Source organism: Paroedura picta, chromosome 6 (assembly GCF_049243985.1).
Source record: "Paroedura picta isolate Pp20150507F chromosome 6, Ppicta_v3.0, whole genome shotgun sequence".
NCBI lineage: Eukaryota > Metazoa > Chordata > Lepidosauria > Squamata > Gekkonidae > Paroedura > Paroedura picta.
The window spans coordinates 95,929,677-96,506,392 of NC_135374.1; the positions used below are offsets into that span (position 1 = coordinate 95,929,677).

Consider the following 576,716-nt stretch of genomic DNA (forward strand, 5'->3'; position numbering starts at 1 on the left):
TTCTACAGCTGTTGCTTAGACTTCTGGCTGGCAACATTAGCAATTAGTGGAAGGCCTCGGGATGATGGCTCCAACACTGCATTCAGACTATTCTGACTCTGCATTTCCAGTGGAAATGAATATAGTGACAGGTTTTGAAGTAGCATCTTCTAAGAATTCAGCCACACACAGTTCTGGGAGTCTTCCATTTCTCAAAATGAATGTCACCGACAAGTCAGTGAGTGAAATGTTTTTATCTAACAAGGATGCTGTTAGACCCAACAATGTAAATGGGTGGGCAAAAATAAATCCAAAAGTTACCTCTTAAACCTAGGCAGACTCTGCACTTACTTTCTTTATTCCATTGTCAATCCTGTTTAATTCGGATCGCTTTGAACTCGGGTCTTCCTCTCCCCCCCCCCATTGAAACAGGAAAGACTTCTGCACGTGGTTAGGGTAGTTCAGAAGGGGAGGGGGAGCCCAGCCTCTTTCTTTCTTTTCTTGAATGGGGGGGGGGAGAGGAGCCAAGCAGGGAGCCTCTTTCTTTTCATGGAGGGGTGGGGGAGAGGATCGAAAAAGGCAGAGGAGGGAGGAAAAATCCAGGACCAACAGAAGTTGAAAGAAATTAGGGGTTTCTCCTTTAAGGAAAGCTTGTCACATGACCAGGTGTGGCCTATCAGAGGTTCTCTACCACGGAACTTTCTTTCCCAATCCAGATTTTAAAATATATTGAGCATTAAAAGCACTCCAAGATATCGCACAATAAAGGTAGGGTCACTCCGGATCAATCCTTCTTTCTGCAAAAGGAAAATTTAAATCGCCCAAAATCCAAACGGAAATTGCATTCTGTGTAGAGGGCAGGGACTGAATCGATCTGGGGTTGGAATAAAAGCTCCGTGCAGTTTACACCCTAGAGTCCAAATCAAGGTGGCTCTTATAAGAATAAACAGGAACACGCTTCAAAGGTTTCCATTAAGTATCATCGTCCTAAACTTGGTTCTACTTGCAGAGTTCTCTTCCCGCACCAGGGAGCACATTCTTTCAGCATTAGGGACTTCCATTTACACAAGTCCAATGTCTTTCAAAGAGCCTAAATGTGTCTAATTCTAGAAGAACAATGTTCATATCTGAGGACTGCCTTCACAATGGGCAAAGGTGAGTGGTAAGAAGAACGTTTGCAATCCAAACCATTTCCTTTCCATAAATACAAATTTAAAACCCACCTGCTTAAATGAAGAATTTGAAACAAGCAGCATTTTGAGAAGATTTTCCTGAGATTTGTTTAGATATACTCTCTGGCCCACATTTTAGCCCAGCCAACCTGATGACATGATGGATAGAATTTTAAGGCATCATAATTGTACAATACTAAATAACAAGTTGGCCTTAACCATACAATCTATTCTGGTGTTTGGACAGAACAGAATTAATCCAAAGTCTACCCAAACTTTCTGCCAGGGAAACATCTGTGACCTGCAAATCTTTAGATTCTTGGTGACAAGACTAAGCAAACAGGCTATTTTATTGCTAAAGAAAAGAATTTGTATTAATTAGAGAGAGATAATTATTCCCAAAGGATGTTTGGAATAGCTTGCTTCTAGCCACAGTCCAACTACCTGTTGTGTTGTGTTCTATTCACCAAAATGGGCTAAATATAAAACGAAGTTATTTTTGAGCTTAAAATTAATTATATGCCTACAGCCCCATGTCAGAAATTGAAAAGTATACAGATAATGTACAAGATTAAGCTTTTAATTAGCAGAATTAACAAATGCCCTCATAATCTTTCTTTGATTTGAGTAGCACCCTGCAAGAATAATGAGGCTCATCCCGATGAACTTTGCTCCTCTTCTCTATCCTAAACAAGTGGCTGGTGAGCAATTGGTGCCAATCATTCTCAAGCTAGGGGTCTAAAAATACCTTGAAATATAAATGAGATCTTCCTTCAGAGTAAAGCGTGCCTTGGAAATGAACAATCATAGAGTTCTCATTTGCATGGATTTCATTTGTTGCCTGCCAGTTTTCCTTTGCAGAACTCAAGAAGGCATGCATAGAAGTTCTTGTGATGGTTCCAATTGACTCCCAATTGACCAGATCCATACTCAGGGCATCTGAGAGCCACCTTGGGCCCCCAAAGATTCCACCTGCCCCCATACCATAATAAAATTAAGCACTTGGCTTGCTGTGTCTATGAATCTATAGAAATAGAAGCATCTGCCTGTCTAAACACCTGTCATTCATTCATTCATTCATTCATATCCCACCATTTGCCCCAGTGGGGATTGGTTTGCAAGTAGGGATGAGCACTTCGGCTCTGTTTGGCTGCCTTGGCCATCATCGAAGCCTGAGGCGGCATATAGGAGGCCAGCACCACAGCGCGGAGAGCAGGCATGGCCGCATGCAGGTGCAGAGCTGCACCTGCATGCGGCTGCTGGCTGGTGTGCCACCACCCCTCCTCTCCACACCATGATGCTGGCCTCCTAAGCGCCGCCTCAGCCTTTGGTGATTGCCGAGGTGGCCAAACTGAGCTGAAGTGCACATCCCTAGTTGCAGGTTCTGGGTTGGGAAAGAATTGGAGATTTTCGGGGTGGAGCCTGAGATTGGTGGGTTTTGGGGAGGGGAAGGACCTTAGCAGGGTATAATGTCATAGAGTTCACCTTTGAAAGAGATTCTTTTCTCCAGGGGAAGAGATCCATTATAATGGCAGGAGATCTCCAGGTGGCAACTGTAAATGGGGGCCAAAGTGGCAAGCATCCAAACCACCTTAGATTTTAATAATAAAAAAAAACTTATCAAAAGCCCTCTGTTTTTGCCATTTGTTTGTCCCCTCTTATCACACCCATACTTTATAACTGGTGACCAAAAGAGTAAACAAAGGCACAAGCTGAGGTATTACAGTGGACAGCAATATCCCTTCCTTTCTGCCCTGTTTGGGTTTATCAGCTTCCTTTTTATCAGACTGATAATTTCAGACCTTTTTGTGACTACCTGCACAAAAATAAAACTGAAGATTCACATAGCCCACGTAAAACAATTTAAATACTTCATTTAGCAATGATTTTAAATGCACCTAATCATTTTTTTAAAAAATCATTTAATTCAGGTGAGAATTTCCTTCTGGAACGCTCAAAGTAATCATATACCTTTAAGCCAATTTTTGTCTGCATAATCAACCAGGTATGATTATCTAATTTATGGCTTCAATTTTATTTTGTGGAGTTATGCCTTCCATGGTGAAATTGCATTCTCTGGCACAAGAGACAGAGAACTGCATTAAATGAAACAAAATAAAATAGAATTTAAGATACCAGAGGAGGAAAAGAAGATTTTTCATGTAATTAGAAGGCTATTCTATAGAGCATTCTTGAACTGCTAATGGTGATTATTACTTTTATAACTATGCTATCCTTTTGACCCAAAGTCAAACCCTTTGGAGTGGGCTTGGATAGAAGCTGCTGAGCAATTGTTAAATTGCTCTCGGTGGAAAATGAGAATTTTTTTTTAAGTTGATAAACTTAAAAGATGGCCAAAATCAAAAAGAGGATCCAAATGAAGTGTAATTGAATCATTAGACACTGCATGGCCAAGACTGAAATTATCAAAATGAAAAGGTTTCTTTCTTTCTTTCTTTCTTTCTTTCTTTCTTTCTTTCTTTCTTTCTTTCTTTCTTTCTTTCTTTCTTTCTTTCTTTCTTTCTTTCCTTCGTCACTTAATGAAGACGCTGTTGCTTTGATTAGGCACTAAGTCCATTGGCACAGCTATTATACTTTGAACACTGAGTTCCAGGCAGAAATCCATCAGGTGAAAGCTTCTCCAAGTTTTAGATGTGGTCAAGCAAGCTGTTTGTGAGTTTCACCCTGACCCTTTAGCTCAAACTCACATATATGAAAGCTCACAATGTTTCTTGTTCCTCTAGAAGTTCCCTTTCCTTGGCCCAATGCAGATGGGGACTGCAGTATGGATGGAGGTAAATTTCAATCCTCCCCTTCCACCATTTTGCTGATAGGAAACGATTCCAAGGGTACTGCTAATTGCCTAGTTAGGACAATATGCTTGGCAAGCCATTCAGACAGGCTGCTGCTACCCTCCCAACTTGGCTTCTGTTTCTCAGACTGGGACAATGTTGCATGCTGATGTCACACCCCAGCAGAAAATAAAAAGGGATGGCAGCCTGTCACAATGTGCTGGAAATGATGCCATAGGATTCCCAGAGCATCAGCTGATGCATTAATGCCATGCCCATGTTTTCATATGCTTAGCATACTGAGCATAACATCCTGCCCTCCCTTTGGCCCATTATGCACGGCCGCCGAAATGGCGATTTCGGGTCACATGGAAAACGCTGAGGGGGAAGAAGCGAAGCAAACCGGTTATGCATGGGACGGGATGCAACGGCGGCAAAACCCAGAGTAACCGATTATGCACGCGGCGATCCCAGCGCCGCTTCTGGTTGCGCCCCGGTCACCCAGAAGCTGCGGTTTCTTCCGCGTTCCACTAACGCAGCTTTTTCGGCAGCGTGCATCGAATCTGCAGCCAGTTGCAGCCGGCACTATGCATTATCGGTGATTTTAGTCGCCGCCATTCCACCCCGAATGCGCGCTGAAACCCCCCTGCATAATGGGTCATAGTCTGACATCCTTAGAACATACATACGTTGTATGTCTGAACATACAAAAGGTAGTGTGGTGTAGCGGTTGGATTGTCAGACAAGCACTTGGATAACCAGATTTGAATCCCTGCTCTACCAATGGAAGCTTGCAAGATGATATTGTACCGTTCATAGTTTCTCGGCCTAAAAATAAAGTACCCATTTGTTTATCAGAGTGGAGTAGACAGTGCTCACCTAGCCAGGGTCAGATCAAGAAAATGAGAGGAGGAGGAATGCTTGAACCACTTTTTCCCCACTGTGGTCCAACTCCAGATTGGAATCCTGCAGGGGGGATTTTTTTTAAATCCTGGAAATTTTGTTCATGGAACAACCAATTTATGCTATTGAAAGGGAATTTTCTCTCTCTCTCCTATATTCACATTTTTAGATAGTCATTTATTCTTCTTATGCTACTTTTTCTCTTTTCAAGGAAGAATTTCTCCTCTATTTTTTTTATTTCTCTTTGAAAATTAATTAATGCTCCTTGTGACTTCAGCCCTTGCAATTGTTTTAAAAAATACATCACAGTATTTTTAGCAGAAGGATAACAAAATTTGGTAAGACACTGCCTTCTGAGCATCTACAGGATGAAAAGTTGGAACCTCCTTCCCTGTTCTTCTCCTCTTCCAACTTCTCTTTGACCAAAACAGAATTTATAAGCAACAGACTTCAAATTCCTAAAAATAAGGAAAGAAATTGCTGGATTTCAGTGAAAAATTGGATAAAGAGGAATTCAAATATTTAGTAGGGTTGCAGGGTCCCATTGGACCACTGTTGAGAGCGAATTTGGTTAGGAGTGTGGACTTCTAATCTGGCAAGTCAGGTTTGAATCTGCGCTCCCCCACATGCAACCAGCTGGGTGACCTTGGGCTCACCACAGCACTGATAAAGCTGTTCTGACTGAGCAGTAATATCAGGGTTCTCTCAGCCTCACCTACCTTACAGGGTGTCTGTTGTGGGGAGAGGAAAGGGAAGGTGAATGTAAGCCCCTGACTCCTTCAGGTAGAGAAAAGCAGCATAGAAGAACCAACTCTTCTTCTTCTGGTGGGGGATGGGAGGGGGCTAGGGTTGTCAGATCTAGATTGAGAAGCTCCTGGAGATTAGGGGATGTAGCACCAAGTTTCCCCAGAGGAACTGACCTGTGTAGTCTGGAGATGAGCTGTAATTCTGGGGGATCCGCAGGCCACATCTGGATGCCGGCATCCCTAAGAATAACTCTGACAACACTACAAGTCACAACATCTCATGGAAGTGAGGCCTCTGCTTCTTCATTCACAGTGCTCAGTGGCCTGTAATTTCACTATCCCAGCCTGAAGAATGTTTCAGAGGTTTCTCAAAGCTAAAAAAGGTGAGAAAGGATGAGTTAGGGTGTTGGACTAGCATCCAAGAGACCACCCTGCCATGGAAGCCACTGGGTGACCTTGGGCTAGGTCACATGCTCTCAACCTCACCTACTACACTGAGTTGTTGACAATAAAACAGTGAAGAGGAGAACAATGAAAGGCACCTTAGTGAGTGTTTTATCAGCATAGTTGAGGCACTAGGAGTCGAACCTCAAGGCCAGGGCCATATTATAACAGGAATAAAAAGTAAATGGTCGATAATATATTAAACATATATTGGCACTTCAACAAAACTGGCGTTGAAACATTAAAAACTTGCTGAACAGCAGCAACTAATCAACACGATAAATATTTGAACAACACAAATGGCAGCAAATATTATTTTATAGTTTAGTATAGTCTAGCAGGGGTAGTCAACCTGTGGTCCTCCAGATGTCCATGGACTACAATTCCCATGAGCCCCTGTGCTTGTGGGGGGCCCAGGCAAGTGCCCATCGGGCCCTTGCTTTAAGACTGCCCTGCCCAAGGCCCGAGAATCGTAGTATCTGTTTCAGTATACAGCAGTATTCTTTTCAGTCAGTCGCGCTCCAAGGATCACACTCTATCTACGTGAATGTGATGAAACTGTCTCCCGATTCTTATACAGAAGCATCAGATTATCTCCAGGCAGAGTGCAGTTCAGATTATCACATTTTAGAGCCGGCAACATTCCCTCCAGCAGACCGCGACAAAAGAAACGCACCTCTCTATGCAAATGGGATTCAGTGCGATTTGAAACCATTTTGAAAATGAAATTCGGTCGCAGGCTAAAAGCTGCTAATGGAAGTGAACAAATGGAAATTTTTCTTAAAAAAAAAGAAAAGAAAGAAAGGCAATGTTGATCTATTGTAACTCCCTCAAAAGATTACAATAGGAAGGACTCAAAGAACGTAGACAAGGCGCAGTTTCAATACAAGGGTGAACAGTCTAATATGTTTACTGCTGCCCTTCCTCAAAACAGAGGCTCCCGGTTTCCACCGGTAATGCCCTAACGCTGACAATGTTATCATTCTTGCTCTGTTGGGTTAGTGCACAAAACAAGAGCAGGTAATAATGCGGTCTAAATCTTAATCACGACAGGAAGAATGCAGTCTATGACTCAGTCCCCACGTTCATTAAGTCAACGCTCACTTGGCGTTTCCTTGGCATGTTTTCATTTCACTGAATACGGCTCCGGTCGCATATGCACGTCCTCGCATGATTTATGTCCACGTAATGAAGTGAAAGTGCTGCGTGACCCCCCCTCCCCACTTCAGTGGCTTTTATAGTTTGCTTTAAACACGACAGAAGTACAGTAGTATCCCGTCGAACTGCTTGATGATGACAGAGGCCGGGAAGGGAGAGTCGGGAGAGAGGAAGCCTGAAAGGGACATCTGATGGAGATGCAGGGGGGCGAAAGCCGTGAATGCACCAGTCTCTCTGGGATTGATCCTAATGTGTTCGTTTCATGTTCAGAAACACAGTGGTGCATCAAGGGCACACAACACTGGCTGCACATGTTGCGTGTGGATTGTGATAGAGCTTCTTGTTGCTGTTTGTCCTTCTCTTACAATGACTCCGATAAGTCTCATTTTTCAGTGGTCCAGCCAAAACCCGTCCTTCCAGAATTACCACTGATCTTCAGATTGCAGAGATCAGTTCCAAGGGATGAAAAGGCAGCTCCAGAAAGCAGAGCCTGTGTTATTATGCCCTACCCAAGTCCTTCTCCTCCCCAAACCCTGTCCTCCCCCAACCCCATCCTGAAATCTCAGGGAATTTCCACACCTGGAGTTGGCAAGTGTATTAAAAAAAAAAGAATTGGCTATAAGGATTTATGGGGTTTTAACACCACATATTTCAGAAAGATTGTGCACAATTTTGGCAGTGGGCAAGGTGAAAATCCCAGCCAGTTGACGACAGGTTTCACAGCATGTGGCCAAAGGACATTACAATCCATCAAAGGAAGATGAAACATAAATCACAAACAACATCTTTAAAATAACCAGATCTAGTTAAAAACCACCAGATCATGTTAAAATCACTTTTGCTCTTCAGATACAGTTTTGGCTTGTATTTCCCTGCCTGCCAAGGCAAATAATGAAACTGTAATAAATGAGCAAGACCGTTATCAGAGAGGGGTGGGTGGGGGGGAAACAACCTTTCTGCTTTTGACAAAGAGCTTAAGCCCTCCTAGAACGACACAGGAAATTTGGTCCTAGGCTCTGTGTGCAGAGGGCAAGACAGAATACAATGGCCAAATCCTCTCGATTACCCAGAAAACTCACACACCATCTGACTGCCTCCTTCCAAGACAGAGGACACCATCGAACATGACCTCCGTTCTGCGAACCTTTCCACTGTATGCTAAGAAGGCCAACAGCGGGAATTAAAGTACATGAGAGCAGGAAAGAGCTTTGGAATTAATATTTAACAAGATGTCCACTTAGGATACTCAAAGTGCAATTACTGGCATTTGGCCAGCTAAAAAAGGAAAGACCGGGGGAGGGGGGGAGAGCACTATATTGCTTACGCTAATTAGGAGAAATTATGTGATTCAGCAAAGCATGACAGACTGCATAGGGAGAGGAGACGGCCATGCTTATGCAAGATTTATGGATGGCCAAACTGTTATTGATATATGCTTGTAGCCAGTTCTGACTCGTTTTTGGTCTATAGATTTCTACAAGGAGCTTCTAAATGTGTAACCTTAAGAGACAGGAGAGATTTCACAAATACATCTACTTCACATTCTGGGTTCCCCTGCTGGAGGAACTTCATTCAGAGGATGGGAGGAAAAAGACAAACAAACCCGTTTAAAATGCCATCTGCCACATGCATTTTCACACGCGCCCCCCCCACTCCTCCCATTCTTTTCAAAGCAGCTCCTGCACTGCCAGCAGAGCATAGGAAGGGTCCGTGCAGAGCTGGATTTATGCACTGACTAGCCATAGTTTAGGGAAGGAAAAGAATGGTTGGTTTTTATGCCCCACTTTTCACTACCCGAAGGAGTAGTGGATTACAGTCGCCTTCCCTTCCTCTCCCCACAACAGACCACCTGTGAGGTGGGTGGGGCTGAGAGAGCTCTGACAGAACTGCTCTGAGGGAACAGCACTATCAAGAATCTGGTCCAAGGTCACCCAGCTGGCTGCCTGTAGAGGAGTCGGGAATCAAATCCGGCTCACCAGATTAGGTGAGCTGCTCTTATCTACTACACCAGACTGGCTCTACACCAAGCTAACTATGAGGGCCTCTAAATCAATATATATATATAAATATCATGGAGTGGGGATGATGCTGTGGGCTGCTAACATGGGTCCATTCTGCATTGCTGAGGTGAAGAATGGTGTAGATTTTGATATGGGAGGGGCCTTTGCCTTAGCCTGTCCTCGTGCCACCCTTCCTAGAAATGGGAGTGGGACATCCCTTTGCCACACCTCCTCCCACATGGCCTACCCTGCCATTCAGGAAGCGTGGAGAATATCCGAGAGGGAACAGCTCCTGAACCATGAATGCAATACGAACAAGAAGGGGCCCTGAACAGCGAACGGCCACATCCAGTCCAAAGATGCCAGAGCGTCCACGAAAACCTGCAAGGAGCTCACAAGCAGGAGTCTGGAGGAAGCGAAAAATTCTCTTGCCCAGCGAAGCCAGAAGAAGGCCACCTTAGCCGGCTACTCTGCTCTGCCGCTCCGTATTCTCCCCGGCACCACCCAGCTGAACTTCCTTCTTAGCGTGACTTCCGTGCAAGTTCAGCGGCATCCTGTTTGCAGTGGCCGCGTCTCTCCTGCGTCCTCCCTCGGGGAGAGGTGTTCATTCAAGATTTTAGAGAACAAGAGGCTTTTCGTAACCTCAATTACCACAAGGTCCATCTGAGGCGGAGTGCTGGAGAGCTCCTTAGATTGCCTAGTAGGCAGCTGCGGCCCGAGAGCTGAGCTGAACCCCCGTTCGACTCTGGCTTGCGTCTGTCGGGTAATGACTGTCACTAGAGGGAATCTGTGATGATAATTGGCTTTTTGGAGAGGCTGGGAAGGGATTTGTTGTGAGCAAAGGAACCCCTGCTGTTGGGATTAAACCTTCATTTGTAATTCATGCCATTTTTGTTTTACTCTCTTTCCTTCCTTCCTTCCCACCGCCTGGTACTCGGAGTGGGAATAAAACCATCTGAAGAAGTTGCTCAGCAATCCGCCTTCCACACTTCCATCATAGCATGAAGCATTAAATCACATGTTTTGCTAGCAATAAATACATATTACATTATTTTGCAATAAATATATTTATGCTTCGTCCTGGGACCTGTGAATAAGAATTGAAAATTACCGCAAAGCCTCCAGCAATCGCCTGGTAAGCCTCTCCCATCCTTTTTGGATTTATTTGTTCTGGAAAGGTACCCAATACGTCAAAAGATACTTTCTCGGGAAGTAATATCACAATTTCTTTGTGGCTGAAGCATCAGTGTGAAAACTGGGGTTCAGATGCAGTACCCCCCCCCCCCAAAAAAATGTTCTCTGGTCACCACTAATCTTACTAAATTTTAACAATGGTCTTGTACAAATTCTGCTCACCAGTCAATTCATTAAAAAAAACTGGTTTTGAATGTTACAGAAACTGGAAAAGAACATCTATCTGTATATATAACTGTTGTTATATTGATATTGATATTGTTCTATGTAAATGTTCTAAAATGTTTTATGTAAACCGCCCAGAGCCATAGTTGAGAGTGGTATAAAAATCTAAATAACTAAATAACTAAATAACATGTATTTTAGGGCTCTATGATGAATGCTTTGCCTGACAACACAGGTATACATGGTAACAACACAGGTATACATGAGCCTCCAGGGAGGGCGGTATATAAATATAATAAATAAATAAATAAATAAATAAAATAATAGTCCCTGGGCATTCCTAAACTGTCATTCAACAAGATGCACCAAAGAAGGAGGAGTTGTTGTTTTTTATACACCACTTTCTACTGCCTGAAAGATTCTCAAAGCGACTTACAATTGCCTTCCCTTCCTTTACACACAACAGGCACCCTGTGAGGCATGTGAGGCTGACAGAGCTCTGAAAGTACTTGGTCAGAACAGAACTATCAGGAATGTGATGAGCCCAGGGTCACCTACCTGGCTGCATGTGGAGGAGGAGTGGGGAATCAAACCCAGCTCGCCATATTAGAAGCTACCCCTCTTAACCACTACAGCATGCTGGCACTTTGGGCCATGGACCCCTCTAAGAAGTAGAGTTAGTTGACTGATAGCCCACAGCTAGATGACTCATCTACAATACTTTCATTTAGGCCAGTGGTTCTCAACCTTCCTAATGCCGTGGCCCTTTAATCCAGTTCCCCATGTTGTGATGACCCCCAACCATAAAATGATACAAGTGTTCTTTCAAAGAAATTAAGCCGAAACTGACCAGTGGCGTGAAGATCCATTGTTCATGATTGTATATAATTTTTTTTCCCCGGGGGCACTGCTGGAGCGACTGGCAGCTGAAGCACAGGCACCTGCAGGAGGAGTGGCAACAGTGGTGGTGCCCCCCCTGGCCAACCTGCTCACTCTGCCACGACCCCTGTGAAAGGGTCATTCGACCCCCAAAGGGGTCCTGACCCCCAAGTTGAGAACCACTGATCTAGGTCACAGTGACCCTTCTGAAAAAACTTGTATTCAAGCTGAAGTTGAAGTAGATTCCTGCCCTTTCCATATGTTTGATTTACAATGAATACATATAGGAGGAAGCTGGACCGCCAGCAAATGTGCAGTCATTGAAATGTACACACTTACTGATGAATGACTGTAAAGTTCCTTCCATGCAAACAGGGACCCTGCTTTTTGAGAGATCCCAACAGCACAGGTACACATGTGCATGCTTAGATTTTATGCATGCATCCCAATGAACACAACTAGATCAGGGATAGAACTTGCTGCTATAATGCCACTTCCACACATATGCATTGTAATAATATTAATGTGATGACATGCTGATGGGACTTCTGCACACCAGTGAACTGGAGCATAACTGCTGGCAAGGCCTTCCAGGGCCGACAGGCCTCTGCTAAGGAGGCAGACTAAATACATCCCAACCCCCTATTCAAAATGATGGAAAATCCAATGTGAAGGAGACACCATCTCAGTTGTCACCCAAGTGAGGTAAATAAGGACCATGTCAGAGATGGGTGTTCCTGTATCTCTGGCAAAACATTGGGCTACAGGAAACAGGCTCTTCCATTGGACAACCAGGGCGGAAGTCTAATGTGCTACTAGAAACAGGATCTTCTATAAGGCAACCAGAGGAGGGACCTGAGCAACTACTGGAAAACCAGCAACCCTGGGAAAAGAAAGGTCTTGAGAACAAAACAGAGTAATCAAACAATGTTATTTTGAATCAAGGCCTGAACAGCATAGATATTTGAAATGAATCAAATATGGAATGAAAAGTGTCCCAGTTTTACCATCACTAAACAGTGACTAGCGAATTATGTGAAACAACTTTTTCACAGCAATAAAGCTAGACAAAATAAAGAACAGTTACTGAAAGGATGAACATGAAGAACAAGAAATAAATGGAACCAACCAACAAGCCATAGAAGGTTGCTCTTGTAAGTCCACTAATGAAGAGTGAGATATTGACAATACATCATCAGGTTGCCTCTATATTGGAAGAACTGAAGACATATCAAAGGCAAAGAAGACAGACAAAGGTTACTTGTGCTCAGAACAACGTCCAAGAAAGAACTTGCATGACTCACTGAAAATACCAATGCAGCCGTTAAAACAATTCCTATAGCAAACCAACCAATTAATGCATAGTGCAGCAGTTGTAATAACAAGACAATCGGGAATAGACAAGTATTGGTTTTAACTTTCAAAGCCCTAAAAGGTCTGGGACCATCATATTGACCTTTCCCATTACATCTCCCAAAGAAAACTTTGATCAAGCAATCAAACTGACCCTGGCCTGGAAGAAAGCTCTGCCCAGAGAGATCAGGGCCCTGTAGGACCTTAAGCCAGTGGTTCTCAACCTGGAGGGTTGAGAAACCCCCTTTCACAGGGGTTGCAACAGGGCAAGCAGCTTGGCCAGGCTGATGCCATCCACGCAACAGCCTTATGGGGTAGATCGAGGGTTCGTCTGTCTGGAGCAGTGCAAAAGAGCGAGATCGGCATGGTGGGACATGAGGCAGAACTGAACTGAGACACCCCGGAAAAAAACAAATTCATATACAATCATGAACAATGGATCTTCAACGCCTTTGGTCAGTTTCAATTTAATCTCTGTGAAAGAACACTTGCATAATTTTATGGCTGGGGGTCACCACAATATGAGGAACTGTATTAAAGGGCTGCAGTATTAGCAAGGTTGAGAACCATTGCCAGTTCTTCAGGGCCTACAAGTCATAGCTGTTCCACTGAGCCTATGGTTGAGGCTTGAGGTACATCAGATCTTTAAGTGACCTCCCTGCCTATATTCACCAAGACATCTTGTAAATTGCCCCCTCCTCTGGACAGGTTTGTGATACTGGGCGCACAGCTTTATATCTTGCATTCTGTATTATGTACTTTGGATTTTTAGGAAGAATAATAATTTAATGCAAGTTTACAGTTAGGATTTTATATATTTTAAAAAATATGAATTGTATGTTTTACCTGTTGTAACGTACCCAGAGCTTATTGAAAAGGGTGGGCTGAAAATACAATAATAAAACAAAATAAATAAAAAGGGTTTTAAGGTGAACTGGCCAAGAAATCAACCAATGCCATTCGACTTAAGTTTTTAAGACATTAAAAGAAAGGAAGTGCAGGAACAAAAGAAGAAAAGCAAACCTTGGGGAGAAATATCAGTTAGATAGAAAAACAATAGCCCAAGTTGCAGAGGAAATAAAACAAAGGGACATTGCAATATCCAAGAAGATCAGGAGGTACAACAGTAGAATCTGGCAATACAGATAAAACTTCCAATTCCAAACTAACAAAGATGATTCTACAAATAATTAGAGGGAGATGAAAAAGTAGAAATAAATCCTGCAAAAGAAACGACAACAACCTTTTGCAAAGAACTCGGGATAGACTTGAAAGAATACAGTAAAAAAAAGGAAAAAAGAACACCTGGATCACAGATGTGGAAAAAAAACAAACTGCAGTTAGGATGTAAGTACTGCTAGGGTTTAAAAAACAGGAGACCAATTTTAAATTTAACTTAAAATGTTATGCTAATGCTCATTTCTTGAAGTGCATTTTTCCTGCAAGTAAACCAGCAGTTAGATACTTTGTGTAACTGCTGAGACTATTCAGCGAGAAGGCCCTTTAGTCCAAGCCTAGAAGTGCTAAATTAACATTTTAAATTAAATTAGCATTTACTGTAAAAGGCTACCTGGGAAGGAAAAGAGCTCTTGTTTTGGTAGCTCCTTTCAGCAGTACCTACTGGTAATCAACCAGAGGCTGATTCACTCCTCCTCCTTTATTGGCTGACTCCCATTCAGTGTGATTGGCTTCAGGGGTGGAGGTGTGGAAGTCTGGCCCCAGCTCTGTGAGGCAGATCCAGTGACAAGTTATCTGAATCAAAGGAATAAACAGGCAAGTTTAGCAGATGTGCGAGTTCAGCATCCAAGTGAGGGAACCAGGGCATTAATCTCTCCATGTCCCTAAAAACCTAAAAAAAACCTTTTCATAAATAATTCTACATAAATGTAACATTTCTATTTAAAAAGGAACAATTAAAGGTAAAGGTATCCCCTGTGCAAGCACCGAGTCATGTCTGACCCTTGGGGTGACGCCCTCTAGCGTTTTCATGGCAAACTCAATACGGGGTGGTTTGCCAGTGCCTTAGGAAGGCAGAATTCTAGCAGTTCATTATACTGAGTGCAGCATGTATGACTATTTACCAGCAGGACAGACATTATAGATGTATGTTCAGTGCAAGAAGCTCTTGGTTCTCAGGGAATGAGTTTGCACCCTTGTGACCAAGGTGACTGACCTGGAGAAGCAGGGACAGTCAGTTAATCACACAGATAAGACTCCCGGGGATTTGTTAAGCATGTCCCACTTTGAGAATAGCAGCCTCACTATAGTCAGGGAGCATGAGGATCAAGGGGGAAAAGGACTCTGTGCTGAAAAAAGGGGAAATGTTCCCTCAGAAGAGACCCCATCTACAGCTGGTGATTCAAGGAATCATCTCTGGGCAGAGAGGGAGGGCTCTTGATAGTTGGAAATGTAATCCTTAGGCAGGTAGATAGACTGTGAATAGGGGCATGCATTTGGTTCAGGTGAACCAAATTATCAAAAATATATCTTACTGGCATTTTTCAGTATTTCCTAAGCCATATTCAGATTCTCTGATCTGTTTTGGCTACCTTTATAGTTGATCCAAATAAAATCCATTTTTCTGGCTTTTATTCATTTTTTTAAAATCAATTTTTGTGGGGCTATACTGCTGAAATGACTGCCAGCCATTTAATACTAACAGTTTGATGGCCCGCTTGTTAGATGTGGTTAAATAGCCAGCAACCATTTAAACTCTCCATTTTGCTCTCCCACTGGGATCTGAGTAGGGATGGTACGTGTCTCCCAATCTCTCTGAAATCCAAGAGACAATTTGTACTCCCGGACACTTCAAAGCACCCAGCAGCAGATGCCTTGGAGGAACTGGGTCTAAATGGGGAACGGACATGCCTCTCCACCCAGTCAGATCTCAGAGACAACTCCTGCTGTTAGGTACTTTAAAGTGCCTCGGGGAAACTGGATCTGATTGGGGAAGGGACAGTCTCCTCTCCCCACTTAGATCCTGGTGCTTCAAAGCACCTGCAGTGCAAGCCTCAGAGGAGCCAGATCTGAGGGGGGAAAATGTCTCCCAGCCATTCTCAAATGCTAGGAATACCAAGCTATTTGAATGGATATCAGTCCTTTTAAATGCCTTAGACTCAGGGCCGTTCCGCATTTGTCCAAAATAGCACAATGGTTACTAATTGAAATCGCTACAGTTTTGCCGTTATGCACAACGTCGTTGACAATCTGCAACGCTCCTGAAACCGATCCGCAAAAAGCGCTTCGTTGTAGCGCTTTCAGGGAAATCCCAAAAAGTGGATTCACCCTCCGCAAAGCGCTACACTCCTGCAACCAATCTGCAACACTAGCGGGAAAGTTCTGTGCGTTACCATTGTTGCGGTTTCTGCAAAGTCCCTCCCCCTGGCTCTCTCCTCTGATCTTCCGGCGAAGCGATCACCATTTTTTTTTCTCCGAGCGAGCGGAGATCAATGCACCGGCAAGCCTTCGTTTACCCAGTGAGGCTTCCCCGGCTGCAGTCCCTCTGTTTAAAGTCACCAAGCACAAGCATCACAGAGGCCCGTTTGCTGGTTTATTTTCACTTTATTTTTCACACTGTTTTCGGCCAAAAATCGCACCCGTGAGGGGGGGGATTTTTTTTTCACTCGGGGGGGGGGGGGAGCGTGGCAACGATGAAACGGCAGCTCAAACATCACCTGCTAGCTGGATGGGTCTCTCCATTGCAACGAATCAACGCATATTCGTTGCAACGGGTGTTTTTTTTTTTTTTTTAACCTTCCTTAAAGGGAAAGGGGCTGTTTGGGAGCATGATAACAGCTGCCCATTGGCTGCTTGACGGCCATGGGTGGGACACAGCTCAGCAATAGCGCTTCCTTTCTAGCGATTTTTGCCAAGACCGGAACCCTGTGGGAAACGATAGAAATGCAACTGGATTCCACTACAAAGGCAGGTATGCATGACGACGAATTCCACTATTTAAAATGGCGATTTTTCATTCCGCAAACAATTTGCAACATGGATCCCGGTGCGGAATGGCCCTCAGACTTCACTCCAAGCTGTGGCATTTAAATGGACATCAGTCCCTTTAAATGCCTTGGACTCAGACACCACTTCAAGTTGTAACATTTAAAGGGATATCAGTCCCTTTAAATGCCTTGGAGCCAAAAATATTTTGCATTCCCAAATATTTTCTGAATCCCAATGCCAAAACAATATATTGGGAGGTACTGATATTGTCTAGGCTCAATACTTGGCAGGGGTGGAGGGTTTTATATACCTGGTTGTGCACTCATCTATGGATCTCATGGTGACTTGCCTGCCTGGTGGAAAGGTGGCAGACATTAAGCATGATCTAGATAGACCAGGAGACAGTGCTGGGGAGGAGCCAGTAGGCTGAGCTGAAACCATGTTAGGGAAAATGTACTGTCCATGAGGAAGAAATTAGGCTATTAGGCAGGAGACTTGAGGCCACAGCCTCCAATATTGCCTTCTCAGAAATTCTGCCTGTTCAGTTCACAGGGCCAGCTAGACAGGCACAAATTAGAAGTCTCAATGTAAACATTTTTATTTTGAATAAATACTTGATAACTTTTGATGCTGGTAGTAGTTTTCTGTACCACATAGACCTCCACCATCTTGGACTCACTATTTAAAAAATGAGTGCCAGGAGAAGTCAGTCAGTGGGAAAATGACTATTCCGCCAGGGTCACACAAGATAGCAAACTGTCTCCATGGTGACAAGGCTGGTGACTGCGTGTGAGACACACAGGCAAGGCCTCAGAACTTTGAAGGGAAGCTGGGACAATCCCTACATAGGTCTAGTGTTGGTGGTGGGCTACCAGAGAAAAGCCTCTCCAGGTGTTAAAACCTTTAAGGGCATGGTGGAAAAGGGCCTGCAAGCTAGAGCAGGACTGTTCCTCCACACTTCTAATGACAGAAAGAAAAACATCTGGGCCATAATGCCCCAATATCACAATTGTAAGGGGGGGAAATGAAAAATATTTTTAGGTTTGGTCAGTGACATGCTAATCCCAGGAGACAGCAGAATAGAAAAGAAAGAAGATGACAAAATGCCAAGACCTACGTAAAGAGTTAGAGCTCCCCTGGGAAAAGGAGGGTACCGCCATGCCAGTTATCATTGGAGCCCTTGGAACAATACCTAAAAGTCTGAAGAAACTCCTGAACAGTCTGGATATTGAGCACCCTGTGAGGTAGGTGAGGCCGAAAGAGCCCTGATATTACTGCTCGGTCAGAACAGAAGAAGAGTTGGTTCTTACATGCCACTTTTCTCTACCCAAAGGAGTCTCAAAGTGGCTTGCATTTGCCTTCTCTTCCTCTCCCCACAACAGACACCCTGTCAGGTGGGTGAGGCTGAGAGAGCCCTGATATTCCTGCTCGGTCAGAACAGCCTTATCAGTGCCATGGCAAGCCCAAGGTCACCCAGCTGGCTGCATGTGGGGGAGCGCAGATTTGAACCTAGCTCACCAGATTAGAAGTCCGCACCCCTAACTACTACACCAAGCAAATAACACTAGTACAGCTCCATCAAGACTCTGCAGTGGTGCTTCTGCATTTTCCAAGAACGTGGCTAGATCTTGAATTGCAGAAAATAATTCACCAGTCAAATATTAGAACCAGGTTTTGGTGTTCCCTCAAGGAGGCAAGAGCTGAGAAAAGATAGCTTTTCATTGTTTTCCTCTTGGCACAGCAACTTTAGTCTTACCTTGGTGGTCTCCCATTCAAATCTTAACCATAGCCAACCCTGCTTAGCAGCCAAGTTCTTACAAGCTAGTCTGAGCTATTAAGGCTGTTATATTTTCGTAGGCATTTATAATCTCTGAATAGACTTTCCGCAGTTTAATGTTACATCTCTCTCGGGGCATCTGTATATAACATATGAATTTTTTTGTAGATGATGCACAACTCCTGAATACACGTGCTTCATAACCCATTCCTGCCATATGGTACCAAGATAGATTCAGGAGGGGAGCCATGTTGGTTTAAAGTACCAAATTTATTGTGGAGTTCCCCATTCCCACTCCCAGGACACTGTTTTGAGTACAGAGAAGCCTCCAAAAAAAAGAGAGAGAAAGAAACTGTCCACCCCTTCTGAAACGAAATGATCCAGTTAAGCTGAAACCGACTTCCCTCCTGCCAATACCTGGGCAAGACTGTTTGCAAATCGGCGTCCCAAATGAAATCCAGCAGTTTAATTTCGGAGCTACCGCATATCTGTGGCTTAGACCAAAATGTGTTGTAGTCGCAACTGTTTGAATTGTTTGTGATGTCTTATAAACATGCCTGTTTTATGCATTATGCAGGCTCACTTTGATCTTCCCCGTGGAACCGTAAGCCCTTGCTGACAATTACTTAAGTCTGACAGGCTGCTGGAGGAAAGCCATTAAATGTGCACCAGGAAAAAAAAAATAGAAGGCGATCATGATTCAATAATTTATTCTCCGAAAGAACCTTCAACCCTAGTAGTAGCTCAATTTTCTAAAATTCAGCTATAAATCCTTTCTACCAGTGACGAATCCACAGATACACCGGGATGATGGCTTGCTAAAGAGAAGAAGCTTTTGAGCTTATTCGGGATCTAGTCAGATTCATAGTGTGGCCTTTACTCTGTCCAGACGCCAAAAGACATCAAAGGGATTCCTGTTCCTTAAATATTGCATGATTTGGCCTGCAAGTCTGTAATTTCAAAACCATTACTTCGATCCCTGAGCTTCGGCAGTGAGGCCTGCAAACTGTTCTGTACCTGCTTAGCCTTAAGGTTGTAATCAGATCTACTCAATCAAGGAGGCTCCTTAGGACCAAGGTTTCTGGTTTGCAAGACCTGGGATGTAACAGACTTGCTTTGGCAAAAGCACTTCTTCAGCGGAGCTTTGGAGTGGCACACTTAAGGCAAAGTCACTGTGGCTTTCTTGGGAGTGTTTTCTTGGGACTAAGCCTCACTGAATAATATGAGACTTCCTTCGGAGCAAGCCTGGTTAGGATCGGGCTCTGTGCCTGCAAGCTGGATGCTGAAGCAAAGATGCAACGTGGGAAAAGGGACACAAAAGCAGCTTCTCCACCTCCACTGGACAAGATAGGTTTGGATTGGGTCCCTCCCCCCCCCCCAAGCTATTGACATTTAATCAAGCTGAAATTGGCTTCTACCCAAGGCAAAATTGTTTCCTGTCTTCAAACGAAAACAATAGAAATTGTTACCAGCTTGATCGTTGCATCTGGTTTTCTTATTAGCAATTATAAGTACTTTTAAAAAATACTCAGAAAGTGAACAGGCTTTGCCATATTCTGCGGGAACGGGAGAGAAGTTAACCTCCATGTGCTTCTATGAGGACTAGATGGCCCGCAGAACCAATCCAGGACTCTTCTGACATTCTTAATGCCAAACTCATAAAACTTGGCAGGGATGTCACCAAATATGTCACAAAGGACATGCTTCTGAAAGGCTATATATTTTTTTTCTGACTTGCAGGCTAATGGCAACATAGAAAGGCTGCAGGCTTGGGAATGAGAGGTCAGCAACACTGAACCTGTCATATCAACAGTTGCTCTGTATTCACACAGTCATGTGCATACTCTCCCCCTCTCTCTGGGCCCATGGTATGGCCATGCAGAGAGATGACTGCAGCTGCTCTTCCTTCTCAGTGCTGCTACCAGCCTATGGTCCCAGAAGAATCAGGCAGACAGAGAAGCTCCATGTGTGAAGCTCTCTTATACAATTAACTTCTGGAGTGGGGCCATGGATCAATGGCGGGGCATCTGCTTTGCATGCAGAAGATCCCAGGTTCAGTCTCCAGCATCTCCAGTTACAAAGTTAGAAAAGGACTGGGTAGCAGGTGATGTGAAAGACCTTAGAGAGAGGCTCTGAAGAGCTGTTGCCAGTCAGAGTACACAATACATTTATTTATTTATATTCATATACCACCCTCCCCGGACCTTGACTGAGCAACTGTCTAAGGACATATTAAGGTGAGTATCTCTCGGGGTCAGTATTGTCTGCTCTAGCTGGCAGCAGTCTTAGGCAGGTCTACTAGGGTCTTAGGCAGAAGTCTACTCTCTGATCCTTTTCACTAGAGGAGATGGGAACTGAACATGGGACTAGACAGGGGCGCCAACCAGTACGCAAAGTAAACTTTTGTGCCAAAGATGGGCTGGTTCAGAGGTAGTCATAAGATCTTCATGGAAACACATGCTTCTACAACTTCTGACTTTAGGGGCTATTTGGGCAGTCTGGGAAAGAGAAGCATTTCCCAGAAAACCTGGCATTGATTGAGGAAATTACCAGGCAACGCTAAGAATGGAACTCCATCCAGCCTTGGAAGCACCCTTAGGGATCCCTCAAAGCTTGACAGGTACTGCTGGTTGCCAATTACAGACCTCCCATTCATCTCTGTGGGATCTGAAAGCCATATAAGCCCAAGGAACAGCCCAGCCTTCTGCCTCCCCCTTTTGTTGGGTTTTGCAGCGAGTTGAAGAGGACTGGAATTGCAGAGGGATAGGAGGAAGTTGATCGATTTTGCTGGGCAGGTGATTGTTCTTTGCTCTGTTTGTGCCATGGTATCCAGCATTTCTCTTCGTGTTGAGCAGTGGAGCTTTAAGAGAACACTTGAGAGTTTGACATCTAAAGCGGCAGGAACTGAAGCTTCCACAAGGCAATCCAATCAGGCACTCGCTTTGCCTCTGACTGAGGAAGTCCAGCAAGATAAGGTCACATGACCCCATGTCTGTGTCAAATTTTGAAGCGTATCTACTAAAGGGAAGAAGGGCAAGAGGGCAGCTGCCCCGTGTGTTTCAGATCACATGCGATCAATTCTCTGGGACAATCATGCTCTCCAGTTACTACTAGATATAAGGAAGTGACCGTGCTCTCGAAGCATACCAGTATTAGCAATTTAAGCCGGAATGTGTCTGAGAACTGTCTTTTAAACCCTGCAGTGAACCGCCCCGAGTCTTTTTGAGAAAGGGCAGTATAAAAGTCTAAACAAAAACAAATGAATGAATAAACCTAGGCCATCACTGTAAACCTCCCTCCAGGAAATCTCCATGATTTAATTTGTTTTCCTAGCCAGGATTTTGGAGAAGGGTTGTCAATGGAAAATATGCAGCCTGACACTTCCCACTCAGGAAAAACTGGCATTTATCATCAAATTGCTGCTGATGACCACAAAGCTTGACTTTTGTGGTCCGAGTGAATTTCTGCCCACTATTTGAATGTCAGTCATTCATCACCTCGCCTTTCAGATTTACTTTTATCGCTGATAGTTGCTTCTTCTTTATTATTCTCTCCTTTCACAGGCAAACATCACAGGAGCCAGCCGGAGTCCCCGTAGTGTTTTTCTTCCGTGCTCTTTTTAAGATATTCGGTGCAAGGGAGTACTAAAATAGCTCTAAACGAAGGCATCAGAAATTCCGGCATAATTTAGCTTCAGCTTGCTTTTTCATTCAGAGGTGTTTGATTTTACTAGTAAGGAAGGAAGATGGAGGGGAAAGGAAGAGATTTGGCTAACAAATTTCATCCCCAAAGGCAGATTACACAGATAATAATTATTGCAACGGCATCTTGACTACAAGTTCAATAAAATGCTTAGCACAAGCTGTCTGCGTGCAGAGAGCACGGCCAAACAGATGGAACCCCTGGGCATTAGTGACAATATGGAAGTCAGGAACCCTGGTTCCAGTCATATGCTATTAATAGTCTTTAAGGAGGTGGCATAAAGTTTTTAAATGCCAGATATAAGATTGATCACCAGTGTGAGTAGCAGTCCAATTTAGGGGTTTTATGGGTGAGGGGGACACAAGCGACTTAACTGTTTTCCTCCTAATATTGTAGGTTTAGAAGAAGAAGAAAGAAGAAGAAAGAAGAAGAAGAGTTGGTTCTTATATGCTGCTTTTCTCTACCCGAAGGAGGCTCAAAGTGGCTTACAGTCACCTTCCCTTTCCTCTCCCCACAACTTACAGTCACCTTCCCTTTCCTCTCCCCACCTTCCCTTTCCTCTCCTGTGAAGGAGGTGAGGCTGAGAGAGCGCTGCTATCACTGCTCGGTCAGAACAGTTTTATCAGTGCCGTGGTGAGCCCAAGGTCACCTAGCTGACTCCAGGTGGGGGAGTGTAGAATCGAATCTGGCATATCAGATTAGAAGTCCACATTCCTAACCGCTACACCAAAATGGCCAGAATCCAAAGAGCTGCTTTGCCAAGGTGGATTTTCCCTTTGGTGAATTGCTGTAAACTCTCTCGTACCACAGGTCCTCTATGGCACTGCCTGGCAATCCCCATAATCACTCAAGTGATATATTTTTACATCACCTTTGGATGAAGATCTGAAAGTGTATCTACTTCCCTCTACCATGATGCTCTAGGAACTGACCTTATCTCTAGGGTAGTTACCACAGAGTATGGGAGATTCCTAGAGGGTTGGAAGGAGTGATGTCACTTTTGGGTTTTCACTGGAAGGGTCCTGGAGGTGTCAGCCTGAGCAAAACATTCCTCTCCCAAGCCTGTCTTTAAACAACTAATGGGGAGCATTCCTAAAGCAAATACCTACGGCAAGGCTGTCTTTCTTCAGTGCCATTTCAGTTGCTCAGCTATCATCTTCAATACCATGTTTGTGCCAGTGCTTCCTTGTATCAAATCTCTACTGTTGCTGCTATTGTATAGCTTCTCTTTGAGGTTTAAAAGAGAGCAATTTTTACTGGGAAAGATTATTTACAAATATATATCATATTTGTCTGCTTCAGTCTACTTACTAAAGCAGAATACAAAAAACTTAAAGAGTAGTTTCAAAAGCAGTACATTGCAAGTCTCAATGGGTGGGCTGCATGCAGACTACATACCACATATCAGCAGATGGAGAGAGATGAACCTAATGGTGGCTGCTTGCCTGCTTCAGCAAAGCATACTGAGCTGCTGTTTCTGAAGAAACAGGAAGTGGGAGGGAGCCCACCGTAAACGAAGGAATCCCCAGAGCCCATGGCTCAGAATTCCCTGCAGCCTTAGGTGTCACTAGTGAGCACTAGTGAGTACAGCTTGGCAGACTGACACCTTTACAGCAACAGCCCTTCAGAGTTGACTTCATCAAATCACTTTCTGATTGCAGTTCCAACAGATCTTCCTGAAGAATTCCAGAGCACGTTTATCAACTTCTTTGTTTTTGTTCAAGCACTTCTGTGGATATTTCTCTCCCCAATAGTAAAGCATGAATTCCTTGTTGGGTTTGTCACCATGAGAACTATACTGATGAGCAGCTCCTTTCAGTACTTCCCAGCTGCCTTTCACTTTAAGTGACAAAGGGAGGAGGGAACAGAAGAGTATATTGGCTGGGGAGAAGGTGTTCCATTGTCCCCCATGGATGCGTGGCAGGGGGTTCTTATTCTCTTTCATCTGAAACACATCCAGCAAAAGCACTTCCATTATGCCCGGCATGACAGCAACCTTTCCAACTTCAGCACCATCCCATCTGGGCACTCTCTCCTTCACTTCTCCATGGCTGCCCTCCCTCATGGACTACAATGGCAAAAGCCACAATGGCAAATAGCCTGGACATGGGAGGCTGGTTACAACAGAGACTTCTTGGCCTCCCTGGATTCCCCAATAAGTGCTGCTCAAAGGGGACAGTGGACCTTACGTGACTCCATGGGAGACAACATGGAACACTCCTCTGTGTGGGAGGAGGGAGTCAGCCCCATACTCCATACTGATGTGAACAGAAATGCTATCTGCAGGAGCGGAAGAGGTGTTTGGATCTAACTGTGGGACGCTAAAATGTTTTCCTCTAGCTTATAATGTATTAATAGAGCCTCTTATGGCACAGAGAGGTAAGGCAGTTACATGCTGTCTGAAGCTGTCTGCCCATGAGGCTGGGAGTTCGATCCCAGCAGCCGGCTCAAGGTTGACTCAGCCTTCCATCCTTCCGAGGTCAGTAAAATGAGTACCCAGCTTGCAGGGGGGTAAACGGTAATGACTGGGGAAGGCACTGGCAAACCACCCCGTATTGAGTCTGCCATGAAAACGCTGGAGGGCGTCACCCCAAGGGTCAGACATGACCCTGTGCTTGCACAGGGGATTTCTTTACCTTTACCTATAATGTATTAATGCAAGTCAACCATTCTGCTTGATCTAGAACATGGTGCAGCAAAGTTTGCTTATTCAGTACAGTAAATAAGCCACACAAGCCTCTTGCTGTGCTTTATATTACATTAGAAAAGTAGCTGTTGTTTCCAGCTGTTTCGCTACTTGGGTTTCAGTCCTGGCTTGCTTGCCACCTCTTATTTTCCTTTCCCATCTAATATTATCAATAGTAGTTGGAATTAACTCAGTGAGACTTGGGTCATGCCAGAACGACATGAATACAAATGCAGAAGAAAGAAGGATCAATGGCATTCTAGCGGAAGCCCTCATCTGCTGCTCCGCGGAAAAGAAGTGCTAATATCACATGACGGCTTCATTCTGTTGATTTCCACCGTGTGTGCTTGACTGGGTTATAGAGATGTTGTCATAATTCCTTTCAGTCCACAGTTCCGAAATGCCTTTATGTGGCATCCTGTGACCCAACTGAATTCATCATTTTCTCCAATCAGCTCAAGACAGATCTCCAAATATCACTAGCTCTCTACACATGACATTGCATGCATTGGCATTAATACATACAGGTGGGAAGCAGACAAGAGGATACGGGGTCCACCTGCCACTTAGGTGCAATTTCTGGTTCATGACCTCAGAGTCTACATGTATACAAAGTGTGCATATCGATACATTGCCTATGCAATCAGAAATCTAGCTTAAAAGAAAAGGGTTCCAGATCATGGAGAGAAAGCAAGATGAACATGTACATATCCTGCACAGGTAGACAATATGCTCATAAGCATAGACAACAAACAGGGCTAGCGGGGTCATGCATATCCCTACCCTTTACATTTGCAGATTTCAATGTGCATATTGCTGTCTCTGAAATGGCTCCATTCACGTTCAGATTAACAACCAAAGACAATTAAAATGAGCAGAGTTGAGAAAAAGGAAAGACTGATCTTGCAGTCCCTGTGGTGCCATAAGGAACTGAAAATATCAAATTGTTGTCCTCACAACAACTTACCACAGAACTTTAATTAAAATTCACATTTTATTTAAAAAGGAAAAAAAAAACACTCCATTTCCTTGAGGTGGCCAGTCCTGTGTTCAATGTGCATATCATATTGTTCAACGTGTGCATTGAATCATGAGATGTTCCCATGAGAAGTTGAGGGCTGGTATCCAAACACACATTCCAGAAACTGAAGGATGCTTCCATTTTCTCCCACTGCACATCTCTAGTTTGCTCCCTCTAGTGTTCTCAAGGGTCCTCTGGTCCACAGGAACAAAATCTGGGAGGGGAGAACCTCAGTGAGTTTCAGCAAGAGGAAAGAGTCGAAATTGCCACCCATTCTCCATGAAGTGCCCCCATGTCTTGGTTGGATCCTGAGATGCTCAGGAGAAAGGCAGGCTGATTCTGTTCCGCAGGGTCTGCAAGACAGAGCTCTTCCGCCAAGCTTCGGGTTGCAGCCAGCGACCTCATAACATCTAATGGAACTTCTCACAAAATTGATGTGAAGTAGATCTGATGGGGACTGTGCTAGAATAATAGTATAACGGTGATTGTTGTTGGATACATAGGCTGATTTTAAGTGATTTTTAAATGTTTTAGTCATTTTAGTCATTTGTGTCACTGAATGTGACGTTGTACACCGCTCTGAGCTGGCTTGCTGGGAGGGCGGTATATAAACTGAGCAAATACATAAATAAATAATTTTAAACAAGAATGACAAAATAAATATAAATATGTGCTGAAATCCTTAGCACACTTACCGGGGAGCAAACTCTATTGAATAAAGGACCTCTGTATGATAAATTAATGTAATGGTGAGAGGTGTGAATTAAAGTCTCTCCTCAGCCCTGGATTCATTAGGCAAGCCTATGGAAGCCAAATCCTTTAACCCTTTAATATACAAAGACTAATATTAGTCTATTTTATCTGCCTGTTGTAAGGATAACTCAAAGGGATGTGAAGTGCTTTGCATAACTTATATCTATAAATGTTCTGTGGTATCATAAGCCATGGCATATTCAGAGTTGAGCTGCCTGTTCCCCATTTGTTCCGATTTGCATGGAATCTGCATCCTTTCCGCACTTCCACTCGGTCTCCTTAAGCAATGATCGTAATATTCCTCCAGTAGATACATGGTAATGGCACAACTCTGTCCCTGTTTTGCCCAGCCTCCGATGCCCCTTTTCTCCAAGGAATGTGGAACAGCCCGTAGCAACAGACAGCAAAGCAGGATTCTATCCATAAGAATGGTGACAGATGGGAGAAACAGGTGTTAGGAACATCTGCTTCTTTACAGCCCAAACCTAAACTCAGCGGAAACGCATGGAGGGCTTTCCATTGATTTTCGCCAAGTATGGATTGGACTTTCAAAACAATCTGTGTTTGATTTATCTGTATCCTTAAAATTTTTTATTCTGTTTGGCATCTGGAATATTTGACATCCTCGGTGCTCTTGTAGTATGAAGCCAAAGGAGCCATCTCTACCTTTGGGATAGATAGCACATATCCTCGTAGGAAGGATAAATGAGCGGTTAGAAATATACCACTGAACATGCAATATAAAGCCCAGATAAAAACATAATAAACCATCCAAACTGAAACAGATTTTTTTCCTGACATGTTGCTGACATTTGGAACTTACAGGAACTTAGCCAGCTACAGAAAAGGGATAGTTAGGGGAGAGAAAGCCATTTAGCTGATATGTGCCTGACAAGGATGTCATCCATCCGTAACTATTAGTCTATCTTCCCATCAAACAGGATGTCCACAGAGTTTGAATTTCTTTGCATATTGTGTCCACTTTCAGCAATCATTGCACCAGTTAACTGGTTTGATGGGAAGCTTTCTGATTCTAGATGAGCACAAGTCTTGAGTTTGCATGAGTACTGAAAACTATGGGAAAGGATGATACGTGTTTTTGCAGTCATTCACTTAGAGAGCCAGCTTGGAGTAGTGGTCAAGAGAGGTGACTTCTAATCTGGAGACATGGGTTGGATTCTCCGCTCCTCCACATGCAACCAGCCAGATGACCTTGGGCTTGTCACAGTTCTCACAAAGCATTCTCTCAGAATTCTCTCAGCCCCACCAACCGGTCTGCTGTGAGGAGAGGAAGGGAAGGCAATTAAGCTACTTTGAGACTCCTTCGGGTAGTGAAAACTGGGAAATAAAAATCAACTCTTCTAGTTACTGATCAGTTATTGGGTTCAGTTCAAGGTTCTGATTCCCAACTAATTACAACTAATTTTGAGATGGTAGATCTTCACGTGAACTCTATGGCATTATACCCCTCTCCAAACCCTGCTTTCTTCAAGTTTCACACCCAAAATCTCTAGGTATTTCCAAACCCAAATCTGACAACTTTATCTTCACCCCACTCTGTTTTGCTCCCAGCAAATTCTTTTCAGTGCAGTGGGGCCCAGGTCTGATGCGGGTTGCCATGTGGAGCCTGGAAATCACCCATAATTATAACTGATGTCCAAACTATGGAGAAGTTCACGGTAAAATGGCTGCTTTGAAGCGTGGGCTTCATGCCATTATCTGTTCCACTTAATATATTTCTGGTAAGGCCTTGGAGGAGGAGCATGTTTCGTGGCTTAAGTGCCACTCAGCGCTTAACACCCACTCAGGGTGGCTGTCCCACACCTGAGTGCCTCCTCCTCCAATCAGCTTGCCTGTCTGTCCAGCAGCCAGCCTTCCGTCCCTCAACCCTGACCACCCCCTCCTCCTTCCACTTTCCCTCGAGGCTCAGAGGCTGCAGATCCCTGCTGCATGAGTGCTGCCCCTGCCGGTGTGTTCCCTACCCATGGACCTCCAGCGTTCAGCCTTTCCAGGTTCTGGGGGGAGGGAGAGGCCATCTCCAGAGTTCTTCCACTCCACCCTCTCAGTCTAACGCCCGTTGTATTCCTGGATGCAATGGGCTTGGCCCCGAGTACCTCTTCCACAAACCCCACCATCCCCAGGTTCCAGCAGCAAATCTCCAGGTATTTCTCAACCTCATATTAGCAACCTTAGGCAGGAGGCTGTTGCCACTGCGGGCAATATGGCAAGAGTAGTCCCAGGTAAAAAGGACCATCTGTGAGCTAGTGAACTTCAAGTTGTATTTACATATTCACAAAACAGACCAAAAAACCCCAAGGATGACTGAGGAAATGTCTCAGGCTCTGAGGTATAATACCAGGCCTCAGTGGGAGGAGGAGATGGCCACCTAATGAGTTCTATAATGAAGGGCAGGAAAATGAAACAAGTCAAGTCCTGGAAAAAGAAGAAGTGAGACAGGTGTGAGAGAACGGGAAAGACCAAAAGAGGAACTGCCTACAAACAGCCACAGGGCTGTGACACAACATGGCAATTCTCATTCCGCCTCAGGACTCCATATTTGGTCTAAAAAGAGCAGGATGCGCAGGGGTGGCATAATGTGGGAACCTCTTGAGTGTGAAGCCAGAAATACACATTGAAATCAACTCCTGAGTCACCTCTCTATGGAAAGTCCCACATCATCAGGATGAGTCATCACCGACACGTTTGTGGAAAGTTTCATTTCATCAGGATGGATTTGGGACTCGTATTATTGCAAAGGAGACACCCTGCACTTGCTGTACTATTGGCCAAGAGGGTTATTAGCGATGGCAGTGAACAATAGCACTGATTCCCCCCCCCCCCATACGGGATCTGGAAAGAAAGAGGGCAGGCAAAGGTGTTTTTGTTTTGGGTGTGTGTTTTGAAGGCAGGGCGGGCCAAATGTCTTGAATCCTGGCACTAACCTAGTTGAGGCTGCCCTGGGTGTCTGACAGCAATTATGTCTAAAAGTTCCATAACACCTCTCCAGCCTTGCTGCATAATTTACATTCTGTAAACAAAGTCCCAGAGAGCAGGTTTGTTTTCATGATTATGGAAATGAATGATAAGCTTCGCCAAAGAAATCGGAAAAGGTTAGACTTTTTATATAACAGGTAGCAAGCATTTAGCAACTAATGATCAAATAGTGACTATTGCATATAGACAATCAAGGACTATCACATTCCAAATGTCAACTGTTAAATTTAGCGATGGATAAAGTACGATTAAAAATGCAGAATATTCCTCACACAGCTGGCCTCGTGGGAAGGAAGGGGTCAGAGTATAGCCCAATCTTGTCAGTTCTCGTAAGTTAAGCTGGGTTGGTGCTTGGAGGAGATGCTGGCAGAGTTTAAATATTCAAAGGAGGATCAGAGCACCAGCTGCTTAAAGAACTGTTTTATCGAAAAGAGAACTCTGTAAAGTAGAGAGGAGAGAGAGTCCTAATTGTCTAACTCAGGTTTTCTCAACCAAGGTTTCATGAAAACTTGGGGTTTCTTGATGGCCCTGGAAGGGTTTCCTAAATGGGTGGGAATTTTTAATATATATTTTAAAAGAAATTGTTAAACATTTAATGAGTGATATAACTATATATGGTCATGTTGACCTGCCCGCCTCCCAAAATGGCCAATGATAGGCCTGGAGGGAGAGGCATTTGGTAGGCATGTATACAGCTATGGTTCCCAACCATATTCTGCACAATCATGCCACTTCTGTGGTTTCTCGAAGCCTGAAGAATGTTTCAATGGTAAAGTACTAACCAGGACTAATCCAGTTTAGCAGCCAAGCTCTGACTAACCTGGACTGTCCAAGCCAGGATTGTATTAAAGTTCAAAGAGAGAGAGAGAGAGAGAGAGATGAAATACAAGTCATGAATTACATTTGAACAAAAATTCTACAGACATTTGAGATGCTGTGTTTCTAACGATTAAGAAATCACACACAGCATTGGAAGAAAATAGAATGAATGGCATTTCTACAGATGGAATAGAATCGATAGTATCATCCTGTTGCCGAGGAGCTGAGTGAATAATTTATTTCCTTTGAAAATACATTCCTCTAATTCTATATATTTGTCTCTCTTGTTCTCTCCTGAAAGGACACTGCTGTGTCAGCTTATGCATGCGATCTGATTGGCAATAAACGAAGATTCGTCGCAATGAAGGACGCATTCTTTTGCCTGTTACTGGACAAAGACATTTGACAAACATGAAGAGGGATAACTGTTCCAGCCTAAATTCATTGAAACGAATGAGGCTTTAAAGCCACACAAAAAGCAGGCGACATTAGACTAAAAATTATACCTCTTCTAAATCTTAAGGAGTCCCTTCTGTGTTAACAACTCTTGACTAGTTTTGTAATGGTTCCCTGCTGAGTAAAACAGTACCTGTTGGATTTCAGTACGATGCACAGCTATTAAAAGCCTGCTGGGCTTACAATAGGGCTGTTTCTCTTTTCTATCAAGGGTTTGATAGAAATGCTATTGTTAACTCCAGCATGCCTGTTCCCTGTTCTGTAAGGCTAACGTATGGGGAGGATATAGAGAGAGCTATCTTCCTGTTCCTGGCAAATCCCCCATGCGTTTCAGTCAGAAATTCAACAGACAATTGGAGGATACCTATGCTGGGGGAGGGATGCTGAGTTTTGCTTGTGTCGAAGTTTTTCACAGCAAAATCCCAGCAAAATCCGCTAGCGCCAAAACTGCTGCTGTCACTGTTTACCTTCAGTCACGTAGCAAAATTCCTTTTGTGTTGGTGGCAGACGCTGCAATGTTTCAAAAAATCTGCACAGCACATCTCCCTGAATGGGCTCTAGTCACCCATGAAGCAGTTTTTGACGCAGTTTATAAGTTTTCTCCTAAAAAGGAACCTGGCCCAGACAAGATTCCATTAGAAATAAGTTGAATTGATGGGTGCATTTACTTGCCATGTTATTTACTTATGCTAACAACACAGGACACATTCTGTGCATTATGGCGAGAGGGCATCATTGTCCCAGCTCTAGGGTTGACCCAGCCAATTATTGCCCTGTTCCTTTGCTGTCTGCATTAGGGAAGCTTGATGCCTACCTTTTGCTGCCAAATTGGATGCAGCAGTCTAATATTCTTGGTCCAGAACAAACTGGTTTCTGGCCAGGCCATAGTACCTTGGATCATTGCATGTTTATCACGCATCTAATAAATATTCAGTCCAAGGGAAGGGCGAATGGGATTTACCCCGGCAGGATTTGTCACGGTGGGGAAGCCTCACGCCCCAAAAGAAACCAGGTGATACGGGACTTCTGGTCCCAGAGACCCCTAGACCGGAAGCACACGGCACAGGAGCTGCTGGGAAGAGTGAGGGCTGGTTTGCCTCCTCTCCATCCCCTCCTTTAGGTACGGGGCAGTGTAGGAGGTGCATGCCTCTTTCCCTCTTCCCCATTGATGAGGTAATCCACCCGCCCTCTCTTGTTGTAATGGTTTGTTGGGTTAGGAATATGCTATTGGAATTGTTTGAGAATCATGTTTTTACTGTTTTATTTTTAAGGTTATGTTCAATGTATTATTGTCACAACTAATGGGAATTTGGCATGGGGAGGATCCTTTTGTGAGCAGACCAGGGCTGCATACTGGCTTGCTCTTTAGAGGGGGCCTCCATAAGAGGCTGTGGGTAAACTGGATGGCCCCCCATTCATGGAGAAGGTGGACTGAATGGCAGAGCCACATTTCTGGGTGGCAGGGTGACCCGGCAGGGATTCACACCTCAATAGGTTCCCAATAATGCTGCCATCTCCCTGATTACCAGCACGGAGAGCCTGGCAGGGTCCCAAAGGTACCCGGGCATGCCTGCTATGAAAATATTTGGCTGCCTTGAGGCCAGAGGGTCACAAGAAGCGCGTCGGATCCCTGGCCCCAGAGAAGAGCTTTCTCGGTCCTGGCCCCCACCTGGTGGATCAAGCTCCCTGAGGAGATCAGAGCCCTGCCTGAACTTCCACAGTTCTGCAGGGCCTGCAAGAGGGAGCTCTTCCACCAGGCATTTACTTGAGGCCGACCGACTCAGAACACCTGCTGGTCCCCCCAGACACCCCCCCATGTCTGAAAGAATTAACCTCCCAATGTTAGTTAATTATTATTTATATTATAAATGTGGTTTTGTAAACTTTTTGATGCTTTATGAAAATTGTTTTGATGTTAGAGTCTGTATAATGTTCCATGTAAGTTATATAATGTTCAGTGTAAACCGCCCAGAGCTGCAAAGAAATGGGTGGTATAGAAATCTAAATAAATAAGTAATATAATATAATTTGATTATTCACATTTGGGCCTTTTGGGCCCTAACTCCCGGCACAAACAGAGTTGGACCCTTCAGCATGACCCCCCAAACACAACCGATACTCTTATCACAGCCCACAGGGTTCTTCAGTAAAACAAAACATTGATTTGTAAAATCTTCAGAGCATCTCTAAAAAAAATTTTATGGCTAATCTCTCTCAAGTAACTATTTATTGTGCTTTTATGCTCACCTCCTTGCCGACATGATTTTATTTCATCTTGCCAGGTGGCTGGGAAGCACTAACGTAGCCTGCATATTATTAATAACCGCTTGGGCCCAACTGCTCCGACTGCCCTTGGGGACGTTCCAAGAACTCCTACTGCAGAACAGGGGGCGACATACACAGATCAGAAAGGAGCCCACGGAGATAAACAGCATGCCTTCCCTGTTAACACTTTCCCCGCATAATACAGGATCAAAAGGGAGACATTTCCCTTTTTTGCATCGGTACGGATGTTTTTCAAAACCTGACGGTCTCCAGCGACACTTGATTCCCATGCAACTGGAAGAACCGTGATGCACAAAATGCACAGAAAAATCATTGCAAATGTGGAAAGAGAAACCAACCAACCAACCAGCCAGAGAAGTAGCATCTTAACAGTGACATATTGCTCAATGAGATCCCGAGGTACCGTATGCAAACTGCTTGGGAAGATCAAAAGCATGATAGAAAATGTAATATGCTAACCAAGCCATGTAATTAATAGCAGAAGTGATGTGTTCGGAGCTGCAGTTCCCCTGCATGGGAGATTAAACGCCAAATCCAAACCAGAATTCCTTCATGCATCTGAGTCCATGAAACCATTACACCAGTCATTTCTGATGCGTGCACCATCGCCAAGCATCTGTTTTCATCCCCTGGTATCCTCCCGGCTGGGACCGCTGTCACAGAAATCGAGCATTGTGCTCCAGATTTAAAGGCTGCTGACGGAGGAGACATTTTCTTAATCACGGGCAAGCAGAGGGGGGACGGCCAGGGTGGATCCCACCTGCAGAGAAGGAAGAAACAGCAGTGCTGTCATCCCAGATTGTTTAAAGATGCTGCTGAGACAGCAACGCCAGTGAAAAGGCAGCAGCAGCTGTGGAGGAGGCCCGAGTTATTCCTGTCTCTTCGGTTTGCTAATATGCCTTTAAGGCAGTGTCGTGAGTCGTTTAAACGAAAGTGGAAAATACACATCGCAAACACAAACTCAAAAGACGGCAAGCAGTCAAGATTGCTTCTAGTTTGAGATGATAGAAGACGATGGAAATTCTCCCCAAATTGTAGATTTTTTTAAAACCAACCAACCACCTTATTTTTCATGCTTAAAATACTTTCCCAAAGATGAGAGTTTCACAGCTCATCATCACCATCCTGCATTGGAGCAGCAGCAACTTCTAAGAGGGTTTTGTAGTTCAAAGAATCATAGAATCATATAATTATAGAATCATAGAATCATAGAGTTGGAAAGGACCTCCTGGGTCATCTAGTCCAACCCCCTGCACTATGCAGGACACTCACAGCCCTATTGCTCATCCACTGTCACCTGCCACTCCCTTAAACCTTCACAGAATTAGCCTCTCAGTGTGTTCTCGTTGAGGTTTGCTCAAGAGTCTAAAGCAGGGGTCCCTAGAATAACTTCCATGGATGCCATAGCACCGGCCGAACCGCGCCAAAGCACTCAATCCTAATGGACATTAAGACCTGGTGTGGAGGGATGGAAGGCAGCACATTGTAAAGGACAATCTCAATTGACCTTGGAAGTTAAGCAGGGAAACAGCTTAGATGGGAGACCACCAAGGAAGACTCTGCGGAGAAAGGCAGTGGGAGGCTTCCTCAGCTTCTCCCTTGCTTTGAGGAATCATTGCTGGAGTCACCATCATCATAATAACTCAGGCCCTGACAGAACTATCAAAGTTCTGCAGGGCCTGCAAAATGACACTGTTCCACCAGGCGTACGATTGAGGCCAGGGAAAGTAAATAACATCAAATGAGCCTCCCCCTCTCCTTGTCTGGAGTTTCCCCACCACAAATGGTGGCCTAAACAGACAGAGGTAGGAACAGGAGACAAGAATCGGACAATGGAAATCTAGAGTTCATTGTTTTCTTGCTTTTACTGGAAACATTTGTATAGCTGATTAACAAGTTGTACATGGCCGTGAGCCTAAATTTTAGAGAGGGATGGTCTATAGATTAAATTTATAATTATTATAATTATTTTATTCTTTTAATCTACCTTTACCTGGTCAACTCAAGTTGGGTATGAGCATTAGTCAGTTGTGACTTGCCTGAACTTACATATATAAGACCTGGCACACTGCAAGCTGTAAAGATCTTCAGAATTAATACAGTATAATTTTCTGTGGGGAAACAGTGCACAGTATAGCCAACGTATCTCCTCATTTAAGAACCAGCTTGGATGGTACAGGTTGGATAAGTATATTAAAATGGAAATGGAGAAAGCCGATGATGTGAAATCCTCTTAGGCTATTTAAGTAGAATATTTATATCCCACCTCTTGTCTGTGGGCCAAACATCCATGGAGTCCTATGTAATTTCCATCAACTATTTATTTTAATTGTACAGTAAATGTTGGGAGTCTTTTTGTTTCTTTTCCTGGTTTGCACAAAATCGCCTTGTCTCCAGTTACATTTCCTTCAGAAGATAAATGATCTCCATTTCTGATTGCAGCCTCCAGCAGATATTTTTTAAACGGAAAAAAAGGATACACAGAACTAAAAATTTGGCTCAATGCCTATCTGTCTGTCTTCGACATTATAGCTACTGGTAGGTAGGAGAGGACTATGTCTGCCAAATTACATTTCTTGGAAGAAGGGGAGAAAAGACAGATAGACAAACAGACAACTGGCAAGGGGAGGGATTCATCTACCAGTATTGATACACATATCTGTACTTATAATAAAAGGCGTAATGACCTTTTGGGCCTCACAATGACCTTTTGGGCCTCACAATCTAAAGGCCAATGAATGCTCCTGCCTGTGTTGTCCTGCCACCTGAGTGGCTGCCCAGCTGCCCAATCAGACTGCAACTCCCACCCCTAACTGTTGCTCATGTCCAACAACTTCACTCACTTTGCCTCAGACTGCTGACTGAGCTGGCAGGTGCCTGGTGAGTGCAAGCAGAAACCAGGTCTGCAAGCACAAACCAGGGATCCAAAGCTGTTCTAACAAACCAATCATGCTGCGTCTCCCACCCCTAACCATTGTGTCCAACAGCTTTACTCACTTTGCCTCAGACTGCTGACTAGGGTTGAGTGCTCCAGTGCGCTTCAGCCGCTTTGACGAGCCCTGACGCCTGAGGCGGCCAGTGCCGTGGCGCAGAGGGGAGGGGTGGCACTGGCAGTGGCACACTAGATGGTACCCCTCCCCTCCATGCCGCGTTACTGGCTGCCTTGGGCATCGGTGCTCGCCAAAGCGCCTGGAGCGCACTGGAGTGCTCAATCCTACCATTGACTGAGCTGGCGGATGTCTGGAGAGTGAGCTGCCAGAGCTGCATGGGGGGCCTTCAGGTTGGGCTGATCTATCCTCCTCTTTCAGGGTTCTCCCACCTCAGTTCAGTAAGCACAAACTAGGTAAAGGTATCCCCTGTACAAGCACTGGGTTATGTCTGACCCTTGGGGTGACGCCCTCCAGCGTTGTCATGGCAGACTCAATACGGGGTGGTTTGCCAGTGGCTTCCCCAGTCATTACTGTTTACCCCCCAGCAAGCTGGGCACTCATTTTACCGACTTCGGAAGGATGGAAGGCTGAGTCAACCTTGAGCCAGCTGCTGGGATCGAACTTCCAGCCTCATGGGCAGAGCTTTCAAACTGCATGTCTGCTGCCTTACCACTCTGCACCACAAGAGGCTCTACAAACTGGGTATGAAGGGCCATTAGGGATACAAAGCTGTTCGAATAAAGATGTCATCAAATCCTGTGAATACATTAGCAAATATTCCCTGCAGTTTTCCTGATAACATATGGACTTTTCATCACCCCCACCCTCTGTACTTCTGGCCCTTCACATCCCCTTGAACCTGCTAGGGTCTAATTTTTTCATGTCTCCTATAAAGAGGGTCTGTCTAGCAGGGAGCCACCCAAAGAAGTGGCCTCTACAGAATAAAAACAACCCATCCGCAACACGTCCCTAAGAATATTGAAGGGCCCTTTAAAACCCTGGAAGCTGGTTTCAGTGAGACTCCCTGAAACAGAGGTGACCAGAGCCAATAAGAATGTGGGGAAAGGAGATACAGCCAATTGGAGGGAGAACCCTCTAAGGCCCGGCCTCCATGGGCTGTGGGTGATTTGAAGATCCCCCTTCTAAAACCTACTAAGCCTCCTGAGTGCCCATCCATGCCACAGCCCTCTGCAATCACACACCCTCATGCCCAGTCACGCAACCACAACACAAACAACACACACATGCATCCTCATGTCCTTCCAGAATCAACAACTCTTGGCTTACTTCTACCACCCCTGCACTTTAGTGCCTGTTGTATTCCCGGATACAACGGGCTTTACCCCTAGTGGTTTCTGTAAATCAGGAATAATGATGCTTAAGCACATCCTTGAACCCCTCCCCCCAGCTCAAACGAGGCAGTAGGCAGTATGATACAGGAAGGTTTTAAGTTTTTAATGTTGATCTATTTAATTATGAATTTGATGTTTAAACTATGTTGTTACCCGCCCTGAGTCATCCAGGTAGGCTGGGATACTAAATCAAATGTTATTTATTTAACTTGTTGGCTTAATTGAGATTGTTCCCTAAATTGCCATTTCCTTCTCTTTTGTAATGTATCAAGAGCATTCTTTAAATAAGTCCACAGAACAGATCAAGATCCTTTGACGTGCTCAATAATATTAGGATTTGCATCCCCAAGCAAGAGAAGTCCACTTGCATGTGAAAATAAAGGTGGAAATACAATAGAATACATACAAGATTTGGTAGGGTTCCCAGAGAAGACACCAAGAGAAAAAGCCTCACCAGAATGAACTTTGTGTTCTACTTGCTCAAGATTATACCTTTGCTACAGGATTACACCTGTTTGATATGAGAAGTGGCAGGCAGGCAGACTTCACGGGAAATATTGTTGTGGATTTGGGCAGTTCGATTAACTTCCTGGCAGTTTCTCCTAACTTGTTGGCATTTGGTGCTGCTTGGAGTCAGTGACATCTTTTTTTTTCTCCCCCTAGAGAGTTTATCCTCATTGCTGATCTATGCTCTTATGACTCTTCTCCCTTATTTGTAGGTAAACAATAGTTCCAAGAGGAAGTAAAGCTTTGGCTCAATTCAGCCATCTGCAGGCCAAGTTGACTAAACTCTTGTAAAAGGTCCAAAACCTTATCTACAGTCTGTTATCTATTCAGTTTCATTAAAATCTAAACAGGATGAAGTGATTTTTAAAAATATATCATTTTCTTATTTCTGTCCTGTGCTTTAGCATCAAAATTAAATGGGAAGTGAAGAAATTTTGAGAAGATTTAGTTGAGGTTCCTATTGTCCCAGCATCAACATTTTGCTTAACCTGTGGGGCCTTCATAAGAAAACTGAAGACATTTACTTAGCTATGAACAACAGGCCTACCTTCTAATTATTATTCTTATTATATCATATATTATGCCCCATGCATTAATATTATTATGGATAGCCAGAATGAGGTCTATTTCAGATTTGCTTGTACTAATGGTATAAAGATGTCTTATGTTAATGCTTAATTCAACATTAAAGGTAAAGGTATCCCCTGTGCAAGCACCAAATCATGCCTGACCCTTGGGGTTACACCCTCTAGCGTTTTCTTGGCAGACTCAATACAGGGTGGTTTGCCATTCCCTTCCCCACTCATTACCGTTTTACCCCCCCAGCAAGCTAGGTACTCATTTTATTTATTTATTTATTTGTTTATTTATTTATTTTATTTAGATTTCTATACCACTCATTTCTTTGCAGCTCTGGGCAGTTTTACCAACCTCAGAAGGATGGAAGGCTGAGTTAACCTTGAGCCAGCTGCTAGGATCGAACTCCCAGCCTCATGGTCAGAGTTTCAGACAGCATGTTTGCTGCCTTACCACAAGAGGCTCTAAATTCAACTTTAATAAACTTTAAATACAAGAACATTTTCTCATAAATCTGGGAAAGTTTGTCAAGGATACTGCTTAAGTCCTTGTTATCTGTAGAGATGGGTACAAACCAGGAAAATGTGGCTCAGTTATAGTGTGCTTGGTTGATGACCCATGAACTCTCATGACTTTTAGAAGCTAAATGATCCTTAGCATGGTAGGGAGACTAAACTTGCAAGGGATCTCCATCTGGCTCTCCACTCCTTGTTTGGTGAGGATTGGATTTACAAGGTACCCAGGAAACTGATTTCTGGGGGAATTACCTGTGGTCATTTTGGCAGGCACAGGTTCAGGAAGTTCAGGAGGTTCCAGAGTGTATAAAACAGATTCTGTACAATCTAGAGACGTCAAGATTACAGATGATGCCCCCCAGATGTTCTTTACGTCACCTCCAAGTTCTGTCCTCCATTGCTTTGAAGTTTTATAAACATTTAAATTGAATGGATATGGTCTATCTGGAAACATATCTGTTCATGAATTGGCATGGAACACCATAAACAGCTTGAAAGTTGTTAGAAAGTTTGTACAGATTGACCTTCTGTGAACTTCATCTTGCAAACAACGAACCAGACAAAAGTTATCATTAACTTTAGTTCATGAACTGGTTCATATCTATCCCTAGTTACCTGGGAGCAGGGATGAGATTTGAAGTGGGAACTTGCTTTCGAGTAGATGCTGAGTGATGGTTCGAAAGGAAAAGGTTGTGTTCTATGAAAATTAGCATTAAAGTGATTTTGCATTCCATACATACCTTGGAATGTAAAGACCAGAAAGGCAAATCAGTATTAATGAGTGAATCTCCAGTATGAACTGCAAGTAGTATTGGAGAAAGGGTATAAAGTGTTATTCCTGGAATTGTTACTTGGATATTAAAATCAATGTGTATGAAGTGTTATAAAAACACATTGGTGAAAACCAAAGATGGGATTCTTGGACCATTCCATTAAGTACCACTCAAAATTCTAATTGCTACCAAGTTTCTAAATCTGCTATCAAATTTGGCAGTATAAAAAACACTAATTAAAAAAGTTAATCCTGATAACATCTGTCCTTCATTTTTGGTTTTTGTCTGTTTCTTTCATTCTGCATGAAGAAATATCTGTATTTACTATCTGTCTCATAAGCAAGGGGCCCTGTTTCATAAATTGTGTGCCTTGAGAGGAGGGCGTAGAAAACAAATTTGATCCATTTTTAATAGGAAAGTGTTGATCGACACTCCGCAGCCATGCTGACATAAAAATACTTTTGTGAAGCGATGAGATTTCACTGATGAAAGAAATTTCGCCTAGAGTCAAAGCGTTTGAACTTGTAAGAACAGGATAAATGCCTATTAATAAACAGTATTAAATTGTATTAAATGCAATTCCAGAAGAACTGCATGCTCAGAGTGGTCACAAGGCGAGGATGCATAATGCCCCCTCTTCTGTAGCCAATGCGTACGCATGCTGCTTCCAACCAAATCGCTGATATTTGGGAAATTGCTGCAGTACAGGCTAGTCAGGGGTAGTCAAACTGTGGCCCTCCAAGATGTCCATGGACTACAATTCCCATGAACGAATGGTGGCAGGGGCTCATGGGAATTGTAGTCCATGGACATCTGGAGTGCCACAGTTTGACTACCCCTGGGCTAGTTGCAATCCTCTGGGCAGCAGAACATGCTTAATTTCACATTTCATCACTCTCTTAACATTTTAAAGATTTTTATCATTGAGTTAAGTTTTTTTTTCAAATTAATAACAATTGTGAACACAGTTATTTCCAGATCCCTGCTGGCATAGCCATATCCTGCAGAGATTTATTTATTTAATGCTACACTGAACAGATGAAAAGCACATAGTACCATTTTTGGGGGGGGGGGAATAATGTATACATGCACTAAACTCTTGAGAAAACTATATATATAAATCTGTAGCCATTTGTTAGACTTGTTCCTAAGTTGATTCTCTTAGCTGTTTCATATCTGCATGGGAAAAAACCTGCTGCTGTCACACCCTCTAACATACTTCCAAATGATGGAAAGTTTTTTTTTTTTTTTAGAGGGGGGCTATAAATGAAAGATCATCCCCTGTTGAAAGGAGTGAAAAATAAAAGAGGAAGACTTTGTATAGTGATTCTTCTTATCAACAGCCAAGGAGATTGATTTAATACACCACAGCAGCTTCAAGAACCAGCCAGATGTACAGTTGAAATTGTATACCACAATATTGATCAAAGGTGACTTTTTAAAAAGTAGTGCAAGTACCTGGATTACGATGACTTAAAAGCAGTAAGAAAGTAATGCCGTGTCAGACAGGTCAATACTTTTTTTTAAAAAAGGAGGAGCTTTTAAAGGATGTTCTCACAATGGCCCATTATGCACGGCCGCCGAAACGGCGATTTCGGGTCACATGGAAAACGCGGAGGGGGAAGACGCGACGCATACCGGTTATACACGGGGCGGGGCGCGACGGCGGCAAAACCCAGAGTAACCGATTATGCACGCGCCGATCCGGGCGCCGCTTCTGGTTGCGCCCCGCTCACCCGGAAGCTGCGCTTTCTTCCGCGTTTCACTGACGCGGCTTTTTCGGCGGCATGCACCGAAGCTGCAGCCGGTTGCAGCCGGCTCCGTGCGTTATCCGTGATTTTAGTCGCCGCCATTCCACCCCGAATGTGCGTTAAAACGCCCGTGCATAATGGGTCAATGGGATGCTCACCTTGTCTTTTAACTTTCACTAGGACTTCTAAGATTTTCCTGCACACTGATAGAGTCTTCTAAAACATGCCTCATTCTATCAATGCTGATGACTTACATATGTGGTGGTTGGGTATGAGAGCAAAAAAGTATTAGTTGTCATTGGTGAAGTGTCTGAAAAAAGGATTGAATTTAAAATTCCCCTATTCTCCAGGGGTTGTTTTGCTAAATTATCTCTGTGCTCCCAAAGAATAACATGATCTTGTATTTAATTACATTGGCAAGAATACATTATGCCTGATATTGGGAAAAGGATATCATTCCTAATCGAGCAGACTCCAAAAATGTGAAGGATAGGATCTGGCATTGGTTTCCACCCCTCAAAAATGGATAGTTATAATTAGGAACTTTGATTCTATTTCTGTATATTTTATTTTTTGGTACTTGGATTTGTTGTCTGCTCTCTCTTTCTGTGGACTCAAGGAAGATTACATCAACATAAAATTCCATAAATAAAATTAAATACAAAAATTAAAAATTATGTTGAGTTATAGAAATTATTAAAGCATTAAAACAAGATTAAATACTCAGTTTGCCCATTCTCCCTTCCATGGGAAAAGCTAAAGGAGAGACAGTTTTGGTGGATTTCTGGTAGGGAGCCCAGCAGTTTCAGATGAAATTTTAGGTCTTAGCCATAGGCCTGGCAGACGGCTCCATCGTGAAGCCCCGTGGAACAGATTCAAGTCCCACAGGGATCTGACTTAATGATTTCTTGACCACTCCCTCCCTGCCAGTGGTCTCAGGGGGCTTTACAACGTTATCATATAAATCAGTTTTCAATAACAAACGATAATAAAATACAATAATAGCTAAAAAATTCTAATTATAAAATGCTCCATTTCAGTTGAATTACCATCCTCTTGCTGGCTGTTTTCAGTACCTCTGATGGCACCAGGAGGTATTCTGCACAGAGCCAAATAAAACAGTTTAAAAAACAACCAGTTTAGACCACTTTATTATATTACAATCGTTGTTCTGCATTCAATATAGTCTGTTGAAAAACTACGTTGCAATGCTCTATGCATGAAACAATTCATAGCCCTGCCCCCTGTAGTTTTGCCAGTGACATGCTTTGTTCTCTAATGCAGTCACTAATCTGCATAACTAAGGAACTTCTCTGCATGACTAATAGAGCGCCTCAGGCAGACAGGAGAGAAATGAATTGGTGAAAAGCATCTTTCAGAAACAAGACACTTAAAGCACTGAAGAGGAAGTTCACCATGCAGAGCAAAATCAGTTTTGCGGAGTAGATTCACTCTTCTGTGCAGAGATCAGAAAAACAACAATGTATTTAATGAATTTTCATCAACTTATCCATCATGCAGAAAAGGCCCTGGTAGAGCGGGAGCAAAATGGGCAGGGAAGAACAGGGAGGCCCAGTATAATTCTAACCTGCCCTGGCCTCAACTGTAGGCCTGGTGGAAGAGCACTATTTGACAGGCCCTGTGCAGTTCTGACAACTCCATTGGGACCCGAATCTCTGTTGGCAGCTCATTCCACCAGGCAGGTTGAAGCCAGCTGGATCGCTCTGAATACAGAGTGATCTTATTCTGTGTGTCAGTCTTTCTGTTTGATCATTGCAATCAGTTTATTATAAATAATTCTATAGTTGTAAAGTATGCGTACGTATGTCTTATTCACAAATAACAAATATGATGTAAACCGTCCCGAGATGGCTGGCCCAATAGGGGCGGTCTATAAATATGACTATAAATAAACTATACATATTTATTTTTGTATTTATTTATTTATTTATTAGATTTATTACCAGCCGCTCTCATAAGACATCTTGTACAGAATACAAACCCACATCAAATAAAAACATTAAAAATCAGTGCCTTCCAGTATGGTTTCAAACATGTCCTGCTATCTAGTGCCTGGCAATTCCCGAGGGCTCGGACCTTGGCTAATTATGCACATGTTGGCGGATACACTTTAGAAGTAGATTATCCTGTTCTGCACAGGAAAATCCAGCTACAAAAGCACACTAAAAGTTCATCATCCTACATGTGCATAATAGGCCCTTGTCAGCCAGACTATTCACAGCTTTCCAGTTAATGGGGGACTGTTTTGATTGCACATCTGGGTATGACAAGTTGCACTAATTAACAGTCTCATTACTTCTTTTTAAAGCTTTTCCTGGATCTCTGTTTGACGTGTTTGGTAAATGGGACCTACACTATGTCCAATAGCATGTGAAGAACTTTAAGGGGCATCTGGCAGGCATGGTGCCTTGACCTGTATAGCACAGGCTTGCCTGACCTCAGAAGCTAAGGAGAATCAGCCCTAGTTAGGATTGCTACCCAGAGGTAGGCAATGGCAATACACCACTGTTTGTCTCTTGCCTTGAAAAGCATACAAGGGCACCATAAGCTGGCTGTGACTTGATGGTACTACCCATCACTGATAGATATAGTGAATGAACAGGACAAAAATGAAACAAGCCAGTTTTAAAAGTAGGTGTGTGTGGAGTTTTTGAGGGTATCTTTTATCACAGGAATTTGTCTTATTAACAAGTTGGTAAAATGAGCTTTGGGTCTTACTGTTAGATGGATTTGAAACCGGTTGACATACTGTATCCAAAGAGTGCTTGTTAAAAGTTCCTTATTTTCTTGGAGAGGATTGACAAGTCGAGTGCTTAAGGGGTCTGTCCTGGGCGCTGCCTTCGTAAAAGATTTTGATGAAACACTCATTAAATTTGCAGATGTTATTAAATTGGGAGGGGTAGCAAATAAAGCAGAAGATCGAATCAAGATACAGTTTGGAAAATACTAACACGTGAGACTTACAAAATGAATTGCAACATCAATTGATATAAAATTTTGCATTTAGGCAGGAAATGCAAATTCAGTACCACTTTACTGTGTTCTGGTTAGACCTCACTTGGAGTAGTGTTGAGCTTCGGGCACTGCAGGTTAAGATGTCAATAATGTCCAGAGGAGGGCGACAAAAATGGTCAAGGGTTGAGAGGTGATATGTTGGCCATCTTCAAGCATTTGAAGGGTTGTGACATAGAGCAGGGGTAGTCAACCTGTGATCCTCCAGATGTCCATGGACTACAATTCCCATGAGCCCCTGCCAGCATTTGCATTTGCTGGCAGCGGCTCATGGGAATTGTAGTCCATGGACATCTGGAGGACCACAGGTTGACTATCCCTGACATAGAGGATGGGGCAGAGTTGTTTTTTTGTTGTCCCAGAAGGTTGGATCAGAACCAGTGGGATGAAATTAAAGCAAGAGTTTGTGGCTAAACATTCGGAAACACTTCCTGACTGTAAAAACTGTTACTCAGTGGATCACCCTTCTGTAGGAGGTGGTCATGCTTAGGGTAATCACCTCTTGGGGGTCAGGAAGGAATTTTCCTCCAGACCAGACTGGGCCATGACCCTAGAAGCTTTTAATTTAATTTTTGGCCATCCTCTGGGCATAAAGCAGGGATGACTGGGGGAGCGGGGTGAGGGCATAACTGAATTTCCTGAACTGTGCAAGGGGGTGTACTAGATGTCCCTTGGGGGTCATTTCCAGCTCTATGTTTCTTTGTTTAGGATGTTCATATTTCAGGTAATGCTGTGGACACTGGATTCAGTTCTTTACAGTCCTGAGGACTTTCTGAAAAGCGCTTTGCCAAGTCAGCTCCTAAGAAAACTGTTTTGAAAGCTCATTGCTTCTTACCTTTAGATGTGCTATGACCGCAACAAGATGCTGTTTTCCCCAGGGGCTGCTTAACACAGCTGTTTCTTTGTCTACTTATGCAGCTAATTTCATTTTTGCATAAAGCGAACAGATCAGCGTTTCATCTAAAAAGCAAAGCAGGTTGTGGGGAGAAACCTCATTGACCGTGGATGAATCTAACTGCTGGGGCGGGTGGTGGGGAGACTAAATGATACCTTTTCTTTCCCCAAAACAGTCATGGCATTAAGTCGATGCAGAGTACACAGTGTATGTGGTGGAGTCCAAGCAGCTTAGATACAGGATGCTTCTTTTTTTTTTTGTAATGACAGTTTTCTATAGCTGTAATGCTCCAAATGACCTGGGCTGTCCTTTTGCAGAGCTATTCCTAGCATCATGGAATGGGTGAGACAGGATTTGCCTCACTGCTTCAGAAAAGCTTCATTGCTCATGATTGCTTTCATCTTTTAACATTTTCTGGAGACAGAAGGAAGGTGCTAGAGCATGTGAGTATACAGCTTCTAAGAGGGAAGAAATGAATAAAACATGGTGGTGGGGAATTCCTTGCTTTTCAAAACGGCGCAAGGGAGCAATGACTGATATGCCTAAGAGTGATGTCATGGGGCCACTAGAGATGCACAAACATCTGCCAGTTCAGCTCATGGTCACAAACAGGAAACTGAATCTTCAGTGATGCGTTAACTGAGAGCCAGTGTTGTGCAGTGGTTAAGAGCAGTGGTTTCTAACTTGGCGAACCAGATTTGATTAAGAAAGTTTCCGGTGGTATATATATAAAATTAAATTAAATAAAAGCCCCATGTGGTCCCACCCACTTTCTAAAAACTCTTGGCGGGTGCTAGGAAAGGTATGAATGGACACAATGGTGCCCACAGCACCCCTTTGCAGAGCCCTGCTCTAGAGACAACCAATCAGTTTGAGTCTTTGGAAAACTCAATGCAAATCTGCACAACAGACGTTTCCACCAGTTCATCATGAAATGAACAGGCTGGGTGACTAACCGATGGCTGACCAATACTTTCAAACCTAATTGGAGTTCAGTGACAGCTTTAAGATCTTTCGGTCTTTAAGTCTTTTTGCCAGTGGATTCAAACTTTGTTCTGCTGTTTCAAACCAGCATGGCTGCCCACCGTGGTTTCTACTTTCAAACATAGTAGGTTCAACTTTCCAATATGTTCCTGGTGAAATTCACAGCACACATACTGACCACCATCCAAGTACGTTCTGAGTTGCATAAGTCAGGGGTCCCCAACCCTCAGTCAGCGGCCCGGTACCGGGCCGCAAAGGCCATCGTAACGGGCCGCCAGCGGCCGCGGCTGCCTCCCCCCCCTAAAGCAAGAGGGGGGAATAGCTGGCACGGCAGCCGGCGTGGCAGCCGGCATGGCAGCCGGCGCGCCAGCCGGCGCGGCAGCGACGCTACCGCGCACGTGCGGAACTGCCGCGCCTGCGCATTAGCGCCACCTGGTGGCCAAAACGCACATGTGTGGCAATTCCGCGCATGCGCGTTTTTGAGCAACTGCGGCAGCCGGGCCGCTGGCTCTCCCCCATCCCCGGAGGCGGTCCCCGACGAGATGAACATTGGGGACTGCTGGCATAAGTCATCATTCACATAAACAAAACATGGGAAATTGCCTTGCTTGCTAGCATCAAAATGCTATGTTTAAATGACTTGAGCAAAAGTGCTGCCATTGCAGAACAGCACTGAGTTCAACTCTACAGCAGCGCATATAAAGATGTTATCTGGACTGTGAACACCAGCCACAGACAAAGAAAAATCACTTGGCAGTCCCCCAGTGTGAGTTTCCCATTGGAGGAGAGTGAAGCACGGCATTGGATTCTCTTGAATAGGAGAATTTTTATTTATTTCTATTTTATTTCTGCCTCACTGTGGCCGAAGTATGGTGGAATCTTCATCCATTCTGGAGTTTTGCTCTTCCAACACATTGGACAAAGGACTTGGGTTTCGACATTAGCCTTGATTTAGCGTCCCACTCTGTACCTAGGCTTAAGAAACAGGAGGGTCATAAGATGGCAGCCAAGATTGAGCAAGCTAGATTCATCTGCTTTTGCAGAAACACAACAGAGAACCAACAGGTATGAAAGAAAGCAACAGAGTATGGAGGTCTTCAAACTATGCAGGGGCTTTTCTGGACTGTTATAGAACCTGCTTTGTAAGAGAAGTTTCAACTAACAAACGAAGAAACTAAACCAAATGGTTCTAAATGGGCCTGAGGTCCTCTTGTTGTAGCCAGCCGGGGTATCTGCCATGATCTTGAGCAGGAGTGGCCAAACTGGCAGGGATTCATGGGAATTGTGGTCCATTACAGAGAGCCACAGTTTGACTACCCTGGCCTAGAGAATTGTGCCTTCCTAGAGAGTACAGCTTGAGTTTGGAAGGTTTTGTGCCAGTTGGTGTACACTTCTCAACCTGGTTGAGGCTTTGCCTTTGGATCTCTGCTTCTTTTGACCCTTCGAGGAGACTGGGGGGGGGGGGCTAGAAGCGGAAAGAACCAATGGGGCGGGGCTTCTGATCCAACTCTGGCTGTTGAGTGAAGCTGGCTGTGGCAATGAGAAAAAGGGGCTGGACCTTGCACTGGGGGTCCCTCCACTGCCCACAGCACCACTCCTAAAGGTGGGGGGAAGAACAAGAACAGCAGGTTCTTGCTGCTGCTTTCAACTGCTCTAGCTGGCTTCCTGTAGCTGGAGTGATTTACACCTGTCTCACACATGTGAAGACCATGCTTGCTTAACTCCAGCAGGGGAGGCAGTGGTAGAATGGCAGTGATTCTGGAACCCTGTACTGGACTTTTGTCCAGGACCATAAGACTGCCTCTGTGTGGCAGAGAGAGTAGAGGGTCTTTCCCTGGGGATCCTGGGGTGCAAGAAGCTGTGGAACTGGGGGTTCATTGGTCTGCCAGTTGGTTGTCCAATGCAGGATCTGTCCCAATTCTGTTCCAATGTTTCATGGCCTTTTTATTCCCAAGGTTATTTGTGGTCCACTGTATCATTCCTCACCTGCACTCCTTGCCCATTTTGGCCCTGGGCCCACAAGGATATTTGCCTCTAACGTGCTTCCTTTGCCAGTCTCATCTTTCTAAATATTTTATTCCTGCCTCCAGTCATTCCCAGGGGTGGTTGCTTCCCTTTGCCTTTTTCTTTGGGATGGAATTAGCAGACACAGAATCATTTTAGGAAGAGTAAAAGAACGGATCTGGCATCTTTCCACCAGATGTGTCGATTTTTCTTAAAAAGCACCAACTCAGATGTTGAAATGAAAGGTTGACTATAGGCCTTTGTTGAGACTAAATAGTGCAACATCCATGTTGTACAAGGAAAATGTTGGTGTATTGAACAAAAATAATGGTCACCCTAGCAGCTCCAAAGTGCTTAATACAAACAAGTAATCAAGATCCAAGTGATTTAATTTTGAAGCAAAAATGATGCACATTTTCTCTCGAGAGTCATTGCATCTCTAAAAGGTTTAAATCTTGGATATGCCCTGTTCCAGCATGGCAAATAATACCCCACGGATGCATTCAATGTGGTAGTTTTTATTTACAGTAATTAACACTCTTCTATTTTCACAGCAAATCTTTTCTGCTTTCAAGTGTGTCTCCTAGAAGGACCATATCTAATTGAATTACCCTTTTCCTCCGCAAGTTTCAAAGAATTCTCTACTATATCAGCTCGAGTCAGTGGGAGAGAATTTCTTGTCCTCCACAAGGGAATTCTTAAATCGGTTATAATATTTTCCAGGAGTTCCTAATCTTACCATGTGTCATATTTTAGCCTAAGTTAGAACATACCCACAAAATGTACTTTGCTTTTCAGCTGTCAGTTGCTAACTTTAACAACAAACCACATATTCTGTATTTGCTATAAGGGTTAAAATCGCCTTGGATATGATCAACAACCTAGTTAATTGTAAGGATGCTTGAACAAGCACTGGTTTGACTCATGGTTTTGTTGCTGTTTGCAAGTTTTTGCTGAATAGTTCTAATCTGTTCATCTGCTAGTTTCCACATGATCTGCCGCTGCAGCATGGCTTGGCACAGAGCAATTGACTTGCATGGTTGGGATATCCAGGCTAATAGAAAATGCACTTTTGGTTAGTGTAAAGTTAGGCCACAGCTTTATTCACCAATACATGCCAGGAGTGTTGGCATGTCAGGGGTTAGGAGCTCTCCTGTAGCCAGCCGACTACTACTAATATTTCATACTACGGCAACTCAGCTCAGTCCCGATCCAGTTCCCAGCCAGGAATGTGAGTCCCCAAGCCACTGTAATCCCTGTCCAGGAAAGTGTCCACCTGGGATGGCAGAGGGGGCACAGACCTCCTCTGGTCCCATCCCAGGCCACCCGGCCCCTGAGAAACCCATGCCTACCCACACAGGTTGGCCCCCACTCACAGGTCTGCCGCCTCTTTAAGGAAGCCCTCTTATTTTTGGGAATTTTGACACGCAAGACTATTTCCCCTCAACCAGCCAATCTGCAAGCTGTGAGGAAATATAATCATCAATTCACCACTATAACCGTAACAAACCAAATGAAACTGTGGCTTAAACTAACATTCAACCCATCCAACCAAAACTTGGTAGCCAACTGTATAAAAGGTGAATAAAGTCGGGGATCATAAATACACTTTTTTAAAATTAGCATTTAGTGTTAATTTGAGTCTATGTTATCAGCACTCTTTTGCATAGACATATTTTCTCAGAGTTTCATGGATAACTTAGTCCCCCCCCCGACAAACACATTGTATAATTAAGTGACCAGCCTTGTGAGAGCAAACCAACATGTTCTGCTATCAGATACATTCACCATGCAGTAGGCTGAATCCCTAACTAATTCTAGGTGACTTCTAGGTAAATGAATTATAGTAAGTCCATTCTGTATTGGCATCATCGTCGTCGTCGTCATCGTTGTTGTTGTTGTGTTGTTTTAATTTATATCCCACCCCTCACTTGGGGTCTCGGGGCAGCTAACAGCACAGTTTCAAATACAACTTGAATGACATTAAGGCAATAAAAACATAGCAATAAAACATAGCAATATAAAGCTTGACTATTAATAAGGCTAGAGCCTCTTGTGGCGCAGAGTGGTAAGGCAGCGATATGCTGTCTGAAGCTGTCTGCCCATGAGGTTGGGAGTTCGATCCCAGCAGCCGGCTCAAGGTTGACTCAGCCTTCCATCCTTCCGAGGTCGGTGAAATGAGTACCCAGCTTGCTGGGGGGTAAACGGTAATGACTGGGGAAGGCACTGGCAAACCACCCCGTATTGAGTCTGCCATGAAAACGCTAGAGGGCGTTACCCCAAGGGTCAGACATGACTCGGTGCTTGCACAGGGGATACCTTTACCTTTTATTAATAAGGCTAGGATTAATGCCTCTAACCACCAGATGGCCTCCCACTGCTTGTCGGAGTAGTTCTTGGTGAAATAGTGGGAACAGGGAGTGGGGGGGGGGCATGATTGCCTGATTGGATCTGCACTGGCCTCAACCTCACTTAGGATCTCATTCCACCAAGCCAGGCCAGGGATGAAAAGGCCCTGTCCCTGCTTTAGGCCAGACTCACTTCTTTGGGGCCAGGGATCATTAGCCTGTTCGCACTGGTGGAGTGTAAAGACCTTTGGGGGATATATTGAGATAGGCAGTCCCTAAGATTATCTATGGTTGAGCAAGCCACAGCCTGCTTTAGTTGAGACTGTAGATGTTTTGATGCATACACACTCAAAAAGTTTGAATGCAGTCCAAATTACAGGTCTTTTTTTCTAGAGCAAACTGAAGAGGACAGTCAACCAGTTCCTATTTTTAGGTTACTCACTTCCATCATTAAAATAAATGTATTTTAATATTGATTTCTGTAAGAAACTGGATTTAGCCATTAGTTATTGTCAGCAAGACGGCCTGAATTTTACTCTTTTTGGCGGTATAGATTCTTTCCTAGGTAGGATGTAAAACAGAATTGATTTTTATTACCGCTTTAAATAAGTCTTATTTCATAGGCAGGGGATATTTCGTCCAGATTCGCAGCTGAAATATTCACTTTAATTGCTGGGCAGGATTTCAGCTGAACTCTCAACTTTTCTACTGGGAAAATCAAGGGGGAAAATAAATTAGTCTACAAGCCTGTATATATCTGCTAGCCAGCGACTTAGTGAATTATATTACCTGCTCTAATTGTTTTCAGAACTGCTTTATTTTGATTTTATATATAATTTGTCATAGCTTAAGTGCTACCCACTTTGACAATGAAAAATGTATTTTCTTCACTGCAATCTGATTTCTTTTTCTTGGCTTATCAGTCTGGGGGCCTCCAGCGTATTATTCCTTGCCAGAAATATCTACATACTTTTGCTCCTATTCTATAATTACTCAGCAATGTTTTCATACTCAATATTATGCCTACTATAATTATCTTCCACTTTCACAGGGGTTATTTTCATCGTCACCACACACGTTGTCATGTTGGATCATGACGACATGCCCCTGATTACTCTGGGATAAGGATGGGGGCTCATTGCCACTTTCTGTGCACATCTGTATAGGTTTCTTAGAGTAGGGGTAGTCAACCTGTGGTCCTCCAGATGTTCATGGACTACAATTCCCATGAGCCCCTGCCAGCAAATGCTGGCAGGGGCTCATGGGAATTGTAGTCCATGGACATCTGGAGGACCACAGGTTGACTTCCCCTGTCTTAGAGGCATGTATTTTATCACCATTCTGTGTGATAGTGTACTGGGGCATTCCAAAGGATTTCCCATCACTCTCCCAACTTTCCCACAGCACTGTGAAATTCTAGCAGGAATCAAAAGTTGGGGAGATTTGAGGCTGCTGACGAATGGGGAAAACTGACAATGGAATTTCCTTTAAAATAGGGAACAATGTTTATTAAATAAAACACAACAGAAAGTGAAGGGCGGATACAGAGGTGTTGAATGGAAGTTTTAAAAGCAATGAACAACCTTTCAGGTTGCCTCTTTACGGTTATTCTCTTGTTAAATGTTACAATTAAACAACAGCACCCAAATTGTAACTCTCTCACTTCCGGGACAGTTCAAGTTCTAGGATGCTACACTTAACCCACTCTCTTTTTATTCTAAACTTTTCAACAAACTCTTTTCCCCACCAGCTGCCAACCTTCACCTCGTAGATACTCCATCAAAACATCAGCTGTAACCTGCTTCCCAGACTACAGCACTTTTGGCCCCACTGTCATGGGATCCTCTGTTAATGGGTAGTTTTTCCTTCTCCATCACACCCTGTCAGTGCATTTTTACGTTTTCTGTATGGAAAGGGTGTGATGGCAGCCTTTTAATCTGATAGCAGTACAGTATATTTGTTTTTAGGTACAGCTAACAAAAGAGCCTCTTGTGGCGCAGAGTGGTAAGGCAGCAGACATGCAGTCTGAAAGCTCTGCCCATGAGGCTGGGAGTTCAATCCCAGCAGCCGGCTCAAGGTTGACTCAGCATTCCATCCTTTTGAGGTCGGTAAAATGAGTACCCAGCTTGCTGGGGGGTAAACGGTAATGACTGGGGAAGGCACTGGCAAACCACCCCATATTGAGTCTGCCATGAAAACGCTAGAGGGCGTCACCCCAAGGGTCAGACATGACCCAGTGCTTGCACAGTGGATACCTTTACCTTTACGGATAATAAGCAGGCAGGATTAATGTGTTCTGGGAAGTGTGCCCTAATTAGGGAGAGGCCATGGCTTAGTGGTAGAGCCTCTCTTTTGGCATGCAAAAGGCCCCAGGTTCAATCCCAGTCAAAAGGGATTAGGTAGGAGGTGGTAAGAGAACCTGATAGAACCACTGCCCACCTGAGTAGAGAATATTGACCTTGATGGACCAGTGGTCTGATTCAGTGGCAAGCAGCTTCATCTATACAGTATAACAGCAAGTACTGTGAGGCATCTGTAGATGTGAAGAACTACGCAAACCAATCATGGTTGGGTGATCAGTCCAAGTGCCTGAACAGGGAACTCTGCTAGGGATGTCAGTCCCCAGGTTGTACCTGGGGATCCCCCAGCTTTACAGCTCATCTTCCGGTGAGCAAGATTAGTTCCCTTGGAGAAAATAGTTGTTTTGGAGAGTGGACTTCATAGCATATTGGTTTTGGAGAGTGGACTTCATAGCATTATATTCCATTGAGCTCCTTCCATGCCCCAAATCCCACCCACTCTTAGCTCTACCTTCCAAGTTTCCAGGTGTTACCCAACCCTGAGCTGGCAACCCCAGAACTCTCTCCATGTTCAACTTCATCATCTGAACCCACACACTGGCCACAGTCAGTGCAGGGTAACAATACTGATGAGCTGCATCTCTCAGCACATTTTTGGTGTTCAGCCAAGGAAAATTTCCCAAGGATGGGCCTGCACTAGTAAATTTAAAGTAATAATTACAGTTCAGCCGTAAGCAATTAATAAACCTTTGCTAATCTATTCATTTATGTGGGACTGAGATCCATACTATTGCATATAGCTTATTATAAGTAGCATTATAATATGACATAATTCCTGGACTGCTCAATATGTCATGTTGATACTAATGTAATGCTCCAGTTCTTGATGGTGGTTCCAAGCTTCTAAAATCCTAATGCCCTGGTTATTGAGTGTCCTATTGTATTGACTACTGAGCAAGGTACAGTATAAATAATGTAAATAAATAAAGTATCAACTCAAATGCAAGACTAGATTCCCCTCCCAGATATGGCAACCAAAAAAGGAGGTTGTTGCCTTTATATTCACATATACAAGTTCCACTTATATCTAATAATACAGAAATGTATGTCTATAAGATCTTCCCTTTGTGTAAATATGGTATTTTGTCTTACCCCTATTGTAGCCTGATCGTAAAGCGATAAAGACGCAGCAGAAAATCCCGTCTTCCCATGCGTGTTGATACTATGGGTCTGCAGCAGCTCTTCATTGTTTTTTAAAGGGATTTTTCACAATGCACCCGATTATTTTACTGCACCATTTTTGAATTACTGACATAGAGCAGCAGGCTTGTCTGAGAATTTCAGTCTTGAGTTTTGGAAACCCCAGATTGTTAACTTATCTCTGCACTCGATTGTAAGGACACGCAAGCCACATTCTGTCTTTGAATTAAGATCAATCTATCATGTTTCAGCTATTTTAATTTATAAACAAAAATACATGATTGGAGATAAATAGGAAAGTAACTCCACAATTGGGTTGTATAAGTAGCCAGCAGCAGCAGCAGAAGGGGCATATCAGATTTTGGACATCTGGTTCTTTGCTGTTTTGGCAGGTAGCCGCACAGTTTTAAATAAATTGTTTTTAAACAATCAACTTTTAAGCTTGTAGATTTATTTGTAAAGGCATGTAGACTCATTGATTTATATCTCTTTTGTCAGCGGAAGAAACAAGAGTAGCTCTGTAATGTGTCTCCTAGTTTAGGAAACAATTTTTCCCGTCAGAATCCATGGGACTTGAAGGCAAAGTTATGTGAACTAGCCGTGCAGTCTTAAGATGAGTTACACCATTCAAACCCTTGAACGGATTTAGAAAGGCACAATCCTCTTAAGATGGCAATCCTATGAAAACTAACATGGGAGTAAATTCCACTGACCTAGTTTATGAGTCAATGTGCATATGCTTGGAAGGCAAGTCTGTCCTCTGTTTGTTTATTTATTTAGTTAGTTTTTTATAGCGCCCTTCCATATGGCTCTGGGCGGTTTACATAAACAATCATAGGGTAATTACATTGAACATCATAACAAATATAACGATCATAACATAACATCAGCCTGAACAATATTTCAACAGGAATGGTAATTTAGATCGAGCCCTTAGGTAGGTCAGATTATTCAGTCATGAAATGGGGTGTCTGAAGGGGGGGACACCAGTGGATGTCGTTGGATCAGTTGGCATGAAGCCAATGCCTTGCAAAATTGTCAGAGGAGGAGTAGGCCTTGCAAAATTGTCACAGTTTGGTCAGGGCCCTGATCTCTTCAGGGAGCTCATTCCACCAGGCGGGGGCCAGGACAGAGATTGGTGATTGTGGTTCATAATTCTCTGCTCACAGATCTAAGTGGTTAGAGTGGTTTCTCAGTGGCACAGGCTTCCTCGAGAGGTGGTGGGTTCTCCATCTTTGGAAATTTTTAAACAGAGGCTGGATAGCCATCTGACAAAGAGGCTGATTCTGTGAAGGCAAAGGGGTGGCAGATTACAGTAGGACCCATTATGCACGGGGGTTTTAGCGCACATTCGGGGTGGAATGGCGGCGACTAAAATCACCGATAACGCACGGAGCCGGCTGCAACCGGCCGCAGCTTCGGTGCATACCGCCGAAAAAGCCGCGTCAGTGAAACACGGAAGAAAGCGCAGCTTCCGGGTGACCGGGGAGTAACCAGAAGCGGCGCCCGGATCGCCGCGTGCATAATCGGTTACTCTGGGTTTTGCCGCCGTCGCGCCCCACCCCGTACATAACCGGTATGCGTCTTCCCCCTCCGCGTTTTCCATGTGACCCGAAATCGCCGTTTTGGCGGCCGTGCATAATGGGCCCAAATGAGCAATTGGGATTTGAGTGTCCTGCATAGTGCAGGGTGTTGGACTAGATGACCCATGAGGTCCCTTCCAACTATATTATTGTATGATTCTAAGCCTTCAAGACCACACAACGAAGCCATCTTTTAAGAGGTGTACTAGCCAAGCCTAGTGCTTGCCTAGCCACCATCAACATTGTCCAAAGAGATGTTTTCTGTTGAATCTGTCATATTTTCATCCCTCCCTACTTCAAGGAGCCTAGACTATCACACCTGGCTCTTACCTCTTTCATTTTATCATCTCAACAGCCATGTGAGATAAGTTACACTGAGACACAGTTACTAAGTAGTCCCCAGTCACCCAGCAAGCTTCAAGGCTTTTGTAGTCTGGCCTACCATGTCCTAGAAAGGTGATCCCATCCCCGTACCATACAGGTGTTCAGAATTCCCTTTATTTTTCCTGGTGCAGGGCCAGAGTGCTGTGGTAGCCAGTCATGCACCTAGACTTGTATATCATATTGTATTGGCTCAGATGACTCTTGTCTTTGTTACATGCTAGTGCTTTGTTGCTCTGGGTCTTGAGAGAGGAAAGCATGAGCTGCCTTCAGGAGAACTTGATCACTCTCATTAGATTGCTGCAATAATTTTATGCTGCTATTTTTGTGACTGTATTGAATTTTTGGGGGGAGGGAAGTTGCCATAGTATAGCTTGATCTTGTCAGAATTTGGGAGCTAAGCAAGGCTGGCGCTTGGAAGGGAGGCCACCACAGAAGATTCTGCAGAGCGAAGCAATGGCAAACCACTTCTGCTTCTCACTTGCCTTGGAAGCCCTTTGCCGTGGTCTTGATAAATTTCCTTTGAACCGGATGGCACTGTACGTAGACAGTCTGTGCATCAAGCCAATATGCAAAGGAAGAACTGTTCATCAGTCAATGACTAACCATACTTGAACTCTGAGAATGGACCAATCACAGGCCCCTGTTAAGGACCAGTCAGGTTACTTGGCGGCAGGCTGCCTGCAATTATTATATAAGTCTGAAGAGTTCTGTTGTTTGGCGTTTGTGTTGGAGTTAATAAAGGGCTGACTGTTTTCGAAGAAATCATTGTCTGCGTCTACTCTTTCTCTCTCTATATATATAGTCTAAATAAATACATAATCCCTCTTGGTTATCTCTTCTTTGTATAGTTTGAATCATTTCGTCAAAATTAATTGCATATCCTCTTCTTTTGAAGAGTAAACTATAAAAAATGATCAAAGGCTTGGGTGTTTTGCCAGTGCTGAGTCTGACCTTTCTCCAGTTCCCCCTTGAGAGGGGCTTTGCCACTGAACAGATCTGAATTGCTTCTCTTTCCTGAACATTGTAACATGTGGGCTGCCAGCAGAGGATGGGGCTCTGTCCCTCCTGTTCAATGTTTGTCTGAAGCCACTGGGAAAATGTTGCCAGGACCAGACTATACAATTTACTGAGGAGGTTCAGTTCTTTCTCTGATCATACCTCCCTGCCAGGAAGGGGTTGAATGAGACACAGACCAGAAAGTGATGTTGGCGGGCAACTGCATGGGTATGGTTTGCTTCAGCTTTGTGGGTGATACACATCCTTACATTGCAAATAACTATAACTATATTTCAAGATCATCTGGTTTCAGAATTGCACCAATAGCCGTAGGTCATCAGCTAACCAAAAGAGGGCATATTGCTCTAGTCCTTATATATCGTTTTTAAAAATCAATTTAAAATGAATTGGGCATTTAAACAGAAACCAAAAAACGGGAGAAATTGAGAAAGGACCAAACAAGAAGGCAAAGTGAGAGGGGGGAAAACAAAAGAATAAAACGACATGTGATTGAGTCATGTAAAAAAGAAAATTATTACTGTAGCAATTATCGTGTAACTGATCAGAATACCAGAACTGAAAAAACAAACTCTGACAAAAAAAAAAAAAACTGGCCAGCTTTCACAACAGTTAAGCCATACGTTTTTTTAAAATGTTCATATTGATTGGGCTTAATAAACATCTGAATGTAAATTCCTGTGATAGACATGACATTAATAGCTTTATATGGGTAAGAGGAGGCCGCCTGAAATAATTAACAAGGAGAAATTTGCTTTGAAGATATGAGACAATAACATTTCTCGCAGAATAGGACATTTTTAGGATCATTTTCTTTTCTTTTTAGATAACATGTTCTTTAAAAATATAAGTATTGCATATATACATATTTCTGATTTCTGTTGCAAGTACTTCTGGACTTCCATCCAAAAGTCACAGGTCAAGACAGAACATCCAGAAGTTGTTCCAAACACTCATCATAGCAAATATTGCTGTATCAAAAGTCCTTCTCATAGACAAATCAAGATATCAATTAGTAGTTAAACCAACACTGTATGTAGCATGTCCCTTGCTTAATGAAGTAAACAAAGGCAGCAAAAAAAAAGACAGAATGGGAGCAGCCTAAATGTAGACTATTAGTAGGGAAATAAATTACCTGCTTTCTGTATTCAAATTTTAGTCTCCCGTGAATATATTTATTTAATTTATTTAAAATATCTATTAGCTGCCTTTCTCCCTCGTGGAACTCAAGGTATCTTACATCTTACAATATAAATAAAGAGCAATACAAGCAACAATGATAAAACCCGTAAGAGCCGCTGTTTCAAGACTCCAAATTGGACTACCAATAATAAAAGCTATATCAAAATGCAGTCCTAAAGAAAACTGCTGTTACTGCCCATGTGACCTGGAAGTGACACCATTAGTTCCAGGATGTCTGGGTGACACTTTAGTATTTGGGCAAAATTCTCTATGGTAAACTGAAATACCAAAGTGTCATCCTGACTACCAGAATGTGATGGCAATTTGGGCAGTGATGTTGTCACATTGCTGCATCTTCCACTTTTTTCAGGGAAACTTCTGGTGATGGGCATGAACCTAAGAATTCTGGTTAGGAGAAGCCCCCAAACTGAACAAAAAATTCCCCAAACCAAACTGGCCCCATGGCTTGGAGAAAGGGAAGGATTGCCCGGGAAGGTTTAAATGGCTGAGAGATCAAAACTGACATTTGTTTAATGGCTTAAAGTCATTTAAATTTAACAGATGACAGACAGACCCACTGCTGACAGATTTTAATGGCTAGCAGTTATTACACTGGTAGTTTTTGCTTTCCTGCGCATTCAAGCAGGGAGATACAAAGTTGACTGGTTAAATGGCTAGCAGTCTTTCAGTCTAACAGCAGGGGCATGCACCCAATTAGTCTCTTTGCTTCCCCCTCCCTTTAAAGTGGGAAGAAGTAAAACTAAACAGTGGGCTTGCAGCCATTTTAGCTTAATGACTGACAGGTGCACCCACCCTGCTTTTAGGCTGAAATGGCTGCAAGCCATTTTGCTTCCTCCCACTTCAAAGGAGGGGGAAGATAAACCAACCAGTGAAATGGCTGCCAGCCATTTAAACCTTAAAAAAAGGAGAGTGAGCCCATCAGATTTTAGGTTTAAATGGCTGTAGGGCATTTCATTGGTCTGTTTTGTTTTCTCCTTGGAAGCCAGGGGAAGTAAAATCAGCCAGTGAAATGACTCCCAACTATTTCAGGATAACAGTGCTGTTAGGTTGAAATGGCCTAAAAGTCCATTTTTATCAGTCCATTATGGTTCCCCTTGCGAAATGACCAGTGAAATGGCCCACAGCCATTTAAACCAAATTGGACAGTAGGTCAGTATTATCCCGATAGTATGAGACAACCTGGTCAGTATGTAGTTGCATTGTGGTTTGTACCTGGAATTCCCATCTCATAGTGCATAAATGTTCTACTCAACTCATAATTTGCACATTTTCCCAATATTTTGATGAAAGGATTTTACAAGATAAAATGAGTTTATGGAAACTTTTCATGTAAAAAATGATCAACAAAAAGGGTGATGTTTATAGGTCTAATGAGGGTGCACCATACAGTTTCTAAAATATGAGGTAGTTATAATGATAAATATGCCAGTATTTATTAATAATAAAATATTAATTAAATCATCCAAAAGCTTTATACATAGCCTCAGATAAAATCAAATCCTATGAACATACTAGTGCCTCCACACCACTGACCAAATGTATTTCGGCATTGCTGCCTTTATCAATGGTTTATCATACATTTAAGTACAGCATATAATAAATGTATAATTAATTTTATAACATTCACTCCTTTAAATAGACAAAACCTTAACAGACATAGACAATGGACACTGTATGTACTGTTAGTCACATGTATGGACCAGTGGGTCAGATCAAATAATTGGAGGCCTCTAAATTCTCAAAAACAGGCCCTGGTCAAGGCAAGCCTTAATGGCACCCCAGCTTGCACTTTCAGCGGCCACATCAGTGCCCTCCAATCAAGTAAGGAGCCATCTACATGAAAAATTTGGGTTAAGCTTTTTCTCCTTTTTGTTGTGAACTTCCTGTGGTCTCCAACCAGGACCTTGTATTTCACCAAAAGGCATCTGACAGAAACACTGTCCATCAGAGAAGGAATGTGAAGTGTGTCAAAGGGCAAGATAAAATTCAGGATCACAGCTGGAGGCCACCGTTCGAATGGGGGTGGGGGAGGAATGACCACTTTCCGTGTTTCTGTCATGTCAGGTGATAAAAATTAATTAGTTTTATCCATTTGACAGCCTGCAGACACACAGGGCATTGCTAAATGTGAGCTGAGGTAAATAACTTCCTCACTGGGGAGGAACAACCTGAGAAACTCGATAGCTTCCCAACAGAAAAAGGGTAGCCCTGTTCATCTATCATGGAATTCATTTCACGTACACACGCCTTATTTCAATAACGTTATTTCAATAAGCCTTGCTCCTTTTTTTTCTTTTTCTTGACAGACCTATACCTTTGATAGTAACATACTTCCTCCTCAGTTCTAAATTACATAATGCCGAGAACCTCTCCGAGGAGAGATTTCAATACATTTGGGCAATAGGGCATTGGAATATGAAAGGAAAGTTTTGTTCCCTCACTATATATTCTGAGTATCATCTTGGCAAAGACATTTTCTGGCTGATTGACTGAGATTCTAAAACGTTGCACTTTCTGCAATTTCACTCCCCTTCTCTTTCTGTCATGCACAAAAGAACACCACACTGCCAAAGTGTGAACTACTGTCACAACTAGTGTTATTTGACATTCTTTTGCTTCCAAAAAAAAAAAAAAAGAAGGATGATGAACGGGGTTGTTGAGAAGCCTCTTGGAGGATTCCGATGAATATGCATTCCGTTCCCTCACATTTGCATTATTTTAATGGGATTTGCAACGAAAATGTCAATGACAGCTATTTTTTAAAGAACGAAAAAGTACTTTCATTGATTTTTATTTTTAAAGCTTATCCCTTTCTTTCAGGGAAGTTATCCTGAACTTACTATGTTTTACACTTTCTTTTAAACACACACACAGATGTTTGGTGAAGAGGAGTTCCTGGTTAGTGCCGCTTTATACAAAGCCTGCTTTTATGTATAGGCCAAATCAATTTTACAGAAGGCTTTTCATCTCTTCCACTTGGCAAATGGAAATATGTATGTTAAAACTAAACTATCTGTTAAGGAAATGAAAAGGATACCCAGAGGCATTCATGGTCTTTGGGAATTACCAAATAAAAATTTGCAGATGTCATTTATTCTTTTTCTTAAAAAAAAAATATTACATTAAATGTAAACAGAAGGATGGAATTTCTTAAATGTATCCAGTCACCAGGCAACTGCAGAGCCATCCCAACGCTTGGCTAGCCAATACGAACTGGATGTTTCACATAAAATATGGTGTTTGCACAGTCATAAAGTATCTCTAGCATTTTCCTCAGGTGGCTTCTATGTGCCATCAGTTAGAAGGAAATGTCAGTAAAGGGAGCAGTAGTTTTAGAGTTGCTTGGAGATTAATCACATACATTACAGGGCAACACTAAATTCACAGGCCTGTACCTGAAGACAGGCCTTTCCCCCTTCTGAGAGAACCCGAACAATGGATAATATCCACAAGGGGGGGGAGGGGGGAAGTGACAGGACAGATTCAGCCAATGCAGTCATTAAAGGGCAAAACTAAAAAATGGCCATCACATTATTTATTGTGAGATAACTCAAGTCCTACAGAAAATATGGACATGTTTTGAATTATATAAGGCTGAAGTTAGGTATCTGTGCCGAGTGCAAGCCATCCATTCTTCTTCTGGTCGTATATCATCTAATGCTTAGAGTAAACATGGACTTGAAAGTCTAACTCTAAACCTCAACAATTTGAATATTAGCAGAGCAGAGCTGAGCAGTCCTATTTTACGCACTTTGGAATGACACATCTCATGAAGAATTCCTAATGGGGAAGAATCCTGAATTCTCCCTAGCCAAATGCCATCATGGTCGAGTGCAGCTGAGTTTTTCCCCTGCCCATTACCATCTCAGAATCCAAATTCTGTGCCAATGACAGCTCTGAATTCTTTGACTTGTAAAGATTCTCCCTATTTGCACAGAATCCTCTTTATCTTGTAGTTTTCAAATAGTTGGCATAGCTAATTCTGGGTTTGCTAGTCATGAGGGAATGGGGGAAAGCAGGAAGCTATGCAGGGCATTGAAGCTCTATTTTATCCATTAAAAATGTTATCCGTTCGCCTCTTTGACATTATTTTTCAACTGTATTGCACACATACTCAGGTGCCTCTTTGCAGAGAAGAGGTTTTTCCGGATGTGATTTGAAGTATTCTCTTCAACGCACCACCAAGGCCTTAAAATGTCTGGGACTGGTGTATCTCAAGCACCACTTGTACCTCTATACCTGTATTTTAAAATCATCTGCAGAGGCCCTAAAGTGAATGGACTTTGAAGGATGGCACTGTCAAGCATCCATCTCATTGAACTTCCCAGAGTGTTAAAGATCTGTTTATTTTTTCCCCAGCCTTTCTGCATTGGCCACTTGTTTAATTTGGAATCTGGTGTTTCTGATCCATTACAACTGACTGCTTTAAATGTGACTGTAACCCATGGAAGGGGGGGGGGCATTGAATGGTAGAACACCAGAATAGGAATGTTTCATATAGGTAAATTCATGTCATTAGTCTTTAAGAGGAAGAAAGAAAGGAAGGAAATTTACGATTGTCAGGAAATGAACTTTCTTCCTCGGGAATCCCTTAGCCCTGCCTAAGGGATAGCAGATGTCCTCACTAACAAAAGGGATCACAATAATCTTCTATTTTTAGATAATTTAGTGGTCCGGGTTTTTTGGCATTCTTGTTGCTGACCTACCAGAAATGCTGCTATGGCTCCCCCTGAATAGGAGGACAGTGTTGCTTCTTGGATGCCGACTTGCCGCAATCCTTTCAATTTCAATCTGTTGGAAAGGGAAATGAATACGTGCCCAATACCCCTGATGGCGCACAGTCCGCATTTGTTGTAAAGCGGTAATTATGTTGTTGCGAGACTCTGATCTGTATTTACAGTCTAGAGTTTTCCAGATATAGCATCTAGAGACTCTGTGGTATGAATCCCATTAATGTCAATTGCAAACATATGGCCAGAATGTTCTGAAAACGTACCCTTCTGCTTGCATTGTATTTCAGTAGAAATTACATGGTAAATACACTATGATAGTAAACATTTAAACCCAAAGTTTATGGGAAAGAGATTTGTCATGGTTTCGTTGATAAAAAAAAAAAGAACAACTGGGAGGGGGGAGGCAGAAGCAGAGAACAATCAATGTCTTCTGGATTTCTTCCAATGCTTGTTGTAGGACTCCCACAGAATGGACAACTTTCTGTATATTTACTGCAATGGATCGCATTCTTTATTTAATTCTTATCCGTTTTTTAAGAAGTATCTTGTAATTGCGTTCATCCTGTCCGTCATTTCTGCTCAACCGAAGATTGAAGGTGCTTCCAGACTAATGATGTCTTGGGGATGGTCATCAGTCACCTTGTCTCGGTTTGCTACTGGTTTTTCCACGTGGGAATTGGGTTGATCCCGTCACTTAGCTCACAGCAACTCCAAAGTAGCCAGCAGACACAGCACGTGGGGCATACCAAGTGAAGGACAAAGAGAACATCGACAGTCCTGATGAACAACATCTCAATGTAATTTGCAGTATTTATTCAAATGCTAATGCTTCCCCCCCTGCAAGTACACTATTAAAGAAAAGGGGTTGTCTTTCATTTACATATAAATTAAAATTATGTCCAGTAATTATTTGCTGTGTTAAACATAATTTAGGGGAGTCATCTTACATTCCATTTCAGGTGAGTAGCCACGTTGCTCTGTAGTGGAAGAGCAAGGCTGATCTGACAAAGGGAAGCTTTGACTCTTGACACCATACACTTGGAAGGGTTCGTTCATCTTTAAAGCCCTGCTCGGCTCAAATCCCATTCATTTTACATTCAGGGTTGTCTTCCTTCTATGTAAATATAGCAGTGATTCTCTCCCACTCATTTTTAAAATACCGCTCTAGCTTCAGGAAACAACTTTCAGGACACCCAGGAGTGTATTCAACGAATTATATACCGAACAATTTGTGCAATAGAGACTTTTCTGCCTTTCCCCTCATATTGCTGAATATAGAGTTCTATGGAACTCTACTTGAGAATCAGAAGGCCCTCACAAACAGCAAGGGGGCACAGGAAGGGAGGGTAGTAAGAGGACTACTCCTCTTTTCCATGGAGGACGTGATTTTCTTCCAGAACAAAGCAGTGGTAGGAGACAATCTAACCTGAGATTCCCTGCCCCCAAATATAGTTGATGCGTTGCACAATCTATGTATGATGCAAGTCCTCACTTTAAAACGTGTGGTGGGACCTGATTCTGCTCCAGTGCACGGCACGGGGTGAGGAGGCGTTTCCATCTTCCCTCAAGTGCCGTTTTCATGCCTAAATTGCATCACATGAACATGTGAAGCTGCCTTATACTAAATCAGCCCCTTGGTTCACCAAGGTCAGTATTGTCAACTCAGACTGGCAGCAGCTCTCCAAGGTCTCAGGCAGAGGTCTTTTATATCACTCTTTACCTGGTCCTTTCAACTGGTGATGCTGGGGATCGAACCTGGGACCTTCTGCATGCAAAGAAGGTGCTCTGCCATTGAGCCATGACCACACTGTGTGTACTTAGAACTTTAGAATGGGAGGGGAAAGGAGTTAGTTAACCTTTGCTGCATTTTGTTTACATCACACACCACTCCCGAACTGCCCTTTACCTGCAACTGTTGCCCAGCAAAAGTAAGAGGAGTTTGTGGATAGTGATTTATAGCAGGAAAATGGAGAGAGGAAGGTTGAATTCCCCTCACATTCCTACCTATGCCAGGCTTCCCCTTAAAATCGCAGCACCATCCCCTTCAATCTGTAAAAGAACAAGTTGGCTGCCTTTTATCTAAAGTATCAAAGGGAAAGGATCCTTTTGCCCTGAGGCTCATATCCGCTTTCTCTTTGTATCGACTCTATTACTTCCCAATATGCCCTGTTTGCCAAATGGGATGTGAAATAAGAAACAGATCTTTACAAACATTTTGTTCTGGTTTTGTCATGGGATGCCTTAAGCATGATTTGTCATGACGCAAATCTTTAGACGGAGATAGCACACAATCATTTCAGCAGCGCTATTCACAAAAAAAAAGTCAGTCAATTATCCTGTCGATAATGATGTGTCCCATCAAGACAATTGGTTTGTATAGGATGAATCTAGACCATGACACATAATATGGACCCAAGAGGCCTGGCTGGTCCTTCAGGTGAATTGGACAACGTATGGATTTTCCAAGTACAGCTGCTATACACATGAAGCAGTATTAGAAATGAAAAGCAACCCTGGATGTTTCTTAGCTTTTCCTTGTATTTTCTATAACTTTACTATTGACTAGCAATTGGCAGGGGCCAAATCATTACACAACTCTGTGCTTTGGCAAATAACAAGGCCACAGGTTTTATTAATTGTTGGCACAAACGTCCCTCCAGCCAGAGGGTTGGCAAGGCACGAGACATGCGCCAACCAAGCAGCCGTCTGGCTGCCTGTTGGGTGGGTGACAAGGCGCCCTGGGACCCGCTTCCATCCAGCCGGAAGAGCAGGTCCCTTGCCCATGAACCCATGCCCTGAGGAGGCAGAGGGTGATGGTCGCCGGGCGCCCACCTCAATTCAGCCATCCCTTTTGCCTGACCCACGAGCCCCTAGTCTCCCCAGCTGGGGAGCTGAGCTGATCTCTTAATGAGACCCCTCAACCCTGGGTTCCAGCACGCAGGCTGGAACCCAGCACAAAGATACATGCTCGTGCCCCACCTTAAACCGAAGCTGTGATTTTATTATTACAACTGTTTTTGATTTTGTAAGCTTCCTTCGGCTGATTCCTGGAAAGGTGGCATAAGAGCATTCTACATCAGCCATTTTCCGCCTTTGGCCACAGCCCTTTTAGAAGCTCTTCCCAGGTTCCAGGACCCCCTGTGGTAGGCTGGCTGCTTGCACAATGGGCTAGGTTACAAAAGGCCTAAGCCAAGAGTGAACTAACTATACTTGAGGTAGCACAATAGAATCAGAGTCCAATAGCCCCTTTAAGACCAACAAAGATTTATTCAGAGATGAGCTTTCGAGTGCAAGAGTGCTTGAGCTCGAAAGCTCATGCCCTGAATAAATCTTTGTTGGTCTTAAAGGTGCTACTGGACTCTGATTCTATTGTGCTACTTCAGACCAACACGGCTACCCATTTGAATCTATACTTGAGGTGCCTTGTCTTATATGCACATGAGAGAGATTTCTTGAACGTTTGACCAAGAGAAGCATGTACGTTCATTATTTCCCCCTTGACTGTGTTAATTCAAAAACACAAAGGAATACATTATATTATATCTTTTCCTTGATGAAGATCAAATATTCTAGCAATTCATGATGTCATATATTACAAAAAGTGTACTTAAATGGGTCCTTTACCAGGGCCCCCCTTAAGCCCTTTGGACTTCCTTTCTCACATATGCCCCCACTGACAATGGCTGTTCTAGACAAATAAACATATATGGAAACTGTATTTGAATGCAAATCCAAGCAGTTTACACAAAATGATAACCACGTGTATTGGGCTCAGTGCAGGGACTATATGGTTCTTCTTTGGATGGTCCATGAGCTCCCAGTTCAGGTGGATGTCATGTCTGAAGAGAACTTTAGTGTTTAGATCAGGGGTAGTCAACCTGTGGACCTCCAGATGTTCATGGACTACAATTCCCATGAGACCCTGCCAGCATGGGAATTGTAGTCCATGAACATCTGGAGATCCACAGGTTGACTACCCCTGGTTTAGATGATTTATTTAGCTATATATACTTATTTCTAAGGCCATAAACATGCATACCACACATAACCAGATGAAGGTTAGATAAACTGAGTTACTATCAAAAGCTTAGCTTTTATTCTGAATTATGTGGAGCTGATATCTAATTTGCAGAAAATATATAAAGAAAAGATCAGTACTACATGAACAAACAAATTGGGGAAAGCTGTTATAGGATGGAGGGTGCCTTTCCCCCCTCCTTCACTCATAATATTGGTCAAGATAAGATTGCACCTTATGTGCATTGGGGTGAGATAGAAATGTCAAGATTAAACAGAATCAAGGTTGCTGTGGTATCGGCATTGTATTATTCATATGACATTTGACTGAATGGAATGAGGGATGGTTGTAAAAGTGTACGGTAATATTGCATTGCTATTCCATGTTAGTGTGATTAAAACAACATTTTGAAAGAATTAACAAAGCATTAAAAACCCAGCCAAAAAAAAGCCCAGAGCATAAAACATTCAGCGGCTTACAATGCAGTTAGAAGGAGACTGCAAAAGCAATAAGATCAACCCACCACTGAAAAATCTGAGTAAAAAAGAAATGCTTCGGCTTGGGATCTAAAAATCAGGGTAGGCACCAGGTGACTCTTAAGTGGGAGGGTATTCCACAGGCAAGGTGCTACTATTGATGGGATCTGTGATAAGGGATGATAGGGTCTATTGTCAACTTGAGTCTTCTATTACCGTAAAATGCCCTATTTATATGGTAGGGCTCTAGAACATCTGATCCAGACATAGAATCTTATACCGATTCATGATTTGCATGGGCAAAATTAAAGAGAGACGATTTGCAATCTCTGTGGAATGTAAATGTGTATCGATAAATAGACCCACATGTGTGGATGCTGGTGTGGATCCAATGAACTAAATATGAATGAAGATGGGAATGCAGATGGTGGTCATCAGATAAGCTGGGTGGTGCAATACCATTCTCAGCATATCATTGTGTTGATATAGATGGATCTATCCTATTTGCTGTGCCCTATCTATTCAATTCCTATTGTGTATGGACATATATTTATGTTCTGTGGCTCACCACTGAAGAATTAAGCCTCAAAGTCTTCAATAGGAACTGGTTCCTTCCATCACCAGGACCGCTGGACAGAATGCAGAACTGCAGACTAAGAAAGCCAACATATCAAGTGGTGGGAGGAAAAAGAACCTCACACTTTCTCCTGACTCCTCTACCAGCAGATCATCCAAGGGAAACATTGGGTAGTTCCTTCAAGGCTTTTAGATTCCTACCTGCCTTTGCTTGCCATGCACTGTCTTTAGATCTGTGGTTCTCAACCTGGGGGTCGGGACCCCTTTGGGGGGTCAAACAACTCTTTCACAGGTGTCGCAGCCGGGCAAGCAGGTCGGCTGGGGGGGCGCCATCCACACAACAGCCTTGCGGGATAGATCGAGATAGAGCGTTTCTCTGTCTGGAACAGCAGAAACGAGAGAGATCAGCATGGTGGAACAAGAGGCAGAACTGAACTGAGAAACCCCAGAAAGAAACCAGTTTCTATACAGTCATGAACAATGGATCTCCACGCCATTGGTCAGTTTTGGTTTAATTTCTGTGAAAGAACACTTGCATCATTTTATGGTTGGGGGTCACCACAACACGAGGAACTGAATTAAAGGGTCGTGGCATCAGGAAGGTTAAGAACCACTGCTTTGGAAAAGTGGCCAACAGCTGCTTAAGTAGTTGCTCCTGAGCCCCAATGCTACACCTTCTTTTACATTTTGTGCATAAACACCTTTTTAGATGTTGCAGTAACATGTATCAGGATCTAAACTGTATATTATAGGAATGTGTATTATCTATGATCTTCCTAACATGTATGATCTCCATGGCGTGTACAGCCTTAGTCACATTGTGCATATTGCATGTGCACACATTGCCCCACTCACACAACATGCCAATTGGACATATCAGAATGAGGTCTCAGAATGGTGTGTATCAGAAGGTAGTACACACTCTCATTTTGCATCGTTGATAGACTCCCAGTGCACATTATTAGAACATTTGGAAAAACCCTACGGACAGAATGCAGATATTGTATTATGTGCAAGAGTGGATTCTAATATTGTTTTCTTCTGTAGCAGGATATTCACAGAATAAATTCCCAGTGGTGATCAATAACATGAATAATAGATTTTCTCCAGATTATTATATTTGTTAATTGAACAGTCCCTGGCTTTTTATACCTTCATATAAATGAACATGAATAAGATGAATAAGTTGGGTAGCTCTTCTGGCATAAAGCAAACAACACAGTACCACAAAACCACCTGCTGTCACACAACCACAAAAAGCCTTTTCAGGGAATAAAAAGAAAATAAGTTTGCCTTCCTTTCAAGCACATTAATTGATCCTCAGCTAAATGTAGCTAAGGCAGCACACTATAATATTCATGCATTTATGGAAGTTTAATTGAATTATAAATTTTACTTAAAACACCACTATGTATCAAGAAACAGCTGCGGGAGAACCCATAACGCTCCGGCCAATATTAAACAAATACCGCTTTGTAAATTGACATGTTACGAGATTTCATGACACTCTGGATTTGGTTTGAGAATTCGAGTTTCCTTTATGGTCTCTATAACTGGGAGGAGGCTGCAACCACATTTTCCCACTACTACATTAAAGAAATGGAATAGAAATATAAAAATAGACACTTGGGTCCCCCCATCAATTACACATAAGAAAATTATAAATGGCATAAAATGACATATTGATGCTATAAAAGAAATAAATGAAAATGGAAATTTCCCAAAAGAAAAAATTAGGCTAAGAATGGCATTTCCGACAGTACATGTAGTCCTACATGCTCTGTAGATAGTCCATGACAGTGACTTATGCACACTCAAAAGTTAGGATTTCTTCTTCTAAGATTCTGAAGACCAGCCCTATGCAAGAATTTATGTGCCTCAGTATACATCAACCAAAATCTTACTGAGGGTGTGTGGAATCTTATAGTATAGATTGATCTTTTCAGATTTCAGAAGCTAAGTAGGGTTGATACTTGGATGAGAGACCACCAAGACAGATTTTACTGAGGAAGGCAATGGTAAATCACCTCTGTTTAATCATTTGCCTTGAAAACCTTATGGAGTCTCCTAAGTTGGCTGTGACTTAACAGCATTTTACAACCACACAGTTCTTACTCAGTTACCTGTCTGGTCTGCATTCAGTTTCAGTTGAAGTCTCACAAAGGTTTACCTGCATACAAATGTAATGTAAATATGTAAGAATTCGGTTCCAAATATATTTCTTGGTATACAAATATGTAAATTTAAGTTCTGAACAAGACCATTCAGGCTGCGAGCGATCTAAATAATAGCCACTAAGCATGGATTCTGGATGCAGAGATGCTCTCATACACTGGGGAGGAAAAAACCTGTACAGTCCCTGCTTGCCATCTGCCCTGCACATATGGAGATGCCTTGTGCCTTACTGTTAGGATTCAGGTCAGTAGAAACAGGGATGCTCACCTTAAAGATGAAGGCAAGTTTCACCTTCACCAGGCACTCTCATTGTCATCCTTGCCAGCTCTATCAAGGAATTCAATTGGGCTTAGAGCAGAGGCCCATCAGGATGTTTTTGCAGTAAAGTAAGTGGCCAATCCACTCCTGACCTTCACAAGTATACCGTTTTTCTCATTGCCACCATGGAGGGGATTAGACTTCCCTATTGAGTCCAGGGTGTAGTTTGCACGAGGCTGTTTACCCACTGCCAGATTGAATGAATCCCTCCCGTCTACACTGAATTCGATTTCCATTTTGATTTTGGGCGCTTTTTTCCCTTTGCAACAAGCAACATTAATTCGTGATGACCCTACCTTTCCCCCGCAATATCCTGGAGTGGATATAAGCCTCGATATTTCAAAACTGCCATGAGTAAATGTGCAGCTCTCTGCTGCTTGCAGACTAATTCTCTGTCTTGGTCCTCATGCCTTCAACGCTGTAGCAAAACAGTCTTCACTGATAGACCAGGGTGTCAGTTCAAACTCATCCTGGATCCTGTTTGCAAGGCTTGTCTTAAAGGAACTGTGCTCCAAAAGCCCTAACTTCTCTCAGCAGAGATTTGCCTCTTGGTTTCCCCCCTTCTCTGCTTTCTCCAATCCTCTCCACCACCTCTCTCATTCAAGAAAAGAAAGAAGTTCCTGCTGAGCTTGCCCCCCCCCCCCGTTCTGAGCTTCCACAATCTAGTGCAGAACACATTCTGTTGGCAGGGTGATAGAGGAAGACCCAAGTTCAAATCAATCTGAATTCAAGGAGGACAGCTTTGACCTCTCTGAATAGTATGGGCCCAGGTCTCTTTACATTGTCTCATGAGAATCAAGTCTGATTCTACTATCATAGCCTTTGCCCTTCATCTGCATAGTTGTGCTTTGATAGTCAATGACAAGAGAGTTTTGGTGGAGAACGTTGGATAGATGGGAACCAGGAACGGACTTTTCTTTCAAACTTCATGTTATCTCCATTATGTGTTAAATATCAAAAAGGAAAGGGGCCCAAGCCAAGTCCTTGGCTTCAATGACGTACCATATCAAAAGTTTAAAAGCTTGCATCTTATCATATGTATTTTTGTGGCTTTTCAGACTAATACAGTAATGCCTCTTTGCCCTTGTAATATAAAAAAAGGGTATTCTTGACTGATACCTCTTTGCCATCACTCTTCCTTTGTACGTATTGATCTTGTTAAGGACGTACATCCATCTAGTCCATAAACCGAATGAGTACATTCTTTTCAATCTGTAGATGTACAGGAATATTTATAAACTTCATCCTAAAGTGACACAAACTTACCACGAAAGCTGAAAGAACACAGTATCCCAAAAGTTATTCACAGATCATATTTAAAATTTAAAGAATCCCAAAAAGAAGAGAAAGTCAACATCAATAGATTTATTTTAATCCACACAAAGGTTGCCTACTTATGCTCTCCCCATATGCAATACGCTGTTTTTCTGAGGCACTGGTAAACATGATGATATCTGTATTACCTCAGCCGAAGAAAAGGTCAACAGCTCTATCACATACCTTAAGTTTCAAACCACTTCACTATTTTTACTAGTTACGTATCAGTTTTTTTAGACAGCAGCAAACACAGTTTTGTGACAGGAGATGTTATCCCTGTCAGCGAACGATGTGAATTTTGAGCTGTACATCAAAGAAAAATACATTTGCTATAATTCCTCCATCGTTGCGGCTGGGACAGAAGAACATAATTTTATTAAATGTCAAGTATTTGTGTCAGAAAAGTTTGAAGCCACGCAAAAGGTAGAAGGAATAATATCATAAGAAGGTATTTCAGGCCAATGTCGCTTTGTTTTGAAGCGGAAACTAAAAATGCCTTGAAGAACTATTGTTAAGAGCTAGGAGTTCAGGAGCATTCCACATGTTCATGTGCTCCCCTCACCCCCAGCTTTCATATATGAACTGAACACATGATGGTTTATCAAGGACAGTATTGTGTACGTGGATAGGCAGTGGCCCTTCACAGTCTCTGATGGAAGATTCTTACATTGCTTACTACCCATAAACTTTAACTGAAGAAACCAGGAATTGAACCTCAGACCTGGATACAAAGCAAATGTTCTGCTTCCCCTTTATTTTCCCCATCCTTTCTTTTTTGGAGCTAGCTCTGGTTAGCGTGACACTTTCACTGCTATTTTGCTTGGGGTGCATGAATGTGTACGTCTTAAACAGCCTGTGAAGTGCTTTCCTTTAAATCAAATATTTCCAAACACAGCAGGCCATCAGTATAACAAAAGAATACTCAATCAATGGAGGTGTATATTACAAAATAAGATAAGTAAACATTAGAGATAGAGATAGAGATAGAGATAGAGATGATAGAGATAGAGATAGAGATAGAGATCTGTTGAATTTTGGTAATAAATCAAATGATTGCCAGGAGGAAACCACTCACATTGTACCCCTCTGCGGAAATGGTTAAGAGAATTATAGAGGTCATCCAGCAAGTTTTCAAGGTCACCAACAAGCTTTCATAGTAGAATGGGGATTCAGATCTGGGTCTCAAACCACTATAATAAGCTGTGTTGTTCTTCACCTTAAACAAACTCTCTCAAATCACCAACGATGGCATTGGACCAGGAAACATTTGCTGGCAGGGGCTCATGGGAACTGTACTCTACGGACATCTTGACAGCCGCAGTTTGACTACCCCTGGTTTATATGGTATAGTTTGGAATCCACAGCTAATTGTGTATACTGATGAGGGAACTACTGCACATCAAAAAAAGAAAAGAAAAAAGACTATGGGTTGGAGCAAGAGCAACGTTTTTGCTTGTGCTTGGTCTTCTGCACAAGTGGAACAAAAAAAAATGTCCACAGTAGCTGCTTATGCCCATTCAAACTTATTGTATCCGAAACATTTTCCACCTTCAAGGATCTTGTATGACCAGTTTCTGGGTTCCATAATATATAGGGAGCAAGGCAATTGGTGTTGCATAAGATCTTACACAAGCAGAACGGTGTGAAGTCTGTTTCTGTTTGCACACAACTGGATTCAAGCCATTAATTTTACCGTTCAAATGCACTTCCCGTGTCAGTCTATGAAACAGCCCATATATCTGACCTAGGTAATTTCCAGAACTGTTTTGACCTTAAATAAATTGAGTCAGCAGAACAGATTTCATAGAGGAAGAACTCAGAATACTGAGTTCATATTTCTATTCCATCTGTGTTGTGCTAACACAGCAATTTATAATTCTTCCACTTTTCACAGTTGAAGGGGTATTCCTTGCTGCCCAAAAAGAAAGGGCATGAGCATAGCTTTCAGAGAGTATAATTTAGCACAACATTTTGGTGTAGTGGTTAGGAGTGCGGACTTCTAAACTGGTGAGCCGGGTTCAATTCTGCACTCCCTCACATGCAGTCAGCTGGCCCCCTTGGAGGTTAAGGTGGGGGGAAGCATGCTAGGCCACCCTGTACTGGGAAGCAGCATCTGGGAGCTATGATAGGTCCACAAGCAGTTGTAGATGCCAGAGCAGCCTTGGGCCCAGGGTTAGCAGTAGGGAGGCAGTGAGTTGTGCCTCAGCTCAATGGACAAGTAGAAGGAGATGGGATCTCCTCCTTGGTTCTTGCAGATTCCCATCTATGTCTTACTGGCTGTAAAGAACACGGGAGTTAGATACAATGACAATAGACACTGGCCAAAGCATTATACAATTTTAAAAAGTGGTGTAAGATTGAAGAACGTGATGAGAACTGACCCACAGGATCAGCAAGAGTTGGACACGACTGAATGGTTAACATCATCGTCATTTGTTTCCAGGTTCAATTCAAGATGCTGGTACATATCTGAAGGATATGAGTCTGCACTCTTCCTATGTTTAACAGAATAATAACTAGTAAATAAGAGCCTCTTGTGGCGCAGAGTGGTAAGGCAGCCGTCTGAAAGCTTTGCCCATGAGGCTGGGAGTTCAATCCCAGCAGCCGGCTCAAGGTTGACTCAGCCTTCCATCCTTCCGAGGTCGGTAAAATGAGTACCCAGCTTGCTGGGGGGTAAATGGTCATGACTGGGGAAGGCACTGGCAAACCACCCCGTATTGAGTCTGCCATGAAAACACTAGAGGGCATCACCCCAAGGGTCAGACATGACTCAGTGCTTGCACAGGGGATACCTTTACCTTTACCTTTAACTAGTAAATATACTGTTTCTTAGAGTGGCACATGTGAACTTGGCTCATTCTCATGGATTTTCTTTGATTGCCCTTCAATTATAGAATTAACTGCCTTTTGGAAGTTCAACGTAGATCTTCTTTGCTGGTTTTAAGGAGGAACATGGAAACATTATATAGAAGATGATTCTCTGTAATTTGTTTTTTAAAAGAACAATTGATTTCTTGGCTATTGCCATTTTGGTATAATATTTTAGCATTGTGCTTTTTAAGTGGATTACTGTTAGCTGTCTTGGACATGACACGAAGTGGCTTTAAATAAATTAATTTTAACTTCAGCAATCCAATCTGGCATTTTGGGTTGTTCAGAATAAAATCATATCTGCCTTTCCTTGTCAAAATTATGAAAAGTGGTCACCATGCAAAAATAGTATAATCTAGTCTTGGAGAAGATGGTGGGAAGAAAGAATTGGGGGGTGGGGATCTGATCTGAGGTAGCAGGTGGAAAATTACTTTTGGTTTTTCCCATGTCTTCCTGTCTAATTAATTAGTCTACCATTTATTCTACTTAGCAAACCGAGGGAGCATCTGTTCTCCAACACTCTTCTTTCACTGTACAGACAACCATTATTGCAGAATACATAATATTATTTATTCTTGTGGCAATAAAGGAAGGATCCATAACACTAGAGATGACTGTCGTCACCTGAAAGTGACAAATGTGTCAGGCAAGATAGTCGTCTCTTTAATTAAAAATTAAATAAAGGCAATGACTTGCAGTGTCATGTTTTGGGTAAATGTGCAATATCCTCTTAATCAATCTTCCAATATTAACTGTGTTGTTGTTGTTGTTGTTTTAAAAGTAATAAATTTCATGGCAGAAAAGAAATCTTGTTAGATAAACCTCAGCAGCTACAATACCAGGGAAATATACAGTTGCCAGTTCACTGTGGAGTTCTCCTTGAACATTTTTTCATTAGTTATTTTGCTTTTTAAATGTTATATGTTTAAAATGTTGCCTGTCTGAAGAAGAAATGCATTTACTAAGAGGAAAGATTCCAACCAGTTGCAACCATTTAATGCAGTGTTTGGGTTCTGGACTCAGACCCCCTGCCAAACATTATGCGAGGCACAGTTTGGTCTTTGGGGATGTAATTGGCAATAGGCATTAGTCTTGCCAGCAACATTATCCTTTTAAAGTCAAGACAAGGCAAGGAAAGATCGAAACAGAGGATGGAAAAGATCAGGAAAGTGGGCTTCTGCCAAGTCAACAAAGCCACCATGAAGACTTTAATTGGACCTTTTAATTCCACCTCTTTCAATGTAGGCACAGAGGACATAAATAAACCAGTACAGGGAACAATGTCAAGGAGACAAGTGAACATGAGTGAACAAGCAAGAACTTGCAAAGCATGGCATCCCCCCCCCCCACACTAATTCCTCTTTCCATGTCCTGAAAACTCTGAGTCTCTCTTTTTTTGAAAAATGTGAAACACATCTACTGCCGCCTTCCCTGTAATAGAAATAACGGATATGATGTCCTGCCTCAGGGAGTGCACCTGCAGATGATGGCAGTGGCAGGACCAAAGCAGCAAGGTTCAGCACTCACTTGGTGCTCTGGTGCTGCTGCCACTCGTCTTTTGACATCTCACCCTCAAAAGAGTGGAACTGGCCTTGGAAGATGGGAAGGAAGATGGAAGGCAGAGGCAGCGGTGCAGAGTAGCAAGCTCCATCTCTGAGTCCCAATGCTGCCAGTCACAGGCCAGCCACCTGAGGTGGCAGAGTACTGCAGAACATGGCTGGCCTCCAGCCACAGGAGGTATGAAGGGGGAAGTGTGGGGGAAGCAGTCTGTGCCTGTGTGTGTCTGAGACAGAAGGAGAAAGAAGGGACCAGTAAGGACCTTGGGGAAGTGAGAGGTAAGGGGGAGAGTCAAGGGGGAAGGAGTCTGTGTCTGCGTGTGTGTGTGTGTGAGAGATAGAGGGGGGAGAGAGACCAGGGAGGAGGTCATGGAAGCATGAGGTAAGGGGGAGTGGGGGGAAAGGAGTCTGTGTCTGTGTGTGTCTGCGAGGGAGGGGGGATTAACCAGGAAGCACATTGGGAAGCACAAGATAAGGAGGGAGGCCAGGGGGAGTGAAGGGGAAAGAGTCTGTGTATGTGTTTGTGTGTGATAGAGAGGCAGGACGCCAGGACCAAGGCACCCCAGAGGAGGTATGTGTTCCACATACCCTATGATAGATTCTCACTAGAATTTATTTGCTTCCTTCTCTCCTTCCCACCCACCAGCCAACTTGCCTTTATCTGCTCCTCTGTCTCCCCCTCTTCCCTACCCTTGGCAGTGTTTTGTTTTTTTCCATCTGTAAACTCCCTTGAGCTGGCATGGCTGGGAGCGGCAGTCAATAAATTCAAATATAAACAAACAAATAAATAAAATGGACGGAATCGGTTCATTTGGTAACTCAAAGTTCATGATGGTTTGTGATTTGTGAACTGGCCACATCCTGTACCAAACCAAACCCCATTTCCCTAGTTTGTGCAGTGGTTGTTTTCATGGACTTCTCTGTTTTCCTTATGTTTTATTTTTGAGAGTCTTTCTATTCTTCTGGTTTGTTTGTTTGTTTTCATGTTGAGATACTGTCTGCACCCTCGGTTTTCACATCGTCTGAGATTACAAGCAAAGACCTTTAGCAGTTTTACTTATTTCATTTAAGTAGACATCTATAAAGAGAGCAGTGCTTATTGACTAAAACATCACTCAGGAGAAGGTCAATCCCTGATGCTGAAAATGGGGCATAATGGTTAGAAAAGCTTCAAAGGATATATCAAGACAATCAGAGAGTAAGGGGGCAAATTTAAGGGGGCTTAATTGATGCTGCCTGAAAAATGGGAAACACCTGAGCAAATACCTCATAGACCAAATGAAACAAAAACCAGCCACAGCATACCAGAATGAATGGAAAGGAAAAACACAAAGTAATCACCAGAGGATCTCTGCCACGTTCTAGATAGAAAATTCTGTAGAAGAAAAAAAAAATCAACAGAGCTTTACACGCAGGATCCAGTTTAGGGACAGATCCAGGTTTTGGTGATACTGGCATGATGTAGGAAATGGGGAACGAATACATTACTGCTGATAAACATAAAAGAAAAGCAACTCTGCATCCCTGCATAGTTGATCCCATAAAAGGAGGCAAAAGCTATGAACAGAACTAAACCTTACTGAACTCATTTGTCTGCGTCTGTTTGCTATGCTAATTTCCAGTGGTTGTTTTAAAAGATCTCAAGCGAGGCTGATATAAAACAGTCATAGCTTGGCATCATCTGTTTTTTGGCTGCTGAAAAGTCCAGCATCTACCCACTTTTTGAACAAGGAGGTATAACAGCAGACTTGCATTTCTCTCAGACTTGGCTGTTAATACTGAGGTATGAAAAAAGATCCCCAGAGGAAAACAAAGGAAACAGAGTGGGTATTACACCTCTGTCAGAAGCCAGGTTTCGCAAGAGAGGTACCTCCTTATCTGGGACAATGACCCATAATGAGAGGAAGAACACAAGAAAACTGATATCCATCTTAGACCCTACGCCCTGAGAATTTTTTAATTTAAAAAAGGAATTGTGGTGTGTGTGTGTGTTCTCCAGAACCCCTCACTAGTTTGACTCTTGCCTGAATTGCTCAGGGATTGAACTGTTTTTGTTGGTGAAAGGGTGATTTCTCCATCTCCTCCCCTCCTGCTGCAGCCAGAAATTACCTTAAACGACGTCTCTGGTGGATAAGGGATCACCAGGAAAAGCCTAAGGGAGATTTGGAGATCTGATGTAGACAGATCTTGCCACCCTTCACACATGGAAATTGTGGGTTGAATGCAACATCCTGTCTTTCTATGAACATTCATTAAAGATTGTGGTGTTTTTTGGGGGGGTTTTGGGTCCCCGGCATGAACAGTTGGGAACAGAGCTGTTTCATTGGGCCTATGGGTGAGGCCAGAGACAACACTAGAAATTTGGCCAAAACACCAGTGTACTCAGATAACCAGCTAAACCATCTTTCCCCTTTTGCCACATCAACCCTCTTATTAGAAAGAGAGAAGGCAGCTGGGGAAATCTGTTTTAATTTAATTATGATGAGTTTAATGTTTATATCTAATGTTTAATGTTTATATTCTATCATGATGGTTTATTTGCATGTTGTTACCTGTCTTGAGACTTGGAGGGAGGGTGGGTTATCAATAAAATTGTATTTATTTATTATTATTTATTGCTATTGTTTATAATGAACGATTTTGGCTTTTATGCTGGGAATAGCTGTTTGGTTTTGTAAAAGCTAAGGATGAATAAGTGGGTCAAGAAGTGGCCATTTCTCCCTTCCCTATCCCCCCAAAATGGTGAATTTTCAAAGAGGGGTTATATGAATCTCTATACTGCTTCACAAAAAACTGGTCTCTGAGCAGTACCCTTTTCTGGCCTGGACAGAGTCTTTACCTAGCTACCCACTCCTCCTATCAATATTCCCAGTACTCCATCTGTGTTGTTAGACTGCTCTCAGTCATGGCTACTCACAAACCCTGTCAGAGCTAGACTCAGTCTCACCTGTACTAGACTCTTCTCAGATTTATCCAACTCTTCTCCATCAGGGTTAGACTAAGACTAAACTCTCCTCAGTATTCAGCTCTCATGTCTTTCTCTGTCCAACTGATTCTAACCAATTAGACCTCTTGGAGAAACCTGTCACTCTGTGAGAAATTAACTCTTCACAATTCATTACCTGTTTATACCACACATAAGATTTTAAAGTCCAACCTGTCACAATGTTTTGCTTGTTCAGTGATATTACCTGTAATACCTGTAATATACCAGTTAAAACAACTCCAAGGCCCCGAAAACACCATACGTTTGGATTTCTCAAAACAGATAATAGCCTGGTCTGACAGTAGGATACAAAAGCTAGCAAAAGATGCTTAAAACATTGAATAACGGATTAAACATTGATATCTATCAGTTCAAAGTACTTTTTCACTTATGATATTGTCTGTAAGTAAGAGATATGATTCGGGTATTCCTGCCTTGCAGGCAACATGTATGCCTTGCACATCGCAATGGGTGTGGGAGATGTCATTCTTATTTTTACTCAATCTCACAGCAAAGCTTTGGGCATAATGATGAAGTATATGTACCTCCTGTATTCATTCACAAAAAGTCTCTCTCATTTACCGGAAACTTAGAGAAACAATGCACTACATTTAATATGGAGAATGCACTATTCCGTATGTCATAACATGCAACGCAAGCCTCTTTCCTGGGTCTCTTTCTATTGCACCTTGAAAAAGAGAACCATTCTGCCTGTTTGGAAAATAAATAGTTTAATCAGGTCCCAGGTTTCCCAAAAAACATTTGGGCTTCCATCCTATGACACAACTTCATTTGAGAGCTAACTTAGTCAACAAAGAAAAACTGTGCACAATAAGCTTGCGGTCAAGGGCAACTCCACAAGACAACAAAGCAGGTTTCAAAAGCAAAGATGCAGATACCATTATTGGTATAAGATTTTAAAAGCAAATTACAATGAATCTTCCTTTTACCAGCTTGAGAGTTGTAGTGCCAAAACACGGAGGTTTTTCTAGAGGTTCCTAAATTAATCTTTATTAATCCTTGTTATCGGAAGGATTGCATAATGTCTGGATCTGAATTCTGATGCGCACTTCTCTACTTTCCTTCTCTTTGGGCATCCAACTTGGTATGTAAAAAGAAACTGGGAATTACTTTTTTGTTTTAATACATATAATCATCTTTATGGGTCTTCCACTTCACACAAGAATAAATATACAGCATGGCAGGGTTTCAGACATGATATTTTATGATAAAATATGCACTGCTACATGTCAGGGTGGTGAAAACAGGAGGTAAAACGAGAAGGCAGCGGGCCAAAGAGGTATAGAGGGATTTTCCTCCCATTAGCATCTTTTTGAGAATTCTGTGCCTTCTGCTTAATTGCTACATCCCCCCCCCCAAAAAAAAAGCCCCAACATTGTAGGGTGTTCTAATTAGCAGCTGGAATGTTTTTAAAAATCCAGTGCTGTTCTATTGGTACCGCACAAATCGGGTTGGATTTGGGAGCTTGCCAAACAATTCACTTGGGGCAGGGTGAAGACTTAACAGTTTGCAGGGTTGCCAGTGTTTTTATCAGCCCACAAACCTTTGACAATAGCATGTTGTATGGAAATTTAAGGACGAGAGTAATAAAGCAAAATGGCATAAGGTACCAAAAATATGGGGTACTTTGATAGGGCACCGGAATACGAAACAAGAACTGTTGTGTAGGCAGACCGGCTGCTCAAGAGCTGCAGTATGCAAATGAAGGATTCTCATGTGACCAATGAGTGACTTGTATTAGGACACTGTTACAGACCAATCAGACAGCTCTGTTAAGGACCAATCAGGCTCCTTGGCAGGCTAGCTCAAATGTATATAAATTTCACGAGTTCCTATGTTTGCTGTTCGGTGTTCCAGCTGGAGATGGTGTTCATAAAGAGCTGTTGGATTTGAAGGAACTGTGTCACATCACACTGTCTGCTCATATTTAGCTTACAGTCCAAGATCTTAGCCATTTCTACACAAGGAATATTTTCCTGGACAGCCTCTGAATATTAGCAGCTTTTAGAGACCCCTCCTCATGACATTGCCAACATTCAAAGGCTGTTCAGCAGATGGGTTGAAATTCAGCCATTTTTAAAGTGCAATTGGTTAAATCCAAGAAAGTGGATTTACTACCCTTTATCACTGCCCAAGTAACCCAAACCACCAGTGCCACACGGCCCAAGCTGCCACTCCTGCCCCTACATCCCTTGCTATGCCCTCTGGTAGCCGGCAGCATTTCAATTTTTTTTGTATTGTGTTTTCCTTGGCAACGCATACTCATTGCCATGCATAGGTTTAAATTTTTTAAATATATATATATTATCATTCAGGGGAACGTTGTAGACCCACAAACCTCCGCTGAGAGGGGATTGATTGCCTCCAGAGATTGACAGGCTGAGGAGTGGTGAATAAAGAGCATGCTGCTCTCTTTTGTGCCTTTCCCCCCGCTAGTGAGGAGGGGGAAAGGCATGACAGGGTGGCATATAAAAGTGGGAAGACTTTATAGTGTGGAGGGGCCAAAAAGCACAATTTACTATCCCGCAATTGCAGGCAAGAGACAACACGCAATTTGGCCCTCCATGCGGAAATGGTCCTTGTTCATCCACACAGCTACCAAGAAGTGTATCTCCTGTCTAGTATGCATGCTTCTCATTTTTGTGACCCCAGTGTAGAACTCTGCACTTATCCTTATTAACAGGGAGGAGAGCTGATAACATGGCAGGAACAAAAAAGTCTTCACCTGATGGAGGACAACAAGAGCGGAAGATTGACTAATCTTTCCAAGGAGGGAGTTCCAGAGTTTTGACATTATGCCTAGGAAGGCTCTTTCTTGGGTTGCTATCTGTCTAGCTTCTAGTGGTGGGGTAGGGTTGCCTTCTCCGTATTGGTGAATTCCTGGAGACTTAAAAGTGGAGTCCAAAGGGGAAGGCCTGCAGTACGTCATAAAGCTTTAGAGTCCTCCCACTGAAGCAGTTGCTTTATCTACAGGAAATTATCTCTGTAGACTATAGATCAATTGAAGTTATAGGAGATCTCCAAGTCCCTCCCAGAGGTTGGTAATCCAGTGGGCAGAGCACTTGAAGATCACTGGTTGAGTAGGCTCATTGTACATAGTTTGCCTGGAGAATCCCTCCTCAAGATGCAGACCAGTAGGTGCTTCCATGCTTATAGAAGTAACAAGGCCATTAATATCTGTGCTGAGCCTATCACATATAATTACATTTTTCTAGGGATATTATGAAATTTGTGGTAATCATTTTTGGGAGGTTAACACACCATGGTTGATGGCCACAATCCTTCTTAAGCCTCAGATCCATTCACTCCACTGCCACCCAAGTTTAACAATTACCAAACCATTTTACAGATGCACAGTAGCTATAATGGTGTTTTATTTCCTTGTGGTGGCAGCATTTATTTTACTTACCAGGCGTTTCTGCATCTGTGCAGGAGGTGAAATCCATTATTCAGCAGAGTTGTGGGTGGTCAATGAAACTACGTCTCCCATAAGACTGTGTGGAATACCCATGTGCAATAGCACTATTTGCAATGACTAGTTGCCTCATTGATTTGCTCACCATTTATTTACACAGTTGGCTGCTGAGAGATGTGCAGCAATAACAGGTCAGTGGGGGAAGAGGAAGCTGGGACTGTTCTTGGGCTATCAACTGCCCTGTACTGTATTTTACTGTTTGGATAGGTGAGACGTCACAGACTCGAGTGGCTCCCGAACAGAAAATGGCTCCCCCCATGCAAATAGAATGTGAACAAAACCAGTGGGTGTTCCAGCATCCCTAACATTTCCCTCCATTTCCACCAGCAGCTGGAATGACAGACAAAAGGCTATTTGTATCCACGAAGGGAAATACGTTTCGGTATGGATTACTATCTGCCTAGGGTTTTATAGCTTTATTTTAAACCTTGTACGGGTTAATGTCATTGCATTGCGTGAGTGTTTATAACAAGCACCCAACTACTTGATAACAATGTACTGAGCTGTTCTTTCTCCGGAGGAGAGATCAAGGTACTCTTTAAGACTGAGTTTCTAGCATTAACCCACCTGAAATACAATCAGAAGGAAACTATGTCTTAGGGTATATCTGCTTTCATCCACAGCATGTCAATAACAAGTCTGTAAAAAAAAAAATTCTCGCAGTTATAATATCACATTGACTCTTTGAAAATTTGACAAATGACATACTGAGAATAAGATTAAAATGCATTCATACGCCATTCTATTCTTGACAATTAATCCTAAATAGCCTTAAGTCCTGAGTATGCAATTTGCTTTATGTTGCTCTTTGAACATTGCCATGATTGATGTCTTGCAATGAAACTGTGAACTCCAAATATCATAAGGTCACCTTATTGTTGACCGCAGTAGGGTATGCATGTGTGTGTGTGTGTGTGTGTGTGTGTGGTGAGATTGCTTTATACTGAAACCCTATGCACAAGGGCATGGCTCCAAAAGAAAAAAGAATTCTCAGTTCTCATTGAATGAATTCTTCTGGTTATAATATTTAAAGAATTTATGGATTGATTGGAGTGATCACAAGCCAGAGCACAGTTCGGCACAGTTTAAGCATTATTAAACCACGTATGTTCTTTACATAATTAAAGGAACTATCAGGGTCTCGTCTTACGCTCTGCTGTGAAACGGCAGCAGGTAAATGCTGGCTGTAATGTACAAAGGCATAACTTGTTTCAATGGGTACACCTCCCAAGTAGACTGTTGGCTTTATTTAGAATTGCTTCTGAAATGATCTTCATCGGAATTTCTGCCTAGATTGTGGAGTTCAGAATTATTCAGTCTTTCAAAAGAGATGAAATGCAGTAAAAATTCCTCATTGCTATTTTTTTCCAAGTGTTAACACAAAACACTTTGCATGGACTGTTTGTCACCCCTTTGTATGTTCCTTTCTTTCGCATTTATATTACCAATGCGCATGGATAAAAATACTGCAGAAATACTATCTTGACAAGATTGGATGCATGTTTGAATCACCAAGTAGCAATCTCACACTTCCTGCTCCCCCAGATTTCTGTTTAGCTGCAGATTTATGGGAGAGCATCATCATGCAATTGTCATTGGCTCTAATGATGGCCTCATAGCCTTAGTGATGGTGAATTTCAGTATTGTAAATGTATGTCTATAATGAAATATATGAAAATTAGACAGAAGGCACCAAGTACTCATTTTGCCCCTAAGATGTGAGCTGGACCAGAATTCTAAGAGTAAGAACTGAATTTAGTCTCTAGTCATCCAGATGTCAGAGCACTTACACCAAACACGGCATTTCTGAATGCAATTAGGCTCTCTAATACACTGCCCACCCCCCAAAAAAGCTTTAAAGAAACTGAATGTGGAAGGTTTCATGGATTATAATCAATGCAAAAAGCTTTAAAGAAACTGAATGTGGAAGGTTTCATGGATTATAATCAATGCAAAAAGCTTTAAAGAAACTGAATGAGGAAGGTTTCATGGATTATAATCAATGCAATTCATTTGACAGGATTGTGTGTATGTGTGTGTGTTTAAGTGACTGCAAGTCACAACCAATGTATAATGACTCCAGCAAAGGACTTTCAAGGCAAGCAAGAAGCACAAAGGCTTTCTATTCCCTTACTCTGCAGAGTCTTCCTTAGCAGTCTCCCATTGATTGATCGATTGAATGATTGATTTGATTTGATTTACATACCACTGTTCCTCCAATGGTCTCGTGTCAGTTCACAGTAATAAAACATTAAAATACAATAAAACCCCATAAAATCCTCCCAATTATGACAAAAGCAGCAAGTGGTCAGATACTCTTCTAATTTAGCCCAGTTCTGTCCCACCTTGTTCAGCCAGAGGCCAAGTCCTCTGCCACTGAGAGTGGGTACAGGTCTAAGAGACTCTGGTGGGGGGGGATCCTTGGTTGGAATGCCGCAACTCAACCATACACGTGGTGGAAGAGCTCCGTCTTGCAGGCCATGGCAGGGCATGGCACTCTGGCAGGGCCCTCAGCTCTTCTGAGAGCTCATTCTACCAGGTCGGGGCCAGGACAGTATAAACCCTGGCCTGGGTCGAGGCCAGGCAAACGTCCGGGACAACCCGAGGGACAACTCGGGACAACCATCCCTTTAGTAATCCTGCTTAGCTTCCAAAATCTCACAAGATTGGGCTACACCAGGCCTCCTTTCCAAGCATATTATTAGAGGGGTTAAAAGATAGTGGTGGTAATAATATTTTGGGCAGGTTACTGCAGATATAGCAATACTGTACAGGCAAATTAGAAAATGAATGACATGAAGAATCAAGAAAATAAACTAGGTATACTGCTGAATTTTACAGCCTCACTCTCCTGGAAGATCCTCGTTTTGTTTTTGCGAGTTCTGCTTATGAAGCAAACCCCATCAATACTCTTGAATGTCTTTTCTTCTTTCTCATACCAATATTTTCTATTTATACAACTGTGTATACATGAAGTTTAAATGACATACAAGATATGAAATGGCACATATTGGTGAAAAATGTGTGTATTACATGGTGAAAGAAACAGGCAAACTGAGCACACCTATAAATATTTAATACAAAAGCAAATTGCATTTGTGTTGTGGATTTATTGCTTGAAGTATCAACAAGTGGAACTCATGTGTTTAACAAGACAGACATTTCAGCTACAAGCCTTCATCAGTAGGAATGCAAGGCTTTTAGGGTGGCCGGTAACATCTGGGTATTTGCTAAGTCCTGAAGAATGACAAGAGTGGATCAAAACATTTCTAATAGACATGATTTTCCTAAATCCTGTAACTGGATGTTGTTGGCAACCTTCCACATCCATGATCAAGTGCCAAGGCTTTTTGATAATTTTCTTAAATCTTACAGCCAAGCCACTGCATTCTAGAGGACAGTGTATTTTACTGCTCTAAGATGTCAGTTGGTTCACAGGTAGGGGATATCTAGTTCTCTGTCTTGTCATCTCAGCAAGCAATTCTGGAAAACACGGTGCAGAGAGCTATTAAAACAAGAACCTGAGTTTGCTCTATGCTTCAAACATGAAATAAAGTTCATGCAAGATAACGTGTGGAAAAGTCCCTTCTTTTATTCTGGTTAGACCTTGTCCAAAAGCAGGCAAGTTAGACTCCCTAGGTTATGCTGTGGCAAGTTAGACTCCCTAGGTCATGTTTTATTGGAAGTGATGATGATTCCCTACCTGGAACATTCTTATCTGATGCAAAACCTTATCTGATGAAGAACACGAAATAGAGCCTTAATCCGGAAACTCTGTCCCCTGTTTTTTACGAGGTCTAAGCAGAATAAAAGAAGAGACTTTTCCACACGTTACCTTGCATGAACTTTCTTTCATGTTTGAAGCATAGAGCCAACTCCGGTTCTTCTTTTTGTTGCTTGTCTTGTAATCTGCCTGTTGTACTAACACCCTCGGGTATCCTTTGTGAATCAGCTGCATTGCCAATATGCTAGCAGCCTTATCATAGGATGAATTTCTTCAGAGTCTCAAAACCTGGACCAAAGGTAAATTATTCCTTAGATGAAGAAGATAAAAAGACTTAAAGTGTAAAAAAAAAGAAAGAATTTCTAACAACTTCTTTCCTACACGGTCTCATCTGGAGCTTGTTTTGTGAATCAACACAAATGACCAGATTGAGAAAACTGATGTGAATGACGCTATATTCATCTATACATTTTAAATTTAGATCAAGAGAATTGATGCACTTACTAAATTTGGAAACGGTGGATTTACATGAAAAGACAAGAAAAATGCCATTATCTTTTGTACATCAAAATTCCTTCAACAATGGGGTTCATTCTATTGTCATGAATAAACCTATTTTCAAAGTCAGCCATGCATAGATTAGTAACAGACAGAGCCACGGAACTCCCCTTTAACTTGTAGACGAAACCCATTGTCAACATAGAAATAGTTATGTCCTAAGAAAATGTCCAGGAAGTCTAATAAGAAATGTGTGGTTGGTGTGTGATATATTCTCAAGTTTAAGATCTTCTCCACAATGGACCCGGCTTCCTCATGAACAATGGAGTGTATAGGGATTCTACAACAAGGCTATAGTTACATCTGCAGTTTCTCAGCTTTGCTAATTAAATCCCCTGTATCCTTGTATTTTGCTTGAAACTGTGTAGACTGTATTCTGTTTGTAAACTGAGATCACCAGGCTGTCAATAGGTATGCTCCACAGTCACTGCATACGACCATGTACTATCAATACAAATTAGTAAAGGGCCTAAGCAGATAAATTTTGACGTAAGTGCTGGAGGCACTTGGTGGGCTGCAACCATAACAGGTGACATGTAGTTAACATAAGGTGACCAGATTGTCCCACTTTTGGAGGAACATCTGGGGGTTCCTGGCAAATTGTACTTATGTTGAAATTAAAAAATATATATTACAATACTGTTTTTGCATTCTATGCATTCTATGAACATTTTTGTTATTTCATATAGACCAAAGAACCCCCCCAGTCAATGGTGTCCCGCTTTACCAATGTTAAAATCTGGTCAACTTAAGTTAACATTAGGCAAGGACAAGAACCAGAAAAATCCAACTCATTTCAGGGTTCGGGTTCATGGTGTTTCCAAACCAACCTCCTGAACCAAACAAAGCCAAAAACACTGAAACAAACTAGTCAGTTGGACTGGTCTGTTTCACACCCCCTACCAAGTGATGGGATCCAAAATAGCCTGACATGGTTAGCAACCATTTCTGCATATTATGTCAGCTGTTAGGTCTGTTTTGCTTTCCTCCTTCCAAGCCGGGGGGGGGGGAGCAAAATTGAGTATTTAAATGGCTGCTGTTAGTCTGATATTGCAGCCATTTCAAATGTCTGTTTCACTTCCCCCACTTCTAAGTTTCTAAATGGCTGGCAACTGTTTCAGTAGTACATTTAAGTTCCCACTAGTTCTAAGTGTGTGTGCAGGGAGCAAAATGGATTACTGAAATGGCTCACAATCTTTTTAACCTAATGGTAGGGTGGGCGCATCTATTCGCTGTTAGTCTGAAATGGCTGGCAGTCAATTCAAGCATTTTATGTGGAAGGGACAGTTTAAATGGCTTGTAGACTACCCTGCTCAACTGCTATGTTTAAATGACCTACACCCTCAAATTTGACAAAAGTTCAGAAAATGTTCAGGTAAGACACCTTCCCCAAGCTTCAGTTGGGGGAAGGGGCATGATCCAGGCCAATTTCATAGCAAAATTTGCTTCATGCATTGATTGTGCCCATCCCTAGACAACACTACAAGAACCCATAAAGGTATCTTGTATAGAGTCAGACTACTGATCTATAAAGGTCAGTGTTGTTTCTTCTGGTGAGCAACAGCTATCTGGGGTCTAGTTGAGGACTTCCTCATCACCTACTATATAACCTTTTTTTAACTGAAGGAACCAGAGATGGAATCTTAATATCAGAGACACCATTGCAAAGAATAGATGAAAGGAGATCTCTCTAGATCCCTATTGAGCTCTTATCCTTTCCTTGTAAGCAGCAGTCATGGATTGGGCCTTTCAGCTGTTCACAGGGCTTGCATTTTGACTGATCATCCATGGTACCAAATGTCAGAGTAAGAATTTACAGACTAAAAACAGAAATGTAAAGTCGAATGCTTTGTATATTTGGGCTTCCCATGATATGAAGTGGTTAATGTAGATTTTAATTTGTGGGAACTGGAAAAGAGTAACAATGTCCATTGAAGTAGAAATCCTGCTCCAGGAAAGGATGGTGTTTGTTATTAAATAAGATGACAGCTGCCTGTTGAGTGTTGATATAATTTTGTTTGAAGGGCAGGTAAACTGCCAAAGAGGGTGGAAACATGTTGTAATAAACCCAGAAAGAAAGCTTGGGCCACTGCCCTTCAGTCTTCACTCATGTTTAATATCTTGTATAAGGAAAGTTATGGAAAGGATACTTAATGATAAGGTTGTGGTTTAGTTGGGAAGTTGCTGAATACAGCACTAAGCATTTTTTCCAAAAGATGCAGTATCTCAGGTCATATTATGCATTTGGGGACTGAAGAATGATGAAGTGTGGATAATAAGAAGTATGCATGTGAGAGTGTGAGTGTGTGTTTATGTGTACACACACACACACATAGAGTTACCATTCTAAATACCTCATCCCTTGTGTTTCAACCACAACATCTCCATTTCAGATTTTTTATCCTGAAGGAAATTGAAGCCATGCTTTCCTTAATTTTGTGCCATTCCCTCACACTGAAGTCTCCCCATAAAATGTATGTATTATTCAGTGTTATCAGGTATATAAGAGATAAGCATTTTATGTAGACTATACTGGATATTTAAAAAAATATACATAAACAATTTCTGTAAATGAATCTGCAAGTACATCAGCAAAAAGTAGCAAACAAAAGCCATGGGCAATCATCAAAAGAAATAAAATAGGGGACAATCATTAATTTCCTAATATTTGCTTTACTGGATGCTAAAAATGGTGTCTGGATAACTCTCATTTCCTCCAGGATCTCTATAGTCTGGAGATCAATTGTGATTCTGGTAGGACTCCAGGACCCACCTAGAGGTTAGCCACCCTGAAGGAGAGGAGCTGGAGTAAAACAAGATCCAATGAAAAGAATGACTTCACTCAGAGTGGGTATCATACTAGGGATCAGATATATCCAGTACAAATATAGTCCTTGGTTATATATTATTTGTTTGGGTATTTATTTATTTTATTTATACACTGCTGTCTCCTGTGGCTCAGGGCGGTATCTGGAGTGATATTCAAGATATTTGGATCTTGCACTGGTCTGGGCAAGCCCCGCACAGCACCTTGGGGCTCCGGGCAGGTGCAGGGAACCCTGTGGGCAGGCTGGCAGCCAGTTAGCCAGCGAGCTCCAGGCAGGGAGTGCAGGTGAGGAAACGGGCTGCAAGGCAAGGTGCTGGCGGGCTGTGTTGTGGGTGGTTGGGTGGCGAGGCAGATGATAGCACGCAGGGGAGGGTGGTGGGCAGTTGGGGTAGAGCCACAGAGGGGGCGGTGGGGCATGGGGGGTTGGGATGGGGCGGTCATTCCCGGCAGCCTTTCGGGACTGCCAAGAGGTCCCACCGGTGCTGCTGCTGCCATTGCTACCACCACCTACCTCCTTCAACAGCAGCAGTCAGGGGCACACTGGCATCCAGTGTGCCAGAGTGCCTGGTGCCACAAGCAGTCCGTGGCCCAATCAGGTCTCTGTGCACATTCTGATTGTGCCGTGGACAGGAAGTAAAGGCCAGACAGGGCTGGAGAGGCCCAGACCGGTGCTTCCTGTTCCGGCCTTTCCTGTTTATTTTAGAGTGACAGTACCTAAGGATGACAGTGGTTAAGGATATCCAGGGCTGGCATTTTAAATACTAGTTTTTATGCCCTTCTCAAAATCTATTGAAAACACTTTTTTTCAGGTACATACCTTATGTAAGACTTAATTAACAGCAAATAAATGTATACACTAAAAGATAACAAAATGAGATAGTGGAACAAATTAACAGTTGTAAAGGGTGAGATATTAGCACCTATAGTGAGTTTGGGATTCAAGGAAATAAATTACTATAAATTTGTGTGCTGATGAGCTAGTTAGATAATCTGTAATTTACTATGCACGTATTCTCAAAGTGGTGATCAACTATTACAACAAAATGCCATCTAATATTAACAAAGAAACAAGAGATGAGCCAACACTGCACCATAACCAAAACCAACAGAACTGAGGCTTTATGGCTTCGAGTTAAAGATAGTAAAGTGGTTGGGGGAACAAAGTAGAACAAAACAGAGTAAATCAGTGGACAGGCATATTTCACTCCTGCTGTATGCTGATGATGCCTTCTTAATCTCTAGAACCCCTTTTGGACTAAGGAAAATTCTTGCCAGATTTGCTGATTTTTGTGAGAAAGAAATATTAGAAATACATTATCAGAAGACGAATGTCATGGCCTTTGGTCTATGTCCAAAATGTAGAAGGTCAAGCAGGCCAACCAGTTTAGATATCTGGGCATGGTCCTTCAAGTGTCAGGCTCCAAGAGGGTCCACAGATCCAATGTGGCTAATCTGGGACACAGGTTTGCTTTTAACATAATCAGATATCTCAGAAATAAAGGTGCCTTTTTTTTTTATCAGGAGCTCTTAAACTCTACTCAGCAAAAACCTTACGCCAATTGCTTGATGGGAATTTTCTTGGACCACAAATGTCTTGTCTAAAATTCTCAGAGCCGCCCTCCAAGTCCCTAAATATGCTTAGAACGTTGGTAAGGCTAGAGACCAGCATGTTGAAGATAGAAGGTAGGGTTTGTCTTTTATTTCTTACACTATGGCTGAAGACAAACCTGAATCCTGTACATTTGCATCCTTTAATTCTCTGTGACAACTTTAAATCCAAGTGGCTAATATCTATTGAGGGAAAGTGTTGGTTTTCCTCCCCTCTAAGCTTCCAGAATTGGGTTTCAATCATGCTAAGCAAGCCATTAGCCATAGAATTATGGACACTGAACGACAAATGGATCTCTCGAGATCCCCTAATTTTTTTGCATCTCCTATTTCCAGGAATAATCCAACTCCTGCTGCTTATCGCTTCTTCCTGGAAATTCCTAGTCACAGGTGGGCTTACGCACTAGTTAGAATGATACTTCATTTTGCCATCTGCGGTTTTAGAGGGTAAATTTAAGAAGCTACCTAGAGAGGAAGGACTTTGTCCCTGCAAGTCAGGGGAGATAGAAACGATCAATCATGTTTTCTTTAGGTGCCCCTTTTATATCTCTGTTCGCTAAAAGATTATCAGTCCTCTTCTGGAGGAGTCTATTTTTGATTCAGAAGCAGCTTGGCTCAGGAAATTTCTCTCTGTGATTAACCCTAACATGGCTGCAAAATTCTGTGCAATAGCAATTAAATTATGTCAAGTAAAATCTTAAATGATTTAAAACAACGGTCATTATTTTTAATTGTATTAATTTTCATTACATGTTATTCTCCAATGAGGTAATTCATTTTCTTAATGTTTTCGTTCTCAATCTGTTTAAAGGGTTTTCCCTAGTTCCAGTTATTTTCAAAGCTACTCTTTTCCCCCTCTGTTTATGAGTGGTTCTTGGATTCTTGGAGAGGAATGGGAAGGCGACTGTAAGCTGCTTTGAGGTAGGGAAAAGCGGCATATAAGAACCAACTCTTCTTCTTCTTCTTATAATTCCTTGAAATTATTTGCAGTCTTCATTATGGTGTGGTGAACAAATTGTACTGTATGCCTTTTGAAAGTAGCTAGACAGCTGTAATAAACTAAACTGAACAGAAAGTATCATGGAGCTTAATAGATAATAGAGCTTATTTAGGATCTCCTGTGCCAGTTTTAAAATTTCCAGAAATTTTGAACTACTTATGGGAAAAAATATTCCCCTCCCCAGGAAACACCTTCAACCAGGCATTTGTCTGAGGCTGGAAGGTGGTCCCAGGGATTAAGACTGGGCTCACCTCTCCCCTTTGGGTCGGGGCCAGTATTAGACTGGCCTGAGTTGACAGGTCCCCAGTGACATCATCCCAATTTCTAATGGCTGACTTCGGTCCACTCACCAGGCTCGTATGGGATATAAATTAAATTCTGTATCACCATAGATTGGTTTGAGTGTTAGAATTTTTAATGGGGTTTTAATGGGGGGTTATTGTTATTGTATGGATTGTATTTCAAAATTGTAAACTGCTGTGAGCCAGCCTTGGGAGTGGCAGTCATACAAATCCAATTATAAATGAATGAATGAATGAATGAATGAATGAATGAATGAATGAATATTGTTGAATACTATAGAGAGAGCTCCAAAACCGCTATACCCTGTGCTGCCTTAGCACTTGTATATTTGTTTTCACCAGCTGAAAGAGGGGGAGTTTAAAATGGAATGTATAAATTCGGTAGTAAACAAAAAGAAGTATATTCTCCAGGCCAAAACAGACTCACATAGCTCCAATAGGACTGTTGGATTTTATAACACTGAAAACACTGACCCCTGCAACAGTGCATCACCATCTACATTATGGCCTGCACAAAATTAGCTACTTGAATCATAAACAGATCTTGAGATTAGCTTGTATATGTTTATTATGCACACAGGGATGATCATCACATTTACAATTTATTTGTCATTTTCGACACTAAAAACATAATCCGGTTATCCATCATTCATGAAAGATGGCCATTTAGAAAACAAATTGGCTAGTGTTTTGTTGTTTTGTCAACTTTTGACAAAATGCTTCACCCAACCTATTCTTTTTAGAAGTTGTTTGGCCTTAATTTTAGCTCTGTACATTTCTGACATCATAGCACTAGTAAGATTTCAAACTCATCTACCCCTTGTCCCCATCTTTCTTAATATAGCCCTACTGTTCTAATGCCTTCCTCCACTAGAAGCAGTCCATTCATCCAATGCCATTAATTTTAAGGCTTTGATGCCAGTATGTATATTCTCAAAACCCCATTTAGCAAAGTGCCATGGGCCCGATACAGCAATCTACATAAGTGTCTCTATAGTTAAGCTTCAAGACATTGTTTCAGATAAAGTGAGGAAAGAGTTTTTAAGAAACCATATATCTTCCTAGGTATTGACAAACGTGAAACTGCCTTTGAATTCCTTAGCCTAGCGTTCCCCTTGCAGCAGTTTATATATTTATGTATCAAAACTTTCCTTTTAAAGTGGATGGGCTGTAATTCTATTGTACATGTCAAAATTACTACTTAAGAGCAATAAGACAAAACTAAATAAGAGCAGATAGTTTTTCAGGTGATCAGGAAGTGGAATAATCAGAACCAGTTTCAAGGAATTCAGCAGGTGGAAAGGCTGCATCTGTAAGACTCAGGTGAGCTTTCAACCTTTCTAGACTCAGGACCCACCTTTGATGATCAGGCAGCAGCACGGGGCCTATCACAAGATCCTATGATATCCAAAGCATATGACAGGAAAAGGCAGATCTGGTATTACGCCCTTGCTGGTGGGAAAAGGAACTTGGCACTGAAAACACATATGAAACATTGACAGACTAAGGTAGTCATGGCAGGCGGAGACAACTTTTGTAGGAAGGGATCTCTGAGTCCACCTACTCTAAAAAGAATCCTCTTCACTGCTTAGAGAACCAGTTTACCCCTCTTGCTCTTCCTCTCAGAATGTGTGCAGAAACAAAACAAAACAAAACTTGGTGATTCTTGGATTGTTTTTATTCATACTTCCCTATGCCTGCTTTTCACATAAAGACGATAATGTCTACAGAACAACGACAGTTAGGGTTGTCAACCTCAAAGTGCACCCTGGACAGCTCCCAGAATTACAGCTGGGCCCATTCTGCACATAGTGGTTAATGTTCTGTTAATGCACTTCAGAAGTAGATCTTCCTGTTCTGCATGTGAAAATCCAGCTGCAAAAGCACAATGAAAGTACATTATCCTACATGTGCAGAATGAGCCCTGGTCTCCAGAGAACTGAGATCAGTTCCCCTGGAAACAAAATGGCTGCTTCGAAGGATGGGGCCCAAACCCTTCAGGTTCCATCCCCAAATCTCCACGAATTTCCAAACCTGAAGTTGGCAACTCTCTGCCTGAAATTTGGGGGGAGATTTCCTTGAGTGAGTGAGCAGTACAAACCAAGCAGATTTCTTCCTATTTTAACATGGTAGCGGTGTTTCCCCCCTTCAAGGATCGCTGCCTTGTTGTGGCAAGGGGGCTTGCATAGTTCAGTGAAGCTATGAGCTATACCGTGCAGGGCCACCCAAGACGGACAGGTCATAGCTGAGAGCTCTGACAAAAGGTGATCCACTGGAGAAGGAAATGGCAAACCACTCCAGTATCTTTGCCATGAAAACTCTATGGACAGTTCCAATAGGCATAACGATATGACGCCGGAAGATGAGCCCCTCAGGTCGGAAGGTGTCCAATATGCTACTGGGGATGAGCAGACGGCTAGTACGAGTAGCGCCAGAATGAATGAAGCGACTGGGCCAAAGCCGAAAGGACGCTCAGTTGTGGAAGTAACTGGTGGCGAAAAGACAGTCTGATGCTGTAAAGATTTTTATTCCATAGGAACCTGGAACGTCAGATCCATGAATCAAGGTAAGCGTGGTCAAACAACGTGGTCAAACAAGAAATGACAAGACTGAACATCGACATTTTAGGAATCAGTGAACTGAAATGGACAGGAATGGGTGAATTTAATTCAGATGACCATCAGGTATACTACTGTGGACAAGAATCTCGCAGAAGAAATGGAGTAGCCTTCATAATCAATAAGAGAGTAGGAAAAGCAGTCTTGGGATACAATCCCCAAAATGACAGAATGATCTCAGTTCGAATCCAAGGCAAACCATTCAACATCACAGTGATCCAGGTCTATGCCCCAACCACTGCTGCTGAAGAGGATGAAGTTGATCAGTTCTATGAAGCCCTACAACACCTTCTAGAAGCAACGCCAAAAAATGATGTGCTTATCATCATGGGGGATTGGAATGCTAAAGTAGGAAGCCAAAAGATAACCGGGATAACAGGCAAGTTTGGCCTTGGAGTACAAAATGAAGCAGGGCACAGGCTGGTAGAATTTTGTCAAGAAAATACAATGGTCATAGCAAACACTCTTTTCCAACAACCCAAGAGACGACTCTACACATGGACATCACCAGACAGTCAACACAGAAATCAGATTGACTATGTGCTCTGCAGCCAAAGATGGAAAAGTTCTATCCAGTCAATAAAAACAAGACCAGGAGCTGATTGTGGTTCAGATCATGAGCTTCTTGTTGCAAAATTTAGGCTTAAATTGAAGAAAGTAGGGAAAAGCACTAGGCCACTCAGGTATGAACTAAATCATATCCCCGACGAATATACAGTAGAGGTGACAAATAGATTTAAGGAATTAAATCTGATAGACAGAGTGCCTGAAGAACTATGGACAGAGGTTCGCAACATTGTACAAGTGGTAGCAACTAAAACCATCCCAAAGAAAAAGAAATGCAAGAAATCAAAATGGCTGTCTGAGGAAGCTTTATAAATAGCCAAGGAGAGAAGGGAAGTGAAAGGCAAGGGAGAAAGAGAAAGATACACCCAATTGAATGCAGAATTCCAGAGAAAAGCTAGAAGAGATAAGAATGCCTTCTTAAATGAGTACAAACAAATAGAAGAAAACAATACAATGGGGAGGACCAGAGATCTTTTCAAGAAAATTGGAGATATGAAGAGAACGTTTCATGCAAAGTTGGGTATGATAAGGGACCAAAATGGTAGGGACCTCACAGAAGCAGAAGAGATTAAACAAAGGTGGCAAAATTATACAGAACAACTATACAAGAGCGAGCTTAACATCCCTGATGACCACAGTGGGGTAGTTACTGACCTGGAGCCAGACATCCTGGAATGTGAAGTCAAATGGGCTGTATACTGTCGCCTTGCCTATTTAACTTGTATGCAGAGCACATCATGAGAAATGCGGGATTAGAGGAGTCACAAATTGGGATCAAGATTGCAGGGAGAAATATCAACAACCTCAGATATGCAGATGATACCACTCTAATGGCAGAAAGTGAAGAGGAACTAAAGAGCCTGTCGATGCGGGTGAAGCAGGAGAGTGCAAAAGTTGGCTTGAAACTCAACATCAAGAAAACAAAGATCATGGCATCCGGCCCTCTCAATTCATGGCAAATAGATGGGGAAGAAATGGAGATAGTGACAGATTTTATTTTCCTGGGCTCCAAGATCACTGCAGATGGGGACTGCAGCAAAGAAATTAAAAGACGCTTGCTCCTGGGGAGGAAAGCTATGGCAAATCTAGACAGCATCCTAAAAAGCAGAGACATCACCCTGCCAACAAAAGTGCGTTTAGTCAAGGCTATGGTATTCCCAGTTGCAATGTATGGCTGCGAAAGTTGGACCATAAGGAAGGCCGAGCGTCAAAGAATTGAGGCTTTTGAACTCTGGTGCTGGAGAAGACTCTTGCGAGTCCCTTGGACTGCAAGGCGAACAAACCGGTCAGTCCTAGAGGAGATCAACCCTGACTGCTCTTTAGAAGGCCAGATCCTGAAGATGAAACTCAAATACTTTGGCCACCTCATGAGAAGGAAGGACTCCCTGGAGAAGAGCCTAATGCTGGGAGCGATCGAGGGCAAAAGAAGAAGGGGACGACAGAGAATGAGGTGGCTGGATGGAGTCACTGAAGCAGTAGGTGCAAACTTAAATGGACTCCGGGGAATGGTAGAGGACAGGAAGGCCTGGAGGATCATTGTCCATGGGGTCGCGATGGGTCGGACACGACTTCGCACATAACAACAACAACAACAACAACAAGTGGTGTTTCATCGTGTTTCCAGTTGAAACCAATGGAAATGAACACTGGTTTGAGATTCTAACACTCATATCTTTAATTACAGTGTTGAAGTTTCCTGCTCATTTTTCTAAGTCAATACACTAATGCCCTCCCCACCTTTATTTTGTAGACCCCATACAGGTAAGCCTCCCTAGTCTTGGATTGGTTGATCTTCCCTGGGTAGATGCTACATTTATTGCTAGAATGAACGAGATGGGGAAAGTAGTTCTTGAAAACAGTAATGAACAATGCGTGTGTCATATGTTTCCTTGAGGGAGACATGCTAGAGAATATGATTAATTAAATCAACCTGGAGATCAATTCTTGCTTTTGGCTGTCTTCTGCTGCTGAAGGCTGATCAGCCAAAAGACAGGTTTTCAGACAAAGCTACTCATCAGTAGAATTTGTTTACTTAATTATGTAAAAAAAATTCTGCTCCACCCTTTCACGAAACATCGTCTTCAGGGTGGTTTGCAAAATTCATAAGCAGCAACAAGACAATAGCAAAAATCAATTAGCAATTTAAACAGCAGTAGTGAAATCACTTTATGCTAATTAGCCCAAAGAGAGGAGGAAATTCCTTCTTTGGGTCTATCCTGCCTTGGAATGTTAACAAGTTTGGTCCTTTGAGCTTCCTGAAAAAGTGAATGTAATATATAATACTCATCAAAGATATCATCCATGGTCCTTGCCAATATTCAAGTGTTCTCAGAATCTCAAAACAATGGAGGATTAGCTCATCCTACAGAGATGTCTCAAGGCAATTGTACAACACAGTCACAGTATTGCAGTCATTATACATTAGCCGTGATTGTGAATAACCTCCGTCACAATTCAAGGGGTGCATTCTAGGAGAATGGTGTAAAAGAATAACTTTATTTTACAAAGGTGCCAACCAGGGAGCTTCAAAATTAGTTCCTTCAAAATGCAATCAAACAAATCCATCACATACCAAATTGGGGGAAAAATTATTCTGAGAATATTCAGACACCCTTGGAGTATGTTGGATTCCTTCCTTAATATTCATTCCAGGGAATGCAAATTAAATAGTTTTAATCACACAGTCAGGCCACTTTAGGTTCTTGAAACACAAGTGTCTGATGATTTTGTTTTGTTTTAGAGGGCTTTCCCCTCCCTGTTTTTGGCTAAGTCACTGAGCCTAATCAAAAACTGAGCAGAGAATCACTTAATCTTCCTTCAAAATATTTAATCAGACTAATACACATCCTGAGGACAGGAGCTGTACTCCTAACAGGGAAAATGCTTTCAAAATCCTTGCAAAAGGAATTAGAGGGGATATCATATATGAAGAATACAAAGCAATGAACATCCCTCCAGGCATTTTGCCTCTGGAGTTTGTTGTAACTCTGTAATAAAACGGACACAGGAGTAGGGTGACAACAGGGAAGACAAAACACAATAACAAAATACCACTCAATAAAAAAGGAGAGAACCAATGAAATATAGAACAATGAAAGTTCTTCTAATTCACTATGTGGTACAGTGGTTAGAGTGCTGGACTGGGATCTGGGCAGCCATGTTCAAATCCCCTATCCCATACTGCTTTGAGCAGGGGGTTGGACTAGATGGCCTCTGTGGCCCTTTCCAACTCTATGAATCTATACTTACTTTCTTCACTTGTGCATGAAGAAAGTAAGTATTTTGATTTTGGGTACTTTAAATTATTCCTCTGCAACATCCATGATTAATCCAAGGTGACCCTACCTTTTCCCCATGATATCCAGGAGCGGATATAAGTCAGTATATTTGAAAAACTGCCTTTGAAAGCCCTCAATATAGTGTTCTGTGTATTTGCCGGATTAACTTCCTGCTCGTGCCTGCAACGCTGAAGTAGCAAAGCAGTCTTCCCTGATTGGCAAGGGCATCAGTTCAAAGACTGCCTGGTTCCCGGGTGCAAGACTTTCCTCCCAAGACTTATTTTTGCCCTCATTTTGAGATCAACAGGAGCCCGCACTTCTCTGAGCAGAGATTTCCCTCTTGGATTTATTTCCGCCCCCTCTGCTGTCTCCAATCCTCCCCCCCTCCCCCGTTCAGGAAAAGAAAGGGCCTCCTGCTTCACTGGGCTCCTCTCCCTGCTCTAAGGTTCCCCAATCAAATGTAGAATATTTTCTGTTTCACTTTTTTTGGGGGGAGAGGGGGTGGAAGGAGGAAGACCCAGGTTAAAATCTATCTGAATTCAGCAGGATTGACAACGGAAAAAACAAAGTAAGTGCAGAATTGGCCCAGGTCTCTTTTCCCTTCCAGGCTCACTACTCTCTCCTAACTCTGGGATCCTTTCAGGAGTTGAGACTTCCTCCTCTTCGCTAACAGGTTTGTTACAACAAAACAACCTCTCCAAGACTTCCTCTGCCTTCCTTCTGCACCTTGCCTCTCCTTCAAGCTTATGTTTTTTTCTCTCCAGTTGCTGCCTCTGTGCCACTCACTGTTTCCTCCATATATACCTCCTCCCACCCAAGAAAGTCGTTCTTATTGAAAGTTCTCCATCCAGGATATGGGCTCCCCCCCTCAAATGACATCAAATCACCAACACTAGCCCAGGTGTTCACTCTTCCAACTGAGTCCCTGGAGCCCCTCACTCACTCCTGAGAACTTGCAACACTGGTTTTAAGTGATGCTTCATTTGCTCATGAAAATCCTAGGATATAAGTAACCCAGGGAGACCATGATCCCCATTACTTGGAGAGAGTTTAAAGCTGTATCAACAGCAGCTGCTTCATCATTCCCATGCTGGATGCCACCACTCTGCAAACTCAAAATGGCTTGAAATGCTACTCATTCAGAACTGACAGCTAAATGAGAAGACTATATGAGGTGCTGGAACTTGATAGGAAACAGGTATTGTGAACAAAGTACGATCCGTTTTCAGAGACCTGTATTGCAAACTACCAATTATCCCTGTGTTCATCAGTGAAAACTGCACTCAAGTCAGAAATCTACATTCCTAGCAGCTCCAATGTGAACATTCACCATTTGCTTCAGGGGGTGAACAAAGAAATGTGCAATCTGACATGCTCCCAATATTAAAATTAATGGGGAAAATTCTTTGGCATATGGGAATTCCATTTATAGTTTCTCTCCCTCTTCCTTTTTTTGTCATCAGTGCAGCTTGGTGCTTTATAGAGCACAATCAGACAGGCCTCTCTCTAAAGGAGCTTACAGTCAAACATTTGACATAACAGACTGCAAAAGGAAAAGGCAGAGGTGCATAAACACAGGGAATGCATGTGTACAGTCAAATGGCATGTACTTAGGCCTATATTCAGTAGAACAAAGCGCCTCAACTTTGTTGAGTCTGCACGCACTTTTACAGATTTTGCAAAAGGGTGGTGGGCAGGATAGAGAAAAAGGATGTGGATGGGGCAAAGGAGGGCAAAGAGAAGAAGAAAACCTGAAAAGGAATAAGAAAGAAATGTGGAAAAGGATCAGGAAGTAGGGCAATGAGGGAATCAAGCAAGCACTAGGAAGCACATTGGAGAGCACCTTCTCAGTCAAATTGGAGATGGCTGTAGTAGAATTAGCAGAGAAGCTAGATCAAGGTACTCTCCTATTCCATAAAATATATGCCTTTCATACTTACTTCTGCTTAAGGCAACCTTATTCCACACTTTACTTATCTAAGCATTTTGTCTCTGTCTTTCACAGTGTTAACCAGATGGAAATGTTTCCAAGACAGGTTAAAAATATTGGGCAAAATCCAACAGGATTGTTGTGTATTTATTGTATGCATGTATGTCCTGTCCACTTCCCTCTATCAGAGGCAAGATTTCTCCCTGTTTTTTTTAATTATTATTATTATTTCGATTTATTTCCCGCCACTCCCAAATGGCTCGCGGCGGGTTACAATGTCTTAAAACTCCCATTAAAACTCCCATTAAAAGACTTTAAAATGTCACAACATGGCAGCACAATAATAAGATCCCCTTCCTACCCCCATTCCTAAAAAGGGGGGGTGGAGGAGAAGAAGGTCAACGATGTCAAGAAGCCCGGGGGAGAGCAGTCGATGTACCCCAGCAGCCCCAGCCTCAACCATAGACCTGGCGGAAGAGCTCCGTCTTGCAGGCCCTGCGGAACATTGAAGGGTCCTGCAGGGCCCGCAGCTCACCCGGGAGCTCATTCCACCAGGTGGGGGCCAGGACCGAAAAGGCCCTGGCCCTGGTCGAGGCTAGGCGTGCTTCCCTAGGGCCAGGAACGACCAGAAGATTCTCACTCGCAGAGCGCAGAGCCCTGCGGGGGGCATAGGGCTGTGACTGAGCTGCACTTGTGATGTGTTTTCTTCTATTCTAATGGACTCTGGCTATCCCACCCTGTCACAGTATGTTATTTTGGCTGTTGGCTCAGTCTAGGAACCAGAGGGGAGGATCTGGAGCCTTGTTAAACAACTTAAATGGCACACGAGGCATTTTAAAATGCAAAAAATAATAAAATATTTTATTTAACATAGAATGGAAAGGTCACATAAAAACAGGCTGAAATTTCTGAGATAGAGCCATTTCGGGTTAACTAGAGTTTCTTAAGCTATTCACTGTTCCTTAAATATTAATGTTATGAGGCTTTTGTTACAGTCTTTACTCCAAAAGCTTCAGTACATTTTCTTTAAATAGCCCAAACTCTTTTGTTTTCTGGAAGGCTGACACACTTTGTTTTTGGTACCAAATCCTTTCTCTTGAAGCATCAGTACTCACCCTGAGTTTTAAACTAACTCTTAAGGTCTCTAAAGGTAGTTTCTAATTATACCAGACCAAGGTTATCTGTACTCTTCAAAGCTAATTATCTCGTTCTGTAGATCTATTCTTTTTCCTTGGCCTGAATGAGAGTTTTTGTCCACTTCCCAAATTTCCTTGTCAACTTTCCCCAGCTCTCTGTCTGTGTTAAATTGCTCTCAACTAAGCCTGAAATCAGACTCAGTTCAGTCTAAACAGGAATCTGACTCAATCTCTCATCAGCATGCATCTCCCAAATCTTTCTCTGCTCAGCTTGCTAATTAATCTGATCTCTTGGAGCAACTTGTCACTCAAGGGTCTCTGTTTAACACTTCACAGTCCTTCAGCTGTCTGTACAGCACTTCTAATCTTTTAAAAAGTGCACAACACATCATGACAATGGAATAGTCTGCTTCCTCCTCTGATACCTAAAGGTAAAGGTATCCCCTGTGCAAGCACCGAGTCATGTCTGACCCTTGGGGTGACGCCCTCTAGCATTTTCATGGCAGACTCAATACGGGGTGGTTTGCCAGTGCCTTCCCCAGTCATGACCGTTTACCCCCCAGCAAGCTGGGTACTCATTTTACCGACCTCGGAAGGATGGAAGGCTGAGTCAACCTTGAGCCGGCTGCTGGGATTGAACTCCCAACCTTATGGGCAAAGCTTTCAGACGGCTGCCTTACCACTCTGCGCCACAAGAGGCTCATACCTCTGATACCTATGTGTATTTATTTCATTTTGTGGGCTAAAATCCCTGATCAGTTAGTTCTGTCAGCTGCTTATAATTGCTGACTTCATGCACTCCCTTGTCCTGAACCACTGTTCCCATCCTGGCATCTTCTTGCTAATTTTGAATACACCCGTCTCCATGGTATGAACCTAAGAACAGGAACCTGAGTGAATACCCTGTTCCTGATCTGCAAACAAAAGTGAACATCACAAAGAGAATTTTCTACATGAAGTTCATTGAAGTGCATGTGAGCTACTCAAGTGTACTAGTGTGCCCTTAGGAAAGAGCATTCGCAGAATGAAAAATAATCACTCTCTATACCCCTACCATCCGTTTCCCCTCAAGGATCATTCATTATATTTAGGTTGGCTTGTATACTGCAGTTGAGTTGTTAGTTCCCCTCCTTTAGTATGGAAGAACATGCCTACCACTTGCCATTTAATTAAAAGCAAAATTAGATTTCAAATTCCAGCACTGACTGTTTCTTTTGTTTGTTTGTTAGATTTGTGTATCTTTCTTTCTCTAAAACTATCAAATATGTGAAGAAAAGGGGTTTTGTTTAACAGACTTTGAGAAATACTAAACCAATAAAGGACAATAAAAGACTAGATATTTTCAAAATGAAATTGTTTACCCAATTGAATTTTACTCAGTCATTTGTCTTTCCCTATACCATTATTGGGCTAGTGTGTCAATAAAGTAAGTCTATGTATTGACCTGAACAAATCCAGGTGTGTCCCCACTGAGCTGATGAAAAGGTAGAAGCAGAGAATTCTCCGGGAAGCATTCATAGATGCCTATTTTAGTAATCTTGAGACTAAATAGAATATTTATCTCTACTTCTAGCAGTCTTATAATAATTTCCATCTGAAGGATTTCACTGTTCTGTCAGATACAATCTGTTTGCTGGAACACACACACCGGCTTTAGATTCTTTTCTGGGTTTATTTGATTTCAGCTCCCACAAGATTAAGAAATTCTAAGTCTAAGCAGCTGCAACATGACAATGATTCAGTGCTTCTGTATTCTTAAGTGCTATGGCCCAGTATATTGATTGCTGCTGCAAAATTGTGCTGGTCACATTGGAATGACAGTAAGCATGTCACCGGGGAGAGTGAGTTACAGTGCAACCCTAAACAGGCTTACACCCTTGTAAATCAATTGAAGCCAATGGACTTTGAAGGGTGTAACACAGTTTAGGATGGCACTGTTAATTCCTAAGCACAGCAACACTGCACAGAGTGACAACAGCACAGAAAATACGGCAGCTCCTGCCCAGTCCCATTGGACTATTGTCATTACAATGCCACTGGTACTGTCCTCCAGCCTGGCAGACGTGTGGGGTGCCACATGTCACCCTCCTGATGGAAGGGTAAGAACATAAGGCCAGCAATACAGAGAGGTCTGGATGACCCCCCAATAAAACCCCTTAAAACGGTCATAAAAAGACATAAAATACTAATACAATTCAAAGCCCCATGATGATAAGATGCTGGGGCCAATAACCCATCCCAGTTCTATCAATCCAAATCATGCATTCTGGAGGGGAAAGGTAAGCAGAGGGCGCAGATGGAAACCGCTACTGCCACTCCTATAGAGGGGGCCATGATCTTTCTTGCTGCCCAGCGACAACTGTAGACCTGGTGGAAGAGCTCCGTTTTGCCAGAAGAACTCCGAAAGTTCCCACAGGACCCGCAGCTCCTCCGGGAGCTCCATCCACCAGGTGCTGTTGTTGTGAACCATTTTGGCTCATCCATTTTGATTCTAATACTGATTTGGTCTTTCATCTATTTTCACACAGTGTTTCCTTACAATGCACACCATTTGTAATACCATGCTGATTTATTAATGCACCAGTAAAGGGTGACAAATAACATAGGTTTTACAGCAACAATTCAATGGGACCCAAAAGAAAATGATGTGACCATCATTCAGGTTTCCCAAGAAAGCCAAAACAAAATGGGAAGCAATCCAATGGAATGGAGAAACTTCTGAAACTGAATGGCACCCCTAATTCCGAGTCATAGAATTCTATGAATGCCCCCTTTATCTTCATCTCCCTTCCCCAAATCACATTTCTTGCTCAATTGTGTAATGTGTGACAGCCACCCAGGTGACTGACTTTCTATTTAAAAACCGGTACAGCAAGTTCCAGTTGAGATAAAGAACTGTTAAACGGTTTAAAAACCAAATCCGTTTAGTCAACACAGCATATAGCCCTGTCTTCAATCCATCTTGTACACTGCACCACAGCCAATCCAACGGAACTATTATTATTGTTCTGTTGTTTCATTTTCGGTCTCTGTTTTTGTTCTTAAGAACTGTAATCATTCCATAGTCATTTATCCCAGGACATATAATACTCCAAGGCTATGAATTGTTTTGACTAGACTTGCTATTTTGGTGAAAAGTATATGAGTTCTCATTGTTGATTCATGTCTTTAAGATTTTTACTCACAGAACTAGCAAAACATATTGTCAGTCCAACAGACTGATTAATTACATTGGTTGAGACAAGAACAGAAATATAAAGCAGAAAAGGAGGGTTGCCAGTGCCCTAGCAGGGGATTCTCCATCCCTGCCTCCTACTTTCTGTTGCTCCTTGGAATTGCATTGGGCCATGGATGTGACATCACTTCCAGGGAAAAACTGGAACGGACCCTGTTCCTCTAGAAATTGCAGGGGAATCTATGGAAAAGCCATAAGATTTCCAGTATTTCCTAGAGAGTTGTGACATAATTTCTTGGTTTCTCCCAGAAGTGATATTACGCTGTTGCCAGTGCCTCAAATTTCCCTCCTCCACTTGGGTCTCTTACTAGTTACCAGGTCTGGTGACCCGAGTAGAATCAGTGCCTGTACATATACAACTATTGATATACAATGTTCCTGTAACATGAAGCTGAAGGAAGCAGAAACTAAAAGCCTTCAACCCATAACCCACTTCATTCCAAAATGCTCCATTCATCATGAGAAGTAATTTAATTTAATTTATTAATGGGACCTGTTAGCGAAGAGGAGGAAGTCTTGCCCCTAGAGTCATTTATTAGCTGATTGGAAGCAGTGATGAGATGATGAAGAAGAGTTGGTTCTTATATGCTGCTTTTCTCTACCCGAAGGAGTCTCAAAGCGGCTTACGATGGCCTTCCCTTTCCTTTCCCCACAACAGACACCCTGTAAGGGAGGTGAGGCTGAGAGAGCCCAGATATCACTGCCCGGTCAGAACAGCTTTATCAGTGCCGTGGCAAGCCCAAGGTCACCCAGCTGGCTGCATGTGGGGGAGCACGGAATCAAAACTGGCAGATTAGATTAGAAGTCCGCACTCCTAACCACTACACCAAACTGGCTCTCATTACATCACCCTTTCTCAACTTTTTTACTGTTGAGAGACCCCTGAAACGTTCTTCAGGCTTCAAGAAACCCCAGAATTGGTGAGATGGTGCAGAATATGGTTGGGAAGCATATCTGTGTACACGCTCACCAAGAACCCCTTCCCTTCCCATCCCATCATTAGCCATTTTGGGAGGAGTGGGTTGAATTTCCATATATAATCATTTTATTTTTTATTTATTTTTTATTTTTTCAATTTCTTGCCACTCCCGAGACCAATAATTTTTTTTGTTTTGTTTAAAGGTTTAACATTTTTTTTAAGTATTGAAAATTAATTAATTCCCACCCATTCAGGAAACCCTTCCAGGGTTTCACGAAATCCTGGTTGAGAAAGCCTACATTAGACTTTTAACAAGCATCTTTAACCCGCTCCTAGCGGAGCGGATTAAATAATCGGTTAAGGGCTCCGAGGGTGGGCCCTGTCCGTGATGAGGAAGGGTGCCCATAGGCCCCTTCCTTCGGACTGACACTTCGAGGGTCCAATCGGCAGGCGCAGTCCGCTGGCAAGGGACCAATCGCGAGCCGCGCAGCCCACTTGCCGGGGGACTGACCAATCGGGAGCCGTGAAGCGCCTCCCGAACCACCCCCATTCCAGCTTCCCTACCTGTCGCCGCTCACTGCCATTTCGTCAATCCGATGCAGCCCAGACAGCCACTGCCTCTTGACGCGCCCTGCCGCCGCAAGCTGCCGCGGCCCGCCCGCGGCCTCCACGACTCCTGCCCCTACACTTCATCAACGCCACCGTGCTGCCCGCTGCCGCACCCGCGGCTCTGGTGCCGGACCCTGCCCCGCGGCCGTGTGCCCTGCCCGCCCTCCCACCCTCCACCGCCGACACCGACACCATCCGCCGACCCAGCCGCCCACACCCAGGCTCCAGCAACACGAGGTAGCCCGCGCCGCTGGACCGCACCACCCAGCCCGAGCCGCCCCAACCCCAGCGCGCCTCCCCACCCCCGCTAGCGCCCACTGCATTAAGCCTGCAGTGGGCTTATTTCCTAGTATTCATATAATTAAGGACAGGAAACAGCAATCTCAACCTCCATTTGCTCTAGTCATCCTCGTTCTACTGGTTACCTGACATTTTCATGACGCTAAATCAGAATAAGGACAGGAAGTATTGCCCCTGAGATGTGGAATAAAATCAGAGTCCAGTAGCACCTTTAAGACCAACAAAGATTTATTCAGGGCGTGAGCTTTCGAGTGCAAGCACTCTTTCTCAGACTAAGAACTCCTTACATGACCATGTATACACACACACACACACACATTCTTTCCCTGAGGACCTGTACGGATCAGCCAGGACACTTTGACGGAAACAACTTCAGGAGTTTCCCTAGCCAGAAATAGCAACCCTGCTGTTTCTAGGATCTCTGAAGGGGGGGGGGGACACAAAATTCCAGTGGTTCTGTTCAATGTTGGAGGCACATAGGGTTGGTTAACTTTTAAACTTGTCCATATGGCTTTCCCTTTAATAATAAATACCAGGGGGTGTTATTTACCTCTCTGGCATGAAAAGCCTCAGCTGCCCTTTCCCCCAAGTTAAGCTTCCATGAGAGAGGACAGGACATTTTTCTTCTGGTTATATGGCAAGCGTGCCAGTCTTGCTATTCATATTCCAGGGGTTGGGTGGATCCGGATGGCAGACTCTTGGCAGCCCTACCTGCAGTCAGCTTTGACATGTCATTTAAAAACCTTGCTTAGAAGGCAGCTGATAATTCTTCCAAATGGCAAAAAAGCACTTTGAAGGGTAGAGATAGCAAATGAATGCCCATTAACCTGATATCGCTCACTCCCAATGCGAGACATTTGAAAAAAAAAAATAGAAAAGTATTAAACCACATGGATTTCGTTTTGTCATCAAACCCCAACAGATTAAAAAAAAAACAACAACAACAGTTCTATGAGTACATAACATTGCCTCTAAATCATATTGGAATTGCTGATGTGGTGATACTGAAAACAAATTTGAAGAGCTAACCAACAGCTACGGCAATAAACTATCATAAAACAGACAAGGTGCTGGAAGAATGTCATGCTGTTACATCAACTTGCAAAAAGATAATTCTTGTCATATATCTGTAGAAATGCTTATTTTACAATAAAGGGCTTGTGTTATGTTATATATTAGTCTCTGGGGTAATACTGCTTGTAGCAATGTGTCTCTTCCGCTAGTGTGATAAAAGCACTACAATATCTTCATCCTGCCATACCATATTTTCAGAAATGGCCCCTTTAAGTTTTTAATGTTTCTGTCATCATAGCGCTATCTCAGAGCAGTGAAGAATCCAAACAGTTGCTTCCCTTTGAGGAGGGGGGTAGGCACTGGTGTCTTCATAGCATTTGTTTGATTTACATATGTACAAAGAAATCATGGGTGGAGAAAGAGGGGTCAACGCCACGTTATGTGACTAGAATCGGGTCAGGGATCCCCCAAACTGACTCACAGGCAGAGATGGGCATGAAACAGATAGTTTGTCAGAAATGTTGGCAAGTTCTTTGTTTGCAAAGCTATGTTCACAAATTGGAAGGCTGCCATGAACATTCACAAATTTTAAGGCAGTTCATGAAAGCAGGAGTTTAAATTCCAAAAAATGGCAACAAGCAGAAATCATGAACTGGCATGAATCGGTTCAGTTTGCGGGCCAAGATGTTGGTTCGTAGCTTGATTCATGGTTCAGCCACGAACCACACCAAAAAGCAAAAATGTACTCACGATGAAAGAACTCTAATTTCCAAAAATTGCAATGCTAGTTTCTGCACAGAAGTCCACATTTTACATTGGTAGCAACCAGTAGCAATACAAAGACAGTTGAGTGCAAAATATTTTGCCCCAAAGAAAGGCAGTGCTAGGAATGTTCCAAAACAGTTATTGGTTGGCATTGGAGCTCCTATTGGGCAATCAGGCAGCTTATCCCTGACCCCCTTGCCATCTCCTTCACTTATTGAGTGTCTAGCAGTTACAGGAGCAAAATCACCTCCCTTCCCAAATTCTGAAACAGCAACCTTCCATCTACAAGAGGGACTTGTAAAATGAATTTTTCTTGAACTCAGAATCACAGAATCGTAGAGTTGGAAGGGGCCATACAGGCCATCTAGTCCAACCCCCTGCTCAACGCAGGATCAGCCCAAAGCATCCTAAAGCATCCAAGAAAAGTGTGTATCCAACCTTTGCTTGAAGACTGCCAGTGAGGGGGAGCTCACCACCTCCTTAGGCAGCCTATTCCACTGCTGAACTACTCTGACTGTGAAATTTTTTTCCTGATATCTAGCCTATATCATTGTACTTGAAGTTTAAACCCATTACTGCGTGTCCTCTCCTCTGCAGCCAACGGAAACAGCATCCTGCCCTCCTCCAAGTGACAACCTTTCAAATACTTAAAGAGGGCTATCATGTCCCCTCTCAACCTCTTTATTGATGACTCGGGAGCCTGACAGGAGGAAGGAGAAAGAGAAGGAACTTTGCTACTACTGATGCCTCAGTAACAGTTTTAAATGAAGTAATGGTGTGGTCTAGTGGTTAAGAGCAGCGGACTCAAATCTGGAGAATCAGGTTTGAAACCCTTGGGCCAGTCACCATTCTCTCAAAACTTTCTCAGCCCTACCTGCCTCACAAGGTGCCTGTTGTAGGGAGAGGAAGGGAAGGTGATTGTAACCTGCTTTGAGATTCCTTAAAGTGGCTATAAAAACCTACTCTTTTCCACTGAAGTGATGTAGAAAGAAAGCGAATAATTTTATACTAGGTTTTTTGCAAGCTTCCATGCAGACATTCACTAGAATATGGTTTTCTTTTATTGTGCGCATGGATGAAAAAAAGCTAGTGTTTATCAAAGTTTGCCTGAGACTAGAAGTATGAACAAAATCCTGCAAAAACACTTTAAGTAGTACTCTGGATGGTGACCCTTCTCATACATGAGGGAAACACAGAGGCACCCACAAAGATCTCCAGATAATTTTGACTTCAGAGACCAGGAACTGACTGTGCAGAGCTACGCTTCAAGTCTCTGTAATTCAGATGAGGTCTGGGATAGATGTTAAAGGTATCATCAGTCAGGCTCTGCCTGTCGGAAATTGTAAAGGCTTCCTCCCAGAAAGTGAAGTAAATCTGAGACTTGAATTGCTCACCTCAGAGAACCCCAGCTGAGTCCTACTCATAATAAAAGAAGGATTGTGGGGCAGTTTTCTTTTTCAGTTATCTCTTGTCTATAGCAACTAATCTTCCCTAGCAGTTGGGGAGGGAAGGAGGGGTGGGGAAAATTAGCTTCCTGCTGGGAGATATGAGAAATAAACAACACAAGGAGAAAGCAACAGCTTCGCTTTATCTCTACATAGCTGTTGCTCTCAAAGGTGTCCCAAATGTTCCTTGATTATAAGGAAGGGCCCTTCAAAATTCTCCTCAGGCAGAAAGACCCAAATGCTTTTTGTTGGAAGTAAAGGACAGTTCTAAGTGTCTTTTCAGGAAGCAAAGGGGAAACACAAGAGAGTCAAATCCCTAGAGGATGCTTGGAAGCTTCTTAAAGCCACACTAGTTGAACCTGAAGTAGAATGCAATCCACAGGCTGGGAAAGGGAGTGCCAAGTCTAAAAGAAGGCCTGCATGGTTTACAACACCAGTCAAGGAAGCTAGATGCTAGATGCTTCTTTTTAAAAGTGGAAGGTTTGCCCCAATGAATTGAAGGCTCCTGGGATCTCTGGACCTGCTTAGCCAGATGATCTCCATCTTAAATGGATTTAACTTCAATCAGCTCAACCAATGAACCATGGCCTCAAGGCAACATTCTAGGTCCACCACTGCAGAGAACTAGGTGTCACCTGCATATTGGTGGCACCAAGTCTGAACTTCCTAACAAACCCTTTGCATCCAGGAATACAACAGGTTGCACACCTGCACTGTGACCTTCCTGGCCCTCCTTCATGGTGAGCCATGGCCAGAAGAAAGGGTGAACCAAACCTGCCAAGCTGTTCAGTTCTGGGCTCAATCTGTGGGCTGCCCCAAATCTTGAGCCAAACTTACTTTTTAAGGTTCATTCCCATGCCTGGTTAGAAGCAACTGGTGTCAGAAAATCCTTTTGAATTAATTTCAACCCATTGGTTCTGGTCTGATCCTCTGGGGCAATGGAAAATAACTCTGCTCTTGTTGGTGTTGACTGAACCATAGTTCATATGATAGGTATGCATATGTGAAGAGGTCCACAGACTCTCATTCGTCTGGGAGTTTTGCATCCTATGTGTACGCTGAGAATGTGCAGCAAGGAAATACTAACAACAGTCCACTGATGACCTATAGATTAGGAACAATTTGGAGAAAGTGGCTTCGGACAATCACACTTATCCCACATTTCCTAAGTTCTCCTGGATTTCAAAACTTTGTCCTGTGACTCATGTGGAAAGTTAATTCAGAGTGAGCAATCTTACAACACAGCAGAAAGAGCCGATGTCTTCTAATCACACCTAAGCTGCAGCCATCTTCTTGGACGCTGTAGCGGGACTCAGAAATCCAGTTTCCTGCCGTCTCTTACTTCTTGGATCAGATAGTAGAGAAGAAATTAGAATGGAAACGCAAGCCAATTTTAATCTCATCTGATTGAGACACAACACTGGGCTCCATCGCTAGCTGCAAATGAGCTACCAATTAAGACGAAAATGGTTACATGCTCCAAGATGGTTACGTATTCCAAAGGAAAATAGCAGCATTTCCCCAAAAAAGCAAAAAAAAAAAAAAAAGCCCAAAACACCACTATGCAGTCTGAAAAGAGAAATCACTAGAAGTGTTGACAACTAAAGAGCCAGTGGAAGTCGATCTGCCAGATATCAATACATCCACCCCCTTGCAGTTGTCTCTTTCTCAGACACTTTCAGAGTGGGAAAATGGCACCAACTCAAGCTGCCTGTTCTGACATCTGTCACATTTAATTAAGGAACATAGACATTCGAAAGGGGGGGGCAGTGCTGTTGATCCAGACAAACAGCCAACCATTTATGGCTTAATTGTCCAAAACCTGAGGTTTCTTTCTGTTTAGTCTGGAATGAATTCTCTGGGTGTCCAGACAGCATTATTTCCTTTGCAGGGTCACAGATGGAGTTTTGCAACTGTCCCGGAAAAACCAGACAGCACTTGAGAAGAAAGCAACAGAAGAACCACATGTCAGTTCTATGAATTCACTGTTTGATCACACCGGTACCATTTCAGAGAGGGAAGTGTTAACATGAGCTAGTCCCATGGTACTTAATCCAGAAGATATCCATGTGGCTATTTCCTGTCAACAAAGAGGAAATAGGAAGAGGAAATGCAGATATGCACCTTGCATACTTTGTGGATGAAAATACACATTCCTGAAGACATGAGGTTGCCCTTAAAAAAAAGAAAGAAAAGAAAAAAGGACCTTCATGCTGTGTGTAGTGAAGCTTCCGAGATTCTGCTGATCAAAGTATGTTCCTGGATTTTGGAATTCTGAATTACCTGGTCTTGATTCTGAACTGGAACAGATGCTTTATGGACTCTCCTTTGATTTGCATTTTGTACTGAGCATTTTGCACATGCCGCTTCCTGAATCTCTGAGATCCCTTCATTTCATACTCTGTTCTTGCCCTTTTACAATACTAGGAGTGATTCAGTGATCACAGAACCGGTATTCATAAACTGAACTTGCCTTGTTCGCAATGCCTGTTAGCTGTCAAGCAGAGCATCTAATTTAATCAGTTTGATTATTTGCCTGCCGTGTAAAAAGAACACACTTTAAATCTTTTTTCGTGTCTGCATAGCAGTGGCACTCAGCATGGCAGCTAGTCACTGCTGACACATGCACACAATGCATGGCCTTGCTCAAGTGCCCCCGAGTTGTCATTGAGCAAACTCAAGTATCAATTAAAATCGGCTGCATCTGGGTGTATATGCTACCTTTGAACCTGGGCAGCTGGTGGCAGTGATCAGCCGGTGGCAGTGCTCCTGTTGTCACATGCCCAGAACTTACAGAACTGAGAGGCAGTTTGGTGTAGTGGTTAGGAGTGCAGACTTCTAATCTGGTGAGCCGGGTTCTATTCTGCACTCCCCCACATGCAGCCAGCTGGGTGACCTTGGGCTCGCCACAGCACTGATAAAGCTGTTCTGACTGAGCAGTGATATCAGGGCTCTCTCAGCCTCACCCACTTCACAGGGTGTCTGTTGTGGTGAGAGGAAAAGGAAAGCTTTGATACTCCTTTGGGCAGAGAAAAGCAGCATATAAGAACCAACTCTTCTTCTTCTTACCAGGACAAACTACAGTGCAAGACTGAGTAAGCCCAGTTAATGGAAATGAGCTCATTCAGCTGTGTGAGTGAGACAAGGTGGCCAAATGGGCAAGGTGCATCTTCCAGGAAGTCTCCCCCCCCCCCATGCACATTCACAGGTAGACAGAGGATGGGAAACTGTAGCTTTCCCACTTATTTTAGTGGACCCATGATTCCACATCTCCATAGGGCAACCTGCTCACATGAGTAAAGCCTGCTGAATCAGACCAGTGGTCAATTTTAGTTCAGTGGCACCTTTTAGACCGACCCATTTTAATTCTGGATATACTGATAGACCTACTTGCCATAAATCAGTCCAAGCTTCTTTTAAAGCATGGCTGTGTGGGAAGGCAGCAGATCGTGTGAGATCCAGGAAGCTGGCAGTTCTTGGATGGTTGACCACCAAGGAAGGCTCTGCAGAGGAACACAATGGCAAACCACTTAGGCTTCCCACTTGCCTTGAGGCCACCAGAAGTCTGTCGCGACTGAACGGCACACATATATGTACATACATTACCATTGCTATGTCCGATGGTATTGAATTCCACTGCGAAATTACTCACTGATTAAAGTATTTTCTTTTGTCTGTCCTCACCTCTATTCCCCAACAACTTCATTGGCTACCCCTTTATAGAAAAAAGAAGAAAAAAACTCTATCTGCTTTCTCCCCACCTCAAATAATTTTGTAAATCTCCATCATGTCCCCTCTTAGCTGTCTTTTTATTGTCCTGAAAACATCTGTATCACCTATGTGCATGGAGCAGCAGTGACTATTTAAAAAGTCCCATACCCACACCGGTTTGGCATGATGGTTAAGAGTGGCAGCTTCTAATCTGGCAATACATTTCTCCTCAATACTAGTTTGCCATATTCCTTGCAGCCACATAGCAGCTGCAGAGAACTGCTTATTTAAAAAAAAAAAGGGGGGGGGAGGGGGTTAGGCTTTGAATGGAGCTGTTGGGGGAGTAACAGCTATACTAGGGGAGCTTATTTCACCAATTTGGTTGCTCCACATCCACAGATATTTCACCAATTTGGTTGCTCCACATCCACAGATATTTCACCAATTTGGTTGCTCCACATCCACAGATATTTCACATGGAACAGCAAAATCAGCAAAACAACTGCTTGTGGGAGAAATAGGGCCTTTGTCCCATTCATTCCAATGACGTTTCAGATCTTTTTTTCCCCAACAGCTGGCGTGGGAAGAAATTTACCAGAGAGCCAGCTTGGTGGAGTGGTTAAGTGTGGCAGCTTCTAATCTGGAGAGCCAGGCTTGATGCCCCGCTCCTCCACATGCAGCCAGCTAGTTGACCTTGGGCTAGTCATAGTCCTGATAGAGCTGTTCTCACAGAGCAGTCCTGTCAGAATTCTCTCAGCCCCACTTACCTTAAAGGGTGTCTGTTGTGAGGAAAGGAAGGGAAGGTGATTGTAAGCTGCTTTGAAACTCCTTTGGGTAGTGAAAAGTAGGGTATAAAAACTCATCTTCTATTGTATTTACCTTTGTTAATTTGCTGTTCTAATAGTACAAAGGCAGGCTGAATCCACCCAGAAGAATAGAAAAGATTCCAAAATCATGAGGGTTATACATATTTGGAAAACAACACACAATATTCCGGGCCATTTCAGACTTAGTTATATCTCTCACCTCTTAAAACTATCTTTGCTTAACAGGTTTTTTCTAAATATAGATCTACGTGGGGAGAGTGGGTATAAAGGGCAAAAGGACTGGTGCATAATAAAATTACGAAGCCAATAAAACGAAGCAACTCCAGTTACCTCCTTCCTCATTCCTACACATTTTCCCAAAACATTCTGAAGAAAATCAATAACATATCAAGAACACGGTGACACCTGGCAGTTTAATTTCAGAAGGCCTGCAGATCAATAGGTTTAAAGAGGCTTACAGTTTCTCTACAACTGAGGTGTAACTAATGCCGAAAACTGCAGGGGGATGGCATGCTAGGGAAGCAAGGGACACGAAGGGAGAGTCTGATGCAGTATTTTTAATGAATGCAAAGGCCAGCTACAATCCCCTTGCTTGTTTTACACATAGCAGATTTCAAGCACATCATTTTGTACATTTTCTGAAAAATGAAGTACTCTTTGAAAAACTTATGTTGGGTGTTCTATCTCTCTGGCTGCCTGCTGACCATCCCTTTGTTAGGCTAACAGGCCAGCATTGTTTGTCAGGGGCTCATGGGAATTGTAGTCCATGAACATCTGGAGGGCCACAGCTGCCAACCCCTGTTGCTGGGTCTCCAACGCAGCATAAATTATTTCACAGGGTTCTAGTGAAAGAAATCAGGGGAGAATGACATTGCAATATACTAGAATTACAGTTGGGGAGAAAAGCAGAGTATCTAAATCAGCCTTTCTCAATGTACCATTGAGGAACCCCTAAAATGTTCTACAGGCTTCAAGAACTCAGGAGTGGCAAGATCATGTAGAATATGGTTGGGAAGCACAGCTGTGTACATGCCCACCTGGGGCCCCTCCCCTTCTCACTTCCAGGCCCATCATTCACCATTTTGGGAGGGGTCGATATGACCATATATGGTCAAATCACCTGATAAATATTTAACAATTTTTTAAAATATAGATATTAAACATTAATTAAATAATCCCAGGGCCACCAAGAAACCCAGGGCTTCACAAAACCCTGGTAGAGAAAGCCTGATCTAAATAAATAAATAAAAACGAGTCTCTGGTCCCCTCATTCAAAAGAAACCAAATTTGGATAGAGCTGACCCTGGAATTTATGACTATCCATAGAAGTGGAGACTTCCTCTTAAAATTCCTGCTTTACTTGTAAACATATCTGTGGGAGTCCTTCAAAAATTCTCAGGGCCTTTACGCACGGGGATCTTTGTTGCAAATTGTTTGCGGAATGAAAAATCGCCATTTAAAATAGTGGAATTCGTCGTTATGCATACCTGCCTTTGTAGTGGAATCAGTTGCGTTTTTTAGCGTTTCCCACAGGCTTCCGGTCTCGGCAGAAATCGCTAGAAAGAAAGCGCTATTGCCAAGCTCGTCCCGCCCCTGGCCATCAAGCAGCCAATGGGCAGCCGTTAGCATGCTCCCAAACAGCCCCTTTCCCTTTAAGAAAGGTTTAAAAAAAAAACAAACAGACCCATAGCAACGAATCTAGGTAGATTCGTTGCAACGGAGAGACCCATCCAGCTGCCTAATGTGAGCTGTCGTTTGATCGTATGATTGTTGCCACGCTGCCTCAAGTGATAAAAAAAAAATCCCCCCCCTCTCACGGGCCCGATTTTCGGCTGAATTAATGTGTAAAAAATAAAGGGACTTTATTTCAGCAAACGGGCTTTTATGTGGTTTGTGCTTAGTGACTAAAGGTAAAGGACTGAAGCCAGGGGAGCCTCTAAACAGAAAGAGGCTCGCTGGTGCGTTTATCCCCGCTCGCTCGGAGAAAAAAAAATGGCGATCGTTTCGCCGGAAGTTTGGAGGACAGGCTCAGGAGGAGGGATTTTGAAGAAACCGCAACAATGGTAACGCACAGGTCTTTAGCGCTAGTGTTACAGATTGTTTGCAAGAGTGTAGCGCTTTCTGGAGGGTGAATCCACTTTTTGGGATTCCCCTGAAAGCGCTACAACGAAGCGCTTTTCGCTGATCGGTTTCAGGAGTGTTGCAGATTGTCTACGACGTCGTGTGTTAAGGCAAATCAATAGCGTTTCCAATTAGCAACCATTGTGCGATTTTGAAGCCGTGCAAAAAGCCCCTCAGTATATTTCTTTACACCTTGTAAAATCTCCAGTTTTTTAAATAGCAACCAGCAATCCCCGTGCATGAAAAGGTGGAAGGAAAACAGCAATAAAACTTTATTTTTTAAAAAAAGAAATTGCTTGAAGAGAGAAGATAAGAAAATGGGCAATTAGGAAGACTGAGGAATCAGGAGAATCTGGCATTTAGGAAAATGGATGGTCGGAGAGGCGGGATTTTGGAAAAAGACTTAACTTGGCAGCTGGTGAAGTGGGAGGAGGGACAAGGGGTGGAAGCTAGGTACTACTAGGGTGGCTAGTAGTAAACAGTAAACAGTAATGGGGAGATTACCATTACTAGTATCATAGTATCATAGAAATATAATTAATTAATTAATTAATAGGCAATTAATTAATTAATTAATTAATAGGCAATTAATTAATTAATAGGCAAATCAAGAGGGGAGGAAGTGGGGTCAGTGGGGGGATAGGATTTCCTCTTCTGTGTGAGTCTTCACATATTTGTAACTAATAACTCTTAGATTGATATAATATTTTAAAGTAATTAAAGCACTATATATATAATCTTGGCACATTACTGCAACACTCCACAGTAACGGCTCCCTGTTGACAATCCAGGCAGTAAATGTGAGAAAATAATGGTTTGTCTAAGGCAACTAGTGAATTCATAGTTATGGCCGGTTTCCCATGAGCGTCTCTTAGAACCTGTTGTTTGGCAAACTTACAGCCCATTCCTGTGCATGCTCTATCCCTGTCTACCTAGTGAGGATTTTTAACCCTTCTCTCTCTTATCACATTTACTTCCGCACTTAGAACCATATATTTTTAGTACTGTCTATCACATCTGTAGAGCCTCTTGTGGCGCAGAGTGGTAAGCCGCAGAAATGTTGTCTGAAGCGATGTCCATGAGGTTGGGAGTTCGATCCCAGCAGCCGGCTCAAGGTTGAGTCTGCCTTCCATCTTTCCAAGGTCGGTAAAATAAGTACCCAGCTTGTTGCTGGGGGGGTTAAACGGTAATGACTGGGGAAGGCACTGGCAAGGCCATCCTGTATTGAGTCTGCCATGAAAGCACTGGAGGGCGTCACCTCAAGGGTCAGACATGACTCAGTGCTTGCACAGGGGATACCTTTACCTTTACCTTTATCACATCTGTACTTTGAAGAGAGTTGGTGCAGATCTGCTTGATCACATTTCCTTTATTTTTTAACTATACACGTGAACATGGCTTCAAGCATACCTTTGTACTAACATATCCTAGAAAGACACACATTGAAGAACTATAGCATTTCGTTAACTTATGTGATACTGACTGGCTTACTCTAGTCATTGAAGCCATCTGCTGTTCTTCAGAAGTCTGCTACAGATTCTCAACTTTTTCATGTTTAACTAAAACAAGATTTATAAGGCAGCTGAGTGCAAAAGGTGGTCAAATAGTAAAGCCCCAGGACTTACTTCAGTACAGTGGATTTTTTAAAACTTTTACCAGAAATTATTAGACTAATTTTCAAAGATTAGGGTACTTATATCTGATCTTGTTAAACATTGCAGTAGACTGGAACCAATTAACTGAGCAATTCGTAATTCCATATTATTAACTTCAAATGTTTTCATTGCTGATATGTTGTGAACAGAATACACAAATGGGGGGAAAGGGAGAGAGAAAGAGAGAGAGAGAGAGTTCTCCAGCAGTCAAGCACTTAGGACATTTAGGAAATATATCACTGAATGAGTTGTACTAGTCAGAGATTGGTTTTATTAGTATTATATAAAAGCAATTATGTTTTAAAGTCATGCTTAAGACTAGTTGAGCTACTCACTTGCTGATAATGAAACTTGCCATAATAAAAATAATCGACTTTTTCAATGATCAAGCTATACATAAGACTAGACTCATCAAAACAATGTACTCTTGCATAGAATATAACAAGAATATCTCTCATCCCCTCCTCCTAAATTCCCAAACAGGAACCAGCATGCAGCACGTTAGATAATGCACTTTCAATGCACTGTTGAAATAGATTTTCCTGTTCTGCACAGGAAATTCCAGCTGCAAAAGCTTGTTGAAAGTGCATTATCCTGTATGTGTGGAACAGGAAAGAATAGTATGCAACTTCCACAATACTGTCGCAGAAATTTCAAATTCTCTATGCTCAGATAGACTGCTCTTTCTGTGTAAACAATCTATCGATTCCTGCTTTCCAGTATCACTTGTTTCTAGATATCCCTTCCCAACCCTGAGTATTCAAGGGCTGAATGTGATTCACTGTGTATGGCTAGAAGCCTAGAGCCAATAATATGCTGTTATGGCGCTGCTCTTCCATGCTTGAATTATGTGGGAAAGAATGGAGAGCCCCTTAAGGGGATCCACAAGTCCCACCTTCCACCTGTCCTCAAGTTTAGCCCCTCCCACTGATCTTCATAAGCCACTCTCTGGGTGCAGGATGCAGTGAACATTGTTCATAATGAATATATTTCCTTATATAAAATAATAGACCCGTTTACCTGCAGCAATCACCCTCTTCCCCTTGGTTCCAACTATGGTTGTGCAAGGTGGGGAAGCATATCAAGTTTTGTTCTCATGACTCTCCCAGAGATGGACAGAGATATTGAATGAAGGGCCCCAGCCAGCAGTGATGCACTATGAGTTATTACTTTCATTAATTCATCTCCTCTTGCCCAGTGAAATTTTTGTACCAAATCTCTGCAAATAACATGATGCTATCCTGTTTTGAACAGGAACTTACTCTCCTGCCGACCCATTATTCCAGGAAGTGTTTTTTTAAAGGATTTATTCATTGCCTTTGCTCCCCATTTTAAATCCCCACAAAACAAAGAGCTCAACTAGGTCTTTCTTTTGGGGCAACTGAACTTCTGTCCCTCCCCTCAAGAGGACCTCCATCCCAAGCAGACAAGATCCAGTCCTCCGGTGTGGTTTCTGGTAACCATCTGAGCTGGGTTCCTCCAGCCCTCTCTTTCTTTTATTTCCTGCTGGAGTTCAAGAATGTGCATTGCTTGGGACTATTCAGGTTTCTCTTGGACTCTTACATTGCCACATTTAGAAGTTTTAAAGCAATCCCTCCAGCCAATATCTTTGGTATACTCTGAGCAACTGGGATTCATAAATAAAGGTAGGTGGCCCCATAAAACCCATCATATTATTTGAAGAGATGTTTCATAATTCACACAGACCATGCTCCATTAAAGTTTTCTTCCAAAGTAGACTTTGTGAAATTGTTCTAGGCTATGGCCAAAGGATTTCAGAAGAGAAAATACAAAATTGTGTTTTTAAGCATAAGAAACAGAAACCATCAGTCACTTTCTGTGAAGACTGCAATGTAAATTGCTATTAATTATCTGTTTCAAAGTCTGCACTTTCTAAGCAGAATGCCAAAATGAACAATTATTGTCAAATCTTAAAAAAAAAGAGAGAGCTGTAGTTGGATAGCAAAAATAGTCTGTCTGAATTATGAAAAAGATGGATGTTGTATCAACACATAATCAGGAAACTGAATGGTAGAAAAGAAATAGAAGTAAGGAGTGGGAAACTGGAGGATGAAAATTAGAAAAACCCAGAAGCAATTTGACTGGTCTACAGCATCAAGTCTGGGTAGTTTCTTTCTTGGAACTTTGGCAAAAATAGTTCCAAGTTTGGACAAAAATAGAACAGGGAAATTGTTTGATCAAATTCAGAACACATAAAGCATCTTCAGATATGATGTTTAAAACACGCTTTGCCTTTTTGCCTTCTATCCAACACTGAAACCCATCTTCTGTTGGTTAGAATATCATCAGTTTAAAAAATATATACCCCCCCCCCCGCATACACACACATATTCAATCCTTTGTTTAAGACATATGTGTACGGGAGAAGCTGTGGGAAAGAGGTGTGAAAATTCTCTTTAGTGTCAGTTCCTGACAGTGATTCGGTGGTAAAGAAATATATGTATTAAAGGTGCCCTTGCAATATAATTAAAAGATAAACATAGCAAAAATAAACATTCTACCATGATTTCTGAGCATTAGAATTCAGAAACCAAACTCAGGGTGTTGCCCTTGAGAATGTAATAGCCCCCTGAAACATGCTTTAGTGGCATTATTAGAGAATCACATATGCAGCTATTCCCAAAGGTACAGTTAACAGGGAATATTTCCATGTGATAGCTCCACATATGCATTGCAGCATCTGTCCATTGAATCTTTCTATTATTATTATTATTATTATTATTATTATTATTATTATTATTATTATTATTATTATTATTATTTATCATACTTATATACCGCCCTCCTTGGAGGCTCTACACCAGGGGTAGTCAAACTGCGGCCCTCCAGATGTCCATGGACTACAATTCCCAGGAGCCCCTGCCAGCGAATGCTGGCAGGGGCTCCTGGGAACTGTAGTCCATGGACATCTGGAGGGCCATAGTTTGACTACCCCTGCTCTACACAATCTATTGCAGGGATTCTCAACCAGCGTTCTGGGAAACGATGGAGTTATGCAAGAGCTCCCCGGGGGTTATGCATCCTTTCCCAGAAGTTCAGATGGCCACTGGGCATCACTGGAGCCCACTTCTCCTGTTGCTCAACAGGCCTAGTCTCTTTATCCACAATGGAAATGGTAATTGATTGATTGATTGACTGGCTCATACATCGTACTTCCATGCCTACTTCTCTGGAGGGGCACATTACTGGTTCCGATGTTCCTCAAAGTCTGAAAAATATTTCATGGTTTCCTCCATGGTAGAAAGTTGGAAAAAGGCTGATCTATTATCGTCTACTGAATTCCAGTAAGATGTCAGTTCTGTTTTATTTTTTTCTATTATTCTGCTCCTTGAGGAACTCAGGGAAACAAACCTAGGCCTATTCCAAACACATACGATAATGCACTTTCAATGTGCTTTGGCAACTGGATTTTCCTGTGCAGAACAGGAAAATCTACTTCTAAAGTATATTGAAAGTATATCTATTGTGTGCAGAATAAGCTCTAGTTCTTCCCCCCCTCTATTTTATCCTTACCACAATCCTATCATGTCATTGGGCTAAGAGTAACTTCATGGCAAAGTGCAGTCTGGATTCCCTTTAGTTCCCTTACATCCTGTTTGCCATTTGTGAACAAGGAGTTGATTTTTCAATAAATGTTTTGACTATTCATTGACCTGTTTGTGCTTATTCAGTGACTAGTTTTACCGTATGCTTTCTTGGCCATGCAGTATAACACAACTGGTATTTTGTATATGTGCATTGTCACGTGGCTCAGTTGAGTTGTGCTACCCAGTAAAAAGCAATTGTTTAAAACAGACAATTAAATCAGTTGCGGATCACAGAAATCAGTCATAAATAAATTTTGCACCTTTAGTGTTTGTCAAGTGGTTCTTAATGCTGATAATGGCTGCTGATTGTTGGAAGCACCCTGAATTGGCAGCATCTTTGTGTATGAACAGTCTTGCAAATATCTGATACAAACCTGTTTGGCAGGCATTCAGAGCTGTTCAAAGGAATAGGCTGGGTGATTGGCTCACATGAGATCAACTCAAACTAGTGTGGTTAAGTTTTTTTTTCTGAATTCCTCCTTATTCAGTTTCTTCCTGACATCAAATAATTTGTTTCTATTCCTCTTTTTAGGAATTTGGAGCCTTTTTCCAATCAATCCTATTTTCATTGATGGGTAATTCCACAAGACAAGGGAAAGGAAAAAAGGTATTGAAAAATTTCAGAATTTCACTTTGTAGAATCTTGGAGGCACTTCATGTCTTTCCAAATTTTTCTATCATCCTACTACATCACCCTTTATTAGGAGGATACTGTGGTACAGAACTGCCAAATTTCAGGGGAGGCCTGGAGAGATCCCAGAATTACCATTGATCTCCAGACTACAGAGATCATCTCCCTTAGAGAAAATGACTGCCTTGGAGTCTGGACTTTATGACATTATATCCCACTTTGACCCCTCCCCTCCCCAGACCCTGCCCTCATTACACTCCGTTTCCCAATCTCCAGGAATTTCACAACCTAGACCTCCTGAGATGTACAATCTTACACAACATTAAGGGCTGAAGCTACAAAAGGGTGCATTAATTTCTTTTCATAAAGGATGGAAGAGAAATCCCTCCTTAAACAGAGATTTAAAAAAAGAAGAATCAGTGCTTAAATCTAAATGCATGAAAATCTGGTCCCAGTGTACCTACCTCTTTGCCTACCCCCCCCCTCCCACAAAAAAGCTCTATACCCATTCAGGAAACCCTTCAAGATAAACCAGGATTGAGAAAGAGGTATAAAATCAATGAACAGAACAATGGTGAAGATAAATAGATTTTATGAAGTAGCTTAAATAGTCTACAGAAGAAAATCATATCTATCAAAGAATGAACACCAGAAATAATGAGCCTGTGTCCCTTCAAGTGTTGGAAACCACTGGAGAATGATTACAGACAGATCCCTGGAATTGGCCAATAACATAGCACTGTTCACCAGCTTCAGTCTGTGCTGAGGTTCCAACTCTGCGGCTTTTTATATACTATCTTAAGATTCATTAGATATCCGGACTAGCCCTATCTTATCAGGCCTTGGAAGCTGAGCAGCATGGTCCCTGGTTAGTATTTGGATGGGAGTTCACCAAGGAAGTCCAAGGTCACAACACAAAGGCAAGGCAATGGCACATCACCTCTGAATGTCTCTTGCCTTGAGAACCCTATGGGATCACCATACGGCTGTGATATCATGGCACTTTCCCATTCATTTCAATTTTTCTTGTAAAATACACAACTGTCCTTGACACGGTAGCCTATGCCAAGTGTCCACTATAGATGATTGTTCTGTCTTTTCACTATTCCCTTTATCCATGTAGCAGAGCAATAGAGAGACAAACAGCATAATCCCTAGTTCAGGATATCTCCTGGAGATAGGTGTAAAGCAAAAAGAAGTGTTTGGGGCTACAAGGCAACTCAGCCACAAATGGAGAAACTGTGGCACACTGCCAGAGACCTTGAGATGGTAATGGCTTTCTACAACTTCACTGTAACTTGAATGGAATAGAGATTTAAAGTAATGGTTGAAAAGAGGATTTGGATCAAGATATGTGTCATGAAACCCTGGGGTTTCTTGACAGCCCTGGAAGGGTTTACTGGATAGGTGGGAGTTAATTAATTTTAAGATATTTTGAAAATTTGTTAAGCCTTCATTGTGATATGACCATTTGTGGTCAGGTTGACCCATTCACCTCCTCCCCAAGTGGCCAATAGAGGGGTGGGGAGGTGCCCTGAGTGTGTGTGTATGCTTCCCAAACATATTCTGTATGATTGCACCCCTTCTGGGGTTTCTTGAAGACTGAAGAATGTTTCAAGTGTTCCTCAATAGTAAAAAAGTTGAGAAAGCCTGGTCTAATTATTTGGATCCGTGTATTTAAAACAGCCCCCTTCAAGGATCGCTGCCTTGTTGAGGCAAGGGGGCTTGCGTAGTTCAGTGAAGCTATGAGCTATGCCGTGCAGGGCCACCCAAGACGGACAGGTCATAGCTGAGAGCTCTGACAAAAGGTGATCCACTGGAGAAGGCAATGGCAAACCACTCCAGTATCTTTGCCATGAAAACTCTATGGACAGTTCCAATAGGCATAACGATATGACGCTGGAAGATGAGCCCCTCAGGTCGGAAGGTGTCCAATATGCTACTGGGGATGAGCAGACGGCTAGTACGAGTAGCGCCAGAATGAATGAAGCGGCTGGGCCAAAGCCGAAAGGACGCTCAGTTGTGGAAGTAACTGGTGGCGAAAAGACAGTCCGATGCTGTAAAGATTTTTATTCCATAGGAACCTGGAACGTCAGATCCATGAATCAAGGCAAGCTGGACGTGGTTAAACAAGAAATGAGAAGACTGAACATCGACATTTTAGGAATCAGTGAACTAAAATGGACAGGAATGGGTGAATTTAATTCAGATGACCATCAGGTGTACTACAGTGGACAAGAATCTCGCAGAAGAAATGGAGTAGCATTCATAATCAATAAGAGAGTAGGAAAAGCAGTCTTGGGATACAATCCCCAAAATGACAGAATGATCTCAGTTCGAATCCAAGGCAAACCATTCAACATCACAGTGATCCAGGTCTACGCCCCAACCACTGCTGCTGAAGAGGATGAAGTTGATCAGTTCTATGAAGCCCTACAACACCTTCTAGAAGCAACGCCCAAAAATGATGTGCTTATCATCATGGGGGATTGGAATGCTAAAGTAGGAAGCCAAAAGATAACCGGGATAACAGGCAAGTTTGGCCTTGGAGTACAAAATGAAGCAGGGCACAGGCTGGTAGAATTTTGTCAAGAGAATACAATGGTCATAGCAAACACTCTTTTCCAGCAACCCAAGAGACGACTCTACACATGGACATCACCAGACGGTCAACACAGAAATCAGATTGAAAGAAAAGAAAAAGAAATGCAAGAAATCAAAATGGCTGTCTGAGGAAGCTTTACAAATAGCTAAGGAGAGAAGGGAAGTGAAAGGCAAGGGAGAAAGAGAAAGATACACCCAATTGAATGCAGAATTCCAGAGAAAAGCTAGAAGAGATAAGAATGCCTTCTTAAATGAACAGTGCAAACAAATAGAAAAAAACAATAGAATGGGGAGGACCAGAGATCTTTTCAAGAAAATTGGAGATATGAAGAGAACGTTTCATGCAAAGATGGGTATGATAAGGGACCAAAATGGTAGGGACCTCACAGAAGCAGAAGAGATCAAACAAAGGTGGCAAAATTATACAGAAGAACTATACAAGAGCGAGCTTAACATCCCTGATGACCACAATGGGGTAGTTACTGACCTGGAGCCAGACATCCTGGAATGTGAAGTCAAATGAGCCTTAGGAAGTCTGAGCAACAATAAAGCTAGTGGTAGTGACAGCATTCCAGTTGAACTATTCAAAATCTTAAAGGACGATGCAGTAAAAGTGCTACACTCAATATGCCAGCAAATTTGGAAAACTCAACAATGGCCACAGGATTGGAAAAGGTCAGTTTACATTCCAATCCCAAAGAAGGGCAATGCCAAAGAATGTTCAAACTACCGCACCATCGCACTAATTTCTCATGCTAGCAAAGTTATGCTCAAAATCCTACAAGCTAGGCTCCAGCAATATGTGGACCGAGAACTTCCAGAAGTACAGGCAGGATTTCGAAGAGGCAGAGGAACTAGAGATCAAATTGCCAACATACGCTGGATCATGGAGAAAGCTAGGGAGTACCAGAAGAACGTCTACTTCTGCTTCATTGACTATGCTAAAGCCTTTGATTGTGTGGAGCACAACAAATTGTGGCAAGTTCTCAAAGAGATGGGAATACCAGAGCATCTTATTTGTCTCTTGAGAAATTTATATGCAGGTCAAGAAGCAACAGTGAGAACTGAACATGGAATCACTGACTGGTTCAAAATTGAGAAAGGAGTTCGGCAAGGCTGTATACTGTCGCCTTGCCTATTTAACTTGTATGCAGAGCACATCATGAGAAATGCGGGATTAGAGGAGTCACAAATTGGGATCAAGATTGCAGGGAGAAATATCAACAACCTCAGATATGCAGATGATACCACTCTAATGACAGAAAGTGAAGAGGAACTAAAGAGCCTGTTGATGCGGGTGAAGGAGGAGAGTGCCAAAGTTGGCTTGAAACTCAACATCAAGAAAACAAAGATCATGGCATCCGGCCCTCTCAATTCCTGGCAAATAGAAGGGGAAGAAATGGAGATAGTGACAGATTTTATTTTCCTGGGCTCCAAGATCACTGCAGATGGGGACTGCAGCAAAGAAATTAAAAGACTCTTGCTCCTGGGGAGGAAAGCTATGGCAAATCTAGACAGCATCCTAAAAAGCGGAGACATCACCCTGCCAACAAAAGTGCGTTTAGTCAAGGCTATGGTCTTCCCAGTTGCAATGTATGGCTGCGAAAGTTGGACCATAAGGAAGGCCGAGCGTCAAAGAATTGAGGCTTTTGAACTCTGGTGCTGGAGAAGACTCTTGCGAGTCCCTTGGACTGCAAGGCGAACAAACCAGTCAGTCCTAGAGGAGATCAGCCCTGACTGCTCTTTAGAAGGCCAGATCCTGAAGATGAAACTCAAATATTTTGGCCACCTCATGAGAAGGAAGGACTCCCTGGAGAAGAGCCTAATGCTGGGAGCGATCGAGGGCAAAATAAGAAGGGGACGACAGAGAATGAGGTGGATGGATGGAGTCACTGAAGCAGTAGGTGCAAACGTAAATGGACTCCGGGGAATGGTAGAGGACAGGAAGGCCTGGAGGATCATTGTCCATGGGGTCGCGATGGGTCGGACACGACTTCGCACATAACAACAACAACAACAATTTAAAACAGTTGTGGGAACGGATTAACTAGCCCCCCTTTCCACTGCTTGTTGAGCTGTCCTCTCCCCAAGCTAATTTTACTTAGAAATAGTCACTTGGAACCCATTATACCCACTTGTGTAGGTTCGGGCGGGGGGGGGGGGAATGATTGAAAGAATGAAAGTAAGGGAAATTAAGAGGTGACTTGCTGATGAGAACTAGAGCAATGCTTTGTTCTAATCTTGATTTTATATTATTTCTACATGGGGCTTGCTATTTGCGGTGACCCCTCTCTTCCAGCTTAGCCAAGGGTATAATTAGAACCCTCCTGTGAATTTCTGCCTCAGTGAAAATTTATGGTGATCTGAATAGATTATCACTTCAAACTCCACAATAACGCTTAGAGTTCATAATTTCAAAAATGCTATGATAAATTACAAACAAATACCCCCACACATATCCTGAGTTGAATGAACAATAGATAATTACAATGCCATAGCCTGTAACAACAGCACAATATTAGGTGCCACAGATGTCATTTCATCTCAGGTATGATTTACTTCCTCTAAGAAAACAACATTCATATAGTGTATATGCTGGTATTTCCAGTGCTAAAGCTCATAAAGTGTAAAGGTGAGAAAAGCATCCTCCAATATTGGGGACAAATGGCAAACACACTCCAGGAAGCAGTAATTGGCAGGTGTCCTTTATATGCTCCTAACCATTTGGAGATATTTACCTTCTATTTAATATTCATTGTACGAAAACACTGTTTACACTGCAAGTAAACTGTAAACATATCCTCTGGATTCCTGGTTCTTATACAATCAACAAAAGTGGCTATCTATTAATGGCCTCCTTTGCTCACTTATGGAACCTCTGATTCTTCAAACAAGTGCACTTTAGGAGGAACTTGTTCTAGTTCCTTGAAACATCTTACATTAACCAGTGCAAAACAGAAAGGGGGACATGGGTTGGGGGAGTAGTTGTGTGCCTTTTTTTCCAAAATGGCAAAGAGGCTAGTTTCTATCGTTACTTGTCAACCATTCAACAGTTGTATCCATTACTTCCCACCAGATTTAGGCCCAGATGGAATGTATATCCAGAGCTCAACCCTGGTAACCAAGACTTCTGGTTTACTGGATGAGAACCTCTCTCAAATTTGGCTCCTAAAGTGAGCCTAAAAGGGAGGGCGGTATATAAATATAAATAAATAAATAAATAAATCGGTAAAGGTATCCCCTGTGCAAGCACCGAGTTATGTCTGACCCTTGGGGTGACGCCCTCTAGCGTTTTCATGGCAGACTCAATACGGGGTGGTTTGCCAGTGCCTTCCCCAGTCATTACCCTTTACCCCCTAGCAAGCTGGGTACTCATTTTACCGACCTCGGAAGGATGGAAGGCTGAGTCAACCTTGAGCCGGCTGCTGGGATTGAACTCCCAACCTCATAGGCAGACAGCTTCAGACAGCATGTCGCTGCCTTACCACTCTGCGCCACAAGAGGCTCTTAATAAATAAATAAGTGTTAAATCCGTGGATTTGAAGGAAGCCCGGACCACTGGGAGTTCCATGGCTCTTTATTGTGATCTCAGCATGATGTTACAAGAGGCAAAACTAAACCAAGAAATCCCTGAAAACCCCCAACTTATATATAGTAACAATCAATGGATATTCCCACCAGTGCACGCGATTGGTCAGTTTTGGTTTAAACTGACTGGATCTAGCAAATTTAGCTGTGCATTGGTCAATTTCATTGTCTGCTTTGATCCAGCCTTGGACCTTGAGCTCGGTCCTCTGCCGAACCACAAATACAACACCAAGGGTTCCAGTTTTATGATAAACCAAACCCTTCTGGGTAGGACTGTCTGTCATTTTCCATTATTTGTACTGTGACATGGTTATACTCCGTGTCTATGATTCCAAGATGTTTTCATAAAGATTCCCTATTTTTCGTTACAGCAGACATCTAACTTTCCTCAGAGATTTTCACAGTACAGTTGGTCAGATGACGATTGTGAAAAACACTGACTAAGCTAACACATTCCACACTGACAATTCACTGTATCTTATCTTGTCTAAGGAAAAAGCTGTGCTCTTCTTAATACTCTTTGTTTAATATGTTAAACGGAAAGCATGCATTCCTATTCTGCTCCTGTTACCTTTCATAGATAGATGTGGTCAGAAGAAAAGGAATAGCAGAAATATACTCATAGCAATATATACTTAAGGGCTTCAGACAAAATGTCATTTTAAACTTAGCATTATGCATGAGCTTTCTTCCAATATGGAGCTTGTCATGAAATAAAATAACTAAAATGACTAAAGCCCAGGCAGGATATTAATTCTGTACTAGCAGGCAACCGAGGTGGAGGCTATTGCATCCTTCTACTAAATTTCTACTTGCTTCCTTTCATGTTCTCCTGAAATCTGTAGATTATGGCTTTCTAAATCCAGTGAAGTACATAGGCTTAGACGCTCTGCTTCAAATGCAACCTAGAATGCAACTAAATCCATCCCTGCTTGTATCATGGTCACTGCATAAGACATTATGTGATCAAGTCATAATTGGTTGAACCCTATGGATTTATTCAGCTAATTGTAGTACCTTCCTCTGGTACAAGGTTCCTTCTGTCAATGTCAGAAGTTCTTCTTTGCTTCTTGCATCAGTGGAGCGTACCTTGCACAACAGGAAGGTGAATAAACCGATAGAATATGACCCAATATATTTAATGTCACTAGGTCTTGATTTCAATCAAGGTTTACCTGCAGAACATATATATACTAGCAAGGAAGCCCATTGCAACCAGGAATACAATGGGAGCTAGGACCCAGGGGACACTGGGAGGTACAGATCTCTCTCTCTCTCTCTGTGTCTCCCTCTCGTTGCATGCCTCTCCATGTGCCTCGCAGCAGGAGGCATAGCAGGTAATTAGGGCTCGTTCTTTGGAGGGGAGCAGGGCTGGTCAGCGGCTTGGGGCAGCTCTCTCTGTGTCTCTCTCTGCCTCATTTGCAGCAGGAGCGATAGGAGGGAATGAAGGCTCATGTCCGGTCTGACAGGGCTCTGTGCATCTCTCTCTGTCTCTGGCATGGCTGAGAGGAATATGGCTAGCGTCCAGGGAGAGAGGGAGGGAGCTGTAGGGGCAGGGCCAATCAGGGTGCAGCTAGCAACACTGGCTGCACCCTGATTGGCCCTATTCCAACTTGGACAGCCAGACATGTTCCACCCCTCAGGCTGTTTCACAAATATATAGAGGAACCATGGATAAGGATATTCAAAATTCGTGGAGTTTTGGAATATGGGAATATAAAATTCCCATATTCCAAAACGGAGCTCTTCCACCAGGTTTACGGTTGAGGCCAAGGCTAACATCTATGCCCCCCCGGGACTCGGGATTGGGATTAGAGATGGGTACCACCAATACCCCCTCTCCACCTGCTAGTAGGGGAAAAGGGTAGTGGATTAGCCAATCTTGCCGGGTTAGCTCGCTAACTAATAATTGCTGGACTGTAGTTGTTTTAACTGGATTTTAATGGATGTTATGGGGTTTTAGAATGTTGTAACCCGCCACGAGCCGCAAGGGAGTGGCGGGCAATAAATCGAACAATAATAATAATAATAATAAAATGCTTCTGCTAATATAAAAAGGGAATTTCTACCATCACTGAGGATTGACATCCTACATGAAGATGCAGGTCAGAAGACATGGCTTCCAGTCTTAAACCTTGGTGTCTCACAGTATCTCACAGTGTGAATTGAGAAGTCCTTGTGGCGCAGGGTGTTAAGCCAGTAGAAATGCTGTCTGAAGCTGTCTGCCCATGAGGCTGGGAGTTCAATCCCAGCAGCTGGCTCAAGGTTGACTCAGCCTTCCATCCTTCCGAGGTTGGTAAAATGAGTACCCAGCTTGCTGGGGGGTAAACAGTAATGACTGGGTAAGGCACTGGCAAACCATCCCGTATTGAGTCTGCCATGAAAACGCTAGAGGGCGTCACCCCAAGGGTCAGACATGACCCGGTGCTTGCACAGGGGATACCTTTACCTTTACCTTTTTTAGTTCATATCTCATGGGTGGCGACTCTGCTATACATAACATAGGTATAATGCTCATGAAGTTTCAAGGTCTCAGGTAAGGATTAGTGAGAAAATGTGTTGATTAAAATGCCCAGCTTCCATTTATTTATTTATTTATTTATTTATTTATTTATTTATTTATTTATTTATTTATTTATTTATTTGGTTGGTTGGTTGGTTGGTTGGTTGGTTGGTTGGTTGGCTGGCTGGCTGGCTGGCTGGCTGGCTGGCTGGCTGGCTGGCTGGCTGGCTGGCTGGCTGGCTGGCTGGCTGGCTGGCTGGCTGGCTGGCTGGTTGGTTGGTTGGTTGGTTGGTTGGTTGGTTGGTTAGTTAGTTATATACTGCCCTCCCCTGAGGCTTTTGGAAAGTATACCTTGAATAAAATTTGCTGGCACAATCCTGCCAAGCCTGTGCAATTTCTTCAACTTGGAGAATTAAACACAAGTTTAACATTCTACAGTGAAAGAAATGGACTTTGGGCCAAGATTATAGGGTACAATTTAAAATGTGGGTTAATTACAGCATTGTGGAAGAAGGGCCTCTCTGACTATGAGAATCATTTGTGATAATGTTTAAACTGGTTTCTTAGGGACTTGAAAAACAATTGCACATGTAGCCACCTCTACCACGACTTTAGTTTTTTCTTCCTGAAATTCTCAGTTGTCATTAGTCCTAGGTGATACCTTAAGAAGTCATAATAAATAATATATCATTCTCAACCCTTTGAGCAAGAGGGAAATGACTAACAAGGAGTTCACCAAAAAGATTTACTTTCCCCCATGAATGACTGAAGCAATTTATGCCAGAACTGTCAATTACCATGCACACTGAGTTATGCATGTAAATCTCCCTTCATATCAATAAGTGAACAGACCCCAAGGTTTTGGACTTCATTATTTTTTTGCCTTGTCCCTTCATCATGCAATGAAAAATCTAAATAACATATAGAGACAGGGGGGTTAGGTATTTGTACAGTTACAAGACGATGAATTATAACAGATAAAACCCCAACATCAAGCATGAATGCTAATCTAGTAATGGAGTTGGAAGGAGACCAATACAATGATGGGATGTTTTTTCTCCTGGTATACTGTTAATGTCAGGAGAGATAGCAGACGGAAAGTACAAGTTAAATCAGGCAGTTGTCCAAGAGGTCACTAGATCCAAGAGACCACAGATCAGCTTCTCAGCTGTAAACTCAGTTCACAAGGGTCCCAAGGATAGCTTGAGCACATCAGAGATTCTACTACATCAGTGTTTCAACTGCTATTGGGGCTCACCATCCTTTCAGGTAGCAGATGACAGAACCTGTTGCTTCCACAATAGCACACTATCCATGAGCAAAGATGAGCTGTTTAGGCCTCTTTGGGGTGGGTATGGCCAACCTTTATTAGCACCTTGAAAAATGCCTACTGTTATGATGGATGAGGGATTGTGGAAGGAAGGCTTATATATATAGCAAAAGCCCATACAGTGGAATTTTGTAGGATCTCTCTCATAACAAATGTATTCCTAGTAAATGAATCAAACCCAATGGTATCTTCTGTTGTGAATGTAGGTCTGCCAAAAACCAAGCTTGAGACCAGAGGCAGGGTTACAAGCCTTCACTGTCATAAACTAATGTGTGGCTAGATCCCATCTGCCAGATCCAGTCAGTTTAAAGTGAAGCTGACTAATAACACGCACTGGTGGGAAGATCTATTGTGGTACTTTTGTATATAAGTTGGGGTTGGTTGTGGGTTTCTTCAGTTCAGTTTTGATTCTTGTTCAATCATTCTGGGGGCACAATAAAGAGCTGAAATGAATTCCCAGTGTCCTGAGAAGGATCTTCTCACTCCCCACCCATTTGTCAATCCTGCTGAATTCAGATTGATCTGAATCTAGATCTTCTTGCTTCCTTTTTTATGACTTGAAACAGACATTGCCTTCTGCACTGACTGTCTGCTCTCTCTTTCCTGCTTGATTGGGGAAGCTAAGGGGGGGGGGAGAGAAGTGGTTGTGAATCTCCAGCTGGCACTGAAGGAGCACAAAGCTGGAGAGGGGATTCTTTCCTGCCTTTTGTTTCCTGACTCTACAGCCAAAGCAAGCATGGAGGGGGAAGGAGTGAAGGATGAGGCTACTTGTTTATTTTTCTTTTCCTGAGCAAGCAAGGTTGGGGGAAGAATGAGGAGGGGAAAGACAATCCAAAAGACAAGTCTTGGCATATAGAAATGTGGACTTTTGGAGAACAGTCACTTAAAAAATAAGGTCAAAACTAAATGGTGTGAGGGAATGGCAACCGAGAACCATTTTTCCTGCAGTCTTTGAATTGACACCCTGATCAATTATGCTATGACAGACTACCATGCTACGTCACTGTTGGAGGCATGAAGAAGGGGAAGAAAGTTAATCTGGAAAAATGCTGACATCTACACTTGAAATACTGGGGCTTTTGGAGCACTTTTCTCAGATGTAGCAAGTTATAGCCACTCTTGGATATTGTCGGGAAAAGGTAGTGGCACTATGGATCAATCACAGACATTGCAGAGAGAAAATTTAAAGCTTTAAATATCAAAATGGAAATCAAAAAAGGTGTAGAAGTGTTTTTTTTTTAATTTGGGGTAACATGGGATTAAAGCCCCAGTGCAGATAAAGCCCAGTTCTCTGAACCCACACAGATCTAACATCTTCCTAAATTTAAATGACTTTTCCAATTGACTGTCTGATTAAAGAGCTGGTTTTCAGTTGGACTTCTTTCCTCCCCTGGAAGCCCAGATCATAACTTCAGAATCTTCCGGATTCTCTTTGTCACAGTTTAGGAGTTGGTTTTTGCTTTTAATGAACACATGCTCCATGTCCACACAACATCTTTTGAAGGATTGCCAGTGTTGAGCATATTTATCCATACATGTCAATGGGGCTAGAAGTGACAGGAGATTTACCAAGAATTTACCCTCGGTTGGTTGGGGCCAAAAGGGAATGCAGTGTGGCAGGACTGTGAATCATACATTCCAGCCTTTTTATGTGTTTTTACAACTTAGCTGAGCTCCCTCTGAAAGCTCTCAGCAGAACGGCAGAGAACTAAAGTAATATCACCTGTTTAAGCAGAGGATCATACATAGAAAAAATCCGTAGTAAATGTAGAGCACTTCTCTTAGAAATATGCCGAATGGGTACAGAAGGGCCATATCTCAGGGTTATTTCAGCTTAACTGTATTGAGAGTTAAAAGTGATGAACTCTTGCCCAGAAATTATTAACAAGGAAAAGGGCTTTCCTCTCACACCTTTTCCTAAACTCTTTGGTTTTGTTATATTTTCACCTGAGGTCTAGCAAATCTAGCTTTCTCCTGTGGGCAATCATTTCAAACACACACAGCTTTTGCTGTAAAAGAGAAGGGGAGGGCACAGTGGAAAACTGTTAATCGATTTCAAATGCGTTTAAAAGTCAGAACCCGCTCGTTACTGTCGAAATTTTGTTGTCAAGCTGTCAAGGGGGGGGGGAATTCCCCAACTTAAAAAAAGTATTTGAACAATGAAAAGGCAGGCACGCATGAAGTTGTACCTGTCCTACAATGACTTGCCAGCATTCTCAGTATCCAAAATGACAACCCTCCCCTCCCTATTTCTTGTGTTCTACCGCCTGACTACACAACATGGATCATTTATAGTTTAGCGTAGTGTCATTGTTTCAAGCCCGTTCTGGGGTTGAGCTTGCTATGAAGACTCAACACTATGCTCATTTACTCCAAATCCTATGCCAGTCAATTCAGCTTGCCTGCAGAAAGTGCTCTCAGGATGGCACTGTAACAGTGCAGTGCTATGCAGAGTTGCTGCAGTCTAAGCCCATGGAAACCGGCAAGTTGAGAGGCCAACTACGCAGTACATTTCTCCGCTATACTAGTTTGCCCGTATCCCCTAGCAGCTGCAGAGAATGGCTTAAAAAAAAAGAAAGGGAGAACCCAAATAGGCTTTGAATGGAGCTGTTGGGGGAGTAATAGCTGTACTGGAGCACTTATTTCACCAATTTTCTTCTCCACGTGTTTGTGGGGGAAATAGGACCTTGGTCCCCTTCATTCCAATGCCATTTGGGCTCTTCCTTTTCCCCCCGAAAGCTGCTGTGGGAAGCAATGTATCAGAGGGCCAGTTAGTTGAACTAAATTAGAGTGGCAGCTTCAATGATGGAGAACCAGGTTTGATTCCCCGCTCCTCCACATGCAGCCAGCTGGATGACCTTGGGCTAGCCACAGCCCTGTTAGAGTTGACCTCACAGAGCAGTTTCTGTCAGCCTCAGCTACCACACAGGGTGTCTGTTGTAGGGTAAGGATGGGAAGGTGTCTGTAAGTCACTTTGAGACTCCTTCGGGTAGGGCATAAAAAGAAACTCTTCTTCGTATATTTTACCACTTAGTCTACACCAGTTCTGCACAGGATTGCATTGTAATGTGCCAGTTGCATTAGGCACCCTATTATGATAATCTAACAAGCCACTGAGAGAAGAACATTGAAATCTTAACCCTAAATGAATTAAAACCAATGGGCTTTGGACAGTCTAACTCTGTGGGAGCAGCTGGAGGTGTTTACCCTTTCCCCACCTGAACAAATTTAAAGTCCAGAGGCACCATTAAGACCAACACATGTTTATTCAAGGTATGAGCTTCCACACACGCACACTTCCTCAGATACAATATCATGGAATGGAAATAATCTGTTCATACTTATAGGCAACTGTGATGGTAAATTAACATGCAGCATAATGAAGTTAATAGATATAAATGAGGGAAAGGACAGCTATTTAGATTTGTTGGTGTTCACTTGAGATTGACTTGCATGAAATACATCTTGGGTTTAATAAATATGTCTCCATTAAGTGAATAATGGGTGACTAGATTATCAACTGTTGACAGCAGTTAGCTGAGATCTTGCCCTTCTGCCTCCTGCCTGTCCTCTGAAGCATGGAAGCATCTTAGGGTATCAATTTCTTTTGAAGTAGAGCATTTGGCTGTTCCTGTCCACAGGCCAGAGAAAAGCATATATATGGTCTTAAAGTTGCTGCAGTCTTAGCCCATGGAAACTGGCAAGTTGAGAGGCCAACTACGCAGTACATTTCTCCGCTGTACTAGTTTGCCCATTTCCCTAGCAGCTGCAGAGAATTGGGCTCTAAATTTGTTCTACTGCTTCATACCAACATGGCTACCGGCTTGAATCCTTTTTCCACCTGTCATTTTCCTTGCCATGCTGCTCTCTCAGGAGAATGCAAAATGGGTTTACAATCATTTTTAAACTTGTGAGTCAGGGCCGGTGGCCAAAATGCTCTCTCCCCTGCTCCTCGATGGATTCTGACTGAATGTAAGTGGCTCATCAGGATAACATTACACACATTCATGTGTAACCCAGAGTTTGACTGAGAATAAGGATCACCTTATTCAAAAGGATCACCTTATTAAAGAAAAAAAACATTTGCAGATATCCTTTGGGCCCCTGAGATAGGTCCTAATCCTAAATGATTAATAATTTATAATTAACAATTTAATGTGTGAGGAAGAGAGGGGCAGGGCCCCACTGGAGCCATCACTGCCCTGAGGTCTTCATTGTGGTGTTCAGATGTAAACAGTGCTGGGTCAGCCATAGGACATGGTAACAGCAGGTTATGAGATATGTAATGCAGGCTTGCAAAAACTGCCCCCCCCCGCCCATCTCACATTGAAGAAGAGTTGGTTCTTATATGCCACTTTTTACTACTGGAAGGAGTCTCGACGTGACTTACAATTGCCTTCCCTCCCTCTCCCAACAACAGACACCCTGTGAGGCGGGTGAGGCTGAGAGACCTTCTGACAGGACTGCTCTGGGAGAATAGCTCTATCAGGGCTGTGACCAGCCCAAGGTCACCCAGCTGGCTGCTGTGGGGGAGCGGGGAATCAAACCTGGCTCGCCAGATTAGAATCTGCTGCTTTGTCTCAGGACAGCAGACAGGAAAAAGGAGGTTTATGAGGCCACGGTAGTCCACATGTTTTTTTTGGCGTGTCTTTGGTTTCATGAGTCACAGAGAAAGTAGGCCTGCTCAAAGGCAAAGTCCTGGTAGAATGACCAAGCCAGTTGTTGGGTTTTTTTTGAAGGCATCATCCATCTTCCTTTGCTTTGACATAATGTTTTTTTGAAAATTGGCCTTTTTAATTAAAAACGAAATTCAGTCTGATTGCTGGTCTGGGAATGATCAAATAGGATTAGTAATGTTGTTGGTTTTTTCCCCCCTCTGTGACCTTAAGTAACAAAATAAAGCCATCAAATACTACAGGCAGTTTAAATAGTGAAATTATTAAGGCTACATATTATTGCAGTTTAATTACAATCTTTGTAGATGTAATCAGATAGAGATTCACTTTCCTTGCCAAGGCAAGAGAACCAAAATACTTATTGTGATGTTTAAAATTCAGCACTGAATACCTTGAAGCCATTTGTTATGTTCAGAATATTCCGTAACAAAACTGATGCCTTTTGATCTAATGGAAACCAGAAAAGAATAAAAGGATGAGCAATATATGCTCTGGGAAGCAACAAAATAAAATAATGAAAAAGAAAAAGCAAAATCTGGTATTACTTTCAAATTACTGTATATTAAATATTGGCACCGATATTCAAGTGGTATTTCCTATCTTATGTATGTATATCCACACATCTCATAAATCTCCATTGCTGTCACAAACAACAAAACTGCTGATCCTTCATTGGATTTTTAGAAAGGAACATAATAGACTACCACTGTCCTCCTCCATGCCAGGCAAAACTTTCAGCTCTCTTCATCTCTCTCTTCCAGTCTCAAAATTCAAACAGCAAGAAAAATGTTGAGGAAGTGTGCGTGCACATGAAACCTCACAACTTGAATAAACCTTTGTTGGTCTTAAAGATACCATTGGAGTCAAATTTTGTTGTGCTACTTCAGACCAACACAGCTATCCATTTGCAATAAAAATGGTTTCTCATATCCCTTGTGCTAGATCAGGGATTCCCAGCTAGGGCTCCCTAGAACCCCATGAGAGCTCATCAGGGGCTCCCTGGACTTTCCCCTATGTCCTGCCTTAATGGAGTCAGCCACAACTTCCTTGGGTGTGGCAGAAGGTGTGGCCAGCTGACATTACTTCTGGGCTGGTTGCAGGGCTCCTCAAGGCCTAAAAACTTTACCACATAATTTTTGCCCAAATACTAGCATGTTACCCCCATGTCCCAGACATCATGTGGGCTATCATGTGGGCTATCATGTACATCAGTTGGGTCTTCCTGCTGCTCCTGGTAAGTCTCCCCCCCCCATCGGTTTCATGAAGTGCTACCTGAAGAGTCAATCTTCTAATTAGCTGTGGGAAATTATCTTTAAAGGAGAGAAAGCAAGAGAAGGTAACTGGGATTCTTCACCAGAAGAAGCTCCTGACAGTCAGAACAGTTCCTCAGTAGAACAGGCTTCCTTGGGAGGTGGGAGGTTCTTCTTCCATAGAAGAGTGGGTGGGCAGAAGGGACTGTGTTAGTGTTTGGCTCTAGTGGCTCTTTCTTGCATGCCCAGGAAAATGCTAATCACCACTTTCGGGTCGAGAGGTGAATTTTTTCCAGGCCACACTGGTCAGAGATTCAGGTCTTTTTAGGGGGAGAGGGTATAGATTTGGGTCACTGTGGCTGGGCAGGTAGTTGTGTGTTTCCTGCACTCTGTAGGGGGTTGGGCTAGATGACCCTGGAGATTCCTTCCAACTCTATGATTCCACCAATGTTTATGGGAATTTTTACTTTACGATAACTCTCAGAATAAACTGGAAAGAGTTTTTAATAATTCAAATATAAATAAAAGGGCAAAACACATATACAAGCACACTGAAAACACATACAAGGCTAACTAAGAGGAAATCAGGGAGGAGAGGGGGAATAGTTACCAATCTCAAAGATAGAGGCCCATGAAGGCAGCAGCAAAATGACCAGCATTTCATGGGAAGAAGAGAAGGCTACCTACAAATGGGAGTATATGGAGGATCCAAGTACGTGGAGGAGCCCTGAGCCTCCAAAGAGGGCGGTTATAAATATAATAAATAAATACACACTATTACAGTACAAGATGCCATGTTTTATAGGGCAAAATGTTTTAAACTATAACTTGAAGAGTTTTCCAGAAGTGAAAAATGATCTGGGAGATGCTTGATGGGATTACTTAAGGCAGACTACAGCTGTAAATGGTGCTTAATGACCCTGTGAATATTGGAGTGGTAAAATAGTTTGGAGAATAGTGATTATTTATTAATTAGGGTAAATGGGTGAGGGGAAGTCAGGCTGAATGTTGGTGAGAATAATTCAAGGTGAGGCAATAGGTTCTTGGAGGTCCCATTGTCCTAAATTATACATCTCCTTGGGGTGGGGAGGAGGTCATTAGCAAGTCAGCTGCTCTTTCCCCACACTTCTAAACTAAATGTCCAGACTTGTGTCTGGATGAAATCCATTTTAGTGTCATTTTAGGCCAGGTAGTGTATTGCTTGTAATATCTGTAATGATATTAGAAGTAGTAGTAGTTGTAGAAGAAGAAGAAGAAGAATAGGTTCTTATATGCTGCTTTTCTCTACCCGAAGGAATCTCAAAGCGGCTTACATTTGTCTTCCCTTTCCTCTCCCCACAACAGACACCCTGTGAGGTGGGTGAGGCTGAGAGAGCCCTGATATTACTGCTCGGTCAGAACAGCTTTATCAGTGCTGTAGCAAGCCCAAGGTCACCCAGCTGGTTGCATGTGTGGGAGCACATATTTAAACCCGGCTCGCCAGATTAGAAGTCTGCACTCCTAACCACTATACCAAGCTGGAAGATGTTTATGGTTTTCTATCTAAAAACTGTCCCTTAGTGATAGGAGGGGTCTAACTGCTAACAGAAGAACCTGGCAACCCTAGTCTAACTTGATATCCAAAATTCATGTTACTTAGGTATGTTAACACTCCCGTTCCCAGTTTTGCTTGGTTTATCAAAATATTCTTTATTTTCTCTAAGTTCCAACAATGTTTCAACTTAATAGAAATCTCCACATTTCATGTACAAGTAAAATTTGGTGAAAACTCCAGTTAAAATTGTTTTAGGAGGGAATGTTATGGAAAAATAGCAACACGAGACTAGTATTTTTTAAAAATCTAGTAAAATATATATTAAAAATTGCTTGTGAGAAATTGCACAGCCATAACATATGTAATTATGAGAAAAACAATATGTGATTGCAAGGTGCAAGGCAGGAGATCTCCGAGACAACACAGTTGATTGTGATTTCACTTCCATGAGCAGTCCCAATCAATGAGAACTCCATTACAGTGTAAAATAAGGGCAGTAAGAGCCCAGTGGTGAATCAAGGCCAATCTGATAACAATATGGTTGACTGCTCAGTAGAAACATATTGCCAAGCAAATATTTGACGGAAATGTCTATTCAATAATCAGAGGTTTAAAAACATGTGCACATATCTGCAAGAAAGGGTTTAAGACTTCTCCAGAATAAAAGTGCTCCCACTTAAATCCATGCCATCCTAACATTCATCAGAAACTACGCTTTCTGGTAGAATTCACATTAGCTCTGGTTAATGCATGCATGCATGCATGCATGCATGCATGTATGTATGTATGTATGTTCAGCAGTGGAATAGGCTGCCTAAGGAGGTGGTGAGCTCCACCTCACTGGCAGTCTTCAAGCAAATGTTGGATATACACTTTTCTTGGATGCTTTAGGATGCTTAGGGCTGATCCTGCGTTGAGCAGGGGGTTGGACTAGATGGCATGCATGGCCCCTTCCAACTCTATGATTCTGTGATATGTATATGTGTGTGTGTATTTTTTTTCCACTGTAGGCAGATTACATCATAATTATTAAAATATATACACATAAAATACAAGTTAAAAATTACATTAAGAAATTACGCAGTTGAGTTTTAACACAAAGCCAGGCATTTTGAAGAAAATTGGCTTTATTTATCAGAATATAGTTTTAGGACTTGAAAATTAATAGCATGTAAGCGTTCAAGGCCCATTATTAAGCTCTCTAAGGTTTTCCCCTCACAAACACACACACAGGCTCAGTCAATGGGGCAACAGGAAGCCTATCCAGTTGGCAACCTTGCATTTTTAGAAAGGATCCTTTCTGTCAAATCTTCAAAAAAGGTTGCTATTTCTTAATTGAAAACAAGAGATATTAGGAATCTTAGGACCTCGGGATCTAAGGAGCCCATCAGCGGCATCCAATCATAGTTCACATCTGCATTGAATTTCTTATTAATGAAATTTAGACATAGCAAAATGTGAGATCCTATCTTCATCAAGAAGAATCCAGTTTTCTTAATAGCTACCCTCTTAACAGCAGGGTAGAGAGTAGTAGAAATGTAAGATTTCTGTTGCAGAAATCTGCATTTTTTCCAACTTTTGTTCAGCTCTGTTCGACAAATCATGCTTCTGCTCTATGGTAGGATCCTTGCATAACCATTAGCAGAATGGATATGAAAGAACCAATCTGATAACTTTCCCTCAAAAGAAGATTCATTGTATGTTCAGTAACTGACTTTCAAGCACACTGGTCCAGAACATACCGGACATAAAATCTGTCATGAGTGTTTCCAGATTTTCTCTCAGTGGGTTACGTGGGAAGGTATTTTGTGTTGCGAAGATGACTAAACAAAATGGGTTTCAAACTTCCTGCTAGCTTCTTGCCTTGAAAACCCTGTAATCCTACAGGGATTACATAATTTGTAATTTGGCTGCAACTGCACCACCACCAGTAACAAACCATTGCACAATTTAATGCAGAATCCTTATGGGTTATAGAAAATTCGGTGATAATTCCTTTTAGAATATTTGGTCAATTCACATGGCCACATCTGTTGGGCTTAACCATTACCCTACTTGCACCAAGAGAAGAACAAGCATGACCTCTATGAGGGTTTAGAATCCCCATGGTCACAGGATGGTAGAATTCTTGTGAAAGGCTTGGTGAAAAGGAGATGGGACTATTAGTTCTTCCATCTTTCAGGCAGAGACAGAGATAATGTTGTGGCAGGGACAAAGTTGAGGCCAGTGGAGAGGGAAGAAGCAAGGTTGACCCCCCCCCCATCCACTTCCTACCTTATATTATCTCACTGATCAGCTGATCCTACCTGATCCTCTCCTGCAATTGTGCAGCCAATAGAAAGCAAACTATTCTGAGAAGAAGCTCATTCACCATTAAGGGATATGCTCCTTTTCCAGTCCCAAGTTTGAAAACCACCAGCCTCTTGTATTGATTTCTATAAATGCTAGCACATGAAACCAATTCACTACTTTTTACCTGTAACAACTTTTCTGACTGCAGTCCCCATCTAATCTCAGTGCAAACTCCTGCTCCGTTCGCAATATAAATATAAATAAATAAACTCTCGGATCGATACCTGAAATAAACCCAAAACAATAACAGCAAAGCAGCTGAAGTGGGGCCCCTGAAAATGACTGGTGTGTACAGGTAGGTTTGCATGGGAGGAGACCGTCCTTAAAGTATGTTGATCCCAGACCATACAGAGCACCTTGAGTTCAGTCTGGAAGCAAACTGAAAGCCAGTGTATAAGGAACAAGACTGGAGTGATATGGTCCCTGTGACTCATGCCAGTCAACACCTTGGCAGCTTCATTCTGTACCTTTAAGGTATGACAAAGGGAAATCTATAATTAGGAAGAATTTCTGTTCTACAGGAAAACTACGATTGTCCCCCAGCAGACTTCAAACTGGTCCTAACACTCTCCCTCCAATTGTTAAAGATTTCATTAAGAAGGAATAGTTCTGCTAAAGTTCTGGCCAGAGGTGCTGCTTTGTGTGTGTGTTCTGTCTCCGGAGCAGCTCTTTTGTTATCATTTTATATATATGCACCCCTGCACTGCGCCTGGGGTTGCTGATATTTGCTATTGAGCTGGCTTCAGGGAAAGAAGGGATTTATCTCCTCCTTCTGACAAATGTGAGAAGATTCGCTTTTCAGCCCTGGAAAGAATGGTGTCTCCCAAGCCGGCTGACCTCCTGCAGTTGAGAAGATCATTCAGCCTAGACTTTTCCTCCTGCAATTTGCAGTGTCGCCACAGCACACAGGATGCAAAACTTACAGAGGGCAAGTCAATGCCCTGAAAAAGGAAATCCGAACGAGTGTCCTGTGATACCTGAACGTTTTTATACACTTGCTGACAGATATTGGCCCTGTGATGTGTTCCCCCTTATCTCCGTGATATTTTTTTGTCCTACCAAGCCAGCTCTGCAATAATACCCCAAACATCATGGTAGGATCCAGGATGTTCATTCTAAGTGTTTAAGGAAGAACAATATTCTTTGGCAGTGGGGTATAAGATTAGCCACTGTTCTAATGAGAAAATAATTAAATGTATAAAACTCAATGTGCCTACTGTAAGAGAAACTGTTCTAAAAATACTGTAAAGTCCAAAGGAAATAGTTGTAAAGAAAATTCCCTGGGTTGCAAATATAGTTTCGGGTCTCTAATAACCTGGCAAACTTGCCAAAATAGGCACTGCCTTCCAGACCTCCCACCGAGATATAATTAATTTGAAGGGGTTTCTCTCCATCGCAAAAGACAAAGGTGGGAGAGATGATGTAACTGCTATCCATCTTAAGCAGGGCTTGCCCAGCTCCTTCCTTATGACTAGCTTCGCACACTGATTAATAGTCTCTTTCCACTTCAAGACTTTAATTAAAAGCTATAAAAGCAGTCAGCTGTAAGCCATGAATGTGTTGGCGACAAAAAAAGTGCCATTATATAGTAGTAAGATCAAGCACTGTACAAATTTAGTGTGAAACCATGTTAAGTAGATCCATATGCCTCTATTTAATGTAATATTCAGAAGGTGACTTGGTAGCAGTGGGAGAAGCATGAGACAGTCGCGTATCGATGCATGTCCCAGCAACAGAGTTTCATGCATAATAATTTTTTTTAATATAGGCAGTGACAATGGCAAAAGCCAGTGGCAGCTGAAGGAGAGCTTTGTGGAAGATCCCTGTTGTATTATTTACTGACATTTGGTACATGTCAATAAATGTCAATAAAGGCACGAGGCCCTGAACTGTTGTCATTTGAGCTGTGTACAAAAATTGGGCGAAATTATTCAGAATCAATAGGTGAGACACAAATTATTACAAAACATTTATGGGTCTCTTAAAATTATCACAGGAATAAAGGGAATTTCTGCTTTGTTCTTGGTTCAAGAGCTTTGCTGAGCTCTTCAACTGATAGGCACTGTAGTCCTGAAATTCTTCTCAGCCATTTTAGGCTGTTGAGCACTCCAGTCATACCACTATTTACCTCCCATACCTGAACTAGGAATCCCATCAGATGAAATAAAATGGAGACATTTCAGAGGATGGGGAATTTTCCAGAAGAGGGTACTTTCCATTGGAGAATGTGGCAAGTGTTTGAGTATTGTACATGGCTGCAGAGCAACATGTAGTTAGACTAGCCTCTTTCAACCTTTGGACCATGCAAGAGCCTCTGAAACATTTTCCAGGCTTTGAGGAGCCCTGGGACCAGTCTGGAAGTGATGTCAGCTGCCAACGCCTCCCTGGCACAATTGATGAGGAGAAAGGAAGCAGTTTAAGGCAGGAGGAGACATCTAGGGTCTGCCCCCATTCCCAGGTGCAGTAACCATGTGAGAACGCCTCCTCCAGGTCAATGGTATTAGACAGTTCCCTGTTTTCATGGCAACACTGGGAATAAGACAAGCAATATGGGAGAAGCCGGGTAGCCCCTAGGGAGCTTTCATAGAGTCACAAGGCTCAAGGGAGCCATGATTGAAAATCTTTGAGATAGACTGACACATATATGCGCATAGCTTTCTCTTTCACATATATGAGCATAGCTTAATGACCAACACCAACATAGCGGTCATGTGTGAGCATTCATTGCCAAAGTAGAAAATGATTGGCCTTTGAGGCCCATTGCAATATTTTCCCCTAAATAAATGTGTATATTCAGATGTAGGCAAATTTCCCAATCCAAATAGCATCGCTTTAAGGAGAACACATAAAAAGCCAATGAGTGAAGAGTCAATATGTTTGCAGACAAAAGAGCAATCCCAGTAAATACTTTTGCTAACCACTTAGATTGATGTAGTCCCATAGAAACCAACGGTACATAACATTACTCCTTAATGGTCATAGGTTTCCTTACGACTTCTCTTTTAATGTTTAGTGAAATCAATCAGTCAAAGAGAGGATTTAACTTATAAATCATTCACAGCAAGCAACAACTTCAAAGAAGGAATTAAGCTTAAGAGGAAATGGTATAATATATAACTTTATTTGCATGGGTAGATGTTTCAGAATAATGTCTTGCAAATGTTAATTTCTCAACTGGAATTAGTTGAGTAATTATGGATGGAAGACTAGAATTTGAATTACCTAAGGAGGATTTTAACCACCCAGTCTCTCCATTAAAAAAAGAAAGTGTAAGGAAATAATATCAAATTTATGGGAAGCAGATTACTCAAGCATTTCTGCATATTCACTGAGCTGTATGCAAATGACAGCACATGTTAATAATGTTATATCACAAGAAAATTAGTTCAATATGGCTGTGCCTTAGCAACCTTTTGAATTATGTACCTTGAGAACTTGCGTAAAAAGGAAGTGACCATTCTAAAAGAAAACATGGCACTTCTGGGGGAGAGGAAAGCCATGCATAAAGTAGAAAATTCAATCCTTCAGTTATATTTATTTCTCAATACATGTTCTTCTGAAGCTTCTAAAGCCCAAGAAAACAAATAAAATATGGGGAGACGTCATAAGCAGACCTATTCTGAGGTAAGTCCCATTTTATTCAATGGGGCTTACCACAGGGAAAGTGTTCTTAAGATTATACTCATAAGTGTATAAAGCTGATGATAGATTCAGCTGAAGATAAGCCATGACTAAGGACAAGCAGAACCTGTGCAAAGAAGGTAGGTTTCATTTTAACCGAAAGGGAACCTGACTACCGGCAACCAATATCAAAAAGGTATCCCAGCAGCTATTAAATTAATCCTGGGAAGCTGTGGAGGAGCTGTGGAACCTCTGGTTTGGGACAAGTCAGTCTAAAGGGATGATTCCATAAACAGGGTAAACACAAATCTAAATAGAATGCATTTCACAGGCTAGGAAAGGCACTGCCAAGTCTTAAGGAAGGCTTGTGTGGTTAACAACACAAGACAAAGAAGCCATAAAAAGCAAAGAGGCTTGTGATCTGAAAAGAAACCAGTCAAGTTTCTATTAGAATAGCTACTAACAGAATAGCTAATAACAAGAACAGATGTAGGATGATGTAACAATCAATATAGCAATACAAATTTTCTTTATAATGTGTATTTTTTACAAAATAAAATTTATAAGAGTTGCAAAATAAAAAATAAAAAAGGCTTCTTTTAAAAAGAATATCTGCCGCCAATTAAATGAACTAGGCTCTGACAAAAGAAATTTAAGTCATTAATTCGGCATGCAAAAAGCTGTTTTGGTGATTGGGTTACTGGAAGAATCAAGACAAACTATAAACATTTCTTTCAAAAGATATCCAATGCAGAAAATCAACCAGAGAATCAGATGAAAAAGGAATAAAAATTGATCCAGGTTAGTCTGAAACAGCAGAACAAAGTTTGATCCCAGTGGGCTCATTTGTGTATGAGCGTTGGTGGGAGTGGGGGCAATTTTCATCAGCCCCTGCTCTGTGGTGGTTGATTGGGGGACAGAGCCGAGGGGCACAACCTGAGCCTGTGAGTTGGGTCAAGACCCATTTGCAGGAGCCTCCCTAAGACCGTTTACGCACTGGAGGTTTCATGCCAGGCTGCAGGCTGGAGTTTTAGTCATGGCAGATTGCCCCACCTCTTCCTGCACCCACATGGGGGAGCATTTGGCCTGGTGCACCTTATCTGTCCCTGATTTGTGCTCCTGCACAGGAGCTGGGGCAGTGACGTTCCCAGTGCATAAATGGTCTAAGAGACTGCCATGGGAATGGGGGCATCTTCAAAGACAGGGAGCTGGCCTCTGCACATGGCTGAGCAGCTGAGTAGGCTCCAATAGAGAGTGATGGCCATGGGCCCTTCCCAGTCTTGCCTTTCTGGGGGCTAGCGGGCCTGATGGTTAGGAGATCTGGCTAAATGGTTGCCCAATCCCCACAGGTGGGCACATTAGGGGTTTTATCCCCTTCCCATCAGGCTCGACCTGCTGTTTGCTGCAGGGAAGGGGCGGTAATGGATTCACACCTCACCATGGGTGTGCCAATGTTCATGGCATGAGTTCTATATGTTATAATAAAGCTGTGTCCCTGTTTATGCCATAAAGATATCCAGGTATGTGTGATCTGTGTGAATCTGTATGTGTGAATAGGCTGCCTAAGGAGGTGGTGAGCTCCCCCTCACTGGAAGTATTCAAGCAAAGGTTGGATACACACTTTTCTTGGATGCTTTAGGATGCTTAGGGCTGATCCTGCGTTGAGCAGGGGGTTGGACTAGATGGCCTGTATGGCCCCTTCCAACTCTATGATTCTATGATTCTATCTATTGTGCAACGGAAAATGCCCTCTTGCCCCCGCAACTACCCATGGTGATGGAGGGGAATCTCCACTTGCAGAAGCACTAAGCCTCTAAATCCCAGAGCAAGAAGGCAACATTGGGGGAAGGCCTTGGCTTCTATGCCCTGGTTTTGCAGGTTGGAGGAACTGCTTGGCTATTGTGTGAGACAGGATGCTAGACTAGATGGGTCACCTGATCCAGCATGTCTTTTCTTAATAGATTTATACTGAAGCAAATGCAAAAATCTTGAATGTCTTGATTTTTTGTATTCTTTCAGAACTAGATCAACACATTTTGTTTAGTGTACCGTGCTTAAAGATCCCAATGGTCTCAGGATTTGGGGGATTTTTTGTCAGAAATGTCAATACTTGCCTTGAAACTATTTTTGCTTCCGTCAAAATGCCTTGCATTTTAAGTCTTGAAGAAAAACGTTCAGTTTTGCTTGGAATTTTGTTTTAACATCAAAAAGAACTGACACATCTGCTCATTGCAGGTCTACATGGATTAGATGTAATAAAAGAACGCTTCCGAAATTCTCCCTATTCCAATTTTCCCCAGATTTTCAAAATTGCCTATTCACTATCTGAAGTGGAAATGATACATTTTGCAATCTTCCATGTGTCTCATGGTAAAGGTGAGGGCTGCTTTACGTAGATTTCTATTCTAGTACCATTAGCATGCAAAATTCATTATTAACTTTAACTTAAAGGGGATATTCAAATATCGGTTAACTCTATCAGCAGTTTGACTTTGGATAGGTGTCCCTCCATTCTTGTAACGCAGCGTGGAGATTACAGGATTTTTTTTTCTTTAAAAAAAAAAACTTTCAAAATTAAGATTGCCATGGTAACTTCCTGCTGATTTACTACCCGTTCCATCCCTAACACAGTCTCAAGACAAACATCTCTGGGTTGGCAAAGCGAAAGAAAACACATCTTGCCTAACAAATCCAATTTTCTTTTTGTTCTCTATGCTTAGCGTTTTAATTCACGTGTCGGTATCTACCGTTTCTGGGAAAAGTCCTCGGCGGACTCTGAATTAAAATACATTTACATATGTATCCCATTTCATAATAGCACGCTTGCTCCGAACAGTATTAGATTGAGGCATCCATTTTAATGAAGGCTTTTAACAGTCTCAGTATGGCAATAGTCTGCAATCTGGTGGATAAATATGCCACAAATGACAAATTAATATGTGCTGGCCCTCATCAGCAATGGAGACAAATGTTATTCTAATATTTTGGACTCTACTCAGTTTTGTCTGTCTAGGGAAAAGCTGATAAAAGTAGCCTGTGGCTCTGTAATAAAGAGGGATAAAGTGCCCTCTATTTGAGAAAAGGGTGAGCTACATCTTGAATCGCAGAAAGACTGAAAGGCTGGGAGATTCAGAGAGAAAAGGATTTCATTAAGCTGCCAAAGCCATTAAACTGCTTACATATAAAAAGGAGTGTGATATTGAAAAACCCAGTGGGACTTCTGTTTAGATGGACTGGGAACTGTTATTTTTTTTTCCCCTCCAAAGCATAATGTACTTTCAACATACTAAGTGTTCTCATTGATGTAATTTTTCATTGAGTTATTTTTCCAGATAGAAAATTCTAGAATTCTTAAGGAGCCTCGGTATGAACTCCTGGACCCATTACATTTCCTAGAAGGAATTCCGCCAGTAGTTAATGCTAAATTACAATTATACAGACAGTTCATTTGCAGTTGAATTTGTTTGGCTTGGAGACAGTTCAGATCTAAGGATTTCCAGTAACCAAGGATAAACTGCAAAACTATCCAGTGTCATTTGCTGTACCAAAATAATACCAAGCATTCAAAAGGGGCAAGTAACAGTTCCCCTCAGGTGCTTCTAAAAGCAACTTTCTTAAAACATGAAGCATGACTAGTTAGTCGAAAGTGGCAACATCTGGCCCCAGCCAAGAAAAATGGGAGTCCAAGGGTGGAAATATACCATGAAGAGGACATGCGACAGCTTTGCAAAACAAAATAAGAACAAAAAAAAGAAAGAACAAAGGGGGAAAATAGCCTCATTTGGTTTTTATAACTGAAGAGAAGTCATGCAGTGAAGACAAAGAGCAATTTCACAAGTCACAAAAACCGAAACCAGAGCAACCCAATATGAAGGATTTCAAAGCAAATGTAAGGCAGAAATGTTCTGTTCTCTTAGGCGTCAACATACCTTCTATTATTTAACATGGTTTTAAGTAAATATCCCAAAACACTTTTTTGTAGAATGCATTTTTGATGTATTGCATTATACATATGCACATCCAATATGCACACAAATGCTCATTTCGGAATTTATAAATCCCACTGTAATAATATTCCAGGCCTTCTTGAGAGTTCATGGATGAAGTGATGTTTGCAGAAAACTTCCCAAGTCATGCTATCAGGCATCTTTCATAATAACACTGTTCCAGCTTTCCAGAGCCAAGATACCAAACATCAACATTTGCTCCACTTGTTCCAACTGTTTGCAAATGAAAAATAGTGGGACACCCTTGAGTACTTACACCCTCAAATTCTCAATACAGCAACTGCTGTCTGATAAAGGTAAAGGCATCCCCTGTGCAAGCACTGGGTCATGTCTGACCCTTGGGGTGACGCCCTCTAGCGTTTTCATGGCAGACTCAATACAGGGTGGTTTGCCAGTGCCTTCCCCAGTCATTACCGTTTACCTCCCAGCAAGCTGGGTACTCATTTTACCGACTTCGGAAGGATGGAAGGCTGAGTCAACCTTGAGCGGCTGCTGAGATCGAACTCCCAAGCCTCATGGTCAGAGCTTCAGACAGCATGTTGGCTGCTTTACCACCCTGTGCCACAAGAGGCTCATACAGTAACAGTATAGGGGGATGGAAAATTTGAAGTGTGTGTGGAGGAAGAAATCATTTTCTCTCTCTTAAGAAACAAGTAGGCATGCTTTAAACTTCAATGTGAACATGGTCACCAGGCAAATTTACCATGCTCTTGATTACATGGTGTTAGTGGTCAGACCCCTCCCTCACCTTCAGAGGGGTCTGCCTGCAACATCCTTCATCATGATCACCTACCTGTTGCCTTCACCTTACTCTGTAATCACCTTACATGGCTGAAATGTACAAAGCAATGTCAGTTGCATCTAAATTGACCAAATGTGCTACCTGCTCCCAAGCAGAAAATGGAAACTGTACATGCCAGACCGTTGCCATGCTTCCATGAGCTGCCTGGACTCTGGCATGAGATGACTGTGAGCCTGCAGGGAGCTGATAAGGGCTGACTCTTTCACCCCATTCAAAATACCTGTAGGTCATACCTGTAAGTCAATAGGACTCCTAATAATCTCATCAGTGTTAAAAAGCTTTTTCCTCTCATGCACCTGGCAGAACTAGGGAAATTACTAACACACCTCATTAGTATCCTGTCCCACTGTCATGGGGTTGTCAAGAGCCCACTTATGCTTTTAGTCTCTCACAGGTAATGTCTCTTTTCCTTGGAAATTCATTAAGGATCCACTCATGACAATCATAGGTGGTGTCTCCACTTTGAGATACCTCCAGAATTCCACCCAGGGTTTTGCCTCAGCCCAGAAAATATCACGTGACTTCTAGTTTATTTACCATATATACATAATCACTTCTAGTAAAATGTTTTAGGGGCTACAACACCCAACTTTAACCTTCAGAAACAAACCTTGCTATTTAAGGCACACGCCCAAACTCCCCTCTGTGCATGTGTGCTAGGTTCTGATATGTAGATCCCTACACACTTGTAGCCTTCAGCTTTCTGTTGCACAATGAAATATGTTTTATATTTCCCCCCCCTAAGTTCCCCTATCTCAACTCTATTTTTCTCTTGTGAATGTGTGTGTTTAGTTCAATTTGTGTGCAAGTTTGGCAATTGACTTCAGTCATTATTCTCAGTAACAATCCCTTTAATTTCCAATATGGTCTGGTTTATTTATAGTTTCTAAGGGAATAACCCTGGTATACACTGCTATATTCAAGTCCAGTGGTATGCACTGTTGCTACCCCTCTTGCTAACTAAATTCCCCAGCTCAATCCAATTTGGGTAACAATGTGAGACAAGGTTATGATTGGATCAACTGAATGGTCACTGACAACATTTATGCTGAGGAGTTTTGCAACCATGCAGTAGCTGCTTGTATTGAGCTAGGTCACTACAATTTTGGTTGTTCCATTTTCCATTGTCAACTACTGTATACCCATACTAATATCAGTGTCATTAATTAATTTAAACTGGAAAAAGATATATTTCTATGGATATAGACTTCTACCAGTAATTATCATAATTAGTAGACATCAAAGGCACTCAAAGACACCTAAATATACTTTCAAACATTTTTTTCTTTTATGTGCCTTTTAAAATTTGAAGGGGCAGCTGATGAATGGCAGATGATGCTATTAAAATGCTACAAGCACATAAGAAAGGTGTATAATAATTTGAAACATACATATCAAAATTCATTCATACACTACTGAACATCTTGTCAAATAACCAACTCATTGATTATAACTTGTGATCAGTATATAACCTGGTGTGTGCCTGAGTTTGCCTAACTTAAATGTTCTTAAGTATTAGTAAAGGCTACTGATCTCCTTATTCTATAATATCTTGTCCTCTACCAATTGTAGTGACTGGGCAGGTTCATAAGGGCATAGGTGGTTCTTCAGGTATGTTGGTCCCAAACCATACCAGGGCATTAAAAGTCAAGGCCAGTACTTTGAATTGTGCCTGGAATCAAATTGGGAGCCAGTACAGATGGGCTAAGGTTGGAGTAATATGACCCACTCCAATCAGCATCCTGACTACAGGACTCTGTATCAATGGATGTTCTCAACCACTTCTCCAGAGCAGCCCCGAATACAGATGCACCCACATATCCAGATATTTTTTCTCCAGATAAGGCTGCAGCTAGGTAACCAGTCAAAGCCAGCAGTAGGCCTGGGTTCAAGAACACTCTCAGTCTACAAACTTGTTCCTTCAAGGACAGTGCAGCTTCATCCAGAATAGATGTCTTAAATCCCAGGTCAGACCATCTGTCCATTAGTAGTGTTCCAAGGATTATATGTGATTTCCAGACAACAGAGATCAGTTCCTCTGGAGGAAATGCTACATTCAAGTCCAGTAGCACCTTAGAAAGCAACAAGATTTTTGATGTATAAGGTTTTGAGAATCAAAATTCCCTTCATCGGATACCTGGAGGAAATGGCAGCTCTGGAGGATATTTGATTTTCACCGTGCTTCCTCCCCAGGCACCATCTCCAACCCTCCAGGAATTTTGCTATCTGGTCTGAGTTAGCACCCCAATATTCAATGATTAGCTCTATAGGGAGAGAAAGAATGGTTTGCCTAGGACCATCTAGGGATTTCGTGCTTGATATTTGAACCAGTAGTCTCCGTAACCACAGCTTATTCACTTAACCGCTACCACACAATGCTACTTTACATGCATGCATGCAAACTTTAAAAATATCCTTCCTCCCCAAGGAACAGTAAGGAAAAAATTAGAGCATTGTTTACTAGAAAAAGGTATAAAAAATGTAAATAGGGATCAATGGGAAATATATATTTAATGAACAGGAATTCTTCATTTCATGCACCATATTTATTTGTAATCTCCCAGGAACGTTTTCCTGTATTAGTCTTCTGAAATGTACCTGAACTTCATTCTAGTGGTTCTTGAGACGAAGAAGTGCTCAGGAGACTATGCCTCCAAATTCTGTTGAGATATCCCAGAGATTCACAATATATATTAAGGGGAATATGTATTTTAGTGCAGCTCCAAGCTTGTGTGTGATATGAATTTAAAGGGCTGTTGGGTACCATCTGCTGCTAATATCCACAGAATACTTTTGTCAATACTAAGTCATTTCTTTTCTTTTTGTGTTTGGGGGAAAAAATCAATAAGGGAATTAAGGGCAAAAATTGAATACAATGAAGATAGGAAAATATGTTTTAATTTAACTTCTGAGTAAATTGGCGAGCAAGTGCTGAAAACGTGAAAGGTGCATAAACTCCAGGTTTAAAATTATAACAATTTCAAGTAAACATATTTATAGGAATTGCCATCTGCTCAAATATAACTCTTAGAGAAGTAATACATTACAAATCATGTAATAATTACTTATAAACAAATCATTCAGGCAACCTGGTTTACAATACATAAGACATGTCTAGTTCACCTCTCTCATGCTCTCAGAATAAAAATATATCCATGGTTTCTTGGGGCTTCATGGTTATTACAATGCTAAACTCCATGACCAATCAAAAATCCATGGAGATAGGCAAACCACAATTCAGATCTGCCGGTCCCTGATCTACAGTCTATTTACTGATGTAAAGAAAACTCTCCAAAAGCTATTAGCTGTATCCATGAAAATGCAGCTGAGCACACTTGGGGAATAAGGCCTGTTCTACATATGCTTAGAAATAAGCTAGTAGAATGGATCAAACCACTTCTAAGTACAGGCTGGGGACTATGAGTTGGATAATGAGAACTACAAATGGAGATCATGGAATAGCTCTAAACCATTCTCCCTGAAGTCTCTTGGATTTACCCTTGTACTCAGGGATTTTTTAAATGGGAAAACATTACAAAGTAGTATTGCTTGAATATGGTCACAGCTGGTACAGTAAGTTTTACTCTCCAATCTATACTTACAGGGCCACACTCAAAGTTTATGCCATTAGAAAACAATTGGGACAAAAAACATCAGGGAACATTCTTGGTTAATTCCTTATTTCAGAGCAATAATGACACAATTCATTTCTCTACTATAGATAAAACAAAAAGGAAAGAAAGACTGCTACAAAAATATTTTAATGGAGGTCTACTTTCTCAGGCCAATCATGCCATGAGTTTAAAATAATTGAAGTAATCAGCACCGAAATAATCTATAGAAATTGCTATGACTACAATTCAGTGACAGAAAAGCAAATAAGGTATGCTTAAACAAACAGTGCATCATAAGTGAAGAATGAAAAGGGAGGGGATTTGTGCTGAGTACTACTGGCAGTTGTTTTGGCTTTTCCTTCATTTTAGGCATTACTGCTTGCTGATCTATTTGCCTCTGATAAGAAGGGGGAGGATGCAAGGCCATAATTTGGAAGTGTGGAGACTTTTAAGGTACAAAATTAATAGAGAGTGCTACTTCTTTAGGCTGAATAGTAGTTTCTTCCATTTGATGACAGCTTCAGCTAATTGTCTCAAAGGGCTGAACACTAAATGCAGATGTGGGGAGTGTGAACTATGCTAAGTTTCTGGTGTAAACTCAAGTGTATGTGTTGATGGTATTTTTTAATGTGCTTTTAATGTGTGATTATTGACTATACTTTTAAAAAATGCATGTAAGTCAACTGGAATGCCTTTAGCGGATGCTATGTAAACAAAGAAATCAACAAAATGGAACCCATAATCCAGTGTGGCTGAGAAGGTCATGTTGAATCCTGTCCAATTTGTCTTTGTTGTTGCAATTGTCAACTTTTATGCAAGAAGTGATTCTTACTAACAGGAGATTGCTCTCTTCTCTTATAGAGTGAATGAAATGATAGACCAACTCAACCTAGTTGTCACCTCAGGAATCAGACTAAGCCTACCACAAAAAATGAGTGATGTTATTGGAATGTACTTCTCTTATGTGGAATCTGAAAAACCTAGTTTTCAGTGTTTGGAATGACAATCATTAAATGGAATTTGCATGACAAGGCATTAATAACAGCTCCGACAGATGATTCCCTCTACAGATGATTTCACAAAAAGTCCAAGGAAATGATAGAGCCTTGCCATGTAATTGCTCCTTCGAGCCTTTCTTTGCTTAACACAGAATCCTGTGAAATAGTACCTGTTTGCACCTTTCTTTTCATTGCGCCCCTTAATTCCACATTTCTGTGCCCTCAATCACCTCCCTCCCAAGTGTACTTTATGTTATTTTTTTAAGTTACAACACTGCTGCAGTGTAACGAGCAAGACTGCTGCTATTTTTAATTGTTAGAAACAGTGTTGTAATGTAATCACCAGGTATTTTTTTCCAAGTCAGATTTTCAGGACAGAGGGAGGAAGTGGGAGGAAGGGAAGGGGAAGGGAACAAGGCAACAAGGAAAGGGACATGCACAAACAACTCAGAATGGTGACCGAAGGGAAAAAAACGAATGCGCACATTTCTCCCTTTCGCATCCCCGAATTAGATTCCCCCTTTAAAAATGAAGTCGCTGTAACCAGGAATTTCTTAACCATGCGGTGAGATGCAAATCAGGTCTGCACCAGGAAGGGGGGATTATTTTGCAAAATTGGATGGAAAAGTTGGCCCTTTAAAAAAGCAAATCTGAGTGGTATCACTAGTGTGGAAACGATCTTTGTTTAACAAAATGCTTTTTAAAATGAACATTTTGAATGTATTTTCTTATATACCCATGGCATATTTCCAAACACACAGTGAAGATACTTGTGCTGTAGTGGCAGTTAATGCCGAAGAAAGCATTTAAAAATCTGCTCTGGCAACCACATGTCCAATGGCCAATAAGAGCAGAGAACCAACTTGGCGCCGCCCACTTTCTAATGACACTTGTTGGTCACCAGGAAAGTTGTGCATTGGCATCATGGCATCCATAGTCACCAATTTGGGGACCCCTGACTTTGACAAAATAATCCACCTTAAATAAGTGAGAACACTGGTCTACATTTAAAAAAAATAACCTGAGTCTGTACCAGTTTCCTCTTGTCATTTTTTCCTATTACAATGAACACATTTTACAACATGTAGAGTCAATTGCATAGAAATTGCAAAGAAATCACACAAATTGGTGTAAAAATGCCACATGAATGCCATACTTTAAAAAAAAAAAACAAGAATCAAGGACAGTACCAGAAATGAAATAAAAGAAAACAACGTGTGAGATAAATGAAAATGGTTGTATTAGCTTACTCTAACTTGAAACCTAATGACTATCCTTTTTACCTTGGCCTTTCTCTTCTTAGCAGGGTATAAGAAAGAGAGCAGGAAGAATGTGGAAAAGTTGCTGAATTCCCTAGAAGCTCCTCATACCTCATCCATATCCCACTGCTCTTTCCCTTGCTCTGCTTTGATTACATGTCAGACTTTTCCATGCCCCACTTTTCTGTATCTTTTCCTTGCCTGATTCCTTCTTCCAGGTATACCATGAATGTCTAGACTCATTACTGACAATTACTTGCCTCAATTTCATTACTAGTTCAGGGTTGCCCAGCAAGCTTCATGGTTAAGCAGAGGCATGAAGACAGGTTTTGAAAGTCCTGGTCCCCTGCGCTCACCACTACAAGTTGTTTGACAAAATTTGACACTGAGCTTTGTTTCTTTCCTTCCAAGTAGCAAAGGGAAGGCCGGAGGACCTGGGCCCGTTGCTGGCCTGCATTTTGTTCACCTCTTATAACAGCCACCCTCAGGTCTCGCCTAAGTACCACCTTCTTGACCTTCAGAGGTAATCATAACCAGATAATCGTGGGAGTCACTAAGCCCAAGGTGGGAGAAGAAAGTAATCAATGCTTTTGTATTTGGAGGATGATAGCTGAACATTATTTGATGCCTTCTGATGTCTGTAAAAGAATCACAGGATGTAACGGAAGGTAAAGAGCAGTTCTGTAGCAGGCATTACCTAGGCCTTGATCTCATGTCACACATATGTACTGATTGCTGGGTGATTGACAATCAAATCTCAGCACAGTTTTAAAATCTTATGTATTTAAAGTATCTCCCTCTTGGCGTTTGAAGGAGCACAATCAGAAGGAGAGCTGCAGTACACAGAAGAAAAAAATGACAAAAAAGGCAAGACAGATTGCAGGCAGTTAACAATAGACTGAAATTTTATTTTTCAGAGATTCCCCAAATTCCTGACGGATTTGGAATACTTGTGTTCTGCCTCGAGGGAGACATGAAATAATACAAGCCTATTAAACACAAGACATTTCCCCTCCCAGAAAATTAAACTACATCCAGTTTTGAAAGAGATCTCGCAAACGCTCCTCCACAGCCGTATTAGGGACAACAAGGTAAGCGCAGGGCACGATAACATGTCGTACAGTTGAAAGGCATACAGAACGTTTTCAATAGTCTAAAAGGCACGTAAAGACTTGAAAGCTGTGCGGAATTAGGTATCTAATAGCCATTTTATTTAATTTTATTAAAAAAACGTTCTCCTTAGGCTTGAAAAATTGGCATTTGGTACAGAGCATATCTAACACTTAATGTGAGCATTTAACAGCTGATAAATGGTGTTTACTTATCTTTGAAAATAGGACTCCCGCTTGCTATCAGAGCTGACAGAACTAGAGAGATAAACTTTGTACCACAGATAACAGGCAGAAAACGAGCACCAGGCATCCCTCCCCCCATAATCCTCTTAATTCAGGCTTTAAATATATATATATATCACATTTTTGTTCATTTGTTTCATATCTGGGTACAGATACCTGAATAATAACATTAATAATAGTAAGTTCTTATTATTTATATAAAGCACGTTTAATGTGTTCAAAACACTTTAGGTTTACGGTCTCCCTAGCCACTGGGCAATTTTCTTTTATTATCCTCTCTTGCTGATACGAAGACAAGTCTGAGATATGGTGGCTTGTATCCAAAGAGCCAGCAGCAAATTTCCACTTGTGTATGAGGGAAGTCCCAGTCACCAATCCCCTTGTGTTCACACTGTAGCTGGGAGGGGAAGAATCAGCAGGATTATCTTCTGCTCAAGTGAAGGGGCTCCCTGGTTCCATGATAATGGATTCTGGGGAGCCCAACCACGTGGCAACAATTAGAAGGGCTGAATCCCCTGCCACTTGCTCCTTTAAAAATAGCAGGAACAGTGGTCTGATCCTTCACAGGCATTCTTGCCATGCATCTAAGAGAAAAAAACAAGGTGAGTTAAAATATAAAAGGTAAAGGTAAAGGTATCCCCTGTGAAAGCACCGGGTCATGTATGACCCTTGGGGTGATGCCCTCTAGCGTTTTCATGGCAGACTCAATACGGGGTAGCCTTGCCAGTGCCTTCCCCAGTCATTACCATTTACCCCCCAGCAAGCTGGGTACTCATTTTACCGACCTCGGAAGGATGGAAGGCTGAGTCAACCTTCAGCCGGCTGCTGGGATCGAACTCCCAGCCTCACGGGCAGACAGCTTCAGACAGCATTTCTGCCGCTTACCACTCTGCGCCACAAGAGGCTCTCAGTTGCCAATAATTGGCTGGCAACTGGTGGGAGTCTGAAGGCAGAGACACTGGGGGAAGCACCATTGGTTCATACTATTTAAAAAAAACAAAACCCTCCCATTAGCTGCTGGAGCAACAGCAGGAGATATAATATGGGGGTCCCCTGGGAACACAGCAGTCCTAGGTATGAAGGAGATGCTATTTTCCTTGTCATTTCACAATTGACAAATGTGGTAGGGGAAAATGACCCAACTTGGATTTAAGGCCCTTAATAAATATATAAGAAAGCCTACATCTCATACGTTGTCCATACAAGAAACTTCCCACCCCAGCTTTTTAAAGGGTTATGGTTTGAAATCATAGACTTACGAGATGCATATTTTCACATATCAATACATCCAGACTGCTGGAAATTTCTGTTTTGTTTACAATAATACACATTATGAGAGTTATTTATTTTGAATTTTTATATTGGGTTACAGGTTGCATTTTAACATTTTATGTGATTAAGTTGCCATGAGGCTGAATAATAATAATAATAATAATAATAATAATAATAATAATAATAATAATAATAATAATAATAATAATAATAATAATAATAATAATAATAATAATAATAGCAGCTATTGATACTGTAGGGATATATGTAATACTTCTGAGTCTTTGCCTGAGTACAATATTTAGTGAAAGATACTACCTGGATACAAATGGCCCTAGATTTTGGTCCCCTGCCCAACTTTCATTTATATGTGAATAGCACAGATCTCTAATATTGATTCTAAAATTTTAAAGTATCATACTGCTACTGTAACGTTGTTACTACTATGCTAATTTCAAACACTTAGCTTGTCACTGTAGAAAAGAGTCTGGGAGGCAGGATGGCAGGCAGCTGTTAAAAAGAAAATAGAATAAAAGAAACCTTGGGCATGGATTAATCTAAAGTAGTTCTTTGGACCCAGGCCTAAAGCCACGGCACACTGAAAGGCAATTTTCCTATTGTAGAAGCAGAAAAGAAGACAGAGTGGTTTCTTTGGACACGAATACAGGATAGACATTTGTGTGTAGGGGAGACATACATACATGTGTGTGTTTGTCTGCAGCAATGTTTGTGTAATATATATACACACACACACATTCCATTCCTTACTTATATTCCTAGGTATCCTATTTGTCTTTCTAGCACGGAGGCATCTGCAATCCTGCATACTATTTCTCTAAGCCGCTCACTTCTACAGTTTGTTGGATTTTTTGTGTGGGTGTTTTTGGTCGTTCTTAGCACTTGAACAGATACTGAAAAGGCAATTCTGTCATGGTTAATTGACACAGATTCCCTTATTTCATCAGCTGAATTATTGTTCAGCGTCATGTTGCTAAGCTTTGTGGTATGCCATTCTTTCATTATCACTGACGGACCTGGTGTATCATGTGAGATGACGGATTTGTTCAAACTCAAATGATAGGAATACATTGGCTCAAATTGTTTAATACCAATTCTATTAGGGCTGGAAAGATAATATGCAGAATGTGTAGCTCTGTAACTTTATAATAAACCATTCCAGGGGCAATGGTAGGATTTCTATAATAAGACCTTTATTGGCTTTTAAATTCAAAAGGGATTTAAAAAAATCATTTAATTGCATTTCTTTATGATGGCATGATCAATTCTAAGAATCCAACATTTGTGTAATATTTTTTTTACATCAAATAAACCTTGATTGAGTTAATCTTGAACCAGGCAAAGGTTATATATTTCATCAGCTACAGTAATGGTCTTCACTGAAAAAATCCTGGCAGCTATTACAGTGACAGAAACTGATCAAGCACAGATTTTGAGCAGTGGCATCTTTTTAATTAATCGGCTAGATAAATATTTGACTCTCTAAATACTCATTTTTCACGTAGCAGCATACATTGGTCTCCTGTATACCATGTAGCTAATTCGTCTGCAATGTCCTCTGCTGGAAACGACAACAATAACAACAATAACACCAGTATAATGTAGAAATAACCATAACAATAATGATAACAATGCAAGATATCTGACATTCTATCCCCATGGAGCAATTAATTTGAAAAACTTAATGGAGCTTTCTTCCATCTCCCAAACTGATAGAGCTATGCAAGGGTTCTCCATTCCCCTATTAAAGTATTCTAATTAAATCAGTCATCCTATTCCCATCTGTTATTTAGTGCTCTCACAGAGAGAAAGCTTTTTGGATTCTCTCCAAGGCAGCCAATGTATTTAGCTCCCTTCACGGCTGGTTGGATACTGTACACAGGAGGATCTCACTCACTGTTAGAAATATATATTTTGGTGTTACATCATACACAAAAGGAATCCCTAAGCAATCAACTCATCATGAAAAACCTCTGCTTATCTTGAAAAGATGAACTAGATTTCTCCTATTTCCCCTAGATATTATTGTGTCTCCCGCTACGCCCCCCCCCCCCCCCCGCCCCCACCAATGTTGCTGGAATCATTTTCGTTCTTTCAGCATCACTACAGCTAGGACAGGAGGCCCGGTGCAGAATGTCAATAGAATGTTAACGGGCAAAAAATATTATGCATGTGTGGGATGAGTACCTCCTGAAGCGTATCACAAAACATAACTAAATACATTTGAAGATGCAAGGAAAATTGTGAAACCATTGCTATTATAATGACTAACATTTATTTTGCAAAAGCTTTTTCTTGGTGCTATAGAAATTTGAAGAATGAAAGGGCCTGTGTTCAGGGGAACCAGATAATTCTATTAGAAGATCAACAATTGGGAGAAGAGTTCTGCCCCTGAGAACAATGATGAAGGCTTTTGGAAATTACTAGGCTGTCTTGGGGTGCTTTTATATCTTTATACCTATATCCTTTTCTGTTTTGTAGTAGGTCTCTGAAAAGGTAGCATATAAATGAGTTAAGTAAACATCTTAGAGTGCCCATATCCAGCTTGTGCTGAGGCAGCTGTATTGGTTGCCAGTTGCAGTCCGGATCAGGTTCAAGGTTTTGGTATTGACCTTTAAGTTCTTACGTGGTCTGGGACCCATGTATCTGCGAGACCGCCTGTCACCCTATGCCCCCCACAGGGCTTTGCACTCTGCCAGTTCCAACTTACTGGTCATTCCCCGCCCCAAAGAGGCTCGCCTGTCCTGAACAAGGGCCAGGACCTTTTTGGTCCTGACCCCTACCTGGTGGAATGAGCTCCCTTTCTGCTTTTCGCAGGGCCTGTAAATGGAGCTCTTCCACCAGGTCTATGGTTGAGGCCAGGACAAAGAGAAGATCTGTGGGCCCCCCAAAGGAGGAGCAATGAGGAAAGTTATTTCACCATATTCTAGCAATGGTGGCCAGCAGTTCCCTAGTTTCCCAGCGGGGGTAGGTGGGGGGTTGGTTTGCCACCGTGTTCTTGTTGTTTTGTATTATTAACTGCTGTGTTTTAGTGGGTTTTTTAGGGGATTGTGTTACTATTTTACCTTGTAACCCGCCACGAGATGGCTTTGCTGGGAGTTGTGTAATAAATCCAAATAATAAACAAATAAACAAACAAACACATGTATCTATTAATCATTCAGTGACCACAGTGTGATAATGCACACTCGTGAAACCACTACTATGGATCATTCAGCTTGGGCAATGATTTCTTCAAACACAATATTTTCCCATAGGGAAAATATAAATTTAGACTGATGGTCAACCTAATTCTCACCAAGTCAAATACACGCAATATAAAATATATGCCAATCAGAAGTTGAAACCATGCCAGATATAGCTCATAAAACAGTCCATCATACTTTTTAAATTCTGTGGCTTTCATTCGTGCAAGACAGGATTTCCCCCCTCCTTTCTTTATTTGTCATTGTTTTTCTTACCTAGCAACATCATGTGTTTCAGATGCCACTTCTATGTATTAGAATAGAAATAATTATTTAGGTAGCATATGACATCTTGCTGATACTTTAAAGAGCAATCCCCTTGCAAGATTACATACTTCAGATGATCCAGTGGCTGATTTCCCTCTCACAGATACAGACTAGAGGTATGGTATGGAACAGTGCCAATGGTAACAGAATGCATTTTTGCTAGAGATTAGTCCCATGCGGAATTTGTGGAGATGTGGGGCTGAATCTACACACACATACGAGGGTCAAAAAGTATTGCTACAAAATCATAGAAACCTTTATTAAACAAACAAACAAAAATGAACATAAGCTATTCCCCCCCCCCCCCCAAACATATCCTCCATCTAGGTCTATACACTTCTGAAGGTGTTGTTTTCATCTCTCTTATCCTTCACCAAATAATTGTGTACACTTTGATTTATAACACACCAAAATGGCATTTTTGCCATCTGCGATTTTAAGGCACGCATAAGATATTTAAACAAAATCAGAGTCCAGTGGCACCTTTGAGACCAACATTGATTTATTCAAGGTGTGAGCTTTCGAGTGCAAGATTCAGTATTAAAATTCAGCCAATTCAACTATAAAAAAAAAAAATCTATGGCTGCCTTTTTGTGCATAAGGCATTAAGATGGACTACTGACTGGGGGCCATGTGGAGTACCTGAACTGATTGCCTACCGGTGGACATTTGAACAGGGAGGTCAGGATCTTCTTGATGTCATTTCAACGCTAAGCCTGCTCTGTCTTGCAGGCCATGGTTCTCATTAGGTTCTCATTAGATTAAGGTTCTCATTAGATAGAGTGTTCCACCAAGCTAGGGCTAGGACCGAAAATGCTGAAGCCAATTCTACCTCTTTGGAGCTGGGGACCTTGAGCAAACTCCAGTCTCTAGATCTTATCAGCTAATTTTGAAATTTTTTAACAGGAGATGCCAGTGACAGAAACCAGGACACTTTGTATGAAAAACACAAACTCTACCTGTGAGCCAAGGCTCCTGTGTGCAATGAAGTACCATAATGTTCAGGCTGCCCATATGAAATGTACTTAAAATTCAACAAGTCAAAATCAGATCCTTCCCTAAAGCAGTTTGCCCAGAGAATACAACAGGTCACTTACAAAATTCCCTGGGCCTTCAGAGAGGGCGGCATACAAAATGAATGAATGAAAGAATGAATGAATGAATGAATGAATGAATGAAATGAATGAATGAATGAATGAAATGGAAACCTTCTCTTTACCATCTACAATCATTCAATGGAGTGTTTGTTTTTTTTTAATCATACAAAACAACTTCAGTAATCTTTTCGGTAGCAGTAGATCTACTCCCTATAGTCATTACTGGCAAAGTCGGAACATGTGATGCATTCTGAAAAAGAGAATATTATTCACCGCCATCCCAACGCTATACCATAAACAGAAAAAACATGCTGCTTTTAAAAAGCATGGAGCTATTTAACCTCAATGCTACTTTTTGCCCTATCTGCACTCACAGAGCAGCTTTTCTATCCCATTTTTTCAATTAACACTGCATAATTAAAGTCGTCAAGACTTTTCCCCCTGTCTCATCTTATTTATGTTGCCTCTTTGTTTTCGACTGTGTGTGTGTGTGTGTGTGTGTGTGTGTGTGTGTCCTTCATGGTACTACCCAGGGATCAAAAGTCTTTACATTTTTCAGCCAGATGGTACGGTTTCCACGTTCAGTAGGAGGGCGATCTAGGAAAAGCCAACTGGAGGCATAATAAAGCAAAATGATGCAAATAGTCAGAAACCTTATCTTTGTCAAATAGACCTAAGATGAATATCAAAAAAGGCCTGGTAGGGAGCATCCATCTCATGTTGCACACTGGCTCAGGCAGAGTGAAATGGAAGCCTGGAAATGCAGCATGATTTGCACAGCAACTTGACTCGCCCTAGAAAAATGAGCCGTTCAATATGTTGTGAAGCTGATTGTATTAAGAACTTCTTATACAAAATGTATAGCTGGGAATATTTCTATCCCTTAGTGAGCTCCTACAGTTAGTGAGCTCCTACAGTTAGCTCAGGCTGGGAATGCCAACTACAAAACGATTGTCAAGTACAAATGGCAGGGAAAGCCCTGTCTATGGGCACTTCTCCATGTTGGAATTTGCATCCTGTGGTTTCATTTTCAATCTGGCCTTCTTGAGACTTGCCTCTAACGTAACCTTTCTCAGCTTTTTTACTGTTGAGAAGCCCCTGAAATGCTTTTCAGGCTTCAAGAAGCCCCATGTGTACATGTCCACCAGAGGCCTTTCCCCTTCCCACACCCTCTGGGCCCATCATTTGCCATTTTGTGAGGGCAGTGTCAACAAGACCATATGGTCATATCATGATAAATGTTTAACATAAAAAAAATAGATTAAAGAGTAAGTAACTCCCATCCATTCAGGAAATCCTACCAGTGCCTTCATGAAACACCCGGGTTTTACAAAACTCTGGTTGAGAAAGCCTGCTGTGACCTGCCTACCTACCATCATACAACAGAGTAGTGGTTGTATTCATTGTGGTCAAACAGATATTGTCATATACTATGTTGTATAACAACAACAATTACATTGATATTAATATTCATTATTATTCAGGTGTGGGCTAGGCTGCTTCTTTCCTTTGGAAAATTACAAGATAAATACATAAACAAGCTAGACTTGCTGACCTTTTGGATAAATCCCAAGTGAAGTATCGTTGGAAAGCAAAAGTAAATTACTCTGCTTTTGACCGTTTGTTGAAATAGAAAATTCATTCGCAATACCCAGAGCAATTGTATTCCTCATATATTTAATTACTTCTAAGGCACTCAAACATTACCATGGTTACTATGCCAAAAATCAACTCAGGATCTATGAAGATCTCGGAGATGTGACCCCGTGTCATTAGCATGAGTTTCCTCCGTCTTCCAAACTAGAGCTGGCCACTGTGTATCATCACAGGTGAATTTGCCAGGTAACTCCCCTGCAAATTCCACAGGCTGCGAGAGCTCATTTTGACTATGTGCAATTATTTTTCAGACAAATAAGATTCAGTGGAAGGATCCAAAGGCCAGGTTAGGTTTCTCACACTCACAAACACAGAAATAAAGCCCTTTCTCACAAAAACAAAGTCAGCTGTCACTAGATGCCTTCGTTTAAAGAGAGAAAGATTAAAATGGTAAAATATAGAATTATTCCTTGAGGAGATGTTGAGTGTCTTAGCGGAGAACTGGGGGGGGGGGAATCTTTTAACTATATGAAAATTACTAAGCTTATGTAATTGTATAAGTGCTACTCAGCAGTGATTATGATATCCCTAATTATAATTAAATTACTACATGTTCAAATAGCGCACACATTTGAAACGTTATCTTCCTGGTGGATAGAATCGTATTTCTTTCTGAGAAGAAAATCCATGTAGAAGTTGAAGTTTGATTTTTTTCCTCCCTATCGTTTGTGATTAAAAAGTAAGTAACATTAAGAAGTTACTCAAGTCCCAGCTGAAACCACATTTTACTTTATGTTCAGACATAATTTTGAATCCTCATTATCGGCTGTAGAAAAGATTTTGTAAAAGCACACCAGGGAATCTGTGGCAAATGCAGTTTAGGACTTTCAGTATGCAGGCCATGTGGAAAAGAAATGTCATAAACAGCAATATTGAAGGACGATCCATATTTAAAAAAATGATATTTCTTTTAAGTGTTTGCATCTCCAACAAGAGGAATCTGGCATTTCCTGGAGAGGTAATATCAGCCCAATCTTAGATCAGCTCATGGAACCAGTCTGCTGAAAAGTTCACCACATGTCTATCTATCTCATCCTCTCACAATACAGAAAAATATCTTCGCAATGGGGATTGAATTAGTTTAGTAAAGACCTGTTCCCATAATCGTTTGAGCCTGGGGCATCTGCGGTTTTTCATCAACCTCTCTGACTTTCAGCCACTCTATAATGCATTGAGCCAGTCACATAGCACAATGTGCTTTTCAGTGGCATGGTGAACATTCAGCATGGACTGATGAAGGGCACGGTTTCCAAGGACAATGCCAATAGATTTAGGCATAAGTCCAATATGTATCAACAGTAATGAACTGCAGTTGGGCTACATGGTCTGGCCACTAACTCTATACTGTGTCACTGGTTTATGGATCTTTTCATGCCATTCTTGTTTTTAAATGGGTTTTCTTTCAATCATTTATGATGATTTTATGGCATGTTTTCATCCATAAGCCACCTCAAGCAGGACTCTAGAGAGGTAGCTTTAAAATGTCCTATGTGAACAAAATAAAATAGCAACCATCTAATTGTTGAAGGGACATTTCATGCAACCATTAAAGTGTCCCTACATGGCGAGGTGGGTAGCCATGCTAATCTGCCATAGAAGAACGAAATTCAAGTCTTGTCACACCTTAACGACCAACAACTTTCCCCAGGGTACAAGCTTTCATGTGCCAAAGGTCACTTCATTAGATATTGATGAATGTTTATTCGTATATTTTGTGCCACAGTTTTCTTCCCAAGGGGGACCAAGTGGCTTACATCATTCTCCATTTTATTCTCAGAGGTATCTGACAAGGTCTCCCAAAACTGGACAATTTTGTTGGTCTTTAAGGTGCTACTAGACTCAAAACATGTGGCCAGTTCCCCAAACAAGCAGTTGTTTGATACACACACCCTCCCACACACACATCCCCACACACCAAGGATGCAGACACTCATGCTACCTCTACAGGTTCCCAATCTACTTCTCAATAAAAAGGCTTGGAATGTTCAGGTAAAGTAATTTATTACAAAGAAATGCACTAAGCTCATGGTATTGGCAATACACATACAGATCAATATATTCTCCATCGAATCCACCTTCATTTCACAGTTTGGGGTTGTGTCCGAATCGGCTGACTGTGTCAGCCTGGAATGACTGATTCGGACACCGCCATGCACAACCCTATTTTCATATCATTTCACCCTACTGTGGAATGCAACCTTCCCACTTTCCCAGGCACATTTGTAACACATAATTTTGAATCCTCATTATTGGCTGTAGAAAAGATTTTGTAAAAGCACACCAGGGAATCTGTGGCAAGATTCACTCACTGTCCTTTTTACTCTCACAACAACGATCCTGTGAGGAAAATTATGCTGAGGAAGAGTGACCGAGAAAAGGGCACCTGGCAAGCTTCATAGCAGAGGGGCTATTTGAACCTGGGCCTCCCAAGATGGCAGTCCAACCACCACACTACTGCTATGTTTTTAGGAGGTTTCTGATGTGATTTTGCAGAATCATAGATACAAAGGAATCTCTTAATGCAGGCTTTCTTAACCAGGGTTTCATGAAACCCTGGGGTTTCTTGACAGACCTGGAAGGGTTTCCTGAATGGGTGGGAGTTAATTAATTTTTATATATTTTAAAAATTTATTATATTGAGTGATATGACCATATATGGGAATGTCAACCTGCCTCTCCCCCCCAGTAGCCAATGATGGGCCTGGAGGAAGTGGGAAAGGGAGTAGTAGTGTGTACACAGCTATGCTTCCCACCCATATTCTGCAAGACTTTGAGGGTTTTCCAAAGCCTGGAGAATGTTTCAGGGGGTTCTCAATGATAAAAAAGTTGCGAAGGACTGTCTTAATGTAATGAAGAAGAACGTGCCATTGAATGACAGCTTACCCATGGTGACCCCAAGTGTGGAGCACTCATGGCAAGAGATGAACATAGATGGTTTCCCATTGGCTTCTTCCACAAAGCCACCTCAGATTTCCTTAGTGGTCTCCCATCCAAGTACTGTCCATGGCCAACGAGCTTAGTTCTCAGACCCTGAGAGCACAGGCCAAACTACCTATCCAGACCACTCTCATGATATAGTGACCCCTGTCAAAAATATAGATTGTTTCAAGTGGGTAGTTATGTTGGTCTGAAGTAGCACAACAAAAATTGAGTCCAATAGCACTTTAAGACCAAGAAAGCTCGCGCCTTGAATATATCTTTGTTAGTCTTAAAGGTGCCATTGGATTCAGTTTTTAAAATACTGATTGTGTTGAATCTTAGAGATGTATAGGATTGTCACAAGAAGTGACATTTGACATTTCAATTTCTCCTCCTATGCTAAACCATCATTACTTCTTTTGTATCTTAAGCCTATGTAACAGATGTGATTCTTTCTGAAACTGCTATGCACTGACCATTTCAATTTTTTGTTCTCCAGTTTCTTGTTGGAAAATTGATTGAAAAAGAAGAGACAAAAAGGTAGCAAACAGAAGATTTATGTGGAAAGAAATTGCTAGGTAATTCCTATTAAAATATGATATTCACATCCCACTAATCGGCTTCTAAGTAAAGAAATTGAAACGTATATCATGGAGGGGAGGGGGCTATGCATTTCCCTTTTGTTACTGGAGATTAATCCTAGCAAATTAATACAGTGTTCAGAATGATCTCTGTTAAGCAAAGCTGATTTGGGGGAAGAGTGTTTATAACTCCAGCCTCCTTTCTATATCTCAGAAAGTGACTACATAAATATTGTCTGACAGTGACCTAATTAGAATCATTTGCATGCTAATGAGACTTTGAAAGCGATAAGCAATAGCATGCTTGTAATAGATAATTAATTTGTGTTTCAAAATAAGCTGAGGCTCTTGAGCCACAATTTATACAAGTTGATTTTTTTTAAAAAATGAGTAAGTCCACAAACACTAAAGCTTGCAGTTTTCTTCTAATTCAATTCATTCTCCTATATATGAAAATAAAAAATATCCCCTCAGAAACAGAAAACACTGCCACAATTATGACAAAAAGTCTATCATAATATCTCTTTATCAGGTATGACTGACTGATTTGGGTTTTAACTTCAATCTATAATAATTCAGTCCATGATGATGGCATGACCATGGATCTACTAATACCTTCCTGCTATTGATACATAGGATTCCTACTCAATGAGTGTTTATGCACTGGAAGTTTCATGCCAGGCTGCAGGTTGCCCCACCTCTTCCTGCACCCACACTGGGGAGCATTTGGCCCGGTGCGCCTCATCCACCCCCGATTTGTGCTCCTGCATGGGAGCTGGAGCAGTGAAGTTCCCAGTGCATAAACAGTCAATGAGAGATATGGATGCCAGAAGATAAACTCTGCACTTTGTTCCAGCATTTAATAGGCTAAAAAAAGGACAGGCAGAATCAGAGATTCTATGTTTTCTGGCCCTGCTTGGGGACAGAGTTGAAAATATAACAAAACAAAGCAAACCTGCCAGCTGTAACAGTGATAGAAACTTATAAGCTGTGACACTAGATCCACCAGTGAGAGGTAGATAGCAACTTACTCCAAGGAGATGGTGAGATGACAAGTCTGGTTTTCAGTCTCTGTCTTCTTTTTAGCTGGCTCTGACCTTAAAACGGCCCTCTGGGGTAAGGTGACCAGATTGTCCCACTTTTGGAGGGACATCTGGGGGTACCTGGCAAATTGTACTTATGTTGAAATTATATATATATAAAATAAAAAATATAATACTATTTTTGCATTCTATGAAACTTTTTGTTGCTCCATATAGACCAAATTTTTTATCAAGAACCCCCCCAATCAATGGTAACCTGCTTTACCAATGTTAAAATCTGGTCACCTTACTCTGGGGTTTCTTGACAGTCCTTGAAGGGTTTCCCAAATTGCTAGGAGTTAATTAATTTTAAATATGTTTTTTAAATCGTTAAAACATTTATCAGGAGATATGACTATATATGGTCATATCAACTTGTTCCCCTCCCCCCAAAAAAATGGCTAGTGATGGGCTTTGAGGGAGTAGGAATGGGAGGGGCCCCAGGTGGGCATGTACACAGCTATACTTCCCAACCATACTCTGCATAATCGCGTCACTTCTAAGATTTCTCAAAGCCTGAAGAATGTTTCAGGGGGTTCTCGATGGGGAACCATTATGAAAGGCAGCTTTCTCTGATAAAGTAAGAGTGTAAACAAAACCTGATGGTGTTTTTGGAATTCCATAGTTCCATGCCTTACAGAGAAATTACCAGGGTGGATCTAAGTCTCACAGTCCATTGAAGTCAATGGTCTTAGGAGGGTGAAACTCTCCTCAGGACTACACCCGTATCACAAAACGGAAGACAGTCGTTGCTGTGCCTTCCTGCCTGGTACAAAACAGGGAAAGGAACACAGAATTTTTCCGCCAGAAGTCTTGATCAAATCCAGGAGGAGGAGGGAAAAAAAAACCTTCCCTTGTCAGTACAGATAACTTTCCCATCCCTATAAATATACTAAACTATGAGTTTTCTTCCACTTTCATCACTCTGCATGAACAAGCTGCTTAGCAGATCCCTATGGGGTTCTCTCTTCCATTCCCAACTGGCTGTAGAGTTGCCAACTCATGATTATTATTATTATTATATTGCAAATATCACAGTAGCTCATGTGGAAATCTCAACTTTCGTCTGGAGGAAAAAAGTTAATTTTGAACTCTAGCATTTGAAGAGAAAAACTTGAAAAACAAATACAACACAGTGTAGCTCCAAAAGCCAAGAATCAAATGAAAGGAACGCTAAATTTACAACCAAAGAAACTTCCAAGATTTCCAAACCCACTTCGTAATTTCAGGGTTCAGAGGTTTGGGGTTTTTCTTGTCATTTGGAACTGGCATCTCTCGAGCTATGGAAAAACGCTTCACAAGGATTCAATCAGTTCCTTGGATTTAATTCACATCTTTACTAAGCTTTAAGGCTGATTTAAATAAATCCAAAAATCTTTCTGCTACCACAGCCCAAACCACTGGATTTTACCTCGTTTCACATTAAAATAACACGAAACCACAAACTTTCAGTGGAAAACCATGTGATGACCGACATGTACTGAAATTTCCTCCAAGAGCTATAAAACATTGCCAGCTCTTTTGGTAAGATTTGGCTGTGTCAGTCTGTCCCTATACCCATTAGAAGGCTCCTTGTGTTTCAAAATCAGGGTTCGAACAGCTGCACATTTTATTCTCACTGTTGTCACAGCACAGGCATTCTATGAAAACACAATGCTTCAAAAATAACGTTACTATGAATTTATCTGGCTCCTGCAACATCTTATGCACATGCTACGGTACTTCTGAATGCGTCTTGACAATTTCCCTGGGTGAATTTCAAAGAGACGTCTAAAAGCCATCCTAAGCTGTGCTCTCAAACTAGTAAATCTTAAAGACCCATTATGCACGGCAGCAGCCATGTTGGGCTGCTTCCCATGTACCCACGGAGGAAGGAGTATGGGCTGCTCCAGTGTAGCGCGCGTATGCACAAAACCCCGGGGCTGGAAAACACGACATGCCTCCTGGAGGCAGCAGCAGTTAGGAGGGGAGTGGGGGGAATGGGGCCCCTACCGCACAATGTCAGGGAGCGGCATGCTGCTCCCCCACCAAGGTGGGAGTGGGGGGACTCGGGATAGGCTGCGTGGCTCCGCAGAGCCAACAGGTGCATGCAGTGTCCATCCAGGGACACCGTAAGTGCATATCTTCCGCTTATGCAAGGGGCTTGCCTGGCCCAGCCCGCGCTGGCACCTGCGGCATCTCAGGGAACACGGAAGAGTCCACGTTCCTTTGTTGCGGGTCTTCCTGGGTGCTGCCCCAGGCCAGGGCTGGGATGACGGCAGCGGGGTGCATAATTGGGGCTGCTCTGCTGCCGCCATCCCGGATTTCCAGCCCCGTGCATAATGGGTCAAAGAGAGGCTGGCAACTCGTTGAGATATCTGCATGTAAATGGTGTTAAGACACATCACTGTTAGAACAGAGCAACTCCGATGCATGTGTACAAATGGGTTATGTCAGCAGCATGTTAAAATGGAGGAGGGTATAGATGCCCTCCTAACCTTCTCCTCATACCTAAATTGAAAAGCCTAGAGAGACACAAGACAGTGTTGGTATCTTTTAAAACATTGGGAGATTCTGTTCAGTTGTACCTCCAACCTCTGGATGGGACAAACCCCAGAACTCATTACCAGTTTTTCAGAATTCAGCAGATAACTCGTTTCAGATGTTTTGACCCTGGCTCTTTGTTACAGTCTGGGAACAGCTGTTTCCTCTATTGCAAGAAGCCTAACAATATCTATTTTTTTTAACTATTATTATGAAGAGAAAATTGTCTTGGGAAGTATGGAGCAGCTGCTCACAGCTGACCTGAGCTACTGCTTTGTGACCAGGTACCTTGTTGGAAGACCCAAGGGAGAAAAGCAAGGTGTATACAGGTCTGCCGCATTTTTATCATACATAACGAAGCTGATGAAGCATCTAGCGAATGCTAAATAATCAACCACAACTGGCTGAAATACAACAAATGCCTTACGGTGATTTATTGAAAGTCTTATGCTAGAATGTCTTCCTCTTCAAGACCATTAATCTCTCTTTCATATAAAGGTGAAACTGTGCTCCAGTTTATTTTTCTGAAGTTAAGTCACTCTACAGTAAGATGGTGCTGTTAACAATTACACTGTGCCTAGGAAAAAAAATTATGTCCTGAAGACATAATTGTGGCATACAATTCAAAGAAGTAAAAGGCCACCTAGACAGACTTCTCCGAACTTTTATTTATCTTCAAGGTAACTTAAAAGGTCAGCACTGAGTACTGACATTAATAGGCCTTTACAAAAATGAGCTGTCTGGACTCTGATTCACAGAGGAATACTTCGGATCCAAAATTTGTGAGATGGCTTCTTTTAGTATTCATTGTTGATGTCATATTTGTAATATTTAAAGTTGTTAGGTACACTGAAATTTCAAGGAGAACACAAGCACCGTCCCTGGAGGAAACCCTCTCTGAACAGAACAGAATTGGATTCCAAGCAGACCTGTTGAGGATTGCTCCAAAGGCACTTCAGTCTGATTTACCTGGGTGTTAAATCTTTGAAGAGAGTGGTGCTTATTTCCAGGTAAACAAGCATAGGATTGGGCTGTAGCGATGTAACGAAGTAGCAAAAAGCCCAAGATGTATACTGGAGTTATTTGTGAAACAGAAAATTGTCAAGTACAAATGATTCCTTGTGGACAAGGGATGCTCTAACTCCTGCCAATTTGCCTCATTTCCCCCCTCCATTTGCAAAGGAGGAGCCCATTTTTCTTCAAGCATTTAGGTTGTTATGGGCAGATTGGGTCTGCTGGCCTGGCTAATTTTGTGTAATCACAAACAGTAAAGTATAGTGTAAGCTGAAGTATTTTACAAATGTGTGTCCTCACAAAGCATAATTGGATTCCTAGTTTCCTTCTTCTGCCACAGACTGGACATCATTGGCCATTTAGTGGCCAATTTTATAAAGAAACTGGTAAATAGTCAAAATAGTCAATGATGACAAAGAAATGCTTCTTTTTGAAGTCGTAACATTTGATGTCCATTTAATTCCATGTTATCACTAAAAGTATTTTGTGCACGTGTATTTTGTATAGCCTTATGACAGCCATAATATACCCTCCCTCCCCATATATAATTTTAATAATAATAATAATAATAATAATAATAATAATAAGAAGAAGAAGAAGAAGAAGAAGAAGAAGAAGAAGAGTTGGTTCTTATATGCCGCTTTCTCTAACTGAAGGAGTCTCAGAGCGGCTTACACTCGCCTTCCCTTAGAACCCTGATATTACTAGTCAGTCAGAACAACTTTATAATTGCTGTGGTGAGCCCAAAGTCACCCAGCTGCTTGCATGTGGGGGTGCACGGATTCAAACCGCTTGCCAGATTAGAAGTCCACACTCCTAACCAGTACACCAAGCTGGTTCTCAATTACCTGACCCAACCATCCACACCCCAGAAAAATACTGATTTCATTTACTGCTCCAATTCAAAACTGCCCTCAAGGCACTGGGAAATTACATGAACAATATTGCAAGTTACTGCACAGTTATGAGGTTGTTTGGTAGCTGTTCTGGTTGGATGATGGCCAAGCTCAGAGATCCAGAGCTTGGTACATGAGTGGGTCAGTGGCAGAGTATCTGATCGACATACAGAAGGTCCCAGATTCAATCTGTGGCATCTCCAGCCAAAAAGGATCAAGCAGGAAGTGATGTGAAAGTCCTCAACCTGAGACTCTGGAAAGCTTGCCGTCAGTCTGAGTAGACAATACTGAGGCCCATTCCGCACTAGGACCAATGTTGCCAATTGCTTTCACAAAGCAATAACGGAATTTAAAATAGTGGAATCTCGGTGTTCCGCATACCTGCATTTGTAGTGGAATTCAGTAGCGTTTCATTCATTCCCCACAGGTTTCCGATCTCGCAGGAATCGTTAGAAAGGAAGCAATTTTTTTCTGTGCTTGTTCCCGCCCCTGGCCGTCAATCAAACGATCAGCCAATGGGCGGTTGTTATCATGCTCCCCAAAAGCCCCTTTTCCTTTAAGCACAAGTTTAAAAAAACACACATTTCAATGAATATGCCTTGATTCTTCCTAATGTAGAGACCCATCTAGCTGGCGTGTGAGCTGGGCGAGTCATCGTTACCACGCTCCCCCGAGTGAACCCCCCCGCACGGGCGCGATTTTCGGCCAAAATGAAAGGGAACTGGCAAACAGGGGGCTGTGTTGTGCTTGGGGACTTAGGGGAGCTTTAAAGCACTTCTGCGGAGGGACTGTAGCCAGAGAAGTCTCGCTGGGTGAATCAAGCCTCTCTGGTTCGTTGCTTTCCCCGCTCGCTCTGAGGAAAAAAAAATGGCGATCGCTTCACCGGAAGTTCGGAGGAGAGTGCCAGGGGGAGGGACTTTGTTGCAACCACAACATTGAGAACGCACATGTCTTTTTCGGAAGTTATGCAGGTTGTTGGCAGGAGTGTAGCGATTTTCTGAGGGTGAATCCACTTTTCCCGATTCCCCGGAAATCGCTACAACGAAGCGATTTTAGCCCTAGTGTTGCAGGAGTGTTGCAGATTGTGTGCGACATCATGCGGAATGTCAAATTTGTAGCGTTTACCATTTGTAAGACTTCTGCTACTTTTAACTCGTGCGGAATGGACCTGATTGTGATGGATCAATAACCTGATTGAGTTTAAGGTAGTTTCATGTGTTCATGGCTGACGAACACAGAATGACGAATATTTTCTTTGGTATGTAAGGGGGGAAAACTATGTTTTTATGATCGGTGTATGCGTGAAATAACAATAACAATTTAATTAAGAAACTATAACATCCAACAAAGGAGTCTAAGAAAGAATTTACAAAGTTAGATGATGTTCAAACTTATGTCTTAGGAGACCTTCTTGAGACAGAAATTAGACATTTCCAGTTGCTTTTCTGTGGGGAAAAATAGTTTTCTTCTGTGTCCCATTAGATAATGGGAAAAAAGTGGGGAAATAATAGGAGGAAGGGGAGAATGCTAGATACGGAAAGTGCAGAAACAGATGAGGCTTATGTTGTCAGCTTTTCTCCATTTAGCATGTTAAGTTCAAGGATTAAAAACCTCCCTTGATGATCAAGAGGCAATACCTTCTGCCATTGGCTATGGAAAATTGATGCCTGTGGAACATCACCCCAAGTGAACCAAGAAACAACAATTTTATCCATCCTGAGTTCTTGCTTTGGCAGGAAACTCCTAAGAATAAATTCACTATGGACCTTGGGCAATTGAACACCACCATTTAAAAATGCAAATGTAAAATTACTTGACAGATGCTTACAAGTTGTTAGTCAAAGTTTACAAATGAATCCAGTCCTTTGGATCCTTTATGGGCCAGAGCATATATTAATTTAGAATATTGAGAAGACACTTAACACAGCCTCCCATTATGAACAATCCTTATTTCTGGTGTCTTTAGCTTCCTGGAACATGACATAGGAACAATGGCAGTAATCTCTGTGATAAATAACTGCACACATTAGAGCTTGGGTGGAAGTCACTCACAATGCCATTGTAGTACATTCCCATGGTACCCCATGGGCTTCTCAGCTCTATTTTAATCTGAAGGTATTTTTCCACTGGTGGTGATGGAAAACTCCATCAAGTCACTGTTGACTTATAGTAACCCCGTAGAGTTTTCCAAGCAAGAGAAGTTTAGCGGTGGTATGCTTTTGCCTGCCTCTGTGTCATAATCATAGTATTTCTTGGAAGTCTCCCATCCAAATACTGATGAGATTGGGCTAGCCTGGGTTTAAGTGATGTTTACAGAACTTTTCTTAACAGAATAACAGGTATATTATTGCCTGGAGATCCTTTGGTGATTTCATTAAAGCACTTGAAATACATATCATTGGGACGTGCCTAGTGTTTTCATCTTCATCTATTTTTGTTTTTTAAAAAACTGCAGGTTGGGTCCAAGCAGCTTTTTCGCTAGTGAAAATGGGAGGAGAGGTCCCTTCTGACCACCCTAAAGAGCTATGCAACAGATTATAGGGCACTCATAGACAAAAAACATATAGGATAGAGCTGTTGTAAGGAGCAAAAAAGCAGGCCAGATCCAACCTGTTGTTTTCTTGGGTTTGTAACTATAGTTTAATACAGTAAGTTATGAGAATGCTGTAACATATTGAAAACTGCTGACTGGTCATTTGCGAAAGCAGGACATGAAGTTCAAATGTAAATTATTATAAAGGCGCATGACTTGCTCATAATGACCCAGAGGCAACCACAAGCTCAACAAGCCAGCAATGTGAGCAGGAGAAAAGAGCAGGTAGTCCCTGCTGAAAACATTCTACTATGTCCTGAAATAAGAAATATGTATAGGCTGTTCCACTTTTCCCCTGGATCATCCAAAAAAACACAGGCAATTGGAAGTGACATCCAACTCAAATCACAAGAACCTTCTTCAAAAACTCTGGCCAAAAGACATCTGGAGGACAGCAGAACAAACCAAGGCACATTATATGCTCCTGAGTCTTACATTGCCCCAATTACTACCAGGGAGGACATTATCAGGCAGGGCCATCACTCTGATTGGCCTCTACAAGAACACAGGTTGCCTTGATATCACCTCCTGAGGTTCCAGCAAGCAGGCAGGCAGGAGCTGGGTTTCTAGCAAAGATGAATAGCTTGATTGCCCCAGTTGGCGCCACTGAACAAGGGCTCCCTAGTGGTCAGTGGGCCACAAGATGGTGGGATTCACCCATGCCGCACCAATGCTCCTTGCTAGGGGCTATGTGTTTGCCAATAAAGCTGTGGCCTAATTACTGCCAAAAGATTTGTGAGGGTACCCTCCTTTAAGGCCTCACAGCTTGTCTTCCTGGCCCGCACAGTAGGGTGGAATTAACTAACAGTGGTGGTTACCACTAAACATTAAGTTGTTAACTGCTTCACTCACTTAGACCCATACTAAGATATATCACATGCTGCTTCCCCACACACACCAAAATATGAACACATAATCTGCGTGATTTTGCATGTGAGGCTCCATTTGAGAGACAATATTGAAAAAGCATAAGTGCTTAAATTCTGCATAACAGCAGAGGGAGACTTCTCAAGTTGTGCTACTTGATTTCCCAAGACTATAGAGTGAAAAACTTTGCAATTCCTATGCTAGGTAAATATAGCAACGAGATTTCTCTTTGCCTGATCTTGTGAGTACTAATGTTAGGTTTTCCACAGCAATGGGTTTGAAAATGAAACAATGGAAACACAAGGTAAGCACAACTTATGAAGTTGGCTAGGTTTAAAAATGTAGGCATTGCTTTGCTTTATGAAGGTCAACTTTGACTCTTTTTAGGAAGGTCAACTTGAACTCCTTTGATCGACAGAAGCTCTCCAGGGTCTCAGGATTGAATCTGGGACCTTCTGCAGAGCAAGTGCTCTACCACTGATTCATGGCTTCTCCTTCCCTGGGTGGTGCAATAAGGAAACGTCAATAAAGAAATGGCCAGGATGCCAAGAAGGCAAGGAAGTCATGGGCAGAGTAACAATAAGTGTCCTTTAATGGTGAGCTATGACACATATGCACACAATCAAAGCTTCTGAGGGACAATTGTTGACTGACTTTTGCTGTTCAGTAGACTAAATCACTGTTGGCAGTCATAATGGGACACTGAGCTTCTATGTTGCTTGTCTGATTTTCAGCGGGAGGTATGAATGGCTGGCAGGGCCAATTCTGTCTCAGCTGTCAGACAGAACAACAAGGGAAGAGAAGGGATGACGGGGAAGAAAATAAAACGATTAAGGAGGAAGGTAGAACAGAATGATAACGGAGGGTCTTGAACAGAGCATTTTGCTGGGGTGGGGGAAATTCTGTATGATAAGTAAACACTTGGCACTTCTTAATTGGCCAAATCCTCATAACAACAAAGTGGTGATGAGAAATGCCAATGGAGGACAATACCAGAGGCCTGGAATTATATCATGTCTCATGTGCTCACACCTTCCTCCCACCCTCCATTTATATTCTTATGTACACTGGTAGAGGAAAACACAACTGCGATTTACCAGGACTGCAGACTGCGGCAGCAGTGTACTCCATGCCGCAAGGAATGCATGCCAGCCTGAGGCAGAGGCAGGAGGCCTAGGGCTCGGAGGCAGGAGGCCTGAGGCAGGAGGCCTGGTCACTGCAGGTGCACAGGGGGCATGCTGGGGGAGTTGAGGAGGCTGGGCCATTTGGGGCCAATTAAAGGGCCTGCACAATGGCCTTTGGCCTCTTTTCTCTCCTTCTGGGCAGTAAGAAAGCTTTCACTTCCAAGTACCGCATCCAAAGCCTATAATGGAGTCAGGAAGGCTGGGCTTCCTGGAGGGCCACTCTGCATGCCAGCCTATCCTATTTGAGGTGCCCCCATAAGAAATGTGGATATGTAGCTACAGCTCCCAAGGAGAAGGGCTGCTAGTTCGCATTTCGGGGTAGTGAGGAACTCACAGAAATTGATGCCCATGAGATTTGCAAGCTGGATGCCACCTCTCATTTGCACAGCAGGCCAGGAGAGCTGGAGATCCAGGCAGGTGCTGCTGGATCCCGGTGATCATGGTCTGCTGGTCGTGGGGGCTGCCTTGCAGTCTGTTGGCTGCAAGAGGGCATGATCCACCCATGTGGAGCCTATGTTCAGTTATCAAGAAAAGCTGTGGCCAATTCACACCAATTGTAGGATCAGGATCTGAGACACTCGTAACTGCATGAACTATTTTTCTTTTAATTACTAAAGTATCTCTGGGACAGTCCCTGAAGTTAGGGATAAGTTAATACTGTCCCAGAGGGGAGCCTGCACCTTATCATTGCTGGCTTTCACCAGACAAGAGGGGGACAAGTCCTGGGGGCAAGTGGTCGGTCAAACACCTCTCAGAGCTCCATCCGCACCCGTCAAGGAGACTGTTATAATTTTAGTTGCAAAGTAACTTGGTAGTTATGATCTGTTAAGCATCATGTACTATGATGCTGCTCTATAATGACTCCACAATATCAGCTGAGAAATGACTTGGGGATTTGAAATCTTCGCTATCTCTAGTAAGAAAAACATTTCATAAAGCTCCCCCCTCCGTCAATAATAAATTTTCCAGGATTTTCCCCCATTACAATTTGGATGAAAAAAAAAATACAGTCTTCTCTAACGGCTGCATATTATAGCAACCGTCAAATGACTATTTCTTATATTGCATCATTTGCTACAGCTGAATTGGTGTTCCCCGATAAACTAACTTAGTCAGGATGGCAGAAAATGCAGAGAAAAGAGTGTATGGAGATGTAAGATACCAGCATTACAAAACCGCAATATAAAACAGCCTGAGTTTTGCAGCTTCAATACAAAGTCTCCAAATGGCTACTTGACAGGGTGGGGCTGGGTGGGGCTTTTGCCCAGCAAGGCCTCTGATTGGCCACTGGAAATGTTTGGATTTGCAGATTAAAAAAAAATCCTTTAGTGACAATCTCAGCCCAGACTTACCAGGGCTGCAGGTTGGAGCCACATCGGAGGAGCACGACGGAAAGGCAAATGCGTCGTGCTGGGGGGTGGGGGGGTGGGGTGAGGCGCAGGCATATCAAGGGCACCAGGTGTACTGCTTGGCCTTTTTTACCCAGACTCGCCAACAGGACAGCATCCCTCTCACCCGCCCCACCTTTCTGTTATGTTGGGAAGCATGTTTAATATGCAAAGTTGTATTGTTATTGCTAAGTTTGTCACAGGTTGCAGGGGCACAGAGGATGGCACCTGTGGTGTGGGGAAGTCTGGTCTGCATTCCCAAATTGCCAGGAGTGGGGCCTCCTTAAGGAGGTGGCAGAGTTGTGAGTGCGGGGCCAACCCGGCTGGGGAGGCTTTGGGCTCCCACTGCCAGGTGGCCTGGGGAGGACTAAGGGATGTGTGCACCTACTCTTGGTACCCCAGGTAGACAATTCCTGGTGACGGAACCCAGCAGAGGAGGGGTCCTGGGAACAGTTGGAGGAAACCCTGCAGGGCCGGAAGAGAAGAGGGTTATTAGGGTAATCTGACCCATGGACCAGGCTCCTTCCTCTGCAGTGCCAGCACTTGGCTTTGGTTAATAAAGCTGTGGCCTATGATTAAGCCATACAACAGTTGTGCGCATCATTCTTGGAGCCAATAATGTCCTCCTGCCAGTGAACTGCAACCACAGCACAAGGATCTTCACTGCACTACCGGGTACATTCATTTTGAAGGCCTCCTATTAAAAGAAAGCACTTATATTGAAGAGTTCCTATTAGACTTATGCATAACGTCACTCTCTGACATTTTGGAGTGGCTTCACCTCCTGCAGCTGCCATTTTGTAGCTGCACCCAGCACTCCCTCTCAAAATGCCAAAGGTGCCTCCAGGCTCAGAAAGGTTAGGATCCCTGCCTTAGCCTTCCTCACTCACTGAACTCCCAGAATTCGGATTGCACATCCAGCTTCTGCCATAAACTTTATAATTCTACAGACTTGTCAAAGGACTGTCACCTGCAAGTTAAATATGTTCCATGCTTTCCCACCTGTTACATATTAGCAAAGATTTCACGTTTTCCTTTTTAAAAAGATCACAGAAGTTTCTTGCTTTCTTCTGATATCATTATTTTACTGGTTTAAAAAAAAAACGATATAAACAATTGAGGAAAGCACTTTCGTTCCTAACATAAAAGCTGAAGTTTTCAAAGCATCTGAGCTATAATTGGCAATTTCCACCAAAATATTGTTTTTAACTATGTAATCTGGCAAAGAATTTACTTCTAAAAGCATCTATATGGAAGCTATTTTTCCTCTGCAAGACGGTTCCCTAAGGAAGTTAATAGATACACAACTTGTACTTTCTGTAATTTTATTTAAAACATCTGTTTTTCACCAACAGCCGACTCACTGCAAAAAATATAATAATCATAAGCTCTCTTCCACTACCAACAAAACCAACAGCTTCATTTGATCTGAAATTTATTACCCAAAATTCCCACAAATATGCCTTCTAACCAAAAAGAATATGTTCTTTATTTGAAAGGCACGTTAAATACAGTCTCCCCTCCAAGAACATCAGCAGTGAGAATCGTAATCTTTTCACGTGATGTTTATTTCAAAATGGAGTCCTGCAGGAAACACAGAGCATGTCTATCTGGAGTCACAGCTTCCCTTTGGCTCTAGTTTTCAGGTCCAACTTTGGTTTTCTGTACATTTGTGCCCACGTAAGGACAGGAACTAGAAAGAACCAACAAAGGAATGAGCCTGTCCTGAGATCTAGAGGCCAATGAGGAGTTCCGAAATGCAGAAGTACCACTATTTTCATTTTATTATGACAACAGAAATAAGAAAATCTTATTTCTGAGTACAGGGATGGAGGTCAAAAGGCATGCAGAAGCACCACAGGGTCCCCATGAAATATGAAAAACCTGTTGAGGTTTCTTGATTTTCCTCCTATAACAACAACAACTGAGTGTCATCGTCACTACAGACTTACAGTGACTTGAGGATCATAGGGTTTTCAAGACAAGAGATTAGGAGTCCTGGTTTGCCATTGCCTTCTTGAGAGCCAGCTTGGTCTAGTGGTGAAGGACATTGGCCTGTAGTCCGGAGAACTGGGTTTGATTCCCTGCTACTCCACATGCAGTAAGTTGGGTGACCTGAGGATAGTCACAGCCCTCTCAGAGCTCTCTCTGCCTCACTTACCTCACAAAGTGTCTGTTGTGGCAATTGTAAGCCACTTTGAGACTCCTTTGGGTAGTAAAAAATGGGAAACAAAAACCCAACTCTTCTTCTTTTCTTTTTCTTCTGCGCAGAAACCCAGGTCTTCCTTAGTGGCATCTTATCAGGGGGGATAGGAAGGGGAGGGACTCCGGGTGAACAGGTTCACAGCTATGCTTTCCAACCATATTCTTCATGATTGTGCCACTTCTGGGGTTTCTCTAAACCAGAAGAATGTTTCTCTGGGACCCACATACTTGAGGGACCGCCTCTCGCCCTATGCCCCCCGCAGGGTTCTACACTCTGTGGGTTTGAATTTGTTGGTCATCTTCAGCCCCTGGGAAGCACATCTGGCCTCAATTAGGGCCAGGGCCTTTTCGGTCCTGGCTCCAACCTGGTGGAATGAGCTCCCGGAAGAGCTACGGGTCCTGTGGGAGCTTTCGCGTTCAACAGGGCTTGTAAGATGAAGCTCTTCCACCAGGTTGAGGCTAGGGAAGAGCTGCCCCCCCCCCCCGGGCTACTCTTAGGTGGGTTAATTGGTCAACGTCTCCTGCCCCTCCTGGTGGTTAGTGGGTGAGTTAGTTATATATAGTCCGACACTTTGAGACATTTTGAACATCTGTGGATTGTTTTTTGAAATTAGGGAGTACCTGGTTTTAAGGGAATTTTATTAGGGTTTTTATATATGTTGTAACCCGCCACGAGCCATTGGGAGTGTCGGGATAGGAATAAAAATATAATAATAACAACAACAACACTAAAAAAAGTTGGAAAAGGCTGTTCTAAAGTTCTACACTCTCTTAGGGCTCCCCTGCTATGGCTGTCCTAGAGTAGAACTGTGTTCTGATCTCATTCTTACTAATTTTATTCTAAATTGCCTACTGATCAAGATTTTTTCAATGTTCTCATTAATGAAAGCATGCAAACAGGTATAATTTTTTAAAGATGTGTTTCAACTCTGATTTATCCAAATGGCTGCAGAGATGCCCAGTACAGATAATTAACAAATCAGGATTTTTAAAACAGTGAATCCTTTCAACACCACCGCGAAGCAAGAAGGCGTACATTTCATTCAGATCACTTTTACAATTCATCAAAGTTTAGCTAATGAGGTCCCAGCTGTAATTAATCATAGCACATTTGTATCAGCAATTTTAAAGTAAGTTGCCACATTGGACTGATTTTTTTACTGATTTTTTTACTGTGTTGGGGAATTGTTGCACTCTTGGACTTCTGAACTATTGTGCTACTGACAGAATATATATATATATATATATATATATATATATATATATATATATATATATATATATATATATATATATATATATATATATATATATATATATATATATATATATATATATATATATATATATATATATATATATATATATATATATATATATATATGAATCACCTCTCTTTTCCTGTGCTGGGGGAAAAAACATACAACATACCTGCTGAAATTCTTCACTATGCAATGAAAGGTCAATGCAATCTTGAAAAGCACTGGTCAGATGGCTGACAAGATAAATACATCAAGTTGGTACTCAGCTACCCTCTTATGTATTGGAGGTTCTAACTAAGCTGGTGGTGATTTGGGGTGATATTGGAAATCCTCCACTAAATTATCCCCCAGCACTTCCAACAAGGTCTTGTTGAAGAAGCCAGCCCGGTATAATAAATACCCACAACCAAGTATATTAAAGACCTGCAGTGGCCAAAATTGAACTTAAACATAAAATAGCCTGAATGCAAAAAGGCTTATTATTCCTTGGGAATGATCAGACCATTAATACCCAGGATGTGATGACCTTCAGGGACACCTGCTGGGGAGGTGGACCAGTTTGTGAAATGGATTCTCTTTCAACGCATGTAATTTTGCCAGCTATTAATAGTGGCCTTCTGAATTCTCAGAGCTTTCTTGTGGTGGGATTTTTGCTCACAGAATGATTGCAACATATCAGGCTCTGAAACTGGATAGTCAAAGAGTCCAGAACAGCCCATCCATCAGGCAAGTACATAGAGTGCCAGTCTCTTCCACAGCTGGACAGACACCATGCAAGATACCACAGCTGTCACAGACACAGATACCTGTGACATTGTGGGACTGGCCAGAGCAGGCAGCATAGCACTGAGGCACTCTGGAGTTGCATGAGTCTTTCCCAACTCCAAGTACATCCTTGAAGCGTGGCACAATGAGCAGTCTCGGACACATCCACACTGGCCTGTGGGTGGATCTGGGATCCTCAGCTCCAGCACAGCCATGCCACACCAAGGAGCCTGGGTGGTGGACCTTGGGTGGTGGACAGGGCCTTGCTCTATTGCCAAGTCTGGGAACACTGGTAGGGGTCAATGGGGTGAACTGCCTGCAGTACATGGGAGCAAGGTAAAGTCATTTGCCAAAAACCCTTGGGTCAACTATGAGTCCCTGGGTGTTCTTCTGGGCTCAGGTGGACGGTCGTGCCGTGCCCGGGGGGAGGGGGGAAGGAGGCTTCCCCCGGGCCCAAAAACACACACGGCCTCGATGAGGCCCCGGGTGTGCTTCTGGCCTCCCATCCACCCTTTCTAGGGCCCGTTGTATTTACAAGTACAACGGGCTTTAAATCTAGTATTCTTATATTCTGTCTCTTCCCTACCAAAAAGACTCATGGCTATGAAATAATAATAATAAAAAAAACAAGCAAGCAAACATACACAGCAGCAGCAGGAGGAGGTTTTTAGAGGAAGCTTTATGTAACTCAAAATTAAATGACTGCAATGGGCAATGGGGAGGAACAAAATATACAAAGTGGACACTTACAGAGGATCTACTGAAAAGGGGAATTCGATTCATAGAGAACAGGTCTATTAATGGCTACTAGCTATGGTGACCAAAGGAAACCTCCACATTCAAAGAAAGTATATCTCTCTATCCAAGTTCCTGGCAACACCAGGGGAAGGCCTTGCCCGCTGCCCTGTTATCAGATCTCCAGAGGACTTAGTTGGCCACTGTGTGAGACAGGACACTGGACTAGGGGGACCACTGGTCTTATCCAGCAGAGCTCTTCTCATGTTCTTAATGCTTTTGGAGAATAAATGCAAGGTCGAAAAGGATCCATTAGGCCCAAGGATCTGGAAGCTTGCCAATGGTTTACTGCCAAATTAAAGTGTAATGACAGGATATCCCTCTTTGTAGAAGGCTTCTGGTCACAGGTAGCTAGCTGACTTTCCAGGAGCAGAATGCTAACATTTCCAAGGGCCTATTCTGTCAAAGTCCTGAAGACAAATTAAAGCAACAAAGTCCCCTGGCATCGTTATTCCACTGAAGTTTTCCTCCCCCTTTCCCACCCACCTACTAGCCTTCAGTCCCGTCCCCCCCTTTAGCACTTTTATGTCTCTCTTACATAATGATTCCCACTAATTTACACTGATGGATACCCTGTTAAAATAAACCAATTTATTCCTCAAAGAGGTGGATAGGCATATATGCGTTGGAAACCATTTCATTAAGTCACTGACCTTTTTCAAATGAATTTCTGCTGATCAAATAAAACCCACAGCCACCCAAAGGCAGAGGTGGGCAGGGGAATGCAACGTACATGTGTATCAGTTTCCGAGATGAATAACTGAGGAAAGAGAGGAGAAGGACGGCTCACCTCAGGACCGTAAGGAGGCAGCAATAACTTTTTATGGTTCTGAGCCTTGTAAAATGTACAATTTAATTTGCTTTTAGTAAGTTTATAACAAGAGTAAATTCCCAGAGTGGGCCTCTATTTAATTTCATATTCACTTATACTGGAATTTCAACTCCGCATTGACTTCAGTTGGGATTTTTCAGTCGCACAAGAATGAAACATGTGTACTTTCAAAATATCTCACATTCCACTTTTTCTTAAAGGAAATATTAAAAACGGCAGCTGTTTTAACTCTTTCCTTTCCCCGTGTCTATATATCATTCTCCAGGACTTTATCCAAAGTTCTCTACCTGCTGATACTAAACAGACTCCTAGCAATTCTCTTTCAAGATGAGAGAAAAGAGAGGGAGAGAGGGAGAGAGAGAGAACCTTCAGGGGAAATAATCATCTCTCTAATCGCAACTTTTAAAACACACAGAATTTCTGCAAAACCAAAACATTGCTATTTGGGTAAGCCGAAATCTCATTTATTTACATCAATAAAATATGCACCTTAGGATACGCTGGGTCACAGTTGAGTAATGTATTGCATTTTTCAATGTTTTCAGAAGGAATGAGTAATGACAGTGGAAAAGCTTAGGTTCATTAAAGAAAAACAAATTTGGTGCACTGGAGGCCTTTATTTAAAGGGAGCCCATGATAAGCCTTGACAGTTGCTTTGTTTGGACAAGTGTCATAGTTTTATTCCATTGACCAAATTTTCTAAAGGCAAACAGGACCATCATTATTTCATGATGGCTATTGGTTAAATTATCCCATCAACACCCAAACAATGGACTCTGGCTAAAGAACTGGGGGAGGGAGAGAGGGAGAAAGCAAAAAGCAAATACTTCTAGATATAAACACAGCGAGTTCTAAAGTGACAAAGACATGCAACTGAAAGATTTAGGATTTGGGACCGGCATTTGTATTCCTCCTGAAACAAAGATCTTGTGTGGCAGTTCATCTGTACACACGAGTCCATCATTCCTAACCATATGGTCTTCATTCGAAATGTAATCAGAAACTGATGGAAATTACTGGACAAGCTTCATGTATTCAACCGCACAACACACAGCACATTCTGAATATGCGTTTTGCCTCCGAGTTCCCAGTTCTTCAACTTTACAACAGCCAGTATTAATTACAGGGGAGATAGGGAGATGAATTTTTTTTTTTTTGCATCGCTGTTCACTGTGCAAAATTCAGGATATGTACCCAAGTCAGAGCAGCTATTTGCAGACGTCTGAAGAACAGGGAGAAACTGGTGTGAGGAAAGAGGAAGTTCTAGTCTGACTGGGAAAATTAAAAACCAGTTAATTCTCCAACAGTTCATAAAGAACTCTAATGTGAAATTGCAATCTAGCATATGTAATTTGCCTACTAAAATCAGCCACTGTAGCAGAGGGCTGGGGAGAACGCAATGTTACACCATTAAAAAAAAAGGGGGGGGATCAGAAGGAAATCAGAAAATTACTGGCCAGATAGTCTAGCATTTGTCCCAAACAAAACAGGAAAAACTGGTATTGAAGATAGAATAATTAGGTATGTAGGGGAACAAAAAGAGCCTCTTGTAGTGCAGAGTGGTAAGGCAGCAGATATGCAGTCTGAAGCTCTGCCCATGAGGCTGGGAGGTCAATCCCAGCAGCTGGCTCAAGGTTGACTCAGCCTTCCATCCTTCCAAGGTCAGTAAAATGAGTACCCAGCTTGCTGGGGGGTAAACGGTAATGACTGGGGAAGGCACTGGCAAACCACCGTGTATTGAGTCTGCCATGAAAATGCTAGAGGGCGTCATCCCAAGAGTCAGACGTGCTTGCATAGGGGATACCTTTACCTTTGGGAACAAAGCGTGAGGAGGGAAAAATCAGCATGACTCCTGCAACATGAATTCCTACCTCACTAACCTTTTGGAGTTATTTAAGAAAGTGAATAAACTGTAACACAGTAGACACTATATATTTTGATTTTCTAAGGCTTTTGACAAGGTACCTCACCAAAAACTCCCGTGTAAGCTTAGCAGTCATGGGGTAAGCGAACGAGTCCTACTCTAGTCTAAAAAATTGGTTAAATGAAAGGATGTAGTGATAGCTACGGATATAGATGGCTTTAAAGGGAGATTACTGAGGTTTGTGAAAGGCAGGTCTATCAGTGAGGACTAAAGGGAAGCTTGCCATTCAGAGGCAGCAATGCTCCAAACACCTGTGCCAAGAGGCTACATCAGGGGAAGGCCAAGGCCTCTATTCCATGTTCTTGGCCCTTCCAGAGCAATTTGTTCTATGCTGTGTGTACAACAGATAGCAAGAGACAGGAAAGAAAATGGAGGGTTGGGAGGGTTGGATTCAGTTGGGTCCACCCAATCTCACACCTTTCGTGTGTCTATTGTAGAACATAGCATTTCCAAGGGGAGCTGCCAAATTAAATCAAATTTCTCAAAGGCAGCTGTCATTTCATTCACAATCCTTGCCTGTGCTGCCAAAATGAGTGCCTCATTAATCCAGGATCCAAATAAAAATGAGGTTGGTCTTTCCATGAAGGGAAAATTAAATGTTTCACCACTAAAAGAGCTCTTTGTTACGCTGCCTCTTATATTTCACTCAAGCAAACATAACAAATACACGCCCTAATTTTTCAGTGTTACACCCTTTGAAGAACACTTATTTCAATGGATCTTGAAGGGTGTAACCCTATTTAGGATTGTAATCCTAACCCATAACTAGAAGAATACAACATTATTATACAAAATTATTTCCTTCCAAAATGAGAGTATAACAGGTTGTTGTTGTTATTATTATTATTATTATTATTATTACTATTAGTAGTAGTAGTAAAATACCACCCTCTCATCATATATCACTCTGAAAACCCACTGTGTCACTTACTCCACAACCTTTTAATACAGTTCCTCATGTTGTGGTGACCCCCAACCATTAATATTATGTTTATTACTGTAATTCTTTTGTCTGGTTTTGCCTTGAGAATATGGCAGCTTTCTTGGGATGCCAGCTTCCAGGTGGGCCCTCGGGATCCCCTGGAATTACAGCTCATCTCAAGAATATAGAGATGAGTTCCCCCTGGAGAATAGGGCTCTTTTCTCGGGATTCCAGCCTCCTGGTGGGGCCTGGGGATCCCCTGGAATCACAGCTCCTCTGCAGGCCACAGAGAGCAGTTCCCCCTAGAGAATAGGGCTGCCTTCTCGGGATGCCAGCCTCCAGGTGGGGCCTGAAGATCCCCTGGAATTCCAGCTCCTCTACAGGAAAAGGAGAGCAGTTTCCCTGGGGAAAAGGGCTGCTTTCTCGGGATGCCAACCTCCAGGTGGGGCCTGGGGACCCCCTGGAATCACAGCTCCTCTGCAGGCCACAGAGAGCAGTTCTGCTGGAGAAGGCGGCTGCTTCAAAGGGGAGAGAGACTGTATGGCATCGCCCCCCCCCCACTGAATCCCCTGTCCTCCCCAAGCTCCAAGCCCCAAATCCCCAAGAGTTCCCCCACCTGGATCTGCTGCCCCCACCCGGTGTCCTGCCTCCCCCCAGGCCATCAGCACAAGCGCAGAGGCTCCTGGCCAACTGCAGCAGCTCCAGGACCTCAAAGAGGCTGAGTGCCTCTATCTAAATCACTCTCTTACTTTCTACCTCCCTCTCTCTTTGCTCTTTTCCCCCTCCCGCCCTGCCTGCACCCATTGTATCAGCTATAATGGGCTTTAATTCTAGTATATATATATAAATTTGAATATCATGACATTCATATAGGAGTTATGGAAGTTCCACTTTCCAGGTCTTTCTGAATTCATTTATAATAATCTTCAGAACAGAACATTTATGCGCCCTGAGAATCAGAATCCTCCCATGTTTGGGGGCTTCAAGTTTTTGAATTGGATAGGGACAGCTGTGAATAAATTGTTTGTTTATGATATTTTCTCCTCTCAAAGTGGGCTCCAAGCAGCTAACAATATCACTCATGCATGTATAGGGGGGAAAAAAACATAAATATTGAAACCCACATTACACATCTCTGATCTAGATGGCCCAGGCTAACCCAATCTCAGAAGCTAAGCAGGGTCATCTCTGGCTAATACTTGGATGGGAAACTGTCAAGGAAGTCCAAGGTCACTATGCAGGGTCAGGCAATAGCAAACCACCTCTAAATGCTTCTTTCCCTACAGAGTGACTAGAAGTTGACAACAACCTGACAACACTTTCCGATGTCACAGTACATATCTCACAAATCTGCTTGCTATCATCAAACTAATGCTTGCATCCCCAAGGCCCAAGGGAGGGGAGAGGGCAGCAAAGGAAAATCATACTTCCATGGCAACCCCCTGGGAAGCAAAGGCTTACTTGGAGTAATATGGCCACAACTTTATTGGTTACAGCTGTAAGAAGCCTTGGCACAGTGTGGAACAGATGGATCCTGGCATTGTCTGACTTCCCTGACAGTCATATCCCAGTTCACTTGCTGGGGTAGGAGATACTGGAATATGCAAGATCTACAGTATACAAGATTAAGCAAAATATAAAGAGTGTCCTGCTGGGGATATCAGAGGAGATGTGTGTTTAGCATACTTAGAATAGGAACTTCCTGATGATTTTCAAATTATTCAAATTATCCGAGGGGTGGGTCAGAAAGCACATTTATCCACTCTGTCTGGGGTGCGGCTTACCATCAGAAATGTGGGTGTGATTCTAGATGCCTCCCATACTATGGAGGCCCAGGTCACGGGGGTAGCCCGCACGTCATTTTTCCATCTTCGCCAGGCTTGGCTACTAGAGCCATACCTGCCTTCGGACTGTCTGGCTACAGTGATCCATGCAATGGTCACCTCCAGATTAGGTTTCTGTAACTCGCTATATGCGGGCCTACCCTTGTCTTTGACCCGGAAATTGCAGCTGGTACAAAATGCAGCTGCTAGCGTCCTCACTGGTACAACTTGGAGGGCCCACATTCAGCCTGTCCTGAAGCAGTTGCATTGGTTGCCAGTTGTAGCCTGGATCAGATTCAAGGTTCTGGTATTAACATTTAAGGCAGTCCTCAGCTTGGGCCCTGCCTATGTGAGGGACCGCCTTCCTGCCTATGCCCCCCCCCACAGGGTTCTCCACTCTGCAGGTACAAATCTACTTGTGGTTCCTGGCCCCAGAGAAGCACGCCTGGCCTCGACCCGGGCCAGGGCCTTTTTGGTCCTGGCTCTGACCTGGTGGAATGAGCTACCAGAAGAGCTGAAGGCCCTTACAGAGCTGTCTCAGTTCCGCAGGACCTGCAAAACAGAGCTCTTCCACCAGGTATTTGGATGAGGCCGGGTTTCCAGGGTCAACTGGGGCCCCTCCTCCTCCAGCCAGAGCGTATCTTGTACCTGTGATGGTATGAACTGAGAAAGATTTGGGGATTATGCCGCTGTTTTAGGGGGGTTATGGGTTTTATGGGGTTTCATGAATTTTAGCATGAGGGATGTGATTATTTTATTGGGGTTTATTTTTTCTTTGTGTAACCCACCATGAGTTCCTGGAGAGTGGCGGGAAAAAAATCTACAAAATAAATTTAAAAAATTATTTTGGAAGGAAAATGTATCTCAGAGTGGGAAACTGAGGGCCTTTTCGCACAGGGATCTTTGTTGCAAATTGTTTGCGGAATGAAAAATCGCCATTTAAAATAGTGGAATTCGTCGTTATGCATACCTGCCTTTGTAGTGGAATCAGTTGCGTTTTTTAGCGTTTCCCACAGGATTCCGGTCTCGGCAGAAATCGCTAGAAAGGAAGCGCTATTGCCAAGCTCGTCCCGCCCCTGGCCGTCAAGCAGCCAATGGGCAGCCGTTAGCATGCTCCCAAACAGCCCCTTTCCCTTTAAGAAAGGTTTTTAAAAAAAAAAAACGACCCATAGCAACGAATCTAGGTAGATTCGTTGCTACGGAGAGACCCATCCAGCTGCCTAATGTGAGCTGTCGTTTGATTGTATGATCGTTTGCACGCTGCCTCGAGTGATAAAAAAAAATCCCCCCCCCTCTCACGGGCACGATTTTCGGCTGAATTTATTTGTAAAAAATAAAGGGACTTTATTTCAGCAAACGGGCTTTTCAGTGGTTTGTGCTTAGTGACTAAAGGTGAAGGACTGAAGCCAGGGAAGCCTCTAAACAGAAAGAGGCTCGCCGGTGCGTTTATCCCCGCTCGCTCGGAGAAAAAAAAATGGCGATCGCTTCGCCGGAAGTTTGGAGGAGAGAGCCAGGGGGAGGGACTTTGAAGAACCAGCAACAATGGTAACGCACAGGTCTTTAGCGCTACTGTTGCAGATTGGTTGCAGGAGTGTATCGCTATCCGGAGGGTGAATCCACTTTTCTGGATTCCCCTGAAAGCGCCACAACGAAGCGCTTTTTGCTGATTGGTTTCAGGATTGTTGCAGATTGTCTACGACGTCGTGGGTTATGGCAAATTAGTAGCGTTTCCAAATAGCAACCATTCTGCTACTTTGAAGCCGTGCGAAATGGCCCTGAATGTAGATCCTTCATAGGATCTATCAGGGTTGGTATGCTCCGTCCTGGCCAGAAGCAGCTCTCCAGACAGAGGCCTTTCACATCACCTTCAACTTGATCCTTTTAACTAGATAAGTCAGGGACTAGATCCGGGACTTTCTGCATCCAAAGCAGATGCTCTACCTCTGAGCTGCAGCCCCACTTAAAAGGAGTCTTGTGTATGCTTACAATCATAATAAGCAGGTCAGGCTTCACTTAGAATTGGCTATATTTTGAACTCATGTACTACTTCTACATCTGTCTGGCTGGTGGTAGTCATCTGTCCATGGCATTCATCATACATGAGCATGCTCAGAGGTCATTGGCTCAAACTTCAGGAAAAGACATAAAACGGTTGTGACCCAGTTAAGGCAAACAAATGCATACTGCTAAGGAATACATTAGGCAGGAACTCTAGAAAGAGAAGCCAGGCAGCGTCCCATCCATCCTGTACCCAAGCAGCAATGAGACACCCGAAGATATCATTCATGGGTGCACCGTGGATACAAATGCAAGAATGGAATAACCACATCCATCAGAATTTGCATGTGTGGATCATTTGCATTCCAGATTTGCCTCTGACAAATTAGCTCCCAGTCAGCCTGGAAAAACAGGTACCATCTGAAAACGAAGCCCTGCAGAATTCACTCCTACCCCCCCAAAATACCTGTCTGATATTACTGGCCTTCTCCTGTATCATAAATATGACAGGCAGGACACAAGAGGCAATATGAGAACATGCCCACAGTGCTTTTGTGATCCAGCTTTATATGTTTGTTTTTTAATAAGTGAACTTTTTTATTAAGTGTTTTTTTTGGGGGGGCAGCTTGAAATTTGTGATCCACTTGATCTGAACAGAGTGGTGACAGAGCATCCCTGATGAGACATCAAAATACCAGGCAATTGTCATGGCAAATCAAAAATGGGAGACCCCCCTCTGTTATATGTTAGTAATACATTGGGCAAGTTGGCAAATGTTATCCCAAGGGGATAAGACTCTTTCGTTGTGCATTCTTTCACTCTGGCACAGATAGCATCCTTGATTAAGTTTTTGCATAATTGTCAAAGACACTGGAGATATACAGTATGGTTTCTCCCATTGGCCCGAGGGATTACTTACACAACCTATTTGAAACCTGTAATCTTAAGGAAAAAGAGCAAGGAACCATCAATAAAGTAAGCTAATGGTGATGGATTAGTCAACCTGGCAAGTACAACATTCTCTCACAGAAAGGTTTTTCTTTTATGGGTCCCTCTAGCGCAAAGCTATTAAGTTCTGGCTTACAAATCCATTGACATCTATTTTTTTTTTAAATACACTTTAAACTTCCTTTCCCCCTCTATTGTAACACTGCATCCTCCTCAATTGATATTGTTCGGTGCACATAACATAAACGTAGAGATCACAGTACAAATTACCTAAAGATAGACTAGTACTGTCCTTGACAATATCCTGCCAGCTAGAGTAACAGTATATCTTTGTTTTTGTCCCTTGCTGTAACACCAACTCCCTGGTCATATTTCAAGGATGAGACACTGTTCTTGACAATATTTCTAATTTGACTTTGGTCTGCGGGTGGCTTCTCCCTTGGGGCTTTATACGTACTCAGGTAATATCCAAAAAGCACATGACCCATTTTGTAAGCCATAAATATGTATAAAGAGAACACATTGTCCTTTCGAAAACTGGCAAGTGAGAGTGGGAAGAATCCCAAACCTCCTTGAATCATTATTTTCTTGTTTCTAAAAGGGAAAACCAAGCATTTACAAATGCCTGCAACCTTTATGCCTGACAACTTATGTATGTGAGAGATGTTGATTGGCTACGCCGTCGTTTTGGTGTTAAGGATTTCTCAGTCTATTGTGGAATTTTCTATTATTGCGACTGTGCTGCAATTGAAGTTGTGTCCCACTGATGGAAATGGCAAAACTGCACACTGTGTAAGTGTGTGGAGCAGCCTTTCTCAACTTTTTTTTTACCGTTGAGAGTCCTCTGAAACATTCATCAGGCTTTGAGAGACACTAGAAGTACTGTGATGGCACAGAATACGGTTGGGAAGAACAGCTGTGTACATGCCCACCCAGGACCCCGACCCTCCAGGCCTATCAGAGGCCATTTTGGGAGGAGAACAGGATAGTCAGATCACCCAATAAACATTTAACGAATTTAAAATATATATATACAACAACAACAACAACAACAAGCCTTTTGTTATATATAAAAGTACAATATAGCATATAAAAGTACAATATAGGGAGGGAAATTGCAAAAGGATCCACTGCTATACAGAGAAAACAAAGGCAAAGATCATGCTTTGGAGTAAGACATAATACAATGATTTCCCATGGCAAGATATAAAAACTTTGCAACTGGTTCAATTATATCAGGGTTCTGGGATGTCAAAAGAAACTGAATCTTACATTCTTCCGAATGCACTTCTCTTTTACACAGCAGTGAGTTAAGAAATTTAGCTCGGATCGAGGAATAAAATAGACAATGGAAGAAAACGTGTGTAATTGATTCTATACAGCCTTGTCCACAGGGGCACAACCCAGCTGAATGCGGGATCTGTTGAAATCTTCCATATAGCACAGCATAAGGTAGAGCATTAGTTCTAGCTAACGTGAATGCTCTCCGCTGTTGTGGAAAAAAAAAAATATATATATATATATAAAAAATTAAATCCCACCCATTCAGGAAACCCCTCTAGCGCCATCAGGAAAGCCTGGCTTAGAAAGTAGTGGGATAATACCTAGTGGTCACTCCCAGATGGCCAATTCCATGCATTCATCTGAAATGTGAAAAGTGTGTGCTCTTTCCAAAGGACAAAAATGCTTCAAAAGGAGGATCACATATATGGAGCATACCTTTGTCTACAGCCTTTGCAAATGTTCAACTAAATGGATCAATGACAGATTGACACCAGAGGGTACACCCTACTGTACTCTAAATGTATGCTGATTTAAACATCTACACACTGCCAAGTAATGTTTAAGTTCCTGCCAAGTAATGTTTAAGTTCCTGTAGAAAGGTGGGATATTTGTTTTTAGATAAATAAATATATACCAGAACATCTATTGAAAAGCTGCCCTGTTTCCTGTTATGTCCTGCTGTGTTCACACTCATGTGTTATTTAATCCCATATTGAAACTGGCTTTGATTAGTCTCTAGAGATATTGACAGAGTAATAGACTGTGATTTGGTTTGGGATATCAGTGGCCAAACATATGTTTTGTACATACAAAACATGTGCTCTAACATTAATATTCCAAAACTAAACCAGTCTACTAATTTGCCAATAAATCTAATACAAGTCAGTGTAAATCCCTGGTCCAATTCTTAACACATTTTGTTTAAAAGGATCTCAGGCACTCTGGCTGGGAAAGCTCTTGGAAGCAGGGTTGCCAACTCTGGGACGGGAAATTCCTGGAGATTTGGGGTGAACCCAAATCTGGGAACCCAAATCCGGTAAGGGTGGTGTTTGGGGAGAGAAGGTACCTCGGGATTTTTTTATTCATTTATTTATTTGACTGATGATTGATTTCTTAACCACCAATCCCGGACCTAGCCAGCTTATGGCGGTTTACAATAAAACGCCCAGTAAAACCCCAGTAACAGTATATAAAAACAGTACCACAGCCCTTAGGCCAGGGATAGTGAAACTGCGGCCCTCCAGAGGTCCATGGACTACAATTCCCAGAAGCCCCTGCCAGCATTTGCTGGCAGGGGCTTCTGGGAATTGTGGTCCATGGACCTCTGGAGGGCCGCAGTTTGACTACCCCTGCCTTAGGCAGTGTAAACCCCAGTTTCAACCCCCTCTCCCAACAGTATCACTGCATTACCATGCTATAGATTCCACCCTCCAAAGCAGCCATTTTCTCCACAGGAACTGTTTTTCCTTATTTCAGGGCAATCTGCAGGCTCCACCTGATGTCACTTACCAGGCATTTTATTATCCTCACCAGGCCTGACAATTAGCACACTTTCTCTCAGCACTCGAACTTGTTACTGTGATTAATGCAACAGTCACCTCCATACTGGATTACTGTTATTTGCTCTAAGCAGGGCTGCCCTTGAAATTGTTCCGGAAATTTCAACTGGTCCAGAATGCGGCTTCACGGGTCCTTACAGGGACCCAATGGAGACTCCACAGACGACCTGTCTTCTTTCAGCTGCACTGGCTCCAGATTAAAGACCAGATATGGCACAAGGTTTTAGTTCTAACTTTCAAAGCCCTGAATGGACTGGGATCTATGGGACTACTGTTCCCACAATGTCCCTCAGAGAACATTAAGATCTGGTCTTGCTCAGGTTCCCTGGTCCTAAAGAGATCAGATTGGCCCCAAGCAGATCCCTGGCCCTTGCCTCGTGGAATGCTCGCCCAAATGAGATTGGATCCCTGAAGGACCTCAAACAGTTCTGCTGGGCTTGAATTTAGCCAGGCGTATGGTTGAGGTATAGAGCCTCTTGTGGCGCAGAGTGGCAAGCAGCAGAAATGCTGTCTGAAGCTGTCTGTCCATGAGGTTGGGAGTTCGATCCCAGCAGCCGGCTCAAGGTTGACTCAGCCTTCCATCCTTCCAAGGTCAGTAAAATGAATACCCAGCTTGCTGGGGGGTAAACGGTAATGACTGGGGAAGGTACTGGCAAACCACCCCGTATTGAATCTGCCATGAAAACACTGGAGGGGGTCACCCCAAGGGTCAGACATGACTCGGTGCTTGTACAGGGGATACCTTTACCTTTTTATGGCTGAGGTGTAGAAACCTGTAATCCACTAGTCTCCCTGTCATAATCCACCAACCATCTCTATGACCCCCCTTTCCCATGCTAGAAAGAGGAGGCAATTAGTTTTAATTCTTTTTTTAATGCCTATACTTTAATACATTTATCTTAAATCTCCATTTTTTGTACTTCAGTTTACATGTTTTTACTTCTACTGTAATCTGCCCTGTGTCTCATGAGATAGGGTGGAAAATGAATGTAGTATTAGCAGCAGCAGCAGCAGCAGTAGTGGTAGTAGTAGTAGTGATGGTAGTAGTAGTAGTAGTAGTAGTAGTAGTAATGACAGGAATGCTCCTCAACAAGCTCCAGTATAGTTTAATTCATAATGGGCCTGTTTCAAGCAAGTTAGTTTGGATGAATTAAGTCTTTCCCCCTCCTACATTCAGAACTGAGGCTAACTGCTGAGGGGAATTAACAGCAACATCTACTGGGCCCCAGAACCCCACCATCCATACAGATATGTCCATTAAAGATACCAAGGGTCAACTAGTGGAAGCTTTTAATAAGACTTAATTGCCAGTGATTGGTCTCAGAAACTATCCAACGATGTATGTAGGTACTCACCTCTACAGAGTACAGGCACTTGGAGGGGGTTTCTCACCAGTCCTGAGATGGAGCTGGTAGAAATCAATACAATCATATATTTGACTACAGACATTTTATTTCTTTACTAAAACCATCCATGTTTTCTGAGAAAAAATGACCAATGGGCTGAACCCCTATTTCCCAGGATCCTGGTCCTTCGCAACTGCCAGATCTTGTTCCTAAAATATTGCTCTCTTGACAGAATATGACAATATAAAATCTCAGCAAAATTTTCATGAACACTGTACTGAACTCACTTTGAAAAACTTTGGAAAACAAAGTCATGCATATTACAAAATTTCTGAAAGTAGTCATGTAGTGCAGTAATAACTTTCACAAATCCCACAAAATATCTCTAAATAGCTCAAATTTAGAGCTTTGCCTGCTAAATTCTGCTTCCATATGGTCCGTTTCCATCCCACATAAACAAGAACTATGACTCAACCAGAGGCTGAGATTCCTTTCCATACTAGGATCTCTTTCCCTGGTGATTACTAAATAGGTTTTTGAAGATAACAAGCATAGGCATTTGAAGGTGGGTATTTGAAGGCATTCAATAGTTATTTGAAGGTAACAGGACCCTTTTGGTCCTGGCCCCGACCCGATGGAATGAGCTCCCAGGAGAGCTGAGGGCTCTGACAGAGCTCACACAGTTCTGCAGGACCTGTAAGATGAAGCTTTGGATGAGATCAGGGCAGTTAAGATCACACTGCTCCCTATTAACCCCCATGATTCACTTATATGCCTTCTAATGAGTGGGTGTAGGGAGGGCATTTTATTCCACTGTGAGGTATGTGGGCTTTTATGGACTATGTTTTATTAGGGAGGGATTTTGTTGTGGGGTTTATAACTTTGTTACCCGCCACAAGCCGGTTACAGGAGAGACGAGATATAAAAACAAATAAACAAAATAAAATAATAAAAGAATCACTAAGACCCCCAGGCTCGTCAAACTCCCTGCTATAGCAGGATATCTTCCAGTTTATTTCCTCCAAACTCCTCTGATGTTTCACAAGCCAGTGGGAGCAAATAGGCAAAACCAGGTGTGTACATCAGCATCACTCCAACGTGTAAAATCACTTCTGGTACCCAACCGGACGTGATGTCATCAGGCTGACAGCTAGTTTATATTCGTAATTTGTTTGCAGTGCTATCAATAGATATGGCAGTTCTCTGAATGCAAGACTAAAAGCCCCATCCCCAAGAGGTTTATGAAACCTGACATGAGAAAGATAACAAGAAGAACTAGAGGCAGTGGAGGGGGAATGAACTGAGAAGAAATAGTCATTGACTTGTACAGGGGCAACTATATGATTCAGACAACAGTTGTTGGCATAACAGGTCACAGCTCTTTAATAACCAACATGGGGTAAGTTGGCTTGGCAGGGGGTTAAGAGGCACTCCACAACCATCCATCTACTATTTCCCCATTACTGCCGCTCCCCTAGATCCCGCACTGGTTCCCAACTGGGAACGTAGGACCCCATGCTGCTGTAGCCCCTAACCGGGGAAGTGTCCACCTGAGATGCCAGAGAAGGCTCAAACTGCTTCTGGTTCCATCCCAGGCCAACCAGCCTTGCAAGCCCCCTACCCCTCCCAGCTGGAACAGCCCAGCTGGCCTCTTTAAAGAGGCCTATTAATTGGGGGAGTCAGCCACGCAAGATGGACTCCCCACCAAACAGGCTCTGTCCCCTGCCAACCCACAAGCTATGACTAATTAACTAATAACCCAATCCCAAAGAACCACAACCACTGTGCCCAGGAACAATATGCCAACCAGTCCATAGCCATAAACCAAGGGGCAGGAGGGTGGGTAGTGTCCTAGCCTCTTGCCTGGCGAAAGAGGCTGAGCTGAGCACGTAGCTGCTTATAAGCAGCCAGCGTGCTTCGCCCCCTCCCCCACCGTCCTTTCAGCACACTCACCTTGCTCTGCCACTGTGTCTTCTGTGCCAGCTCCCTGGCTTCCTCAATGGTGGCCCCAGGTTATTCCGGGCTGCTCTTTTTAGTAACATAGGCTGAGGTTCAGTAGGGGTAGGGACTTCATAGAGTCTTAGTAGAAATGATGAGTTCTGAGGAGTAAATTGATGTAAGCAAGAAAGATAGCAACACATCTTTGTTTTGATGTCTTGTCAGGGCAGAAATTACGGAGTTGTTTGAGGAGTCTGAAAATGATGAAGTTGTGTGATGGTTCTGGTGAGAACACAAAACTAGAGGCAGAATGACTGGGAGAGGTAAACATTAAGGAGGGGTGGGTTCTAGTCAGCCTTCAGGACCCATGAAACTGAGCAAGCCATCTGATTTTTTTTTCATACAATGCTTTGGTTGCATCTCGTGGAGAGAAGCTCACCAGGAATCTTTGTAAGAAGGACCCTGGTGATTCTCAGCACACTTGACTGGAGAAGCAAAGAAATGGTTCTTTTCCAATGTAAATACTTCAAAACTGTAGGCAGAATTTAAATATGCAAAGTATCAGAGCACCAGGATGCTTAAAAGAATAAAATAGTTTTATTTGTGAAGAGATACAAACTTCGTATAGAAAGAGGAGTGAGTGTCCTGTCTAACCCCTCAACAAGATCATGTTTACACTGGACCCATAACCATGTTGGCAGAGTTTAAATGTGCAAAGTTGCAAAGCACCAGGTTGCTTAAAAGAATAAAATAGTTTAATTTGTGAAGAGAAATAAACCTTGTATAGAAAGAAGAGAGAGTCCTGCCTACCTGTTCTGTTGACTTCATTCAGTTTTTTTTTGTTTGTTCTGGAGGCAAGCAGGGAGGAAGAACATTCCAAGGGGCAGGAAGTCTCCAAAAAGGCAACTAGGTGATAGAGGAGATTTTCTGAAAAAATATCAGGAAGTTTCAAATCTTGCTACACTAAATACATCCTCCTCCAATGGCCCCTTTAGGATATTCTTCCATTGCTGTTAAATCATGTACACTACAGATCTTGCAGATTCCAACAAAAATAAACACGAAGGCTGGCATGACAAATTGATGCTATCATGTGTGTGACAGGACACACTTTGCCATAAGAAGCCAAACATCAGAAACAGGCCTACAGACTAGTTGTATGAATAGGTCCACAGTCCCCACCATCTAAAGCATCATATTTGCTGGTTATCTTCAACTGTACTCTAGTTACAGGTACATTTCAGCTGCTGCACATCAGTCTGGACTTGCACATCTGGAAACTGGTTTAATGCACCATTAAAAATTATGGTAAAGCTATTTCTCGGTGGCCAGGGGTTACACAAAACAGTCTGCATATATCATTGAGCCTGGTCTGAATAAATTCTTCTGGGATTAGATACAAATCTCCTCCCATGAGTGCTCTGGGAATTGGGATTCTTTTGCTTATAGGCAGATGGGGCCTGGGCAGATAAATGGGCCTATGGGAAAGTCTCTGTCAAGCCATTAAAGAGGGGAGATTAGATAACTGATGCAGCTGAAGCCACTTTGATAGGAGAGCTTTGCACGTGCTTTAAGGATTTACATGTACAGTTGCTCAAAACCAATATCTGTTCAAAAAGCTGTTCCTTTTTATCTCGGAGAAAATAAATTAGGAAACATCTATTCCTCCATCCTCTTTTCTAAGAAATAAAAGGCTGGCCTTTGATAGCTTTGTTCTCTTTCAGAGGTTCCGTCTTACAGGTTTTCAAGTCTGATTCCCTTTAAGGCTCTTTGATGTGTACTGTAGGTCTTCGTTGTTCTGTTCTAGTTGCAACAAGGAGTTATCGACTGGCCTCCAGCGCTTCCCCACTCACTTGATAGACTCATGTTTCTAGTTTTTGCACAGCGATTCAAGAGGAGCCCATCCACCTTGATTAGATTTAGCAGCACTAAGATTCTGCTCGGAGCGCTTCTGTGCCTTGTCAAAGAGCTCAAGACTATCTCCAGATAGCTTACAGCTACCCCAGCAGCATCCTGCCTGTATCTAAAGAGGTGGACGCATTCACCGCCCAACCAGGCCGGCTTGAAATGTCATTTTTTATCAGTTCTATTGATAACTGTGCTTTCCCAACTACCTATAGAAGAATAATTCCCAAAGAGCAGTCATAAGTACATATTTAAAAACTGTCTAATGCTCATCGAACACTTAGGAAGGAAAAGGAAACCATAAAACGAAGTACGCAGTTGAGGGCCCTGATAATAATTCTAGTATCAGATTTAATTATCCTATGCAGAAAAGAGAGCCAGCTTGGTGTAGTGGTTAGGAGCGCGGACTTCTAATCTGGTGAGCCGGGTTTGATTCCACGCTCCCCCACACGCAGCCAGCTGGGTGACCTTGGACTTGCCACAGCACTGATAGAGCTGTTTTGACCAAGCAGTAATATCAGAGCTCTCAGCCCCACCTGCCTCACAGGGAGTCTGTTGGGGGGAGAGGAAAGGGAAGGCGTCTGCAAGCCACTTGAAGTCTTCTTTGGGTAGAGAAAAGCAGCATATAAGTACCAACTCTCTTCTTCTTCTTCTTCTTCTTCAAAAGCTAGTCACTCATGGGAACATGGGGGTTTCTACATGTTTAGGCCAACTGAGCAACACTGCCACAAGGAAGTTTATATCACTGACATTCAGTGGGAGCCACCTGGGGCTCTTTGGAGCCATGCTACCTAAAGTGGCATCTGCTCCACAGTTCAGGAAATCAGCTTTTATCCAGAGACACTCTTGATTTGTAGGTGGTTCCCCCCTTGAAAGAGTTTCAACATTCAACAAAAACACCCCATCTTCTGCCCAATGGGGAAGCCCTTTTGTCAGTGGAAAATGTGCTTTATATCCAAATCCAATGTTTTTGTTGTAATTTTTCAGTGCTGAAAATCAGTGCTGTACAGAACTCATATGAAAATAGTCTGACAGAACTCATATGAAAATAGAATTAAAATACATAAACACACACACACACACACACACAAATCCAAATAATTAAAAACTAGAGGAAGAGAAGGAGAATGTGACATTAAAGCCATTACCACATAACCGTAGTCTAATTTAATCAGATGAGTTTTGGGATTTTTTTAGTTAAAAAGAGCTAATTAACAGAATTGTATGACAATGAATTCTATAAATAAGGAGCAAGTACAAAAAAGAAGAAAGAAAAAGTAACAGACAACAAGTGATTAGTGATTTAGGATATTATTATAACATTACTAGGGGCCAAGCTTGTTGCATTCAGGAATACAACAGGGGCTGGATTGGGTGGTGGGGGTGGAAGAACTCTGTGGATGGCCTCTCCCCCTCCCCCCAGGACCTGGAAATGCTGCAGGCTGGAGGCCTCCAGGCAGGGTACTTACTGGCAGGGACAGCTCTCATGCAGTAGGGATCTGCAGCCTCTGAGCCTTGGAGGAAAGTGGAAGGAGGAGGGGGTGGTCAGGGGTGGGGGACGGAAGGTGATTGGATGGCTACTGGACATACAAGCAAGCTGGTTGGAGGAGGAGGCATTCAGGGGAGGGACAACAGCCCTGAGTGGGTGTTAAGTGCTGAGTGGCACTTAAGCCATAAGATACACTCCTCCTCCAAGGACTTACCAGAAATATAGTATGTGGAACAAATGATATTATTAAGAAAATTCCTGATTAAATGCAAACCAGGTTGATCTGGGTCAATGTATTATGTCCTACCACAGAAGAGAAGAAATTCCTCCAGCCTAAGAAGTTGTCCTCTAATTTTGGTGGCTCTTTCATTGGAAGAAAGAGAATGGAGGAAGGTTTCAAAGGTTCCATACTGGCTATGACAAAAGTCAAAGTGATTGGCACTTATTCTAAAGACATACCACAACATGACTATGTGATAGTGTTAAAACAAGCAGATCTGAGAGAGCGATATATAAATCAAATCAAATCAATAAATAAAGAAGTGAGTTGATGCTAAGATAAAGAGGATAATGAGAAAGAAGAGCTAATGAATGAACTGGAATAGAAAAGCAGCAATCAGTATTTTAACAGCCTCTCTAAAGGAATAACCTAATTGAGATAAAATAGGAAGAAAGTCACATACATCTCTTCAAAGTTTAATAATGGTTTAGGAAAACAGAGACTAATAAATAAGGAAATGCAGTGACAGAATGATCAGACAACATAAAAGAAAACTTCATCAATCAACAGGTGAACAAGTAATGCCCCTTTAGACCAAGAACAGAAAACAAGATGAAAAAAATGAAAAGGAAATCAAGATAACCAACACAAGACCCAGACATCAATTATTTTCTGATTGATCAATATGGATTTCACAACAGGGTTCCTAGATCCCCATGGAAGGGGGTTCCCTACCAGCAGCTCCTGCCCTTTTAGCCACTAAACAGCTGGCTAGTGTGGATTTGCCAGTAGAAAGAGGAGGCCCAGGCCATGTTGCTAGCAATGCAAAGGAAATGAAGTCACACTTGTGACTTCTGGGCAATGCTCCAGTATTTAGACAAAACCTCTATACTAGAAGATGGTTTTTGTCCAAATGCCAGAATGCCACCCAGTAGTCACTGGCATGATGATGTCACTTTTGAAGTGGCATAAGAAACGTAGCCTGGGCCTTTCCTGGTAATCCCCACCCCACTGATTGCCACCTTGCATTAGAAGAGAGGGAAAAGTTTCAACATCTGCCATGTTACATAGAGCCAACAGACAGAAGCAAGTGGTATGCTCACTTTTAGCTTATCTCCATGGTATAAAATCCTTCAAGTGCTAATTTCAGCAGGAGGCCAGCTAGAAACCCTACTGCCTTGCAGCTGCACACATTTCTTCACTCTTCTGATGTTTAAAAATGTATGCATTTGTTTTGCCCTTCAAATAATGTCTCACACAGCTGTAACACAAATATTGGCTTGGATCAGCTATATCAGTGCTCGCCAACCTTTTTATCACCAGGGACCGGTCAACGATTGACAATTTTGACAACGCTTGACTGAGACCCGGGGGGTAGTATTTTGCTGAGGGACGCAGCCGCTGCCTGAGCCCCTATTCCACTTGCTTTTCTGCCGGCACCCCTGACTTCCCTTCACCTGCTGGGGGGCACTGCAAGCAGCAGCTGTGCAGTGCCATGCCGAGGAGGAGCCCCAGCCATGGTGGCCGCTGGAGAGCACCAAATGTGGGCCGGCAGCAGAGTGGCAGGGCAGCCCCCGGCAGCAGCTGGGGAGGAGGATGAGGAGGAGCTGCGGCCTGGTACCAACTGATCCACAGACCAGTAGTGGGGACCACTGAGCTAGATGATTTCCGCATGCAATAGGGTCCTTGCACGTGGAAGTATGGAGGGGGGGGCTTATCCTAGTTTCCCAAACCATTTTCTTTGCTTGTGCCCGGTGCTGTATAAGCAACCTCTGGGCACTAGGAGGTATACATAGAAAAGCTCAAGGTGTTACACAAGTTATCTTGGCTAAGCAGCACTCCATGGTTTATGTTTCTACTTGTAGAACACTGAATCCAAGCCTATATCTGTAGAATGCTATATTAATGATATTTAAGTTGTTACACAGAGATCTTAGTACTCGTTAATTGAATGGGAACACTAGTTATTTTCATTAGACATAAAAGTCACCTACATTAGGAGATCTATGGTGCTGTGTGATGCACTACAGATGAGAAAGAGGTTCACTCTCTGCTGGCTTTTTGCTACTGCTGCCTATAAATACAATATAAATTTGACTTGTCATTGCAAACTAATTTGTGTTCTATTTATTTATATGTGCTCCACACCAGAATGCCTCAAAGATCTGCGAAGGCCAATATCTCTCATAATTATATGCTACTTGCCACTTATGGAAGCACACAGTTTTGCCAGCATGGCAAATTATATGCTGCAGTGAAGTGGGGAGGGCTACTAATTACAGAGGGATGGTTATTATCTGTGAAGCATTGTTTTTGTTTGCAATAAAGAATGACCAGGGCAAACGTTAGAAAACATTGTGGTGAGCAAGGGAAGCCTGGACTCTGTCTCAAGAAAGCTTGCTCAGTGTATAATGCCCATAAATGCTTTATCAAGAACCAACAAAACCAACATCAATCAAGACCTGAACAAACCGTTCAAAGACCTAAACAAACTTTCCAAACTGTATAAATGCATTTTCAAAATCCACAATAAAATAGTGGTTTGTATTCAGCAAGCTTTTCCTGATCGTAAAAAAAGGGAGAATGGATACTCTTTGACTATCCCCCATAAAATTAATCCTGGAATCACAATACTTGTCTGTCAGGTTGGACGTGGAAGGAATCGGGTGGGATTGAGTGAAAAAGCTAGTGGATCCAAACCAATAGCAGAAGATGAATGCTACAGCATCAGGTGGGAAATATGATTGTGGTGGTGGAAAAAGCAAGAGACTTCAGAGGTGGTTGGCCAATCCTCTGCATACCAATCCTGGACATCCATCAAAGTACTAACCAGGACTGACCCTGTGTCGCTTCTGAGATCTATCAAGATCCATCCATCCTGGACTGTCCAGTTCAGGGCAATAAAAAAATTAGCAACAATAAACGGCAGTGAAAAATGTCAAATTAGTGCATGAGATAAAAAGAAATAATGAAACAACTGCATTAGATTAAGCCATTACTCTTAAGAGCAGCAGGAACAAAAAAGAATGGATAGCAAACTAGAAAAACCAAATTCAGTACAAAATTTAATACCATCCAGTGCTTGGGTAAATAAAAGCAACTTAACCCAATACCTGAAATTTAATTAGTGCCATGTAGAGGGAATTCCAGAAGTACATGCAAAACTAAGAGAAGGTCTTTCTCTAAGAACCACCCTTGGCCACTTCTGTGATCAGCAAGCCACATATTTTGGCTTTACATGCAAGCCAATGCATGAGAGATTTCTTCTTGAGGTATCCAATCCTAATCTCTTGAAGACTTCATATCTAATTTATAAAATGTCAGATAACCTGATTTAAAATATTCACATTCAAACTTGTTATTGTGAATCAGTTCTTAGCATGGCATACAAGGTGGCAAATTGTTGTATCAGGGAAATCATAGTCCACTTTTTAAATGTTGGCATGAAAGATTATATAGGCCATATAATCACTGTCAGTCAGAAAACTGTTCGTTACACCAGTGACAGGGGAACTCCATTTACTATCACGGGAATTCATAACTAGCTTAGCTAGGTTTTCACTCCAGAAGATGCTAATAAACTGGCCCATCAACTTTGTAGATGAATAGTGAACCAGACAGAGAGATGTTCCGTCTTCATGGTGCAAAAGCATCAATTGCTTGGGAGAGGGGTGGGGGTCATACCAAGTCTGAATATGTCCATTTTAAGTCATCTTGATGTAGTGGTTAGGAGTGCAGATTTGTAATCTGGCAAGCCAGGTTTGATTCCATGCTCCCCCATATGCAGCCAGCTGGGTGACCTTGGGCTCGCCACAGCACTGATAAAGCTGTTCTGACCGAGCAATAATATCAGGGCTCTCTCAGCTTTACACACCTCACAGGGTGTCTGTTGCGGGGAGAAAAAAGGGAAGGCGACTATAAAAGGGTGTCTGTTGTGGGAAGAGGAAAGGGAAGGCGACTATAAGCCGCTTTGAGACTCCTTCGGGTAGAGAAAAGCGGCATATAAGAACCAACTCTTCTTCTAAGTGACTGTGAAAGTGCTAGAAGCCTACAATACACTTGGAAAGCACGTGTTCCAGCAATCTTGTTGCGGATGCAAGGTTCCTGGATGGTGACCATTTGGGAATCCTCCTTTTACCACTTTGGGCTAGCCTTCAAAGTTACATATAATTTTAATAAATGTTAGAACTTCTGAGCGAATGCAGTTCTGATGACACAACTACAAAGGATTCTTGTGCTCTGAAGTAAATTCCTAAAAACCAGAGATGGGGCGGAGGAGCTGTCTCAAGTCTGTTGCAGTTATCTCGGAATCGATCCAGTAAAGGACCTGCCAGCCACACTTGGAGCTATTTAAGGCTTCACATTCAAAAGGCCATAATAGTTATTTTACGCAATGAAGTCAAACATTATAGTATGAGAAGAATTAAAACAAACATTTTACCAAAAATTATTTCAAGGAAACCTATTATCTGTTTCAGGACATTGGTTTAACCAGTGGCAGAAACATCTCAGTGCCTTGGAGCAAACGAAATGTTTTTTGGCCGCTGAAATTATGTTGTACAAGGGAGTGATGGAAGAGATACCAAATTTATGTTTATGTTGCTCAGCTGCTCAGTTGAGAGACGGTGTTTTATTTATTCAAGCTGCAGAAAACTGACCAGCTAAGTACCTATTCGAGCATGATTTTTCAGGGGAACGTGGCACACGTATTATTAGGGAAGCTGTTTTTTTTAATGTTTACTTTTTTCTATCACCATCCTCTTTTATAGTGGAAACATGAGAAGCCTGGAAATTCAAACTAACCTAGGTATGCATTCTTTTGTTTCAGTTCGTGCACAGGGACAATAATAAACACAATAAGCAAGTAGCTCAAATGGACTTCCCAGATTTTGAGAATGGTCAACTTTCGTTATGTAAGCAAGATTTCAAGTATCTAGATCCCCCATTTATCCAGCTTAAACCTGCCATGGGCAGATTTTGGGGAACTATGGGACATATGTCAGAAGGATCATCTTCTATATGCTCCTAGGCGCCAACTATGGTAATTAAGCCACTATCTGTTGTCTGTCCCATCACCTAGACTAGCATGTCTGGCCTCAATCAGGATCCAGAGCCTTTTATGACGTGGCTCCAGCTCTGTGGAATAAGCTCCCCAAATAGCTGAGCTCATCCCTTGGAGATGTTCAGGGTGTGTGGCAAGCACTGCTGGTTTGCCAGGGCTTTTGAGGGGGTTTGAATGGCAGGCACCTTTTAAGTGGGGCAGAAATTTGGGATTTGTTATTTTATTTTGGATTCAACTGGAAATGTTTTAACTATTATTGTAAGCCACCTTGAATAACAAGGAAAAGCAGAATATAAATATTTAAATAAATTAATAAATAAATGTTATAGATAATAATCTGTTACTATCTCAGTGAGATCAGTCAGGGGCCCATTATGCACGGCCGCCAAAACGGCGATTTCGGGTCACATGGAAAACGCGGAGGGGGAAGACGCGACGCACACTGGTTATGCACGGGGCGGGGCGCGGCGCCGGCAAAACCCAGAGTAACCGATTATGCACGCGGCGATCCGGGCGCCACTTCTGGTTGCGCCCCGGTCACCCGGAAGCTGCGCTTTCTTCCGCGTTTCACTGACGCGGCTTTTTTGGCGGCATGCACCGAAGCTGCAGCCGGTTGCAGTCGGCTCCGTGCGTTATCGGTGATTTTAGTCGCCGCCATTCCACCCCGAATGTGCGTTATTTCCCCCGTGCATAATGGGTCAAAGCGGAAACAAATGTCTGCATTACATACATAAATTTCTAACTAAGTCCTGGCAGTTCCTGTTGAACGGATCAAGTCATGAATGATATGAAAGACCTCTCTCTGTTTGAGTCCCTGGAGAGTCCTGCTTGGTCAGAGTAGACAGTACTGATCTTGACTGTACAAGGAAGCTTCATGCATTAAAGGGAGTTCACAGCACAGTTCTCAAGAACTGGGGTCATTCAGAGAATAATGGGCACAGTACTAGTGGCCTAAATAAGTAATTTCTCAGTTACACTAACTGTTATATAAAATTAATAAGAGAATAACAGTCCTTAAACTGGACTGGCAGCCTGGAACACAAGTACTCAGATACTCTGAAGGAATGAGAGGTTCTTTCGATACAAGGCTTAGCATACCTTGTTTATGTCCATGAAAGCTTGTTGAAATTAGGGTTGGGCACTTTGGTGCCCGAAGCAGCCGTTTGCTTCCGACGCAGCCAGCGCCACACCATGGGGGGGGGAGGCATGGGTGTCGGCAGGTGCACACACTCAGGCACGGAGCTCCATGTGTGCGCCCACCGGCCACACCTCCCTCCCCCACTGCGACGCTGGCTGCGTCGGGAGTGAACAGCCGCTAAAGCACCCAACCCTAATCCAAATATTGCCTGTCACAAGTAAAATTAAATGTATTGTATCTTTCCTGATTCATGTCAGACTGGATAAAGACATGGGTGCATATGTGATGGGGTTACCCCTTGCATTGACCGCACTGGTGATGCAATACAAATAGAGGGCCCAAGTCTTCTTTTGTACATGGAAGAAAACTGTCATTGACATCCAAGCAGGTGATTATTTATGTGAGGTTATTGATGATTTCATGCTATTATTTATTATTATTTTATTGTATTATTTTACTTGCATATCATCTCTAGTAGGTCTCTGGGGAGGCGGCATCTACATTTCCTAAATAAAATTTCTAAATAAATAAAACTGCAAAATTTTGGAATCTTTATGGTGGGAAAATGGCTTTCTGATACTTGAGATATTTTAATTAAGGAAAAGTTTTCCATAAATCAGCAGTAGCAGAGAGGAGCTAGAATGAACCGTTCTATTTATCTGTTCTAATAAAGTCTTGAATGTATGAGGGTTGGCCTTTTTTGCATTTAATAAGCTATTAAATTTAGTCATAAGAATGCAAAAACAGTAAGACATAAAATAATTGTGTTATTTTCATAGTTATTTTCCTTTACATGTTATATATAGTTTTGATGATATTATAAAGTTCTGTAGCATTCACTTATACATAAAACTTTCCACTTGAAGCAGGTGGATTCACTGCTTCATCCTGAAATGCAGAAATATGTCCTGAGCAGTGCACTAATATTTTACAATGTTCAAGGGACTGGAAGTTGTGCCTGTGTGATGCCGCCTGACTCAACTTGCAAGAAGAGAAGATTCCCTACCATAGAGTCAGTGAGATAGGCAGGAACACTGACCACTCACCTTTCCGAGCTTTCTAATGCTGTCCCTTTAAGGTTAGACTGAGTCTCTTAGGGATAACTTCCTGTTTCCTGCTTCATCTTCCACCCCCACTCCTTTTTTGACCCATATGCACTCAGTAGCCAGCAACACCATGCTACACATGGTAGCTTAACTGAGCACTCTGCTAAGTCTTCTGGATATTGCAGACCCATACCACGCAATATCCATCACAAGTGAAGATACCATGCTATACTATGAAAAAACCCCAACATATAAAAATGCCAAACAAATAAATAAAAGGGAAAAGCTCACTTCTCTGGGACAATCATTTTAGTTGGGTAATAATCCATTACATCTGAACCAAAATATTTTCCAAAAAAGTGCTCTTTTAGTTTCCAGGTCCATTTATCAAAATCGTCTCTCACCAATGAATATTGTCTTCCATGTACTAGTCAATGGATGCTTAGTTGATTAGTGATTAAAACAGACAAATAGTAAGAGACTAATATTTGCTGTTCGTTGCGCCTTTTCTTTCATCTAAATACTTACCTGTCCCCCATCTGTTCCCTTATCCAGTAATTAGGATAAAGAGAATAGAGTGCAAGAAATAAATGGGTCAATCAGTCCATTTAATAGAAGCATTCTATGCCACAGTGGATGCAAGATGTTCGCTCACCCACTACCGACGTACTTCTGGCTCCCTTTGGTTCGCTACATACGTATACATTCTGGCAGACTTCCTGAAGATTGGCTGCCTAACTACCTACAGACCATAATCCCTTACAATTGTCATGCTCTAAATCTTTTTCTTTGTTATTGGCTTGACAGATGTTCCCTGTGCAGCGCATGAAAAATCTAGTTGCTATTACAGCAAGCTTGTATGCACATCAGAGGGACCCAGCAGTATTTGGAACTTCCTCACTGCAAAAAGAAAGGAAATAGAAACCAGAACTGCTATTTTATTTTATTTGTCTGGCAGTAAAAAGAAATCATTTTAACAGAATTTCCCAACATATCTGATTGTGCCTTGATCTCCTATAGAGTCAATAGCATTCAACAGCACTAATGCAAAATTGATGTAACACTACCATCTTCAGCCCAAGATATCTGAACTCTCTTTTCCCTAGAAGTCTACTTATCACCACAGTATCCTCACCACAGTTCCCACAGAGGTAATTTTATTTTGAAAAGTGACAATCACACATTCTCAGTCGCAGACAATGGTCCCAAATCAAATGAGTTTTCAAACAGTTCTTGTGGAAATGCATACATATACATATATATAAGAAATAGAAATAACAGCAGAAAGCTAAAATGTCACGCAATGAAATCTATTTTACAGAATACTGGAGTGAGGGTATTGGTCAGCTGATTGATTCTTTGGAATGAGGAAAGATAGGCAAGAGCCAGATCGCTACTTTTCAGTGGAGAGTGATGCATAATGAATTCTGCTAAGCACCTTAATGCAGCCTTTCTCAACTTTTTTAACATTGAGAAACCCTGAAACGTTCTTCAGGCTTTGAGAATTCCCAGAAGTGGCACGATGATACAGAGTATGCTTGGGAAGCAGAGCTATGTACATGCCCAGCCGGGGCCCCTCTCCTTCCCGCCCCCTCCAGCCCCATCAATGGCCATTTTTGGAAGGTGGTGGTGGTTCAATATGACCATATATGGTCATAGCGCCCTTTAAATGTTTAACAAATTAAAAAAATAACAAATTAAAAAATAATTAAGTCCCACCCATTCAGGAAACTCTTCCAGGGCCATCAAGAAACCAGAGGGTTTCCCGAAACCCTGGTTGAGATAGCTTGCTTTAATGTAACAAGAGATAAGGATACCCTAAGGAATCTCAAAGTGGCTTACAATCACCTTCCCTTCCTCTCCCTACAACAGATGCCCTGTGAGGTGGGGCCTAGAGAGCTCTGACAAGACTGCTCTATCAGGGCTGTGACTAACCCAGGGTCACCCAGCTGGCTGCAAGTGGAGGAGCAGGGAATTAAACCTGGCTCTTCAGATTAGAAGCTGCCACTCTTAACCACTACACCAACCACGACACCAAACGTTCATGAAAGTTTGTGATAGTATCATGAATTTCAGTTGATGAACCATGAACAGGGGAAGTGTGTGATGAATTTTGCTTCGTGGCTCAATTAACGTCCATCCTTACTTTAAAATGGAAGTGGTTGTGCAGAAAAATATCAGGCAGCCAAATTGCCATCTTTTCTAGTAACCCTTTTAGTTTTCTCCATATGCTGTCCCAATCTCCATTAAGTTTAAGGCAAGCTGCTCTAAAGGTGCAGCTTGTTAAAAGCACTCAAGAGGGACCAACATGTAAAAGAAACACAGCAGTTCATTATTTTTGAAAGTAACTATAATGACGATTGCCAGTGTGCACTATATTAGTAGAGGACACAATGAAAAATTTACTATATATTAACTTGACAGAGGTATATTTAGTTCATATGGCATTTATCTATGCATCTGGCTTTGTAGTTAAGAAACTTTCCCACTAGGTTTACATTATGGTGTGAGAAAGGGAAAAACAGACTTGCTTCAAATGGTGCAATTACTAAAATACATATCAAACAATGCAAAGTTATGTATTAAACTTCTTGGGCACAAGCCAGAAGTTTATCTACCTTTATGACCCATTGATTTCAAAAGAGAGAAAGAAAGAGGAAAACACATATTTAACTTACCTATTGATATAAAAAAATGCTTAAGCACAGAAACATCAACCTCTTGGCTCAGCAGCTAAGAACTGAGAATAATCTGCTTGATGGGTGTGATTATGAATAGTTTCCTTCCTTCTCTGTATTTTGTTTTCTTTTGAGCAACAATATGGAGATTTTGTGTATCTCCACACTGAATGGTTTCCATCATTTTTTTTTTTTTTACATTGAATGGAAATTGATATAACAAGGATCTGGGAATACTAGTATACGCCAACAGAACTGGGAGAGTCAATGTGGTTGTAGTGGTTTGAGTTTAGGACTCTCATGGTCAATCCCCACTCTTCAGTGGAAGCTCATTGAGACCTCTTCTGCACCAGAAATATGGCCTGACACAGGCCCTCATTTGTGTGGGAAACAAATTATGTAAAAGAAAGAAAATATGCATTGGTCAGACATGTGTACTAACTTAAAGCATTTCACAGTCATATACCAGATGTCAAACTTATGAAATAAAAGGCCAAAGCAACCTATGTTGAAAATTTTAAGTTATCTAGCACAGAGAGTAATTGGAATTTAAAAGGAAAGATTATCTTCTTCATGAAGATCACTGTTCATAAAATATTAAACTATATTTGCTTAAGCCACCTTGCGTAAATCAGTAATCAGACACCACAATGGTATATTTTTAAGGCACAGTGTAGAAGAAGAGATTGCAGGTGTCAAGGCCCATCACTTTTGCTTCAAAGTGTTTGCAAAAGAATGGGATTATTGTTCATAGTACCTCAAGCACATGATATCCTCAGCCCAATGTCATGGTATAATGAGCAATTCAGATAGTAAAGAGGATTCAGAAGAAATCAGATCTGGGCACCACAGCACATATCTTAGTTTACTGGATTGCAGACCTATACCTATAAACGAGTCGGGGTCAACTATACAAGTCCTAAAATTGAAAGACATTTGAAACCATGTTGCCTATCTTGACACCACTATGAGAACTACAAATGGTAAAATGAGACATTCTGCCTCATCTGAACCTAAGCAAGAGAAACAGAAACAGTTTTGTGATTAAAGTGCAAAGCTTTTATCACCATTGTGTGCTAAAGAGTCCGATATGATCCATCAAAAAGAGTATGGAAACCTGCAAAACAGTGGCCAAGGAATATGTGTGCTCCCCACCCCGATTATATTTGGTGCCGTTTGATGATTTAGCTATCTATACAAGGCGCTGGAGAGATCTGCTGAGACCTGAAAATCCTAAGGCAATGATGGTCAAAACAACAGAATGTAGAGGAATTCATAAAGGATTTATAGTCTTAAGAGCAACTGTTGTAATATAAGTGCCAATTAGTTTATTCATTTATGTGAATATTTATATCCCACTTTTTTGCCTCAAGGGAGACCCAAAGAAGTTTGCAACATCATTTACTCCTGCTCCATTTTATCCTGACAGCAATTCTGATGTATATTAACAGTAGGGATTAAAATCTTAGTTTCCCAGATTCTAGGCCAGGACTCTAACCACAATACCAGGGGTGGTCAAACTGCGCTGGCAAAGGCACATGGGAAATGTAATCCATGGACATTCGGAAAGCCACAGTTTAGCCACCTGCTGACTTTATTATGCTGCTTGTTTAAGCAGGGGTAGTCAAACTGCGGCCCTCCAGATGTCCATGAACTACAATTCCCAGGAGCCCCCTGCCAGCATTCTCTGGCAGGGGGCTCCTGGGAATTGTAGTCCATGGACATCTGGAAGACCGCAATTTGACTAACCCTGAGCTAGATAGCAACAAATATTATCTCATTTCTTTTATATGCATTTATGGTCATCATTTTCAGTATTATGGTTTTCACTCCTGAATCTGAAGGTTTTGTTTGCATTGTATACATGTGTTTTTTACTTGAATTCAATTTTTCATTGTTTAAATGTTTAGGGTTTTTATAATGTTTGCTACCTAATAGACTCAGATTGGATGGAAAAGTGGCCTAAAAATAAATACATAAAGATTGTAGAGTACGCATATACTACTTCCATAGTACTTATGTGAACATCATTACATTTTACATGTATAGCATAATAATGATTCGTTGATCAACAAATAATGTTGAAAGATCTGTACAAATTACCTGAAAAGTATGTGAAGAAGAAAGAGAAAATGGTATGAATAGAAAAAAAAATACAATATGCCTGAGGGAAAAACTGAAATAAAAATGGGGATTTTTTTGGCCTGAAACAGCAGAGGTAATTTGATAATTACCTTATCCAAAGTTTGTGATAACTTTAGGGAGTTGTTTATACACTGATTTGTTCACCAAGGAAATCATAAGCATTTCCCTTAGATCCTTGCTTCCTTACAATGATACAGTGTATCTGAGACCATTTCCGTACTGGAGGCTTTTGTGCTAGGCCTGCAGGCTAGAGGGCAGGTTGCCCCACCTCTTCCTGCCCCCACACGGGGTAGCATTTGACTCCAGATTTGTGCTCCACTCCAGATTTGTGCTCCCATACGGGAGCTGGGGCAGCGAAGTTCCCAGTGCAGAATCGGGCTAAGTTACTCCTTAAAAATTAAGATAGGAGAGGAAGTAGGGAGTAACCTTCTAGGTTGGTTAGCAGCAGTTGAATACCATCTGGGCTGAAGTTTGCTTCTGTTCTTGTAGGTGCTTAGCTTGGGAGTTGTCAGAGACATGAGTTGCTCACTGCAAGTCCAAAAGGACTTGATACCTGGTTCTTGGCTTGTAGCTGACATATGACAGCTTGGCGGACTAGGATATGGCTGGAATTCTTTTTTTATTTCTTTGGATATTTAAACTGTATTTTCTGAAAGCTGGTTGGGTCCCTTGTGGGGTCAAAGGAGTTATAGTAATACCCTACTAAATAAGGACCATGCACTCAGGTTGTTTGTGATTTAACATTCACCAAATATTCCAAATGAAGATATAGTATGGTATCCCCATACTCATTTAACCCATCATCAGAACAAAGGCATCCCAACTGTCAATGATACAGTACACCTTCTCAACTTTGTTCTCATCCCAAAAGAAATAAGGTAACTTTTACTCTATCCAACAACAAAAGTAAACTCTATTGAGACTAAGAAGTAAGCAGGAAGTATCAAGGGTCACAATTCTATTTTATACACACTTGTTTGTCCTGCATTCTTATTTGGCACTTATTCCTTAGGTAGCTTCTCAGAAGCTGAATAGTGAGGTCAGTTCAAGGACATACACTCTGTACACCAACAAAGAAACTGAAATAAGAAAGGGAGCTGAAGAAGACTGCAGACTCTTTACTGGACCGTTATGGTTATGTCCTCTTCTATATTGAGGTTATTGTGGAATCTGGTTTTTCTAAGGTTTAAGGGTAATATGTATTTTAGGTATATGGAATTTGGACCCTAGCAACAGGAGCATAGGACAGTGAATGCTGTCATACCCCAACATTAATTTATTTACTGGGACATTCGCTTTCTCTGGTTTCTGGGACATCAAAAATGACTCCAATCATCCACTGTTGGGAATAACAGGTAATCCCATCACCATAATCCTATCTTCCTGAGCACTGTTGGGAAAACTATACTTAACTTTTAATATGGGCTGACAAGGCAATTCTGTGTTCTTACAGAAGATGCAACATTGCACAGATGACCAGAATCAGGACAAGTACTGCAATACTTTGTGGTCAGTCCCATTGGTCATTATACGCCCATGGGTATTAAAAGTAAATTAGAAGCATGGAACCTTCAAAGAGTCAGGGGGAATCTTATCCCCACTAGCTGATCCTCCTTCTTTCCAATCTTTGTCTATTTTCCCTTCTCTCTTCCCCCGCACAACCATTATACTTCCTCTCCATTTTCTGCTTCCTTCCCTCCCTCCTAATACCTGTCTCTCTCCTCCTATCTGCCACTTTCCTGCCAGACCTTCCTAAAACCTTTCTGTATCTCTGCTTTTCTTGCAATTCTTCCATCCCTCCTACCTGCCTGTCTCAGGCTGTTCACCATCTCCCACTTTCCTTCCAGTCATTCCTTATTTACCCCACCCATAGCAACTGCTCTCCTGCTACCTTGTCTTACTGCAGTCCTACCTGTTATCTTACTCCTTCTGTCCCCAACTCATCTTTAGTGTTGAAACCAAGCTAGGGTGCCCATTTTTGGATTATCAGAGTTCCCAAGGCAATCCAAAATAGCTGCCAAAATATCTTGAAGAAATCATGAGAGATACCATCATTTTAACCCTTTTAAATTAAAAAAAAAATCCTTTTATCTTATTGTTTTACAATGTAAGGTTTTGTTTTTGCTTTTGTAAACCTGGGGGCTCCCCAGGTTTGCAGAAACATATTCCCTGTCTATGCATGGTCCCACTGCGGGAATTTTTAATATGCATTTGGAACCATGTTCAGAATTAGATATCATGATATATGTAGCATCTCTTACAGATAAGAGCTCCCCATCCATTATCTTCTACATAATTTAAATGAAGCATTTTATAGGTAAGGTTGTAGTTAAGTAATGAACAAGCTAGGATTTTCATTTAAAATAATCTAGAAAAATACACAATGGGCCTGAATATGTCTGCCAGACAAGAAACTACATGCATGCATGATTTGATTCATTTTATTATGGTTATTGTCCCAATCTACCCAGGGGATGTCACAAATCCACTTGACATCAAGTATTCATTTGCAGCACTGATTTGGCTGAATGATGTATAAATAAAACCTTTATAGCCAGACAGCTGGCTACCCAGTTGAGGCAACTCAAATATTATTTCACTGAAAGTCAGTTTCAATTCAGTCTAATTATAATTCATGAAGAAGATAGGTCTCTCTTAAGCATCAACAGCAAATGAATGGATCACCCTCACGCTCCTTCCTTCTCTGATTCTATTTCAATATATCTAGCACAGCGATCACTAACAGGTCAATAAACTCCTTAAAGGCCAATAAATACATAGTAACATGGACAGACGTATATAAATCCAGAGCTAACAATTCTGCTTTCATCTTTGGACCAGATTTTGTGAAAATAAGCCACTTCACTGGAGGTTGTTGAAAATAGAAATATACAGCAGTAAGCAATTTGTGTGCTTACATACTAATTTTTACACTTCCATAATTTCTTTAGTACAGAAAGGCCTCATGCTCTGCAACTTCTTTTAGCACAGTTTTGTGGCAGTGGCTTTTATCCTGAGGAGCAAAGGGGGAAAAGCTCACACACTAATGCTGGAGCATCCTGAGAAAGCCCTGAGTCTTCTTCTTTATGACAAGCTCCCTACACATTTCCCCACATTGAGATAAAAATTTCCCTCCAAAAATAAATTGCTCCCTCACTGACTAAGCTGACCTTGTATTGTGACCTTCTTTGTTGTAGAAGATAAAACTGACTGTCCCATCCTGTCACTGACAGAAAATTTGACTTTAACTCACCCCTGGAACTATATGAGACTTCTATATAAGCGACCTCTTTTCTTAAACCATTCTAAGTTCTCAGGTTTATGAATCAAGTTTCTTTCCACACCAGTCCAAGAAAATCCTCAACCAATCCCCTCCTTTTCAACTGGGCAGGGATCCTTCTCTTCCTAGAAGATTTCTCCTTACTTCCTTTGGCCTGAATTGGGAGTCCCACATCACTGCCCAAATCCCTCTGCCAACTATCAGTCCTAGTTCTCCCACTGAATACAGACTATTAGTTAAGAATGTTTCATCTTTAAACAGCCCGTGGCGCCACGGGCGCCATCTTTAAACAGCCCGTGGCGCCACGGGCGCCACGGACTGTATAATTCGTTAAGCCCCCTAGAGGTGGGCTTTGTCCGTGATGAGGAAGGGTCCGGGTTGGACCCTTCCTCACAACAGACAATCGGAGGGACCAATCGGCAGGCGCGAAGCGCCTGCCGATTGGTCCCTCCGATTCCCAGGCTGAGCAACTGCGAGCCGCGCGCAGCGCGGCTCGCAGTTGCTCCCGGTCTGACGCTGCGGGAGGCGCGAAGCGCCTCGCGCAGCGTCAGACCGCCGCCCGAGGGAACCCCCAGCAGTCGCGCGAAGCGCGGCTGCTGGGGATTCCCTCCTTGCCGGTCTGACACTGCGGGAGGCGCGAAGCGCCTCGCGCAGCGTCAGACCGCCGCCCGAGGGAACCCCCAGCAGTCGCGCGAAGCGCGGCTGCTGGGGATTCCCTCTTTGCCGGTCTGACACTGCGGGAGGCGCGAAGCGCCTCGCGCAGCGTCAGACCGCCGCCCGAGGGAACCCCCAGCAGTCGCGCGAAGCGCGGCTGCTGGGGATTCCCTCTTTGCCGGTCTGACACTGCGGGAGGCGTGAAGCGCCTCGCGCAGCGTCAGACCGCCGCACAAGGCAACCCCCCTTTCAAAACCCCTTTTTATAAAGGGGCTTTGAAACTAGTCTAGCTATAATTCTCCTCAGATTAGATGTTATACAGCTAAAGCCCTGACTGGTCTTCTTTAGATGCAAGTTATGTCTGAATAAATCTCTCTCAGCACATAACTCTGATATCAGTTCCCTCACAGACATTGCTGGTCAGTCAGAGCTCTTGGAACGGCCTATCATTCCAGCTCTCTGCTTCAGTAAAAATATTAACCCTTCACTTCCTGTTATTTCAGCACTTGAGGTTGAATCCAGCATTCTCCTTCAGCCGTGCTTGTCCTCTTACCCCCTCTCAGGAAATTTGAATAATCTTACTGAATGTCTCTAGGCTTCCCTTGAAATTCCTCAGATGATCTACCTGAAGGAAGCTCTCTCAGAATTACAATTGATTTCCAAATACCAGCTCTCTTGGAGAAAAAGGTTGCTTTAGAGGATGACTAAATGATATTATACCCGGCTGAGGTCCACCTGCTCCTCACACATAACCTTCACAAGCTTTATCCCCACCCACCCCCCAAATGGGGGGATCCTAACCTGAAGTGGAAGTATCAATATTTTAAATTTTGTTTTAGGCAAAATGCAATGACATCATAGTAGTGTGTTATCCCATTGATGCCTGAGAAATATTTCTATAGTTTTAACTGAACTTACTGCATTTCCTTCAGAATGCCTCAGATGTTTGTCCTGAGAAGAAATTCAATTTTAATATTGCTTTAGGTGAGATTTTTGTGACAGCTTCAATTTCCCGTTCTTTCATCTTCTTCCGCTTGCCTTTATCTCAGTCTGATGTCTCATAGACACCTGAGGAAGTGAATGTGTCTCTGGACTGTGTCACTTCAAACTGCAGGTGGGTGCTTACAGGCTTAAATGTTCCTTCACACAAGAAAATTAGGAAGAAAAGCCTTGAATTGTTTCTGTCAATCTAAGATTTTAGGTTTGATGAAGACTGGTATATGCTTCCAGCTACAGGACAGAAGAGTAAACAGTAGAAGAAGAGTGGGTTTTTATTCTCCGTTTTTCACTACCAGAAGAAGTGTTGGTTTTTATATGCCGATTTTCTGTATCAGGCGGATTACAATTCCCTTTCCTCTCCCCACAACAAACATCCTGTGAGGCAGATGAGCTTGAGAGCGCCCTGATATTATTGCTCAGTCAGAATAGCTTTAGCATGGCCATTATGAGTCCAAGGTCACCCAGCTGTCTGCACATGGAAGAGCAGAGAATCAAATCCAGCTCGCCAAATTAGAAGCTTAACCACTACACAAATCTGGCTCTCAACACTTTGAGAATTCTCAAAGTGGGTTACAATTGCCTTCCTTTCCTCTCCTCACAACAGGCACTCTGTGAGATAGGTGAGATTGAGAGAGTTCTGACAGAACTGCTCTACAAGAACAGGCCTAAGAGAGCTCTGACTGGCCCAAGATGACCCAGCTGGCTGCATGTGGAGGAGGAGTGGGGAATCAAATCTGACTCTCAAGATTAGAATCATAGAATCATAGAGTTGGAAGGGGCCATACAGGCCATCTAGTCCAACATCTAGTCCATCTAGTCCAACCCCCTGCTCTACGCAGGATCAGCCCTAAGCATCCTAAAGCATCCAAGAAAAGTGTGTATCCAACCTTTGCTTGAAGACTGCCAGTGAGGGGGAGCTCACCACCTCCTTAGGTAGCCTATTCCACTGCTGAACTACTCTGACTGTGAAATTTTTTTTCCTGATATCTAGCCTATATCGTTGTACTTGTAGTTTAAACCCATTACTACATGTCCTCTCCTCTGGCCCCAGATCATCTTCGTCGCTCTCCTCTGTACCCTTTCAATTTTATCTACGTCCTTCTTGAAGTGAGGCCTCCAGAACTGCATACAGTACTCCAGGTGTGGTCTGACCAGTGCCGTATACAATGGGACTATGACATCTTGTGATTTTGATGTGATGCCCCTGTTGATACAGCCCAAAATGGCATTCACCTTTTTTACCGCTGCATCACACTGCCTGCTCATGTTTACAATCCACAAGTACCCCAAGGTAACACACAGTGTTACCTAGAAGCGTATCCCCCATCCAGAAGGCATACTTTTCATTTTTCTGACCTATGTGCGAGCGCGGCTCGCGGGGCGCGGCTCGCGGGCGCGGCCCGATGCGCGGGCACGGCTCGCGGGCACGGCCCGATGCGTGGGCGCGGCCCGCGGGCGCGGCCCGATGCGTGGGCGTGGCCCGCACGGCCCGCGGGCCGCGCCCCAATGCCCTGCCGGTCCCCAACCTCAGAAAGGTTGGGGACCACTGCTCTAACCAATTCCCTATCCACCTAACTATCTGAAAATCCAGATTGCAGTCCTTCAATTTATCCATCAGAACATCATAGAAGCCACCATTATTAATCACTACACCAAACCAGGGGTCATTTGAGAATGTCTCATCTTCTACCTGAAAATCCCCATTTTGTTTTCACTTCTCTGTTGTGTGACTCAAACACGCAATTATTTTCCTTAGTCCTATTTCCTATTTACTCACACCCAATTTTGGCCACACAATATACACATTTTTAAACCAGCAGCTCCACAGTGTGGCTTACTTGCCATTTATTTAAAATGTCTTTGTGAGTGAGACTGAGAACAAAAGGGGACAGCACTGAGTCTTACTTGTCTGTGAGATCTGAACATTAATATGGGGCCACAGCTTGTGAAAAGGGGTTATATCCAGAGAGCAGCAGCATCTGTACCTTTAGTAAGTCATTTGGCCTCTTATGATTGTCTAGCTTCTGGAGAGCTCTGCAATACAGGAGACCAGAGAAGTAGGATGGACAGCTCACTTCCCAGACCCTTATTGTGTCCCTTTAGACCAGCCTTTCTCAGTTTTTCTTTACAGTTGAGAAACGCTTGAAAAATTTCTCAGGCTTCAAGAAAACTAAGTAGTGCAATCATGCAGAATATGGTTGGGAAGCATACTAAAGTACATGCCCACCCGGAGGCCCTTCCCTTCCCATCCCCTATGGACCCATCACTGGCCATGGGGGGGGGGGAGAACAGGTCAAAAGGACCATATATGGTCATATCACCCAATAAATGTTTAATACATTTTAAAAATGCATTAAAATTAATTAACTCCCTCCCATTCGGGAACCCCTTCCAGGACCATCAAGAAACCCCAGGGTTTCATGAAACCCTGGTTAGGAAAGCCTGCTTTTGAAAGAGGACGGAAACCCGTGATTCATTCTCCCCAAAACTTTTGTGAGTCACACAACAGTAGTGCTTGATCCAGCAGACAAAGGAGCTCCTACCACTTGGATCCCACTAACCAAAGGCATCTCTGTGAGTGGAACAAGACTTCCTCATATTTCCCCGTTTGTTGTGGCCCAAAATGATCTCCCAAATTCTTCTCCTGTGGTTCAGGAGGCCTCCAAGAACAGAGCAAGGAAAGAACAGAGGTCTGCAGAGGTGGGAGGGAATCAGTGAAAGCAGGTTCCCTTTTTCAACAAGCAGAAATTTACAGGAGGATTCAAGGCTTACAACTATGAGTTGTAAGATGCACAGCTCCAGTCGGATAGCCAGTGTGGTGTAATGGCTAAGAGTTGCAGCCTCTAATCTGGACACTCTATCTCACAGGGGTATGTGTTGTGAGGAGAGGAAGGCTAGGCAATTGTAAGCTACTTTGAGTCTTCTTCAGATAGTAAAAAGTAGTATACAAAAAACAGCACTTCTTCTTTTTCCACATTTGGAGACTGTGATGGAACCCACTGTTTTTTAATTATAATACCTGTATTATCTATTGACTCTTTCATCCCTTTATAATGTACATTTAAAAATAGTGCTACACAAAGACCCTTTTGCAACAATACTATAAGTGGTATTCTGCCCATTGAAGATAATAAAGCTAAAGGTATCCCCTGTGCAAGCACCGAGTCATGTCTGACCCTTGGGGTGACGCCCTCCAGCGTTTTCATGGCAGACTCAATACGGGGTGGTTTGCCAGTGCCTTCCCCAGTCATTACCGTTTACCCCCCAGCAAGCTGGGTACTCATTTTACCGACCTCGGAAGGATGGAAGGCTGAGTCAACCTTGAGCCGGCTGCTGGGATCGAACTCCCAGCCTCATGGGCAAAGCTTTCAGACGGCTGCCTTACCACTCTGCGCCACAAGAGGCTCTAAATTGAAGATAATAATCTCATGCAATTATCCATTTCTATCTGCCTCTCTCCCAGATGATAATCTGAAGTCAGGTAAGTAAACTACTTGACTGCTACCAGATCCATAATTATTAGCTCTCGTTAATGAGCCTTATATCCAACAATATTTCTATTATCAAAATCCATAGACAGTTCTTGCTTGATTGTGGAGACAGTTATGATGATGTATTGTCACAGTCAGGTATCTTCACAGGGTTCTTGTTGATCCAAACAACAGTGTCTTCTGAGTGGGTGTTATTTGCTCAATGTCCAGAATGTCAAAATATTTCTAGAGACTTCTAGTTATTGCTCCAAGGCCTCCAGTGACAACTGACACAATGGCTACCTTTTACTCACAGAAGCACTCTATTAATAAGTCTTGGTATTGGTGACCTTCTCCTGTTCTTTCTTTTCTATTTTGCTATCTTCTGGGATTACAGTGTCAATGATTCAAATCCTATTTCTCAATTTTTTTCTACAATTTTGATATCAAGGGAGTTATGTTCCAGTGTTTAACTGTCTGTACTCGGAAGTCTCAAAGAATGTTTGTTGCATTACTCGCCATGATCTTCTCTTGCTTATGTTCCCATAAATTTCTGGCTGATGGTAAGCCATACTTCTTGCAAAGATTCCAGTGCAAAATGGCTGCAACTCTGTGGCATTCTTTATAGTCAGTTTGAGCCATTTTACAGCAGGCACTGATCATGTGGTCTACTGTTTCATCCTTTGTCTTACAAAGACAACATTTGCAGTTATTATTGGTCTTCTGAATCTTGCCTTTCATACTATTCATTTTGAGTGCCTACTCTTGTGCAGCTAGAACGAGTCTTTCCATTTCTTTCTTTCAAGTGCCCATTTTGGAACCACTTCTAGGTGTTTTCACTTTCGGCTTTGTTCCCTATATCTTTCAAATACTGTCCATGCAAGTGCTTTTCATTCCAGTTTTGACAGCAAGTTTTGATTTCAATCTTTTTGCTATATTCTTTGGTTTCAGTAACCTTAAAAAAAAATCTGCCTTGTACACTTCAACTAGGCACTTCTCTTTGCTTTCTTGGTGTAGTCATTCTGTGCTCATTTTTCAACTGCTTGCTTAACTTTCAGGAGACCTGCCTAATTTTCTTGGTAAGTAAAGATGATCGACATCACTTCTAGGGTGTACTGAATGATGCATTGCTGTTATCTCAGGAATTTTGCCATCTCTTGCTTCTAATTCTGTTCATTGCCAATTGATAATACCAGCTATATATCTTAGAACTGGGACTGCCCATGTGCTAATTGCCTCTACTGCATTGACTTCATTCACTTTTGTTTGCAATATCTTTTTAACTCTTTGGCAATACTCTTTGCAAGTTAGGTCTGTTGACTTGTGCTGCCTCTAACTTTGCTTTCATAATTGTCATAGAGGCTTGATTTCTTCAGGATTTGGGCCACTGGTATGCTGCCAACTCTATTAATCACTGATGGATTAACATTATGCTCAAATGGGCTAACATATGTAGCAAGTGTATTCAAAAGTGAAAAAGAGAACTGGGAATGGATATTAAGAAAAAAACAGTTAAGAATGATATGCTGAAAACAAATGGGCAGATGAGATTGGAGGAAAAATTAACAAATACTGTTTAGTTTTAAATGCCTTTAAATAATTAAAAGAAAGGATAGGAAAGAAGAAAAGCAATCCTCGGGAAGAAATATCAAATATAAAACAATAGCCCAGGGTGCGATGTGCCCCTCCCAGCCCCGACAACTAGGGATACCCCCAGTGCTGTTGGTGGGCTCCCCATTTCGGAGGACACCAGATGGGTAGTGGGAAGGGGTGTCCTCATTGAATTTTTCCTCCTCTTCAGGCTCTATTGCAAGGTCTGTCTTCAGCTTTGGGCTTTGATAGTTGCTGCCCCGCCCTTCAGCCTCCCAGTCTGGTTCTTCTTCTCTTCCTCTTGTTCCTTTTCAGTTCTCTCAGCTCCATTCTTTTGCTCTTCTGTCTCTTCCTCTCTCCGTAGATCTACTTCTGTCTTCTACTCACCTTGTTCTTCAGCTCTCCTCTCTCCTCTCTGTAGAAGCAGAGCCTTCTGCTGTCTTCCTTTTATCTCTTCCAGGCTCCCATCCACCTTCACACCACCCCTGCTCCCCAAGTGCTCACTAACACCACCTCTATATTCTACATCTACGGGACTTTGTAGAGGCCCTTCCCATACCTGGCAAGGCTTTTGCCCTCATATCTGCACTTACCCCAGCCTGGGCCAAGCATCCTCTGGGGTTTCTGTGTCCCACAATGACTTAGTTTGGTCCCCCAGGTACTGTGGAGCTGTGTGGACCCAGGTAGTCTCCCTGGCAGCACCTGCCCAGGTGGCTGTGCTCCTGCTGATGGTGGTGACATCTTCTCATTTCTGGTGACCCAGGTGAGTTCCCAATGGGTGTCTGGGATGGGGGGATTTATGGGCAAGTCTGGCCCCCTCCCACCCAAAAGCTGGGGTGGGGCCAGACAGGTGCACAAGAAATCAAAGAATTGTTGCAATATCCAAAAAGATGAAAAGGTACAACAGTAGGATCTACTAGTAGGGACAAAACTTCTAATTTCACACTAACCAAAAACAGTTCTACTATCAATAGGGAGAGATGAAAATGTAGAAGTCAAACCAGACTAACAACCTTCTGGAAAAATTCTGAGAAGACACAAAATACTACAATAAAAAAGCCACCTAAATCACAGATGTGGAAAACACATTGGAAGCAAAGCAAATAGAAGATCTTACAAAGCCTGTAACAATAATTGAAGACAGTGAAAAACTGGACAATGTCTGGAAGAGATTAATTTATGGTTACTGGCTTAAAAAGTTGACTTCATCCAGTTTAATGACATGCCTTGTTCCAAAGCAGTAGAAGATTGAATAACAACTGACAGGACATTTCTCATTCTGAAGAACAAAGAGAAAGAAACATCTCTGTTGAAATCTCCAACAGAGGCTTATTTTGATAAAACCGAACAGAAAAGACTGGGTTGTCTTAAGTGCAAAGATCTTCTGATGACAACTGGAAGATTAAAAACTCTATATGACTTAAGAAAAGTTGGAATAGATATTTGCTGGTTGGAGTATCATAACAAGATTTAAGGCTGAATTCCCAAAACATGTGGATCTGGGTGCTTCGTTAACTGAGTTTGAAAATAATTTTTTTCAAGAGAAACTCCACTTACAGTGCCAAATTTATAAGCTATTGTTAAAATATGAGACGGAAAATGAACAAGTTAAAAAATGTATGACCAAGTGGATGCAAAATTCCGAGAGTAATATTACATTAGACGTATGGGAGCGGATGTGGAATAAATTAGTAAAAAAGACGACATGTCAGTTATTGAGAGAAAATTGGCATAAGATGCTTTATAGATGGTATATTATGCCTAAGGTTATTGGTAGAATGTCTAATGAATATGATCCTAAGTGCTGGAAATGCAAAGGTATTGGATCTTCTTATACGTAGTACAGATGTAAAAAACTAAGAAAATGTTGGATTAAGATACATATCATATTAAAATCAATGTTGAGTGTTAAATTTCCTATGCATTCTGAATAAATGTTTTAAGGGTATTGCCAAATTTCTCAACAGGTGCAAGGTTTTTTTTTTCCTATGCTACAAGTGAGGCCAGAATTGTTCTAGAAAAGGTTTGGAAAGGTACAGAAACTCCAACAACAAGGGACTGGTGAGATAAATTTGCTGAACTATCAAAGATGGCAAAATTAACCAGTTGAGTCAATGGTAAATTTCCTGAAGATTTTCAAGAACAATGGAACTATTATAAAAACTATATGCATAAGTAGTACAAAATAAGAACTTTATAGTATTGAAGGTTCTTTCCATCTGAAGGTTCAATACTGGCTACATCTTATGTCTGACTATTTTGTTTTCCAATTCCATTTTATGTATCGCTATCTGAAATAATGAAATTCTTATTTAAAAAATTGAACATTGAAAACAGAGAACTACCTATCTACACAGTCATGGCTGACACGGAACTATCCAGACTGAAGTCCTGATACTTGGTAATAAGATCTGCACAAATCCTGCAATCACAACATTTTAATCTAGAGAATAAATTATTGTAAACATGGTGGAAATCAGTTTTGCTTGATATCCATATCCTGATAAACACCAACGAGAAGCAGCTAATAGAATACGAACAACCCTTGGCAGTTATACAGACATATTGGGCAAATGGGGCAAAATACCAGGTCCTTAATGTGAGCACTGTGCTTTCCAGGGAGATGTGATAGAGCTCTTTATACTCTCTCCAGTTGAGATCCAATGGATTGAAAATGTAGATATCAGTATTTAGGTGCATTGTCCAATCTGTCTGTATAACTGCTGTAGCTACTTAGCTATGTATTTTATATCGAGTCCTAGAGTGCAACAGGTGCTAAGTAGCCTTCTCCTTGCTGCCTGATAGGGTTGTTGTTTTTTTTTGGGGGGGTGGAGTTTAAGAAGGCAGCAAACATTTTTTCCTGCACCCTCTTAGGGCACTGGATGTGTGTGTGAATTTTCAGGAGCCAGCAAGCACCTTTCCCATGAAAGGTGCCACAGCTAAGTAGAACACCAGGTTGATAGTGAATGGAGAAGAAACTGGAACAGTTAATATTAAATGAGGAATTTTTACAAGGAGACAAAATATCACTGCTGCTTTTGATCATTACTCTCAAAAACTCTCAACACCAGAGGCCTAGGATACCAGTTTTCCAAGACAGGCCCAAGGATTTCACACTTACGGTAAATGGATGACTTAAAAATGGATGGAAAGTCATCATCAGAGATAGATTCATTACTAAACATAGTTTGAATATTCAGCAATGGAATTGACCTTGACAAGTGTGCAGCATTGAATAACATCAAAACACTGAGCTTTGAAGAAAACTACAAATACCTTGACATTTTGGAAGATGACATCAAACACACTCTTGTAAAGAAAAATACAGTCAAAGACCCCAGCCACAAAATGCACAGTAATCCAAGAGAGAACGACTGGTCACATGAGCACATAACAACCTGTGGCTATGGAGCTAGACAACTGGGGTTGCAAATGGGAGTTATCCGGCTCAGTAATCCCATGCTGCTTGGTTACAACTGTCGGGCACTGAGTCCACGCAAAACTATGATTATGTTCACCCAGCAGTTAAGAATGAACTTATAATTGGGCAAACAATAACACACAATTTGCAGCTACAGGAAACCAGCTATCTTGTGCGTCCTCTAAGCAAAGTTAAAACACAATGGTAGCCAACCAGCTCAAAGGAGTGCTTAATTACTTACCTTTTTTTTTTCATCTTGCACCATAGGACGGGAACTTTTGAAGTGCCAGTTAATGAGCGACCTGCTGAAATAAAGAAATCAGTAAGTTTGAAAGTGTTAATTTGTCCATTGCACTGAAGCCATTGTGCAAAAACATATATATGTAATTAATTGTGCTTTCGCTGAAGCTCTTAACACTGCACAGAGTTGTTGTTTGTGTTGCTCAAAGCTTGTAACACACCATGGGAGCCTGGTGCGCCTTGTTTTATTTTTGGCTCAGATCCACGCATGCATCCAGAAGACAACACATATATTTTCACTTTTGTTTCTCGGCGGACAAGTGTTTACTCTATTTCTACCATGCGTTTTAATCGCTCTTCAAAAATAATTCCAGTCTGTGCATTGTTAACAACATTTTTACATGCCCTCGTACCTTTAACAGACAGTTTCATAAACATAGAGCAGCAGGCTAAGGCTGTTTCTCGCAGTAATGTGAAAATTTTCACCTGCTGATTTCTGCAGAGCAGGCTGTTACAGGCGTAGGAGCTGACTCAACAGGATTTTCTAGTCAGTTGGCAAACCAGATGCAAATAGTCGAAGCCTCCCTTCCCCGTTCACATACATAACCCCCCCCCCTCTTCACCCCTACCCCTGATTTGTAGATGCTGTCCTGCCAACAGCTTCCTTGAGTTAAATACGAATCAGGGTCCTACAATTGTAAAGGCTTCTCCCAGCTGCAAACCATACCCTCTCCGGATTGTTTAACCAAAAAGGAAGCGTATGGAGACTCGCAGCTGAGAGGTCAGGTTAGTTTAAGTCATATAAGAAAAGACAGATCCAATCTGGGTTATTTATTTAAGCTTCCACATCTTGACAATTATGTATTTTTGTTTCCTCTGAACTGAGGAAGGGGGGGGGGAGAGCTCAGCCACTTGTTCCAAACGATGCCAACCCCAGCTGACTTTGTATTTAAAGATTTACTTAGCAAGCAGTTCTGCGGCAAAGTCAACGCTGAGTGATCGTGTACGTGTGTTAGTCACAGCACTTTGCTGCTTGTATAATTTTTCAAAATAGGCTGGTTCTTCTGAATCCAAATGATTTAATCTCTTTCTCTCTCTCTCTCCCCCCCCCCCACCTCTGCCAAATCAAACAGCTCTGTACAGTATAGCTGACTGGAGGGAAGAAATAGAGTCTATCAAAAGGCCAAAACCCAAGACAGAGAGGAAGGGCTCTGTTCTTTCTCCTTGTCACTTTGTGGACCAATGAGCTCTGAGAATTTGTCAAGCTTAAATTGACCATACCCAGACAAATATTTCTGTATTCTGTTTCAGGGAGGGGGGTAGGGGGGTGGGAGAGGGGACACACTGATAGCAAAAGAAATGTTACTTCTATCTTTTAGACAGATGATATAATATGTTGTGCTCATAAATCGCTGACACCAGCCCTCTGTAAGCCAAGATAGGCATGAATCCAGTGCGCAGGTGGTAGCAAAGACCCCTTTGGCCACCCGGTCCATGAACTCAATTGAAATAGGCTGGAATTGATCCAAGTAAACATTAGCAGAGAGAGAGAGAGGGAGAGAGAGATGAAGACACCTACAAATGAGAGGGCCTGTTTCAACATTAACCTGCCTGTTTCAATAGTAACATGTTAAATCCTGCATACATTTTAGAATTTCTTTTCAGGCTAGCAGCATAAATACAAATATAAACATAAACCCCTTAATTAAAATAGGGTTTCCCACAAAACATGAAGATAATGTGACTGTAAGAGGCTGATTTTTTTAGATCTCAGCAGCTAAGCCAGGTCAGTACTTGGATGGGAGACCACCAAGGAAGTCTCTGCAGAAGGAGGCAAGGGACAATTGGGATTGTCTAATAAGATTCCTGAATATCATAGAGCAATTAAAATTCTGCTATGACACCCCTCTTCTAAGTAAATTCTATGCAAAACATCTGTTCCACTATATATTTCTGGTATGGCCATGGAAGAGGAGCTTGTCTCATGGCTTAAGTGCCACTCAGTGCTGTCCCACTGAGTGCTGTCAGTGACTGTCCCACCCCTGAGTGACTCCTCCTCCAGCCAGCTTGCCTGTCTGTCCAGTGGCCAGCCAGTCGCCTTCTGTCCCCCACCCCTGACCACCCCCTCCTCCTTCCACTTCCCTCTGAGGCTTGGAGTCTGCAGATCCCTGCCACATGAGAGCTGCCCCTGCCGGTGAGTTCCCTAACAGCTGCCTGCTTGTCACTTGCTTTGGGATCCCCTTGCTTGGGTTGTCACTAGATTGGTTACAACTTGTTGGCACACACGCACGTACGCATACATCTCACATACCTAAGTGTGCTTGTCAATAATAAAGAACTTTAAAGTATTGCTGAGTAAATTACTCAAATTCAATACCATGTAGGGAAGAAAGCTGGGAGTTTTTGCAGTTCAGTTTTGTTCATGGATTGTGGCTGAATCACAAACCGAACCATGAACCAGTAGGCCAGTTTGTGAACCAAACCTAGCCCAAAGGTCCAGCTCCTCTGATTACGCATGAGGCTAGCCCGACCTAGCCCTCGCTGGCGCCCATGGCAGCCCCGGGAACATGGAAGGCTCCGGGCCTTCTGGGGGCCTGGATCAGGCCAGGGTTTGGTGGCACCCGGGATGGCAGCGATGTCAGGAATAATTGGGGATTAAAGCTCTGACAGGACTGCTGTGTGAGAACAGCTGTAACAGGACTGTGACTAACTGCTCTTAACCACCACACCACATGAGTGAGACATCTGTCCATTTAAAACTGATAAAGCTTCATATTCAAAGCCATCTATGTAAACCTGAACACTCTGAAAGAGAAATACAGTAGGCCAATGATACCGTCCTTAAATAAAATAAGGAATTTGAGAGAGAAAAACAGCTTCTGCTTGCATTTCTCTCTGCCTTGAGCACAGCCACTGCTATGTAAGAGTAAAGTCTCTTCCATCAAGTTTTATCCTGCCCCCAAGCAGACACACAGCAGTCTTCCTCCTCATAATTTCATTCTTGCTGCAGAGAAGAAAGACAGCTTGAAGTTCATTAGATTCTTGAAGGAAAGACAGAAATTCAAATATGCTTGGAGTGCGAATTTCTAATCTGGCATGATGGGTTTGATCCTGCGCTGCCCCACATGCAGCCAGCTGGGTGACCTTGGGCTCGCCACCGCACTGATAAAATTGTTCTGACCGAGCAGTGATATCAGGGCTCTCTCAGCCTCACCCACCTCACAGGGTGTCTGTTGTGGGGAGAGGAATGGGAAGGCGACTGTAAGCCGCTTTGAGCTTCCTTTGGGTAGAGAAAAGTGGCATATAAGAACCAACTCTTCCTCTTCCTCTTCTTCTATGCCAAAATGTCAATAGCGATTTCAACCTAGCTCAAAGCCCTTCCCTAAGAAGCCATACTTGGACCAAGTTATTTCCCCAGCTATTGGTTGGTCACTAGTCTTTTTATTTATATATTTTGTTTGTATTTGACCAGGTAATAGTGACCCAACCTATGAAACGACAAAACCTACAAATCCCATGAAGAATGAACACCAAATGATGTGGCCATAAGAGACACTGGAAACTCCAATTGAGTCTATCTTGAGGGAGAGCAGAGGTACAACCATATCTTGCAAGAAGGCTAACACCCAAACAAGCAACCTCAAAAACACCCCTGCTTATCTATTTTAGCCATTTGTTAATCACCTGGCTGATTTTCATCTCATCAGCTCCTGAGAGACCATCTCTCCACCTATACCCCCCAAAGAGCATTACGCTCAGCCACCGCCAACTGGCCGGTGATCCCTGGCCCCAAAGAAGCATGTCGGTCCTCAACGAGGCCCAGAGCTTTTTCTGTCCTGGTCCCTACCTGGTGGAATGAGATTTCCTGCCTGAACACCCACCATTCCGCAGGGCCTGTAAAAGGGAACTCCTCCACCAGGCAAGTAACATCCACAGGTCCCCCTCAGACATCCCCTCCATGGCCTGAATCAGTCTGACCTCTCTGGGGGCCTGTTATATTGTTGTTGTTTAAGATCACTGTGTTATTCAGAACCATGAGTTAGATAGCAGTTGTTGTATTTGACTATGTTATATGTTAAGTCATTCCATGTATCCCCCGTGATGTTATATGTAAACTGCCCTGAGCCATATGGAAGGGCGGTATAAAAATCTAATAAATAAACAGATAAACAAACAAATAAATAGCTCATTTTAAAATGGAATTGTTCAGCCAAGCCTACGGTTTCAGACAGAAATTTCATCAAAATTCTGGTCTCCCTGCCCAAAACACCAACCGAGCTCCCACTGCACTTGAAATCTGTACCCCTCCACTGGGAAACTACAGGCAGTTTTAATTAACCCAATTTTAGAATGTTTTAAAATGAATGTTGTAACATGACCATTATTGTTATTTATTGTTTTTTTATATATTGTTACCTTCCCTGAGCCTTTTGGGGAAGGGTGGGTTAAAAACTGTGTTTTATTTCTAAATTATTATTATTAATAACCAGTCCTTAATTATAAATGGCTTGTCTTTTTAGAATGGCATGCTACTTTGAAGGCTTTGTAAGAAGAAAACCTGTGCCATCTTAAACTGGTGACTTCAATGGACTTAGAGCAGCACAGTTCTGATTAGGATTGCCTACTTAGAAGTCTTTTAAACAAAGATTAATTTTGAATAGAATGGGTCTTCATAAAAGTTAATATTTTCATACTTCTTGGCATATTTTACCTCAGTAGTAATTAGGATTTAAGCCAGTACATTTTACCTCAGTAATGCATAGAATATAAGCCAGTACTATCAGCCCCACAGTGGTGAGGGGGGCAGGGGGGACAGCATATCATGTTCTTGTCTTCTCTGGGAGTCTCCCAGGAGACCTAGAACTAGGAAGTGTTTTTCCTTTGCCTGGCTGGAGCTCCTTAGCAAGATTAATATGTTTTTTCCCCAGTGTCTGGGTGGAATTCATTAGAAACTCCATTAAGCAGTTTTCTTCCTTTGTCTGGGTGTTCATTAACAAGTCTATTAAGAAGTTTTTTTCTTATGTCAGGGTGGAGTTCATTAGGAAGTCCATTCATTATGATCTTGTCTGTCTTATCTGATGAACTATGGGACAGCTTGACAAATTCATAGCTTATGTGACATTTGAATCTGAGGCTTGCCAGTTCATAGTACCACAGCTTACTCAGATCTAAGTTTTCTCTCTGAAGCTATCAACTTGTGCACACAGGTAGAAAGATTCATGCCCACACAATATGACCTTCTCAGCCCCTCCCGCCTGCAGCAACCCAAAATGCCTCTGAAATCCTGTTCTCTGGAATCCCTTCCAGGCTGTGTGTGTGGTGGTGGGGGGGATTTCACATTGCCATGCTTGGGGGGGCCAAGCTAATTGTGCAGTCATACCCAACTCCAACCAGAAACACCAATCATCGAACGTAGGGACAACACAAAAACTTATATACAGTCATACCAGCCCACCAAGAGCCCAGATTGGTCATTCGCGGACAGTTCCCATTGATCCATAAGCCTTCTGCCAAGGCAGTCTCTGACAGGGTGGATTATGATCCTTAATTGACATGAGTCCCTGGAACACCACACTGACTACCTACATAACATGGATCACGGACCAAAGTGCTGTACAGAAACACTGCGTTGGATCCAACCACTGTCGAGCCCTTATCACTGTGCCCGTAGAGAAGACAGTTCTTGCTCCACATAAAGTCTGCTGTTTTTATCTAAGAGGTCAGAAATCTGTGAGCAGGTAAAGTGGGAACGGAAGGCAAGGAAAGATAAGGCAATAAAGTAAGCATCTCTTTTGCACACACTGCTGGGTGTTTAGCTTAGCTTGTAGCTCACCACCTGCTTCACATTTCCGTTTAATTACAAGTTAGATGTAACAACATCCTGACAAGAATTTCTTCACTTGCACATGCGTTGCTCAAGCTGACATGCTTGCTCATGCTGTCTGTCTAACTTTTGTTGCAGTCAGCCGCAGAAGTGCAAATTATGGGTATCGCTGCATATCCATAAAGGGAGCGAGGCTGAAGTTTCAAGAGAAAAGGAGATTCTGAAACCGGATGGCACTTGGCGAGTTAATCGGCTGGCTATATTTCATTAAAAAGCAGCGAGGCCTCCCAGCCTGGTTATGCCTCGCGAAGAGGAATGTGTTTCCTTTGGCAGTATTCAACGCTCTGTATAATCATTTTCAAAAGCCAACAGATAATATGAGAGCTACCAGCAGTCAATTATGAAAGAAGAGGAGCAGCAATATTAATCTCCCATCTTAAAAGCACAGCAACCCTACCTCAAGCACAAGAATTTGTGAGAAGCAAATAAAGACCACCCCCTGGAAAAACAGCTCGGCAAGACAGCGATTTTGTCTGAGCTGCCTTACAGTTTATTCACTTGGAAGCCTTCCCATTTATTCTAATCACTGTTGCCGCTTCCCACACTGGCACAAATCGGCACTCCCAGAGAGGCTCGCTCTTGGGCAACGGGGACAATGAGGAATAATGCTACAAAAAGGCTTAAGTTAGCTCATTTCCTCACATTAACAAGGGCTGGATTTGCGATAGCTGAAGGAAGTTGACAATGATGAAGAATTAGATTTATAGCCCACCTTTCCGTTAGCACAGAAACCCCTGAAACATTCTTCAGGCTTTGAGAAACCCCAGAAGTGGCATCATGGTACACAATGCGGTCGGAAAGTGTAGCTGTGTACACGTCCACACAAGGCCCCTCCCCTTCCCACCCCTTCCAGGTCTAGCGTTGGCCATTTTGGTAGGGGGGGGGGGATCAACAAGACCATATATGGTCATCAAACATTGATAAATGTTTAACACATTTTAAAAATATATAGAAAATTAATTAACTCCACATATTCAGGAAACCCTTCCAGGGCCATCAAGAAACCCTGTATTATTTATTTATTTTATTTTATTTTATTTATCATACTTTTATACCGCCCTCCCCGGAGGCTCAGGGCAGTTTACATTATAACAGAGAACCATACATAAAACAGTCTGTAGAACATGTACACCAATAACCAACAATTGCAACCAAACACAACACAGTATAACAATAAACAATCATAACACAAACAGGTCCAGGGCTTGTTGATGGGATTCTGAGGGGGATGGCTTATTGATTGAATTCTGAGGGGGGGTGGCATCTTCAAAGTGACTAACAAATCAAAAACAGATATGACGCAAAATCAATACAAAAGAAGAAGAAAAGGCAAGAATTCGATGCCAATGGGAGGAGGGGAGAGAGAAAGAAAAATATCAGACAGAGCTCTTGCTATCTACAGTGACGACTAGAGTCAAGTAGCTAGCTGCTGGAGGATTTTCCTTCATTCCTCTATTGTAGAAGAGGAAGAAGAGCTGGTTTATATACCCAGCTTTTGACGATCAGGAGGCCCAAAGCGGCTTACAATCACCTTCCCTTCCCCTCCTCTGTGAGGCAGGTAGGGCTGACAGAGCTCTTATAGGACTGCTCTATGAAAACAGCTCATTAGGACTGTGACTAGCCCAAGGTCTTCCAAACTTGGCTCACTAGATTAGAAGCTTCTCTTGACCATTACACTAAGCATCCAGATGTTCACTAATGACAGGAAACGTTTCGGTCATTCAGACTTGGCAACATGAAAGCTGCTACCTTTCCCATCATTTCTTTCCATTCTGCTTCAGCAATGTCGATTCCAGGAGCCATATAGTGGGAGTAATATGGCTTCTTCCCACTCCAACATTACCCCCCAGTAGAGTATACTTGAGGCTTTGATTGATAGGCATCCATAGGCCCCAGTTCTCTTCCTGGTACAAATGGCTCAAAGTGGACTACAACAGAGCCCATTACTTGTCTCACATCCCGTTTTCTAACCTAAGGTCAGCCTTTACAGCCATTCATTTTCAAACCATGCAATCTGCTTTGTTAACTGGACACTACTCAGGTTGCTCAGCTATTTGATTCTTTGTAAAGGTTGAGGATCTTTCTCACCCTATGGTATGTTTTAATTGTGTGACATCTTAACTTGATGATTTCTCTTATGCTTTATCTAGCTTTTAGTTAGATAAATTTTGCAATGGCCTTCGGCTGCACAAAATAACCATATATTACTATGAATTCATCTTGGGGGTGGAAAAATGCAGTAGATACCCTAGGACTTCTTCTAAAGAAACTGAGCATGAAAAGGTAGGAGTCCAAAATAGTCAGCCCTCTGTAGCATTCTTTAAATTCAGCATAGACTTTCTGCTCATAAATAGAAATAATCAACAGATCTCAGCAGTGCACAGACACTGAAATGACAACCTTGAGTGGCAAAGAACCTCACTGTAAGTGAATGAAACCTTAAGGAGCATTGGACTCAAGCTGCCTACTTCTGTTTGCCTGTTATCATATCTGACTAAGGCATTTAATTTCTGAAATATCTTGCATTCTTCCAATAAACAATAAATACTGAATTCCTACAGTATATAGCAAATTAATATACATATCACCATGGTCCAATTCTTTAAATACCTAAAATTCAGTTTCTTAAACAAATCTTTCCAAATGTCCTGAAGAACTACAACAGCTTCCTTGGTATGCAAAATTTGATTGTTTATCAAGCAAGTAGTTAACAAAGTCGCAGTTGTGTTCTTGCCTTACATTTTAATAATAAGACACACGCATTACAAAAATGCACAACGTACACACACAAAAATCCCACAAGGAATAGGTGCTGATTTCATTTCCACCTGCTTGTTGTTCAAAGAGGAGAGATCATGACAAAATAAGTTGTTTAACAAAAGTCTTTGAAATTCAGCTAGTTGTCAATGAATTATACAATAGGAAGGATCTGTTGAATATGAGCAAGGGTCGCCCTCATGCACAAATTATGAAGTTAGAAATAGAGGGATTTTTTTTCTATTAATAAACTGGTGATGTGAAAATGACTAGAAAATTTCTAGGCTCCAAATAGAAATAATCTCTTTTCATTTTCCCCGCTTTCATTTGAAAAGGATCGCTATTAATTGAAAATGGAAAAGAAATCTCTTTTGTGCGAAAGGCCATGTCATTAGAAATCTAGTTGAAACAAATAATTTTATACATAGCTATAGGATATATCCAGCTATAGGATATATCTGATTATGATGAAGATTATGATGAATTGTAACTCTCAGATATTTGATTGGTAGATGATGTACTGCAATTTGAGATCTATCCATGTTCTTAAGAATCGCAGAGTATCTTTTTAGGATTCTTGCAAAAGCAAAATTGTCTTCTGGAGCTGCTTATTTGCTTAATGCCCCAAATGTTCTTGAGACTCATAGGCACTATTCCAAGGGCTCCGATGACAATTGGCAGGATGGTTTCCTTCTTCTTCCAGAGGTGCTCTAATCCTATTTGTAGGTCTTGGCATTTGTGGTCTTCCCTGTTCTTTTATAATCTGCTGTATCCTGAGATTGCACTGTCAGTGATGTAAATGATAGTCAATGATCCAAATGATCTGAGACCTTCATACCTGTGGGTTCCCCGCCTCTGCTGTGCCTCTCGGAGAAGTATACAACTGTACAAAACATGCTCAAGACCAAAGAAATCAAATTGGCCTCAATGAGAGCCAAGGCCTTTTCAGTCCTGGCACCGGCCTGGTGAAATGTTCTTCTAGGCAAGATGAAGGCCCTGCAGGATTTAAAACCGTTCCTGCAAACACAGCTTTCCCACCAGGGCTATGGTTGAGGCCTACAAAATGCCACCAATAGCTGGTCTCCCTATGAACCCATGACATATACCGACATGGAAAAGTTACCAAATGTATGCTATAAACGGAAGAAATGTAGCACTTTGCCCCATCCCCTCCCATCCCACGCACAGTGAAATAGAAACGATGCCCCTAAGATTTTAAGTGTTTTAGGTTTTTAAATGTTTCATTGTTGATTATTAAAATTCGACTATGTTTTTATATTCTAGATGTTTTAAGCCGCCCTGAACCTCCGAGGAAGGGCGGCATATAATTTTTAATATAAAGAAATCTAAACAAATAAATAAATTCTCCATGATCTTGTCTGGTTTTTGCGCCATGAATTTCTGGCTGATGGTAGGTCATGCTTCTTGCAAAGATTCCAGTGCAACATAGCTGCAGCTCTTTCATGACACTCTTTATAGTGAATTGGAGCTATTATACTGCAGGCACTGACCATGTGCTCAACTGTTTCATCCTTTGTCTTACAAAGCTGACATTTGCTGATTGCACTGTTGTTGTTGTTGTTGTTGTTGTCATCTGCTAACTCTAGACAGAAAAAGTGTGCTTGGGGATTCCAAATCCTCCTATGCTATTAAAACCTACCTAATAAAAAAATGTCAGAGAACTGGGAAAGCTTGGAGGTTTCTACGTCTGCAAAATATTGACTCAGCTAGAATGTCAAGGTACAGCATTTTCCTACCTCCCCCCCCCCCCACCTTCCACAGACATTCTCTCAAGGGCCATTTTGTTACCATCTGGGAAACCATTGAAAAGTGGTTGATTCGGCGCTTTTGTCCCTTTCTAAACGATGTTATGCCTTGGTTAATAACGGACAATCCAAGCACAAGGGCGGGGGAAAGACGGACCTTTCGAATGTCACTGCCTTTATTGTACTTCAAGATTTGTGTCCCACCGCCTACTAAGCTTTCCCTGACTGACCCATGTTTACCTTCTGTTGGTGCCACTTCCCACTGAGTTATTGATGTTCTGCTCCTCTGCCCGGGAAGCTGTCTTTCTCTACGCACTTTGTAAAGCCTGGGCTACAGGCACATACTGCCCTTTGTTGTGCTCTACATAAAACAGAGTGCTTTGGAGAGGCGAGCGCTGCAAAGGCCTCAGTCATTAAGAATCAATATATGTCATTAAAGCCGGTTGAAGAGCAACATGCTCCACCGTACGTTCCCGCCACAGTGTTTCAACGGTGCCTGAAGCTGTTTTGTTGCCTTGCGGAACAGAAAGGTTCATTCTTCACCCCTTATTAAGGATCTTTGCTACATCACAGTAAAATAACTCCTTTCTCCTTTCCCCCTGCAAATGTGTACTAGATAATAAAAAAAGCAGGAGCTGGTGAATCCCCACTTGCTCTGTTCAGACGCTGTGCCAAATCACGGTATATTTAAACAAATTATTGCTAGTTTGATTGTCTGAATGTAGGCCACTCTACTAACTATAGTCAGGCTCTGAAAAGCCAAGCTCTGACGTCAGGATCAGAAGTTAGTGTATTAACTGCTGTCAGTCAACAATGGGTTTGGGTGACATACGTATTCAGATGTCCTGGTGTAATCCTGGTCCCCCCCCCCTTAATGTGGCTTCCTAAATTCTAGAGAGGAGGCAATGAAAGCAGTCTTTGTTGGAAGACATCCCAGATTTAAGTGACTGTCTGTGACCTGCACCCTGGGATCACAAACTTACTATGATTAAGCAAGCAAAACATGGTTTTGCATGATGTCTGAAATGAGCCACAGAACGATTCCCCTGCTTGGGGGACAGGCCAAAACTTCCAGGGAGATTCTGTTAGCTGTGTTGAAACCCCTTTTGCTCATTGTATGGCGCCACTCAAAGAAAAATGCAGCACAGGGGGGGGGGGAGCTAGAGCAACATAGCTACAAACAGTTGTGAGATTTCCTTGGTGGGGGCGATGAAATTGTGAGGTCCTGAATCCACTATACACACACTCAGAACACCATACTGCCAAACTTTCAGCATGAAGATTACATACATATAATAGAATATGCAGTTACAAGCAGGTGACCCACAAAGACCTGTGGGGGGGGCACCTCATTGCCCCCAATAACCCTTATGCCAGCATTTTATCTTTCTCACCCACGGCAGCCCTAATGGTTTCTTCCTTTTCCTGCTTCCTACTCTCCTTCACATCAACCTACCTTTACTTTTCCCCCCTTTTCCAGTATTCCCTCCTTCCTTCTCCCTCCCTCCCCAGCAGCCTCTTCCCAGGAAAAGTCAACTTATGGAGCAGAGGCCCAGCCAAAATGCACAACTGGTGGTTCTCCAGTAAGTTCTCCTCCATTCAAATGCAATGAGAGGGGAGGGCGGTGGGACTTTTTCCAGGGCTCTTCTATCCTCCCAGACAATCTCTGCTGTCCTCTATTGCTTTACAGAATCCAACGGGGGCAGTATTGTTGTGGTCGCCTCGCAATACCCAAATGTGGCCACTGAGATCTCAGAACATATTCTCAATGAACATTCTTTTTCTTAAAGCTACAGCTGTTGTTTCTTTTATTTTGGAAGGCTTTAATCCCCCAAATTTTATTCTTCATGTTTGTTATTAATATTTCGGAATCATTTAATTTGAATTCTACTAAATGATAACGACAGAAGATATGCCTGGAGACACTTAGTGAAAAAAAAATTAAGAACGTTGCCTGACAGGCAGACGTGGTCGTGAAGACCACAGTTGTCAAAGCAGTTTCAGTATAGGATATTTGTCAGAGGCAAAGTTAATTTCTTCTCTAGTCCCTGTGATTTAAAATGCCTATCTATTATCAGCCAACCCAAATCCCTTCCCCCTGCTCTCCTCTGGCTTTTTTAGGTGAGCCCTCATTAGGCCTGTCTGCAACAATATCAGGATATTAGTTATGCTCTTGGAAAGAGTGTTCATGAAGACATAGCGACCTCAACTGGGCTGGCTGTTTAGGGAACGCTAAGCTGAAAACATGCATCTTCATCCTAGGAATAGAACTAGTATTCCGATTCAGAGTACCTTTATTGGCATAAAATTGCAGAGCATAAAACGAAAATTTCAAACAGTTCCAGATGTAAAATCCATCATAAGAAGATTTTCATTTAAAATTGCCAGTAAAAACTTAGCTACTTTTATAATAGTCCCTCACATTAAGTATCATTTTAATGTAGTGGTTAGGAGTGCGGACTTCTAATCTGGCATGCCGGGTTTGATTCTGCACTCCCCCACATGCAGCCAGCTGGGTGACCTTGGGCTCGCCACGGCACTGATAGAACTGTTCTGACCGAGCAGAGATATCAGGGCTCTCTTAGCCTCACCCACCTCACAGGGTGTCTGTTGTGGGGAGAGGAAGGGAAGGTGAATGTAAACCACTCCTTCAGGTAGAGAAAAGCAGCATATAAGAACCAACTCTTTTTCTTCTTCTAACACAGCTGAATTTCAGTTTCTTCAGATACTTAGCTAAAGGGCGACGATATACATCAAACCTAGGACACACCAGAAGTATGTTGTACAACATGTCAGGAACACTAAACCCATGAAAACAGCATCTCTCCTGAGGAGATCTTCAAAAATCTACCTCGGGTGACATTTGAGGGTTTAATAAAGAATGCTTATTGGAAAAGAAACTATTAAGGCACTATTACATGCTTTTCCATAAATCAAGATCTCTCGATAACCAATCCCACTATCTCAGAGCTAAAGCTCACTACCAGTCTCTTGCTGCTAAAAAAAAAAATCCGAGTTCCACAACAGAAACTAGGAATCATTAAACAAAGCACTAAAGTCATCTGATAACCGGATATTCTGGAGAACTGTGACAAATGCCTTAACAAACAAGCCAAATAAAACTGTATGTCCTATTCCAGCTTCCAAATGGATGGACCATTTTTCCACATTGTTCACATTACTGTTCCCTGTTGGCCAAACGTTGAACCTGCTGAGATTTCTGAACTGTTAAATAAAACCTCGCAAGTCACCTGGTCCGAACGGGATTCCTCCAGACTTGATTATTCATTATGCTGATTGGTGGGCTGTCCCTCAAGCACAGTGGTCCCTAACCCGCGGGCCGTGGCCTGGCACCGGGCCACGAAGGCCTCGGTACCAGGCCGCGGCTCCGTCTTCCCTCCCCCCCCGAAGCGAGAAGCTCGCCAGGCCGCGAGCAAATCGGCCGCCAAAGCAGCCGATTAGCTCGCAGCCTGGCAAGCTTCTCACTTCGGGAAGGGAGGGAAGAGAAGCTTGCCGAGCCACAAGCTAATCGGCCGCTTTAGCGGCCCGGAGGGGCCCGGAGGGGTAGCCGCGGCCGCCGGCATGGCGGCGGCACAAACAAGCATGCGCAGACTGCTGCGCACGTGTGTTTGCGCCCCTACCGGGCGCAAAAGTGCGTGTGCGGCAGTCCGCGCATGCGTGTTTGCGCTGGGGTTGCCGCACGTGCGCGGGCCCCCAGACCGCCCTCTCTGCTCACCACTCCGCAGCGGTCCGCGGCAAGCAGAAGCTTGCGGATCGCTGCTCTAGCACATCTGTTTACAAAAATCAACCAAACAGGACTAATCCCAGATTCATGGCTCAATTCCATCATAACCCCAATATATAAAAAAGGGAAAATCGACCTTCCAAGTAACTACCGCCCCATCAGTTTATTGCCAACTGTAGGTAAGCTCTTTGCAAAATATCTGGCCACTAAACTTATAAACTGGACAGCCAGTAATTACATCATAGGGCCAAAGCAAATAGGATTTAGGAAGGGATACACTACCTTAGATCATTGTACTGTTTTAGGTTTTTTAAGCCAGAAATATACCAAACCTAAGAGGGGCAAATTATTTGTTGCCTTTATTGATCTAGAACTAGTATTACACATTTTATTCTATGAAATTTTCGAAGCTTGACTCCTAATCTAAGACATGAGCTGCACAAATGTATGTAAGGAAAACAAACAACATCCAATAAACCTTTTTAAAAGAATCTCTTCTGTTTCATTTAAAGTATGGATAAAGTCATAACTAATTTGATAAGCCTACTTTGGAAAAAAATATGCATGTGTAAATTGAACGATAGAAATGTAAACATGCCCACACCATGACTGATCTGTAAAAGAAGTGACAGGCTAGTTACCTGCCACTCCTGAGCTTTCTTCAGCAATATCTCAAGGTTCTAGGTTCTCTCAGGCTCATGTATATTACTTATACATAGCTTATTCTCATGTTTATTTACTTAATTTACAACCCATCATTCTGCCCCATGGGAACCCGTAGCACCTTACATCGTTCTTCCCTCCTCCATTTTATCTTTACAACAAACCTGTGAGATAGGTTACGCCAGGGGTAGTCAACCTGTGGTCCTCCAGATGTTCATGGACTACAATTCCCATGATCCCCTGCCAGGAAACGCTGGCAGGGGCTCATGGGAATTGCAGTCCATGAACATCTGGAGGACCACAGGTTGACTACCCCTGGGTTAGGCTGAGAGAGAGTGACTAGCCCAGTCTCCCGGCAAGCTCACCCGGCAAGCTTCCATAGCAGAACGGAGATTTAAAGCTCAGTCTCCCAAATCTGAACTGACTCCTAACAATTTGCTGTTGCCTACTGTTCACATATCAATTGCCCCAATTATATATAAGGTGCTGGGGCATGAACCTCCTCAAGATGAGCATGCAGTTATGGAACCTGTTCCCAGTTTACCCCTGTTTTAGTATATTCCCCCTCACCTGCAACTCCTTTTTATGGAAAAATTAGATCACATCTCCATTCTCATTTTAACAGAGGACAGAATTGTGGACAGGTTCCCCCTGCCCTAGAACAATGTCCCACAAAACAGTGTTTATTTTTCTTCTCTTGGCAATGACAGGTATGCATTAATTTGTTTGTTTATTCGTTCCCAGTGAGAACTCAAAGTAGTTTACCTCAGCCTTGTCTCATTCATTTTTTTTTTATCCTCACAACAACCCTGTGTACGTCAAGCTGAGAGAATATGACTCCCAAAGGATTCCCAGTGAGCTTCAGTGGCAAAGTAGAGATTTGTACCTGGGACTCCTGGAACCAAATAATGAGTGATGGTGGCCATGGGTCCATTCCATGGCCACGTTCGAAGCATTTGTAGTTCTTTTAAAGTGTTGTAAGGTTCTGATCCAGATCGGGTGTACGGTATGGTGGCCCCAAGAGCTCTTGTTTCTCTGTCTCTGCAGCGGCAAAAAACAGTCCCCCATGGCTACTTCAGCACTTGAAAAGGCACCCAGGGAACAAAAATGCCTGAGGCCTCAAGTGAAATACATTTCTAAAATGGAATCAGCAGCCACAAGATGGACACATGGCTGTCAGGGCTTGTAGTTATGTCCCTTTTTAATATTTAATGGGGTTTTTAATTGTGGATGACTGTAACCTACCATGAGCTGGTCTCGGGAGTGGCGGGAAATAAAAATTGAAATAATAATAATAATAATAATAATAATAATAATAATAATAATAATAATAATAATAATAATAATAACAACAATAATAACAACAACAACAACAACAATAATAATAATAATAATAATAATAATTCACTGGTTGTTTTTTCTATTTATGCTTCTTACAACCATTTACAAATGCAAAACACTTCAACTCATTAATCTCTTGACAAATTTGGCTACAAAACATTTTTGGCGTGTCTAAAATTATAACAAATTCCTTCACATATTACATTTTTCAAGCTCTCATTTAAAGGATATTAGCCTCCATTTAAAACTGAAATATGTGAATGAATCTTAACCATGTTTGGAGAGATCACATCCTATGTATATGTATAAGAGAACTAAGAACTCCCTTCCTGCCAATTATATCTATATTACAAACCTGAATTTATGGTTTGGCTTTATGCAGTTCCTTAATTTGAACCATCTAATGGAAACCTATTCTACTATTGTGTTTGCAAGTGGATCTTGCACAATAGAATAAATATTGGTGCTGAAAATAAAACATAGTCACTCTGCTTCTAAAGCACAGGCTCTCCAAATTGTGGTAAACAAGGGAGATGCTATAGGAATTATCTGTACAGAAAACGTCTTGTGAATATGCATAATCAGGTTCTTGCGATATCAAACAGAAATGTCTACATCTCACGTGAATGTTATCCTAGTTCTAAACATATTTCTAAAATTATTTTGACTGAAGCCACAAAAAAGCGCACAATAAGCACCTCTCTGTCATCTGGCATTATTGCAATATAGCTTCTTACTTTCCATCCTTCTAAAAGTATATCTTTCAAACCTGCTCACAACAACTATTTCCCTCACTTAAGATTCTGGAAGAGCATCTTTGCAAAAGCATTTAACACATCATTGCCCACAATAAACACAGGCTCTGGCTCAGTCCATACACTTATCAGACCAATGATCCACTTTGCCTGATAAGAATGAATATACACCCTACCTAGGATTGCTAGCACTGTCTTGGCAAATGGTGGGATAATTTGAGAGAGCTGCCTGTGGAAGGTGGAATTTGTGGAGGACATGGTATCACTTTGAACCTGGGAATTTTCCTTAATCTCTATGATAAAGACTACAGAGACATGGAAAAATTTCTAGAGTGTCACCATAGAAGCCATTTTCTGTACATTTTTTTTAAACCCACTTCTTAATTTCTCAATGGCTGAAGACTGCGGCCCAGGGTTGGGGTTTATTATTTCAGGCAGACAAACGGCAAACCTTACTATACAATGCATGTATAGAATCTGTCAAGGGTATTCTTTGTGTATTATATAGAGGTCTGATACATGCAATTCTCCCATCTCAAAGAAGAGAGGAAGGATCGGGCAATAGTGGTTAACTTTAGCAGAGTCCTCTGTTTGAGCCACACCCACCACACATATTGGGACCTGTAAAAAGGTAAAGGTAAAGGTATCCCCTGTGCAAGCACCGGGTCATGTCTGACCCTTGGGGTGACGCCCTCCAGCGTTTTCATGGCAGACTCAATACGGAACCTGTACACGTAAGTAAATTTGTGTCCTTTTTCCTGAGAGGGAAGTCAAGTGAATCTGACCTCCATATGAGGCTACATGTAGAATACCAGTTTATATGTCATATGTTATTTGCACAGTGGAGGCAAGAGGGCTTGCTGATTCATGTTTTACAGACCCACATATCTAGGACATTTTCCCCATATGTCCTTGCGTACCAACTATATTTTTCTGATTGCTCGCTTCTATTCCAGGCTTTCTGAACCAGGGTTTCATGAAAACCCAGGGTTTCTTGAAGGCCCTGGAAGGCGGAGAGTTAAATAAATAAACAAACAAACAAACAAACAAACAAACAAACAAGCAAGCAAGCATGCATGCATGCATGCATACATACATACATACATACATACATACATACATACATACATATATATATATATATATATATATATATATATATATATATATATATATATATATAAAATTGGCAAACATTTATCAGGTGATATCAACATATATGGCCAGGTATCTTCTCTCCCCCAAAATGGCCAATGATGGGCCTAGAGGTGAGAGTGTACACAGCTGTGCTTCCCAACCATACTCAGTATGATCATTCCACTTCTGGGGTTTCTCAAAGCCTGAATAATATTTCATGGGGTTCTCAATGGTAAAAAAAAAAAAAATTGAGAAAAGCTGTTCTAGTCATTCCCTCACTGTAGATGGTCTGCATGGCATCACATATAGCCTCTTCTTTTTTATAGTGACTCCTAACCAAAATGGGTGAAAGGCCCATTTTACATGTGAGGGTTTGTAATGAGGTTTAAGCATTTTCTTGGTGAAAGGGATTTCCCTGTATTTTGCACATTTTTAATTTTGAGCCTTGAGCCATAAAGGCAGGGTATATTTCCTCTTGATAGAAGATCACTGGTTCAGTTACATGTATGACCAGCGCTCTAATAACCACATTTAAGACTGGAAATCTTTTGCTGCCGCTATTATAATAAAGGTTCTGTAATGCCGTAAAAAAATACCTTGATGTCATTCTTGCTGACAGCTGTTTCTCTGTACGGGCATAAACACTGAAGAACGTATATACTTAGTGGCGTCAATTCAGTCTGGTAATTTGTCCCTAATCTCTCCTTTATGGGCTGTTGATGGGCAAGTGGTCATTAGGCTGTATTAATAATTTATATTATATTTGCACAATCAAAATTCAGAAGAACAAGGCTGCCAAAATCCCATACAGACTGAAAACAGAGAGTGGTTTCTTTGCTGTAAAAAAAAATTAAATCACGGTCATTATCTGTTTAGGAACCCACATCTCAAAGCTTCGAGAAGGCCCTATGTAAATTACTCAGAAGACAAACAAACAGCTAAAAACAATGAATCAATAATTTCTGCTAACACATTCTCGTTTATATGGAAATCTTATTGGGGAAACTAGGCAAGAAAGGTAGCTTTGCTTACATCACAGTGTTTACAACAGAAGTGAGTTTTCCGTTCCTAGTCAGTCATTCGATGTTTCATTTTGTGTTATTATCACGCTAAAATAGCCCGTACTGTGATAAAGTCCATCCAAACGCTAATATTTAAGTATCATATCATTCTAACAAGCTCCAACAGCCTGTTGGCTTGCTTTCCTTTGTTAATGTCCAGGGCACCCGCAAATGGTATTTCACATGCTGAATAGAAAAAGACTCCCAATAACAACAATTGGAAAATATTCCTTCTAGTCAACTGCCTTAGCGGTACTGTATAGTGCAGACAGTTCTTTTTAAAAAATAATAATAATGTGAGCAATGCGTTATGGAAGATATGACTAATCTTGAGCATTTCCATTTGAAAGAGAAATGAGTAATAATTGATTGGCTTAGCTCCAGAGTCACAGTGGGGTTCAAAAAGCTTGTAAGTGCCCTCATAAAAATAGAAGCTGTATCAACCAATTGAATTTAATTATATATGAAGGTGATGAAGGAGCTAAACAGCCTGTAATTGGAGTCCAATTACTCAGCTGGTCTTCCATAAAATTAATTCATCTGAAAGTTTGCCATTGTCCCATGCTCGGGGCCTGCCGCTGCTTTAATTAGTTAACACTAAGGAATCTTGAAACATTAAATTATTTTGTCTTTATTGCCAATTATGGGTTAAGGAAAACTGTGTATAAAATATTAACATCTGCTTCCAGCACTACTTTGAGAGGGCACAGGAAAAACAACACTTAAAAACACATGTTTGAAGCAAGAGACTGAGAGAGAGAGAGAGAGAGAGAGAGAGATTTCTTGGGCATGGGTTGCTTAGAAAACTAGCAGTCATATCCTAAACAGAGTCACACGCATCAAAATCCATGGAAGACAACAGGCATAAAAAGCCTAAGAGTGAAAGTCTATGTTTATTGAAAAATCCCACTGTCTTATTCTTCAATTAATGTGCATACTGTTACAGAAAAAGAAGAAGAGTTGGTTCTTACATGCCACTTTTCCCTACCCGAAGGAGGCTCAAAGCGGCTTACAGTCGCCTTCCCATTCCTCTCCCCACAACAGACATATATACAGCATAAATCATTTTGAAAAAAATCATGGGAGTCCTTAGAATTCCGAAGGCGTAGCTGTGTTACAGTCTACTCCAACACAGTTATTCCAGCCTTATTTAATTAATTTCAACTTCAAGATGAGACATTATTAATTCCAATGAGTTTGGACCGGGGCATTTGGTGTCCCTGCAGGGGTTCTGTAGGGGTACCATTATGCACGGGGCTGGCTCAGCAGGGCCGTGGCTGGGGGCTGCAGGAACACAGAGAATGTGGAAGCATCTACGTTCTCTTACTACGGGCCGTCCTGAGTTGAGCCAGGGCTGGGAAGCAGCCAGGATAACAGCAACATCATGCACAATGGGGAACTGGCCTCGCTGCCCTGTTTCCGCCAGCTCGGCCTTTCCACCCCATGCATAATCGGTCAGAGTGAACCTTTTGCAGCTGTCTGTTACAAATCTCTGAAGTTTTAATTGTAGTACAAAGTCTTGGTTACTTACTACACACTTCATTGGATAGCCATAGTGTATCCTCACCTGGCAAACATTTGTATATGAGGTTATAAAACACAGAAGGGTGAAAGGACCATGAAACAGAGAAAATGCAAGATTAGATGTAGTTATATAAGACATCTTGCAGGTCATTTTTATCTTTGTCAGTTTACTATCACATATATAATTCTGGATTAAGCCGCACAGTGGAGATCAAAACATTCACATAATGGGGTGCAGCAAGGGGAACTATTTCTAAGTATCTGGAGAAAGCCTCAGGTGTGCAGAAAAATTGCTAGAGGGAAAAAGAAAAGTGTGTGAAATCTCTCATAGAAACTGTGGCTCTGACTTACCCATCATGGCCTTTTGGGCTTCAAGGCTAGGGGAAGTATTGGATAGCCACATGGCCAAGAGTGGGGGTGGGTGAAGGAAGTTGTGGTGGTGAAGGAAGTTGAACCCTCTTGTGTGTAGGGTTCAAACAGTGGCTCCCACAACCATCTAGGCTTATGCCAAAGCCAGACTGCCATAGTCTGCCAAGATCCAGCTGGGCCAGATTCCAACTTCTCTTCAGCTTGTTCTAAACCATAGATTCAACATGACAGCTGCAGCCTGAGAGGCGTCCTGCCTTTTTTCTCCCCACCCTCCCCCCTACCATATTGCTGATTAAATGACAGCAGAGTCAAGTTTGCCTAAAGGCTTCTAGGTAAGTTCCTTTGTCTGTTATCTCTGGCTCAACCTACGCCAATCTTACAGGGGAAATTGCTCCCCCACCCCAAAAGCTAGACCTAGTGGGACATGATGGTTTCCTTTCTTTAAACCCATCAGCACCCATCTCCAGACCCAGCCAGGCCATTTTCCAACTTCCCACTCATGGAAAATTCCATCATGCCTCTACCATGCCCCGATCACACCTCCATCATGTGCTAAGCATGACCCCTCCTCTCAAAAATATATAAAAACTCTGGCTTTGCCAAGCCAAAGTGTACTTCTGATCTGGGACCCATTCAGATCACCCATCATGCTGCTGGCTGACTGTGTTGTATCTCTCTGCATCTCTGCTCTCCAGGACTGGTAAATATACTTACTGCAACCCTTTTCCCTCTTTGAACTCCTGTCTGACTGATTGTTAGCGTGCCTGATATATGTTTGTCTATTTCTTTTTATTATTTTCTTATAAAGATTGCTTATTATTTTACTATCACTATCAGTTGTCTACCTTGAGTTTTAAAGGGTTCAATTACCTCGTAAACACTGGCAAACGATCCTTTCGCCACGTTACCAAGCTTTCACAAGGCATTCCCCAATATATAAATATACATATATCTTGAACATGTGTGCATTTTTGGTAACAAATGAGATAACATGACATTCCCGAATTTTCTCCTAGCACTTATTTTAAAATGTTAGTTTCACAAAAATATAAAATTGAGTGACTCAGCGCAGACAGAGGCTCTTGTGAGACTTTTCTCTGATTGCTATTCAGATAAATGTATTGACAACAAAGAACACCCCTCTGTTTTTCCATAGATTTATCTCTTGTATCTGTCCTTTATAGAGAAGAGGGTGAACAGGTGGTAAAATCTTTTATGCCTGGGTCAAAGGCTTTTTCTTGAAGTATGCTGCCGAACCAGCACTGGGTAAGGCTGTCAGACTAGAAGAAGAAAAAGAACATCACATCAAGTCACAAATGTCTCCTGGTGACTCCAACCATCGGGTGTTCAAGGCAAGAAATTAGCAGAGATGGCGTCCCATTGTCTTCCTCTGGATAGCAACCCCAATAATCTTTGATGGTCTCTCAGTCAAGTACCAACCATGATCAACCCACCTTATGTCCAAAGGCCTGACAAACTCAAAGCAAACAGAATTCATTGGGCTGCTTATATCGGATGAGGCCTAGTTAAAATCTTCCCTGCATTAGATTGTAACTGAAAGATAAACATGAAATAAAAAATGAAAATGAAATTATCTTTCAGTGTTTCAGAATTCATATGATTAAGAATAGCAAAATGGTGTAGAAACAAAGAGCTGGAAGACGGTGGGGAAAGATCTCAAAATGCTACAGGTAAAACTGTAGATGTGAGGACTGGAATTTGTTAAAGTTAACACCCGGGGAGGCGGGAGATTACCGGCCACCTTCTTGACCATTTTAAGTGTGCACATACACTGAATGTGGGAATAAATTATTTTCACCAATTCATTCCAAACTAATTCCTGTAGTAAGAGTAAACTGGCAGCCAGTGCAGTAAAAATGGTTCTAGCACCATCATTCAAATAATCTACAACAAAGTGTCATTTTACTTTCCTATCTCTCTTCCAGAAACACCATCACAGGTCAATTGCCTTTAAAAATCCTTTTATTCAATCAAGATTGTCACGAGAAATCTATGCTTAGCAAAGCAAGGCGAGAGAGAGACTGCTTAAAACACAATATACTGTCCTAGGAGAAGCGGAGCGATCAAGAATAAACTGCAAAACATTACTTCATTAGATTTTACTTTCTCTTCCTTTCCTCCTGTGGTGAGGGGGTATGTGGGAAATCTCAATTTTAAACGCGATTAAAATAACAAAGCAACCACCGCCCTACTTTCTGGCTTGGCTTAAACAATGAATTTTACAACCTCCACACAGGAGAGAACTTTTAATCTATAGGGATTCTTCTTAGATTACTCTGAATTATTTTTATGGAGTGCTGGCTGAAGAAAAGAAAGTTTTTTGAGTGACCTGTTCAGAAAATGTAGCACAAGGAAACAGCGTTCATAATTCCCATGTGCTTCCTGACAAGGGGACAAGTGCATTTCTGTAATAAATATTTATTAGTAATGATTGAAGTGGGATATAGAAAATGGGAATTTTAACACGATAATGATTATTATATAGCTCTGTGACATGCAAGAAGGATAGCTGTACAATCTGTGGCCACTTGCATGCTTTGACTTGTACCCCCCCCCCCACCCCACTACAGCCTTTCTCTCTCTGCACAGAAAAGGCTACTGAGACTTACACAATACAGAGGAAGTGAACTGTTGCCTAGGGTTATTAACATAAAAGAAGCAATATTGAAATACTCCCTGATGGGCAGATACAGAAGGGCACTAGAATTAATAACGCCAGTGTTCTCCACAGAAACGCATTGAATGTGCCGGAGTTTTTTCAGTCAGAATTCTGAGTGCTTCCAGTTGATATTGATAAATAGCATACCCAGGCCAAGAAACTTTTTCCTGTTTACTTGAAATAGCAGGCAGTTTCCAGAAAAAAATATTAATAATGAAACAGACCATTAATTCTCTTTGTTAAAAGTGTTTTTTTATCCTGCCCTGCTTCCAAGAAGCTCGAAGCAGGGGGGCAATTCACAAAATCAAGCTGGTTCCAGGAGTGGCGGGAAATAAATCAAATAAAAACAACAATAGCAATAACAACAACAACAACAACAACAAAGTCCTCAGGGCTACCACAAGGACTAGGTATCAGATGTGTACCAGGCATTCTATGCTTTCTGCGTGCAAAAGAGCCATGTTACTGTCACAACCACAGCACATGTGGTCTAAGGGCTTCCTTACCACCGCCATCCCAGTGCTATTGTCACAAAGTGAAGCAGGCAGAGCACTGGAAATTGCTTCCCTCAGAATTGTATTTGTTGTGAAATGGCCCACAGTTTTCCCTTCTCTCACTTTATCCTCACAGCCACTTTGGAAGATAGTCTGTGAGCCTGATTGCATTTTGGGCTGAGGGAAGATTTAAACCAAGGTTTTCCCTAAGGATAGTCTTCCACTATAGCCACTAGACCAGGGGTAGTCAAACTGCGGCCCTCCAGATGTCCATGGACTACAATTCCCAGAAGCCCCTGCCAGCATTCGCTGGCAGGGGCTTCTGGGAATTGTGGTCCATGGACATCAGGAGGGCCGCAGTTTGACTATCCCTGCACTAGACCAAAAGTGATATTAGCAGGTTGTTTGGATTGCAGGGGTAGTCAAACTGCGGCCCTCCAGATGTCTGTGGACTACAATTACCATGAGCCTCTGCCAGCATTTGCTGGCAGGGGCTCATGGGAATTGTAGTCCATGACCATCTGCAGGGCCGCAGTTCGACTACCCCTGGTTTAGAGGCTGCCATCAACTCTCTCAAGATGGGAGACAATATAAGGCCTCTTACCAAGCATGGCAGAGGCAGAACAAAGGAGGACACAAAGTCATCAGGAGAAGAGGTAAAAGACTTCAGGCTCCTTCCCACAAAGGAAACATTGCACACTTTGCCACAGTTAAGCTAAGGGAGAGTCTGTCCCATTGGACAGAATGGAGTGGATGGGGACACCCTCTTTCAGAACCCTTGAAAGTGGACCCCATGGTCCAATCATTGTGAAATTTGGAGGGGGATAAAGGAAGAGCCTCCTGGAGCTACCCTGAGAGTTTGGAGGCTGTAACTGAAACCCTACCCCCAGCCCTGGGAAAGGTGGGAACGCCAGAATTCCTATTAAAGTCAATGGCACCATTGGCTTTAATGGGTGCCAAAGCTGTATCAGTCCGGATTGGGCCCCAGGTGTACAAGGCTAGCTCAGGGTGTTTACATCAATTATAAATAGGTTAAAATGTAAAACTGCAATTTACATTAAAACAATTCTAGCTAACGCACCTCCCACTCATTAATAATGATGCACATTGAAAGTATTCCATATTTGATATTTTAATTAGGAGAGTGTCCTTGTTTGGGAGATGCCTCTTCCCACAATGTTACAGTGGATTTTGCGTTCTTCCAAGTTCTTCTTCTAGAACCATTATGCACAGGCCGGAACACACACGCTGGTGGCAGCAGGGTATTGGAGAAAATCCCTGATTATGCACTCTGCCACCGCCACCAGCACAGGTATGTCCAGGCCCAGGCCCTTGGCAGACCTGTGTTAATGAAATGCGGGTTCTTCCAGAGTCCTGGGACTCCCGAGGGCACAGGCGAGGGCCAGCCTGACCGAGCCCCGTGCATAATTGGAGGAGCCAGGCTTTCAGCCCAGCTCCTCCCCCGACCTACGGCATCCCTGCAGGGACACATCTCGCCCCTGCCTGCTTCGTGGCTCCACGGAGCCAACAGGAGCAACCCCCTGCCCCCACCATGATGGGAGAGCGGCATGCTGCTTCCCACCATCCTGCCCCCAGTCTCCCCAGCCACTGCCGCTGCTTACCAGCACTTCCGGCACTTCTGTCCCCACATTGCATGTGTGGGGCCATTGCGCCGCCACAGCTGGCAGAGCTCCACCCCTGTGCGTACATGCGGGATGGCAGGGCTTTTGGCCCCGCTGCAACAGCATGGCGGCAGCCGTGCATAATGGGTCCTAGAGAGGCCAGGCTGTAGATGTTGAGGATGTTATCTTCCTGGCCGTAGGCCTGGCAGAATAGCTCTGTCTTGCAGGTTCTGCAAAAATGACCAAGGTCCTACAGGGCCTTGATCTCAGCCAGGTCTATAGAACACATGGCCAGCCAGACAGCTGCTAAGGCCTTGTCTACATCAGCCAAGGAGAGCAGACTGAAGTAGTCCAAAATGTGACCAGATGGCCAAGGGGCCTATAGTTTCTATCTTCATCAAACTCAGTGGGAAGATCCTGGCAGAGCATCAAGATTTTCTCTGCGAAAAGGCTTGCAAAAGCCTCACAACTGATGTCCAATTAGGTGTTTTAATTTACCACTAGGGAAACAAAATAGAGATCATGATTTAGGGACACAAAAGTGCAGGGTGTGTGCTTTTCTATGATCGGGTGAACGGGCAGGGCAGCACACCTGGGAAATGGCTACTCCTGAAATAGGACTTTGGAAAAATAAAAATCAGCTGTGATCCCTTTAATCTTCCTCGGCATACACTGAAGTATCAAAATGCCACCCTGAGAAGCCATTTATATTTTCTGAACTTGCTTTTGACTTCTGGATGCATAAAAGTTTCACATCTTTAGTCTGCCAAGCAAAATTGAGTTACAAGAAAACCGAAACAATGCAGTTCAGGTTATGATCGGTCATATCTCATCTCCACTGCAGCCACTGTCCCATGTGATTTTCATCCACAAACTTCCACATTCCTTAGCATAGCCTTTTCAGTGATCAAAGGCCTGTTTTGCCAGTGTTACAGCTGGGAGGAGACAACCCAATAGCCAGAAACTTTGGCCCACATAAATACAAATGACAAGCTCACGGAAACCTTGACAAGCACAATGAGAACAAGCCCTTCTTACAAAGATGTTCAGGGTATAGAAGAAACAGTATCTAAAGGAAAAGGCATGGACAGTTGAAAATGAAGGGTCTATTATATGGGAGGACTTAAAAGAAATATTTTCTTCACATTAAGAAAAATCAAAAGGTCAGCTAGGCCAACTGTGTAGAGAATTAGCCTCAGAGTTCAAAGTCTCATCTCCATCTACGGTGTGTAAAACTGTTTGAGGCATTTCCCAATATGAACAAAGATGAAGCACACATGCCGAAAGGTACGGAATTTGCACAACTAGAACTGCATTTCTTCTACCCATGAAAGTCCCCTCCAGCAGAGAATCAGTCAAATGCAGAATTGCCTGTTATTTCCACATTGATTTCAGATTCAGGCTCCCTGCCCCCCCTCCCCCCCAGGCAACAGAGAAATCATTTTTGTTTTGTTTTAGAAACTCTCCTCACAGATTATCCATGCGTCTGGAATCAGGGATGACACAAACTCCTGCAAACTCAGAGCCGGAGGCAAACTCAATAAACAAAGGTGCCATTTTATATGAATTGGGCAGTGCATGGATTTTCCACATGTGCACAACTTCCACACGTGCAAACCTGGTTGCCCAGTATGCACAAAATGGTGACTGTACATACCACTGAGTGACCTCAATGGGGGTACTGCAGCTACTGGTATACCTAGTCAGAAAAATCTTTGCTCACGGGAATGACCCTGGAAAAATCAGTTTGAGTTAGAAAAGAAATGGAGGTTTATTTTAGAGGGGCATTTTTGCTAGTTGAGGGAATGGTGTGCATGTGCGTGTGTGTGTGTGTGTGTGTGTGTGTGTGTGTGTGTGTGTGTGTGTAAGATCCTCTCCCCCCCCCCACACACACACATGCTATTCCTCTAACTGCTGTCTAGCATAGTACAATGGTGTAGTAGCCTGGGAAGCAATTTTAGACATGTATGCAAGGATATCTGCCGGCAACCCAGTGCAATGCTACTGGACTGGTAAAGCAATTGCTCTTGTCCAATCCACAGCATTTAGGCACTGATGTAGTATCATGCTGCATGTCTTTTTTGTATTAAGTGCTCCAGAGATTTGCACACTTTTGAAAACGGAGCCTGTCTTTCTTTTATGGCAACTTCTAGCTCTAAAATGGAAAATACCCCCAATGCTCCTGGCAAGTAGTCAATTGTTAATGCCAGCAACTTCAGCTGGGGTCTGATGAATTTTTAAGCATAGCGCTCTGTTAAATGTACTCTGGATTTCCAGGTGGTGTCTTTCTAAGGGCCCAGTTCTTTTCCTCCATGCTCCAATGCACCACTGTACATTAGCAGTTTTCTTTTCTATTACAGATCTGGTGGGAAAGATGTTGAGATGATGCAATCCCGCTATGAGAAGCATCCAGGAAAAGAAATAGTCTGGATGGGTGAAAATGCAACATCCTTAACACTATTCCACTCCCTTATATATTTGGGAAAAGGCCTCCTGGGAGAAGACTGTCCAGGGCCCTATCTGTCCAGGTCCACCATGATTGGCCCTCCCCCTCCAGCTCCTCCCATCCCTCCTTGCCTGCTAGAAGCCTTGTGGCTACGGCCTCAAGTGTCGTCCACAAGGAGTGAGGTAGCGACAGGGCTTTGCGGCCCGTAGGTACGCTCCTGCTGGGAGGGAGCCGGGGGGGGGGAGTTCGCAGCCTCCCTGCGGGCCGCAAAGCCCTGTCACCTCCAACAGGGGGGGCTTTCCACTCCCTTTAGCCCACTTTGGTTTAGCCCGCGGCCACCCTCTCACGCCCTCCTGCCTGCTGTTCCTTTTAAAAATGGGCTTTGTTACTAGTTACCATATAAAGCTGAATACTTGAAAACAGTCAGGTAATTGCAAGTTAATTATGAGGACTGGAAACAACGTATCTTAATTATGTTTGTATGTCTAGAATGGACTGTGGATTCTGTTATTTTTGTTAATAAGAAAGAAAATATGCAACAAATGATGCCATGATTAACAGCAAAGCTGCAAAAAGGCTAAATGAGAACAGTAGGTTGTTCAGACATGGACATGACCTTTTTTTGTTGTTTTTCCCCCCCAAGAAATTGTTATTAAAAAAGAACCATCCTGAAAACATTTTAAAAGCATTGGTATGTATTGTAGGACCCATATACCTAACTTATAGATGCTCCTGCAACCAGTAATGAAGACAGATGCCTTTCCCTTGGTACTCTGCAATATTCACCAAAAACGTTTTATCTTAGGGCCATTTGCCACATTATGATATTTATTCACAAGAATGCTCCCATAATTCATTTTCATGCTGAAAACTGTAACCTTGGAAAGTTCCGTGTACATGACTACTTGCAAGACAGGGAAAGATAAATGCTGCTGTATCCCCGGTTCTTAGCACACCTATGATCTCTGGGACTCTGACCAGATTGTGTCTCATACTGCAATTAGAAACACATTACATGGGGGATCCATGATAACATCTTGTGAGTTATTTGTTAATGTTAAAAAGCAGGATAAGATTAGGATCAGGGCCCTGGCACTGCAAAGTACTATTTTCATTTCATTGGTTTCATACGAAAGTGAAAAAAAACAGATGCAATACTAGCGCCCCTGCATGCACATACACTACCAAGGCTAACTGAATTTGGGGGGAAATTGAGAAAACAGAGGAGGAAGCATGGCCTTGATCCAAATGCCTACTGAGAAAGTGGCAGGAGAAGGGGAAGAGTGGCTTGATTCAGGCCCATTCCGCACAAGGGGCAAAACAGCAACGTGCACACTGCCAGTTCTAGAGTTTTCTGTTCAGAAAATAGCCTGAGGTGGGAAGGGTGACCTTGATCCAGATTTCTATTGCGAAATGGTATGGAGGGTGCCCTTGATCCTACATTGGGCTCCCTGGAGAAAACAATTGGTCAGAATACCCCATATAATATAGGTTCAGATTCAGAATTATTGATGTACAGCTCCAAGCCAGGTGCAAAGACACTTAAAAACCCAGACCGTCACTATAATTATTATAATATATTATAAACGGATAAGTTCTCTTAAGAATAGGGAAATTAAAATAATATTAAAGAAGGATGTTTTAAGAGAAAAAATAAATTGCCAAATACTGTAACAAGTTTCCGGTACTAATATACGTTTTATGTAACTTTATTTATTTTATTTATTTATTAGATTTTTAGCCCACCTCTCTAGAGATTTGTGGTGGGTTACAATATAAAAATTTTTCTAATATAAAAGTCCTCATAAACCATATGAAACCTAATCTAGTCCCACAACAATGCCGACAAGACATTACAATAAGCAGCATAAACCAAGATTGGCTGCATAACATACACACACACCGCATTTCCTACGGCCATCCATCCCCTGGGTGGGGTACGATAGATGTCCAAAACCAAAACCAAAAAAGGAACACAACCCAACCTTAACAGGTAGGAACTCAGAACTTGAGCTGTACAATAAAATAATGAAAAACTTGTTTATTATTTATTATAGTGCACAATTAAAAACAGAATAAAAACTATACAGCACATAAAACCAAACGTGTTTCGACCCTACTGGGACTTCCTCAGTGGTCAGAACTGTGATAATACATTCTATATAAAATATCTCTATTAAACTCTTTATAAAGTGTAGCTGAGTGGTTGAATGGGATCCTGGAAGATAAATAGATATTGACAAATATCAGAATGAGCATGATTAAAAATGAGAGTCTAATATGTAAATCATTCAAACATGAATGGTGACTTACTGTAAATTATGGCTCCAACCAATATATAAAACTGTATAGTTTTTATTCTGTTTTTAATTGTGCACTATAATAAATAATCAACAAGTTTTACATTATTTTATTGTACTCCTTCCTGTACGATAGATGTGACCACGTGGCCTGAGGATAGGCTTTGTTCTAAGCTACAGCACAATATTTAGCCACCTGTTTAGAGACATCACTGCTTTCCCCATATAATATCGTTTTATCCACAATAAGTAGAACACAGCATACTATATGAGAGGCTAAAACTGGGAACCTGTGGAAGACTTGCACAGGGAAAGGTTTTTGCCAACATCATCATGTTGTCTAAAACTCCCAGGTGTGGCCTGATGCTCTCAGATTGCCCTGGTTACATCCTACCCCACTGCCATTTTCTCAGCCATTTTCCTCCTGCCTCTCAGTTGGACATGGAGGTGAGACAGGGCATTTTAAAAACAACTAGTTCAGAAACGTAGTTGCTCCTAGCATACAAAAATACACAATCTGAAAAACTAGGAAGGACACAGCAACTTTCCCCACCCTTCTACCTCCAAACATTTGCCTGTCTGGCTCCTGGAATATTTCCCAAAATGATCTTCACTCTGATATTTCTCCAGAAAATCTGCATGGATGACCATTCTCCTGTAATGTTCCTACATCAGGCCATACACAGGAACATGTTAAAAATGGCTGAAATTGCAGGAACTAAAATGCTACTGCAGAAGCATCTCAGAATCACAGGATATACGTTTGTCTTTATGGTATTAGAAATATTAGAAGCAAACAAAATGAGTCCTTAAAAAAAACAACAGCACTGCCTGCCTACAGCCTAGCAATCAACAACTTATTGTATCATTGTGGTTTAAAAAAAATCAATACCTTATATCTGAATTGGGGAATTTAAAAATAAAAAGATGTAATGCCCTGGCTAGAAGTGTTAAGTACAAATGTCTTTTAATCGGAATTACTTTCAAAAAATCAAAAAGTGAATGAAAACTTCTAAAAAGATCCTTATGATTCAGTTGCAGCAAACTTTAAAGATGAGTATGTTTTAACCACAAATCAAAGACCATATTTTTTCACATGCAAATTGATGGAGGGACTCCAAGGTCAAGTCATGAACTTTTCAACCCACACAAGCACATCTTAGATTAGCACACATGCCTGATACATGGATCTCAAGATTTCGCCGCTGTGTCCTCCAGAGTTTCAAAACATTTTGGGCCAGCCATGGTTACTTTGCACGCCCTATCCCTGGGGTGTCTTCTGTTCTTTTTGTCAGGGTCAGCTGTTCATTGCCTGTGATCTTTCACAGTTATAGGGCAGAGGACAATATGTGGACTTTCCTAAGAGTCTGACTGTGGAATGGCTGAGCGATTTCACATACACAATATAGGGAGGGTTTTTTTTGGGGGGGGGGTAATAGGAGTAGAATTAGGGACGATTTCATTTTCTTTTCTTTCATTCCTTTTTATATTCGAGTTTGTCATTTTTCCTCATTTCACTGTTGGGTTTTTGTTCTACGGATTCTGTCTTCAATTGATATATATAGCTTACTTCATTTGGACAATGCTGATTTAACAATTCAGAACCTACATTGAAAATGTTCACGTTTTACAGGCAAAATAAAGTATGATGAGACCGAAAATGGCATGAAAATGAACAATTATGGATTTGATTTGTACAAGGGCAAAGTGAAATTGAAACAGGATCCTTCTGTTACAATAGAAATAAGTCTTGCACTCTTCCTTGTAAAGATGGGCAATTTTCTGTCACCACCTCCCAGCCCCTGCTGCCGTTTGATTGAACAAACCAGAGAAATGGGGGATCAGAAAAATCCTAGAGTGTCCATGAAATCACTTCTGCCCCTCCCCATGCTCCATTCCAAAAGTATTTTGGGTGGAGGGGCAGGGAAACTGGTGGTATTGGCATCCTACTTTCTCTATAATGGGTGCAAATTCCAAGCTGCAAAATATTATAGAGCCAGTGAGGAGCAGTGCATAGAGCAGGGGTAGTCAAACTGTGGCCCTCCAGATGTCCATGGACTACAATTCCCAGGAGCTCCTGCCAGCGAATGCTGGCAGGGGCTTCTGGGAATTGTAGTCCATGGTCATCTGGAGGGCTGCAGTTTGACTATCCCTGGCATAGAGTGTCAGGATAGAGTCTGAGAAGTATAAATGAGATCAATAATAAAAGCTGGATTCTGTATTCCAAAAGTTCTGTTATCTTTTGAAGATATAACTAGATTATAACTAGACCTATGCAATATTACTCCAATCTATGCCCATTAAATCAATGGGTTTGGAATACAGAAGTTCTTTCTTTCTTTTTCTTTATTATTCAGTATTCTGCCACCTCGGGGGGGGGGCACTATCCAAATTTTTGTGGTGATTGTTCTGGAGACTAGAAACCACCTCACAGGATTTTTCATCTCTTTTTCACACCTATCCCATTGCACTAGAAGTCCCTCTAAATTCTTTTAAAGGTTCAAGATGATAGTCTCTGAGCATGGATTGACAACTGAGCGATAAAGAGGTAAATTGACAGGAACAAGATAGTTTTCTCTTTAAAGAAATAAGGAAGTTTATTCAGAGAGATGCACCACTGCATTAAATATTAACATACAACCTGTAGCTGCGGGATGTTAGGTCTTAAACAGAGCATGTCTCTGGAAAATCTCCTCTCAAGCATAAGCACAGCACTCTGCCGTAACAGTTACATCCCAGAAAACCCTCTAGGAATACTATAAAAGTCCTGATATGTCCACAGATCTCTAGAACTCACAGTTTCCAACTTCTTGGTCTCAAAACTCAGAAACGAAATGGCTACACTGTCTTATGTCACATGTTAACTCATTTATTCAAGGAAGTACATAGGCTTTTAGACAAAATAGTTTAACAACAATTGAAATACATGAGGGGGAAAATAATATTCATTAAGAATAATTATTGAATACACCGTTGAATATGTTAACTCTTTACCAGTACACAGGCCATGTTGGCTAATTCAGAGCATGACTCTCCTTGATTCCTGGGTACATTTCTGCGAGGTACTAGTCACAACTCTCTTGTAAGGGCAGAAAGGCAGGATATCAATTTTGCAAATAATAATGATAATTTACTCTGTATAGCCATCATCAGGTAATATGACTTGGGTACCATAATCCTGAAAAACATCTTACTTTTGGTATTTATAGCCGGTGAGATATTCCACGCTATACCAAATCACTGTTCCATATAAAAACAATTATAGACTTCCTTCAGAAATTAAGATGCTAAATTATACAGGACCAACATAGTGTGAACCCTCCGTAGCAGAGAATGCCATTCAATATAATTTAGTAGACTATAATAACCTTATTATACAAGTATCAAAAAGGGATTTTTAAAAATTAAAATATGTTAAAGGGAGTCTTTAAAAGAAACCTAATCTACATTTTGACAGGACAAAAATTCAACCATCTTATGCTAGTGTCCGAATATATAAAACCATACATAAAACTACTGAAGATAAAAAGAAAAATGAAGAGGAAATACATTTCTAGTAATAAAAAACCCGATTTGAGAAGGAGAGTGTTTTGCTTGAGAAGCTTTGTATCACCAAATGTAAATGATATTTGTGAAAAACACTATAGCACCACCATGGGAAATCTAAGCAGATATGTATATAGAATTATTTCTTTCTGAGTGCCAAAACACAGAGTTTTCAATAATAAATGGTAAACACATGCAGGTCACATTCCCTTTTCCTTACATACCCCAGCTAGGTAAATCTAAAATGCCATGTATTTCCATGAACCTAAAATAAATTGTTCATTTAGTCTACATCCTGATCAGACAGATTGCACAGAGTCAGAATTGTCTGATTTGCCATTACTTTACAAAGTTACTTTCACCTCAGCAGGGATGCTCAACTCTTCTGTGACATTCATTTGTGTGATCAAATAGGAATAGAAGGTAACATACACCCTTTGCAAGAGGTCCCCAAAGAGTCTGGAAATAATCTCAAAACATATTTCTCGATTTTCATTAGAAGTACTGTAGTATCTACAGAAGTAGTAACTGCCGAAACAAATGTTCTCAAGCAATTCCTTTTTTTAAAAAAATATACATATCTACTTGAGAACTGATGTTCTCTTAGTAAGATTGTTCCCCAGCCTTTCCAGTTATATAATGCTGGATTTAAGGATTTTAACGAATTTTAACAAATGTTAGAGTTCTGATTCGTGCATATATTGTTCTCTTAAAATTTAATTCTTCAAAGCTTCTTTCAGGAAGGTCTTCAAATCCGTTCTTCAGAATCAAATGTAACACCTCTTCTGCTCAAGAACATTTTATTACGTTATCTATTCAATCTTCCTCAAAAATTCTCTACACTTAGTCTGAGGAGTCACCTCAAATTTGCTTCAACTCATTGCAAATCTAGGGATGTGTGGGGCCATTTTGAGAAATGTTCCAAAAAATATTTGCAGTGTGATCTGAACTTGACAAACAATGAGATAGCCAGGCATTCTCTCACAAAGCAGTTTTGTGACCCCCAACGCAGCGAACTTTGAGCCAGCCAAGGAAAAAGACAAGGTTAAAAGAGACACCTAATTTATCCTTTCCCTAGCAGGATTAAACCATCTCTTTTTTAACTGATGGAATTAAAATATTGTGGATGATGGAGAAGAATGAGAAAACAAGTATGAAAACGTGCAGTCACACATTTTAAACCCAATTTTCAATGATCCAAAAAAAAAAAGAAACCCACATAAAACTGAATATATATATATATATATACTAAATCCTGCTCATAATTTGCAATCCGCAAGAGTGATTTAGGATTCTTATAAACACCATTATCCTGACTTATTTTGTAAACCCTGAACAGAACTTATATTTTAACAGTTATGCGGTCCACTTAGAGTAGGAAGATGAACAAGGGTTAATACTGAAATCTTTGTGCCAAGGCAGCAAACAGATACAGCTACACTGTAAATATTGTGCTAGATGCTTTTGAGTTTTGCACATTCCATCTGGTGACCATGTGATTAGTGTATCTATGCCTTAGAAAGAAGGGAAGGGGGGGGACTGTCACAGCCTTATTTATTTCCTGTGTTCAACTATGCACCCTGCCTTAAACCTTAGCCATATGCTAAGCTCTGCAATAGCATCTGTTAAAATGTACTTTTTGGGGGGGAATCCCCCCCCATTAGAAATGTGAATTGTCCTGCAAAATCTTGAAATACTGCAGGGTCTGATTTTCCATGATTTTTCCACCTTTTATCTAAAGCAAAGGGGTATGGACAAGTGTTTCTCTTATATTCATCATACATTTTAAATAACCTATCCATAGTCTTTTCTATAACTCCATATATTTGATTGCATCATTTAAAAGGAAATCTTTTATATATGGTAATATCTTTTACTGCTATTAAATTAGTGATGAGGGGTGTCAGGCATAAAGCTGAATAAGTCCCACGCACCCCATTTTTTAAATTCAGAGTATTCCTTACACCAGCAGTTGTTTCTGATTGCATGTACTTGGCTTTCTTTGCTCCTCCACTGTCGTGGAAGTATAGGAAAGACCCATAGGGTAGCAAAGCATATATCCCAGCAGAAACACTCAGCCATACCTAACATGCAGCCTCACTTAAGCATACTGTATTGTGGACCAACTCTCTTCCTATAGAGAGGTACCTCTCTCTCAAATGACTATGAGCAGCACGGTCCTGATGCACAAGTACTGGGGGAATGGGGCAAACAGTTGTGAAGAAATTACTTGAGGGAGAAATGGCCCATTGGTGGTCCACAAAGTAGAGTGTTCAAAGCAATTTTACCTGGACCCAGAGAGCCCTAGCAAACGTTAATCAAGTTCTGGTGAAATGTTTCACAGATAAAGACAAGATACATCACACTGCAATGGCCCATCTTTTGTGTAGAAAATGGATCCCTGGTATCGAACCCACTGAGAGCACAAATTCAGGTGTGGTAATCAAAGATACAATATATAATCAAAAACATGAACTCCATAATAGTCAATATACAAAAATGTGGATTTAATGTGGTGTTTCAGTGCTACACTTTAAACGCAGAGCCTCAGAGCCAAATATGGATTTATATTTAAACAGCCTCTTGTGGCGCAGGGTGGTAAAGCAGCCGACATGCTGTCTGAAGCTCTGACCATAAGGCTCGGAGTTTGATCCCAGCAGCCGGCTCAAGGTTGACTCAGCCTTCCATCCTTCTGAGGTCGGTAAAATGAGTACCCAGCTTGCTTGCTGGGGGGAGGGGTAAAACGGTAATGACTGGGGAAGGCACTAGCAAACCACCCTGTATTGAGTCTGCCAAGAAAACGCTAGAAGGCGTCACCCCAAGGGTCAGACAAGACTCAGTGCTTGCACAGGGGATACCTTTACCTTTACCTTTATATTATCAAAGTGCTTCAGTGTTATTAGTCTACATTGATTCCTTATACAGGACTATCACCAACCGTTAAGTGTTTATTCTATTGGTCCACTATTTCCCCCTTTTCGTGGGACTTCATTTTGCTGATTATGGTGTTCATGTTTTTGATAATATATTGTACCTCTGATTACCACCCCTGAATCTACTGTTTTTGTGTTGCAGTTCTCTCTCCTGAGAGTTCACTCTATATTGTGGTCACCAACCAGGTGGTGGGTGGAGATCTTCCAGAATTAGAATTGAACTCCAGACGACAGAAATCAGTTACCTTGGAAAAATAGTGGTTGTAGAGGGTGGACCCTATGGCATTATACCCTTCCTTCACCATATCCTATTCTCCACTCCCGAATCTCCAAGAATTTCCGAAACTATGTGAGAGAATTTTAGCAGATTTGGTAGTCTGGCTACTAGACGATGCCCACTGCATTATGAAGTATGGCCATTTATTTTCACCTGTCCCTGTCCTGCTTTCTGGGGAACAGAATGGTTCCACAAAAGTTGGTCATGACTGGCTGAACTAGACAACACAGTGTGTTAATGTGTCTCTTGCCTTTCTAAAAAGATGTTTCCCAGCAACTTTTCCAGACTCTGTATTGAGGTATTTAAAGGAAATTTATATTTTATAGGCTCAAGTTTTGCACCATAAGGTTCTGAAGAGCAAGAAATCTGCTTCTACATTTCAGACTTTGACAACATTTCGACTGACATCTGTGACAGACCGGCTGAGGAAAAGCGGTTCAGTTTGGGTCTCCATTTCACCATCGGAGCTCAGTGGGGAGCATTTTAATTCAGCCGCTCCTTTGCTAATTGGACCAACTGAAAATCATAATGAGGCACAGGCAAAACGAGTTTATTACATATACAAGGGGTGCAGTTACTTAATTTAAAAAAATCACATATTCTAAATATTGCACGTTGCGCTGAATCTGTTCTCCCTCTCTGCACAAAGAACAGTTTTGCATACAACATCATTCCCCCCACCACCACCACCCCTTTCCCTCTGCTAAATAGGGCACGGCAGTTGCACTGAACTTTCCCCCCTTTTCAGAATTCCAGAATTATCCTGATTGACGCGGCCATGTCACTGGCACTACATTATCCTACTTTCAGGCACTAATTTCATGCACCAGATCCCATGGCAAACCTGGCCTGTGCAGTCGCTCAGTATTGCTAGGTCAAGGTGGCAGAATTTAATCTTACAAAGCCAGCCCCAAAAAGGGCATACCAGCTGCTGTGTCCAAGTAAATCACATAACCTCAATAGATCTAAAGAGGGAATGAGACAGAAGTAACTGAGATTATTGCATCTGTTTAAATCTCACAGCCCATGTAACCGTTTCTGAAGTGAGCAGTTGCTACTGTCAATGCAACAATATTAAAACATAATTAAAACCAGTTGATCATACAGTTTTGGGGTCCTTTTCGTTATTATGTCCCCCCTCCTTTTTTTTTTTTTTTAAAGAAGATTTCTGGTAGAGAATTTGGAGCATCTGGGAGGAAGTTCAGATGCAGGTCAGCATGCAGCCTAACCGAGCTAAGATTTCTGCATCTTTAGCTTAAATTAGAAGAACATTAAAAATCAATGTTCTGTGATGTGAAATGGCAGCTCAGAGCCTGGTACACAAACAATGTGCAGAAATGAGGCCAGAGTGTTGTCTTACGGAGCTGATGTGTTCTGAAAGCACTGACTAAAGCTTGGGAAAATGAAAATAAATAAATGAGCGCATCACAAGGAAAATGTTCTCCATGATTTACAAATTGCCTTGATTTTTAACTGTTTGTAATTTTTTAATTTTTTAAAGGGGGAACTAGATTGATTATGAGAGTACCATTTAACTATTATTTTTTTTCATTACAAGACAAGCATTTCTGGGTCCATCATACTATGAATGCAAACCCTATTTGTTCTGGCTTCTGCTTGCACATGCCACACCATATTGAATCAGCTCTGTAAGCCACGGTGCAGCATGACACAAAAATACATTATAATGTCCTGACATACAACATACTCATCACACAGCCTGAAAACACACTAGAAATTTGTGTTGTCCTCTAAAATATATTTAAAAACCTGAATGCCCTTAACAATGTTTCCCCCCCTCCCATGCCCTAAATCCAACAGCATCATTTAGGAATTTATTTTAAAGTTTATCATAGTCCCTACTCAGAATCCCAGGAAAGGAGAAAAACTTGGCCACCATATTGTCCTAGGCCTCTGTGTCCATGCCACAACCAATAATAATTTCAACTGAGTAGAAAATTTTCTGCATGAGGGTGAATCTGATGGGCAAGGGGCATGGTCCCCAAGGGGTACAGTCCCTGTAGATTCTATCCCATTTAGTTGAGAAATAAATTAGTTGTTTTCCATTGAAGTAATAAAGGAATCTAATAATCTAATAATCTGGACACATACCCTGGGAGGGGGCCTACCAGCCCCGGATGATAACAATTTACCCAATCTACATCTAGACCATTGCTAACCATACCAGAGACCGCAGTTACAAATCGTTGGAGGAATGGGTTTTATATCTTATTATCACCATCCTAAGGATAATTGTAATTGTAATTTTGGGGGATTTTATTATTGTTTTATGGGGTGTTTAAAACTGTTATTATGTTTTTATGGTTAACTGCAGTGAGCTAGCTTACTGGGAGCGGCGGTCTATAAATCAAATCAATAAATAAATCAGATGATAGATAGATAGATAGATAGATAGATAGATAGATAGATAGATAGATAGATAGATAGATAGATAGATAGATAGATAGATAGATAGATAGATAGATAGATAGATAGATATTCTAATAGTTTTAAAATACAGCCACTACCTCAGCTCCCAATTAAGGATCCCAGGAAAGGAGAAAAACTTGGCCCCACTGTTTTCCTATACCTCTGTGCCCATGCAACGATCAATAATTATTTCAATTGAATAGAAAATCTCCATCCTAATTAGTTGAGAGAGAAATTAGTTGGTTTCCACTGAAGTAAAAGCCAATAGCTTTAATAATTCAAACCAAAAATGTTAAACTGATTTGTGCTCATCACTGTTATATGAGCCTACAGGTCATAGACTATTTAGCACTACTGAAGCTAAGCAAGCGTTCTTATTGTTTTTGCTCTCAAGTCACAGCTGACTCGTGGTAACTCCATGGGGTTTTCAAGGCACATGACATTTGGAGGTAGTTTGCCATTGCCTGCCTCGCATCATGAATCTAGAATTCCTTGGAGGTCTCCCATCCAAATAATTACTTTTTGGATGGGAACTGGGGAAGCAAAGAAACTGATTATGAACTCTGTCAAGGAGAAATAACATTATAAATGTATGAAGAATATATCTGCAAACATTTTAAGGATCCAAGATGTTCACTTTTCCCTCTTTCCCTTCTTGGTCCCGTTAGTTCCTGGCCTGTCCTTCCTTCAGAGCAGTAGGAAATGCAGATTTAATGTTCATCATGGGCATAGAATCTGCGGGTTTAGTAGATTAAGTCTCCCAGAAACAAGTGGAAACAATCATTTTGAAAGTCTGTCATTCATAAGAAGTTGTGACCAAACTGCACTCCATTTTGCTGTTCTGGCAGGTGACGTGGTGAGAATTTTTTAAAGGAAAAAATACTTCATACAAGGCAGCTAGGGAGATATAACATTAAAAAAAATGGGATGGTTTTATAAGGAAAGTTGACATTTTTTGCTATACCCGACACAAAAAATACTAGCCATAAAATTGGCATTAAATGCTGCTCAAATTTGTCACAAGGCAGCTAATGATGAAAAACTTATGAACATTGCTGACTGTATGCCCTTCGGTTGTTCAGCAAATGTCAACTATATACCCCCAAGAGCAAAAATGTGCAAAGTCCCAGGGGAGTCATTTATTCAAAGTCTTAATGTCAAATATATTAAAGATGCCAAAAGACACCATATTCATAGTTAGCATTCCAAAGCTAAATTGCACTGAGTTTCCCAGGCAAACAGACCTGTCAAAGAGGCTAAAATATAGGTTCAAGAATTATTTTCCCAAACTGGCTAGAGTCATAATGACAGCTGTTAAAAAGAAAAGCAATCATATACCAGGTTATCCCATTAATGGATGTGATTGTGGTTCAGAGAGCCACGGTCACAAAACCTCGTGCTCTTTATGCAGCTAGATAAGGCCTCCTGCAAGATGTGTACACTATTGGCACAGAAATCCTGTGTGGATGCCATGGCCCCAGAATCACCCCAATGTGGAGTGGGCAAAAGAGGACTCAGTTATGGAGACTGAAGGTTTCTTTCTAGTCCATCCCTCTGTTATTTATGGGACCGCTGCCTGAGCCTTTAATCAGTTGGACCTCAGCTACATTCCATGGTATCTCTCCCGGTAAGCAGGCTGTGTAGATGATTGGCATCAGTGGCCAACACTGGATGACAAGTAGGTCACCTGATGCTGGACCATGCTCCTGTAATTGTTCTCCAATAAAAGCTGTGGCTTCTTGTCCTCCAGCCATATGTTTGGCTTTGTTGTTCCCCTTTGGCCCCTTGCTCCCTTCTTTCCCCATAGGACTCTAAGTTACATTTGATAAGCCCACTCTGTTTGACATTCCTACATAAGAGGCTTTGTTGGCATAAGCCTACACATGGACAAAACTAAAGTTCCAACAGCCATATTGTTCCAGTCAATTCACACAAATGTTTGTGTAAGCTTTCAAGCTCACCATAAATCTTCAGGCTGGATGACACAATTTTTTTGTAGCTGGTGGCACATGGGGAAAATGTTTGCTTCATTGTGGCTCAACAACTACAACAAAGTGGAATTTCTGGAATTTGAAATTTGTCATTCTCTGTATGATCTGCCCAACTGGTAGCTAGTGGACCAGTTTTGGGTTGGGTCCAGCAATTTGTCTGCATGGCTATCCTGTCTATCCAGCAGCCAATTTCTGGCCTGGGGAAAATGTTGACCAATAGTCACCCAGGTGCAGAGGAGAAAGTGAATGAAACTGTCCTTTCTACTTCTTCCACCGGTGGAGCTCTCCTGAAGGGAAAGGGAGCAATTTTGTATTTTTCTGCCTTTTCAGTGCAACTCACCACACTAGTATTCCATGACCCTGCAGGGAAGAGGAAAGGGGAAAAAATCCATGATCCTTGCACAAGCACATCACTGGATCCAATCTCATGACTGGTGGTTCATACTCTACTTTTTGCAATGTGATATTGATATGATTGCTATGTGCCACAAACCATGAGTTGTCCTCTTATTGAAAGATAAAAAGGTAAAAGGTAAAGGTATCCCCTGTGCAAGCACTGGGTCATGTCTGACCCTTGGGGTGACGCCCTCTAGCGTTTTCATGGCAGACACAATACTGGGTGGTTTGTCTGTGCCTTCCCCAGTCATTACCGTTTACCCCCCCAGCAAGCTGGGTCCTCATTTTACCGACCTCGGTAGGATGGAAGGTTGAGTCAACCTTCAGCCGGCAGCTGGGATTGAACTCCCAGCCTCATGGGCAGAGCTTCAGACTGCATGTCTGCTGCCTTACCACTCTGCGCCACAAGACGCTCTTATTGAAAGATATTCTTGCCATAACATGGGTCTTCTTCCCTGTGGTTTTTCATGTGCATTTATTTTTAAAATGTGTTTAAGAACAAGGAGCATGAGAAATTATTTTATCTTCCTAGGCGTGCAGTGACACTTTTCAGAGATCGTCTGGTAGTAGTGCGAAATGGGTACATCTGTCAGTTCCAAGATATCTTGGAGCTACGTAAGGAAGTTTAGCTCGTTAGAAAGAAAGAAAAAACAATAACCAAACTAGGCACCCCACTAGAAAAGAGAAAAATAGCATGCACTATTAGATCATGGCTTTCCTGGGCTTTGTGCCAGAGACAGAAAAGCTGCTATTGGTGCAGCCGCCCCATAGATGCAAACAGCCGAAGAGACAAAAGGAAAAGAAAAATCTGTCATTGCATCTCCCTTTATGAAGTTAACAAAGCACAAAGACAGCACAAAAAGACAATGTGCCTCTAAAGAGCAAAATTCAAAGGACGTTTTTCATGCTCTTAGTGAATCTTATATAGGAGCAGAGAAAAGATAAAAAAACACTTGGGAAATAAACTGAAATGGTTGAATAAATCGTACAGCATTCCTATAAGTGAAAAGAACGTTGGTTTACACTTTCGGAAGAAGAAGAACACATGGTTGGGGGGGGGATTCCCTATATCTTACCGGCCAGCAGTTCCTGTAGATGTTACCATAATTCAAAATTCTCTTGAGCCTAAACCCAGAGGCCTGGGCTTCTCCTGATTTTATTACACCAAAGAGCCACTAAGTAGGAAAAAGATTTCCATGCCAGCATTAAAATTATATCACACATCCTAAGGAAAAAAAATGATCTGCCATAATGAATGCAGCACATTTGGGGATTGGAAAGTGCTAGTGAATAATGAAGAAAACGACATTTTCAATGAAGGTAGCAGCGGGGCCTGCTGTGATTTAATGGAAAGGAGGCATGGAAAACAAATTTGTCCCATTAGTGTTTTCTTTATTGATTATCCAAGTACTGTCAAACCCATCACAGGAAATATGAATATCATAAAGCACAAATGATGAATGATGCAAGAAATCGGGCTAGTCAAAGTTTCAAATGCTGATTTAGTGGACTGAGGACTTCTTTTTGACAGAAAGGAGATACCTTCGACAAGCGATATCAAACTGAATTTCCACCGTCCACAGGCTATGAATAGACGTGTATTCTGTACAGTTGTGTACTGGAATATAAGCTATGGAATAGAATGTGAGTTTAGGAAAAATGATTTTCACAACAAAAAACAAACTTCATGAAAGTACACACAAACTCAGACATGTTATAGTTCACCTAAAATTAGTTATGATGTCAGCTGCAAACCTATTTATGCTTACTTGGGGGTAAGGCCAAATGAATAAAGTGGGGTTTACTTCTGAGCCAACATGCATAGGCGTGCAGTGCAAATCCTAGTGACTAAAGAGAGTCATGACTAGCTTGTAGCATGGTGCAACGTGTAGAATTCTTCAGTACTGTTTACTCTTCAACAGAAAGGTGCAGAGTGCAAATGATAAGAAGAAGAAGCAGAAACAGAAGAAGAAGAAGAAGAAGAAGAGTTCTTATATGCCAGAACAATCACCACTAGTATCTGGATAGTGTTCCCCCCTCCCTCCAAGGAAAAGTCATGAGGTGGCAGAATACTGAATAACAAAGAAAGTATCTGCAAAAAAACCCCCCTTCTGTATTCTAAACCCATTGATTCAATGGGCTTAGATTGGAGTAATATTGCATAGGTCTAGTTATAATCTAGTTATATCTTCAAATGATAATGCAAATTTTGGAATACAGAATCCAGCTTTTATTATTTATCCCATTTAGAAGAAGAATTGGTTCTTATATGCCACTTTTCTCTACCCAAAGGAGTCTAAAAGCATCTTATTTATTTGTTTGTTTGTTTATTATATTTATATACCGCACTCCCCGATGGTTCAGGGCAGTTTACAGAAAACAGGGAGGATACAATTAACACATGGTAACAGGTAACAATAAAAGCAGTAATAACAATAATAATTTAACATGATAATAACAATGATACATAAAATAGAAATTGTAAGAGCCTCAGCTTACAATTGCCTTCCCTTTCCTCTCCCCACAACAGACACCCTGTGAGGTGGGTGAGTCTGAGAGAGTTCTGATACTCCTGCTTGGTCAGAACAGTTTTATCAGTGCTGTGTTGAGTCCAGGGTCACCCAGCTGGCTGCATGTGGGGGAGCGCAGAATCAAACCCGGCTTGCCACACTCCTGAACACTACACCGAGCTGGCTTTATAAACTTTATAAATAGCCTACCTTTCTCACTGAGACTTAAGAAGGATATTTTACTTTTTCTAGATTGGGTTTATATAAATGAATAGTGAACGATGCAATGAACAATGCAATGCGGAATTAGAAAGAGCAAAATACCAAACCATCTAAGGAAATATATACTTGCGAACTGTGCAGAAAGTGGAATACAAAGTTGGGAAACAATGCAATAAACACAAGGCGATACCTTCAGTAAACCCAGTAGTAGACTAAAATCTTATTGCCTTATAAAAGTGCCTTCCTGACTTGAACTAGTTGCAATCCTTTTTCTAGAAATAACCTTCTGAACATATCGGTTTTGCACTTTTAATTAAAGGCTCTAATTTTTTGGAAGGGTTTCATTGTAAAAATATCAAAATGCATGAAAATCTAGGTCCGCTCTAGTTGCAGATAGTTTCTGGCATTTGTTCCAATGTCCACAACACACACATACACACATCATGCGGCCCGAGCTCTGAATTGGCTGCGCATTCAAAGTGCTTTGATGGCCAGCAAGACAGAAGAGATTCCATAAACACCAGCAATTGATAGCACAAGGAATGATCGCATGGCATATACAGCCGCACGCATTTCCCTTGGATTTTATAGAAAGTAAGGAAATCACCAGATTGATAGTTACGAGCGAGTGCCGTCAGAGCAGGGGCATTTTAAATCACACAATCACACGGAATAATTTTTAAATGTCCATTAAAAGGCAAATAAAATCCAAAATACATGTCAGGATGAGCTCATCAATAATTGATTGCAGGAGACATGCAAGAATTTGCTCGAGAACTCTGTCGGCAATAAAACACCAAACCGGATTTAACAAAGGGGCTGTTTTTTTTTTCTTTTTCTTTTCCCAGTTAGCGCCCTGAATCAGCATTTCTCCTCTTCTTTGGCCTCCTCGCTAAACAAGAGGAACTAATCTAGATGATTACTTCGTTCCCCTCTCATAAATGAAATAAGAAAGCATTAATGCTAATTGATTGCGGCATATACGGCAACGGGAAAAACCTCTCTCTTCTCTCTCCTTGTGTGGGCAGGAAAAGAGGGAATCTGACAGGGCTGGAGAGGAAGGGCCGTCATGCGGTACAAGGGTCTTGGGGACCCTTCTGTTTTAGAGGCTCAGTGGGTGACCTTGGGCCAGGCACTCGTGGCTTGATCCCAGTGAGAGGAGAGAACAAGGACAAGCCAGAACATCCAGAGCATCCAAGGCACTGCACTGAAGGAAGGGAATCAAAGCACATGAGGAAAATAAGTGTTTATCTATTATATCAGCTCAAGGCATCCCTAAATCCCCTTCTATTCCACCCTCCCCTTTCCCCACATTTTTTCTCTATATACAACAGGGGAAAATAGCTTTGGGGTGGGACTAAGCCTCCTCCTGTAAACAGTGTCTCTGCTTTAGGACTGTATCTCCTGCCCTCTACCGGTGCACAGCTGTTTGGCAGAGATCCCATTCCCAGACCCAGGTTTCTGGCAGAGGCAGGCTTCTGGCTTTATGGGGTCGGGGCCATTGTGAATTTTAATTCTGCTCTCAAGCTGCAAAGCCAATACGCTGGATAGGGAATCGGTGCATTTTCTCTTTTCCTTGCGGCACAGATAACTCTCTCTCTCTCTCTCTCTGTGGGGTTGGATTAGGGGGATGAAAGAAAAAATTAAAATTACCAGGTCAGCTCAGTTAAGCAAGTTATGATTATCTTCCTGGTCAGTGCTTCCTTACAAATTCTCTCTCAAGCTGAAGCTTGCCACCTCCACCTTTGATTTAAAGCACGATAAAAGCCGTACATTCTCACACTGAAGCATGAGACAATTATTCACTGTTACAAAGATTGCCACTGTTTGTTTAGCAGTTAGCATTTACTTTGCAAAGAGCTAAGCAGGCAACTTGGAGCTCATAAGCGGTTCTACTGGAGAGGAATGCTAACCTTTCCATAGCAGGCAGAAGACTGGTGAACCCATTTTACTACTGGGGAAATTACATTACACCTTGGAAGGAGGGTGTTTTGTTATCTATATTGTCTCCTCCCCATCTCAACTGCAAACAAAAAAAGAAAAGGGGGGGGGAGAAGGCAATGCAGCCTGTATCAATAGAGGCATTATATAGAAGTCACAAGATTACAGAATCCCTCTGGATACCACAATGGTCAGACCCTACCTGGAGTGCTGTGTGCATTTCTGGAGGCCTCACTTCATAATGGATGTGGACAAAATTGAGAGGGTGCAGAGGAGAGTGACAAGGGTGCTACAGGGCCTGGGGACCAAACCCTATGAGGAAAGGTTGAGGGACTTGGGACTGTTCACCTTGGACAGGAGGACGCTGAGAGGGGATACGATTGTTTAAGTATTTGAAAGGTTGTCACTTGGGAGAGGGCAGGAAACAGTTCCTGTTGGCAGCAGAGAATAGGACCCGTAGTTACTCATTCATTCATTCATTCATTCATTCATTCATTCATTCATTCATTCATTCATTCATATACCACCCTCCCCGAAGGCTCAGGGCGGTTCACATAAAATAGAAGCAATACAGATAACCAGTAGAATGGTTATGTAAAATGGTACCAGCTAGATATCACAGTCCGAGTAGTTCAGCAGTGCAATTGAATGCCTAAGAAGGTGGTAAACTCGGCCTCATTGGCAATCTTTAAGCAGCAGCTGGACAGATACTTATCCTGGATGCTTTAAGCTGATCCTGCATTGAGCATGGGGTTGAACTAGATGGCCTATAGCAGTGGTCCCCAACCCCCGGTCCGGGGACCGGTACCGGTCCGTTGATCAGTCGATACCGGGCCGCAGCTCCTTCTCATCCTCCTCCCTGGCTGCTGCCTCAGGGGCTGCCCTGCCACTCTGCCACCGGTTCACCTTTGGTGCTTTCCAGCGGCTGCCATGGCTGGGGCTCCCCCTTCGTGTGGCACTGCGAAGCTGCTACTGGCAGCGCCCCCCAGTGGGCGGCAGGAAGTCAGGGGCACCAGCAGGAAATCAAGTGGAGCAGGGACTCAGCTGGTGGTGGCAACATCCTTCGGCAAAAGGCTACCCTCCCCGGGCCTCAGTAAAATTGTCAAGCGTTGACCGGTCCCCGGTGATAAAAAGGTTGGGGACCACTGGCCTATAGGGCCCTTTCCAACTCAATCATTCTACGATTTCTACAGTTTCTAACACTGCATCTTCTCATTGTCAGTTCTAAACCTCCTATTTTCATGTAGACTCTGCCTAAGCAACCTAGATTTCTTCTAGCCCCCACTCCCTTATTAGCATTAAACTGTCTAACTACTCTACTTCCTTTTATCTGTTGCATTACCAAACAGCTTGCGTACAAAAGCAAACAATGTTTCGATTCAGATCAAGTGGCCAGGAAGCAGCTTGAGATGTGTAATGACCATTTGTTGTTATTCATTGCGTAAAGAGTCAAACCAAAACTGATGATAATGCTTTCTGCATGTGATATGTCAAGACATGATCCCATATGGAGCTAATTAAAAAGCTGCAGCCACAAAGTTTGGAAACCATGACTGGAAGAAAAGTGTTTACATTCAGCAGGTTAAAATATAGGCTCTTACCTAGTATAAACTGGTATCCAGTGGACAGTTATGCAAAACCAGAAGCCATAACAAAGTCAACGATAATGCACAACACTCCAGTTGCCTAACAACTATACTGCATCTACAGAAAGAACTATCAAACATTTGGAACATGAATGCCTTTGCACGAGATGCTTTGGGATACCCAATTTGCAAAATCAATGCCTATGATCTTTAAATGCCTTCTTACTTCATATTGAAACAGTGAACAGTCCTACTAATCCTTCTACAGGAGATAACAAAAAAGCTCAAGTGTATTTTTACTAGGTCATTTAAAAAATAAAAAGCATTACTAACACTTCTAATAGGCTAGATCCAGCGATCTGCTTCTGCAATGATCACAGATCTTCCCTGCTTTCATTTCCCCATAGCAGTTCCTTCTAATCCTGGGAAATTTGATTACAAAGTTTATGGGACCCTCATGAAGTAAGAGCCCTATGGGTCAGTGGTCTGCAATGAGGAGGAAGGGGATGAAATCACCCTCCCTCTTCGGTTAGTAGAGCCCCATTCTCCATCTCCACAGTAGCCCACTGATTAACATCGCTATTACCCCAAATGGCTCATGACCTAGGGGAAATCCATTTTCCCATATCCAGTGGGACTGCTGGGGTGGATGAGAAAGTGGGAGAGAACTATATATATATGTATGGCATATTTCATCCAATAGATTACAACTAATGTATAGAGTTAAAGGAGGAAGAAAGCAGGTGTTGGTACTGTGACAAAGAACGAGCTGACTTCTTCCACATGTTGTTGGAATGTCCTAGAGCCCTCTTATATTGGGACAAAGTGGTTTAAATTATAACACATAGTCTTAAAATAAAGATACCATTGAAACCCGGGAAAGCATTTTATTGAACTATTTTCCAGAAATACAATCAAAGGAACTCTCTATAGTACTTCATATGCTAACATTAGCAAGACTTAGACCATTTCCACACAAGGAATCTACCCCTGGTCAGCCTCTGGTTGCTGGCAGGTTTTAGAGCCCCCTCCACATTACATTACCTGCATCCTGAGGCTGTCCAGTGGCTGGCTTGCATTTTGGCCAGATTTGCCTTGGGGTGAGAGAAATTGCAAAAAGTGTATTTGCCACTTTTTATCTCACATCCCATTGGTAAGCAACCAGAGGCAATCCCGTAAGGAGAGGGAAAGGTGTGATAGTCTCTGCAACATTGTCCTACCCTCACACCCGCCCTCCCCTCTCAATTTCCTGTTCCAAGTAATTTTTTAAATGGCACGGTCTATGTTGCAGTGTGACTGCAAAGCTACATTGTCAAAGGTAAAAAAAATCTTCTGCAAAGTGCCATTGACCTTTCACTCCTTTGCACTCTGAGAATGGGAGAAACAATGCAGGAGAGACCAAACATATGATTACTCTCACATCAGTGTTCCCCACACATAGCCGTATTTTAAAAATTCCAATGAATTGGATAAACTTGGGATACAAACCCATCACTGTTGCCATGTGATTTCCAGCATGCTACCAGCACAGGAGCAATGTGGGCTCGAGCTGTCCTGTAACATTAGAGTTATCCCTGATTTGAGAAACACTGCCATGTAAGCGTGGGTTAAAGGGCAACAGGAATACAAAATTTTGAGCAGCCCACCATGAGACTAAAAGTCAGTGTTACCTGAAGTGCTTTGATGGACTGCTGAAGAGCTCCCATTGATGTCAAAAGTCTTTGATCAGGCTTTAAGACACGGATGCAGATAAATTACTTTCAAACAAACCCATCCGAGTCAATCATATGTAATTAGAGGATCTTATCACAGTTCACTTCTTTTCTGCAAGGCTGGCAACACACTCAGTAGTGCTATTTTCCCCCTCAAGGCCACATTGCAATTTTACCATCTACGTTGAAAACTGAAAAAAATATCATCAACGGTGAATACATTATGTAAAGTAATGAGCCAAGTCCTCTCTATTCCTGGTTGGAAAGCTAGAAGTCTTTGTTGGGTAATTTGTAATGCCTGAATTTTGCCTTATACAGAACATAACTTTGTTGCCACCTCTTTTCCACGGCAACACAAAATTCTTGTCCCCCATCTTAGGGTGAAACTCCCTTCCCCGAAGCACCATTAGTCTCCAAAGCCAGCAAACCAAAAATAAAGACCAATATGAACGGCTAAACATATAAATCTTTATTACAAAATGTCAAACAAGGTCCAGATTGATACTCGTTTTCAGACACTTTCTTCAGTAGCTCTCCTCTTATTTCTATTACATATCTTGTCCATTTTGTATGATTTTTTTAAAATTTTAATAATTCCTTAACACACTTCAATATATCCACTAGACTAGCGATCCCCAACCTGTGAGCCGCGGACCACATGAGGTCCTTCGACTAACTGGAGGTGGGCCCTGAAGGACGCCTTCTCCCCCCCTCTGTCATGGGTTAAACTGTCAGTTTAATTGTCATGAGTTAAAATTTCCATGAAAATAAAATGTTCCTTATGTTCATTGTTGTGGCGTGTCTGTATCTCATTTTGAAGGGATGTTTAAACATTACCATAGCGATCAGAGAGCGTTAGGGCAGTGGTTGAGAGTAGAGGAGTAAACTACTCCCCCCACCAGGCCTCAGTAAAAGGCGTTGAGTGGTCCCCGGTGAGTGGTCCCCGGCGTTGAGTGGTCCCCGGTGATAAAAGGGTTGGGGACCACTGCACTAGACCATCGGTTCTATTTTTATAACAGAGGTACCTCAGTAGCCAAGCTAGCATCTGATTGAGGGCCTCATTCTAGCTCTTGGGGAAAAAAAGACCATGGTTTGCATGTGCAGATGAACATGAAATGCATAGCATCCTTCAATTCAGTTTCCTACCCATGTTGTAAATATCACTGAAAGTGTCTTTTAATTACTTCTTTTCACAATTGGGAAAGTGTCTGCCATTAATCACTAGCTTTTACAGTTTTATTCCCCCAATGCTTTTGTGAACGACAATTGAACCCAAAGGACTGATTAGCTTTTCTAACAAATAATTACCACACTGCATATTACTAATGTTTACTAATTTGCTACTAATTTACTTTCTTCTTATATCTGTACTCTTATAATCCCCATTACATTGTCTGAGGAAGTGTACCGGCATACGAAAGCTCACGCCTTGAATAAATCTTTGTTGGTCTTAAAGGTCTTTCTTGGTTTTTGTTGGTCTGATTGGACTAAAAAAAAAAAAATTGAAAGTATTTTAGTTGTAGCTCTAACTTTTACAGCCATTCCTTTAATCAGAGGAAACTATTATGGTCAATATATTAACAGAGAAGATAGTGCAGAACAGCTTATTTCTGAGTAATATGCAGACACAAAGAGGGAACCTACAAGAACTTGTGAGAGAACATCTATTCTCAGCTCTGCAGGGGGAAACCTGTAAAGGGTCATGACTTTCTCGTATATCTCCTCTCCACTACATCCTTTCCCCTGTCGTGGCACCCCCCCCCCATAGCCGCATACCTCCTGCTTTCTTCTCTTCAGCTATATTTATTATTCATAGAACAGCAACAGGGCCGTTAGTTATATTGCTATAGATTTACTACAAGAAGAGCTTGTAGTAATGTGTCATGGTGGATCAAGGGTAGGTGCTTGGGAAATGAACATTGGCCTGAAACTAGGGGGGGCCTGTAATATCGTTACGTCTTTCGTGAAAAGTTGGAAGGTATGTAAATAATGGAAAGTACGTAATTGCTATAATTTTATTCCTGTTTCTGGGATGTGGTAGGTTGCTGATCTAATCCATCCCTGATTGTCTTGTGTTACTTTGCTTTCTTTTCATTTTATGTAACGGACATTAAGTTTTAGAAGTTCAACTGACCTGGAGGAATGGGGGGGGGGAACTCAGATCCAACTTTGTTTCCAGTTTTTAAGAATTCTATCTTTCTGTATTCCTCAACCTTAATGAGGTCAATTGCCCTGTGGAGTTTCATGTCCACCCCCAGCAGTAATTTTTAAAAAATAAATTGCAGAGTATATTCTGATGGCATTGGGGTCATTCTTACTCCCAGTAGCATTGAATGGGGAAGTGAAATGAGCCTATAGGATGAAATTGAGAAAATTATGTTTTCTTAATTTCCGTATATTTTCTCCCCTGTGAATGTTCTGCTTCTCAATTCCTGCACTGCCAAAGGCAAATACTTAATGAAGTGTATGGATGCGTGTGAGTGTGTGGGGGGGTTATTATTATTTTGCAGCTGGTGTTATGCTCAGTAGCCCCCCTTCAGTTCTGTGACTTATTTTTAGGGTCGAGTTGACCCCAACACCAGAGGAGTAAAGTACTTTTTTTCCCCAAGCACATAAAGCAGTAACAAAAAGCAAGGTTGTGGTAAGGGTAAAACAGCAGAGAACACTGTAAGTCACTTTGGGTCCCCACTGGGGAGGAAGTTGAGGCATAAATAAAGGAAAAAACTAATACATACACTCTTAAAACAAGTAGAGACAGGCAATTTTACCAAGCTCCTATAAATACCAAGGCTCTCTTCAAGCATAAGCGAATTTCTACCCACAGGCTCACAATTCTAAGAATTAAGAAGAAGAAATAGGGGAATGGAAGAAAGAAGTAAGAGGGAGGTATATAATATGCTAGAGAACATCCACCTCAAAGTTCTTGACCTACCAGGGATATATCATCTACAAACAGAAATAGTCTGTTATACCAAACAGCTTTCCAATACATGGGTAGTTGCTCTGAGGATAGATATATAAGCAGATCCTGAGTTGTTTGAATTTGTTTTAACTGCTGCATGTGCAGTTTTAAGTGTTATAGGGATCTGTAGCCTCTGAGCCACCTAGGGAAGTGGAAGGAGGAGGGGGTGGTCAGGGGTGGGGGGGACAGAAGGTGAGTGGCTGGCTGATTGAAAGACAGGCTAGCCGGTTGGAGGAAGAGGCACTCAGGAGTGGGACAGCCACCCAGAGTGGGTGTTAAGCACTGAGTGGCACTTAAACCATGAGACCAGCTCCTCCTCCAAGGCCTTGGTAGAAATGTATTATATGGAACAGATTTGGGGGATGGGGAAACAGGATCTGTGAAAAGTTCACAAGAGTTCAGAACATTCCAGCCCTCAGCAAATACACCCTTTCTCTGCCACTTATCACAACAGCTTTGTTGGCCACCAGATGGTAGCCAAAGGTGATGCTGCTGAGTGGAATCTTGTGGCCCTTCTTTAGAGAAGAGAAAACTTTTTATATCCCCCTTTTCACTACCCAAAGGGTCCAAAAGTGGCTTACAAACACCTTTCACTTCCTGTGAGGTAGGTGGGGCTGTGAGAGCTCTAAGAGAACTGTTATGGAAAAACAGAGAATTCTGACAGAACTGTGACTAGCCCAAGGTCATCCATCTGGATGCATGTGAAAGAGTTGGGGATAAAACCCAGTTCTCCAGATTAGATTCTGCTGCATTAACAAAAGAGCTATGATAAGACTGCCAATGTCCTCGTGGAACCTGGAGTTCTCCTCCGAAGACAAGAAATGTCCAAGCCACAGAGATCAGCTGGAGAAAATGGCTACTTTGGCATTATACCCCTCTGAGACCTATCTCTTCCACCAACCCCCCCCCCCTCTGGGTCCACCCCCAAATCTTCAGGAGTTCGTCCAGTCATATAACAAACGGGGTGATCCCTTTCTGAATAACATCAAGATGGGGAGTCCTAGGCTGATCTTCAGTCTCCACACCCAGACACTCCCTCCTGCCTCCTGTTGAGCCACCTGGTAACTCCATTTTCATTTTGGGTACTTTCACAAGTACTGGAAGTGCTAAGTAGTAACCCTACTAACTCTTAGAAGGCACACGGAAAGAGCCTCCATTAAATGAATATTTTATTCTCGGGTTTTTTAAAAAATGCAAACGACGAGACACAGATTATCTCCCAAAGAAGCAAGAATAATTGTTTCCAGCCCAGATAATATTTTATCCTTACAGCAAATAAACTTAGAATTTTCTTTCCCCCATTAAATGCTTCCATTCACATCCTTTATATTTTAGTTGGCATGCTGAGATATTTGTAAGAGCAACATTTGTTTAACATCTTCAACTTATCAACGATAAGGAAGGGGAGAACGAAACAAGAATTAGAATTTAATTTTTTAAATCCCATCTAGCATTCCAAAGATGTATCAAGATATTTACATTCCTACTGCCCTCTTTTGCAACCTACACGATAACATTCCACAAAATTATTCTTTGCTGTATATAATTTCATTTACGTAAGCAGGAATCTGCTTTATGGACAACATTGCTATTTTATATTCTATATATATATTAAGGAGGAGGAGGAGGGGGGCCAGTTTTTATACTCCGCTTTTCACTGCCCGAAGGAATCTCAAAGCAGCTTACAATCGTCTTCCCTTCCTCTCCTGAAAAAACAGAGTCTAATGTGGTTACAACATGTCCATCGCACAACACCTCAAAACTTCATCAGGTACTTAATTATAGACTAGTAACAAAGTCCCTTGAGACAATGGGCTCTAGAAAACAGGGGCCATGTCCTCCTCTGGGAGGCCAGAGGGCAGAAGAGAAGGCAGTTGGTGGACATGCCAAGGCAGCCAGACCTGGAACTTCTCCACACTGGTGGAGGCTTGGTTGGGGGCAGAGTCCATGCCTGTAGGCCTTCAGAGCCATGGCTCACCACTTGATGTAGAAGTGCTCCATGGATCCAAGGCCTGTCTGGGCCTAGATGCCTGGCAAGGGGTCACAGGTGGGCAGCTCTTGGGGCTGGAGGGGCAGAACTGTGAACCCTCCCCATCCCCCCCTCCAGCTTCAAAGCTTGTCAGTGAGAGGGAGCAGGAGCAGGATGAAGGGCCAGGGTACTCTGTGGAGGCCAAGTGGCATGCTAGGATCTGCAGCCCTTGGAAACACATTGGGCAGGCATACAGGAGCTGAGGCTCCATCATGGCCAAACAGCCCTTGTAGGCAGCATAGCTCCAGCCAGCCCAAACCAGCACCCCTTCACCAGAATCCCCATCCAGCCGTAGTGACAGAGAAACTCCAGGCTGGAAAGAAGCAGTTGCTCCCTGAGTGGGGCAAATTCAACCAACAGGGGAAAAGGCAGTCCAATTTTGTCAGCAGTTGCCGGGCAGATGCCTCGGATTGCCTTTTTCCTATTTATGGAATCCCCCACAGACACTCAGAGCCAATCACCTCCTGTTTTGTCATCGGGTCCACAATGCGGTTTTTATTATAGGGAAAGATAAGCAGAGATGTGGCAAACATCTGCCGTGAGATTCAAACCCACGTCTTCCCGCTGCTTTCGTACTCAACCCACTTGACTCCTATTTCTCTTCTATAGGGAAGCCAATTTGAAAAGAGCTGTTTTTCTGCATTGTTTTAGCTTGGCAGTAAAAGGATTGTCCAACGCATAAGCCCTTCGGAGCCTGCCTTATTGGCCAAGCTATACTTATACCAATTTCACTGGTGCTTCCTGGCTAAGGGTATCATTTGCAGCCAGCCTCAAAGCTCTAATAAGTTAGAGTGTCACGCTATGGAAAACGAAAAGCAAACTTCTACTGAATGGTTTTGTTGCTGCCTTCCTGTAGCTCTTCAGTAACAACAGCTTGTTCTTATTAGAAGCCCTTTTATAACTCTGTTGTAATTGCTGTTTGCTTCAGACCTTTAGATGACTGGCGGGTGGGAGGGGGGAATGTTTTCTGTCTGCATGCACCAAGGATGATTCCCAAAGAACAGGACTGATGAGTGATGGGTGGATGTTTCCCTTCAGCTTATTGTCTTTGCCCCAGTATGTAACAGCACTTTACCTTAGTCTCCTTGTTAAAAAATTTAGATGCCTTCTTTTAAGAAATCGTCAACTCAAATTTTGCTGCCTGTCAGTCGGAAACCATTGGATTTTGTTTTAAAACACAACTGTGACTGTAGAGGTAAGAGACTGCTGTTGTAAAAATGACATTAAATAACTGGCATCATTTTGAGAAATGAAAGCTAATGGATATGTTCAAGAATTGCCTGGCTATACATTTCGGGGGGGGGGGGGAGGGCAGATATATAATGGCTGGGACTTTGAAGGTGGTTTCATAACTACTGTAATGGTTCTCACTGATAAAAAGAATAGCTACTTTTAAATAAATGTTATCTCTTGGACAGTGCAAGCATCCAAATCTGCTAGACCTCATATTGAATACTGTGTCCAGTTCTGGGTGTCACAGTTCAAGAAAGATATTGGTGAGTTGGAATTTGTTCAGAGAAGGGTGACTGGGATGGTTGAGGGGCTGGAACCCATGTCTTACAAGGAGAAATCATATCATGTGATAAGGGATAAGAGTTGCAGCCTAGGATCACTGTAGGGCTAGTTCATAAAGGGTACAGAGGAGAGCGACGAAGATGATCTGGGGCCAAGGGACCAAGCCCTATGAAGATAGGTTGAGGGACTTGGGAATGTTTAGCCTGGAGAAAAGGAGGTTGAGAGGGGACATGATAGCCCTCTTTAAGTATTTGAAAGGTTGTCACTTGGAGGAGGGCAGGATGCTGTTTCTGCTGGCTGCAGAGGAGAGGACACGCAGTAATGGGTTTAAACTACAAGTACAACGATATAGGCTAGATATCAGGAAAAAGTTTTTCACAGTCAGAGTAGTTCAGCAGTGGAATAGGCTGCCTAAGGAGGTGGTGAGCTCCCCCTCACTGGAAGTCTTCAAGCAAAGGTTGGATACACACTTTTCTTGGATGCTTTAGGATGCTTAGGGTTAATCCTGCGTTGAGCAGGGGGTTGGACTAGATGGCCTGTATGGCCCCTTCCAACTCTATGATTCTATGATTCTATGATTCTATAAACAACTATTTTCTTCAAATGAAACGAAGTCCTTCAGGCCAGATGAACTGTTAGCTTGACCTGTATAGCTGGCAAAATTTTAGAACAAATTATCAACGAGTCGGTCCTTGAGCAGCTACAGCAGATGGCTGTGATTACTAAGAGACTGTGATTACTAACCTTATCTTTCTTTTAGAGAAAGTTACCACCTTCCTGGCATAGGAATGCTGTGGATATATTTTATCTCAATTTCAGTAAGGCTAAGGTTCCACATGATATTCTTGTTGAAAAACTGGTAAAATCCTATTACTCTTAGGTAGATCGATAATTTGTTGACAAATTGTACCCAAAGGGTGCTTGTTAATGGTTCATCATCTTCTTGGAGAGGAGTGACAAGTGGAGTGCCACAGGGAGCTGTCCTGGGTCCCGTGTTGTTCAACATTCATAAATGATTTGGATGAAGGAATAGAGGAGGTGCTTATTAAATTTCCAGATGATACTAAACAGGGAGGGGTAGCAAACATTGCAGAATCAGAATACAGAATCAGGATACAGGATTATCTTGATAGGCTGGAAAACTGGGCTAAAATGAATTTCAATAGTGATAAATGTAAATGTCTGCATTTTGGTAGGAAAAACCAAATGTATCCTGGGATGGGGGAGACCTGTCTTGGCAGTAATATGTGCAAAAAGGATCTAGGGGGTCTTAGTAGATTATATATTGAACAGGAGTCAACAGTGTGACTCAGTGGCTAAAATGGCAAATAGGATTTTAGGCTGTATTAAAAGAAGTATAATTTCCAGATACTACAAGGTGATGGTCCTGCTTTACTCTGCTCTAGTTAGACCTCACTTAGAGTGCTGTGTTCAGTTTTGGGCACCACAATTGAAGAAGGATGTAGACAAATTGGAGCGCATCCAGAGGATGACAATGAAAATGGTGAGAAGTGCAGAGAGCAAGACATATGAGGAAAGGTTGAAGGAGCTTGGTCTGTTTAGCCTGGAGTGAAGATGACTAAGAGGTGATATGATAGCCATCTTCAAGTACTTGAAGGGCTGTCACAGAGGATGGAGCAGAGTTGTATTCTGTTGCCCCAGAGGGTTGGACAAGAACCAATGAGATGAAATTAATTCAAAATAATTTTAGGCTAAACACCTGGAAGAAGTTCCTGACAGAGCAGTTCCTTTGGAGGGATCTGGGATCTCTGCCCCAGCCTGTCTGTTACCTTTCTGTTCCACTCTTCCCCCCTGCCTAGACTGCTTCCTACTGCTCTGCCTGCCTGCTTGCCTGAGTTAAGGAATTAAATGCATTGTTGTTCTTTTAATAAATTAATTAATTTAGCCTGGCACTCTCTAGAGCAGGGGTAGTCAAACTGCGGCCCTCCAGATGTCCATGGACTACAATTCCCAGGAGCATTCGCTGGCAGGGGCTCCTGGGAATTGTAGTCCATGGACATCTGGAGGGCTGCAGTTTGACTACCCCTGCTCTAGAGACTTGTGGTGGGTTACAATATAAAATCCATTCCCATTTTCCTTTTGTCACAAAGGTAGTAAGGAGGCTGGTAGTTAGGGCCTATGTGTTTTCATTAGGAAAGTTTTGATTAAAATGTCAGGTAGGCTGCATCTTGGGCCTTAACACACTGGGCACCTTAACAATGACCCGAACTAGGATTTCAACATTAGAAGGCAATGCAGACATAACAACCCCGTCTAAGGCATGGCATACTTTAAATGATAGGGAAAATGGATTACTAAAGTAGAAGACAAAAACAAAATAATGCATTCGGTAAACAGTACCCTACAGTAGTACCCTATACATTTATATAACTGAACTCCTGCACCAATTCCTTTGAAGTGCTTCCTGAATATTTCTGTTTTATATAATCTATGGAATGATGTAAGTGTAGGAGTATTCCTGACCTCCCCAGGCAGGCCATTTTACAAGATGGGGATCCGAACACAGAAAGCTGATGTGCAGGCCACTATCATTCTTACTCATGTGCAGTGTAGAATCTCCAGCTGGTTTTGCTCAGATGAGCAAATCAGTTGTGACAAAACACAGCAGGACTTGTAACCCTGCAGATGCTGGTCTAAGGACATGATGAGCTTTGTAGCTGAAAACCAGTACCTTGAGTTAGAATCATAGAATCATAGATTTGGAAGGGGCCATATAGGATATCTTGTCCAACCCCCTGCTCAATGCAGGATCAGCCCAAAGCACCCTAAAGCATCCAAGAAAAGTGTGTATCCAACCTTTGCTTGAAGACTGCCAGTGAGGGGGAGCTCACCACCTTCTTAGGCAGCCTATTCCACTGCTGAACTACTCTGACTGTGATTTTTCCCCCTGATATTTAGCCTATATAGTTGTACTTGTAGTTTAAACCCATTACTGTGCATCCTTTCCTCTGCAGCCAATGGAAACAGTATCCTGCCCTCCTCTAAGTGACAACCTTTCAAATACTTAAAGAGGGCTATCATGTCCCCTCTCAACCTCCTTTTCTCCAGGCTGAACATTCCTAAGTCCCTCAACCTATCTTCATAGGGCTTGGTCCCTTGGCCCCAGATCATCTTCGTCGCTCTCCTCTGTACCCTTTCAATTTTATCTTACGTCCTTCTTGAAGTGAGGCCTCCAGAACTGCACACAGTACTCCAGGTGTGGTCTGACCAGTGCCGTATACAATGGGACTATGACATCTTGTGATTTTGATGTGATGCCCCTGTTGATATAGCCCAAAATGGCATTTGCCTTTTTTACTGCTGCATCACACTGCCTGCTCATGTTTAGTTTACAGTCCACCAGTACCCCAAGGTCTCGTTCACACACAGTGTTACCTAGAAGCGTACCCAGCAAATGAGCTATGACCAATGGAATGACTGCAGAGTAGGTACAATATGAATACAACCAACTCCTGGTAGCAAACAATCAGTGACATTCTGTACCAGCAGGAGATTCCAAGGTGACTTTAAGGGCAGTTAATGGGACCATTTAATTTCACGTCATGTCTCATAGCCTACCTCGTCTCCACATTCCAGTTATTTGAGCAGCTTTTCCCTTTAAAAAGGCACTTAGTCATCTGTCACACAAAGAAAGTTGCCTAAGTATCTAAAAGGCAGCATGGAACCACTTGTCTACTTCTTATAAAGCTTAGCCTGTAACTTTCTGCTATAAACCCAAGGACCACATCAAGTAAGCCCAACAGTATTCTAAAGTGTATATTACCATGGTAACAAGAGATAAAACAATATACCCATAAATTTCAGGTTATAAAAATATATGAGAATAAATATAAAAGGCCTCATATATATATTTGAGGGAGGGGAAAATGAAGCCCTGAGTGGAGGTTGTTCTTCTATTTCCTTAGAAATAAGTCCCATGAGTTCAATGAGGCTTTCAGTCAAGTATGTGTGGATAAGAGCGCGGTCTTAGTCAAAGTTCAATCCTACTAGACAGGTAAACCATCAAAATTTCAAGGATTTCTTCTGAAGTAGCATTCAGACCTCCAATGCCTGTTTACAGGATGCCCACTTTTAAAGATCATGTGTACTTTTGGATTCCTAGCCAACTTTTCCAACTTCCTTATAGAAAAAAAATGTCATAGGACTGACTGCTTGTTTTTGAAACAATTAAAGATAATAATGCACCCTAGATATTCTTTAGATACTTTTTCCTGTCCAAGTATAGACCGTTCTTACATGCCAGTCCAAACTAATCAACGTGCCTCAGCAAGTTCTCACCCTCCCACCCCATTTGTGTGAGTGTGTATGTGTGTATGTATGTATGTATGTGTGTGTGTGTGTGTATATATATATATATACATTGAGGACCTGTGGAGAGAGTGAGACTGAGTGATACATACTGTCTAAGTATGTACAGGTATTATCTTTTGAATGGGATGCCTCTCCTGGTCTTAACCTGGGAGTCGCTCTCTGATCCCTCCTCTCCTTTGTCTTCTCACTCTCTCTCCATGGCTTTTGATGGAGCTACTTGTCTCTGCACATCTCTCCTGTGGTGACAATGCCCTCATGCTCCCATGCACATGATGCCGCACAAGTTGGCCATTTGTGATAATGAATGTACTCTTCAGATTAGACTTCTTTCTCATATTTCAACTGAAACCTGAGTGTGAACTAGATCTAAATGTTAGATAATAAATGTTAAGTTTTTTTGCAATTTAGTCCTTGGGAGATGTATTTGCTGCAATCACTATCGCATTTCTATGACTGGAAAAACTCTGGGCAAATCCCAAAAATTTCATGCTATTTAATTCATCTGGTGGCTGCATTATTCATTTGAACCAAATTGGAAACGCCCCTTAATACTGCTCAGCAAATCTGACCATTGATGCCAGATTGATGCCAATCTGACCATTATACTAAATTAGATCTTTTCCCTCTTTCTCTTAAACCCTACATTTTAGTTTGTTATAAGCTTTGGGAAAGAACAAAATGAACCCAACATCAACAATCACCATGTTTGTTTTCCCCTGCTTTAATTTGGAATTCTCAGCAATAAAGCTGTCCTCATACTTGGTTTCTACCACATATATATTGCATATGTTAAACTACCCTTTTATGAAGTGACACCAACCCAATTTAACTTGGTATAAACAGACATGGTGCTCACTACTTTCTATTAATTTTCTGTTCCTCTTTCTGTTTTCCTTTGATTATTTCCAGTAAGTTGTGGGCCTCTTCCAACATCATTCTAGCTTTCACTCCTTATTTGTCTTCTTTTACTTCTATATTTATCTTGCTTCCCTTTTTTGTTCACAGCTTTGCCTTTTGGAACCCTTCCCCACATTTTACATCCCTTTCAACGAGAGTCAGCATGACTAGTGTCAAACTAGGACCGAGGACTGCCAGATCTCCCCTAGCAACCAGTGGGGGATGGGGGGGACTTACCTGAAGAAACAGAATGCACAGGGCTCATTGTTAGTGACACACAGGAAAAGAGGTCATCATACTAGCAACATTCAGGTGACACTCTGATATTTGAAGAAAAACTCTATGGTAGATGCTGTTTTACCATAGAGTTTTTGTCCAAATAACAGAGCATCACCTGGACTTTTCTGGTGTAATGATGTAACTTCCTATGTGATGCTGCTGACAAAGCCTGAACCTTTCTTTCTTTCAGAAAGCTTCCCCAGCTGATCAGCGGCAAGGCCTGGCAATGGGGAACCACTGCATCCAAAGGGAGGGAGATCTAACCCTGCTAGGGCCAAAATCTCACTCAAGCTCTGTAATGTTTCTGGATCTATAGATAATGAGTTACAGAGTGAGAAATGGCTGAAGACAACATTTATATATCTTATATAATATAAGATATAATAAGATATAATATGTATCCTACACAGCAGCTTTTAAGCCTCGTTCTAGAAGGGCTTATGATCTTAGGCCAAGTCCACAGTCCCCCGTTAAATATAAGGGAATGCCTCCGAACTCTAAGTTTTATCACTGTGGCCATCAAGTTCACTGGGTGAACTTGGGTCCACCAGCCTCTCTCAGCCTAACTAGCCTCTCTCAGCCTAACTAGCTTACAGATGTTTTGGAGATAAAACACTGACAACCATGTATCCCCTTTCTCCCACATAAACGGGTTTTAATTGTTTGGTTTCTTCTTAAGACTTAATAAACAATTTCCCCTTCAGCATGGATCCACTGATCTGTGTTACCTAACTGGATAAAGCCTGAGATTCAAAGAAGAGTGGTGTGGTTCCGCCTGTGAAACATGATTCATCTGCTTTCTCTTTTCTGGTACAAGCCCACTGCAGTCTGTAAAAAGAACTCCTGAAGCCAAATAGGCTGGGATTAGAGTTGTTAACTCTGGGTTTGCAAAATTCCAGGACATTTTGGAGTGGAGTCAGGGGAAGATGGAGTTTGGGGAGGGGAAGAACCTTGGTAGTGTATAATGCCATAGACCCTGACCTCCAAAGTTGCCACTTGCTCCAGGGAACTGATACCTGTATTCGGGAGATCTCCAGGTCCTGCCTGGAGATTGGCAACCCTATGTAGGATACAAGAATGGGAGACTGGTGGCACTTACCACCTTGCCTGGATGGCAGTCTCCTTCTGCTCCAAGGTTTGGATTCACGCCAGTGTTTTGAATGTAAGCTTTGTAACTCCTGAAGTTCAGCATATGCCATTAAATATCAGCTCACGAAAGGCATGATAGACTTGGTTTTCATGCCTGCCTGCCACAGAGGGGAACGGTTAAGAGGCAGGTCACAATACAGCAGCCCAACACTTTCCCTGCAAAAACAGTAAACTTTGATATTCTGCCAAATTTTAATAGATAGATTGCTTCAGCCATTCAGTTACTTAAAGAAAAGACACGCTTGTTTCTCCCCTGGCCCAACACCGAAGCCCAAACCTTGATGGCCAGATAAAGCCCCTGCTCCTCTAGCTCCAGTTCCCTGTAACCCGAGCAAAGAGGTCTCCATCCAGCTATCTAACGTTTCATAGCTTCTCCTTAGGCTCAGCTCCTCCTGGGAAACTATCCTTTAAGCACTTCTGCTCCATGTCTTTCTGCGTGGCTCTCCAGCTAAACTCTCCAAGAGAGATTTCAAAACATTTTAATCAAACATTGTGGGCCAACGGCCAATTCTTTCTTTCTTTTTTATCAGGAGCCTCCCGTATTCTTTATCATGAGGCTTTGGTTAGTCTCAAAAGTTTCACCCAAATGCATGATTACTTAGCATGTATCCATTTGTTACCCTTAATGAACTTGTAACCACAGGCCAGGAATTTACAATCGTCTTATGTTCCATTAACCCCAGGAGGTCTTTGGGATTTGTGAGCGGTATCCTCCCCATCCCGCAGCAAAATGTCCTGTTTGAAACTTTTATAAGCAGAATACAGGGGAAGCGAATGCTGGTAAACAGATATCTGAGGAAGAGTGCTTGCACTCAAAAGCTCACGCCTTGAATAAATCTTTGTTGGTCTTAAAGGTGCTACTAGACTCTCGTTTTATTGAGATATCTGGAGGAGACAGACATCCTGTTTTTCAATGACCGCCTCAGAAGCGAGTTGCAGCTACTTCTGGTTTCTTCTGAGAAGGGTAGAAGCACAGGATCCATCATGTACTTTCCCCTAATGTCCCTGACCTAGATACCCCAGGCTAGCCTGGGCAGAGTCTGCACTTACTTCGTTTATTCCATTGTCAATCCTGTTGAATTCAGATCGCTTTGAACTCGGGTCTTCCTGTCCTCTCCCCTCCCCATTGAAACAGGAAAGTGTTCTGAACGTGGTTAGGGAGGCTAAGAAGGGGGGGGGGGAGACAAGCCTCTTTCTTTCTTTTCTTGAAGGGGGAGAGGAGCCAAGAAGGGAGCCTCTTTCTTTTCTTGGGGGGTGGGGGGCGGAGAGGATTGAAGAAGGCAAAGAAGGGAGAAAAAGTCCAGGATCAACAGAAGTTGAGAGAAATTAGGGGCTTCTGCTTTAAGGCAAGCTTGTCACATGACCAGGTGTGGCCTATCAGAGGTTCTCTAACACGGAGCTTTCTTTCCCAATCTGGATTTGAAAAATATTGAGCATTTAAAGCACTCTAAGATATCGCACAATAAAGGTAGGGTCACTCCGGATCAATCCTTCTTGCTGCAGAAGGAAAATTTAAATCGCCCAAAATCCAAACGGAAATCGCATTCTGTGTAGATGGCAGGGACTGAATCGACCTGAGGTTGGAATAAAAGCTCCGTGCGGTTTACACCCTGATTTCATCAGATCTTGGAAGCTAAGCAGGGATGGCACTGACTAGGGCTCATTCCGCACAGACTAGTTAATGCACTTTCAATGCACTTTCGAAGTAGATTTTCCTGTTCTGCACAGGAGAATCCAGCTGCAAAAGTGCACTGAAAGTGCATCATCCTACACATGTAGAAAAGACCTAGTATTAGAATGGGAGCCTTCCAATAGTATGGTCCTGATGAAGAAGCAGGCAAACAATGTCTGAATGTCTCTTGCCTTGAACACTCGTGGGGTCACCATAAATCAGCTGTAAACTGACAGCAAAAAAAAAAAAGAGTTAATATCTGGATTGGACATGCTCCTGGTACAGCTTTGACACCAGCAGCTATCCGTATGACAATATATCCATCCTAGAGGAGAGTTGAGTGCTTTATGCAAATGTTCTAGGTTTGCAGTAATTTCTAGCTGCCCCTAAGAGAAGCACAGGCTCAGCATATATTGTTTTATTTTTCCCAAGGTGGCAGGCAACCTTATATATGTGCAGTAGGCATAAGCGCCTGGAGAGAAGGGCAGTATTCTCTAATTCCCCACAACCATGACAAATTATATATAGAGCTGCCAATAAAACAATTGTGAAAATTCCTCCCCTGAAAAAGATCAGGTGAACTTTGACGGAATCTAAAACAGCTTTAGCACCTGTGAACTTTCTGAGATATGTTCTACACAACCTCTTGATAGAGCAGATGGTTTGTTTTTTTTTCATTCAAAGGGGCTTTGGTTAAAAATACCACTTAACTGTGTGCATTTATGGTGGAAGAAACAACCGTGGACAGAGACCTTTGATGGTGGAAGTGGTGCTTAGCCTTTTCTTTTATGCCATTTTATTGATATAAACTGTGAACTGAAACTGGTCTTTTCTGAAACACAGAGGATGGCTCTAAGAAGTACAGAGGCAATAGTTCCATCCATGAATGTCTAGTCTAGGTGCAGCATATCATTAACATGACAATTTACTAATGATACAAAATAAAGTTGTCCCTTAAGAAGAAGAAGAAGAGTTGGTTCTTATATGCTGCTTTCCCCTACCCGAAGGAGGCTCAAAGCGGCTTACAGTCGCCTTCCCATTCCTCTCCCCACAACAGACACCCTGTGAGGTTGGTGAGGCTGAGAGAGCCCTGATATCACTGCTCAGTCAGAACAGTTTTATCAGTGCTGTGGTGAGCCCAAGGTTACCCAGCTGGATGCATGTGGGGGAGTGCAGAATCGAACCCGACATAACAGATTAGAAGTCTGCACTCCTAACCACTACACCAAACTGGCTCTCTTAAGTGGATTGTTGCCTAGTTAGAAGGAAACATCACCACACACACATGGAAACATCCTTTCCCATAAACCCATAAGGATAAAAAAAATAACATATGTACTTGCCATACTCAGAACTGAAGACAGTGGCTACCATTTTGCCAGAGCCAGATTAAGGCCAACTGATGGCTGAAGCACAACCCAACAATGGTGCCCCTTGACCCCTCCAGTGCTTAATGGACAAGAGAAACTAATTAAGTCCTGAAGGTGAAATAAGGGATTAAAAATACAGTTTTCTTCCAGGCCCGATTCCAGAGATCTCTATTAAATATAAACATTTAAATTTTACAAATGTATTTAACACTAAATAGCAGTATGTAACATACTCAAATTATTTACTTATAACTACAGCAACAGAAAAAAATGTGAATTTTCAACACTTTTAAATACATTTTTAAATAAAATTCTTATAAGGGGAACTACACCACTATGAAAATGTATTGCAAACTACTTTTAATCACACTCCCAAAGAATACAATCGGCAAAATACCTGATATTATCTCAACTGATATTACGTGATGTTGAGCATCCTTTTCAATTTTGAAAATCATTTCTACAGAAATCTATATATTTCTAATGGATAAATATTATTGTATGAAACAAAATCTTTTATTCCATTGCTTTCTAATCAAAAGATGAAAAATTATGCTTATTGTTGCCTGCTTACAACTGTAATTTTTTTCTCCCACTTTTTAAATTGCAGAGTCTTTGAAGAAGTCTCCAGAGCTAATCTGGTGTAACAAATTTGCTTCTATATTTAGCAGAGACAGCATCCAGCCTGTCTTTTCGTATACTTGCCCCTGCTGCCTCCCCCCTGCATCTCAGTGTTACTGATTTCACTGCCTATCGTTTTTTATGAATAGCCACAACAGAAGGATTGACTGAGAAAAAATATTTAGTCCTCAAGGAGCTCCCCTTCCCTTGGTGCCCTAGGCCCGTGCTCATTTTGTGTAATTGTCAGTCCATGGCTGCATTTTGTGCAAAGATATAATACTATATTATTTTACCACTTTTCAACAAAGAGACAGAGATAAAATCAACTGCCTTAAAGTTCAGCGATCATAAAACCATTAAAACAACATTCAAACCATCATAAACTGATGATGAATTTTGTATTCAGCACAAAGAACAGGATGGACATCTTTCATTCTTTGAATGCAAACCAACAATGCTGTTCACTGGAAACTAGTTCTATAATAGCATTTAGAGTGAATTCTTTGGATTGTTATAACTTCGCCATTAGGGGACTTTCAGGACCCCCCCCCCCCAAGAACTGAACAAAGAGATGTCTGTCCAGGGACAAGCAGGAAACAAGAAGGAGACACGATGCAGATTGAAGTTTTGAGGGTATGCTTTTGCGTACATGTAAAATATATTTGCTTTGCTTTTTGGTAACTCCAAAGGACGAGAGAAGATATTCTGTTCCTGAGGAATGATTTCACATGAGCTGAAACAAGGAGGTAGTATGGAACTGCGCCTCTGCCATCACTAAAGGGCTCCCTTGTTCACTAAAGAAAAACTAACATAGGTCTCGTCAAACCACACACACATTATGACTCTAAACCATTGTAGTTCAGAATGCAGAGTGCACACCTTAAGTATGATGCCAATATTTTAACAGTCTTCTACATAAATCGCAGCAGCTTCACAAAAGTAACATTCATGTTGATAACCAGGTAGTCAGGCACATGCCTGAAACCTCAGGAGACTTTAGGAGACACGGGGAGAACTGACGTCACCAATTCCTACTATCTCACTCAGGATCAATGTAAAACCTATGGAAATCAGGATGGTTCCCTAGAGTGTCACCAATGTTCCTTCCTGGATCCAGCAAGAAGGGACATCAAAGCTTCGACCACCACCCTTCCATCCCTCTTGGGCTCAACTGGGAGCCAGCAGACTAATGATCCTCAACAGACACAATGACAGACAAATGGTAAACATACATGATTATATGAGTCAAATATGTCATTTCCTTGCAGGCATTTTGCGTGTTATTGTTGACAATCAATTCTAATATTAACAATTCAGTCCTGATCCAATGGATTCAGAAGGGTATAGCTCTGCTTAGGATTCAACTATGAATCTGTATTTGTAAAATTTTCTCACTGGCACACTGCCACAAGCTTCTCCTGCATTTCAACCTTTGAAACACTTGCATACACAGAGAGAACCCAGGGATAGAGCAAGATCCCAGGATAGCAAGGATTTCCAAGGCCCCTGCATGTGAACACCCAGGTTTGTTGGACTGTTTGTTGAACACCCAGGTTTGTTTGGTTTTCTTCTGGCAAAAACATGAAGTGAAATACATGCTAAAGCTGTCAGCTCCTTAATTTAATTTTATAATCTTCATTTGGAACAGACCAACAAACTTGCTTAATAACACTCATTTTTCACACGCTGGCACGTCTTCACTTCCAGAGAAAACTAATGGGCAGTGGAAACGCTGGAGCCCAGATCAGATCTTAAAAGAATAATACCATTAGGGAACACAATGAAGAAATGCAAAGTTCATAAATACTGCTTACAGAATTAATGGAGAGTGCCGCATTCACTTCATTAGAATAATCAATTCAACTTCTGGAAGATATTATTTCTGTTTTATGTTATGTGTTCGACACCATTTACATTTCATTGTAATGCTAAATACACACCTCGAATAATCCAATACAATATACAGAGGCACTCTTTGGGAGCTCTAACAGAGATGTCCCTTCATTTTAGCTAATAACAGTTGCTCCTAATTTCGTTAAGCAAACATTCCTAAATTTTTCGCGTTACATTTGGTATATGTAACACAATTTGTGGGCCTAATGCCTAGTGACAATATTAAACAGATCCAACTATTAGCTCAGCCAAATTTTTTCAAGGACTACAGAATAAAAGTAGGTCAGAACATAATAGTGACATTGAACTTTTCAACTGGGAATAATTAGGTTTTACATCCAGTGTTCAGTGACCTAGTCTGAAATGTAATAGAATCAAAAGGAGGGGTTGGCTTTATTTGTCATTACTTCAGAGCTGTTTTCCCATCCTTCCTTTTATTGCCTACACCTAAAGAATCCATAATTGTTAACCTATTGAGAAAGAAACAGTTTGCAGCTGGGTAGGATATTATAGCTGCTTAGCATGTCATAAAGAATCCGCCGCAGACTATGATAATTCCATTTCTCTCCTCCAGAATCCTATAAATTCAACATTAGATCATTGCTGCCGCCTCAGAGTTATTTGTTGCATGGAACAGAAAAAAATTCTAAAGTGCAATCCCATATAAAGTTACGGTCTTCTAAGACCGCTGACTTCAATCATTTAACTCTATTTAGGATCTATAAAACTTCATGTCTGAATAAAATTATTTTGTTACAAAGGGCTTATGTGGAGCATGCACCTTCATTCACCTCCCTTTACATCTGATGAAGTGCCTCAGCCCCTAGAAGTTTATGCTAGAATAGTATCTTGTTGGCCTTTACGGTTCTGCTAGAGAAACACACCCTCTGTACTTCCTCATGTAGCAATCCCCTCGGGTCCTTATCAAAAGCAAAAAGGACACAATAGAAATGCCCTTGTTTCCTTTAGACCATGGAACAAAAACAAACAAACAAACAAAAAACTCATGGATTTCTTTTCACCTTCCTTTGTTTTCACTTTACTTCTTTTTTTTTACATTTGATACGATTCACTCTATTCTAGGCCTCAGCCTGTTGTTATTCTCCTTATCCCCCCCCCAATGAATCTCAACTCCTTTGTTTTCATGCATTGTCGTTGCACTAAATACCATGCCATCTGTTTCAGTCATAGGTTCATCTTTGTGAGGATTCATAGAGGAGAGGCAGTCTGCTGTATCATAACAACCTGTAGAACTCTCTCCCTCTTTAGAATGATCCTTGTACAAAGATATGTGCAATACAATGGCAGGTATGACATCCATCTCCAAGTGGTCACAAAGATCACCATTTTGCTTTGCATATGCCATCTCTGAAGATGAAGGCCTGGTCCCAGGCTAACAATAATAGTGAACTGAGGAAGATGCAGGCCTACTGTCTGCTTACAACCAAATGAATTGAAAGGCCAAAGGCTGGCTTACTTATTACCTGATTGGTGAGCCAAAGGGTGGAAAGAAACATCCTTCTGCTTGGATGTGAGCCTGCCTCCACTTTCCTCCTTGTTTCCCTTGGTGTGAACAGAGGCCGAGACAGCTGGACAGCCCTGTCAAGCTCTCTCAAGCTGTCCTCCCCTCACCGTCTTCCAACACTCTAACAAAAGAGAGATCTGCTGCTGTTCACTCACCCTTGACAGAAACAACTCTTTTTATTGGCCAGCAGTACCTCTACTGTCCTTGGCTATATTCTTCCTTGGCCTCTTCTGCCAATGATGATTGAGGACTGGCAGGCATCAGAGAAGGTGAGAGGAGAATTAAAGGCCTGTGCAAGAAGCAAAACAAAAAACAAAAACCCAGAAAGCTGCTGAGCCAGAACACAAACTTATGGGACTGTATTTTAGTCCTGGATCCATTATACATTCCTGCAATGTGTGTGTGTGTGTGTGTGTGTAAGAGAGAGAGAAAGAGAGAAAGAGAAAGAGAGAATTTTATTATTTTAAAATTTTCTTGAGTTGACATTCTAATTTTGGGACATTTTTCCTGTGGGCGCCATTTTGCAAGGTCACAGATCTTTTTTCACATTCTTGTAGTATGCTCTTACTGGTGTTAAACCACATATTTTTGGGTTGTTGAGAAAGCTAAATATATTTATTTATTTATTTATTTATTTATTTAGATTTATATACCGCCCTCCCCGAAGGCTCAGGGCGGTTTACATTAAAACTAATCAACGATACATGAAACAGTCTTCGTTAAAACATACAGTAAATAATAACAGTGGTTGTAACCATATAACAGAATAATGTAACAGTATAACAGTATAATAAAATAATATAACGATGGAACGGGGCAATACCACAACAGGTCCAGAGCGCTCTGGTGGAGTTCTGGGAGGAAGGGGGGAGATTGTAAAGATTAAATAAAACATTATCCTTTAAGGTTTGTAATATCTGGGGAAAAGGATAAATCCAGACAAACTGTTATTTTTTAATGCTTACTTATTACCTGCTTGGTGAACCAAAGGGTAGTACTAGGATGAAATATAGCAAGAGAATTATTAAGGTGGCAACTCCTTAATAATCAACAAAAGTGACACTGCTCCCCATGTACAAATGAAAGGATGCCACAAATCACAGATAGGCAGAGGTACAGTGTAAACCTGTACTGAAGGATAAGCTTTCTGAAGTTGGCATTTCCAAATTTTACGAGTTTTAAAAATTTATTTATTTGGGGATTTATAGTCCGCCCTATCTTTGGAACATCGGAGCTCTTAGACTTTTTCTTCTAAAATTCTGCCTATATTTGAGACAATGTATTTCTGTAAATGACTCTTTTCTGTAATAAATGCCCAGAAATCAAAAGTACATTCTCAACTTACAGATATTCACCTAAACAGCATACTCAAGATGGGCTACACTGTGATGGGTCCCCAGAGTGGAGAAAGATGGGGTATAAGAGAGGTAAACAAAATAACACTTAATGCTGATTCCTCTTTGTATTCCTACTGGTTATTGATTGAGGCATCTTGCAGTATAAATGTAGCATGGATAAACACTTTCTACACATAGAGTTACAACCTCAAGGTAAGGTAAAGGTAAAGGTATCCCCTGTGCAAGCACTGCTATCACAACTAATCTCCATCTGACTTGGGAAGGTGGACTCTATGGCAATATACCACATTGAAGTCCTTCCCCTAGTCATACGCAGCCTCCTCTGGTTCCGTCCCCAAACTCTTTTCCTAACCCATTGCTTGCAACCCTATATACCCAATACCCAATATTACCAAGTTACAATAGGGCGTGTGAGCAACAACCTGGCAGCCTCACAAATGTCTCCCAATAGGGCAAGGAGTATAAATGCAGAATTGGGAACAGAAAAATTGAACCACTGATTCACTTCCTTGTAGTACCAAACCCAATATTTTATCAAATAGTCTTCAGATATACTTTCTCTTATAACAGTTTAATAGTTTTGAGTGGACTCTTGCTGTTTTAGAGGGTAGTCCAATTTCTAACTTTAAGTGTGCAGCAGAAGGTCCCTGAGGAAGACCCAAGATTTTACTTAAGAAACTGTTTGAATTATTTCAGACTGGTCGAGTATATTCTCGTCCCACTTCCATATTTCAGCCCCAAGCAAAAGATGCATGATAATTTTGTCCACCCTTTAATAAGAATTTTTAAGTAACTCCCAATGTATGGTGTATAGTTGATAAAACACATTAAAATGTGCCTGCCAAGACAGAGACCCATGAAATACTCAGCCTACATATTTTAAAAAGGGGCATTGTTCTATTTTATGAGCTTTAAGAGTCCACTTGTACTTGATTCCATTATTACCAAAGACAACAATTATCATCTTATTATAACACATTCTTAATTCCTTTCTATCACTAGCATCCTTCTGAACCCAATTTTGATAAATGATATTATTGTTGTGTCATCTGCACACAGATTGAATTTTCTGAACAGTCAAGGAAAGGAGGGGGGAGTTCTGAGATTCCATGGCCTGGATAAAATCACTGATAAATAAAGGTAAAGGTATCCCCTGTGCAAGCACCGAGTCATGTCTGACCCTTGGGGTGCCGCCCTCTAGCGTTTTCTTGGCAGACTCAATACGGGGTGGTTTGCCAGTGCCTTCCCCAGTCATCACCGTTCACCCCCCAGCAAGCTGGGTACTCATTTTACCGACCTCGGAAGGATGGAAGGCTGAGTCAACCTTGAGCCGGCTGCTGGGATTGAACTCCCAACCTCATGGGCAGACAGATTCAGACAGCATATCGCTGCCTTACCACTCTGCGCCACAAGAGGCTCTTAAAAAAAAATCACTGATATTGATATAAAAAATTAAACAGAAAGGGGGTCACAACAAGCAACTTTGTTTTAGACCCTCCCTTAATGGGATAGGGTCCACAAAGTGAACATACCCTTACCTTGACAGTGAGGTTGGAATGTAGTTCCCTCAGTGCCCTAAATAGCCTTCTATCGGTGTTTGCTTTATCAGGTTTGCCCCATGGTCTTTATCACTGAATGCAGTAAAAAGCTGAAGTCAGATCAACAAAAGCAATGTAGAACCATCATTTAAATTTTTGTGTATTTCTGAATCAGGGCCTTCAATGTCAAACAGTGACAAACTGTATTATGACCCTTACAAAAACCTGGTTCTTCAGGATTGAAAAGATTTGGCAATTATGCCCAATGTTTCAATTTGAGTAAAAGATGGTGTGTTTATGATTTAGAAGAAATATCTAGAATACTGATAGGGTGATAATTAGTAGGGTCTTGTCTGTTGACTTTTTATCAATAGGAGTTATAATACTTTGTCTCCCATTGGAGGGACTAGTATAGGTATAATTAATTTCCAAGAAAAGTCTAACTAAAATTGGGCATCACCAATGAGAATTCAATTTAAATACCTCAGATATTTAAATACTGAGCTTAAATACCTCAGGTGGCACCAAAACTTCCCCAGGGGTTTTACCTAAAGGCAAGTTGTCAATCAGCAGGTTATATTCTGAGGCTGAAACTAGAGTCCAGTTTGGAAGAGGGTCCAATTCCTAAGTGGATATTTGGAAAATGACCCGGTTTGGGTGTTACTATAAGAGATTTATTTGAAGAAATGACAAAACTGGATTTCTACTAGAATAAGTGCATCAGTATTGAAATTACTAACTTGGGTGGCTAAAGGTATCAGTTCCCAAAACCTGTGATCATTTTCCCCAATGTAATTTGCAATTAGGAGAGTTCCCCCCCCCCCCTCTTCAGGAGCTACTTATATTGGGAATGGAACTGAGATAATAGTGGAACTGAATTATCAGACCTGGCCATTCTGATTCTATTTTGGATTGTACATAAGGTTTGCCTCATACATCTATATTCCTGTTCAAACCCAATCTTTCTTCTGGTCCTGGTTAGTTTATCTAACTGTGGTAGGATAAGGTTTCAATAACAAAATAATATTTGCAAAGGTATCCAGAATATCTAGGTTAAATGAGTTTGTGTGGTTTCTCAATGACATTAATTTCTGAGAGTTGAGAAGTGTTTTAATTTTAGATGTCTAGATTAATACTCCATTAAGATGTCGTTTGTCTAAATTTGGACCTGAATTATTATAGACTAACATGGGTGAAAGTTTAATGAGTATAGGGAAAAGGTATAAACTGGGGCAAATGATCACTCTCTGGTCTATTGTGAATGTCAAAATGCTGAATCCCAGGTAAAAGAGATAAGGAAACCAAAGTTTAATTGAAGGTGCGATCACTGTTAGAGATTTAAAAGGTATAAATTCTGCTTGAATTATCATATCCAGTGCCATGAAGGATGTACAAATTGAATCTAAAAGCCAGGGTCAGAAGTAAACACCACTCTTGTTCAAAACCCCATCCATGAGAAGTCCATGAGAGATACCATAAGTCAGTAGAGAACAGGCAGCTGGAGAACCCCTGCAAGTTTGATGTCTCTTTCGCATTGGGAGGTGTGGTGTGGTGGTGATGTTCTACTGCATTACAAACTGCACAAACTGAATCAGTTTATTTAGCTTTTAAAAGTTAGCACAAACCAAAAACTGATATGAACTGCAGTTTCATGGTCTATGTCCATCCCTAGCTTACACTTCTTACTCTGCCCTGGTTACAATTCCTCACAGAAACAGAGGGACAAGTGCCCAGCCCAGTACTTATTCAGCAGGCCTCGAGGTTTCCAAATCCCTTCCTCAAAGTTCTTTCCTCACAAACATCATCGGAAGCAAACACCTCAGCGTTGAAGGAGTTTTCTACCTGTTTTGTCAGCCATGATAGAGTTGTTATGAGCAAATGCTGATATGGATTCCACATCTAAGACCATGTTTGGGGAGCAAAAACACATTCAGAACTTGGGCTGTGACCAGTTCCAAAGACATTCATTAAAAATAAAATAAACAAAGTCTGTTTGCTCATAAGCTCCTGTTATCAGATGTGGGTGAAGTGAACAATATGCAGGTCCAGACAGAGCACCCCCCACCACGCACTCACTGATGAGGAAGGAGACTGCCCCTGGCATGAAGTGAACTTTTTTTGCCCTTAAATAAAAAAAAAAGGGAAAGCAAACAATAAAAAAGCAATGTGGATTTTTATCATCCCACTATACACTGGAATAGGTCATCCATCCACCAAGAGTAGAACAAAAGATTAAAAATACAGTGTATTGCTTTCAGAACGTGATTAATTGGGTTGACCCTTTGTGCCTTCTAGGTGCCAAAACAGAACACAATACAGTTTTATCAGTGCTGTTAACCACAAATACAGTGAGAGGGCGTCAGTAAAATAACCAAGGTTGGAAATACTTGGGTCAGATGTTTACCCAACGGTGGTGCCTTGCAATGAAAAAGAAACACTAACTCCCACCACTATCACCTGTCAGAAAACATTTGTGTCACCGTTAACGGACACCACATGGCTAACACGGCAACATTATGGCATGTATTATTCCAGGACTGCCTGATCCAAAAGCAGGCAGAGCATGAACCCACCCTGGGAGTAGGGGATTCTTTGTGGCTGAACATTCTAAATCAGTCATTAAGATGCTACATGTTTCATAAGGAACCATAGATATTAGCCATTTTTGTTACGTTTACCTGTCTCCTGCTAGCCTTAAAGATCAAGAAAATTAATATCTGATGACCGCTCAAACACACACACAATGTAGCCAAAACTACCACATAGTGGGGACATTCAGGGATAAGAAAGATGCTTCTGCAAATCTCAGGAGAATTCCAGTTTTAAATTCTGTGAAATAAAAACGAGGTGGGCGGGTAATCCAAATGGATATGCAGCCTAAGAGATTTTTTTTTTTAAAAAAAAAGCTCCTCCTGAAATGACTGCAGATACAGAAACGGGGTCCCAAAGTGATGTCTGTGGGAGCTACGGCAATTGCTGACAGTTTTACGATGTTTCGGTTGCAGCTGCCAATACAGCTTTGGCTTTATTCTTTCTCACTCCTTTTTCCCTGCACTTTGGTTTCATCTTTGATGTGGCTCTGCCTCCCATGGCAGCCATTTTGTTATTAGCTCTGTTTCCTTTGGCAGCCATTCTGAGGTTATACCCACCAGCTGTGTCAGAATTCAAAACGCTTGGGGACCCTTACTATAGCGCACCACAGGGACTTTGCCCCTGCTACAGTGTTATATGGAATTTCCTACAGGTCTAAAGGACTTTGCCTGATGATTCGATATTTGCTTAAATGCTTCATCTGATGCCAGTGGGGGAGGGGGAGGAGGGGTTGGTTCTGGGCGTAGTCTTTCTCTAAAAAATCTATAATATTAATTTTTAGCCCCCCCCCCCCCATGGAACATGAGGCACAGATTCAGAGCATAATCTTTTTGTCTCTGAAAGCAGACTCCAGGCAGGTTACAATGATAATAAAAACAACATAGAAGTTCCTAAGAAGTAAAAAAAAAAATCCAAGAATCAGATTGTTGCAGATTATGTGGAATCACTGTGCTGCTGCGACCTCTGCCCATCTTCCGTGCCCGGCCCCACACTCTTGATGATGGTGCTGGCGGTGAAAGATGGGTGGGGGCGGAACTGCAGTGAGCAGGGCTCATCATCAGGCTTGGCCAGCCACCATTTCCACCGCCTGTCTCTGCTTACTTTGCCACCTCCTCCTCTGCCACCCATCTTCCAAGACTGGTCCCACACTCCTGATGGTGGGACTGGCTGTGGAAGACAGGCAGTGGAAGTGGCAGCAGCAGAGTGAGCAGGGCTAAGCACCAGGCCTGGTCAGCCGCCACATATCTTCCTTTCCATCTTCTGGCATGCTCCCTGGGGAGGGACAAGCAAATGTCACATCTGTAGTCATTTACATTTCAGAGAGTACACCATTAGATACGTTTCCACATCAACATTTGATAAACATCCAACACCTCGAAGACATTGGTGTTCCATAGTCAAAATGAGACTGGAAACTCCTTGTAGATGTATTGGATCAAAGTGGAGAGTGCAATTAGTTAATTTTGATTTCACCCTGGCCTTTATAATAGCTTTTAGGTAAATTAACCTATGACGAGTATCTGGACTGCCGAGGTTTATAAAGTCTGTCTTCATAAACATTACTTTGCAGTTGCAACAGAAATGTAGGAATGGAGAGACCTAACTGCCCCTTCTACAAACACACACACACTCACACACACAGAGTCATACCCCACAGTAAAAGATAAAGATTCACTCATGAGAGGAAAGATAATGAGAAAAATGTAGATGCTCAGTGCTCAGAGGATTAAGGAAAACTGTAACAATGCTGGACCTTTAAACACATAATAGCCATGTCTACTAAAAACTCAATCATATCAGATTGCAGTGTCTGTTGACTAGATGAGAATTTTCTACTCTGCTGAACCAAAGCTTTACACTTTCATTAGCTCACATTCTCTGCCATGACACCAGTGCCCTCTCATCAGATCGAAAGCTGAGCTGAGTGGTGCCGACAGGGAGAGGCAGATAAAAGGAAACTGATGAAAGTGCTAAACTTTGCCTAGTGGATAAACACGGCATGTGGCTCTGCTGACCATGGATTTCTCTTCCCATTGGATGGGGGGAGGTAAGGATGTCTTTAGTGTCCCAACAATTTATACATAGCTGTGTTTTGCCATTTAACCATATTGTACTTCTCAAAATTATTTTCTTCGGTGAGTGCAAAGCCTCCTTTTTAACTAACCTACGTATTTTGCCTTCCATAGCAACTATCCAGAAAGCGCGGCAAAGGAAATGGGCTAATAATGAATATTACTTTTTCCTTGCCCTGCCAACAACCCCCCCCCACACACATACACACAGGCACATACTCCCAGATATAAGATTCAATCTAAACAATAACTCAGTGAAAGCAGAAAAGGACTCATTCATTCGTGACGGATTTTTCTAATTCTCGGCTGAGTTCATTTGTGTACTTCTGTAATAGTGGAGAAAACAAAAAAATTCAGACGACTTAGAATTCTGTTGTGGTTATCTGTATGTAGAGGACACTGACTACGTCTATTATCACAGGGATGAGGTTTTCCTAGTTCCTGATATCTTTTGCCTGTTTGGTACATTAATATGATGAAAACTGGAATCAAGAAATTTTCAGAGCTAATTTGTGATTTGGTGACAGATAATCTTAAAATGTTAGCCATACCTCTTGGTACAGGAAACATGTTGAGCTTCAGACATGCAAGTGTTTTCAGCAAACCTATCCCTCTAAAGCAGCCTTTCTCAACTTGGTTTTTCCATTGAGAAACTCCTGAAACATTCTTCAGGCTTCGAGAAACCGAAGAAGTGGTGCTATTGTGCAAAATATGGCTGGAAGCCATAGCTATGTGCATTCCCCCAGCCCCTCCTCTTCCCACGTCCTACAGGGCCATCATTGGCAAAGGGGGGAGGGGGCTAGTCAACATGATCATATATAGTCATATTACCTGATAAATATTTATCAAATTTAAAACATGTATTAAAATTAATTAACTCCCATCCATTCAGGAAACCCTTCCAGGGCCATTAAGAAAACCCAGGGTTTTGTGTGAAAAGCCTGCCCTAAGGCAAGAGCTAGATTTGAGTCCAGTAGCATCTTAGAGATCAACAGGAGTTTTCTAGGTATAAGCTTTTGAGAGTCATCAGGTATTTGAAGAAGGGAGCTTTGACTCTCAAAAGCTTATACCCTGAAAACCTACTGGGAACTAAAAGTTACCTTCCTGGAACCTTATCAAAACAGTTAACCAACCCAGAACAGGGATGCCAGCTTCTAGGTGGAGCCTAGGGATCCCCCATAATTATAGCTCATCTGTAGACTGCAGAGATCAGTCCCCATGGAGAAAATTGACACTTTGGAGAGTGGATTCCATGTGCAAACTTGAGATCTCTTGATTTCCCAATGTAGTTTATCCATTCTGTTCAGCTATGATCAAACTGTGTCTCATTTGGGGTGGGGTGGGACTCATGGGCAAATATGGCTATATCTATTTGTCCATATTCATCAAGCAGAATTGGACTGTAACAAGTTGTGTCTGCTACATCAGTCAAATGGAGGTGGAGAAGTGTACCACCCTGCATAGCAATATTTGTCTGGGTCTATTGAATGGACAAGATGTGTCTTTTGATGTAGCTGAGGAGGTTAATCATCAACCCAATCTATTAGCTCTGATGTGTTGCTGATTAATAAAGCTAGATGTAGAGAGATTTAGTATCTGTCTATTGATTTCTTATTATGAATAATCATATGTCATACACTAGCAGTATACAACTGAAACATATGACAATATCAAGCAATACCATGAAGAAGTTACTTAATATTTGTTTCTGGAAGCTGTTTCCTTGGACAAAATACGGTTGTGTCAAAGCACTTCCATGCTTTCCATAAGAGGACCTGATAATATTGTCTAAGGGGGATCCTTCATTGCTTCATGGGGTACCTCATGGGGTACCTAACTTTCAGAATGCCTATTTAAGGGGAGCTGAAAAGGCCCCTGTACATTCATGGAATTAATGTTTAGTGCTTCTGATTAGCCTATATCAGCTAGTGTTGTTATAGGGGAAGGAATTTATATCCTGAAATTCACTTTTTAAAGTTATAGCCATTGATTTCTCTTACTCCGTTTTTTCTCTAATAAAAGGAGTTCTCTTTCAATTTCTCTTTGAAAAGAAATCAGCCCCCCTTTTGTAGGTGTTTTGTGTTACACACCACAGGAAAGTTGGGGAGGAAGTTGTTTGCCTCTGAGCAGCTACAGAGTGAATTTTTGCAAAACCTACATTCCTGCCTCTCCTCTCTTCGACTCCCCCTTTGAGCAAAAACGGAATTGGTTCAAAACACACTCCAAATTCCTAAAAGAAAAGCAAAGCAAACGATTGTTGGATCACAGGGGTAAATTGGATAAAGAGGAATGAATAGAATTTCTCTTAACAACTCTAATATCAGCACAGAAGATCATATCATCAGGTCATAAGTTATTTACTTGTACTGATTAAATCTTCATTAGGAGCTGCTTATACATTGTTGCTTTCATCCCACTCCATTCGCACTTTCATGTTTACTTAATACAAAAGCTATACTCTAGTGAAAATATATTTAAATGACTATTTTAGGAAGCTAGGTGTGCCGCACAAAGCCTTTATATTTTACTTTATTTCTAGCTGGTTTATTATTTAGATTTGGGGCAGTCATAAAAGCTGTGAGATCAGCCATTACCCTGTCATGTTTATGTAGATACATGTCACCGAGACACAGGGAAATATTTTACTCCGTTGCCGGGTTCATATTTTATAATTCATTACTGGATAAATTAGAAATCTCCTTTAAATAGTCATGTCATGATTGAACAAAGAATAGCTGAAATACTTCTGAGAATTAAGACCGAAGTTCTTCCTGTGGTCAATGGATTTTTGAAGCAAATCAAATTAACAAGATTTATGGGGCTGGGGTTGGCTGGCAAGATTGAGCCCTGTTTTCTTTTAGACCCTTTCGACCAATCGTAGGATCTGCTCTTCCTCACAGATTGAACTTTTTACCTTTTAATCAGCAAAAAATGTCTGTCTGGATTATACTACATCAGCACTGTTCCACTTTTCAAAACTGAAATTTTAAGGGGGACAAGCCCGATTTTCTGCTGCTCTGTGTTTCTGACCCTTGAGATTCAGTGGTTCACCTCTCCGCCGTGTTAAGCTTTAGCTCTGATGTGTGACAAAATGGATGCAATGGATTGCAAAAACAAAAAGGGCAAATAGCAAACCATTCAAGACAAAACCGGGAAGATTAGGGAGAAAAATGGGAAGGAGACTTTACAAGCTGCAGAAATGTGTGTATTTCCATTTCTCCTTGAATTTTAGCCTCCTCACCCTTCTTCAGGTTGTTGTTTTTTTGCAGGGGTGCAGCCATCTTGGAAGCACTGCAGCCCAGAGACGTCAATAAAACAAGTGGAAGTCACCGTGGAATTTATACTGTGTTTTCCTGGGGGAACATTCGGCACACACATTTATTTCATAACCATTGTTATTACCCATTCTAAATGTACTTTATAGAGGAAACCGTTTCCCTGTGTAGGTATGTTCTGTATATGTACAGCTTTCCGGCTATACAGCTTTCCGGTGCAAAAAACGTGAATTCTGACAGAGCATTTAGCATATGCTGACCCCTGCTTTTTAATACAAAGTGTCACTTTTCTCTTGCACATGCGTGCATGTTGTGCTTTGGTAGTTCCCATCTCTCCATCCTGTCACTTGCAATAATGCAAAAGTGAAGCCTAATTTTGACAAGCGCAAATAGAACCTAAAACCTTCTGACGTACAAGCATGTACTTGAATGCAGCTACGTTTTATAGCGATATTCACCAGTTTTGTCCGGTAACTTTTTAAAAAATTGAAAATATAAAAGAATTGGGATTTTTTAAAGCCACCTGATTTAAAATTACAGCCATTTATTTCTGCTTTCACAGATGATCATTTGACCAAAAATAACACACCCTTAAATAAAGAACAGCACTTTCAATCCAACATCCAAATGACTGAGGGGATGTTCTGATTTAGCCCTGAGGTGATTCCTAAAGAAACATATCCGGCGTTTAATTAACACCAAATTCTCCAGTAAACAGAACTTTATGTAACTGTGTAAAGTTCAGGACGAACCTTAGAGCCAAAGATGAGTTCGGAGCAGTTTCTGTCCTAGAGGAGCAGCTCTTTCCCCTCAAGGCTTCACCACATGGCTACATGTGCTAAATGAAGAAGTGGGGGGAAGTTCATCTAAAGTGCACAGATTATAATTTTCAATAGGCCTAAACATGACTCTGAGGCATGAATGAGCCTGTCAGTTTTTCACTGCCTCTTCAGCACATGATGGATTCACTCTGTGCTCAGGCTCTAACCCAGGAGATACGCCTAGCTTTGTCGGTTATTCTTCATTCTCAGTCATGCTGAAATGGAGGCCGTGGTTAAACAAATCTGCTTTTATGGAGCAAAGCGCTGTGAAACGGAGCTGATTACTGGCTGACACAATGAATTAGACTGGGGCGTAAAGCAATGCTGATGACTCTATTGTTTTTGTGGGCTGTTCCTCTTCGGCTGATTCGTGTCTCTCCAGCCACACACAAACACATAGGCTTATTTCCCCCCTCTGTCTAATTTAGAAAGTACACCGTAATTTACTTACTGTCTGCAAATGATGCTCTATCTCTGGCCAAAGCAAGGGGGAGAGAATGAGAAGATACATTGATTTCTGCATCCCTTTACAGAAAACCCAGATTCTATACCGAGATATTTTAATGTACAATTATAATTTTCTTCCTTTTATGAAGCAGCTAATTTTTAGTGAGTAAACAAGAATGGAGGAAAGGTGAGGGAGAGAACAGAAGATTTTAAAAGAAGAAATTATTGCTATTGCAGTACATAAACTATTATTATACATTGTATATATATATAGAGAGAGAGAGCTGATGATAAAATTATCTGTGCATCCTAGATTCTAGTTGTATAAATGCAAACGTTAACCAGTGGAAAATAGAACAAAGGCACAATTATATATCTTTGTGTACATACAAAATGAATCTTTACTGAAATCTGTGTAGATCTCGAAGCTCTTCATAGATAAGGAAGGAAGTAACACAAAGAAAATGATACAATGGGGGGAAAGAATAATTATATTTGACTGTATTATCAGGTCCAGTTTATATACTACTACTGTGGGTGCCAGTATTTCCCCTTCCTGTAAACCAGCCATGATGCAGTGGGAAGTAACCAGGTCATTTCACATACCTTCTTGACTTTACGGATATTACCAATGCATTATGGGACTGAATAATGCAGAAACCTCTCCCAACTCAATGGTAGCACGCAAATTAAGCCTCACTGTGCAATGACACAAATATCTAGCTATATATAGATTTAACTGCTGCCGATCAGCATAAGTCTTAAAAGAAGTATGTCAGAGGAGACAAAACAAGTAGGCCAGAAAACAGACATGGAGAAGCAAGTTCAGTGAGAGCCAAGAGCAGAAAGAGAAATATGGAAGGAGGTGAAAAGAGATGAGGTGAGGTGACCCTGTTTTACCATTTTCTGTACCTAGCCCTAGTTATGCTCCATTGGGTAGCATCAGACCAGGTATTTTCTCCTAGCTCATTACTTTAGGTTTCTCCGAGTCCCTGCTTTTCATTGGTTTTTCTTTTGCAATTGCTTATCTTCCACACAGGAGATAAGAATATTATTATGTTTCATGAGCTTGTTCAGTAAGCTCCCTCTCACTCTCTCGTGTGGCATCTGTTTAATTTTTGGTTGGTGTCTGTCAGGGGAGTTAGTATACACACATAACATGCACGCACATGAACACACACACCTGATATCCTCTCTCCTGATGCTAACATCCAGCTGGCAGTACCGATATGTCAAGCGTGATCCAACTGAAGCTCAGATAATGTGCCGGCACAAGCCCCACTGATCTCAGAGGATTAAAATGAGAGAGGTCAGAATGGGGTCCACTAAAGGAAAAAACAAAAAGGTCTACAGACTAAACACCCAAGCATAGTCCTATTGTCTCTCCCTAAGGAACCTTTTGCCGAAAAGAACCCGGCACTGCACGTCAGGATCTGAATCATTATTCCTATAAACCTGAACACCGCCACCGAAATTATCTCCGTTCTGATTGAATCTGACCACCTGCCAGCATAATTTTTATAAGCACCATAATGATTTTAGCTCAGGTGGCATCTGAAGGTTGGAAAAGCGCATATGAAAATCTGCATAATCAGCCAATCATTCATGTTCAGATGTGCCGGCCATGGAGAAATGTCTTCATTCACCCTAAAATACACAGTGACATTGGTTTTATGCAGTCCAGTTCTGGTACTCAGCAATAAAAGGTGATAAGGAAGATAATGTGTTACAGAAAGAGTTACCTGAATTTTTATCCCCAATAGAGCAAATTTACATAATGATGTATTGTGAGAATCTTCCACAATACTGGCAGAAGTCAAAATGCAATGAATCCATATGGAGATTGTCTGGTAAGGAGACATATATTTTCAGCTGAAGTGCCGTTTTTGCAGGAACATATTTTCCTGCATTGATGTTCCATGACACAAAAGTGTAGGTCAGTAGACAATAACATGGTACAGGCACTGATCATCAAAATAAAACAGCAAGTTTAAGAGGTCATGGAGTTAACTCTTTCTCCTGTGATGTCTGCAAATCTGATTATTATACACCAAACAGCACCATGGCAACTTGCAGAGATTGGGGTTGGGGGAGGGAAGCTCACACACAAAAAGATTGTGAGGTTATTTACTAAGAGATCACCCCCCAGGAATGGACACATCCATATGCAGTTGACACTTGACAACCTTTTGATTACCTTTTCTAAGAGCTGGATCAGGCCCTCAATGCCTCTGAAAAAAGGGAGTTCATAGAGTCGTTTCCAAGTTACTTCAGCATCAGTGAACTGGAGAAACCTCCGGGAAAATACACGCCAAAATTAAGGCAACCTAGCATTCCCCTTGTCGGAAAACGGTGTTTTAAAACCATGTCCAGATATGCTGACTATATTTCAACCATGCTGCCCATATGGACTTCCATGTTTTGAGTTTCAAGGGTAATTATTTATGTAGATCATTTTAATATTTAATACTGAGTGTCCTGTATCGTTCTGCTTTATTAGATACAAGCCTGCAACTCAAGGCAGTCTTTTTTACCTTCCGTATGGCATTTTCCCAGTGTGTTCTGGTCAATCAATGTACGTGTTTTGCTGTAACACATTTGGCTCAGTTCATTATCATTACTATCTTCACTGCCTCGTTTTCCATCACTCCTTTCTTAATTCCCTTATTTATCCCCTTCAGATCAAAATTTTATTACACTTACACTTAAATGTTTGCATTCTTTTGCTCTGTGTTATCTTTCTCCCACTTCTCTTTCTTTTTAGTCCTTTATGCTCTGAAGGATGTTTTACTTTCACCCCCAGATTTTGACTTTGGTAGCTTGGCCCCAACCTTTCTCACTCACAGCTCTGCAGAGATGAAATTTATTGCCATAGCAGCTCAAGAGTTACAGAACTGTCCTCCCAGAGGAGATTCCTCTGAAGACATCCTTCCCAGATTTCAGGAAACAGCATAAAACACATCTACTTCAATGGGCATTTTGCTCGGGGTTAGGGGCTTCATGTAGGGGTCAGCTGACTGCTTCCCTGTGATTTATAATAATGGACAGCCAATGTGGTATAGTGGTTAACAGTGGAGGCTTCTAATATGGCGAGCCCGGTTTGATTCTCTGCTCCTCCACATGCCGCCAGCTGGGTGACCTTGAGCTTGTCACAGCCCTGCTAGTTTGTTCTGCCTGAGCAGTCCAATCAGCCTCTCCTACCTCACAGGGTGTCTGTTGTGGGAAGAGGAAGGGAAGAAGATTGTAAGTTGCTTTGAGACTCCTTTGGGCAGGGAAAAGCAGGGTATAAAGCCCAACTCTTATTATTATTACCGTTATTTATAGGTGTCACAGCATACATTGCATGCATGTCTTAAAATGTTGTCAGCTGGCTTAAGAAAAGTGGAATATAAATGCTGCAGGTAAATAAATGCAAGCTGACAATATATCGTCCCTAGCTCTTTTGAAAAAGCATCTTACTTCCAGACAAAATGGACCCTGCATTTCAACAACTGGAAAGGGATGAATTAATGGAGTTTATATTTTCAGGGAGAAGAAGGTGGCCGTTTTTTGGTTCTCTATCCAGGAGCTTCTCATGGAACCTGCTCTGCATCGCACCCTATCAAGCATGCCCAAACATACACCCCGGTTCCCTAATACTACAAGCATATGCAGGGTACCACTAAGTAAGTTCCACTATGTGCTCAATGGCAGTTGGTCATTAGCAAGTATGCATTCACATAGCTGCTTAAATTTACAGACAATGAATTATTTGTAAGGTGTCTAATAGTGCTCTCCTGAGTTAACCAATGCACTTAGAAATGTGTAACTCTGCTTATGGTGACACTGTGAAACGGCTGTGCTTGCAACTATATAACTAAGTTCAGACATCATGCAAAACCATAGTTTAATTAAGCTAGCTATGGTCAATGGGATTTTCTGAATGCAGGACATTCCACAGAGTCCATTCAATCAGAATCTGAATTTGATTGATGGCCACAATTAATCTTAACTATCATTTCGTATGACAGCTGAATGCAGACACCCGAGCTTAATCCTGGCTTGTTGCCAAGTGACACTATCCCGGGAATCAGAAACTAATATATGTCAAGGCAAAACGAGATTTGAGTGACCAGATAGGATCTGAATCCTGTTTTCACAAAACTAACCATAGTTAAAATAAAGCATGCTTTTGTGTTATATCTGCACCATGCGTAAATTAGCCATTGTGTAGAGAAATATACATGATTATTGATGGAAAAATGGCTTATTCATAGTTAGCAGATAAATATTCTGGTCATGTCCAAAATTTGTGGCAATTTGTGACTTGGTTTGTTAATGAATTTCTAATTGACAATATACCCTTTGATCCAAAAGTTATTTTATTATGGTGTGGAAAGGAACATTTGCCCCATTTGGATATAGAATTGGTTCTGAAGTAACTTACAGCTGCCAAGTTAGTCTTAACTGCAAAATTGAAAAAGTTAAGAGTTTCCTGAGGGTAAACAGTCTCGTCATGTTGCATTGTCAATTAAATTCCTCTATTTTCAAAAGGCCCAAAGAAATCATTTTCAAAATTCAGATAAACGTATTGAACACTGAGCAATGTTTATAACATTTCAGAGTGATAAGGTAAGAGACAAAGTGACTCTTTTTTAAATATATAAACTATTATAAGGTTGTTTTCAATAATTATTTTCATGGTCATCGTTTTCTCTCTCACTTTATAACTGATTGCATGCTATATTTTGAAAACGTAGTTTAAAATAAAACAAATCCGTACCAGCCCAACGGGCCCACACGCCTATGTTTGCGGAAATAATTTTAAATGAAGTATTTCTTCCTGAGCAGTACTAAGGAGAAAAGTGGACTTCATAGTGTAAACATAGTGAATTTGCATTTGCAGGTGTATATACCTCATACAGGTGTGAAGGGCTCTAACTCCCCGCTTGGGAGTTGTTGAGATTTTGTAAATATAGTCTGAAACAGTTCAGGTTAGAGTACGAAAGGAAAACATAAAAAATAAATATAGGCTTGGCTGACCCAAAATGATAATGATCCATATCTCTCTGTCCCTTACAAGGGAACTTTGACATGTAAACACTTAGTTTCTCAAAAGGACTAGGGTTAGGGTTGAGGAAATGGTGTGGATTAGACTCTCCCAGGCATTTCATACCAATTCCCCGTTTATTTCTCCCGTGGAAACAAGTGGGACTTGAAGTGTTTCAATTTTGTGACAGTGTGTTTCTGAAGAGGTAAAACATCCCAAGTCAAGGAATATTTGCTGTTCAAACCTTGATGGGGCTTCTTTTTCACTGATACATATTTATGTAGTGGGAAAAAAAGACACAAAGGAATACATTAAATTATTTCCACATACTGCCTTTTCCTGAACTAGTCAGGTGGTTTGATTTTTTTAAAATGTAGCATCAGTATAGCCTTCGGCAAAAAAAAAAAGGAACGAAAACTGTAAACGGTGGTTCAGCCGAGGTTCAGCTCTGATCAGCATGCCCTCTTTTGTTCAAGTGGAAGAGGCAGTGAACATCAAAACTTACATTCATATATATTTTATTTTTATCCCCTTAATGCACTTCTTCTTCACATCCATTTTAGAATTTTGAATGAGTAGGTCTATAGTACGGTGAGCTTCAACCTTTGTTTTATGTAATACTGCATTGCGCATAACACATTTTTCATCTCTATATGAAATGTATTTATCCACTGATAGTCAGTAAAGAACTGAGTTGAATAGGGTTTGACTCCAGGCCAACCGTTACAGAATACAACAGTTTATTTCATTCTGCACTTGACCATGATGGCGTGTTACTGAAATATAAATTTTATGTGTATGTGCATATATATATAACTAAATGCTCAAGTAAGTCTTAAGAGTAAGACATATATATGGACATGTACAGATTCCACTGATGGAAGGGGGGTAATATTCACCAATTCCACACTCCTACTAGATACCTCCAACACCTCTCCCCCAATGCTATTTGTGAGATCCCCTTCCCCCCAGTAGCAGTTTAGGGAGTACTTTGGGCTGTGTCAGGAGATGGAAGGCAGAGAACTCCCACTGCAGATTTCTATCCTTTGAAATGTGATGTGGCCCCAACCCACTGTTGGAAAATAAGGGAGGAGAGGAGACCCAAAGGTGACTGATGGTACTAAAGCTCAGGATTCGAAAGCCTGGAGGCATTGTCAAGGGAAGACCTCAGCCTCTATGCCCTGTTGTTGGCCCTCCAGAGGAACTGGTTGACCACTGTGCGAGACAGGATGATGGACCAGATGGACCACTACTCAGATCCAGTAGGGCTCTTCTAAAAGGTGTCATTCAGCCCGCAGCACATTCTTATCATGTATTTATTTAGCAAACTGCTATCTGTGTCTCCAAATGTTTGCCTGAGACAGGTCACAAAGTAAAAACAAATATAATAAAATTGCGGATTATTAACATTAAAACAAGCCATTCAATGGGAGAAGAGTTAGCAAATATTTCACTTTCCCAGTAAAGCATGTGGGATCTAATAATGCCATGGTTTGAATTAATCGTGCCACCGATAAAGAGAACCTAGGAAAAATGCAATGTTTATGTGTAACTCGTATTCTACCAAAGAAACCAAAGAACCACTTATAATCTAACCTATACATTTGGATTCAACATTATGAATCTCACCAACAGAATTTAAGAGAGACTTAACACACATTCCATAGCTTTGCACTAATGAGAAATGCATGAAGGCTAGAAATTTAAGAGAGTTGTTTACATATAAGCATTGCATTAAAAAAAAAACCCTGTTTTAAACAGCAAACTATGTTTTCTTGACTAATTGCAAAATATTGAGGAAATAAATCTGGTAAGAAACCACATGAAATGTAGCTTGCATCAAGTAAATTATTTTTATCAAAAAAAATCTTTCATATGATACTAATTTATGTGCCATCATTAACAGAATATTAAGAAGGAAAACTTTGAGAAGACTTAAGAGCTTAATATACTTTCACAAGGCTCCAAAATGAAAAAAAATTGTTAATGACTGAAAATCTCCACATCGGGAATTTCCTATGTATTAAATAAGGCTTTCTCTCTCTGTCTCTTTCTCTCTCTCTCAGTTCATGTCTGGGTCAATTCAAGTTCATTTATTTCCAATAGATAATTCCAGTTAAAAGGAATGGCAGAGATTAAACAGTACAGTGAAATGCCTTCCAATCCGCCACAGATGTGGCATTTAATACTGAAGTCAGGTGACGCAAGCACAGCTAGCCCTTAGTAGCTAACCTAGAGACCTCCAGGTGTTGAGCTGGAAGAGATGGAGCCTGATTTAGACTTCATAGTATAAACAAAATGTTATCCCCACATCAAAATTCCACCCATAGGGAGCCCCCAGCACAGTTAATGATTATAATCTTCACATTTAATCATGGGAATGGCGTGACAGGCAAACAAAGGTTAGGCAAACTGACAACTGAGGCTATTTCAATGGAATGGGGGGAACACTGCAAGTTTTATTTTAAAATGCATCTATAGCGTTCCATGACTACCTTTCAGCTTTGCACCAGACACTTGTACAAAGCCTGCCTACTTGCATGAACTGGCAATGTGCATAATTAACCTTTAGATGACATAAATGCCAGGAACTTTGATGAGTTCCTTAAAAGTGCTCCTATGCCAATATTGCCTTCAAGGTTGAATTAACTGGATGACACCTAAAAAACTGAAGAGAAGAACAGATACCGAACATGTGGAAGTGTCAAAAGGAGAATGCCATTTTTAAAAGATATAAATGGCAAAACTATTTGTAGTGCTCGTTCCGACTGGAAGAAAAATGGCGACATGTACATTCTTGCTAGGGTTTTCCCTTTCCTCTTTTTCAAGTGCTCTACACTCTGTCAAAACATATTGGGGATACTGAAAAATATTAAAATCGATACTCAAGGGCATAGCAGAAAATACAAAGGAGGACCCCCCCCCCCAAAAAAAGAATCTTACTTAAAAGGTAAGGAAAAAAGAAAGTGTCTCAGACATTTAACGTTAATTTAGAATCACCCAACAATCCTGCTTTCGTATCGTTTTCCAAAACATCATTTACCTTTGATTTCATTATAAAATAGTTTTAAATATTAAAAGCTGATGATAACCATTTGAATTCCTTGCCGCAACACAATTGTTGCATCAAAAGAAGAGGAAGGGCAACATTCAAAACTAAATATCAAATTATTGCTTATGAATTGTACAAGATTTTTCTTCGTTTGGAAACACACACACATACACTAAGCATTGCAAATAGTTATTTGCATTAAAACATTCTAGTTGGGTTTAAGGATAATTGTGAATTTTTCTTCTCTATTATTTTGAGCCCACAAGTCCATATTTCAATCTAACTTGCATGAATCAAATCCAAGGTTCTTTAATTTCATACTGAAATTTCCCATAAAATGCACACAATTTATAAATACTTACATGAGTATTACTATAATCAGCATTATATGTTTGGCATGAATTTAATCAGTGTTATATGTAAAAACAATGTGTATAAAATGTGGTATAATAAATACTGTATAAAACTGCAAGAAATGCACAATACAAGGGACCCCCCCCAAAAAAGTAGAAAACCAAATGTTTAAAGAAATAAATTAAGATATATTTTGATCATTCCTTTAAAAAAAACAAACAAGAACTGTAGACTGGATAGATCAAAAGTAAAACACAAACAGAAATTTGAATTTGCCTAATTATAATTTGGTTATACCTTTTCAACAATATACTATTTTTCTGTCACAATAGTTTTTAAATGTCACACCAATAAAAACAGGCTTTCCTAATTACTTCACTGGGGCTGGATTGTTATTGTAAATTGTTTTTATACTTTGTATTTTTATTTATATTGTTTTAACTATTACCTCTTTATACTGCTGTGAACTGATCTGAGCCTCATTTTGTGGTGGACAGGAAGCATATAAAATGAAATAATCAACAAACAAACTGTCACAGAAGTTTCTGTCTGACAAATTTTTATCCTGTCACTTTTTCTAAAGAGTTCAGACTAGTGTAGCTTAGATGGCTCTTCTGCCTCCTTTTCAACCTCACAGGAATTCTGCAAAGTAGGTTCAGCTGAGAGAGAGAGAGTGTCTAATTCAAGGTCAAACAGGTAGGCTAAGGTCATCCTCCCCCCCCCCCTCCCCATTTTACACTGTAATCACTAGAACACACACAGGATGTTATATGTAGGACAAAATTCTGGGGAAATTTAGAAGAAGAGTTGGTTCTTATATGGCACTTTCCTCTCCCTATTACAGCACCAAAACCAAATTAAGGATTTCCTAGCAGAGGATAACTGTGGCGGGAGCAACCACACTGGGCCCTCCCCACAGTGGAAAGAGGTATTCCAAGTGTCCCTAGAGACACTTTATATATACACTATATAAAATTTAATTAACCCTCACCCATTTGGAAAACCCAGGGCTGTCAAGAAACCCCAGGGTTTCATGAAACCTTCGTTGAGAAAGCACGATTTAGAGTATGTATATATCACTTTTACAGAAGTCTGTCCAACATTTTATATTTAGTTATTTAAGGAATGTTTATGCCACCTCTCCAGAGACCTGTTTGATGAAGTTCACAAAATAAAACACGAGAGGGCATGGGTTAGTGGAAGACCATCTTTGTGGAATGCAGAAAGTTCCAGTTTCAAACTTCAGCATCTACAGCTTAAAGTAATAATGATAATAATAATTGTCAGTAGACAATGCGAAAGACCTCCATGTAAGATCCTGGAGAACTGTTGCCAGTCTGAGTAGACAATGCTGATCTTAAAAAACGAATGGTCTGATTCGATTGAAGGCAGCTTCATGTGTTCATGACAAAATATCTTAAAAACCCTAAAATACTCCCACTAAGAACAGTCCTAAGGTCCCAAGTGGAATATATCACCTAGGCCACTTATAGTGAAAAACTAAGATCCAAAACTCTATAAGGACCCATTGCTGATAGTAACATTGGCTTAAGCATCCATTTCTTACTCTATCATGATCTTAGTCGGCTGGGAGTACACTGCATGATTCTGTAGCAGAGCAAAGCTTAAGACTGAACAGATACTCATTGAAAACATCCACAGCTTCTCACCCAGTTCCATTAAATAATTTCCTAGTTCCGTCGCTCAAAGCATCTTTGATAACCAAGATCAAACATATGCAGTGAATGGTCCTTCAAAGTGGAGAAGTTAATGAAGACGTTATTTCCATTTCAGTCCTCACTACTGGCCCATGAATAATTTCTTCAAGAGAACTTATGAATATAACTGCTCCCTTTGGTATTACTATTTCTGAACTTTTATTGCTGTCTTCTCCCCCCCCCCCCCCCGGCCGCCTTTACTGTACCCGTCCTATTTACACAGCCATAGTCAGCCCTTGGCTTTCAAGCAATATATTCTCCACAGAGCAAATAGGTTTAAAAAATTGATCACACGGAAGATGCTTGTTGGTTATTTGCTTCCTTGATTTCATTCTTTTTATCTATCCACTTGGTGGGTCGCATCCCGACTGTTCCTTCTGCTGACGAAGGAGGGAGGATAAATAACCCCATGCACTGCGCCTCACCACTGCCCTCTCCCCACCTGTGACATTTTGTCTGTGATGGCCTCATTTTTTTAAGCAATGCCTTTTGGGTGCTGGGCAAATTAGGAAAGATCCATCAGAGAGCCAGTTTGGTGTAGTGAGTTTTCATAAATGCAAAGTCCCTCACCAAAGACTCCTCAGCAGATTTCAGAGTCACAGGGTAACAGGACAAGTTCTCTTATGGTGCTAATCATGGATCTTTCTTAATTTCCCCAGCACCCAAAAGGCTTTGCTCAGAAAATGGAATCTGTTACAACACGGAATAAGGACGGTTAAATATCGAGTACTAAGAGACAAACAAACCTATCCAGGGCTACACTGTAAAATCAGTGTAACAAGATTTATTTTTATACAGAGACCAACCAAAACAGTTTCTAGATATTTTGCCATTTTCAAGTTGCTTTCCTCACTTGTTGTGTCCTCCCGTTATAATAGTATTCCTAACTATTCTTAATAGTATTCATAACAGTTAGTGTAGAAAATAATTCCTACACTTCTACCTTATGCTGTATATTTAATAATATATCAGCTCAACATTCCCCGAAACCTGTGAGCCAGTGGCCTGTGAATACTATCAGTTCTCACAGTGAAGAAGAAAATAACTGTTTTTTTATACTCTGCTTTTCACTTCCCAAAGGAGTCCCAAAGCAGTTCACAAACACTTTCCCCTTCCTCTCCTCACAACACAAATCATATGAGATGGGTGGAACTGAGAGAGCTCTAAGAGAACCGTGACTAGCCCAAGGTCACCCAGCTGGCCGCATGTGGAGGAGCAGGGAATCAAACCCAGTTCTCCAGATTAGAATCTACCATTCTTAGCCACTACACCAAGCAGGAGAGATGTGAGCAACAGGGTCTCACAAGGATCTGTATTGGGATTTGTAACTTTTCAGCTTATTTATAAATTACCAGAGTAAGGGGTGAGTAGTGATGTGACCAAGTTTGCCGATTACACCAAATTATTTGGGGTGGTTATACACACACACACATACACCAGATTGCAAAGAGCTCTGAAAGGATTTCTTCAAACTAGGGAAATGGGCATTAAAATGTCAAATAAGATTCAATGTGGGCAAGTGTACATGGATTTATAGTGTAGCAAATATTCCAACTTCATGTATACAGTGATGGGATCTGAGCAAGAGACCAAGAAAGGGACCTTGGGGTGGTAGCAGATAGCTCAATGAAAATGTCAAGCCAGTGTGCAGCTGCTGTGAAAAAGACAATTCTATGCTGGTCATAATTAGAATGGGAATAGAGAATAAAACTGCCACTGTCATACTGTCATACAAATCCCTGGTAAAACCACACTACTGTGCACAGTTCTGTTCACCACATTTGGAAAAGGACATTGTAAAGCTTGAAATGGTGCAGAAAAAAGCAACCAAAAAGATCAAGGGCTTGAGCCAGGTGCCTGATAAAGACTGGCTGAAATTCTATAATACTAGAACCTGGGGTCATCAACTGAAACTCAAGCAGCCATTAAAATCTACAATGCCAAAATAATTCGTCAGATTCTTTATGGAATCCCAATATGGATGGATGCATTTAATAATAAATTAGAGAACATCCAATCTTTCTTTTTCAGAAATTTGCTAGGAGTCCCAAACTGTGTGGCAAATCATACACTTGTTGCAGAACTTGGCCAACAGAGTCTAGAAGCCCGGGCTTGGTTTCAGTCCTTTAAATACTGGTTAAAAATTCACTTCCATGCTCAAACGGGTAGTTTGTTAATTAACCTTTTGAGAGACCCTTATTCTTTCAGCTGGCTGGGCAAAATGTCAAAGAAACTTCAAATTATGGGTCTGGACTTCTCAACCCTTAGCATGCAAGATGAAAGGACGATACTAAAACTAATATCACAGAGACTGGAAGATTAGGATACCCAGATTCTGGGCTCCTCTAACAACAGTATATGTTCTCCCCGCTTCTGGGATATTCCCTTAACTTACAAATCCATGCCCATGTATCTCCAAATTTTGGAGACACACCAGTTAAGAAGAGAATTTCTAGTAGCTCGCTTAAACATCTTTCCCTCAAATGTCACCTGAGGTAGATTTTTGAGGTTCCCTCCTCAGGAGAGATACTGTTTACATGGATGTACTGTTCCTGACACGTTGTACCATATACTTCTGGTGTGTCCTAAATTTGAAGTATATCGTCACTAGCTAATTATCTGAAGAAGTTGAAATTCAGCTGAGTTAATGAGAAACACTGGATTAAAACGATACTAAATGTGAGGGACTCAGCAACTATTACAAAACTAGCAAAGTTTTTACTGGCAATTTTAAATGAAAATCTTTTACGATAGATTTTATATCTGGAACTGTTTGAAATTTTCATTTTATGCTTTGCAATTTTATGCCAATAAAGGTACTCTGAATCTTAGGGCTGTGTACCCTAGAAAAGAATTCAAGTAACAGGATATAGAGAGAACAGTATAAGATTATGAATGGGATGGAGAGAGTGGATAGGGAGAAACTTCCTCCCTCTCCTATTAATTCTATAATACTAGAACTTGGGGTCATCAACTGAAACAAAAGGCTGAGGGATTCAGGACAGACAAAAGGAAATATTTCTTATCATAACATAAAGTTAATATGTGGAACTCACTGCCCCAGGATTTGATCGTGGCCACCAACTTGGGAGGCTTTAAAAGTGGAATGAACAAATTCATGGAGGACCAGGATATCAATGGCTACTAATCATAATGGATATTTACACCCTCCAGTACTAGAGGTAGTATGCCTCTTGAAATCAGATATTGTTGCCATCTTCCTGTTTGTGAGCTTCTTCGGCTGAATCTGCACTTATTTTGTTTATTCCGTTGTGGAACCTGCTGAATTCAGATCGATTTGAACTCGGGTCTTTCTCTACCCCCCCCTCCATTGATTGAAACAGAAAGTGTTCTGCACTCGATTATAGAAGCTCAAAACGGGGTGGGGGGGTGGTGGTAGAGAGATTGGAGACAGCAGAAGTAGGGGGGAAAAAACCAAGAGGGAAATCTCTGCTGAGAGAAGTTAGGGCTTCTGGAGCGCAGTCGCTTTAAGGGAAGCCTTGCACCCGGGAACCAGGAAGACTTTGAACTGACATCCTGGCCAATCAGGGGGAAAGATTGAGTCACCATGAATTAATCATGCTTGTTGCAGAAGGAAAATTTAAAGCACCCAAAATCAAAATGCAAATCGAATTCAGTGTAGACGGGAGGGATTAATTCAAACTGGGACTGGGTAAAAAGCCCTATGCAGACTACACCCTCGAGTTAGCTGGTTGGCCACTCTATGAACAGAATACTCTTCTTATGTTCATATGTGCTACCAAGAAAGTAGCTACAGTGGTATCTCCCACCTTCAGGTTCAACCCCCTCAAGACAGAAGGTGCTAAGTTAAAAAAAAGAAAGAATCAAGTTAATTTCACCCTTTTATCCCTCTCCCCAAGTGCAGGAAACATCTCATGAAGTGTTAGCCAAGATTTTATTGCTTAGCAATGTGGATGTCAGGGCACGTTCCATGATGTCACAGTAACTCTGGCATAAGTGTGCACGAAATGCTCCATCGCCAGATGGGCAATTATGAAACAAAAATAGGGTCTACACTACCATACTACATCTCCATTTTCTCAGCTCATTACACATTTACTCCCCCAAAAAACTTTTTGTTTACATGCCTCTGACAAATAGGCCATATTGAAACCAACTCACTGGCAATTGTTTTCAGGAAGACAAAAAATGCTTTAAACAACTCATGATTGGACAAACAAACACCAAAAGGCTATAACAGAAGGCCAAGGGCAGACATAAACAAGGGAATGGTGGGAGATGAGAACAGTTTTTAAGCCCCGGCACTGTTGTGTTCAATGCAGACATTGCATTTCAGTTTAGCAGGTCTTCCCTCCTTTCCACGCTAATAAACAATCCTGGTCTGAAAACATATTGATTGTACAGCAACAGACGGGATGGTACAGCTATAACCTTATCAGCTATCTCATGGAAAGAAAAGGGGAAGAAAGCAACTCCTTAAAAACACAAGAGATATCACCAAACTATTCACATTCAAAGCTCTTTAATCCAAGAATGCTTGGAATTTCCATTTTGATCCACAAAACAAACTCTAGGTAAATGCGGGCTACAAACACTGGCTTATCTTTATGTCAGGGATATCAGAAGGATTTCAGCTTTAACCTACAATGGATTAACTATATCAAAAAGAACATCTTGGAAACAATGTCTGTTAATTAGACAAGGTCAGGATCACAATGACGGGCCAACAAATGTTGGAGAGAGAAAAGAGGAAACTATAACAGCAGTGCACATTCCTAAAAAACGAAGAAAGCACATGCCCTTGGGGTGACCTTTATCAAGTGTAAAGGCAACACAAATTCTTACCTTCCCTTCCCATCAGAAGTCCAGCAGCACCTTCTGTGATTTCTTGTCATTTGGTGAGAAGAAAGAAGGAGAAGATGCTTGGCTTTCTGGTGACCTTAGAGTCTCCAGAGGTCTTTATTTACAAGACTATGATTGGTCGACAGCCTACACACGGACGCACACACTCTAGAAAGCGTCATTCTTGAAAAAGAAACATGTAGTGGTTTGGAGTTAGGAGAATTCTCCTTCAGCCTGACTGCCAAAGTAGAAGTGAAACTGTATGCTAACATCCTAGGTGGAAGTGGACAGATTATGGCACTGATTTGGAGGCTACTTTGACAACTTCTGAAGGCATCTCCACTGACAGGGGAGACTTTGCTTCTTCCTGCAACAGGGTCATGGCTCTTGTGAACCAGAATGATATGGGTGGGATGCTCCCTCTTAACGTCAAATATGTTATAGAAGAAGCAGAAGAGTTGGTTCTTATATGCCGCTTTTCTCTACTCGAAGGAGTCTCAAAGTGGCTTACAATCTCCTTCCCTTTCCTCTCCCCACAACAGACACCCTGTGAGGTGGGTGAGGCTGAGAGAGCCCTGATATTACAGCTCAGAACAGCTTTATCAGTGCTGCGGCAAGCCCAAGGTCACCCAGTTGGGGAGGAGCGGGGAATCAAACCCGGTTCGCCAGATTAGAAGTCCGCACTCCTAACCACTACACCAAGCTGGCTCTGAGGGGCGTAGTTTCTGAGTGGTGTAGGAGACATTCTCTAGGGATGCCCATGTTGTCAAAGCTAACTTCAGAAGAGGCTGTTTAAATCATGTCAGAACTTAGAACAAACTAAGCAACCCTCCCCATAGCACTGCAAGTAGCCACAGAGTATAAATCCTTGAGAAAGCAACCCTGCTTCTGTCACTTTGGTGACCTGTACAAGTCTTTGTAATCTTGCGGATGATAATTAAATGTTAAGCAATGACAGTAACAGATTTTGCAGGTTTTTGGCTGTAAAGAGGAATTCCTCAACTGAGGAATTCCTGGATATTTGGGGGTGAAGTCTAAGGAGGCTGTGCCTTGAGGAAAGGAGAGACCTGAACAGTTTATAATGTCTGTCCTCCAAAGCAGCCATTTCCTCCAGAGGAAGTGATCTGTGTAGTCCGGATATTAGTGGTAATTCTGGAAGAGCTCCAGGCCCTTCCTGCAGGTTGGCAACCCTCTTCTGTAAGCACATTCCCCTAGAAAACTCAGGGGCTTTCTGCACCGGGATCCTTGTAGCAAATTGTTTGCTGAACGAAAAATCGCCATTTAAAATAGTGGAATTCGTCATTAAGCATACCTGACTTTGTAGTGGAATCCAGTTGCGTTTCCATCGTTTCCCACAAGCTTCCGGTCTCAGCAAAAATCGCTAGAAAGGAAGCGCTATTGCCGAGCTCGTCCCGCCCCTGGCCGTCAAACAGCCAATGGGCAGCCGTTAGCATGCTCCCAAACAGCCCCTTTCCCTTTAAGAAAGGTTTTTTTTTAAAAAAACACACCCATTGCAACGAATCTGTGTTGATTCATTGCAACGGAGAGACCCATCCAGCTAGCAGGTGTGTTTGAGCTGTCGTTTCATCGTTGCCATGCTCCCCCCGAGTGAAAAAAAAAATCCCCCCCTTCACCGGCCCGATTTTCGGCCGAAAACAGTGTAAAAAATAAAGGGAAAATACATCAGCATGTTTGTGCTGTTGTTTGTGCTTAGTGACTAAACAGCTCTGGGGAGGGACTGAAGCCGGGGAAGCCTCTAAACAGGCTCGCTGGTGGGTTGAACTCCGCTCGCTCGGAGAAAAAAAAATGGCGATTACTTCGCCGGAAGATCAGAGGAGAGAGCCAGGGGGAGGGACTTTGTAGAAACCACAACAATGGTAACGCACAGAACTTTCCCGCTAGTGTTGCAGATTGGTTGCAGGAGTGTAGCGCTTTCCGGAGGGTGAATCCACTTTTGGGGATTTCCCTGAAAGCGCTACAAGGAAGCGCTTTTTGCGGATCGGTTTCAGGTGTGTGGCAGATTGTCAACGACGTTGTGCATAATGGCAAATCAGTAGCGTTTTCAATTGGCAACCATTGTGCGATTTTGAAGGCGTGCGAAAAGCCCCTCAAAGTCCTCTTTAAAAGAGATTCAATGTATATCCTTCACGTTTTGTGTAAACCGCCCTGAGCCTTATCGGGAGAGAGAGAGAGAGAGAGAGAGAGAGAGAGAGCTATTTTCCACAGCAGGGAAAATGTCTGCCATTAATCATTAACCTTAACGTTTTTATTTCCTCTATGTTTTTGTGAATGGCAACTGAACCCAAAAGACAGATTTTGTTATTTTAGCAAGGCACTATCCAATCTTCATTATCATGCTGCATATTTGTTGTGATACTGTTTTCTAATTTACTCTCTCCTTATATCTATAATTTTATGATTTTTGTTCCACTGTATGAGCAAGTGTGCATGTGTAACCTTGAGTCCACTAGAGGGCGGTAGAGTTGGGGTATTCTTTATAACAGCGGTCCCCAACCTTCTAGTAGTCGGGGACCACCTCCGAGGGTTAGGAGAGAGCCGGCGGCCCGGCCGCCGCCGCTGCTCGCAAATGTGCATGCGCAGTTGTTGTGTGTGCACGTTTTTGCCAGCAGGCGGCGCAAACACGCATGCGTGGCAGCTCCGCGTATGCGCGTTTGCGTTGCTGGCGTGCCGGCGGTCGTGCCTGCTTCTTCTTCTCTTGCTGCGGGGGGGGGGGGAGGAAGGCACGGCCGCTGGCGGCCCGGTACCATGGCCTTTGCGGCCTGGTACCAGGCCGCGGACCGGGGATTGAGGACCCCTGCTTTATAAGGAAGAAAAGGCGCAATTTCTCCAAAGGGATTGAAAACCTGAAGCTGCAGGGAGAATCCCTCTCTCCGCCCAGCACTCCATTGTGTAACAAAACTATATCTATTAACATTTTAGGTAAAGAATTCTGCTGTTAACTGTATTCCGATGCCTTTCATCTGGAGAATGCGAAGATACTAGAGACCTCTGTGAAGAACAGAAGACCTTCCAACACAGAGCGCAGCTGCAAGTTCAAGGGATTGCCCAGACAGAAGTCAGAAAGACAACAGGCCTGAATTGTTAACTCTTGGTTGTTGTTGATTGTGTTTAATCATTGTTCAAAATATGATATCTGTTGAAGTTGGTTTATAGCTGTTTTCATAAATGCAAGAGCTACGGGCCCTGTGGAATTTGTCAGCTTTCTGCAGGGCCTGCAAGACTCTTCCACCAGGCGTATGGTTGAGGCCAGAGCGGGACATGGCATTGTCAGCTGAGGATCTCTACCTGAAATCAACTAAGTTCCTCACTCCCGGATAGGGAGTGTTAGACCCAGGCTGAATGGTGAGGGGAGAGAGTATGTATTCTAGTGTCTGCCATCTTGATATCATGTTATTGTTCTAATCTGTTTAATGGGTGATTTTATTGTTTTTATGGATTTTGTAAACTGCCGCGAGACATTTGAGAGCGACGGTACATAACTATAAATAAATAAATATCACAGGGTGGGATCACACTGTCATAGACGTAAATTCTCCTTCAATAAAAAAAAGAAATTACTTTTGCTGTTGTTGGTTGAATTAAATAGGTTCTACATGCACACGAAAGCTCACACCTTGAATAAAACGTTGTTGGTCTTAAAGGTACCACTGAACTCAAATTTTGTTCTGCTGCTTCAGACCAACACAGCTACCCACCTGAATCTTTGTAGAGGTGCTGTTGGCCTTACAGGTATTAATGGGTAAATCAAGGCAATTGTTTCATCATTAGCCTCTGGAGCTCTCTTTACTCAAAGGTAACCAAGGTGGCATTTCTAAGCAGGTTTCTCAGAGGTACATCCAATTTTATTCAATATGGCTTACTCCCAGGAAGGTGTTCCTAGAACTGTCGCCTAGCAGTGCAGTTCTAGGCGGACTGATACCTTTCTAAACCCATTGGAATATACAACTGTGCTTAGGATGGCTTTGCAAACCCTCTAGTGTTTCCTTTGTCACTTTTCGCCATTCAGGAAAGTGAGAACCACATAACGCAACCGTTATTTGGAGTCATAACAATGTCCACTTAAGAGCACGGCAAGCCAAGGGAGTAGAGGCTGTTTTCGCTAAGCCCTGCTTTTCTCCAGTCTCTGTACAATTCTCACCAAGAACTCCATCCTATCTCAGGGCTGTCAGTTTTAACGTATCATGGTAATATGGGTTACATATGAACAAAAGGCAGCGCTATTCACTCTTTGCCACAGTAGCTATTAGGTGGGAGATAAAGTGCGATTCAAATCCCATGCCAATCCGTAACCCAATTTCAATCCGGCTGTACTTTTTGCAAAGAACCTGACCTAAAGCGATATCCATTATCAACAGATTCCTTTGGGTGGGAAAGAAAGTCTAGCATCTTTAGAAATAACATGGCCATGCGGTTAAGTTCTGAGGTCAAAATGAAATGGACCTGACAGTCACTATCTGATTTTAGGCATTTGTCTGTATCACACACAGCCAATTTCCTGTGGTCAGTACAGCCTTGCTGCTCAGAAAGGGGAGAGTGATTTTACAAAGCAACCTTTAGAGCACTGATGGGCATTTGAAGACTGTATTTGCTGACTGTAGCCTGTGTACTCTCGTGCCTTTCATTTTTAAAAAAATGGAAATTAAATAAGCAATAAGTATGGTCAAAAGCTTTAAAAGTTATGGATTTTAATTCACATCTCCTTCCACTACTTTCCCAATAAAAATATATCGATTAACAGCACTTTATGTACTTTTTGAGTAGAAGTAGTAATCTTGGGTTTGTCTACAAGAACAGTAGTGTTTATCCCAGGATGACTAAACAGACTTCTGCTTCCATATTCAAGGGGTGACTCAGAGGCCGATAAAAGCTAATGGAAAATCGGGAACGGGGGGGGGGGGGAGGGGGAGGCAGAATCATATAGTCAATAGCAGGTTATTCATTCTGAGGACACTGTTTCAAACTAAACATAGTAGTACTAATTCAGCCATGACTGAAACCCTCTAACATTTCTTATTATTGTTCATGAACACTGGCCTAAACAATCATGAATGAACACAATTATGAATGAACAAATATCTACCTGGGTCATTTTTATCCCACCATTTGTCCAAGGAATTCAGAATGGTTTATTTGGCTTCTCCTGTTCCCTTTTATCCTCACAACATTGAGAGAGTGTTTCTAGCCCAAGACAATCCCAATAAGGGTCATAGCAGAGTGGGAATTTGAATCAAGATCTCCCAGATCGTTGTACGATACACAATGGCTCTCAATATGTTCTTCTTTGTTCCCTTCTGTTTTCGTCAGTTGCTACCGCAAACTTTTAAATTTTACCCATTTAAGTTGAAGGTATCCCCAATTACTGTTTTATGGAATTTTATGCCACTTTTCTATTGCTTACATTGCAGCTGATGCAAAAATAATGTTAAACGTTTCATAAAGCTGGGGAGAGGCGGGACACAGCATGAGCAAAAGGAAGTGACATCAAAAATCAAGACTTGCAGACTGAGATATCGACAAGAATATTCCTGCTCTTTGACCATTTGTATGGAAGTGCTAAGAATTGCAAAAAGTGCCCACTCTTCATACAGAACACCATAAATATCAAGCAGAGGAAATAAAACGTAATTTTTTAAAAAAATAGAAGTATGAGTACAATTCTGTGCAAAGTAACTCTGGCCAATGCCAGTTGAAACTACCATGTAGGCCTACATGCTAACCCCACCTTGTATTAATCTATGGGTTACCAGTTCTGCACCACACAATGTAAACTATGGATTCCTTTTCACTAAGAGGGCTTCTCATCCTTCTTGTCAATTAATAACACTCTGCCCTTGAACTTTACCCGGTGTTGTTGTCCTTTCGTAGGCTGGAGTCCCAGCTAGCCAGTCTATTGAAAGATCATTTATTTTCCGGGGTTCACCCCAGCAGGGTGTGTAAGAGCAAGTTTAATGCTGTGGATGTCTGAGATCCACCAACAGAAAGCAGCCAAATTAGGCTCATTACAAAACTCTGTAAAGACAGCAGGAGTCAAACAGGGCAACAATCTTTCAATAGACTGGCTAGCTGGGACTCCAGCTTATGAAAGGACAACAGCACAGGGTGAAGTTCAAAGGCAGGGTGTTCAGTTATTAATTGATGAAAAGTTCTGAGGTCAAAATGAAATGGACCTGACAGTCACTATCTGATTTTAGGCATTTGTCTGTATGATTTTAGGCATTTGTCTGCACCCGTGTGGACCACGCCCGCGCATCAAGCCGCGCCCGCGCGGGCTGCACCCACGCGAATGCACTGCCCGGCCCTGATTCCCTCTCCCCGCCCTCCCGCAGTAAGAAGCTTCCCGTGCCGCAAGCTTGCGGCCTGGGAAGTTTTTTACTGCGGGGGGGCGGGGAGAGGGAGCCGCGGCCCGGCGCCATGGCCGGGCCGCGGCCCGCAGGTTGGGGACCACTGCCCTACAACACAAAAGATACAAGGCTCTTTTAAAATTAGCATTTCTTGTGTCAAAAGTAGTTTTCAATTTTTGTTCCTCTTCCAGCTGGAGTACCCCTGTGCTCCTACAGAGCATAATATGAACATGCATGAAGACTGTATTTATGTATTCATTTAAAAAATTCTTAGGCTTCCTCTCCAGAGACCTGCTCAAAGCAGCTCACTGAGTAAACACAAAACAACAGAATCATTTTTTAAAAACCCATAACAATGATCAATAACGAAATAAGCCTCAGGCGAGACACCCCATCACAACTTCTAGGAAAACCCAACCGTTAACAGCCTGCTTAAAAAAGAAAGTTTTGGTACCGACCGTACCATACAGGTGATCTCAGGTTCCTGTCCTCCCCGTTTCATTGGAGTGCCTCGTGGCTTGATTTTTTTTTTGTTTGTGTTAATGAAAGCCTGGTGAAACTCCACCACGTTTCTTCTAAAACTCTTCTAACAGCATTTAACCCTCTTCCACAATTGTCTCTGCAGGTCATATCGGGACTCCCAGGAGACATGCATCTACTAATATATAAGAAGGTGTGTTTAATCACAGGCATTTGTTAGATGCAACACATTCATGATGTACTGCAGGAAATAGCCGAAGCTCACTGCCCTTGCCCCGGTTCAGTTTATGCTAACTGAATACTCATCGGGGAAAATCTGTGCAAACAAAGGTTCTGCCACAACATCCCGCTAGGTCTCTGTTTTACAATAGAGTCAGGCTACTAGTCCATGTTTAAATAATGGGTATTGATTCTTTTGTTAGTTACTGTCCTTGCACTGAACTTCATTAATCAATGTAGGCTTCCAGGAATCCAATGTCTCTGTATCAGAGAGAACAGACACAAACAGGAGGCCGGAGAGAAAAACACTGCAATCATTTGCATAGGTTGGAAGAAAGAAAAAAAAAAGGGGAGGGGGTCTGCTGAATTCCATGAAGCTGCAACCACTTACACAGTAAGGAGAGTTACCCCCTTTTGAGCCCACTGGAGTCAGTGGGCTTTTTAAAGGGGCAGCTCTGCTCAAGACTGTGTGCCGTATTCCTTGTGTTCATCCTTATGAGGGATCAGCAATATTTTCATTCAGACTTAGAAAGATGTAGTGAGAACTCACAAAGCCAGCTTGGAGTAGTGGTTAGGAGTGCGGACTTCTAATCTGGCGAGCCGGGTTTGATTCTGCACTCCCCCACATGCAGCCAGCTGGGTGACCTTGGGCTCCCCACAGCACTGATAAAACTGTTCTGACTGAGCAGTGATATCAGGGCTCACTCAGCCTCACCCACCTCACAGGGTGCTGTTGTGGGGAGAGGCCATTGTAAGGCCATTTTAAGCCACTTTGAGACTCCTTCGGGTAGAGAAAAGCAGCATATAAGAACCAACTTCTTCAATTGCCAACTGGCCAGTCTTCAAAGGCAAGGGCACCTGATGCTAGGCCTTCTTCTACAGCACTCTGCAAGGCCCACTCGGGTGCCACCTGCCCTTCAAAAGACAAAACAGAACTCTCTCAGAAGTTGCTACCAGCTTCTCCAGGGCTATATAGGATTTTCCGGAGCACCTGCCAGGGCCTAGTCTGCACAATAGATAATGCACTTTCAATGCACTTTCGAAGTAGATTATCCTGTTCTGCACAGGAAAATCCAGCTGCCGGAGCACATTGAAAGTGCATTATCCTATGTGTGCAGACTAGGCCCTAATCTAGGTATCTGACCAGGAGAACAAGAGGCAGAAATCCTGCAGCTATAAGGACCACTGATGCCTCAGTTCCATATCCTTCAAGCTGTAACACTGCAATTGGAAACAAAGTATAACTGATAGGTTCTTCTTGGTGGCAGAAACATGCAAAGAGGATTGAAGCACCAAGCTGCTTAAAAGGTTAAAATGATTTATTGAAAAGAGAAAGAACTTTGTAAGGAGTAGAGAGAATCCTAAGAGTCAGGCCAATATTCAGTAGAGCAGTGGTCCCCAGCCTTTTTATCACCGGGGACCGGTCAACGCTTGGCAATTTTACTGAGGACCAGGGGGTAGTCTTTTGCCGAGGCACCTTGCCACCACAGCCTGAGCCCCTGATCCACTTGCTTTCCTGCCAGTGCCCCTGACTTCCTGCTGCCCACCGGGGGGCGCTGCCAGCAGCGGCTGCCACGCCGAGGGGGAGCCCCAGCCATGGCGGCCGCTGGAGAACGCCAAAGGTGAGCCGACGGCAGAGTGACAGGGCAGCCCCTGAGGCAGCAGCTGGGAAGGAGGATGAGGAGGAACCGCGGCCCGATACCAACTGATCCACGGACCAGTCCCTGTCTCTGGACCGAGGGTTGGGGACCACTGCTCTGGAGGGAAAGCAGTCAGGAAGTTGTACTTAGTGGAGCAGGAAGTCTCCAACAGCACCAAGCAGAACACAGGAGGAGAGTATTTGAAAATATAAGGAAGTTCCATATCTAAATATGCTGACTACATAACCGCTCCGTAACTCCTTGTATGATATAGTTCTTAGGATTTTAAATCATGAGCACTACAGATGTTGCATATTCTAATGATTCTGGTCAAACCCAGACATCATTAAACTGCATTTGCCTACTGCGTTCCAGTCACACGTGTCAGGTGCATCTGATGCACTTCTCCATTTGACAGCACACACATACACACACAATGATGTTTTGGGTATTCGCAGAAATTGTCTGATCACTGAGCCAGTAGAAATCCAATTCCATAAACCAGGGGTAGTCAAACTGCAGCCCTCCAGATGTCCATGGACTACAATTCCCAGGAGCCCCTGCCAGCGAATGCTGGCAGGGGCTCCTGGGAATTGTAGTCCATGGACATCTGGAGGGCCACAGTTTGACTACCCCTGGCATAAACCAACAGTGGTTCTGTGATCGCACATGCTTTCTAAAGCACCTCTTCTGTGCAGGCTGTTTTCTCACTCCATTCATTTATCCATTAATTATATCAGTTTCATTCCCTTTTCCATCAATTAGATACTCATCTTAAGAGATGATTTCATGCCTTCTTACAAACTAAACTGCATTTATCTCCATGGAGCTAACTCATAAGTTAATGGCACACCGATTCAGCTCTTACCAGAAAATCTCAAGTGTTCCTGGTAAACAGAGAATATTGGAGCGTTTCTAGAATTAATTCTAGACATCATGATATTCCCAAAGTAAACGATAGATTAAAAGTAAAGTATCCAAATAAAGCAGAATTAGAGCTATATTTGTGCTAAAGAAAAATGCACAAAACCCACAGAAGGATATAACAAGACTTGGGCCAGGACTATATGTGACTCAGGCGAAATCTGAGTAAGTTCCTAGCTTTTGAGCCCCATATCACCACTAGCATCCTGTGCAGTGGTTCAGCAGTCAAAACCAACTCGTAAGACATTATCTCTTTGTTTGTTTATCATATTTCTATACTGCCCTCCTGAGACTGGCTCATGGCAGTGTACGTATACAATTTATCGACTAACAGGAAATTAAATAATAACATTAACAAGCAATCTAAACCACTTTTGGAGGGACATCTGGGGCACCTGGCAAATTGTACTTATGTTGCAAGTATATATATAGCAATACTGTTTTTGCATTCTATGCGTTCTATGAAAATTTTTGTTGCTCCATATAGACCAAATTTTTAATCAAGACCCCCCCCCCCCCACCGGTCAATGGTGTCCCGCTTTACCAATGTTAAAATCTGGTCACCTTAATCTTTTTTTTTTTATAATAATTTTATTGTTTATTATTATATGAAGCATTTACAGAAAAGTTGTAAAGAGAAAGCGACCAGTTGATATGGTTTGCCATCTCTTTTAACATAGATATTTAGTTCTCATCACATATTATTCCTAGTCTAGAAGTTTTTACCATTTTTCTTAGCCAAGTGATTGTTAGTACATATGAGATCTATTATAGGAATACATTCTGTTATTATCTTAAATGATATTAGGTCAGTCTCCTTCATAAGTTGGCCCTAACCCAAGAATTACTACTGTTGTCTTGTTAATGCCTATAAAATATGGTTTGTCATCCTCTTTTGGCATACATATTAACATACATATTCAATTCCCATCGCATATTAATCCTGATCTAGGAGTTATTACCATCTTTCTTAACAGAGTAGTTGTTGATACATAGGAAGGTATAATCTATTATAAGGATATATTCTATTATTGTCTTAAGTGATATAAAGTCAGTTCCCTTCATATATTAGACCTGTCCTAAAGGTTGCTACTGCTTTTTTTTTTTTTCTCACAAGAAGCCAGGAGAATACTCCATTGTTCAGCTCATCTTTCAGGTGGTCGCAGAAAATGAAATTGTATTTTTTTCCATAGTAGAGTGTTTCTGATTGTCCTTCTGTCAGGGCCAGAGAAATCTCTTGCTTGATTCTTGCTTGTAATCGCCTTTGAGGGGGCTCTGAATCCTTTGTCAATCTGGATCTCTTCCTCTGGTCGCACAGAAGTATCTCCTGATAGCTTCCTAGTTGCTGTCGCTTTTGAATAGACTCTTTTTATTTTGCTGATCCAAGTCATTTCCTGCTCTGAATAGACTTCCAGGTTTTTGGTGCTTTCCTTCCATGAATCTGTTTTCCCAGGTTCTTTAAAGATACTTTGGGTTTTTACATCTCTGGCACTCTCTCCCTCCAGTTGATTAACTTCCAGACATTGAAGTTTCACTTGATTTACTGTTAGCTGAGCTGCGTCATCAGCTGGTCTCTCCGGATCTTGGGCTCCATCCAAAAGCTCCCCCTTAGTCCCACGAATTTCCTTTTCCAGCTTATTGACTGCTTTCAGTATCTCTGAGTTTCCTTTGCATAACAAATGAAAAAGCTGTGCCTTAGTTAATTCTTCCATAGTTCTAGGAAGTCACAAACTATAAACAGAAAGTCTCGTGAGGTCTCGCGGGAGCACGAGCGATCCCAAATTATCAGTTTGTCGATCTCCGTATCAAGTCAAATTCTCCCACTGAACGTTCACCCATAAATCTTCAAGGCACTCTCTTTGTTTGGTTAATGGGTGTAATTAGCTGGGAGTCTCTCACTCGGGAAAAGAAGGAGTTCGCTTGTAGATTGGTTGAGGGGGGGGAGGGAAGAGCTTGTGAGAGGAGAGAGAGAAAAGCCAGAAAGCTTTCAATTCTTACTGTTGTAGGTTCCAGCTTCTGTCAGCTTCTGCTCCTGTCGATCTGGTAAATGATGATCTGGGAAGAATGTGAGGTCGGCTGGTCGTTTCAAGCTTGTAAAGTTGTTTGCGACTAAGATGCCATCTTGACCTTGAGCTCAAGCCGCTATTAATCCAGGGAGGTCTTGCTTCTCCCTACGGATCTGTAGGACCCTCAGGTCACCGTTCCCGGTTCCTGGGGCGACCGGTGAGCAGATTTGCGTATCTGTTCAGGTCAGCCAGGTGCATAAGCCCCTGACCCTCGGCATGGCTTAAGAGCTGAACTGAAGTCCAGCTTTCTTTATGGCGCCCCTGGTGGTTCTCCTGGTCACCTTAATCTAAACCCTATTTCAAAATGTCCAGTATCAAGAGCCATAGCAGCATCAATTAGTTCTCTTCCCACCCAGAAGTTGGTCACTACCAGTTGGTCTTTTCCAGGCTGGATGTCCCTATTGGGGTGTTTTGTTGGGGAGGGCTCATAGATGTTATAAGATCATGGACCCCAACAAAAGGCTTGGTGGAAGAGCTCCTCCATCTTGCAGGCCCTGTAGAACGATACCATCTCCAACAAGGCCCTGATCTCCTCTGGGAGCTCATTTCACCAAGTAGGTTGAGGCCAAGCAAATTTCCATGGGGCCAGGGACCATCAATGGGTTGGAATTTGCAGAGTGAAGTGTTGCTAGCATTGGAAGGGGAAAGATCTTGATCAAGTTCCCAGGCTGCATCCAAAGGTGGTTTTCTACTGATGTAAGGCAGTTTTGCCAAGTAGAACAGAACTTTTCTCCTGATCACTCTGAAATGATGCTGCAGGAGGGAGAAAGGTTCCTTGGGAACAGGATGAAAGAAAAATGAGGGGGGGGGGGTATGAAATAAGAAGTGGGAATTGGTTGGGAAAAAAACTCACCTCTTCAGCTGGTAGAGAAATCACCTCTGAATCTAATATTTTGCCCCTCCCCTTCCCAGGGCTAGTTATATCTTACATACTAGTCAGTATTGCTTAGCACAATGCCATGAGGAAATGACCCCCAATCCCTGAACTGTGCCCCTCCCCAATCAAACAGGACAGTAAACCACAGTCTTTTCCATTCTACTCATACTTACTTGGGAAAATGTGGAATTAATAGTGTATGGAAGGTGCTGATAACCCATTGGTTGAGATCTAAGGCGGTCCAAACTTTGAGTAGATCAAAGTTTGCATCCACTGGCACCTTTAAGATTAACAACGTGTTGTCCATGGCATAAGCTTTCATGTGAATGTAGTGAAACATCACTGTATCTAACTAAGTATGCCTGTACATGAAAGCTTACACCTTGAGCAAAACATCATTGGTCTTAAAGGCACCAATGAGCTCAAACTTTGTTCTGCTGCTTCAAACCAACCTGGCTACCCAACCTGACCCTGGTGAGATATTAGAGATGGCTGAAGTCTGAAGCAGCTTTTGCATGACAAGCATAGAGCTGTTATGGGCAATCGAAGACTTATATTTAATTAACCGAGAGGCAGAAATCTATCTTCAGAGAAAGGGGAATACGTATCAGCCCCTGAAACCCAAGATTCAACAATATAACACATTGTTGATTATTAGCTCCTTAAGAGACTGCAGCCTGTCATTTTCTATCAGCTTTAATGCGCTATGAGATCTTATTTAATTAAAATGTGAATATTGCAGCAAAGCATTTAGAGAGACTGAGGATGTGAGGGGCTGGAAGGGAAATGATTGAGATCGCAGGTTTTTTTACCACTCTACCCGGTTATCGCCTTGACACATTTAAGTCAGACTTTTCCTAGCATCGGCCTTTGGGGATTGTGTTTACCGATGATTCTTGCTGCTAAGGAAGAAAAGCTGCACCTGCGTTTTCTAAAGCAGGGAGAGACAGCTAGAAGATCAGACTCCTCTCTCTGGAATCCCCCCCCCCCCGCTTACTTTTGGCAACCTAATAATAGTTTCCTAAAGAAATTATAAAATATTTGTCTGCTGCTACATAAGATATTCCATAGTTCCTGTTATTGCTCTGATTAGGGTTTTTTCCCCTTTATATTTAATTAGATATTGTTGTTATATATCATATTATATATAGAAAGCAAGCCAGCGTGGGATTGTGGTTAAGAGCAGTGGAGAACCTGGTTTGATTCCACATTCCTTCACATGAAGCCTGCTGGGTGACCTTGAGTCCATCATGGTTCTCTCTGGGCTCTCTCAACCCCCCCTCCCCACCTCTCAAGGTGACTGTTATGGGAAGAGGATGGGGGAGGGGGTTGTAAGGCCAGCCCAGCAGCAGAACCAGTACGATGTGCCCAGCAGAACCAATGCCACTGTGGCAGTGCCAAAACCCAAAAAGACTAAGTTCAAATCTGAAAATCTTGAAATAGAAACTGGGAGGGGACGATGACGACGTAGAAAGCAGTTCTGCAATGACAGCAGAATCAGTGCAGTCAATGAACTAGTGCCCAGCAGCTGGCCACGTATCCTGTTTCCATGGTTCAGTGGTAAAGCGCCTGCTTTATGTCCAGAAAGTCCCAGGTTCCATCCCTTTCACTGCACAGATTCTCTGGGACATTCTGCTGGGTTTGTACTCCTGCCTAGATCTTTCCCCTCACTGGGGGCATCTTCTTTGGGTGCCCGTAAAATTAGACACCCTGCTCCAACATTTTTTGAAACCTGGAACTCCAGCAGCTATTCTGCAAATTTTATGCCTCTATCTCAAATCTTGCCCCCACCAGTTCACTTCATAGACTCAAGCAAGGTTTGCCTTTGACCCCATAGGGTATAACGGAGCTCAATATATTTGATATGGCCAAATATTTTTGATTCATTCCAGAATTGGCTATATTGGTACCAAATACAAATGAGAGAATTTGTATTTGGTGTAGAAAATACTGATAAATACTGGTAAGGGTATTTTTTCAGATTTCTTTTCTGGGTTTATATAGCTGAATGTACATGCCAGTTCGGTCTAGCCGTTAGGAGTGCGGACTTCTAATCCGGGGAGCTGGGTTTGATTCCTTGCTCCTCCACATGCAGCCAGCTGGGTGACCTTGGGCTTGTCACAGCACTGATAAAGCTGTTCTGACTGGGCAGTAATATCAGGGCTCTCTCTTCCTCTCCCCACCTCACAGGGTGTCTGTTGTGGGGAGAGGAAAGGGAAGGCGACTGTAAGCCGCTTTGAGACTCCTTTGGGTGGAAAAAAGCAGCATATAAGAACCAACTCTTCTTCTTCTTCAATTGCCAACTGGCCAGTCTTCAAAGGCAAGGGCCCCTGATGCTAGGCCTCAGAAGATGTTATGCCTGACGACATATGCTGTTTAACTTCATGCCATTCCAAAAGCTCTGCCCGTTTGAAGTGTTTAGGGAGGGGTGTTCAAAGTGCCATATCTGCATCTGTTGAAGTCTTACCTATTGTGAAATGCCTAAAGATGCAGCAGCTTCCTCAGGAAGAAAAGTGCCACTCCAGCAGCTGCTACAAATGCAGTAGGTGAAAAGAAATAGCTGGCCACGTATCCTGTTTCCATGGTTCAGTGGTAAAGCGCCTGCTTTATGTCCAGAAAGTCCCAGGTTCCATCCGTGGTATCTCCAGTTGAAAGGATCAACTGAGATCCAGCCAGAGAAAATAACACTGACCTTGATAAACCCATGGCCCAACTCAGTATAAGACAGCGTCACATGTGCGTGCATTCATTCCTATCTACGTTCTGTAACTACGTAAGTTAATTATTCTGTAAAAGTAGCTACAATTCCCCCATCTTCTCTGGATCCCAGGTGCAGGATACCTTTGATGATTTATTGTAGAATTAAATCATTTTTTTCTATCCAGCTGAGCTCCAATCTAGTGTTCAGAACCTACAGGGACGTGTGTAGAACTCCACCACGTTCTATATAGTTCAGGGTTCTTTTTTATCTCACAGTTCAAGCAGCAAAGACATACTGCTGAACCCTCTAATACAACTGCGTTGATGTACACGTTAGAAGTCCGCTTCTGAAATAAAGTGTGTGAAGAGATCAGGCTAAAAACCGAAGGTGCTTTTCCACCGGCTGCATTCATTTGCTGGCGAGAAGCCTGTATTACACTAGCTTCTGAAATGATTTGTATCAATAAATGGGGATAAGAGTATTTTGTTGATAAATCAATTGAAAACCTAGGGATCAGTTAAGTAGGAATCTTGATGTCCCCCCCCCCCCGTTATTAATGACTTTAAATGCAGGATTTATAAATATCTGCGTGGAAAATGTTTTCTATGAGACGCACACCTGCATCATCTAAAACACACAGTTGAAGCCTGTTTATGGAAAACATACAGAAGCCTGCTTTTTGCCTCAATACCCCCAAAGGAAGATACGAGACAACAACACTGGCCATTTAAATGGGTGGACCCACAATGGCTGCCTTTGTTGGGCAGTCCCACCCTGACTGCAAACTCGGCTGGTACCTTCCACTTGCCTCATTTAACATCACCATTATATTTTTATATTTACAACTAGCCACAAAGCTCGCTGCAGGCTGAAATGCATCAGGTACCAGCAAGGAAACGGTTGTGGAGGGAGGCAGACGTACAGAGTTGCTTCCTTAACTGCGGCTACCTCGCCCTCCCCAGGCGGCGGGGCAAGCGCAGCCCTTCCCTAACTTACTGAAAAGGCGTACCAGCCTGGACCTGGCTCAGCCAGCCGGCAAACCGTCCGGCCGTGGCGGCTTCAAGCCACGCGACATTTTAGTTAGTTGGAGGTGGAGGATGGTGCCGTCCCCCCCCCACCCACCCAGGAGTGCTCTCGTGCACACACAATCTTCCTGGTGCGACTCGGCAGGCTGTTCCAATCAGGAAGCCTCCCCCACCAGCCAGCCAGCCTCCCACCTGCCCTTCCCTAAGTAAAATGGCAGCCCTGGGGAGAGCAGAGGCTTCCCCCTCTCCGCCCCCCCCCCCACATTTCCCAGGTTTCACTGCCATTTTAGTTAGTTAGAGAGTTAAAGAGGAGAGGACGGCGGCCTCCCACCCCCGCAGCCAGACGGCCTCCTCCCTGCCCTTCCCTAACTAACTTAAAAAGCCGCTTCCCCCACTCCACCCCCTCACTTACCTGTGGTGCTGTCAGCAGCCAGAGGCAAACTGGCAGAGATGCCACCAGATTGCCCCTGAGTGGGATGGTGGGGCAGGCTCTGCGCCTCCCAACTGGACCAAAGTCCGGGTTGGTGGGGCCTGTCTTGAGGCGTGGCTCTCCCGCTCCCACTCTCTGCCTACCTAGCCCTTACCCTTTTATTTATACAGTGAAGCTGTTTAAAGATCTTTTATCTTTTCAGGTTTGTTTTTTAAAGCAATTCCAAACTCTGCCCTCAGAGGGAAAAGCACTTATACTGCTTTACCAGGGTCCTCCCCTAGAAAACTGGTACAATCCCATATAAACAGACAGTCAACAAGTATGCTGTATAGAAACTGCTGCATTTCATTGTCTGAGTGATACTAGGTCCTCTGCTACCAGAGGACCTTGTGGCCTCATTTCGGATCTCCTCATTTACTCCCATCTAACTAAACTTCTCAAAACTAATGCACATGTGGAAACAGCAGGAGATAATTAGCCACATTAAATGAGGCTGTTCATTGGATTTTCACAATAATATCTTTCACAGCAGGGGAAGGAGGCTATTTATGTGTCAAGGATCCTTACCCATGACATTTTCTAATTGCTTTTCAGGGTTTCTGTTAACTTACCTGAACATCAGGGGATGCTGACCTTGAGGCTGACTATAGACTTGCCATTTATATACTTGAAGAACTGTCCACATCCAATCAGAGTCAGAAGGACCTGGACAATGGAGCTGCCCACTTTCTCCCTCCTCCCCTTTTCACAGCAAGGGATTTTCAGCAGACCAAACTTTCTCTAGCACATGGCAAAACAAAGCTTCATTAGCTGCATTTCTTACAGCAACGCATTCGCTGCAGGCACAGGAGTAATGCCAGGAGAAAGTTGGCCGCGTCTGTAAATCAGGAGGGGGGGGGGGAAATCACACAATCCTACGAACCATGAAATGACATGTTAAAAAGATCTGCAACCCCTCCAACTGCAGTCACCTCCCTCATGTGACCCTTTAAAAAGCAGCTTCTGAAGATGTAGATTAAGCCACAAGGTATGTCTAAAGTGCTATCAACTGGCCACCAATTTATGGTGTACCTGCTGTGTTTTCAAGGCAAGAGACTAAAAGAGGTGTTTTGCCACTGCCTACTTCCATGTCACGACCCTGGTATTCTTTGGCGACATCCCACTCAAATTCTAACCAGAGCCAATCTGACTTAGTTTCCCTAATCTGAAGAGATCATCCAGCTGAGGTCAATATCCTAACTTTTTTGCTGCGTTTTGCACTAATATGGCATTGAAATACCAGTCACTGTCTTCTAGAACTTCTTCTAGAAGTTGACTATGTGATCCACCCAAGCAAGCAATCTCTTTTTTTTCCAGCTTACAGTTCCATGTGCTCCTTCCTGGCAGGAATTTAAAGGGCCACAACAGCTAATTGGCAAGCCACAGGCTTCTGCTCATCAGCTGTTCAGCAGTGAGCCAGCTGACTATTTAAATCTGGGAGACCCTGCTGCTTTCACCTGCACCCTCATCTGGCAGGGGCTCATGGGAATTGTAGTCCATGGGCATCTGGAGGACCACAGATTGACTACCCCTGCCCTAGTCTTCTGGAGCAGGTTCTTAGACACGGGATCCTGGCAGAAGGAAAGATCAGTTTTCTTCTGTTTACAGCTCATTGGACCAAATCATATCTTTGGCCAGTGTAGTGCGGGGAAAATCTAAGTCCCTCTAAAATGCTAGCTTTCCAGCCAGGAATCGTTGATGAGGGAAAGTATTCAAAAACCGATTCCCTCAGCAGCATTCTGAATGGAATAACCACAGGACAACTTATAATATGCTCGGCTCCTAAGTATTTGAATATTTACTTATTGGCATCGGAAGAGTTTTAGGAAAAGCCCGATGGAGTTCTGTGTCTCGTATGCATCTCGCATGCTGGGCTAAATAGACTTTCTGTGGTAATATTAGTAATACACGAGGCAGCCAGTGGTGATGACAGACTGCAAGGAAAACACAGGCCGGTCGTTTGTCACCATGACAGCCACAGAACTCCCGTGACAACTCAATTCACAAGCTGCATCCCCTGCATTCTCCCCAGCCCACCTTCCTAAAGAGTAATACCACAGGCAGACAAACAGCATCGTCAGCAGAGTGCAGATAAGGACACGGGGACACCACTGCCCTTTCAATGAAGGTTGATATATGCGCTGGTTGCACAAAGTGTGTTCCGACATCTCCTTGGTTGCAAGGATGACAATTTTCAAGGAATAATGATGACTCCACTCTTCCAGCTTCCCTGACTTCTAGCCCCCACTTCTTCAGAGAAGGCAGGGAATTTTTTTTTTTTTTTAAGAAAAGGTGGAACCCGCCAAGCAATTTGAATTCGATTTCTCTTTGGAAACTGAGGAGTTTGCTTTTTTAAAAAAACACTTCAACAAATTTGTCATTCAGAGACAGAACTTACACACTAGACATACATGGAATTGCTATCATTTTGTTCGTACAAACTTGCTGCCAAACCACGGCAGTTCAGTGTTTTCCTCATTTTTGTTTCCAGTCTGGGTTTTGTAATAATAATTGCTAAAATGGTCGGCCTGGAGTGGACTGGGTAGTTTTTAAAAATTATTATTATTATTATTATTTATTTAGTTAAACTTTTGATTTTTATCCTGCTATTCCTGGCGTCGCTGGCCGGTGGCAGCTCACAACAGCTTACATAATATACAGACATTATTAAAACCAAACAATAAAATTTTCAATAACAGCATCATCGATGGAATTAAAGACAAATTAGTACACTTTGCAACTGACCATCCGAGGTAACATTTATGTCCGTATCCTGCCCTCAACCAAGCACTTGGCAGAAGAGCTCTGTCTTGCAGAAGTGAGCCAGCTTTTTCACGGCCCTGAGATCTTCTGGGACCGTGAGATTCCTAGCAGGAGGAGCGATGTAGCTGTCCATTTCCTCCCATCTTTTTCTGATTGCACTGTCATTTAAAAATGGCTGGCAATATAATATCTTTCTCCCCGAACTAGGTTCACATATGCCAGGCCATGCATGGGGTGGGGGCTTGCAAAGACAAGAAGAGAGAAGAACTAGTATGGCAGAAATGCCCCCTCCCTCTCAGTTTCTACTTCAGAGATTCTCGGACGAGAACTTTGCCCTGTTGCGTTTGGTGCTGCCACAGTGGTACTAGTTCTGCTGCACATGGGATTTGTTGGAAGAACAACCATAGTGGACTGATGTGCTTATAATGGAGTATAACATAATCACATATTCCCAAATACTGCTGAATTCAGCATATGCTGCTTTTATGGAGTCCAGTGTACTTGAACCCCCCAAAATAGTGATTTTTCTTTTCCTGCACACGCCTACTCCAGATTGGACCACAGTCTTACAACACTGCCCATCAAAGGAACCTGAGACTGCATTCTTCCAAAGCTCAGAAATTCCTAACAACAGGAGCTGGATCTTCAAAAGCAAGAGTATCTTCCTGACCATGGGACACACACCCTGGAGCGCCAAATGAGCATTCTGTTGAATGGACATGTGTTTAGTTTCTCAAAGTATGCGATTGCTGTGTGGAGAAAGTATAAACAAAACTGTTCCCTGAAGAGAAAGGAAGGTTTCGTGTTTATTTTCTTTGGTCTGTAATAATGCAATCTTGTCTCTCGTCTCAGCAAGAGAAGAAATATAAGACGGATGGGTATAACGGTTGATATTCAGCTTAATGCCCTTTGATATTTGGCCTGGCCAAGACACTTTTTCAATCGAGGCCTTTTATTTATCTCGGCATTTAAAATCAATCTAGCCCAATTTAGTCATATTTGCATACCTATAATTTATTTCTGTTTCCCCTCTCTCTGGATTTGTTTGTACTGCAATCGGTTTGCTTATAAGATCTATAATCCCTATTTATTTTTTGCACGCTAAGAGTGATGTATAAAATCCAGAGCAGATATTTGCTTGTGAGTGATTCTTCACACCTGAAGAGTGAAGTTTGGAATTAATTAATTGCCCTTCCCATTGAAGTTATTTTGTAGCTCTTTAACACCAAGAATTGGAATGTATTCCTAAAGACTTTTTTAAAACCTCTCAGCCATAACACTGTGAATCCGATTGGGTCAAAAAGCCAGAACTCAGATCACTTAGAAGCTCTGTTTTGGACTTCATGAGACTCCAAGCTATCTAATGGCCAATGATGGAACTGGAGGGCATGGGAAGGTGAGAGGCCCTATCTAATAAGAAGAACATCTGCAATTTTTTAAAAGTTTTTTAAACAGCAGAGATTGCCTGGCCCTGCCATATGGTGCTCACTAGGTTTAGTATGTGAAGTTCTATAATTACTGTTAGGACGTAATGCAAGTGCAGAGGCTACAGTTTGAAGAAATTATTTTATACATACCTTTTGCCCTTACTTTTTTTCTACTGGGACTGTCTGTATCTTCAGAGTTAAACTGATGAGATCCTGGAACAGGGGCAGGTTGGCCATTACGGCCACTCAGAAAAGTCCTGGGGGATTGATGGCTTTGGAGGCATTCCCTGCCAGGGCTATCCTGACCACATCCACATATAAGAAGAGCCACATATTTCACATGACCACTATTCTGAGCGATTTAAGAGTTCTGTATCTTAACTTTTACAGAAATGGGCTGTCAAGAAAGGCATCTCTGTTCTCCTTCAGGACAACCTGTAATACCACAAAGATTCAGACAGCTTTCCACTGATTTCATGAGTTTTATTATAGGCTCTGTGATTGATTTTGCAGTACATATTGAAGAGCTAGATGGAGATTACCTTTATCTGCAGAGGAAAGGGATTCTACAAATGCCATTTCTCAAATTTTTTACCATTGAGAAAGCCCTGAAACATTCTTCAGGCTTTGGGAAACTCCAGGAATGGCCTGATCATACAGAATATGCATCCCCCACCCAGGGGGGGATCCCCCACCCAGGGATCCTCACTTTCCTACCCACTCCAGGTCATTTAGGCAGGGGGGGTGGGTCAACATAACAATATATGCTCATATCACACAATAAATGTTTAATAATATTTAATAATATATAACAAATTAATTTATTCCCACCCATTTGGGAAACCCGTCCAGGCCAATCAAAACAACCTACATTAAAAAAAAAAGAAAAGAAACTGGATCTGGACCAATTATGCACATATCAGTTTTCAGTGCAGTCACTTCACCAACCCTTTTAAATTGTCCTGTTTTACAATGTTTTTTTTATGAGCCTCTTGTGGCGCAGAGTGGTAAGGCAGCCGTCTGACAGCTTTGCCCATAAGGCTGGGAGTTCAATCCCAGCAGCCGGCTCAAGGTTGACTCAGCCTTCCATCCTTCCGAGGTCGGTAAAATGAGTACCCAGCTTGCTGGGGGGTAAACGGTAATGACTGGGGAAGGCACTGGCAAACCACCCCGTATTGAGTCTGCCAAGAAAACGCTAGAGGGCGTCACCCCAAGGGTCAGACATGACTCGGTGCTTGCACAGGGGATACCTTTACCTTTACCTTTACAATGTTTTTAAAACATTCCCATTTATACATGTGCTATGATACTGTGTTGTTGTTTTATGCAGCGATTATGCGCCTGAAAAAGTACTAACGGTAACTCAGGGAGGGGGAACTTCCTCCATTGTGCTGCAATGTCACCTGGCTGCCTCTCTGGCACATGCTGCTAGCAGGGCCTCATTTGAACTGTAGTTCATGAACATAGAGACCTAGCAAGAAATTTCCATGGGGGCACACAGCCTTTTGAATGCAAGTTGAACCTGACCTTTCAGACAGCTGCTGAGACAATGCAAGGAAGCACAGGGAAGACCCCCTCCGCTTTGCCAGCCTGATAAACTATCAAACAACAGCCTCCCCCCCGCCACAATAACTGATCAGAGGTAGACTGCTGCTGTAAGTAGCTAATTTTGTAGTCTCAAGAGCATTGAAGGAGGGAATTCCATTGCTAAGCAACACCATTTATATTCCAAAGCCTTTCGTTTTGTCCTCAATTAGCATTTCAATTGCATCTTTGCCTGGAGCTGTATCTAGTTTCTTTGAGATAGAGACCCTGTGTATGTGTAAATCAAGCTACAAAGGACTAATTTTGGGGGGAAAGCAATCTAAACTCCACCTGGCTGCCAGACATCCACCCAGAGTTAAGGCAAAGTCCCTTCCTTCCTAAGAAAAAGCCACATGAAACACCCAACCTGTCCTTGGGCTATTATGGGTAATAAAGCAATGGGAACATAATAAAGTAATTATGTTCACGTGATCACTGACACTGAGGAAGCAGAAAATCAGCAGCAGGCACCTCAAGCTCCCGTTGGTGGATGAGGGACTATGAATACTTAGGGGAGGAGACCAAAAAGATGCTAACATTTCTGCATCAATAGAGTGTCCTCAGTACCATCATACAAGAAAGGTGGTTTCAAAGCTTGTTTTAGATACTACACTGAAAAAACACAGTCGACACTATGAGGAGGGGCTGCCATGTATAATCAAAAATTAAATGTTGGATTTCACACAGCAAAAATGGTCCCATGTGCAGAAATAAAGACGTCTTTTTGAGCAAACGTTTTGCATGGTTTCTTGCCATGCATAATATACCCAGGTTAGAGGTTCTGCTTGCAAAAAAAGAAAAAAAGAAAGAAAAGGAGAGGTCTCGCTCCTTGGGCTACACGAAAAGTCTATGCCTTAGATCATGTCTGGCAGGGGCTGAAAGTGAGTAAGTTTGAACAAAAGATCTGGTTGATTCCAGCTTTTAACTGTTGCCGTTTTAGCTGGATTGACATATTACAGAAGAAATTACATATTACAGCAGAAATTACTCAGTTGAACCAATCTATGTAAAGATAGATTCAATTCATTTTAAAAACTAGAATGATAAACTTATGGATTGCACACAACCATGTGTATCTTTTCCTTTGATTTAAAGGATTGTAGAGTTCTGTTTACAAATAATTTAATACAAGCTCCACTTGCCTCTCTGCATGAAAATAAAAGGCATTTAAAATGCATTTCCAACTTCCCTTTGCTGTTGAATACTTCACTTTGTGTGTTTCTGTGGGATATCTTCCCTCCCTTCCTTTTATCTTCCACTGATAACTATTTCGCCATTTATATGGCGGCAAGCCCAGAATGTGTAAAAAAAAAATGAAGCTGAAGCTAATCCTGGAAGAAGAAGAAGAGTTGGTTCTTATATGCCGCTTTTCCCTACCCGAAGGAGGCTCAAAGTGGCTTACAGTCGCCTTCCCTTTCCTCTCCCCACAACAGACATCCTGTGGATGGGTGAGGCTGAGAGAGCCCTGATATCACTGCTCGGTCAGAACAGTTTTATCAGTGCCGTGGCAAGCCCAAGTTCACCCAGCTGGCTGCACGTGGGGGAGTGCAGAATCGAACCCGGCATGCCAAATTAGAAGTCCGCACTCCTAACCACTACACCAAACTGGCTCTCTGATCAACATTCATGTATGATGAATAATATCATATTTTAGATTTTAAGTGTGCATTTTAAAACACCTGCAGTGCTTACCTAAGAAGAATTATAACCCCCAAGATGGGTGCAAATCTGTTTAGGCTGGAACTGGTAGGTATGTGTAGTAGTCCTGAAATTGGTAGGAATGACTAAACAGACTTTACATTTTACTACATTAATCTAATCAGGCAGTCTATAAGAAGACAGCATGACAATGTTTGGTTATTGGCGTAGGTTACTTTGGAAGAGAGATTATATTTTGTTTGATTTCTGCGCAGATTTCTGCGCAGATTTCAAACTTCTGTGCAATTTTCGATCTTCTGTGGACTCTGTTTCTTGGTTTTCATTCTTTTTTTGTTGTTTGACTTTTGGTAGCGGGCTACCACTTTTTCCATCTTTTTGTATACTGGGTCAGGTAACAGTGCTGGGGGCTGGCAAAGGTTCGCCCTCCAGGAGGCATTGAGATATCTCGCTTGCAGGTACCATCAGTCAGGGCAGGACTCAGGAGAAAGTCCTCCTCCTCCGATGGGGATTCATTTTCACACTATGTGAACAGACCCTTTAGATATAGCCTACCTCATGTGAAACCAGTGAGTTGGACAGTTTTTAAACACAGCTACCCTGTTGGGATCAGGTCAGAGAACCTAGCTAATAAGTGTGACCCCAGTATAAGAGAAATAATGTCATCACTGTGACTAGCACAGAAATAAATCCTACGGAAGTCCCAATTTTTGAGGGACAAAAAAACAAAATTATGCCATGATTAATTTGACTTCTCCAAGTGGAACAGCAGTTACTGAAATTATTTTAGCATGGGGGGTGAGGGAACAGTAAGATGAAAGTGATTTCTTGGGTCCTAAATGTTTGTTCTCACTCCTAAAATTTTCATTAATCTATTTACCATCCTTTTTAAAAACCTATAAGCAACTTCAAAGGGAAGTTGTTGCCAGAAAGAGTTAACGTCTGAGAAGATGCTGAGAACAAATAATATGTAGAAGGAACTATTACATTTATGCCTAGCTTACTGAATTCCTGGAAACATCTATATAGCCTCTTTAGGACACGACATGCTGGTGGATGTTCACTGTAATCTAACCAACTTCATCTATTGTTGCAATTTATTCGGGCTACAATGTCATTCTAAGCAACATCATAGTCTTCTAAATGCACTAAAGTAAATTGATTTAGAAGGGTGTAACTCTTCACAGGATAGCACTGCTAATATATTTCTAAAGTTATTGTTTTTTGAAATCACCATGAACCTATGGGCTATACTATGCCTATATGGTTCGAGATAAGAATTACCTTTTGAAAATGCACTCACAATATTTTGTGAGTTTTCCTTTGTTTTCCTCCCCACAACTCTCCCCACCCCCATTTAGACCACCAATTTATAACTATCTCAACAAGTTATTCACTTTTTTTTCTCCAAGGATTTAAGAAAACAAAGTGGCCCCAGCAATATTAATCAAAATCGTACAGTCTGCTGTAACAAAAATGCAGCAATGAAAAGTAGCAGCTGCAATGGGCCAGGGGATCAACTTGTCTTTGGCATTTCATTCACCTCTCCCCGGGCAAAGGTGATTTAGCATTCACTATATATCTTCATCTGTCTTCTCGGTCCCAGTGCACAGATAGAATAATGGCATTAGCTTGGTGGTCTGCAATGCATACATCCCCTTATCTATCCAATCGAAAAGCTAGAGCAGCTCAAGGGGTCTCACTTTACAGGTGGGCTGTCTACTCTATCCCCTTCCTGGTCATTTGATCCAGGCAAGCATGGCTACATGAAACCCAAAGACAGTGAGATAGTATCTGCCCAACTACCAAAGGCCGCCAAGCCTTTGAAATCCTCAGATGTAAGCCTCAGACAATGAAGACACTGAAAATTAAGGACGGAAACTGAGTAAAACCAGTTGAGCTAATTAGTCCCCAATTACAAAAGTTCCATTTGCAATACACACCTGCTTGGGAGCCGTGCCTCTGGTTATATATGTTATATATGTGGAGCATAATACCTTGATTAGAAACAAAGGAAGTAGTGACAAATATATAAATTACTCTTTCAAGCTTGCTACGAACATTCCAGAGAACCGCTTGCAGTGAATCTACAGATATAGCTGCCAGAAAAGAAAGGACACGAAATGGTTTGTATTTTTAATACAAACATTCGGAAGAAGTTCCTGGCAGCTAGGGCAGTTCCTCAGTGGAACAAGCTTCCTTGGGAGGTGGAGGGTCCTCCTCCTCCTTTTTTGGTTTTTGTTTGTTTGAAGAAAATTTTGATTTGTTTGTATTGAAATATCAAAACAAACAAAACAGGGGGAAAAGATCACTTTTAGATGAATATTAACTGTTATGAAAATATACGCATGTAAAACTTTTAATCTTTCCATAATTTATATCATCTTTCTTCCCACCAATTCTTCTTTTGTCTCTATTATAAATTATGGTTCTCTTTCTTTGGATATTTTTAAGCAGAAGCTAGATAAACATCTGATAGAAATGCTGATTCTGTGAACTTAGGCAGATTGTGAGTGGGTGGGCAGAAGGGACTATGTTGGTGCTTGGCCCTTTTGGACCTTTCTTGTAAGCCCAGGGAAATGGCAATTGCCAATTTGGGATCGAGAGATGAATTTCTTCCAAGCCAGACTGCCCGGGGATTCTGAGGGTTTTTTTGGGGGGGGGGGCATCATCTGGACATGCAATAGGGGTCAATCTAGGTGGTCGTGTAGTTGTGAATTTCCTGCATTCTGCAGGAGGTTGGACTAGATGACTCTATGATTCTAATAAGAAATTAAACTTCTGTAGAATGGATCTCCACATTGAGGAATAAACCCATTAAATAGCTCTTTAAAAAAATCTCAGGCTGCAAGAAAGCTTTCAATTCACTGCTATATTCTCAAGTGCTCCATCAAAAATGCATTGATTGTTTTAATGGTTAAATATTATAGGATATACAAGGCTGATTTAGTCTTCAGATGTACAAAATAAGCACTATGGTTCCTAAATAAAATGAATTAATTCTGCATTCTCCCCTCCCCCCAAAAAAGATAGATACCTAAGTGGCTCTATAATAGGCTCAGTCCTGCTCAAATCAACCATAAAAGCAGATCTACCTGAATCCGCATATACATCAGAAGATTTATCCAGGCGCTTCATTGAGGTCCAGATAGGCATTGCAGTGTGCAGCAGATGTGACCGCATCTACAGAATTCATATCAGCTATATGCACTTAAAACAACTTCCAGGTACACACCTTGCTTGTTATGTTAAAGCAAGCCTTAGAGGTGAGCTGAAAGGGTCCTTTCAATATTCTTTTTGATATCCCAGATCTGAACACAATGGAAAAATGGGCAAATGAGAACAAGATGCAATTTAATAAAGATAAGTGTAAAGTTCTGCACCTGGGTCAGAAAAATGAAAAGCATGCCTACTGGATGGGGGATACGCTTCTAGGTAGCACTGTGTGTGAACGAGACCTTGGGGTACATGTGGATTGTAAACTAAACATGAGCAAGCAGTGTGATGCAGCGATAAAAAAGGCAAATGCCATTTTGGGCTGTATCAACAGGGGCATCACATCAAAATCACAAGATGTCATAGTCCCATTGTATACGGCACTGGTCAGACCACACTTGGAGTACTGTGTGCAGTTCTGGAGGCGTCACTTCAAGAAGGACGTAGTTAAAATTGAAAGGGTACAGAGGAGAGCGACGAGGATGATCTGGGGCCAAGGGTTGAAGGGAGAAGGAAGGACTCCCTGGAGAAGAGCCTAATGCTGGGAGTGATCAAGGGCAAAAGAAGAAGGGGACGACAGAGAATGAGGTGGCTGGATGGAGTCACTGAAGCAGTAGGGGCAAACTTAAATGGACTCTGGAGAATGGTAGAGGACAGGAAGGCCTGGAGGATGGGGTCCATGGGGTTGTGATGGGTCGGACACGACTTCACACATAACAACAACAACAACACTTGGAGGAGGGCAGGAAGCTGTTCCCGTTGGCTGCAGAGGAAAGAACACACAGTAATGGGTTTAAACTACAGGTACAATGATATAGACTAGATATCAGGGGAAAATATTTCACAGTCAGAGTAGTTCAGCAGTGGAGTAGGCTGCCTAAGGAGGTGGTGAGCTCCCCCTCACTGGCAGTCTTCAAGCAAAAGTTGGACACACACTTTTCTTGGATGCTTTGGGCTGATCCTGCGTTGAGGGCGGGGGTTGGACTAGATGGCCTCTATGATTCTATGATTCTATCAATTTTAGCTTGATTGATTTTGTTGCTGTTATTGGTGACTCATCAGTTTGTTTGATTCCATCGTAAGTACATGAAGGGACTAGGGCTGCTGACTCCGGGTTGCGAAATCCCTGGAAATTTGAGGCTGGAGGCTGGGAAGGGTGGGATTTGGTGAAGGGAAGGACCTCAGAAGGGAATAATGCCATAGAGTCCAAAGTAGTCCTTTTCTCTAGGTCAGTGGTTCTCAACCCAGGGGTTGGAACCCCTTTGGGGGTCAAACAACCCTTTCACAGGGTTCACGGCAGGGCAAGCAGCTTGACCAGGGGTGCACCATCCACACAACAGCCTTATGGTGTAGATCGAGATAGAGCGTTCATCTGTCTGGAGCAGTGGAAAAGATCGTTCATAATCTACGGGGGTATTCACCTGCCAGTGTTTCTCTCCTAAAGGCCATACCTACTTGCAAGTCAATGGCACACCTAGAAATTGCTAATCTCATCCCTCTCTGATTACTCTTTCCTTCCAACCACACTCGAGGAACTCCATTAGCCCTGATTAATTCACCCACCACATGTATTCTCTCTTCTCAAGGCCATCAAGACACTCTTTGCATTTTGTTTGATTCTGTATTTTCAATTTGGTCTCTGTGACCATTTCCATACGAAGGCTTCATGTCGGGGTGCAGGCTGGAGTTTGAGCCAGGTCATGTTGCCCCGCCACTTCCTGCTCCTGCATGGGGGAGCATTTAGCCCGGTGCATCTCTCCTGCCCCAGATTTGTGCTCCCATATGGGAGCTGGGGCAGCGAAGTTCCCTGTGCGGAAATGGTCACTGGGTGAGTTTTCTGAAAGTGAAGGACTCTGGTAAACATAGGTAGAGTTTCCCATTGTTATCCCTCTCTCTGTGTCTCCCAGAATCCACTAATCCCTCATTTAATTTCAAGAAATCTATTTTAGGTAACACCCCATTCCTAAGAAAATGTCAATGCACTTTACTATGTAAAAGAATGAAGAAATCATGTTACTTTTTGAAATTTGGGGGCCAAGGACTATCCTACTGTGGCCTATGAAAGCATTTTCTAAAAAGTTTATTCCATCCATGTCTCCAGAACACACACTTCAAAGAGCCCTTATAGTACTACTGTCTTTCTTTCTTTTTTTTGCCTCATGTGACACAGGAAAGCAAAATCTTCCCTATAGATTTGCACTTTTCCAGAGAATATTGCCTGGAAATGATTCTGCGAGACTCATTATACAAACAACAGTAACATCACTTGGCTCCACAAGTACTCTGTTCCCTTCCTTTTAAAGTATAAAAGAAAGGATTATCTTGACCCACACACAGAGGCTGAACAAAAGAAGAGCAGCAATCATGCTCCTGCTGCAATAACCATCTTTTCCTCCCAATTAGCCATTGTCCCTCTTTCTATTGTGAACCCTTATGCTTTTATGGAAAACCTAATTAAATTATGTGCCCGCTCCAACCCACTCACACACCTGTACACTCTCCGCTCGTTGAAGTCATACTGCTATTCTTTAGTAAGCAGACGGGGCAACCTTCCCACCCCTCCCCAAGAGGCACGTAAGTCAGCACAGAGACATTTGAAACGAGCAGAGGTACTTTGCTGATGGTAAGTTCGATAGTTAAAATTATGAAGGACAAGCTGAGAAGTTAAAACCGTCCTGGGGGGGGGGGAATCACTGGATTGGCTCAATGCGTACTCCTGGACAGGTTGAAAGATCAAGTGCAACAGGACAAGGGCAGAGAGCTGTAAGGTACTGGGTCTGATCCTGACTTGGACTTTTCCCTCCGGTTTCATTTTCTTCTGGGCTTTTTAAAATCCAAAACGTAAGATTAATGTATAATACTGGTGAATTCAGAGCTCTATGGCAAGATGTATTGTAAGAAGTGTTACAACTGAGGTTGTGCGATTCAGCAGCCGAAACCCGCCAGTAGCAGCCACAGGGGGGGGGGGGTGAGGCACTGGTGCACCGTTGACATTTCGGCTGCCAAATCTCACGACCCTAGTTACAACTGCTCTCCTCCCCTACGAACACACAAAAAGTGTGGAGGTGGCCATTGCCATGGCTCCGCCGTCACCGGCTGTTGCCACCACCACCCGCCATTGCCTGCAGCCGCCCATTGCCTGCCACCTGCTACCACTGCTGCCAGCCACCACCTGCGACCACTGCAGTAGCCTCCAACCTGGGCAACCCGGCGGAAGGGGACAGGCAATCCCACTTGGGGACAGGACCCCAAGGTTGAGAACCACTGTTCTAGAGGATAAAGCAACAACCACACAATAGCCCGCAGCAACTGGCATTTAGTGGTATACTGCCTCTGAACATGGAGGCTGTATTTAGTCGTCCTCATTAAAGTCACCATCAACATGATCTCCATCAACATGATCCTGGAAGTCTCCATCAACATGATCCTGCAAGTCTCCATCAGCATGATCCTGCAATCAAGAATGTGGTGGTAACGACCACCTGACTGGTGTACTCTGGGTTACTTTGGGATCAGATTGTATTCTGTTTTATGGGACACGCTGCTTCAGAACTCTCCTGCACCCAGCTGCGTTTCTGTGTGTCCAGGTAAGATCTGTGACCATCAATTTACTTTTTTTCAGCTTGAGCAGATGCAGAAACTATATGCCTCTTCTTGGTAACTATTGTACACATTTTAGTATTTTTTCCATTTCATTCAAAGTCTGGCAAGCAAGCTTACTCATGGGGCTATTTAAACATTTCCCCTCCACTGGTTCTGAGTGCCATTTGCTATACTGTTGTTGTTGTTTTTATCCAAGCTACTCAAAGCAACAAAAAGTATGAAGGAGTAAGGTGGGCAACAATTGTTCTTATCTAGTGTCAGTCTTTCAGAGACAAGTATCCGCAATCCATAACCACTCAAATTAAGGAAGCTACACGGAGCACTGAGCAAAGTTTGAAGATGAAGAACATGGATAAATGGATGTGTTTCTTATTATTCTTTTCCCTTGGGACTTTGAAATGATAATCCCAAAGAACTTGAATGATTACCTTTGTGGCATTATGTTAGAAGTAGGCCACATTTAATTTGTTTGGTTTAATTAATATGATTATAATGTGGGAGTCTCTTTGGAATAAAACTAGATAGGCCAGTCAGAATAAATTAGCAGTAGAGAAGTTGAAGATAGCTTGCTTGCCAATTTTTTATTGTCTAGATTAATTATATTGTCAGTCTGAGCTACAGTCTTCTGAACTGTGATTTCCCCTTCTCTCACTAATGTTGATAAACACATTAGAACAGGGCGCTTCCGCTAGAAACACCAAAGTTGCACTGAAATCCACAATCAAAAAAGTTTGCAAATTCCATTTCAGTTCTGTTAACAAATGACATCTCAGCACAACTTCCTTTGAAATGTAAGATCACATGTGAACTAAGATCATTGTTTTCTTCTGTCAATCAGTCCCTTTAATGGCATATAAAATATGTAAAACAATATGAATAAAAATCAATACAAAGTATAAGAAACATGCACACCCATTTCAGAATTTGTACACACGCAAGGTAATATCTCCAATGTTATGTAAAATAGAAATTTGCCTGCATGCTGATACACGCTATTACAGAGATTCCCATTTGTGCGTGTGTGTGTGTGTGTGGGGGGGTGTTCAGTGAAAGATCTTTTGTTTTGCGTTGCTGAAGGACCTAGGTTCAATCCCTGACATCTTCAGTTAAAATTATCTATTAGCAGGTGATGTGCAAGACCTCTCCTTGAGACCCAGTCTGAATAGCCATTTTGGTCTAGGCAAACTGATGATCTGATTCAGTGGCTGAATCTGTGCCGCAACCATCATATATATCTTCCAATAAAGTTGATTTTAACCGCACTAAATGCATTTTAGCCTTTCATTTAATCTGGAAGAGATGGTACGTCTTCACACCATAAAACAGAGTACAATGAAAAATATCTTCACTTTAACATCATCGATCTTCAAGCTGCGACTGGACAGAAACTTATCCGGGATTCTTGAGGCTGATCCTCCATTGAGCAGGGGGATGAATCAGATGGCCTGTATAGCCCTTTCCAACTCTATGATTCTATGGTTCTATGAGTAAAAAAGAACTAGCACCCCTAGATATGAGCCAGCTTTGCAAGTCTTCCTCAACGCATTCGTAAGTTATTGTGAAGTACAAAAATTGAATAAAAATCATACATTGGCAAAAATGGAATTTAAAAACCAGTTTACACAATGGATTGTTACTCACCATGCAACCACACAAAGTCAAACTGAGCATGGTGTCTTAGTACAAAAGGGTCATTGGCAAGCAACATCAACGCAAAGAACTTGTAACCACTAATTAGTTGCAGGTGCATCAACACAGATATCTCTTAGTGACAGTTTAATAATTAAATAATAATAATAATAATAATAATTGGATTTGTTACCCACCGCTGTCGGTGAGCTGTCTTGTGGTGGGTTACAGAATAAAACTTCACATAAAACAATTATTATAACCCCATTAAAATATAACACACACCCTGCTGGCGAAAAAAGCTATCTTCCCAACCCCACAACTAATCCCCTCATAGTGAATCATGGGGACATCATGGATTATGATGGTTCGTTCCAATGATCATCTGGCCTAATGTTGACTCACCTGGAGTCTCTCTCCTGGAAGGACCCATGATCTTCTGTGCCATGGCCTCAACCGTAAACCTGGTGGAAGAGCTCCACTTTACAGGCCCTGTGGAATACAGAAAGCTCCCACAAGGCCCTCAGCTCCTCCAAGAGCTCATTCCACTAGGTCAGCCCTAACAACTAGCTACATATAGTCACAGTAAACACTGGAGGTTTTTTCCCCCAATTTTTTATCCTGTGTGATTTCCTTTTATGTCATTCTGATCAGTATAAGGCTGCTTCATACATGGGCAGGTGTTACAATTATGCCAAATATGCCACTGTGCTCACAACAAATGTGTGGACCAATGAACATTGCTTCTTCTCAGTTATGCAATAACTGTAGGCCAAACTACACATTTGGGTTTCTAATGAGAAAATAACTCCCCCCAGTAATATTTCCTCATGGGAAAACATGGGGGCAGGAGCCCTTTAGCAGTGTCCTTAGTCCATTGAGGGTCTCCTTTATTTTCATAAAAGCCATTGCCTCAGCTGCTGTGGGGCTGTGGGGAGCCCAATCCAAGTCTGGGAAACCTGAATTTAACTCATTAACAACTCAAATTTTTAAGTTGAACCTTTTTGATATGATTTATCACAGGAATCACAGAAGCAGATACAGTGGCCATTTTAAACCAAACCTTACACATTAAAGAAGGGATCTATTGCTCCATAAAAGTGCCACAGCTGTTTCTCCATTTGTAACAGAGGTCATGTTTCCCCCTCATTTAATTTTTTCAAATTTATTTAAATTTTATACCACCCTTCCATACGGCTCTGGGCGGTTTATATATAACATCATGGAGTAATTACATAGAACATTGCAACAAATATAACAAATATGACAATCATAACATGTCAACCAGAACAATATTCTCATTCAAATAAATTATTCATTTTGGGGGATTGTTGTGGGGTTTTTTTTGTATCTGAAACATTATTTACATGAAAATGTTATTATTGATATACAATTCATTTCAGTTATTTATTTAAAATATTTGTATTCTAGTTTTCTCCCCAAAGGGCCAAGTTAGTTCATAAAATATGTCAGTACATCTAAAAATAAAACCAATTAAAACAATGGAAAATGTCAATAATGCAATTAGCAGAGACAAATTCACTACCCTCACTAATTGCATTAAACTCTTCATGTCAAGTAGAGCAGTTTGAGTCTCTTTCTGAATATTGACAAAGATGGTGGTTGCCTAATTTCCTGGATCAGCCCATTCCTCAGGCAAAAGGAATTATTTTTTGTTTGGGGAAAAAAAAAACTCATTGAGGAGGGCCATACATTTTTCTCCAATGGATAGGCAGAAATAAAAATGTGTAAAGAATGCAATTGGCACACAGGTTCCATGTTGATAGTTCAGATCCATGCATTTTAGTAACAACTGCCTGGTAATGTTTTGACTTGATATCTGTAATTAGGGATGGGCACAAACCAGTTCACAAACCTTTGTTCAAGATGAATTTTGTCTGTTTATGGTTCACAAACTAAAGCCCAGTTCATAGTTTGCAACACAGTCACAAACATTTATATAGGGGGAACTGATTTATGTAGTCTGGAAATTAGTTGAAATTGATCGATTGATTAGATTTATAGCCCACCACTCCCAGAACAGTTTGTGGCAGGTTTCAACAATTCATTAGAGCCAGTTTGGTGTAGTGGTTATGAGTGCGGACTTCTAATCTGGCATGCCAGGTTCGATTCTGCGCTCCCCCACATGCAACCAGCTGGGTGACCTTGGTCTCGCCACAGCACTGATAAAACTGTTCTAATCGAGCAGTGATATCAGGGCTCTCTCAGCCTCACCCACCCCACAGGGTGTCTGTTGTGGGGAGAGGAATGGGAAGGCGACTGTAAGCCGCTTTGAGCCTCCTTCGGGTAGGGAAAAGCGGCATATAAGAACCAACTCTTCTTCTTCTTCTTCATTAGAAACTCCTCAATAAAACCCCAGCTGAAAACCAACATTCAATACAAAACTACAAAAAACAATCAACTATGTTAATCATCTCCCACCTGGTCCCCCCAGACAAAGGTATCGCTGGGGTGGGAGTTCAACTGATGAACTGGTGTCACCTGAGGAGGGGCCTCTGATCTCACTGTCCTGGCCTCAACCAAAGACCTGACAGAAGAGCTCCATCTTGCAAGCCCTGCGGAACTGTGATAGCTCCATCAAGGCCCTCAGTTCATCCAGGAGCTAATTTCACCAGGACCTTTTCAGCCAGGCACACTTCTCTCCGGCCAGAGACCACTAGAATAGATCTCACTGTGTAAAGCACTCTGTGGGTGGCAAAGAGAGGCAAGCAGTCCCTTAGATAGGTGGGGCCCAAGCCGATGGCCTTGAAGGTTAATACAAAACCTTGAACCTGATCTGGGCTGCACCTGCCTCAGCACAGGCTGAATATTGGCCCTCCAGTGTGGACCCTAGCAGCTGCATTCTGCAATTTCTGGGTCAGAGACAAGGGCAGGGGAAGCTGAATTCCAGGTGAGCTGAAGATTGGCAACATTACCTGGGCAGGTTTAAAAGTCTATAACATCCAAATACTTTTGAAGGGTCAGTTAAACAAGTGCTTAATTGGCATTAAACTCAAGGGCACATAAAACTGCTTGCCTTTGGCTATTCGGGGGACATTATGTATGCCTGGGAATGATGAGCTACTTCAATGGCAAATCTATGAGGCAATCTCCCTCTAAGACAGGGGTAGTCAAACTGCGGCCCTCCAGATGTCCATGGACTACAATTCCCAGGAGCCCCTGCCAGCGAACACTGGCAGGGGCTCCTGGGAATTGTAGTCCATGGACATCTGGAGGGCCGCAGTTTGACTACCCCTGCTCTAAGAGAAGACCAAAGTATCTTACTTATTTTTATTTCAGAATTTGTACCCAACTTTTCCCTCAATGGGGACCCCAAAGTGGCTTATTAAATGCCAAAATATATATTTTTTAAAATATATATCATTTAGATAGGCAGACAGAAAAACAAACAATACAACACAATGGATACTGAACTAGTCCTGGATCTGCAGACCTGTCTTAGTTACAATGCAATATGAAGGAGAGTAAAACCCTTCTAAGTTCACTGAGGTCAACAGACATCACAAAGTTATAACCCTACCTAGGACTGCATTCTCAGGTTGCCAGATTGCCTTTAGCAACACACAAACTGAACAGAGAGAAGAATGGAGCTCAGTCCAGATATTTTTCAGCTCTAGATTTGCCAGGACTGGCCTAGCAACCAGTGGGAGACCAAGGGAAGTGGGTACATGGGGAAGCAGCCGCTGGAGTTCATGGAATGCCGTTTCCATGGAAGTGATGTCATGCTATTATCCCAATGACTATTTTTCTTTAGGAGCTGGGGATGGAGGAATCCCCTGCCTCTACTGGCAATCCTATTCGGCTGCCCTGAAGTTGTAACCCCACTTTCTTATATTGGATTATCGGATTGTAACAGTATAATTTTGGGGATAACTTCCTGTTTCTTGCCCCTCCGCTGTTTAGGGACTTTGCACCATGAAGAAGAACGACTGATTTCCACAGGGTGCATGATGAGCCAGGCCTGGACAGTGGTCTCTCTCTTCATCCATCCTATAAATGTAACTAATCAAGCCTCAATTAAGAACATTAGCAACAGTGACTGCCATTTAATGAGCTCATTCTTGTTTATGGGAAATGGATCTACAATCTGTACTCCAGCAGTACAGAACAGCTTCAGATTTGCTCGGTTCCTTTGCAAAGGGAATACATGCATTTCCTTAATGCTGCAGTGTAGGAGAAAGAATTCCACTGTTTACAACGGTAAAGGATGTGAAAGACCCTAGAGTACCATAAACTACCTTGTAATGGAAGTGCAGCTTTATTTGCGTAACTGTCTTGACTGCCTTTTATTCCACTGGCCACAGCTGACATACAGAGACTCTGCATGCGTGCTAATTCAAACAATTTAAGGTCACTTTTCCTGTCTTCTATAAATAAATAGATGGTTTAGCATAGTCAAAGGCTCTGTGCAGAGCGATTCCCTTAGAGCAGGGATAGTCTACCTGTGGTCCTCCAGATGTCCATGGACTACAATTCCCATGAGCCCCTGCCAGCGTTTGCAAGTAGTTGTGAATTTCCTGCATTCTGCAGGGGGTTGGACTAGATAACCGGGGAGGTACCTTCCAAGTCTATGATTCAGTGATTCTATGAACTAGGTTTTAAATAGCATAGAACAATCTTTAGTTTAACTATGTTCACCAGAAGCAAGAAAAATGAGCATATATATATTCCTGCCAGTGGACACATTAAATAGATAAGTTATTCAATTAGGTTACAGATTTCTGCATATGACATGAGGTCTAATAAACACCAGAGGTCTAATGGACACACAGAAGGGATGCAGGCACCCATGATTTTCAGACCATGAGCACACAAGACTCCATCTCTGTCACTAAAAACATCATTTTTCTGAATGTTTCCAATCATGGAGATGAAGCCCATGGAGGTGTACACCCTTTCTACACTTGTGTATGTTGTGTTCAGTGCCTGGTGATAGAATTCTGGTGGACAAAACCTATCAATATCTTGTTTCCATTTCCAATATCACTTGTTTCCATTTAAATATTTCAGTCTTCCTCTTGTCTACCCTGCTCGTGGATTCTCTGTACCGACCTGACCCTCAGAAACTTTCCTGCAAAAATCAGCTGAAATGGATGTCAGAACAGTAGTCTGTGTGATTAAGAAGAGGATTTGGTTCTCTTTTAATATTCAGGATTAGAATAATGCACAAGCTAAACACTGCTAAAATGATAAGTTTCATGAAGTAAGCTTTGAAAACATTTCATATAAGACAGATGAAATTCTAAGAGGTTTTAAAACACTGCTATTTAAAGTCATTGTTTGCCTTGTCTCTACAATGAAATATTTTAAGAATATAGACAGAATTTATATCAGTCTCTGGCACAGGTGATTCCTGGAGATTTGGGGGCAGTGTTTGGGGAGGGTCAAGTTTTAGGAGGAGCTCACGGGGATGTGTTGCTATAAGGCGCACTTTCAGAAGCTGTCATTTCCTCTGGGGGAACTGATCTCTGTAGTCTGTAGATGAGTTATAATTCTGGAAGAATTCCAGGGCTTCGTGACCATAGTCTCTGGTAGCAGCACTGACAAAATCAGTTCCAGCCAAAATATACTTGATGAGACAGAATTCAAAATGCAAGCTTATGTAATGTAGTTCTGCTACGTTCCTCATACATTTCCTCATAAACTTAGCTTCAAAAATAGCTTAACAAATAGCCAAACTTACCTCTTTAATTAGAAAAAAAAAAGACAGCGGCTGTATTTGTTGTTAATTGGAAACTTCTTATAGGCTTTTTCTGTGATACGAATAAAAATGAAGCAATGGTGTGTGGGTCAGAAGATTAAGGGGGGAAATATGAGATTATAGAAAAAAGGGGGTTAGGTTTTTTGTTGATATTATCATAGTGGAACAGATCAGTAATTTGATTTATATTCGTCTTAGATAAAATCGGAAGCCTCCTATTTTCCTTTCACTTCTATCTTTAGTCATGTATTTTTTTAGTCTCTTTTTCTTCCTTTTTATGTAGTTTGAAATCTCTAATAAAACTCATATATTAAAAACAGTTTGCCACATTACATGGATGTCTTTTGTGGGTGTTTCTACATGCATCTGTTCATAAAAAACCAAGAAGTCTTGCCACAGCTAACACTTCCCCAGGTTTTTGAATCCTGGCCTTAGCCTTTAAGATACTACAGCAATATGATTCTTTATGAAGCAAAAGGAAAAGAGGAAGACACAACATATGATGGATTGACTAGAGCAGAGTCTGCACTTACTTTGTTTATTCCATTGTCAATCCTGTTGAATCCAGATTGCTTTGAACTCGAGTCTTTCTCTTCCCGCCCCCACTGAAACAGGAAAGTGTTCTGCACGTGGTTAGGGTAGTTCAGAAAGGGGGGGGGGGAGCCAAGCCTCTTTCTTTCTTTTCTTTAAGGGGGGGGGAGAAGAGCCAAGCAGGGAGCCTCTTTCTTTTCTTGGAGGGGGGGGGGAGAGGATCGAAAAAGGCAGAGAAGGGAGAAAAAATCCAGGACCGACAGAAGTTGAGATAAATTAGGGGCTTCTCCTTTAAGGCAAGTTTGTCACATGAGCAGCTGTGGCCTATCAGAGGTTCTCTACCATGGAGCTTGCTTTCCCAATCCGGATTTGAAAAATATTGAGGGTTAAAAGCACTCAAAGATATCACACAATGAAGGTAAGGTCACTCCGGATCAATCCTTCTTGCTACCGAAGGAAAAATTAAATCGCCCCAAATCAAAATGGAAATCGCATTCTGTGTAGACAGCAGGGACTGAATCGACCTGGGATTGGAATAAAAGCTACGTGCAGTTTACACCTAGATCAGGGTAGCCATGTCCCCCTCAGTCTGCAAGACCTAAGAATGTTAACAATAGGACATTTTGGAAGACATTAATTCATAGAAAATTAACTCATTAATTCACCATAAGGTACTCTTTAGATTAGGGTTCTTTCTCTTCTTTGACTGCAACCTGAATGTGAACTGGATCTACTTGAATAAATGCAAGTTTACCTTTTTAGCAATATATTTCTTGAAAGATATATTTATCACATTCAGCATCACACTTCTATGACTGGGCAAAACTCTACATCTGTCAAATATCTTAATTGCAGCATACCACAGAATTTCTGTTGAGGAATAACATGGGCTATGATGTGTGTGTGTGTGTAAGAGTTCTATAGTCAGAAAGGGAATGGGAAGGGCCCGGTTAGCACATGCTATAGGCCCCGTACTTTCAGGGGCCCTGTGTGATGTCTTCCCCCCATGGATCAGGACCATAGCATCTCTACTTTCCCTTTCCCTTAAGGACACCAGGAGTGATACCCCTTTCCACTGGGGGGGGGGCATCCAGTCTGGTTACTCCTGCCACAATTCTACTGATAGGGCCCCCTCAAATCCTTAAACTGGCTCTGTGCTATGGGCCGCACAAATCCTTAAGCCACTCCTGGGAATGGGCAGAAACATTTTTGTGTGAGGTTTTGCTCCAAAGTACTTGCTTTATTCATGGAACAGTGTGTGGGGAGATTCCTCCTTCTATCTGCATCCCTCTGCATCAAAACCCATTTCTGAGGACTGGGAAGAGAAAGACATAAAACAGACTTTCTCTGTTAATGGAAGGTTCGATATAACACAGGAAGGAAATACAGATTACTGTTTCTGGATATACTATGGCACACACATACTCTTTGTTGAAGGACTTGCTGCATTTTTCTCTTTAGTCCTCAGAATTTTAAACAGAATTTTTATCTCACAGAAAAAATAAGGGTTTTTTTGTATCTGGTAAACAAGAACAAATAAAAACAATCGGAATCTCATAGTATTGCTAAAAACTATCAGAGGAAATAAGGGAGGCTATTTCTACGCTGTTAATAACTTCTTGGAATGAATTTTCGAGCTCACTGTAACAACTAATTTATCTAACTCAAGAATTAATGGACTTTAAATCTAATTAATCAATTTAATCTATACTGCTAAGGAACTCATGTGGGCTTCCACACAGGCCAAATCATGCTTCCAAATCATATCAGATGTAGAAAACAGCATGGGGGAAGGCTGAAGTCGCACATGCCCTAGTTTTGAGTTGAATCGGGTGGGGGATTAAGGAAACCCCCACAATTCGAGTTTGAGTTATGCACAGGACAGAGATTTGGGGCTTCAGACCGAACTTGTATACTTTGTAATGTGTAAATGTGGAGTAGACGGATCCTCTGATGCAGAAGGATTCTAATATTCTTAATGAGGTTGCTTTGCTTAAAATAATCATATATATATATATATATATATATATATATATATATATATATATATATATATATATATATATATATATATATATATATATATATATATATATATATATATATATATATATATATATATATATATATATATATATATATATATACACACATACATACATACACACATACATACATACACACACACACACACACACACACACACACACACACACACACACACACACATATATATATATATATATATATATATATATATATATATATATATATATATTTTAAGAGCCTCTTGTGGCGCAGAGTGGTAAGGCAGCCATCTGACAGCTTTGCCCATGAGGCTGGGGGTTCAATCCCAGCAGCTGGCTCAAGGTTGACTCAGCCTTCCATCCTTCCGAGGTCGGTAAAATGAGTACCCAGCTTGCTGCTGGGGGGTAAACGGTCATGACTGGGGAAGGCACTGGCAAACCACCCTGTATTGAGTCTGCCAAGAAAACGCTAGAGGGCGTCACCCCAAGGGTCAGACATGACTCGGTGCTTGCACAGGGGATACCTTTACCTTATATATATATATTTTACATGTTGACAGGTGTTCCTGATTTGGTTCACTTCAACAGCAATATTCAGGTTACTAGGTAGCTCTCCAGATGTTTAATTCCATCATGCTGAAATGCTTCAGTGACTTTCTAGGCTAGTTCTCTCAAGTTTTGGAACATTGCTTCTAACCTCCTGCTCCTCTGTTCATTTCTCTCATCAAGGAACCTTTGTTTGCCTATCAATAAATTATATCTCCTCAGCATTAGCTCTGGGGGATATCTTACAAGGTTAGTCATGAAGTCCTCCAATTCCTGTTTAGCCATAAGCTTCTCCATAATATAGCAAACTGTGACATTTGATGGGACAGCACAATCTAATCTAAGCAGAGAAAGATCTTTCTCCACTCAAAGCCTCTCAGAATATTTAAATATCAGGATGTTGCTGAGAAGAAAGCAATCAATAGCTGACATTTAGGGATTATTGCGAAGTCCTGTTTCAACATGAAAATCGCTGTTTCTCCTTTGAGAGAACTGAAACCATGATTCTTCGTGTTTGTGCCATTTTCTGTTTTCTTGTATCCAATTTCTTCTTTTAAAGTGTACATAAGCAGTTTTCAGCATTAATAAATCAGCACTGTAAACTAGGCCTGCAAATGACATACAGTGCATATATACATGTTGTATAAAATGGCATTAAAAAACAAAGTATTTTTAATCTTGCTTTCCCGTCTAATGCAGAACTAAAACAGCAACCAGAGTGCTAACAAAAACACAAACAAAAAAACCCTAAATCGGACTATACACTGAATCAGCCTGTTTCAACCTTTTTATCGTCGAGAAACCCCTGAAAAATTCTTCAGACTTCGAGAGCTCCCAGAAGTGGTGTGATTGTTCAGAATATGGTTGGAAAGCATAGCTGTGTACATGCCCACCTGAGGCCCCTCCCCTTCCCCCCCCAAGGACCATCATTGGCTTTTTTGAGAGGGGACCATATATGGTCATATTGCCCGGTAAATGTTTAACAAATTTTTAATGTGTGTGTGCATGTTAAAATTACCTCCCACCCATTCAGGAAATCCTTCTAGGGCGGTCAAGAAACCCCAGAGTTTCATGAAACCCTGATTACGAAAGTCTGTTCTAAATCTTGTGTTATTCTAGGATTTGTTGTCCCAGTTTATTTAGTGTTTCAGATGCATGCCTTGGGCTAGCCTCTCTTGCTTTTCAGATCATGTCAAAAGCTCATGCCTCTAGACACGCCCAGAGACAGAGGAGGAACAAAAATTCAACAAATGATTATACAAAACAAAAAGAAAGAACCCATAAAACTGACAAAAATATAAATGAACAGAGAAAAGTATGATTTGCATGTATGTACTGTTACTACTGTCTTTCAAGTTCACTTAAACATACTTTAGGAAGTTCATGCAAAAGATATATGTTATATACACTGAGATGAGATGATTAGATATGCTAAGATCTTCGAGAATCAAATCTGGGTGGGGGTTTTTTTGGCATTTACTAGAACAACTGGATGAGGGGGAAAAATCTGACAACAGATTTATAAACCAGATTTGGAGATTAAAGAGCTCTAAGTAGCTTTGCATAAGTATTCAAATTGTTTTATCTAAACTGTGTATTTTTTAAAATAATGTTGGCTCGTTGCTGCTTGGAAAACACCAAAATTTCCCTTTTGTTCAGAAGTCAGTTGTAGGTGGGTTTTGCAATTTGCTCAAGTTAACTGAAGTGTTCTCCTCTAAAGAGTAGTGGTTAAAAGTGGCAGACACGGCATTTCCAAAGCTTCCATGAAACATCAAAATACAACGCTAAAGCCTGCTACTGCAATAACTTTTTTCATTTCAGACATTTCCCTCTAAACTGGCCTGAGAGCTGGAAAGAAATGTAATGTCTACCCATGAAGAAGATGGTGTGCAAACAAACAAGTGTGTGGGGAGGTTAAATTTGGCCAGAAATGCTTGAAATAAGACGAGCCCTACGAGAGCTACTAGAACATCAGGATCTCACCACACATCAGGCTATAGCTGCATAGATCTCATTACCATCTCCCAAGCTGTTGGCTTCAGAGGACAATAGTTCCTGCATGCCAAGCAGAATCAGCTGGTGTGCTGCTGAAATCTATAATAATCTGTACCATAAATAAAGCTGGAGAGGGATGGATGGGAGGAGTTGGGACTAATTGCCTGCCTGATTGGGCCCCTGTGGAGTCACTTGCCCTGGAGCACCGATCAGGCAGGGGATGGTCTGCCTCACCTGCTTCCACCTCCCTGATTGGCGCTCAGGGAGGGAACTCACCCCCCAGAGCACCAATCAGATAGGGAACACACCCTCCCCAACTGCCGTGCTCTCCGCCTTCCAGCCGCACCAAGAGGTGGCAGTCAGGTAAGGCGTTCCCAGCCCGAGTAGCCCCGCCACAGCTTTGCCAGGCCTCAGTGGGGCTGCATGGTTGGGTAGATGTTGAGCGCCCACCCGAGTTTGCCCATGCCCTGCCTTGCCACTGCCTGACAAGGCCTCAGCGGGGTTGCCCCGGTGGGTGGGTGGGTGGGAAGCACCCACCTGGGCTTGCCCCCCACCCTGACCAGCCTCACCACAGCCTGACAAGGCCCTGCAGTAGCTGCCGGAGGGGTAGAAGCTTTTTTGCTAGTAAACTTTATATTGCCATGGATTTGAGATGTTCAGAACTTTGCATTAGTACCATAAAACACAGTCTCATTAAAAAGCCTATCCTCCAGTCTTTAGCTCTCATGAGTCTCAGAGATGCACTCCATGTTTGATGGCCCTGTGCTCTTGCATAGCTCCCATCCATTTCAAAAGGACAGGAGAACATTCTGCTAGAAAGACTGTTTCACAAGCAGTATTTTGCTGTACAATTCATTACCTAGACTGATAGGAAACTAAGTAGTAAAAATATATAGGAGGAAATGCTCCTCACGCACCCTGTAACCAAACTAATACTCCCTTATACCTAATGAGCAATGACCACATCATCAAATAGCTTCCATTTCACCACTGAAGATCTTTCTCAAGTGGCAATCACTAGCCATGACATCCCCGAATCAATGAGCCTAAATGGAATCCTTATCATTAATAATTATGCAAGGTCATTTTTATCGGTAAGGATGGGTTGATAGATTGCATCTGTGCTGTTTTCAAAAGGAGAGGCAGCCATCTTGCAATTAAGAAACATAATGATTGATCATAGCTATGCAGAAATCAATTGGATCCGGTGTTGCTTCCAACCTCCCAGAATGTACATAGCAGCTCCAACCATAAGGCCAGGAAGGAAACAGCAGAATGATTTCTCTGAGTTGTCTAATCTTCATTTGATGCCTTCAATATTTTAAATCATTAAAGCTTTTACAGCAGCAGTGTTTCCACATCATCATCCAAGACAGTAATGGAGGGGGTTTCTTGTTTGTTTGTTTTTTAGACAAAAGAAGTCAATTACTATTTTCCCCCTGATATTGTGCATCCTTGTGAATACCGCTAGTCTGAAAGATGAACACGTTCTTACCTTCAAGACCATCTCTCTGCTTATACCCCCAAAACATCATTACGCTCTGCCACCGCCAACTGGCTGGTGATCCCTGGCCCCAAAGAAGCAAGTCGGATCTCAATGAGGGCCAGATCTTTTTCTGTTCTAGCCCCCACCTGATGGAATGAGCTCCATGAAGAGATCAGGGCCAATTTTGCAGGGCCTGCAAAAGGCAGCTCCTCCACCAGAATTTGGGGGAGACCAACCAAACCCAAATAACATTTATCATGGCATTTCTATATCACCACTCCCACAAGGGCTCATGGCGGCTAACAAGTATAAAACCCCCAATAAATAAAACCCCATAAAACCCATTATTTACATCCACAGCCCCTTAGACATCCCCCTTAGATGTCCCCTCCATGGGCTGAACCAGTCTGACCTCTCTGGGGGCCTTAGCTAAGTTACCATTCCTGTTATATTATTGCTGTTTAAGATCACTGAAATTGTGTTATTTAGAACCACTGTTAGATTATTGTTGCTGTATTTGACTATGTTATATGTTAGGCCGTTCTATGTATCCCCCCATGATGTTACATGTCAACCGCCCTGAGCCGTATGGAAGGGCGGTATAAAAATCTGATAGATAGATAGATAGATAGATAGATAGATAGATAGATAGACAGACAGACAGACAGACAGACAGACAGACAGACAGACAGACAGACAGACAGACAGACAGACAGACAGACAACTTATCTATTTATATGTGACAACTGTGCATGTCTTTAGCATTAACAAGGCATTGATAATTACTGATACAGAGGCTGAAAAGATCCAAATATATGGCCAGATTGGTAGGTAACAAGTCACAAATGTTCTGGGAAATCTTTGACACAGCTGGCTCAATAATCAGGTGGCTGATTATTACAGAGTATTTTCTGAGCTGTCCTCTGTGGCTGACAAAATATTTCACTTTGATTGCAAACAGATGAAGCTTTCATTCCAGGTTTTCGTTAGAAGTGCCATTGTAGAGTTCCACCGTCTACGTAACGGACATTTACATTTTTCCCACAAATATTTAGTATTCATGAGTAGAGGGTTTGATAGATTCATGGAGAAGTCCATCAATGGCTCCCAACCACCGTGAGTGAAAGGAACCTAAATATGCATAAGCAGCATATCCCTAGCCATTGCTAGGGAGCAGCATCAGGGGACAATATCCAGGGTTGGCTTGTTTATCAGACATACTCCGTGAATCATCTATAAGCAAGAAACAGAGTAGGCTGTTGGTGGCCACTTCACCTGCCAACAAGATTTGCTTCAAACACATAAATCTATGTACTTTCATTAAGTATGTGGAACATTTTAACATAATGTGGTTAAGTTGCCTGAGGCAGATTTTCAAAAGGGTATCGTACAAATTGTTTGAATAAATTAGTGTTCTAATATTCTTTGCCCATATAATTTCATCAAAGATTGGGTGGATGAACAGAAGTCACACTGCACTTTCATAACTGGGACACAATTAGATAGGCTTCATTTGGTGCCTCAGGGTCTCTATTGGGCTGCTGCATGAAGTAGCTTGCTGGACTAAATGACCCACTGGTCTGATCCAATAGGATCTGCTTAACCTCTTATGTCCACTTAGGATCCAATATGGCTCCTCCCTCTCTTAAATGGCAAGGACTTTGAATTCAAGAAGAAGACAGGGCTGAATGATGGGGTTCGGTGGCACCGGAAGCTTTTCTGAAGGCAGTCATGAACCCATCTGTTTTTCGTCATGTTTCAGGCCCATTCTAGAAATATATTAAGACCTGGGATTACTTATATCCCATCTCCCATGCTTAGGTTTACCAGATTCCTGGTAATTGTTGCTGATGCCTGCCAACACTCATCTGGTCATCGGATCACAGAATCACAGAGTTGGAAAGGACCTCCAGGGCAGTCTAGTTCAACCCCCTGCACAATGCAGGAACTCACAGCTACCTGCCTACCCACAGTGACCCCAATTTCTTGCCCAAGTGATCTCCCACCCACCAAAAATATCCAGAATTCAGCCTGGCCTGTAGGAAATTCACCTACCATCCCACAGTGGTGATCAGCAAGTCCCTGGGCATGAAAGGAAGGGGCACAAGACTCAAACACTGGAACATCCCTTGCTGCCCACCCACTCACAATCTGCCTAGGTTCATAAAATCAGAAGAAGCAGGTTGACAAAAGCAGGAAGACAATCCTCATCAGTGCACAATGAAATCACTTCTATTGTGACCTGGAAGTACCAACATCACGGTAGGCAATACTCTTAACTGTCATAAACTCCATAGAGTTTGGGGGGAAGAGCTAGAGCATTGTTCCAGTGTGATGCCAGTGCTTCCAGGTCATGCAGGAAGTGATGTCATCATTCACTTCTTCAGTACCTGCCTCCCTTTATCCCCCATCTCGTCCCATCTCCAGGCCTGGCGACCCTTCCCATACTTGATGCCTTCCTGGTCATCATTTGAGTGACCAGTCTGTTTGACTGAAGTCACAGAGATATAAAGCAATTCTGATAAAATTTTTACTGTATCACTGTAAACATATAGAGGAAATGCAGAACGTTTTTCAATAACAGTGCAATCCTAACCAGTTACACCTGTGAACCCCATTATATTCAGTGGCATTAGAAGGGCTTCACTCCATTTAGGTTTACATTGTTCAAAGAACTGCAGTCAGAAACTTGCAAGTGAAGAATTTTGTTTCTGGGAAAAGTTACAATACAAATGTTGTTAATGGGGTAGGGGAGAGAATCTGAAAAGTGCTCTGTTTTTATGCGGAAAACCAGAAAACCATATATCCCAATCAATACCCATGAGAAATTATTTGCTCTGGCTGAATTTCCAAAAGGAAAAGTTAGCTAAGCTCCATGCTCTTTTCACATCTGTCACTGCCACCCAGATACGCCATTCACTTTGTACTTCCTCGTCACCATTCGTTACCATCAAAGGCATCACACCCAGCCAAGAGACGAAACCAGAAAATCCCTTCTGGATAAATATGCTCAATCAGGTTACATTTTACGTATCTCACTGTTTCAAAAACTTAGGCCATCACCTCTGCTTGAACTTAATGTGGTGGGCTGACCACGACTTCCCCACATGCACACACCTCCCGCTTTATAGACTTGACAGTGTGGGGGGTGGGTGGGAAGGGGGAATTGAATAAAATATTTAATCACAGCGAAAGACGACATCTCCTCCCTATGCCAGGTCAAAAGTTCAGTCTCATCTAGCCTGAATAACTAGCTTCATTCCTGAAACCAACTTCTAAATTTGACATTATTATCTAAAGAGACAATCTGGAATCATTTCTAATGCCTTCAAGAGGGGCTGTTAAAGACAAAACAATGACAGCAGAAATAAACCTGCATTCTAATGGCATCTTGCCCATCATCTGCAGTATTTTTTTCTGTGACTTCCCTGTCTTCATCAGCCAGCAGCCTAAAAAACAATATATTTTAATGTTCTTCTTTCCGACAAGAAAGTGGATCCTGTTGTCATTAAACAAAAACATGCCAAAAAAAAAGAGCACAGGACATGGTATGTTATGTATTCTTTCCAGTCATAAAGTGCCCTGCATGAAGTTGTAAATTTTGCAGGAAGCTTCATTTAACTGAAAAAACAAGCTCAGCAAAAAATAATAAGAGTTGGTTCTTATATGCCGCTTTTCTCAAGCCGAAGGAGTCTCAAAGCGGCTTACAATCATCTTCCCCTTCTTCTCCCCACAACAGCTGAGAGAGCCCTGATATTACTGCTCCGTCAGAACAGCTTTATCGGTCCTGTGGTGAGTTCAAGGTCACCCAGCTGGCTGCATGTGGAGGAGTGAGGCATCAAAACCACATCACCAGATTAGAAGCCCACACTCCTAACCACTACACCAGGCTGGCTCTCAATCCCAGCTGAGCTGTAGCACATCTAAAATGAACAAACAAAACCAAGGATGGTTACAAAAGGCTTCTCTTCCAAATTCTCCTCCAGATGTTTGTGCCTTGAATCAGCTTTAACTCATTTACGAAGTGGAACCCGTAAGGGCTACCTATCCACCTAACTTATTTTTTTTTAATTCTGGATCTTGATTAATTGTTGCAGTTTGCCACCATTTTCTCTTTGCATGCAATTAAAACAAACAAACACAACCCTACTTGGCTGGAAACCCAAACTGGATTGTTGTATATTATTTTAATCAATGCACATGCACACATTTGTGCATACGGTAAGAAAATGCACAAAATTGTGGGAAATTGTGAATGAACCATTTCTGAATAATTTTAGAAATGCTTCCAGTTAAATTGAAAGGCAGATAGAATAGGATATGAGGCAGAGGTACTGTTCTAGTTGTTATATTATTGTTATTGTTATCTCAGGGGTAGTCAAACTGCGGCCCTCCAGTTGTCCATTGACTACAATTCCCATGAGCCCCTGCCAGCAAACACTGGCAGGGGCTCATCGGAATTGTAGTCCATGGACATCTGGAGGGCCGCAGTTTAACTACCCCATATTGTTATATTGATATTGATAGTCTTCTATGTAAATGTTCCAAAATGTTTTATGTAAACTGCCCAGAGCTGTAGAAAAGGGTGGTATGAAAATATGAACGAACAAACAAATAAACAAACAAACTCACCAAAATAGTGGCACACTGGAACAGAACAGGGAACATCACCTCTCATCACTATTCCCTTACACAAGAGGACTGCTCATAATGACCATTTCATGTTCCATCCATTCTTAAGTGCTGCAAACACTGGACTCCTATTTTCCAAATAAGCAAATGTATGTAAATCTTTGATTTATCCGTTTTCAGTGTAATGATCTATCAATTTAGTTTACTTGGCCTCTAGGAAAATTGTGATTATTGTAATTGTTGTTGTTGTTGTTGTTGTATCAGGCAATGGTATCAGGCAAAGAATTCCAGCAGTCTTTACTACAGTACTTGGAGAGTTGCTTAAAGGGTTATTAGCACTTCAACAATGTGGAAGATAATAAATATATTTGGGAGTTTACATGCTTATTCTCCTGGCAGATTGGGGAAATACACCCAGGGTTGGTAACAAGCCTGGAACCTTTGTTTAACACGTACACACAACCATGTGCCAGTGTTTTAGAGATCAGATCCTCATGTTTTTGAAGTAAATGTTCACTCTGGCCAACTGTAATGGAGGTCAGGGTTTGGCAGCTCTATGAATCCACTGGGTTAACTAGCTCATAAAAAAATAAATGCTGAGGTGTTCATTTCTTGGCGGGCTATACCATGTTGCCTTCCTTTCCCTTTTCTATCCATTTCATTAAAAGTCCCCCGTCTCCCCCGACAAGGCTAAATAATCTCCAGAAAAGAAAACCTACAATAATTAGCATTTGTACCCCTTCTATGTAGTTTACTCATTTTATGTTCTACCCATATAAGATATATCGTGTTCCAATGATGCTTGCAATGGAAAAATAAAACGTTTCAAATGCTATTAACGGGCCTCACAGCTGGCAAGTAAAGTTCAGGCATTTGCAAAACTACCAAAATGATAGGAACAAATTTGAATGTATTAGCTGTATAAACTGGAATCAAAATGTGGAGTTGGCATTATCTACAACAGGACAGGAAGTGTGTGTTCCTGTATAATTGGGAGCAACAGCATTTCTAACAGGAATCAAGACACCCTCCAAAAACACACACAGATACACACACACACACACACACACACACACACACAAGCAGGTATATTTTGTGAGTCCTGCTAGGGACTGAAATAATCCTTAGGGGATTATTTAGGTGATATCACTAATAAGATCCCACCAGATGAACATATCACGGAATTCATGCCAGCTGGGCTCAAAACCTACAGATACAGATTATCTGGGGAAATGGTGGGCCAAGGACATTACTGTCCAGAGGCAATTCTGCACACACTTTCAATGTCTTTTTGCAGCTGGATTTTCCTGTGCAGAACTGGAAAAGTGGATTGAAAGTGCATCAACTAACATGTGCAGCATGGGCCTACGTTTGAGATAACCTGGGGGTGGGGGTGGGGTTTGACATAGTGAAGGACCTGGTCCTAGAATACAGCTCAGGGCAGGCTCCTAATGAGATCTAAGATTTAGATTTAAAAAATAACATCTAAGGAGGAGTAGCTAAGGAAGTAAAAGGAAATGTTTAAGAAATGGAGGGAAGGGCAGTCCTTTAGAGCAGGGGTAGTCAACCTGTGGTCCTCCAGATGTGCATGGACTACAATTCCCATGAACTCCTGCCAGCAAACGCTGGCAGGGGCTCATGGGAACTGTAGTCCATGCACATCTGGAGGCCCACAGGTTGACTACCCCTATCTGCAGGTTATTAGGCACTGTAGGTTAGCCATCAGAGACGGCAAAACTGGGAGTGAGCTGAGACTGGTCAGGGAAGGCCACTCTAATAAGAAAAGCTTCCTTGGACTCGGATATGTGAGAAACAAATGTAAGGTAAATTAAGCAATAATACCCATTTTACCTCAGCTTTTTTCCTGGAAGAATATGGACACATCTAGGGATGGTAGTAGGACAGCTATAGCGTCTGAGTGAGGGTTGACATGGGCAGGCAGGTTGTCAAGAGGCACCTGACTGTACTGAATGAGTTCAAGTCCCCTGAGCTGGATGGTGTGCATCTGAGAGTGCTCAAAGAACTTTCAAGAGAGCTTGCAGAAAATGAGGTAGATTTGATGTGGGAAACTACAGTCCAGTTAGTCTGACCAGTTACAAGGAAGATAATGAGCAGATTTTAAAGGGAGCAGTCTGCAAACAGCTGAAGGGCAATTTGGTGATCCAGCATGGGGTGCCATAGGACTACGTACTAGGTCCAATACCTTTCAACATTTTTATCAATGATATGAATGAGGGAGTGTATGAGTTCCTAATTAAATTTGCAGATGACACCAAAATGGGAGAAGTAGCTAGAGTTCAATGAGATCTAAACATGTTGGGAAAGTGTGCAAAAGAGAACAAGATGCAATCCAATAAAGAGAAGTGCAGTTCTACTTCTGGGTCATAAAAATGAGAAGCATGTGTACTAGATGGAAGATACACTTCTGGGTAACGGTGTGTGTGAACAAGATCTTAAGGTACTTGTGGAATGTAAGCTAATGTGATGTGATGCAGCAGAAAGTAAATGCAGTCTTGGGCTGTATCACCAAAGGAATCACCTAAAAACTGCAAGATGTCGTAGCCCTGCTATACACTGCTCTGATCAGACCACACCTGGAGTACTGTGTGCAGTTCTGGAGGCCTCACTTCAAAAAAGGATGTGGACAACATTGAGAGGGTGCAGAGGAAAGCAAAAAGGCCTGGAGACCAGCCTTATGAGTTAAGGCTGAGAGACTAGGGCAGAGTCTGCACTTACTTTCTTTATTCCATTGTCAATCCTGTTGAATTCAGATCGCTTTGAACTTGATTCTTCCTCTCCCCCCCCCTCCCCATTGAAACAGGAAAGTCTTCTGCACGTGGTTAGGGAAGCTCAGAAGGGGGGAGGAAGCCAAGCCTCTTTCTTTCTTTTCTTGAAGGGGGGGGAGGAACCAGGCAGGGAGCCTCTTTCTTTTCTTGGAGGGGAGGGGGAGAGGATCGAAAAAGGCAGAGAAGAGAGGAAAAATCCAGGACCGACAGAAGTTGAGAGAAATTAGGGGCTTCTCCTTTAAGGCAAGCGTGTCACATGACCAGGTGTAGCCTATCAGAGGTTCTCTACCACGGAGCTTTCTTTCCCAAATGGATATTGAGGATTAAAAGCACTCTGAGATATCGCACAATAAAGGTATGGTCACAGCGGATCAATCCTTCTTGCTGCAGAAGGAAATTTTAAATCACCCAAAATCCAAATGGAAATCGCATTCTGTGTAGAGGGCAGGGACTGAATCGATCTGGGGTTGGAATAAAAGCTACGTGCAGTTTACACCTAGGAGAATGTTCAGTCCAGAGAAAAGGCGGGTGAGAAAAGGTATGATTGCTCTCTTTAAGTTTTTGAAAGGTTGTTGCTTAGAGGAGGGCAGGGAATGGTTCCTGCTAGAAGCAGAGGATAGGACCTGCAGTAGTGGCTTTAAATTATGTGTAAATCTGTATTGGCTAGATATCAGGAGAAAAAAATTCATAGAGTAGTTTGGCAATGGAATAGGCTGCATGGAGGTGGTGAGCTCCCCTTGCTGGTGGTCTTCAAGCAGCGGCTGGACAGGTACTTACAATGGATACTTTAGGCTCATCCTGCATTGAGTAGGGAGTTGGACTAGGCCTGCTCCCTTCCAACTCTGTGATTCTTTGATTCTATTTTTCCAGTCCAGCAGCTCTCCATCATAAGAAAGAAAAATCAATGGCTCTCGGAGAGGACCACTTAAGAAAACACTGAAAGTCATTTATGATAAGAGGGTCTTTATGAAAATTACAGAACTTTGCTATGTGTTTTTTTAAGATCACGGTATACTGGAAATAATAGCTTTCTGCAGTAGTGGCTGGTCCTAGCAACGGTGGCAAAAGTTCCTTTGTAAACAATATTTTGGGTAATGCCCATGATTTCTGTCATGCTTGAAAATATAATTAGTGTACTGGAATAACACAGTCCATGTGTATTACAAAAAATAAAGGTTCTTTAGAAGGCCAAGGTCGTCGGTGTGTGATACTTTACTGTCAAATCACTTTGTTTTCACAGAAAAGAAGATTCAAGAGTCAACTAGTTTTCGCAGATTGGTTTTCTTAGAACAGGCATCCAGTACTGTAAGCTTCACAAAAACCTCTCCAGCTGTCATTACGAAGAAAGATACAAAAAAATCAGCATTCTTATGATTATTCAATACAAGAATTGTTTTGTGCCTGCAAACATTGCACGGTTATACAGCTGTTGACAGGATCTATATGATGAAATCTTCTGTAAGTATCCCTTTGTAAAGTTTGTTGAAGGACTGCCTGAAACACTTAATGATCAACTGCTCCCCACTCATAAAGTAAATATGATCACAGTAGATGATTTGATGGGCTCTGCTTGTGAAAATGTTGAAACGCAGTGAGCCTTTACCAAATACGTGCATCCTTAGAGTCTGAGCATTATTTTTATTACTCAGAATATTTTCTTTAGCAGAAAAAGCAATAGAACCATCAGCTTAAATACCAAATACCTGATCTACTGGGGGGGAAAACCTAGGGACAAATTACAGATTTGTCACAATGGCCCTCCAAATATACGCTGGGAAGTCCCGATTCTTTCTCGAGGCCCTTGAGGGTGCCACACAAAAATCTTACAGGAATCTTGTCATCAATTTAAATGCCTCCACACCAAATTCTTAAGGATTAAGAACTGGGATTTTCCCACCCAAGTAGCCTGAGTTCTTTAAAAGGCAATATCCCCTTGTTGCCTAGTCAGGTGTGCATGATAAGGAAAGGTGAACTTTTATTAAAAAATAACAAAAGAGTACCTCTGAAAAAGAAGTAGCAGCTAAAGAAACAAACTGGGGGGGGGGAGGGCCGGGGGGTGTCCCTGCACCTTCTCTTAACTGGTCTTTTAACAAACCAGTAAAGGAATATGCAGGAAAATGCACTTGGTTCCTAGCCACCAGTTAGAACAATTAAGGACCCAACCTCCCTCAAAGGAGGAAAACATCAGGACCAGCACAATGCCTCTCTTAACCAGGGGTTAACCCTGGGGTTTCTTTATTGCCCTAGAAGGGTTTCCTGAATGAGTGAGAGTTAATTATATAATTAAAATTTGTTAAATATTTACCAGGGGATATGACCATATATGGTCATGTTGACCTGCCCCCTCTTCCAAAAGTGGCCAGTGATGGGTATGGAGGGGTTGGGAAGGGGAGGGTCCCCAGATGGGTGTGTACATAGCCATGCTTCCCAACCATATTCTGCATGATCACACGACTTCTGGAGTCTCTCCAAGCCTGAAAAATGTTTCAGGGGTTTATCAACAATTTGAGAAAGGCTGCCTTAGATACTGAAAAGAAGGGGAGTTCTTCAAAGGTGAGACTAAGCAGATGAGTAGAATTCTGTTTCAAAACAAAATTAACTTGTGTGTAGCAGGGGGGACTGAAAAATCTAAATTTAGTCTGTTTCTGCCTTAACCAGATGTTGTCTCTTTAGAAAACCCTCTGAGTTCTGATATGGTTCTCTATGCCTGCTAGATATAAGAACTACACAAAGGCCCTGATAAACAAAATGAAACAAAAGTGGTTCTTCCTGGGATACCCATGAAACCTTTGCCTACAGAGAGGAAGATATAAAGGGATCATCTCATCTGTAAGGTGTCCAGCAGAATGTGCACCATCATGGCTTTCCCATGTTAGCAGCATTGTGTTTTCCACATTTGTTGGGCCATTTAGCTTTGGAGTCGTGGACCACTTGTGCATCTCAGCCTCCTCACTGAGGACCTGATAAGTACAATGCATAGGAATGACCCCATCAAAGATCATCTTAGATGCTGTCAGGATATTAAACACTGGGAAACTGACAGGAGTGCCCATGTTCTCAACAAGAGCCTGAGTGCATGTCTGTTGGCACAAATGGCTTATTTCCTAAAATCACAAACTCCTGGTGGGCCCCACACTATTTGCTGTTGATCAATGGTTATTGGGCATGTTACAGGGGTAACATGGCCATATTTGGACGTTGCCATTGGTGGTTCCCCCATTTCTGGGGTGGGGCTCAGAAGGTGGAAGTTCAATGATGTCACAATAGGTGGCACTGGAGAAAGGACATCTGGAGATGTGAAAGATGGCAAAACTGGTCAGGAAATATCTAGCAATGTTGGAGGTGAGGTAGGATTAGACTTGTCATTTCCGGTGACGGGGAAGGAGATGTGGCTGAATCTAGAAAATTCCCAGTTAATATACAAGGTGTCCCTTTTATTTCTGGTAATGTATAAGGGGGAATGGCCTGGTCATGCCACCCTGGTAATGCAGGAGAGTTGGGGTTGGGACACTCCATAACTTCCTGTGGCAGGGGGAGGAGAGTGACTGGTTGATGTCACTTCTGGTGATGTGGAAGGAGGATGTCCCAAACACATCACATCCTGTAATGCTGGGGGTGGCAGCATGTGGCCTGCTGATGTCACTTCTGGCGACATCGCATTGTGAGTGAGGCAGGATGATGACATTTCCAATGATGCAAGGAGATGTGGCTGAATATACAAATAACCTAACTGATATTCAATACATACCCTTTACTAATCAGAATTTTCTTTCACGAATCGAATTATTTAAAATGTAGCAGTAAACAGCTGAATGCATGCAAGCCATAACTCTATTTAAGACTATTTCAAAGTTATTTTTTAATATTTAAATGTTCTATATTAAACACTGTTTAACATTGCTTTACTGAGCAATTTTTTTTTGTCTTTCCATCATGGTGGCAAGTTTCCTCAGGCTTTCACCCAGCTATGTAAACATTCCTGAAATATTCAGTCTAGCAATATATTTGCACTGGAGAATGGGATTTAAATCCCCCTCACTTCCCAACATTGCACGGGAATACTCCCCATACTCCAACATATACAAAATTACCCACTGTTCAAAACTATATATCATGGTAGGCTTGAAGAATGGAAAACCACCTGTTAAGAAAAAGATTTTATTTCAGACAGCTTTGTGTTTTGAAACCTCAATCTATCGAACACATGGACTTGGAGGTAAGCCCCATTGATATTCGTTAGATTTGCTTTCTGCAATCAAAGTCTACATTTGCTTCATGCACAGCCAGGTTTATGCAAAGGTCAATTCTCTCTGCTTCATGAATACTTGTATGTAGAGGTACCAGCCTGGCTTGACCTGTGTTGCTTAAAGTGAACCAGAAATAAAGATGGGGGATAGCAACCACTTTTCCCTCTTTGCATATTGAAGGGCCTCCCTGGGCCTATCAACTGTTCTGTCCAAAAAGTGACTTGTCTCTTTGGCAAGGATGCTGATACAAAAATGCTGATAAAAATAAGCATTTTTTTTTTTACAAGCACAGCAAAGGAGAACAATAAGCTGGACTTTAAATCCAGGGTTTCTGGAGGGATAAATGTAGGCCTTTCTACTTTCCTTTAGCATTTCACAACATTCGCTGGCATAGATCTTCGCATAACATTGAATTTCCCTCAGATGGGAAAGCGTGCATGAGGTTAAGAAGAAGATATTAGGATGTTATGCTTAGAATAGCCAGAACTGAAAATGTAAAGCAGCAAATAACAGCAATGATTATTATGGCAAAGTTTTATACAATTTAGAGATTTTTTTTGTTTATAGTCACCACTGAAACTTTGCTTGAAGATGCTGATAATTTTTTTCCTGGCATTTCAGACTGTACTAGATCACAGCTGTATGTAACATACATGAAATTTCATTTTATAAGAGATTTGTCACAGAAGAATTCTGAGATGATTGTAAAGAAGAGGAAACATTTCAATTACAATATAGCAAAAATTACAGGGTGGCAACAATTCACTGCCTAAGCTCCCCCAGTCCCATTTCCCCAGCCTGAAAAATGTTTCAGGAGTTTCTCGACAGTAAAAAAGTTGAGAAAGACTGATCTACTCCAACATTCTGTTTCTTGCAGGGGCCAGTCAACCACTTGCCTTAGAGGACAAACAAACAGAGCATATCGATCATGTTGTCTCCTAGAACTAGTTTACTTAGGGTCTCCATGTAATGTGGAAGCTTCGGTGTGGGGACATGTGGGGGCAATACACTGGCTATGATACCACTTCTGGGAAAACCCAGAGATGATCTCCGATAGCACTAGGAATCTCCAGAAATGCTATGGTTTTACCAGATACTCTGGCAGTTACTTGAGCTACCCAATGTCACTTCCAGGTTTTCTCCAGATAGGGCTGCTAATATGGCCATCTTAAAAAAATTCTCACATTACTGTTTTTGAATATGTTATGTTACCATGACTAGTAGCCACAGTAGACAGGGCCATAACTGTGGAGTGTACAGGTAAAGATGGGGAGGGGAGCCAAGTATTTATATAATAAAATATGAACCATCTTGCCTGACTGTAGCAAAGATACATTTAGCCCAGCATCTTCTACCCAAACACAAGCCACCCTCATTGGCTCTGGGTAGTTCATACGCAGAATACCCTCGCCTGTTGTCCAAAACAAATGAATAACCATCATGACTTGTGCAAAACCAGTGACACTAAAGGGTTAACAAAGCCAAAGCGCAGATTCTTCTGTCCGTCTCCATCAGTCCTACTGTTTCTCCCTCAATCGGAAAAGAAAATTTAAAAAACAATTCCTCTATTATGCCCCAAGTCATCTGCAAAAGGCAGGGTGAATAGTTTATACAATCATCAAAATACACCCCGCACTAGACTGGCTCCTGTTCCCGGGCAGGATATAAAAGCAATGAGTCCCACCTTGGACTCCCAGGAGGCCTGCTGTTGTTTACCATCAGCACTGTCATATTTGTACGCGTGGTCATTCTTTTCAGCAGGGTATTGGTTGGAGCGCAGCTGAAAGTGCAGCTCTGCAAGAGGACTGGCCTGGATTTGTCTCCGATATTCCGAGGATATTTTCAAGCAGGGACTCCAATTCTTGGTGAAAGTGTGCTCCCTAGTGTTAGAGTGCTACAAAAGCCAGTGGGCTTCTCAGTTCTAAAAAACGACAGAGCAACACTTGTCCATTGGGTTGCACGGCTTATGAAACAGGTTATTTTCTTAAGCTGAGCCTGCTGTACTTTTTGGGGAACGTGTCAGGTAGATTTCCCATTGCCTTAAGAAAGAAGGTTTAGGGGCCTCCTGAAACTGTACATGAAAATCCGCTTAAGAGGCCACATAAAACTTTGGAGCAAAACTACTGGAGTCGATATTTTCCTGTGAAAATGTGACACCGATCTAGTTTACACATTTTTTTGTAGACACTTCTGGAAGAAGAAAAAAGCAGCCAACGCACTAAAAAAAACAGCTCAACTTGTATATACAGCCTCACATGGGATGTGTATGTTTTTAACTAAAAGGTGGCACACTCTAACATCCCGAAAACTTGCTGCAATGCACAATACTGTACACAATATAATCCAGTTTGCGCTGATTCACACTATAATTGCCTTCATGCAGTTCTCACTGAGTGGCAAGCCAGACAGCAACTTTACACACTATAAGAGAGAATTATATAGTGACCTCTGAACACATTAGCTAGGCCATTCAAAGAAGTGCATTGTAATCTGATTATATTAGGAAGGCTTACATTCAGCAAGAGTAGAACCTATTACAGGGCAAATTATTGTGGAAATTAGGCTGCTCGAACTGTTTTCTGACCGGAAAGCCATATGAAATTTTATGCAGGAAACCAGCAAGGACTCCCAGGGTGCATCTCCTATTCCCCATACCCACTCCCCATATTTTTTTTTTACTTCCCCACTGCCTGGCAGCCACATAGCCACTTCCATTTTCGTCTCTCCCTCACTCACAATCTCTCATCAGCCTCTGGACCTCCACTCCCTGGGGTCATCGTCCTTCCTTCCTTCCTTCCTTCCTTCCTTCCTTCCTTCCTTCCTTCCTTCCTTCCTTCCTTCCTTCCTTCCTTCCTTCTAGTGACTCTCCCCTTTTCTTCACTCCCACTGACCTAGCTACCATTTTCTGTTCTCTCATCTTCAGCACATCCTTCTCCTCTCCCCTTTCCCTGTTTCTTTCCTTCCCTTTCATAGTTTACCTTGTTCGGTCTCTTCACCCCCACACCTTTGACTGACAGAAATCAAGGTTTATCAGGTTCATCAGTATTACTGTAGTTGCCTAGCAACTCCCCAAACCCATACCAAACACACAGTGAGAGATATTTTTTTAAAAAAAAGATTTAAGACTTTTCTGTAAATGTGGAGCTTCCCACATTTACAAAATAAAATCCCCTCTGTCTGTCCCCGCCCCCGTCATTTGGATTTTTTAATCCGTGCTCTAGGGCCTAGTGTAGAGTCCAATATTATGATCTAACCTAACACCCTTGGTTGAGTCAGCTCATTCCACACCAAACCATTATTACACCAAGCAAATTCTTGCAACTAAGACTGGAAGAGAAACAGAGAAAGCCATAAGAAGAGAAAGAGAAAAAGCTTTACCAACAATATATCTGTCATAGGACAAGAAATAAACTTATTGGCACAAAGGAAGGAACCCATAAGTAACAGGCTGCACCTGGGGTAGGCAATGCTTGCCGAAAACAGCATGTCAAGACATCTAGCTTGGCATGCAGCACCAGTTCTTTGCCCAAGCAACTGAGGCAAGTCCCTGAAGCTCTGGCAGCAACGCATATGCTTATGTCCATCATTGCTTCCTAGATCCAAGCCTATTCCAGTTTTGTAGAGAGACATCTCTGAGGGGATGCTGCTGCTGCTGAGTCTCAGCTTGCCCCCAGTGGGCTTGGCCAAGTCCCACTGTCATTCCTATTTTCCCTCTCCCTTCCTTACCAGCACACCAACATCTATATGTATAGATACTGCAGTTGTCTTATCCAAAAAGTTTCCCTACCCCTAAGTTATACCTTAAGGACAGGAAGTTCACAAAGAGCTATGAATCAATCTTGTGGAATTATATCAACAGGCACACAGCTTGGCTAATTGCTCAAACAAGGCTCCATGAAATATTTTCAATGCTAGAACAGATCCCCAGTAAAACACATCCAAGTGTAGCGCTCAGAAAAAAAGTGTTCAAACTGATTATTTAGGAGCTAATTAAGATGTCAAAAGGATAAAATCAGATACTTTTTTTTCAGATGGCCTGGTTATGGGTTATTTAAGCGGAATGCCAGTGTATATATTTTTTTAATTATTAATATTGAAATACAAAATTAGGAGCTAAAGATTGCAATATAGGTCAAGAAGTTAAATTAAGACTTTTTAAAACAAAAATAACTTTATTGATATTATGGAGCAACTAGGATTTTTACATAGACGGGGAAATTGCAATTCTCCTGGGTGTATGGAAAGCCTCGGCTCACCATAGGAACAAGGCAACATCTGAAGAGTGTTTGATAAACTCTGTGATCATAGAAGCACAACCCTAGCAAAGGTACTAAATGCCAGTTGGACGAAATTGTGCAGATGGGAAAAAACAGGCATGGAAGCCAAGGGTGAAACTCCACTAGAGATTGAGACTTTCTTGTTTACAGCTCCCAAGCATATTTTGCTTCATAAATGCATCTGCGAAGGTGATCCAGTCTAGATCAGGACTGCAGGATGGGGAAGGGGAGAGCCTTAATGTTTTCCTGAATTGTTCTCTCAATGTTTGCTATATTTATTGTTGTTAAAGAGAGAGAGATGAATCGGTGGTACGTTCGTCTCATTAATTCCGCGGGTTTTGTACTACTTAAAAAAAAATGATTTACAACCTGACAATAATACCCAGTATACAAATCCAACATCCCTTTGCTTTTTCATACCTTTCAAAAATTTGTAGAGGAAGAATACTGTAATAATTTCATATTTCATATACAGAATGATGGTCTTCGGAGCAAGGGTGAATCTGGCTATGAACATTTCTTGCTTCAACGTCTCCCCTTGATATCCCCACAGTTTCCTAAATGAAATGTTTAAATATTTTATTACGCTGTTCTGACGGGATTAATTCAATGGTATGTGGATTTATCTAACAGAAAAATTGCAGTGATGCAGCGCTTGCATTTTTAGGCTATCTTTATTCGCATTTCACATTGTAGTGTAGTGGGAAAAGCCTCACACATCGTCAGAATAATCACTGTGCATTTAGCCAGCGACTGGATAATTATTTAATAAAGTGCTTTTGCATGTTACTGTTCCCCCTAAAGACTGAAAGGGAGTGCTTTTGCATGTTAGATGCCCTCTATTCTTCTCAGAAGTATTGGAAGATCTGGTTCTTTGCAAGTTAAACTGAAGTATAACAAGATGTTCTTTTTTTCTCCTGAGATTTCATTTTCTTAATGCTGGCTGCAGCTAGAGATAACGTAGAGCAAAGGGAATTTTGTCCCAAGAAGAACGCCTCTGGGCTTCTCACACGAGCCAAGCTACCCTTGTTTTTAATCCAAGTTAAAGTTTTTCATTTGGGATCAAGGTGTCTCCCCTGCCAGCGACTACAGCAGCGAGATTGGTGATGGCAAGAAGATGGAGGCAAGAAGATACTCCATGTATGAAGGACTGGATTGAAAAACTGGCAGATCAAATGGCAAAGCTGACTTACTTTGTGAATTGCAAAACATGAGTATGAAGAACATTGGGGATATTTTACACAATATTTAGCTAGATAGTTACTTTTGTATTAATAATTTAGTAGGGTAATTGTTATGCTTTAAATTTGTAATTTTTCTCTTTCTCTTTTCTTTTCTTTGTTAAAACCTAATAAAGGCTGGTGAAAGCCAATATTAAAAAAAATAAAAAATAAAGTTATTCATTTGTCCAATTTGAATATGCAACTGGTAAACATAGGCTTATCAAGGGTAGAGATTATTGGTGAACTGATAATGAGTGGTGTCTTGATAAATCAAATAGACCCTTGTGGACATGCTGGGCAATTTGTAAGGCTTTGGAAATATTGGTCACACAATTGTATTGCTTTGGACACTATCAATACTGATGGAAAGAGTCAGACTGAAACGAGACAGCTTAAAAACCACCTGTGAATTGGTCCTTCAAAATAAAGAAATCCAGATTGTGACAATAAGCCCCTGTCAGACTGAGCAAAGATAGAAGGGATCAACCCTTTTGGGCCCCTGGAACCCGATGAGACTTCCAATGGAAAAAAGATGTAACATTTCTGAAAATTCTGAACCAGAAATGGGTTTTTCTGTAAAAATGCAATATTTACTTTCTTATCAAACCCAAACAACATGAAATGCATTATTTATAATCCAGTCAGTACCTAAAACTGTATTATCTCACATATTTCTGGAACTTCGACATATAAATTGTTTTCTATAAGAAAAGCGGTAAGAATACCCAATATTAGAGAACGAGTTGCAAGATGCTGTACTCTGAGCTACCACAACACATGTATCTAAGAGGCAGAAAACAACAGAAGTCGAAGGGTAGAACAAATTCTACAGTAAACCAAATGAAACATTATTTGGACAGAAAATACAAACACGCTGGTTATCCCTGGCCCGAGATGGATATTTGGCCTCAACCACGGCCAGGGTCTTTTTAGTCCCCCACTTGGTGGAATGAGCTCCTGGAAAAGGAGCCCTGTGGGCCCTTCAAGAGCTGCTTCAATCTTGAAGGGCCTGCAAGATTGAACTCTTCTATCAGGCATTTGGTTGGGGCCAATAACCAGCAACACCACTGAACTGCCCCCCTCCTGCGATGAGCCCTCCCCTGGAATAAACAAGGAACAACTAGAGGCAATGGCCTTAAATACTGCTGCAGAAATGGAATTGAGTAAGATGGTTTTATATGTTTTTAAGTAGTTTAATTAGTGATTGTTAATTGTTCTTACTATTATTTTGTATTCCATTATTATGTTGTTAAAACCCCCTCCCCCGAGCCAGCTAGCCAGGAGGGATGGTCACATAAATCCAATTAATTAATTAATTAATTAATTAATTAATATTTCATAGACTCATAATAGGAAGAATTGTCACCATACTGGGTTATTAATCTGACCTTTATAACTGAACTCTTTAAATGCATTATTACTAAACACACCATAGCATATTAAATATTGCCAGAATTATTTAAGTTTTAACAAAATAATCTTGAAAGTGTGGTACAGGTCTGTTCTGCAAGAGAGTCCCCCCCCCCCTGCTCATGAATGTTTCCAGTTTTACCAGTAGAAAAATGGAGAATTGTCACGCTGTACATTTGGAATGAGTGGAATGCTCTGTAAAATGTTTTTCATCACTGAAAAAGAGAGAACATTTCATAGGAGGGCTCCCCACCCACCCCAGTGCTACAAATTACTCAGAGTTCCTGTAACTCAGAGTTCCTGTGACTGAGCTATGCTTTGGCCAGGAACCTGTGAAGAATTACTGTTCTCACTGCCAGGCTCCAGAATGGGCGCTTAACCTCCTTTGGGCAGCCTTGCCTTCTGCCGCCATTGTTCCCTGGGAATCTGTGGGCCTGGTTTCACATCCTGCCCAGTGGCATGCTGGTTGTCATTTCAAGAGGAAGTGGTGAACTTCCTCTTCTGCAGTCTTCTTCCTGTCTTTTGCTTGGTTGTAGAGCATCTTCTCTATATCTCCGCATGTGGAAAGTTCTGCCGCAACCTCTGATTTGGTTATATAGGAGAGCATTCTTGGTGGTTGTCTTTTATTTGCTCTAGTTGATCTTCTGACCTCAGCAACTGGTTCTTGGGGTTTTGTTAGCAATTATGAATGTTAGATTCTCTCTGTGTTTGGGGTACTGTGAAACACAATGTTTTCTACCCCCACAAACACATTGTTCGATATTTTTCTGACTCAAAATACATTGGAATTTGGCTTACAGTAAGAATATATCCAAATATACAATTTGTAAGGACTTTTTTTCTGGACATGTTAGCAATATTAAAATGACACAGACATCTTGTTATAATGACCCTATGGCATATGTTATTCTGGCAAGTCCGGAAACCATGAGCACATCCTTGCAGTACCTACCTGCCACACTCATATGCTGAAAGCAGGCTTGCCAACCTCAAGGGGGAGCCTGGACAACATTCAGAATTACAATTTGTTTCCAGACTACAGATATCAGTTCCCCTGGAGAAATAGGTTGCTTTGGAGTGTGGACTCTATTGTTTTATATATCCCTCCTTTCCCCAGCCCCCAGCCCCCAAATCTCCAGGCATTTCCCCAACGAGAGTGGGCAACCCTAGCTGAAAGCCATCACTGCAAAGACACGATGCTATTTGAAATCCTGGTCACCTTAAAACTGAGGACAAATTATCAATGTATTCATGTGAGGCTTTCAACATGAGAGAAAATAGGCATTAAAAACAAGGTATGTTCTATCCCCCCCCCCACGCACTTTATTTAGAAAAAAATAATCTCTAGATCAGTATCAATTCAGTCAGCTTTTGGTCCACATCTTGTAACAGAAGAGATCTTGATGAACATGTAATAGTCCCACTAAGAAAAGAGAATGTTTGGGAACAAAAAAATAAGAAAGAAACAAACAAACAAACGTAGATAGTGCATATCAATACAACGTAAGTATTTTTAGTTGTGCTATTCATCTGTTCCAAAAAGCTAGATGAGTCTTATGCAAGCCCTTCAATAAAAAGGAAGCAGACGCTAATCCGGAGGGGAATGGGAAATGCAAGCAATCCAGTATTCTGCTCACATCTCAACTACTGAGATGGGTTTCTGATATCTAATTCAAAACTCGGAGAAAATAGACTTATTCTTTTAAGGAACGTCAGGATTCCTGAAGACTTAAATAGCAAACTATGTGCAAAATGAGAAAGGTAATTTAGAGCCACAAACCTCTTTTTCTGCCGAGAAAAGTCCTGTCATCAAGTGAGAGGTCATTAGTGAAATGAAAGCTAAAATTTCAGGAGCCAAAACCTCAACTCTCTATTGAGGACATTAGAATTACACAGCAGAGTTTATTAATCGGCTCTTGGCTTTAAATGAAGTTGGATGTGGCCCACAAAGCCTAATCGAATGGACCAAAACTAGAATGGGCTACTTAGATTTCCTGTGTACTAAATACACTCTGTTTTGAATTACAGGGTTTAAAAAAAACAAAAAACACTCTCCTCCCTCTGAACAAAGTACCATCAGCTGTACAATTCTAGCTGAGAATTCTAGTGCTATTGTTTAACAGACAACACTTTGACTCAGAAACAACTCTAATTTTGCTTTGCAGGGTGAGACCATCCACGCCTGACAACCCACACTTTTTGGCATAAAACTGGCCACAACTTTATTAACAAGAGAGCATTGTGCAGCATGGGGGATCAGGATCCAGCCCTCTTGTGCCCTGCTAACCACAAGGCAGCCCCTTGACCACAGCAGCCAATGCCACGGGTCCATCTGGCAAGACCGCTAGGATCCCCAGGCCCCCAGTGGCCTAATGCCACCACCTCCCCCCACCACACGGACACACGCTTCCCCCATGAAGCCACGTTGTTGCTGCCACTGCTGCCGCTGACTCCTCCCCCACATGCACACACGCTTCCCTGTTAGGCCTCGGTGATGCTGCCACTGCCACTGCTGCCTCCTCCCCCTCACACGCATGCTTTCCCATGAGCCTCACCACCACTGCCCCTGCACACACACACAGACACCTTGCGGGGAAGCATGGGGAGGGGCGGCGGCAGGGTTGGCAGCAGCAGCGGCAGCAGCGGCAAGGCCTCACAGGGAAGCTTGTGTGTGTGTGTACGGGGGGGAGGCGGTGGCATCCATGCTTCAGAATTGTTTGTGGAGGAAGAGGCCAAGGCAAGTGGAGAAGGCTGAGTGGTAGGCACACAGAGAAGTGGGGTGGGGTGGAGGTGAGAACAGGAGCGGAAGGGACAGGGGGTTGACGGCTTGGGCGGCGAGACAGATATGGCGGCAGTGGTAACTTGGCTAAAGATGGTGGCTGAACAGGAAATGTTGAGCAAGCAGAGAGGGTGGAAACGTGCTCAACAAACTATAGCATGTTTTCCCCTCCATATGTTCCTATCCCTGGCTGCTGGCTGCTTGCTCACCCCCAAGATGTGCGATAGAGGGTGGTAAATCCACTTTCCTGGATTTTCCACATTGCGCTTTGAAAATGGTCTCCAAATGATGTTGATGGTATTTGGAGGGGGCTCAATGGGCCCTTCCTGGCAACATCTTCCTCACCCTCTACCTATATGTAATAGTTGGTGATTTCTGTTTCAATGTATTTGAAGAAGTGTATGGGCATATGAAAGCCTATACCCAAAATAAAACCTGATTCATCATAAAGGTTCCACTGGACTCAATTTTTTTTCTGCTGCTTCCAACCAACATGACTACCTGAATCCAGTATTTAACTAGCATATCCTTACAGAAGAAATACTTGGTGGTTTTCTATTTTACTGTTTCAGACTGATATATTTTTAATGTAAAATAAGAAAAAGAATCCAACAATTGTTCCACACTGATGGCAGTAAGACTGAAATGTGATCCTGAATGTAGAGTTCACCTCACGATTTTATTTAATTTTATTATGGAAAAGCGTTCAGAGCATATTTTCCCCTAGCTTTATCTTTGGCAGGCCTTTGTGCATTAAATTACTGACATTCAGCAGATAGATATATTTTAAAAGGCATTTAATACACTACCTGCTATTAATTTTTTTTTTATTGCACTGGGTGGTTTTAGAAAATTACTAACCTAGGCAATGAGACATATTATATGTACAGCATATACAGAAATCAGAAATTACTGAGGTTTGAGACTTTTTAAAAACTATGCCAAACCACAACTCATAAATAACTTTTTGGGATTAAAGTCTGTAATTCTATATTTCCAAGGGAATCTTCCATAACATTGTATATAATAAAGTAAGCAGAACTTATAAATTTCAAATCACCTTTTGCCTTTATAACTTTGAACTATAAATTCTGAAATTAAGTCTGCAGCCTTAAGCTTAATTGCCAAGGTCCTGTACACTCACTGCTATTTACTTCCGAGTAAACATGGAATCAGTTGACAAGAATTTTTCTGTCATCCTTACTAAAAATACTATTGCACCAACCATGTATTAAATATGTCTGCTGGGATTATTAATTCATGACTGTCTCAAAACTTCTGAAAGTAATTTATAAAAAGAAATGCCTTATCCAATCTAGTGATGCCTGAACTCACACAAGTTCAGAACATGTTCTGATGCCAACTGCAGTTATGCCAATCGATAGGGATGGGCAAGAATCAGCACGCAAACAAAAATTCAGGACGAATTTTGGTCAGATCATAGTTCACAGCAGGTTAACTCGCATGAACTTTCTGTGAACTTTTATGCTATTCATGGAAGTTCAAGCCAGTTTCCAGACAAACTGTCTTCACTCAGGGCAGAATACAAATCACAAAATAAATAAAATTAATAATAAAATTTAAAAAACAAGAACTTGGAGGACATGAAAAAGCATCCAGGGGACACCCCCCCTTGCAACTCTGATATCTATAGACTTGCACAGAATCAGTTCTATCCCTTCTGATTATCTCAACTGATTATACCTCAGTGGTTCTCAACGTTCCCAATACTGAAATCCTTTAATACAGTTCCTCATGTTGTGGGGACCCCCAACCATAAAATGATGCAAGTGTTCTTTCACAGAAATTAAACCGAAACTGACCAATGGCGTGGAGAGCCATTGTTCATGTTTGTATATAAACTGTTTCCACCCCCCCAGGGTTTCTCAGTTCAGTTCTGCCTCTTGTCCCACCATGCAGATCTCACTCTTTCCCACTGCTCCAGACAGACGAACACTCTTGATCTACCCTGCAAGGCTGTTTTGTGGTGCCTGCAGGAGGAGCAGCAACAGTGGTGGTGCCCCCCCTGCCAAGCTGCTTGCCCTGCTGCAACCGCTGTGAAAGGGTCATTCAACCCCCAACCCCCAAAGGGGTCCTGACCCCCAAGTTGAAAACCGCTGCTCTACCTGCTCTCCAAGTTTGGTAATAATTGGTTTCATGGGGTCCAAATTACAGCCCCCCCAGGTTCCTCCATTCTGGGGAAATGACAGTACAGGTTCAGAATAGAATTAACCCTGTGAAAGCTAGAGGCATTCACAATGGATCTCTGGCTCATTCTTCTCTAGGACATCTACTGCATAGAGGATGTTATGCCATGCTGCCCCCTGGTTTTTGTCCTGGGACTAGTTGCCCCCACTCTTCCCACTACTGCACGGGAAGCCCTTGTCCCACACTCCATCCTGTTTGTCCCCAGGGGTTGTGTACACATGGGAGAGAAGAGGGACCAGAAGTCAAAACTTCCCACCATTTGTTTTACACATCAATCATTGTCACATGGCGAAAACTACCAATCATCTCCCAGTGGCATTTTGTCACATTTGAGAACCTCGCCTTCACCCCTCTTCCGAGGCTGAAATCATTCTGAAGGAAGGACAGAAAGGCAAATATCCCCAGAATTTCAACAGGGGCTCCTCAGAGTTATCACATGAGGGCTGGGCAGGCAACCCTGCCCCTCCAGACCATTTTAAGTGACGTAATGACAGAAAAGTGGACATGTCAAGAGACACAGAAACTCTCCAAAGTTACCCCACAACAACAGCTTGGAAGGCCCCACTGCTCCACAAGACAATCAAGGAACCATGCCCATTTCTCGCCAATCTGCCTCCCCCCAAGGGTTGACACAACCCACTGCAAATTCTTCTACTCTGTGGAGGAAAAGAAACACCCATCAGGGCCACTCACAATTCTTGCAAGGCAGATTTGGAAGGACAGAAATGCAGACATGACAACAGGGGCTTCCCAAAGTTACATCTATCAATAGCTTGGCAGACATGCTGGACCCATCAGTCCAGTGAAAATCAAGAGATTTCCATTTAAGATGATTAGTGATGCAAACTATTTTGTATAATAAAGGACTGTATAGTTTCCCCCCCCCACCACAACCAAGGGTTTACAGATTGATATATGTTCATACACTGAAATACTGCACAGGGACTATTTCTTCTTATGTAATAATTGTGCCTGTAGAGTTGCTTGCACTGCAGTTGTTAGGACTGGTTCCTCTAAAATCTCTCCAAGTTGGGGGCAGATTATATTTCTGAGGTCCCCGTAGCAGACTCTCCCCCCAATTTGAGGGCTGGAAAAACTGCTGGCCTCCATATTAGAACCGACTGGAGAACCAGCTTGGTGTAGTGGTTAGGAGCGTGGACTTCTAATCTGGCAAGCCAGGTTTGATTCCCCGCTCCCCCTCCACATGTTGCCAGCTAGGTGACCTTGGGCTTGCCACAGCACTGATAAAGCTGTTCTGACTGAGAAGTAATATCAGTGCTTTCTCAGCCTCACCCACCTGTTGTGGGGAGAGGAAAGGGAAGGCAAATGTAAGCCACTTTGAGATTCCTTCGGGTAGAGAAAGGAACCAACTCTTCTTCTTCTTCTATTCCCCCATGAATCTTAGCAGAGGGGATGCAGGTTGGCATCAACAACCGCTTATATTCTCTTTGCAATAAAGGAACATACAAGCTGGTCTGTATAGATTGTGGCCCTCAGATAAAAGGCAGCATTGTTCTCCTGATTGCAGAACTCTTGCAGGAGTTGTGGGAGGTGTGCAAAAGTTGAAGAGACATGCTCAGAGGGAACAGTGGGAGGAAGAGGCTGGGATGGAAGAGGAGGAATCACAGCCTCTGCCCCAAAGAGCCCAACTACTCAGCCAAGGTGCCCAGTAGCTAAGTCTTACTGCTTGCCATGAGCAGAGAGACAAGATGGCAAAGATTCCTAAGTCTAGCTAACACCCCAACCCCAGAAGGGACGAATAAAATGTGGATCCTCACTCAGCCATACCACCCAGTAGCTAAGCCCACTGCTTGGCATTAGCAAAGAGATGGGGTGGCTCAGAGCCAAACTCAAGAAGGGGAGCAGAGTTCACAATCAGGAGGGAATAAATGAATGCGCTCTGATCGTCCGCTTTTAATACACTCCCTGCCTCTCTGTGCAACTGCAATATGAACAGACAAAAGCAGGAGTTCATGGGAATTGTAGTCCATGGACATCTGGAGGGCCGCAGTTTGACTACCCCTGGGTATGAATCCATGCTGAACCTTCTGATGCCTTGTGGCAGAATGGGAACTCTATTATTGGCAGCCAGCAGTGCCTGTTAAGCATCAGAGGGCTCCTATTGGTGTTTCAAGGCTGGATAATTCCGCCCCTGTGCTGCCTTGAAGTTTCGTAAGCATTTAATGGCGTACAACAGTTTGGAAATCTACCCGCTGACTTCTCATTTCCCTTGTAACCAGCACACTCCATAATGTAATTTAAGAGAGGTTGGTATAAGTAAGAAGTCCAGTGCATCGGTCCATGGATTAGCTGGGCCAAACATGGATTAGTTGGGCCAAACAAGGCTGTTGAATCTACCCACCTCTCCAGCGCTTTTATTGTTAAAAGCAGGAAGGGGCTATACTCAGGACTCCTTTCCAAAGGAGCCAACCAACCATAAGGCATTACAAGGAAAAAAATCCATACTACTCATCTTTCCACTACAGCTGAAGGGCAAAACTTCTTGTATGGGTGTTCCTGACATTAAACAGGCCTTGTGATTTTGAAGGAAAGCTACTGAGTTTCCTCCCTTTATAGGAAGAAAAAAGAAATCTTTGCAACGAAAGCAAGCATGCCGTAGGTTGGAGGCGGAGAGAGGGAAGAGCAAAAACGGAAAGAAAATTAAAAACAGGACTTGAATAGACTTCTGAAGAATTAAATGCTGCCAACAAATTCTGATGACTAAAACTGATACAGGATTTGTATTTCCTTTATCCCTTTGAATGTTTTATCTCTATTTTACTCTGTCAAATATTAGGCTTACAGTCAGCATAATAGAACTTCTGTACCATGTAGCCTGGTACATAAAGGAGCTACAATGAGGAGGGGAAGTTATTCTTTTTATGATTTGGCAGCTGATTTCCCTCTAGAATACCTTATTCCCACACACCCCTGCCTGGACCCAGCAAGCACATATTTTAATAAATACATCATTTACTTGATAGATCACTTTCCTAATGCAAGAATACATTATGAAATTTTGCGAACCTTAATTCATTCACCTCTGCCAGTGACCTAAGGTCCAGGCCTATGCATTATTGTCTCAGGACTACAGTTTGTGAGATCACTAAGAGGTTCAAATGCCAGCACAAAGCGGGGGAACAGGAATCTCTTTATGAAATTGCTCAGATTCAATCACACCCTTAGCATGGATGAAAAGAAAGGTTGCTGTTTTGGATAGCTGTTTCATGCTCTAGGGCGGGATACTAACAGTAATTTCTGGCACACCATCTAAACAGCAGGTATGTTATGAGGTCACAGGTTTATGGAAGAGCTTTCTTTTTTTTAAAAAAAAAGGTATACACCCCCATTTGTACACTGCATTTATCTCCCGTTTGCAAAATGAAACAAGATAAACTCATCAAAACATAAAATCATTAAAATTCACAGCCATTAAAAACCCATCCAAGAATGCTTGAGGGTGTCGTATCTCGTTAGCAGGTGGTAATTTAGTTTGTTATCAGAACTAACCAGACAAATTGTTCCACCATTTAAGGATGGTCATGCATCACCGAGGGCGCTCCAGATAAGGTTTCCTACAAAATTTCAGAGGCACCTTGTGAGAACTGCAAGCCCTGATCCAAATATTACAGCGACCATATAGGAGGCCACTAGAAACACTTTCAAGCTAGGAGTGTGCATCTGGATATTTCTCCCCAAAATAAACCTGGGAAAAACTTTATCAGCATTTGGGGTTACAGTCTGGTCAGCTGAAATGGTATTCAGGTATCCAGAATACCAAATTTTGATTCCCAAAAAAATCCCAGAAATATTTTGGAGTATTCTGAAAAATCCCAGAACCAAATTCAGGTGGGCAACTATGTTGACCCAAAGCAGCAGAACAAACCTTATGTCCAGAGGCACATTTAAGACCAACAAAGTTTTACTTAAGGCACAAGCTTTCATGTGCATGCAAACCTGTTACAAGAAAGCTTATACCTTGAATAATCCCATGACTGTTTTTTGCCCATTTCTCAGATTTCCCCGGTAGTGGGAGGGAAGGGGAGCAAGGCAGCTGTCCAGCGGAATAGGTCCAGACATTAGAGAGAGCAGTTGAGCTGTCTACCCAATCATGACAATGCTCCCATATTACATGAGGTGTTTGGGTGTTTAATCAGTTAGTTCTGGGTTCACCAGACCCAACTGGGGCTCCCTTCAGCCACGCAACAGCTATGGAGAATGGCTTTAAAAACCAACAAAAAGCCCCAACAGGCTCAGTAAACTGGCATAGAGCTTGAGGCTGCAGCTCTGGTTTGCTTTTGGATTAAGACTGCCTGCCTGGAAAGACCTTCTTGTTCTCTATGTACTGGACATCTTGGGGCTGGTGGAATTTGTTTCAAAATATTATTCCAAGTTTGGGTGTGTGTGTGTGTGTTGTGGGGATGGGGTTTCTAGTGGGACGAGTCAGACTTTCTTTCTTTCTGGCCCTCGTAAAAATAGTTTTCCTTGATTAGGTTTTGTGGAGTTCAGGAGAGTTTGTGTTGGTTAAAAAAAAAAAATTAATTGTTGCAACAGGTGCAGAAAAAAATGTCTGGTTATATTTTAATAACTTTTTTTGGGGGGGGAGTAAACAAGGTTGAATGGGCTTGGATTCTTTAGATTCTCTTGGGTTCTCTAGATGAACACTTGCTTAACATTTTGTTCAGTTGTTGTTCTTGGGATTTTGGTTGTGGTTTTCCTTACATTTGCCCTAGTAGGAAACAACAGAGAAAACGAAGATGGCTGGGGGCACGTGTTCCAGGGCCCGCAGAACTAGCCCAACTCACTTGATTTTGGATACACACTTTTTCTTGGATGCTTTAGGATGCTTAGGGCTGATCCTGCGTTGAGCAGGGGGTTGGACTAGATGGCCTGTGTGGCCCCTTCCAACTCTATGATTCTATGTCTATAGTGAATGGACAATGCTAAGAACACTGATATTTTGGTGTCACTTCGTTGAAAAACAGTCACTCCAGCCAGGGTCAGTTTAACCACGTAGCACAGGGGTAGTCAAACTGCGGCCCTCCAGATGTCCATGGACTACAATTCCCAGGAGCCCCTGCCAGCGAATGCTGGCAGGGGCTTCTGGGAATTGTAGTCCATAGACATCTGGAGGGCCGCAGTTTGACTACCCCCTGACATAGCATATGTAGCACGTGCTAAGGGCCCGATGCTTCCAGGGCCTTGCATTATGCCTTCCCCACATGGATCATGCCCATAGCCTCTCTCCTCCTCCCCTTTCCCTCCTTAAGGACACTCAGAGTGATACCCCTTTGCACTGCGAGGACCCCCCTCTGACCCCAGTCTGGCTCCTCCTACCACAGTTGTACTTTGCTAGGGCCCTGCAAGTCATTTAACTGGCTCTACTGCTACAGACCCCATGCATCCTTAAACCATCTGTCAGACCCTGACACTTTAAACTAAAACGGACTAATTGTGTACACTGGCAGGAAGATCCATTGTTTACTTGTGGGGTGTTTCGGGGGGGGGGTTCGATTCAGTTCAGTACTTTTTATTCCATGCTGGGGTCACAATAAAGAGCTCAAATCACTACCAATGTCCGTGTCCACCTCTGAACCCATGGATTTAACAGGGTTGATTCACACATTCATTGATCATGAATTCTGGTCATGTATTCAGAGATAGTGGGCAGAAATGCATGCTCCACCCTGAGGAGAGAAATGTGTGACAGGAGTCGTTTGTATTCTACATGTATAAACATGCCCACCTTTACTATGGAAACAGGATGCGTCTTCCTTGCCTCTAGTTGCATGTTTGTTTGTTTCTAATAGAGGGTTATGAAAAGGACTAGGGAAGGCACTGGCAAACCACCCCGTATTGAGTCTCCCATGAAAACGCTAGAGGGCGTGTCACCCCAAGGGTCAGACATGACTCAGTGCTTGCACAGGGGATACCTTTACCTATGAAAAGGACAAGGAAGTAAAGGCAGTAATCTTCTCCAGTTGGGGCAGCTGGTGGCAGGCAGCCAAGAGGTCGAAGGTCAATGGCAGGCAGGATGACATATTCCCTCCCTACAAATCTGGCCACCTTAAATTAACACTTCAGATTATCTCATTACAGAGCCAGCCGTGGGTAAACCCCTCATGGCCTTATTCTGCCAATGGGGACTATCTGGAAGTGCTTTGAAGGAAGGAAATTTATAGAGAGACGGAAGGTAATATAGGATTTACATGTCTGTCCAGGGGCAGAGTTACACACAACTTGCAATTTGTCTGTTGAAAAAGCAGGGCTCAGTTGGGAAGCTCATCATTATCTCTGCTGACTTTCTATTCTCCCCCCCCCAAAAAAAAATAGTCTTGAAAAAAATTCTCCCCACTTTTGGCTTGTTTAAATGTCCACCTGACTAGTTTAAATATTATCAACTTCAGCATGTATTGCTCATTAACTTCCCATAATATCTGGTAATTAAGAAAAGCCAAGGGAAATGTAAAATCAGAATACTGTAACCATCAAAAACACCACTGGGCAAGTGGGGACAGAGGATATGGTCCGTCAGAGCACTAATTATTTCAACTACCGCTAGCTATGTGTCGCTACAAATGATTTTAGCTCAAATCTAAAACCCTAAGGAAACTTACTCAGGAGTTTCTCAGACTTCTGCTAGGCTAGTTCCTATGTTAAGATGTTTAAGAGGAGGTATTTCAAATTATTTTTATCAATATCTACGTTTGACTTCCTCTGAAACAAACAGCCTGATATTTGTCACAGTCCGAGGAGCAGAAATTTTTGCTACTTTCAGTTTAGATACAACAAACTGGGGAGGAGGGGGGGGTCATTGAATTTAAAACATATTTAATGATTCCCACTGTAAATCATTGGCCTGGAATAGGTTGTCTAGAAAACTGCCGTGATGAAGAATAGAATTTAGCTGTCAGTAGTGGCATATCTAGCCTACTTGGCATCCAGGTGGGGTTTGGTGATGCAGGATGGTCAGGTGAGTAGGGCTTATTGTTGCAGGGTCAGGAACAGTCCCAGAAACATGTCCCCCCATGGACGCACCTGGGCACCTTGTCCATGGCCTAGGGAGGGAAGGCTGGCTGGCCACTCACCTGGCCTGGCCTCCCAGAGCCGGTCTAGCTCTCAGTGTGGCAAACTGCTGAGCTGAGCATTCTCCTTGCTCCTCTCCCTTCTCTCTTTCTCTCTCTAGACTTGACCTGTGGGTGGAGAGTCATGGCAGGCGGCTGGGGAAGGCTTGAGAGCAGTGGCACCCTCCATCAAGTGGCACCCAGGACACATGCCCTGGTTGTCTCACCTTGGAGATCCCTACAGGTTTTGAAATGCATTTATCCTTGTAACTCACTCTGCAGCTGAAAACAGTTTATCAACAACTGTGATGGGTTATGATGAAAGAGAGACTGAGTGGTCCAGCCCTTCCAGAAAAGCTTCACGCCTGAATGCAGATTAAGGCATGGTTATCCAAGTCCACCTTTACCCCACACTGGTTTTAGTGGTACATTCAGATCCCTGAGATTCATGCACGTTCCTTTATCAGTCCCAAGAGGGCCATCACAGTTCAGTCTAATATGACTATACAAAACCTTTAACCTTTATTTCACTTTTCTGTCCTTCTAAAAATGTCAGTGAGGTTTTGGTTTTCAAAGCTAGTCACACTAGGAAATCAATCTAATATTTCCACCGATTCAATTACATTTCCAGTTGATTTTCCACCCTCAGAAGACCTTTCTGCTATCAGACTAGAACTCTCCTGCTTCTTCCTTCCTGCAGCAGACCCATTAAGATGCCCCAAAATGCTGTTCCTAGGGGACGGATGACCCTGTGCATGAGGAGTTATTTGTGTGTGGTGGGGGTCTACAATCTGGAAGAAATCAGCCTTCTGTTTAAATTCAATCCTATAATTTTATCTATTATCATAAATATGCCAGTTTACTAATACAATTTCCATGATGTCTAGATCACTAGTAGAATACTGTAGCAGGTAATACTTCTTAAATGTTTTCTGCGCAAAACAAACTTAATTTTAATTAATGGGAACTTAATGACCACCATTACCTGCTATAGTAATGACTACTTCCTTGATGCATTTCTAGAAGACATTTTCTGAGTCTACAAAACAGCCACACATAAGAAGGCCCTTTGACCTTGCTAAGTACAGAGATTCCTGTTTACCATTTGTCATTTGATCTGCGGCTGTAAGCAAGCAGATGTCTCCTTTAGCCCATGGCATCCTCTTAGTAACAAGGACAGCTGTTGCTATGATATTTGATAAAGGTATGGAAAGTGATGATAAGGATGTGCACTGTAGGTGTCTTCAAATTAAGCATCAAAAGCAGTAAGATGTGACCAATGCATTCTCCTAGTAATTTATTGTCTATTTGGAGATACTTTTTAATGCTTTTATCTAGAATCTCCCATCAACCATAATTTTGCCTTTAAAATGCCTTTGAGATAACACTAGAGAAATGCTAGTAAAAGCACACACATATATTACACATAAAAGTCATCCTTTTTTAATGACAGAGTTTACAAGGGTGACCTGGGAAGATAAAATGTCACAGAAGGCAGTCAGGTTGGCAGAGCCCTGTGGCACGATGACCCATTCTGCACTGGTGGTGCTGCACCAAGCTGCCGCCAGGTGTTTGGGCCGGGGCAGATTGCCTTGCCTCTTTCCGAGTCCAGGTGGAGGAGCATTTTCCCTGCTGCACATGGTACACCCTAGATTTGTGCCTCTTGGATGAGGCAGCCAGGGCAGCAAGGTTCCACCTCACTGCGGGGCAGCAGGGGGCCCATTTTTTATTTTTATGAATAGGGTATTGTATTACAACACAATGCCCTATTCTTAAAAATTATTTTAAAATGCCCTGGTGGATCTGCCATGCTGCACAGCGCAGCGCAGCCTGGGGCATTTTTTTCCCCTTCCGGGATGCTTTGGTGTGACCATGGGTGGGGAGGAGCTGGACCATGATGGCTCAATACTTCTCTTCCCCCATGGTCCAGGCCTGATATCAGCCTCGTTGGCACCCAGAGCAAATGAGGTCCTCAGCTGGGACAAGCCTTGGCTGGCCCCAATCCAGTGATGACATCATCTGGAACTGGGAATTTGTCCCGCCACCGGATTAGCAGGGAGGTGGGGCAAGTTCCTGGTGGGGAAAAGTCTATGAGGCAATGCTACTGACAGAACTCAGCTCATGTGGTTCACCTCACGGTTGTGTGCCAGCAGTTCTCTAAGGCAGCAATGCATCATCAAAAAGGTTTTCAGTAAGTTGTGACCAGTCAACCCTGAGAGTATACCTTCCTTAAAGGCATTACCTGACTCTTGAAAGCAGATGAATCCTCAAGAAATCTTATTATTTTTCCTAGACTGAATAAATAGCTGCCATTTCCTTATCCACTCTGCTCCCGTTATTCCTTACAGGATGCCAGCCAGCCAGCTCAGTGTAGTATAGCCAGCATGGTATACTGGTTAAGAACAAGAGCTGAGTTTGATTGCCCACTCCTCCACATGCAGGCAGCTGGTTGCCTCTGAGCTCGTCACAGTCCTGTCAGAGCTCTCTCAGCCCCTCTTACCTCACAGGCTGTTGTGGGGAGAGGAAGGAAAGGCCGCTTTAAGACTTCTTCAGGCAATGAAAAGCGAGGTATAAAAACCAGCTCTTCTTCAAAATAGACTTGTGCATTCTTTGAAAACATCTGTTTTAATTGTTTTTCATCATTCCACAGGACTTGCTCTTTTCCAGGGCTTTCACAATGGAGGGAAGAAAGCAACAGGGTCCTTTCAGACTGTAGACTAGAGCTGAAACTATTCATAAACTGTCTGGTCACCATGCCTCTGCTGGGGAGGAAAAAGTGCAAGCTAAAGGATGAATCTTAGAAGAAGGCTTTTCTTATGAAGAAAGGCTAAAGCCTTTACACATTTTAGCTTATATATTTGTCTTTGTTTACTGAAAATGACTAGGGTATGAGAGAGAGAGAGAGAGAGAGAGAGAGAGACAGAAACAGAGAGACAGATAGAGAGAACATATTTTCCCTTCTGTAATGTCAGAACTCTGGGACGCCCAGTGAAATTAATTGGCAGTACATGCAAAAAAGAAGAGAGAGGGGAGTTATGCCACAAGCAATCATTTTTTGGAAACTTTACTACCACACAATGTGGTAGTGATCACTATTTTATTTGTTTGTTTGCTGTTGAGTTCCATCTGATTTATGGCAACCCTGAAGGATTTTTGAGGGAAAAGATACTCAGAGGTGGTTCGCCATGGCTTGCCTCTGCATGGCGACCAGTTCTCAAGCTTGTGGCTGAGTCCATTAATGCAGGAGGGGAAAGGCTGTGGACCCCCTCGAGAAAGGGGAGGAGGGGAAAGGCTGTGTACCCCTGGGGTTCCGTGGATCCCTGGTTGGGAATCCCTGCTCTAGGAGTTTCCCCACCTGGATCTACCACTTCTAACCACCACGACCCCACATCTCCTGGCTGTGGTCAGGAGGGACCTGCAACCCTAGGAACATTCCAGTTATTCAACCAGAACCAAACTGCGCAGCTTCAGCCAAGCAATGGCATCATGTGCCTCCAGGCTCTGCCTGAGGCAGCATGCACTATTTCTCCCTTGCTTTTGCTAGAAATCAGAAAACCACTTTCTTCCTATCCAGCGGAACACAATATAAATAATACAAACTGTTCTACTTAATACAACTTAAGGAAAAAATACATCTAAAACTATACTGCATTTACAATTCACATTCACAGAGCTGCCTGCTGGGAAGGAAAACAGATATTCCGCCACAATTAAAGAACAAATTAGAAGCAGAAAGCATGGGGGGGGGGGTAGAGAATTCATCAGGAATCAGCAAATAACTCTAATATAAAACTGAAGAAACTGCACTTGGCGATCATTTCCTATACTGACACATTGGCTTTTTATGGTGTGTAAATGTTTTATAGCCATTATTAATATCCTGTCCTCAATGATGGAAGATTGTGCTTTTATGATCATGCTGGTGCTGAAATGAGGAGAGTATTGTAGGCCTTGGCAAAGCCCTTGCTTTTGTTTCAGAAACTGAGACCAGGAGCAATAATGCAAAGCAAAACGCTACCCACCCACAGCCTTGCAGCGCAATCATAGCAGAGTTAAACCCTTCTCGCTGAAGACAGTGAGCTTGGAGTGGTGTAAGTCGAACTGCACCGTGAAAAGATTTTTATCGCCACCAGGTTTACAGGTTGGAGGTGTTAGGGCAGACTCAACCAGATGGTGAGCGGATGAACCTCAATTTTAAAAATAAACCCTACAAAAGAAGCACATCAGGTAGGAACATTCAAGTCTTTCTACGTGTGTGCTTTTCTTAAACATTTATTAAAACATTAAAATGACTGTAAAACATTTATATACTTAGAGGGATGGGGTCATTTTTTATGTTCATCGTGTAGCCGAGCAAATAAGATTCTTCCACTTGTATGTATTCTGCTGCATTTATAGATCCAGAGAAGGGGAAATGAAGGATTTTATAACCAGCTTGGTACACACTGGGATTTAGGTAGGGTTGCCAGGTTCTCCGGGCCATTGGTCAGGGGGTAGGGGAAGGGATAGGGTTGCCACCAGTTCCAGATTAGAAAACTCCTGGAGATTTGGGGGTGGAACCTGGTGATGACAGAGACCTCAGGGGGCTACAATGCTGCAGAGTCCATCCTCTAAAACAGGGGTAGTCAAACTGCGGCCCTCCATATGTCCATGGACCACAATTCCCAGAAGCCCCTGCCAGCATTCGCCGGCAGGGGCTTCTGGGAATTGTGGTCCATGGACATCTGGAAGGCCGCAGTTTGACTACCCCTGCTCTAAAACATCCATTTTCTTCAGGAGAACTGATCTTGGTAGTCCAGAATTGAGCTGTAATTCCAGGGGATCCTACCTGAGGGCTGGAATCCTTAGAATCCGTCAGTATGTGTACTGTGGTAACAACTGGTATTTCCTCCCTAGTCATTCAAGAAGTTTTTAAAAAGACCTCCACACGAATCATCTTCCTTTCTCGTAATGAGATAGATACCTGCCTGCCCCCTAATAATTATTTGCCCCAAACCTCACAAGTGAAGGAGTTACCAATAAGTTTCAGAAAGTGTAGTTCATTTCTAGTTGGAAGAGTAAAGTTCAATAGGTTGATTACGCCTTCCAAAAAGAAAGATAATCAAAACTATAACTTTCCACACAAAAAAAGCAGGTGGAAGTATAATTTACTCCATGTGGGGGGATGGAGCTGCCAACCTCCAGGAGATGGCTGGAGACCTCCCACTATTACAACCGATCTTCAGGGGACAGAGATCAGTTCCCCTGGAGAAAATGGAAGTCTCCCCTCTCCAAGCCCCACTCTCCACCCTCAAAATCTCCATGCATAACCCAATCCAGAGCCGGCAACACTAGTGGGCAATCACTGCAGACCTAAAGTTGCTCAGGCTCTTTTTCACAATGACAAATGATGGCTTGAATCCTGGTTTCCATCAGTGGAGTGGATTTTCCTCACCTCCCCCCACCTGCTGTCTCCCAAAACAGCCCCTGAAATGCTGCTGTTCAGGGGACAGGGCCCCTAGGAACCACTTGAGGAGGAAACCAGCAGAAATCACCCCCTTTCCAGTAGCGGAAATTATCTGCAAGCTCGACTCCAGGCTTTGTCGCTACTTGCAAGTCATGACACGGTGTTCTACTCCTCTCGACTCGTTTTCCTGACATGAGGGAGCATCCAAAGGAAATAAACGTCCTTACATTCTTGCAGAAATGGAAGGTTCAAGTTGTAATGCGATTTATGGATTATTAAGATGTGAAAATGCATAATTATATCCAATCTTTCCCTGTAATATCTAACCAAGTCCAATAAGGATGTAATCTCATTAGACTCAAATTTTACCCTGTGCTACATTTCTAATATTTGTAAAACATTGTTGTCTGGTGATTAAGGGAACAGGGTAAGGGCATTAAAAAGCTTGCATTTAGCCGAAAGTAGGCAGTTCATTATTATATGAGCAGTGTGAGTACTTTTTTTTTAAAGGTATCCGAGAAATTATTTGATGCTGTCTCTGCAGGAAATACCAAGCTAGAGTGCTCAGCATTGATTTCACGTCCGTTGCAATTATACAAAACTGACTTTGAATCACATTTGTCCTTATTTGTGAAATAGATACTCAATGACCCTAAATGTAAGAGCCACAGAGAAAATTATGAATGCCATAGAAAAGGCTTAATGGAATAACATCATGAAAACACAGATTAAACAAAATGAATGGGATTGCTTTATACTGCTTCTTGCTATTGGGATATAACAGTAGCACTACAGAAAGACACAGAAAGAGGGGAAATCAATCCGTAGCAGATGGCAACTCTTCTTCAGCAAATTAATGGATCATACATTTTAAAAAAAACACATAAAGGAGTGGGTTATTTGACATGCACTATAATTACATTGGACATATTGCTTTCGATAAATGTTAAAGGACACATTAACAATACAGTTTTCCACCAGCTATGTTCTAAATGTGTTTTTCAAGCTTGTAATTAAAAATCTAAATTATTACTGCAGCAAATTAACAGATTTAATGCGATTCAAATATTGTGATAATTGGGATTCGGATTTTTAATAACCTTTTAAAAAATCTACAAAAATGTGTCCTCCCTCTGTAAATGCTTAATATACACTGTGAATAAACAAACAGCCATATATATTTGAAAACAACACTGTGCAGAAAACATAACCTGCTACAGCATGCAATACTAACACTCAGGTGCGATATTTATATCCCCCTCCCCCCATAGAGATACCACAGTTTCATAAAGTGAAAACTTGGATATTTTGGTCTCCGTTTTCACTGTGTAAACTTAGGCTTGCCAACCTCCAGGTGGTAGCTGGAGTTCTCCTTCTATTATAACAATTCTCCAAGTGACAGAGATTAATTCCCCCTGCTGAAAATGGCTGATATGGAAGGTGGATTCTATAGCATTATATCCCACTGAAGTCTATCCCCTCCCTGAACTTCACCCCTCACAGGCTTGACCCACCAAAATCTCCATTTTTGGAACTTGTATTGTATCCCTTTTTTTTTCTTTTAAAAACAACTCAAAAGAAGAACAGGAATGGGGAAAAACTCAATTCAAGCAACTACTTAAAAAAAAAGAAAAATAGTATATATATAAAATATTTGTTTTAAATAAAAATAGTGGCGGCCACTGTTCCCTCTGATTTTTCCCTTGCTGAGCAGAGCAGTTCACATCCTGAATAGAATATAATCTTAAAATGGACAACGGGCAGTGCTGATATGCACCTGCCGCCACAGACAGTTGACTAAGAGCCAGCTTGGTGTAGTGGTTAGGAGTGTGGACTTCTAATCTGGCAAGCTGGGTTTGATTCTGCACTCCCCCAAATGCAGCCAGCTGGGTGACCCTGGGCTCATCACAGCATTGATAAAGCTGTTCTGACCGAGCAGTAATATCAGGGCTCTCTCAGCCTCACCCACCTCACAGGGTGTCTGTTGTGAGGAGAGGAAAGGGAAGGTGAATGTAAGCCACTTTGAGACTCCTTTAGGTAGAGAAAAGCAGCATATAAGAACCAACTCTTCTTCTTCTTGAAGACTTGGCTGGGAAGGGGGTGCAGCATAGCAGGGTCAGAGGGAGCCCAGTGGGTTAGGGAGGTAGGTCTGTGGGAGGAGTGAGGCCACCCTGGAACCCTACATAAGGGCCAACTTGTCAGGTGGGTAACTTCCTTGCTCCTCCTTGCCAACTTACTGTTTCCCTGCTTTGCTGTTGGCTAGAAGCCGCGTGCTCACAGGCAGTGTAAGTGTGGTGTTGTTTGCTGGGTTGGGTTGGTTGAGCTGATTGACTTTGGGTGCTCATTGACTTTTGGGTTGTGGATTTGCTGAGGACAGTAATTGGTGGCGGGGCACACTTCCTTCTTCAGTGCTGTTTTTTAAAGGTTTTGGGGTGTTTCCCAACCTCTATCTTTCGGATTTGTTTTGTCATTGACCTTATGGCTATGAGTAAGGCTCTGCAACAGGGAGCAACAGGAAGGGCTGGAGGTCACCATACTCAGTCTTAATGGGGTGGGGTGGGGATGGCGAGTGGAGCCACACCCTCTATTGTTCTAGGGCTGAGTATGGCTCCTGGGTGGGGATTCCCCTGTAGATGCTGGAGGCTCTCAGCCTCTCATCAGCCAGGCACAACCAGCTGGGGCTTCATATAGTTCTTCAACATTTTCACCCTCAGCTCCTACGCATTGGGGCCCCCTTGTTGTTATGGGGGTTATTTCCCTTATGGGAGCCACATTGTGTATGATCAGTCTTTTAGGAAGAAGGCATTGAACAGTATGTGGGCGAGGTGGGATAAGAGGAACCCAGATATATGGATGGTGAAGGTGCATTCTCGTATGTGGTCTGGTGCTCTTCATCCTTCTTTGCATAGGGAAATTCGGGGGGGGGGTGTTGGGATTTTAACCACAGGGGGTGCAAGCAGCACAGTGCCAATATGAATGTCTTTGTGTGACCTGCAGTGGTCCCCATCCTTAAGCTGATTGCACCAGGCCTGGGGGGAGTCAGATGCCTTTTTGCAAGGGTCAGCCCACTGCCAATAAATTTGGTGGGTTGGGATTTGTGAGAGGTACAGCTGATGGTAAGGAAAGTACATTCCAATGAGCAGGAGTTGTTTTCCTTAGCCCCACCCCAATCAAGCGGTCAGCATTACTTCCCCTTCTCGCAGCAGGGGCAGCAGAATATTTGAGGCTGGGGTTTTCATTGGGGTTTTATAAACATCCCCAGACTATACCATTGTTACACACTTCCCCAAGTCTCAAGGACTTTCCCATCCTGAAGCTGGCCTCACTAAAACTAGACTATATTTGCAATTTTACACATTTGTGAGACAAACAAGCAACCTCCCAAACTTCTTCGCTTTGCCACAGCCTTCTAATTAAAAGTCTATTATTTGTGGTGCTCCCATTTAATAACAGAAATCTATTAAAAGATTATTTTAAAAAGACTAGCATACTGAAGAGATATTATTCACCCTTTCCCAGCAAGTGAATCCGTATTTTATGGAACACACCCAGCTAAGTGCGCCACTGTGAATCTGTCTTCTGTTTTCCCTCTGCTTTACCTGCAAGAGCTGGCCCAGAAGATATAACTGCAGTGTAATTAAACCATCTTAATAGGAACTAGACATTGTCCCCAAAAACAAACATTTAAAGAACTGAAGTTTTGCCAATTCAGTTTCTGTCTCATTACACTTCAGGTGATCACTCTTAGCCTTCAAAACTAACATTTATATGCCTTTGCAACATTTCTGGTTGAATTTAATGTACAAATGTTATGCCCTTTTAATACTTCTTTTCAATTGTTTGTGAATTCTAAAAGTTCATTTCATTTTGAGTGGAATATACCAAACCAGTCTTTGCTTGTTATTTATTCTATATATCACTTCAATCCTACTCTTATCCTTACATAATTCAAACACAAAATTAAGGGATTATGTATAATAATAGGGATACAAATAACTTTTCCATCTGCTGTCTTCTTAATTGTCCATCTCCTCTACAGTGACTGATTCTTTCTCTCTCCCCCCCCCCAAACACACACATACAGTAAGCATTTCATGTTGCTGTGATATATGCATTGCATTTTAAGCAGCCCTAAGAGGAAAGGCTACATTTACAAGAGAGGATTATGGTAAATGATAACTTAAGTATAATATAAAAAACATCTCTGGGGGCAGAGGTGGGTTGATCATATGGAAGCTCAATGGGGTACAATGCCATAGAGTTCACCCTCCAAAGCATCGCTTATTATATTTTAGTATATTATGGTCAACCAATTTGTTTCTAATTTAGAGCATAACAAGTGCTTTCTCAAATCTCATAACAGGTAATGTATAACTAAGTAATATGCATTGTGTTCCTCAGGATACACTTTTGTTTGAACATAATACATACCATGCTGGATCAGACCATGTCCACATAGTCTAGCATTCTTTGCAAGAATCCCATTATCACCACCAGATATTAGGTGGTCCTTTGAAATTTGTCCAGTGATCAATCAATGGGCCACACCTAACTGTTATTTGGGGATAAATGAGAGAGCAGGCCTACTCCAAATCCTACTCAGAGGCTTACTCTCAGGGAAATGTACATAGTATTGCCCTGTAAAAAGTAAGACCATTTCCACACAAGAAATATGTTCCTGGACAGCCTTCGAATGATGCTGCCTGCATTCCAAGGCTGTCCAGTAGCTGGGTCACAATTTGGGCAGTTTTAACTTGTGATTTCGGGAATAGCCAAAGCTGGATTTACCACCTAAATCGTGCATCCCACTGGTGAGCAACCAGTGAGCAACCAGGGATAAGACTCTATGGAGGGGGAAAGACATGATAGTCTTGGAAGCTTTGTTCCACCCTCGCGCCCACCCTCCTCTCTCCATTTCCTGCTCTAATTTCTTTCTTAAATGGCATGGTCCATATTGCAGTGTGACTGAAAACCTACATTGTCAAAGGTTAAATAAAATCTTCTTTAAAGTGTCCACAGTCTTTTGGGATCAGGTAGGCAAAACACAACCCCTTTTCTGTTTTCTGGAGGTGGGGAACGAGGTGGGAAAGAGGGGGCAGGTGATTGGTCTGCCTTCTCCTGATCATACACAGGTATCAGCACCTTGTTTTAAAGCCAGCCATATACACAAAATGTCTTTTTGGGATTCAGTTACCTGTCCAGCCTTCTAGCAACTCGGACACGCAAAAACAGCCCCGTTTGTGTTTTCGGGAAGTGGGGAATGAGCTGGGAAAGGGGGGATTGTTATAATAATATAACAGGACTGTTATATGATAAAATAAGAGAGAACAGAGTGATGTTAACCAATATCAACCCCTCTAGGGAGAAAGGTGGCATATAAATGAAATAATTCAGTTAATTATTTAATCTAAGAAATTGAATTATTTGCCTACAGATCATATATGCTGTAATCCTAAAATAATGCTCCAGAAAGTGAATTTATTCTCACCCCCCCACACACACACACACATACAGAGTTTATTATCAATGAAATAGTCTACAAAGCATAAAGATTTGTTGTATTTAGTCAGGCAAAATCTAATACCAATATGTAATAAAATACAATACACACATACACACAATTCGGATTCAAAAGTTTATATCAAAAGATGGAATGAATATATTTAAAGGTTAATTAAAATATTAATAAACCCACTATCAGAATAGGATCAATCTTCTGAAAGTACCTAGGGTAGGTTCAGGACTTTATCATGGTATTTTAGCAGCAGCAGCAGCAGCAGCAGCAACAGCAGCAGCAGCAGCAGCAGCAGAAGAAGAAGAAGAAGAAGAAGAAGAAGAAGAGTTAGTTCTTATATGCCTGTGAGGGAGGTGAGGCTGAGAGAGCCCTGACATTACTGAAGAAGAGTTAGTTCTTATATGCTGCTTTTCTCTACCCGAAGGAGTCTCAAAGCGGCTTACAATTGCCTTCCCTTTCCTCTCCCCACAACAGACACCCTTTGAGGTGGGTGAGGCTGACAGAGCCCTGATATTACTGCTTGGTGAGAACAGCTTTATCATTGCTGTGGCAAGCCCAAGATCACCCAGCTGGTTGCATGTGTGGAGGCATGGAATCAAGCACTGCTTGCCAGATTAGTAGTCCGTACTCCTAACCACTACACCAAGATGGTGTAATGATATTCCACAAAACAGGCTGGAAAGTTGGCCATAAGCAGATCTAACATATTTTTGCTTTGCTCAGCATACATCTTGCAGGAGAAAAAAAATGTGTAATAGATTCAATAACTAGAGCTCCACTTGGTCTTAACCTCTCCCCTTAAGGATTCCCTTAAATCTACCAATTAACGCTGCCAAAGGGAGTGTATTAAAATGGGCTAAGGAGAACAACATATCTGTGAAACTCATATTATTTTCCTAGGGATTATTAAATATGTCATGGCCAAGGCCATAATTTACCATTTGGTGCAAGCACATGTTCTTAATTTTATTTCCTTTTTAAAGGAACTATTAAGCCGTACAGCAGCCTGATGATATTTTTAAACTACACGATACAACGGTATCCATGTATTTCCAGTTGCACTTGGGTTTAGAGTTGAGTTGTAGCATCATCTGCTCTGGAACTAAATGCTCATGTCGTGCTTAAATAGCCATTATCTTCTGCTAGAATTGTATTCCAAAACAGATCCTGTACAGCTATTACTATGTAGAACCGGTATCATCACTGCACACTTTAAAAGGTTTCTATGACATTTTTAATGATATGGTGTAACTGATTATCATACTCAATTCACAATAATGGTTTATTTCATGAATATTAATGTGAACCCTTTTAATTTTCTGGAGTCGACCTCCAAATTTAATGTATTCATTCTACAGCATTAGTCATTGGTGCCATGACACTGTTATTTCTAGTTCTAATTGTAGAATGTTTAAAATACTCAGCAGTGTGTTATCCCATTTTATAAATCCACCGATAGAAGTTTCATCCTTTCTGAAAGTGTCTCACAGCAACCAATTATTTGGAATAAATTGCTACAGTTAAACCAAGAATTACAGGGACACTTAAAATAGCTTCATAAAGTGATAGAAGACTTCCACGGCTCATGGATTTCTAATTTCTTAACTCTTTTGTGTTTTAGCTCACTATATTATTGTTATATTTATGAATGATTTTATACTGTGGAGGCTCTCAAAAGGAGGGAGGCATTAGCTAAATAAACATTGATTGCCCTATATGATACGATTTTCTCCATTTTTCACATTGTAGCACAGACCTAATTCTGCACATTTATTCCACATTTTCTTTTTGAACTAACAAAGGTGAGGATGAACAAAGTTTATTTCTGGGTGGCTAGATATAAATAAACCACAAAAGGTACCAGAGGCCACGCAAAGGGGAGGGGGGGGAGCTGGTATACTTATTTGTGTACAAATCAATTAATATAATAAACTCCTATCCACTGAAAACATTGAGTTTCTGATTAAATGCCAATATCCAGGCTGTAGCTTCATCAGATTGCTGACCGAGTTCCAATCTAAGGGTGGTGCCAGCCACAAAATTTTGTATTCCACAGATCTGGCATAGAAATTAGATCAATGGCTGATCTATTGTCTCATTTATTTTATGGACCCAGACCACAGCACCATACTTTACAGAGACAGTATCTTTCAAAGCTGTAATTGCTGCAGGAAGATACTGTCCTTTCTTAAAGGGAATAAAAACACCTTTAGCACCTTTAAGACCAACAAAGTTTTATTCAAGGTATAAGCTTTCGTATGCATGTACACTTCCCCAGATACAGAATAAAACTTTGTTGGTCTTAAATGTGCAACATGTAAAAAAGAATGCCAACAGAAAAACAAGGAAACTTTCCAAGGCAACATTCTTGTTCTAACAATATATATATTCAATTCTAATACAATTTTTAATACGTGAAAAATCAACCTCTAGATAATTTCCATTTTCAATATCTTCTTCAGTGGTTGAATCCTCCAATATAAGGAAATGCTGTAAGATTTTTCCACACTAATCTTTCACTATTGTTGGTTTGCCATTTCCTTCTCCAGTGGATCACCTTTTGTCGGAGCTCTTTGCTATGACCTGTCCGCCTTGGGTGGCCCTGCACGGCATAGCTCATAGCTTTACTGAGCTACGGAAGTCCCTTTGCCATGACAAGGCAGTGATCCTTGAACGGGATCACCCTTCATCACCCTTTGGCCACCTCATGAGAAGGAAGGACTCCCTGGAGAAGAGCCTAATGCTGGGAGCGATTGAGGACAAAAGAAGAAGGGGACGACAGAGAATGAGGTGGCTGGATGGAGCCACTGAAGCAGTCAGTGTGAGCTTAAATGGACTCCGGGGAATGTTAGAGGACAGGAAGGCCTGGAGGATCTTTGTCCATGGGGTCACAATGGGTCGGAATGACTTTGCACCAACTACAATAGTTAGAAGAAGAATATTGCTTTGGAAAGGTTCCTTGTTTTTCTGTTGGTCTTAAAAGTGCTACTGGACTTTAAATTTGTTCTGCTGCTTCAGACCAATGCAGCTACCCACTTGAATCTAGCTTTGGTAAAGGGTTGTTCACAGAATCACAGAATCATAGAGTTGGAAGGGGCCATACAGGCCATCTAGTCCAACCCCCTGCGCAACGCAGGATCAGTCCAAAGCATCCTAAAGCATCCAAGAAAAGTGTGTATCCAACCTTTGCTTGAAGACTGCCAGTGAGGGGGAGCTCACCACCTCCTTAGGCAGCCTATTCCACTGCTGAACTACTTTGACTGTGAATTTTTTTTTCCTAGCCTATATCGTTCTACTTGTAGTTTAAACCCATTACTGCATGCCCTTTCCTCTGCAGCCAACGGAAACAGCATCCTGCCCTTCTCCAAGTGACAACCTTTCAAATACTTAAAGAGTGCTATCATGTCCCCTCTCAACCTCCTTTTCTCCAAGCTGAACATTCCCAAGTCCCTCAACCTATCTTCATAGGGCTTGGTCCCTTGGCCCCAGATCATCCTCGTCGCTCTCCTCTGCACCCTTTCAATTTTATCTACATCCTTCTTGAAGTGAGGCCTCCAGAACTGCACACAGTACTCCAGGTGTGGTCCGATCAGTGCCGTATACAATGGGACTATGACATCTTGTTGCTCTCAGTACAAACTTATTCTGTGACTTCTGCATTATGTTAATATTTATGTCTTGTTTCAGCACTTGACTTTATTGCTGCATTACAGCAAGCACTGATGCTATCCCGGCCTTGTATTAGGGGTTCCAAGGTAAATATACACTCAACGTTACCCCTAGATATTTAAAGGTCATGACTTGTTCTAATTCATTATCATTCAACATTATTTATAACTTAGAATTCTGATCTCTCTTGAAAAGACCAATATCTCTGACCTTACAAAGTTGATTGTTATGCCTTGTTTTTGACAGTGATTAGAGAAAGGTTGAATTAGTCTTCATAACCAATAGGCGATTGTGATATTAAAACTGCATAATCTGTTCCACTATATATTTCTGGTAAGGCCTAAGAAGAGGTGCATGTCTCATGTCTTAAAGTGCCACTCAGCACCCACACAGGGCAGCTTTCCCGCCCCTGAGCACCTCCTCCTCCCCCAACCAGCTTCTCTGTCTGTCCAGTAACCAGCCAATCACCTTCTGCCCCCCACCCGTGACCACCCCCTCCTCCTTTCACTTCCCTCTGTGGCTCGGAGGCTGCAGATCCCTGCCGTGTGAGAGCTGGCCCTGCCGGTGAGTTCCCTAACAGCTGCCTGCATCCTTTCCAGGTCCTGGGGGGAGGGGGAGATCATCCACAGAGTTCTTCCACCCCGCTCCACTAATCTAGCACCTGTTGTATTCCTGAATGCAACGGGCTTGGCCCTAGTTGGTATATAATACAATACTTATTTCTAGAGCACCAAGCTTTGGCAGGTAGAATCGGCCTTGTTTAAGTGCTAAATCATTTAGGAACAGGTTACAGAGTAGCAGAGCTACCAGGCATCCTTGCTTAACTCCAGATTTTAAGCTAAACTTTCTTGGTAATTGCCCCTGTGGCCAATATCTGACCTGGGCTGTTGGATTATCATACATAGAGTATTAGCAGAGACAGCAATTTACAAATGATCATGTTTTTTCCCCTAAATCTTTGCCACAGACATACCCCAGGGATTGAATCTAATCCAGATTTCAAATCCATGAAAGCCTCACATAACTTCCTCTTAGAACAATGAATATATCTTCCTGCTAAGTGTTTTACAATTATACAGTAATCAATGGCTGAGACTCCTTGTCTTAATCCTGCTAGTTCCATTCCCAGAACTGGTTCTGAGTAAATCTAAGTCAGTTTTCAATTTAGGCAAAATGCATATAATTCACTGATTACTGGTAACTGGCTTATTGGCCAGGAATTACTTGGATCTGTGTTCTTCAATATAAGAACAATGTTTCCAATGGTCTGGGACTTTTACATATCAAGTTGATTCTGGTGAACAGAGGTGCTAATAAAGGATTCCACCAATGTGAGTTGCTCTTCAATATTCCAGCTGGTATTCAGTCTATTCCTGGAGCTTTGCCTAGTTTCAAGTGTCTTATCAGGATCAATACTTCTTTGGATAACACCACTGGCCATTTAGGTATGCTGTATTCCTCTTCTATTACAACCCCAGAATCAGCTGTTTGCTAAATATATTGCAAAAATATGTTCCCTATATGTCAGCAGAGTTCAATGGGACACATATATTGAAACCATCTTATACGAGTATCCCAAAGCCTCAATTAGTTTCTTACAAACTTTTACTTGGAATTCATATTTTGATCTTAATTATTACTTGCATGCTTTTTCAAGTCCAGCAACTCTGATAGTTGCGTGGTTAAGTGGAACCATCATTTGTGTAGTGAAAGCTTCTAAGGAGCTGCTGAATGGCCCATCTAATATCCCTACACTCTTTATCAAACCACTGGTTTCTCTTAATTAAGTTATCGGGATTAGAAATAAGCTGCCAAGTACAAGCAAATAAAAACATCTCCAAAAGCTCTGCGATCAATGGAATCAATGGAAGGATTTTTGAATGTAAAGTCCTATATTGGTCTGAAACTATGATTTGTCCAAAAACGTAGTGTCACATTTGATCTTAGCCAAAAGGTCGTGAAGCGAATTTTTAAAAAGTCTCAATACGGATGTTCATTTTAAGGGCTTAAGTGTGTTCCTTTCCTGGACAAGTTCTAAATCACAACATTCTCTCAAATGGTCACAGCGTAGGATTTCAATGGCAAGACAGAGCAACAGAATGATCACTATCCTGGAAATCATCAGTCTTCTAGCTTTTAACATAATCTAACACAGATGGTGACACCACAAAATAATCTATTACCCTCTTTCCTCTTGAGCTATGTATGTAAAATCTCCTGTTGGATTTACTCCAGCCTAACCATTCAAGAGAACCAATGCAATCAGCTTTACACCACCTTTGTTAATGATCTGATTAGAGATCTCAAATTGAAAGGGGGGAGGAATTCCAATCTTTCTTCAAAACAATGTAGTATCGCTGAGACTTATTCCTGTATTTAAATCACCAGTCCCCATCAGGGGCCATGAAGGGTAATCTATGATTAAACCACATATAAAAGTATTACTCTTCTCCCAGTTTCTCTCTTCTACAGGAGATAAAAGTAATTGGGGGTGGGTGGGAATATACTAACACCATAATGCAAGTACTTACCTTTTTCTACTTGTCCAGTGACATTAAATTCATGAACATTTTAATTCCTCCACAATAAATTTGTGATGCCTCCACAATAAATTTGTGATGCCTCCACCTCAACTGAGGTTAATCCAACCTAAAAAAATCTGGTGGTCCCCCTCAAACCATACCCTCCATAATCTGAACGATTCTGACTTCTCTAGGGGTTCTGTTAAAGTTGTTCTATTGAAATTGTTCAATGAGTTAATTATGGTAAGCTGCTAAATTTATATTTATTGTTAGAATTGTTACTGATATGTTGTTGGTACTGTTATTAATGTATGACATTCTACGTATCCCACGGCGTTTCCATGTAAACCGCCCTGGGCCATATGGGAGGGCGGTATAAAAATATAGATAGATAGATAGATAGATAGATAGATAGATAGATAGATAGATAGATAGATAGATAGATAGATAGATAGATAGATAGATAGATAGATAGATAGATATTAATATATACACCATAAAGGGGGGATTAAAAAATTATTATCCTAAAAAATTCTGGTTACCTGAACTCTAAGTAAATCTTCTGTAATCAATTCAAAACCACACCATGTTATCTGCTTAGGCACCAAAATCAGAGTTGAGTCCCAAGGACTTTACAAATTCCTATTTGCAAATGGATGGCAACTTAGAATTTCTATGGAAGTGACTTGCAGCTTGACACAGATTGATTGATTGGATGATTGATTGATTTATAGTTCAGTTTCTAAGTTAAACCTATTAGATGTTTCCCTATTGGCTAACATGCATGCAACTCCACCAATCTTCCACCTTTGTCACCCCTAGAAGCCATTAATATATCATTCTTAAACCATTGTAAAAATGCATTCATGTACTTATTTATATATGTAGTAAGAATATTAAAAAATGGCTTGCTCTGCCAACCAGCTATAGTCCAAGATTATATGATTACTGTGGTTCTATCAGAGAGTAATTCTGGATTGTTCAATTCCGTATCTGAGGCACTTCCTTCTGGGGCCTCAGGAGTAGATTTCTTGACCAAAAGTGGAATAATCTTCCCCCTATCGTTATAAAATTCAGAGTTCTTCAACTTTTCTGTGGTATCCAACTAGTGAGATTTAGTTTTAAGAGTTACTTTATCAAAATGGAATTGTCCCATTTTATTTACTTATTCATTCAATTTATATGCTGCCCCTGACTTCCCACCTTCATCTTGTATTTCTTTTTATGCTCTTTTTTGATACCCGCTAAGATCAATAGTAATTTTGTAATCTGTTAACAATTTTATGTTGCTCTATTTCTGGCAGTGCTTCAAAAGAAGTTAATAGTTTTGATTCCACAACATCTGTTTGGAGATTACACAGGGGATTAGCTTCATATGCCTTAGAGGAATAGAGATCAGTAGAAGGATCAACCAGAGATGCTATAACTGTATTAATATTTACTTCTACAATTTTCATAGAGGATGTAGCAATATTGATTATATCCTTTTGCACCTTCATGGAATTTGGTCTTTTGCCTTTATGATTTTGAGAGGCTGAATATCTAGAAGAGGCTTTCTCAACCAGGGTTTTGTGAAGCCTTGGGGTTTCTTAATGGCCCTGGAAGGGTTTCCTTAATACGTGGGAGTTAATTTTTTATATATTTCCTAAATTTGTTAAACAGTTATAGGGTTATATAACCATATATAGCTATGTCAACCCACCCCTCCCTTCCAAAGTAGCCAATGATGGGCCTGGAGGGAGTGGGGGAGGGACCCCCAGTGGGCATCTGCACAGCTGTGCTTCCCAATAATATTCGTCACGATCATGCCATTTCTGGGGATTCTCAAAGGCTGAAGAATGTTTCTGGGGTTTCTCAATGGTAAAAAATTAGAGAAAGACTGGTCTAGAAGGTTGTATATAAGGCAAGAAGGTTGTATAGAAAGTTGTATATAAGGAGTTCTCTCGACATTTCTAAATGATTTTTTACAATGGCACCACATTAACCAATCCTGAATTGCCACAATTAAAGATGGAATTCTAGGGCTATGGAAAAATAATTTAACCACTCTAGAAAGATATGTAATTCTGTTAAAATAATGCAGGTCAATTGTTGTAGGTTGTCTATTTAGCAACTCTAATAGATGCCTTTTAACCATCCATTTGACAGTGCTCCCTTGAAAGGGATGGATATTCAATACCATGCTACAAAGGTTCGGAACAAAGCTATTAATCTCCGTTGGCCTATATATACAATGTTTCCCAGCACTGATTGATATAGGGTTCCTTTGACCTTCCCTTTCCTGAATTCTAATTCTTTCCCACTTATTACTCATCAGTGCAGCACACAAAATATGAGAAGTCATTAGATATAGTTTCTCATAGATGTTGGGGCAGTCTCAACACCTATCATGGCTTGTGCTGCTAGCAAATAATAGTCTCTTGATGCTAGTCTATTTCCCCTTGCTTGGACATTCAGACTAAAATCCATAGCCAAGGGCGAGATAGAAAAATTGCAGTAAGCTAAATCTATTAGATGTTACCCCATTGGCTAACTTTACAGTATCCAATTTGCCCATTTTACTGGATCAAAGGGACCTTCCCTTTTACAACTCGTATTATCTCTAGCTCTCGTCTCTCCCCCAATAAAAGTTTAAAATTAAAAAACTAAAAAGGTTTGAATATAGTTAATAATTAAAATAAGAGAGATTTAGTAGATTCTATTCCTTTATCTGAAATTGAATTAAAATCAATTAAAATTGATTACGCCATAAAACCTATATTTATTTCTTCTGGTAATCAGTTTCCAGTTGTCGGAATAGGTTGGTAGGAAAACATTGGGTAAGCTGTTTCTCTCCCTCCTACTAAAATCAGAAGGGTGATCGAAGTATATTTAACCGCTCGGTGAGCGGTAACATATATCGCTAACGCTGTTGGGGACAGAGAGTGGGCGTGGCCAGTCTGGGTGAGGGCCATGAAGCGCCTTCCAATTGGGCCCTCACCCAGACAGGCCATGGCAACCCAGGTGGTCTAACCAGCCAGGAGGTGCAAAGCACTTCCCGACCTGCCCCCCTACAGACAGCGTCAGCCACAATCCGGTAAGCTGCGGGCTCCGTGGGGCAGGAGGGCCCTGAGGATGGCTTTCCTGGGGCTGCAGAGCACACCTGCTGCCTTGCAGAGGGGGGGAGGGGGCTGGGGGTGGCTCTCCCGGGCCCACGGAGCACATCCGCTGCCTTATTTTGCAAAATATTTATGCCTGGTTATTTTTTTGACTTAAGACAAGCCAAGATAAGGGGGACCCGGAGTGTTGTTTGGTACAAAACAACAACACAGAGTGGCCATTTCAGAGATGTGGTTGAAAAGGGAAAATCAATTTGATATAGTAATCTTTATATACAAGAAAGCAGGATGTGTTCAGGGTCTTGTTTCTCTGTATCTTGAAGAGGATGTCACATCAAATGAACTAGGAGACACATGGGGAATAAACTCCCCTCCAGGTACTTGTCTTTAATACTAACTTAAATGAAAGGATGTACTTATCTTGAGGTGAAGAAAGAAATAAGGGAAGCAAATAAGAAAAGAGTTGTAAGAATAGGTTATCTGAACTAGAAGTAGAAAAGTTAGTTTTTATACCACACTTTTCTCTACCAGAAGGAGTCTCAAAATGGCTTATAATCATCTTCCCTTCTGCTCCCTACAACAGGCACCCTGTGAGATAGGTGGGGCTGAGAGAGCCCTGATATCACTGCTCTGTTAGAACAGAACCCTCAGAGCCCAAGGTCACCCAGCAGGTTGCATGTGAAGGAGTGAGGAATCAAACCCGGCTCACCAGATTAGAAGTCACCACTCTTAACCACTACACCAAGTTGGCTCTCACGAGCTGCCCTCATGTGAACTATGTATATGTGTGCTCAAATTATATCATAGAGGTTAATATTCTGGATATCACAAATGCATGTGCTTCAAACCTATTGGTCATACAGAAGAGATGGCTGCTTTTCCAGAGCAGAACTTGAGACTGGATACAAGACAGAGATGAAGAAGTGATTGTTAATGGTGACGACAATATGGTGAATGTCAATGGAAAGTTGTGGCAAGAATACAAAATCAATGGTTTTTGCTGCAGTGTATATGGTGTGGATACCCAACAAAGTTCAGGGTTCAGAGGAAGAATGTCAGGAGGACTGAACTCAATTCCATCTCACATCAGCCAAAGCTATTTATGTGCAGCTGTAGTGCAGTCTGTTTGATCGGAGCCACAGAGTATACAGCAATTTATACGGCATTTATTAACTTTGCCACAAAATATAGCATCAGGGAAATGTATAGGTAATGGATCTAATAATTGCTACTTGCCTTGATAGCTAAAATGAACTTCTGTATAAAAAGGCAATTTACCAGTCATTCCCCTGACCCGGATGGCCCAGGATAGTCTGATTTCATCCAGTCTTGGAAGCTAAGAAGGGTTGGTCCTGAGTAACATTTGGATTGGCAACCACGAAGAAGAAGAAGAAGAGTTGGTTTTTATATGCCGCTTTTCTCTACCCAAAGGAGGCTCAAAGCGGCTTACAGTCGTTTTCCTTTTCCCCACAACAGTCACCCTGTGAGGTGGGTGAGGCTGAGAGAGCGCTGATATCACTGCTCGGTCAGAACAGCTTTATCAGTGCCGTGGCGAGTCAGAGGTCACCCAGCTGGCTGCATGTGGGGGAGCGCAGAATCGAACCTGGCATGCCAGATTAGAAGTCTGCACTCCTAACCACTACACCAAACTGGCTCCCAAGGATGTCCAGGGCTGCTATACATTGGCAGGCAAGGGAAAACTACCTAGGAACCATAAGCTGGCTGTGACTTTATGGCCCTTTACACATCATAATCATTAATCATGATAATAATAACAGTATATTTTTATTTGTGCCCCATCCTTCTGAATGCTCAAGGAGAGTAACAACATTAAAACATATACAAAGGTTAAATATTTTAACACATTTGTAAATTTCTGTAATTCATATCCCCAACTGGAATCTCAGATGGCAAAAGCTGATCATCTACCACCTTCTCCCCCCTCCCCTAGCTTCCATGGTGGATGTTATTTTAGGCCTCGACCATAAGCCCAGTGGAATACCTCCATTTTGCAATTCTCGCAGGGCCCTGATCTTACCTGGCAGCTCATTCCACTAGGCTGCAGGGCCAGGGCCGACTTCACGTATTTTGGGCCAGGGACCCTGAGCAGATGTTGTGAGGAACTCAGTGCTCTTGGAGAAAATGGCTTACAAAAGAAAAGACGGTCCTGCAGATACACTTGTTCCAGACTGTTTGGGGCTTTAAAGGTTAAAAAAACACCTTGAACCTGATATGGTCTCCAATCTGAAGCCATGGCAGCTGGGCAAGCACCGGTGTAGTGTGTGCTCCGTATTGAGTCCCTATCAGGACTTGTGTAGCTGCATTTTCGACCAGTTGGATTTTCTGGATCAGTCTCAAGGACAGCCCTGTGTTCAGTGAGTTGCAGAACTCTAATCTAGAGGTGACCATTGCATGGATCACACTAACTAGGTCCGACTCCGAGACGTACTGTGCAAGCTACCTCGCCTGTCACATGTGGAAAAATACCAGGTGAGCTGTCTTCATGACTTGGGCGAAAATTATGCCCAGATTTTTAACTGTATTCCATCAAACCCCTATACATGCCGGCCCAGCCAGAGGACCTTCACCAGTAATTCTAGATACTTCAGATACTTTGGAATTTGATCTGCTTCTGAGTATTGTGTATAGATGCTTGGCCACTCTTAGCAAGGGAATGTCAGCTGAAATAGAGAGGCCATTACCCAATCCAGCAAGACTTCCTTATTCTCTTAGAGACGGTTTGCTTTCAAATTTATGTCAAGATTAGCAGCTTATTCTCATTCCATATGATGCACTTCAGGCCAAAGTAAAGAAACCATTTCCTTCTAAACAAGACAGATTATAAGCGCACCTCAACCATTAATAAGATTTTAGCTGTTCATTTACTAGTGGCTGCAAAATAGTGTAATAAGAGAAGATAAAGCACCAATCTTTGACCACAGTGCGTTCAAGGGGCCTTGAAGGGAATCTAGAATGATGACCCTACTTAAAGTTCAGGCCGAGGATAGGGTTTTTGTCAAATTTCAAATAAACAGAAAACAGAGAGATTTCCATTCTGCTGCAAACAATTGTGAATACTGACTGAAAATACTCTATGTGCTCTTTGCAAAAGATCAGACGGGACGTTTTGGAGTACAGAAAAGATACAGAAACTTGAGGTGAAATGAATGAAATATAATTATGTCAATCCTGTCTCACAATACCCCGTGCCTTTCAGCATGCCTGGACAGCTTATTGTTTGTCAAATACCAGATCTGCCTGTGTCGCCGCTGTGCATCACTGGCATGTCGCAAAAAAATATATAATGCAAGTCACCAGACAGATGTTACCCTTTATGCATCCTTCCTATGCAAAATAAAACTGGCATGGGAGGAAAGGAATGAAATATTCTTTTGTAAACAACTGTCCCTCCCCTGCAGTTTCCTTTTATGTCTGTAAGAAGTGCATTTGGAATACAAATATCTGATGAAAGCGTTGACTCTCCAACGCTTATGTGCCAAAAATCTTGTTGGTCTCTAAGATGCTATTGAATGTGAGTCTTGCTGGAATACTAAGACGACAAAGCTCATCGATTGCTTGCGTGTATCTGTTTGCGCCTCTGTCAAAACTACAGAACGTTGGATATCCTATGGGGTACACGATGCATACAGTCCTCTGAGGACCACTGTGAACCCTGACATCCTGATCCAATTTTATCTTCCAGTAAGGAAAAAAGGCAAATGCCTGGTATAGAGTCAAAAATTCAAGACTAAGGCATGAAAGCTCAACAACTCAACCCAGTACCACCATATATTTTTTATTGTCCACCATCTTGTTATGCTATGTTATTATTTGTTCTGTTGTGTTTTAAGGGGTATTTTAGGGGATTTTATTGTGTTTTACTGATCTTGTAAACGCTGCGAGACATCTGAAAGCAGCGGTATATGAATGAATGAATGAATGAATGAATGAATGAATGAATGAATGAATGAATGAATGAATGTTATTTGACAGAAGGGTTCCAGACCTTCCACAAGATATCTACACTCGCATCATATTTCCAAGGGACAAAAGCACAATGTATGCCTGCACTGAAATGAACAGCTTTCATGCATGGTCCAGAATACTTTATATAAGAAATGCAGAAAACATTTGTGTGTGAAGTATCCTTCATAATGGCCAAGCCTGTTTAGCGTCAGGATTTCAAGAGAAACCCACCGAGGAAATAACCACGGAAGATTTTACCCTGGCTATGAGGCAAGCATTCTTCAGCAGGGTCTTTTGAAGACACCAACAATGCAAGTAAAGGGTGGAAGGTTAAACTGATGTAAGCTAAGGAACAGTAACACTTTGCTGTGTATAGTTTTGTGTAAAGAAGCATCACAAATGGCAGGTTCACTTTATGAGGAGACCCAAGGAACTAGCAGTAGAAGAAGGAGAGTTGGTTTTTATACTCTGCTTATCACTTTCCAAAGGAGCCTCAAAGCAGCTTACAATCACCTTCCCTTCCTCTCCCCACAACAGACACCTTGCGAGATAGATGGGGCTGAGAGTACTGACAGGACTGCTCTGTAAGAGCAGCACTACCAGGTCTGTGATGAGCCCAAGGTCACTAGCTGGCTGCACGTGGAGGAGCAGGGAATGAAACCCAGCTCGCCAGATTAGAAGCCACCGTTCTTAGTACTACACCATGCTGACAATGCAAAAACAAAGCAAAAAAAGCCAGATAAACGGATATTTACATTAAATTAGGCCCTATAGCTAGGAACACTTAAGGAACCTGCGACAAAGAACACCCAAGCAAAATAGTCCCATGGTTTTAAATCAGAACCCAATTAAAACAAGTTTTAAATCAGAACCCAATAAAAACAAGGTATTCAGCTAGCTTTCAAATTACACACCAACAGGGCGATGGAGACAGATGTTGCCTGGAGACAGATGTTGCAGGGCTCCCATTTTAAAGTGGTGATACAAACTCAGTTTAGGTTAAGCCCAATGCAAACGCTCAGAGATTGTATCAAAGAATGCTGGGGCAAAGAAGTAGTCGCCCTGCCTTTAGAGGCCAGACATTACTTGAATCCTAGCCCTGAAGAGAATTGAAGGCTTAGGCATCAAGCAGAAACCAACACAGCAACCCCTCCATTAGCAGACCTTCCCCACACTGCCCCCTGTGCTTTTCACCACTCTCCAGGAATGACATTTCAGGGGGGTCAATGGGCAGCAATGGGAGAGAAAAGCGCGAATGCCCTGCTCTGTGAAATCCATGGATGCTTGGATATGCTCCACAGTGTCGGGAAGATAAAGCAACCCCTCTGTGCAATAAAGCCACTGCAGGAAGGACTTCTAAAACACGAATTTTGAAATGCAGAAAGCGGACAGACAGAAGGCCCAAACCAGGCAGTGGAGGCTTAAAATGTGAATGAGACATGGGAAAAGTTTTTAGACTAACCTTCCACTTCAAAATCATTGATGCTGTCACAGGCTGATCCCCCCGTCCCCCCCCCCAAAAAAAATAAAGCATGCAGAGGGACATGAAATAACATTCAAGTAAATTATTGAAAGGACCAAAACTACAGTGAAGTAAAATGGGCTGGGATGCTTACGGGGAACATTAATGTGAATTTAAAGCAGCGTGAGACTGCTTACCACATTCAGAATTTTTCAGGAGCACTTAGAGCTGCAGTGAACAGGGGGGACAGACAGCCCCACTCTCTCTGCACCTTGACCTGCTGAACTAAAGCTGACAGCCAGTCAGTTACAAGCGTTCAATTGTGCTTGTGCCTCAAACACAGAAGCCTTGAGTCTTAAGTGGAGTGACAGGCTGCTTTAACTTGGCTATGCTCTGGCCCATTTTCTGTTCCGAGCGATCAACATAATTCACCCTAGAGGCATTTTACGGGAGGGCCTAATGCTTTGCTTTCTCTTTCTCTCGCTCCCTCTCTCTTTTTCTTTGCTTTCTTTTTTCCCCTTTTTTGACGGCTGTCTGCCTCTCCCGCCCTACCACTGTGCAGAAGTCAGGGCAGATTATCTTAACTTGATAATCTGAACAGTGATCTAATAGGGGACAGCTGTGGCATCAGAGTCCCAAGGCTATTTACTGTCAATTAGAATGAAATCCCAAGCACACTCTCTTGGGTACGGCAGCTCGTGACTCCACCTCAAACGGCAGAGGATGTTTTATGTACGTAAGTAAACACAGTCCCAAGGGAAACAGGAACACAGGCCTCCCCCCACCTACGACTCCTCTGTCACTGATTACGAACACATAAAAATATCATTGAATTAGCAAACCATTTAAGAATAACGGCAATTGTTTCTCATATCAAAAAGGTTTGTTAAGGCACTATAACAAAAGGCAACTAGAAAGATCCAACATCAGGGGTGAGAAATCTCTATGTTGTCAATCCAGAACAACATATTATATGTAACAAGCAGTGAACAAAGCAGCTTTCTAAACAAAGCATCCCGCTGAAGTGGCTATTCTTCAAACAAGCCATGAAGCCTCCCGGAATGCAAAATGCCTTCAAACGTCTTATGCTGAAAAGGTTATAGCCTCAGTTCTTTGCTCCCTATAACAGGAGGGAGAACACAATCAAAATACAGCACAGCGTTTGAAGTCTAGCAGCGCAATTCTAAGCAGAGTTGCACCCTTCTGAGTCCGTGGAAGTCAAAGGGCTTAGAAGAGGGTAACTCTATTTAGGATCACTCTATAAGAAAAGCACCTATGACAACGTAGATGGAAATATTTCAAGTAGGCCACCAACGGGATTCTCTGGGCTCGACAAAAATTAGTATTCAGTGTGTACACGCTGTATACTGTCTGGAGCACTTGTTCTGAGTGCTTGGCAGAGTGGGATCAAAATTTAACAAGGCAAAAACAAAAAATGGAGGGAAGGGACCAGCTCATACCACGCTGATAGCACTCTGTTAGAGCCATCCCAGCCCAGGATGTTTTAAGAGGAGAGACTGGGGATCAATGATAAGGTTCCTGCTGGGGTTTCATATATTCCAGTTTCAATCTCCGGATTAAAGTAGAAGTGATATGAAAGACCTTGACTGAAGCTCCAGTAGGGTTCAGAACACTGCCTTGGCAAACACCAGGAGACTTTGGGAGCAATGTCCGAGGAGGGGGGAAATTGGGGATGATGTGATGTTACTTCTGGGCTGGAGGCTGCCTCCCTTGGTCTCTATGCTCTTTACCACTGAGATGAAAGGAAACTCCTATGGCATCTCTATGTGAAGCCCTGAACTGGATGACCCAAGGCAGCCCATTCTCATTTGATCTCAGGAGCCAAGCAGAGTAGCTCTGGTTAACATAAAGATAAGAAACCACCGAGGATGCCCAGGGTTGCTTTACGAGGTCACCATACATCTGCTGCAGGTTGATGGTACTTTCCACCATCACTCTATAGGAAGGCCACTTTTCTCCTACTCCTTATGGGTAAGGAAAATGGGGATGGGGGCAAGTAATTCTGTCACCCCATGTAGGTAAATGGGAGGACTAGAATTTGGAGATCCTCTAGCACAGGGGTAGTCAAGCTGTGGTCCTCCAGATGTTCATGGACTACAATCCCCATGAGCCCCTGCCAGCAAATGTTGGCAGGGGCTCGTGGGAACTGTAGTTCATGGATATCTGGAGGACCACAGGTTGACTACCCCTGCTCTAGCAGACACAATAGAAAATATGTCCCTTGTTATGCCAGAATAATGGAGCTTCATGTGCATGTTCTTGTTAGTTTCTTAAGGTCAGACAATCACTAGGCAGGCACAGAATCCCCACAAGCCTCAACCTCCCCATTTTGTCCTGTAAAATTCTGCTTGCATCAACACAGAGGGACTATTGCTACAGTGACAGCTCTCTCCCAGAATCAATCTGTACCGAGGACAACATTGAGTCACCATGCACAGATTTCCTTTACCAAGAACAAACAGGGAGTTGTTCTGGTTCAGATGGCTGAAATGTAGCAGCAGACTGCGTATATGTCTACCCTGAAGTCAGGCCAGTGAAATAATAGATCGGGCAACCTCATAGATCGGGCGTTTATCATTCAGTGGGGGCCAAACAGCACATTACGTTTTCATCCGGAAGAAGTTCCTGACAGTCAGAGCGGTTTCTCAGTGGAACAGGCTTCCTCGGGAGGTGTTGGGTTCTCCATCTTTGGAGATTTTTAAACAGAGGCTGAATAGCCATCTGACGGAGAGGCTGATTCTGTGAAGGCTTAAGGCGGTGGCAGGTTACAGTGGATGAGCGATGCGGTTGTGAGGGTCCTGCATAGTGCAGGGGGTGGACTAGAAGGCCCAGGATGTACCTTCCAACTCTATGATTCTATTATTATGTGATGGGTTCTTTCCAGCCCTACAGTCTCAGACTCAGCTTCCCAGCCCTACAGTCACACAAAAGCTGTGGGAAAAGGCATGTTGAAGTCCCCAGGAGTCTGATTCTGTTGGTGTCAGACGCACGCACATACACACACGCACATGCACACAATTGGGAAGTGACCAGCAATTCCCTGGGAGGAATGTCTCACAGTTGTATGGAGAGGTGATGGCCTTTGATCTCTAATAGCCACATTTTGGTTTCTCTTTGTAAAGTACACTGAATTCTAGGGGATTGATTGGCTGATTTGACAAAGGATTATCACTGGCTGTATTTGGTTGTGACACAGATGTAACAGAACTGATTTTTGCTATATATTCCCTGTCATGCAAAAAAATCATAGTCTGACGAAGGGTGCTTGCACTCGAAAGCTCACGCCTTGAATAAATCTTTGTTGGTCTTAAAGGTGCTACTGGATTCTGATTTAATCACACACACAAACATACACACTGCTTGTTTTGAAACGAAGTTTGCCTGCAAACACCTTCATCAACATTGCCTGCATTCTGCTAGTGTATTGCTCTACAAATACATCTTGGCACTAGACATATACAAATGTATGTCAGTTTCATCAAAGACTGACCAGAAATATTTGCACCCACACAGAAAGCAGGAAAGGGTCCTCTCCAGCCAGATGCCACACTGTCCAGGGGCTTCCTGGATTCTTCAGGTGATATCATTAGCCTGCAGGGGTCCTCAACTGCTAGCTTTTCTCTCCCCTTCCTAGAAAAAAATACTCATTTGCAGGCCAATGGGACATTTAGGAACTGTGACTAAATGTTTCTTCTTGCCACACCTAAGGAACTCCACTAGCCCTGATTAATTCGTCTGCCACCCATAAACTTATTTCCTGTCCTGTTTGTCTCAGTGTAATTAAGAAACCAGTTGCATTTTGCCTAATGCAGTCAGTGTAACTAGGGCCTATTCTGCACACAATAGATAATGCACTTTAGAAGTAGATTTTCCTGTTCTGCACAGGAAAATCCAGCTACCAAAGCACATAGAAAGTACATTATCCTATGTGTGCGGAATGTCCTTTGCCTGGGAAACACAGAGCTACCCAGAGCAATCATTGGTATTCTGTCCTGGGGAGCCTCTGGAACCTCAACCTATGTTTTGTCCAATCTGGACAAGAATATCTCTTGCTCCTCAGATTTCTTTATGTTACACAATCAAATAATGTTAAGTGTTTTAGGGACTACAGAACCCAGCCTTAGCCTCCAAAAAACTGGCTATTTAAGGTGAATTCCAAAAACCCATCTATGTCTGTGTTCTCTGGGATTCTTCTCATCCCCCTACTACATGTGGGACCACTTTTTTTCAAATGCGTGTGTGTCTTCTGGCTATCCAGTATGCAACTGAAGTATCGGTTGATTTAGCTGTTTATTCTGGACCTCAACCTGTCGCAACAGTAGATATAATCTTTCTTCCCTCCCCATTCTATCCCCTATCGCACCTCTCCTCTCTATTTTTCCTCTTGTATGTGTTTAGTTTAAATTGTGTGAAAGTACGTTAGTTTCATTTTTAATTTGTTTTTCAATAAAATCATTCTTTGTTTTTTTATTTTAAACTGGTCTCTATGACCGTTTATGCACTGGAGGTTTCATGCCGGGCTGCAGGCTGGAGCTTTAGTCATGGCAGGTTGCCCCATCTCTTCCTGCACCCACATGGGGGAGCATTTGGCCTGGTGCACCTCATCCGGCCCGGATTTGTGCTCCTGCACGGGAGCTGGGGCAGTGAAGTCCCTAGTGCATAAACGGTCTATGTGAGTTTCCTGAGGGAAGGACCCCGGTATACACAAGTGGAGACTTGCACCTCTCTCAAGTTAAATTCCTAATTCCGCTCCGAACTGTGAAGTAAAGCAAGAAAAGGTTCATGCCTTTAGTTCAGAGTGTATTCTCCAACCAAAACTCCTCCTACAAATAAATTATTTGCATAGCTTTGGACTTATAGGCCTGTGTGCATGAAGTTCCAAATAACATGCTGTGGTCATTTCAGTTCCAGAGAATGCTCTGAATGGAAGACAACAGCCTTTTCTCCTCTCATGCCATAAATAAAATTGGGATCCTGGGGACTATACAAATAACTTTCTACACAACTGCTGTGTGCCTGCAGAGAAAGGAAATGGGTCCAAGGGGCCTCAATCCAAGATGCCAAAAACGTTAACATGTAGTGCATCTTTAAGCTTCCTTCACTGAGGAAAAGTAGAATTGCATTACAACTTGTCTTCTGATACACGGCATGTCACTTGCTATTCCAGTGAGCACAAAGCAGCAGTTAGGGATATGCAAAGTCGATTTATTTCTTAGCAGGTATTCTCTTTTCCTCCCCAAAATGTACTGGGCTAACCTTGCTTTTTCTAAATAGCTTTTGTGAATGCAGAATTTGGACCTTTTTCTTCTCTGAAAAAGTTTAGTGCAGTCTGAAGCACATTATTGTGGTCAGTCAGCCCAACCATATTGGCACTTACACAAGTAAGTGCATACATACCAGTGCCACAAATGCCATTAAATTTTGCTGCTTGCTATGATGTGCAAACACAAGCACATTTGGGTCGGGGAAGAATCAAGTTGAACTTGCAAACCAGCACAAGTAGAATACCCTGGAAAGGAAAGTCCAAAATCAATGTTTTAAACAGACAAAGATTCCCTACTCCAAGTAAGACCATTAGTCCATCTGACTTGGTCATGCCTGCTCTGACACATAGCGGAATAAGGCAGAGAATCCAAGATTCCCCAAACATGTGCTATCTTCAGATCTTTTAAGTGGAGATCTTTTAAGTGGATGCTTTAGGATGCTTTGGGCTGATACTGCGTTGAGCAGGGGGTTGGACTAGATGGCCTGTGTGGCCCCTTCCAACTCTATGATTCTGTGATTCTTCTATGATTCTATGAGATGCCAGGGACTGATCCTTGGACTTTCTGAAAAGTAAAGCAGGTGCCATAGCACTTTTACAATGGTGTACTTTGTCCCAATATCGTTTTTGTTTTGCTTATATTTTGCTATTGTTGTCTAGCTTTTTTGTTTTGCTTATATTTTGCTATTGTATTCAGGCTGCTGTACATCGAGGCTATTGCAGACTTCTGTTTTGTTTTACCTAACTTTCCTTACATTTTTATTTCATTTCTTTGATGATGTGGGCTGCTTTTTATGCTTTTGAGGCCAGAATTTATATTTTGAATTGCACTCAAATGAAGTAGAAAGATTAATATGGGAGGGGGAGGGCCACAGGCTGCCCATAGCTTGCCCACACTGCCTACCCAACTAAGCACAATATCCTTCATGCACCATCAGTGGTCTGGCTACCAGATAAAAATAAAATTAAAAGCTGTAATGTTTTAAAATTCAGTACAAAGCCTCCCTAATCTTCTCTCTTTTCTTTCATTGCAAGTTAATTGGTGCAGGTGCACATAATTGCCCTACTTACGTATCAACCAAACAGCTATTAAAGTTATAGATGTCTGAAGATTAACTCCAGTTCTCCGAAGTTATTCTCTTTGTTACGAACAATATGAAGAAGTCTGGAAAACGACTACAAAGCAACATTTCTACGTTCTATCGATCTAATGCAGTGGTCCCCAACCTTTTTATCACCAGGGTCCGGTCAATGCTTGACAATCTTACTGAGGCCCAGGGGGGGTAGTCTTTTGCCGAGGGATGTTGTCGCCGCCTGAGCCCCTGCTCCACTTGCTTTCCCACCGGCTCCTCTGATTTCCCGCCGCCCGCTAGGGGGGCGCTGCCAGCAGCAGCTGCGCAGTGCCACGCCAAGGAGGAGCCCCAGCCATGGCGGCCACTGGAGAGCACCAAAGGTGAGATGGCGGCAGAGTGGCAGGGCAGTCCCTGAGGCAGCAGCCGGGGAGGAGGACGAGGAGAAGCTGCGGCCCGGTACCGGTCTCCGGACCGGGGGTTGGGAACCAGTGCTCTAAAGCATATGCAATGAAACCTTCTACACATGAACATATACAAACCATACAGAATATTTCCCCGCTACAAAGAATGCTTATAATAATGCACCCTATACACATTCAATTGTACGTAAACGCATTGTGCTTCTTATCTGTTATAGCTGAATAGGTTCAAACACACCGAGCTAGAAGTAGCCAGCAGTTTTTAAAGACAGTTGGAAGTGTAAAGACAAAGGCCTCATTATTCATGCTGCACACAGTTGTTTATTTTGTTTTTCTGCTGCTTCTGGCTCCAAAGGTTTTGCAAGTTTTTAAAGCACCTCAGTAAACTGTAACATCAGAGTCCAGTAGCACCTTTAAGGCCTTGAATAAATCTTTGTTGTTCTTAAAGGTGCTACTGGACTCTGATTTTATTGCACAACAATGAACATATGGAACATTTTATTTTCATGGAAATTTTAACTCATGACAATGACAAATCAATGGGAACCCTGAGCTTGTTTCTCTGCAACGAGATAGTCCCATGTGTGCCTGCTGGATCGTGGATGAAGTAAAGGGCCGGGGGGGGGGGCGGAGAAGGTGTCCTTCACGGCCCACCTCCAGTTAGTCTACGGACCACATGTGGTCTACGGCCCACAGGTTGGAGATTGCTAATATATATCATCTGTAAAACATATTCTATGAATTTTCTCTTAACTTTTACAACTTGCTCAGTTTCAGTTTCAAATCTTAAGAAAAGCTTATGTATTTGCCCTTTCGTGTGAGGTTTAGTTTGATAAGGAATAGTTTCAAATTCTGTCATTTCCTGACCATCTTACTGACCTTTAACCCAGTGGTTCTCAATCTTCCTAATGCAGCAACCCTTTAATACAGTTCCTCATGTTGTGGTGACCCCCAACCATAAAATTATGCAAGTGTTCTTTCACAGAGATTAAATCGAAACTGATCAATGACATGAAGATCCATTGTTCATGATATTTAAACGTCCCGCGGGGCGGGGCGCCGCAGACTAAACAAAACAGTAAGCCCTGTCGGGGAGGAGTTAGGGTGGGACCTGTCCGGGATAAAAACTCGGAGGGACCAATCAGGAGCCGCGAAGCTCCCCATTGGCAGCTTGGCCCGGCCTCACCTGGCCAGCCGGGGACTCTGCAAGTCCTCCGGCCCCGCCAGTCCTCCATCTTCGGAAAGGAGCAGGGACGCTGCGTCGAAGATGCGGTGTCCCTGCTCCTTTCCCACCCCCAGGGACCATGGCCATTGGGGGGAAACAATGTCGCTCGCTGCCTGACGATGTGGGAGCCGCGCGCTGCCTCCCGAGCCGCCCACCTCCCACTTCGCCCGCATCCCGCAGCCCGCCGCTGCCATTACCTCCTGCCCCAATCGACCGTGATGCTACCCGCCCGCCCCGACGCCCAGGAGGGCCGAATGACACCGCCCATCGCTGTCACACCACGAGCAGCTATGATCAACAACATGGCGCCTCCCAGCCGGGCCACATGGCCGCCACCAGCCTCTGCAGCCACCCGCCGCCACGCCTTCCTCGCTGGCCCACCAACACTCCACTCCATTCTGGCAACAGGCGCCCGCAGCCACGCCACTGCACCACCCCACCCGAAAAACGTGGTGCCTTGCAGCTGGGATGGGCGGCCGCGAGCGGCCTGCACAGCCACCCGCCACCGCCACCCCATCATCGCCAGAGCACCATCACTCCACTGCTGCAGCTCCAGGTAGGACGCCCGCCACCTCCGACGCCCACTCTCCATCCCCGTGCCCACTCCGACGCCCGGCTTGGCTCCTGCACTCACCACCCCACTGTGGACACCCCACAACGGCCGCTGCCTAGCAAGACAGTCCCCGCGCCCCTGCCTTTCCCCCCTCTAGCGCCCATTTTATCTCGGAGTAAAATGGGCTTTAAATCTAGTTGTATATAAATTGGTTCTTTTCTGGGGTTTCTCAGTTCAGCTCTGCCTCATGTCCCACCATGCCGATCTCACTCTTTTGCACTGCATCAGACAGACGAACCCTCTATCTTGATCTATCCCACAAGGCTGTTGTGTGAAGCTTCTACTGCAAACCAGCACAGCTGCCTTCCTGAAATCCCTTTGGGTGAATATGTCTTCAAAGCTTTGGGAAGCATCTACTTTTGGCATGGGCTCCTCTCCTATCTAGGCCCGAAAACAATACAACTTAAAACTCACCATGAATTTTTGCAAATGGGCTGTTAACAAACCAGACCCACTTAAATGCAAATATACATATTAGTTCCCCTCATTCTGCTGGGGTTCTTTTTACTTTGTTCCTAAGGGCATTATTGGTATACTGCACTGGCTGGCATTCTTAAAAAGCCTAGTCATAAATTCTCCCTCGCTTTTTATTTAACTGGGGAGGCAGAAGACAAACCATTACTTTCACAAACCTAAGCTCTCAACCTTGGAGCAGTTAATCATAAAACTATCCCCTATGACTATCTATTCACATTTGCTACTTCAATATCAAATATCAATAGGTATATAGATTTTGTAATCCATGCTGTAACTCATGCACATATTCTGTCTCTTCCTATAAGTGAATGCTAATGCACTTTTGCTCTGGGTCAGCAAAACTTCCTATAAGTGATAGATGAAACATTGACTCCATTTCAAGTACCCTGTTCTAATTTGCAACCGAAAAAGTAGAAAGTGCAGGATTCATACAAAGCATTAAGGCAAACGAAACAGCAACACAGGAGAATTAGTATATGGGAAGGGGACCAGATGAAACAATTTAACTGAGAGGTTTCAACCATTGGTGTATTGGTTAAGAGTGGTGGCTTCTGATCTGGAGAGACAGATTTGATTCCCCCACTCCTCCACATGCAGCCAGCTGGGTGACCTTGGGCTAGTCACAGCACTGATAAAGCTGTTCTGACCGAGCAGTAATATCAGGGCTCTCTCAGCCTCACCCACCTCACAGGGTGTCTGTTGTGGGGAGAGGAAAAGGAAGGTGATTGTAAACCGCTTTGAGACTCTTTTGGGCAGTGACAAGTGGGATATATTTTTATTACTATTATTATTAATATTAATATTATTATTAATATTAATAATAATGATGATGGTGATGATGATGTTATTTATACCCTGCCACTCCCATACAATGGCTTGTGGCAGGTCACCATCTCTTCTTCTCCATTTAAAATACACACAATAATTTTACTTGCAATCATTTATTTTCTTTTTGAGGGATAAGAACACGAGAAGAGCTATGCTGGGCCAGGCCAAAGGCTTACCTATTGCAGCCTTCTGTTCACACAGAGGCCAACTAACCAGCTACCTCTAGGAAGCCCCCGAACAGGAAGGCTGCCACAGCATCATTCTGGCTGTTCTTCCCAGCAACTGATTCAAAGAGGTATACTACTTCTGGTTCTGGAGAGTGTAGCCATTGGTAGCCAAGTCCTCCATGAATTTGCCCAGCCCACCTCTAAAGCTTTCCAGGTTGGTGTTCATGAGTCATGACCACATTTAACTCAGAAACAAACTGGTAGCCAATGCAGTTCCAGCCAGCTAGCTCCTGAAATCTACTGTTGGAAATGCAATCAGCAAGTAATTTGGTGAAGTCAGCCTTGAAGGGCTGTTGTTTTTTAAGCAGATGAGCTGTACCTGTATGCTCATTAGTGTATCAAGTGGTCACAGGTGATGTTGCAATGGAAAAACCCCAAGCAAATGTTGTGGGGATTCCTTTGTTTAAGGTGGCTCCCACACACTTCCTTGTTCTTCAGGAAGACCATATCTCTGTTCTGTTCAGAAGCAAGGAGCAGCCACCTCCATTAAGGCACTCAGCTCTCTATCTGCTGATGTGTGGCATGTAGTCTGCTTGAGTCAGCCATTGGGACTTGAAAGTGTTTTCTTTCTAACTATCTTTTAAGCTTCTGTACTCTGTTTCAGTAAGAAGACAGAAGCAGATGAATATGGTATATTTTGTGAATAATCTATCAGTAAAGATTGCTCTCTTTTAAACCTCAAAGTGTTGTGAGTCTGGAACTGTGTCTCATTCACAAAGGTAACTAATAACTGCATATTTTCAAATCCTCTGTTACTCTTCAGCTCTGTTTCTCTGGAGGGACTCAGGACCCCGCTGAGTCCCAACATCTACTAGTATAACAGCTGTCTCATCTTGCAAGGGGCCACTGAGATACAGAGAATGAGCCAGTACTAGAACCCTTATTTAAGAACTTGTTGGCTGTACAACAAACACAACCCTCTTCCTACAGGTATCCATTATATGGAAACCTGACAGCGGTGAACAAATTTCAGTTGCCAGATATCAGGGAAGTTCTTAATTTGGGATAGGTTTCCCAGAGGGCCTAGAATACATTTTGAAAATCACTGTATAAAAGTAGCTTTGGGCACAGCTTTTCAATATCACTCAAGCAAACCACTCATGAGGAATAGTGTGGAAGAAAAGTCATTTTTCCAAGCAATTTCTTGGAAACATAGTGACAGAAACACTACAGAAGCACTAAAACATTCTGAGAGTAGAATGGGTGGTTGTTGTTTTATGAAGTTTGCTATTCAGAATTGTGGAATACATAATTATAATTCTTTTTCAAGGCTCCATGGAGAGAGCGGCACATAAAACGTTATATGCGCTATAACATACTAAAAAAATCCTACAAGAAGCAAAAAAGTACAATGTACAAAGGCACACAAGGTCGTGAGATTTACCTAGGTAGTACAAAATCAACAACATTTTTGTAGCTCATTAACCTGGGTCTGAAACAGACTTTAAAAATGAACAGTGTTCTGAAGACTCTAGAGCAAGAATTATGGGGAAAGGATGAACAACAGAAGCAGGAGTAGAGTAGGGCTGAATCTGCACTCACATTTTTTTCCACTGTAGATCCTGCCAAATCTGATCAATCTGAACCCAGATCTGCAGCCTTCCTTTTCCCTGACTTGAAACAGGTTCCCCTTCTGCACTTGCATTGTCCCCATTTTCAGATTTCTCCTTCCTGCTTGATTGGAGGACTGTGTATGGGGGGAATGCTAGTCACCTGAAGCTCCTTTTGTCTCCTGATTCTGCAGCCAGAGCAAGATGGGAGAGGGGCAAGTGGAGCATGAGGCTGCTTGTTTCTCTTTCTTTTCCTGCATGAAGTGGGGAGAGGGAGGGGAGGGATGGAAGGTAGCAGAGAGAACAAGGGTGAGAAAGCAAATCCAAAAGGCAAATCTCTGCTCACAGAACTATGGGCTTTTGGAGCACAGTCACTTTAAAGTGAATCCCAAAATGAGGACAAAAATAAATCCTTTGAGGGAATGGTAACCAGGAACCAATTTTCCTGCAGTCTTTGAATTGGCACCCTGACCAATCAGTGACAGACTACTGTGCTATGTCAGTGTTAGAGGTGCAGAGAGGGGGAAGGAGGTTAATCCAGAAAAACACCAACAGCTACACTTGCAATGCTGGGGCTTTCGGAGCACTTTTCTCAGATGTAGCGAGTTATATCCACTCCTGGATATCCGGAGAAAAGGTAGAGTCACCGTGGATAAATCATAGATGTTGCAGAGGGAAAATTTAAAGAGCTCAATAACAAAATGGAAATTGAATAACGTGCATAGTTGTTGTTTTTTAAATTTGGACTGACAGAGGATAAAAAGCCCAGTGAAGAAAGAACTTGTGATACTAAAATATCTGAATAGCTGAGTCAAATGGACACTGTGGCATTGACAGTGCCATAAAGGTTACATGGCTTGGAGCTGGGCCACATCACAGAATGGAACAGGTGCTTGTTGGGCAAGCCTACACTGGTACCCATGTCACCATGGCCCATGACTGAGCTGAACAGACTACAGGGCACTGCCAGTACTTCAGGAACTCACAACTAACTGCCCACTCCACAGTGACCCCGATTTCATGCCCAAGTGATTCCCCCCACCAAAAATCTCCAGAATCCAGCCTGGCAATTCCCTGGGTATGCAAGGAAGGGCCTTGAGGAACAAACACTGAAACATCCCTTCCTGCTTTACTTTACTATTAATCCCTGTGAGGGAAGCCTGCCTTGGAAGCCTGTGTGTCAAGGTTGTGTGTGTGTGTGTATTTAAATGAATTTAGTTATTAAATGAATTTTGTATTTAAATGAACTTATTTTAGTTAGCTGCTTGAGTGGGTCCTTAAACCTCTCCAGTTGAAATCTGTTAGACAAAAGTGCTTATCTTTGGAAATACCGAGTCATTTATATCTTTTCCTGAATGAGAATAAAAAATCCAATAACTTGTCTCAGCACACAACATTTTTCGTATTTGACTCCACCATGAAGCTCGTCATATTACTTTCCAATAAACCCTAAATAATATAAATTTCCCATGTATTTAACCAAGGAAAAAGGGGAGGGGGTTAATGAGCTGGATCCAAGAATTCCCTCCTGCAAAGAGAAGAATCTTCACCACTCCTCTCATAGCGGAAGGGAGATGTTGGCTCTGATCCATTAATACTAACACCAAAGGGAGTTTACCTAGATAAGGCAAGAAAGAATATTACTGTATCGGGAGATGGATTTCTGCCAAGTGACTGCACTGCATTAGAAAACAGAAGTCTAGAATTAGGAATAGTTTAATTTAGACTTTCTTACCTAGAGGGAGCTGCTATAGGAGTCTCTGCAACTAGAGCTGTCACCTGATTAAAGATATCTTAGTCAATTAATTATATGAATTTTAATCCCTTAGTCTGCTACATTTGCATATGAATAAAACAATAGATCTGAAGAACAAAAGCATTCTTTCTTTGTTTTGAAATTATGCATGTCCCCGTCTCAAGATGCAATGTTATAAAAAGCAGCATTTCGTTCTCTGGGAGGGAAAAGCAGGGATGCCTCTCCAAAGACGGAGTTTGCTAGCTGTGATTTGTCTTCCATGTTAGTGGCATTTTTTCATATGCTATCCCTTTCAGATCCTTTCTTTTAAAATTGTTCCTTTATCCAGATATTGAAATAGAAATTTTGTTCCAGGAAGGTGAAGGATCTGGAAAACATTAGCTGGTGCACAGAGGGGAACAAAATGAGCTTTTGGGAAGTGGCAAGTTAGCTTGAACTCGGGGAAGACTTTGTCCCACAGACAGGATCATCCCCCCCCCCCCCGTAGCAATTAGGGCCACAGTCTGGGTGTGTTCTTAGAAGTGTCTCTGATAATCATCTTCAAGTATTTAAAAGGGGGCCATATAGAGGATGGAGCAGAGTAGTTCTCTCTTGCCCCAGAGAGACGGACCAGATCCAATGGGATGAAATTAATTCAAAAGAAATTCCGTCTCAACATCCGGAAGAAGTTCCTGACAGTTAGAGCTGTTTCTCAGTGGAACAGGCTTCCTCGGGAGGTGGTGGGTTCTCCATCTTTGGAAATATTTAAACAAAGTTTGGATAGCCATCTGACAGAGAGGATGATTCTGTGAAGGTTCAAGGGGGTGGCAGGTTATAGTAGCTGAGCGTCCTGCATAGTGCAGGGGGTTGGACTAGATGACCCATGAAGTCTCTTCCAACTTCATTATTCTATTATTCTATGACCTGTGAACAAAGCATGTGTCATGAAGAGTGCTTTCTACCAGGTGTATTGTTTGGAAAACATAAATTCGGCTACAAATTCTGCTACAATCATTCATGATCATTTGGTCATTTGGACCCAAAATCCAGACATGATGTTAACATGTCAGACAATGCTGGGAAACTCCGTAGTATTGCTGCAGATCGCATCTGCTGATGCACTGACATCATGTCCAGGTTTCGGGCTGAAGAGGACGTCGATACATCATGAAATGGCATTTCCACCCTCCATCATTTCCCCACCAGACTAGAGGCAAGGCCTATCAGTCAAAGCATACCATACAAGAGTATAAGAAGGACGGTCTAATAATTAAAGCAAACAGAAAGAAACAGACCTATCCACTGGCAATATGATAAATATATTCGTAAAATAAAGAAAAACGTCCTATTTTTGTGGTTTTCCTTGTTTCTTTATTATTCAGGACTTCTGTCAAAACGGAATCCAGGTAAAACGGAGATTAGGACATTTTTCTTTATTTTACGAATATATTTTTCATATTGCCAGTGGATAGGTCTGTTTCTCTCTGTTAGCCGAAGCATACCAAGCAGAACCAGGCAAATGGCAGGCCTGCCTTGAACAGGGGCTGGAAACTTCAGTTTTGCCACCTGACTTCCATGTGAGAGGGGCCTATTGCAACACTACGTTCATCATGTGCCAGAAAACCCACATTTAAAACTCACAGCTCAAAGCCCCAGCACGGACTTAATATTTATCCAGTAAGCACTTTGAACAGATTTTTAAAAGCCACAAAGTCACACACTCCTTGCCTCTACTGCAGACTTTCTCGACTTTTTGACCATCGAGAAAATCCTGAAACATTCTCCAAGTTTTGAGACACTGCAGAAGGGGCACCACCATGTAGAATAAGTCTGGGAGGAATAGCTGGGTGCATGCCCACCCAGGGCCTCTCCCCTTCCTACTCCCTCCAGACCCATTATTGGCTATTTGGCAGGTCAACAAGACCATATATGGTCATATCACCCAATAAACTTTTAACAAATTTAAAAAATATAATAAAACATGAATTACTCCCACCCATTCAGGAAACCCGTTCCAGTGCCATCAAGAAACCCCAGGGTTTCACAAAACCCTGGTTGAAAAAGCCTGCTCTACTGTGTAAGTCCCCCCCTCCACCTACTCTCATCACCTTTACGTCAACATTAGACAGGTTGAAGCCTCCACCATGTTTTGCAAATGTTGATATTCGTTCTGGTAAACCCTGTTGTGAGTGGTGGCTAGTTCTGCTAACGGCTTGGATCCAGTTGAGTGCCAGCAGGAGGTGCTCATGGTCTGAGGCCCCCCACTGCCCAGTCATTTTCAATCCCAGGAAAGTTTCTTTCCAGGTTGAAGGAATGTGCATGGGTCAGGCTGCTGCAGTCGGGACGGTGAAGGGAATAAGGTTACCCACCCTGGGTTGGACTGTTCCTGAAGTTTCCCCTGCACAACTAATTCCCTGTAGAAGTAAAACCAAACAGCATGCCAAGACCTAGGCTGGAACGTCTCTTCTGGATGTGCTAATTTATTTGTGGAAAGCTTTAGATGAGGGATCATTGAGAAAGTGACTCTCCCTTCCAGGAGTCCGAAGTAGGATGATCCATTCCACCCCCTCAGGATTCTTGCACCTTACTCCATTGCAGGCACAGATCATGCCCAAGACAAACCATTCTGGTGCAATCAAAACTACCATGATAGCCAACAACAAAGGCGTGTGTGTGTGTGTGTGTGTGTGTGTGTGTATAAGGGGAAAATCATTTTCTAAAGATAATTTTTCATCTGAAAATCTCAATATGGTAGAACAAAGATCCGAGGCGAGTGAGGCAGTATATTATCTCGTGTTATCCAGTATTTTTCTGACCACATAAAGTGCATTCTGTTTTGCCGTCCCCATTCAAACAATATCTTTCAGAGATAAAGCATTTAGGCTCCGATATTAAATTTCTCAGTGCTTGTTTTTTTAAAAAAAATTCGCAATACAAGGGCTAAATCACAGATTTGGAGAAGAAGAAAAAAACATTTAGGCCACAAGTTGCTGCCGTCTTGTGGAGCTGAGACAGTACATAAATTCACAATTTCCTCTTTAGATTTTATATTTATAGCCACCTTCTGCTTTCTCATTCAGACTTTTAAACTGTTTGCCACTGTCACCCTGCATACAAATTAGTCTGGCTACAGACACTTTAAATATTATATGCTTCTGCTGAACCTTGTAAATATGCAGATCTACTTTCTTATCACATTTCTGTGTAGCTTTGCTGTGGCCCGTGGCTAAAACAAATAAATGCTGACTTGACCTGATTTATCATATTAACCGAATGTGGGCTTTACATTCCGTTCTTGGGAATGGCTGTCTAAGTTTCAGCCATTCGTAATTCTGTCACCAGGCACAGTTAAGAGTGGCCATATTTTGTACAATGGCAGGACTCTCTCTCTCTCTCTCACACACACACACACACACACACACACACACACAAATACTCACTCACTCACGTGACCAAGAAATGTACTGCATTAGCAACAACCTCATCCATACAAAAACTTGCCAACGGAAGAAGCAGAACTGCTGTTTAGTAAAAAAACAACAACTGTACCTACCACACGAAGCTGGAGAGGAGACTCCCTGAAGGAGCAGCCCTGTGCAACCTCTGCAGCCTTTGACTTAATTGGTTCAGAAGGACAACTGACCTCTCCTAATCAGAGCAAATGCTTCATTAAGGACTATGCATCAGTGAGGGTACGAGAGGCATCAGAACTATCCCCGTTGGCCCAGTTCCCACCCTACATGCATTCAGGGCGATGTCAGAAGAGTCGACGTGTATACCAAATCTGGAGATGCAGGCAACATGTGTATGACTTTTTCACAGGGTATAGTTTGCAAAATTCCCTGCACGTGTAGTCAGTTCACAGGGAAGTTATACTGAACTTGTAAGTGGAGGCAGAGTCTTTTCATTGTTCTTTAGTAAAGGAGGACAGCTGGGGCTGTCTGAGACAGAAATGAAAGGTAGGTTGTGACGGTACCATGATCCCTGTAAATATTCACTGCAAGCCAGTAAGAAGGGGCTCGGAAAGGATGACAATTATCAAGATCCAAGGAACTACAGAGCTTGTTCTCTCTGGCCAAGAGCAGGGGTAGTCAACCTGTGGTCCTCCAGATGTCCATGGACTACAATTCCCATGAGCCCCCGCCAGCGAATGCTGGCAGGGGCTCATGGGAATTGTAGTCCATGGGCATCTGGAGGACCACAGGTTGACTACCCCTGGCCAAGAGGACTTTGATCTATTTACCCCTCTCAAATGGCAGTCTTCCCCAGCCCCAAGGCAAGTGAGAGGAGTCTCACAAGCAGTTTGGGATGCAGCACAGAAGGCCAAAGACTTGCCCCCACCCCGCCCTGTCCCCCATTATATAAGTCTTGAGCTAAACTGCTTCTATATATCTGAAGAGTGTGCATGTGCATGAAAGCTTTTACCCAGAACTAAGCTTTGTTGGTCTTAAAGGACTCGAACTTCGTTCTGCTGCTTCAGACCCACCCAGCTCCCCACCTGAATCTATCAGCACAGAAGAAGAGCTTGTTTTATTATACCCCGCTTTTCCCTATCTGAAAGAGTCCCAAAGCAGCTTACAAACACCTTTCTCTCCCTTTCCCCACAACAGACACCCTGTGAGGTAGGGGGAATTGAGTGAACTGTGAGAGAGAACTGCTCCAGGAGAACAGCCCTAAAGGGAACCATGACTAACTCAAGGTCACGTAGCTGGGTGCCTGTAGAATCAAACTCGGTTATCCAGATTAGAGTCTGCCACTCTTCAACCACTCTACCCTGCCGGGTCTCCCAGAACAGTAGTATCCAATAAAGAATGACCCCATTTGTGTGAGGTCTCACCATTAGTTCGAGGGAACCCTTTGACAGGAAGAGGCTGAGAAAATGAAAATAGTGATGGGCTGATGAGCCACAGGTGGGCCTCCACTCATGGCAGCCAACGCAGGAAGCACAGACGGTGCCATCCAGGCACAGCTACTCCAGTCTTTGCTTATTATGTTCACTGTCCTTAAACTGGAGGATTACATTTGGGATTCAGCTCCTGACATGCAGCCACACATTGCTTTCCCCAGACATTTTTTTAAAGAGTGGAAACCAGCTTTGGGAGGGTAAGAGGAAGGGGGGAACTGCTCAACTCCTTTCCCTCCCGCCATTTCCCTACTCAAAACATACCTCCCCAAAATGTTTTTTCCCCTCCCATGGGGGACAGACAAAAAAAAGAAAAATTCAGAGGGAATTCAGAGGAACAGCCTAAAAGGAATGAGGTAAGCAGCCCTTTCCCCTGCTGTGCCTATAGTTTCCAAGATAAAGGTAAAAGGTAAAGGTCTCCGCTGTGCAAGCACCGGGTCATGTCTGACCCTTGGGGTGACGCCCTCCAGCATTTTCATGGCAGACTCAATACGGGGTGGTTTGCCAGTGCCTTCCCCAGTCATTACCGTTTACCCCCCAGCAAGCTGGGTACTCATTTTACCGACCTCGGAAGGATGGAAGGCTGAGTCAACCTTGAGCCGGCTGCTGGGATTGAACTCCCAGCCTCATGGGTAGAGCTTGCAGACTGCATGTCTGCTGCCTTACCACTCTGCGCCACAAGAGGCTCTCTTCCAAGATAAGAAGAAGAAAAAATATTAGGGGCAGAGATACCAGTTAAAGCTGTGCATTAATGAACCAATGTGAAACAGGAAGGAGGAGGATGTGTCAACACCCTGGCTAGCATCATTCCTTCTACCAGGGAAACAAGGAGAGTGGAAGCTTTTGTAGCAGTGGCCTGAAAACTTTGTGGTCTTGGAGCCTGAAAAGGATAAATTAGGCTACGCCCAAGTGAGCAGCCAAGCATATCAGCCAACTGAAATGATTCTTGAGAGCAGAAAGCTGAAGGAGTGGACTGAGACCACAAAGCCCTGTGTCAGAGCAAAGATATTTTAGGTAACCGTAGAGCTGCCTATTACGAGGATGACACCCCCTTCGTCTAGCCATCCACAGGGTAATTATAGTAATAATCTTAACCTCGCAGGATGTCATAAAAGACCTCACTCATGTTTGTTAAAAGGCTTTTATTCGATCTTGAGATGCTGGCCGGTACTTAGGAGCAAGTACCATTAGGCATGCATGCATCCTCTCTATCTTTAAGGCCATTAAGAGTGAAGGGGAGAAAACAAAAATCTTTAATAATGCTACCAAAAGGAATTAGAGATAATGGAACCGAGTTGCCTTCCACCCTCTGAATAGCTGAAGAGGTATACTCTGTGCCTAGACTATTCTCTATAGGCCTGCATCTTGCAGTCCTGAAAGCCCCGTAGGGCTAGGCTCAATAAGAAAACATAATTGTGGTCTGGAACAGATCACGGAAAGCAAGAAACGTACCTCTCCAGACAATAAAGCTATTATTAAAATTAACATCAGAATATTAGTTATACCTGCAGGAGAAACCCTAAGAGGGCAACACAAACAATTAAGAAAGCTGAAGGTATGGTTTTAATTTTAAATAGCGACTTTACCAGCAAAACTCAGCCTGCCTTGATTTTCATTCCAGGACTTGGTCAGGGTACATCCTTGGACCTCTGGGATCCCCCTCTGCAGAATCATGAAGCACAGGAGATCAGAAGTTATATCAGTGGTGTGAGGAGACTCCCAGATGGAACAGACTAATATAGTTTCAACGAATGCCACAATGAGACATTTAGCAGTGACAAATCTATGCACAGTCAAAGCAGTGGGACAGAATTTAAAATAGTCCATGCTGTAAGTGGGAAAAATACAAGTCATCCCCAAGACTTAAAAATGGCTTTATTTTCGTGGCAGGGGGGAATCACCAGGAGTAACATCCTGGAATGAATGGTCACGCTATCTTGAAACTGATTTCATAGAAGCGGTAGGAAGTCTTCCTGGATCTGCCTGCTGACCAAGAACAAGATACCGTGTGACTTAAAGAATTGAATGTAACTATCATCCAGGCAAGAAAAGGCTTTTCCAGGAAGAATTTATCATGCTGGGGGCTTCCCTTGTTCCTCGGGTGTCTTGGTATTGAAGAAGAATAAGAGTTGGTTCTTATATGCCGCTTTTCTCTACCCAAAGAAGTCTCAAAGCGGTTTACAGTCGCCTTCCCTTTCCTCACAGAGGGGAAGGATCAGCAAATGAAATCTGTAAATATGTGGAGAGGCTCGAGGTGCAAATGAAGGCATAGGCAAACAACCACACTATTGCTGTGAAAATTACAGAGAAAACTACTCTGTGAAAACAACTTGGCTCAAAGACCCTCTGTCTTGGAAATCCTTCTCACTAAAGGCAGAGTCGCCAGGAAAATAGTTTGAGGGTCACTGTGAAGTGATCCACCCTACTCAGAGGAAATGAAATGTTAGCTTCCATATTAGAATGCTAGTGTCAGCTATTCCCTCGGAGGAGCAATTACCAATGAACCAACACAGTGAAGACTCAAAGGCCAATTGGAACAATAAAGTAGCACTCCTTTGCAGACCTACTCAGAAGTAAATTCCAGATCAAAATAGGACTCACTCCCAGGTAAGTGTGTATACCATTACAGCCTTTTATAATTTCACTTTGGTGTATTTCGTGAGGGGAAAGGTGTATTAGTTGGCTTAACTAAAACTGTCATTTTTGTTTTGTTTTCCTCATCAAGAACATAATTGTATTTAGCTGACTTTAATTAAAATGACTGTGACACAGCAGAGGCACATAATGCTGTTTATTTCGGAAATGACAGAGAGCTTTCACCCTCATGCTTTGAGTCTTGCTTTCAACACATGAACATCGCCTCAAGAATGATTGATCTCAAGGTCTTTGGCCATCCTTCATTCTGAAAGTGACAAATGGTTCAGCAGCCTGGTGGATTCCCTAAGTAAAATGAAGTTGAAACCTGCCGGTGCCCAGTCAGAAAAACAGTGGATGAGGCACAGCAGCATCATCTCCGACAAATAATCAAATGACAGTCAACAGGAATTGTAATAGGAGACAACATCAAGGGGAAAAAACTGGTAAGGGCTGAAGGGCGGCAGGCAGTGGGTATCAAAATAACAATGGGGAAACCAACAAACATTTTAGAACAGCAATAAAAGGAGACATAAATAAAGCACTGCAAAAGTAATTACATTCTCTAACCGAGAACAGAAGGACTGGGACATATTCCGCCTTCAGTTACAACTTGGCAGCAGTAATTCAATAAGGATATATTGAATGCTTATAACTGACGGCAGCTATTGGCCTGTTTTCATACTGAAATGATGCTTGTTGCCTTATCAGCCTGTTGTCAAGATGAAGGCTGTTGCTGGCTGCCTGTTCTTTCCAATCATCCCTTTCTGTGGCATTATTCAACATCAGTATGCAATAGCACTCACCAAAAAGATCGGTTTTAATTAGCATCCAACATACCAAAAAGAGCGTTTGCTACTCTTGCATTTGTTTAAATGCTGCGAGTGTTTCTAAGACTTCACTTTTCTGCCTAGGTATTAGAGAAATGAACCTTCTACAAAGTAGCTAGAGGAGCTCGCTTGGGTCATGAGCAAGAGCAAGCGTACCGAAGGCTAACTCAAGGAGATATCCATTCAACTGAGATACGCTTGGTAAATATGGCTGCTGGCTCACCAGCTGCGCATTGTTAATGACATGGCTGGATTCATCCGCAACGTTTGGGTGCTGTTGGGTTCCCCCCTCCCCCCACAGTTCAAGAAGGATATTGACAAATTGGAACGTGTTCAGAGAAGGGTGACTAGGGTGGCTGAGGGATTGGAATTCGTGTTTTACAAGGAATGGCTGAGAGACTTGGCTATGTGCAATCTGGAGAAAAGGAGGGCTAGGGGTGTTATGATAGCTGTGTTTAATTATGTAAAAGGTAGAGGTGTTGAAGAGGGGGGCAACCTGTTTACTGACATTTTAATCAAGGACTAGGAACAATGGGTTCAAATTATGGGAAAGAAGATTCCACTTAAATATTAGAAAACATTTCCTGATGGGGAGGGCTGTTTGTAGATGGAACATGCTGCCTCAGAGGGTGGTGGAGTCTTCTTCACTGGAAATTTTAGGAGGAGATTGGATGAGCACCCATAAGGAGTGTATGATTTTTAAGTCCCAAGAAGGCGGGGTTCTGGACTGGATGGTCCCTTTGTAGTTTCAGATCTGTGTAATTCTCATATCAGGCTACAGGTTGGGTGAATAAAGGATTAGAAGGAGATGACAAGTCCATTGGATGGCAAAAACACACACACACACACACACCAACGTTTGAACAGGCAGGAAGTTGGGATTGATGGGAAGCTCTCCAGGGCTAAACAAAACCAGCCCATGGTCAGCCAAGGAAATCAGTATCAGAAGGTCAGCATGAACAAAGTGACATACAAGGTCAAGGACAGGGAGAAGTCCAGTCCCAGCAGCCAACAGCCATAGCTCAGCCTTTAAACTCCCAAGAGAGACTGGAGCCAGCAGCTAAATCTTATTAGACTTTTCAGTCACCTGCTCCCTGAAGTTTTCATTGGCTCTTTCCATGTACGGTATGCATCCTCCAGCGGCCATCTTGAGGAGGGTGCTGTGGTTTAAAGAAGAATGGGCTAGTAGTTCTGGCAGAAAGCCACTGAAACCACTGGCATACACAATAAGGCTTCTGGCTCTCAGTTTGAGGTTCAAGTTGTTCTCTTCAGTTCAATTTATTATCTTCTACTGTTTAGTTATATTTATTAACATCTTCATTTGGGGGGGAACACCTGGCACCTCCCACCCTGAAGGAACACAGTTTATCTATTTAGCTCCTGATCTTGGCATTTCAAAAGATGTTTGATTAATGTATTTTCTGCTAAGTTAAGAATTATGATGTGACTTATGGTCCACAGAGACCCCAGGCTACCATCAAATCCTGTAAGAAGGAGACATTACCATCGCCTGACCTTATCCACTGACTGTCAGATGTATTAGCCCTTGTGTTTCTGCCACAATGGTGAAAAGAGGACAAATAAGGCTGGTGCCACTGTTGCTATATAATGAACCAGTGCAAGGTTCGTCCTTTCTCCTGCCCCTTTGGTAGCCAGAGATCTCTCAAATCAGTTTGTAAAATGCAGTTTCCTCACTCTTGTCTTCAGGCTTTGGGTCTTCTTAGGATAGTCAAGTGCAGATCAGGCATTTTCACTTCAAATACTGACTCGGAAACAGCAGCTGGTTCAGAACGCAGCAAGGAAGGGGCTAGGCCAGGGATGTCCAATCAATGGTCTGTGGGAGCTCGGGAGGAGGTCCACAGCCTTTCCCTTCCTGCCTTACTGGACTTGGTCACAAGCTAGGAAATTGGCTGCTTCCATTCTGTGCCTGGGAGGGGGTGACCCTGCATGCCTAATCCCACCTTAAACTGCCTCCTGTCTTTTGGAAGGCTCTATGGACAGTCCATGGGTGTAAAAACCAAAGGGAAGGGAGTTGGTTATGGTGGTATGAGGGTCCAGCCTGTCTTCCCAGCTCCTGCTCTTCATTCTAGCCTACACAAGGCAGAGCCATCATTGTAGTGGTAAAGGAGGGGAGAGGGAGCAAAAGGAGGGTGAAGGGTACAGGTAATGATGCCCTTCCAAGAAGCATAGCAGAGAGTCACTTCTAGGAGGTGTAACATCACTTCTGGGGCTCTTCGAAGACTGAAAAATTATTTCAGGGTTTTCTCCATGGTAAAGCTGGGCTAGACTGATTCCATCCACCTTGAAGCCACTGCACTGGCTGCCAGTTTGTTTCGGAGTCCTATCAAAAGGGCTGGTTGTGATTTTTAAGGCCCTTCATGCCACAGGGTCCGCCTATCTAAAAGACCACCTCCATTCATATGTCTCCATGCAACAATTATGGTCTTCAGACTGCTACCAACTCACTATTTCTCTATTTATAAGGAACCATCTGGAATCAACTGGAGCCCATGCCATTCTCATTGTACCTCCCACTCTGTGGAAGTGAAAGCAGCACTGTCATTAGAAGGCTCCCAGAGTTATAGTGAGGCCATTTTATTCACCAGGGTACCTACTGAAGTATGAAGTACAGGCATCTTTTGGGAGGAGGAGATACCTGTGGGTTTATCCTGATGGTTTTAAACTGTAATATTTTAACTATGAGCCATTTGGAGTAGTGAGAAAGGCAAGATATAAAAATTAAATAAATAAGATAAACAAATTTGATGATTCATTTGACTCAAGTCTCAGTTTGCTCTACCTATGTTGCTTCAGAAGAAGCTACTGACCAATGGAGTTGACCCGATCTCTGCAATAGGCAGTCAGCTGTTAGATTCAGAGGTGAACATTCCTGTTTCTCACAAAAGCAGTGTGGGGAAAGTTATGCGGCTATCTTTAAAACTCAAGATGGGAAATGAGTTAATTTTTCACCCATGCCCCTTCCCTCTATGCCAAATAACCATTCATGCAGCCTATTCCAAAAGTAGCTTCCCTTTCAAGGCTTAATGGACAAGGTGCTGAAAATTTCAGATATTATGTCTGTAACCAAAAGTCAAGGTTCGTAGTGAAACTGGAGCCAAAAGTGCTTCTGGAGAGGCAGCTGGATTTATGGGACAGAGGAATGAGAAGGAAGAAGCCAAACAATCCAGAATCTCAGGAAAAATGCTTTGCAGAGGAGACAAGGGTGTTAAGAATCTTTTCCAGATGCCCTTTTTCTTAGAAGATGAAGAGATCGCAGGATGAATGTAAACAGTATCTCTGGGTCTAAGCCCAGTCAAGCACTGTAGATTTCCCAAACTGACTCCCACTTCTAAAACTCAAGCACAATTCTGAGCCTTTTCCAGCAAACCCTAATCCATCCAGGTGATCATAACAGAATACGATTACTTAAGAACACAGCCCGCATGTACATTGATATTTGAGGGACCACCTCCCTGCCTAAGCCCCCCAAAGAGCTCTATGCTCTGCCACCACCAACCGGCTAATGATCCCTGGCTCTAAAGAAGCCCGCCTGGCCTCGACCAGGGCCAAAGCCTTCTCTGTCCTGGTCCCCACCTGGTGGAATGAGCTTCCGGAAGAGATCAGGGCCCTGATGGAGCTAAAACAGTTCCGCAGGGCCTGCAAAGGGGAGCTCTTCCGCCAGGCATTTTGGTTGAGACCAGGCATAACCAACAACATCTGTAGGCCCCCTGCTCCCTCTCTCCCAGGACTCCATCAATGTGTTCTGCTCCTGGACCTGTTCGTACTGTTGTACTGTTACCACGGTTAAAATTATCAGTTAGTACTATTAATGTTATGGTTATTTATATGTTATGTATTGTTTCCTGTATAGTTTCTACGTTCCATGTAAACCACCCTGAGCCTCCGGGGAGGGCGGTATATTAATTAATTAATAGCAAAAAGAGAAGAACTCATATTCGCATTGCACCAACCTTGTATCCACACCTTTGAAGAATGTAAATAATTTTAGAGGGGTCATTGCAGGAGAATAGATCTTGAATGCAGTGCACATTGCATCCACAAAATTCAGTTTTGTAAAGCATGATGTTGGCAGCAATTAAGACTTCAGCCGGAATTCTTCAGAAGAAGGCACAAAAAAATTATTATGTTCTACCTGAAGCTTGAAGGAAGCCATATTTATTGACTGGGCCTGAGTCAGAACTCACCATGTGTCAAAAGCCTGGTTTGCCAAGCTTAGGCCTACACAAGAACAAGCTTGGTGTAGTGGTTAAGACCGACAGCCTCTAGTCTGGAGAACCGGGTTCAATTTCCAACTCCTCATCCACATGCGGGGAACTGGGTGACCTTGAGCTGGTCACATTCTCTCAGAGCTCTCTCATCCTCCCCTACTTGACAGGATGTCTGTTGTGGGGAGAGTAAGCAATTGTAAGTCACTTGAAATTCCTTTGAGTAGTAAAAAGTAGGATACCCCCCCTCAAAAAAAAAACAGCAGTCATATGGATTTTTCTCTCTCTGGGAATGCAAAATCTTGCTGACTGTAGTTTCAGAGAAGAGAGAGTTTGACACAAATGTGGATGAAGAAAGGAGGCCTGGAAGTTTCCAAGAGAGAAAGGACAAGGAACCTTGGATGCGGGAAGGTGGCTTGCTGAACTGGGCCTATGTACAGCTGGAGAGTATGCAGTCTCATGCTGGTGACACACCTGATTGGTTAGGAACCCTGCTAGCAACATACCTGATGGGTTAAGGCAGGGGTAGTCAAACTGCGGCCCTCCAGATGTCCGTGGACTACAATTCCCAGGAGCCCCTGCCAGCATTCGCTGGCAGGGGCTCCTGGGAATTGTAGTCCACGGACATCTGGAGGGCCGCAGTTTGACTACCCCTGGGTTAAGGTAACTTGTTTAGCAACATATTTGTTTGGTCAGCTAAAATCATGTCAATGCAGACAGTTGGGTATAAAGGGTAAATTCTTTATTCTTGTCAATCCCTTTGTCTGAATTTTATCTCCCTCTTGATTCTGGATCAGGTAGGCCTTGCAGCTGGAATACCTGCCCTGTGAGACTCTCTTTGGACTCAGTCTGGTTAAGTAATATCTCGGTTAGATAACCAAGACTTGTAATAGGTTAGCTATTTAGCTCTTATTATTTTATCCTTGCTAGTCATTGTTCTTACATTGTATATTACTGCATGTTTCTTTTAACCTTATTATTTATATATTTGGTGGTGTTTGTGGGTTTGGAGGCTTCAGTCTGAATTAGTGTTTTAGTCCTATTGGCTACAACTGCTAAAGTAATTGTTTGTGGAACTCAGTTTGCAAGTGTCCCACCTTGCAGGGCTGACCTTGATTTAGAGCCAGAACGACTGGATACTTGTGTGAGTGAAAATAGCCTGGTGGTACCATGTTACCCTGGGGCTGTGACTATTCACTCCCCTGCATTTTCTGGGTTTGCCCTTGATCAACCCGTCACCCATAAGGATCAACTTATGACACTGTGCAGACCCATTAACAGGAAACGGACAGAAACCACTTAGTCATATATCACTGTACATTCTGCCTGAGACCTACCTAGCAGCTAAACAAGCAGAATAATGAGAATCTGAACTCGGTTGTGGTTGTTTTTTTGTTTGTTTTGTGTGTTGTACTCCCCCCATCCACCCACCTTGCCCCTGGTGCTGAAAAATCATTATTTTTATGTCCCCAAATGCAAATTAAATTAATGCAAGATGAGAGTGTAGTGCCAAAGAGGTTTGTATTAGACCTAATGAGCATAGATATAACCAGAAAAATGTGGACTCCCTAAACAAGAGGAGATTTCAACCGCCAATCGATTGCTCAGCTCCGCTTTCCCCTCACCAAATGGGAAAGACAACAACAGACCGCAGGCCGGAGGTGAAGAGAGGGAAAGAGAGAATACACAATGTTCCTGCTTCAATGTCAAGCAGGGCTAACAGTCGATCATCCTCCCCACCTCTGCTATAGCTCAGATCAATCTAATTCTGATACCTGTTCTCCCTGGCTCTCTGCAGAGGAGGCATCCTTCAGATTACAGTGAGTGGATGTGCATCGATGGTTTTAAAAGGCCTACTTTCATCTGTTGCCACTTCACATGGGCGGTCCTCAATGGGAGATTATTTTATCCTCCATTACCTTCACAATGACCTTTGACAGAAGTATTGCTATTATGAAACCCCCCTAGTCAAAGCCGAGCATTTTCCTATCATTTCTAAAGTACCGAACAATCTTTCCCACTCACGGCTCTGTCCTCTGGTCTTGTTAGTTTCTGTGACCTGTAGGCTCTCTCAATCCATAATGACATTGCAGTCAAAATTGAAAAAGTGCCTTTTCTTCCTCGCTCCAAAGAAACCTCTGGATTCAATTGAACTCACTTGGGCAAAAGATAAGCATGTGACCTACCCATTTTAGCTTGATTTCACAGTTATTTTATAAAGTAGATTTGTCTGATTAAAATTGTTCTGCACCTTCACAATTGAGGCCGATAAGATGATGGTTTAACAAATCATAAAATGCCCAGAGTTCTTCAGAGATACTTAGAAGGGAGGTCCTGGCTGTCCTTAAAAAAACAATCTTTATTATGTGAGCTAAGGACATAGGGCAGAGTATGGAAAAACTCAACTTTTAGTGTATTCGGGTTTTAACAGAGTCTTCCCTTGCTTAGAATTTTAAGAAGAGTTGGTTTTTATATCCTGCCTTTCACTGCCTGAAGGAGTCTCAAAGCAGTTTATAATCGCCTTTCCTTCCTCTCTTCACAAGAGACAGACACCCTGTGAGGTAGGTGAGACTAAGAGAGTTCTGACAACACTGCTCCGTAAGAACAGTACTATCAGGGCTGTGACAAACCCAAAGTCACCCAAGTAGCTGCATATGGAGGAGCAGGGAATCAAACCTGGCTCGCCAGATTAGAAGTCTGCCACTCTTAACAACTACACTACAGTGGCAAATTATTTGTTGCCTGCTACAACAATACACTCAGAAATTATTAATTTGTTTATTTATATTTCATCTTTCTACCCAGTGGAGAAGCAAACTGGCCTACTTGGCATAGTGCCAGTTTGGTGTAGTGGTTAGGAGTATGGACTTCAAAACTGGTGAGCCGGGTTTGATTCCGTGCTCTCCCAAATGCAACCAGCTGGGTGACCTTGGGCTCCCCACAACACTGATAAAGCTGTTCTGACCGAGCAGTAACCTCAGGGCTCTCTCAGCCTCACCTACCTCACAGGTGTCTGTTGTGGGGAGAGGAAAGGGAAGGCGAATGTAAGCCGCTTTGAGACTCTTCTGGGTAGAGAAAAGTGGCATAGAAAACCAACTCTTCTTCTTCTTAATTTGTTCTCCTCTCCTCCGTTTTATCCTCACAACGACCCTGTGAGGTCGGTAACACTGACAGTGTAAGACTGGTCTTTCCCCAGTGAATTTTTACAGCACAGTGGGGATCTGAACCTGGATCTCCCAGATCCTAATTCGACATAGCATGGTCTGGATTTGTATGTAAAGGTAAAGGTAAAGGTATCCCCTGTGCAAGCACCGGGTCATGTCTGACCCTTGGGGTGACGCCCTCTAGCGTTTTCTTGGCAGACTCAATACGGGGTGGTTTGCCAGTGCCTTCCCCAGTCATTACCATTTATCCCCCAGCAAGCTGGGTACTCATTTTACCGACCTCGGAAGGATGGAAGGCTGAGTCAACCTTGAGCCAGCTGCTGGGATCGAACTCCCAGACACATGGGCAGAGCTTTCAGACTGCATGTCTGCTGCCTTACCACTCTGCGCCACAAGAGGCTCATTGGATTTGTATGTACTTATATCTAATAACATGGATGTGGAATCATAGAGTTGGAAGGGGCCATACAGGGCATCTAGTCCAACCCCCTGCTCAACGCAGGATCAGCCCTAAGCATCCTAAAGCATAGTATAGTGTAGCTCAGTCTCTTCAGAACTAGGAAGATCAACGGCTGTTGCTACTTAGAAGGGAGACCACCAGGAAGGCTTTGCAGAAGAAGGCAATGGCAAACCACATTGACTTCTCATTTGCCTCAAAAAACCCTTGCTGAGGTCACCAAAAGTCTGTTGTGACTTGACAGCACATAAATACATGAAGCAGATTTACAATTGGAGCAGAATCTGGGCTGGAACCAGATCTTCTAGAGATGCATTTCCAGAACAGGTTTTCTAGATGGTTCTTTTCTGTTCTGGGGAACAAAATGGTAGTCTCTAATGCAAGGAGAGGGCTGTTTTTGCCTCTACCTCTGTTGAGCTTGGGGCATGTGCAGCTGTGGTCCAGTGCAGCATGTATCTCATCAGAGCAGCCTTTCTCAACTTTTTTACCATCGAAAAACCCCTGAAACGTGCTTCAGGCTTTGAGAAACCCCAGAAGTGACGTGATTGTGCAGAATATGGTTGGGAAGCATCGATGTCTACACACCCATCCGGGGCCCCTCCCCTTCTCAGCCCCGTCATTGGCGATGTTGGGAGGGGAGGGCAGGTTGACATGACCACATCTGGTCATATCACCCAATCCATGTTTAATCAATACTTTAAAAATCTATACACAAGGAACTCCCACCCGTTCAGAAAACCCTTCCAGGGCCGTCAAGAAATCCCAGGGTTTCATGAAACCCTGGTTGAGGAAGCCTGCATCCGAGGAACAGCCTCCTAAGGCAGGTAAGTTCATTTCCAGACAGTAAAAACAGAAGTTCTTGAAAATTAGAAAATTAGCCCAGAGAAATATTAATAAACTCAAAGAAGGGCATATGCTTCCACTGCTAGGCGGCTGATTGACTCGTTGCTGTGATAAGTTCTTTCATCCCATCTCTAAATCCAACCCTTCCCTTCTGATATATTCTGCATCTGTGCAGAGGCTCCGTCAGTGATGACAGGCAGCCTTTAAGGAGAGGAGCCCATAAAGCAGCATTAATACTTCATCTCTCTGACAGACAGACTGGAACCTTCATTGCATTTTCATTCCAAACAACTTTTTCCAAAGACATTTATATTAACATTTGCACTGTCAGGCAATTATTTATAAAGGAAGGGGGAGAAGAAAGAAAGAAAGAAAAAGCAAAGCAGGAGAGAAACATTTGTTCGGACCGATTACGACTGATCATCAATGCCGCACAGGGGCACAGAGGTATGTTTGCACCTCTTCGGCAAACTCTTGATCTCCTGATCTGAGGTGTCGGGTAAAATGGCAGGAAACTGACAGCAAGGAAGGGGTTTATAAAACATGCAACTGTGTGTCACTTGTCAGGCAGACCTAAATATTCTCCCTCCAAGTTCCATTTTGATAGCAGGGATGGAGATTTCCCCCAGTGCTCCCCAAGTACTGTTCTTGGTGATGAGAAAATGTGATTCACAAGGGTAAAAAGGGAAAGCACTTGTGTATGAGTGGGAGGGAGGGATTTTGAGCAGAAAGCAGAAGGCAGAGAAAGGGGTTAAGGCTCTTTCCCCTTCACGCTACTCCTTCATACCGAATTGCATTCCCCCAGAGGCGGCTTTTCATGCTAGGAAAAAAAATGGGGCTTTGTTACAGACATCCGAATATAATGTATATTTAGTCCCCAAGAACCGTAAGGACCAATGGGGTGTTGTCTGACATTGTTACTAAAGCATTAACTGTCATATCATAGAGCCATGTTGTTCATCAGTGCTGTATATTTTGTTTGTTCTTGACCGTTTATGCACTGGGAACGTCACTGCCCCAGCTCCTGTGCAGGAATACAAATTGGGGGCGGGCGGATGAGGGGCACCGGGCCAAAAGCTCCCCCGGGACAGGAAGAGGTGGGGCAACCTGCCATGACTAAATCTCCAGCCTGCAGCCCGGCATGAAACTCCCCAGTGCGTAAATGGTCCTTAGGGCACTTCTTCTCCCTCGTGGCAGTGTAGCACTGTAATAGTCACCATCTAAAACAAAAGTACCAAAAACAAAGTGCCCTACCCCCCCCCCCTCCAAGCGCTCATCTCATCCCACTGCTTAAATTTTCTTTTAAACCATTTGGATCACTTGCTGGAAAAAGCCAGGGAAGCACTCAGTTATTCTATACATTCCAGGAATTTCTGATCGTTAACTATGTCTGCGTTCTTGTAGGGAGACTCCATCCCTACCTCCTTACATAGTGACAAGCTTTTAAAGCCAGGCAATGAAGGAATAAGAAACCCCATTATATAGTCTTGCATGGCCCGAAGACTCAATCAAGTGTGGTCTGAAAAGCTCCTTTTTCTGCAGTTCCATTCCACCCATTACTGACAACAAACCTTTTCTTTAAGTGGTTTCTGCTAGGATGTGTCAGTAGGAACAAAAACAAAACCTTTCAATATTTGATGCCGGGTAATACTAAATAATTAGAACCACCCGTGTGATAGGCATGGATAGGCACAGCCCTTGCTCACCGAGTTTAATTAAGCACACCATTGCCCATCCATTGCATCTACATGATGACCCATATAATGATGGCCATAAGCACTTGCCCATAGCACAGCGTCATCAGAGTATGCGTTCCCCTTTAAGGATGGCTACCATCAAAATGGAAAGGAGACCAGGTTTCCTTAGACCAGGGATAGTCCAACTGTGGCTCTCCAGATGTCCAAGGACTGCAATTCCCATGGGCCCATGCTGGAAGGGGCTCATGGGAATTGTAGACCATGGACACCTGGGCCTATTCTGCACACATTGGATAATGCACTTTCAAAGTGCTTTTGCAGCTGGATTTCCCTGGAGGTCATCCTGTTCTGCACAGGAAAATCCAGCTGCAAAAGCACATTGAGAGAGCACTATCCAACGTGTGCAGAATGGGCCCTGGTTTCAAACATTTGCTCCACCCATGAAGTTTATGAGGCTGGGAACTACAGCCTCCCTTATTGGATTGATATCAAACATCAAGAATGTTGCCGTTAACTCCATAGATAAGGGGCAGGATAGAAATATGCTAGAGAAATCGACTGTGGTAGAGCCACTACTGGGGGCCATTTTAATTGTCTAGCATCAGACATGTGGATCCCCATTTGTCTATCCCTGTCCCTTAAGTCTCAACACCACATGATCCTTCAGCGTTGGCTTCAAATGTACGTTTCTGTCAGCTGAATGGAATTTTCCTGCCTCTCTTCTCATACTGCAGCATGTTGATCTCCATGACGTTGTGCTTCTAATCTAGGCCATAAGGGACCCCAAAGAATTACATGAGGATAGTTTGCAGCAGGAAGGCAGAATCCTTGGAAAGTATCGATTTAATCTGGATTCATCACTGTATATTTAGACGGGAAAGCTCAAAACACAAACTAGTGCCCCTTATTTCTGAAAACTTGAAGAGCCAATGCCAAAGCGTGTGGTCCGCTCATAGAGGATTTGAAAAATGACATCGAAATTCCTTCGTTTTGCTACCAGGACCCTGCTTTCCCAGCTCTATTGATAAGCAATGTCACTCTCTGTCAAAAAAGGGAATGGGATTTTTTTTTCATTTACTTTTTGTCATTGCTAGGTAATATACCTTTCATGCTGGGAAGCAAGAGACTGCAGGGAAAGTGCAAATTTTGACAGTTTGCATGAACTTACATGCGGGCCTCTATTTATATAAGCTTCCGCTATCAAATCGTATTTGCTAAGATTGTTGCCACAGCTGTCAGGAGCTCTGCCAGATGTTTGATATAAAAGTTGTCTACCTTCACATCTTTAGATCCTTCTCTAGCCAGGAATAATGCTGTACAGCCTTCCTGCTGTGTTCGTCTGCTAACCCCTGCCAACAGCTCCTGTTTAACTTTGCCTCATCTCTTACTACGGCATCTCATGTAGAATCACAGAATAATAGAGTTGGAAGGGATCTCATGGGTCATCTAGTCCAACCCCCTGCACTGTGCTGGGAGAAAGACACAATTCAGTCCAAGGCAAGCTGCTCCTACCAATAAAGGCTGCCTTGTTTATTTCAATGGAGGTAGCAATTTTTTGCATGCTCATTCATCAGTACACCCAACACTGCCAAAACAAAAAGAGGAGGGGAAATACAAAAACAGAAAAACAACAAAAAGGAGTCTGAATCAATAAGAAAAATTAGGAAAATATAAAAAAATAGCCATGCTAGCGTCAAACTCATTTTGACCAGATTTCATTTGAGATGTTACAACCAGGGTTGGTTTATCCATGTAGCACATGCACATGCAGCATATGCTACAGCATGCACGTGCAGCATGTGCTACAGGCCCCATGCTTCCAGAGGCCCTATGTAGAGCTTTACACCTCATGGATCAGGGCTATAGCCTCTCTTCTTCCCCCTTTTTCCATGACCTCCCCTTCCCATGACCTTTTACGGGGTGAGGATGTTAGAATTTCAGCAGCAAACTGCTGTTGCACAGATGCAGCCTTAAAAACGTGGGGCTAAAAGGCTCAGTGGGAACCAGGAGTGCTTCTGCTCACACATGCTCTCTGTGCCACAGAAGGGAGAAGAAGCAGCCCACCCTGTCTTTCTCCATTGGAGCCTAGTCTCTTTCTTGCCCATGCCTCTGCTCCTTTCGATGTGCCCTACGTTCATATTGCCTCCTCGCTCCTGCATGGGACTGCAAACAAGGCAGCAGCAAGTGAGTCAGAGGCCCTCTCATCCTTCACTCCTTCCAACACACTCTTGGCAAGGGCAATTTTTTGCAAAAGTGATGAAGCTCTTTAAGAACACTCAGAGTGATAGCCCTTTGCACTGTAGGGGGGCCCTCTGCTCCCACAACAGTTGTGTTCCACTAGGGCCCCACAAACCCTTAAACTGGTTCTGGTTACAACATATTGCTTAAATACAGAAAAACATTCAGAACAGATCTAGTGGTTCAGATTTAATAGACACTTAACTAGAGCAGGTGGGGTGCCTGTCATAAACAACTGATGAGTATGCTGGCCTCAGGAACAGTCAGCGCACCCATCAGCTGAGGATGACAGGCGCCACCCCTGCCCCATGTTAATGCTTTTGCAACCGAGGAGGCATTTCAATAGAGTGAGTGGTGCACCTGTCATCAACAGCTGATCAATACGCGGGCTGCAGTTAAAAGGAAGCAGCCAGTGCACTGATCAGCTGAAGCTCTGAAATTTTTCAGTTTTGGTTGAATTGATTCGGACAAATCTGAGGAGGTGAAGGGATACTCATGCATTTTGGATTCAGTCAAATTATTTTCAGCCCAAACCAAAATGGTATGAATTTTGTGGTATTTTGGACATGCCTACCCCGTACTGCAATGGAACACCTTAGGTGACCTGGGACCATTCACTCTCTCCACCTCAATTACCTCAGCCTAATCTGTGAGGATTTAATGGAGGAGGTGTTTGGATTTTTGGACTTGATTTGGCCCTGAGTCCCTCCAGAAAAAGAGCTGCAGAATAACAGAGCATTTGCAGGTATACATTATCATTTGTGGATTAGGCATCGATCTAGACTCACAGCGCTTTGACATTTAAAGGGAATAATTTTTACTGGAAAAAGTACACATGAATAAATATCATATTTTGCCATTTCAGTCACTTTACTGAAGCATACAAAAGCTTAAAAGTAGTTACAAAGAAAACACATTGTAAACCCCTATGGCTGGCTTTGCATGTCCACATGTCAGCAAATGGAGAGAGCTGAAAACCTAATGGAGGACTCTTTCCTCCTCACTAGCAGAGATCCTTTCCCTCCTGAAGAATGAGGAACTGGGCAGTGACCCATCTTAAACAAAGGGATCCAATAGTCATGTGCTTGGAAAATTCCACTCCTCATGGCTGCAATCCCTCCACTCACCATTTGGTGTCACTAGTGAGCACATGGGTACATTTTAGCTGTTTAACGGCTTAATAACAACCCTTCAGGATTGACTTCACAAAGTTACTTGCTGGCTGCAATTCCAACAGGAGGGACTAATGATGTATGCCACTCTGAGCTCCTTGGAGGCAGAGCAAGAGAAAATTGTACTAAGTGCATTCAAAATCAGGAACAGCCACACCAAAAAAGTATGAAGAAAATATGGTAGAAACATAGCACAGTAAAGTACAAATATTCCATATCTGCGTGATATCAATACTAAGGTTATAAACTTACAGGATAACAAGCGTATGCTGGGATGAATCCAAATGAAGATGCACTACCAGAGGATATAGAATTCTTAAAGCCTCTACTGAAGAACAGCAGTCTCTAGATTCTGGTGGGTAGCCACGTTGCTCTGAAGCAGCAGAACAAAGTATGAGCCCAGGGAAACCCCTAAGACTGACAACAGTTTTATTCATGGTATAAGTCTTCATGTGCATGTACACTTTTGTGTCTGAAGAAGTGTGTACACACACAAAAGCCAATTCCTTGAATAATACCTCATTCCTTAAAGGTGCAGCACTGGACAGCACTCTCTAGTACACCATGCTCTTTTCCACAGAAACAGCTATTGCATATAATGAAGCAGCTATTGCACATAACTGTTCCATGCATGCATCAAAGCCAGACATGACATAGGGCACTTGGATTTAAATAAAAGTGTAGTCCAATTGCTCATGAAATAGCTTTGAAGCTGCGGAAGTTTACTGCAACCATAAAGTCATCCTATTTAATTAGTGTAGTTAAGCAAAGCAGTGTGTAGAAGATAAAGCCACAGACCATTTTAATTTAAGATCAATCGAGTGATTAATGAAAGCTTAAAAAAAAAGCAAAGGAGAAAGATTTTCTCCCTTCGCTCCACACCCTCCGCCGTCATTTAGAAAAACCCAGCAGACTTCTCAATCCTGTAGCAAGGAAGACGTAAAAGGTAACTTGAAAATTGGTGTTTATGGAGGACTCATTTGTAAGAATATATGATAGCAGCTCCAGGTCTTTAGCAGACACTCCGTTTATTTAGTAGATTTGTTGTTCAGGAAGGCTGAATAATTTAAAAGATTAACAGGTCATTTGTAACCATGGAAATTGTGTTGCCTCCATGCCTAATAAACTAATTTCCGCATGAAGCAAAGCAACAGTTGTTTGTTTACTTGCTTGTTAAATGCTATTTTCAATTGCCGTCATTTCCTCAGCCTAAATTGGAACACAATTGCTGGAGCAACACACATACACACACAAAACCCCACTCCACAGTTCCATATTTCTCAGTCATATGTTACAAAATTGTTTGTCTTCAGGAAAGGCCTTCAAAGCTTTTGTCTGCATGGTTCTTGTGTGCCAAAGGCTGGATTCACTTTATGGCCTCTTGATGGGTCCTTAAAACCCTCACCACCTCAGGGCTGTAAGGATCAGCTAATTAATATAACATTTTTATTGAACATTTGCATACAATTTTGCTTTTCCCTCCACTTTCTCTGCAAAGTCCAGAGCCAGGTTTCCTCAGAGTAGAAGTCATCCTTACTTTTTAATTTTCTATTGGGCTGTTCTCACCTGGTTAGCAGGAGGCCCCTACAACAACCTTTCTCAACTTTTTTTACCATTGAGAATCCCCTGAAATATTCTTCAGGCTTCAGGAAACTCCAGGAGGGACGCAATCGTGCAGAAATGGTTGGGAAGCACAGCTACTTGGGGCCTCTATTCTTCTCACCCCCTCCAGCCCAATTATTGACCATTTTGGAAGGGGGGGGGGAGCAGGTCAACATGACCATATATGGTCCTATCACCCCATAGCATTTTAACAGATTTTTGAAAATATATCAAAAATTAATTAGCTCCCACCCATTTGGGAAACCCCCTCAGGGTTATTTGTTTTATTTTATTTATTTATTTTTCGATTTGTATACCGCCACTCTCGACAAAGCCATCTTGTAGCAGATCACAAAATAAAACATAAAATTACAATAGAAAACCCCCGTAAAAACCCCATACAAACAAATGAACAACATATGCAAACGACAAATGAAGAAGAAGAAGAAGAAGAGTTGGTTCTTATATGCCGCTTTTCCCTACCCGAAGGAGGCTCAAAGCGGCTTACAGTCGCCTTCCCATTCCTCTCCCCACAACAGACACCCTGTGGGGTGGGTGAGGCTGAGAGAGCCCTGATATCACTGCTCGGTCAGAACAGCTTTATCAGTGCCATGGTGAGCCCAAGGTCACCCAGCTGGCTGCATGTGGGGGAGCGCAGAATCGAACCCGGCATGCCAGATTAGAAGTCCGCACTCCTAACCACTACACCAAACTGGCCTACTTAGGATCTATTGGTGGCCTACTTAGGATCTATTGCCCTTCTAAACCCAAGCCCGCTGTTCCAGCTTAAGGGGCCCATGCTGATGACCCTAAGCAAAGATGACCCTGGGGTTTTGATCGTACAAAAGTAGGGCGGGATCCACAGTTCAAAACTCCAGGCACAATCCTGGCCTCAACCAAATGCCTGGCAGAAGAGTTCCATCCTACAGGCCCTGCAGCACTCAGAGAGCTCCATCAGGGCCCGCAGCTCCTCCGGGAGCTCATTGAGGCCAGACCCAGAAAGGCCCTGGCGCTGGTCGAGGCCAGGCGAACATCCAAGGGGCCCAGGACAACTGTTATGTCTGTGGCCATTTGGCCACTGATCCAAATGAGGGCTTCTGCCAGCCAAGGAACTAACCAATCAAAGGAACCTGATTGCTCTGCTTAGAGCCAATCCGATTGCTCTGCTCAGAGCCAATCCAATTGCTCTGCTTAGGGCCAATCGGATTGTTCTTTTTAGGGCCAATCAGAGACAGCAACTGGCTGCCTGAAAGGTATAAAAGTGCATGAGTTTGCCTGTTTTTTTTTTGTTCACTAGTTGTAGTCTGTTGCTACCTCGGGAGGTGGTGGGTTCTCCATCTTTGGAAATCTTTAAACAGAGGCTGGACAGCCATCTGACAGAGAGGCTGATTCTGTGAAGGCTTAAGGGGGTGGCAGGTTACAGTGGATGAGAGATAGGGCTATGAGTGTCCTGCATAGTGCAGGGGGTGGACTAGATGACCCATGATGTACCTTCCAACTCTATGATTCTATGTTGGAGTTACTAAATAAAAAGGGCTGTTCTGAAGACTTGGAGTCTGTGATCACTGAACCCGCAGACTTAATAACAACCATCAAGAAACCACGGGGTTTCAGGAAGCCCTGGTTGAGAAAACATGCCCTGCCTTGTCCAAAGCGTGGAACAATTCTAACAAACAATATTGGAGAGGAAGAGTTAGCTCTTCCTGTGAACAGAAGCCACAACACGAAGATAGCCATACTTTTTGTTGCAAAAGGAATTTATGAATCTCCTCTGGAAGAACCCATGTGGCTTTCAAGTATATATTGAGAAATCCATAGGAATAGTACAAATACTGATAGATGTAATTTCACCAGACACACTATATTTGCAGTACCATCTCAAACAGTTATACCCTTCTAAGCCCGCTGACTTCAGAACTACAGATTCAATTCCCTTGGCGCACAATGGAGTGTTTTCTAGCCCCAATGTTAAAAACCTCTTTTCGGCTTCCCATTTTCCATTCACATCTATGCAAAACAATCTGCACCTTTTATATGTACAGCAATTTATAATTCTTCGCTTCTTCGTATTTGCTCAAACCTGCTGTCAACACTAAGCCGGCACCAGCTGATAGCACTTTTGGAAATAACTAGCAGCTTGAGCCTGGCAAAGAAATTATACCATAGAAAGACTTATTAAAACGTGGCACTTAAATATGAAAGAAAGTGAATAAGTAGCTGGATTTATTTCCATCAAGTTCTTCATGGGAGAAATGCTCAAGTACGGGGGAAAGGCACTGCCTGGTTCAAAGCTGACACTTTCCCAAACTACAGATACTTAACGGCATCCTGAAGCTGTTAAAAATACATCTCAGACTTGACACCTGTGTGATTATCATATGCCTGTCATATGCCTGTGGATCATATGCCCACGGATCCACAACAAATCAACCTGGTCATAAAATCACATTAAAATCACATAAAATCATAAAATCACATTAAGAGACGCTACCTAGCACCATGATCAAGATTCCATTCGTAAGTTGCAACCAACTTATGGCAACCCCAGCAAGGCACTTCCATAGAATCATAGAATCATAGAGTTGGAAGGGACCTCATGGGTCATCTAGTCCAACTCCCCCAATGCAGGACATTCACAACCCTATTGCTCATCCACTGTAACCTGCCACGCCCTTGGGCATTCACAGAATCAGCCTTTCTGTCAGATGGCTATCCAGCCTCTGTTTAAACATTTCCAAAGATGGAGAACCCACCACCTCCCGAGGAAGCCTGTTCCACTGAGAAACCACTCTTCTTCCTGATGTTTAGACAGAATTTATTTTGAATTAATTTCATCCCATCGGTTCTGGTCCATCCCTCCAGGGCAAGAGAGAACAACTCTCCTCCATCCAATGGTAGATGAACCCACAAGAGGTTCAGCCATACTGGACTTAATACTGACCAACAGGCAAGAGTTGGTGGATGAGGTGAAGGAGGTGGGGACCCTAGGGGGAAGTGACCATGTCCTCATAGAATTCCTTTTGAGATGGGGAGCCAAGGAAGCTTGTAGCCAGACGCGGATGTTGGATTTTCGTAGGGCAAACTTTAATAAACTCAGAGACATGATGAGTGTCATACCATGGACGAGAATGCTGGAAGGGAAGGGAGCATGTGAAGGGTGGGCGCTACTCAAACAAGAGCTATTGCATGCTCAATCAATGACTATTCCAGAAATACGAAAACACTGCAGGAGCTCTAAGAAGCCTATTTGGATGAACAGAGAACTTCAAGAGGAACTAAGAAAGAAAAGGAAAATGTTCAGGAAATGGAGGGAAGGACAGAGCTCTAAAGAAGAGTACCTACAGGTTACTAGGCACTGTAGATCAATCATCAGAAAGGCCAAAGCTGAGAGTGAGCTAAGATTGGCCAGGGAAGCCCATTGTAACAAGAAAAGATTTTTCAGTTACGTGAGGAGCAAACGTAAAGTAAAGGAGGCAATAGGCCCGCTGTTGGGTGCGGATGGACAAACTCTAACGAAAGATGCAGAGAAAGCAGAAAGGCTTAGTGCCTATTTTACATCTGTTTTTTCCCACAGGTCTAAGTGTTTAGGCACATCTAGAGATGGCTGTAGCCAAAGGATAGTGTCTGGGTGGCAGGTTAACATGGATAGAGAGGTGGTCGAGAGGCATTTAGCTGCACTGGATGAGTTCAAATCCCCTGGTCCAGATGAAATGCACCCGAGAGTACTCAAAGAACTTTCCAGAGAACTTGCACAGCCCTTGTCCATCATCTTCGGAACCTCTTTAAGGACTGGAGATGTCCCGGAGGACTGGAAAAGAGCAAACGTTATTCCAATCTTCAAAAAAGGGAGGAAGGATGACCCGGGAAACTACAGACCAGTGAGTCTGACCTCTGTTGTGGGGAAGATAATGGAGCAGATATTAAAGGGAGCGATCTGCAAACATCTGGAGGACAATTTGGTGATCCAAGGAAGTCAGCATGGATTTGTCTCCAACAGGTCCTGCCAGACCAACCTAGTTTCCTTTTTTGACCAAGTAACAGGTTTGCTGGATCGGGGAAATTTGGTTGATGTCATTTACTTGGATTTTAGTAAAGCTTTTGACAAGGTTCCCCATGATGTTCTGATGGATAAGTTGAAGGACTGCAATCTGGATTTTCAGATCGTTAGGTGGATAGGGAATTGGTTAGAGAACCGCACTCAAAGAGTTGTTGTCAATGGTGTTTCATCAGACTGGAGAGAGGTGAGTAGCGGGGTACCTCAGGGTTCGGTGCTCGGCCCGGTACTTTTTAACATATTTATTAATGATCTAGATGAGGGGGTGGAGGGACTACTCATCAAGTTTGCAGATGACACCAAATTGGGAGGACTGGCAAATACTCCGGAAGATAGAGACAGAGTTCAACGAGATCTGAACACAATGGAAAAATGGGCAAATGAGAACAAGATGCAATTTAATAAAGATAAGTGTAAAGTTCTGCATCTGGGTCAGAAAAATGAAAAGCATGCCTACTGGATGGGGGATACGCTTCTAGGTAGCACTGTGTGTGAACGAGACCTTGGGGTACTTGTGGATTGTAAACTAAACATGAGCAGGCAGTGTGATGCAGCGGTAAAAAAGGCAAATGCCATTTTGGGCTGTATCAACAGAGGCATCACATCAAAATCACAAGATGTCATAGTCCCATTGTATACGGCACTGGTCAGACCACACCTGGAGTACTGTGTGCAGTTCTGGAGGCCTTACTTCAAGAAGGACATCGATAAAATTGAAAGGGTACAGAGGAGAGCGACAAAGATGATCTGGGGCCAAGGGACCAAGCCCTATGAAGATAGGTTGAGGGACTTGGGAATGTTCAGCCTGGAGAAAAGGAGGTTGAGAGGGGACATGATAGCCCTCTTTAAGTATTTGAAAGGTTGTCACTTGGAGGAGGGCAGGATGCTGTTTCTGCTGGCTGCAGAGGAGAGGACACGCAGTAATGGGTTTAAACTTCAAGTACAACGATATAGGCTAGATATCAGGAAAAAGTTTTTCTCAGTCAGAGTCGTTCAGCAGTGGAATAGGCTGCCTAAGGAGGTGGTGAGTGCCCCCTCACTGGAAGTCTTCAAGCAAAGGTTGGATACACACTTTTCTTGGATGCTTTAGGATGCTTTGGGCTCATCCTGCGTTGAGCAGGGGGTTGGACTAGATGGCCTGTATGGCCCCTTCCAACTCTATGATTCTATGATTCTATGATTCTATGATTCTATCCTCTATATGGCAGCCTTTTAAATACTTGGAGATGGTTATCAGATCACCTCTCAGTCGTCTCCTCTCCAGGCTAAACAGACCAAGCTCCCCCAACCTTTCCTCATACATCTTGGTCTCCAAACCCTTCACCATCTTTGTTGCCCTCCTCTGGACACGCTCCAGTTTGTGTACACCCTCTCAACTGTGGTGTCCAAAACTGAACACAGTACTCCACGTGAGGCTGAACCACAGCTTTCAAGGCAAGTAAAAGGCAAAGAGGGCGGTATAAAAACCTAATGCATCAAATTTAGATAAAGGAGCATTTGATCCACCCTCTGCCTTCAGTTTGTACAGGCAGACTGCAAATGCAGTGGAGGCTCCTGATATCTACTTAGCCATTGAGTTTTGTTTACCCATTATCTCCATTTGACCAACTGTCCATGTGCACTGACCCATCATAAGAACCAGAAGACTGTCTCAACAACATCATTTTGTTTGGTTGTTGAAAGTGTGAAGGCTGTAAAGGAGAGATGCCTCTGCCCCCATAGCATGCCACTGTACACAGACGGTGCAATGCATGGAAGCATCTGCCAATGGAAGATGTTTTAAACCAGAATGCTGTTTGACACACAATTAGACCAATATTTGTTGTCAATACTGTGTCTGAACTATTCACTTCCATTGCAGGGGTTCGATGGAATGAGTCCTGGGGCTTCCTCCATCTATCAGTAGAAACCATACAGGTGAAAGACCATTGCCATGAAATGAGATTAATGATTATAGCACCCAAAACAGTTATATGACACAAGGGCCATAACATGCAGTGATGACAGTGCTGGGCAAAATCCAAAATCAAACCTCTAATTCCTAGAAAACTCAGTGGGAGACCTTGGGCCTGTCACTTCCTGTCAGCCTTTTATTGTGAGAATAAAAGGCCGGCGAAAGAACCATGGATGCCACTTTGAGTTCCTTGGAGGAAAAGTTCTTGTGGCTAACAGTCCATCCCCACGGAGTTCCAGCAAGGGCTAGCCTCTTGTGGCCTGACTGAAAGTTAAGATGCTTGGACTAGGAGCGGCATCCAAATACTGCTGAGATGGCAGCGGCAGGATGGCCAGCTGACAGCCAGCATGAGAGCAGTCAGGGTCCGTCAAGAAGGAGACATGGCGGCAGGCAATCACAACAGCACAGGAGGCAGACGGTGCTGTGGTGTTCCAGGAGACCAGGAGGCACTAAATACACAGCTATACGCTCATGTGATATATGCTTAGCAAGGCAATTAGATTATAAAAGAGAGCTTCAATGTGCTGGCAGGCCCATAATTGCAGTTTGGCACACCTGCATGCAGCAAGACCATCAGCATTTGTGTGCTATTCACATCCCGGAGTTGTTCTGCAGATTGACATCAGGGTGAACAGAGTATCAATTGGAGGCAAACAAAACATAATCCATGGTCTTCACATGATCTTGTTACTGAAGCTTTACTTACAAGCTGCCATATTTCATGTTAAAATAACACGGGAAATATTCCCCTCTCCTCAGATTCTTCTACTTACTTTATTAGGTAAGTGCCCCATGAAAATCTGGTTTGCTAAGCATCTCTATAACTTTATCATTCACACTAATGGTGAATCGTCTTCATTGTGTATGGCTCTTTTGTTATCTTGAAGGTCTCAGATGTGATATTTCAGAATTCCTGAAGTGGGTTGTTTGAGCATCTCATGCCAAATCCATCAAGGTCACAGGCTGAGCAAATCACATTCTTACAACTTAATCCACTGTACTGAGCAGCAGATTTCCTCACATACATTATTCTTTGAAGGAACAGTAGCAATTTATGTGACTTTTTCATGTAAGCAACATGAACATATTTTGTGTGCACTGGAAACCTTCAATAAAATATAATTGGAAAGAACAAACATGACTCATAAGAAGCCATCAACATCCACAGCTGAAACGAATGCTATTTATTTTAATTTGTATTTGGTTTCATTTTTCTCCCCCTTTTCTACCTTTCAGTGACACGTCCGACTTAAAAAAAAATTAAAGCTGGTCCTATAGATCTTGTGATGACCCATAATCCTCTCTGCTAGACAGGGAAAGCAGCTGGCTACAGAAGAGAAAGGAACTAATTCCCCCCAGAGTTTCTGGCCTCATAAGATAATTTACTAGTAATAAATTTGAGGTAGCTTAAACCATGAGCAAGAATTTTTATAAACAAAATCAATAAACAGTTTTCTGGCAGGGCTAAGACAAAACTGATATAAAATCCAGTTTAAAAAATCCAGTCAGAAAGGGAAAAAACAGCAAAAAAGGGAGAGTCCTTTGTAGGAAATTATACAAGGTACTGAGTGTCAGAGGCCACACAAAAGAAAAAAGCGGGCTGATATACTTAATTGTGCGCACATATTTAATATATATAAACTGCAAAGAGTTCAGTGAGATTAGTAAAACCAGTCCCTAAATACAGGATATGACCATAAAGATATACAAATTCAGTACATGATATAGCAAATTATGGCAATCAATAAAGCATAGCAATTGACATCCGCCAGCTACTTAAAACATCATTTCAATATTTTCTTCGGGTTTTTTTCTGTTACAGTCCTATTTCAGAATAGCCTTGTATAGCGTCTATAAAAGACAAGAGTCAAAACAACTTCAAGTATATCTAAGCAGACTTATTTACAGCAGAAAAATTATACTTGACTTGCAGGAGGACACCTTGAGCTCAAGGAAGACGTGCACACATTTCTATTGGCTTAAACAAAACCACAGCTTTATTATTAACTCCACAGGAGTGTTGGCACAGCATGACTTGCATGCGGATGGCCACAAGAAACCGGACCCCAGTGGGACACTGGGGCCCACCCAGTTCCTCTTTTGGGAACACAGGTCTCCTTGCTGCTAGGATTCCACCCAAGGGAAGTGTCCAGTGATACCCTAGGGCAGGGGTAGTCAACCTGTGGTCCTCCAGATGTTCATGGATTACAATTCCTATGAGCCCCTGCCCACAAATCAAGGCAGGGGCTCATGGGAATTGTAGTCCATGAACATCTGGAGGACCACAGGTTGACTACCCCTGCCCTAGGGCCCACCTAGTTCTCTCACTGGGAACACGAGTCCCCTTGCCACAGGATTCTCACTGCAGGGAAGTGCCCACCTGGGGTGCAAAGAAGAAGTGCAAACTACCCTTGGACCCATCCCAGGCCACGCAGTACGGTACACCCTGGGGTGCCAAGGAGAGGCAAACCACCTGCCTTGGTCCCACCCAGGCTACCTGGCACTGCGAGCCCCATGCCTCCCCTGTCGGGTCAGCACCGCTCACAGACCTGCCGTCCCTTAAGGAGGACCCTAACCTGGGGAGTCCAATGCGCAGACCAGATTCACCCAAACATGCTCCATCCCATACCCAAACCTCCAGTTGTGACGAAATGCAATTCAAAGACATTTGACAGGGGCCCTTCGAGCATAAACCATATTAGCCAATGTAACAGGGTGGGAGGGAGGGAAGCTGTTCTGGTGGCGGGACTGGTGCAGGAGGCTGGGCCCCTCACACATGGCACCCTTTAAGGCACCTGGGGTCCCCGCCTCCTTGCTGCAAATTGTGGGTGCAACATGTCATACGGCACCCGCCCTGCGCACCACCCAGGCACGTCCTCCAACGCATCTTCCTGCTGCCCAGCTCCTCCATGGCATCAATGGTGGCTGATGGTGAGTCTTTGCCACTTTTAGTGTTTATTAGCCAGTTACAGAGGATAGAGGACTGCATTCAGTCATATATCTCTTAATACAAAGTATAAACCAATTAATAGAAACAGCAGTACAAAGAAAAAAGGAAGGATTTAACAAAACGGAGTAGAAGAGCTCATACTCAGAATCCGTGGGGGCATTTCCCACGGCTTAAAAATAGCACAATGGTTGCTGATTGAAAACGCTACTAATTTGCCATAACGCACGACGTCGTTAACGATCTGCAACAATCCTGAAACCGACCCGCCAAAAGCGCTTCGTTGTAGCGCTTTTAGGGGAATCCAGAAAACTGGATTCACCCTCCGGATAGCGATACACTCCTGCAACCAATCTGCAACAGTAGCGCTAAAGACCTGTGCGTTACCATTGTTGCGGGTTCTTCAAAGTCCCTCCTCCCGAGCCTGTCCTCCAAACTTCCGGCGAACTGTTCGCCATTTTTTTTTTCTCCGAGCGAGCGGGGATCTACGAGGCAACGGGACAGCGACTGGCTTTCAAGCACGATCACTTTCGGAAATTCTGCCCGGACACCACAAGAGTTTTTCACAAGCACAGTGGCACACACCGTCACGTTCCCAAAATTTGCCCAAAGCTTAAAACCCCGTCTACCATCGGCCAGTCCTTGCGGAGTCAACGTACAGGGAGCATTTTAAAAAATTTTCCTCTGAGCGTGCCAACGAACGTTCGCCGCTCGCAGTCTCCTGCTTAGCTTAGAGGGGTTCAATAGACATGATTCGTGGTGATATCATGAGGGGCGGCTTATGTGTAGTGGGTCTTTGTGTGGTTCCCGGTGCGTGCTTGTGCTTGGGTGCGGACAACCCCTTCCATTGGCGGCTAGACCTCCGGCAAGCGGAGTCGCCGTCCCCCGTTCATTTTAAAAAACATTCCTCTGAGCGTGCCAACGAACGTACGCCAGTAACATGTCATGTTTGGTTGATTTATGCTGTGGCTGGTGAATATTATTGGGGAACTGCCGAGTACTGCCGCACTTGCTCTCGGTTGAACACCGGCATGCGTTTGTGTAATGGCGGACAATTTTCCTAAAATGGCTCCCGCTGCATGTTCAAACTGCTCTTCTCGCGTGTAAACGAATCAGCGCATGCGTTAAGTCAAACAACAAGGGCGCCAATCTGGCCATTAGGAGCAGATCCTGTTCCCGCGCGAGGAGCTTTGAACGTGACATGTGACCTAATGTGGCCAATGCGCGTGTCCCCTACTGCCCTCTACCAATCAGGAGCCGGCTAGTCCCTTTGTCTTTGTGTGCGGGAAGGTATATGATCCGTTGCACCCTGCACCTCGCACCACCATTTTGCTCAGCTACTAGCGAAAGCAACATGGATTCCTCTTCTCAAGCCTCGTCCGTCCCTGCAACCGGCCGTGGCCCAACTTGGAGGGACGCGGAGATCAGGGACCTGATCGGGATTTTCTCGGAGGAGAAAATCCAGGACGCGTTCCAGTCCTCCCACAGGAATAGGGAGGTCTTCGAACAAGTGGCAATTAAGATGCGCGCCCTGGGCCACAACAGGACCGGCCTTGAATGCCGGTCGAAGACCAAGACAATGAGGGCAGAGTACATGCGTGCCGTGAACCATAATAAGGGTTCCGGCAACGAAAAGGTTACCTGCCCCTACTTCGAGGAGCAGCGGCAGCTGTACGGAGACGGGGAAGGATCCGGCAGGCCGAAGCGCGTCGGCCGGAGCCTTAAGGTGGTTCGGAAGCCGGCTGCCCCGGTCGAGGAACCACCCGCTGAGGAGGATCCCGGCGAGGGCACCTCGTCCAGCTTTCGCCCTCCACCCCCCGTCCAGCAACGAGCCGCGGAATCGGTAACGCTGGACCTGATCGCCATCGTTCCTGGGGAGCCAGAGGAGGCTCCTGAGCAAACGCCCCTTGCCTCCGGTAAGTGATTTTCTTTTTATTTTATATTTCCTTTTGAGCAAATGTGTGTTCTGACGTTTGGGCATCGTTTTCTCGTGTGTTCGTTGCAACGCATAAGATGGTAGGCTGTGGAGTGCTTGCTATGGTTACTATTTGAAACGGTTTTAATTTTATAATTTAATTTTAATTTTTAAAAGATTTTATAAGATGGTAGGCTGTGGAGTGCTTGCTGTGGTTACTATTTGAAACGGTTTTGATTTCATAATTTAATTTTAATTTTTAAAAGATTTTATAAGATGGTAGGCTGTGGAGTGCTTGCTGTGGTTACTATTTGAAACGGTCATGTTTAACCAACAGCCCCAAAATATTTGCTGCATGCCTCGCCCATAGGCCTTCTGCAGTACTTTGGCTCACTACTTTGGGAGCTTGCTTTGTGGTTCATGGTGTATGCTTGCTCATTTTTCACTATTTTCTGCTCTTGTCCACAGAGACACAGTTGCCAGGGACGGGGCCCCTCGAGTCTCCAGCAGCACCTGACGTGGATAGTGATTCGGGGGCATCAACTAACATTGGTAAGTATTAGTAAAAATAGGGGGGGGGCTGTTTTAACTGCTTTGTGCTTTTCTGTTTGTGCAGGGCAGCAGCACTGCTAAGAGAAAGAAGAGAGTCCCTCTGCGTTGCTGGTGTAGGCTTTGAAGCTGGCTTTGCCACCCTTTGGTCCTAGATCTGTTTTTTTTCCTTTTTTTGCAGATTTCATACCCGGAACACAGGAGGAGGAACAGCCTGGGGTGCTTGGACCTCCTGCCCGGCGCAGGCGGATACAGATTCAAGATGGTGAGCATGCATGACCTGTTCCTTTCGAGCCATAGCTGCAGGAACAATGTCGCAAGGCACTAACCATGTGCTCCCTTTTAATTGTTGAGAGTCCTGCTGTGAAAGTAGGCAAAAGTAAAAGCACACCATGGGCAAACAAACAATAACCATGTGCTCCCCGGGGATTGTTTAAACTCTTGGCAGGAAAACACGGGGACAAAAAAGAACACCATGTCCACCATGGTGTGTTTTGACTTTATTGATGTTACTAACAGTTTTGTTTCTCATTTTTTGCCAACAGAGGTTCTTTCAGATGAGGAGGAGGAACCACCCCTGGCTCCAGGCAGCCCACCACCTAGAGGTGCGCTCCCAGCAGAGGAGAGGCTTACGAGGGAACGCGGCAGGCTGAGGCGCGTCTCCGTATTGACAAGCGTGGGAGAGAGGCTCCTTGAGCACTGCCAGGAGGAGTCACGGCGTGCCGCGGCCGCTGACCAAGCCATGCTCACACTCATTGCCCAGGAGGGGAGAAAATTGAGGGCAGTCCTTAGAGAGACAAACCAAATCCTACGCGAAGGCGTGGAGGAGGTGCGACTGATAAGGAGACTCATGGAGAGGGCTGTAGTGGTCATGGAAAGGGCCTACCCTCCACAAATCGCCCCCACCCCCCCACCACCACCCACACCAACACCACCACTTCCAGCACCCACCCCACCGACTCCCTCTCAGAATGCCTCCACCCAAACAAGAAGGAGGACTATTCTCGGAAAGAGAAAAATAAAACCAGCAGACAAGTACTCCCCCTCCTAGTTTGGCCCACTTTTTCTATTTCATGTTATCTGTGTTTTGTTGTTTGTTGAATAAAGTTTATATTTTTGACCATGTCTCTGTGCACCCTACTGTAGAATCTGCAAGGCCGAAAGCGTCCTCTCTAGTGATTGTGTATATTGTGGTACTGCTGTGTGGGTTGGAGGTTGGAGGGGTGTTAGTTCAAGGAGTTTTAGGAGTGTGGTGTGGGGTTAAATATGTGCGAGTTTAAGAAGTCACACTGGAGTCTTGTTATAAAATTTGCAATAACAATTTATTTTAACAAACATTTTAACAGGGGAAAAACATAAGGGAATGAAACTTGGAGCCCCACCAGCACCACCACCCCCCACCCCCCTGGAAAACCTATTTTTTTAACAAAAGTATACATTTAACAGTGGAAAAACATTAGGGAATGAAACTTGGAGCCCCCCCCCCAACCCCTACCCCAAAACACAAACAGGAAACAAAACTCAGGTCCCACTGCTCCCCTGCCCAGCCCCTTCCATCTCCCTCACTCTCCTGCTCAACCTTCCCACGGACCCCCGGACTTTGCGGCGGAAGAGGTCCTCATCCTCCTTCTTCTTAACTGTGTGGGGAGGGAGAAAAAGTACACATTAGTGCCACACATATTTTCAAATTTCTTTAGTTTACATGCATACACTTTTAAGTGGCCTTAGCCACAGTGTGAGAAGAGTTGGGCAGTGGGGAACATAACCTACGTTCTTCCGCCTCCCTCTGTTGCCTTTGCTGCTCAATCTCCCCTTTCAGCTCTGCCACTTGAGCCTCCAGGGAAGTAACTCTGGCCTCCATGGCACGCAGCCTTGCCTCCACAGTTTCAGCTATAGAAATCAAACAAAGAATTTGATCACACTCCAAAAGGAAGCATCACATCAGGCTCCCATATGGCTCCATGGGGGTACACACACATGGGTCTCCCTCACAGACATAAAACTCTCACCTGCAGCCTGTCCCGAGGTGGAAGGTCCCTCTTCCTCCCCCTCCTCACGCTCAGGTGCTGTTGCCAGCTTGGATGGTGATTGTGTGGCTGGGCAAAGAAAAAGACAAATCATAAGTAAAAGCACACAAAACAGAGATGAAACACAGCTGGTGGACACACCACAGTTAGAGTCTAAGCGCATAACCAAAGTGGTTCTACAGTACTGGCTGGCTAAGTCAGAGGGGGTTGACAGCATCTAAATACTTTCTCGAATTTCATTGGGGACAGTAGGGGAAAGAGGCAGCTAGTCATTCCATGCATGTTTAAGGGCAAAACACAACGAGGGCAGCACTCACCCATATGCCTCCTCATGTCCAGGGGGGGCTTCCCAGCCTTCTCCCATATTTTAACCATCTGGTCGTGGAAGACCGTTCTCCCACTTGGCTGCGGGATCCCCCCCCCCACTGTTCCAGACTGTTTAGGAAGTCCAGCTTAAGTCGCTTGAATTTTGTCCGGACCTGCTCCCAGGTCCGGACGTAGCCCCTCTCCCTCAGCTTTGAAGCCAACACCAGGTAAGCACCCTTGGTGTGGCAGTGGGTGCTGGCCATAAGGCGGCCAACACTCTTCGATTGGAGCACAAGCTCCAGAAGTGCCTCAGCCTCGGCGCGCTGCCAGAAGGAGCCCTTCCGTGGCTTCGGCATCTTCGGAATGACGGTTAGGGAACGAACGTACGTTGCTCCGATCGACCACCCCGTTTTTTAAATGTATCAAAGCTGCCCACCAATAAAATTATTCATTGGAACATAAGTGGATTGATCCTCCGGTTTGACAGGGGTCGCCAATACTTCCTGGCTACCCGCCTCCCCGAACTTTCCCCATTCAGCGCTTCCGTATTGTGTTTGTCAATTTCAGTGGGGAGTTAGCATTTAGGGCTGTCACAGTGCTTTTGGACCAGAGAATCCCCGTTTTTTTGCTGGCAAAGTACACAAACCGCACAAGACAAGGTTAAACAAAGAACACAAAACTTTATTCAACAACAGAGTAGGAAAAACAATTAAACACGCCTCCTGTTTCTGTAGATGTGGGTGGCTATGGCGTCCCGAACCTTGCACCCCTCAGCATATATCCTTTTTCTCCTTGCTTCAGGGATGTCCTGTGTATCCTGAAGGACTACAGGTTCAGGTTCGTCCTCAGGGAAGGGGATGTTATGTCCCTTGTCCTCGCATATGTTGTGCAAAATCACACATGCGATTATCAGCGGAGTCACATTGTCAATATGTACATGGAGTCGTGACATTAAACAACGGAACCGTGACTTCAAACGTCCAAAGGCACGCTCCACTACATTCCTTGCCCGGGAGTGACTGAGGTTGTAGTGGCTCTGCACGTCCGTCCTTGGCCGCTTGTAGGGAGTCATGAGCCAGCGTCGTAATGGGTAGGCTCCGTCCCCGAGGACCAACGCCGGCACACGCACGCCCTCAATGGTGGCGGTGGGGTTTCCTGGAACAAAGACCCCTTCGTCCATGGCTTTCCTGAGGTTGGATTCCCTGAAAACAAGGGCATCATGCCTCCTGCCACTCCACCCCACCTCGGCATCGATAAACCGGCCGGAGAAGTCCACTGTTCCTTGCAGGAGAACAGAGCAAAAGTCCTTCCTGTTCCCGTACTCTTTTATGCTTCCCCCGGGGGCACGGATAGGGATGTGGCTTCCATCGACGGCCGCAAAACAATGCGGGAATCCAAGCCTGGCAAACCCGTCCATACTCTGGAATAAGGGAAAGAAAAGAATATAAGCCATTGCATGTCAGCGTGGGGTGTATCGCGTCTTCGTTGCTGACCTGTCAAACAAGAAAAAAAATTTAAAGGGCAAAGGGGATAGAATGACACTCACCGCTCCCAGCCGGTCTCCGAGGCACACGACTTTGCTGAACAATTCCGCCTCCATGGCGAGGCAGAACTCCTTAAGGATATCGCCAACCGTAGTGACTCCGAGTCCGAATTGCTGGGCTACTGTCCGGAAGTACTGAGGGGTGGCCAAGTACCACAATGCGGCAGCCACCCTTTTTTCAACTGGAACGGGGCGCCGCATGCCAGTGACTTGCCTCTCCATGCGGCCACGTAGAGCCTCCACGAGTTCAAAAAATGTCCCCCTCGACATCCTGAAGTTGGCAATCCAGTGGTCATCATCCCAGCGAGTCCACACAAAATTCTCCCACCAGTCAGAGGATCGTTCGTCCACCCAGAACTGTCTGGGGAACCGGACCTCTGCCAGAGCTTGCCAGCGTTTCTTGGCTGCCATGGTTACCCTTACAGAACGTCTTCTGCTGCTGGTCAGCGTTCCGGGCACCCGTTCTCGGTACTCCGCGATAGCAGACGTCCGACGCGACAAGGCGGTATTCATGCGCTGGACCACCGCGAGCATGTGAGCCAGCAATTGAAAAATAAGCCTCTCCATTGCAACGTTGACCTGTGCTGCGGGCAGTAGGCTACGCAAACAAAAGAGTGAGGCCGACCGCGTGTCTGCCCAGGTGCATATAAGCAGGTAACCTGTGGGCGTGTACTGTGGGCGGGGATTAACCAATCAAACATGTCAATGCATCTGGTTCCTAGAAAACAATAGAAAACACGTTCCAAGGGCGCCAATGATTGGACGATAACGCGTTGCTACGGGGTTTCCTGGGTTTTTTAAAAAAAAAGGGAACCCCGACAAGTTCGGCTTTAGGGTCGAGGTCAAAGGTGTGCCTGCAGTTTGATTGACGGGCACGGGAGGCCAGAAGCGCTAAAAAGGGACCTCCTTTGTAGCGATAAGACGGAGAACCGGAAGCCTGTGGGTTACGAAAGTGGCGAGAAGTGAAAGTGCCAAATTCCGCAAAAACCGCAGCTGTGCGTTACGGGCACGGCTAGTTACATTTCGCTACTTGAAGTAGCGCTTTCACAAACGGCAACCAAATAGCAACTTTGAGCTCTGTGCGAAATGGCCCCAAGAATATCTGTGATCCAATTTCTCATGTGCAGTTCTGTAACTCTTTCACATACGGTTCTGATACCAAAGAGAATTTACCTCAGTCCCAGTTATATAAGAGCTGAGGAACGGCAATTTAACAGGACAGCAAACGTAAAATGGCTGCATCATGATGATTTATACCTTTACAAGGCAGAAAGAAAGGAGAAAGAAATGTCACACAAAGGCGGTCAAAATCATTGAGGCCCTTAGGAGATAATTTGTCTAATGTAAAAATCCCAAAGACCTTGCTCTGAAACACCAGCTTGTCGATATTATGAGATTGATATTATGACGTGGGAGCTAAGCAGGGTCAGCCTAGTCAATGCCTGGGCGGGCAACGACCAAGGAAGAGTTTCTGAAGACAGGGTGGAATATAATTCCCAAAATAAAAAATAGGCTGGGATTGCTACAGAGGAAGGCAACAACAAGCCACCTCTGCTCATCTCTTGACAGGGACACCCATGGTTGGGGCTGCCATGAATCGGTTGTGACAACACAGTCTTCTGTTTAGGTATGCTTACATCCACATACGTGACTGGAGTGAGACAAGCCTAACTCTGCATAAGATTGGGCTGTAAGAGTTGGCACGGTGTGTGGATCCAGACTGTGGTAAAATGTTAATAATCAAACCAGAGCTGTGAGGTGTAAGGTTCAAACAATACCTGATATCTTTTCTTAGTCAGGTTTACAACACTTAAATATCTCCCTCTGCCGCAACTGAGTTTAGTACTGCTTTATCCGTGGAGCGTGTGCTATGGGCCCTGCGGTTCAAGTGGCCCGGCCCCTGCCTGGCCGGCAAAGCTCCTGAATCATAGAATCATAGAATCATAGAGTTGCAAGGAGCCACACAGGCCATCTAGTCCAACCCCCTGCTCAACGCAGGATCAGCCCTCAGCATCCTAAAGCATCCAAGAAAAGTGTGTATCCAACCTTTGCTTGAAGACTGCCAGTGAGGGGGAGCTCACCACCTCCTTAGGCAGCCTATTCCACTGCTGAACTACTCTGACTGTGAAAATGTTTTTTCCTGATATCTAGCCTATATTGTTGTACTTGTAGTTTAAACCCATTACTGCGTGTCCTCTCCTCTGCAGCCAATGGGAACAGCATCCTGCCCTCCTCCAAGTGACAAATACTTAAAGAGGGCTATCATGTCCCCTCTCAACCTCCTTTTCTCCAGGCTGAACATTCCCAAGTCCCTCAACCTATCTTCATAGGGCTTGGTCTCTTGGCCCCAGATCATCTTCGTCACTCTCCTCTGTACCCTGAATGATAGAGGGCCTGCCAGAGTGCAAGCCCAGAGAGCTTACGTGCATACTTCTTGTGCTCTTCTGCCACATCGGCTTAGACTGAGGCAAGAAGCTTCATTGCCAGGATCGTCAAACTGCAGGGCAGGAGTTGGGGAGGAGGAGGCAGCATGTGGGTGGGGGGGGGGGGGGTCAGCTGGCCAGAACTGGGGCAGTTTTTGGATTCTATTCTATTAAACACTCTGAAGGGATTTGTTGTCTGTAATGTTGCAAAAAGATGGGATTGGCAGCCTTCCTTTTGCAAAAAGTCCTCCCCCACCCCCCATCTTTAGGTGCTCCCCTTTTGCTTCAGCCATGCAGGGCAGCCTGACTTTAGCTAAGATCCCAGAAGAATCCCAGAGGTTCACTTTTGTAATGGGGGGGGGTATAAATCTACATACAGGAGCTGCAGAACAAAATATTTCATTGCAACTCAATGCCAACTAACATAGGAACTGAAAGCAAAGGCGGAAAGCCAATTGCTGCCTGGATCCGGTTCAAGGTTTTGGTTTTAACCTTGAAGGCTTTACGCAAGTTGGGACCCACATACCTGAGGGACCGCCTAATGCCCTTTGCCCCCCGCAGGGCTTTGCGCTCTGCGGGTGAAAATCTGCTGGTTGTTCCCGGCCCTAGGGAAACACACCTGGCCTTCACCAGGGCCAGGGCCTTTTCTGTCCTGGCCCCAACCTGGTGGAATGAGCTCCCGGGAGAGCTGCAGGCCCTGCGGGATCTTTCAACGTTCCGCAGGGCCTGCAAAACGGAGCTCTTCCGCCAGGTTTATGGTTGAGGCCGGGGCTCTACGCCCCCCCTGGGATTTGGGACCTGAAATGAACGTCATCAGGACCTCCTCTCCACCCGCCAGTAGTGGGAGGGGGGGAAGTTGAGTTGCCGATCTCCGCCATCTTGGTAATGCTGGTAATGTTTAATGTTTTGTTTTTAATGGGGACTTTAGGATACTATAACCCACCACGAGTCGCAAAGGAGTGGCGGGAAACAAATCTAATAATAATAACAACAACAACAACAACAACAACAGATTGAGAGGGTGGAGTTTCCCACCACTCCTAATCAGGTTTCCATTAACTCTTTGCTGTCCATTTTAATACATTCACACACACAGGTACAAAGCGCAACAGGAGACAAGAGAAGGGAGTGCTCTGGCAGCAGCATGGGCTGCCTTTGACGGCCTCCACTGCAGCCTGCCAAGTGACAAGGCAACCCACCCCCAAAGAAACTGACTCCCCCACAAGAAACCCCTTAAAGGGAATTCCCGAGCTCCCCCCCAAATATGGAATAGCTACTGAAGGACAAAGCTGAAGTCAGTGCAGGGTGTGGTGGCTGTGGGCAGTTTGGAGCTGCTAGTGTCAGCTGAGGCAGGAGGGCACCCTCTGAATTGCAGTGAGTACCTAGCACATGTGAAAGGATTCCTGGGGGAGACATTAATACTCTGGGACTAGAATTGCAGCCTGCAAAGAGGATGTCAGTCCCTGAGTATACTCAATTTGTTTTAAAGGTCATTTTCTTTTTATGCTAAGGAAGTTTAGAGTTCAGGATAATACTATAAATGTTTTCAGCAAAGCGAATGAATCAGTTGTTTCCAGAGTTCCAAACTATCCCTGGGAAGGATGCCCAGTGGTTACTTGTGAAGCACAACCAACAATTCCAGCTGTGCTCTGCTAGGGCCCCGCTGGCTCTGATGCTACAGGCCCCACAAACCCTTAAACCAGGCCTGATTGAGTTAGAAGAAGAGTTGGTTCTTATATTCTGCTTTTCTCTACCCGAAGGAGTCTCAAAGCAGCTTACAGTCGCCTTCCCTTTCCTCTCCACACAACAGACACCCTGTGAGGTGGGTGGGGCTGAGAGAGCCCTGATATCACTGCCCGGTCAGAACAGTTTTATCAGTGCCATGGCGAGCCCAAGGTCACCCAGCTGGTTGCATGGGGGGGGGCAGATTCAAACCCGGCTCGCCAGATTAGATGTCCGCTCTCCTAACCACTACACCAAGTTACACACCATCCCCAGCAAACTCCATGGTTACACAGAGTCCCAGGGTGTTCAGGACAATTTTATACCTTTCTGCTCCTCACAGACACAAACTGTTCTATCACCTATAGTGTTGCCAGGTTTTGTGCAGCAGCCGTGAAAAGTCGGCGGGAGTTGACTAAAACTTAACTGACCCAGAGAGCTGTGTTTAGAACAATTCCCTGTATTTCCAACCAGTTTTAAATTATATCTTAGCAGATCTGTGGTCTGAGCTGTTTTATATTTTGTTATTTTATGAGTAAATCCATGTTTTGGGGTATTTTATTTTTTGTACCTGCGAAATTTCTAATTTTTACTTTGCTGGTCTATGACCGTAATAAAGATATGTCTAAACTCCACTGGAATGTGTTTTACACTCAGTAGCCGGAACAGGGGGAACTTAACACAAGATTTGATATCTGTACAAGTTGTAAATTCGCACTCCTGTTAAGCGAGCTATCCCCTCCCACCTCTAACCCAGGGGTCGTCAAACTGTGGCCCTCCAGATGTCCATGGACTACAATTCCCATGAGCCCCTACCAGCATTCGCTGGCAGGGGCTCATGGGAATTGTAGTCCATGGACATCTGGAGGGCCGCAGTTTGACGACCCCTGGGATAAACCTTCCCCTCTCAGAGTGTATGTAACTGGGTCTACTGGCTGCATTGCTGTCATGCATTCTTGTGTTGCTGCCCTATATTGCTGTGCTCCACCTCTCACAATGGCATTCTTCTTCTTCTCAACAAGCTGTCTTTCATAAGCAAAGAAACGCTGGTCTGCAACCCTAATCTGAATTCTACCCAATCTAAAATGGTGACGAAGAGACAACTCAAAACTGGGCACCTAACTCAATGTGCATGTACTTGTATCACTCTAGTTTCTAACAGAGGGGGACAAAGCAGTCTAATGACAACAGTTTTATTATTCTCCCAGCGTACGGACATTTCCTTGCACGCACCAACCGAGCAATAAAAATAAATGGATGTCTTGGCTCGTCCTACCCTATAAGGATTAATCGCATTAATTCGCAGCCTATTCCACTTTTGTAGCAATGATGGTGCATTTTATAAACATTGCAAGTTATATATATATATATATCTTTATGTAGCCGAAGCAGGTTAGTACCATGCAGACTGCTTTGCAAAAGGAGATGTAAGATGTTGGGCATAAATAGGCAGGGGTCCCCTCTGGATGACAGCATTATTATTTAAATTGAATATTAGTTCATTAATTTTAAGCTAGAAGCGCATTTTAAAATTCCACTTCCGGCCACCACACCGTGGTAGGCCTGCAAATTAAAAAATGTATCGTATAAGATAATGCCCCTCACCTGTCTGTCTTCTCCTCCCAAACTGCTTTGTCACTGCTGGCATTAGAGGTAGCACAGTTGGACAGCTAAAAGAGAGGAAAGCAATAACTCGTACTAGGGGATGCTAAAACATTTCACAGGAAAAAGAGCTCCCACAAATTCTATGAATGTAAAGGGGGGAATAGCTCTGTTTCTTCATCCTGCATGGCTCTGTTTAAGCCATGAGTGCTGTTGTGCTAGCCCCATCCTTCAAGTACAAATGTGGCATGAGATGTCATTGGTAGTGCCGGGCTGGTGCTCAATCAAGAGGAGAGCCTGAAGGAAGGGCTTATAAGTAGGTTCCATCTTTGCTGAATTTGGCTTTGTTGCTCAATCAACTATCTTCACCACAAGCAACATGCTGGGGGCCTTTTGAAGCTGAAGAGGCACTTTTGGAGCAGACCCCAAGCAACACCAAAATAAAACCTGAGCCCTTCTGGCCCTCACTGGAGGGTTCTGAGCCCCCTACATGTCTATATGGAATACCAAATTAAATACTTAATTGTTAAAACTCACCATTAAAATAAAAATCAACATTTAGAGTCACTGAATCCAAGAACTGGAAGGGATTAGACAGGCTATCTAGTACAATCCTGCTCAATGAAGGATCAGCCTAAAGCATCCAGGATAAGTATCTGTCCAGCTTAAAGACCACCAGTGAGGACCCCCATCCCCAATCTCCAGCTGATACCATTCTTCATATAGTTTTTAGCCATATGGGTCCTATCCTCTGCTGCCAACAGGAACCCCTTCCTGCCCTCCTCCAAGTGACAGTATTTCAAATATTTAAAGAGAGCGATCATACCCCCTCTCAGCCTCCTATTCTCCAGGCTGAACATACCCAAGTCCCTCAGCCTTTCCTTATAGGGCTTGGTCCCCAGGCCCCAGATCATCCTCATCACTTTCCTCTGCACCCTCTCACTTTTGTCCTCATCCTTTTTGAAATGAGGCCTCCAGAACTGTGTACAGTACGACAGGTGTGGTCTGACAAATGCAGTATAAAGCAGGTTATGACATCCGGCATTTTTGATGGGATGCCTCTGTTGATACAGTCCAAGACTGAGTTCACTATCTTTACTGCCACATCACACTGTCTGCTCATATTTATCTTACAATCCACAAGTTCCCCAAGATCTTGTTCACACGCACTGCTACCCAGAAGTGTCTCTGCCATTCAGTATGCATGTTTCTCATTTTTGTGACCAAGATGTCGAACTCTGCACTTATCTTTATTGAATTGCATCTTGTTCTTATTTTCCCCCTTTACCAGTATGTTCAGAACTCTCTCTACGTTCTGGGTTGTTTGCTACTCCTCCCAATTTGGTGTCATCCACAAATATAATGAGTCCCCTCCACTCCCTTAATCAGAGCATTGATAAAAATGTTGAAAAGCACCAGACCCAGTAGGGAGCCCTGTGGCACCCCACTGCTCACTTCCCTCCACTCTGATGACGTATGATTGACAACCACTCTTTGAAACCACTCTTTCTAGCTAGTTCCCTATCCACGCAAACATCAAAAAATCCGGCCTGCAATCTCCATGTTTATCTCAACTTTAAAACAAATTAAAAATGAATTAAAACCAATTTAAAACAGAGCCAAAGTAAAACAAAACAGAGCAAGATAAAAGAGGAAAACAACTGTCATAACAAATACCCTATCACCACCAAATTGCATTAAATGGACCCCCTATTTACGCACACATTCTAAATAGCTCAAAGGCTTTTCCTTGCTGTTGAGTTCTCCTACTTTCTATCATCCTCGATTCCTCCAGCCCCCCAACTATTTAGCTCTTAGCTTCCTTTTCTTGGTGATTAGTAAAGAAGGCCAAAGTGATGGGAGGGGGATATAAAACTTAAATGATAATAAACTGGTAACCAGAATTCCCTCCAAAACACTCTGTACCCAAACAGGGGAGGGAGAGAGGAAATTAAAGTCAAGGGTTTTAGAAGAAACCAAACAGAAAAACACATAAGCAAATGTAAAAATAAAATGAACTAGAATAAAAGAATACATTTAATCTTCTCATCACTCTGCCATACCCAAATAAGGGAGCGAGGTGGGTAGGTGGGTTATAATTTAGATGTGGAAATCAAGATAAAGGAGAAGGCGAAATATTAGGGAAGGGGGCAAAACTGAATGTAATAGGGCTAAATTACACAGAAGCAACCAAAGATGACGTAGATATGGTAGTCAAAATATAAAATAATCTAAGGCAGCACACAATCATAGCACAATCATGAAGAATATGGTTGGGAAGCATACTCAGGGTGCTTCCCATCCACTCAGGGCCCATCACTGGCCATGGGAGGGGGGGTAAGATATAACCATATATGGCCATATCATCCAATAAATGTTTAACAAATGTTAAAATACATTAAAAATTAATTAACTCCCCCCCACCCGGGAAACCCTCCAGGGCTGTCAGGAAACCGCAGGGTTTCAGAAAAATCTGGTTGAGAAAGCCTGATCTAAGCTATAAATATATATGAATAAATTTTAAAAACCCAATAAAATAAGTGTAAAATATAAAATTAAAATGAATGTAAAAATAAAAATGCTCCAAGGGTGAAGTGCAGCCTTATAATTTTCCTATCTCTCCCTTGATAAATAGACAAATAAATGAAAAATAAGTATAAATAAAGGTTAAAAAGTTAATATGTAGAAGGCAAATCTAGATAAAAGATTATTAAGAAGTAATAAGATATAAAAAGAAATAAACCAGCATCACTGTACAACTCCCCCCCCCAAAAAAAAATAGCAAGGGAGGAGAGTGGGGGAATAGAGTTTTTGTCTCTAGCAGGCAAACAAATCCAGCCAAGGCTGAGAGGTGTAGATAAGATAATACAGAACTACAAAACCTCAATAAAGATAGAAATAATACAGGAAGCAATGGGGAAACACAGCGGAGAAAGAAAATATAATACCTCTGGTAAGAATTTAGAGGGGGAATGAATAAAATAAAACAGAAGTTCGAGCAGAGCAGAGCCTTGAGTGTCTGCTGTCTCACACTGCAAATGTGTGGTTTCAATTTTGCAGCATACGTACTAGTGCATCTCCTCTATAAAAAAAAGTTTGAAAAAGATCAGGCTAGGGGGTCCAATTCTGTGAACCCGAAAAAGAAACAATGGGAAAAAAAGGCATCTAAATTTAAAGAGAACGTATTCCCTTTAAAATGTAAATGCCTTTTATAAGGCATGGTGGCAGTTGGACTAAACTAGAAAGGCATTTAAAGTATCTGCAATCCCTTTAAATGCCTTCTCCAAGCTGAGAGTTCACTCCAAACACATTTAAAGGGACTGAGAGCCCTTTACATTTACTCTGTTTAACTGTGACTATCCAGCAGTACCAAACAATCCTCAATATTTTCAGGATTTTTCGGACCAGCCATTTTTGATAGTTTGAAAAACAGCCAGGAAAAACACATCCAGCTGAATTAACACTAATAAGGGTGTTTTTGTGCTCAGACTTGCCTAATACACACCCTTAACGCCTATAAATAATTAAATTGAACTAGGTTGTCAACACCACATCCTTAAGAATATTTTCTAGGTACTTAATGGCTGTAATTTCCAGTCTCAATCTCCTGATTTCTTGGGTGTAGTCTCCCTTTTTTGTTGATGATGGAACCAAAGAACAGAAAAGCTTAATCAATTTCTATTTTTAATCATCAACCTTGATGTTGTACAATACAACAATAGTCATTACTTTTGTCTTCCCAGTATCTTCTTGGTCATTTCCAGTCTGTGGACCATTGTTTTATCTGCAACAGATGCCCTGTGAGATAGGTAGAGCTGAGAGAGCTCTGAAAAACTACTCTGTGAGAACACCTCTAGCAAGACTCATCATAATTAAGTTAAACACATTAGAAGTCACAGCTGACAGCATGTTGAGGAGCAGGAAATCAAATCTGACTCTCCAGATTATAGGTTGCATTCTTAACCACTACACCATGCTGGTTCTCAACAAAACAACAAAAAGGAAGAACAAGGAATCTGTTTCTCAACATGCAAGAAATCAAAGGGAAATATAAAGCAGGGCTTCTGTTGCAGGGAGAAAGAGGTAAAATGTTCCTTTGACACTTCTTCAAGTAGAAGTGGGATATAAAAACCAACTCTTCTTTTGTTTATTGACATTGGTCATTGTAATCAATATCTATCTTTATGTGCTAGTCACTGGAATGCTGTATTTAGACTTTTGATTCTGTTTCTGTCACCTTTTACTTTTGCTTTTTATCTATGTTTAGCAATTTTTAGAGTTTCATCAGTCATCCATTGAGGCTTTTCATTTCTTTTGGCTACAGGAATAGTTGTTGCACATTTTTCCTATTTCACTTTTCTTTTTGCTCTGTTTTGAAAACATGGTACAGCCATTTTTTAAAACGAGGTTTTCAAAAGCAAAAAAAAGCAAACCTTCATAATTCTGTGAGAAAAATAATAGCACCTGGAGCTAGGTTAGAACTTATAAAATTCTGATCCTCAGATTACTGTAATACTGATTGAGCTAAACAATCTTTTGGAAATGAAGGTTTCTCTGATGGTTATTTTAAAAAACAGCAATGCTATGACTTGTTAGAATTTTTTTTAAAAAATCAGGAACCAGACTGCATGGAATTTTATTAATTTTTAATAAATCAAGTGGTAGAATGGGGGGAAGGGCAGACAGCACCCATGCACAGGATTTTTAAAGGGGAGGGTTAAAATACGATCCAGAACCTTCATAAAACTTCTTAATTAGTTCTTTCCCACTACTTTTTGAATTTTTGAACTCTTTTTTATATCACATACCTTTGTTATAATAGCTTTTCATTGATGCAATGAGTAGTTTTTATGTATTATTTCTTTTATTTACCCCCCTCCCTTGTGCACAGCCTTTCTTGGAAATGTTTCTCAACCCTCCCCCCCAATTGTGTGATGCATATATTCAGAGGAAGAAGGGGGGAGCAGCTATAGAAAAGAGAGGCTCATCTTAGCTCTGACACTAACACTAAACTCTGATTCTCACAAGACGTAGGGGGGGGGCTTATAAAACAAGATAAATGCTTATTCAATACTGCAGCTTAGACAAGATCAAAGTGGCAAAACCTCCCACTAAAATGGAAACCCAAAAGTGAAAGCAGTTTTAAGACTACTCTTTCCTTACAATTTCAAAAGGCACCCCATTTCTGAGAACTGATCAATGAGCAGAGACCAACCAGCAGCCAAAAAAAAAAAAAAAGGAAGAAAAAGTTTCAGCAATAAATCAGAGAAAGAAGATCTGTGGAGACTGTAGGTACAGGAAATGAACTGGATGTGAATTAAAGGGATACCGACTTCAATTCCCACATAATCAACATTAAGTTGCGCATGCAGAAAGAGCCTATCTGTCTGCTTCTGTTAGCATCCTCTGAGGGTGAAGTTTAGTGTGCAGATACCGCCATGGTATGAAATGTTTTGCTTGATTTATGTACGTCAAGCCACCTTTAGAGGCACAAGAGGAGGACGGGCTGGTGTTTATTTTAATCAGTTGGCAATTCACATTGAACATGCTGTCTTGTAAATTTTCAGATTGTCATAAAAAATCTGTGGTCCTTCTAAACTGAGGCGCCTAGGATCAATATTTCAAATTATGTGCATGTTAAGAGGGGGAAAAAGGAACAGAAGGAATGAGAATTTATTTATTTGACCTATGTCAGGACATGTTATGTCAAAATAAAGTGAAGTGAGAAATCGTAGAGTGGCCATAACTGCTCACTCTCCTAAATGGGAATGTTCTGAGATAAGCAAACTTTTTTTTTTAAGCCCCTGATTGCTTCCCACAAAGTATAAAATGACGAAATATAAAGATCTATTGCTTGTGATACGTTGTAATGGTAATGGTATGTGTCCTCAAACACTCAGAACCACATAACTCAAGCGCTTTAAATTCACAATAGGGACATTATTTACACTCCCTGAATGTTAAGGATTCTTTGCCTTAATTTATTTGGCAAAAAGAGAGAGCGAGAGATAGCAAGAGAAAGATTTGTTTGACGTCGATTTTCAACGGGGAATCAGAAAACTATTTTAAATGATGTATCACGGCATGGTATTAATGTGTCTTTCACCATTGTGAAACAGAAAGAGAAGAAGAGGCATGTAATGTTTGGCTAGATCAGCAGCTGTGGACAACAGAGTGAAATCAGAGATACAAACTTAGACATGTTCACGATCAGGATATAACCCAAATGTGTGACTATTACGGTTTGCTTTAAAGATTCAAGTTTTTCTTGTTTTTCTATGCTTGGGACATCCGTTGCTACACTGCTGGTAGGGGTCTGTTGATGGAACATATTCATTTATTCGTTCTTTGCACCAGGACACAAGGCAGCCTCTCCCTTTTCCACTTGACTTGAAATCCCCTGGGCTGGGGTCACCATAATTTGGCAGAGACTTGATGACACTTTATATAGATATGCAATGGTCACTCCACTTAATGCAGCCTCTCTTACCATATTGACCCCTGAGAAACCCCTGAAGCTTAAAAAAAAAAAAACCAAAACACCCCAGAAATGGCACAATTATGCAAAATATAGTTGGGAAGCATAGCTGTGTACATGCCCACCTGGGACCCCACCCCTGCCCACTACCTCCAGTCCCCTCACTAGCCATTTTGGAAGAGGTGGGTGGGTCAACATGACCATATATGGTCATATCACCCGATAAATGTTTAACAAATTTAAAATATATATTAAAATTAATTAACTCCCTCCCACTCAGGAAACCCCTCCTGGGCCATCAAGAAACCCCAGTTTGTGAAACCCTGGTTAAGAAAGTTTGACTTAATGCTTTGTTTAGATCAGTGGCTCTCAACCTGGGGGTCAGGACCCTTGTGGGTGTCGAACGACCCTTTCACAGGGGTCATGGCAGGGCAAGCAGCTTGGCCTGGGGGGGCACCGCCACTGTTGCCGCTCCTCCTACAGGCACCTACGCTCGGCCACCAGCAGTGCCTCCAGCGGTTCATACCCCGTCCTTCTCACCAAGGGGGTCCCAAAGTGGCCAGCATTGCTCCTCTTCCATTTCATCCGCAAAACAGCCTTGAAGGGGCAGATCGCGACAGAGCATTCGTCTGTCTGGGGCAGCGGAAAAGAACGAGATTGCCATGGTGAGACAAGAGACAGAACTGAACTAAATGTTATGGTTGGGGGTCACCACAACATGAGGAACTGTATTTAAAAAGTTGTGGCATTAGGAAGGTTGAGAACCACTGGTTTAGATCAAGGTATGAGATTTTCCCAGGGACCCCAAAGAAATATGAAACAGGAATACAGCAAATAGGGCTAGCAAGCATACTGATAATGTGCCCAGAAGCTGCCATTAGCTCCAACCTCCCGTCAAGCCCACTCTTACTGGCCATTTTGAGTTCCTGCCTTGTAGCAGACATATCAGCACTCTTTATTGTCTGCTAAAAGGTATTTCTAGCTTGCCTTCCCATTCTCATACAGATGGATCCTCAAAGTGGCAAACATTATAGCATAAAACTTTAATGACAAGCGAAATCAATATTGACAACACACAAAATAATAAAACAGCAGCAACTGAAGCAAAATAATACACGCGCCGGAAGGTAAACTTCAAGCCATTGTATAAGTTCAAGGTTGTTTTGGAGTAGCGTCTTGACTTGATTGCTAAAGTAGATTTCCTGAGTTGCAGAAGCTACCCACCACAGCTCAGAGCCTATTATAGGCTTGCCAGCTTGGCCTTTGGCTGGCAAATCCAGGAGGACCTGGCGTGTGTGGCACGTGATGCCATGAGCATGCATCGCTTTTGAATACGCAACCGGAAGTGATGTCATAGCATTGTACAAAACTCCCATTTTGCTCCCATTGGGGTAGGAGCCCAGGCCACAGTGGCAGGAAGATTCCCACCATGGCAGGCAACCTAGCCATCATAGCTTATTGGATTGTTAGCCAGGTTGCATCCCTGAAAACAAAAACACACTTTGCATTTGTATGCTGCTATTGCATTTATATAAGTGGAAGCAAGTAGCATCATACTAGGTGGAGGGTAGAGAAAGCTTTATGGGCAAGTATTTAAAAGACTGCCATGTAGAGGCTGTCCAGATTGGGTGTTTTGGCACCTTTCAGATTAGAGAGTAATATTGCCTTTTCCCATCTGAAACCCTGTTCCCACCCAAAGCCACCTCTATGTCCTACATCCCCCAGCCAAGGTATATATTCTATGGAGGCCTCCTTCCGAGCGTCTCTGTCCCGGTGTCCCTTCCCAAGCACCCTTCCTGGCATCTATGTAGACAAACTGGAATGTGTCCAGAGGAGGGCAACAAAGATGGTGAGGGGTTTGGAGACCAAGACATATGAAGAAAGGTTGGGGGAGCTTGATCTGTTTAGCCTGGAGAGGAGATGACTGGTAGGGGATCTGATAGCCATCTTCAAGTATTTCAATGGCTGCCATGTAGAGGATGGAGCAGAGTTGTTCTCTCTTTCTCCAGAGGGACAAACCAGAACCAATGGGATGAAATTAATGCAAAACAAATTCTGTCTAAACATCCGGAAGAAGTTCCTGACAGTTGGAGCAGTTCCTCAGTGGAAGAGGCTTCCATGGGAGGTGGTGGGTTCTCAATCTTTGGAAATTTTTAAACAGAGGCTGGATCGCCATCTGACAGAGAGGCTGATTCTGTGAAGGTTCAAGGGGGTGGCAGGTTAGAGTGGATGAGCGATAGGGATGTGAGTGTCCAATATAGTGCAGGGGGTTGAACTAGAAGACCCAGGAGGTCCCTTCCATCTCTATTATTATATGGTACTCACTCTGTAGCTTGCAGTGAGGCCAATTTATCATTATTAGGGTATGCCCCATGTGCCACTCCAACACATGCAACAATATAAAAAACAGCTAATAACTTTTAAAAACTGAGCCTGTAGTCTCATATAGCCCACTGCTTAGCCTTCAGCCAGCCCTTGTATATCTCAATAAGGACTTTCCTCTCTGTCTTCTCACTTTCTTCTCAGTGAGATGCACAAGAGATAGTGAGACTGCCAAGGCACCTGGAGCAAAGCAACAGGCAGTGAAGAGTGGGGAATAAAACCAGCCCCACTCCACTGCAGCCAGCTTGCTCATTCCCTGAGTGGCTGCCACAGTAGTGGCTTTACTCTCTCTTCTCTGCAACCAGGTTTGTCTCCCCTGGACAGCCAACCTGGGTGCTGGGATGAAAGAGTGGATGCTGTGCAGAAGGGTCAGGGGATGCTAGGAAGAGTGGATCCATTCCTGGTATACAGCTCAGGCAAGTTGCAACTTATCTGCGCTCCAATTTCTTCCATTTTTCAAGGCAGAAGCCACAAGATCAATGGGCTAATCCACTTACCTTGAACTTGGGGAAAGTTCCACATTGGAGAATGGTGCTCACAGGAGCCACCTATGCGATGTCAAAAGTGGTTTCCAGACCACTGACAAAGCATGGCACAATTACCTAGGCAGTGCAAAGACTTCCCTTGCATCTGAACTACAGTTTCCAAGCAATTCTGTACCTGTAAGGTAAAGGTAAAGGTATCTCCTGTGCAAGCACTGAGTCATGTCTGACCCTTGGGGTGACGCCCTCCAGCGTTTTCATGGCAGACTCAATACGGGGTGGTTTGCCACTGCCTTCCCCAGTCATTACCGTTTTACAAGCTGGGTGCTCATTTTACCAACCTCGGAAGAATGGAAGGCTGAGTCAACCTTGAGCCGGCTGCTGGGATCGAACTCCCAGCCTCATGGGCAGAGATTCAGACTGCATTTCTGCTGCATTACCACTCTGCGCCACAATGCTTAAGGTCCCACTTAGCAAGATGGAGAACACAAACTTCTTTCCCACAGAAGTTTGAGAATGCTTTTTAAATTATGATTTTAGTGGAGGCAAGTGAAAGAGACCTGATATGGAAACAAAGGAGAGATGCCACAATTTCAAGGTAAGCCTATAAAATGAAAGGTCCAGTCCTACCTGAAAGCATCCCAAAGTGGCTTACACACACGTATCCCTTTCTCTCCCCACAACCGACACTCTGTGAGATAAGTGGAGATGAGAGAACTCTAACAGAACTGCCCTAAGAGCACTGTGACTAGCCCAAGGTCATCCAGCTGGTTGCATGTGGTATAGAAGGGGTCAAACCTGGACCTATTCAGCACACGATAATGCACTTTCAATGCACTTTAGAAGTAGACTTTCCTGTTCTGCACAGGAAAATCCATCTGCCAAAGCGAATTGAAAGTGCATTATCCTTTGTGTGAGGAATGAAAATGCATTATCCTTTGTGGGCCCTGGTTCTCCAGATGAGATTCCATCGCTCTTAAACCCTATACCATGCTGGCTAAAGTTAGCCGAACAAAAGTTGTCCATTAGCTGAATGAATCTCTAGCCTTCCAAGTTCCAGACTGCCACTCAAAAAAAAAAAATCCTCATGCTGTTTTCAAAACACAATATGCCAGGGAGCCGATAACACTGGAAACAACATGCTGTCTCCCATGAGCACTTTGTGCCATGCTGATGCGCTGTTCTAAAACCAGCAATGGTGATGCTTTTCAAGTTAACCTTGCATTTATTAAGTTCTGAAAAACCAGATTACATAATGATAGTTTCATTGCTCAAACTCATTGTGGCTGAGGAGGGGAAAAGCAATTTCCATTAGATCCCCAAACTGATTTGAGTTGTCAGGAAGATGCACACAAGTCCTAATTTGACATGAAAATGATAGAAATGGAAGCATCAGATAATGAAAAACAGACTGCCTGAGAACATTGGGCAAAAGAGATCCTCTGCAGATAAAGGAAGGCTCTGGGGACAGGGGAAAGGTTATTTTTCAATATACTTAAGGGGTTATGAGATTTACATTCATCATCCCATATACATATTTACTCTTATCCCAAACATGCCACCGTTATATTACTGCTACATTCTTCTGTGCTGAAGTATTAGCTGTGTAAAGTAAACAAGGCTAGTAAATCGCTCCACCAAGGGGCTCAGAATGGCACACGTCCATTTCTCACATCCATCTCTCCTCCTTTGTTTGTCTTCCAGGGAAGGAGGCTAGGCTGAAAGAGAGTGCTTAACTCCAGGTCACACAGCGAGTTTCATGGCAGAGTAAGACTGTGAACCCAGGTTTCCTCTATCCTTGCCCAACAATTGAACCACTACACCAAGTGGCATATTTAGAAGATGAGAATCTGAAGGACTGTTTTTTTTTTTTTCTGACAGAACACTTGTGTACCACGATTGATCATCTCAGGCAACAGGCAGTTGAAACAGATTGTTATTTAGCGGTTAAGAGCGGCAGCTTCTAATCTGGCAAGCCGGGTTTGATTCCCCGCCCCTCCACATGCAGCCAGCTGGGTGACCTTGGGCTAGTCACAGCCCTGTTGTTAAAGCTGTTCTCACAGAGCAGACCTGTCAGAGTTCCCTCAGCCTCACCCACCTCACAGGGCAACTGTAGCGGAGAGAGGAAAGGAAGGTGATTGTAAGCCGCTTTGAGACTCCTTTGGGCAGGGCAAAGCAGGTTATAAAAACCAACTCTTCCTTTTCTTCTATAGGACACCTTCAGTAGACAATCCAGTGTACAGTTAATGCCAGTCTAACCCCTTTCTTGTAGCAAAATGGCTGCTGCAAACCATTCCAATACCCTTTATCTGAGCACCCGAAATACCCTGGAGGGCAGCAAATGGAGGGTTGTCCTTTCCTGGTCAGGAAATTCCTGGTGATTTGGAGATGCACATGGTGGTGGCTGGGAAGAAGAGGGTCCTCAGCATAGTATATTAAGGCTGCCAGCTCTGGGTTGGAGAATACCTGGTGTTTTGGGCAGTGGAGCCTGAGAAGGGCAGGGTTTGGGCAGGGGAGGGACTTCAGTGGGGTGTAATGCCATAGAATCCACCTTCAAAGGTGGCCATTTTCCCCAGATGAACTGATTTCAGCTATCTGGAGATCAGCTGTAGTCCAGGGAGATCTCCAGCCACCACCTGGAGGTTGGTAACACACATATAATGCCCATGGAGTCTCCAAAGCAACAATTTTCTCCTGGAGAACTCCATACCATGCCTGGAAGCTTTGTATTACATGATTTGATGACACTATTTGGCATCAAGACATTGTTTTTAGTCTGTTACCTTTTTCAACAGGATACTGTTTGGAAGATGCTAGGTTTAAAGGTTTAAACTGAAAAAGACAATATCGAAACGGGGAGTTATGGGATACCCATTTTATTTTTATATAACAACATCACTACTGTATCAACTATCATTGCTTATGAACTGACTTTGTCTGGTTACTATGGTTTTTTTTACTATATAGTATTTGTTGGGTTTTGTGCCACTTGCAAACAATGCATTAGACTTAGAGACTCTTGTTCAAAATGTATCCATTTAATAGCAGACTTTTTGTAAACTATGTCATCACATTAAAAGGAATTTTCTATATTTTGTGGTTCTGTATTATGTAATGGTTTACTTAGTCCTCTTGTGGATATTTACATATGTACTACTCATGAACTACTCATGATCAGGTGTCACCACTGTTTTGTTGCATTCTCATGGTTTTCCTTTGCCTTGTGTGTATTGCTTAACTTTGTGGCCTCTGCTTATTTTTGACTTCATACCTGGGCCCATTCCACACACATAGGATAATGCACTTTCAATTCGTTTTGGCAGCTGGATTTTCCTGTGGGGAACAGGAAACTCTACTTCTAAAGTGCATTGAAAGTGCATTATCTATTGTGTGCAGAATGGGCCCTGGAAGCTGGCAACCCTAGTTCAGCTGTTCCCGCTGGGATAAAACCCAGAAGGGTTCCATTTTAACTCAATATACTCAATACATTTTAGCTCAGTCTGCTAGGGATTGGGAAATACTATGGTGAACTACATTCGCCACCTTGAATTATTGAATAATGAGGTACCTATCAAGAAAGTTCTCCTCAGTATGAGCATTTTGTTCCCCTTGGCTCTATTCTGAAGAAAAGCCTGAGGGACAGGGACCCTAAAATGGCAGCAATCCACCCTCTGCCCCGTGCCCTGCTGTAATCATTTAATAAGACGATTTGTCATGTAATGCCCTCCGCAACAGCCCAAATGACTCGTTCGACTGTCACCGTGGCACTTTGCCACTTCAAGTTCTCACTGAACTATTGCCGAATATAGCTTTGGCCTTTAAAAGAATTGCCGATACCTTTTGGAGGGATAATAGCCTCTGAGACTTTTGCTCCAAGTTCAACTTTAAGATTCCTCCTGCCTTTATGGGCTTTCTTGTTTTAATGCAATGGTTTTGTTTTATTGCTCACTTCAGAATCTTCTCATCTATCCTGCTCAAACCTCGTTTGCCTTCCACTTGGGTAATACTTCAGAGTTGTTCTAAATTTTTTCTCTCTCTCCCTCCCCGACTCAGAGCAATCTGTCTTTCGTTTATGTCGCATCAGTTGGCTGAACACTGAATGGTGGTTTGATAACTGCACACCTTTCTTATGGGCCATTATCACCTTGTACATTTTTTATAGCGGTCCCCGCTACAATATTATTGGAGTATTTGATCAAGTAATATCAAATTTTTCTATTAAGCGCTTTAGTCTTTTCAAATCTTACATTAAAAATAAAAGACAAGGAATGGTCCCTTTCTCAGGAATGGTCTGAGGTTCTCCGCCCACAAGAAGATAAGCCCAGATCTATATATTTGAAAAGAGACAGGTTCCCAGTCAGCACCCGGTTGAAGGCTGAAGGACATTTTACAGGGTAGGCAACTCAGTCTCCAACCCACCGTCGCTTTCCCCAAAATAATTTATACGATGCAGAGCTAGATTCAAATCCTGATGCACTTTACAGTAGCTATGTGCGGTCAAGTATAACCCAGCTGAAAATATATTCGAAAAATACCGCATCTGTATTTAAAAAAAAAAAAAAATTTAGCTCAGTCATACTCAGCTCCCCCCAATATATCCAGGAATTTTGGGGATAGCAAAAATACAGGTCCTGAAAAATCCCAGAAATATTTGAGAATAATGGAATTAATTTTTCCATGCACCCAGGACTCTTTCCCCCCTTCCGCCCCCCCCCATATGTTTCTGTGCCTTCCAGGGCTTGCTTTGGCATGCGAGGCTGTTTTAGGTGGGATTCTGTCACTTTCAAGATACTTTCAAGAGTTTGTTTAAAGTTTGTTCTTTGCTGCAATTGGTTTGCGTCAAGTTTGTAGTTTTGTGGATTCTCAGGTTTATATCAAGATAACTGTGCTTTACATAACTTCAGATTCTTAGATATGTTCAGCCTCTTGAGTTTTATACTAGTGGAAGGACATTTTTGGTTTTACATTTTTTATAGGGAGGGGTTTTCCTCCTCGATAGGAAGCAATGAAGGATGGCTGGGGACACCATGTTCAGGGGCTCACAGACCTGAGCCCCTTTGTCCAACTCACTTGAAATTTGGGGATTATTTAAAGGATAGGCAGAAGGAGGAGGAGGAGGAGGGGAAGAAGAAGAATGTTTTTCAGCTGCAATACACCTGGATCTGAATATTACTGATGTACATGTATCCCAAACATAGAGACCAACAAGATTTTCAAAGTATAAACTTTCTAGAGTCAATGTTGTCTTTGTCAGATACCTGACAAGCACACTGAAAACCTTATTGGTCTCTAAGGAGTTACTGGGCTTATATCTAATAATAATAATAATAATAATAACAACAACAACAACAACAACAACAACAACAACAACAACAATAGCTACTGGTTTATTATTATTGGATTTCTTGACCCTCTCCCCCAATGGCTCAGGGTGAGTAATAACATACCTAATGCACAATAAAACAACACGTTATAATCATATATAGATACAGACATAAGCATTAAAATCGTAATTTACAATCCAGTTTAAAACCAATTCATTCCTTTCCCCTAGTGAGGGGGGTGTTGTAAACGTAGATTCCACAATTTGGTGAAAGTTTGGTGATTTGTGCAGGGAGGCCAGAAGTTCAAGATCCTTTCCAGCCTCAGAGGTATGTCTGGCAGAACAACTCCATCTAGCTCTTCTACTGCAGATCAACCCAGCTACCCTCCTGAAACTGTTTCTTCATACTTTTTGTCAAGAATTATGGCTTCCAATCTTTAGAATTATTTTTTATTTTTATTAGGGCTTATGAAACAGTCCGTACAACAGAAACTTTACGAATCATTTAATCAGGGTAGCTTCTGTGAGGCAGTGTGTCTTATCTTTCCATTATTTTCCTTTCTTGGTTCCTTTGGTACATCTTAAAAACTCCTGTACACAATGTAGCCCAACAAAATCTGCAGTACCCCCCATTTTCCACTTTAAAGCTCTGCTAGCTGCAGAACAGCTGTTTCTCCGTCACGTCCTGAAATATCCTTGCCCTTCCATTTGTGTTTTCTGTGTATAGAGGGTGGGGAGAGACATCTGAACAGCTTGATTGTTTAGTCATTGGCTTGTGATATTTAGGTTGATCCTAAGAAAATGGTATTGTACTAGTGCTGGTTTTGCAGTTGATCTGTAGACTAAACAAGTACTTACAATTTTTGCTAAGGACAACTGGCTTTAATAATTTACAACAGCACTATATTATTAATGCACAACTGTTTTTTTTTTAAAGGAGTAATGGAATTCATACTGAATCTGAATACACTCATGTCCTGTCTTTGGCCCTAGCTTTCATGCTCTTGGGCTTACATCCTTCTCAGCTTCTGTTCTTTTAAAATGAGGGATTAGAGGAATTTTACAGATACCACAGACCACTACATATATAAGTTCTAGATTAAATCAAGCCTGAAGTTTTCCTAGAAGCTAAAATTACTAAACTTAGGCTATCATATTTTGTGCACATCACAAGAAGACAGTAGAAAAAGCAATAACACTAGGGAAAATTGAGGAAGCCATGACCTTCAGTTTGTAAAACTTGAACAAGGTTATTAAGAATAGAATGTTATGGAGGTCATTGATTTATTGGTTCACCATAAACAAGAAGTGACACACATACTATTAAGTCTGCGGGTTCGGTAGACACAGATACAGCTCTTCGAAAAACAATCAGCTCTTTATTAACTCCAAACACCAACTAGAACAGCAAACATTGAAAATATACACAGAGAGAGAGAGAGAGAGAGAGAGAGAGAGAGAGAGACCAGCCCTCCAAGAGCCCTGACTGGTCCTTAACGGATGGTTCCCATTGGTTCTTGTCTTCCACCAAGGCAGTCGCTGATAGGGTGAATTACGAATGTAAGTATGGATGAGCACAAAGCAGCCAATGAACTCAAGTCCATTACAAATTTTGGGTAGGTCATGGTTTGTGAAATGATGTTCACAAACTAAAGAATTGCCACGAATTCCACAAATTTTGGTGTAGTTCATAGAAGTTTGTGAAGAGCCAAAAGCAAGAGTTTACCCCTGATTCTGCACCCTACAGGTAAAAGCCCCAGGGAGCAGAAAGCAGGGGTTTCCAGACAGCTGAGAGGAAGTCCCACCACTGAGCTGTTTTGAAATCCCTGCTTTCTGCTCCCTGCAGCTTTTCATGGGGAGCAGAAAGCAAAAGTCTAAACTTTAAATGGCTCACAAACTAACAAGAACCTGATTGATTCATGAATTAACCATATGGATTCATGGTTCAATTTGGGTTTAATCATGAACCGAACAAAAAAAAAAGGCATGTCGTGTCCAACTGTACTGGTAGGACTGTTGTAAAGATGTTGCACAGAGTGTGCAAAGGTGTAGATCTGTATTCTGCCATTCTCATGTCAATGATCTCAAAGTAAATTACAAGCAATAAAAAGTCTAGTAAAGAGTTTGATCATTTGAAAAACTTTTTAAAATGTCTTCATCTAACTTGAGATCTCAATTTAAACTACTAAATATTTTATTCTGCATTATGCTCTGGGCTGGCTGGATTTTTTAGTTTAATATTTTAATGACTTTTATGGTCTGTGACGCTTTTATTGTGTATTACTTTGTAAGCTGCCTCCAGCAAATAAAAGAAGCAAGACACAGACTGCTTAAATTCACAAATCAATATATGAAAGACAAAGAAAATCAACAATATCAATTCAATTTTCCACAACCCTTCAAAACTAGGGAATTATTAAACTCTTTAGATGACAGATTAAATTTAACTGTGCACCTAAATGATGGTAACAATCTGCAAGGCAATGTGTATTAAGGTGCACTGCCTCTGTACATGGAAGTTCTATTTAATCAGAACTTCCAGGCCTTAGCTGAAGCATTGCCAGCTGCACACAGCTACAGTTCTTCTCAATGATATCATCCTGGAGCACACACAAGGGAAACATGCAGGCTGCAAACATAGATACCGCTCCTGTCGAAGGCCAAATGTTAAATGAAGCATCACCAGCCAAAAGCTGAAGTGACTTCAGAGCATACAAATGGACCAGGAAATGGGATCTGCCACATAAACAGTTGCAGCATCTGACAATGAGTTTAATGCATACATCATTTCTGGCATATTCTAGTAGATCTCAATTAACCAAAACAACAAAAGATCCTGGCACACTTTCATCTCTTATATTGTTCTAATGGGAAACAGATGGCTGAACATTAAAAGATATTTGCACCCTCGTAATGGATGAGTTGAGCCACGTTTAGTGTCATAGGCAGCTATGAACTGCAAGGAATTGACACCCTTGATTAGTTCCAACAATATTTTTAACCCGCAAGATGTTCTCAAATGAAATACAGTAGGTTACACTTTTTCTTCAAGTGTACACACCAGCAGGGGATGTCATGCTTTTTTTCTCGTGCCCCATACGGAATTGGAACAGGCAAACACCCCCCCCCCCCGTCTTTTAATGTTGCATTTGTTGTTTTCCTCCAACATTTTACTTGGCAGTTTTTATCTGAAACAGTAATTTCAGATGGCAAGTCAGGTGTAAAAAAATAGCTCTGCCATTTTGATACACTATTTTGAGAGCAATGGATGTTATAAATACTACATTTGTGATGGGATCTCCCCACACACTCACAGTAAGCAACTGGTTTTTTTTGGCATGCCCAACTGTATGCATACTGCTATAGTAACACAATATGATAGCTCCAATTATTTTACTTACATCTCTTTTTGGGTTGGAATGTTAAAGACAGAAGAGCCTATCATAGCTGAACTTGAAAATTTGTAATAAGACTATTCACAAGAAGGTAGACTGATATTGACTAAGGTTATTATTAAACATGGTTCATGATATATAAGTAAGGAGAGAGGTATCACCAATTCTCCAACAGTCAGTTGGTGTATAGCTTTTTCTGTTAGATAGCCAAGCCAAAATTCCTTCTGATATAGATCCATGATATACATTCTGATATACATTCCAATGTATGTATATTGCTTCTTAGATCCATGTGGAATGTACATAATGAATAAACAGCCATCATTAGGAGACCTCTCTAGGGGTACATACAATCTACACGTGTTTCTGTTTATAAGACTATACACAAGAAGGTAAACTTCCTCCAGACCAGACTGGCCAAGGATTCTGTTTTTTTTTTTTGGGGGGGGGCATCATCTGGGCATGGAATTGGAGTCACTGTGGGTGGACAAATAGTTGTGAATCTCCTGCATTCTGCAGGGGGTTGGACTAGATGACTCTGGAAAGCCCTTCCGACTCTGTGGTTCTATATTTTGTTTATCCCAGCCAGATAATTATTCATTAATTATTGTCACTATGTCACATTATAGAGATTCCACCAAAAATGGCAGGTATGTATACATTTGCCTTTTAATCATTTTAAAAACACTTTTGCTGATCTTAATCTTATTATTGGCTACTTTTGTTGTTTTGGGGCCCTTGTAACTACAGGAGGAGGAGGAGGAGGAGGAAAGAGAGAGAACTGTTGTTTTTGTCCTCTACCTTTTACTATGCGGAGTTTCAAAGAGGCTTACAATTGCCTACCCTTCCTCTCCCCGTGACAGATACCCTGTGAGGTAGGTATGGCTGAGAGAGCTCTGAGAACTGTAACTGGACCAAGGTCACCCAGCTGACTGCAGGTGGAGGAGTGCACAATAAAACCTGGATGTCTGGAGGAAAAGCTTCTGGGCCCTAACCAAGCCGGCTACTTTGTTGATCGCCTTGAGTTGGAAGACTTAAGGCATAGATTTGGGGGATGGAGGAGATGGAGACCTCCCAGAATTGCAAACCTGGAGTTGGCAACCCTATTAAGGCAAGATATAAACATTGTCAATAAATAAAATCTGTAAGTACCTGAAATTTACTTTGTTCAAAACAGAATTTGGGTTAATTGGGGGAGTGGGAGGGAATGAGTTTGCAGAACGTTTCCTGTAGTGCTGCAGCTATTGTGAATATATTTCTCTCCTTATACTTCTCGAGGATAAGGCAGGCAGTTTTTTAAAAAAATGCATCTGATCTATCCCTGTACTTTACAGTCTGATTGCCAAAAAATCTCCCAGTGCCCTTTGCACTTAGAGCATCTAACCAATCCTGGGATGCTGGTTTCCATGGCTCCCAAATGTTATTCATTTTGTTTAATAAATATCATTACCGACACTCATCTTTCCAGCAGCCTGGGCAATTTTGCCCGAACGAAGAGCACAATAGTTTTTGCAGCCTTGTGTAATGTGACCCTGGAAATTAATTTCCCATGCAACTTGTGTCATTAAAGACTGAAGCAAAGACCAATTTCCCTCTAAGTTCTGAACCCCTCTCCTGGCCTCACTTGCGTTCAAAAAAATTGTAGCCAGGCAGCATTAAAAGACGTGCCAAACGAAGAGCCTTTAAATGTTAGGAGATCAATTATATCGGTTGGTCTTTCTCGGGAATGAAGTCCCCGGCACAATGAGATGTATTAGCTCTTGGTGTTGAGTTCCCAGAAACACTCCTTTTCATGCCTTGAAGAAAGGGGAAAAAACCCTCACCTCACCCAATGGATGCTTCTACCCTGGCCAGTCAAGACCCAACAATAAGGTGACCAGATTTTAACATTGGTAAAGGGGGACACCATTGACCGGGGGGGGGGGGTCCTTGATGAAAAATTTGATCTATATGGAACAACAAAAAGTTTCATAGAATGCATAGAACGAAAAATAGTATTCTAATATATATATTTTAATTTCAACATAAGAACAATTGGCCAGGTACCCCAGATGTCCCTCCAAAAGTGGGACAATCTGGTCACCTTACCCAACAACAAATTGCAAATGGTTTGGGTCAGCATTGAACACAATATGCACACTTATATCAGTGCTCTTCTCACCCAAAGTCCAAAAGATCAAATGAGAGGCACTGAATCAGAGAGGCAATGAGAGAAAATGAATCAAAATGAAAAAAGCATATGTATTTGTTTGTTTGTTTGTTTATAACACTTATATTTCACCAATCAGGGTCACCGTGGCAGCTAACTATTAAAGCAGGCATAATAAATATGCATTAAAACCAGAGCCAAAACACATGTAGATTTAGAAAGTCATTGAAACAAAAGGACTAATCTCTGAGATCAGAGTATCAGCAGGCCTGCAGCAAAGTTGGACTTTCCTGCAGGAACAGGACCACTCCTGGCAACATCACTTGCGTGCATCTGTCATGTATGCCTATTCATAATTGCTGGGTAAAACAATGCCTTGTGATGGAGTTCCACAGGCAGAAGTGATTCCTTCTGCAGAGCATGTCTCTCTTGCCCTTCTCCTCCCACTGCTGCCCCAAATAACCCCCAAATGCTGCTCCTGGGTGGGGTGGAGGAGCATTCAGAACTCTGCAGCTGAAGTGGAAGAAATGCAAAAATCTAATCACCCACCCCACCTTCTACTGGTGTAAAATCTCCATGAGATCCAAGCCAATTTGCATATTGAATCCCAGAGGAATTTCTACAACCACTTAAAGGGGAAATGGAGCAGAGTCAAGAACAAGATTTGCATGATTTACAATATCAGCTGAAAGAAACAAAGGAACTAGAGGGCTTGGAACTAGATGATAGGGATGTGGAGAATGGTTGAAAGGCTGGAAAAGCGAGTGAAATTGGCAGAAACATCCAAATTTATTATTTTAATTAGAAATTAGATATAGTATTTGTAACTAATGGAAATTCTTTAAATAGACTTTCTGCATGATTTGAATAAGAATGAAATGATGATCTATAGGTTTGAAGAAGGGAAACCAGGAGAGTATAGATAAAACGTGATTTTAAATGTTTTATGTATTAACACAGTACAATGGATACTTGTTTGATTTATAACCGTCATAGATAAGATCGGGTGTCTTTTTATTTTTATCTTTTCTTCTTTTTTCCTCCATACTTTTTAAAGTTCTTTTTTTTTTAAAGCAGTGGGAGAACATAAGGGGGGGAATGTTTGCAGTACAGTTTAGAATAATGTTGAGTGTTCAGTGAAAACAAACATTTAATGATCCCCCTTCCCCAAAGGTGCTACTCACCATCAAAGAGCAATTCAAGCAAAAGAGTGTACGAGTATCACCGCTAGCTATGAACTTTGGCCTGCCAGCTGCTTGGCGAACTCCACCTGCTGTCCCTGGCAGACAGTAAATAGGAAGTTCTCAAGTCCTTGGTGTCTGGCCATCCTTGGCTGATAGATTGCATTCATCTTTGATGGGCAGAAGATATCCTGGAGTGAAAGGGGGAGAGAGGCTCAAGCTAGAGAAAATAATCTTTAACTCTGGCCATATAGTTTAATGGCTCTGATTCTCCACTTAGCAACATGGTCTTATCATGGCTGTGTGATTCTGAGTCTGTTATGGCCTCTGTTTATAAAATATTCCACCAAGTTGTAATCTCAACACTGTATCATAAGAGGCAAATTGGGGTTTGAGTTTTGGGTTTTTCGGGTGGCTGTGGCAATATCTGTCAATAGATTTCCAATAAGTAAAACTAATAAATTACATGTAAGAAATACATACACCCAGTGTAGACATTAAGTACTTTTAACAGAGGTCATTATGCAGAAATATTGCATATGAAGCATTCATTGTCCTGTGGATAAATTGAAGGGATGTTATATATGTGTTCAGTCTTTGTATATTTGGCTTCTGTTAAAAATATACAAAAGAAGATGGGGAAGACAGAGAATGAGGTGGCTGGATGGAGTCACTGAAGCAGTCGGTGCGAGCTTAAATGGACTCCGGGGAATGGTAGAGGACAGGAAGGCCTGGAGGATCATTGTCTATGGAGTCGCGATGGATCGGACACGACTTCGCACCTAACAACAACAATACAAAAAAACACAGGAGCTGGGCTACAAAAATAAAGTGTTTACTCAGTCCAGGTAGGTTTACTTCAGAAGCCCATTGTATGCATGAGTGAGCTGAGATCTTCACATTTTAGTGGAACAAAGTTTGAGTTCAGTGGCACCTTTAAGAAGTATGCATGCACATGAAAGTTGATAGCCAGAATTAAACTTCATTGGTCTTAAAAGTGCCACTGGACTAAAACTTTGTTACATTGTTTCAGACCAATATGGCTACCCAACACATTTCAGTGGAGTTTCCTGTTTCACAAGATTTACATACTATTCTGAATAGAGGGATAGGTGAATGATTCTCTGTAAAAAGATACTGCAGTTGTGCCAAGTCATTCATACAGTCCAGTTTCATCTTGTTCTCACAAAGAAACTAAAAGGGGATTTCCGCACCCATTAAATATAGTGAAGCGCTTACCTTACATAGTCATTATATTTCAGCTGCTCCACATGATGTCACCCACATCCAGCGTCTGGGCAGCTAACTGCTTGCTACATCTTCCATTTTAAAGCGCTAGTTGGGGAATTTAATTAAGTGGATTTCCCAACCTATTTAGCGCTAGCTAAGGGAGAGCAACCAGCAGGCAGCCAGCAGAGGGAAGGTATGGAGGCTCAAAGGCACTAAAAGCACCTGCCTTGTCCCGCCCTTGCCCCACATCCCTGTCCCTTGTCCCCGGGGACAGGAATGTCTTTTTTAAAATGGCTAACTCACTGGAGCAACGAATAGGTGGACAAGCATGCAGGTGATTCCAGAAATATTTTTTTTCTCAAAGTTGTAACAAAAAGCATGCCTCTCTAAAGTCCCCCCCCCCAAAGAAATCAGGAATAAGATTAATTTGTAAAAGTATCAAGACTCGTAATTCCATAAGGGGTATGCATCTATGATTAGATGCATAGGCATTTAAATGGAGAAATATTGAATCTAAAAAAAATAGCAGGCATCACAGGCCCTTTAAAACATGGAAAAAGGGGATTAGTTGCCTGGATTGACTGACGGGCAGAAGAAAGTTGTGTATAGGGAATGTTGCTCTCTTCCGCCATTTCCAGCTGCCTGTGGAGGGTGAGAAGTGTGGAAAGGCAGCAGACAGGAACAAGACAGCAGAAAGGTGAGGACGGGTTTGGAGGTGCGATAATGTTTAGCGCTTCGCCATTCAGCTGGCATAACGCTATTTTTTCTGATGTGCGGAAATGCCCAAAGTCAACTGACTTAGCCATATCAGATATTTCTGTTCAAACTGAGTTCATCTGTTCAATGAGAATACTCAAGAAGAAGAAACTTAAAATGGAGACAGAGCTCCCTAATGACTCTGCTTTTGAGCGACAGCAAATACTGTCAGCTTATTTTATTAATTTAATGAAAAACCTTTAAGAACACCCTAAAACAAAAGTGTTTAAAAGTTAGCATCCCAGGCTCAATTGTTCTAGCAGTAGGTATCCCTAGCAATGAATAGCAATAAACATCTACATAAAAGCAGACAGCTGACACAAAGCACTCTTTTAGAATGCCGCTTCAGAAAAACCAAGAGTTATTGTAAAATATTGACTCTCTGGTAGCAATAAATTTCCTTTGGAGGTTGCTGGGTGCCCCCTGAATACCAATACGATGCAAATGAAGCCGTGACACACGGTGATTGGCATTTCTCTTACGGCTGCCAACCTTTCAGGGGGTACCCACAGAGAGAATGCCACTGATTTGTATGCAACGCTAACTCATTCTATCTGCCATCTCGCAGAACAGCAGATGCATTTGACCACGGTGTCGGATAACATTCAGCAAGTAAATTTTATGCCGGACAGTTTACTCAGATGCTTGACTCTTGGGTTGTGTTTGCTAACAAGTTCCACAGAAATGAACTGTCGAGACTACTATGGACTTTTCCCTCCCAGCTTCAATCTTCTTCACTCCAGACAGCAGTAGGCCAATAAAGCCTGAAAGAAAACGCATTACTTCTCTGAAGGGGCACATTGGATTAATGTTCAGTTTCATTACCCCGGCTGCAGACAGTCAAACAAAAATGGATTCCACGGTGCTCTTTCACATGTCAGCTGCGGCGCATTCTGATGTTTTGTGAAGGACCGGCCACAGCATGAAAAGAATGGTTTTGGTATGAGGGATTTCACTGGAACGGGGGGAGGAGGCAAGATTTTGAAGTCTACATAAAGAAGAAAATCAATGGTAGGGGGAAAAGAAAAGGAGGGGGAGAAACTGCATAGATTGCAGTGGCTCATAATAGACATGGGTGGCCACCTTCCATTACAGGTCACCTTCCATTACAGGTTGTGAGGCCTTCTTTTGGTGAAGGCACAAGGACTGGAATCTTGGACTAACCTATAGCAAGAGTCATTATCTCTGGGAAGCTTGCTCTATGTTGCTCTCTCTGCCACAAAGCAGAGCCCTGGGCTGAATCTACACTTACTTTGTTTATTCCATGGTGGATCCTGCTGAATCCAGATTGATTTGAATTCGGGTCTTCCTCTCCCCCCCCCCTCCATTGAAACAGAAAAGTGTTCTGCACAAGAGTCAAGAGTTGGCATGCTGGCCCAGCCAAAGAACTTCCATCTTAGCTGATTTAACTTCAGCTAACTCTGCTTACGCCAGTCTACCACTGCCTCCAAACATCTGGCCAAAGAATCTGGGGATGCTGACTGATGGCCACCCATAAACAGAAATAGCGGAGTGTTATCAGTGTACTGATGGCAACCCAACCCGGAACTCCAGAACAACTGGGCAAGGAGACAAATGTAGATATTAAATAACATCAGGGAGAGAATCAGGAAGAGAATAGCTCCATCGCGTATCAGGGCCTGCCACTGTGAGGTTTGCTCCCCTAGAGCCAATCTCTGTCCCGGACATTGGAGAACAGGTTGCAGCCATTTCAAGGCTGTGCACTGAATACTCATGTCAACTAGTCATGTACCTAACAGCCCATGTTCAGCAGTATCAAGCGCTGCTGTCAGATCTAGCAAAAACAACAGTGTCAACCCACTTAGATCAAGCAGATTATGGAGAACATCTGTTAGGGTGACTACAGCCATTTCCACCCCATGGCCACGTTGAAAACTAGACTGGGTCAAGGTGTATAACCTGGTATAAGGTAAAGGTAAAGGTGGTGACTAGCGTTTTCTTGGCAGATTCAATACAGGGTGGTTTTGCCATTTCCTTCCCCAGTCATTACCGTTTTATCCCCCAGCAGGCTGGGTACTCATTTTACCGACCTCAGAAGGATGGAAGGCTGAGTCAACCTTGAGCCAGCTGCTGAGATCATGGTCAGAGCTTCAGACAGCATGTTGGCTGCCTTACCACCCTGTGCCACAAGAGACCCTATATCTTGGTATATGTCCTGTATAATTTAGTGGGTATTGTTGAGCATCAAACTGGAAAATAGAAATGTTTTCTGGAAAATTCTGCCCTCTTCCCTCATTGCATTTGCTGAGCACCTGGATGTTTTGTTTTTTTTTTTTGAACATATTCTTTGGAGATAGCACCACAAAGATTTAACCTACGATATTACGCTTAGGAAGCTTTTTTCCAAAGGGCACTGTGTCATCATAGCACAGATCAGGAGGCCAAAGAACAGTAAGTACATCCCACACGGTCCATCTTCAATAGAGAACAGAGGTCAGGTTTCAAGCCTCGCATGAATGTTTCCAAAGATAAACGCATCTGAGTATGAAATCAGACAGATAGCTTTCCTAACACACCATCAGAAATTCCAATTGGGAGGTCAAACAGTTTAGCAGACAAGTCAGGGTAGATAGGAAACAAGCTGATGCTAGGATCTCCTTGTCAGCTTTGAAGGGCCTGTGTTTATCATTCCTAGACTATCACAGATTACAGTTTATTAGCAGTGACCATTCAAATACTCAGACAAAAAGCTAAAACCTTTGAAAGGCAGTATCAACTACTTCCTAGAATGGAACAGGTCGGAACCTATCTCAAGGGATTTTTGCATACCTTTAAAAAATGCCATTCTAGTTTCAGGAAACTGGGGAGAGGGCGAAATGGAAAGGACAGGTCTGTGAGGAGGGAGAGAGCAAGAGAGAGGGCATCCCTGTAGCCTTGGCAACCAATCCAATATAACCCGCTTTGCTGCTCTGAACAGCACCAATAAAACTACAGCAAAATGCAAAGCTGGCTTAAATGCGCATATGGATACGCATTACAATGCAGATAAGAGAATGCATGCAAGTGCCTGTCCAGGTCTACATGCACTATATTGCACTCCACAGGGTTTATGCTGGAATTCATATTCTGATGCTGCTCATCCAAATGTCCATTTGCAATGCACCATCTAGCATGACGAGAGGCAGTTAAGGATTTCAGAAAGGAGGCAATGAGGCCTCATTTTTATTCCGTGACATCCCCAGTTCACCCATTCTTATAGTTTCTGTGATATCATGCACTGTGGATTTCCTAATGGCTGGGATCACAGAATGAAGGAGGTAGAATCTCTGTTCATTTTTTCCTCCCAAAATGGAAAGCAGGAGCAAACAGGATGAATAAAAACCAAGTATGAAAAGTAGCACGGAAATATGGTTTGTAGGTGTGCTTCCCTCCCATTCAAAGCACACAATTTTCCTTCCAAAACTCTGAATATCCACCAGCTTCTATAGGAACAGTTTTCCGGTTTGAAACCATCTGTAAAAATCCTTGAGGGTGGGGAGTGATTCTGCACATAAAAATAAATGTTCAGGAGTTGGGCTTGCCACCATAATTCCATTCTCTCTCTCACTCACAAACTTAATTGACCTGTGTCCAATAAAAAACATGAACGTGTGCAAAGAGCTACACTGTACTTTCTAAGAGTGAGGGTCATGAGTTAGCAAAGTCCCTAACTGAAATCTCACCTGCCATAGGAACTCACTATATAGCTTTAGGTGGAAGAAGAAGAAGAAGAAGAAGGAGTTGGTTCTTACATGTCGCTTTTTTCTACCCAAAAGAGTCTCAAAGCGGCTTACATTTCCTCTCCCCACAACCGACACCCTGTGAGGTAGGTGAGGCTGAGAGAGCCCTATCTGGGCTGTGGTGAGCCCAAGGTCGCCCAGCTGGCTGCAAGTAGAGGAGCGCGGAATCAAACCTGGCTCGCCAGATTAGAGGTCCACACTCCTAACCACTACACCAAGCTGGCTGAGTTGGAGAATTTAGCTAGCAAGAACGATAACAATGGGATCTCCATCATTGTCTACCAGGATAATTCCCTTAAAACTCACAGTGAACCAGAGCAAAACAAACAAAAGTGACTTTATTGTGAACAACGATTTGAAGTAAACTACCAAATTTGCACAGAAATTAAACTAAGCACAAGGTCAGAAATACAGAGTTGAGTATATGCAATGAGGGAATATATAAGAGAGGAAGTATAAAGTATTAGCTACCATCTCAACATGAAGAAGTAGAGGTTAAACCACCAGCACCTCTGGAAAAAGATGAAGTCTACAAGCATGCAGGGATGTGCATATTGGATCAAAAAACATATACAGACAGGATGAAAGCAGACTCACACTTAGTATGGGTGTGCAGAGAATCCCAAGGTACACACATGCACACAGGGATTCTGGTGTGTTGCTTAACTAGCCAGATCTGTATCTTGAGGGTAAAGTTGGGTGCCATAGCCCCTAAAACAATGCACTTGAAGGGATTATGTGCGTATATACACACATCTTGACTGGTTTGAGTCTAAACACTGGGTGATATTCTGGAGGTTTGCCAAAGTGGGAACAATACCTGTGAATGCCTTCAGTGGATCCTTAATGAATTTCCCAGGACAGAAACAAAGCCAGGACTACATTACCTGGGTGAGACTGAAAGCATAAGAAGTTTCTTGATAATCCCCTAGATTGTGGGGCAGGATGATGACTAGGTGTTGTAGTATTTTAGTGCTTTTCCTAATTTAACTCTGCCTGGTGAAGGCAAGGAAAAAGCTTTTAGTGTTGATAAGATTTGTAATGCCCCTAGGAGTCCTATTGCCCTGCAGATGTGCCTTACTATTTTGAATGGGAAGAAAGAATCAGTGGTTAACAGCTCTCCAAGGCATCACTGTGACCTCACCCAAAGAACCCAGGCAAGCAAGAACACTGGAAGCATGACATATAACAATGTAGTTTCCATTTCTGCTTGGGAGCAGACAGTACAATTGATCAGTTTAGATGCAATTTATATCTATTTGTACAATACAGCCCTGCAATGTTATTGCAGAGAAGGTGAAAGCGATGTATAGGCTATCATGGTGAAGGGTGTTTCAAAGTGAGGAGAGGGCTGGCCACTAACATAGGCAGATGGGTATTCGCTCTGCTTAAGCCTCCCTTATGATCATAATATTGGACAGTATCACGTGGATCTTGTAAGTATGGCAGCGATCATGCCCAAGAAGCTCTTTAAAATGCACTGTACTATTAATAAATGTAAAGTCCCACTGACTTCCTGGATTGGTTAATTTATTGAGAGCCAGTTTGGTGTAGTGGTTAGGAGTACGGACTTCTAATCTGGCAAGCCAGGTTCGATTCTGTTCTCCTCCACATGCAGCCAGCTGGGTGACCTTGGGCTCGCCACAGCACTGATAAAGCTGTTCTGACCGGGCAGTGATATCAGCGCTCTCTCAGCCTCACCCACCTCACAGGGTGTCTGTTGTGGAGAGAGGAAAGGGAAGGCGACTGTAAGCTTCTTTGAGACTCCTTCAGGTAGAGAAAAGCAGAATATAAGAACCAACTCTTCTTTTTAATTTATTTTTTAATTTTTATACCGCCGCTCTCCAAAAAGTCTTGTGGCTGTTCACAACAATGACAAAATACAATACACTCCATAAATACCCCTAGAACACCTCTTACATTACGGTTGATCAGATGGCGATCTAATTCCTATAAAGAATTCCAATTGTTTTCCCAACTGGTGCATTGTTACTGGATATCTTCTGCCTTCCAGTTATGCTACTTTATATTGAGAGATCTGCATTGAGTCGCAGTGAGAAAGGTGGGCTATAAAGAAACAAAGAAAAAAGAGCAAAGAAATAAGTAAACACACCTCAACAGAGATTCCTTCATTGGTGCTCGGGGAGAAAAGTTCTCAATGGTTTCTCTAAGGACATCCAGTATGCATGTGGCAAGACAAGAGATCACTAGCTACCATGCAAAAGGCCATGAGATGCAAGAACAAGGTAAGTGGTCACGGGCTGTACTACTTTGCATTTTAGAGGCTTTAAGTTGACTATTCACTAGTGTTGCCAAACTCTAGGTGGGGCCTGGAGATCTACCAGGATTATACCTCTAGAATTAAAAGATCAGTTCGCCTTGAGAAAGAGGATACTTTGGAGGATGAACTCTATGACATTATGCCAAGCGGAGTTCCTTCCCCCAAACCCCTTTAAAAATTTCCAGGAATTTTCCAAACTGGAGTTGCCAACCCTGCCATTCATATTTTTTTATTTAAACATTTGTATCCTGCTTTTTCTTTCCCGATGATCTCCACACAGCAAGAGTATTAGTGTATGCAAGTGAGAACAGTGTGTAGTCTGCTACTAGAAGACCATCTATTATCATTTGTATCATTTATTGCAGGGGTAGTCAACCTGTGGTCCTCCAGATGTTCATGGACTACAATTCCCATGAGCCCCTGCTAGCAAACGCTAGGAATTGTAGTCCATGGACATCTGGAGGACCACAGGTTGACTACCCCTGATATATTGAATTGGATCATAAGAATGAAAGAAGAGCCTTACTGGATCAGACCAGTGGTCCATCTAGCCCAGCATCCTGCCTCACACAGCAGCCAACCAGTTCCTCTGGATGACAAACAACACAGCACAGAGGCCTTCCCTGATGTTGCTTCCTAGCTCGGAGATTCAGAAGTCTAGAACCTTTGAATGTGGAGGTTCCCCTCAATCACCATAGCTAATAGTCCCTGACAGGCCTATTCTTCATGAATCTATTTACTTCACTTTTATTCCTGTGGCCATCATGACATCCTTTGGCACCACATTCCAAATTTTTATCACTTCTGATCCAAATCCAAACAGCTTTTCTACTGGTGAAAAACGGAGGGAGGAAGCCACTCTGACGAATCAACAAGTACGCTAGGAATGAACAACAGCCACATGGTCCAATATAGTCGTGAAAATGGAGGTTTAGCAAGAGGATGAGAAAAAGCTGGCTGGATCCAACATGCTTCAAGCTGACAGAAACAAAATCAGCCAACTCTGATAAAAACCTGATATTTTTAGACTCTGTCCTAGGAAACTGGGGCTATTTCTTGATTGGGGATGCTTGGCAATTTGGTCTTAAGCAGTTATTAAGTTCATTGACTTCAGTAGACTTAGAAAGGTGTAACTCTGCTTGAGACGACACTGTTAACTGGCAGATACGGCAATGGAAGGAGATGGTGAGGGATGGCCAGTTCAGATGGAGAACTAACAAGAAGACATTATAGGCTACTTAGCAAACATACCATTGCACATTGAGGTGGCTTCACTGAAAGACTGCCACTAAAAAAGCAGATGTTAATTGGCAGAAATTTTGCCACACAGGCAATGTAGTCCTCAAATCTAGCAATCAGCAGACTGCATGAAAACCCCCAGAGACCACAGGCACACTGGGAATCCACACCATTCCCAGCTGGGAGAGCAGATCCTCTTGCCTACTGGTGTTCACTACTACAGGAAGCAACCTATGCAGGGGAGTCAATGGGCGCCAACCTCATTTAGCTGCTCCCAGGCTGCCTGGCAAACAAGCCACGGGCCTCCCAGCCAGTTTAGCTGTGCTCGTTTATGTGACACCTCTTAGGGAGGCCCCAAAGCCCAGGGAGTCTGATAGCAACAGCCTCTGTCCCATGCAACCCCGTAGCTATGACGAATTAAACCATGAAACAACCAACTCAAACACTGCAACAATGGCTGATTCCATAGCAACACAAGGTGGGTGGGAGGGAAGTTGCTGCCAAAGCGTCCTTGGCAAAAGAGGCTGGGACCCTCCCGTGTGACACCTTTTATAGGTGGTCTTGCCTTGCCCCGTGACTTGGTACGCACTGCGAGGAAGCAGTGCGCACCCAGTACTGATTGCTGGGAAGGTCAAATCACATCCAGCCAGCCCTCCGCTGCATTAACTGGTGGCCAAGTTGATAGTCACGTGTTATTCCCTAAAATGCCAGCATACTTCAGTTTTCATTAAGAACTCTGATGCTGAAGACAAATTCAAGGCCTGGGCACAAATCAAGCCATGCACCCCAGAAATATAATCCTCTCTCTCCTGTCATGTAAGTACCAGTTTGATGTAGTGGTTAGGAGTGCAGACTTCTAATCTGGCAAGCCGGTTCGATTCTACACTCCCCCACTTGCAGCCAGCTGGGTGATCTTGGGCTCACCACAGCACTGATAAAACTGTTCTGACCAGGCAGTGATATCAGGGCTCTCTCAGCCTCACCCACCTCACAGGGTGTCTGTTATGGGGAGAGGAATAGGAAGGCGACTGTAAACCACTTTGAGCCTCCTTCAGGCAGAGAAAAGCGGCATATAAGAACTAACTCTTCTTCTCCTACATTCTCTGCATCCCTGTGCTGGCTGCAGTTGCTCAGGATTGGCAAGAAACACTCTGCATATGCTCAGAAATAACTTTGTTTATTTGCATGTTAACCATCACATGATTCAGCGGTGGGGACTGCCTTTGAATACGTGCAGAGTGCTTTTCTGCCATGGTGGTCATTCTGTTGAAAGGCTATTTTAAAGAGGACAGACATTGTACGTTAGCCAGATTAAGTTTCATGTATATGTCGTGAAGATTATGCACTATTTTGATCTACACAGAACTCTTCTCATGAAAAGTTCCATGTGATTTCAAACACTGCATAATGTTGCACTTACAGAAATTCATCCAATTATAGATCTCATTATGTTTCTTTCAGCTAAATGAAGCAGAACCTTTCCCTCCCTCCCTCCCCAGTCGCGACAAAACCTCCACAAAAGAGAACCACTTTCCCCAAAGCAGATTCTGTAATTACCGGTTCTGTTTTCAGTCATTAACACAGGTCCCCACTTTTCACTAATATATAATTTTAATTCTGCAAAACTAAGGATAAATTAATTAACAGTGCTGGGAGCAGATAAAGGCCCTTACTTTACACAGAGACTGATTAAAATGTGGATTTTGCTGCCAGAGGATGTTGTGAGGGCCACAGGAATAAACAGTTTGAAAAAGAGATTAGACCGGTTCATGGAGATTCATAAATCTGTCAGTAGCCATGGTGCTTGAAGGGAGCCTCCATGTTCAAAGGCACTAAACCTGTGAATTCCACAGCCAGGAGGCAACATCAGCGGAAAAGCACTTACGTTCTTATCCTTACTTTTGCAGAATTAAATCACAGAAAGAAGAAGAAACAGAAGAAAATGGAGGCAACAAAGTCAAGTGTTTTTCAGACTGCCTTAAAATTCCACTTTCATGCCCCATTGTTACTGTGTTTTTTCTCATGTTAGATAACTTTGTAAACATCTCAGTGCTTTCGCATTTCTTCCTCCTTATTCCTGTGTTCCTTTTGAAACTGGTGAGTCCCACACTTTTTTATTCTCATTTTGAAATGGATTTGCAAGAAAGCCTCTTTCTGGGAATCTGAACATTCTCTCGAGGATTACTATCCAAACCCACCATTTGGACGCTGTTGTTGTTTTTATTATTATTTGCATGCCAGTGGTGAAACATTTCAGCCCCGGAACCGTGTACATTGAAAGAAGCAGCTGTTCCTTTTGGGGGCACCTTCCCCTCTGCTCCGTCCCATGCTTGTATGTGTATGTGTGCATGTGAGAAAAAGAGAGAGATTGGCTCTCCTTTCTCTGCCTGTCCAGCCTGTGAAAGTTCAGAGACCACCTACTGCCACCCCTCCTTGGCAGGGATCTTGGGAGGAAAACCTGTAACTCCAGTTTCTTAAAAACAGCTCTTGAGAGGTTTACCAAAGTGACACAGAGAGCTTTTTTAACCCTTTCTGCTTTTTCTGATGGGAATCCAGTTCAGGTTCTGAGTGAACCCAATCTCCCAAGCAACCCAAGGTGCATATCCCACCCATCTCCATACCCACATCATGTTTTATAATACTTATCAATCTTGCCCTTCCTGGCAGGTACAGCCGGGTCTAGTTTATTCCTGCAGCACATTCGCCTGTCTGCCAAGGGCCTTGCATGCCTTCCCCAAATGTATCAGAGGTGTAGCCGCTCACCTATCCCCATTTCCCTCTTTAGGGACACTCGAAGTCACACCCCTTTCCACTGTGGGGGGCCCCTCCAGCCCCAATCTGGCTGCTCCCGCTGCAATTGCCCTCTGCTAGGGCCCCGTGAATCCTTAAACTGGGTCTGGTGCTACAAGCCCCACAGATCCTTAAACCACACCTGGGTATAGCAAATGGTTATTTCTGTGCTGAAATGCATCTCTGCTTTCTCTGACACATTGGTGTATTTTATGACTCTCCTCTCTGGGGAAACAAGCAGCTGTCAGGATCCTAGGAACTCCTTAGTGAATTTCAAAGCACCCTACATCTCCAGGGCGTTACAAGGTGGTCCTTCAAGTATGTAGGTACACATCAGCACCATATTTGTATGCTTGGATATTATTAATACGATGGGCCCAAATATGGTAGAGATATCTGGTAATATCAGTAGAGTCCATATGCTATTAGTAGAGCATTTAATTGGCTTGCCAGAATGAGTGTAATAGAGAAGTGAATATTCAGGAAAAAACAGATTTCTTTTGCTGGCCTTTTAAATTGTGGGGAGGCGAGTGAGTTTGATGTAATGGAATTCCATCTCACCTGTGAAGTGGCATGAGGCGATGCCGCAAGTTCAAAAGCATATTTTACTTTTGACAGCTTCGGTACAGCTTCATGAATACGCGTTTGCAAGACACAAATAACATGCTTCAGGTTAAGTCCTGCTCACCCAAGTCTGCACGGTTAAAAAATTGAGCCAGCCTGTCTCGATTGCAAATTAATTCATCAGATATTTAGGAGCTGTTAAACTCTTGGTAAAACAGCACGGGAATATGCTCACAAGCTTACTTTAGTTCAGTTTATAATATTCAAAAACGACAGAAAGATAAATATACTGTGTGAGTTAAGCTGAAATACACTCCCCCAAGACATACTGAAATTTGCTTACTTTTGGAAAAAAGGTATAATTAATTTTATACACCTGTAACACAGATTCGGCAAGACAATGGAGTCATTTTTCAGAATCCTGCCATAATTTTAGCACAAAAATTACAAACATTTCTCATGCAGATAATTGTAATTATTATTTATCATACAGCACCAAGAGTGTACTTTGTTGACAATACGAAAAAGATTATCCGCATGAAAAGAACCTAGTGTCACAATATATAACAATTCTACACGAAATGTCGTTTCAGCAACCTCGTGATCTAGAATACTATATTCTCGGTCATTTAGAACTCTGATTATTTTTATACTTGATACTATGACATCATTTTTCATTATCCAGACAACTGTATGTTGCCACACAGGGGAAGAATGGGGGCAGATTTTGATTTTGTTTAAGTAGAAGCAAAATAGGACCAGAATGAAGGGAGTCTAAAAAGATGAGAGGCTTTAATGATTACCTTTTTGCATACTTCTTTTGAAATCTTTCCTGCTAAACTCCACCAAGGCTATTGATATTACCGAAATTAAATCTATGCATTGAATTTACAGAAATACCTTTTATTCCTGGTATTCAAGGAATCAAATAATTTATTTGTTTATTTCAATAAATGTAATCTGAGGGGATACGACATGTTTCCAACCAAGGGGTAGCCCTTCCAACTCTATTATTCTGTGATTCTATGATTCTAAGGAGATCATGGATATTGGTTATAGGAAGCAGACGCAGTAGAATAGTACCCTAATCGAATCTCAGTATATCAGCTCTGGGCTTAGTAGAAATGGCTGGAGGAAAACCCAGTACCTGACCATCAGGATCCCACAGGTCTACACTGATTTAGGGACCCAGAGCCTCTGGCAGGGCAGGACCTCATTGCCACATTGTTCACAGTGTTTGTGTGGAGGCCAGTTTGTTTTGTCCTGGCTCTTGCTGGGCTCTGCAACAAGGAATGTGAAGGCAGGGCTGCCTGGCATGCATTGTGCCAGTCACAGTGAGAGTCAACAAGGCCTAGAGCCGCCTTTCTCAACTTTTTTCAGCACTGAGAAATCCCTGAAACATTCTTTAGGCTTTGAGAAACCCCAGAAATGGCTTGATTGTGGGAAGCATAGCTGCGTACGTGCCAAAAACACACCAAGGTTTCATGAAACCATGGCCTAGATTCTAATTGGATGAGCCACATTGTTAGCTTCTATTTGCCTTGTTCTCTTTGAAGAAGAAGAAGAAGAAGAAGAAGAAGAAGAAGAAGAAGAAGAAGAAGAAGAAGAAGAAGAGTTGGTTCTTATATGTCGCTTTTCTCTCCCCGAAGGAGTCTCAAAGTGTCTTACAGTCACCTTCCCTTTCCTCTCCCCACAACAGACACCCTGTGAGGTGGCTGAGAGAGCCCTGATATCACTGCTCGGTCAGAACAACTTTATCAATGCTGTGGCGAGCCCAAGGTCACCCAGCTGGCTGCGTGTAGGAGAGTGCAGAATCGAACTGGCTTACCAGATTAGAAGTCCGCGCTCCTAACTACTACACCAAAGTTGAGGACTGTCTTTGGACCTGGACCACTACAAACATACCCTCATACTGAGCCTAGTATTTCGCTGAGGAGTGAGATAGCTGGCTATGTTTCTTAAGGGATCTTGGATGCTTCCTAACACCTCTGTTTGACCACACAACCCTGCAGAACACAATGCTTAAGGGTGAGACAGACCCAAAGGAGGCCCCCAATTCCCATGTCCTCACCATGGGAAAGGGCAGCGTATTAGGCACCGGAGGTCTTAACCATCCTTTTTCTAGTAGACAAACTTTTGTCAGATATTGTCCACATACTTCCAAGGCGGTCTCCTCAGCTGTTAGCAATAAACTTGCTACCGTTTAATATGAAACAATATTTTTTCTCAGAAAACCAAGATTATTTGAGGCTGGTTCCCATGATCCAGACCTGAAAGCAATGGGTATTTCCCGCTTTCCTTCCGCCCAACACTCCTTTCTGATTCCTGAACAGTTAATCCTCAGAAATAGGAGTAATATGGGAGAAGCCATGCAGCTTGGGAGGCTGCAGTGGGGAAGAAAAGGAGAAGCAATTTTTCTTCCACAGACAAAGCTTTGTAGAGGGAAGACAGAGGAGTGAGCAACTTTCACTGAAGGGGGGATATTCCAAAAGCAAGTCCCACCATTGAAAATGCCCTGTTGCTAGTTGCCATTAGGAGTGTCAGCATAGAAGGAAAGGCCTAGAAATCTCTCTGAATGAAAACTAATCTCCAGACTACAGGCATCAATTCCTTCAGAGAAAATGGAAGCTTGAGAGGCTGGATTGTATGACCTCACAACTCCACTAAGCTTCCTCCCATTCCTGAAATCTGCCTTCCCAAGGCGCCACCCCTAAGCCTCTAGCAATTTCTTATACTGGAGTTGGTAACTCTAGAAATTTTTATCTACCTTACCTCTGAAGTCGGTAGCATCCTGGACAATGCAGAAGGGGACCATTCCTCAAATACCCTGTTTCAAGAGTCATTTAGGGCGGTGTTCCCCAACCACCAGACGGAGGACCGGTACAGGGCTGCAGAGGCCTCCGTACTGGGCCGCAACAGGGGGGAGGGAGGCATGGTGGGTCTCCCTCCCATGGTGGGGCATGCTCACTGCGCCAGGAGCGATCACTGCCTCCCGCCTTTCCCCCTGCAGCGCGGCACTCGCTGCGCCGGGAGGCAGCTGCTCACTCCCGGTGCAGTGAGTGCTGTGCCATGGGAGAGGGAGGGAGGGAAGCATGCCTGCTGGTTTCCGGGTGCGGGCGCAGGCACCCGCGCCTCCCTCTCCCCCAGGTCCCCAGGCCTCCTTCTCCTCCCCAGTCACCAGCCCGAAAAAGGCTGGGGACCACTGATCTAGGGTAAGAAGAAACACTTTGAATTGTACCCAAAAACTAGAGTTAACAGCCCAGGGTTGGGAAATACCAGGAGACTTTAGAGGTGGAGCCAGGAGTAGGCTGGATTTGGAATGGGGAGAGCCCTTAATGGAGTATAAAGCTATAGAGTCCATCCTCCAAAGCAGCCATTTTCTCTAATGGAACGGAGCTCTGTCACCTGGAGATGAGCTGTAAAACTAGGGGATCCCCAGGTCCCATCTGGAAACTGCCATCTCTACCAAAAACAGATGTTTTAAGAGAGTAGCTCTCAGCCCACAAGCCCACCAGGCATTTTCCCTGTCACCATCTGCCCTGATTGCAGCTAGAATCAATATCCTCCAGCTTTTATTTTTTTTTGGTAAAAAACTAATTTTGGTTGAGTACATATTTTTCCCAGAAAATATATAGATTATGCAAATGTTCTCCTTTTTTCAATCCTTTCTGTTATTCACTACCCTGGCTACTGCTATCTCTGTCCTATAAGAGTAACTGGGATGATGTCAAAATATTCTACAACTAGCTGCTATGCCCGTTCCTAAGAATGGGCTTTGAAAGGCCCCCTCCCAGTCCCCCGCAGCCCGCCGTAACTGCAGCTGCTTCCCTGGGACCCGCAAAGCGCTCTCACCACCTCACAGAGGTGGTGAGAGCGCTTTGTGGACCACAGGGAAGGGAATCTTCCGCCCTGCAAGTGGACAAGGAGTGAGGATGGGAAGTGGAAAGGGAGGGCCAATCAGGGTGCGGCCAGCTTTGCTGATTGGCCCTATTCCATCTCAGATTGCCAGGACAGTCTCCACCCCCAGGCCTGTTTCACAAATATATAAAGAGGAACAATGGATAAGGATAAGTCATATCCAGCTAGACGATGCATCACTTAAGAAAGGTGAGGTCCAAACAAATGAACATGTTAATCTTTTTGCAATCGGAGAGAAAATAATTACCAGAAAAGACGTCCTTTTTCAGTGTTGCTGAAAATGCTTAGTGAGTTCTGTTTTTTTTTTTTTAAGTAAGGCATTTTGCTTAGTTCTGATTTTGATCTCTATAGATTCTTAGCCATGTATTTTGTACAGGTTTTTAAAAAGAATTACCTGGAGTGAAAATGTGCCTGTGCTAGCGCTGCATGGCAGATTTGATATACTATTTTGTTCTACGCTAATGAAGAAAAATAGAAATTAATCAACAGTGCAAGTTTAATAGAGCATCATAATTCATCAAAATGAGAACGGTGATTAGGCACCGAAAAAAAAATAGGCCCCTCATCGGAATATTCGTCTGCAGTTACCTTTGACAGGCAATCACGGAGGGCACCGCCATGCGCTAATGGTAAGTGTATATAGTCAGTATCATAGGGGTACTTTGTTGACCTCACAAATTAACCTTTGAAATAGTATTTCTAAAACCAAGGTTTGATCAAGTACATTTAGATTAAAACCTGCATATCTGTGGGTGTCAGCACAACCCATTTTTCAGGCGGCTAATAGTATGCATTTGAAGAATGGACGTGCCTTGAGAAATATTTCCAGAGGTGAATCACAAGGGAAATCAAGAGGTGTCTAACATTTGTAAACTGTCATTGGGAGGTCATTGAAGCAAGTTTGGCTATAAATGAATGCTGGCACCTTGAAATGTTCTGTATGATAGAGGGAAAAAACCCCACTGTTCTTGCTACGGAAGTGAGGGGTTTGGAAATCGTACAAATGACAAAGAAATTCTGCAAGACTTTCTATCCATCCGGCTACTGAAAGGATTACCGGCTGAGATAATACTTAGGAAGTGCTTGGGGAACACAGCAAAGTGCTACGTAAAGGCTATTATTATTATTAGCATGGCTTGAACGGTAGTTATTTGGAGTTTTAAATCAAAGCTGATCGAAATGTCACATTTAAGAATGGGGAAATCCAATATGAACATTCGTTCTCCTTGATAAGCTCACGTCTTCAAACAGGTGCTATGGAAAAAATGTGGCTGAAGTTACCGTCTTCCAGCAGAGACCAGTGTACCTGAATGGCTTACTAAATGATCTGGAAGAATTGGCAGAAGATGCTGTGGGCTATTCCGATAATACTTTGATAGGATACAAGGTGGAATTTTGTTCTCGGCGATCGACATGACAGTCCTGCAGATGCCATTTCTGTATCAAGAGTACCCAGTCCAGGGGATTTCAAGGCTATGTGCCAGTTGAGAAGGCCAGTTTTAAGGCACTCATCCTGAAGATGCCAGGATCTGCCAAATACTCCACTGATGGGTCCCTGAGATGGTAGTCGAGATAGCAAAGAAATTACTGCTTTCCATTTCCTTGCACCAGAGCACCACACAGAGCTTGCAGTGAATGATTTATTGAGGCCAAGCCAGCCACCTGGAGAAAAGGTCACCTATGTTCCACTACAATACTTTAGCAAGATTTTTTTGCTTATAAAGTCAATCATATCTGGTTCACTCTTGATAATACAATACAAAACCCATCAGAGGCAACCATAATTCTCTGGCTGTGAAGGATCAGTAAGTTTTTCTGTCATAAATGCTTGGTTGTTTGTATTAGCGTAAACGTGATGTTTTTTTTTGACTGCCTCACATTCTTATGTATGGTAAATATGAGATCTTTAACAAGTAAGGAAGGTTTTCCCAATTTTTCTACATTTTTTGGTAACTTACAGTATTAACACAGGAATGGCAGCAAAGAATAGGAATGGCATTTCCCCCCAAGCTACTAAATTCTGAAGCTAGGGTGTTCTTTTAAGGAGAAATTTGTCTCTCTTGCTTCTCTCCATGGCTCTCAGATTTCACAGTGACAAATGCTATTTATATACTTGCATTTTTCATGGATTTCATAGAATCATGGAGTTGGAAAGGACCTCCAGGGTCATCCTGCAGGAGCTTGCATGGTGCCGCAGAGCCTGTAAGACAGAGGACCACTATCTGGACCACGTGGACAGTCTATTCCCAGAGTGCAAGCAGATATTGTTTGCAATTTTTTTGTTGTTGTTGATGATGTTGTTGAATACTTTTTGGAAATATGTGTACAGCTTGCAAAAATGATGCCCTGTGGAAGTATTAAGATGTACAGTGATTCAGGACCCTAGGAAATCAATCAAGCTGTAAATATGAAATACTGAGCTTCTCCATTAAAGAAGGGTACCCTTAAGTGATATGCTGCAATTATTTTTTTTCTTTAAGCCACATTACATCAGGTTGGGATGTCTCATTACCATGTGTTATGACTTTACGGTCCTGTAGTTTATATTGTAGCTGGGAGACTATAATCTAATGTTATGTGCTGTAGTTGTGAAATGCTATTAAACTAGGATACCCCAGAGAATCAATGAAATACACTGTTTTACCAATCACTGCTTCAGAACCTGTAGGGGAAAATGCTCTAGGAAAGACATTTATTATAGAATTTCATGGGGTTTTTTTTAGGTGTCTTATTTGAGCCCTACATAAACTTTGTTATTTCAGGAACTGCCACTGAATTTCTACACGGTTCTGTTATTGGATTTGGTATTAGGCCTCACCTTGTTGCAGAACAGTGGCTCAAAGCAGAATCAGTTTTCAATGGAAACGGGCAGGTTTAGTCTGAAATGCTTGGCTTGTCTTAGCAGTTTCTATGTGCTAATTCCTCACACACAGAGTTTATGATCACAGCCCTGAGGAGGAAGCAACAGATCAGCTAACAAGACCAATGGCAGTTTAATAAAGTTAGGATGTAAGAAATGTAGCCTTAGTAGAAGTATACATTCAGCTAATCCAGGCTTTCTCAATGGGGGTTTCGTGAAATCCTGGGATTTCTTGATGACCCCCAAAATGTTTTGGCAATTGGATGAGAATTAATTAATTTTTATATATTTTAAAATAGATATTTTAAAATTATTGGGTGATATGACAGTATATGAGCCTCTTGTGGCGCAGAGTGGTAAGGCAGCCGTCTGAAAACTTTGCCCATGAGGCTGGGACTTCAATCCCAGCAGCCAGCTCAAGGTTGACTCAGCCTTCCATCCTTCCGAGGTCGGTAAAATGAGTACCCAGCTTGCTGGGGGGTAAACGGTCATGACTGGGGAAGGCACTGGCAAACCACCCCGTATTGAGTCTGCCATGAAAACGCTGGAGGGCGTCACCCCAAGGGTCAGACATGACTCGGTGCTTGCACAGGGGATACCTTTACCTTTACCTTTATGACAGTATATGAGCCTCTTGTGGCGCAGAATGGTAAGGCAGCCGTCTGAAAGCTTTGCCCATAAGGCTGGGAGTTATGTTAACTATATGTAGGTCAACATATAGTTATGTTGACCTACTCACCCCCCCTCTCAAAATGGCCAATGATGGGCCTGGAGGAGATGGAAAGGGGAGGGGCCCCAGTCATAAATCTCCTTGCTGGTCGAAGCTTGTTGCACATGGTAGTAATTGGAGTGAGTCCAGGGAGGTAAGTACTCTTATTTTAATTTAACTGTGTTGGTGGTGGCAGGGGCCCACAGCCCAGTTCCCAGGTCACCGGAGTAAGCTGCTGGGCTGTTTCTGGTATGGGGGGGGGAGCAGGGAGCATTGGAGTGTGATATCACATCGGATGGGAGAGTCTGGGTGATATCACTTCTGGTGGAATATGACTTCCAGAGGCATGATAGGGACATGTAGCTTGCTGACATCACTTCTGGGGTTTCTTGAAGCTTGAAGAATGTTTTAGGGGGTTTTCACCAGTAAAATGTTGCAGGCGGTTCTTATTGGGTCACTCCAAGCCAAAATAACACTCACAAAATACCTTATCAATATTGGGGATGGGGTTTTTAATTCATTTGAATATCAATTATATATATAGACTAGAAAATAAGCCCGCTGTTGTCTGAATACAGCGGGCTCTAGCATTCCCCCCCCCCCCCGGCGGAGCAGCCTACCGAAAGTGTAGCAGGGAGGAAGAGCGGAGGCATTCTCCTTCCCCCTCTGAGGTCCGTCCTTCCGGCTGGCGTGTCCGGTCGTCGAGGGCTCCTCAGGCTCTTCTCCCTGCCCCGCGGAGTAGGCGCACAGGCCGCGCGGCAGGCCCTGCGCCCTTGCTGAGTGAGGCGAGGTTCGCTGGGTGACGGGTGGGAGAAGGAGGCTTCGTGGCAGCGGCAAGCGGAGGAATCGGCAGCAGCAGAGCTCAGCGGAGCAGCAAGAGGCGGCGGTGGCATAGCTGGTGGGTGCGGGGGCTTCAGGGGTGGCGCGGACATCTCCGGCAGCGCCGCTGACGGGGCTGCGAGTATTGCCGCCGCCGCCGCAGAAGCCTCTCCGGCGCTGGTCCTGCTGGCGGCGGTGGCTTGGCCACCGGCGAGGATGCATGTATTGTTGTCCTGACGGTCCCACCAGCTTCGGGGCGGCCAGCGGCTTGTTGGCGGGCTGCGGGGCTCCTCGTTGACATTGGAGGAGGCAGTGGCGGTAGGCGAGTGCGGCCAGCGGCTCCGCGTGGATGTTGGAGGAGGAGGCAGGAGGGTCTTCGCGCCTCCCGACACGCCAGTCCACCGGGCAGGGAGCACCCGCCAGCCACTTTGCACCTCCCGACACGTCAGGCCAGCGGCAAAGGAGCAACTGCGAGCCGCGCTGTGCGCGGCTCGCAGTTGCTCGGGGCTGGGAATCAGAGGGACCAATCGGCAGGTGCAAAGCGCCTGCCAATTGGTCCCTCCGATTGTCTGTCCAGAGGAAGGGTCCAATGCGGACCCTTCCTCATCACGGACACATCCCGCCCCAGAACCCCTTACCCTTTTATATAGTCCGTGGCGCCTGTGGCGCCACGGGCGGTGTTAAGATGATATAGATATAAATATACAGATACAGGTATATAGATATGCTTTTGCAGGTATTTTATTTTCTTTGTATTGTAAACCGTAATAAATAAATCCTACAGTCAGAGTTCAATCACAGTGCAAAAGGCATTTAAAATTGAAAGGGACTGGATTCCTCTTAAATGCCTTTTATTCCGTTGGAAACAAAGGTGGGCACACTTTGTTGAGAGACTATAGAATTGGAACTCCCAAACCAATCTTTTTCAAACTTAGGAGAGGGGATTGAGGAGTGCACCAGAAGCTATACTGCAAATGTGGAGCACATATCTAGAAAAAGACCCCAGATACTCCCAAGAACAGCTCTCCCAGAACAATTCTCCATTATACCCTATGGGGACCATTGACTATTATGGCCTCCATAGGCTATAATGAAGCTGAAGAAAAAAGTAGCATTCCCGAATAGTTATTGAATCTGAATACCATAGCATTATTGGGATTCAGGAATATCAGGACACACTGATATCTTTCAGGTTCAATGTAACAAAAAATGCCTCTTTTTTTGTTTTGTTTTTTGTTTTTGTTTTGGTTTTTTTGCACTCCTAGCCATTAGGAAACTGTGTTGGGCTCTTCCTTTTGCAATACTGGTCACATTACTCTTCTGGAAGTTTAACACCTCCTGAGAAGCTTATTCTAACTTTGAAGAGTGAGGTGAGTAGCATTCAAGTTAAATGTGTTTGTGCAGACATGTGGTCCCCTTGGTCTTTGCCACCATGTTGGAAACAAAGTGGACTGTTGGATTATTATGCACTTAAGTACATAACCGTGTTTATGGTGATATATAGGTTTTTTAAAGTTTATTTTATGATCATGTTGATTTGTTATTGATACTTGCAAACTGTCTTAAACATAACACATACAACTGGACTAAAAGGACCAGTTATCTAATTCAGCACAGCTCTTCTTATGTTCTTTTCTTATATTTGAAAGCAGAAAAGACTGGCAGAAGCCATGCTTGTTATCTCAGTGGTTATGAAGTGATTAGAGATAAGGATAGCCTAGTATAGGGAAGAAATCAATTTCCAGCAAGTCGGGGGGGGGGTTGTCTAATGTATGGCATAACCAAGGAAGGACCAAGATTCACATCAAGCAATCACTTCCTGAAGGAAGTAAAGGGAAAGTAATTTGATTCAGGTCAAATTACAAATAGACCATTCTTTCTACAACTGAGATAAAGATGTTGATATGATACTATTTAGTGTTGCTAATTTCATTTCGACTGAGTTTGGTCAAAGCAAACATGGGAGAAAGACAAAACAAAAGCCAGGTCATATCTATTTTAAAGATCAAGAATAATAGGACAAAAACAGTGTGTAACTCTTTGAGTTCTCCAGAAGTCTTCAACAAGTTTGATGGTTTTTTCAAAAAAAGAAAAGAAAAGAAAAGCAGCAAAAGGAAGGACAAGTTTTTTTTTAAATTTGCATCCAGTATAGAATGCTAGATAAATTACAAGAAAGTTGTATTGCATAGACTGCCTAAGGAGGTGGCAAACTCCCCTTGACTGGCAGTTTTCAAACAGTAGCTGGACTGATACTTATCATGGATGCTTTAGGCTGGGCCAGCATTGAGCAGGGTGTTGGACTAGATGGCCTGTATGGCCCCTTCCAACTCTATGATACTATGCAACTGCCTATACTTGCATTTTTGGCCAATTATAAGGAAAGTATAGAACTAGAGCCCCCAACTGCAAATATAAAAACATGTATTATATCCAATGTTCCTCTGACTCCAAATGAAACACACCAGTCTCTTAAAATTCTGAGATACTAGGGGAAAGCATTATGGTTCTTACATTAACAATTCTGCATATTCATTTTTGATGATGCAATAGGTAAAGAGTCAATGGAAGAAATGCTAGCTATAGGGTATTCAATTGTCATTATAAGGAACAGTTAATTTTAGGAAATAAATGGGGAGGATAAAACTATTATAATATAATTAAGAAACTGAAGTTGGAAGCGAATAAAAAGCATTACAGTGATTTCAAAAGTTTGGAGTTAAAGACTAAAATGTGTAGATCTCTGTCATGCAGGTAATTTCTTTCCATAAAGAGTAATCATTCCAACAAAGTGATTATGCACAGAGTGCAAATGGACTAGGTATTAAATTGAAGGATTGGGAATATTCCGAGAAAGCTATCCATTTAGCCATAAAGAAATCCAATGAAATACCATGCATTCACTTGAAGAAAAGGCTGTAAGCAAAAATCTCCAATTTCTTATATTTTCTCTGTATATCACAGTGATTTATCTTTTCAGATTAAGGACACTACTAGGAAACATTGGCATGATAATGACATTCTCTATGTCCTGATTATTCCATGAGGGATTTTAGGATAACTAGAACTTTGAAAAATTTATTAGTATGCTCTGTCATTAAGCGCACATATTATCATAATTATGGGCTTTACAATGTTTTTAAAGTGTGGAAGCAGTGTCAGTAACAAACACATGTGTGACAGTCTGAACTTTTAAAAGCATAGAAGTGCTGTGTAAACAGATAATGGACTGGCAATCAGATTGGTTAGCATCAAATGAGCAGAGAGACGCTTTAGAACTAAATGCTGAGAAGGATTAATTTGAAATTCAACTCTGACTGAGAGCAGTTTAACAAAGACAGGAGAACCGGGGAAAGCAGGCAAGGATGAATGGGTAGTTAAATGGACCAATTCAGACCAAGAAATGGTGACAAATCCTCTAAAAAAAGAAGGAATTTCTCAACCCAGCCTAAACAGAGTGATCACTCTGAAGAGTTCTAAAATCCCTGGTCAAGTATGGTTAGAAACTGCTCTTAGTGACCTAAAAACTCAAGGTGAGTATTGGTGTTTCAAGAGAAGATATATATATATATACTTGAAGGAGTATATAGCCTACTCAAAGAAAGTGTTTGTGGAAAATACTGGAACAAATGCCTCTCAACAAAGATTTAAGTCACTGTGTAAAGCTTAAGAAACTCTCTTTAGCCTGAAACATAAGAACTACTGATTTACCCACTCTATATTTAGTTACCTCAGAATTCTTACCCCTGATTTTACCTGACCTTTCCCCTCTATGTTAAATAAAATATTTTGTCAATTTGATATGAATAAGTTTTGTGTATCATTTCAGTTAAAGGGAGCTCTCAATCCTTCCTTCAGCTTCCTGGGCTGAGCAAACATCTGAAACATACTTTGCCAGGGTGGAACAGCCAAAGTTCTTCAAGAAAGAAGAAAACACATTACCAGGGTGGCTCAGTCAAGGGGGGAAATGGAGGGGAAGCCTTGCCTCTGAGGGAGTGAAATGGACAGGGGGTATGTGTGCCATAACATGTAACAAATTAAGGAATTTATTCCCCCAATCTACGCTTTAGATGTTATCTTGTGTTGATATGCCAATATAAGCATACTTCATTAAAAAAACAAAAACAAATTGTAAACTGTGTTTCCTAAACACTTGTTACATACGTACATTAAAAACAACAGATAAAAACTAATGAAAATGATACACAACGAATACATTCAATACAAATCACAAGTTTAAAAAGTCAGAAAGAATAAAAGAATAGCAACAGAAAATTCTTTAGATTTCATGAGCAAGACCAGTAGATATCTTCTGATTGTCAGTCTTTGAACTCCATTATTAATTCAGTTCAGTCTCGGAGTTCAGTCTGGTCTCTGACACATAGATAATTTTCAGTTACTGATGTGTGATGAACTGGACAAGTTGCATCAAAGTGTGATTTAGTCTCACTCCTCACCCCTGTTGTCTGAAAACTGTGAACCAATTCAGGTGAGTTGAACATATCAAGGAGATTGTAAATACTTCCTCAAAGGAAGCTATGGCACTGGCCACTAGACCCATCTGAAAGAATAACCAAGAGGATGTTAACCACTAATTCCTGCCCAGTGGCCAATATTCCAGTCCTTAACAGGCAGCCTCATCAGGAAGCAAAAAGCCTCGACGGGGCAGAGGGAAAAAGTGGGAGAGGTCTCCCCGTGAAGAGGGCTGCAAACTCAAGATTTACCATCCTGCGTTTGCCAGCAGGAAGCCACTTGCGTTTTAACCCCTCTGTGCGGAAATAGCCCCAGAATTGTACTAAGTTGTTCTTATGGCTGCCACTGGACTCAAACTTTGTTACATTACTGACTAGCTAATCCTTTTAGCTAGAGACGCCAGGAATTGAACATGGAACCTTTGGCAAGCCAAGCAGATGCTCTACCACTGAGCCACAACCTCTCAAAGACTGTGGTCATATCTAGGCTAGATTACTGTTAGATAATCACCCAGAAACGTCAAATGAGTTCAAACGTTGCCAACTGGGTTGATGTTGGGGCATGACACAGGGATCAAGTAATCCCTGTTATGAAAGGTCTATATTTCCAATCTGTCTGTTACTGGATACAATTTCAACATGTTTGTTGAATTCCTTCAACCTGATTTTTACATATATGCATCATGGCCTCCCATCTAGGGGAAGGCTCTGGAGCTGCCACAGCCCAGAGGGACCTGTATATTTCCAGGTTTTTTAAAGTTTAAAGTTTTTAAAGACCTGTATATTTCCAGACTACTAAGCAAAGTTCAAACCTCAGAAGGATCTGCAACCTGCAGTTGCAGACTGTCAGGGGAGACCTTACCATCTAGGCTGAGTTTTTCATTTGCTGAATCCTATTCCATGGCCACTGATGCCTTTAAAGGAGGAAGCCAATAGTGCTGCTTTCTTGACTATAAAATAAAATCAACAACACTTGAAATTCAGTAGTGTTCTGATCTTTAATAGGTTCTTATTTCATAACTGGATAATGTTTCATATTTGTTAGCTAGCCACCTTGAATGTTTTTTTAGCAGAAGGGTGATACACAAATAAATAAATTAAAAAATAATAAAAGCAAGCTTCCTACTTACACGGCTCTTACTCTGAAACAAGATACCACTCTCTGAATATCAATAAGTTTATCAATAGAACCATCATAATTGGGAAAAGATTTGGGAAAAGAAAGTGGCCCTCCAACAACCCTGCATAGAAAACAATCCAGCTCTTTTGAACATCTTTCGTTACCTGTGTGATTCTGCCCATCACTAGCATGATGTAGTGGTCAAGAGCAGTGGCCTCTAATCCAGAGAACTGGATTTGATTCCCCACTCTTTCACAAAAACCTACCAGGTAACCTTAGGCTCATCACAGTTCCCAGAGCTCTCTCAGCCTCACCTACCTCATAGGGCATCTGTTGTAGAGAGAAGAAGGGAAGGTGATTGTAAGCCACTTTGCGACTCCTTTGCATAGTGAAAAGTGGGGCATAAAACCAACTCTTCTTCTTCTAATTGATACTTGCATTTTGGGAAAGATATGCAGTTGAATAAGAGAGGTCAATTCTTTCTTCTGTGTCTTTTGCAATAACATATTTTTTTTACTAACTGCAAATATATTTCTTGGAGTAGAGTACGTACCAAATTCATTTCAGAAAGACAGTTGTGCTTCTTTAACAGAGCGGATATGAATATTTGGCAACAATCCATAGTACATAGCCAGGCTCTGAATTAATCATTCTTATCCATGAGAAATGCAAGGGAAAAATTAAAAACTCAAGAAAGGTAATTTCCTTTTGTTTTATGCCATGTGAATGCTAGTGATGGAAGCCCAGCTGTGTAAATGTGCATTCTTCAATAGGCTCTTTGAGATCCCATTAGGGTACAGTCTAATGGCTTCCAAATACCAGAATTGGTGTGACATAGGTGAGAAAATGGAAAAGAGAACCTCATGCATTTGGACATCTACACTAATGATGGAGATCTTTCAACCATATCCTTAACAGGTCCGTACTATAATTATTATATTTTGTTTCTGCATTTGTGAGGACAGACACCTCCATTATTAGCTTGATGTACTGTTTCTGTATGAAATCCTTCATCTGAAAACTTTTGATGTTTACTTATGAACCAAACTTTAGATGTACTGAGTCTTTGAAAGCTGAAAAGATGCCTGAAAATAGCATTCATTTGAGTGGCTTAAACGAACATTTATGACCTGGTGACTTCTTAAAATTTACCACAGTGAACTGAGTATAAGAATGTAAGGTGTTTCCTAAGCAGAAAAGCTCACCAACTACCTTTGAAATGTACATGATCACCATAAAAATGATTGCTTGGATCCTATGCAGATTTTTGCTCATTCTCTCTTTAAGTCGTCTTTCAAGTTATTCTTGGGGGTCTCCCATCCCCCAAGAGATTGAAAGGCGTTTCCAGCTGCCACTGGAGGGAAGAATCTGTGAAAATCTTCTTTCCTACTTATGCTCATAAAATCTACATAGTTGCAAGCCAATATGTTTCCGAAGGCACCTGAATACCTTGGCTATTTTATATGAGGGGAGACAGAGAGCACTGTCAAACCCAGGAGGATGGTGAGGTTTGGCCCTGTGGAGACTAAGACTGAAGCAAAACTGGATGGCATCAGTGTGACAGTAATCAAGCTAGACTGCAGTGGGAACATTTCACTTTTTCCTTAGCTTTCTTCAGAGCTGATTCCAAACCTAAACTGGCAATATTGTGTTGGGCTTGCAAATCTGATGTTGAGAGTGTCAGTGCCGAAGTCACCTACTCCCTTCCCAAATCAGGGCCACTTTTCCCTGTTGGGCTTTCTCTCATAAAGCAGCTTTAGTCTTGCTACTCTGTCCTCTTGGGCTTTGGGGGTACGTCAACAGCATGGTGGACAAGTAGCCAAGTTGTGGCTCTTTCCCAGACATAGAAGACATAATCTATGATTGTCATTCTGAGCCATTTTCATTCCACAATCCTCACATTCTTCTTTCCTAATTTCCTAATTTTACCCACAGGACAATCCACCAAGCTTCATGGAAACATGGAGACCTGAACTTTGCCTCTCAGATGTTCTGACTCTGATACTGTAACCCTCACACTTCTCTTATAATTATCTGGTGAAAGTGATCTTGGCTTATATGTTCATATTCTATGGCATAATCAGTGATAGGTGAAAAGTCGTCTAATCCATGGCTAATGGGACACTGTCTCTCTTGCTAGTTTTTTAGTTTAGTTAATTTCATAGGAAATTCCTGGAGAACTGGGGGCAGACCTTGAGAGGATGGGATCTGGGGAGGGGATGGAGCTTGGTGGAGATGCGACATCTTAGAATCTAGCTTCCAAATCTGGCGTTTACTCCATGGGAACCCTGCAGTCTAGAGGTCCTTTGCAATTCTGATCAAACACCAGGTTCCACCTATAGACTGGCAACTCTTGAAAGTAGAAGAGGACAGAGACTAATGGGAAGAGCAGGACTGCCAGCTCTGGTTTGGGAAATACCTGGAGATTTTGGGAGTGGAACTTGAGGAAGGAGGTTTGGGGGAATTGAGAGATTTCAATGGGATATAGAGTCCACCAGGTAGCTATTTTCTTTAGGTTAATTGCTGCCCAGGTGCTCTTCAGTTACCACTTGGAAGTTGCCAGTCCTAAGGAGGAGTCCTATGGTCCTTAAAACTCATTGTTAAATATTGTGAGTCCTATTGCCTTTTGTGTGGTCCTTCTCACCCATTTTCCTGAGCACCAATGCTACCATGAAACTGAGCACTGGGACACTCTGGTAACATACAAAACAGATTGGCAAGTGAGAGTTAAGCAGAACCTCATTTATAAGAGTGTAAAATCATTAATATGTAATCTAGAGTATCTCATTTATCCTAATTACATTTAATCTATTCATTTAGGTACTCATCCCTCCAGACATAACAATTACTTAAATGTGTTCTCTCCCACTTCAAGATTTTAGCCAAATTTATAACGCTATACAGCAGTCTGAACAGAAGGTGAAGACCATTATCCTGGCTGTATACCACATCCTGAAGCAAATAGAATTTTACCCATCCCATTATGTAACCAGTGTACCCTTCAACTTGCACATGTCTTTCCTTGACCCCAAAAAGTCTAATGGATGATAATTTATGTGACAGTTCTGTTAAAGTACCTCTTACATCACTAGAGTGAGATTCCCCCACTCAAATTGCTTGCTGAGTCATTTAATTAAAAACAGGATGATGTTTTCCTTGATTTTTCAAAGTATTACATTAAAACAAAGTATATAAAAGTATTTTTAAAAAATTAGAGCATTAAACCACAAATATTTTTGGGTACAGGTCTAATGCTAACAAAGATCTCTGATGCGGTGATATTTCTTGCAGTTAAAGTACCGAAAGCAATTAAAATATTGGTAATTAAAATTATGATAAAACAAGACTTATTCAGATCTTCACTGGATTTTCATAGAATCATAGAATCATAGAGTTGGAAGGGGCCATACAGGCCATCTAGTCCAACCCCCTGCTCAACGCAGGATCAGTCCTAAGCATCCTAAATCATCCAAGAAAAGTGTGTATCCAACCTTTGCTTGAATACTTCCAGTGAGGGGGAACTCACCACCTCCTTAGGCAGCCTATTCCACAGCTGAACTACTCTGACTGTGAATTTTTTTTTCCTGATATCTAGCCTATATCGTTGTACTTGTCGTTTAAACCCATTACTATGTGTTCTCTCCTCTGCAGCCAATGGGAACAGCATCCTGCCCTCCTCCAAATGACAACCTTTCAAATACTTAAAGAGGGTTATCATGTCCCCTCTCAACTTCCTTTTCTCCAGGCTGAACATTCCCAAGTCCCTCAACCTATCTTCATAGGGCTTGGTCCCTTGGCCCCAGATCATCCTCATCGCTCTCCTCTGTACCCTTTCAATTTTATCTACGTCCTTCTTGAAGTGAGGCCTCCAGAACTGCACACAGTACTCCAGGTGTGGTCTGACCAGTGCCGTATACAATGGGACTATGACATCTTGTGATTTTGATGTGATGCCCCTGTTGATACAGCCCAAAATGGCATTTGCCTTTTTTACTGCTGCATCACACTGCCTGCTCATGTTTAGTTTACAGTCCACCAGTACCCCAAGGTCTCGTTCACACACAGTGTTACCTAGAAGCGTATCCCCCATCCAGTAGGCATGCTTTTCATTTTTCTGACCCAGATGCAGAACTTTATTAAATTGCATCTTGTTCTCATTTGCCCATTTTTCCATTGTGTTCAGATCTTGCTGAACTTTGTCTCTATCTTCTGGTGTATTTGCCAGTCCTCCCAATTTGGTGTCGTCTGCAAACTTGATTAGTAGTCCTTCCACCCCCTCATCTAGATCATTAATAAATATGTTAAAAAGTACCGGACCGAGCCCTGAGGTACCCCACTACTCACCTCCCTCCAGTCTGATGAAACACCACTGACAACAACTCTTTGAGTGCGGTTCTCTAACCAATTTCCTATCCACCTAACTACCTGAAAATCCAGATTGCAGTCCTTCAGTTTTGTTTTGCTTGCTGTGTCACAATTCAGTGTATTGGTCTTGACCTTTAAAGTCCTAAATAAGTTGGGAGCAGGGTACATGAAGGACCACTTGCTACCATAATAAGGTGTTCTCTATTTGAGATCTTCTTTAGAGGACCTGCCTCAAAAGTCTTCACCTTCAGAGCTTAGGCAGTTGCCAAAAGGGACTAAGGCCTTTTCTCTGGGAGCAAAATAATGGAATTAGCTCTCCAAAAATATCTGAATGGTAATAAGTATACTAACTTGTAGGTGCCAAGTTAATTATTTCCTCAAAAGCTTAACGTAGCTGACTTCTTATGGATTATTGCTATTTGTTACAGATGCTCATCAACTACCCTGTTACAGTTATGTTAGCTGTCAGACATTTGGGCCAACAATGGACTCAAATTTCTGTTAACTCTTGTATTTTTTATTTTTATTATTATGGTTATTGTTATTAGATTAGATTTCTTAGCAGCCACTCTCATAAAACAATTCGTGATGGGTTACAAAAAATAAGATCTCCTCATCAATTAAAACATTGAAACATTAAATAACATGCTCCAGCAGTGAAAAAAAATTAAGAATCCATCCTGTATCCATCCTCCTCTTCACCCCAATCTTCCTCCTTTCTCTCAGCGCCTCAGGGCATAGGCTTCCAGGGATCCCGACTATTTCCAGTACAGATAAATCTCATCTGTTAGACGTACTTATAGCTCTAATGTGAGGAGGAGCCCCTCAATCTTCTGCACCCCAGAAGATACTGTTTGAACCAGGGCAGTTTATAATCTATCCTTTTCTTTTATTAATTTATTGATTGATTTATAAATTACAGTACATCCTTTTTGAACGACGGAGTTCATCAGGATAGGTAGTGTTAAAACCAAGCATGTGTTTTCTTCCCCAAGTGATTTCTAAGTAACTCCTAGGTCAAGAAGTCTTCTGACCTGACACCTAGGTCTGAAGCAGAGAGGGCTCTGGAAATGTTCCCAGGGCTCTACTCTTTTTTCTTTCTTTCATGGGGCAGATCCAGGCAATGTAGAAATCCTTAATTGCCTTAATGTAAGTCATAGCCCCTGTTGATTGGGGTTAAACTACCAGGGTAGGCCTTTCCTGGCTGAGGGCCATTTCCTATTGGGAGAATGTTTCTGAGCGGGGCCAATCCCCTATTAAGGGAATATTTCTGAGGGGGGCAATCAGGAAGGGAGTAAATTGTCTCCATGCAATTTGAGCTGCAATTTGAGCTGATTGGCCCTCAATGGCAGAGTGCTCTCTCTATTGGTGGCACACCCCCAAGGAAGGCCAATCAGGTACGGAGTGAGTTGTCAACTTGAGCTTTATTATGCTGGTATATGATGGTGATAAAGAAATTAGGATGCCATCATTTCAGCAAAGGATTACTACTTTTCAAAATCATAGTCTAAAGTGAACTTCCTGCAGACTAATAGCCAATTGCATTGCACTGTTCAGAAAATGAATATTAAGCTTACTCCTGAATGCCTATTTATCATTCATTGGGTATAATATCAGATGAGAGTCTTGCAGGAAGAGATGATTGAAAAGGCAGACCAGGAGCACTGATGGCTCCATTGAGCCTGCTGATGTCCACCTGGAGTTTGTTTGTTTTTTGGGGGGGAAGGGGGCTAAGACCTAATGACTTCTAAACTGACAGTGAGTGATGAAGAAAGTTTCATATTGGAGACTCAATGCCCCAATTATTAGGGTTATTGTTAACTTTTTAAAAATACTTCATGCACTTTAAAGATGTAACTATAATATAAAATAGCTACAATATAAAACAAACAGGACAGATATCGGAAAAATATGTATGATTATTTCAATAGTTCATAGTTCTGTTCCAAAACCGGAAAGGGTGGGGATTAACCTTGATGTTTGGGGTTTGGGGAGTGGAGGGACCTCAGTAGAGTTGCCAGAGTATGTCTGGCAATTGGTGGGAGGCTTGGGGGTAGGGACATGGGGAAGAGAGATAAATAAGAGCCAGAATAACAAAATAGAACAAGGTAAGTCAATCTTACAGGAAAAAGCTACCATCACATCTGCCTCATTGTCACCATCTTGAAAACCTCTGGGACATGTGGATGACATCATCTGCATATCTTTGACAGTAGAAGGCTTCTCATTATGGTGGGAGGCATAAGCAGGGATGTAGCTTCATAGTCTCTAACTTCTGAAACACCCATTTCCTCTAGGAAAACTGATCTTTGTAGTCTGGAGATTGGTGAAAATCCAGTAGAACTCCGGACTTCACCTGGAAATTTGCAGCTTTAGCTAAAAATTGGAATATCTCAAGTTTGACTGTTTCCTGCAATGAACATTCTAGGTAACCTTCTAAGTTCTTTCTAAGCCTCAGCTACTGTCTAGGACCTGTGTTTCTTGATGGCCCCGGAAGGCTTTTCCAAATGGGTTGGAGTTAATTAATTTTTAATATAAATATATATATATTAAAATTATTAAATATTTATCAGATGATATGGTCATGTCAACCCCCCCCCCCAAGAATGGCCAATGATGGGCCTGGAGGGGGTGGGGAACGAAGGGTCCCAGGTATTCATGTACAAAGCTGTGCTCCAAACCGTATTCTGCACTTTTGGGGTTTCTCAAAGACCAGTTAACAGCATTTTTAAAACAATTAAAAAATTAAAATAATAATACTGCCTCCTATTTGCAATTTATTTGCAATCCCTATGAGGATTGAGCAGAGTTTGTAACGGTTTCCTGTCTGTGAATAAGTCTTTGAGTAAGCTTGAGTTTGTTCAGAAAATAAACCAAGATTTTAAAAATAAAACCTCAAATAATTAAATTAGCAAGCCATTAAAAACTCATCTAACGCAAACCTGCCATAGAAATGTGCATTAAAGCCGAGAGTATAAACATCCAAGATGATGTTGATGATGAAATAATGGAATTACAGTTTATTAACTGATGATGATATCGTAGACCGGCCTGAAACACATCACCACTAGAATTTGATGATAGGAACCCTATTCTATACATATACACTGCATTCCCTGCAGAAAGTTGTGTTGTTGTCACTAGAAATAAAAATGAAAGATCACCAGGAAAGCAAGAAAAGGTTACCCATGTTAAGGCAAATGCCGAGGTTCTAGCCTTTCATGCTCCTAGAAAAGGCCCATCAGTGACAATTTATAGTGTTTACTGGAATACAAGATGCCAGTCATTACTTGACGTGGAGAGTTTTACTTGCCTTCCAGAAAGCCTGTAAATCTTGTTTTGCACATGAAGAAGGCACTGCGAGAGAAGCAGAGAAGGGGAGGGCAGATTCGAAATGGGGTGAGGGATCAATATTTCAATACAGCAGCTCCCGTCTGTTGCTCCAAGCTACTACTGAGAATGGGCCTGCTCACTTTTCAAAACACTAGCAAACAATTTTGCCATAGCTGTGGAGGCCTGCATTCTCTCCTTTTACAAGCACGGAACACCTTGTGACTGATTTCTTTGTTGATTTATGTACTACATTTCTACTGTGTTTTCCAGTCCCCCCCCCCCAAAAGGCTCCTAAAGTGGCTTATAGTAATTTAAAATACAAATATAAATACATAATAAAAGATGTTTGGAGAGCCTCTTGTTAGTGAGCTCAGAAACTAGGCATGGTAAACTTCAGCTTGGCTGCTTATTTCTCCTGAAACAAGCTCAACTAGACTTTGGGTGGTTTTGGCGAGTCAGGTCTGGGTTAGGGTTAGGGTTTCTCCAACTGGACTCTTATTCCCTGCAGTCGCACAGCATAAAATGATATTCTAAAGTTGAGACACAGCCCTTTTCCACATGGAACTGTGGGGTGGGTCGTCTGGTTCCTCACTGGCTCTATGACTTTCGAGATGTTGAAATGACCCAAAGGAGGAAATTATTGACATAACTATGGAGCAACATGTAGAGCATTCCCAACTCCTACCAAATAATTTCAACTTCTCAAAAATTTGTGTGTGTGTATGTGTGGGGGGGCTATTGTGTTGATTTGAATAAACAGCGTGGACAAGTTAGGAAGAAGAAGAAGAAGAAGAGTTGGTTCTTATATGCCGCTTTTCCCTACCCGAAGGAGGCTCAAAGCGGCTTACAGTCGCCTTCCCATTCCTCACCCCACAACAGACACCCTGTAGAGTGGGTGAAGCTGAGAGAGCCCTGATATTACTGCCCGGTCAGAACAGTTTTATCAGTGCTGTGGCGAGCCCAAGGTCACCCAGCTGGCTGCATGTGGGGGAGCGGGGAATCGAACCCGGCATGCCAGATTAGAAGTCCGCACTCCTAACCACTACACCAAACTGGAGCCAACCAATCAGCTAAGTCAGCCTTTTCCAACCTTTTGACTGTGGACGAGCCCCCTGAAATAATTTTCATGCTTTAAGGAGCCCCAGAAGTGATGTCAGCTGGCAACGCCTTCCTGACACACACCCCAGAAGTGACATGCCACCAGAAATAACATAACAGGCAGGCTTGAAGAGAACAGAGGCAGCTTAACATGGGCATAAACATGCAGGTTCTGTCCCCCCCCCAGCACAGAAACCATTAAAGATCTCACTCTAAGGAGGAGGAGCAAAGGAAGCAGCTAGTTCCCTAGCTTGTGGCCAAGTTAATTAAGGCAGGAGAGGATAGCTGCGGACCCCCTCTGGAGCTCCCACGGACCCCCAGGGGTCTATGAACCCCTAGTTGGGAATCCCTGAGATAAATATTTGAATAATTCTGGGGGAATCCTCCCCTGGAGAGTTGTCAGAGGAAAAGGAGGCAACTAGGCTTTATAATACCAGGAATTATAATACATAGCATAGGTAAATCAGTAGGAAAGAGCCTACTCAGCAGCCCCATTAGCATTACTAAAAGGGGTCCCAAAGATCTTACTAAAGTGCCCTACAGAGAGGAGACTTTACTCAGACCTGGGGAGACTAGGTACCAGAACTGGGTTCTCTCCGCTCTGAGGGGCAGGTCCAGCCCCTGCCACTGAAGTTAGGAAAGAGCATATGTCTTTGGCTTTAAGAGCTTCTTGAAGGCTGACCTTAGAGATATGTGGGTGGCGAGAGAGGCTCTGGTTTCATGGGTATCCCCTTGTGATATGCAGAAAGCAAGTGCAGTCTGAGCTACTCTACTAGGGCTGTCTGCACATCTTGGTAACAAGCAGAAAACCCAGGGAGGTAGGGACATGTTGCTGGCTGTTAATCACTTCCAAAAAAACCCACCTGGAAATGATGCCATGCCAGCATGGTGTACTGGTTAAGAGTGGCAGATTCTAATCTGGAGAACTATGTTTCATTCCCCACTTCTCCACATGAAGCCTGCTGGATGACCTCTGGCCATTCTCGGTTCTCTCAGAACAGTCTCAGCCCCACCTGTCTCACAGGTTGCCTGTTGTGGAGACAGGAAGGGAATGCGACTGTAAGCTGCTTTGAGACTTTTTTAGGTAGAGAAAAGCCGGTTTAAAAACCTACTCTTCTTCTTTTTCTGACGTCATTTTCACGTTTTATCCAGACCTGATGCCATTCCGGACAATTAATATTGTTTTCACCCAGCATTGTCCAGAGCAGCGCAGGGCAGAAGCACAGCCCACATGGGGACTGGCCATCTTATACTCTGTACTCTTGGTCAAATAGGCCTGCAGAAGGAGGTAGTTTGGGGTTTAAAAATCTATCACTTGAAATGAAGAGTCTGAGACAATGGACAATTTTCCAGAAGAACTTCAGTACATTTGAAGTGTCTTTCAATGCTTCTTGGCATAAAGACTGAAAGACGCCAGCCTCAAGGATTTATATAACGTTAGAATCTGAGAATTATGTAATATTTTATCTCTAGCACAGAAATACCGCTGGCCAGAAATCTTTACCAAGTAATGCTGCAGAGCGGGAACAATATTTCCTAAACTGCAACTAAGTCTCTGGGTAGATGTGCAGTACTGAAAGACAGGATGGAATAAAAATATAAACAGCAGCATAAAGGATTAAGAATGCAGACAATAAAACCAACATTAAACCAAGCATAAGCCAGTAAATGCTTATACAGCATCCTAAATATCAGCCATAAAGGCAGCCAATACATTGCAAAAGAACAACTTTTGCCTTCTTGAACATTAGATTTTAGAACAACTAACAGTTTTCTTTGTTTAATTTATATACCACCCTCCCCTGAGGCTCAGGGCGGTTCACATGGAACGTAAAGGAACAATACATCAAACAATACAGTTGAAGAAGAAGAGTTGGTTCTTATATGCCGCTTTTCTCTACCCGAAGGAGGCTCAAAGCGTCTTACAGTTGCTGTCCTTTCCTTTCCCCACAACAGACACCCTGTGAGGCGGGTGAGGCTGAGAGAGCCCTGATATCACTGCTTGGTCAGAACAGCTTTATCAGTGCCGTGGCGAGCCCAAGGTCACCCAGCTGGCTGCATGTGGGGGAGTGCAGAATTGAACCCAGCATGCCAGATTAGAAGTCCACACTCCTAACCACTACACCAAACTGTTTTTTTGGATCAACTAGAGGTATAGCAATGGTAATGATAATAATAATAGCAGAGAATAACAATTTAACAGTATAACAATCAAATAGGTCCATAGTTTTTCAGTTCGGGTACAGGGATTCCTGGGAGGGAGGTTCAGGGGCCTAGTGGATGCTGTTGGTAGTACTCTTCTTAAAATTAAGGTGCATGCTAATATATTCCCAATCAAGTATAGAACCATGGATTCCTCAATGTGGACTCAGAAGAAAAAAGGAAAACACGAAGCACAATGAAGTAGTAGTCTTCTCTTTGTTTATAAGTGAAAAGGTTATAACATAAAGTCTAAATGGTCAAACATATGATCAAACATAAACAGTCAACCAAAACAGGATCCTCGGTTAAGTAACCCGCTTTCTGTTCTATCTTCGTCAGTCGTTGCTCTTCCAATATACTGTCATAATAGTAATCGTAGTATCACATTGGCAAAATGCTCATAATCGTCTGGGGATTTCATAAAGTGCCCCTGGTACTTGCATTGAATGGCACCAACAGGAGGCACAGGTAACTTCTACCCCAAACTTATACCAGAATAGACAGACAATAAGGTAATATTTATCTTCACCTTCCTTCTACTCCTAACTAAAATATGCTATTGGGGATAAGTTTTATATCCACCTATGAGAACGCACACAATATGGGCAGAGGCATACACAAATGGTAATCATCATCATCAAACTAATGAGGTTCCTAGTAGATATTTGGAAGAAGAATTGCCAAATAATGGCCTGATTTTAATATTTATAGTTTATGTTGTTTGAATTATTTTTCGTTATAAGACCAGAGTCTCAATTTCTAAAACAAAACGTAATTTTCTCTCCACTTAGACTATACAGAAGGAACAAGACGACTTCACAGGTATGCTTCCTGAAGGGCCAAAGGTGAGACAGAAGCAGTTTCAGGATCTTTGAACATTACCACAGAATGTGAGGGGAGATCACTGGACAGGGAGGAGGTTATGTTGCAAACTGTCTTGGTTCCATGCGAACATATGACCTGAGTCAATTGAAGTCAACAGGCTTACAAGAGTACAACTCAGTAAGGGACTGTTAATTGCCTCACTGAGCTAGATTTCGTGGGCAATTCCATGTTCCAAAGTAAATCACTTCTAGTTAGAAATGCCAATACGGGATTTAATTCTCTTTAAGCCAAGAGTGCTCAAGAGTCAGGCTCTTTGTCTAAAAGCACTCCTGATTAATTCTTGAAAGCTCCGAGGACAAAGGAAAGGAAAGAGGCTTGTTTCTCTGAGAGGCTGCCACTGTTTCTAATGAGCTTGATGAGATTATGTTAGTCTTATGTGACTAACAAAGATGGAGGAGGAGGAGAAGGACGAGGAGGAGTTGCTTCTTATATGTCGGTTTTCTCTACCCGAAGGAGTCTCAAAGTGGCTTACAGTCCCCTTCCCTTTCCTCTCCCCACAACAGACACCCTGTGAGGTGGGTGAGGCTGAGACGGCCCTGACATCACTGCTCGTTTAGAACAGCTTTATCGGTGCCATGGCGAGCCCAAGGTGGGGGAGTGGAGAATCAAACCCGTCCTGCCGGATTAGAAGTCTGCGCTCCTAACCACTATGCCAAACTGGCTCTCCAGTTTGGAGCTTGTCTTGGTTTATTTTTTTTATTTATTTATTTATTTATTTATTTATTTATTTATTTATTTATTTATTTATTTATTTATTTATATTTCTATACTGCCCATTCCTTGTGGCTCTGGGCGGTTTACATTGAACATTGAATAACTCTTACATGGAACATTACCCAGTCTGCAACATTGAGCAACCTTCAATAAAACATTGTAACAGTTCAACAGTAATACAATATATAATAATATTGGGAGGTCAATTATTTCAGTTATGGGAAGGTGTCGGTGGGGGGGGGGGGCAGTAAATGTTCTGAGTCGGTCAGCCTCAACTGAATGCCTGGTGGAAGAGCTCCCTTTTGCAGGCCCTGCGGAACTGTGGAAGGTCGGGCAGGGCTCTGATATCCTCAGGGAGCTCGTTCCACCAGGTGGAGGCCAGGACCGAGAAGGCTCTGGCCCTTGTTGAGGTCCAACGGGCTTCTTTAGGGCCAGGGATCTGCAGCCAGTTGGAGGTCGCGAAGCGTAAGGCTCTTTTGGGGGTATAGGTTGGGAGGCGGTCTCTCAAATTGTTGCCAAGACAGAACAGAAAGAGGGAACAGCGAACAAAATGGAGGTTTGGTGGCAACAATATACATATATCTAATCATAGATATACGAGGCTGTTCCTCTGTCATTGCCATTAAGCCTCCATTTTGTTGACTGTCCCCTCTTTCTGCTCTTAGCAACCAAGACCAGCTCCTCTGTTAGTCACATAAGACTAACATAAAAACTATGGAACAGTTGTCTTAGCTTTCTGGAACTGTTGTGTCTGTAGTTCTGCCTAGGACCAAGCTTGAGGCCCGAGGCAGGGCTGACCAATATGTGGCTAGATCTCATCTGCCAGATCCAGTCGGTTTAAAGTGAAACTAACCAATAGTGCAAACTGGCGGGAAGATCTATTGTGTGGCTTTTGTATTTAAGTTGGGGTTGGTTGTGGGTTTCTTTGGCACAGTTTTGGTTCTTGTACTATCAAGCTGGGGTCACAAAAAAGAGCTGAAATTAACTCCCAGTGTCCTGATCTCTAACCCACAGATCTAACAAAAATTTACCTGTAGAGTAACAGTTCCACTCAGTAAAAGTGACATAAATTATTCGCAATGCAATCCAACACACTGTGAAGTCACGCATGAAATTTAGTGGATGTTTGACTATCCAGTTATCTATGTTTGTGCACTAGATGGAGATTTCTTCATGTTGCTAATGATGGACACAATCAATAATTTCATAGGGTCGTATGACAGAGAACCACAGAGAAGTTAGGAATCCATATAGTCACTTTAGTTTCTTTCAGCCAATTAATGTTTATACATCTGATCAGTGCCTCCGACTTGTTTCTGTTTGTTGCATGATTAAGCCACTGACAGGGTAATTATTTAACTATATTCCATTTGCTTCATTGCAGACAAATAGCCCTAGGTATGATGTTGAAGCAGTAATTATCGTCTCCCTAGGGCTGTATACTGTGTCTCTAATATTCCAGGATTCAAAACACCCGAAAGAGAGAACATCAAGTGTCCTGCAGGGGATTTCATTATCAATAGCATGTGGAGGTCCAAATGAACAACAGAGTTTTCAAAACTTAAAAATCACAAGATAAAAACTGCCAATGCAAAATAATGATACACTATCATCTTTTACTTTTAAAAAACATAAAAAACAGGTATTAAGAGATTGACAGATATGAAGTTCATATTTTTCCTTTCCGCTAAAGGTTTCCTAAATTAATTGATGCATTATTTAAAACTGCAATATACTGTTTGCAGTAGCAAAGAAAACATCGCAGTGCAAGAGTCCTCAGTGCAGTGGCACCTACGGCTTACCATGGTGCCCACCAAGCCTATCATGGTTTTTAGAAAGAGAACAGAACCAGCTAGGGCTTTTGCACAACAAGACTTCGGAGTGGTCCCTGGAAAACCAAACATTGTGCTACAAGTTAAAAAGTAAAGGTAAAAAAACTTTGTTTCACTCCTCTATCCATAGTAGACATGAACCACAAAAAAGGAGTACAGATTTTTTTCTCCATTAACCAGAACAGACTTTTGGCAATTAAGATAGGTTACAATTTTTTCCAGAAGCTACTCCTGGGTATGGTGTCAAATGCTCTCCTGAGATCCATGAATGCAACATACAGTTTACTTCTAGATGGGAGGGTATATTTTTTCAGTTAAATAGGCTAAGATCTTGAGATGCAAAGCCTTTCCTAAAGCCCATTTGCTCCCTTCCAAGGATATTATTAGAAGTTATCCATTCTTCTAATTTGAGGTATAAGTATAAAGTACACAGCTTTGCCACTAAAGAGAAAGTGGTAGTTTGCTGTATCTGACTTCAAACCTTTCTTGATAATTGGAGCAATAGTGTTTTCATATTGGGGGATCTTCCTTGAAAGACTGATCTCAGGGGGGGAAATGGAGCTAAGATTGAACAAATTGTTAGGCACTGTGTCCAGAGCTGGAGTCTTTCCTGAAAGTAAAGACTTAAACAAGGAAATAACTTCCTGGTTGGTGATAGTGTCAAAATGCAGTGGCGCAGATTCAAACCAGGACCCAACAGAGAGCATGTATATAGCCAGTGCTCTCCCAGCTACATTTGCTCCAGACTGAAGACTGATAAGGTTCACGGTTTGGGTTATGACCTGTAAAGCCAGAAATGTTCTGGGACCATTGTGTCTGCAGGGCAATGATGTCCTCATTCAATGACTGGTTAACAACTGCAGAAACTCCCATTTTTAGAATCAAAACAAGCCCTGGCTCACTATCCCAATCCTCTTCCAAACAGCTCAAGGAAACATTCATGGAGGCTTATTACATTTGCTCATTACAACAATTTTCTGAGAGAGATGAGGCTAAAAAATAGGAACTGGCCCAAAGAGTCATAGCTACTGAGGGATTTGACTATGGATGTCCCCTGTCAAAATCCACCACACTATGCCTTATGCCGCACTGATCTCAATAACATGATTTATGAAGTAGGTGACACCTTTTTACAGACAAGGAATTGGTTGATGGAAGGGTTGTTTTCTTCTTTTCCCTCTTCCTCTCTCCTCTCCTTCCACAAAGCCTGTACCCCATTGCTTCTTTCTTCATTTTCCCTGCCAAGCACACATTTGTATTTATTTGCATCCACAAACCTTATCCAGGATCTGGTCTGCAAACTGAACAAACTAATACTTCAGTAAATTGTTGCTGCCTCTCATTACATCTGTTCTGCTCCATTCGCTAATTGCCTGTCACAGCCACTGAGCCGTCATGCCAGCCTCTCTGCCACTTCCTGTTTGGTCAGCCTGTCGTCTCTGATTAATCTGATCCCCACAGCCTACCCCCTACCCACCCCACAGCAACTGCTTTTGCTGACGGACATAATGAACATCTATTACTATGACACAATATGAAATCCACTAAATTAAACACATAAGAGGGGAAAAGGGAAAATAAGCCATTTTGTTCTCAGAGCGATACATTCTCTAACCTTAATCCAGGGCCTGTAAACATGAGATCCCATCTGCATGGGGGGGGGGGGGGGATTAAAACAGGCTTGCTGCAGGGAGAATCATTATTTCTCCCCCTGTCCTTAAAATAGAAGAGTTGGTGTTTATACCCCACTTTTTACCACTGGAAGGAGTCTCAAAGTTGCTTACGATCACCTTCTTTTCCTCTCCCCACAACAGACACCCTGTGAGGTAGGTAGGGCTGAGAGAGCTCTGAGAGAACTGTGACTAACACACATTCACCCAGTTAGGACATGTAAAAGAGGAGTTGGAAATCAGTTCTGGTTTTCCAGATTACAATACACCCCTCTTAACCACGACCCCAAACCAACTCTCAAAACCATGTTGATGCAGGATTAAAGCCTCTGAATACTCTTCAAGGGTAGACTCAAGTAGTGTGCATTGCAGTAGTCCAGTCTAGCCACAATCAAAGCAACGTGGCTAGATCTGACCAACCCAAAAATGGACACAGCATCCAAAGCTTTGAAAAACCCTGCCCGGATTTGTATAATATATGGGAGGAGGAACCATTGTCTTGGAAAAGGGAGCTATTATGTGAGCCAATAGCATCTTGATCAGTATTGATGATGTTTCAAATTAGCAAAGACCATGCTTAAAATTACTTTAACCAGGGAGTGGGGATGGGGTCGATTTCCCCTGCAATGCAAAGAATTTCATCATATAGTGCACAGCTTGAGAGTGGATATTGTCACATGCTGAAGTGGATCACAATATTTGGAAGAAATTCATAAGCCAGACACTGGGGGGGGTCATCTTTCCCTTGAAGAAACATGGACCCAAATGGGAAGAAACTCCTCAGTGTTAAAGAAACCATGCAGACAATACAATCCTCATGCATCCTCAGCTGGAGTGGTTTAGTGAAGAGCCCACTCAGGCTAACAAATATAGTTCATGAGTTTCCATGGAACATCAGTCATAAAGCTGTGCTTATTGTTTAAAGATACAAAGCTCTGTTTGTGAGTCCAGACCTTGAAAATAAAAGGCTTTTGCTCACATGGTAGTGCCAACTGTTGTTGCTATGCAAATAAGTTTTGTTCTTGTACACTCTCACTCCCCTCCTTCCTCCATCACGTCACATTCATGCCAAATACAGTGCTGTCTTAAGCAGAATTACACCCTTCTAAGTCTACTCAAGTCAATCCGCTTCGAATGGCACTGCTAGTTACTTCCATCTGTGTAAGTTTGTGTGCACGTGCAAACCACAGGTACAGCCATGGCTTACTTTAAGTCATCTTTGGTGCAGCAGGGGATGCTGAGTCAGGGGGACCAGGGCTGGCAAGGGCATTAGGACTTCCAGCGCCAGCATCCCCCAGGGCAGCAGGAAGAAGACTGAGCTTGACAGAAGGGGGTGGGAAGGTAGGTGGGCCCAGCTGGGCACTCTTAAAAGGGGCCCTGAGCTCTTCAGGTGTCCTCTTTCCTCCCTCGCCAACAAGGTGCCCACCAACCCTCCCTTGTTTTATGGATGTTAAGAAGCATGCATTGCTGAATTGATTGATCCATGTTGTTGCAAATATTGTCACAGCTTGTGGGTTTGTATCATGAGGTGGATCTGTTTGGGAGGAGGCCGTCAGCCTCCCCATTTGAGGGGGCCTCCATAAGAGGCTGTGCGGATATGGAGCCGAGCAGCCTCCCTTTCATGGAAGGCAGTCTTTGATGGCTGACTTGCAATTCTGGGTGGGATGGGAATGCAGCAGAGGCTAATTCCCAACCATTTGCCACCACCTGTGGGCTCAGCAGGCTATAGGAGGCCCAAGGATGCAGGTGGGCTCATCAGTGGTACGCAGCAGCCTGCTGAAACAATGGGCTGCCTTGCGATTGGGTGATTGCAAGAGGGCAAGAACCTTTCTCCATGCTGTGCCATGCTCTGTATTTAAATAAAGACGTGGCCAAGTTAGTGCCCAAAGAATATGGTTGTCTGTGTCCTTCTTGGCAAGGAAAATGTCCCCCTGCAAAACTATTTACCCTCAATTGTAAGCTCATGATCCATGATTTACTCTCATCCGTCCACTGCCACATGGGGTGGCCCTGAGCCTCAATGTACTGGCAACAGCTGGCTGGTGTTGAGGTGAGGCAGTACTTATAGGAGCTGGAGGACAAGGCTGGCACCTACCAGGCTGGCAAGAGCACTTGCCAGTCAAGCAATGGCAGATGCTCACAAGAATATAAAGCATATTTGGAATATTTTCCTCACCTCATCTAAACTATATAATGAAATTGTTGTTGTTACTTGCAATTAATGTGGGAATGAAAGCACATGAGGGGGGTGATTTTTTTAAAGGATCACTGATGCCCTTCCTGCTGCTGAATTTGGTAGTCTGCTGCATGAGAATGGGATCGTACTAGTCCAGACATAGTATCAAAAATCCCATACGTGTAATAAGATACTGTATTTCCATTAACTTTGCCAGCAAATCCCGATGCAGGGAAACCAACCAATATGCTAGAAAGGAATGTCATTTACAATAACTCATTACTTGTTAAAGTATGAGTTCTGAGAATGACTGGGAACTAAAAGTATGATGGCAGAAGAAATTACTTTCTTGCAGGCCAGCCGTAGTACTGGAAAGCAGCAAGCGGCAGAAAAAAAGGTCATTTTCTGTTCAATTTATCTGTTATCAGGTTACAAATCATGTCTGTAGAGCAAAGATATCTAGGAAGCCTAGGCCTATAATTATGGGAACATCCTGCCTATGAAGACAAAAAACGTGATCCAGAATTTTTAACTTAATCACCGTCTGAACTTCCCCTACCCCTGAATGGTTGAAATCTTTACACCAGGCTTTCTGAACCAGGGTTTTGTGAAACCCTGGTGTTTCTTGATGGCCCTGAAAGGTTTCCCGAATGGGTGGGAGTTAATTAATGTTTACTATATTTTAAAAATATGTTAAGCATTTCTTGGGTGATATGACTACAGACTGTCATGTCAACCTCCCCCCCATGGTCAATTATGGGCCTGGGTGGGGTGGGAAAGGGAGGGGCCCCAGGTGGGCTTATATACAGTTATGCTTCCCAACCATATTCTGCATGGTCCTGCCACTTCTGGGGTTTCTCATAGTCTGAAGAATGTTTGGAGGGTCAACAGTAAAAAAGTTGAGAAAAGCTGCTTTACATTGTCTGACTGATTGATTTATATCTCACTGGTCTCCTCAATGGTGATTCAAAGTAGCTTACAACACTATTTGCCCCTTCTCTACTTTATCCTCACAACTACCTAGCTGTGAAGTAGATTAAGCTGAACATCTTAAACTGCGTTTCTATGGCAGAGTGTAGGACACCCAAATCTGTCTAACCACCACAGCACACTGGCATCTTCTTAAAAGGTAAAGGTAAAGGTATCCCCTGTGCAAGCACTGAGTCATGTCTGACCCTTGGGGTGATGCCCTCTAGCGTTTTCATGGCAGACTCAATACGGGGTGGTTTGCCAGTGCCTTCCCCAGTCATGACCGTTTACCCCCCAGCAGCAAGCTGGGTACTCATTTTACCGACCTCGAAAGGATGGAAGGCTGAGTCAACCTTGAGCCGGCTGCTGGGATTGAACTCCCAGCCTTATGGGCAAAGCTTTCAGATGGCTGCCTTACCACTCTGCGCCACAAGAGGCTCTCTTAACAGGTTACTAGACAGATATTCTTTTAGATACTATTCATTAACAGGGCATGTAAAACTTGAAAAGGAATGAAGTCACAACATATATGAACCTGCTTTATACAGAGTCTTGGCTAGTCCATCTAACTTAAATATCATCAAAATATATTTTTTATTATATGGCAGTGGCAAAAATTAAAAACATAAGGTTTTAATATCAGACTACATAAAACATCAAAATTTGCTTATATAAGCTATAGGAACTTCACATGAAAAGAAATGATTTCATATCTATAACTGATTTAATATATCCAATGTCCAACAAGACCATATGCATTCTGGCCTATAAGGCCTTCATCAGTGGTCAATAAGGTATACTATTTCAAAAACTCACAAACATTCAGAATTAATGTATAAATCCAGATCAGAAGTTGCTTTCTGAAAATTCAAGAAAATTAAAAAGCCAGATTGTTAGAATAAATTGAAGTGTTATGGATACTCATAAAATTAAAAAATATATATAGAAATGTTCACTAGGAGAATTATTTTCTGTCACTCTAGATGTGGTTTCCTTTTATTAGTATATTCCCCAAGATGCAACTTTGGTTGTATTATGGGAGATATTCGGGGGGGGGGGAAACATTAGTTTGGATGTGTGTACATTATGTGCAACCCACGTGTACTCTGTAGCCACCATGCAAAGTTATCTGGGTACCTAAAGAACTGCTTGCTTTCCTATGAGCCTGCTTGGTGGTTGAAGCCCAGCTACATATACTACCACTATTGGAACCATAGAGGAAATTACAACAGACACGACCAGGAGGTATTCTGCACAGAGCCAAATAAAACTGTTTAAAAAACAACCAGTTTAGAGCACTTTATTATATTACAATCATTTTTCAGCATTGAATATAGTCTGCTGAAAAACTACGTTGCACTACTCTCTTCATGAAACAATTCATAGCCCTGCCCCCTGTTGTTTTGCCAACTCTGCTTTGTTCTCTAATGCAGTCACTAATCTGCATAACTAAATGAGCTTCCCTGCATTACTAATAGAGCGTCTCAGGCAGGCAAGAGAGAAATGAATTGGTGAAAAGCATCTTTCAGAAACAATACTTAAAAGACGCTTAAAGCACCGAAGAGGCAGTTCACCATGCAGAGCAAAATCAGTTTTGGGGAGTAAATTCACTCTTCTGTGCAGAGATCAGAAAAACAACGATGTATTTAGTGAGTTTTCATCAGCTTAATCATCATGCAGAAGAGGCCCTGCTTGCTTATGTCTTTGAGTTGTAGAATGCCCACTCTATACCCAGCCACCTAATGGTTCAGAGAAAACTGTACAGCTTTCTATGATAAGCTAAAATCTACTTTACCAGTTTTACTTTGATTTCCTAGTCTTTGCTATGGCTCTCTCAGTCTCTCTGAAATGCTGCTCCTGGGGGACAGAGGACTCCCCCTCCAGGAAAGAGGTCTGCAGGAAGAGGGGAAAAAACTGACAATTGTCTCCCTTTTCCTTAGCAGAAAACATCTCTAGGATTCATCCCACCTTGATCACTTTCTCATTCTCACCTTGGCTGGAACACATTCTCTTGGCTGGAACATATTGCCAACCTTTTCCCAACACTGCCTTGATTTTCTTACTAAACAATTTGAGTAACAGAATTCAGAATCACAGGCTTTCCTGACATTAAAAACAATTCTGCTTCAGCTCGGGAGCTATGCAAGAACAACAAGAACAAGTTTCACACTTTCCTTTTGTAGAAAAGGGATACATTCTTTAAAAGGGGTTAGTGCACGAGTGTGACCTAAATGTCCCCTGCTCCCCCACACAAACACACTTCTGAAGCGGTCCCAAGGCAACGCTATCACTGCTGCACGGGACCCGTTCAAGAATTAACTTCTGCAGCTTGCCAGCACCTTGCCTGAGCTTTGATTTAAAGACAGTGGGGGGAAAATTGCTTTCCATCTGTAAAATAAGCAAAGGCAGATGAAGCCTTCAGCAGCATACATAATAAAGTTTAACACCATTTGTCAAAAAAAAAAAAGTAGACAAGTAATAACACAAAAACATACATATCCCCATGAAACTTCAATCAAAAACCTTCCTGACAGGCTGATATGACAGGTCTCTCTAGTCGTGATGATAAAATACGAAGATTAAAAGAGAGAGTGGATTCGGTCATTTAACCCCATTACATATTTTAATCTGACACATGTGGAATTAATATAATATAAATTATTTAATGGTATAACCTATCATTTTGATAACCCACAAATGTCCGCACAATATCAAATGACTTGTTTGTTAAACCTCACAACTGGATTCAATCTCTTCGCCACTCTCAGGATCTTCTCCAGGTCACTGTGAAAGCTTGGGCCAACAGAAAATGAATTTTTGATTGATCTGGATGATGGCCTGTCATGGTATTGCATTATATCAAGCACTCACATTATTTTGAGGTTATTGAACTTTTTTTCCCAGTGTAATTTCTGTCTCCCTCTCCGCTCAGTCTTACAGGCGCAACTTAACAAGAGCCTTCCGTATGCCATGGATGCAAAGAAGTTGAACCTCCAGTTTGTCTTTTTGGGATAAAACAGTTTGTATTATACAGGTTTTAAAAAATCATGAATATTATTTAATTTCTTTTTAATAGTAATATTTCTATCCTCCCCAAAGCCTCAAGGCAACATGCAGCATTAACAAAATGGACTAAGCAATGAAATCAAATGTTCAGATATCGTGGGCCTTATGGGACTGATTATTTTATCATCTCCCATGTATTGCTGAAGTCCCCACTCTCAAAGCTATTCTTAAGGGGCTGGCAGGGCAAAGGAGGTTGGTGAAAATGACTTACTGTCCTATACATGTGGAACTGTGTGTGCATCCACACAAAGGAAAAGGGAATCCAATCCCATTGTTTTCTAAAAGGAAAACGCCCAACATTCAGGTACAGAAAAATGATTTAAAAGTTTTGGCCATTCTCTCAAAATCCTGCTGGGATAAAACAGTCTTTACAGTCAAGCCTTTAGAACAGGCTTTCTCAACCAATGTTTCATGAAATGCTGGGGCTTCTTCATGGCCCTTGGTTTCCTGAATGGGTGGGAGTTAATTAGTTTCAATAAATATTTATCAGTGATATGACCTTATATGGTCATGTCGAGCCCCCCCCACAATGGTGAATGATGGGCCTGGAGGGGGTGAGAAGGGGAGGGGCCCCAGGTGCGCATGTACACAGCTATGCTTCCCAACTATATTCTGCATGATGCATGTCCAGTTCCTCCAGGTGCACATCTCGATGAGGAATGTCAGAAGGAAAATCAGAGTCAGTTGTGTCCGAGTATGCTGGACACTATTCCTGAATTCTCTCCCAAGGTTTTCCAGGTCACATTGCCCAACTGTCTTACTGGTCCAGGGGGATTGGTTAGAGGAAAATCCCTTCCATCACACACAAGTATACAGAGTTGGGTGGGTATGGCCATAGTTTTAAGCATTCTGAAAGCACCCAAACTATTGTGCTGAGGTCATCATCTGCCCAAAAGGTCCCCCAAGCTCAACCTCAGTGCATCTGTCTTTCACTAGTTAGCCAGCCGCTTGAAACCCAATGATCTATGGCCCTCCCATTATAACCCAGACAATGAAAGTGCATGTCCATCATCCAAGAAGTAGGGATATCTCGGGACTGGAAAGGGGAATGAGGATCTCACACCTAGGTGTAAACTGCACGGAGCTTTTATTCCAACCCCAGATCGATTCAGTCCCTGCCCTCTACACAGAATGCGATTTCCGTTTGGATTTGGGGCGATTTAAAATTTCCTTCTGCAGCAAGAAGGATTGATCCGGAGTGACCCTACCTTTATTGAGCGATATCTTGGAGTGCTTTTAATCCTGAATATATTATAAAATCGCATTGTTTTGAATCGGGGCTCTCCTCCGTGGTAGAGGACCCGTGATTGGCCACAGGTGGTCGAGTGACGAATTTGCCTTAAAGGAGAAGCCCCTAATTTCTCTCAACTTCTGTCGGTCCTGGATTTTTTCTCCCTTCTCTGCCTTTTTCGATCTTCTCCCCCTCCCCTCCAAGAAAAGAAAGAGGCTCCCTGCTTGGCTCCTTTCCCCCCCCCCCTTCAAGAAAAGAAAGAAAGAGGCTTGGCTCCCCCCCTCTTCTGAGCCTCCCTAACCACATGCAGAAGACTTTCCTGTTTCAATGGGGGGGGGGAGGAAGATCCGAGTTCAAAGCGATCTGAATTCAACAGGATTGACAATGGAATAAAGAAAGTAAGTGCAGACTCTGCCCTAGAAAGAATTGTCTTAGGGAGCACAGGCTCCAGACAAGGAATTATTATGGTGTGGCATTACCTGTTGCAGTTGTAGGACATGATGACTTGATGACCAGCGGACAAAATGTGGGAAGCTTTCCCCATATTTCTCCTACTCCAGTTCCCACCATGTGGGTGCAGGCTGGCAAAACCCCACTGGAGACCCCACACTTACTGGGATGCCTGACTTAGATATCTCAAACCCAAAGTACAAGAAGTGTAAATACAAGAAAGTCCATGAAGTCCATAGGAAACCATGCTCCTCTCTAAAACTATGACATGGGAAGGTAGGTGGGTGGATAACCACCTCCCAGGGCCAAAGGGGAGAAGGGTGGACACAGGACTAGACTCAGAAACCATGTCCCCAATGAGGTGATACAGTCAGGGGGAGGTACAGCTGAGGGGGAGAGATACAGTCTTTCTTTCCTCCTTTTTTTTTAAAGGGAATATAGCCTGACCATGTGGGAGGGAACCAGGGCACTAAGAGCCGGGTCACCAGCTAAGTTTCTTTCTTCACTCAGCTTTGTTGCTCTGTTTGGAGCCATGCTGCAGAGCCGAAGAAAAGTGGCTGCTTTCTCCTTTACCCTTCTGCACTACTCACAAATCAAGCTCTCGCGCAAAAGGAGTGCGGGAAGACATGAAAACACTGCTTCACTAATTTTAAATCATTATATGTTGTGGCAGATCTGCGTTGCTATATGGACCTTGATATGGGGGGATTGGGGGGCCACAAGAGTCCAAGAATATGGGGCTGAAAAGTGTCTGACAAGCCAAAACGAGGGGGAGGGGTGCAGATTATCCTGACTTCTGCTCAGCCACCTGACTTATCAGGAAGCAAAATCCCAGGCCAAGGTAGTCAGCAAACACTGGAGAAGACTCCTGTCCGAAAATGAGCAATAGGATTTCAAAACAGGAGGTGGCGCACCTTTGATGCCTTTGTGCAGAAATGGTCTAGTAGACCCAGGTTCTAATTCCCCCTCTGCCACCAAAGGTTGCTAGGTGACAGTAGGCCTGCCACAGACTCGTAGCCTAACCTATCTCACAGGGCTATTATAAAGATAAAATGGTGTGAGCCAATTTGCATTCCCTTTGGGGAGAATGAAATAAATTCAGTAAAGTGGTCAGTTTGCCATAAACACAAACATTGTTAAAAACTAAGTTACTCTGTTTTATTTTAATTTTTTTAGAGATCAAATTGTTATATCCCACTTTTATCCTGATGAACTGTACTCAAAGCTGCTTACACCAAATGCAATCGTTTCAACAGGGCTGAATTGGGACATAGGATTCTTATATTTAAATAGCGCTAGATAGGGAGAAAGGGGAGCCAGCTTGACGTGGCAGCCTCTAATCTGGAGCGCCAGGTTTGATCTCCCACTCCTCCACATGCAGTCAGCTGGGTGACCTTGGGACAATCACAGTTATCTGATAGCTCTCTCATCCCCCCACCTCACAGGGTTCTTCTTGTGGGGAGAGGAAAGGCAGGTGGTTGTAAACTACTTTGAGATTCCTTTGGGTAATAAATGGGTACAAAAAAACAATCTCTCTTGTCTCATACAAGTGCTAATTTTCTGCTACTAAGCATTTATCTCCTGCTCTAACCAAACTGATTATGGCTTACCTCTGTATCCTAACTCCCTTCTTTGCAACTGCTCCCCCCCCACACACACACACATACAAACATATCTTCTGATGGGTATATAAAGACTCAGGGATATCTGTTCTTACTTGCACCTGGCAAAGGAAGCTTTGACTTGTCAAGAAAATCTTGTTGGTCTCTAAAGGTGCTTATGGACATGAATCTAGATCAAATACGATGTCATAATATACAAGTGAACAAATAAATGTAAATACCATGTGAAAGACAAAACTTACAGCTCTGAAGTATAAACAGAAGAAGAAGAAGAGTTGGTTCTTATATGCCGCTTTTCCCTACCCGAAGGAGGCTCAAAGAGGCTTCCAGTCGCCTTCCCTTTCCTCTCCGCACAACAGACACCCTGTGGGGTGGGTGAGGCTGAGAGAGCCCTGATATCACTGCTTGGTCGGAACAGCTTTATCAGTGCCATGGAGAGCCCAAGGTCACCCAGCTGGTTGCATGTGGGGGAGCGCAGAATCGAACCCGGCATGCCAGATTAGAAGTCCGCACTCCTAACCACTACACCAAACTGGCTCTTTGGTGTAATGGTTAGGGTAGCATGGGAGGGCTTTGCCCTAGACAAATCTACATTAACACCAAGTGACACATCTCAGCCCACTGTCAAAGGCCATCTGATTCCATTTTATACTGTTTATTGTCAAAATAACATTGCATTATATAATGTTTTCTTTTCAGAATGGAATAATTAGATATTTACAAAACGACAGATGATAAACCAAGTGAAAAGCTTTTTTAGAGCTTTAGTGAGGGCAGCAGATCAGAAAGAGAACAAAGGAAGACATGTCTATCTCTCCAGATGTTAAAAACAATTCCCTAATTTATTTATTAAAGCATTTATATTACACCTTTCTTCTTGGTTCAAATGGTTTCAGCCTAAAGATAACTCACTCCTGTTTTACATTTTCAACTTTCTAAGGACAGACTGTGGAAATCAGAATCTGCCCTGGGCATAGAAACAACTAATTTATGTACCCTCTGGATTTACGGTCATGATCACTGGAGTCAGTATCTAAATAAGTTCCTTCTCAGATTTGTCAGAATTCCTTAGAACTGGCTATCTGGAGACAATTTTTCATCTTTGAAAATCTTAACTTTTTATTACAAAATTGATCCAATTTTCTAGCAGTCTGGATTTTAGAGAAGATATTGTCAAGATGAAGACTGCTTGGTAATGCTAACAAAATAAAAGACAGAGACTGGAGTTGTCAGAAATAGTTCTTCGAAAATGTAGCTATTTAAGTATAACATGGCAATGAAGAGCACAGTTACACATGTACTAAACTCTTTCAGTGAAATTAATGAAAAAAATATTCTTAATTACTGGTTTGTAGACACTATTTTTATAGCTTTATATTATACGTTCAATTATATACATTCTGCTCTTCCATCCATTGTTTTCCAAAATACATTTTTCAATGCTGAAACTCCCCTTTGTTGTCTCAAATTTATCTATAAACTATCCATCTGAGTGTGAATTTGTACCCAGAGTTTGAGAAATATATTCACACAACAGGGTGTCGTTCATACAGGGGAGATACTTTTGCTAACATGGTGGAGCAGCAAAATCATTTCAAAACACGGGAGTAAAAAAAAAAGAATTAAAAGGTTCTGAATGCTGACATCTTGCAAGATTACCTCATGAGATTTTGTCAGGCCGTTCTGGATTGCCTAAGCAATTGTGGATACCTAGGTTAGCTAAAATGGTATCTATTGTAACACCAAAACTGGAGGTCAGTTGGGTGGGTAGGAGGGTTGGATAGACAGGAAGGACACGAAGGATGGGAGGTAAGTGAATCTGCAGAAAGGAGAAAATAAAACAGAGCAAAAAAGAGCAAAATAGAACTGGGGAGAGGTAAAGAATCAGGGAAAGGGGAGGAGCTGTAAGGAATAGGGAAGAAAGGACGGATGGGAAAGGATGAAGGAACTGGACGGGTAGGAAGGAAACAGGGAAAGGGGAGAAGTTGTGAAGGGAGAGGAGGAGGAAAAGCTGAAGGCTAGGGAGAGACAGATAACGATGGATAAAAGAAAGTAGGGAAAGGAGAGAACCTGCAGGGGCTATGAGAGGGAGGGAAGAAGATGGATGAGATCCCCTTCCTCTGAGATGGATAAGATTCCCTTCCTCTAAGTCCTAGCAATTTGCCTTTTTGTCCGATCAGTTAACTAGTGTCAGATCACCTATTCACACATGTTCCACATGTGGAAGCAGATTTCTGTACAGAATCATATAGCAGCTGGGATTCTACATTTCTCTTCCTGAAGAAATTTCATCTCGTTACAGCTACATCTGCCATAGGAACCCACCACTTTCCGCTATTGTCACGGACTCTACATAGGTCTGTCTCAGAAGTAACAGTTAAGCCAAATGCAGCAATTTAGTTTTTGTAAACAGCATGGCACACCGAACATCTCACATCTATTCTGTTCCAGTTTCATTGACCACCAATTTGTTTCTGGGCTCAAATCAACTGCTGGTTGAAATCCTGATTTTCTTGAGCCCAAGGTAACTTGAAGGGCTGCCTTCAGTGATATGAGCTAAGGCAGCCCTTCTCAACTGTTTTTCCATTGAGAAACCCCTGAAACATTCTTAAGGCTTCAAGAAACGCCAGAAGTGGTGCTATCATGCAGAATACGGTTGGGAACCATTGGTATGTACACACCCACCTGAGGTCCCTTCCCTCCCCTTCCCACCCCCCCCCCAGGCCCATCACTGGCCATTTTGGGAGGGGGGGCAGGTTGACATGACCATATACAGTCATATCACCCGATAAAAAAAAATATCGAGTTAACTTCTACCCGTTCAGAAAGTCCCTCCAGGGCCATCAAGAAACCCCAGGATTTCATGAAACCCTAGTTGAGAAAACTTGAGCTAAGATGTCATATTTGGCTTCTGTTGTGCAAATGCCTTCAGTTGCAGGTCCAGCAGGTGGGGACACGTGCTAGGGTCATTTTGTAGACTTATGGAATGCTACATTGCCAGCCTCCAGGTAGCACCTGGAGATCTTCCACTATTATAATTCATCTTCAGATGACCAAGTTGATTTCCCCTGGAGAAAATGGCTTCTTTGGAGGGTGGAGACTTTGCTGAGGTCTCTTCCTGCCTGAGGCTGCACCCCTCAAATCTCCAAGTATTTCCCAGTCCAGAGCTTGGAATGCCTTTCCTCACACTTGAACCAACCCCTTCACTTTTGTTATTCAGGAAGATGTTCTCTTTCCCCAGAGGTGAATGAAGATTCTGATTTGGAGATATTTCAAGGCTCCTGTGTGCTTTTTTATTCTGCTGCTGACCAGTTGTGCATTAATATTTAGTGTTGTTAGTTTTAGAGTGCAATGGATTTTGTTTGTGTTTTGACGGCTCATGCTTTGAGGGCACCTTGGTGTCAAACACAACACTGAAGGATTTTTAAAAACTAATACCTCATGGAGCTCTTTGCCAAAGGTTAAAAACCTACCAATCAACTGCTTTTGGAAAGGTAGCAGGAAACTGGATTAGGTCATCATTTTGTTACCTTTCCCCAACAAATAGCTAAGGGGTGAGATTTTAACCTTTCTGAAAGGGACCCATATGATCTGCACAAATTCCATGTGTGCTCCTTTAGCTTAGCAATATGGTTTAAGAAGAACTGGTGGATCCATTAACCACTGAGGTATGTTTTATATTTCTAACCATTTTACCTATGGCAGAAATTATATTTTAAAAATAAATTTTTATCCCAAGTCCATTACAGCCTCATCAACAGTCTCATAAATTGATATTTTCTGGGAATTTGCTTGTGTGAATACTCAGACTTAAGAATTTCACAGCCATTCCCTCTAGTCTTGAAAGAGAGATGGAGAGGTGAGAAAGGTCATTTTATTCCCTACACAACCCTCTATTGACCTTAAAACTTCTGCAGAATGGTCATCATTTTTTTTTGCCTTTTTTCCTGGGAGCTTTCCTATGCAACCTAAAAATTCAATATGCTGATAGAGCCAAATTAAATCGCAACAGTGAAATGGCCAAAGAACAGAATTCCTGGCACAACTTGCAAGGATTTCTAACAGCTGAGATCTCATTAAAAGATAGTATTTGCATCTAAAGCCAGACAATACGGAGGTCTCACAGGCCAAGGGACTAACAATGCAACAGCTTGCCTTCTCCACCAGACATCCACGTTTATGGTTCAGTAAGCAAGGGTAAGGTGTTCTTAATTTCAAATTGCAAAGAACACAGGATGTCAGTATGAATTTTGCCTTTCTTCACCCACCACTACAGTCCCTTTAAGAGCTGTAGACATTTCTACTGCAGGTAATTTCTAGTGAAACATAAGGGTAAAGAAGCCCTGGAAAAATTCCACCAGGCATTCAACGTATTTCACCCCATGTCAACCTGACAATGAACCAATTATGCAAGAAATGCATTTTCTAGACACTACTGTAAAGATACACAATGGACTCACAGACACATCATCTTACGCTGGAAACCTATTGGCCTATAAACTATCTACATGCCTCCAGCTAACAAACATACCGAACAATTTGGTATACAATGGGCTCTAAAGCTACAGCCACCTTAGTTCCAATCGAACAGACAGAGGTTCTCACCTGAGATGTCTACAACAAACCTTTTTGGAGCTATAATATCCACCTGATGAAGTCAAGAAACAGGCTAACAAAGTCAGAATGGTACCCAGAGATAACTAGTTGCAAGGTTAATGTGTGGTTTGTAGCGAGGTTTCATCTCACAGGAGTTCATAATTAGAGGTTAGCTATCTGTTCATTCTCAAGGACACAGTGCAGCTGGTGGCAATTACTTCTATGAGAATCTGGAGATTGGTGAAGGGAGGGGGTAAGGGAGAGAGGTGAGGTAATGTCACGGAGAACATCAAATATGGCATCTGATTGGTCAAATTGGTTGCCTGACCCTTCTAGGTCAAAAACCTGTATCTGGGCCTACTGATGGAGAAGCTTTATGGTAGCTTGGATTTTCACTGGTTGTGTCTATGAAACTGCTGCAGCAACATAGAGAAGATTTGGAAATGCGGCTAGCTTATGTGAATAACTAAGTCTCCTGGTGCCCAGTTTAAGGGTCAGATGGTAAGTTAGCTTATTTGTTTTGTGTTGCTTGTTTCCAGAGCTTGGTGTTGCATTGAATAAAACATTTTAAAACTAATTTTTCTAAAAAATTCTCTAATAAATATTATATATTTTTTATTAAAAAGAAGTCTAGTTATTTGCACACATTCACTCTGGGAATACACAGACTTCAGCCTGGAACTCCCGGACACCAGCTTTTCCTAGGATCCACTCCCACCCCACCCCCCAAAAAAGATCTCTATGAAATTCCCAAGTGGCAGTTGGCAACTCTCCTTACATTTGTCACCCAGGCCTGAAATTTGAGTTTTCAAAACACACCAGCAGTAACCACATTCAAAGTACAATCATCCTAAGAGTGTGAATATGGATGTATCTCTATTAAACAAGGAAGAAGTATCCAGTGAGTTTGTATGGACTAACTACTGGGATATTAGGTTAATACAGCAGAGTTTTCGCAGTCATAGAAGCGTGGCAGTGAGTGCAGTAAATATATCTCCCAAAAGTGTATGGCAAAAAAAGTAAATTTACATTTATTCAAGCAGATCCAGTCCACTTTCGTTGCAGTCCAAAGAAAAGAAAGAAATCTAATCTAAAGAGTACTTTCCCCATCACAAATGGACAGCTTGTCCGGCATCATATATCTGGAAGCATGAGAGTATTGTCTCTACAGGAGAGACCTTTCCATGGAAGGCCATGTGAAGCGAATGAAAGGACAAAGTCAGAGAACAGAATGGTCAGAGGGCAGCTCTCCAGTTAAGACAAAGAGAAGCATCCCATTCAAGGAGAAAACACATGTACAAACATACAGTGATGTAGCACCCCCACCCCCAATGTCCGGGCATGCTGAGTCGCTCGCCATAACATTAACATGTCATACAATTTAAGTTTCCTGTGCTTAGTTTCTGCCTGCTGCCCTCAACATACCTAAGTAGTACACAGGAAACTAATCTACCACAGAAAGGATACAAGGATGCGCTGTTGGTTTTATCCCCTTAGGTGCATTCTGATATAGGAGATATGTATTTTACAGCTGTTGGCTGCATTAACAGCATCTTTAGACAAACCAAGCATTAGAAATCAAGCCATGTATTACACCATTGTAAAGGGGCTCATAGCTGAATAGCAGAGCATAGGTTTTGCATGCATTAGATCCCAACCAAGTTCAGTTCCCAGTATCTCCTGTGGATTTCATTTATTACTACAAGTAAAGCCCAGTGCAGTCTGGCATGCACTGGGCACTAGGTAGAGGCTTGGGGGGGAGGAATTAAAGGGAGCAAGCACAGATGGGTTTCTCTCTGCACTCTTCGGGGGAAGGCCCATTAAAGAGCCAGGCAGCATCTCTCCCCATTGGGAGAGGGGCTGCCGGCTCCCTGACCCCCCCCCCCCCGCAGGGCACAGAGGGAAGTCCCTCTGCACACTGTGGGGGTGGGGCAGTTAAAGATACAGGCAGCGTCTATCCTTATCAGGAGAGGCACTAACATATATATACGGGCGCCACGGGCGCCACGGACTAAATAATTCGGTAAGGGGGGTAGAGGTGGGATTAGTCCGTGATGAGGAAGGGTCCGGATTGGACCCTTCCTCACGACAGACAATTGGAGGGACCAATTGGCAGGCGCGAAGCGCCTGCCAATTGGTCCCTCCGATTCCCAGTTCCAGGAACTGCGCGCGGCTCGCAGTTCCTCCCGGCCTGACGCGGCGAGAGGCGCTTTGCGCCTCTCGCCGCATCAGGCCGCCGACCCAGGGAGCCCCCGGCAGTCGCGCGAAGCGCGGCTGCCGGGGGTTCCCTGCCTGGCGGGCTGATGCGGCGAGAGGCGCAAAGCGCCTCTCGCTGCGTCAGCCCACCGCCAACAAAAGAAGCGGCTGCTGAAGGAAGGCAGGCAGGCAGGCAGGCAGACCCCGCTGGGTAAGTGGCGGAGTCGGGCTTGGCTGGGCGGGGAAGGGAAGCCGCAGCGCCACGCTTTCGGGAGAGGCGGCAAAGCCCCCGGTCGAACCTTAGCCAAGCTGGTGCAGAGGCAGGAGGGGCTGCCCGGCTCGGGGACCACCTGTCTTGGAGCTGTGGCCGGCCGGAGGGGGGGCGGGGCTGGCCCGCGGTCCCTGCGCGCCATCTGCCTTCGCTTCTGCCCGTTCCTTGGTTCCGGTTCGTCGGGAAGCGCGGCTGCCGGGGGTTCCCTGCCTGGTGGGCTGACGCGCCGCATCAGCCCGCCGCCAACAAAAGAAGCTCGCCGTCGACCAGACCGCCACCGACCAGCGCGCCGCCGATATTGTAAGGCCCTAGCGCCCGCTGCATTCCCCTGCAGCGGGCTTGATTACTAGTATATATATAAGATTATGGGATTTATATTATATCTTTGGGAATTCAGGGCGGGCTCTGCAATGTCAGAACTGAAAGAGGCCTCTGCCTAAAAGGCTCTGGAGAATCACTTGCTTCAGAATAGGTAGTATTGAGTTAGGTAAATAGTTTGCACTCAGAACTGTTTCTTTGTTCTGAGGAGTTTCTTTGACTACTCATAGAGTGGGAGTTACTTTTGTTGATTATCTGTTGATTATCTGTATTGCACGTTATCTTTGAGTCTTTGTGTAAAATATAGATAGTTAATTCAAATGTTTGTATACCTTTTCTAATTGTATAACTCCTTTGGCATTTGATACTTCTTTGTGGTGAGTTTATCTCTTGTTGAATTTTCCACAAGGTTCCCTGTTTCTTTTGTTGCACTCAGAACAAGGCAGTTTTTTACATTTGTAATGTCGCGCTGAGGATCACAATGCAGAAAAGTGAGGATCACTAAAGAGAAAAAACAGTTCCAGTACAGTCACCAGCCTTCAGATCGTAGCTGAAGATCTCCCACTATTACAATTGATCTTCTGGCTAGAGATCAGTGCACCTGGAGAAAATGGCCACTTTGGAGGGGGGACACTACTGTACTATACCCCATTGAAGTTCCTCCCCTCCCCAAATCCTGTCTTCTTGAGGGTCCAGATATTTCCCAACCTGGAATTGGCAATCCAATTTATCAGCATTGCAGCTAATAACACAGGTAGCGGTGAACCTTAAGAAGAAAGAACTGTGAACAGTAAACCATGTGAACAGATAAGCACGGCGATCTAGATGTACAGTAGCCCCCAGCTCCCAGTGAGTTGATTATGTGTATCCACACCCACATTCAGTATTAGGTTTATTTCGGCATTCCGCAAGGCCTTTAAAACGGAGCTCTTCCATCAGGTCTATGGTTGAGGTCAGTATGGATAGAGTGATCTATATGGCCCCCCTTCCAGGATTGGACAATTGCTAGTAAAACCTGCACCCTTCTCTGTCCTACTCCTTTGGTGTTACTGGGATAAACTGGGTTTTGGGGATATTGTTTTTTCCGCCGTGCATCTTTTATGAGCTGTTTATTGTGTGTGTTTTATACTGGGATTTTAATTGGGGTTTTTACGGGGTTTACACAGTTACTGTAACCCGCCATGAGCCGTAAGGGAGTAGCAGGCAATAAATCAACTAAACTAAACTAAATTAAACTATTCTCCTCCTGTGTCCTGATTGGCTCAACTGGAAGATTCCTGCTCCTTTGAGTACTCTTCCTGCCTTCTTCCTCTCCAGAACATTAGTCCGACTGTTAGGACTATCTCTCTCCTCTCTTACTTACAAAGTCTGTTTCTCTTCTCAGTACAACTATTTTATTAGTTTAAGCAGCTGGTGCTGCACCCTCTAGCATATTTAAACTCTGCCAGCTGTATAAACAGTGTATTAGGGGGCCATTTCCAGAGTTATAAATTCCAGAGTGGTGGTGGCATTAGCAGTATTCCAGCAAATTAAACAGGAGTCCAACAGCATTTTAAAGGCTAAGAAAGTTTATTCGAGCACGTTTTCATTACTCCATCAAAACGTATACCGGAGATCAAACAACAGAAAAAGGGGTGGGATGGAAAGGAGTTACAAGCAGAGTCCTGTGTAAAAAAAGAGATAATCCAAGAGTAATCAGAGTGAGTGAGAGCTACTCCCATCCATTGACTGATAGGCAGGGTTAATGAATATCTAATTAAGGAAAACACAGCATGAGGCATGTTGTATATGTGAATCCACAAAGGGCTGAGCTTGGGGTCCAAGGTAGGATTCTAGCTGCCCCCAAAACAACCAATGTGCTTCAAGGCTCCCAGCCATGGGAGCCAATCATTTAAATTGATCAAGTGCCTCTGAGCCTATCGGGCTCAGCCGCGGAAGATGCTTTTGTTGTAAATATGGATATAAGTTTGGTGCCAGTTTGGTGTGGTGGTTAGGAGTGTGGATTTCTAATCTGGCGAGCCGGGTTCAATTCTGCACTCCCCCACATGCAGCCAGCTGGGTGACCTTCAGCTCACCACAGCACTGATAAAGCTGTTCTGACTGAGCAGTGATATCAGGGCTCTCTCAGCCTCACCTCCCTTATAGGGTGTCTGTTGTGGGGAGAGGAAAGGGAAGGTGACTGTAAGCCGCTTTGAGACTCCTTCGGGTAGAGAAAAGCAGCATATAAGAACCAACTGTTGTTGTTGTTGTTGTTGTTGCTGTTGTTGCTGCTGTTGCTGCTGCTGCTGTTGTTGTTGTTGTTTCAACATGGCACTCATAGCTGAGATTAATAAAGAGCTGTTTATTCGCCTAGCCTCATGGTGCTCATCCTTGCGAACCGACATATTTAACAAGGCACGTTAAGCAGATTCAGTAGGTGTGATCTATATGTGAGTGGGTACCTTTAAGTGAGCTCTCAAGAGTTAGTCTCGTCCCGTCCCCCCCCCCCACTTCCTGGCCTGTGAGGGAAGGACCACATTTATGTATTGTTCTGGGTTGGTTAAGAACATAAAACCACACAAAGAATCTACTGGATCAGACCAATTGTCCATGTAGTCCAGCTAATGATCAACTCTCCCACTACCAAAAGCCCCTGCCCTTAACCCCAGAGGATATCCTTGACATAAGAGGCTACTGGGTCATTAGGTACAGCCTTGATACCCTCACACTCCATGGCAGCAGTGGATCTGTCAGCACAGGAGAGAGACCTCTAGCAAGTCACTGACGGTCAATCTGTTTTGTAAATAGATCCTCCCACACACTTTGGACAAAAAAAGATTTCGGGGGAGAGAGAGAGCAGCTGCAGCAAAGCATTACAAAGTATCTGCATGTCCCAATTATTCCTGATTCAGAAAGTTCACCTAGCTTTCCTATTAACAAATGTCAGGTTAGGAGACCAAAGGAACAGAGGGTGGAGGGTGATGCCTAACATCTGGAAGGCCCTCATGGTGAATCGTAAATATTTAGTTTACTTAAAGAATGTGGCAAACAGCAGGCAGAAAGGGAAGGTGTTGGAAGAGGACAGGAGGGGAAGCTGCAAGAAAACAGTATGAGAATACACACGGACAACTGACTTTCTTGCACGGCAGAAAACACCTGCAAACCCTTCATATACAAAACGCAGTTTGCCAAGCTTATGACTAAGCAGCTCACAGCTCGTGCACAGCTTGCACACTGAATCATTCGCAGAACCATACATCTGCACATTACAGGCAGTGCTACAAAATGGGAGCAGGACAATGGAGGCAAATAGGACATTTCTCAGTCTCTGTGACAGAGAACTTTGACAGATGCAGAAGTTTCGCTTTCACATGCTGCCATACGTGGAGGCAGCAAAGCAGACTGCAGGTGGGGGAGGGATAGAGGAAACGATGATACTTCTATTTCCCTCAACAATAAGCATCATTTGCCACATTTCTATTAATGTGACTTCACTACATTCAGACAGTTTCCGCACGGGAGGCTCTGCACTTCGCTGCCCCGCCTCTTCCTGCACAGGAGATCATTTGGCCTGCTGCACCTCGTCTATCCTGGATTTGTGCTCCCACATGGGAGCTGAGGCAGCAAAGTTCCCAGTGCAGAAATTGTCTCAGGAAAACAAGAGGGAAAGAGACTGCCTAGGACCTAATAGGATGAGACATGAGACTAAGAATGCAAAAGGATTCAAGATCTTCACTGACTTTTTTGTTGTTCTTATCAAATCATAACCCACTTAAGGATGGCCCTCTGGGGTTTTCAAGGCAACCATTTTCCCAAGGTGGTCTGATTCTGCATAGCAACCCGGGACTTCCTTGATGGTCTCCCATCCAAATGCTGACCACAGCTGGTCCTGCTTAGCTTCCAAGATTTGATGAGCTCAGGCTAGCTTGGGCAATGTCTGTGATGTGCCTCAAATGGACTTGCAGCAGGGTATGCTGTGGAGGCCAATCCTTTCCCCAATAAGCCCTAGCGGTTTTTAGGAGCCATGGAAACAATAATTCACGTGTAAAGAAAATGCCCAAAAAATACAGAGAGGGGAGCAAAACATTGCAAGTGTGTCATTCTAAAAATGGCAAGCAAGACTTCTGTGGCTTTTCCCTACCATGCTCCATAGCCACTGGTTGCTCTCAATGGAATTCCATTGTGTCAAATCCTCTTGGTCATCCCTCCAACTGAATACTTCCCTCCTCCTATCCCCTTCCGCAGCCCTGCCAGTCACTCAGCGAGTCAATTAGCTAATGCCACAGTTTATCTGAGGTTGGATTTCTTAGGGGAAATGCCTGCTGAGCGCAATGAATTACTAATGGTTACTTGCTCTTTCCTTCAAAACGGTTTCCTGATGCATTCCCTGTAACAAGCAAATTATCTATGCATCATTATGTGAATTAGCCCTGCAGAGGTTTACCATGGCTTTGGCCGGGCAGAAAATCCACCACAGTGACTGGGGCAGTAGACCCTTTCAAGCTACATTCATATTTGCTTGTATTGCTACCAAAAAACCCCCAAAATCCTAAATTATAATACTGAAGAGTTTCTTGTCCACTCACATTTCCTTTATTTGCAAGAGTCTTTGCAATTCTGGAAGTTATGAGCAAGGCTCACAACAGGAAAGTATTGTCGTACCTTGAAAGCTAAGAATTCCATGGAAGCAGAGGTTCAACCATGCCAGCTCAGTGACATGCAAATTGAAGGATATTCATGTTATTTATTTGTGTATTTTAGCCTTCCCTTCCTTATCGGCTCAGGTTACAACAGGGTTAAAAACGTACAATCTAGTTTTATAATCTGTATACTGCTCCGCGATATAAATAAAACAGTAAGGGGGTGGGGGTGGGCTCAGTCTGGGATAGGAAACAGGGGCCAACGATTGGCCCCTTGGCCCTGGACTGACAACACGGGGGCCAATCAGAAGGCGCAAAGCGCCTTCTGATTGGCCCCTCTGTTCTAAGACCCAGGCCAAGGGGCCAATCGGAAGGTGGGGGCCTCAAGCCTCAAACATCCACATGTACCTCCCATCATCAGCCAAGGTCCAAAGCTGCTCAGTTCAGATGTCTTCTCAGTGCCATCTGCTGTGTCCACTTGTAGACAGCTTTACCTCAGCCCTGTTTACTTTACTTGTTCCATATTGCAGGTTCAATAATTCTGGTAGCTATAATCCACAGTTCAGAAATGAAATTGGCTGCCTAAGGAAGTTGTAAGCTCTCCCTTACTGGTAATCTTTAAGAAGCAGCTGAACAGATACTTATCTAGGATGCTTTAGGCTGATCCTGCATTGAGTGGAGAGTTGGACTAGATGGCCTGTATGGTCCCTTCCAACTTTATGTTTCCATGATCTTTACACCTATCAGTGTTCAGAGCAAATTCTGGCAATCTAATGCCTTTCTACCATCAATGCACAATTTATGCCTTCAGTATAAAGAAGAACTGATGCTAACAAGTCAGTCTTAAAATAACTTCTGTAGAAGTTCGCTGTAGAAGGTCCACGAAAGTGGATAACCAGTGATCAAAGGAAGCCATGCAAACCTCATCTAATTTTCCTTTCCAAAGCTGAAATTTCACTAATAATGCAGGTTAGGTCTGAATCTGACAGTCCTTTGAATTTTCCATCCATTTTCCATGTTCGTTACTATTAGTATATCAAAACCACAGATTAAAAATAACAAACATTATGTATGCATCTAATAAAATAGGCAGATGTAAAAGGGAAGTCACGGATGGGAGCATGAGAAGGAATTTCCTCAGTAACATGAACTAAGAAAACGCAGTTGAATCAAATGCTCTGTGCTCAAGTTCTCTGGAAATCCATCCTCAACATGCCAGACCTCTCTAATTAGACCTATCTTTTAGGTTCGGTACAACACCTGGGTTTGCATGATCAATAATGTCATGATTATCCCAGGAATTTCAAACAACTTTGCAATTACATGCTCCTCAGAGAGTTGCCCCTGCAAGGTCCCTTGTTAACGACAAGTTTACGAATCTCTCTTGATATTTCACACCTTCCTTAGCAAATTAACATGTGGCAATGATCTCTGCGGCATGCCCTTCAAAGAATACCCTTGTTACTAATTGGAGTTTTAGTCTTTCCACTGTTTGACGGATTCTAAAAACAGACTCAGAACCAGAGTGTTTTCAGAGGACTGAAGGCAGTGGTAGCCAAAGGTTAAACTGAAGAGCCTCTTAACATGAAATATTTATATGCCCTAGTTAACCAGCCCCTGCTTTTTTCTCATAAGAACCATTCTGTTTCCTTCCTTCCCCCAACCACACAGCATGGACCATACTTCTTATTCTGTCTCATCTTCTCCACACATCTCGACATTGGACCCATAATGAAGCATTCAGAATTGTCCCGATTCTCTAAGCCGTCATGCTTTACAAGTCTAGCTGGCTGTATTTCTGACTCTCAGTGCCCAGTCATGTGGGTTTTCTAGAAGCAGGGGGACTACCAGATCCTTGTTGTGACTTCAGTTGGAGCTAACCTGTTGAACTGTTGCCTGAAGTTTTTTGTATCACATTTGAATTGTTGTATTATTATAAACTCACGGTGTGGTTATTATGATTGTCTATGATACTTTATAAATGACTATTTTTGCACTTTTGGAATCATTGTTTACTATAGTTTCAGAGTCACAAGTACAGAGTTCTCTTTTTTCTGGTATTTTCCATTTTCGGTGTACTCCAGTTTTTGTTTGTTGTACCGTCTGGAGGTTGACAGCCCTAGTATTCAACTAACAGGTTGCCGCAGTCATATGAAAGGTGGTTATAGTCATTCATTTGTTTTCAAGAAAACAGACAGTTCAATTGAAATTATTGATAATGATCAAGAAATATAATGAAGGTTCTAGGTAGCTTTCCTGTTCTCATTCACCAGTTTTGTAAAATCCCAAGGGTGGTTCCCACATGTATTTAATTTGCAGTCCTTACTTCAGCCAATTAGGCCCTGAAAAGGGATGTGCTATATTAAATACTGGATGGCTGCAGCATCCAGTGATGAGTTGCATGATGAGCAGAACATCAGTGATCTAAAAATCCAAGTAGATACAATGCACTGGCAGTACAATTGCCAGACATTCTAGGCAGCATGGCTATTTTTCTGAACTGCACCTTTTTAAAACAGATATAACCACTCTTATCCCCCCTTTCCGCCCCAAAGGAATTATTTCACTTTCATTTCTCTCTTGGGATATCAGGCTGTTCTGTTTAGAGTTGATGCTGCTCAACAGCAGAGGACATATATATTGCATTAAAATATTCTCGATTCAATCTCTGGCATCACCAGTGAAAGAATCTCGGCTAGCAGGGGTTTCTTTGCCAGGGGCCATGAAAAATCGCTACAGATCACAACAGATAATATCAAGTCAATGGACTTAGGGTCTAACTTGGTATTAGGCACCTTCACACTAGGGATGCCAGTCTCCAGATGGGACATGGGGATTTCCCAGAATATCAGCTCAGCAGCAGACTCCAGTGATAAACTCCCCTGGGGAAAAATGATGCTTTGGAGGGCTCAATATATGGCATTGTATCCCACCGAGGTCCCTGACATACCCAGGCTCCATCCCTAATCTCCAGGAATTTCCCAACCTGGATCTAACAAACCTGTCCCCCTCCATTCTCTACCAGTGATCGGAGGGACCTGGCAACCATAATTCACACATTCATATTTCTTTTGAACCAATGCCAGTCTGTTTGCTCATGGATAAGGTATGAGCAAAAAGAGACACAACCATTTGTAAATTAATGACTATATACTAGTACTAGATCCTTATATTAAATGGTGGTGGAGAGTGCTATCAAGCCACAGCTGACTTATGTTGACCCCAAAGGGCTGTCAAGGCAAGAGACAGTCAGAGGTGATTTGTCATTACTTGCCTTCACATCATGACCCTGGTATTCCTTGGAGGTCTAAACCAAAAAAGGAACAAAACCCAACCTTAACAGGTAGGAACTCAAAAGTTGAGCTGAACAATAAAAATAATGTAAAACTTATTATTTATTATGGTGCACAATTAAAAACAGAATAAAAACTTCTTTAGAACTATACCCAACTAACAGCACATAGAACCAAGGACCAAACGGGTTTCAACCCTTCCGGGTCTTCCTCAGTGGTCAAGATTATTATAATACACTCTCTATATAAATATACCTATATAGAACTCTCTATAATGTATAGCTGAATGGTTCAGTGGGATCCTGAAAGATAAATATTGAAAAATCTCAGAATGAGCATAATTAAAAGAAGAGTCTAATATGTAAATCATTCAAAAATAAGTAGTGACTTACTGTAATGTGTAAATTTTATCCTTTTTGGAAACCAATTCCTATGTTATGTCTCATTCTGATATTTGTGGCCAGGCCCTTTGCCTCTGCCTAGAGCAGTGGTTCACAACCTGG

General features: G+C 42.5%; 2 long non-coding RNA genes across 2 annotated transcripts; both read right to left on the reverse strand.

Annotated features, from left to right (window-relative positions):
• Positions 1-33,699: 33,699 nt before the first annotated feature.
• LOC143840742 (uncharacterized) lies at positions 33,700-300,953 on the reverse strand. The gene is made up of 3 exons (XR_013232367.1): positions 300,811-300,953; positions 230,521-230,584; positions 33,700-33,984 (listed from the first exon to the last, which is right to left on the reverse strand). It is a non-coding gene; the product is annotated as an uncharacterized LOC143840742 (long non-coding RNA).
• On the reverse strand, positions 47,390-202,077 carry LOC143840815 (uncharacterized). Its single transcript, XR_013232437.1, has 3 exons — positions 201,993-202,077; positions 201,198-201,343; positions 47,390-47,510 (listed from the first exon to the last, which is right to left on the reverse strand). It is a non-coding gene; the product is annotated as an uncharacterized LOC143840815 (long non-coding RNA).
• Positions 300,954-576,716: the final 275,763 nt, after the last annotated feature.